The sequence below is a fragment of the Eumetopias jubatus genome, unplaced genomic scaffold (assembly GCF_037043125.1).
Source record: "Eumetopias jubatus isolate StellerSeaLion01/CBP00866 unplaced genomic scaffold, mEumJub1_p1.0 scaffold_13, whole genome shotgun sequence".
In the NCBI taxonomy this organism is placed as follows: domain Eukaryota; kingdom Metazoa; phylum Chordata; class Mammalia; order Carnivora; family Otariidae; genus Eumetopias; species Eumetopias jubatus.
Window position 1 is genome coordinate 16813234 of NW_028274819.1, and position 572966 is coordinate 17386199.

General features: G+C 46.4%; 8 protein-coding genes and 1 pseudogene across 22 annotated transcripts; 4 read left to right on the forward strand and 5 right to left on the reverse strand.

Annotated features, from left to right (window-relative positions):
• Nucleotides 1-3852: 3852 nt before the first annotated feature.
• PHF21A (PHD finger protein 21A) lies at nt 3853-195246 on the forward strand. 7 transcript variants are annotated; one of them, XM_028111051.2, is made up of 19 exons: nt 3853-4367; nt 31791-31831; nt 33186-33297; nt 38948-39091; nt 44658-44690; nt 46858-46923; nt 144356-144559; nt 150735-150986; nt 152204-152293; nt 156031-156324; nt 174216-174314; nt 176825-176876; nt 177638-177717; nt 178191-178251; nt 180776-180939; nt 187068-187223; nt 188437-188512; nt 188910-189013; nt 190332-195246. In XM_028111051.2, the coding sequence occupies exons 4-19, from the start codon at nt 39038-39040 to the stop codon at nt 190587-190589; spliced, it is 2043 nt and encodes a 680-aa protein (XP_027966852.1). In that variant the 5' UTR covers nt 3853-4367; nt 31791-31831; nt 33186-33297; nt 38948-39037; the 3' UTR covers nt 190590-195246. The 7 variants fall into 7 exon arrangements, with proteins under 7 accessions (XP_027966852.1, XP_027966855.1, XP_027966854.1 ...); XM_028111054.2 differs by having other exon boundaries at nt 152207-152293; XM_028111053.2 differs by having other exon boundaries at nt 150738-150986.
• On the reverse strand, nt 97430-98456 carry LOC114215131 (glyceraldehyde-3-phosphate dehydrogenase pseudogene; annotated as a pseudogene).
• Nucleotides 195247-195389: 143 nt separating the features above from the next.
• Nucleotides 195390-200931, reverse strand: LARGE2 (LARGE xylosyl- and glucuronyltransferase 2). 3 transcript variants are annotated; one of them, XM_088017976.1, is made up of 15 exons: nt 200846-200931; nt 200591-200749; nt 200403-200512; nt 199956-200038; nt 199560-199683; nt 199127-199298; nt 198894-198998; nt 198297-198409; nt 198085-198210; nt 197852-198007; nt 197567-197727; nt 196877-197155; nt 196434-196583; nt 196141-196336; nt 195390-195891 (listed from the first exon to the last, which is right to left on the reverse strand). In XM_088017976.1, the coding sequence occupies exons 2-15, from the start codon at nt 200685-200687 to the stop codon at nt 195682-195684; spliced, it is 2082 nt and encodes a 693-aa protein (XP_087874102.1). In that variant the 5' UTR covers nt 200688-200749; nt 200846-200931; the 3' UTR covers nt 195390-195681. The 3 variants fall into 3 exon arrangements, with proteins under 3 accessions (XP_087874102.1, XP_027966842.1, XP_027966841.1); XM_028111041.2 differs by having other exon boundaries at nt 199590-199683; nt 200403-200749; XM_028111040.2 differs by having other exon boundaries at nt 200403-200749.
• A 4309-nt stretch (nt 200932-205240) lies between these two features.
• PEX16 (peroxisomal biogenesis factor 16) lies at nt 205241-211723 on the forward strand. 2 transcript variants are annotated; one of them, XM_028111343.2, is made up of 11 exons: nt 205243-205459; nt 205663-205698; nt 206485-206561; nt 206908-207041; nt 207178-207278; nt 208018-208098; nt 208184-208339; nt 208441-208513; nt 208644-208763; nt 210404-210468; nt 211023-211181. In XM_028111343.2, the coding sequence occupies exons 1-11, from the start codon at nt 205348-205350 to the stop codon at nt 211079-211081; spliced, it is 1014 nt and encodes a 337-aa protein (XP_027967144.1). In that variant the 5' UTR covers nt 205243-205347; the 3' UTR covers nt 211082-211181. The 2 variants fall into 2 exon arrangements, with proteins under 2 accessions (XP_027967145.1, XP_027967144.1); XM_028111344.2 differs by lacking the exons at nt 208184-208339; nt 208441-208513; nt 208644-208763 and having other exon boundaries at nt 205241-205459; nt 211023-211723.
• Nucleotides 211724-214090: 2367 nt separating this feature from the next.
• Nucleotides 214091-215475, forward strand: FREY1 (Frey regulator of sperm-oocyte fusion 1). Its single transcript, XM_028111281.2, has 3 exons — nt 214091-214557; nt 214790-214863; nt 215025-215475. Exons 1-3 carry the CDS (start codon nt 214454-214456, stop codon nt 215144-215146), a joined length of 300 nt encoding a protein of 99 aa, XP_027967082.1. The 5' UTR covers nt 214091-214453; the 3' UTR covers nt 215147-215475.
• Nucleotides 215476-215574: 99 nt separating this feature from the next.
• Nucleotides 215575-234281, reverse strand: MAPK8IP1 (mitogen-activated protein kinase 8 interacting protein 1). 2 transcript variants are annotated; one of them, XM_028111204.2, is made up of 12 exons: nt 234180-234281; nt 223243-223348; nt 221037-221342; nt 219350-219431; nt 218249-219061; nt 217988-218063; nt 217250-217422; nt 216928-217037; nt 216719-216835; nt 216557-216627; nt 216323-216421; nt 215575-215993 (listed from the first exon to the last, which is right to left on the reverse strand). In XM_028111204.2, the coding sequence occupies exons 1-12, from the start codon at nt 234278-234280 to the stop codon at nt 215921-215923; spliced, it is 2127 nt and encodes a 708-aa protein (XP_027967005.1). In that variant the 5' UTR covers nt 234281; the 3' UTR covers nt 215575-215920. The 2 variants fall into 2 exon arrangements, with proteins under 2 accessions (XP_027967005.1, XP_087874078.1); XM_088017952.1 differs by lacking the exon at nt 234180-234281 and adding an exon at nt 224471-224541.
• Nucleotides 234282-237401: 3120 nt separating this feature from the next.
• CRY2 (cryptochrome circadian regulator 2) lies at nt 237402-272453 on the reverse strand. 2 transcript variants are annotated; one of them, XM_028111205.2, is made up of 12 exons: nt 272216-272453; nt 262737-262845; nt 259763-259905; nt 258000-258184; nt 257160-257248; nt 252149-252289; nt 250750-251061; nt 250354-250505; nt 250027-250229; nt 249603-249695; nt 248090-248231; nt 237402-239426 (listed from the first exon to the last, which is right to left on the reverse strand). In XM_028111205.2, exons 1-11 carry the CDS (start codon nt 272428-272430, stop codon nt 248092-248094), a joined length of 1782 nt encoding a protein of 593 aa, XP_027967006.1. In that variant the 5' UTR covers nt 272431-272453; the 3' UTR covers nt 237402-239426; nt 248090-248091. The 2 variants fall into 2 exon arrangements, with proteins under 2 accessions (XP_027967006.1, XP_027967007.1); XM_028111206.2 differs by lacking the exons at nt 262737-262845; nt 272216-272453 and adding an exon at nt 258355-258466 and having other exon boundaries at nt 259763-259855.
• Nucleotides 272454-301732: 29279 nt separating this feature from the next.
• SLC35C1 (solute carrier family 35 member C1) lies at nt 301733-309763 on the reverse strand. Of its 2 annotated transcripts, XM_088017712.1 has the most exons (3): nt 309686-309763; nt 307802-308328; nt 301733-304053 (listed from the first exon to the last, which is right to left on the reverse strand). In XM_088017712.1, exons 2-3 carry the CDS (start codon nt 308295-308297, stop codon nt 303494-303496), a joined length of 1056 nt encoding a protein of 351 aa, XP_087873838.1. In that variant the 5' UTR covers nt 308298-308328; nt 309686-309763; the 3' UTR covers nt 301733-303493. The 2 variants fall into 2 exon arrangements, with proteins under 2 accessions (XP_087873838.1, XP_027967141.1); XM_028111340.2 differs by lacking the exon at nt 309686-309763 and having other exon boundaries at nt 307802-308921.
• Nucleotides 309764-425855: 116092 nt separating this feature from the next.
• On the forward strand, nt 425856-441925 carry CHST1 (carbohydrate sulfotransferase 1). 3 transcript variants are annotated; one of them, XM_028111381.2, is made up of 4 exons: nt 425856-426024; nt 438469-438590; nt 439243-439367; nt 440528-441925. In XM_028111381.2, the coding sequence occupies exon 4, from the start codon at nt 440570-440572 to the stop codon at nt 441803-441805; it is 1236 nt and encodes a 411-aa protein (XP_027967182.1). In that variant the 5' UTR covers nt 425856-426024; nt 438469-438590; nt 439243-439367; nt 440528-440569; the 3' UTR covers nt 441806-441925. The 3 variants fall into 3 exon arrangements, with proteins under 3 accessions (XP_027967182.1, XP_027967181.1, XP_027967183.1); XM_028111380.2 differs by having other exon boundaries at nt 439271-439367; XM_028111382.2 differs by lacking the exons at nt 438469-438590; nt 439243-439367.
• The last annotated feature ends 131041 nt before the right edge of the window (nt 441926-572966 follow it).

Genomic DNA, 572966 nt, shown 5'->3' on the forward strand with positions numbered 1-572966 from the left:
AAATTTGAGTTTACTTTTGTTCAACAGGGTTTTGATGGCTATTAAATAGTTTTGGAGGAGTAAACAGGTTGTAGGAGAGCAAATTCTAAGTTACTGTGCACCTGCTCTTACTATTATGTCATTCATGTCTAAAAGTCAAATGATTTACTTCAAAGGAGCTTCTGATGTAAACTTTCCATTTTCAGCTTATTTCTGGGATTTTCACTAACTTATACTAATTGTTAGCTTTTTCCTTTAGTACTTATGCTACTCAACCCTTTCAAAAATCCAGTAAGGATTATTTTTAATTTGTGCATGAGAAACACAGGGTTCAGAAGGCTAAAGTGTCTGTCTAAGGCCACATAGCTAGTGTGGGTCTACCAAATGCCCATGAGTGGCATGCTTAGAAATTAAGAAAGACCCCCCAAAATCTATCACGATATTAACCCCACAACCTTGACTCACCCAAGAATCCTTGGACCTCATATGCCACGAGTGGCAGTGCAGACTGACAAGATATTGGGACTCTATGTGTTCATCCTCTCCAGAGTCACTTTTAGAGTGGTTTACTCGGAAAATGAATTTGAGGACACAGGGGAAAAAAATGTATTCTATAGTCCCATGTACCAGGCACTGTACTAAACACTTGACATGAATTATTTTATTCAATCTTCTTGACAGCCCTACAAATAAATATTAATAGCTGCATTTTATAGGATAGGAAAACTGAGGCTTTGAGAGGTTAAGTAACTTGTTCAAGGTGTCTTAGTTGAACAGGAGTGGTACTACTCAGGTGTCAGAATCTGGGTCAGTTTGGTTTGGTTCCACTCCTCCTCAGCATCTTAGAGTTGGAAAGAGAATGAAAATGGAAATATCTATTAAGGAATCACAGCTATTCTTTTCCATAGAGTTTGATAGCTGTAGAAGTGTTAAGAAAATTAGAATATTTTAATTAAATGTAAATATCTAAAAATGCGATTTTGCATGACATTGATGTTTGATTGACACACAAACATCTTATTGTTTGTCAGCTTGAATCTTCTAAAGCCAGGGTTGGTAAGCCATAGCCCATGGGCCCAGTCCTGCTCACCCACTGGTTTAGCCCACAAGCTAAAAATGCTTTCACTTTTCTCTTTAATGGTTGAAAAAATTAAAAGAATATTTTGTGACACAAGAAAAGTAGAGGAAATTCAAATGTCAAGGCCCATAAATAAAAGCTTTATTAGAACACAGCCAGGCTCATATGTTTACATATTTTCTATGGCTGTTTTTGTGCTACAACTAGAGTTGAGAAGTTGTGGCTACCGTGGAGACTCTATGGTCTACAATGTCTAAGATATTTAGTATCTGGGCTTTTACAGAAAAAAAATTTACTGATTCCTCTTCTAGAGCATTTACATGCTCAGGCACAATTTGAGTTTCTGATTTTTTTTTCTATGAAATTCTGAAACATTTTTAAGTTTGTTTTTTTTTTTCCAGAAAGAACACTAAAGCAGTCTTGCTCTGAAAAAATTTCGACAGCCTGGGCTGATTTGAAATGATCTTATTAGGTTGTGGTTCCAGTTCCTAGTTGGTCCAGTTTGAAAGGCCCTGCCTTAATTCATCTCTTAAATACATTAGCGTTATCTCTAGGTGGCAAAGCTGGGTCTTACTACCCAACCTGTCCTTCCGTTATTCATCTTGACTGTGTTATGGGTTCAGTTTCACAACATTATGAGTTCATCCAGGCTTCTTGAATCATTTATAGGGATTTTCATTTTTGCTCTCAAACTCTTACACACTTTCTCTGCTGTGAAATTTTTTTTTAATATAAAGCTCAGAGTACTAAATGGACTATGCATGTAAAATAAAACCCATACTTTTTTTTAGCTTTAAGAAATCAGAATTTTTAAAAATTTCTTTTTCTTGAGAAACTAAACTTAATTTTGCAGGTCACAGAAGTAAGAAAACACCTTCGTATCTGAAGATCTCAAAGTACCTCTGGTGGAAATACATAACAAGGTAAAGAACGTCTATTTATTTTTAAATACTGTTTATTTCTTGGAGGAAATACTATTTAATGGGAAAGATGTGACTAGTAACAAATAAGAGTTTAAGGCTATTTCTGGTTCTGTCAATGACTCACTTTGACTTTGGGCAAATCATCTCACCACTGTTGCTCTTTATCTGCAAAAACTGGACTTCATGCCTATGGGAGTTGCATGGCTAATCAATGCCTGGAAAATGCGTAGTGGCAGATGCTACAAAAGTGCTGAGCCATAAAAACAAAACCACCCCCACCCCCCATTTGTATTCAGTTGAGGTTGGGGTTTATTGTTATTTAACATTCGAAGGCCAACACTATGTTAAATCCAGCGTGCTGCACAGACCAGATAATATCACTGTCCAGTAGGGATTTTTTTTTCTTTAATCTAGAATTTTGGACTTTTTTTTCTTTATTGTGGTTGGGGGTTATTTTAGAATCTAGTAGTATATCCGTACAAAAACATTAAGCTTTAAGTTGAAAACTATCCATTTGAAAATCTAAATAAACCCCCTCCAAAAAAAAAAAAAGGGCCCTCCCCTCCCCGCCAAGAAATCTCTCAAAACAAGAATTCCTCTGATGTTTTTTTTTCCTCCCTGCAGTTCTCCATGTTACAGTCCTTGGAGGTAGAATAGGCATAAAATACTTTCACTAATAAAATATGACAAACCGCCGGATTATACGTGGCCGATTCCCAGTGATTGCCCTGCCACACAAAGCAGAAAAGTAAATGCCATCATCCCCCTTAGAACAAAAGAACTTAGGAATAAAAAACATGGAGGGGGGGGAGAAAGCAATAAATAAAGGTGAGGGAAGGACCCCGTCCCCCGCCCCTCCCCGACGCGAGTGTGGGACTAAGTGTGGCTAATAAAGTGGTTCAAGGGTAGTTATTTGGAAAGGGGGCGGGGTGGCGAGGGGAGGGAGCGGGCTAGCGGCGGCCGGGAATTGCATGTTGCATTCGACTTGAGGTTGCATCTTTCTCCTGTTGCCTGGACCACGCTCCCCCATTGCAGTGCTTCCCCATTGCTTCTCTCCGCTTTTGCCCTCGCGGCTTTTTTTCCCCCCTTAAAACTGCTGTTGCACTGGAGGGAGTTGGGGCCGCTCCGGAGCCCCTTTGCAGCTCCCGCCGGCGGGAGGGGGGAGTTGGGCTCGGGCCGCGGAGTTGGGGGGGCCGCAGCGGGCTCCAGCCTCGCCTCGGCTGCAGCTACAAGGGAGCCGAGCTGCGGCGCTGCACGGGCCCATCATTGCGACGGCCCCGGAGTTTGGCCGCCGCCGCTCGGTGCTCAGCCCCATCACCGCCGCCGCCGCCGCCGCTGCACTGGAGTTTGGCTGCTGCTGCCCTACTTCACTCTAGTTTAGTTTCACTCACTTTACATCCGGGTTTTTTCCCTAGGCAATGGGGGCCGCAGCACACCCCGTTCCTTAGGCAAAGTGAAATAAATTCGCCGCACCGACACGTCAAGTAGTCCGCCCGCCCGAGCGCCGCCGCGGGCCCCCGCCGCCCCCCCCACGCCGCCGCCCCCCCGCCCCGGGGGGGGCCCATGTGGCCCAGGAGCCGCCGGCGGAGGCGAGGGGGCCCGGGCCGGCCGCCGTACAACTCCGCCCGGCGGCCCCCTCCCTCCCCGCCGTGCCCCTCTACCCCGGCGCCTCCTCTCCCCCCCCCGCCCTCGTCCCCGCTTTCCCAGCCCCAGTCCCTCTCGCCCGGCTCTCGGGAGCGGCGGGGGCGCGCACGGCGGCGGCGGCGGCGGGCCGGCGGGGCCGCGCGGCGGGCTCCCGCGCGGGCGAGTGTGTCTGGGCCTGGGCGGAGGGATCCCCGGGCTGAGGCGGCGGAGGTGCTGCGGCCCGGGGCCGGGTGGTGAATGGGCTGGTGGTGCTCGCTGCTGCTGCTGAGAGGAGGAGGAGGAGGATGAAGAGTTGGGCTTGTTTGTCTCCCACAGTTTCTCTCCTGCTGCTCTGATTCCCCCCCACCCCTATTCCGGCCCGGGGCCTGTGTGTGTCTCTCCTGGAGGAGGAGGAGGATCCAGTTCCTCCCCCCACCCCCTCCTCCCCACCCCCCCTTGCCTGGGGAAGAGGAGGAAAGAAACAGCCCAGAGAGAGAGAGAGAGTGAGTGAGTGAGAGAGAGGGAGAGAAGAGGAGAGGAGAGGAGGAGGAGGAGGAGGGAGAAGGGAACAACCTACCATCTTAACACACTAATATCTAAAAAGTGCGAGAGGCCCAGAGCAGCAGCAGAAGCAGCAGCAGCAGCTCCAGCTTCTTCCCTCCCTCCCCATGAAGAAGAGTTCCCTCCTCCTCCTCCTCCTGCTTCTCCTGCTCAGAGTTCCTGCCTCCAGCTGCCAGGGGGGACAACCAGCCAGCAGCAGGAGGGTGCAGTATCCCAGCTTTTCCATTCTCTCTTCTCCTCACTCTCCTCTCTTTTTTTCTTGAGTAGCTCTATTTCCCCTCCCTCCCCCCTTCCCCCTCTCCCCCTCTCCCTGTCTCTCTGTCTTGTCTCTGGTGTTTGTCTCTGGGAGGAACTGGGGCTGCCTGCTTGGAGTTTGTTGTGGGGGGAGGGAGGGGGAGGGGAGGGGTGTGTGGGAGGGAGGAGGGAAGGGGGGGTGTTCTCGTCAGGACCCCTCAGTCAACTTGAGATTTGAGCAGTAACTTCCCCTTCGGGGCGCCCCCCTGCGTGCCCTTCCTATTTCTCCCCCCCTAAAAAAAAGACAATGGAAAAACCTTGTCTCCCCCTTCCTTCCCTCTGCCCTCCACCCCTCCCCAGGATAAATTGGAAGTAAGTTTATGAGCAGCCTCGGGAGCCTGGGCGCTGAGTGCAGGGCCGAAGCGGGTGACAGAGGCGGCGCGCCGGGGGTGGCGGGGAGGGGGCGTCACATTGTCCCGGCGGGGTGCCGGGGAGGGGGCCGCCGGCGGGGGCGGGGGGCGCGGAGCCTCGTCCGCCCCCTCGGCTGTCCCTCAGCCCGGGGATGGTCGCCTCGGCTCCTTCACCACCCTGCCCCCCCCTCGGGATGCTGTCGGGGGGAAGTTTTTATTATGATTATTTAATTAATTATTATTTTTTTTTTTTGGGAAAACCATCTTGTTTGGTGACTGAGGGATCTGGTTAAAAAAAAAAAAAGCTGCGGCTGCTGACGCTGCCGGGCCCGAGTGTGTGTGTGTGTGTGTGTATGTGTGTGTGTGTGTGTGTGTGTGTGTTGGTGCATTTGTCTTGGGTGGCCGGAGCAGCGTTGGGGAAATTCCGCTTATTCTTCTTCTTCTGCAACTTGTTATTCCGGAGAGTCTGCCTGCACCCCTCACCCCGGGCCCGGCCCTCCCGCACTCGCCCCCGCCGCCCGCGGCCGCGGGGCGCCCCCGGGACCCCGCGCGGGCCGAGGCCGGCAGGCCGCTCGGAGAGGGGCCGCGGCCGCCCCTCCCCCGCCCGCGCCCCCGCCGGGGGGAGGGGCGCGCGGAGTGGGACTCTTTCCGTTTGGTCCAGCCCCGTCGTGCACGCAGTTCCCAACACTTCTCGTCATCCTCTCTTTGGTCTCTTTATTCTGCTGAGCGGTGCTGTTAGGATTTCTTTTTTTCCCCTGACCACGTTCGCGATGGTGGGTAGCAGCAAGGTGGCCCTGGTAGGGGAGGGGTTGATATCGACATTGGGCACCGGGGGAAGAATGTCTCGTTTCAACTTTGTCTGTGGCTTGCACCCCCTGAGAAGGCCACACGCCGGTTGTAGGGTGCAGATGTGCTGAGAGTGATTTCTAAGTAGTTGAGTTGTTGAGATGAAGGTACGACTGCTAATGGTAGGCAGGTTTTGTTTTCATTGGTGAATCTGGTGTCATCATATTCGGGGCATATGTTGAAATATTCTTTGTTTAGGTCTTGAAGTAGAGGATCTCACTCTGCACGTCCACATTGTGTTGTTTTTAAATGATGTCTGCAAATGTGGCTTTCTAGAATTTCAAATGTGAGTTAAGGTCCGGGCGTGTGTGGGCCTCAGCATTGGCCTTGACAGTGAACTTTGTGGCTGTGTTTTGGATTTCAGAGATTTGCCCCATAGCTGGGGTGCGAGCTGTGCATTTTTTGTTAATAGTAGGTGTCAGGAATGTAGATGCTTAAGCTGGGGACATTAAAGAGAGAACATTCCTGTATTAATAATTGATAGCTGAATATTAGAATCAGATTAATTTGGGTTGATGAAAGTTTTTTTTTTCAAAAGCAGCTGTGCACTCTAGGAAGGAAGCCTTTACATAGGCACACTTTATAGGGGTTCTTTAGGGCAGGGAGCTAGAATGAATATCTCCTTTTAGAGAGGATACTCATCAACATCTCTGGCTTCACTGAGGGCCTGGTAAGGGGACTGAAATTGGGGCTAAGACATCTAAGTGTACTTTTCAGTGCTTATGTTGTTTGTTTACATCTGGTGTTTATCAGATTTGGGCGCTAGAAATTAATAGGTCAGTTTTTCTTTTGGTTTTTGAAGAGTAGCCCCCTCCCCCCCTTTTTTTAAGTTTCACGATTTACTTGGTTTCACAGCATTATAGGAAACTGTTACTACATTTTTACTGGAAATACTATTATTCATTTTGATTTTGGTAAGTTCCTTTCTATTCTTTTTTTCTATCTTCACTTGTATATGGAATCTACATTGTGGGCTTAAAACTAGCTTATTAAGGGTTATTTAAAATGTCTGAAAAATACATTTTAAAATATCAGGACATACTTGATGGCAAAGAGGAAATTTTTGTGTGCAGTAATACTCCTGTTTATCAAAAAATTTCTGTACTTAAAACTTCTCTAGATGGACAACTGTTCTTAAAAGGAGCATAGTAATGGTGCAGAAAATTCTCAAAACACAAACTTCTGGCTAATATGTTAAAAATATTCCAGGTGTTTTTCTTTATGTTAGACTTTTGCTTTTGTTAACATAATGGTATTTGCAATATGACTGGCATTGCTTGGCTGGCCATAATAAAGTCTTTTGCTTGAGTGCTTTTGAAGGCTTTTTAAGGTAGTTTTTAGATGATTTTGCAAGCTTTATTTAAGCATGTTGCACTTTGGACTCAGGCAGGTCTTATGGAACCAGAATAGTAATAGATTTAAAAGACTCCTACCCACACCAGATTTTCTTTTTAAGAGGTATGAGTGATGGATGGGGCCCTATTTCTTTTAGCTTTGAAGGGTCCATCCTTTTTCCCATTCAGTCATCTGGAAGGAGCTGCCTCAGAAATACTCTTCTTCTGTTTACATGAAGAACTCTGAATGCTATCCAGCAGGAGGTGCTACATCAAGATAAAGCAAATCTCTTGAATTTTGAGGGTCTTACTACTTATTACAGCTCTGTTAACTTCAACTAAGCAATAGGATTAATGCCTTAAAGTTCCAGAAAGATTTTTAGTAAGTCCATTTAAAAGTCCATTAATAAATTACATTTGCTATTTGAAACTGAAATCTTTGATTGCTTTTTACCTGCTTACAATATTACACAAAGTAGATTTGTTATTGTGGATAGCTTAAGAATGCCACGCTTAGGTACAGAGTGCTGTTAGAATTACTTTATTTTGATGAGGAGTTAGTCTTGTATTGGTGAGTGGGGTGTTGAACACAAATGTGAAAAGATTGTGTCCAAGGACTGTAAACAAAAGAAGTTGGTATGATTGGGCTTTAGCTTTTGTGTTATTCCTATAATATTAATACAGATAGGATACAGAGATACGAGATTTTGGAAAGGGAGATACTGTATGGAAAAAAATTTAATTTCTTGTGTTTTTTTCCTCACATCTATAGACAGTGATCCTAGTAGATAAATTCTTAGGCACTCAGCTTTATAAATACGTATGGTTGATGTATTTGAGTTGGCCTCCAAAGACAGATTCTTGAACTGTAAGTAAAGTTATATCTGTGAGTATAAGTCACTCCTGATATGTCCGTTAGTAACACTTAACAATAACTGCATAAAGATGAAAGTAGTTTCATAGCATTTACAGCACATGCTCCTTTGAAACTATATTAGTGTTAGGTGAATTGATTTATCCCTGGGAATATCATGCTACTTTGGTGGCTTGTAAAGTTTTGTATCAAAGTTTAAAAAACTTAGGAATGTGTAGAAAATTTGATGAAGCTGCTTTGAATTTTGTCGGTTTTCTAGGCATAATACTGTACTTTTTTCTCAGAAGATCAAATGAGAAGACATGTGAAAGTTCTTTGTAAATTGTCAGAAGCCATGCAGATGTTGAGATAGGTAACTAATTAATACATGGACAGAAATTTCTGTCTTTAAAACGTTAACATTCTCTGCATCATTGGGAAATGAACACATTAAAAGTGTACCCCCAACACTTTTATGAAATTTTTTTTAAATGCTACTGTGGTTACCAAAAAGCTCTTTGTTACAGTTTTGAAGCTTTGTTTAAAAAATGCTATGGAGGCAGTTTCTCATAATTAAAAAAAAGATCATTTTTCTTTTTGTAGATCCTGTGAAATGTGTATTCCCCATTAAAATTTTTCTTCATTTCTTCATTGATGTGATAGTAGTTGATTTTAGTGAATATTTAAGTTCCTGGATTCTTCTATAGACTCTCATTAACACACAGAGTAACAGATGTCACAGTTAAGGTTTTGAATGTTTTGAGTGATTCTGCTAACTTTCTGAAAAATTCTAAGTAAAGCTTTCAAGCTTGTTTCAAAGTGAAAAAGATGTATATCTGTATGTATTAGTATTAGGTACATATGTATATCATTTTGTTTTTCTCTTTTAGAGGGATGCATGAGGAAATGACTACTCAAATCTAGAGGAGTGCACCGAAATATTTTTGTGTAAAAATAACCCAAAAGTTTAAAACTCAGAGCCTTGATTTGTGGCTTTTAAATAGACTCTGCTTACAAATTTGGACTAAAATAAAATAAAATATAGATAATTGGGAGTCCCTGTGTTTATGAGCATATCAAAAGGTCTAGTTTTATATTTTAGAAGCTACTACTCTTTATGAAATAGCCCCTTTAATTAGAAATTAAATACAGAAACTTCTGTGTGAAGTGAGAAAAACATTTAACTGTTTAAATAAAAATGAAACCTCTCAGGGTAGTATTAACTTTTTCATCCTGTGGACACTGAATACTAAAGTTGGTTTGGGGTTTTTCTTTTCTTGTTTTTTTTTTTGTTTTGTTTTGAGGAAATACGGAAGTTAAGGTTATAGTAATGTGCTTTTAAATTTTGTATTCTTGGTATTTTTATTGCTGAAAACTTTTGTATTTAATTGCTGTTCAAAGGGAGAAAAGAAAGGGATTAAAGTTTTAGGTCTCTAACCTTTGACAGAATTCCTTTATATCTATATTCAGACCTGATTTCTTGAAATATGTTTGAATCTTCCTGTTAATTTGTGTTGGGAAATATTCATGATTTTTGTTGACTTCTCAGGAACTTTTGTACTTGGGCTTTTATGTAGGCCCTGAGTATTCTTTAGGTGCACAGCAATATATTTTGATCACTTTAACTTTACCAGGTGTGTATTTTTGCTGCTTTGAGATTTTTTTTTTAAGGAGGTAGTACTCTAACACCACTTTAAATTTATTGTAGATAATTACTTTTTAAATAGCATATGTTTTCTTGTTTGTGTGTTTGTATGTACATGTGGCTGTGCTGTTTTGTAGGCTTTCCTATAATTCTTGTGTATAAAATTTCTGGAGTTATTTTTTGTGAGAATGTTGAAGTGGACTTTTAAGGATAACTTTTATATTACTTGTCTGTTCAGTGTTAGACTGAGGTGATGATGAACTCTTCCACCACATTTAGAGATAATATGTGAGGTTTGGTCAACCTTTGGGTTTTCTACAGCAACTTTCTCACAGTCTAGACACTTGTGTGGCAGTTTGAATACTCCTCCACTTCTCTCCCTCCAATACAATGCAAGGCCTCCCCCTGTTTAAAAAAAAAAAAATAGTGCGCAGGTCTCTGTTGAAGGAAACTATTCTTATCTATATTTTGGAATCATCCATGGAAATGTTTTCTGGTTTTTTAAATAGACAAAAAAGTGAACCGGTAATATGGAGATAGGAAGGGGATGGAGCCTAACAGGTTGGTGATATAGGCTTTATTTTGACTCTGTTTGTGGGCCTAGGGAACAAAAAATGACTTAAACACAGAAGCCAAAAAGATGGGTTTTGTTTTATTGTTTTGGCTGCACTGAGGATACAAACTGTCAGTACTTGAGGAGAAGGAGCAGCAGAAAGGAATTGATTTTTTTCTGCTGCAGATCCAAGTATTGTTAACCATGTGCATCTCTGAAGCAGCATGCTTACAAATCAAACAGTAGTTGATTCTTTCACTCAATTAACAGTCAAACCCGAGACTGGGTTTTTTTTAGATTTTAAATAAGTACCAAAAACTTCAGAGTAATGACAATAATTTCCTGATAAAAGTGGGTGATAGTAACCATGGCAACTGCTATCTGGCCTTAATGGCCAGTACGTTGTATTGATGAAGCTTCAGATCCTGTAGTACCCTGTCACTTTTATGGTGAAATGTAGTAACGTGTTGCAGGTGATTTTTAGCTGGATTTGTGTGCCAGCTTATCTTTCCTTGTTAGGAATTTCTTGGACTGTATTCCACAGCATGTTTGTGAAGGTGCTGTTGCCTGAAAATAACCCGCCACCTGTGTTAGGCCTCCTGATGCAGATTGCACTTAGTTCTTTCCCAGCCTCCTTCCTCAGTCTTGCAGAAAATAGGGTGTGTGTAGAAACTGTATATACATAAATAACAGCTCAAAGTTATCTATTTGGACATGTTATTGATAATTAAAAAAAATTTTTTTTTTTTTAAGAAGAGGTCAGTGGATGAGAGAAAAAGAGTCTGGAGTGGGAATATTTTCTTTTTCCTAAGTGTTCTTTCTGGAAACGTGTGTGTGTGAAATGAGGGGTTAGGAGAGGAGGGCACACGTATTGAGTAAGGACTTGACAAAAGAGAAACTTAAATATTATTTTTGTGTGTGTGGTGGTGTTATGTGTCCCTCTTACAATAAGAATATTTTTCCTAGTGGATATTATTAGAGTATGGGAAATGTTTTTGAATGAGAATTTTCTGCAAGAAAAATTGTTTATAAAATATAACTTGAAAGACTGTTAAGAGAAAACTTGATAAAGCAATTAAAACTTTCTTGGGGGAGGGGAATAGAGAACTTTGAAACTGATCAACCAGACTTTTTAAAAAATGGCTTTAAAAATGATGTCTTTAAGAATAATTTAAAAATTGTATAAAATCTTTTTGCTTTTTAAGCATTTCTTTTGTATGCTTAGCCTGTTTAAGGTTCTTATAATGTGAAAATGTTGATGTAAATATTCATTGATACTTTTTCCAATATGTGCTAAAGAAACTGCCAGAGCAGAGAGCAAACAAGTTAGATCTGAATTTCACTAGGCCCTGATAATAAGATGTAGTCAAATTGTGCTTAGATAGTTCAGACTTTCTTAAAACTTAGTGTGATAGGGTTTACTTACTACAGGTCCCAGGATGCATTTCGGGTTTTTGCTTCACTCCGGATTAGAGCATTGCATGCTGGGATCTGTAGTTGATTTAAACAGCACAGAGAACCCTTCCCTCTTGTCTACTCCATTTTATACAAACAGCTTCCCAAGCCTCTAAGAACTTTCTGCTAAGTACAATTTGATTGCTAATATTATGATTATCATGGTGCTGATATTTTAAAGTGAGTTTTCAGAAACACCCTAGTGTTTTAGTTTACCTTGGATTAGTTTGTATTTTTTTATCAGCTAGTTTAAGATTTACATGTAAAATAACTGATACATGTGTATGTATGTTTGTGTTTATATATTTAAAACTTAGCTTAGCAATTGTAAATTTTTTTGTCTGTGCTGCTATAGATCACTTTATAATTACAGCATACAGATTGCTAATATGGGCTTTAGGAGCTTATTGTAGGGCCTGATACATATGCTGTTCTCTTTTCTTTGAATGGGGCCAGTTATTCAGTGCCCATATTTAAGTTTAGAGGTTATATAAAAATTATTTTGTAATAATTGTCAACATCTTGAATCTTAGTATTTTTTAAATGGAAGACAGATTCCTGAAAATAAATGTGATTTCAATGTAAATTTAAAACTCATATGGATGTAATCTGAAAGAGGAAACAGAGGTTTCTTTAATAATTTGTTTATATTTTCCTTTGTAAAATTTAAATTTCTATTCTTTCTGTTCTTTAAAGTTCTGATACTTTATTAATGAATATCAGAATGTTGTTGCAGAGATTAGATGTTGAAATCTGTGAGTGCTTAGCACAGTGCCTGCCACATAATAAAGCCTCAGTAAATGTGTAGAAATAGCAGCAGCAGTAGTAGTGGTTCTTGTTATTAAATAAATAGCATGCTTCACATTTTTTCCTCTTTTTACATGATTATTTGATCAGAAGCCCAGCCTGTTCTGACAAGACCTTGAGATTTTTGGCCTATGGTAATGATGTGGCAGTTCCTTAGAATTTTTGCTGTACGTAAGGTATCTTTGCACCTCAGTTTCTCCTTAAGTGATATATGCCTGAAGTTAGCCACCAGCCAGTCGCAGACTTTTGACCAGGATTCAGCTCTGCCTATTCAGTGCTCTTTGCCATTGTACCACAGCCCTTGGTTGACTTTGGAAAGTTCAAAAGATAATGAAAATGTTTTCGTTCATAATGTTTGCACTGGTAAAGTACCCATACTAGTTGATTAATGAAAATAAGGTGCTGCAAAAATGTTCCTCATGTCACAGTGTATGTTACCTTGGAAAAATTCTGTTGTTGTTAGAAACACGAGCCAATCTATCACCATAGTTCACAGTGTTACAGGATTGGTGAATTAGAGGCCAGTGAGCAGCCCCAGAAAGAAAATGTAGTTTCAGGTCCATGGGTTGTACTTATTTAAGTTAGGTTCAAAAAAATCATAAGTCTTTACATTATTTTTCTCTTTTAGGACACTCTAACTTCTTTTAGGCTCTTGAACTTGTAGGATATTTTTATCTGCTTGGCTGGTCTCTTTTAGCTTCTTGAGAAGGGAAAGGGACATCTGGGAATATTGAAAAATGTAAGCAAAAGTTGTAATGTATGTGCCTTAGTTTGAGGGTATACAGAATCAAGATAGTGTCTTTCTTACCTGCTTGGCCCATATCTGTTCCAACTTTTTCCCTTGTGCAGAGTTCCTGGAATAATATTGCTGAGGGCTGCTGTGTTTAAGAGAGTTCTGCCTTTAGTAGTGATTATTTAAGTACTTGTTCACACAACAAACCAACCACTGTAATAATACTAACCTTTTTTTCTCTTATAAATATGAACTGAAATTTGTTAATATTTGTATATCAGAGATTGAATAGATTCTTTAGCTGTGTCGAAAATTTGTGGGATCTGATCTGATAATGCTGCCACATTATGAGTGGCTTTATTTATCTTCTATTAACTTGACTTTTTTTTAAGACCTAACATTAAAATGAAATAAGTTCAGTGGTTACAAAGAAGTTAAATACAAAGGGCTAAGTATAAGGGGTAAAATAGTCTCTAGTGTTAATTGACCAATGCAGGAAAGATCAGATTTGGATGAATGCTCTTTATCTACATTTTATAATTACACGTGTGTAATTCTTGAAATACTAAAGTTGGAAATAAGGAGAGTGAAACTGGGCAGCCATGTGTAATCCCCGTAGAGTCCTCTGACACACCTAAAGTATTTAGCACAGTTTTCTGTCTTTTTTAATGAAATGTCCCAGGCCAATGGAAATGAAACAATTGTGATGGTGTCATAGGACTCAGCCCAAAGACCAGTCCTGTCACTAGTGGTGTGCTCTTGGGAAATTCAGCCTGCTGGGCATTAGTTTTCGCAGTGGTAAGTTGGGGATAATGGTAAAAGCTGATTTTGCTATGCTCTTAAAAGGACTGGATGAGATAATACCGATGAATGTACTTTATAGACTAAAGTAGTATATATAAATTGAGTTTGTAATCACTAATAGATGCCTGAATTTTAAGGTATTTGTCTATATTGTGTAAACAATGTTAATATTTTTAAACATTTAAATATATGAGTTAGAATCATATTTGGTGATCTGAATACCCCCTGCCCATGGTCAACAGACAAGTTCTTAACATGTTTACAGCATAGATAGTGACAATATGCATTGATGTATTTGTGTGAATGTGTGTGTGTATAATATACATAAATATCATAAATATACTGGTGTGTTATGGTAATAAAAGCTTTCAATTATGGGCTTTTATATTGAAAACTATTTTTACGTGTTAATATACAAACTTACCCCAATACATATATTTGTTCTTGGAGAAGTGGCATAGATATAAGACTAAATGTTTGGCAAGTTGTGAACAGTTCTTACACCATAGGGTTATGTTGTTTTAATAACAACAATAATAATAATTTTATATTTACTGGGTATTATACATAGCGCTAAGCTTTTTTATATATAGGATCTCATTTAATTGTAATCCTTACAGCAATATTATGAGGATTTGCTATTATTATCCTATCTCCATTTTATAGATAAGGAAATGAAGGCCTCCCTGGGATCCCATAGGTGTAGCAAATGCTACAACCTGAATTCAAGCCCAGGTTTGATTCCAGAGCCTCTCCTTTTAAGTGTCCAAAATATTGTACTAAACTTGTAATTCTTCTAGAAACCTAGAAAATGAACTACTAAAGAAGTTTTCAATTTACTGGAATGGCCACAGCTATGATGTATCATTTTGAGAATGTTTCATGTTGATTTTGGTTGGGTTAGATTGAATATTTTGGAAATAGTAAGCATTGGAATGGAATGGAAATGAAGGCATTTGGGATAGTGTCTGTCTTGTTCCTCATTGTATGCCAATTGTGAACATAGTGCCTAGCATGGAGTGGGGACTGATATCTATTTCTTAAGGTTGGAATTTGGGCACTTTAGCATCGTAGGTTATTTTATACATTTTCTTAGTAAGTGCAGATATTTTACATTTGCTGTTTTAATTAGTTCTTATGTAACTACAACATTTTAGAGGGTTTGATGAGAAATGTCCTTTTTTTAAAAGAAATATTATAAAGGCAGTGCATGTGAATAATTCTAGCCCTATAGATATGTATAAAGTAAAAAATGAAAGTCATCCCATTCTACTTTTAAATTTTCCTGTGCATTAAATATGTACTATATATATCCATTTCAAAAATAAATAGAGTTATACCATAATACTGTCTTGAAGTTTACTTTTTTCAAGTGGCTATTTAAAAAACTTGTTTTTGAAAATAAGGCTCAGGTGGGAAGTGGGAGTGAGGTTGGAAGGAGAGAGGTAAGATTTATACATTAAGATTATAAACTTATACTCTAGACTGGTTATGACTTATGGGGCAAAAAGCATTTTAAGTTCTTTTTAGTTGTGCTTAATGCCTTAGAGATGGTCATTGTTATTTTTAAAACTTCAAAAAATGTTAACCAATTTAAAATGGCAACACCATTTTCCGTCCTGTGCAAGTAATTTAAGAGGCATCATTTCAGAATTAAGTTCTACTAGTTTATTCTGGTAGCTACTATTTATAAAGAGATCAGTTATGGTTTCACATAACTTTTTTTAAAACTGGTGGGTTCTCTTCTTGGTTGTTTAGAGGCATTCATTCAACATTTACAAATTAAAATAGCATTTTAAAGCTGAGAAAATAATTGTAATATTTTAATTAATGGAAGCTCAAACCAAGTACTGCTTAATTGGCATACACATAGATACCCTGCATAGGAATTAGTCCTGGTGCTCACATCTTTATGTCAGTAGTGTTGGCTGACCTCACCCCCATCCCTATCCCTACTCACTCAACCACTACCAAATGCTATCCTGATAATCCACCATTTTTTCAAGTGACAAAAAAAAAAATTATTTGAGCGCCATTCGTTACCCTGGTATTGTGTAAAACAAGACATCCTCAAGGCCTTATAATCTACATTAAATATAATCTTTTGATTCTGGCTTTGAGAGTTTTATCTTGTTGCTAAGGTTATTAGTCATAATTCACCTTTGTAATTTTTAGATTAAAAAATTTTACATCATAGGTAATAAATTTTTTATTACAGAAGTTTTTTAAAAAAGTCTTCCTAGTCCTAGAATGCACTCCTTGTGTCTAAGGTGCCTTAATGTTTCTTTAGACTCGTATTTAGTGAAGTGCTGAAGCCTGGCCTTAAAATTCTAAGAATTGGATCTGAGTAGTTTAGTTAAACTACAGTATAGTCAGTTATTTATTTATTTATTTATTTACTTATTTATTTATTTATTTGAGAGAGGGCACACAGGAGTGGGAGTGGGGGTGGGTGGGTAGGGAAGGCAGAGGGAGAGGGAGAGGGAGAGCAAGAATCCCAAGAAGGTTCCATGCCCAGAGTCGAGCCCCCTCAACCCTGAGATCGTGACCTGAGCTGAAATCCAGAATGGGATGCTTAACTGACTGTGCCACCCAGGCGCCCCCAGTATAGTCAGTTTTAACAAGCCAATTCAAGGGTTTTCGCATTGGCAGCATTCATATATGCTTTTCATTTTGTGTGGCTCAGGCCATGCCCTAGAAAGTATTAAGTGTGCAGAGGTGTCAGTTCATGTCATGGATGGTCAAACTGAGGCAGAGACAAGAATTCAAGGAAGTGAATGGCAGAGCCTAATTTTCCTCTCTTATTATACTGTTGGCCTGTTGTCTCCAAACTTTAAAAAATTACTGCTACCAGTAAATGTATATTTATATGTAATTTTCTGAATTCGTGTTTTATGTGTGTTACAAAACATACAGGAAAGCTGAGATTTAAAGAAAGGGTGATATTTAAAAATATAAGTTGCAATAATTCCTTCCGTGGCCCCCTTCCTTTCTCCGGGATGGGTGCACCCACTTGGAGATGAGGGCTTTAGATAGGCCATTCTTCTGCCCGAGAGGCAGCCATGGGGACACCTGGAGGACAGTTCGCACAGGGTGTGGGCTCTTAAGTTGGAGTGATCTTTTGCACCTTTTTAATTTTAAAGAAACAGCCTTTCTTTCTGTGAAAGGCTGGAAGATTCAGAGTAAAGGCCGTGAGAGAGGTGAGCTTAAAAGACAGAAATATAAGCCTTATTTGTTTTCTTCAGAGTTGACCAAAGGGAAAAGGCTGCCTACCCTGTCAGTTCTTACTCCCACTATAGAGATGCAGTGCCTTTTTCTGTTGTTGTTAGGCAGTTTATAGAACGCAGGATAGCTTGGTAAGCGTCTTCTCTGTGCCTGATATGACGTAACATTGTGGAGTATGCAGCATGCATGTTAAGTACAAGTGGTTGTATTTGGCTTGTTGCTGCAGCATTTTTGAGGATGTCTTCAAAAGCAGTTCTCATTCGATAGAGTTGGATATGTGCAAATTATTGAAATCATCATTTCATGAAGACCAAACTTTGTAACTTGAATTATTCTATTTAGTATTTGTTTATTTCTCTCTTCTCCTTCTCCCCTCCCTCCCCCCTCCCAGTACTTCAGAGCAGAATTCTTTTTCTGAAAGGAACAGATGCTGTTAACTTATCAGGACCTGATACTAAAAAGCCTACAAAAATCTTTGTGCTGCTTATTTTCTTTATTTAATCTATATGCAAAGCATATTGTAATTATTGCTGTTAGAGGGTTTTAAACTGATGGTTCCCCACCCTTTTTGTACATAGGGGAGATAGATTTGGAATGCCAAATGGACAACTTGGTATAAAGAAATAATGACCACTGAAATAAAACAGGAGTTCAAATAAAAAGCAAACCACATACAAATGTAGAATGAAAATATCTTTTAGTAAAATGTTAGCATGCTGTACTTGGAACAGATGCCACATTAATTCAAAAGAGAGCCCAGAAAATGTGGCAACTTTACGATGTCAATGGAGGGAGCTGCAATAGTTCCTTTTCTCATTGTGTCAAGTTCTCAGTACCTCCAGGTCCAGTCCTGTTCTTCTGTATTTATTTTTCTGGGTGTATTACATGTTAGCATACAAAAATCAAATCCATGCTCATTATTTTTATTTATACAATTAAATACATTAGCATACTAGTAGATATTAAGGTGGAAAGCCCAGTAACTTGTAACAGTAATGATTTTTCTTTTAAATGTGTATATCAAAATATTCAGAATCTGAGGTAAAAATTGATTTTTCTCTCACCTTTCAAGGCACATTTATGATAATAAAGGTAGTCTAAGAATTGAGACTTTAAAAGAGGCCTATGCTTTTGTGTGTGTGTGTGTGTGTGTGTGTGTGTGTGTGTGTGTGTGTGTGTGTTTTGAGGCCCATCCTTTTTTGAATGTAGAATTTGGACAAGTTACAAAACTATGAGAATTTTGCATTTTTTTCTCATTTAAATTTGTAGTTATCATTGGACATTTGTTATGATTTTTAAGTAGCTTAGATTCATTCATTCCTTTTGCGGTGTTCTTTATGGTGTTTGGGAAGAAGGAGAAAGAGTGTTGGAAGGGTACTACCGTACACACTTGGATACTTCCAGACTGACGTTCATTTTATAGAAGATTGCGCTGGGAGATCTCTGAATTGCCTACTTGCAGTGCATGGTTAGTGTGATTCTGAGTGTGGAGAGAGATGGGCTGGGGGCTCTTAACCAGCCTTACAGTGTGCCACTTCCTGAGCAGTGCAGTGATCTAATCACCAGGGGCATGTCCTTTGTGCCTGTAAAGAAGTCTGGCGTGCGTGCTTAGAAGAGTACTATAGTTTTCTCATAAGTAGTCAAAGCACGAAGGCTCACAATCCAGTAATTTTGTTGAAAAGGTTAAAAGTTTTGTTTTCATGCAGTTCAGATGAAGGGAAGTTTTTAGCATGGCAGTAAATAAAGCTCAGTGGTTGAGTATCCACACTGGAGCTCAAATTGCGGCTTTGCCACGTATTAGCTCTGGAATAATGGTCAAATCACTTCACCCTCTGTGCCTCTGCCTCTGTTTCTTCATATGTAAAATATGAATAAATAATAGTACCTATAGCTTGAGGTTGTTATGAGGAATTAATAAGTTAACATATAAACTGCAGTTAAGTTCTTGACACATAGTATGTGCTAAATAAGTGGTAACTATTGTTAGGTATTACTTAACCTTAATTCTCAAGTCCTTTCTTCTCTCCTCAAGGCTTGGGACAAATGCTGTGTAATGGGAAAAGAGCCTGAGCTTTGTGGTCTGACCCCTGGGTTGGAATCTCTGTACAACCACTTAAAGTTGAGTGTGTGACCTGGACTAATTATTTAAGCTCCCTTCAACAAAGATGTCTCTCATACATGCTGTCCATCAAGCCCTGTGCTGTTCATTTGGACATCAGTTTCTTCATCTGTGATGTAGGGCTGGTAACACCAACCTTCTGGGATTGACATGAAGATAAAATGAGGAACTCTTAAGACACTTGATAAGCAATAACTGCTGTTATCATTGTTATGGTTACAGTCCCACTAAAAGTTTATGGGGAAAGAGTAAATATGGAACAGCTTAGTTTGGAAAGGAGGTTTTTTTTTCCTGAAATGTCATGGTGAGAAAAGGTACGGGTGGGAAAAGTGTATCTAATGAGTCCTTGTTTGTGAAAGCTCTGGGAGAAATAGAAAATATGTGGGAATATGTCAGTTTTAAGAGACTTTAAAAAAATATTATAGGGCACTTTTTAAAAACTCATAGTGATATATATAAGCCTTTTTTTTGTCCCAGCATAGTGATGTGGTTTACAGTAGGTCACGTAGTATGGAGTCAGGAGTAGACTAGGCCTTATAACTGAAAAGTCTAAAATCCTAATCAGCTGGTCAGTCCCTTGGGTCAGCTGCTCGGGACAAAGTGTGTGCTTAACCCCTGAGAACACATGCTTGAGTGGAATAACTAGTGGAAATAATTGTAGAGGCACACAAATGCTTTCTAGTAACGATGGACATCATTTATTTGCCTTCTGATTTGGGGCATTTTGCCTCTGTGAAATTTCCTCTCATCTGGTGCCTGGTCTTTTCTTATGGCAATTGTTATTTTCTTTCTATATTTAATTGTCGTATGTTACCTGTATTGAGCCTAGCAACTGGGCCTGAGAACAAGTTGGTTATGAGAAAAGCCGCTCTTAAAGTTTCCACCTTACAATGATCTCAGACTTAAGATATTTTTTGGTAAAGTATTTGAGTTTTTAATATGTCCGTTTGTGTGTGTGTGTGTGTGTGTGTGTGTGTGTAGGTATCTATCTGGTAAGTGAAATCCGTAATTGAGGGAGGAGTAATGATCATTAAGTGTGAAATAGAATTAATTTTATTCACTCCCAATTTAGACCTGAAACTTCTTTGATGTTTGATCCATATATTTTTTTCCCTAGGATTCAGCAAATACATTTGCAATAGCTTACCACAACACCCCGAATATGGCATGTGTTACCACTGATGAGCATTTGAGTTAAAGTAGAATAATAGCTTCCATTAACTTTTTGTTCTTACTTACCCAACTGTACCAGTTAATAAAGGCCTAGGAGGTGGATAGGAGCATTTACTAGATTTTATTTTGCCTGTGTTCCTAAAACAACTGTTTCTGCTTTCTGAGCAGAAATTCCAGCAAGTTTGTTTTGATAATGTGCTTGTACTTTATCTCCACAAATATTTTAAAAATTGAACAGTTTTATAGCAGGCTGTGTAGTTTTCTTTCTTTCTTTTTTTTTTAAGTAGGCTTTACATGGGGCTTGAACTCAAAACCCTGAGATCAAGACCTGAGCTGAGACCAAGAGTCAGATGCTTAACTGAGCCACCCAGGCGCCCCAGTATAGTTTTCTTTCGATTAAAAAAATTGTAATGTTACTTTACAATTGCTAGAGTGGTCAGTAAGTGAAGCTTTGTAGTTTTAGAATTAGCATAGTGTATGCACAGTATTAAGTATTCTTTATGCAGGGCTTACAAAACAGTTGCTTCTCTTGGGTGAATGGAATTGTAGGAAGTTTAGAAGTGTATTTCATTTCAATAAACACAGGAGTTAGAAATAGACCCTATGAGGTCTTTGGAGGTTGATTTAAAGAATTGTACAATTTTGAAAGTCTGTCTCTGACCAATTTGTAAAAGCTGGGCCATTCATGTCAGGGCTGAACTCCTACTAGACTTACGCAGGAACCTGTCTGGTTCAGTGGTACATTAGCTGCTTCACAGAGAGATGCACATCGATTGTACATACTCCCTCCATTGTCTTTTCTTTCCCCTCTTCTTTACTGTCTCTTTGCCATCTCTTCTCTGTATAGCTGTCCGGTCTGCTGTGCATCACTCCCTCCAAAGCCACCACCAGTTTATTCTCTCTCCAAAACAAAACAAAACACCATTGTAATGATTAGTTTTTAAACAGAGCTGTTATCAAGACCTTAAGGCTTTAACAGTTTGTGGACCTCCTTGTTTTGGGCCCTTAGCCAGGAGTTGGATAATAGATAGCTCAAAATCACTTGCGAAGTAACTGAGTATTTGTGAAACATTTTATATCTGGACTAAGGAAGAGAATAGAAAAAGACCTTTTTACCTCAGAAGTTGCTATATTTTCCGGTAGGGGGTGAGGTGGGGGCATAGTGGGGAAAGGGGAACTTTGTTCCCTTAAACTAAGATAAGGGAACTAGGAAGCATTAATTGATTAGATGGTTCTCTGTACTCCTGTGGACCTAACTGGAAAAGGAGTTGGAAATTATGGTGCTGCCGATTCTGAAAGTATTCTGATTTAGTAATAGAGAGGACTCGTAGAATTTCTTTCTTTAGTTTGTAAAATGTAAAATACAGCTATAATGCCTTGTTTTTAGGCATTGATTGCATTTTATTAATTGGTAGTTGCAAAATAGCAGATCTTTTCCTTTCCAGATTTCTCCTGGTGGTTTTAAACTGTTAACTGAGTTGTTTTGGTAAGAAAAGTAAGACTTGGAAATTAGTTGTGGTTAAATGTTAAGTTAATGGCCGTATTGGATTTAAATTCAGTAGCTTCTAAGATCTATACAAGGTGTTTCATTTATTATATAATTATACGTACTGAAAAACTTATTTGACACAAGAATTTTAACTTTATAGGACTTTTAAAAACTTCTTTTTATGGAAATTTAAAAACATGCAAAAGCAGAGCGAATAATATTAGCAAACACCACATTACTCTTAACCCAACTTCAAGTTATCATTTTGCCAATGTTTACAGTGTGTGAAACATACAAGGAAAGTACTTTTATGTTTTTAAAACATGCAGTACAAATAGATCTGTTGATATACTCAAAGAAAAAAAATGTGTGTGAGAATGTTAACTCTTTTCATACATTGTAAATTTAATACTGATAATCATCCTTTAGGATAATACTGCTTTCATTTGTCTTTTAACTTATTGAAGGTGTCTGAGCCACTACTAACTTAACGGAGAACCACGTCTGCTGGAAAAATTTTAGTTTTCCTACCCCCTCTATCTTTGGAAACTTACTGATTATTAGTTTTTTGAATTTACTATCCTTCTTAGTTGCATTTTATTTTATGTACACTTGCCTATTGACAACTTTTGTATGAGCCACCAGTAATGGTCTTTTCTAGAGTATGTAGGGCAACTTAAAATCGGAAATTCTTAAATCTTGTTCTGCATTTTCTCCTTTGAATGTTCTATTTCTATTTCACCTATGTGTATATACCAATTGACTAAGGAATACATGTTATAACTTGTAAAATAGTTTGTTGAGGAGGGAATTTTGACTCTCTGCTATCCCTGGACGTGATAACGGTGATTAGGAACTTAAGTTATTTGCTCCCTTGTTCACTCCTCTTTGGAGGAGTAGTAAGTCATGTATGTGCCTGCAGTTGTGGGGCCTGTTCATTACTAGTCACAAGGTGATGGTAGACTTATTTCTGAATTTCCTTGCTTTTATTAGATTAAATTAGACCCATAAGGATAATTACTCCACCCCAATGCATGAGGAAGCATAGTCATTGGGTGTCGTGCATCTAAACCCCCATGAAATGCATTGAAAAGGTATCTTTAATGTTATGATGCTGTTTGGCATATTTAGTTTAGTGCAAGGAGTGTACTTATTTAACAGGACCGCTAATAAGCTTCCCCTACACCAAAGATATATTTTTAAAAATTATACTTAAGATGACTTTGTAGTATTCCCCAGTAGAGTTCATCTAGAGCAGCAAAATCTTTCTAAAATAAAACTTATTCCTTTAACCGGTATTCATTTAAGTGGGTTTCTCTGTACTTGGTTTCCATGGAAATAGCGAATAGCTAACGTTATTTATAAGGTGGAAGTAAAATAGGGTGCCTAATGGGACCCCATGCTGCTCTGATGAAGAGACTTAGGAAAAAAATCCATGCTCATGGGATTTTTTTTTAACAAGGTTAATGGAAGCCCTGATTTCAGTCTTCTGTAACAGAACATATTTTTGGTTTTAAAGGCTAGCATTAATATCAAGCAAACTTCTTTCTTTTTTTTTTTGGTGTATATTGCTTTCACTTTCAACTTTTAGGACCACTTACTTATCAGCATGATTGAGGCTCTATGCTTCAGACTCGTGTTTCTTTGTGGGTTTTGTTTCAAAAGTTAAAATCCCCAGCATATTGTAGCTTTTTCAATTTCCCGTTGACATTTCAAAGTACAGATATAGAGCTAAATGTTCATTAATGATAGCAGCAACAATAAAGAATCAATATGTTGGACTACCTAGTTTTTTGTTTTGTTTTTACTGTGAATGTTACGGAACCATGTTTAGTTTTCAGGCCTTAAGTCAGGATTCTTTTTTATTTGTGTTGTGGAGCTAAACCAGTGTAGAGAGAAAAGATGCTAATTTTCTCTTGGGATTAGAAATGGGGGAAATCTTAATTTCTCTTTCTTTTTTTTAAAAAAGGATTGTTGCCAAAGCATTTTAATTGAAATAAATGTTAATTCTTTTAGTCTTTGAATGTGGATTTGGAGTAAACCTTGGCTTTTTCCTCATTTCTTCGGTAAGGCCTACTCTTAGTTTTCTAGGCCTACAGCGAAGCCTTGCATTTCTTAAACCACTTCAAATGAAAAAATATCAATCCCTTTGTGTTTGTGTTTATGATTGGGGTGTGTGTGTGTGTGTGTGTGTGTGTGTGTGTGTGTGTGTGTCAGTCACTAATTTTGTGTTTATGATTGGGGTGTGTGTGTGTGTGTGTGTGTGTGTGTGTGTGTGTGTGTGTGTGTCAGTCACTAATTTTTCTATAGCCTGAAAGGCACCTGCTCATTTTCCAGCCTGGTGAGTACAGCAGTGCTGTATTGAGAAGTGAGGCAGTATGGAACACAATAAGGTGCTATAATTTTTATTTAGTTAGTTTTGGTCGTCCTTGGCAGCTTGTGATTGTTATCCGTTTGTCTGGAAGTACTCTGTGATTATTCCTGGCTATCAATGCAGCAGGAGTTTTCCTCTGTGTTTTAAAAGCAAGGGTTGTAGTGTACTTAGGGCTCCATCAGGGGAGGAGTTTTTGTTTTGTTTTGTGTGTATGTGTTTCTTTGGACAAGCTCCTGGCTGTACTTGGGTTGACCGTGCTCTAATTTTTAAAAATTTGACTTAATCTTGTTGAATTTTTGTGTGAGGTATTTTATCTCCAGCAATTCACTAGTTTCTTCTGTGCATATTCGTTGGTGCTATTTTATAAAATTTCCTCAGTGTGTCAGTTGTTTTAGTTTAGCTGTTTCTTGTATGTTTTTAAAATCAGGTGTTTACCAGTGACCTTCCTTAGTGACTTTTATTTGAATTATCTTTGTGCTTTAGAGACATAGGAATTTGGGTCTATTATCCCATTTCTGAGAGAACAAGTCCCAGTAGTTGCAGTTAGTGCAGTAGAAAGGGTTTTGGCAGATACAGTGCTGGGCATTGATCCTCCTCCTTGGTGCTTATCGTTTACACCCAGAACTCCCATTAGTGTTAATAGGAGACACTTGCTTAAATCCCTATACACCAGGATAAACCCAAACTCTTTTGTAATGCCTTATAGATACCTGAGTTGTTTTTTTGTTGTTGATGGCAAGAGTTTTGGTCCTGAGGTTAGCTGATTATTAGGATAAGAGTTTGAGTTATCTTGGGATATGGGGTGATTTACTAAGTCTGATCTGTAATTAAGTTTATGTTATGATTAGACTCAGAAAACATTTATAGCTTTGTGAGCTGTGGAAGCTTGTGAATAAGGATTTTTGTACTTTATAGCATGATGAAGCAAGATTTCTTCTTTCCGTTTATTTCTCCTAATACTTCTCAACTATAAAATAAATGATTTTACAAGTTTTTATACATATTGCAAGAAGACTTGGTAAAAATTATTTTTTTATTTGTAAGCCTTTCCTCAATTACTCTCTGGCCTCTTACGTCTTTTGTCAGCTAATGTTGCTCACGTTTTCAAACATAATGTGCACTGTCTTAGAGCTTGGACATTGCAATCATTGGTCAAATATTAGAAAATCACTGTTTACTGTGAATTGTGGATTTTTATTACTTTCATTTATTTATGCACAGTCTAATGGAAGGATTCCTAGATTGAGAGCAGTAAATCTGGGTTTTAGGCTGGGCTTTGCCTCTTACTATCTTTGTAGCTTTTGGCTAGTTATGTAGACTTCTTGGATTGCTGTTCCCCTGTTGATGAAGGAATGGATTTGGTTCTCTGGGGTGTCCATTCTAGCTGTAGGCTATTTGAAGGCCTACTTTCCTAGGTACTGAAGGAAATGGGGGACTGTAAGGCAATGATTCCTAATCCCTACCCATCAGAATCTTCTGGAGGGAGTTAAAAAAATACAGATATCTGGGCTCTAAATCAGACATCATGAATTCAGAATTATTAAGGGTAGGGCCTGTGAATTTATGTATTTTTTTTGAAGTTTTAGAGTTACCCTGATACAGGTTTGAGAACTACTTGTACAAGGCATTATTTCTACTCGTGTGTGGTGTGTGTGTATGTTTGTAGTCAGGGAGATAAGACATAAGTTACAATGTGGGACAGTATGTGGTTAAATTTTAAGATGAATGTGAGAGATGATAAACTATCTGAGAATTCAAAGAAAGGAAGATCTGGGAGTTGGGATAGTTAGGGAAGGTCTCCATTTATCCCTGAATCTTTTATCTGGACCCGAATGACTGGCCGAGATTTGGCTAGGTGGAGACAGTAAAAAGGATATTGTTAGCGTAAGAAAGAACATCCCTACAGTAAGTTTGGGGAGAGGAACAATTCTGAGGACAATTGTAGTCTTTATTTTAGTATTCTCTTGCAACTGCTGTAGATTTTCTAAACATTTTGAGGGAGTGAACCATGAAGATATTTTATGGAAGAGAGTGTTCCAGTCAGAGGGAAAAGCAAATAGAAGAGTCCTGAGAAGGGAACTTGTTTTGAGTTTTTGAAGTACAAAAAAGAGGTCAGTATGGCTGGAACAGATTAAGCAATGGGGAGAGGAGATGAGGTCTGAGAGTAGCAGAGGCTCAAATCACTTAGAGTCTCGTGGGCCATTTGAAAGGACTTCAGCTTTTTTTCTGAGTGTGATGGGAAACCATTGGAGGATTTTGAATAGAGGAGTAACTGGATCTTTCTTGGATTTTGAAGAGGTACTCTGGCTGCTGAGAGAATAGACTGTAGCAAGACAAAGATGGAAAGGAGGGAGGGCAGTTAGGAGGCTATTGTAATAATCTAAGTGAAAGATGGTGGTGGCTTGGATCAAGGAGGTTGTAGTGGAGTTGACACAAGTGGTCAAAGTCTGTGTATTTTGAAGGTGGATGCAAGGTGCTTGGCTATTAGATTGGGTGTGGAAAAAAGAGAAGAGGAGTCAAGCATGACTTTAAGATTTTCGCCTGAAGGGATGGAGTTGCCACTTACTGAAGTGGGGATGACTCTGAAGAGGAGGTTGGGGGATAGGTAGTCAAGAGTTTACTTTTGAACTCGTTGAGCTTGAGAAACCTATTTGACAAGTGTTGAATGGGCAGTTGGGTATATGAGTTTGGAATTCAGGGGAAAGGTCTGAGCTGGAGATAAAAATTTGGGAGTCACCAGTGTACAGATCATTTTATAGCCAGGAGAGTGGGTGAGATTACCTAATGGGAAAAGCGCCAAGAACTGAGCCCTGGGGCAGCTCAACATTTTGAGGTCTTGAGAGATGAGAAGAAACCAGCATAAGAAATCCAGAACAGTGGCCAGAGAGATTAGGAGGAAAATCAAGATTGGGTGGTATCCTGGGAGTCAGGAGAGAAAGGGTTTCAAGAAGGAAGAAATGATCCACTGGGTCAAATACTACTGATCAAACATGGAAGTGAGGCCTGAGATTTTTCTATTGGCTTTAGCAACAGGGAGGTCCTTGGTGATCTTGAGAATAGAAGGAGGCCAAAGCCCTAATGGAGTGAGTCCAGTAGAGGATGGGGAGAAGGAACTAGGGACAGAGATATGGTTAACTCTTTCAGGGATTTTTCTTACAAATGGGAGCATAAACATGGGACAGTAACTAGAGAAGGATATGGAGTCAAGGGAGGCCTTTTTTTTTTTTTTTTTTTAAGATGGAAGAAACGGGGCTCCTGGCTGGCTCCAGTGGATGGAGCGTGCAACTCTTGATCTTGGGGTTGTGAGTTTGAGCCTCACGTACGGTGTAGTGAAATAAAATCTTAAAAAAAAAAAAAGATGGAAGAAACAAAATGATCCAGTAATGAGGGGAAAATTGATGCTTCTTGAAACTGAGGGGGGAAGTGCTATAGGGATGTCCATGAGAGGGTAAGACTAAGAGGAATGGGGTACACAGGGATGATTATTATATCGGGACCTAAAGGACGAAATCTCATTAAGCAGGATTCTGCTTTTTCTTCTGAGCACTTATTTGCATTTAAATTTATTTCAAACTTATTATGCTTTCTGTTAGAAGTTAGGAAGGGCAGATAAAAAGCAGTAAAACTTATTGTATATAAAATTAGTGTATCAGCTTGGTGTAGTAGAAGAGAAGAGATTGAATCTTCTGCGTAAGGTGACATTTTAAAGTGTCTTTGAATGACAATTATCTGTGCTATTCTAGTCCCTTATCAAAATTTATGATTGAGCACAGACTATAAACTTAATTGTTCGAATTTGTAGTGGGATGAATTTTAGCCTAATTTAAAACATGATCTAATGTTAAACCTTTTCTCTGCAAAATTTGTTTATTATTTAATATATGTTCTTCATACAAAGGTTTTAGATATTTTACAAAAGGTACTTAAGTTGTTATTAATCACCTTTGATTTAGTGATGGAATTTTAAATTTTACAACCATATTAGAAATCTGAATGATTCATTTCTTTACCAGCTCTAATTAAAGCAGCTCCCTGTGAAGTTCTGGAGAGGTGAACCATCTTTAGTTTGCAGAAAATCATGGGAAGTTATCTTAGCAAGATAATATTCATCTCTAAAAGCAAAAATAATTTCATTTAGTCCAACTTATGTGTTCTGAGTGCATTTTTTTAAGGTTTTATTTATTTATTTGACACAGAGAGAGAGTTAGGGAGAGCAGGAACACAAGCGGGGGTGTGGGAGAGGGAGAAGCAGGCTTCCCGCCAAGCGGGAAGCCCAAAGTGGGGCTCGATCCCAGGACCCTAGGATCATGACCTGAGCTGAAGGCAGACGCTTAACAACTGAGCCACCCAGGTGCCCCCTGAGTGCATTTTTAATAATAAATCTATATTTGAAAAATTTAAGCAAATGTGGTTAAAATTTTTAACTACCTTAGCTGAGTATGAAGAGTATGTGAGAAACAAATTAAGTGGACTTTCAGTCACCTTAAATCAAACTTGCATTTCAGACTTAAATACATTTCGCATATAGGTAGTGTTAAAGTACACATTTATGTATAGATCTTTCTTGTTCACTCGCTCTTACTAAATTATAGAAATAAAATCTTTTTAAAATTTTTAATCAGTTTTCAAATGGTAGTCAATTAGAAGAAACACTTTAGTAGTAGTGTTTAAAAATCACTAGTCTAAAAATAATTGACTCTTTTTTAGTATCTGAACTTCTTTGCAAAGAGGTGTGGGTCTCCTCTTCCCAGAATTCTTATATATACAGAACTTAGCATATAGTATTGTAGGGTTGGCAAACCCCTCTGAAGCCCATGCATGAGGATCCCTTAGGCGTGAAGGATCTCAAGTTTTAAAACCTGCCCTATATAGCTTATGTATAATAATTTTTCTTTAAAATTTTATGTGGAGACTTTTCCAAAAATATTTTGCCAGTATTTACTGTAGTTTGTTTCTTAGAAGTGTTACTGCTGCACCTGGTTAAGAGGTGGTGAGGTCTCTTGGAAAGGCCAGCTCAGTCAAAGGAATCTCAGGGTCTGTAAGCTTTTCTTCAGCTTTACAACCAATTGGTGTGTGACTTTTGGGGAAGTCATTTAACCTCTCAGGCTTTGATTTCCTATGTGATATCTACAGTCCCTGTAAGCAGTTCTATGACTAGTTTTATGATTTCGTGGTTTCACGATATGGTAAAATTCTTTATCAATTTGGGATTAACTCTGGTATTGATTTTTGGAGAAAATGCCCTAGAGATAAGGTGTTCATCCATTGTGCCTTTTTACTGAATTATGACTTTTCAGAAGAGTTAATGTGACTCTACTTTCTCAAATGCCGTATAAGTAAAAGTAAAAATCCCAATTCTATCCTGATCATTTTGAGTTTCAACATATTTCATATGTTCTGGTTATAAACCATTGTTATTCTATGTGTTGGAATTGTCATCTCCAATTGTGTGCCTTGTTTTTTCATTCTCTGAATGGTGTTTTTTTGATGAACAGAAGTTCTTAATTTAGTATAATATATCAGTCTTTTCCTTTTCATTATATTTTAAAATGGCAATATCTTCTTCTCTCATCTACTTGTTTTTATCCAAAGTCATTCATTTAACAAATAATACTGTGGGGGATTGACGCATAAGAAATTATCACCAGCATGAGAAAGCTAACAAGAAATGTCTTATAGGGAAAATAAGTCATCAACAAAGTTAAGGGTCCACTTAGTCAATTCATTCATTTAACAGATATTTACTGAACATTTACTGTGTGCCTGTACTGAGTGGTACAGAATTCTGTAGGTACTATCTGTAATGTTAAGAATTCACTTTTTAAAAATTGAGGTATTATTGACCTGTGACATTATATTAGTTTTAGGTATACAGCATAATGATTCAATATATGTGTGTATTGCAAAATGATTACCACAGTAAGTTTAGTAAACTTACATCACCACACGTAGTTACAATTTTTTTTTCCTTCTGAGAATCCACTTTTAAATAACCACATCATTCTACAGACCTTTGCATGATTTTTCTTTTGATTGGAAGTCATTCTAATCTTGGTGATTAAAATAGCCATTTATATGGACTTGAGAACTTTCAGAAGTACTGCTGCTAAAGAAAAGGCAGGATAAAACAGCAAATTGAATTTCTTTTGGAAATGAATGTCAACTGCTTGAACTGGGGCTCTTTTAAATTATTTTACCGCATGTTTGGTATGACTGTACTTGATTAAATAAAAATTTATAATCTGGATGACATGAAGATTTTTTACAATATCCCTCGAAATGAGAACACTATTGAAGTAACATCAGTCAACAAACATACCATGCTTAAAACATAAGGAAGTTTTAGAGCATGGTATGTGGAGTAAATAATTTAATAGTAAAATATTAGAAAAATTTTAAATTTTGTTTCCTAATGTTTTTTAACTGAAAAAGAAGTTTGGGGTGGGGAAGAGTTAAAAATAAACAATATAGGGTGTCTGGCCGGCTCAGTCAGTAGAGCATGTGACTCTTGCTCTCAGGGTCGTGAGTTTGAGCCCCATGTTGGGTGTAGAGATTACTTAAAATCTTTTTTTTTTTTTACATTATTTATTTATTTGACAGAGAGAGACACAGCAAGAGAGGGAACACAAGCAGGGGGAGTGGGAGAGGGAGAAGCAGGCCTCCCGCCTAGCAGGGAGCCCGATGTGGGGCTCGATCCCAGGACCCTGGGATCTTGACCTGAGCCAAAGGCAGAGGCTTAACGACTGAGCCACCCAGGCGCCCCTTAGAAATAAAATCTTAAAAAAAAAAAAGCAAAACAAAACAAACCCAAAAAACAAACCCGTATAGCCTGACTTGACTTTTCTAACTTAGAAGTCAACTTAATGGAGTTTAGTTAATCTTAAAAAATGCAATTGATAAAAGCATCATTGAGCATTAGATTGAGATCCCCAAACCTTAATTTTCTTTCTGGCTCTATCACTGATTAAATATGTGGCAGAGAGGAAGGCATGTTTGTGTTGCGTAGCTTACAGCCTTAAGTGGTGAGGCTTGAAGAATGTGAATGAAAAGTTTAATTGAAATTACGATGATGCAAATAAAATGCTGTGAATTTTGAAGCCTTGTATCAGACAAGTCCATTTCAAGATTAATTGAAAAAAGACCTTTTAAACAGACCAAACTCTAAGGGTCAGTGATGTAACCTTAATTTGTTAGTATAAAGCAATGAACAGTGAAGCCCATTTGTTGGGGATGAGCCTGTATTTGTGTTACTTAGATGAGGTACATTTTATTTTTGTGTGTCTCTTAGGAAAGGGAAACTGTCAACTACTTACTTTTCCTTGTCTTGGAAAAATTGTGGAAAAGTGAAAAATGGAAAATTAGAGATTTAACTGCCTTTGGATTTTTTTCCTTGCTGTGAAAACTACCTCTTTTCCCATTTTTGGGGTAGGGTGGGGTGGTGGTTAAAAGCTTTGGAGATTTTTGTGTGTTTTGTTTTTTCTTCTTAAAGTCAGAAATCTGTAAGTCTTCAGCTTTAATGACATGTCATAAATCTTTGTAGTCTAATTCCATTTTCCCCTTCTTCTGCTGTAGGGAGCAAGAGAGCTGAAGGAGAGCCCGTTTCCCCAAAATTGGTAAGTACTTTCACGAGGCAGGTATAGTGTGCCTGATGCTAGTTGGGTAATAATTCAGATGTTCAGTGATTTTTTTTTTTTTTCAAAAAAGCTCTCTCCCAGAAATGAGGCTTTACTGTTTGCACTGAGTGAAAGTGAATTTTTGTCTAATTTCACGTAGGTGTATCTCAAATGCGTTTGTGTTTCTAATAATACTGCTGGGCTTGCATGTTCCTACATTCCATAACCTGTTAAAATGTAAAGGTCCCCTTTGCCAAAAATGTCCTTAATGCAGTGGTTAGAGCTGAAAATTCTAAAGTCAGGAATTTCAAAAGTTCAGGTTCCTGTTGTGTTTTATATTACTTAATAAGCTGTTAAATTTGATGGCCTTAGTGTATGTGCAAAATGGCTAGGTTAATGTAACTATGGGAACCTTGACTTTGAAATTTGGGACTCTTAAGCATTTATATCCTTAAATTTAATGCTGGATTGGCTTCATGTCTGATACTACATTTTTAGTGTGTGTTGTTTGTATAATTCTAAAAGAGGAAAAAATAAGAGAGAGAGTGAATTGTAGCAGTGTGGGGGCATATAGGCAAACATATTTTTTTCCTAATATCTACTTTAGTATCGACACTAACAGCTTATAAATCATCACACTTTAATCATTTTTTTGAATGTCTAATTCAAGATTGCAGATTGCACAGGGCAGTCTAGTGACCAAGGATCAAACAAATATTAACCTTATTTGGAGAGCATGTATTATGATAAAAAATTAAACCAGAGAGCTGGAATAGGATCATTCCTTAATACGAGGCTACTTCTTTTTGTTTTTGTTTTTTAAATTCTGTCTCTCAAATTTTAATTAATGTAGTGGCTGGAGTAGATATTTGGTTAAGGCTTCTTTTTGATAATTCACTGTCCTTGAGGTGTCTCTCTTATCTTTTAGGGATTGGGCTTTGAACATGAAAGGGGGAGGCATTTGAACCAGTTAACCTTGCATTTTACTACCTTTATATTTTACTTGCCTTTCTCTCATGGAGCCTTTTTAAATAAATAATCAAGACCCTATAGCCCTTTTCTTTGAGATGTGATAGAATCACAGAATCTCAGAGAAGGGACCTTAAGGGCTTTCTCTTCCAGCCTTTTACCAGTGTGGAAATTTTCTTCTCCTATATCCCTGACAGATTGGTACATATTGAATACTACATTTAAAGAAATGTAGCTCATTATTTTCTGTAATGTATTCTGAGGAATTCTAGTTCCACAGAAATGAGTAAATATTATTGAGGTGGGGTGGGGGTGGGAAAAATGTTCTGTGGTCAAATAATTTGGGAAATGCTGCGTTAAAGTTAAACAGGTTTCTTTACTGCAGGACTTCTCAGAACCTTTAATATGCTAATGTGCATTGTGAATCTCCAAGAGGGGGATATGATATGCAGCATTCTTGAATACTTCTAATGACAGGGAGCCCACTACCTCATAAGGTAACCCATTCCTTTTTTGTACAGCTCTAATCCTTAGCTCTTCCTTAAATTGATCTGAAATCTATCCTCCCATAACTTCCACTTTTATTAAGTACTTATTGGTTATGCCAAGACCACCACACCCTCTTGTGTTACCCATTGTGTAGTAAATATTTATATGATTCTGGCCAGGCTTATCTGGACAATTTTTTGTCATTAAATAGCATTCTAGTAAATGTGGCAATCAACTCTAAAATTTCTGCCTCATTGTCACTGTGCTCTTATACACTACTCTCCAGACTCCTTCATTCTGAATTTCTGTGAGTTTTTAAATTTACTTGCAATGTTCTTGTTGGGTATAGTTGGGCTGATTTTAGTAGATGTGCTTGATTTCTGTAAAGAAAGGTAGGAAATAGAAGAATTTGTGTGTTAGCTAGGCGTGGGCTTGGGCCCAGGGAGCTGAGGTAGAAACTACGTATCAGAATGAACATTCGTGGTAGAGAGAGAGATGCAGGACAGTGCAGCAGACCATGACAAAGAGGGTGCTGTCGAGAAATCCTGACTTGACACTGTGTTGTGATGGTATGACCTGTATAGGTATTCCTTTTCTTTTTCTAAATAAGGATCTGGCCTGTTCCCCCAAAACCAAAACAGAGAGGAGAGATACATATTTTTTATTCAGACACATTCAGACATTATCATAAATCTAATTGTGTTATGCATATATATAAATCTAATCTAATGGTTAGGAAACATCAGTCTCACTAGCTAAGGTGATTTTTGTCAACAGCTATTAACACCAGGACTTGAGCATAGTAACCTTGCCAGTGTTGGAAGGTAGCCTCTGAAATCAGGATTGCCAAGTTCTTTGTGCAGTAGCATTTTCTGTTGACATGTGGAGTGTCACCAAAGAAATACCTCTGTGAAAATAAGAAAACAAACATTATATTTTTTATATCATTTTTATTCATGTTAGGAAATATTAGTTTTCAGTAAGTGCTACTAAAGAGCTTTATTATTAGTATCTGTGATCCTATTATCTTTATTTATTAGTATCTGTGATCATTTTTAGCACTGTTAGTTAAAAGTTAAAGATACTATTATATCTCCTAGCATTTTTGTACAAATTGAAACCTGATATTTTAGTATTTGACACATTTACAAGTAAGGACACATAGATCTGTCAAGACTTTCTACTTTTTTTTTTTAACTTAATTTTAAATAATCTCTGTACCCAATGTGGGGCTCGAACTTACATCCCCAAGATCAAGAATTGCGTAGTCCACCGACTGAGCCAGCCAGGCACTCCTCTACTTCTTTTTTTTTAAAAAATTAAACCTACTCCAAACAGTATTCTGTGTAATATATAGATCAAAAGTGGAGTCTTGGGGCGCCTGGCTGGCTCAGTCAATAGAGCATGAGACTTGATCTCGGGTCATGAGTTCAAGCCCCACATTTGATGTGCATTTTACTTAATTAAAAAGAAAAACAAAGACAAAAATAACTGCAGTCTTACACCAAGTAAGTATTTGGTATAGAGAACACTGAGCTGTCCATTTTTAGGGAATTCAGTCTGGGAGCACAGTGTTCTATGGACTTATTGTCAGTTAAAGAAACTTGGTAGACAACTTGAGTTTTGATGGGAAAAAAGGTTTATACCAATTTAGGAACAGAGCAGTGTTTCTTAGCAGTAAATTCAGAGGTATGGCATTACTACATTATTAGAATCATAATGAAAGACCTAGAGGTCACATATCTCTAAGCACAACTCTACCCAGCAAAATAGTTAGAAGCCCCTTGCTTAGAGAATTTGAAAATAGGGAAGCCTACATTTTCTCAGCGAAATACTGTGTTGAGAAGTTTATTAAAAAGTTGGTTTGTATGAGTAGAAGAGTTAAGCGTGTTAAGAATAGCATAGAACTTTGTAGTTTACAAAGGGCTTTTCGTGTAACTTCATCTCTTTTAAACCTCATAACAGTTTTATGAGTAGATGATACTGTTCCCATTTTTCTGATTTATAAGCAAACAAACAAATTAAAAACCCTGAGGCTGAGAGTGGCTACCTAGCAAGTAAATGGAATCCGTCTTTTCTTGTTTTGGGGGTATGCTGTCTTTTTTTAGTGAGATTTGATTATTATTTTTGTTTTGTTGGTTTGTGGAGTTTTTATTAATTCCTGTTTTTGGTCTTATGTTATTTGAAGGTGAGAAGCTGCTAGGTGTTCCAGTCGTTTGATACGTACGGTTCTGAAGATAACAAATGTTGGTATCTTGTGCTAGGCAGTTACCCTCTCTGATGGTAGCATTTAGAGCTGCTGGGTGGTAGAAGGCATTGTACCTCAGTAAAGTGTGTCTGTTACTGCTTTGTGAGTCTGTTTATATTTACCTTGTAGCAGCTGATTTGTTAGTTGTAACTTGCTGGCATTGGTCAAAATAGGATAAATCTTTTTACAAATTTAGCAAATAAAACCTTTTTTATGATGCTATAAACTGCCCCCACATAGTCATCATATGACAGCTGCGTAAGTTGTCTAAACCCCCAAAATATTTTTTAAAAGGATTCAACATGTGCTTGCCTTGTTTTTATAAGCTATAAATACATGTATATAATGTGCTCCTTTAGGTAGAGACCAATCTCTTAAAACTGCTATCCAGAAAGAGAACTTTTTTGAAGAAGTAGGATATAAAATGAATCTTCTAATCCTTCATAAGTTTTTCTGTAACAAGTCACTTTTTTAACCCTTCAGTTTTATTTTGAAATAAAATGAATAATTGGCATTTAGTCATCGCCAAATAAAATTTTGTGCCTTTCTCTGTCTCTAATAAGCAGACAACAATCTGATGAAGGAATAAAAGCTGTCAGCTCCTCATTAACTTGAGTTACAGGCTTCTTATCCTGCGAGGCACTCTTTGACATTTTAGAGCCTCCAGGTTAAATCCTGGTTTTACTTTTTCTTTTCCTGAACATTTCGTTTCATCAGTATCAAATTTTCTGAGGCTTTAGCCATCCTCAGTTAATTTCTTTTAATTAAAAAAAAATGCATATTTTCTGTGGAAAAATGTCAAAACATCAATACTCTGAAAAATTGAAAGTAAATAACCCTTGTGCTACCACCCAGAGATAACCAGTAGGAAATTATGAAAGTGCCACCTGACCCAAACTCTTGACAGCTCAGAGTATTCTTATTTCTACAGATCTTTTTCAGTTTGATGGACAAAACTTATCTTCTTAAAACTTACATTTCTTTGACTATTGAAGATAGATGTTTTTCATGTTTGTTGGTCATTCTTACTCTTCTGTGAGTTGCTGTTTCATATTTTTAAGATTTGTGAGCACTCTAATGTATAAATTATGTTAACCCTTTATGTGTATGTTGTAAGTTTTATATTGTAAGTTCTCCATGTTTTTAATCTGCTCTTTGTTTCCAGAGTTTATATGTTGAGTTGAACTATGATGTTCTGTGTTACTACCAGTAAAATCAAATATGGCCTTTTTATTGTTGAAAATACCCCTTTAACTTCAAGGTGATTCTTAATTTGACAAAAATTATAAGGAAGCATTTTTGGACATGTTTTCTGATTAGAACCTTGCAAAAATTAAAACTAATTCAACAAATTCAAGTTGAACTCTAATATATATGTTACAAATTCAAATAGGAAGATTATTTTAGTATTTAAAATTAAAGGGGGAGCGCCTGGCTGGCTCAGTCAGTGGAGCATGTGACTCTTGATCTTGGGGTTGTAAGATCGAACTGCCCATTGGGTATAGAGGTTACTTAAAAACAAAATCTTAGAAAAAAATAAAATTAAAGTGATACTATAGTTTTAACATTTGCTTTTTTTTTTTTAAGATTTTATTTATTTATTTGACAGAGACAGAGATAGCGAGAGCAGGAACACAAGCAGCGGGAGTGGGAGAGGGAGAAGCAGGCTTCCTGCCAAGGAGGGAGCCCGATGCGGGACTGGATCCCAGGACCCTGAGATCATGACCTGAGCCAAAGGCAGACGCTTAACAACTGAGCCACCCAGGCGCCCAGCATTTGCTTTTGTATATAGAGTAAAACTTACATGACAACAAAAACCTCAGTAACTTCATGATTCTGATATTTAGTTATTTATTGCAGTTACATAGATTTTCTAAGATAATAAGTAGCTAAAAAACTGCTTTTGTAGTTTATCGAAACATATCTCCTTTTCCAAATGGTCTCCCTTATACATACTGCCTTTTATTGGTTGATAGTATCATTGTATAGTAATCCTTTCCTAGCCTCCACAAATGTTAAGTTTGAAGGAATTTTTTATTTTTGAAATTTATTGTTTTTTAAGTTAGAGTGTTTTGGTATTACATAACATAGTATATAGATCCTAGGGGAGAGATAGACAGTGATGTTTTAAGTCTAGCAAGATTAAGCAAATTTAATGAAAATTAATATTCACAGGAATATATTCTATAGTTAATGATTCCATTATAACTGTTAAATAAGGTTTTAAAGAAGTTTTAAGAAAACTTAGGTTGAATATGGACTTGATCCGTAGATAAATAACTTTTGGAAAGTGTAAAGATTATGGATCTCATTGAATTGGTTTAAGGAGTAGTGGTTCTTTCAGATTCCTCATTGTTCCCTTCCTCAGTTTGTAAGAATGCTGCAAAGCTGCTCTAGCTCCAGGTTTTATAGGTACAGAGAGGAGAAGGGAAAGAAGTAAAGTTTAAATGTATTTTGGCAAAAGCAAACTTTTGCTCTGGGAGGTTACCTCAAATCATGTCTAAGGCCACGTTCAAGAAAAAAGAAAAAACTTAAAAGAGAAATTAGCCATTGAATTCATTTAAATTGTGGTGATGACAGAGTAGAATAGGAAGGCTCACATTCACAAGTCTAGACTTTTGACATTATTACCACTTGCAGTTATACACACAACTAAAGGAGATGCACTGGCAGGCTTGAAGAAGATGGTGTTCATTGTCAAGATGGAAATGTCTCATCCATTGCTAGACTACCACCTCTACTATACATGAGAGGTTTATTTTTTAACATCCTGTCGTAACTTTATGCAAAGCAGAGTTCGATTGCATTTTAGCTGTGTAAAGTATTAATTTGTTAAATGTAAATCTTTAAATGATAACAAGAATTTTCCTGTTTTGAGTTTTATTTTTAAAATAGAGTAAGAATCCATCCAGATGATAGTACTCTGGTATTCTTTAACCTCTGAGAGACCCTGAACTTTCCATTTCACTCTGTGTGTTGTTTAAAAATGTATGACCCTGTTGTTATGTGTCTCTAAGGACAGTGTGTCCTGTATGGTTGTAGTCTTACCCTCTAGATTCTCAGCTCATCTAAAGGAGAAGTGGTCTTGTTCAGCTCTGTATCGTCAGAATGTAGTATGTATCACAATGCTGGGCATGTAAGCATGCTTAGATGTTTTCATGACTAGATTAAACACTCCCCCCACCCCATTTCTTAACTTACTTGAAGTGTTCTGTGGAGGAATGTTCAGTGAGTAAAACCCAGAAAGTTGTGGTACTAATTCAGTACAAAACTATTCATTTTGGAAAGAAATCTGTTTGGGAAATTTCTTACTCTGTGTTAGAGCATCAAATAATTTTCAACTAATGTAATTTCTTTTATTTAACACAAATATTTCCTTTATGATCCGAAACATTTTATGATCTCCACAGCTGCAGTGAGAAGAGGAGTTTGTTATTTTAAACGGAGGCTGAAGAAACTGTAGAATTAGCAGACATAAGAGAAAGTGGAGAAGGTGGAGGATGGAGTTGCAGACTCTACAGGAGGCTCTTAAAGTGGAAATTCAGGTTCACCAGGTATGTTCCATTATTGGCTTCTCTGTGTTGTGTTATTAAGTAATGGCTAAGATTAGTAAACTGTCCCGTCTCTGAATTTCAGTACACTTTCTAATCGTCTTTCAGACAGTTGTCCGAGAGTCATGCCGTTTGCCTTTTATTGTTATATAACAAACTCACTGACAATACTTATAAGAACTTTAATAAAATATTCGTGACTTCCTTTCCAGAGAAAAGAATGGAAAATATTTTTTCTTATACTAAAGGTGTTAAAAAAAAAAAAAAACCCAAACTCTTTTTTTCCTTTTTTGGGTTCATCTGAAGAACTTTGTTCATGTGACTTAACTTGTATATTTTAAGTAATGAGACATGTTTAAGTTGACTACCATTTATACTGAAGTTTTTACACATAACTCAGCTTTATGCCTTGATTCCAATCTTTAGTAAAGAAAACATCACTGCCAGAGCGCCTGGGTGGCTAGGTCAGTTAAGTCTCTGACTCTTGATTTTTGGCTTAGGTCATGATCTGAGGGTCATGAGATCTAGCCCCTGTTGGGCTCCACCATCAGCATGGAGTCTGCTTGGGATTCTCTCTCTCCCTCTCCTACTGCCCCTCCCCCCCCCCCGCTCGCACATTCTCTCTCTCTCTTAAATAAATAGATCTAAAAAAAACCAAAAACATCACTGCCTTCACAGATGTTTAAATTTCAGATAATCACAATTCTTAAAATTTACCTCAGGTACATAGGCTGAACAAACCTTCAAGTATATACATAAAAATGTTAATAATTGTTTATATAATATCAATAAAATATTAAATATGTATATTTTATATGTATAATATATCTTATTTAATATAACTCTAATCCAGAAATGAAGCTATCCTTAAGTAACTGGATCATTAACATATATCTTGTAAACAGAATATCACTGTTTCTGTCCCATTTCTAGACATTAGCTGGTTGTGGTCCAGGTTCAAGATAAACACATACACACATACAATCAGAAGTGATAAATGATGATGAATTGACTACTTTTGAATGTTTGGGGTGGAGAAGTAAAAAAGAGAAGGAAACAAGTTTCCCTTGTTTTATATGAATAGTTTAAAGTTAATTTCTGAAACTGTTGGAAGCACCCCTTAGGTTTTGATAACTACTACATTTGCAAGCTGCTTAGAATTAGGGTGGATGAGAGCTTATAGGAAAGCTTCAAAGGCGCGCGCGCGCGCGCACACACACACACACACACACAAACACACAATTAAGTCTGTGTATTCAGAAATCCCTTCTTCTGCTTTGGATCTGTTAAACTCCTGCTTAGCCATAGTCTTATAGCTTGCTGTGTACAGGTGAGCTTCTCTATGTGAAGTGTGTTTTGTTTTATGGTAATTTTAAGAAATTTAGTATATAATAAGTTATGCACATTTTTTTTTATTTGGCCTCGCTTCTGTTACTAGTTGAGGAGAATGAAAATCTATTTATAAAATCAAGCTTGTCTTTTTCCCAGATGTAAGTATTTTAACCTAGAGTTGTGTTGAATACTTAATTTGGCTGAATGGCAAATGACAACAGTTAAATTCATAATTTGTTCAGAGCTGACATCATCATAGAAGGGATTTCTGGAGAACAATAACCAATCTGAAATTTGTATGGATCAAAGATATTTAATGAAGTTGTATGTGATTTTAGGAGATATTCCTCCTCTCAAGAAATTTGGAGATGGCAGCATTGACATTCTGCTTTTAGTTCATCCTCACAAGATATGAACAAGTCCCAAATAAGACTTTCTTGAAAGACTCATCTCCTAAATTGAACTAAATTACTAAGAATGAGAATTTTTTTTTTTTTTTTTAGAAAGGGAGAGAAGGGGGTGGAGGGGGAGAGGGAAAGAGAGAGAATCTCAAGCAGGCTCCACACCTAGGGTGGAGCCCGACATGGGGCTTTATCTCATGACCCTGAGATCATGACCTGAGCTGAAATTAAGAGTCAGATGCCTAACCAACGGAGCCATCTAGGTACCCCTAAAAATGAGAATTCCTTTTTTAAAAATTTTATTTATTTGTCAGAGGGAGAGAGGGAGCCTCACACGTGAGAGAGAGCTAGTGCACAAGCAGAGGGAGTGGCAGGCAGAGGGAAAAGCAGGTTCCCCTGAACTGAACAAGGAGCCCAGTGCGGGACTTGATCCCAGACCTGAGCCAAAGGCAGATGCTTAACCGACTGAGCCACCCAGGCATCCCCAAAATGAGAATTCTTAAATATCATTTTGCTTCTTTATTTTTAATTCAGGTGTACCAATTTTATGAAAATTATAATCATGAAAAAATTTAATGTTTATTCCTTTTTAAAATCTAATTTAATTTTTAAAATTACATTTGTTGACTCAAAAGGGATGTAATGTTCTTCCAAAAGTTATCCCAGTCTCTTAATATTTACATTGTTTATTTCCCTATATATTTAACTGTTTTTTAGGATAAATCAGGAGCTTTTATATTCATCCTTAATTATTACACATTTTGTTTGTGCAATAGTAATCATTTATATGGTGATTGATAATATTTCAACTTATATACCTACAAAACATCTATTTGCACTGTAATTACATTTAGAATGCTTTCCTATTTGGTGAAAAATACTAAGTATTAGTAGTAAATACAAGGACATGCCTTGTTTGTAAATCTGATGTTGTTATTCTGTTTGGAAATGTGGTAACCTACATGATCACTGATCATGACAAGTTCAGGAATGCAAGAAATGACATCAAAGTAGGCACTGGCTGTTAGGCTGAGGCCAAAGCCAGATCATGCATTTGACTAAATACTGGAGCAAAAGCCTCCCCTTTGCATTTCCAGTTAGGGATGGCATTTGGGCTGAATTGAGCTTACTGGATAGAAGCACGTTAGGAAAGTATTGCTGTGGTAGAAGTGTATTTCTGTTCTTTACGGAGAGGGAGATGGTTAAGAAAGTTGCAATGTACATATGGGTTGATGTTGAGTAAATGGTAAATAATAATGGCCTGTGATGGGGACCTCATCTTTTTTGAGAAGTTGCCTTTTTAATTATTCTTACATGGATTTGATGGAAACCATATTTGAACTTTTGGAGTATTTACATGGAACAGAGGATAGTATAAAGCAGAGGTCAGCAAACTTTTTCTGTAAAGGCGGTAAAATATTTTATACTTTGTGAGACATTTATGGTCTCTGTCACTACTACTCTGCTGCTGTATAGACAAAGCAGCCATAGATAATATATAAATGAATGGGTGTGGCTGTGTCCCAATAAAACTTTATTTATAAAAACAGGTTGTAGGCTGGATTTGTCTATGTACTGTAGTTTACATGGACCCTTGGCATAAGTATATCCTCATAATAAACTGCTGCATTCTTGCAAAAGAAAGTAGCTTAATTTTGATAACGCAGGGTCAGCTTAAAGTCACTAGGGATTTGGATGGTCTAGTTAAGTTGCCTAGCTTCTCCTGTCCTGCCTCTGATTGTCTAAATGTAGCTTGACTACTTATAGATAGAAAAGCTGGTTTATTTATTTCCTCCAGGAGTGGAGGCTTAGTGTGGTTGTCGGTTTTTAAGTTCCAGTGTCATGGAAGGAAACCTTTTTTGGCTTAAAAAGGGCAACTTTAGGGGCCCCTGGTTGGCTCAGTCAGTTAAGCGTCTACCTTTGACTCAGGTCATGATCTTGGGGTCTTGGGATCAAGCCCCTCTGCCCCTCCCCCCTGCTCATGCTCTCTCTCTCTCTCAAATAAATAAAGATCTTTAAAAAAAATAAAAAAGGCAAACTTTAGTGTAGTAGCCAACTCTGGTAACTAAATTAAAAAAGAAAAGCAAGGACTTTTTTCATTGAAAAATGAGGCTAGGGGCGCCTGGGTGGCTCAGCCATTAAGTGTCTGCCTTTGGCTCAGGTCATGATCCCAGGGCCCTGGGATCGAGCCCCGCATTGGGCTCCCTGCTCAGTTGGAAGCCTGCTTCTCCCTCTCCCACTCCACCTGTTTGTGTTCCCTCTCTCACTGTGTCTCTCTCTGTCAAATAAATAAATAAAATCTAAAAAAAAAAATGAGGCTAGCATTTAGGCTGCACTGGTAAAAAATATGTATGTATAAAGTTGTGTTTCAGTTTTGCTGAGCTCTTGGAATGTGTGTTATTACTGTTCTGTAGATTAAGGCCAGGATACAGAAGAGTTACTACTGTCACATATAAAGTAGAATTCAGTAACATATACCTTGTGTATATGGAGGTTATATTGTTGGCAACCTCAGCTATCCAGAATGCATCTTAGCACCTGAAGTAAGGCTCTTGACCAACTACAATAAATATCAGAAGTCATTCACCGAAGAGTATACATTTTACTCAAGGGGCGTTTCTTAAGCTATCACAACCTATTTGCTCATCTTAGAATTAGTTCACTGTGCATATCACACAGCGGATCAGAAGCTGCAAATTTGAGTTGGGGTTCAGGGGCTGTTGGAGGAGATATAATAATAATAACAAGATTTGCTAGCTAACTCCTTGGCATTAAGAAGTAGATTGAAAAACTAAAATGTAGACATGAGAGCTCTTTAAATCATAGTAGTTTGGGGCCTTTATTATAAGGACCTGTTGTGCTCTTTATAGAATAGTCTATTAATTGATGTAATCATGCCTCTAAGTATCAATCAAAGCTGACTTTTTTCTGTTTAAGAAGGCAGATAAGTATATATTTTAGAATTTTTATGACTAAAAAATTTAAAAGTACCCTGACACTCAGAGGGACAGATTTTTTAGTTACATGAAAAATTCACTTGGGGAACAGCTTATTCCCAGATACTTTTAGGAATTAGCTTTCTGATATTTTTTATCCTTCAAATTTTTCTGTCCTGGTTATTGTTATCTTTGGGCAATGATGCTTTTAGAAGTTGGGTTAAGTCAGAAGATGTCCATTTTTCTTTCTTTTTAATTTATTTGGACTTCTGCTTTCCCGAGTAAAGGTCTTTCTTATTAAGTATTCTGGTAGCACTCTCCTTCCCAGAGGAATCCAGGTAGGTAGAGTTTGTGTTGTTGTTCCACTGCGTACACCCCGTGTAGAGAAGACAGTGGCAAAGTCGTAGCTGACACTAGCCTCCTTTTATGGTAAGAACCAAACCAACGGACTTGCCAAATCTGTACTTTGCTGTATACAAACAGGCCTGTTTTGTTATGGGAACAGCTTCTTTCCAGGCCTTTTGGGACTCTATAAACAATGACAACATTTTAAAGGGATGTTTGGCTTTTGGAGCATCCATCTTAATTAAATTGATTTTTAAAAGCCCCCATCCCCCACCCCATCTCCAGATTTGTTAAAAAGCAGGAGCTTTTCATTTCAAACACAAAGTGGTAGTTTGATTTATTTGTATATACCTGTGTGTGTATATATATGTATTTATTAAGAAGAGTGTCTCATTAACCTTTTATATGGATCACAGAAGCTTTTGGTCTATTCTGATTGTGTGTTGCTCATTTTTTTGGGTAGACTTAAAACTTTAGATTTTTGGGGCCAAGTCTGATTAGCCATAGTGGGTTAAAATGTAAGACTGATGGCTCTTTTTCTCTTTTTATTACCAGAAACTGGTTGCTCAAATGAAGCAGGATCCACAGGTAAAATACTACTTTTATTCATTTAATTTTTAAGATAATTTAAAATAACCATAAGATACTAAAATACAGACCAGGACTTAAGTTTTAGAAACTATCTCATCTCTAACAGCAATTATTTTTAGCAGATTGGTCTTCATATTATAAGGGTTTAGAAAAATTCAGTCATTCTATTATAGTGTAGCTATCATTTTATCTTTGTTTCTGTTATTTTACTTTTATGTTCATTTCTTTGAGTATTTTGGGGGAGAAATTGAGTTAATAGTTTTCATGTGGCTCAAATTTCATTTCCATAAGCTTATTTATTCAGAATCACTTTTTGAGGCTTTCTGTGTTCTCCAAATTATTGTATATGGCCCAGAACAATTCTTATCTTCTCATAGCTTATGTACTACAGGTATAGTACAGAACATTTAAATACTTAATTCCACTATGATTAAATAATTTCAGAATAATTTTTAACTTTTTAAAAAATTTATCTTTGAGAGAGCTCTTAAAGAGGGTTTAAAAGTACCTTGTATAATAATCCAGCAGATGTTACCTTCTCTTTAAATTCTCATAGGCGTTTTTGACTTAGGCATTTTCTTCTCTATCCCTGAAGAGAAATCTTCCTAAAAAGTTATCTTGTCTTTGATGATTACATTTATTGTTCAGGTAGTGTCTCTTTTGTAGCCATTAGACAGTGCGTCACAAGTTTGGAAAGAATCAGACTTTCAGGATTTGTTTACCCATAAATGTGTTCACAGAACACTTAGACCCATTGTATATGTGTAAATATATATATATATGTATGTGTGTATATATATATATACACACACATACATATACTATATATATATATGTAGTTGTTAAACATGCCTCATTGTAAGGTTAAGAAAATAAATTCTTGGATTTAAAGAATGGTACTAAAGCAGATTGATTTTTTTGGAAGTGGGAAATATATTCATTTCTCCAAAAACTTAGCACCCAGTGGCCTAACTAGTGTGTGTTAACACAATCCATTGGTTCTGAGGGCTGGGCATTAATGGCCCACACTTAACTCCTGTTTGACAGTCCTACTTCTTTGAGAAGCTTTTCCATTTTTATTTATTTTTTAAAGTGTATTAAAATTTAAATTAGATTTAGGAAACCAAGAGGCAGCAGACCTTAGATTAGTAGACTCTTTTATATTTAATATGGTAACCTACATTGTCAGCAACTGAAATATTATTTGAAAATTTTAGCATTTCTGATAGAGATAGTGGTCATGTAAAAGAGCAGTCTTAAAAGAATCTGAGGGGCCAGTAAGTCATTGGACAATCTTGTGACTGATCTCATTAGTGAAGCCTTATATCAAATATACTTATAAAAAAGACAATGTAGAGTAAACATAAAGGGGAGGATATGTGCCCCAACTCTGACAGAAGACCAAGCAGGGTGAAATCAAAAGAAATGCATGTGAAACAAGAAAAAGTGATCTTTTATTGGAATGGTGTTCAGTCTGTTAGTAGGCTGTCCTGCTACATTAAGCATTTGAAAATTTTAATTTTGGATTTTTTCCCCACTTGAGTAAAAAGCAAGCACGCTCAGTGTATCTCATCTAAAATAGTATTCTTTTTTGATTCCCAGAATTTTAGAACTGAGAAAATACCCTGGTAGTCAGTGTGTTAATTTGAATGATGTAGTGTTAAGGCAGTTGCAGCACTGACAGCTTTTCAAATCTAGGCTAAAATAACAAATGTACTCTATTAAATAAGGGAGAGGGCAAGTAGAGAAAACACTCTTATCTTTATTGATAATGCCGTTAAGCATGCAGTGTATGCATACTTATAACTTCCGTTTTCCTGCTTTTGTCTGATTAGTGGAGCTTTAGGTTTTTTGTCAACTGATGTTTTCTATAAAGAATAACAATATTTCAATAGAAAGGAATAAATACTATTACAGTACAAGATGCTAAAATATAAAACTTCTTGTAATTTGAAACCATCGCAAAGGAACTGCCCCTGTTCCAGTGTTAGGAGCTACATTAGGTGGTGATAATATGACTACAGTTTAATGCATGACAAATTTGATTGGCTAAATGCTTAAGATTGCTTCATCATTTGTAATACAGTATGCATAAAGTCTTCTTGCTACTATTCTGTTAACAAATGAAATATCTTTCTCACAGATATTTTTTCTTTCCAATCAGAATGCTGATTTAAAGAAACAGCTTCATGAACTCCAAGCCAAAATCACAGCTTTGAGTGAGAAACAGGTAGGGGAAAAGGGGGGGGGGCGCATATTTTTAACATTGTGTTCTAAAGATATGTCTGCTCGAGGCTTCTAGGAGAACTGCTATTTTTCCTCATGTGTGAAAATAAGTGTGGGCAGCCAGACTCAGTTTTAATTTTGTTTGAGCTCTGTTTATCTATTTTTATTTTTGGTTGAAATCAGTGTCTAGAGTATCCCATGGGTATATGTTACTGGCAAATACCTAAAAGCAATGTGGCAGGCTGCTGTTAACTGTGTTAATTAAACTCTCTAGTTTACCCATAGGGGAAGGAGGTAAAGAAAGTTAGTGGGAGTGTGTGATAGAGAATCTTGTAGTTGCTGGATGTGTCTTGTTAACCTGTTTCAAAGGCTTGAGATGACATTTAACTTACTGTGGAGAAAATGGTTGTAAATAAATAGCTATAAATGTAGGTCTCCCATTCTGATCATTGTCATACCTTTATGTTATTCTTTATTAGATGGAACCTTGTTAGATTTATTTATATAGAGCAAGAGAAGAGCATCTTACTGTTTTTCCAAGGACATCTGGAAAGTAGTCTTTGGAATTTCTTGTATAATGACCTCTACTTCACCAGTTCAGGCAGCTCCTGCCACCAGGTGGAGTGTGACAATTGATAGAACGCTAAGTAAATGTCTGTGGTAACCCGACAAAGCATGGGTTTTCTTGTTCCTTCCCCACCGCTCTCCCTCTGGTTAAAAGGAGCAGTTTTCTGTCTTGGCATAGGTGAACGTGTGAACCAAAAGCATAAGGTGATTTGCAGTTGATAGTGCCTGCTAATGACATCTTATTGAGGATTTTTGACTAAATAGTTCTCAATAATTGATTTTCATCTCTTTTTTTAAAACTTTTATTTAGTGAAATAATAGTAATGAGAGTAATTTATCCCTGGAGATTTCTGATTGTGTTTGTATTGTGTTTTCTATTGTGTTTTCATTTAAGGGGAGAAATAAATTTTGAGAACTATGTGGAATGCATGCGAGCCGTTAATTGTTCAGAATAGAATCTTTTTCCAAGCTGAGTGAACAACTGCTTTTTTTCTCCCCAGTCCTGTTCTTATGCTTCTGTGTTCCCCCATCTTGTCTCCTCTAGAGACAGGAGATATTTTAGATTAGGGAATTGCCAAAATAAAATTGGGAGGAGGTAGCATGGTGGAGAACAATTTGTAAGGAAAAATATAAACAGAGTTCTTTAGTATGTGTTTGGCTCTGAAAGTGATTCAGTTCTCTAAAGTCAAAATGATGTGTGTTAGTGAAAGTGTTCTAGCTTGAGAATTCTGTTAGCGCTGAGCCTCCTTATAGTTTCAGGGTTAGTTTGACAAGATGCCAATGAATGAGTCACTTTTGCTGAAAAATTCACGTGTTCCAGCAGGGAAAGAAGGTGAGAACTGATTAGTGGAGTTAGGGGGTTGGGGATGCTGTCACAAAGTTAAGACAATCTAAAGCTAGATTTGGAGAAAATGGGGCAATTGAAAAAATTTACATTTATTTGAAATTTTTGTGAGAACTGATGTAAAGATTTGGTTTATTTCTATAACTTTTTATTCTTTCATTTGTATTTTCTACCAGGGACCTCACTTAATAGAAAATTGCAACTGTTTATGTTTATGTTCAGTAAGACAGTTCATCAAGTGGTAAACTCTCTCATCTGAACTAAGTTTGAATTTTAGAAACTAGAATTTTTTAAAATGGGCCTGGCATCAGGAAAACCTTAGGTATACAAAGTAAAAAAAGTAAAGAGAATGGAGTCAGAAACTGAAATGCAACCTTGAAATTTTTAAAATATTTGCTTAACTGTTAAAACAACCTTTTTGATAGAACAGAAAATATATTTTTAGGTAGGCTGGTACTTGAAGAAAACACAGCTATAAAGTTCAAAAGCTGGGCCTTCCTCAGACTTTTATTTCCAACATAAAACATTGATATTTAGTTTAAAATAGTTTTATTTTACAACAAACGCCTAATGCTGACTGCCTAGCATTTTGTTTTTCCTTCTCAAAAGATCTACTTAGCCTCTGGCAAAACACTGATTTTCCTTTTACTTTAATAACTAAAATCTGAATTATCTTACTCACATGACAAATATTTTTATTTAACATTTTTTTTGGTTGTGGGAAAAATGCTAAATACAGCAAAGTACAAAGAATGTCATATTCCAGAATTAACAACTACTAATCCTTTATCATTATTTGTTTCTATTCTTTTTATACTATGTACACTTTTCTGTCGTCATTTTTTCTATATCCACTTTTATACAAGTAATAGGTGCATACATTCTCTTCGCTTTATTAAAAAATCAAAATGTTATAGATAGTCATTAATTCTTACAATGGGCACTTACTAGTTCTTATTTGTTATTACTACCTCAATATTTGGTATTTAATCGGTTTCTTCGTCAAGACTAATTATGAAATGTTATGCTCCATTTGGGAAAATATGGTCTTTAATGAGCATCTTTCATGGCTAAAACTCAGTGAATTTCATTGAATTCTTGGTTAGAAGGTTCTAGTGTTTTCAAACTGTAACTTGAGATTTTTGAATAAACTCCCCATTGCAGATTTTGAAGTCAGCTCCTTGACCCACAGGGCTTTAATTTGTGGTTGACAGTTTTAACTTGGGAGATGCCCAGACTTGATTGGTTAAACAGATTATGTGTTATGGAGCCATTAAAAATCATGGTTTCAAAAATATTTTAATCATATAGTGTGCTCATGATAAAGCAAGTGAAAAAGCATGTGCAGCTTCATATGCATTATAATCTCACTTTTAAGTGTGTCATATGTATATATATATGTAGGCATGTAAATACAGATAGAAACAGTGTCACTATGAAATGTGGGAAGGTGATGAATTTACAGGTGGTTTATTTTTTCTTTAAGGTCTTATGTATACGTACTTTTTTTTTTTTAAAGATTTTATTTATTTATTTGAGAGAGAGAGAATGAGAGACAGCATGAGAGGGAAGAGGGTCAGAGGGAGAAGCAGAATCCCTGCTGAGCAGGGAGCCTGATGTGGGACTCGATCCCGGGACTCCAGGATCATGACCTGAGCCGAAGGCAGTCGCTTAACCAACTGAGCCACCCAGGCGCCCTATGTATACTTACTTTAATCTGTATAATAAATATGTTTCCTTTTTATAACCAGAAATACACAAGAAACATTATTTAAAAAATTTTTAACACCAAACTTTTGTCTGTTCCAGGGAGCGTTAGCATTTAAATATCCAGTGACATTCTCCTCTTGGTATATGAACCACTATAATCAGACAATCCATCTGTTTTAATACTGAAATGTGGAAGCAACTATTAATTTCTTTAACAGGGTTCATTCTTATTCTGCACCCCTCCCTCCTCATTTTGGCGTGATGTGTGGTCTTTTGCTTGTCAGAATAGAGGTTAGATAATTTTTTAAAATACTCATCTTGCTTTTTATGCTTTTTAAACTGAAAGTATTATGAACATCTTACATTTTTTAGTGTTTTTTAAAAATACGATTTTTATAGGTTCAAATATGTAGTGGTCTGGCTAGATTATAATTGGTTAGTCCTCTAATATTTGATAATAGGATGTTTCCAGTTTTTTGCTATTATAAATATCGCTATGATAGAAATACATGTGTGAATTTGTTTCTCTCTCATTGCCTTAGGATACATTCTTAGGTGTGAGATTACTGGGTGTATTGGTCAGCTATTGCTGTAATAGTTCTGCAAAACAAACCGGTGTTTTATTGAGTGACTTACAACGTTTATTTTCACACTGGGTCTGTACATCACCTGGGGTTTTCCTGATCTAGGCTGGACACATCTGCTTTCCTGATCTAGGCCCAGACACATCTACTTCAGTTTGTGGGTTGGCTAGCCCTGCCTCCAGGCTACAGGTTGGGTTAGATCTGCTCTGTACCTGTTCACTCTGAGGCCTACCATGAAGAGGCAGCAGCTACCTGGGGCATACCCATTTCATCAGAATACCAGAAGCAGACCAAACTACCAAAATACATTTTAAGCCTCTGCTGGCGTCAAGTCTTTTAATATCTCATTAGCCAAAACAAATCATGTGGCTAAGCCCTGCAAAGTTACATGACAAAGGGTGTGGATGTATAATTTTATAATAGAATATAAAGAATTGAGAACAATAATCCATCCATCTTACTTCGTTAAAGTTAGTATAAAAGAACTTAAATATATATATTTTTTAAAATACTACTTATTTCCAAATAGCGTCCAGAAAATGCTGTATCAACTTAACAGCATATATGACAGTACCTTGTTTTTCCCAGGAGATACCCTGTGGGGAAAAAAAGCATTTTGCTAATGTGGAAGATGGGTTAATTGGTATCTGATGCTTATCTGGAAGTATATTTTTCAAGCTGTTTGTCCATGGTACAGATATTCCATTGTATTCCTTAGAAATATTTCAGTTTTAGGTTCTATTTTTCTTTTATCCTTTCTGCTATTTATCTTATTCCTTTTTTAGGGAGGTAGACATCTCCACAGTCTTTGGTTTTTGCTACTGGTTTGCTTTTCCAGCCCTGTGTTTAAAATGATAGTCTCTATTCCTTACAGATTGCTTAACCTAATACAAGATGAAATACTTTTCTGGGTTTAATAAATAGTTGCCATTTATGAAACCATTCTCATTTTAAATTTGAACATATTTTACTAAAATAGATTTGAAGCCTTTGGGAGAGAAGTTTCTGTTCCTGTCATAACTAATTATGTTTCTGATGCATAAAACAACATTATTTAAGCTAAGTAGGTGACTTGAACAATGGACTGTGGGTGGGGGAGGGGAAACTGGAGTTTGATTCTGTTCCTGATTCTGTAAGAGACTTTTTCATAGATTTTGAGTTAATAATTTAATATGTCTATTTCCTTGTTTATGGAATGTTTGAATAATGCCTTTTAGGAGTTATGAACATGTATCTGTTGAATGCACTGAATGTTTTTGAAGGTGAGTTCTAATTAAACGGAATAGGTTAGCTTTAGTCATAGTGGTTAACTTCATCTCATATGGAGCACCTTCATCTTACATGTCAAGTACTACTTTTTTTTTTCCAAGTACTACTTTTTTTTAAGGACTTAGAACATTTAATGCAGTCATGAGTAAGTACATCACTGTAATACATAAACTGGGACGTGGACTGTGACTTAGCCATGATTATATATATAATTAATCAGTATCTGATTTGAGACTAGAATCCAGATCACTGTGTTCTTCATTCTGTTTTATTTAGTAAATTGTATTCCTAAACTATTCTGTGGCCCTTTATCAAATATATTTTGAAATAGGACATTAGGCACAATAATTACATTGCCTTTAGGCTTCATTGCCTTGGAGTCAAGTAAGTAAATTAGTTCTTGTAGTCTAATAATGGTAACCTGATACATGACTATCTCCAGCCTCTGATGCTGATGACCATAGAATGTTACCCTTTTTCATTCATAACCAGACTAGTGTGATTGGCTCATCACATTAGCATTTAAAATTGTTATTTTCTTAGAGATTCTTAAATTATGGTGGGAATCTGACCTCATCTTTGTCCAGAGCTTAGGAGCTAGGGATTAAATCCCTAGGATTTAATCAAGTTCATCCCTCCTGCACAATATTTATGGGAAACCATTGGTCCACTTGTTTGTTGAGTTTACTTCCCCTTGTGTACACAGGGGATCAGCTTCTTCTCTTGTTTTTTTAACCTTTATTCTTGGAGTACAGTTGTCACTATTGCCAATAGTTGTACCTAATTAATCAAAGATTGACAAAGAAGCTTGATGAAGTAACTCAATATTTTAATAATGTGTGCCATGTTATTGTAGGACATTTTACCTGAGTGTGGTGGAGGGAATCTAGTAAGGTGGTGATTTCTGCCAAATGCAGCAGTTTGCTTCTTTTAGTAGGTTAGGGCAATCTTCTTAGTTCATTCTAATCATTTATTTTTAATACTGGCAAATGGACTGAGTTTTTATTTTATTTTTATTTTATTCTTTTTGAGAGGGAGAGAGACAAAGTGGGGGGAGGGAGCGGGAAGGGTCAGAGAGAATCTTAAGCAGGCTCCACACCCAGCACAGTGTAGATCCTACAACCCTGAGATCATGACCTGAGCCAAAATCAAGAGATGCTTAACTGACTGAGCCACCCAGGAGCCCCATGGAATGGCTTTTTCATTTCAATTTGAAATTCTTAACATTCATCGTCAGATGTTACATGTCTTGACACTGAACTACTGGGATCTATTGTATTTTTTTTTCTTTCTATGCTCATCGCTTATTGAAGAGCATTTGCCTCAGGCAATGAAAATTTAGACCAAGTCTAAGTTTGTGGAACTTTTTTCAAACACTGTATTTAGGGACTCTTCACTTTGACTCTTTGGAGAACATTAATCTTAACTTTTGACTGGTAGATGGTGTGCAGAACAAATGCTTATTTAACAAGGCCTTAGCCAGTATAACTTTGACTTCATCAGTAAATTACTTTGTGCTTTTAAATAGTCTGTTCCCTTCTCCCTGGGGTCTGTGTTTTTTCAAATGTCTTTGTCAATCTGAGATTCTTACTCTTCTGTTTGTTCCACATACATTTATTGCGAGTTTTCTATAGTGAAAGGCTTGGTACTAGGTCCCAGAGAGTGCAAAGAATGAAAATCTTGCAAATGACATATCCTATAAAGGGTTAGTATCTAAAATGTATAAAGAACTTACAAAACTCAACACCAAAAAACAAATAATCCAATTAAGAAATGAGCAGAAGACATAGTCATTTCTCCAAAGATGCCAACAGACACATGAATAGATGCTCAACATCACTCATCATCAGGGAAACACAAATCAATATTGCAATGAGATAGCAGCTTACATCTGTCTGAATGTCTAAAATCAAAAACTCAAGAAATAAGTGTGGGTGAGGATATGGAGAAAAAGGAACCCTCATGCATTGTTACTGGGAATGCAGACTGGTGCAGTCACTGTGGAAGACAGTATGGAGGTTCCTCAAAAAATTAAAAATAGAGCCACCCTACAATCCAGTAACCTCACTACTGAGTATTTACCCAAGAATATGAATACAGTAATTCAAGGGGATATATGCACCCCTGTGGTTTTTTTTTTAAAGATTTTATTTATTTATTTGACAGAGAGACACAGCTAGAGAGGGAACACAAGCAGGAGGAGTGGGAGAGGGAGAAGCAGGCTCATTAGCACTGATGCCTTTAGCAGCTCATTCTTGATTGACTCTCTTGCATCCTCTTACATACCCCAGAAGTTCCCTGGTGTTACCTATCTGTACTGGGCTCTCTCAATTCTCTGTGCCTTCGCATATGCTTTCTCTATAGCAGGAATTCTCTTTCGTTTTTACCTGGTAAATTCCTACTTATCCTCTGAAGATCCAGTGTAATCAAAGATCCTCTAGAAAGTTTTCCTTGACTTCTTTCCACTCTCCAGGCAAAGCTAGATACCCTTTTCTGTGTTTTCATGGTACTTGTGCCCACTTCTCTTTGTTTTCATTGCACTGGGTTGTAATTATTTGTAAGCTCCTTGAGGATAGGTAGCTCCTTGCTCATATTTGTACCCCTCTAGCCTAGCAGAGTAGATATGTAGCAAGTGTTTTTCAATGTATTAATTCATTATGCTTTCAAGAAGCTAGTAATCTAGTGAGGTGGCCTATGATGTCCATGGTAAGGCATTTTACTGTTAAAAGATTTCCCATTCAGGGGCGCCTGGGTGGCCCAGTCGTTAAGCGTCTGCCTTTGGCTCAGGTCATGATCCCAGGGTCCTGGGATCAAGCCCCGCATTGGGCTCTCTGCTCGGTGGGAAGCTGGCTTCTCCCTCTCCCACTTCCCCTGCTTGTGTTCTCTCTCTCGCTGTCTCTCTCTGTTACATGGATAAATAAAATCTTAAAAAAAAAAAAAAGATTTCCCATTCAAATAGTTCAGTTCCCTTTTTTTGAGAAAAAATATTCTCAATATTGTTTTCTACTTAAGAATGTTCAATAACATTTTTAATTAACATATAATGTATTGTTTCAGGGGTACAGGTCTGTGATTCATCAGTCTTACACAATTCACAGCACTCACCATAGCACATACCCTCCCCAGTGTCCATCACCCGGCCACCCCATTCCTCCTACCCACCTCCACTCCAGCAACCCTCAGTTTGTTTCCTGAGATTAAGAGTCTCTTATGGTTTGTCTCCCTCTCTGGTTTCGTCTTGTTTCATTTTTCCCTCCCTTCCCCGTATGATCCTCTGTCTTGTTTCTCAAATTCCTCATATCAGTGAGATCCTATGATAATTGTTTCTCTCTGATTGACTTATTTCACTTAGCATAATACCCTCCATTTTTAACTGTTTCAAATCAGAGCAGCTTTATCTTAGTTTCAGAAAAGGAACTCTTATCAAGTGAAGTAGTATAAACCAGTAAATGAGTCGGGCCAGCAGTCTGGAACCTGATATATCTAGAAACAACCTCTTCTGTGATGTTGCTACATCACTCATTTCTGTCTGTTGTACCTCCTTTGGGTTCTCTTTAGGCTTCTCCTGACCTTATAAAACATGCTTACGTTTCTTTTATCTTTTAAATAACAAGAATTCGTTTGTTTGTTAATTTCTTTCTGCCATTGCCCTGTCTCTGTGTCACTTCATGATTGAACTTCTAAGAAAGCTTAATCTTAGCTTAGTCTCTATTTGATGTTACTTTTTCCTTACCTTATAGCCCCTTTATCAACCCACTGCAGTTAGTTTCCATCTTCATTCTGCTCTAGTGAGCTCACTGAAACTTCTAGTAACATAATTGCCAAATCTAAAGTACATTTTTTAAACTTCATTTTACTTGAACTAACTGTAGCATTTCAGATTAATGACCATTTCCTTCTTAAGGTTTTCTTCTTAAGAGAACCAAGAACCTTCCTTTCTTAGTTTATTGACCTCTTCAAATGCACCTACTCCCTTTTCTTCTCAGGCACTTCTTCCTTAGCTTACCCTTTAAAAATTCATATTCTGTGGTGTTTCGTCCTTGTTTTCCTTTTCATCTTACTCTGTTTTTCCCCCATGGGTGACATACAGCCTCAAACCACCCCTGAATGCCAGTGACCTCCAAACCTTTATTGCTTCTTCCCCTCTCTCTCCTAAGCTCTAGACAGATGTGTAGTTTCAGCTTCTGCCTATTGGATGTCCCAGAGCTCCATATTCTCCAGATAGAACCCCCTTCAAATTCTGTTTCTTCTTTCCCTTTTCGGTTAATGACATTCCATTTATCTAGTGTCCAAGCAAAACGTGGAAGGCATCATGGACCTTTTGTCTCTCTCTCAATCTCTTATCCATAATTGCAAAGTCTTGTTTATTCAAGCTCCTTAACATTGTCAATACTCCCCTACTTCCTTTCCATGGCATCCCATTGCATCTAGTCCTATCTTTATCATCCAACCTTTCACTATTAACAGGAGGGTATAAAATACAACCCTTGTATGTTGGCTTTCCTGTTTATGATGCTTCAGTAGCTCCCTTTGCCTTAGACTCTAGGAATAAATCCGGACTCCTTACGGTGGCTCAGAAAACCCCTCATTATCTTACCCATGAGCCTCTCCATTGAACTCATACATACCTTGTCCTCCAGACTTGACACATACTTAAATTTTCTTGGTTATGCTCTATCGTTTCTTCGACCTGGAATATTCTTTCCTATCTTCTTTGTCTAGTACTAAACCTGGTGTAATAGTCTGCCTTTTGACCTACAGGCTTATTTACAGGACAGTATGGTACAGAAATAGCCACACATGAAAAATTGAAAACAAACATATATCAGTGTGCATTAGCAAGTAGTACATAAGAGTTGACAATATATGCATATTATGAAGTACTTAACTGAGTGGAAAGATGAATGGAATGTAAAAAACTGTAAAACATTACAGTATGATTTATTATTTAAAATACAAAATATTAAAAAAAATTTGTGTGAATGCATTCATGGTTATTTATACTTGAAAATATGTGGAGGGTGCCTGGGTGGCTCAGTCAGTTAAGCATCTGCCTTCTGCTCAGGTCATGATCCCAGGGTCCTGGGATCGAGCCCCGTGGCGGGCTCTCTGCTCGGCTCACTGCTTCTCCCTCTGCTCTTCCCTACCTCTTGCTGTCTCTCTCTCTCTCTCTTTCTGTCTGTCTGTCTCTCTCAAATAAATGAATAGAATCTTTAAAAAAAAAAAAAAGGGGGCGCCTGGGTGGCTCAGTTGGTTAAGCGACTGCCTTCAGCTCAGGTCATGATCCCCGGGTCCTGGGATCAAGCCCTGCATCGGGCTCCCTGCTCGGCTGGAAGCCTGCTTCTCCCTCTCCCACTCTCCCTGCTTGTGTTCCCTCTCATGCTGTCTCTCTCTCTGTCAATTAAATAAATGAATTAAGTGTTTAAAAAAAAAAAGAAAATATGGGAAAGTTCTAGATTATTTAGAATTATTTACATGGAGCTGTTAATAGTGATTTCCTCTCAGAAATATGGGATTCCAGAGAGGTGACCAAGGAAGCTGGCACTTTTAACTTTTTATATTCTTATTATCTGTATTTTTTATAAGGAACATATTAGTTTTTTAAACTACTGAAGTATAGTATAAATACAGAAAACTACATATATATGTGTATATATTTATGTGTATGTATATATAGTTCAGATATATTTTTGCAAGCTAAAACACCTGGATGACTAGCACCGTCAGTATCAGATATTTATACAGAAAGTTTTTTGTGCTTTCTTCATTTTACTCTGATTCCCTTCCACCAAAGAAACCACTGTTGTGACTTTTAACAGCATACATTAATGTTGCCTGTATATGAAATCACATAGGGTGTATTTTTTTTCTGTCTTATTTTATTCAACATTATGTTTATAAGATTACATCTGTTTCTTTGGAAGTTTTTTTTCAAAATGTTTATTTTGAAATATAAGAGTCATAGGAAGTTGTCTTTTGAAATTTTAAATCACTCAAGAAAAAAGTTTCTCTCTCAGATATATTCATCCCTAACATCTTTTGGCATAGTTAAATTCTTTTTCTTGTGAATTGATAGCTCCTTGCTCTGTTTATCACATTTCTTTAACTATTTGTTGGTATGTTTATCTCCCTTCCAGATTGTGAGTCTCTAAGAACTGTGTTCTCTTCACACTTAAAACCTGGTGTATATGGGGCGCCTGGGTGGCTCAGTCAGTTGAGCGGCTGCCTTTGGCTCAGGTCATGATCCCGGGGTCCTGGGCTTGAGCCCCACATCGGGTTCCCTGCTCGGCTGGAAGCCTGCTTCTCCCTCTCCCACTCCCCCTGCTTGTGTTCCCTCTCTCACTGTCTCTCTCTCTGTCAAATAAATAAATAAAATCTTAAAAAACACACACACACACACAAACCTGGTGTATACCTAGTGCTTCATGCACAGTGGTATTTAAAAATTGGTTAAAGAAAAGCAAGAGGTTCTAATCGTGACTGGCCTTGTATCTATAGAATTTCTCTGAACTGGTTTCCTCATCTGTAATACGGGCATTATAATTGCCAGTTCAGGTGCTTTTAGCTGTATGTAACTGAAAGGCTAACTAAAAGTAGCTGAAACAATAAGTGGACTTAATCACCTAACGAATTGCTAGAGTTCAAGTTCAGCGGTTCAGCAACACCATCAGAACCCATGTTCTAGTCCTCTTTCTGCTCTGCCACTCTCAGTGTGTCAGCAAACATTGCTCGTGGTCATTGCTGTAGCTCCAGGCTTTATATCCTCACACATGAACATTCTGGGGCAAAAATAAAAGGACCAGTTATTCTTAAATGTCTCTTTTTAAGAGCAGGGAGAACCTTAGTTAGAGGCCCTTCAACAGACTTTGCATCTCATTGACCACTTTTGTCACATGCCAATGCTTAAAGTAGTCACCGGCAAGAAGAGTGGATCCAAGACTGATTTAGGTTCTGGAGCTGAGGATTTGCCTCAAACATTTGGAGGCTAGATACCCAAACAAAATTGGTTTTTGTTAGCATAGGAAGCAGAAGGGATAGAGAATAATGGATGTTGAAAAAGCAATCAACAGTGTCTGTCTACATCTATAACAGTGTTCTCTACTAATGTAAATTAATTATAATGTATATCTGAAGATATGTGAATCCTAAAATACTATAAAGTTAAAATATCCATTAGCGCTTGTTACTGGTTTTAGAAGAGTCTCCCTTTGCTACCCTAAGCTAGCAACCTGCTTTAGGGCAAGGAATGCAAAAATAATTTTACTATTTGCCAAAGCAATATATTATAAGAAAGTAAATCTATTATAGAAAATAATGTAATTTATTTCAAATGTGAGCTATAAATTATTTTTAAAATTGTTTGATATTTAAAATATTTGTTTATAAACTATATTGTTACCGTTGTTACTAATATTAATATCCTATGCCTTTGAAGCATAGCAGCCTTGATGTCCCTTTGTTAACAATACCTTCACACCTAAATTATTCAGGAAAACCAGAGTTTATCAAAATGCAATGGTATTTATGGATTTCAGTTTTTTAAAATGTTGAGCACTATAAATGATACGCCAGATCACAGATTCTTGCATTTCTTTTTCCCAGCAGATGAGGGTGAGAGAACCAGACAGGAAAAAGAAGTTTACTCTTGGGCTGCTGTCTTCACATGGTAGCTGGTTAGAGAGGCTGCCCTGTAAAATTATCTTCACAGAAGACATGTTCCCTAAAGTTGATTTCCTCTGAGTTCAGGAAGCAAATGTTTGTGTGAATCAGTAGGGATTGGCTAACCTCTTTCTGAATAGCTCTGTCTGAAAATGACAAGAGTGATTATTAGTTTCTGTCAGTTAAGCACCAAACATTCCTTTGCTCTGAAAAATGAGGCCCTAGAAATCTCCAGCTAATGTGTTTAATTTGTCACCTTTTCTCCTATTCCCACCTCCATCACCTTTTAAAAAACCTTTCCACCTTTTGCCAAAACAAATTATATCATTTTGACCAAGAAGAAAACTAAAGATAGGATCAATTCTGAACTTAGTTCTTTTTATGAGCAGTGAGTGATTATTGCTGATCTTGTTCTATCTAGTGCTTCTGTCATCTAATATAGTAATTGGAAAAGAAATTAGCACTCCTGTTCCTATGGAGTCAGGAAGCACACATAAACTTATCCTGAAAAGTTATAATGCCTGAAGGAAAAGAATTTAGTGAAGCTGGGGAGTGGGTGCATTGACAGAACTTGAGATTTGTTTTCCTAAGTGTGTATCTCATTTATTACAGATTGTAGCAGTTAGTCATGAATTTGAGACAGATTTATAGAAGTGTAAATTAGTCGACCTTTTAATTAAGAATGAGATAGCAGCCTTTATTTTTTAAAAAACGTATTATTTCACAGTTCACCTTTTTCATGGAATGTTTATTTGATTTTTAAAATAATCTGGAGTGACCTCAGGCAAGGGAAACAAAAGCGAAAGTGAACTATTGGGACAACACTGAAATAAAAAGCTTCTGCACAGCAAAGGAAGCCATCAGCAAAACGAAAAGGCAACCTACTGAATGGGAGAAGATACTTGCAAATGATATATCTGATAAGAAGTTAATATCCAAAATATGTAAAGAGTTTATACAACTCAACACCAAAAAACCCAAAAAATCCCATCAAAAAACCCAAAAAATCCCATTAAAAAATGGGCAGAGAACCTGAATAGACATTTTCCCAAAGACATGACGATGGCTATCAGACACCTGAAAGGAGGTTCCACATCACTATCAGGGAAATGCAAATGAGAACCACAATGAGATATCACCTGATATTTGTCAGAATGGCTAGAATCAAAGAGACAAGAAATAAGTGTTGGAGAGGGTGTAGAGTAAAAATAACTTTCATGTACTGTTGGTGGAAATGTAAATTGGTGCAGCCACTGTGGAAAACAGTATGGAAGTTCCTCAAAAAAATTAAAAATAAAAATATCATATGATCCAGTAATTCCACTACTGGGTATTTGCCCAAAGAAAACAAAAACACTAATTCAAAAAGATATGTGCACCTCTATGATTATTGCAGCATTATTTACGATAGGCAAAATATGGAAGCAACCCAAGTGTCCATCAGCAGAGGAATGGATCACACACTCCTCCCCTAAAACACACAGGAATATTACGTGGCCATAAAAAAGGATGAGATTTTTGTGACAATGGATAGACCTAGGGGTATAATGCTAAGTGAAACAGAGAACAATACCATGTGATTTCACTTACATGTGGAATCTAAAAAGAGAGCCGTAAATACGGAGAACAAACTGATAGTTGCCAGAGGGAAGAGGGGTGAGGGGATGGCCAAATTGGTGAAGGGGAGTGGGAGGTACAGGCTTCTAGTTATAGAATAAGTCCCAGGGATGAAACGTAGAGCACAGGGAATATAGTCAACGGTATTGTAATAGTGTCATATGGCGACAGATGGTAGCTACACTGGTGGTAAGCATAGCATAACATACAGACTTGTTAACTCACTATTTTGAATACCTGAAACTAAATGTTACCTTGTGTGTCAGTTATACTTCAATTTAAAAAAATCTGGAACGCAATCTCCCAGAGTATTAGTCACACCTTAAAGCCCCCAACTAAAGTCAAGGTAGGCAAAAGTAACAGTTGGAAGCCATTTGTAAACACCTGTCACAAAAACTTCTGAAGATGTACCTTTCCCGCTCTGATTTCTGTTTGTCCTAGATATGAGTTCATCAGATGAAACAGTTTTTGCAAGCTATCAGAAGTATTGCCCCTGCTGCTAATAGCTGCTAAGATTATATACAACTCTTTTTAGATTTTCAGTATCCCTTTTTGATGACTTCCCTTTCCCTTTTTACTTGATTAATTATCTTCTTTAGGTATAAAGCATTTTATAGCCGTCACTTCTGAAGAGAAATTGATTAGTTCTCCAAAGATGGAAAGACTAGTATGATTCTCTATCATTCTATCATAGATAGAGTATCTATTCTCTATCATAGGGATTGGCAAACTATGGCCTGCACCTGGGCCAAATCTGGCTTGCTGCCTGTTTTTGTAAATAAAGTTACTGGAACACAACCATGTCTTTCATTTACATATTGTCTATGGCTGCTTTTGTGCTACAATGGCAGAATTGAGTAATTGTGGCAAAGACCTGGCTGTTTATAGAAAAAGTCTGTCAGCCATTACTCTAGAGAAATTTAACCAGGGACACTTGACTCAGAGATATTAGGCACAGTATAACAGTCTAGGGCAGGAGGGAGCACCACACTGAAAATAGGGTATATACTGAATAATGAGAAGACCCTCTTATATACACGCCAGCCCCATGGTTTTCAATTCATTTTTAGTACCTCATTTTCTAAAAGCCTCTTTTATTTTGGATACTTTCTCTCTCCTTTTTGTTTCCATTTTCCCTCTGTCCTCTGGATTTATTGAGGTATAGTTAATACGAAATAAACCCACATTTTCAAAAGGGTTTAATTTTTGATGGGGTGAAACCATCAAATCAAGATAATGAACATATCCATCACCTCTAAAAGTTTCCTTGTGATCCTTGGTAATCTCTCCCTTCCTCCCACTCCCCAGTCCTGTCCCCAGGCAAACATTGGTCTGCTTTTGTCACTATAGATTAAGTTTACGTATTTTAGAATTTTAATAAATAGGCTTATACAGGATCTACTCTTTGGATTGTTTCTAGTTTCCAGCTATTAGAAGTAAAGCTACTGTGAACATTCATATGTGGAGATATTGTTTCATCCCTCTTAGGTAAATACCTACGTGTGGTTGGGTGGAATGGTACGGGTATTTTTACCTTTAATGAAACTGCCAAAATGTGTACCGTTTACATTCCTACCAACAGTGTATGAGAGTTTTAGTTGCTCCACATCCTGACTCCTTCATTCTTAAATGTAACAGCCAAGAATTTCAGATATATAAGGGAAGGCACTAAAATGAAAATCAAAACAGACCCAGAAAATTGGAAGGGACATTTCAAAAGAACTATAAGTTTAGACCCTCAGATCAGTAAGAGAAGGTATTGCATCAGTGGGGCAAGAACAGGGCACTAGGAATAAGAGAGCAGTTAGAAAACAAAAAGGACTCAATAATAAAAAAGGTTTTGAAGATGAAATTGGAATAGTCTCTTAATAAAGGGAAGAGACGAAGGGATCAATGACAGAAGAGAGAAAAATTTTACAGGATCACACCAGAGGTCTACTGCCTGACCAATAGAAATTCTGAGACAAGATACCTGAAAATGGAGAAGAGAAAGTCATCCAGTAATTAATATAAGGAAATTTCTCAGACATCTCATACATTCCAGGTTAATAGAATTTACTGAGTACCAAACAACTGCAAATGAAAAAAGACCCACACCCCCATACCGAGAGGCACATCATTGCAAAACTTCAGAAAAACAGAAATAAGATGTTAAAAGCTTCCTCAGAGGGAAAAAAAAACAGTTGCAAACAAGGACTGGGAATCAGATGGCATCAGACTTAGCAGCCCAGGAAGCTAGAACGGGGAATGATGTTTTTGAAATTCTGGAAAACAGCAACTTGCAATGTGGAATTCTGTTCCCAATCCAACTCTTGATCAAGTTGGAGGGTAGGGGGAGCACCTGGGTGGCTCATTTGTTTGGGCATCTGCCTTCAGCTCAGGTCATGATCCTAGGGTCCTGGGATAGAGCCCTGTGTGGGGGCTCCTTGCTCAGTGGGGAGCCTGCTGCTTCTGCCTCTCCCTCTGCCTGCCGCTCCCCCCTGCTCGTGATCTCTCTCTCTCTCTCTCTGTCAAATGGATAAATAAAATCTTAAAAAAAAAAAACTTAAAAAAAAAGTCTGAGGGTAGAACAGAGACATTGTAGACATTCAAGGTCACAAGACTTACCTCCCATGCACCCTTTTTGAGGAAGCTACTAGAGGATGTTCTCCATTAAAACAAGAAAATGAACCAGTAAAGATGAAGACATGGAACCAGAAAATAGGGAATCCAATACAAAAGAGAGATGAAGAAAATCCCGTTTGATGAAGGAAAAAGAGATGACTGTTGTACAACAGGTTAAGAGACCAACCAGTTTAGTTTGGGCAAGAGGGTGGAGGACTCTAGGAAAGATGTAGCCAAGGGAAAAAATGGACTGATATATTCTGTGATGTGATGTGTTTTGAGCCATCATTTAGAGCAGTTTTGTAGCTTCTTTGGAGAGTATGGGGAAGAATTAATGATGTGAAAATAGAAAACCAAACAAATAACAAAGCAAGGCATTTTTAGTTCCAGGAACAACAAAATGTACAAGAAAAGTATAATTGCTGTAAACTAATTATCTCACCGATTAATGTTTTTTACATGATTCTAATACAAACCTTATATATGGATTTAACTAAACATTGTGGTATGACTGTAATGATAGTAGGGGATGGAATGAGAGAAGGTGGTAGTGTAAGAACTAAATTTCAGTTATCTGTGGTAAGAATTCAGTAGGTTATAATTAAAGTGAAAAATTGGGAAATCAGTGAGTATATATTTTAAAATAAGAAGATAAATACCTGAAGAAATCTCTAAAAGACTTGCAAGTGGTTTCCTGAGAGGAACAGAACTAGAGATTTTTGGAGAGAGTTGGTACAAGGGACTGTTATTTGTATCATAAGTCTGTATTACTATCTTTTAAAGCTATTTGTATATATTACTTCAATTTAAAAATTAGATAGAAAAATGAAAATCTGGACTTAGCATTAGATAGGATGTTTAGTCTTTGTGGGGTATCCTGGACTCCTGAGGCACATCACCTGCTCACTAAATCTCTGGCCTTCCATCCATCCCCAGACTGTACTAGGGACTCTGCTTGGGCCTCTCTAATTCTCCTTTGTCATTTTTCTTAGTACAAGCCACATGCAGCTCTATAGTTGGTTAAGATATCCCTTAGGAGTCTACCAGAGAGATTAATGTGTCCTTTGGTTGTGCTTCTCTTCTGGGTGGAGAAAAGATGTAGGCCCTGATAATTATATAATATAAAACATAATAAATGCCTGTTACTCATAAGTTTAGCCCCATGGGATATTATGTCTCTTCTGCCCTTAAACATACCATCTGGTACCATACTCAGCTCAGAAACTCTAAACTGCATGAGGCCAGGGATTTTTACTTGTTTTGTTCATCGATGTATTGGCTGTCAGTAAACATTTGTTGAATAAATTGAGTACTCCCTGAATTATTTAAGTTCTAGATATACAAACGTATATCTAGAGCCCATCGTTGCTGAGCTTAGGCTTTTATAGGGAATATTAACATGAAAACAATTACGGTAAATTGGAAGTCAGAATATACATGGTACCCAGAGAGGAGATTCTCTCGAGAAGTGAGAATAACTTATGGAAGCCTTCACAAATGAGCTGATGCTGGAGTTGAGTATGAAAGGATGAGTAGCAATTTGCTAGACAGAGGCCTTCCACGCAGAAAGAACAGCATGTGCAAAGGTATAGGAATAGGAAACAGAAAAGCATATTCAAGGACTACAAGTAGTTAGGATTGCTAGAGGAGAGGTTCTGTCAGGTGAAGATTAAAAGGTAAGCTTATATGGTTTGAAAACAAAGCACTTTGCACTATTGTTTTCCTTTTAATGCTCAGTATTATCGTATTAGTAATAGTACAATTATATAGCATTTACTATTTGCCAGCCACTTCTCTGGGTGCTTTAAATATACTAATTCAATCATTTAATCATCACAGTAACCCTAGGAGATAAGTACTGTTATCCCCATTTTATGGAGGAGAGGTTAAGTCACTTGCCCTAGGTCACAGAGCCAGTGAGTGGTAGAGCCCTGTATGAATCCAGGCCATGTGGCTCACACTGTTTTGAATTTCAAATAACATCAAGGAAAAATATGAGATTTACATTTATTTAAAGGGGTGGATGGATCATACTAGTTGAGAACACTATTAGATTGTCAAGTGAGAGGGAGAGTATTGGGGAGTGTATAAATAAGACAAAGCTAGGGGTGCCTGGGTGGCTCAGTCGTTAAGCGTCTGCCTTCGGCTCAGGTCATGATCCCGGGGTCCTGGGATCGAGCCCCACATCGGGCTCCCCGCTTGGCGGGAAGCCTGCTTCTCCCTCTCCCACTCCCCCTGCTTGTGTTCCTGCTCTCACTATCTCTCTGTCAAATAAATAAATAAAAAATCTTAAAAAAAAAAAGAAAAGAAAAGACAAAGCTAGATCACAAGGGGGCCTAGTATACCCATTTCCTTGACTTTTGTTTGCTCTTTCTGCTTTTGTTTCAGGGAAGCTTGATTTCTGAAGCTCTTACCTCTGAATTTTTACGAAATTATAAATAATAGCTGGGAGGTCATCTTTCCTTTTCACCTCAGTGGAATGAGGACCTTCCTCCTCAAATCCATCTACTCAAAACTAGTCTCTTTTGTTTAATATCTATGAGTTAATTTTTAAATAAAAAAATTTGTTACTACAGTATAACATTGTGTGTACATGCACATGCCATAGCTATAAAAGGAGACTCAGGTATTGGCACTAGGGGTTGTAGTCTATCATTTCTTTAAACATTTTTTTTTCATTTTTAGAAAAGTCATGAATGTTCATTTGGAAAATTCAAGGGAGAAAAATCAAATTTCGCTGTGATCTCACTTCCATGTGTAGATCCTTTTTTTTTCTATGCCATACATTTGTATTAAAAAATAAAATTGGCATTATGCTTATTATTTTTGAAATAACCTATTTTTAATGTGTCGTGTATTTCTTTACATTTTAAAATATTCCTCAAGAATATTAATTTTGAGTGGCTTGATGGTATCCTATCATATGGGACAGGTTTTCTCTGCTAATTGAAAATAGAGCGTCCCTATGAAACCTTTCATAAGCCAAAATAATGGCATAAAGTGAAGCATATCCCCCACTTTCTGAAAGTTTGCATTTCACCATCTTGCTTTTATGAAAGACCTACATTAATATGGTAATGGCTTTTTTCCTTTGGATTTGTTTCAGTCAAAACAGGTAATAATGTAGGTCTTTTGTGACAGCAAAGTGGGATAACTCAAACTTTTGGAAAGTGGGAGATACCTGTATAGGGCTTAATTTAGTCGGTTCACTATTTTTATTTTTTATTATTTATTTATTTGATAGAAAGAGACACAGCGAGAGAGGGAACACAAGCAGAGGGAGTGGGAGAGGGAGAAGCAGGCTTCCCACTGAGCAGGGAGCCGGATGCGGGGCTCAATCCCAGGACCCCGGGATCATGACCTGAGCTGAAGGCGGGCTTGCTTAACAACTGAGCCACCCAGGCGCCCCGTCAGTTAACTATTTTTAGACATTTGGATTGTTCTTGGTTCTTTACTGTTTCATGTCTAGCTCTGCAGTATGTATCCTGGAACGTAAATATTTGCACATAATTTTGGTTTTTTCTTAGAAGTGAAAAATGACAGGATCAGGAGAAAGTAAGGATTTTTTACATATCTTCGTAAAAACTTTGTTCTGTGTAAAGGAATCTGCCTTCAAACTAGCTTAAGCATAAAGGAGAATTTATTGGAACCATGTTAGAACAACTTAGGAACCCAGGAGCAGCTTTTGGCCTAGAACTGGAGAGTTGCTCTCTCTTGTCTCTGTCTTTCTCTGCATCTGCTTCATTTCCCCTCTCTCTCAGCTTCTGTGTACACTTGGCAGACAGAAGTCTTCTGGACACTGTACAGTTCCTAAGTTTATATCTTCTCTGTTCAAGAGACCATCCCAGACTTGCTGGCTTGTTCTCATTCCAGATTTTTGGAAAGGGAATGTACTGAGCCTGGTTGGACCAGGTATCTAGTCCTCGTCCAGTCAGCTTGGGCCAGGCGACCATGTCTCTAGTACAGACGTGCCTAGATCAGGGAGCACCTGTCAGAGAAAGGGAGTTGTATTAAGCCAATATCCCAAAAAGCTTCCGAAGCCTTGTATATTACCTGCTTGCTCTCTGGAAAGTTTGTGCCCATTTTTAAGGTCATTTTCTTAAAGAAGAAGCTATTTAACATGCCGGATGGACTTCTCCCTTGAATGTAACGAAAAGCTTTAACGATTAATTGATTTGGCAAGTATTTATTATGTTTCTATATGCCAGGTATCCTTCTAGATGCTGAGAATGTATCAGTCCAACAAGACTAAGTCAAGGCCTTTCTTTTAGTCATGTGTGAGAAGTTTGACATTCTTTGAACTGACCTTCAAAATAGCCTTTCAATAAAAAAAAAAAGTCTTAATCAGATTTCATTTTACCAAGAGTATGATACAGTTAAGCATAGTGTAAGAAGGAAACATTATGGGTGTTGGATATATGCATTGGATATTGCATATATCCCTTCATTTTTTTCTAAGTAAGTGATTGGAAGTTTTGAGGTTCTGATACTTGACATCTTAGAATTTTAAGTTAACCTTCCTCCTTTCCTCACCCCTGTGGGAGGGCGGTGATAGAGTGCAGGGAGGCATTCAGGGTCTTCAGTTTCTGTTCTCTGCAGATTTAAGTGAGATCCTTTATATTTAACTAGACTTTCTTTTAGGTAAGATGTTACAGGACTAGAGTTCTTCTCCTAGTTGGAAAATTAACGGACAGAAAAACCTCTGCAAAGTAGGAAAAGTGGTGTGTTTGGAATTTCCATCAAAAACAGATTAGACGTTTTTAAAGATAGCGCTTTGTACCTATCAGTCAGGTTAGCAGCTAAGTCACCCAGTGAGACACTTGAAAACGTGCTGTGCAAGCCTGGAGTTTTAGAGGAGAATTCCCCTAAGAATCATATTTTTATGTTTTTGTGCTCTGGGTTGGATTTCACCAGAGTTCATGGGTAGTGCCTTGTCGTGAGACCTGATTTCAGTTAGGATGCGGCAGTCCTCCTTTAGTGAGGTGGGGCAAGGTCTAGAACAGCCTACTGACTTTGCACTTGTGACAGCCCTCGCTGCTGTTGCAGTTAGAGTGATAGTTGGTTTTCCTTATTTCAGCTTGAGCCATATTATATTTGACATTTTTAAAGAGACACCAATTTTTTCTTTATTTCTCTATTTAGAAAGCAAAACATGGAGAACAAAAAGTGTTAAGTTTTCCGAAGTAATTCAAGAAATTTCATTCTTTTCTACAGTTTCTAAACAAGACAGGGTTTGGTGGGAGAAGTAAACCCTAATGCTCTTGACATCCATTATGTGTACTGAATTAATATTTCAGTGGATCTAGAATGATACTAGTTATGTATTGTACTTGTGGTAATTGAAAAAATAGTCACTGAAATACGTTTTTGTGTTCTGTGGTGCAAATGAGGAATCTTGGTTGAGAAAGTCTATTCTAAAAACGATAGGAAACCCTGTCCTGGAAAACTCGGAGACATTCAAAGATTATATCCGTGTGAATTGTGCAGTGATACAATAACTGCTTATGTTGTTCTAAGATGGAAGCAAAAAGGTCTCGAGCATTAATAGCCCTCTGGACATGATCTAGTGAAAAGAACTATTCTGGCTGTTTCCTTTAATCAAGTACAGTATGAACTCAGGAAAAATCTGTTATGGCTTCTAGGTAAACCAAAACAGATTAATACCAATAATATTTTTATTTATTTTTGGTGCTAACATTTGGAGGGTTTTTTTCAACACTTTATCCATCTTGATTTTTTTTTACTCTATTTAAAACAAATAAAATCAGTTATCTTTATAAGATGTGGCACTTGACTAGCTTTTTTAAAATAGGTAAGTAAAAAGCCCATCAGCTCAGCAAAAAGACTAAACTATTTGTGCTTGTAAGTAATGTAACTGTTTTATGGAACTGAGCCCTGAGGGATAGGGCAGCACATGGTTTCTTTACTAACACAAAGCACAGAGATTGTATAGCTAATCTTAAAGTTTCTCTGTCTAAAGTTCTTTTAAACAGGAGCATCTATGAAATCTACATTACATGTTTACAGCCAATTCCTGATTCATTGGTTGGGAGCGCTCTTGTGGTGAAATAGAGACACATGCTAGAAAATGTTCCATCGGGGCGCCTGGGTGGCTCAGTCGTTAAGCGTCTGCCTTCAGCTCAGGTCATGATCCCAGGGTCCTGGGATCGAGCCCCGCATCCGGCTCCCTGCTCCATGGGAAGCCTGCTTCTCCCTCTCCCACTCCCCCTGCTTCTGTTCCCTCTCTCGCTGTGTCTCTCTCTGTCAAATAAATAAAATCTTAAAAAAAAAAAAAAGAAAATGTTTCATTGACAATAGAAATGACATGTCCATCTTGAACAAGTTTAGATTCCGAGAAATTGACAGTTGTTGACATATTTATTCACTATCTTTTTAAAAAATATGTTAGCAAGTACCTATTTTTCAAGAGTCCAGGTCCTTGTTTTGAAATCTTGACTGTGATACTAGCTGAGACTTATTTGAAAACAGTCAAGGTTTACAGGTCATTAAAGTAAAAGTCCTCCTTTTGCCATTGTCATCACTTCCATATTTAACCTAGGAATAATTTGAATTACTTTGTTATGGATGCTGGCCCACACAGCCCAAGCCAGTGAAAATGCAGTCTATTTTGCTTTTGGAGTCTTCCACCAGATGTCCCATGGAATAAGGTTGGAGTTATCAGCTTTGTTGGGAAAGGCTGAAATGAAAACAAAACTGCTGCCTCCTCTAAAAACATTTTTAATAGTTCTGTTTTCTTCTTCTAAGATGAAATTCAAAATATGAGGCTTTATTACCTGGGAGTAGGGAGCAGAAATGCTGTAACTTTACTAAAAACAACTTTCCATGGAAAACTTGTGTATTTGAAAAGGTATCACATTAGCTATAGAGAAGCAAGAGTATTTTAAATTTTAAGACTTTCAATAAAAGGTACATTGTAGAGCCTCCTGGTGGCAGCAGTTCTTTGTTGCCAGAATGTCCTCATTTGAGACACCTGCCAAATGGGAGCTGATTCTGAATTAGCAAAACAGACCTATTCTGTTTGTCTATATCCTTTTGAGGCTTTTACCTCAAAGACTCTCAGTGAAATAATGCGTTGAGCATTTTAAAAATTCTGATTTTAGGCTCATTTTCTATTGTATTTCAAATGGATCCCGAATTGTTAACTTATAAACGCCTTACATCTGAATTAGAGAGTCTGGATGTACATTAAGGTGTTTTGTATTAAGAGATTCCATAATTCCTGCTACCTCTATACATGCTGATTCTCTGATGGTGCAATATATAGACCTGGTGATACTTTTCATTGCATCTCAGTTCAGATGATCTGCTAGTATAGGGATGAACTGACTGCCCTAGGGAATTGGAAAGGTCAATGGGAAGAAACCTGTTAGCCAGCCTTTATCTAACTGTAAAAGCTCTGTGCAGAGGAAAGTCTTAACTGACTCATTGGCTTAACTGTCACTTGTCAGTCCCTCCGAATGCCTGTGGCCAGAAGGTTGCTGTCTAAGGTACTCACATACATCTCCCATCAGTTGTGGAATGCTTATCAAGAGTGAGTTGTGTTTGTTCCCAAGCCTGTTTATGCCACTTGTTCTTGTTATTGTAATTATGTAATTGAACTGTTACATAAACCAGTGACTTACGAAAAAGCAAGTTGTTCCCATGAAAACCAAGTTAAATGCTTTGGAAAGAGCTGATAAAGGTGAGTTAGTAAAAAATTGCTGCCCAGTAACATTTGGGTAAGACAACTGTAAAAGAATGGGATAAATTATTAATTCCAGAAGGATTCTACATTCAGATTGCTTCAAAGTGTCTTAAATTCTCACCATAATTTAAAAATCACAGGTGGAGTTGGTGGGAATGCAAACTGGTGCAGCCACTCTGGAGAACAGTTTGGAGGTTCCTCAGAATGTTAAAAATAGAACTACCCTACGACGCAGCAATTGCACTACTAGGTATTTACCAAAGGATACAAAAATACTGATTCGAAGGGGTACGTGCACACCAGTGTTTATAGCTGCACTATCAACAATAGCCAGATTACAGAACGAGCTCAAAATGTCCATCGGCTGATGAATGGATAAAGAAGTTGTGGTATATATATATACATACAGTGGAATCTTAGTCATCCAAAAGAATGAAATCTTGCCATTTGCAATGATAGGGATGGAGCTAGAGAGTATCATGCTACGTGAAATCAGTCAGAGAAAGACAAATACCATATGATTTCACTCACATGTGGAAATTCAGAAACAAATGAACACGGGGGAAAAAGAGAAAGGTAAACCATAAAATAGACTCTTAACTAGAGAGAACAAACTAATGGTTACCAGAAAGGAGGTAGATGGGGGGGTTGGGTGAAATAGGTGATGGGCACTAAGGAGGGCACTTGTGATGAGCACTGGGTGTTGTTTGTAAGTGATGAATCACTAAGTTCTACTCCTGAAACTAATATTACACTGTATGTTAACTGGAATTTAAATAAAAACTTGAAACTACAAAAAAAGTCACAAGTGGAAATGGTAGAGGATGCCTTATGTTTATAATTTATGAAAGACATTTGGACATTCTTTAAGGTGTAGATCCAAACAAAAGGCCTGGCCCTATCTTACAACATTAGCAAATGAATATTCACGAATGTTCATTTAAGTTAAAATGCTTAGGTATGTATACAAATTTTTATGGTTTACTGATTTATTTATTTATTTTTAAAGATTTTATTTATTTATTTGGCAGAGAGATACACAGTGAGAGAGGGAAGGAAACACAAGCAGGGGGAGTAGGAAAGGGAGAAGCAGGCTTCCCGCAGAGCAGGGAGCCCGATGCGATGTGGGGCTCAATCCCAGGACCCTGGGACCATGACCTGAGCCGAAGGCAGACGCTTAACCGTCTGAGCCACCCAGGCACCCTTATGGTTTACTGATTTAGATGACCCCCCCTTTTTTTTTTAACTGATCCTGACCTGGTCATTATTTTTTTTTTTAAAGATTTTATTTATTTGTTTGACACAGAGAGAGAGCACGCACAAGCAGGCGGAGTAGCAAGCAGAGGGAGAAGGCAAAGCAGGCTCCTTACTGAGCAAGGAGCCTGATGTTGGGCTCGATCCCAGAACCCTGGGATCATGACCTGAGCTGAAGGCAGTTGCTTAACCAAATGAGCAACCCAGGCGCCCTCTGACCTGGTCATGATTGATTTAAGAGAGCGTCTGCTGTATTGCTTCAAGCTACTAAGACTGAAGTGTACTTTTTAGCTTTTAATTCATTGATTCACTGATATTTATGGAGCAACTGTTCCTGTGCCAGGCATTCCACTTGGCTTCAGTGCTGAACAAGGCTGATAGGGATTTCTCTTTTTAAGGATCTTATCTTCTACTGGCATATTAATGAAAGTATAGTGATTTAAATAGTAATGATTTTCTCAGCAATTATAGAATAGTTATCAAAATAAAATCTAGTCTATGTATTGAAGGCCAGACCCACATCTACCTGTTGACTAGTGGTGTTCAACCCTAGCTTGTACCCTAGAATAACCTGAAGAACATTTGAAAAATGCTGCATCTGGAGCCCCATATTAGACCAGTTAAGTTAGAATCTCTGGGAGTAGAGCCCATACATACAAAGACATACAGGAAAAAGCAAGTTGAATTTAGTTAAAGTTGTTTGATATTGTACTAACTAAATCTGATAACCCCAAGCCAATCTGACATAGCATTTTTATTGATGAATCATCTGGGAACAAATCTGTATGGTGTTGGTTTGTTGTTTGAATCTTGCTAGAGAAGAAACTTTACATAATATAGTTTGTCAGAATAACTATTATATTAATACTCTGGCTTTCAGCTTTTCCTTTTGGCAAAAATTTTTTAAGAAAGATGACTGAAATTATCTTTTGGCTCTTCTCTATGGTTGGAAGTGTATAACGTTTACCAATGTATTCTAGCTTTCACAAACATTTTGGTGAGTTAGAAACCTGAAGAAAAGCATCATATCTTTTATTTGCTTTAAAATAATGTTCAGTTCACATGAAACACTGATTAAGGTTAGGAAATGCTGAGCCATGGGGTTCTTTTTACCAGGCATAGGATGTAGTTATAATTTTATTTATAATGAAAAAGCTAATTGATGTCAGAGGTACTGAAAATATCTTGAAATAAAACCTCTTCTTAAGGGACACCTGGGTGGCTCAGTCGTTAAGCATCTGCCTTCGGCTCAGGTCATGATCCCGGGGTCCTGGGATCGAGTCCCACATCGGGCTCCTTGCTCAGTGAGGAGCCTGCTTCTCCCTTTCCTTCTGCTGCTCTTCCTGCTTGTGCTTGCTCTCTCTCTCTCTCTCTCTGACAAATAAATAAATAAAAATCTTTTAAAAAAATAAAAATAAACCAACCAACCAAACAAACAAAAAAACCCTCTTCTTAAGAATGATTTCATTCATGCTTAATCTTTAGGCCCAGAAACTTTGAAAGTTGAAAGTGTAGTGCATTCATTATTTGTCTTCCTAGCCCTTGCAAGTATAGTTGCACAATATAGTTGTGCTTTTTTTTATTTATCTTCTCACATACATCACTCAAAAGAGGACTAGACATTAGTACTTTTACTTTTGGATATTTGTTTCAATAATCCTTCTTTCCTATTGATGTTTTATAGACCAGGTACATTTTTACAGAAAATTTTTCATTCTCTTATTCATGAGAGATGTGATCTAGTGTTCTGTGAAACCAGAAATTTATCAGGACACTATAACAAATTCCAAAATACACATTACATTTAATTATGAATTTTGACTTGAAAATATAATCTTAAATAGTTCAGTTCTGCTCTTGGAATATCAATGCTTTGGGGGAGGGTTTTTTTTGGCACATTAGTTGAGGCACTTAGATTTTCATCTTGGGTAGGGGTAGCTCCTTTTCATCCCTGATTTGCCTTCATATGAGAGTTATTCCTTTACCTTCTCTCCCAGCATGGATTTTACACACACACACACACACACACACACACACACACACACACACACACACACGCTCCCTCTCTCTCACTCTCACTCACACCGTTTCTCTCTCTCTCTCTCACACGCACCTTTCAAGATGGTACTGTTTATTTTCCTTTTCTGTGATCCCTTTGCTTATCCATCATGGTAAGCTACTCAGGTAGTTTGGTCAGAGATGTCCAGGGAGGTGGAAAAGTCTTGTCAACTGAAAGTCAAAGGGAAAATACTTAAGGATTTACTAGGTGATTAACAGGTTTGATAAAGATTCCACAGGCCCTGCCGGGGCAAATGATGAGAAAACTAATAGAAGTGGAATGTTATCTTATCAGCACTAGCAGCTAGGAGCAATTTAGCCCCATGAATATCTTATTCCTTCTATCTCTACCTTCTGTTTTAGTTAAAATATCAATGCCTCCTGTGTAGCACTTAGCAGTTTTCAATTCTGTAAGGTAAACATGTGCTTTTTTTTTTTTTTTGCCTCTACCTTTAGAGTTCAGAAAACTGAAATACAATGAGATTGAATGATTTGTCCAAGGTTATTTGGCTGGTTTAGTAATGTGAGGACTCTTGGTTTCAAATGATAGAAATTCAACTCAAAATTGTTATGCAAACAAGAGAATGTATTGGCTTATGTAACTAGTAAGTTGAGGGATGTAGCTGGTTCTAGACATGCTGGATTTAGGGGCTTCCACTATGTTTTAGAACACTTTCTCCTCCTTTTGGCTTCATTTGCATATTGGTTGTCTTGTACCAGCAGCGGTTTCCTCTGGCAGCTCTTGGTGACAGCCTGCCATTTTATCAACCCCAACGAAGAGGGAAAGCTTTCTTTTTCTCTGGAAGTACCAGCTCAGGCATGCACATGTTTTCAGTCCATGAACTGGTCGTCCTTCAGGGTGACCCGGGAGCTAGAGTTGTCTCACTGACCAAACCTGGGTCACATGCCACCCCTGAAGCAGGATTGAGGTCATCCCTGAATGAACTACATCTACTGAGAGCAGGGAAAGAGTAGTTCTCTAAAAAGGTACAAGGGAGGCAGAAAATAACTGGTAAGCTATTGAGCCTGGACTTCTGATTCTCGAGCTGATGTTATTTTCTATTTTATTACTATTAAAAATGGTAGAAAAGTATAATCACAAAAATATAGTTGTCTAAAGATAGGATATGCAATTTTGAAATTTGTAAATTGTTTAATATCAAAATCCGTTTTCCTTCTTCCTGGCAAGTTGAGTATTACCACCTCATAGCATCTTAGAGTCCAGGTACTATTAAATAATCTGATCATTTTGACTATTTCATAGGAAGAAACTTGCAAAGACTACCTTAGTTTTTTAATTCTACTACTAACCTGAAATATATAGGAGGAAAGGAGGCTTGGCAGAAGAGCCGTTGTTGGATTGTTTGAATGTTCTAGCAGTGCAAGAGGCCCAGATTTCTGGACAGAAGGATTTTTCTCCTAATTCAGCCTGTCTTCTCCTCCTGTCTCCCCACTCTCATCACTCTTTTTGTGTTTGTTTCTTGGCTTGGGACCACTCCTTCCTCCAGTCCTCCCTGCCCCCAGAGCAAAGACTGGAAAGTTTCCCCACCCCCTTGAGTAGAGGTATAATGGCTGTTCTCTTCTTTCAGGGAAAGTACTGCAGAATGGAATTGTATATTGACATGCTTAAAAGTGGTTAAAGAGAATTCACTTTGCTTGTGTGGACAAGAAGCTTTGTGTCCCTGAGGACCAGAGTCAGATATCCCACGCATCCTTGGGCGGCTTCAACTTGGGTATCTCTGGAGGCCCTAGAAGCAGCCTAGATGCTGGAGATGTAGGCTTAGGGGCTTCTGTAAACTCTTCTATGCCCAAGATGGCTATGAGAATAGAGGCGGGAGGTAATGTTAAATGCTCCGGTTTCCATTCCTGCTGCCACCAGAATAAAAATGACCTAACTGTATTTTGGGCCCCCAGGCAGCACTGAAATGACATGCCACCTGCTGACCTAATCCATTTCATTTCTGGTACTAGGATAGCCAAAGCAATTTGCTCAATTTGCAGTTGACTATTTACTCTAAAGCAGCAACGATTAGAATCTAGTGTAAGAAATCACAGACTCCATCTATCAAGAATTAAAACTTTAGAGATGGAAAGTTATCCTTTTTTTTTTTTTTTGGAAGAAGTCATTTAAATATGGTGTATTTTACGTCAGAGACTGACTATGCTTTTAGAAAACTACTTTTTGCTGTTGTTCCCTAGGAAGAAGTACAATCTGCTGATGAAACTTGAGATAACAGAAGTGTTTCTCAGTAAGAACTGAATGGAGCAGAGAACTAGGAGACCGCTGTATTTATCTTTAGGTAAAATTTGCAGTTTACTAGGGAAAAAATCTGAATAGCATATAAGCAGATTAATTTGTGTTAATCTAACGGCTGCTTCTCTGGCAAATAGAAGAGAGAGGGATGCTGCTATAGTCCTGCACACACACACACACACACACACACACACACACACACACACACACGTGCTGGACGCACTTCCTTTGTCTCGAAAACTGTGCCAAGAGCTACCTATGCTGATGAGTTCCTGTTCCTTAATCCCATTTTTTTTCCTCTCCCCCCATCAAGATGAAGTGACTAAAACTTTTCGAAACGATGGTTTCAGGAGCTTGGACTCTGGTCTTGAACATGTGTTGAACAGTATATATAATACTGCAGTTGATGAATTAGAGTTTTAGAAGCACCTACTTCATTGCCCTCCCAGAGATCCCTGTATCAGTAAGTAACATGCTGTGGCAGAATTAGGGTGTCTGCTTCCAGTTCAGCCCTCTTTTCTTTCTTGTTGCTTTCTGTGATTCGGCAGCTATGGAATTTGCTTCCCTGCATGGGCCTCTCAGAAGCTAGCTCTCTTGCTCTCCCCAACACGCTCACAGTCAGCAGAACAGGGAAATCACACTGATCAGCACACCACTCAGTTGATCAAAGGAAGCCAGCCACTTTTCTTCAACAAGACTCAGCGGTATTAGTCACTACGCCTTCTCCTGCCGTGAGCAAGGCCACTGGAACTCTGCTGGTAACATTAGTCTGTGTGTAAAAAGCTGCTTATATTCCCTTTGCCTTGGCTTTGGCTTAGGCCTCGGAAAGTTGGGGAGAAAGAGAAAAATGCCCCCAGGAGGCAGTATCTCTCCTTCCTAAAATTTGGTGTGAAGCATTTCCCTTCATTGGCAATCCCTAATGGCAATCCCTAACTCTGCTGGGAAAAGACTTGCTAATTTTCTTTTAATTGTAAAAGAGCCCGACAGCATACTGAACATGTGGAGACTACGTGAAATATATGACAGAATACGATCTTACATTGATTGAGTTAATCGTAGGTCTGACAAAGTTACAGAATTAAAATAAGCCACATTTTTAAGCACTTAATCTTTTGATTCTGTTGCTTTTTAATGTTTTCTGGGTAGTCTTATGTTATTTTGCAGGGAACCTGTGGGTCTCAGTGCTAATTTTTTGGCTATAGACAGCAGTTTGCTCCTTGAGGCTTTAATGGGTGTGTAATTCCCTTTCTTGTAGGCATTTGGCATTTCAGTACAGTTTACAGTATGGAACATGGAAGGCACCCCCTGAGTAGGACAGTGGCTGCTCTTTGTCACTTGCAGCTGTGTTTGCAAGGGAGCATGCTGGCAGCCAGCAAGGAGAGTGCTGTGGCAGGTGGGAAGAGCAAAACCAGATGCTTCTCCCTTCTCTTATCCTCCTTCCAGTCCCTTCTTTCCCTCACCCATTTCTACCTGACCTTCTGTTTTTCTTCTCTTCCCCTTTTAGAAGCCATCTGTTTCCCTCTTCCAGTTCTGTTTGGCTTGCAGATGCCACTGTACAGGAATACACTTTGTTGGAGCAAGCGAATGCTTGACCTGTGTTGAACGTATGTATTCGGGCTGGGCTCAGCCTGGTGCACTGAAGGGAATTGTGAGGGCCTGGCACACCAAATTTCATAAATTTTGGATACCAATTCTAGAGACTCAAAAGGGCAACATTATCTTACCACCTGGATCTGAGAGATGATAGAGGGCTTTTTAAAGCCTGGCTCTGCAAGTTCTGTATTACTTTCTATTAGAGATGGGAGGAGCATTAGTCTGTGTGTAAAAAGCTGCTTATGTACCTGGGCCAAGGCAAGGAGGGAGAAAAGGAGGAAAATGTCCCACCAGCCAGTCTTCTTCCTTCTAAAACTTGGCGTGAAGCATTTTCATCGCTCTTGTCAGTAACACAAACTGTCACTGTGCAGAGCTAGTTTAGCTGCTCCCTGAGCAGGTACCAGTTCACGTCTCCCTGCTTTGGCTCCCCTTCAGTTCCCTTCTCCTCGGGCACTGCTGGTGGGGATGTATGATGGTGCAGCCACTTCAAAAAACAGCCTGGCAGTTCCTCAGAACCTTAAACATAGCGTTACCACGTGACTCAACAATATCACTCCTAGGTATACATTCAAAAGTGAAAACATATGTCTAAACCAAACTTTTATGCAAATATTCATAGCAGCATTATTCATGATAGCCCCAAAGTGGAAATAACCATTGACTGATAGATAGATTAAATAACATGTGGTATACCCGTACAATGGAATATTGTTTGGCAGTAAAAAGAATGAAGTGCCAATACGTGCTACCACATGGATGAATCCGGAGAGTGTTGTGCTAAGTGAAAGAAGCCAGTCACGGGAGGCCACATATTTTACGATTCCACTTAGATTAAATGTCTAGAATATACAAACCTATAGAGACAAAAAGTAGATTAATGGCTGCCTAGGGTGGAGAGAAGTGTGTGTGTGTGTGTGTGTGTGTGTGTGTGTGTGTGTGTGTGTGTGTGTATGAGTGTGAGTGAGAGAGGGTGGTGGGAATGTGGCTGCTAATGTGTTTGGAGTTTCTTTTTGGGGTGATGAAATGTTCTAAAATTGTGATGGTTGTACAAGTCTGTGAATATGCTAAGAGCCATTGAACTGTACACCTTAAATGGGTGAGTTGTATGGTGTGTGAATTATATCTCAATAAAGCTATTTTAAAAATTATTACCACATATTTCATTTAGTCTGAGGGCACTGAATTGTCTTTCCTAAAGTTGTAGAGGTTAGGAGAACCCGTATTCTCAAGAATATTGAGATGTAATAAAGGTAATAACTTATTTGCACAGCGTGTCACTGCTTGCCCAAGTTTTCCCATACTTTATGTAATTTGACCCCCACCAAACCCCACTGTGCAGAGGGAAGTGACACACATAAAGAAAAAGTGACTTCTCTTAAGATTATACAACTAGTAAATAAATGGTAAGAGCAAGTATTTAATCTTAGGCTTTCTGATTCCTAGTCACTACACTCTTGTTAGAACAGTGTCAGAGTTTCAAAGAACGCAGTGGTGACCCTTGATGTTTTCCAGATTCTTAATTATGCTTAACCCTCTCACCTCTTGAATGTGACTGAAAAAGCCACTCACCTTCCTGTTTTGCTTTCCATATCTGGAAAAGATAAGAGTGCCTCCCATCTCAAAAGTCACTGTCTTGGTTTCTTTATGTAGAAGAGGGAGCCAGGCATGTTTCCTATCTCCTGGGCGTATAATAAAGACTAATAAAAAACCATTATAAACTACCTTGTCAGGCTATAAAAATTCTTCATAATAAACTATCAAAGAGTTGATTTTATCTTTTTTTAATGTTGTACAACCTCACAACCTCAGTGGAATGTAATAATAACCACTTGTATCACTTTTCTCTAAGGAGCTCAAAGCACTTTACAGACATTATCAAATTAATCCTCCTGACATCCCTATGAGTTACATAGGGAACTGGTATGAGAGGAGATAGAACACAGAGAGGTGAAGTAACTTGCCTGAAGCCTTTATCTCAGGCTGCATTTGTACTATACCGATAGCTCATTTATTTGCCCCTAGTGATATTTATTTGGTCAATTACATTTATTCTCTATGAGTTTGTCACTTGTTAAACATGAAAAAAAGGCTTGTATAGCCCTCCTGAATCACTGTAGATCAGCTTAAACTTTATTGAGAGTAAAGCTGTTTATTTTGATCTGTGCCATCCTTGATGTAGACTAGAAAACAGTTCAGAATTCCTGAATATACACTTTTGACTTCAACGTTCACTATGGAGAGCAGTGCCAACTGTGTGTCCTGCTGTGTAGACAGGAGAAATCCTTGATGAGTCTTTGGAAACTACTCTCATTTGTCCAGACACTCTTCACAGAGTGAAGGCAGACTTCCTTCCAAGTCGTTGAGTTTTGCAGTGTGTTTACATGTAGAAAGTTCATTTACCATCTGGATTACAATCTAGATCTTCACCACTGCCATCATCATTTAATATTATTTTGGTCTTATGGCTTAAACCCATTACCAACCCTTCTGACAGAGAATATATATGAGGGGAATGTGAAAGACGATTAGAAAGGCCTGTATGGGACTGCCTAGAGTGGCTTCTAATAACCTGCTAGAAAGCAGAGTAAACCTGACCCATCCACTGGAAAACACTAAATTCTGGCTTTTCTCTTTCGTTGTGTTCAGAGAAGCTCTGGTTTCTTGCTGAGGCTGTCCTGGCAAGGTGTTTGGGTTTGGGTATGTTTGGGTTTTTTGTTTTTTGGTTTTTTGGTTTTTTTGTATTGATAGCCTACTTGATGGGGACACACTTATCCCCCACCCAGAAGTGGATTTCCCTTGCATATTAATTAGCCTTGTTGGCGTGCTACCCCAGGGGAGTCGACCCCAGTACTGTTGGCACTGTCCTGTGTACAGTTAATTAAACCTCTTGCTGTGGACCTGGGTTTCTGCTGCCACCATTCACTGATGTGTGAGAATTGGGTGAAGCACATGTACACAAGCTCAGGCGCACTCGTGGAAACAAACCCTGAAAATAGCAAAAGATGAAGTTGGGGTAAAGCCTTCAGCTTTTAAATAAGCTTGGTAATCTGGCTAAGCAGAATGCCAGAACTCACAAAGCCGAGAATTGCATTTCTGGAGATAAGACAGGCCCTTTTTGTGTTTTTATCTTTTCTTCCCCAAATATATTGAGTTTTAATATGGTGCTTTATCTCTTTGAGCAAGAAAACAGGGACCGTAGTGCACTCATGGACCACTGAGTCCAGCCCAAAAAGGAGTTTCTCCTTATTTCTGTGGTGACCACATTCCAAGAAGGTAAACCTTGACGAGAGTCTTCTTCCCAAGACATGTGGCTGCCATATCCTCTGCAGCATAAAGGGATCAGGCAAGTCACAAAAGATGAGAGTAGAGCTTTCTAAGTCTAGTGATCTATACGTTTTAGAGAACAACAAATAGTGGTTTCCTTTGAAGTTGGAGCCCTGCCCTTTTTCATTAACTGAATGTGCAGAGAGAGAATCTTGATTTCCAGCTATTCTTTTTTGAAACACTTTGTAGTGCTTTGGATCTTTCTTGTGACTCTGTTTACTAGGACCTAAAATGCTTATTTAAGAAGCTCTGAATAAATTTTTTTCTAATTCCTAGCTTGCTTAACTTGGGTAAAATATAGTTAAGTAATCAAGCCGGGGTAATAGTGAAGTCTTAAAAACATATCAGGCACTCTCTCTGTTTTTTTCTCCACCCATCCTGACTCCCCTCAGCTAATTTTAACTGTGTATATTTATATAAAAATCCATCAACATCAACCAGGAAGTGTTTTTTCAGCCCTTCCTTTGTGTTAATGTCTAATAAGTGTGCCAGTGCTTATGATCTTTAGTAGGAAGAAAGGAATAAACACACATGGCAGAACAGGACACTGCATAATAAAAGTCAGTATGTGGTATAGATAATGAGAAGAGAGAGGGCAGGGAAGGCTTGGCAACCCAGGTGGGACTTGGATCCAGAAAGGCAGAGAGAATGGAGGCATTCTAAGTCAGGGGAATTGTGTGAACCAAGGCAAGGATAGAGCAATGAACATGGTATGTAAGAGCAAACATAAGAACTTTGCTGCATACTAAAAATTTTTTGTAAATTGTGGGAAACAAACAAACCAAGTTGAGATTGAATAGTTATGATCGGGCCTGGTACTAGAAGGCTTTAATTGACTACACTGTCCCCTGCCTACAACTAGACTGGCTTAGAAAGCTTTGGATCAGCACCTGCCTTTGTGATCTTTGATTAGCACCTACAAATGCTTTAGCATTTGAAGGCTGGAACAAGTTTGTATTTGGAGGAAATAAGGTTTCATTGGACTGTTTGCTTTTTTTGTCTGTGTTGCTAAAACAACATAGTCAGGGAACTAAATCAATTCTCTATCTTGTAGAAAGAAGTAATGTCTATAGTTAGGAGAGCAGGGTTTCCTTCCTTAAAAGGAATTTTGTTCCTAATTGTGAAATCTTGGCCTGTTTGTTTACAAATGAAAATGTTTGTGAGTGAAAGGGCAGGTTTAATGTTTAAAACAGTTTGGATAGCTGTTGCAGAAGCAAAATTGATTTATAACATTGCTTCCTGATCTGGGGTTGCCTGAAGGAATAAGAGAAATCCTACATTTACTTATGATAAGTTGCATAGGCTGTTACTTAGAAAAACTGTTTGAAAGATAAATATGAGATCCAAAAGGAGGTGGTAAGGGTAGGGGAGGTATTAGTCCAGGAGGCTTGGCAGTGTAAAGATTGGGAGTTTCTGTTGTAAATTATAATTATGGATTTGAGTAGGAACAGATGACCCTAAAATTTCCAATTACATCTTTTACCTTAATATGAATTTTCTGAATGTTATTTTTGCACTTATTTAAGGTACATTTCATTTAATAATGTATTCTCAGTAAAGCCAAAGAAACCCTATAGCTGTAATGTAGATAGGCTTTTGAATAGCAGTTTGATTTATTTTCCAGTTCGTTTTCCTGTATCTTGTGTTATATTGATAGTTGCTATTATTTATCTCATTTAAACAGTAGTGCTTAGGTTGAAACTTGATTCTAGTCAATTTTATTATGATGGGTTTGCCATCTTCTCGAATGGAGTACTCCTCTAATGCATTGTTACTATATCATGAAGGTAAAAACAAATTTACAGCTGTTATAACCACAAATGTAACCTTTCATCAGTTTGCTTGATTTACTACAAATTAAATTATATTATGCCTGATATAAATCATTAAATATATAATTTAAAGGAGTTGCTATGATCCATCTTTTACTGTTTTCTTCCCTCACATCCAAATCTGGAACTCGAAGTCTGAAAGGCAGTAAAATGATTAGAAAACTGCCCTTCTGGAGTCCTAAGTGAGCATTCATTTCCATGTTGGTATATGACAGCGGGATCCTTTCAGCTCTGAGCTGGAGATGCACACGTTGCATTCAGGATGGAATGTTTGCTCCTTGACTTGTCTGCCTGATTTAAATATTCATACTTCACCAGAAGGAAAAAGCTGTTGACTTCTAAAAGTGGGTCACTTTTTTTTTTTTTAATGGCCCTTTTGGCACTTTGTAACGTGTTAATACTGCCTTAGAGCCGGGGAATAGTTTGGCAGAGCTCATCTTTATCACTTCAGGGGCCAAGGCTTCACTAGGCCACTGGAAGGAGAGAGCATTGCAGATATTAATAGCTAATAGACTATGATATGGGCTTTATTTGCCTTTCTGTTTGCTTTTTCTAGATGTAGGATGTAGTATGTTAACCAGAGAGGATTAATTTGAGAAAAATCTTTTATGTGTAGATGAATGATAAAGGTGATGATGTAAGTAAACAGTAGTAGTCTGTCTTCAGAGGCACAGTATTTCAGAATAAATTCCACAGTTGCATAAATTTGTTTTATTTCTCTATTTAAATATGATAACTTCCAAAAGAGGTCTTTGGATAAAATGGGATCATTGGTAGGGTTTTGAATCTTACTCCTATATCACTTATTTCAGTTTAATGATTATATAAAGTATACTTTATATTGATTTGAGTTTCTTACATTTAGATGTAAGATGGGACCCAAATAGCATTTTAAACATGAATGTTCTGTTTTTCCTCACAACATTAAAAATGTAAATATATTTTATGGAAAGGAAGGGCAGGACATAGGATGAGAGAGGGAAGATGAAGATTAGAATAATAGGAGGTATTAGAAGAAGAAAGATCTTTTGGAGATCCCGATTACCATGTCTTAGTCATAGGACATAGGTGAGATTGAGAGAGTTCAAATTACTTGGCCAGGAAAAATGTTATACATTTTACCAGTCTCCTCCTTCAGTTCCCCCAGGATTTGCAAAAATGAGTTGATGGTTTCATTCTAGTCCTATTATATGTGAGGGGAATGTGAAAGACGATTAGAAAGGCCTGCTCTATACCTTACCCTAGACCAGCTCAGGTGGTGATGGATTCTCTTAGAATTGTGCTGATCACACAGACTAATATGGCTTCTTCTAGGATCTTCTTGATCATTGTCAAATTCTGACTCCAACTTTAAAATGGTCAAAGACTTGTTTAGGTCATTACCTGAAAGTCTGATCTCTAAAAATCTGGAATATGACCTGTTGAGGAATATGGTTGGTCATGTGGCTCTCCCACAGGCCCAAGATGTGTTTGCTTTTTATCAGAATGATATGAATTACATTTAGTTGCCTGACATCCTGAAAAATACCAAAATATTATTGAACTGATAATTCTGAGGAATTATTGTGTACCTTCCACAGACATTAATTGTGTTACAGAAATTGTTCTGTAAATCTCAAAATGTATTAAATATAGTAGGGGAAATTGCTATTTTTAATAGAGAGACTTCTAGGATTCAGAAAATAAATTAGATGAATCCTGTTCTCAGAGATCTCTTAGTATAGAACTTTAAAAAGTTCCAGGGTACATCTTTACTATTAGGCACAGAAGCTTTCTGTAATAGAGATGCCTACTACTGAAGTATGTTAAGGATTAAAGTCATGTTGTCTACTTGCAGATTGTTCATGGGGGAAAAAAAGATACATGATGATTTGAAGGAGGGTGGAAGGATATATAGATATTTGGTTTATTGAAGGGATCATTGTACTATTCTTTGAACTTTTCTGTATGTTTGAAATTTTACAAAATAAAAGGTCATAAAAATAAAAACAAGAAATGCTTCCTAATTTATTTTAAATCTGGGTCTTCATGTATTAGGTATGCTTATAAAGCGACAAATTGAGCAGAAACTGTACCTTTGGAATCCTGACATGCATGCTTCACCAAGTTAGATCACACTTCCCCTGAAAGAAGCAGGTGATCTTGGCCTGCCTATAATTGGAACCAAGGAAAAGAGACTTCTAGCTTTCAGATTAACCCCTTGGTTGATATTTCCAAGATAAATTTGACCCAGATGACTAAAAATAATAAATTTTTAGTGTGTTTAGTAGTGTGCAGCAAAAATGTTATTGCTCAGAAGAAATAACCACAGCATTCAAATCATTGTCAACATAGTACTTTCTCTATACGTCCCGGATGTTTCTAAGACTTCATTTGTTACCGACTTGTCTTTTCCATCCTCCAGCCTTTTTTTTTTCTTTTTTAGTGACACTTACTGTGTATTCTATTTTTTTTAAAGATTTTATTTATTTATTTGACAGACACAGCGAGAGAGGGAACACAAGCAGGGGGAGTGGGAGAGGGAGAAGCAGGCTTCCCGCAGAGCAGGGAGCCTGATATGGGGCTTGATCCCAGGACCCTGGGATCATGACTGAGCCGAAGGCAGATGCCCAACGACTGAGCCACCCAGGTGCCTCTTTACTGTGTATTCTAAAAAGCATTTGTGTGTGTTGAGAGAATTCAGTTTTTAAACATATGATCAGTTCTGCTTCTGTGTTTGAAACTATGTTGGGGGGTGAGTGAGGAAAGACATGTTGGAGAAAAGAGGGAGAATAGGAGGTTGGATTTTTGTATGTGTTTTATAGGAGAGAGCGAGAGAAATAAGTTCATGTATCTACTGCTCACTGTATTATCTTCACCATGAAAAACCAGCAAGAATGACCTATTTACTGTGTATAGTCATGTTCAAATCTAGTACACTGACAAAAGATGGGGCCAACCTGGGAAATCCTTACTCTGGCTGGATCAAAAACCTTAATCTTTTGAATGGGTGTGTGTGTGCATGTGTGTGCATGTGTTTCTGTGTGTAGTGTCCTACAAGCTCTGTCTGTGTAAGTTCTAAGGGTGAATAGATTTATATTTAACTGAAGAGGAAAGGGGAAGCTATTCCTGGGTTTTTACTATTTAAATAATCAACTCACGAGAGAGAATCAGAGCTAAAAGAAAAAAACTGCAGTAGTTTTTAAACTTGAACATATACAGAACCTTTCACTCCCCAGCATGGTATGCAGTTTTGTGTAAGATACTTCAGGACTGAACTGTAAGCAAGTATTTGTTACCAGCAGGACCTCTTAATGCAGTCCTTTAGCATATATTCTTATTTTCCATACACTAGATTGTATTAGTCGCTAAACCCTAATTTTCTATACCACAATGAGTAATCCAACTATTTTACTCTCAAAGTCATCTTAGATTGGACAAGGCTACAAAGTCCCAAGCCCTCACTTCTCCCTAGTGTTTAAAAATTACTACTCAGACATCGTCTCTTCTACTTATAGATTGCTAAATTATTTTCGGATTAAAGAATCCCTAAAAAAACCTTCATAGTCTATGTAACACAGTATTTTTCTTTGCTTATAAGTAGTATTATCACTCTGTAGTGTAGGTCTCTCCTTCTACCACCACCCCACCCTGCCTCCATTCTTCCATTGAGGTGGGACCACTGTGTTTAATGAAATTCCATTCATGTGACTTGTATTATGTTCTACCCACTAAAATATAAGAGTCGAGTGAAAAGTCACTTGGGATTACTACCAGAGGTTGTTCAGAAGAAACCACATCTAGTAACCCTGTTAATATCTGGCAGAGTTCATACTCAGAAGCCAGCACAAAAAGACTTGGAAGGTTAAATTCTCCTACTGGAACATTTTCAGTTACATGTGCTTTAGGCTTATAAAAGACCTAATCTCTTTTCCAAAAAAAAAAAAAAAAATGCTGTTCATATCAAATAATAGTAAACTTATTTGAGGGTTTTTTTTTTTTCCCCATGGATGTGTTGCTTGAAAGTCTTGGGAAGCTGCAGAAAAGGAAACAGATTGATAAGCACTCAGTATTTTTCATTCATGCAGATATTTTTAAGCACAGGAAAATTTTAAAATTATTTTCTCTGACTTTAGTCAAGGACTCTAGAAAGCTGCAGATTGTGCAGTTTTAACTGAGATCTTGATAGTGATCTGTAATTTTGGTTTGCTCTTTATAATATTGACCTTTTTGTCTTTACCACTGAGAAGGTTGGAGTGAAATACAGAACTGAATTCAGTGTTTGAGAGTTTGAGGCTTGAGCCTATACCTATCCTGATTTTTAAGATATTGACTCATATGAAGAGTGTGATGATTAGCATATAGGTCTCTAGGTTTAAGTTAGAGCTCTCCATGCCGACTGTGCATGCTTTCTGCAAGTATTATAATAAAAATCACGGTAAACTGCTTCCTTCAAGATGGGCCTTGTACTTGTCTGTTCTCAGACTTCCCAACCATTCATTTTGCCTGGGACAAAGTCTTCTGGACTTTAATGGCCAGAAATATGTTGATTTTAGCTAAAACTTGATTTGGAAGTATAAGCAGATAAGAAAAAAATGACCAGTTAGATGAAGAAAATCAGCAATTTGAAAATGGGGAATGAAGCTGAGCAATCATATAAAAACAAAACGGATTCCCCACCCCACTCCTACTAAAACAGCTAATGCAAGAAAATGGGAGATAAGTTTTTAAATTTTTCATAAGGATTCTCAGTGAGGTTTGAGAGGATATTATTTCATCGGTAAAATAAAAACAGGCTATCCTTCTTACCCCCTGAATAAAAAGTCAAGTCCTTACAATGGCCAGTAAGACCTCAGGGCCTGTCCTCATTTCCTCCTCTGCTCCAGCTGGGCTCCTTACTCTTCCTTGAATGTGTTGGGGCTCCTCCCAACATTCAGCCTTTATAATGGCCATTCTCTCCACCTGGTAAGTTCTTTAGATAGTCACACAGCTAACTCCTTTACCTCCTTCAAAAGCCTAGAATGGTATCTGGCACATGGTAGGTACTCAATAAATAGTTTTTGAAAGAATGAAATAAATAGGAATATTCAAAAGTAAATTCAGTAGAGATAGTGAATAACAAAATGGGTTCTGCAATAAGATAAATTAGTAAATTAGAAGAAAATTAAATTGTATGATGTAGTGAAGAGAAAAGAGATGGAAAATACTGAAAAAATAAACATTGGAGATTAGATCGAAGAGGTTTAATATCTATATAATAGGAGTTTCAAAAGAAAAGCAATGATTAAAGAAATTACAGAAGAAAAAATTACTGAGCTGGAAAAAAAAAAAGCCTCAGATCTTGGGATAAAGCTCTTAGCATCAGGCAAGATTATCTGGGGGGAGAAAAGATCATCTTATTGTTAAAAATTTTAAGTTCTTAAATAAGGAGAAAAATCACCTAGACTTCTCAGTGGTTAATAACAAAAACCAAAGAAGTTACTTATGAAGAAATGAGAGTCAGATAAATGTGACATTTTTCATCAACAGCTCTGAATGCTAGAAGATAGTGGAAACTCATAGAATTCTGATGGAACAGGCTTGTGACAGGAGAACTTTATGTTTAGGAGAGGAATCATGTGGGTGGGAGAGTAAAAGAAAGACATTTTTGGTCTCACAAAGTATACTATTCACATAGCCTTTCTGAGAAATACTGTGTCTGAAAAATTTCGGTTGGATGCACTCTAATCAAATCAGTCAGAATTAAAGAATCCGTAAACAAAAGTTGATTCTTTGAAAAAGATCAACAGAATTAACAAACTAATAACGATACTGACCAAGGAAAAAGAGAAGATTATTCTGGATATTCTAGGTAATACAACAACATAGGAAAAGGAAATGAAAAACCCTATTGGAGCAGTAGATGTATATTGGCATTATTTGCATATGATGTGATTGTCTACATAGAGAAACCAGGCAAGTCAGTGAATGTTATTACGAGTAATAATAGTATGGTGGCCATATACAAGGTAAAATCAAAACCAGGAACTTTGCTTTATATCAGCAGTATCCTGTGAGAAAATAATAATGGGAAAAATGATCTAGCTCACAAAAGCAAGAAATCTTCTAAAACACAGAAATAAATTTAACAAGAAATGTATAATGCCTGTACCTTTATTTTTACTTTGAGATGTAAAGGAATTTGAATAAATGAAGATCTACACCTTCTTTCAGGTTGGAAAGATTTAATGGTTTTTTTTTTAAAGAAGTTAATTCTCCTGAAATCTGTAAATTTAGTATTCTTCCATTCAAAATTCCAATGGATATTTTGGGGAATGTGACAGATTGATTCTAAAGTTCACCCAAATATAGCCAGGGAAACTTTGGAAAAGACAGGGAATACTCCATTTCTGGCCCAGACCTGTAATCCAGCTGCTACTGAACAACTTCACTGGAGTGTCCCACAGGCTTGTCAAATTTGTCCCAAACCTGAATTAATTGTCTTCAATTGTTTTCAGTGATGTTCCTTATTGTAAACATTACCACTGTCTGTTGTAATAATCAAGCCTAAAACCCGAAAGTAATTTTTGACTCTGAAAGGCATCCTTGGTTTTTCCCTTTCACTGCTCTCCAAAATTTAGTCCTCTTTCCATAATCACTGCTTTAGTCCATGCCATCATCTCTTGCCTGGCTTATTAAAAGAGACTCTTTATGGCTCTCCTTGCTTCCAGTCTTCATCCCTTCCAGTTACTGTAGTTAGAGTGAGTCTTCAAAAATGCAAATCAGAATCATAGCTTAAGATGCCCCAATGTCTTTGCTTTGCTCGTAGGGCCAAGTACAAAATCCCAGAATGACTTAAAAACCTGTACGATACTCATCTGCTTTTTTCAGCCTCTCTTCATTCCACTCTTTCTCTCTTTCATTTCAGACACCAGCCATTTTTGGGCATCTCTATGCCTTTGAACTTACTATTACCCCTCCTGAGGCACTGTTCTCCCCACCTTGGTGCACTCATATGGATCGTTCAAGTCTCAGTGTAAAAACCACATCTTCCTGGAGGCCTTCCCTGACCTCTAGATCAGGTTATGTCCAACTGTTGGATGTTCACCTAGTGCATCCTTTTCCTTTTAACCTAACATTCATTATATTTTAATGTCTCTATTCATCCTTTCTTGCTTTTAGGTTTTAAACTCCATGAGAGTCAGAACATCATCTGTTTATTCAAGGGGGTATTCTCGGTGCCTAGCACAATGTAATGTATTCAGCAAATATGTGCAGTGACTGAATTAGTTGCCAGAGTCAAAACATACTAGAAAGTTATAATATGTGAAACAGTGTGGCGCTGGCAAGAACAAACAGATCAGCAGAACAAAACAAACTCAAAAATGAAACTTTCATATAAATTGAAATTTAATGAGATAGAGGAAGATGAGTTATTTAATCAGTTACAACAGTTGGCTCTCCGCTTTAGGAAAGATATCAAGTGCGATTCCTACACTGGTCAGAACTGTTTTGATTGCAAATTATAAGCTCAGCTCAAACTAGCTTAAGCCAAAAAGAGGATTTGTTGAAAGAATTTTAAGGTATTCATGAATGGAAGGAATAGATGAACAACTAAGCTTCAGGAATGCAAGAAGGAGCAAACTTCTTCAGTCCTCACAGACTCGAAAGCTGCTAAAATACCCTTTCTCTTACATCTTATGTTCTTGGCTTCATTTTCTCCTACTGTAAACTAACTCTGTGTGGCAGAGGATGTAACCTACAGCAGTTTTCAGGCTCAGAATTATCACTTTTTGAAGAGAAGTGCTCTCCACCTCTATCTCCATGTTGAAAATCCCTGAGGGAGTACTTTGATTTGTGTGGCTGGAGTCTCATGTTTGCCCACCATCCTCATCTAAGGCTTAGAGCAATTGCTATGTCCAAGGAGACAGGGTAACATAAGCTCCTGCACTGACTACGTGTTGGTTTCTGTAGGTGCGTGTGGGTGTGCACATGGTGGGGAGGACAAGGGTGAGAAGAAAGCTTCCTTAAGATAAGGAGGTGGGTAGCGCAACCATAGCCACAGAGGGACTTCTGATGAGTTGATTAGTCAGTGTAATTTTTGTCTGCTCTTATTTCACATCATACTCAAAAAGTACATTTCAAGTGGATTATCACTGAACTCTACCTCAGAAATTAATGATACACTATATGTTAATTGAATTTAAAAATAAAATGGATTAGAGATAAAATTATAAAAATATTAGAAGAAAACAGAGTTTTATTGTTTTTTAAAAAATCTTAGATTATAAAAGAACTTCCTTAGCATGATAAGAAGACCAGAAACTACACAGGGCAAGACTTAACGTAAGGGAAAAAAAGAAGACAAACCTTCTTTAAGGCAAAAGCAGTAAAGCAAAATTGCAAGAACAACAATTAAAAAAAACCCAAGAAAAATATTTCAACATGTCTGACAAAGGGCTTTTAGGCTTCATAGGAAGAGTTCTTAGGAATCTCTAAGAAAAGGACAAGATCCCAAGGGAAAAGTAGGCAGTGAACGTTCACAGTTCACAAAAGAAGTGAAAATGTTAGTGTATCTCACAGAGAAGGAAACATCAATGAACAAATATATGAAACTTCATCAGCCTTATTAGTATTTAGGGAAATGAGATTCAAAAACTAGAGAGATACCATTTAGCTTCTGCCAGATTGGCAAAAATTATAGTATCCAACAACAACAACAACAACTGTTGGCAAGAATAGAGCAGCAAGAAACTGTGTACACTGTTGGATGAAATGTAAAATGGTTCGACTGCTTTGGAAAACAATTTTGTATTTTCTACCAAATTGGAAGATAAGCATACATTATGACCCAAAAGTTCTACTCCTAGACGTATACTCTAGAGCAGCACTATCCAATAGAAATAGAACATATGTAATTTAAAATTTTCTAGTAGCTGTATTACAAAAAAGTGAGATGAAGTTAATTGTAATTATATCATAATATTTTTATGATATTTTTATATCATAATAATTTTAATTATGTTTTATTAACTATATGTTTTATTTAGATATAAATACATCTAAAATATTGTCATTTCAACATGTAGTCAGTATTAAAAGTTACCTGAGATGTTTAACATTACTTTGAAATCTAGTGTTTATATTTTACACTCCTACACATCTCAATTTGGAATAGCCACATTTCAAGTGCTCAATAGCCATATGTGGCTAGTAGGCACTGTCTTGGGCAGTGCATCTGTAGAGACACTCTTACACTAGAATATTCATAGCAGCATTGTTAATAATAACATAAATGGAACCCATTTAAATGTCCTTTGACAAGATAGATAAATTATGTGAATTCCCACAGTGGAATACTATACTTCTTTTATTTTTTTATTTTTATTTTTTTTAAAGATTTTATTTATTTATTTGACAGAGACACAGCGAGAGAGGGAACACAGGCAGGGGAAGTGGGGGAGGGAGAAGCAGGCTTCCTGCTGAGCAGAGAGCCCGATGCGGGGCTTGATCCCAGGACCCTGGGATTCTGACCTGAGCCGAAGGCAGACGCTTAATGACTGAGCCACCCAGGCGCCCCACTATACTTCTTTTAAAAAAATGAATGACATACAGATAAACGTATCAATGTGGAGGATTTCACAATATTGGGCACAAAAGAAACAAGTCATGGAAGAATACATAAAAACTACTAAAACAGGGCGCCTGGGTGGCTCAGTCGGTTAAGTGTCTGCCTTCAGCTCAGCTCATGATCTCAGGGTCCTGGGATCGAGTCCTGCACTGGGCTCTCTGCTCAACGGGGTGTCTGCTTTTCTCTCTCCCTCTGCCCCTCCCCCCTGCTGTGTGCTCTCTCTCCTCTCTATCTCAAATAAATAAATAAAATCTTGAAGAAAAACTAATAAAACATTGTATATGGATAGCTACATAAATGGTAAAGTTAGAAAGAAAAAAATGATAAAAAATAGTTCGGAATAGTAGTTACCTCTTGGGCAGAAGGAGAGGGATGCAATCAGAGAAGGGCTCACAGGGATGCAAGGATGTGGCTAATAGCCTGTTTCTTAGAGATACATGTATGTACTACACATACATATATGTTCATACATACATGCACTTGCACTCATATAAATCATTGGCCATATTAAAATCATTAATGGCCAGTAAATATGAAGTGATACTCTGTTTCACTAATCAAAAAATTATAAATTAGTACAATAATGAAATGTTTTTTTGCTTATCAAACTGGTAAAAATTTCTAAAGTTGTAGGACGCCTGGGTGGCTCAGTCTGTTGGGCGTCTGCCTTCAGCTCGGGTCATGATTCCATGGTCTTGGGATCTAGCCCTGGGTTGGGCTCCCTGCCCAGTGGGGAGCCTGCTTCTCCTTCTCCCCGCCCCCCAGCTCATGCTCTCTTTCACTGGCTCTCTTTCTCAAATAAATAAATAAAACCTTTTAAAAAAATTTCTAAAGTTGTCAAGTCCATGTACTTGTAAGGGATAGGCTAGTAGGCAGTTCACACACTATTGTTGATAATACACAGCCTCTCTGGAGAATAGTTTTGGAATAGGAATACAAGTTCTAAATTGGATTATCCTTTAACCCAGCAACTTAACTTCTAAGAATTTATTCTTAGGAGAGATTCAGTAATGAATAAAGATATATTTACAAGGATATTCATTAAATCATTTTAAAATAATAGTGGAGGGGCACCTGGGTGGCTTAGTTGGTTAAGGGTCGGCCTTCGGCTCAGGTCATGATCTTGGGGTCCTGGGATCGAGCCCTGAGTCAGGCTCCATGTTTAGCAGGAGTCTGGTTCTCCCTCTCCCTCTACCCCTCCCCCTGCTCGTGTGTGCACTGTTTTCTCTCTCTCAAATAAGTAAAATCTTTAAATAATAGTGGAAAATTGAAAACATTCATTGTGGGGGATTGGTTAAATAAAGTAGTGTATTCATGAGTGTAGTCGTTAAGAAGTGTGGATGATACATGTATTGACATGGAAACGTGTCCATGACAAATTGTTAAATAAACAAAATAAGGGCAGAACAGTGTTCAATATATAATCCTAATATTTTTATCAGAAAGAATAAAACCGCAGTGCTTATCTCTGAGGCAGTTGGATAATTACATGATATTTTAAATTTTTAAAAAATTCCAAGTGAAATTTATTACATTTATAAATAGGATATCTCCCCTTTGTCTTATAAGATTGGCATCATTTTGTAGTAGGATTCTAAGGACACTGGATATTGCTGTTGACTTATTTAAGTCAAACTGTGATGCCTTTCCTTTAGAGAAATTTATAGATTAAGACAGTTTTCTTTTTAAAAAAAATTTATTTTTTAATTGAAGTTAACTTGACACACAGTGTTACATTAGTTTCAGGTGTGCAATATAGTGATTGAATAATTGTAATATGTTACGTTATGCCATTCTCACCACAAGTGTAGTTACCATCTATGACCGTACAATGTTTATTACAGTACCAATGACTATAGATTCCCTATGCTATACCTTTCATTCCTGTGGCTTATTCATTCCATAACTAGAAGCCTGTACTTCCCACTCCCTTTCCCCCATTTTGCTCATCCTCCAACCCCCTTCCCCTCTGGTAACCATCAGTTTGTTCTCTGTATTTCTTTTTTAAGATTTTATTTGTTTATTTATTTGTTTATTTATTTATTTATCTATTTATCTGAGAGAGAGAAACAGCATGAGAGGGGAGAGGGCCAGAGGGAGAAGCAGGCTCCCCGCTGAGCCGGGAGCCCGATGTGGGACTCGAGCCCAGGACTCCGGGATCATGACCTGAGCCAAAGGCAGTCGTTTAACCAACTGAGCCACCCAGGCGCCCCTGTTCTCTGTATTTAAGAGTCTTTTTTTGTTGTTAATTTTTTTCTTTGTTCATTTGTTTTCTTTCTTAAATTTCACATATGAGTGAAATCATAGGGTATTTGTCTTCTTTGTCTGACTTATTTCACTTAGCATTATATCCTCTAGGTCCATCCATATTATCACAAATGGCAAGATAACATTTTTTTGTGGCTGAGTAATATTCCATTGTGTATATATACCGCATCCATATGCTGCCTTTTGTAAGTAATGCTTCAGTAAACATATGGGTGCATATATCTTTTTAAATTAGTGTTTTCATTTTCTTTGGGTAAATACCCAGTAGTGGAATTACTGGATCATGTGGTGTTTCTATTTTAATTTTTTGAGGAAAGTCCATACTGTTTTCCACAGTGGCTGTACCAGTTTACATTCCCACCCACAGTACATGAGGGTTCCTTTTTCTCCACATCCTCACCAACACTGGTTATGGTTTATTTCTTGTCCTTTTAAAAAAAATGTATTTATCATAGAATGGGCGTGGGCATGAGTGTGTGATTGGGGGGAAGGGCAGAGGGAGAGAATCTTCAAGCAGACTCTCCACTGAGCATGGAGCCCCACATGGGGCTCGATCTCACGACCCATGAGATCATGACCTGAGCAGAAACCAAGAGTCGGACACTTAACCGACTGAGCCATCTAGGTGTTCTTCTTGTTCTTTTGTTTCTGCCATTCGGTCAGGTGTAAGGTCATATCTCACTGTGGTTTTCATTTGCATTTCCCTGGTGATTAGTGATGTGAGCATCTTTTCATATGTACCTGCATGTCTCCTTTGGGAGAACATCTATTCAGGTCTTCTGCCCCCTTTTTTTTTTTAATTGAGGTAGAGCTCTGTCTCTTCTTATTTTTATTTATTTACTTTAAAAAAATGTTTTAGGAGCGGGGGAGAGAGGTGGGGGAGGGGCAGAGAGTGAGGGAGGGAGAGAATCTTAAGCAGGCTCAGTGCCCAGCACGGAGCCCAATGCAGGGCTTAATCTCATAACCCTGAGATCATGACCTGAGCTGAAATCAAGAGTTGGGCACTTAGCTGACTGAGCCACCCAGGTGCCCTTGCCCATTTTTAAATCAGATTTGTTTTGGTATTGAGTGAATATTAATTCCTTATTGGATATTTCATTTGCAAATATTTTCACCCGTTCAGTAGGTTGCCTTGTTGTTTTTGTTGATGGTTTCTTTCACTGTGCAAAAGCTTTTTATTTTGGTGTAGTCTCAATATTTTGTCTTGGCTTTTGTTTCCCTTGCTTGAGAAGACTTAGCTAGAAAAATGTTGCTAAGGCTGATATCAAAGACATTACTGGCTATGTTTTCTTCTAGAAGTTTTATGGTTTTTCAGGTCTCACATTTAGGTTTTTAATCCATTTTGAGTTTATTTTTGTGTGGTGTAAGAAAGTGGTTCAGTTTTGCTCTTACATGTAGCTATCCAGTTTTTCCAGTACCATTTATTGAAGAGACTGTCTTTTCCTCATTGTATATTTTTCCTCCTTGTTGTAGATTAATTGACCATATAAATGCAGGTTTATTTCTGCACTCTATTCTGTTCATTGATCATTGTTTTTGTTTTGTGCCAGGACCACACTGTTTTTTGGTTTTTTGTTTTTTTTTTTTTGGCTGGGTACAGTATACTTTATTGATGGTACATGACAAGGTAGGGCTCCCCAAACCCCTCCCCTTCTTCAGGGGGTCTGGGATGGAAATGGTGGAGGTCAGGAGATTCTCAGTGTTTTGCGGGATAAGTTGGGGCAGGGACTCCCCAGCAGCTGAGGGCCTCTCTCTCCCTCTTGCTCTCGCTGGGGCTGGTGGTCCAGGGGGCTCTTACTCCTCGGAGGCCATGTGGACCATAAGGTCCACCACCCGGTTGCTGTAGCCGAATTCATTGTCATACCAGGAAATGAGCTTGACAAAGTGGTCGTTGAGAGCAATGCCAGCCCCAGCATCGAAGGTGGAGAAGTGGGTGTCACTGTTGAAGTTGCAGGAGACGACCTGGTCCTCAGTGTACCCCAGGATGCCCTTGAGGGGGCCCTCTGATGCCTGCTTCACCATCTACTTGATGTCGTCGTATTTGGCAGCTTTCTCCAGGCGGCAGGTCGGATCCACAACAGACACGTTGGGGGTGGGGACACGGAAGGCCATGCCAGTGAGCTTCCCGTTCAGCTCAGGGATGACCTTGCCCACAGCCTTGGCAGCACCAGTGGAAGCAGGGATGATGTTCTGGGCAGCCCCTCGGCCGTCGTGCCACAGCTTCCCAGAGGGACCGTCCACGGTCTTCTGGGTGACAGTGATGGCATGGACGGTGGTCATGAGTCCCTCCACGATGCCGAAGTTGTCATGGATGACCTTGGCCAGAGGAGCGAAGCAGTGGGTGGTGCAGGAGGCATTGCTGACAATGGGAGTTGTCATACTTCTCGTGGTTCACACCCATCACGAACATGGGGGCGTCGGCAGAGGGAGCAGAAATGATGACCCTCTTGGCCCCACGCTTCAAGTGGGCCCCAGCCTTCTCCATGGTGGTGAAGACCCCAGTGGACTCCACAACATACTCAGCACCAGCATCACCCCATTTGATGTTGGCAGGATCTCGCTCCTGGAAGATGGAGATGGACTTTCCATTGATGACAAGCTTCCCATTCTCAGCCTTGACTGTACCGTGGAATTTGCCATGGGTGGAATCATACTGGAACATGTAGACCATGTAGTTGAGGTCAATGAAGGGATCATTGATGGCGACAATATCCACTTTGCCAGAGTTAAAAGCAGCCCTGGTGACCAGGCGCCCAATACGGCCAAATCCGTTCACTCCAACCTTCACCATCGTGTCTCAGGGACGCAGCTGGCACTGCACCAGAATTCGCGGCTGTCTGTCGAACGGGGAGGAGCAGAGAGCCTTACTGTTTTGATTTTATAGCTTTGTCTAGTATATCTTGAAATCTGGGATTGTGATGCCTCCAGCTTTGTTCTTTCTCAAGTTCACTTTGGCTGTTTGGGGTCTTTTGTGGTTCTATATAAACTTTAGGGTTATTTGTTCCAGTTCTGTGAAAAATACTATTGGCATTTTGATAGGGATTGCCTTGAATCTGTAGATTGCTTTGGTTAGAAGAGCACTTTAACAATATTAAATCTTCTAGTCCATAAGCATGGTATATCTTCCCATTTGTTTGTGTTGTCTTCAATTTCTTTCATCAGTGTTTTAAAGTTTTCAGAGTACATGTCTTTCACCTTCTTGGTTAAGTTTGTTCCTAGGTTATTTTATTCATTTTGGTACAATTATAAATGGAATTGTTTTCTTAATTTCTCTTTCTGCTACTTCATTATTATTAGTGAATAGAAACACAACAGATTTCTGTATATTAATTTTGTATCCTTCAACTTTGCTGAATTCATTTATTACTCCTAATGGTTTTTTGGTGTAGGACAGTTTTCTTTTTAAAGCAGCATTTAACATTTGGGTTGTGACTTTGATTTAAACTATCAGACAGTAGAACTATGATTTTCATTTTGGTGTGGAAGAGGAGAGAAAAAGTTGTGCACTGGGAAAAATTGTGTAACTATGTGACCCAATCCAATTTAGGACCTTGGACCTATAATGGTACTGCTAACTTTAATCAAGCATTTATGTCTCACCCCATTTCTACAGTATCTGAGCATGTGTCACTCCTGAATACTTAAGGATAATTTCAGCTTTTGAGTATGGTGTTAATAAAGTCTCTGGGGAAAAAAATAAGATTATTGCTTTCTTTTCCAGACACTAGTAGGCCTTACAGAAAAAACTAGAGGAAGAGTCTCAGCCAAACCCTTTTGATTTGACCTGCCTCAGAGGGCCTGTTAATCTAAAGAGAAAAGAATCTGCTAACTAAACAATTTAAAATGTATACTGCCTTGTTATGCATGTTTGTTGTTAACTTTTTAGAAAGGTAATGATTTTGTGTAGTCTGCATGAACAGTTAGGTTAGATCCTACCAGACCTCTACCCGGTTGGGTCCTGTGGACTGCCTTTGGGTTCTTGTTTCTAGGCTTCAGCTCCATTACCTTCCCTTCCCCCTCTCTCTCAGCAGATGCTTTCAGGGACCACCGGGGCCCCTTCCAACTGTAATAGTCTATGAGTCTTGCTTTTTTTTTTTTTTTTTTAGCCAAGGAAGTGATATAATCAATCTGAGTTATGCTTTCTTGAAATTAATTTGGCAGCTGTGTATGTAAAGGGAGAAATGGGGTGCCAAAATGTAGTTAGAATCATATTATTGCAGTTTAGGGGTAAGGAAATTATTTCTGACACAAGTAAGGGGCAAGAGGTAGTAGGAAAGGCTGGAATGAACAGTACTGCAGATACAGAACAAGAATCTGCAGGATTACGAATTGATTGACACTAGGCCACAAGGCAGGGGGAGAAAGAATGAGATGATTCTGGGACTTTGAGCTTGGGAAGCTAACAATGTATGGCACATGAGCACTTGATGTAAGTGCTCCCTCATACATAAATTTCTTGTGGACCTTCACTCACTGGTACAGTCTCTAGCTCCTATGGTTCTGCATTATTTGCTATTTAAAACATTTATTTCCTTGTGAGCTAATATGGATAGATGCTGCTGTTCTCTGATCAGTCCTCCCATTCCACCCCAAAATACTAGAAATTGCTAACAGAAACACACACACATACACACATGTACACACAAAATGTGGTTCAAAAGAAATGATATTCAAAGTCTGAAAATTTCAGGTATAGAAAATGTAAGTAAAAATAGTTGAATGAGAGCATAAAATATTACTTGAATGCAAATTTGAGATACAGTGAAAAATTGGTTTATTATGTTTATGATGCAGCTTTTCTTTAAAAGAATGTATTTTAGGGTTCAAAGATCTTGAGTTTTGTGTCCATGGTTGTTTAAAAGTTAAGTTTTAGTAACATCCATAGAGTAGACTAATGAAAAGTAGCTTTTGATACATTTTGGGCTGAAATAAAAAGAGTATTCTCCCCATTGTTTGTTTTTTCAGATTATTATTATTTTTTTAAGTGCTAATATTGAAATCAGAGATTTCAGTCCCTACTGTTTGGTTCAAAGAAGAATCTCATGATCGTAATGCTAGACAAATGTTTAAAATCTGGGCAAATCATATAATTAGAATAAAAGACTGTGCGGTGTCCTCTACTCTTACAATGGAAGAAGCGTTCTTTTTTTAAAAATTTTTTTATTGTTATGTTTATCACCATATATTACATCATTAGTTTTTGATGTAGTGTTCCATGATTCATTGTTTGTGCATAACACCCAGTGCTCCATGCAGAATGTGCCCTCTTTAATACCCATCACCAGGCTAACCCATCCCCCTACCCTCCTACCCTCTAGAACCCTCAGTTTGTTTTTCAGAGTCCATCGTCTCTCATGGTTCGTCTCCCCCTCTGACTTACTCCCCTTCATTCTTCCCCTCCTGCTATCTTCTTCTTTTTCTTTTTTCTTAACATATGTTGCATTATTTGTTTCAGAAGTACGGATCTGTGATTCAACAGTCTTGCACAATTCACAGCGCTCACCATAGCACATACCCTCCCCAATGTCTATCACCCAGCCACCCCATCCCTCCCACCCCCCACCACTCCAGCAACACTCAGTTTGTTTCCTGAGATTAAGAATTCCTCATATCAGTGAGGTCATATGATACATGTCTTTCTCTGATTGACTTATTTCACTCAGCATAACACCCTCCAGTTCCATCCATGTCGTTGCAAATGGCAAGATCTCATTCCTTTTGATGGCTGCATAATATTCCATTGTGTATATATACCACATCTTCTTTATCCATTCATCTGTCGATGGACATCTTGGCTGAAAGAAGCGTTCTTGATTGAAGCAAGAGAGCTTATGGAGAGAAGACTAATTTTCGTTTGTTTGACACTCACTTAAAGAAGTCACAGAATTTAGGGGTGCCTTCGGCTCAGGTCGTTATCCCAGTCGAGCCCCACATTGGGCTCCCTGCTCCGCGGGAAGCCTGCTTCTCTCTCTCTCACTCCCCCTGCTTGTGTTCCCTCGCTCACTGTGTCTTTCTCCGTCAAATAAATAAAATCTTAGGGAAAAAAAAAGAAGTCAGAGAACTTAGAGAGAGGATAGAAACCAAAATGTAGCTTGGTCATATTCTCTGGATAGTTCTTTTCAGAGGCTGGGATTCTTTTTTTTTTTTTTTTTAAAGATTTTATTTATTTATTAGAGAGAGTGAGAGAGAGAGAGAGAACACATGAGACGGGGGAGGGTCAGAGGGAGAAGCAGACTCCCTGCCAAGCAGGGAGCCCGATGCGGGACTCGATCCCGGGACTCCAGGATCATGACCTGAGCCGAAGGCAGTTGCCCAACCAACTGAGCCACCCAGGCGCCCCAGAGGCTGGGATTCTTAACCTGCAGTAGCTTTTAATGTATTAGCAAGATGTTCTCCAGATAGAGTCAGCAGTTTGTTGTTTAGTAGTTGATTCTTTGTCCAAAGCCTGTAGTGAACAACAACCCACTGTATTAGTTGTATATGTCAGGCTTTCTTCCTGCAGCAGAAGGGGTAGTGTATTACATTTCAGTTTTGAGAACAAATTACAGTGAGAAGGATAATTACTAAATCAAGTTATGAAACACTGTCCTAAGAGTCTTCTAAAAACACTTTCATAAATAAAGAGTATTTTATCTGCCTCCCCCTCCCAATTTATGGATTCACATTCCTATTTTCTTATATGCCTTTGATGTTATTTTTACTGTGTAACTGCAGAATAGGTAAGGTAAGTAAAGTTGAAATACTTTTAACTAAAAAAGCATTCCAGTAGTGATTTGTAGTTTTTATTCCAGGTACACTATTGAGAATGACATGGAACTTGTTGCTACTTTTTTAGGTTATATTTAAGGAAATACAGTTTAACAATGAAGACAGTGAAGAACTCTTTGAACCTTAAACTCAAAGGGAACTATAGGACAAAAACAATGTTTTCAGAACAGTTACTTAGTTGGGCGTCTAAATAGAATAGAATGGTGTTTTGGGAACCTATTATGTGAGGAAAAATTCAACTCAAGTAATTGTTAGACTTTGTGAAACTCAGTAAGTATCATGTAGAATTAATCAGTGAAAGAGAATCTCAGAACATTAAGTGCAAAAAATTTGCTGAAGATTATGGGATGAGAAGTTAACATTGACTTCTTGAGTTAACTACTAGATTTCCCTAAAGTTTAGTCCATCATGGCAGACACCACTCCTTTAAGAGCTGCATTTTGTTTTGAAAGGATAAGGTTCAGATTAATAAGCCATGTTCACATCAGCATTGGATTCCGGCTCAGTTTGGAGATCCAATAGGATTGCAAGTGCATTTAACTGTCTGCAGTCATCCTATGTTCGTGTGTCCTTCAGGGGTGTAGTAGTACACAGTTAAAGCTGGTGACAAATTAAAAGACCTTTGAAAGATAAGCTTTTAAAGTATAAAGAAAGTATTTTAGCATATAGACTTTAGCTTTACAGGAAGCCTTAAAGTATAAGGAGGGAAAACATTTTTTTACCAAAAGTAAGTAATGTAATTACTATTCTAATTACGAAAAGTAGAGAGAGAGAGAGAGAAAGGGGATGGGGGCCAGAGGAAGAGGGGGAGAGAGAGAATCTCAAGCAGGCTCCATGCCCAGGATGGAGCCCGATGCAGGGCTTGATCCCACAACGCCAAGACCGTGACCTCAACCAAAATCAAGAGTCACATACCTAACTAACTGAGCCACCCAGACACCTCCAAAACAGTGTATTTTTATTGTAAACCTTCAACTAATTCAGCAAAGCAAAAATTGCCTACAGGCTTAGCACTCAACTGTTAATATTTTGTTGTGTGCAATATTATTATTTTTGTAGAAATTAATGTGAGATTGTTCCAAAAGAACCAAGACTTCGCAGTTAAAAGGTTAGGGACAACTGTGTGTGCATGTACTTGAAAATTGAAATAATTTTGCATCCTGACACCAAACAAATGCTGGGAAGTTTTCTTGATAATTAAGAACACAAGTGTAGTTTTTGGATAAGACAACTTTTTCAAATCCTTTTTTGTTATAACCCCTACAGCCCACCCTTCAAAAAAAAAAATTTGTCCCCTGAGATTCCCAACTCAGGTATTTAGAGAATTAATTACCAGCCTATTAAATAATTCCAGCTGTAGTAAACATTTATCCTGTTTGTATTATTAGGTTGAAGTGAACTGAATTCCTTATTGCCAAAGAAAATGGTAGTTTAGGCTGCTTTCCCTTGGCATAATATAGGGTGTATCATGGATAGGGATTGATGTTTCTGTGGTGTCCAAATAAGATTTCTTAATGTGCTTACTACAAACAGGAAAGTAATATATTGACCACTTTGCTTATTAAGTATCTTTCCAGTGTGAATTATATGCTGAAAGCAGGATAAAGAGAAGATAGGAATCATTTTTTAAAAGGTGTCCCCCTGAATACTGATTTCTGAGAAGGTAGCTTTTCTATCTGGGAACGAAAGATGTCTCCTCATAGCTTTGGCTGTTCTTACGTGATGGAAGATGAGTTGGGAATGTCTTTAGCACTTGGGTATTTTAAAGATCTTAAGCAGTACATTTAGTTGATTGGTTTGCTTCATTCTTGAAAGAGTTGTATGCATTAAAGACTTAATCAAATTGCATTGTATTTTGTGTGTTTCCTGTGCAGGCGTCTGCATTCAGGTGTAGGTAGTACTGTTTTCCAAGCCTAGAAAGGACAGAGTGCTCAGTTGCCTTTATAAAGGCAATTTCTTGGTTGACTGCGATTGAGTGTGGAATTGTAATACTGAGGGCCTAATTTATCACAGAAAATGCAGGAGTGCAAACCTGTTAAACCTCTTATACATGTATAAATAAGGTAAACAATGGCAGATTAGCATGGAATAGCATTTGATGTGAATAATCTTAAAAACAAATTTCCTTGGCCTGTACGTGTTGTACCTGTTAGCACAGAGAAAACTTGTAGAAATCAGTGCATCATCTTTGAAATACAATAAAATCAGGGAGAAAAAGCAGAGTGATGTGAGGCAGCTGCTGCTTGGATTGGCAGCCTATTTATAATCTGGGAGGCTCGTAGCTGGATTGCTGTGCTGTGTGCTGCGCTCTCACACATCAGAGAGGAATGATGATTTGCGTGCATATGTGTGTGTGTTCCTACTCTCAGACTTTTAATTTTTCAGAAAAGGATTCCTTTTCCTGCATAGAAATGGAGCATGCTAGTCTAGCAAAAGCAGATTTTCTGAGTTCCAGACACTCAACAATCTCTCCCCAAGACCTCTTGGGCATTTATCAGTGCTGGGGGAGAGACCTTTGGTGGGCTAGGCATTTAAAGATGTAAGGCCTTCTCAGCATTCTTCATGAGGCTGTCTCTGCTGAGTGAGTGAGTCATGTGGGACAGAATGTCGCATTTCAGTACCTTTTGGCTATCTGCGCACGTTAGACAATAACGATTGCCAAGCCAATGCGTCTCAGGTTTTTTAATTACGGATTTAAATGCCCACAGGAGCTCTGCTCATATGTTAATTCCAGTGTTTGACTTTAAAGGATTTTTTTTTTTTTTTTGCATTTTCTAATTCAGATGATAAAAAGGCAGTCAGCCCTTCAGTATGGAGACAGTTTACTACATAAACTTGTTTGAGGGGCGAGCAGGGTATAGAAGAGGTAGCTAAAGCTTTTCCCTATTTTTATTCTGAGAAGGGGGAAAGTCCTCCTCAGTACTCTTCCTCGGGTTTTATTTTAAAAAGCCAAAATGAGGTATATTAATAAAAATAACCTTGATGCTGTGTCTGCAAAGGATCGTAAGGCGTTGGGATGGCATTCTTAAGTACACGTATTGTCGGCTTTCAGGCACCTTGCGCTATCTACATCATAGCCTGTCTGCAACTGAATTTTCTACCCAGGGCAGTTTTCCCCACGGCATACTCTACTACAAAAACACTTCCTATGCCACAGAGCTTGGGTGTTTCCGAACATTCTAATGGAATTTTAATTTTAAAACTCCATCAAAACACAATTATAGAGATATATCTAACCCCAAAAGCACTGACAATTTAAAAGCCAAATATAAAAGAATTTTGGATATTCTGATATTTTGGTTTATCCTTAGTCCAGTTTGCTCACATAATCATGAATAATTAGAAAGCTGACTTCCTCTGATGCTCCATCAGAGAAATAGAGAAAACAGGACACATTTGAATAAGTAAGAAGGCATCACCTGGGATTTTCTTTGGCTTAAAGGACATTATTGGGACATGGGCAAAATCTACTTTTGAATAAGGTCTCTAGATAATAGCATTGTATCATTATTGATTTTCTGATTTTTTTCCCCTAACATTTTATTATGGAAAGATTTCAAACATAAAATAAGGTTGAAAGAAGTTTATAATGAACATCTGATAGGTCATATACCCATTACCTATACTTGCTCCATCACACATCTGTCTTTGAATCCATCTTATTTATTTATTAGCAAAACGGTAGTAAAGACATATCATGCCTGCAGCTTACGCGAAAATGGCTCAGGGAAAGTGTGTGTGTGTGTGTGTGTGTGTGTGTGTGTGTGTGTGTGTGTGTGTTTAGGGAGAGAGAATAAAACAAATGTGGCAGAGTTGATATCTGGGAAGTCTGGGTGAAAGGTACACAGGAACTCTGTGCCATTCTTACAACTTTTTTGTAAATCAGAAATTATGTCAAAATGAAAAATTTTTTGATTTTTTTTCAAAATGAGAATTTTAAAGAAAAAATGGTATTGTAAGAAAAACACAATCAAATCAGAGTGTCCTCAGGATACCAGAGAATCAATTACTCTTTCTCAGATAAAAGGATTTTTATAGCTCAGAACTGTAAATGGTTAGAGTTTTATTGTTGTCTTATCAGGAGGATGATACCACTACTAACTTAACCTATTATGGAAGGAGTGGAGTTAGTGCTAAAACAGGAATAAAGGTAAAGGGGATATCTGGTTCAACAGCAAGAATTTGACTTTTGCCTAAAAGCCACCTGTAATATTCCCCTGCCTGTTTGTTGGTCATGTCTGAGTGAAGGGGGACACAGTAAGTTTGGACAAAGAAAAAACTCAGTGGAGATAAGCCATAAAAACTTCTCCCTTCTTTCAATCTGTGGTATAATATCGTATTCTCTTGGGAGATGGAGAAAGTTTTATAAAATACTAGGTATGTGTGCCTGAGAGAAAATTCTTCCCCTTCAGCATACCCACATCAGTGTTCTGTCTTTCAGAGAAAACTCCTTGTGTGTAGGCAACGTATACTTATTTCCATAAATTGTCTAGAACAGCACTACACAGTTGATGAGTGGTATCTAATAGTGACAAGATTAAAAAGCAAGAATGGAACAGCCCAGCCTAATGCTCATCTTGAACAGCTTCCTGTGAGGAATTATTTATTGGAAAGGATGGATAGTCAATAATAAGAGATGGTGGCTTTATAGACTAGCCTGGAGGTGTAGGGAGTCATGATGGTAGAGAACAGGGAAATTAAAGAATCATCAGAGCGGCAGGTTCAGTCTGAGAAACATCCCCATGTCTTATACACGTAAATTAAAGTGGAAAGTAAAAAAATAGAGGAGAATCTGAACTTAGATGGTTACATCAGAGAGAAATTTAATATTAAGTGAAAAGCAATGACAAACATTTTTTAATGGAAGAAAAGTGATGTTGCTTATTAATAAATGGAAAACATTTTTATGGGAGAAAGAGGTCTACTAATAAGAAAAAGGAGGAGGAAGGAAGAAAGGGATGTGGGGAGAGAGGGAGGAAGAGAGGGAAGGTTCTGATAGCTTAGATGAGTAAGTGGGAGAATTAGGAGAACCAGAGAAGATAATAACTTAATGGGAGGTAGATTTATGCCTGGATCACCGCATAAATGAGAAGGAAGAGGAAGAAAGCAATCAGTGTTCCAGTTGGCCCAATATATATATAAAATCATAAAGTTGTGAGATATCCTCAGACACCACCTTGTCCTTTCCTTGCTTTCACATTCATTTGCACCTAAACCAAAATTTCCCAAACTGTGTTCCTTGGAACATTAGTGTTGTAACAGTGTTAACAGGTTTTCCATGCAAAAAGCATTCTGCAATTAGAAAATTTTAAGAAATGTTACATATTCTCTACCTCTGAGGTTCTTAATGCACATTATCCATTGAAGATTCTGGGATTCTGTAATAAATTGTTTAACTGCATTTAACTTGATATTTAGCAAATTATTTTCCAGGAACACACCACTGTTCTCATGACACAGTTTGGGAATGCTGACCTAACCCTTTCGCAGGGCAGGCAGTCTTCCTTCTTAATTTCTTCATTTGTTTTTGGAAATGGATTTTGGTACTTCCCAAATGTTAGTCTAGTTCCTGACATGTTTAAATCCCTTCTGCTTAGTCCTCTGGCTCCGTGCAGAGTAGTAGCCTTGTGCAGGACAGACTCGCACGCTGTTCAGAATGGGAGGGGCCTGGGTATCAGCCCCTTTGCCATCCCCCGGCCGGCCTTACGGAAGGTCAGGAAACCAGCGATGCTCGCGCTTACACTGGGACCTTTCTACATCACTTTTTTCTTTCCCAGACCAAGTAATACCAATTCTTTTAACTTTTCCTCTATTTATTTCCTAATCTTTTCTCTCATTATTTATACTCAGCCTAGGTAAACTGTAGTAGAAACTAACAGAACGAAGTTTTGTTGTGCAGTAGAAACATCACAAAATCACATGTGTATGATGAACTTTTACTTCTTTTTTGTCATTCTCTCATTTGTTTCTCTCCTTACCGCATTTGTGTCTCTTTAAAGAAGAGAGCATTGACTTCCGATTGTCTCTGTTGCGCTGGCACACCCCACGTGCACACGCAGGTCTTTTCTGTTCACACTTAGTATGATGCCTGCATTTTCTCTTCTTGTGCTGGGTTTTTATTTTTCTTGCCAAGGGAATTATTCTCTCCCTCCTGAGGAATTCTTGAAATGTGAGCTTGAAGAAGATAAAGGTCTCTGTCTTTTGACTATTTTCTATGGCACCTTCTGTGATGCGTGGCCCAGTGTGATACCATTCACGGATTCAGGACACTGATGGAGGTGGTGGTGTGTGCTTGCTAATCGTTAAAAATTTGGTGAAGGTATTTCAAAAATCGAATGGTCCCTTCCATGTATTTGAAATGCTTAAGTTAGAGACAATCTTTTTTGATTATGATTATCATGGGTTTGGCACATCAGCATTCAAGACAGGTTACCTTTGGATTTGAAGTCTGTACCCTTGGTGCAGGTCCTAAGAGATAGTTTAAGATATAGGGAGCTGGGAGTCCTGTTCATGTTAGAAATTTCATAACTTCTGGAGGTAAATAGGACCAAAGAGAATATTATTTTATATTCTAGATCATCAGATGGTGTTAGAAACACGGGGAGCAGAAAAAGTGAAAGTAGGAGCCAGGCGTGTTGAGGGTCTGCTGTAAAAGACATGGCAGACACATGCCCTGTGAGACTGTCACCCACTGCATATGTACAAGGTGCTTCCTTCCTGCTGCTGCATGAAGACCAATCGAACAATGTCAGAGCCAGCTCTCCTGTTCTTTGGTGGCAGTTCTAATGAAAAATTGGTTTGCTGCAGGATATAAGCAGCCACTTAAGGGAATTCTAGTATTGTCCCCAAACATGTCACAGGATCTTACTCTGCAGATGCAATATGTGTGAATGAAATGCCATGTCTGAGAATGTCAACAGGGAACAAAAGAAGACATTAGGAAATGATTCCACTGATGGCACAAAATAGGGACCAGATCCAAGAAAAAGTAATCCTATTGCCAATCAGAGTATTTTTGAGGGGCAGAGTTGCCCATTTACTGGTAGTAAATAGCCAGGATAAATAAAATGGAAGTAATGGAAAACCTGCTTTCACTAGAGTCTCTTTGCTTTTCGGAATTGGCCTAAGTTCCTGTTGTTCATGTCAAGCCATGTCTTCAAACTGATGGCCAAAATAAAGGGAGTTAAAATGTTGAGAATGCTGGTCTGCCCTCGAAGGACAAGAGTCTGTGACATGAGGGCTAAGATTATTAGGAAGTCTGAAAGTCAGGTGCATGCTGGGTTTTCTGCTGCTTATGGTTACATGGTCCTTTTCTGCCTAGGAGGTATAACTCACGTTTTACTTGCTTCCATAGTTCAGTGTTGTGCTATCCTTTCTAGGGCATTGCTGCTGTTTAACTCTCAAGCAGAAATACAAAAACAAAGCCAGTCAAATCCAAACAGAATGATGGGACTCAATTTCATCTCTAAGACTGGAATGTAGTCTAACTGCCCGATAAGTTAATTCAAAAGCAAAGCATTTAGGTCTTGAAAAATTTTGTTTCAAGTGGTGGATTGAGTGGAATTTATAGCATCAGTAAGAACATGATACTTTGTAATACTGACTCCAGAACTTACTCAGAAGTATGGCAGAGTATCTCTAACTAAATTCTTCTGATCCCTACTGTAGGCAGACTTTGCCTGTATTGGCCATATATGGGTGTTTGGGCCTGGTTTAATCCTACTTAGTTTATAAAGGCCATCTTATTTTTTGGCATGGCATGCATATTTACCAATAAAAGTTAGCTTCTAGGCTAATCTAGATCTCAAATGAAAAAAAATTAAGATTGATTTGATGTGATGCTTAATTTTGATATGAGTTTATTTGAAACTCAGAGCCCAAACTCATCAAAAAGTGCCTTTACTGCCAAGTTCAAAAGCTGACAGTCTTTTCTCCTGTCTCCTGGAAAGCATTAAAAAGCAGATCTTTCTTTTCCTCTTCAAAGAAGATAAAGCAAAAAACCGATAACTGAGAAGTTAGCATCCACAAAAGTTGGAATATAGAGTATGCAAGTTTCAAAGTCTCCAAATTAAAAACAAAAACAAAACAAAACACCCAAGTAGACTAAGTTTCCAGAATGGGAAGGGGTTATTTTAATTCTTTTTCTTGCCTTATTTTTGACCAACTCAGTTTGTCTTTAAGTACAATTTTAGCTTCTGACATGATTTGTGTGTTCTTGCTGCTTACAGTGATGATACATTGATTTTGTCATAAAAAGTCTTGCACTGGGTTGCATTGCTCTGAGATGTTATTTTAGAAATTGGTGATATGCATCTGTGAGAGCGTGTCACGGTATGCAGTAAGCAGTGCCATTAAGCGGGTTATTGCCATCTGCTCCTACCTGCAGTCATCCTCAGTACAGCATCATTTTTTTCCTACAAGCATCAATTGCTGTCTATTTTCTTTTTCTAATATAATTTGGTGTCCATTTCAGGATTTTGTTCATATTTGCCAAACTGTCTATTGCCAAGTCATGTGATATATACTTGTAATTGTATGGAATCCCTTCCATAAGAAAATGAGTCAAATAGGTTAGTGAGATTTTAAAGGCATTTGAATGGACACATAAATTAAATTATGCACAGACAGATATTTCAGGATAGCTGTTTTCTCTGAACTGACAAGAGATGAAGTTCTCAGACGATTTTCTTTCAATTTTAGGAAGATTCTTCCCGCCCTGCCCTCCCCCCTAGATTGCCCAACTGGCCCAGCACCTCAGAGGCTAAATGGTAATAGTATGTGTTCTGAAGGTGATGATGAGCTTGAGCCCAAACCCTGAGGATGCCCAACCCATCAGGTCATTCCCCATTCTGGGGAAGTACATTTTGATGCTTTTATAAAAAGGGAGCTTTTGAAGCATAGGACACATTTTTTTTAACCCCTACAGTTAAATTAATTTAACTAACCAGGATAGCAAATTTTCCTTTTTGCACCAGTTGAGATTACAAAATTGAAAAGGAAAAGTATAATAATGACATGCAGTTCGGGCAGCTGATTGCATTGTACTTTGCTATTTGATGGTCTTTTCTATTGAACCCTACCTTATTTTTAAGGAAAAGATTAGTTTTTCCTATCAGTCTACATATTTACAATGAACAAAACCATTGGCATTTTGATTTGTGTAATCTTTGTTAATTTTATAGAAATTAGGAAGAAAACATTACAGTGAAAAAAGATAATGATCTCTTTCCCAGTTTGGGGTTTTTTTGTTTTGTTTTGTTTGTTTGTTTTTTAATTTTTTTATTGTTATGTTAATCACCATATATTACATCATTTGTTTTGGTGTAGTGTTCCATGATTCATTGTTTGTTCATAACACCCAGTGCTCCATGCAGAATGTGCCCTCTTTAATACCCATCACCAGGCTAACCCATCCCCCTACCCTCCTCCCCTCTAGAAACCTCAGTTTGTTTTTCAGAGTCCATCATCTCTCCTGGTTCGTCTCCCCCTCTGACTTACTCCCCTTCATTCTTCCCCTCCTGCTATCTTCTTCTTTTTCTTTTTTCTTAACATATGTTGCATTATTTGTTTCAGAAGTACAGATCTGTAAGACTGTTGAATCACAGATCTGTTTGTTTTTTTAAGAGCAAATCTAGAGTTCTTCATTGTCAGGAATTTTAGCTTACCAAATTGCTTCATGGAGCCCCACCACCACAGGTAGATAGAGTATGTTCTGTCTACACTCACAGGCAAGAAAAGAGCGCATCCAGGGGCTGTCAGTAAGGACTGGTCTGCACTCTTACTAGCTTTTAGTATTCTCCGATATCTCCTATATCTTTACTTATTCTGAGTTTTGCTAAAATAATTTCATTTTTCACCGTACTAGAGCTGAGAAGATAGCACATGTATCCCGTAAAAATCAACAAGTACACATTTTCATGAATTGAAGTTTTAGTTTATTTTTTCTGTACATGTTTATTTAATTTTATTTTTGCTGATTTTTGTAGGCATCATGATATTTCAACCCTAAGTAAATACTTCAGCATTTATCTCGAACATAGCCACAGTATCACACTTAGGACATCTAAGATTGCTACAGGGGCGCCTGGGTGGCTCAGTCGTGAGTTCAAACCCCATGTTGGGCATGGAGCCTACTTTAAAAAAAAAATTTCCAATCCATTGTTTATACTTTCGTAAAATACAATAATACTAATTACTAGAGAAAAGAAACTTAAAAATAGCATATCACATATCTTATTAGATTTAACTTGTTAAGTTTAACAGACATAAATTTACTTTGTCACATTTCTGTAAAAGTTTACAAATGTTTACTTCTCAGTTTTTTTACTTACCTCACCACGTATCGATAACAGTTTACAGATGAGCGTGGGTCATGGATTATACTTTTGGGTAGCTCTAGTGTCATACTTACAGTTCCCTAGTAGGCAACCATTATGTTCTCTAAAAGCCTTTTTATTTTTATTCCAAGATCCAGTCAAGGATCACACATTGCATTTGGTTGCCATTTCTCTTTGATATTTAACCTACAACAGTTTCATGGCCTTTTGGGGGCAGGAGGTGGGGGCGGGGCGATGGATGGGAATGTTTCATTTGTTGACATTTTTGAAGCGTCCAGGGCAGTTGCAATGCTGAATGCCTTGCGGTTTTATCTGGTTGTTTCTTCATGATTAAATCCACGTTAAATGTTTTTTTTTTTTGCTTAGAGTACATTGTGCCTTCATCACAGCAGGGCACATCATGTCCATTTGCCATTAGTCATTCGTGATCATTGATCATTGGTTGGGATAGTGTCTGTTTAGTTAGTTTTTTAAGTGCTGTAGGTCTGCATTCTAGTTGATAGAATCATATAATTGCTCTGTTCAGTTTAACAAACATCTGTGAGAGCTACCAACTTCCAAGCAATGGACTGCAAAAAATGAGCAAGACCTAGACTCTCTTGTTCTCAAGGCACACACAGCATAGTAGTAGTTCATGTTTGAACTACAAATTGAAGGATGAAATAGATCCTGGTACATCCCGTCATAGAGTTATAAGCAGGGTATTCTCCAGTTACAGAGAAAGGAGATATTAATCCTGAGTAGGGGATTAGGGAAGGGTGTATGTAAAAAACGGTGTTTGTTGTTCTGGGTCTTCAAGAATGGGTGAGGTTTAGACGGGTAGGAGAGGTGCTGGATAGAAAGGGACGGAATAATTTAAGCAAAGGTGCAGAGGCAAGAAAAAGCATTTCAAGTTACAGACATAGTGAATAATTCAGAGTAGTTGAAGGAATGGCTATAGTGGGAGATGAAATACAGTTGTCAGGGGCCTTTAATGCCTCACCTAGGAGTATAGGCTTTATTCCATAGTTACTAGGGAGAAGACGTGGGAAATTTTAAGCAGAGAAATGACATGGTGAGATCCCTTTTTTGAGAAAGACTGTTCTATCAGCAAAGGGATCTATCTGCTCTTAGATGGGAAAGATACCAGTTAGGAAGATGTTATAAATTGTCCTAGTAAGAGGACTGAATTACAGTAGTGGGACAGAAGTACAAAACCGTGAGGGAACTAATTAGATGTAAGGGGTGAGGGGGAGGATGGAGTGAATGTGTCTAGGATTCCCAGCTTGAGCTGTTAGGGGGTTATTAAGATAGGAAACTGCAAGAGGGGGAAAAACAATGATGCGTTTCGTCTTGAGCAGGCCAGATTTGAGGTGTCAGTGAGGCATTAAGATAGAAATGTTTGTCATATGATTAGAAGGGGGTTCCAAGAGAGGTCAGAGCTAGAGACATTTATTGACCTAAACCATGTCCCAGGCACTGCGCTAGGTACTTTATATAGGGTTACCTCATTTAATTGTCACAGCAGCCCTGTGAAGTACATACTGTTATTCCCATATAAGAGGTGAGTAAACTGAGACTGAAGTTAATTAACTTGCCTGAAGCCAGCTAGTCATACAGGCCAGAATTCTTTCCAAGGTGTGTGGTCTTCCATTGTTCCATGGAGATAATTGCAGCATTGAGATTGACTGTAGTTAACCCAGTGAATAAGTATAGAAAGGGGCCTGGGTTAGAAACTTGAAAAGCATCTGAATATGAGAAAATCTAAACTTAAAGGAGCTTTCAATACCATGGGAAAGAGAATCAAGACAATAATGACAGATGAGCAGAGGGTTCCAGGAAGAGCATGGTCAATGGTGCAACTGCACAAAGAGGTCAAGAAAGACAGAGATAGTGTTTGAGGAAAATTGATAGCTGATCACATAAGGGTGAATAGAAGGTGGGGGTAAAGACAGCATGAACTCAGGCTCCAGTAGTAATGAGCAGCTCAGGAATAGATATTGTCAGGATCAAAAGGAAGAGGAGGTCTAGTGCAAGGGAGAGCATAATGGAAGTAGTTTACCATGGGTCTCAAGATGCATAGGAGGTACTGAAGCCATGATTGGCTGATAGTCTGGAAGTCTATACATAGAGAAGGGCCTAGAGTGTGCACTTTGCTTCTAATTTTTGTGCATAAAGTTTGAAAATTAATGTTACACTAGGGGTTCCTGGGTGGCTCAGTCGGTTAAGTGTTTGACTCTTGATTTCGGCTCAGGTCATAATCTCGGGGTCCTGAGATCAAGCCCCACCTTGGGCTCTGTGCTGGGCATGGAGTTGGTTTAGGATTCTCTCTCTCTCCCTCTCCCTCTGCCCTTCCCCCTGCTCATGTGCGCATGCATGCACTCTCTTTCTCTCTCTCAAATAAATAAATAAAAAATAAAATCTTTTAAAAATCTTTTTAAAAATAAAAAATTAGTGTTATACTAAAGAAGCTTTTGGTCTTTCTGTTTTGATGGGTTGCATATACAGCTTTAAAATTAAAAGAAGGCAAAAAATAGGGGAGTAAGAGGGGGAGACGAACCATGAAAGATGATGGACTCTGAAAAACAAACTGAGGGTTCTAGAGGGGAGGAGGGTAGGGGGATGGGTTAGCCTGGTGATGGGTATTAAAGAGGGCACATTCTGCAATGAATCATGGAACACTACATCAAAAACTAATGATGTAATATACGGTGATTAACATAACAATAAAAAATTTTTAAAAAAAGAAGTCAAGAATTTTTTTTTAAGATTTTATTTATTTATTTATTTGACAGAGAGAGAGAGAGAGGGAACACAAGCAGGAGGAATGGGAGAGGGAGAAGCAGGCTTCCCACCGATCAGGGAGCCTGACGCGGGGCTCCATCCCAGGACCTTGAGATCATGACCTGAGCCAAAGGCAGACGCCTAACCACTGAGCCACCCAGGCACCCCAAAAGAAGGCAAAAAATTAATAGTAATTCCTTCATTTTTGAAGTCAATCAGTAAATAAAACTGCTCTGAAACTTCCCCCTGCCAACCTCATGGACATCCACATTTTTTGCTTTGGGGAAATTTTGTTAGCTAAAGACATTGCCTGAAATAACATCTCTATTCTGCAGAAGTCAGAGAAGAAAAAGGATCTCAGCCAAAACTCTTTCATGAATTTAGAAATGAAAAGCAATGTTTAGTACCAAGTGAGAGATGTCATGAAATACTAGACTTCAAGAGCCAGAAGATATCTTAGAAATCTCCAGTCTTCTTATTTCAACAATTGGTTCATTGAATGCTTCTTGAACACCCTATCACTAGCTAGGCTGAAAAGTGAAGTTACCAGTTGAAACAGTCCATTCTTGTCTTCAAGGAACTCTAAATCCAGTGGGAAGTTCAAAACGCCCAGTTACTCCATTAAGAAATTTAGCGAAGTTCCTTAACTATTTGTTAAATGAATGGAAAAAAATCCATGTTTTAATTGATATCCTCAGGCCACATGGTTTTCAAATTAAGTGATTATATAATCTGATACAGCTATCACATGCTTTCCTAATAAAATTAATATTTATTTTTTTTAAATTTTTAAAAGGTTTTTTAAATTTATTTATTTGACAGAGAGATAGCACAAGTAGGCAGAGAGGCAGGCAGAGGGAGAGGGAGACACAGGCTCCCCGCTGAGCAGGGAGCCCGACGTCGGGCTCGATCCCAGGAGCCTGAGATCATGACCTGAGCTGAAGGCAGCTGTTTAACCAACTGAGCCACCCAGGCGCACCTAAAATTAATACTTAAAAAAACAACAAAAAAGAAATTTAGCGACAAAGGGGAAAGAGAACTATAGTTTAGTGGATGCCCATTTTTTTTTTTAGGTACTCTACTGATTGCACACTTCATTTTCACCCCTCAAGAAAGAGAAGGAGAATGAACAGCAGACTGAGAGAGAGAGAGCGACAGAGAGAGAGTTTTTCATACAGAAGAGACTTATGCTTATTTATATAGTTGGAGGGGAAGGAGCCAGTGAAGAGAGAGATACTGTGCACTATTTGGTTACTTTTATTACTCCAGTGCACCCAGCAAGTCGGCCTTACAAATCAACTAATCATTATTACTCCCCATCCACTGGGTTAGGGTGGGAAGCTAGTTAGGGGAGGGGGACAGTAAACTTCCAAAATAAAAGGTAAAGAGAGGTACAAACATAGAATTATTTTGACTTCTTGGTCTCTAGTTCTATGGGCCAAGGCTTTTGCACACTGGCTTAGGATATCTGCTGTTTGTTTCTTCCGGGGCCAAGAGTATTTTTATTTTTGTTTTATGATTATTGCTGACTTGCAGTATTATAAATTACCAAAAGATGAGACCCAAAAAAACATACTCCAAAGTCAAATATAATTTAATTTTGAGTTATCCACACCACTATTCCCAGCACTGTTGTAAAGCAGGAAAGAACGTAGGCATTAGAGTCAGAAAACAAAGATTTGAATCCTGTTTCTGTCATGTAGCAGTGTAATTTTGGACAAATCATTAAATCTCTTTGAGCTTCACTTTAGTCTTCTTTAAAATAAATAGTTTCCCAGGATTTTTGTGAGGTACAAATAACATGTACTTAAAAGGCTTTGTAAACTGTAATGTCAGTTATATTTATAGGATCCTGACATTTTTTAAATAGTTGTATATCTGGGACTGGTACTATACCTGTTTCCAGATGACTTAATCATTGAATTATTAAATCTCCATTATTAATTTTCCTTACACATACTGCAGAGTCTGCTTTGTGGATATGGGTATAAATCTGGAGAAAGCGTTAGATTTTGTCTTAAAAGATTATTCTTATTCCTGCGATTAACTCTCAAATCAGGTGTATGTTTTGCCATCTTAGAAGGTAATCTATTGTTAAATGACTAAATGAATGTTCCTCTGACATCTCTAAATTTTTTGATTCTGGACTAGAAGTAGGAATGGTCTCTTATTGAAAGCTGACCAAATTGGGGTATTTATTTAAATAATGAAAATGCTGAAGTCTGAAATGGCTCATTGTGAGCTCAACTTCTTTTCCCAGATTATAATGACTGATGGTCCATCTCTTCTTTCAAGGAAACCCTGAGTACCTAATTGTATAGCCCAGAAAAATGCAAGGTGGTGGAAGAGTTAACATTAGATGAAATGCCCTTATCCTCAGGGGTCACACATTCTGGGTCAAAAGACAAACGCGTGTATTTAAAACATTTAATAAGAAGAATCCTTGCTGTCTCTTGGATTAAGAGCATGCATGGGCTCTGGCACCAGACTGCCCAGAGTTAGAATCCTGCCTTTCTGGCTCTGCCACTTACTGCCTTGGGAACCTTGGGAAGTTACTTAACTTTTCTGTGCTTCAGTTTCTCCATCTGTAAAATGAGATACTAACAGTACCTATCTTAGAAGAATTGCTTTGCAGATTAAATTATATAATACATAGTTAATGTGCTTAGGACTGTGCCTGCTAGTAAGCACTCTATAACTGTTTTCAGCTACTATTACTATTATATGCTTAGATGTTAAATTGAATGATTCAGACATTTGGTGAAATAGGCTTCCACAGATCATTCTAGGCAGGAAGAGTAAAGAAAAGTTTTACAGAGGAGTTGAGACTTAACCAGAACCCTCAAGGGTGGATGGACACACAGAGGCAGAGGAGTGAAAGAAAGGGTACTTCAGGCCCAGGCACCATCATCAACAAAAGCTTCAAAATGGGAGCCAATTTGTTAAGTTCACTGAGCTGGGAAGAGACGAATTTTTTCGAAGGATCTAATTAAGATGGAGGGACAATATGGGTCAGATCAGTGGTGGAATGAGAGTGGATAAGGCAGATAAGATTATTAGGCTGAAAATAGCATTTTTCAGTTTGCATTCACATTTATTCACTTAAATTTAACACTTGTTCAGATATATTTATGTAAGAGAAATATACACTATGTTGTTATTTTTATTCATATTTTTATTTTACAAATACATACACTGGAACTCAGAGAGGTATAACTTGTCCAGCAGTGTAAGGTTTTCATACTCTAAACCCAGCCCCATTTCATCATATCTTACAGTTTCTTTTCTTTGACTAGATGTACAGGTAGACTTGACAGTCAACCTAGCCAGTCAAGGAAGGCTCTTTCCCCATATTCTACCATTGACCCCTGGAGTATCTTTTAGGCTATTGACATTTTTCTAGTGAAGCAAATCTGGGTCAAGGTGGGATATATCATCCATTTCCTGACTCCATCAGGAAAGGAAGAGAGGAGTTTAGATTAAATTTAGCTAATCTTTTCAGAACGCAGGCCATGTAAGGTTCATAGTGGCCCAGGTATGCTTTACAATACAGAACTCCCCTCTATACTTTCTTTAATAAGGACACACAGGTATACACAGACACACACATACAAAGGAGAATTTCCATGTCCTTGAAGATATCACACATGTTGCTAAATTTGATCGAATTATCATCTAAGCATTATTCTAGATTATCAGTCTAATATTGACATGGTAGAGCATAAGGGAGAGACATGTAAACAAATACACGGTGCAGGGGAAGATGCCAAAATCTTAAAAAGTTAACATTTCCGCTTAGAAGATGGAATAGTTTGCAGGTTACTTTCCTGAACTTCACTTTACATGAATTCCTACCTACTAGTGAGTAGAAAAACAGTGAACACATTTTATTTGAAATTCCTGTATGTTCTTACCCAGAGCATGGTAATCCCAAGAAGTGCCAAAGAAGTAGAAGCAGATACGCTGTCAGGCAGGTAAATGACATAGTAACACTGATCACTGGGCCTGTACCTTACAAGAGACTCTGACGTTCCGTGGAGGAGCAAAGTGGAGAAGCCCATTATCCTGAGATTTGCAAATGATAAAAATAAATCACACTTGTGGAAATTAAAGAAAGATTATTTCCATCATTAGGTTATGGGGAGGATCCACATCTTTTTTTCTCATCAATTTTTGGGTTAAATTATGTAACTAAATCAAAATTATGATGGATTTAATGCTCATGGTAGCAGTTTATTTTTAATGTGAAGAAAATTAACAATAAAACTACGATGAAAGGTAGTTGTAAGTATCTCCTGCAAGGTGCCACCAGTTCCTTGCTTCAGATCTCTGTCTGGGCTCCTTGAAAGGCCGGGTCCCTTCTTTATCTCTTAGAACCTCATCATCACTTGACATGTTTCTGGGCACATGGTGAGTATACAGTGAGCTAGTGTTGACAGATGAGACATTCACATCATAGTCATAAGAAAAATAACTTTTTTGATTAGTCACTCCAGATTTAAGTGTTTTTATAACAGAATCATCTGTAGAACAACATTGCAAGATCGCTTTAAAGATTATAACTTTAAATAAACCTATTAAATAAATAATAGGTATTATTATTGTTTTTTTTTAATTTTTATTGACTGGATATTGTTTTGAATTTGACTTTGCACTTTTCTGAGATCTTTGAAAATATAAATTATTAGTACATATTGATTAATATTTTGTGCCTTTCAAGAATAGAAATATTCCTTTCTAAGTGAGGATTGCTCATCTTAAAATATTTTTGTGCCATTTTTATTGTAGACAGGTTTACCACATTCTTATAGTAGGCATTCAAGGTAGTACACTTATTAGTACAAGTGTATATATATTTTAAAAACAAGGCATTTGACCAATTGAATAGATTGTAGTAACCTGGAGTAAACTAGATTCAGTTGAAATCTCACTGATCCCACTAGATGGCGTTAATTCATTAAGTGATAACTCCATCTAACTGAAGCAGACAGCCTCCTCTGTGGTTGAACTGATCATGAGTATCTTTAGAGGTTGAGTGTAATGGTACATTCTTAGACTCCTTGCTATTTATATAGAGTGATTTGTGGAGGTTATTTGGTAATATTAGGAAGATCTGAAGGCTGAGAGCAGATTTATTCAAACTAAAAAACTGTAATCTACAATATTTTGTTAGGTGCTTGTTAATTCTAGCTTTGACTTAGCCTTTACCTTAGTTGTATATCCTGCTGAAAGATTCTGAACTTACTGTTTTCTCATAGTTTATTACCTTGTTATCATACTTCTTGTTTGGGCTTCTGGAAACATTGGAAAACAATTGAAAATGGGAAGCAGTTACTTCTTAAAGCTCATAGTTTATAACAGGTTTAATTTTAAAGTCATTTGGTTCTTACAGGAATTGGATCAACAGTGATCCATTTGTAGGTTATTCTGGTTCTTTAGTCATAAGTGCAAAATAAAATGAACATCCCAATTCTTTAATTCTTTCTTGTCTGAATTTGAATTATTATCTATAAAGATTTAAAAATTAAATTTAAAATAAAGTTTAAAAATTGTGTTCTACCACAGTCATTTGTAGGCTTTAAATTATTAAGCTATTTTATTTATGCTTTATGTCTTTCTCTTTTTAAGAGTTCTGAAGTGAAAATTTTTAAAGAAATGATGAATATATTTCACATGCAAAAAAGTCATTCCAGATTTCATTAGAAGTGATTTTTTTTCCTTATGATCAGATTCACACAGCTAGAGTAAAATTGTTTCAAAATTGATGGGATGATCCATCTTGAACCATAGAGGCTTAATTGTGCTACAAATATTATTATTTTATTCATTGCCCATGGGGAGTAAGTGGTTGGTGCTGATGGTTCCCTTCATGTTTATTTAACTATTCCAGTGTGAAGCAGTTCAGATTTCTTAGTTAAAAAGATTGCCGATAGTTTCATTCACTGGTTGTAATAAAAAGCTGAGAACAATCAAGGTCTTTTGCCAATACAGTCAAAATGACCTGTTTTATAAGTCACAACAGGAAGGTCTGAATATTTGGTACCCATTAATCAAATTAATATCTCAAATGAGGATTTTGCTTTTTCTTAGGATCTGAGAAAGCTTTAACCAAAAAAAAACAGCTTAAGGTTATCTTAGGAATGTTGTATAAACAAGGCATAACTATTTTGTGACTGATTTTTTGTGACTTATGAAAATAAGCTCATTTTTTTCTAATCATACCTTATGCACATATTTGTACTTATGCATGTCATACAGGCATGTATTAAAATTTAACTGCATAATCTTATTTTCCATAGTCAGAGAAGTTTCTGATGACAGAGAAATCCTGTTATAAAGGGACAAAGTAAACATTGTTGCATAGCACTTCAACTCATCTGCTTGCCTGTGTTTCTTTTTTGGAAGTAGGCCTAGGAAAGAAGAAGAAATTTTGAGTGTATGCAGGTGTATGGGAATAGTGAAAGAGAGGGAGAGATCGTCTTTTCAGGAGACATTAACTGTTTTACAAACAGATCTCTGCGTGATAAGTCCCTTAGTCTTGAGGAGACAGTTTAATGGAATGCTCTCCAGTCCTGGCAGGATATATGTAACACTCACCCACAGTAGAACTTAAGTACTGTAACAAAATAAATACTTCTGTGCCCTGCAAACCAATATGAAGGAAAATGAGTTTCTGTTGGATAAGAGGTCAAATGAGCGCAATTCTTTAAAACTGTTATGTTGAAAAAAAAAAGATACCGGATATTCTGTTATAGCCATGGATCAAATATTTTAGTTTATGAAATGTCATCACTTACATGTTTTAAGTAGCTTTTAATATAATCTTAGAACAAAGATTTCCTTCTCCTCTGCCCCTCATCCCCAATGTCTCTTCTTTCTTTTTTTCTTTTTATTGGGGTACAGTGACATATAGCATTAAATTAATTTCTTATTTCTTGCCTATTAAAAGTGAAATCCTTTTCCGTTAGTCAAAAATAGGAATTTTTTTGCTGCGTCCGAGGCATCTCAGATTGAATCACTCTCTCGTACAGCAGCACCATCCACGAAGTCAGACCATATCCGCGGACACTGACTGTTGTTAAGAACTCTTTTGCATTGAGGTATTTGATTTTTATGAAGATAAAATCTGATGAAATTTCTTACCATGTAAATAATTTGGTGATCTTAAGAATTTAAGGAAAACAAATTTTTAAGAGTTTAAGTGAAACAGGGTAAGAAGAAGGGAGGGGAGAACTTTAATCGTTGGTATGTCTTTTTAATTTTCTACTTTGTGACTCCATTAAAAAAAGAAACCAACTCTGTAATTTTGAAGCAGAGATTCTGAAATTACCACTTTTCTAAAAATACCACTTACAGCTGAAACTTAATATATCTAAGCATTTTAGTTCTGGGGATGATACATATTTTCATAAAGATGTATTTCCAAATGGAAATAGCACTGAGGATTCTGAAATAGGGAACCTTTCCAAAACAGGCTCGTGGTTGCCTGGGTGAGGAATATTAGGTTGCAACACTCAAAAAGGAAATCCTGGCATAGGAAACAACTGATGAAGGGCAAATATCCAGAGTCTAATGAAGCTTTTAAAGGGACTTGTGTGGGCCTGCACACAGGCGCTGGCCAGCACCTCTCAAATTAAAGATCGTGTGCTCCATAGTGTGCTGAGCCATGCTTTTACTGCCATCTTTGCTTCTGTTCTACATAATATATCATTCTTATTTTTAATCTTCTATAAGCACTAGTCATCATCCTAGTGAGAATTGCAGCCTTTTCTCACTCTGCCCTTCATGAACACATCGTTATAATAAAGGGCAGCAGGGCAGCTTTATAGTGTTTTAAAAATCAAGTTCATCAGCATCTTTAGACCATCAGTTTATTATTTAGTGTCATTATTAGGACTAGGAATGCTGAATATTTTATAACTCTAATTTTAGGAAAGATTTTCTCTTTTCTCTTGGAGCGCAGTCAGGGGTAGAGAGGTGTGTTATCCTCATTTTGTAACAGAGGAAACTAATACTGAAGAGAGGCTGAGTGAAGACTAGAGTCACATGGATGGGACAAAAGGAAAACCAGCATCCTGGTTTGTAAAGTTTTTAGCCTTCAGTGCAAGCTTTTTCCTTGTACAACAGTAGAGGTACAGTGTGTTCCAGGCTATTCTTGTTTAAATGGAACTCTTTATATACAGGTTTTCTTTTCAAAACAAGAAACATCTGAGTTATAAAAACGTTTGTCCAAGGAAATTATTCTGGCCCTGCTTGTACAAACTTCTCCTATCTCGGAATCTCTCAAAATAATTTTTAAATGGTTTCATGCCATTTGGGGGAAGAAGAAAAAGTCACAGAAACAGACTTACCTGATTGTGCAAATCCAAAAGAGTTCAAACTCCTAGTCTTCAAGCTTTAGTAAAATTTCTGCAGCAGATACATATTTATTAAAGTAATTTTTTTTTTAATTAATTTGACCTGTGTTGTAAGTCAAAAGGTACCATCAATCTACTTAATGTTGAGAATGTTAAGGTTTTTTTTGTTTGGGGGACTTCCATTATTACAAGTTTGGAATTCTAGCTTTTGGGAAGAAGGGACCTGAACCAGGATGTGAACTTAGGAACTCTATGGAGGGCATTCGAGGTAGGGCTCTCAACGCCCTGAAATATGAGCAAAATGTGTGTATATGTTCATGCACATAATGACATTTTGGGGGGCAGGCTTCATAGTTCTTCATTATGATCTTAAAAGGGTGAGTGATACCCCTCTCCCCACTGGTAAGAGCCATGATCTAAATCCATTCTTTTATAAGGTTTGAATAATAAAACATTTTATTTTCCCCTCAAATAAAGAGGACCACATGTGAATATACCTTTCTTTAAAATAGTGCTTTAAAAGCCGGGAGTGTTTGCTGGGGATTGTTTTCAAATAAATCATAATTTGTAAATGGTAAGAAATATGGTAGATTACTCTTGCATTCTGTTGGAAAGTTAATAAATTTTATAAGTTGTAGTAAGTACGAATTACAAATTAGTTCCTTTCTGAAACATTAGCCATTTCACAATTATTTTGAGAACTAAGTATTCTAGTTATAAATGCCAAATATAGAAACAAATCTTGAGGATGGAGCAAAGGAAAAAGTTGCTCAAAGGAGCTCAACTCACCATTAAAACCCAGCCAGTGTGCCAGATTGTAATGATTTAAATCACTAATGAAATTCATGTTATTTGAGAGGAATTTTTTTTAACATTAAGTGAGGTAGTAATTTTCCAGTAGTCAGATTTAATGAAAACATTTACTCATGTAAATTGGAGCTTTATTTTTATATATTAGTTTTACTGTTTTATTTGTTTTTACTAAAAATAGTCACTCTTTTCTTTATATTTGCTCATGAAATCTTTCAGAACCACTTCTAGAAATGGCATCATTTTGCCATAAGTATTTTGTTTTCTCCCCCATCTAGTTTTTATGAAGTAGTGCTAACTCTGCCTTAATTTGATTTGGCATCCCTGCAATTGAACATTTGTAAGTATCGTGTGTTACGGCCCATCTGGGTTGTCATAGAAACCAAAGACCTCCATCCTCTTCCCTCTAGTTAAAAATGGAATGCAAACAGGGCTTCAAAGTGACGTTTTTCTAGTACGCGTGACAGCCCTGTGAAGTGCAGAACAGAAAGGTTTCTTATTGGTTTTATTCTCCCATGGCCTATCGTACCAGTTAACTCTGATGCGCAGCTTTTCTCTTGAAAATCTGGCAAGATAGTAATGGAATTTTTAAAATGTAAGCATCAGGGGGAAAAAAAAAGAATGCAGTTAATCTTCTTCCTGCTCTTTTCTTACACAAAAATGCAGTGTGGGCTAGCAATGTTTTTGTTTTCTTTTCTGTGTTATTAGCTGGTCTGTTGAAGCTGTGGGACACGTGGCGGAAGCATGGATTAGTCACCACAACTGTGGCTTTCATTATTAGTCTTGTTATTTATTTCTCAGGTCAGGTGAATGTGGTTTTTTCTCATTAGAACCTACTACAGGCCCATTGGTTAAGTACATAGCAGTAATTTATTAGAATAGAAATTTGTTGAAATGGCAAATCTAAGGGCCTGTCTTTGGACACCCGCTTCTAAAATATCATAGAGCCCCGTTTTCACCACCCGGGTAGACACAGAATCCTTGCCTTTGATGGGTTTTCAACTTACGCATTCCCTTCAGCTTCTCTATCAGAGCAGTACATGACTTCTATGATGTTTTGCTCCTAAACATCTGTGTTAATAAGTTCTGGTGTGTGATTTCAGCTGTGTTAGCAAAATATCTGGGTTTGATGGCTAAAGATATGTCAAACTGTTGGTGTGGCATTACTCAGAGTTTAGAGTGTGAAATTCTTATTTTAACATAGGTTTTGAATTTAGAAAATGACACAAATAGTGATCTTTGTGCAACAAATAATGACAAACTGACATACAAGCTTATATCCTAGTAGGAGTGTTTCAGAAGGGTTGGATTAAAATAACTAGACAGTTGCACTGGATAAGTTTTTGGTCAGTTTTAAGTCTACTAGTAGTTTTCAAAAGGAAAACATTAAAATCCTTAACATCTACAGTTTGACTGTTAGCTTAGTTTCTGGTAATTGTGTACTTTCTTTAGTCCCACATCTCAACTAATAGTCATTTGTAGCAGTGAATTCAGAAGTTATATGAGTATTCTTGGGGCACCTGGGTGGCTCAGTCATTTGAGTGTCCAACTCTTGATTTTGGCTTGGGTCACAATCTCGGGGTTGTGGGATCGAGCCCCACATCAGGCTCAGTGCTCAGTGTGGGATCTGTTTGTCCCTAGCCCTCTGTTCCTCCCCCTGCTCTCTCTCTCTCTCTCTTTCTCTCTCTCTTTAGCTCTAAAATAAATAAATAAAATCTTTAAAAAAAGGAATTGCTATGAGTATCCTCATATATTGATGAGAGAGACTCAGCAACTCCTAGTAGAGTATAAGTAAAGGTAGGGTTTCGCTGCTGTCCCATCTAAAGGTAAGAGAATGCAGTTTCCAAGTAACACTATATTCCTTGGCATATAGTGTAGAAGTGAATAATTTGTTTTCACAGCAAAGTGTGGGAAATGAGGTAGCAGTTTCTTCTCACTAAACATGTTGCTTTCTTCTTTAAAGTCTGCTGTCTTTGCTTATGATTTGATGGTGCGGTTTGTTTTTTGGTTTGTTTTTGGTTTTTTGCAAGTATCAAGCAATTGAGAGGGTTAACATGCTAACCTCAACTTTACAGTCAATTTAAAAATTAGAATCTTGGGCGCCTGGGTGGCTCAGATGGTTAAGCGTCTGCCTTCGGCTCAGGTCATGATCCCAGGGTCCTGGGATCGAGTCCCGCATCGGGCTCCCTGCTCCTTGGGAGCCTGCTTCTCCTTCTGCTTCTCTCTCTCTCTCCCTCTGTCTCTCATGAATAAATAAATAAAATTAAAAAAAAATAAAAATTAGAATCTTCCCTTGATCGCTATTTCCATTTATCAGTATCTGTTTAAAAAAAAAGACTAGCGATGTTGCTGGTTGTATAGTAAATGTCATATTTCCACCAGCCTTGCAGGAGGTTGTGACTTTGCCTTAGCACAGAGGAACAGGACAAGCATTTCTGTTCACCACGACTATGACTCATCCTCAGGAGAAAAGTTAAGATGTTTGTGTACAGTGGAGACAGTAGGGCCTTGAGCAAAATGCAATGTGATGAATTTCTCACCCACTAAGAGACAGAAAGTCTCATGTAGGTATCAGTCTCTCTCTCATCCCTGTGCTTTGGTTGCTAATAAGCAGCGTAATATTTGCTTTCTTCTGACCTGTGTTTTTAGGTATTTCTGCACAGTTCTTCCTCCTCTAAACACCAGTCTAGAAGCTCTTCAACTCCTTTTAAATTATATCTTTTTCAAGTCCTCTACAGATAGATTTTAAAATTTCCTTTCTAAAAATAGACATGCATTTTTTCAAGTACATGTGTTAGGAACAAGATAGGTTAATTCTACATTCGATTCTCAAAGAACAGTCTTCTTAAGTGTAAAGAAGAAAGCCCAGTGGAAGTACATATATGTCTTTCATTGGGTACATATTTGTTTGTTTGTTTTAATTTTTTTTTTAAGATTTTATTTGACAGAGGGGAATTTTTTTTAATGTTACATTTTATTTTTTAAAATATTTTATTTATTTATTTGACAGAGACACAGTGAGAGAGGGAACACAAGCAGGGGGAGTGGGAGAGGGAGAAGCAGGCTTCCCGCGGAGCAGGGAGCCCGACGTGGGGCTTGATCCCAGGACCCTGGGATCATGACCTGAGCTGAAGGCAGATGCTTAATGACTGAGCCACGCAGGCGCCCCGGGTACATGTTTGTTTATCTTAATATAAAGGGACCTGCAATCAATCACTGGCATCTAAATTTGCCTTACTCCATTTCTCCAAAGTAATAATTTTTAATTATTATTGATAGCCTATTTTTAATTGTTTTTCTCCCCCCAAAATTTCCTTGGATTTAGCATTGCTCAAAATGTACTCTCCTGGGTTTGATCTTATCCTCTATATGTGGCTTCACTTTCTCTATTGCTTGCTCTCTGTTTACATATTTTTAAAAAATCTTCCAATAATTTTGCTTATTAGTACTCCATAAGAAATGTTATAGTTCTTTTGCGTATGTATCTTCTGTTTCCTGAAATAGCTATATAAACCTCTTAAAGAATTTAACCTTTTAATGTTATAACCACAACAGCTAACACAACACTATATACTCTGTAGGTATGTTCAATAAATATTGTCTTCAAACCTTATACTGCTCTCCATCCTGTTCATGGCCTTAACATCCTTTCAAATCTAAGATGAGAGAGTAGCAAAGTACATGCAAAACAGGAAGCAAATTTCAGAGGATGTTCCAAGAACCTTTTCTAATGCTGCTTTAAATTTGTGTGCTAATCACACAGATGGAAACCCATCTATGAATAAGTTGCCGGTCTTTAAAACAAGGAAGGCCAGAATGGTTTGTATTTACAGTTTATGCCCTTGTCCTCTGGGATTCAGTAATCTTTTTAGCCTCTCGCCACAGTAGTACATGTATATTCCAGAGTAGCAGGCTGATTGCTGCTGATGGTACTAAAATGTTTTGATAGGAGCAGAAATATGCTGCCACCTTCCTCACAATCCCAGCGTTCAGAGATGACCTGTTTGCACGTGGGCCTGTGGTGTATCATTTTTTTGTACAAGAGCAGTAGAATAAGGTCTGACTCTAGTTGATTGAAGTGGTAGTTTAAATTCCGATAAGAGGACCTATTGCTGGTGAGGGAGGTTGAAACTGCAGAATGAGTTTGCAGCGTGAGGCAGGTCTGCCCAGCAGCAGGTTGATTTGCACCGTGAGACAAGCAGCACACATAAACAGATGGCTCAACAATGAGTCAGAGCGACAGATCCTGAGCAGGTAGATTGGCTTTTGCTGATTCTTAACATGGTTATAGAGAGTGGAATTTTAATTTGTCTACCACTCTTAAAACTGAAGAACAAATACTTAGTGAATGAAATTCTATTCACTGGGAAATGAAAAATATGCATGATTAGGTAGAGGAGAAATCTGATTGTCACCCAGATCTGGACATTGAAAAACCAACATTTTCAGGAGCTGCTTCCTTAGGCATAGGTTGGTTTTTATCTCTTGGCACATAGTCATTCAACATCATTATGCTGAATGCTTCAGCATGTAACGTGCAGCAAGAAAATATTAAAATTTTATCATTGGTATTGGCTTTTAAAGAATTATGAGCTATTTAGTTGGAGCCCAGATCTGATATTTGGGTTAAGAAAAGCATTTTTAAAAAGGATACTGTGGTGGAAAGTATGATAAAAACACACAGTAATGTAAGTTTGTAATGGTATTAAACAAAAGAAAAATATTAATGGAAAAAATCTTCAGTTTCATACATAAGGCATAGAAAAAAGGAAGAGTATAGTAGAATTCCCAGATCTAATCATCCATCTTCAAAATGTAAATGTAAACAATCATTTCTCTGCCAAACACTTTCAGAAGTACTAAGCATCTCATTAATTTTCAAAAACAAGATTTTGCTGTGGTTTTATAGCTCTAGAACAGTGTTTTAAATACAACATTTGCCAAAGGAAATACTGTACCACTTGAGTTCCTATGCTTTAATTCTCTGATTGTCAGGTTACACTTGTCATAGACCAACATCTTCAGTATGTACATTTGCCAGAGAAAGTGAGGTAGCAGTGAGTGGCGTTGTCAGGATACCTGTTGACCTTCCTTGGGTCACTGTGGTTAGGAGATGTACCCAGAAACACAAACTAGCATGGCAGAAACCTTATTCTGAGATGTGTGAGGACTGTGAATGCCATTAGTTAAGGCAGAGGTATAAATATAGCTACCTTTTGTTTCCCAAATAATTGGGATCCTAGTCAAGATTAATTGTGCCAGCACCTACTTCCCAAGTTGGCTTTCGTTTTATCTGCTCAAGCATGCAACACCTAGCCTTTGCTCAGGGTAGAAAAAGCACTAATCTACCTTTGTGCGTATGGAAAGTAGTGTTCCGGGTGCTGCATTAAAAACTCCGGGAGAATGCATTATTGATGGAATAGGTCTCTTTTTCTCTCAAAAAGGGAAATCATTTATGTGGCCACTGTCAGGAAGGATAGGGATAGACTTAGTGCTAGTTCTTAACTATTGTTTTTTTAAATGAGTTACTGAGAGACAGGTAAGGAGAAATACTTAAGCATGTAAATTACCTTCACAACATGCAGCTCGTAGACACCAGTGTGATCTAATTGTGATATAGATCACCCAGTAATTGTCTCACCCTATAAGCTTTAGTATTCTGAGTACATTCCTTACAGGATTCCACATTATCAAAGGTTAGAAAAATAATAATAAATTTGGGGTTTTAGTATTATAAAGATTATCAGAAGATTTTCAGATCACTTCTGGTTTAAATAAGTTCCCATCATCTGTTTGCTCGTTGCAAGCTTTACGTTTTCGGTTTGTTTTTGTCAACACATGTATAATTGAGCTGAGTATGTGTGCCAGTAAGGGGCTGTGGGCTGCATTGAGCTTCTGCTTAAGTCTGCAGTACTAAAGTGTTCCTTTTGTTGCATGTGCTGGTCTTGCAGACTCCGTAGAGCCTTATCAAATGCAGCCAGTTGGTGCTGCTGGTATGAAAGCACAGGGGAGCACTCATGTGGAAGGTTAATGGAGTGTAATTATAAAGAAAAATGAACTGCTCAACCACTCTATCTCACTCTACCTGCACCAAGAGTGACAAGTGCTCTGATCTTTTATAAACCCTGGAGCAGAGGTTTAACTATCTAAAATTATGACAGTATAACTGTCACACAAACAAACACCCTGTGAAGTATAGGTATGCACCCCTGCGTAGGAATGATTCCTTCCTGTTACAGGGTGTCTCGGTTGGGAAAGGAGCACCTTCAACCACCAAGAAAAGCTGCGTGTTAAACATTGTACTTCCATGTCACTTCTTCTTTTCCAGTCAGTTTGTTCCATTTTCTTTTCCTAAATATGCTTTCTCCCCTCTGATTAGTGGCAGGACTGACAGCCTGCACACGAGTAGGTCCATTCCACTGAATCCATCAGACGACAAATATCCTTGCTTTCTCCAAGAAGGTCCATCTTACCTGCCCTCACAGCCATCCTTAAATCAACTGGGTTCTTTTAAAGAGGATGGAAACAGTCACCTCTCCTCATTCGCAGCACCTAGACAGAGGTAGGCTGTAGGAAGCTCAAGTACCACCTGACAGGTCTTCCTCCCGTGATCTACAAGTAGCATAAAGATTACACACATTTCTGCAGGCTCAAGATGGAGTTCGATCCTTATGTCCTTCAGTTGAAAATATCACAGGAAATATTTAGTAAGGAAAATTGCAGCTGGGAGAGACAAGGACGGAGAAGGAGCAAGGAGACATTCAAAGGGTGTGATGACTAGACAAATCTGTGTTACTAGTGTGTCACATTGCCAGTGAATGTTGCAAAGTCGTCCTGCTGCGGGGCTGGGTTGATTTAGTGCTTTTGCCAGCTCAGCATAGAGTTGAAATAAGGTGTTGCAGAACCATGCAACAACAGCAAACCCCTAACACCTTGTTCTTACCAAGTCTGAAACACAGCCACTCTTGGCAAGGCTGTGCTGCCTACCAAGATAAGTAAAGGCAGCATCACATCCATCAGGCCTGTGGAGACTTGGCAGAATGATGGCTGTGTCACTTGCCCAGCAGTCTTACTGACTGAGCCCTGGTCTCGCATGATGGGTCGGGGAGGAGCAGCCAGGATTCCTCGTAGCCCCTCTGGAAGTGGGGAGGCTGATTTTAAAACATCTCTGTGTGGTTTATAATGTTATTTCCCCAGCCCCTTTGCATATGGGTTTTGATCATCTGTGTTCTATTTTTAAAAGCAAAATCGCTGTATGGTTTTTATGGCAGTAAGATAAATCTTTTAGTAAGTAAAAATTTTAAATCAGCTTTGTATTAGTGGCTGATATGTAAAGTTTGCTGTGATATACTCCTTAAAAACCCGCTGGAATCCAACATTTTACCAGTTTAAATGCTGCCAGCATCCATTCCATTTATTAAATTGAAGTCATTGTTCCGGAATTCAAGTTTTGGCTTGAGGTAGAAGGTTAGCAATAGAATCTTAACATTGTCCATCACGCTCCATAGATGAAGACGCATATCGTTCTCGTTGGTTTGGCTTCAGTGTGTATCCCTGCTCAGCTGCCAGAGAGAGTATCTTTGATGACAGAAATACTGTCTCTGGCATTTTGGAGCAAGTCATCCAGCACTGCCCCATCCCTTTTCAGAACATTCCCAGCCCTTCCAAGTGCTCAGAGCAGTTTATAGGAAACGTTCCTCAGAGTGGGCATAGTGTGATTTGCTCCAGACTGATCTCTTGAGCTGTCCATGCCTCACCTCTGGCTGTCACATTTCCAACCCTGACTGCATCCTCTGGCTTCTCTCCTGCTCGGCCCCTTCAGTTTGTTGCACAGCTTACTTCCTTGGCTTTCAACAGCCTGTCATTGTTTCCTGGCAGTTTACTGTATCTAGAGACTGATGTCCAGCAAAGGACATCTCTCCCCCTTGGCTCATCTCCCCACACCAGTATATTCTACATTCAGTCAGTCCACTTGGATATCACCCAACCTCCTGTCAGCCCCAGAAGTGTTGGCTCAGACAAATGAGCTCCAGCTCTTTGTTCAGTGAACAGAGCTTCATTCAAACTACTTTCCAGAGGATAAGGTTTCCATATTCTAGTGCCTATTTTACTATTAGGTAACTGTGTAACTTCTGGTTGGCCATTGGTCAGCAGATGCCTCAGTTTCCCTGTCTGAATCAATGACTCTTGCTCTAATCCACCCTACACGGTTGTGAAAATCTTATTTGCTAAGAGGGTATGAAAATTTACAAGTGTAAAGTACTGCGTACATGTATGAATGATTACTTAAGCTAAAAATATCACACCATTAGGAAAGTTGTAGAAAGTGGTACCATCATTTTTCATCTAGGGTTCGCTTAGAAAGTAGAATTCTTGAAAATTTATTAAATAATCCATATGTTCGTAACATGAATTCCTTTTTTCTTAATTATGTAAATTAAATGATTTTGAAGTCTCAGTACTCAAAAATGAGAACCAGTTAAATGGCAGGAGATGTTTCTAGTGTTCTAGTTGGGTTCCAAGTCTGATGATCATATTTTGCTTACTTTAATTCCCTGGACAGCTTCAACAAGGCAGTTTTCATCTACAATGCGGCTGTTTAAGCAGCTGCTTTCTCCAGCCCTAGAGACAGCCACAGTTCAGTGGTAGATAAACTGATTCCAGTTCATTCTTATGGTGGGGTGATGTGATGGGGAGGGGGGTAAATTATCTGTGAGGTACTTCAAGCTATTTTGATAAAGTCAGCACATTTCTGGGACACATTATTATTAATTTTTTCATTCTTCTGTATTTTGTGTGTAGTTGTTTGTCTCTCTTCTTTCTTTAGATATTTTATCTTAACCATATTCTTCTTAGTGCCCATTGATTACTTGCTTTTTATGTCTGCACCTTTTCCCACGGAAGTCACATCCCAGCCCTTTTACAGTGGTAAATTTTAATTAACCAGAAAGTCATTTTAATTTTCTGGTTATCTGAAATCCTTTTTGACTCCCCTCCTATTGTTGAAAATTTTTCTAAGTAATGGCTGATTTCTCTGCTGGTAACTACAGTTCACTGTATATAATTATTGTCTAGGGATTGAAGACTGGTAGCCCCTGGGCTTAATCTAACCAGCAGAGAGATTTTGTTTGCCTCGCAGTGTTAAAAGCAGTTCTTACATTAGTGCCTTCAGACAGGGAGGGCCCTCCCTCTCGAGTTGACCTTAGTCCCTATCACTCCTTATTATCTCATAGCTGGCCTGCTTCATTCATGTACATTACCTGCCTGTGAGTTTGCAATCCCAGAATGAAACATTTTTTAATAATTTAGCTTCTTTGTAGTGTGTCGAGATCATCATTTTGAGCATTAGTTTTCTATGTACAGCACTATATAAAAAGTATAGATCAAGAAATTGTACTGTTGCCATTCAGAGATTCATAGAATTTTAAGCAGAAGAGAATGTTGGAGACTGAGAGAAGCTGAGCCCAAGAATAGGTAAATAACTTACCCAAGGTCACAAATGTGACTTAGTGACAAATATGAGACCAGGACCCAGATTTTTTTGACCCTTTGTATTATTTTTGCTGCATAATATTGCCTCTCTACTCATTTTTCCTAAAAGTGGGGGGATATATATAAGATATATATATATGATTTTTTATGAGGTGCTTTTGTGGCTTATTATATTATGTAGTATATAGATGTGAGGGCTCCTAGTCCTTACCAGCAAGTAAAAGAATTGGGGTGGGGGGAAGGGGGTGGGTATGGAATTAGATACGAGGAACTAGAAGTGTTAATTAAGTCTGACTCTACCCCTGGCTTGAGACTTAGGTCAAGTCATGTAGATGCTCTAGAGCCTCAGTGTGTCCTACCTGGCAGGCAATATCTATCTGATAAGATTGTTGTTTCTGTTGTAACCATTTAGAAATCACCAGTGCCACATTAGACTGTATCTAAAAGTCAAGAAATTGCTATGGTCCATCCAAACAATGGAGTATTACTCAGTGCTTAAAAGAATGAGCTTATCAAGCCATGAAAAGACAAGGAGAAACTTTAGATGCATATTACTAAGTGAAAGAAACCAATCTGAAAAGGCTCCCTGCTACATGATTTCAACTATATGACGTTCTGGAGAAGGCAAAATTATGGAGACAGTAAAATGGTCAGTGGTTGCCAGGGGTTGGTGGGAGGGAGGGATGAATAGAGCACAGAGGGGTTTTAGGGCAATGAAACTATTCCATATACTATAATGGTGGACATATGTCATTATACATTGGTCAAAACTCATAGAATGTACAACTTGGGGAGTGAATCCTAGTGTAAACTATGGATTTTGGGTGATAATGAGGTGTCAGTGTAGGTTTATCAGTTTTAACAAATGTACTGTTCTGATGAGGATGTTGATAGGGAGGGAGGGAGTGCAGAGGGTATCTGGGGATTATCTGTACTCTCCACTCAACTTTACTATGAATTTAAAGCTGCTCTAAAAAATAAAGTCTAATTTTAAAAATCAAGGGACTGATCTTACGTTCAGTACAGTGTCCTCTCTTCTGACCCTGCACCTCAATAATTTTGTTGGATATGGAAACTGGAGAACAGTAGAGGTAAAAAGCGGCTCTACCTTTAGTACAAAGAAGTATGCTGAAAAAAGCAACAAATCATTTTTACTGCAGCCATGCCATCTTTTCTAAAGCTTGGAGTGTGTGTGCGTGTACGTGTGTGTGTGTGTGTGTGTGTGTGTGTGTGAAAACTAAATATTCATATAGAGCCTCGTGGATTGGGTTTAGTGGTTTTCATAGCTTGTGAAAAATATTTTACTTCACACTTAAGACTTAATAAAATACTTAAATTTTTAACCAAATGCTTTTTATTCATTAGGAGGTGATACATGCTTTTTTTCTATATTGCTGAATCTTTAGCTCTCTTTAATAAAATTTCTAGTACTGACAAGTTAAAACAAAAAAGCAAACCCTCTCTAAAATTCTGAAAGATGAGTTCAAGTTTCTTCTGTCTCTGATGCAGAAAACTCAGACTAAACACAGAGTAGTGCAAATCATCTTTTGTCACGTGTCTTGGAAGATCCAGTCCCTTGAAGTTAACCATCTCTCATCTTGGCAGCCTACATAGGTGATGGAATTGCTTCCTCTGTGTTGTTTTATGTGGGGTCTTGTCAGAAAGCAAATTTGTAACACTGTTCATTTTTCTCTTTAAGTGATTGTAACAAATATTTGGTGATAAATTAAACTACTAAAATAGCAAATACTTTGTGAAATTAAGAGACTCTCATTCGGTAGCTTTGGAATCTTTTTAAAATCTATGTGTTTATGCTGTTATGGCAGATGATAACAGTTATGTTTTAAACATCAAGAGTGTTCAGGATGTACCTTTGTTAAGATACTTCCCAATTCAGGGGAGCCTGGGTGGCTCAGTCGTTAAGCATCTGCCTTCAGCTCAGGTCATGATCCTGGGGTCCTAGGATTGAGCCCCGCATCGGGTTCCCTGCTCTGCGGGAAGCCTTCTTTTCCCTCTCCCACTTCCCCTGCTTGTGCTCCCTCTCTCGCTGTGTCTCTCTCTGTCAAATAAATAAATGAAAATCTTAAAAAAAAGATACTTCCCAATTCAAAATGTCAGTGTTTACAGTGATTTGTAAGACTTACTTTTTTTCACATGCAAGGAAAATACTGCATTTCATCATAGAATATTTTCTCTTTTTTTTTAAAGATTTTATTTTTATTTATTCGAGAGAGAGAGAATGAAAGATAGAGAGCACGAGAGGGAAGAGGGTCAGAGGGAGAAGCAGACACCCCGCTGAGCAGGGAGCCCGATGCGGGACTCGACCCCAGGACTCCAGGATCATGACCTGAGCCGAAGGCAGTCGCTTAACCAACTGAGCCACCCAGGCGCCCTCATCATAGAATATTTTCTACTTGATGTATCCTGCCTGACAGAGTATATCGTTCTAATACTGTTGTCTTTTTCTCTCTTTTAAGATAAAACTGCAGAATTAAGGATTGTTAAAAGATCCTCTCCTTTAGACATGATTGATTCATGTCCTCGTACATGTATTCTGCATAGAATTTGGTTATCTATTAGATTAACCTCTTCCAGCATCTTATTCTGTCTTCCTACATTTCTCATTATACCCAGGGCTTGGGAGTAGGCAAAACCATCTTTTATCTGAGCAGTGTCCCACAAAATGATAGAGGTTTTTGGTTTTGTTCTCCCTTGTCCCTCCTCCTGTTTTAGGATCATTACTTGTGCTTAAATTGTATTTTCATATCCAACTTGCCAGGGGCAGCTCCTGCACAGCAACCTCCAATCATAATTCTTTACTGAGGAAAACCAACCACAGCAGCTTCAGGACAGAGCAAAGAGAATTTCTATAGTGGATGGGACAACTCTGACATTAACAAGGCAATGCTGCCTTTTAAGTTGTAGAATAGAGCCATGGAATGATGAATGACAAGCTCATGGTGTGTGCAGGTCTGTAACAGATAGTTACAGAGGGGCATGCATTTTGATGAACTGGAGCTTAATTTACAAATTAATAGCCTCCCTGTCGTATCTCATTGTGGTATAAACACAAAGATTCAGGTACTTTTTTATATTAGCAAGCAGCTAAATTGTGCAGATTATAAATGGTTCTTATGTTTGTTTCTGCTGTTCTCATTACTATATCTAGGGTGTTTGCTGGGTCAGGTTACATTTAAATTGGACATCTATTTTATGCATTCAGAATATGGCCCTGAACCGCTATAGAGGTATAAGAAATCTGGGCCACACTTAGATTTCTGTACAGGGAAATATTCTCTAATGTGTTTGATTTTTGAGATGAAAAGGCAACAGATAGCATTCTCTTTCTTAATCATGTACTTTTTTTTTTGGTGATTACCATTAAAAAAACTAACACACAAATATTTGACTAGATGTTAAAAATCAAGTGATTGAAATATAATTGACATTGGAAGTAGAAGTCACATTTAAGTAGCTGTTGCTGTCAGTTAAAAATTCCTACTAGACAAATTGTATTATTCATTGGTTATCATCCCTTATTTTCACATTGCCCTCAACAGTTTTCTAAAGCACTCCCCACCGTTAATGCAGTTGATCCTCAATATGTTTCTGAAATAGGCAGGACAGTATAGCTTAGTGCTTCAAAGAAACACAGAGAACTTAATTGTAAGCCAAATGGGTTCTGATTTTGCCTTCCTTTGTCTTTATTGTAGAGAAGTATCTTACAACCACCATCCCCAGCATGCAGTGCTCTTTTTTTAGTCTGTGTCTATGTTTATACTATTTTGCCCTCACATCCAGGTATGTTAACATCCTGGAGAACTGAAGTGCTCCAGGGGACACATCTCTCTTGAGTACAACAGCTACACTCTTTCTTGTTGGCTGCAAATAAAGGCAGTTCCCAGGTTCTTAGAAGGGTCCCTAGGTTTAGGCAGCATCTGATTACGGCAATCTTAGCAGTCTTTCATAGTCATGCATAAGGAAGGGTGGAGTTTATCTGTTAGAGCATGAATGAACTAAGTAAGAAAAATGTAAACTGCATTTCAATCAGGCTATCAGATAAAGGGTCTAATCCCCATAGACATGGAATATAAATCCCATTGGTATGAATAAAAGTTCTAATTTCCTGTGGAGATAGGATGTGAAACCTATTGATTTAAATATCATTGTGTGTGTGTGTGTGTGTGTGTGTGTGTTGAAGGAAGAGTAAACCCCAACAAATATTTTTTTAATTAAAAAAGTAAGCCAAAGTCTAATCAGTACCATGACATGTGTATTCTCCACCATCTGTTAAGCATCCATGTGGAGAATTTTGAACTTCATTAAAAAAAAAACTCTGGTAATTCCAACTGCTGTCCTTAATTCATTTATATTGTACTGTACAAATTCCATGACACTTTCCAGAGCTCTAAAATAAGCATCAGTGTTCCCAGCTCTCTAAGATCAAGCAGATCCTCTTTAGTAGACAGCATAAACAGTTCTGTGTATAAGATGAGGTGGTTGTAGATACTGCTTCTGTCAAACAGAAGGGCATATCCCTTTTTAAAAGGTTTTATAGGTTAGAATCTGTCTAATTCTAACCCTGAAACTGAGTATCGGAGAGTTTGGGGAAAACTTTCCTTGTTCCTTGCAAAACAAATAAAATGCAGTTATTTTCAGCTAAGTATATTTTTATATCTGCTGCTGCCAATATTCCTCCTCCTTCCTCTCTGTCAAAATTCTGTCCTGCGTGTCTCCCCTAGAACATTCTCTCTAATAACTTCAGTGCATGTTCTTTCTTTGAATTTTATTTACTGCATTAGCAAGGGGCAGATTTTGAATATATTGCCTTTTCTTTGTGTTCTTGTTCATAAAATGGTAGAATATTCACTCAGTTTTCTATTTCCTTTTAATTCCTTTAATTTTGTTACGAATTTATGTCAGTAACATATACCCTGTTCTTTAAAGGATAATTATGTAGTAGCATTCTGAAGATTGTTATCCTGTCTCCTTCCTGTGTCTTCAGTGTTGATGAATATTGGTATTACTTATAAATGCAGTGGTTGAACTTCAGAGAGTAGAAAGTTGGTTTTTTTTTTTTTTTCATTTTGACTTCCACAAATGTGAATTTCTCCATATTAGTTTTTCTGTACACCACAATTTAGTGTCGCTTGTTTCATTTGAGCAATTGGTGAGTCTGAAGACCTGGAAAATTTTTTCACTGCATTTTGGTAGGAAGGATAGGTAAGGTTTGTTCTTGACTTTCTGGATTTGTGAAAAGTTACAAGTCTCTTTTGGTCTCTGGTATGAAGGGTGCAGGTTCTATTTCCAGATTGTATGACTGATTCATGTATGAAAAATCTTAAAAAATGAATTTTTAAGGCAGTATCTTGTAAGAAGATGTCTGAGTGAGTGCTGCCCTATCATAATTGACATAAAACAGATAATGCAGAATGAAACACCAACAAGTTGAGTGACTAGGTGAATCGCTGACATGCAATTATGGAGGGCAGGGCCTGGTACCTAGAGCTCCTTTTGAGAGAAGCTTTTTAAAATCTCTGTGAGAATTTGATGGAAATAAAGTGGTGCCTTGGTTGGGGCGGGGGGTGTCTTGCCATCTCTCCGGAACTTGGAATGATTGACGTACATAGCTGAAAAATGAACCCGATTTTCTGTTGAGTCGTACCTATAAACTTCTGTATTTTTCTTTGGGATCTGTCTTGCTGTCGTGTGAACATGTTGATAGTATCGCTGAATGTCACAATATTGATCACCGTGACTACCTGTCTCAGAAACTGTGACTTGAAGTGTTACAGTAGGCTCTGTGAACTCTTTTGCCTGAACAAGCCCTGATAAAACCTAGTGATGTGTGAATGTCAAGGGAATCTGAGGCTTGGACTTACATGCTGGGTTTATGGAGTAGTTCCTGACAGCTGACAGATGGATTGATTGGAGGGGGCGGTACTAGCCATTCCGGACACCAGGCCCATTGGCCTGTTGTTACAGAAAACATATTAAGGAAAGATGATACGTTACTGGCTTTTTCTCCCTCCCTTCTGCCTTCATTCTCTACAGCTCTTCCTTTCTCATCTCCTTCTCTCCCTGCCCCCTTTTCTTTTGAAATTTCATTAACTTATTAGTCAGTGACAAATGGCCACTTTGTGACACTTAGCGTTTTCTCAAAGCTTCAGGTTAATGTTCCAAGATAATTAGCAACATTTCAAGGTCTCCTTTATATGTGAATAACAGTGAAAATACCAAATTGTTTACTTTGTATAAACCTTCATTAATGGCCAGCAGAAGTCATGATTTCTTTGTTTAAAAGTTTTTTTTTTAAGATTTTATTTATTTATTTGAGAGGGAGAATGAGATAGAGAGAGAGAGCATGAGAGGGGGGGGGTCCGAGGGAGAAGCATACTCCCTGCTGAGCAGGGAGCCCGATGCGGGACTCGATCCCGGGACTCCAGGATCATGACCTGAGCCGAAGGCAGTCACTTAACCAACTGAGCCACCCAGGCGCCCATGATTTCTTTGTTTAAAACACATAATAATAAAAAGTATAGGCTCACTTCCTGTGGAAGTGAGAGGATACTTAAGAACTTTGCTTGATAGCACATAGCTAAAATTTATGAAATTTGATAGCTGTATTCTCTTACTGCTGTGCATAACTGGTACTGATCCAGATCGGGCTCCTGCTGGGGTTAAAGTGAATGGTGTGTTTGCCGGAGCTTGGGGACTAAGTTCTCTAGAACAAGACTGGGCTGTGGAACTTAAGAAAACCAACTGAAAAGCACACGGCAACTCCTTTATCAGCCTGCCCTTAAAAGAATGTACAGGGTTTCTGTATGCCTAAGGTGTGCCTCCACTGCAGAGCTCCCCTAACTTCACATATTTGTTTTCAAGACACAGTGATAGATATTTAAGTGACAGAGGCATCAGCGCTTCCCTCAGACCTTGATTTTTTTAAAAAAATTTCATAGACTTGCACATCTACAAGCTTGGCATTCTTCTAATGGGAACACACAAGGAGGGCAGGGGCAATGCATTTCTGAGCGGCACTCGGAAACATACCAGAGCCTTCTTTCAAAGAAAATTTTACCCAGCTCATATGATCTGACCCTGTCCCATCTGCACAGCTTTCTTCTCTTTGCTTTTTTTTTTTCTTCTCTCAAAGACTAATGCAGGTTTGCAAGTATTTTGATCCGCGTGCCTCCCCACAGGTTCCACAGGCTTTGTTTCAGGCCCTGGGGGAGGAACAGTTGTGAATGCAGTGTGACTCACTGACTCCCACTTTGCTGATTCTGGTTCTGATTGGTCGTCACCTTGTTCTAGCCATATGGCTACAGAGTACTCTAGCCTGCATCCCTTCCTCGTTCTTTCCCCTACTGTTCCCTTCTGTTGTACACGACGCTGGGAGTGGGTTCCAGGCTTTGTCTCTTGCTTCTAACCCCAGTTAGGCACTAAGTAGGAGAGCACGCTGTATTTCCCAGGGATGGCTGTAGAGGAAAATAAAACCTTTTCCTTTTGTGCCTGGTAGAGTAATTATTTCGTTTCCTGTGCTGTTTTTGTTCAAAGTTTATTTTTTGGCAGGTGTCACATTTGTGTTCTATTATTTCCTCATGGTTTCTCTGCTCCCCCTGATTTGAGCTGGGTTTTTTGTAGAGGTTCTTGGAGTCCCTTTCTTGGGCTGCTGATGCTACACTCCAGCTAGTTTGTTACTATTGTTTGTTTAGTGCTGGTTGTATCTTAGGGAGGAGAACTGAAAGCAACTCTAAATAGTGATTTAGGGCGCCTGGGTGGCTCAGTTGGTTAAGCGACTGCCTTCGGCTCAGGTCATGATCCTGGAGTCCCGGGATCGAGTCCCACATCGGGCTCCCTGCTGAGCAGGAAGTCTGCTTCTCCCTCTGACCCTCCCCCATCTCATGCTGTATCTCATTCTCTCTCTCAAATAAATAAAATATTTTAAAAAATAGTGATTTAATTGTTAAATGTCTTACTGTTCTGAAGTCACCAAGCAAAAACATCTACCAGTGACACGATCCTCAAACTTATCTGTGGCACCACTGCCATCACACCAGACTGTGTGAGTTCAATTACTCTATCTTTTTATACTTGAGAAATAGGGTTTTGAAGACTGGGAAGTTAATTTTTTATAAGAATTTGATATTTTTATTAATCTGCATTTTTTTAGTATTCTACAAATTGTTTCTGCAAAGACTTTGGACTCTGCATCCTTTTTTTCTTTGTAAAATTTAACTATTCAAAGAGGCAGTGCTAGTGGAGTATAAAGTTTAGCAGACTTCCCCCTGCCCCATTCGCCTTTATAGGATATTTTCATTGCCTAAAAAGAATCAATAAAAATATTAAAAATTCTCTAAATGATATATTTCGTATTGACTTAAAGTTTTTAAAAATCCATTTTATAAATATTTTAATGTTCAAACATGTTAAGCAAGTAACCTTACAAGTTTGGGTTCTTTAGAGGATATGTGCAGTGAAGTTGGTTAGAATCATAAGGGGGGGGGTTGAAATCAACCTGGCCATATGGTTTCACTTAACCCTTTATTTAAAGATTTTCATTTACTTCTTTTTCTTCATTCATGATCTGTATTAGAACATGGCAGTCTATTTTTATCAGAAATAACAAACCTCAGCTGGTGAACTCACTTGAAAATATATGAGGAGTACTGCTTATACTTGCTTCCAGCCATTAGACCAAGAGAGGCAGCCCAAGTCTGGCCCCAAATGGTTTTATATGACATGTTCTCTGAGTCATTTGCTAGTCTCTGGTCCCCATCACTTTACACATAATGTGAAGAGACATTTACTTAGCTACATACTTCTAGCCCTGAGTATAATTGTGGACAAAATAGGTCCTTGCCCTCATGGAGCTTACATTCTTTTTTTTTTTAAGATTTTATTTATTTATTTGACAGAGAGAGACAGTGAGAGAGGGAACACAAGCAGGGGGAGCAGGAGAGGGAGAAGCAGGCTTCCCGCTGAGCAGGGAGCCTGATGCGGGGCTCGATCCCAGGACCCTGGGATCATGACCTGAGCTGAAGGCAGATGCTTAACGACTGAGCCACCCAGGTGCCCCTGGAGCTTACATTCTGTTGAAATATATTATAGTAAGAAAGTATCCAAATACGCATTTTTCTTGGATTTGAATAAGAGCTAGAATATTCAAGAAACTTTAGTTTTTATATTTTTATCCCATGTAACTAAATCCCTCCTCTGCCTAAACAGATGTACATGTTTCTGCAAATCTTATCCCAGCAAAGAGGTCCTGCTCATGAGTTACACATTTGAGTAATTCAGAACGAGTATTGTTTGTATGACATATTTCTGAGATCAAGGTTTCTCTGTTTAAAAGTCTGTTTAGGGGCTCCTGGGTGGCTCAGTTGGTTAAGTGACTGCCTTTGGCTCACATCGTGGTTCCAGGGTCCTGGGATTGAGCCCTACATCGGGCTCCCTGCTTGGCGGGAAGCCTGCTTCTCCCTCTCCCACTCCCCCTGCTTGTGTTCCCTCTCTTGCTCTCTCTTTCTCTCTCTCTCTCTCTCTCTCTCACTCTGTTAAATAAATAAATAAAATCTTTTTTAAAAGTCTGTTTAATGTATGAAACTGATAAATGATGTTTGTGTGAATAACAAAAATTAATATGGCCAGTGTCTGTGTTATCAGATAGAAAAAGTAAAACGACCAACAATGCGCCAGGCACAGTTGTGAGTACTTTACATCCAGCAGCTTGTTTGGTACTCATTAGAACCCTAAGGGTATTGTTAATCACCTCATTTTACAGAACAGGAAATTGAGACACAGATAGGTTAAGTAACTTGCCGAACATCAGAGAGCTGGTAAGTAGCAAAACTGAAATCTATGTCTCCAGAGTCACGTCCTCACAGCTACGCTATATTACCCTTCCAGCCGAGCACACCAAGCTAATAATGGAGCTGAAATCTGAGCTCTGCTATGTGATCTCCATTATCTTTTCTTCTCTGTGTGGCTCAGTTTCCCTTGGTACATGAAGTGTGTCTTATGCTCTTGGTTTCTCCTCATGTGTTGCATCTGTCGGTTTTAGATGTCACAAGTTTTAGATGAAGCTGGTTATGGAAAGATGTCAGAGGTATAGTTGCCCATTTCACAGAGCCGATAGAACAATGCTCTGATAGACGTTCTTTCTTTTTGTCTTCATGGGGTAGAAAAGGGTAGTTGAACAGCTGCGGAAGAACCTGATAGTAAAGCAGGAACAACCGGACAAGTTCCAAATACAGCCATTGCCACAATCTGAAAACAAACTGCAAACAGCACAGCAACAGCCACTCCAGCAGCTCCAGCAGCAGCAGCAGCACCACCACCACCACGCCCAGCCGGCTGCACCCTCTCCCAGCCTGACCGCTTCACAGGTAAAAGTGCGGAGGGGGCCCTGCAGGCCTCTTGCCGTAGGCCGGTTTAGTGTCGGTCATGTAGAGCTGGGGCCTGTTTCAGACCATGCTAAAGCTCAGCCAGCACTAGACAAAAGTTACTCCGGTTACTTTTTTATACTATACACTGGGGTAAAAATCCCTGGAAATTCATTGGCAGAAGGAAATGATACTACTGAGGAGCAAAAATTAAATGATTTCCCACCTGTCCAAAGAAGAGGGGAAAGGTAGACAGTGACAAAGAAAAAATGACTTCTCTGTGTTAGAACAGAACTAAGGTCATATTTTGAATTTCTGGAAGTATCTCTTTGCACTTGTTCCAAAAGTCTGTGTGACTCTGCCTTCTCTGGAATTGTTTTGCTGGAACTCTTAGCAGTTAGGTGTGGAGATATTCCAGGAGCGGGACCCTTGGAAACAGGTAGAAAGGCATTCAGAAGAAGGGTGATATGTTTCCATTATTCAGAGCATATGAATTTGTTCTCATATATTGAAGGAAATCTGAAACGGAAGCTACAGGTTCAAACTAGAACTAGGAACTGGAGGCTTAATATCATTCTAACTTGGTATGGCTGTGCAGATGTTTTTGCTGAAAGGGGCACTTAAACTAGCATATAAGGGTAGGAAGGCAAGATACACAAAAAGGACATATTTGGGAATAACGTTCAGTTAAGAAAACTATCCAATGAAAATGTTTTTGACATTTTGAATGGTTAAAAATATTTCATAGTATTTGTATTATTTTGTATGAAAATTATATGAAAGTCCAATTTCAACATCTATAAATCAAATGTTATTGGAACACACACACACAAGAAAACTATTCAGGCGTGATCTCCACACACCTGCCTTTAATGTGGGCATACCTTTTAAAATGGGATGGTTGAGCAGTGGTTCCTGATTCTTAGGGATCACAAGCCCTATAAGACTTTGGTGAAGGCTGTGGATCCTCTCCCCAGAATAATACACATTCACACCTGGTAAAACTCATTTTTGCACATGACTTCAAGGACGTTGGGATCTTCTGAAACTCAAGCATGGGCATCCTTTACGCACCAACACTAGGTCTTCACTATATACATAGAGAAAAAGATTATAGTTTACTTGATTATTCACTGTGGACATTGGGCTCATTCATACAGAACATTTTTCAAGTGAAGAATACAGTACTTGTAAAAAATACTAAAGATTACTAAAGATAGTTGACAGTCACAGTTACTGTATACTGCTATTCTCCTGAGTGCTTTACATATAACATACACAGTCCTTACCCCAACGCTAATAAGGAAGGTGGTATTATTATTATTATTCTGTTTTTTAGAAAAGAAAACTAAGGCACAGCGAGATTAAGCAATTATCAAAAATTGTACAGGTAGCATGTGTGGTAGAGCCGAGGTTTGAACCCAGATGTTCTGGTGAAGAAAGTCTGTCCCTTTGCTGCTCTTCTGTACTGCCAGACAATACCAAAAAAAGAAATGCCAACATTATATAAAATGCCAAAGTAGGAAAAAGAGTAATTCCTGTTGTAAGTCAGATAGCTGGAGCATAAATTTTACCATAATCTCCACTCCTAGGATCTTTGAAAATTAAGCATTCAAACTGACTTTTAAAACCCCCTGACCAGGACTCGTATTTCTTCTGAAGGATTGCTTATCATAAGATTCCTTTTGCTGGAGTTGATTCGTTTGTTCTCTTTGCAAAGGACAGTTTGATCAGAAAGTGTTTACGGGGAAGGAGTGTGATAGAATTCATTGTTTCCTGCTATGTACGAGTTTTCTCTCTTAACCCATGGAAACTTTCTGTTCAAGTAACATTCCGTGTCCCACAAATCAGAGGAAATACTTACATAATACTTGTAATACCTCTTCCTTCCCTAGTAATCTGAGTTCTGTCCTACTTTGGGAAGGTGAATGATGGTAAGAGGCGAAGGGCCATCCCCCAAACGGTGTTGTGTGGCACCTCTCCACCTGGTAGCCCACCTGATATATTTAATTGATTTAGCTTAGCTTGTTTTATACTATTCTGTTAATGTTAAAAGCCAAAAAACCCTCTAAGTTTTTGATTTCTGTCTTTATGGTAAACTGTCAATCAGTATTTATTGGGTGTTCTTGGTGTGTTAGATTCTGGTATACAAAGAGGTAGTTATGGTCCCTGCCTCAAATCTGGTATATTATCATTTTCATTCATTCTGTAAATATTTATTGGGTCTCTATTATATGCAAATACTGTGCTAGGCAGTGAAGAGGGTAGATTCACAAATAAGACAAAATTTTAAAAATTTAGAGAAGAAGAGGAAAATGTAAACTGGCAACAAAGAAGAATAAAATGAAAGTACCGGTGAAGAGCTGTGAAAAGGCCAGAGGACAGAGTAATTTTAACTAGAGGGATCAGAGGTGCTTCATGAATGAGGTGACACTTGAGCAGGATGTGGACAGATCAGTGAGATTTTAGTGATAGAGCAGAGGGGAAGAGCATCACATGTAGAGAACTGTGTGAACTAAAGTATGGAGTCACAAAACTAAATGTGTGTCCTAGGAATAGCAAAGAGACTGATGTGGCTGTAGTGTGGATTCTGGGCAATACTGGAGAGGGAGATAAAGCCAGAGGCAGAAAGAAGCTAGCTTGTAGAAGCCCTCCAATGCATGGCAGAACCGTTGGAGTTTTGGGCAGTCAGTGGGAGTCATTAAAGGTCCATGAGGTCAGGGACAAATGGGAAGTTGTATATGGCATATATTAAATATCTAAGTTCAGAAAGGAATAACTATTAAGTAGCAATCGCCATGGTCAAACAGGAGGTGGAAGAGAAAGTTTTTTATTTGAAGTCAGGTGGCTAGCAGGGACCAAGGCATAGGAAGTGGGGGGACCAGTCCCCTTTACTTAGTTAACTCAAATTCATCCTTGTAGGTAGATTATGAAATTTTTTCAATTTATAGGGAAAAAAATGAAGGACTAGAAGAAGGTATACCCTTCAAGTTGTACTCACAATCCTGTCCTTTTTAATGATATAATACAAATGTAAAGAAACATACAGTTAATAAAACCAAATAGAAAATAAACCCTAGTGGACAAAAAGAGGAGTGGGGTGGTTCTATGTGTAGTCATGTGGGTGCGCAGCAGTTATCTGCCATTCAAAATTAAATGAAAATAGTCTAAAATAGATATGGAAGTTCACTAGAACCCATAATAATAATCGCTGTAGGTTCTGATTTGTTCATTGGAGTCTGTTTTAAATCACACCTCATGCTCTGCAGGTAAACAACAATAATAACTTGGCAGAAAAAAAAAGAGTTTGCTTTTAGTGCTTCTTGCCATGTATTTCTGCATTAATTTCTAGTTGGTGTAGTTTAGATTTTGTCAAAATTAAAGAACCTCTTCATGACACTGTGGGGAAACTGCTCTCTTGTCTTGGAGCCAGTCACAATTGGACAACATCAACCAGGGACTAATCATAGCTTCCAGAAAAATAATTTTCTTTGTTGTTGGATACCTTTCCTCTCCTGTGTCTTCTCTTCTTCCTGCCAAATAGGTCAGAGGTTGTCATTAGGTTTGGATTTCAAAATTCTAGATTGTCTCTAAACTCTAACACTCCCAAGAGTTTGGTTTATATTCCCAAGCTCTTAGAATAGCATAAGCACCAGACCAGAGGTAAAGATTTAAGCAATACCTGTGTCGATACCTGCTGTAAATAAGTAGTTACTTGATGTCTTTTTCAAAAAGTTTTCTTCAGTTAACTATAGTACTATGCCTTGTGCCTATATATACAGAGAATTATATAGGTGCTAGAATACATGTTGTGAAATTAGCCACAACTAAATATCTATAAAGTAGAATAAAATGCTAACCTAAGATGTCAACAAACTTGTTAGGTTTCAGGGTTTTTTAAGTGTTGCAGTTAATGGTACGTATATAATTCAGGTGAGTTTGAGGTTTTACTGACTTTTTTTAGAATAATCACTTCAGGGCGACTCAGAATATTGATAGTGATTTACCTGAACCAAGGATGTTTCAAACAAAAGTACATGACCTCTTTCAAAGCAGTAACAGCATGCACAATTGTTTTTAAAATCCATGTCAGTGAGTTCTGCTGATTAGAGCCTTTACTTCCATAACCTGTGTTGGCACCAAGATTGAATGCCATCTGGTGTGATTTGCTCACCATTTGAAAAGGTCTTTGTATTTTAATGTCTTAAACTGAAAGAAAGGGCTAATATCACACTGGGTTAAAAACACTGATTACAAATAGCTGGTAATGTAAAGTGAGTCCTTTCTGCTACACTACTGTAATATTTCTAATGATAAACAGCATTTAGCTTTTATTTGGTTTTCATCATGGATAGATAGTAGATGACCTGCCTCCCCCTCCCCCAGAATAAATACCAGCGTTCCCCTTTTACTCCCACTTCACAGTTGAGGAGGCACTGACCGAGGAGAATGAGACATGCCTGTGTTGCTGATTAGAGAGAGGAAACAAAGATTTGGGTGATTTTAATTACAACCATTAATAAGGATTGCTTATAGGCTGCGATGGGATAGATGAGGCCAGATCACTAATTGTTTTCATTGAAAGAAAATAAAGATATTAAAAGATTAGATGATGTTTATCTGTGTTTCAGACACGTAGGAAAAAACCAACTTAACACACAAGTACTGACAGTCACTGAAATAGAAATGCACAAGGGGATTTGTCCAGATCTGTTTCAGGGAGAGCAGGGTCCTTTCCAGTGGTGTTGTGCAGTGCTGTCCAATCAGACTTTCTGCAGTGTCGGAAATCTTCGCTGTCCAGTTTGGTAGCCACTAGCCACCAGTGGTTTTTGAACACTTGAAATGTGGACAGTGTGACTGAGGAACTGATGTTTTAATTTTATTTTGTTTTAATTAATTTGAATTTAAATGCTGCGTGTGGCTGGGAGCTACCAAATTGGACAGTGCCAATATAGAGTAAGAAGAAAAAGGTGGAGTAGTATCAAAACCAGAACCAGCATGTTGGACCACATAAACTTCCATGTTTCTGAAACGTTTGGAGCTTTAGGATCTTGAGTGAGCACTGGCACTAGATTAGGTGTGTGTGCCATGTAATAAGGTTGTTTGCATTTTCTTGTTTTGTAACTGCCCCTTTAACTACTCTAGAAACTACAGCTAGAAGTCTAGAAACTACAGCTGCAGAGCACAAGCACTTGTGGAGGATCAGTCAAGTCCTGTCACCTCTGCTCGTCCTCTCAACTGTCAGGCTTTTTTTTTTTTTTTTTAAGCAGTGGGGAAAGGGCAGGAGGAGACGGAGAGAGAGAATCTCTAGTAGGCTCCACGTCCAGCACAGAGCCGGACAGCGGGCTCAATGTCCGACCCCTAGATCACCACCCGAGCCGAAACCAAGAGTCGGATGCTTAACCAACTGAGCCACCCAGGCGCCCCTGATCGATAAGGCTTTTTGAAACAGGTGTTTGCTTCCACTTTGTCATGTTTCACTGGATCTTTGATTGCTTTGCAGCAGTTCTCCAGAGAAAAGATTGTAGTTAGTGACTCACAGCCCTTTGGTATCAGGAGCTGGTATTTACTATACTAGGTGGTTAATAGGTTTTATTATCTAGAGTTTGGGATTTACTGCCTCTGAGGCAACAATTGTGCTAATCCTCATGTGAGTTTCCCTTCCTCCTCTCTAGGGTGACATTCAAAAGAATGAAAAGACACTGTCCTTTCATCCCAGATTTTGTGTGACAGGAGGCAGATAACCAGAATTATATGATGGCTTTCTTCATATTGATGAGGTTGTAGCAATTAAAGATAGAGATGGTGTATACCCCATCAATTTGCAACTTCTACAGAGTTTAAATTAATTGAGAGCAAGCAAAGAATAAAAAAACAGATAAATAGGTACACTCATATTCTGTATCTGTAAACCCACCCCATTCATTGTTGAAAATCCTGTGCCCATATTTGTCCGTGATTATTACTATGAACTTGAAGCTAAATTTGAAAACTCTGGCACAGACTAGAGACAGTCTTTCCCTATAGCAAGAAGTGTGCTGTATGTACACAAAAGAAATGTTATATGGAGAAACTTGATTATAAGAATCATTGCTTTGTTTTCTTCTGGGGATTAGTAGCATATTGTTTAGTGGGATCACACTTCAGTGTCCTAATATCTGTTCTCCATGTCTCCTAGAAGACTGTAACTACAGCTTCTATGATTACCACAAAGACACTACCTCTCGTCTTGAAAGCAGCAACTGCGACCATGCCTGCCTCTGTTGTGGGCCAGAGACCTACCATTGCTATGGTGACCGCCATCAACAGTCAGAAGGCTGTGCTCAGCACTGATGTGCAGAACACACCAGTCAACCTCCAGACGTCTAGTAAGGTCACTGGGCCTGGGGCAGAGGCTGTCCAAATTGTGGCAAAAAACACAGTCACTCTGGTAAGCCAGCAGCTGCTACTCATGTGTGCCCACATGAGAGGGTTCAGGATATGCATTTGTAGAGTGTATCCATTTTGTGCTCCTGCTGGATTTTTTAGTCTCCATCATTCAGCCATACCAAGTTTTCCTTGAGGCTGACAAGGGAATATGGCATTCCTACTATCTGCTCAAACAACTGTAGAGGTGTCCCTTGGCACCAAGGACCAAAATACATTCAGCGCATTATCTGCAGTCAAAGTATGACTTGACCTGGGGAGGAATGTCCTTCGTAGTGGCATGCACACAGTTTTATGTAGCTCTCTCCATCCTGTTTGCAGACCTGCCTGTGAAACTTGAGTGCTTACACTCTCTGCTTCTGTATTACCAATTTGGGGAAAACTCCCTGCTGAACTCCTTTAGTTCACTATCCCTTGAAATTGGCTGCACCAAGGAAGTACTGGAACAAGCTGAGGCACTTGAAAAATATTCAAGAAACTCACAAATTAACAGTGTCCGTGCCCAAGGTCTATCAGAAAAAAAGATCCCTTGAAGAATTACTTGAACAAAAACTGTTCATTTCATGAGATTCTAGGGTAAAACCATTTAGAAATTGATGCTCTCTGAAGCTTGGGGGAAATATAACCAAATTGTGGTTTTAAAGTCCCTTCTTAAAATTGCAGCTAAGAGCTCTTCGTGGCTTTTGAATGATGACCAGTGATGAGTTAAACTAGATAGCAGTAAAGTGAAGCTTCAGCACTTACCAGGAATCTTGAGAGAAGCGACCAGTTATCTCAGCCAAATGCTGAGAGTTAGAAAATTCTCTACAGGAATAAAGCTATTCACTGCTAGATAAAGCTCTTATATTAGGAGAAAGCTCATTTGGCCAGGCAGCAAGTTTGATTTTACTTTGGATCCATTCTTGACTTTTAAAATATGTACGTGCAAGAGTTCTTAAATGTCAAAGGAAATTGTCTAAGATTACCGAGGCTGCTGTGTTGTACATTAGGCGTGTAAGGACACAGAAATGCAGTTGGTTCACTTTGTAGGGTAAAATATGCAGGTAGGAAAAAGTTTTCTTCAGGCAGTGTTAATTCAGATGGTTAATTCTACAGTGAAAACTTTTAGAAAATATTGCCTGACCCAGAGAATAGTGATGCTAAAAATACTGTAAGAATGCCTAACTTTGATATTGAACAGTTATTGTCCTCTGTGGTTTATTTATTTTTCCCATTTTTTAGCAGGTTCAGGCAACACCTCCTCAGCCCATCAAAGTACCACAGTTTATCCCCCCTCCTCGACTCACTCCACGTCCAAACTTTCTTCCGCAGGTAAGTAAACCAGTGACAAGCCCAGGGATAGGTTAGGTGAGACAGAAGTCCTCATGGGCCCTTTTTAAGCAGCCTGAAGTGTGCTCATCAGCTCAGCTTTGTTCAGATCTTACTTAGTTAGCTAAAAGTTCTAGATGCTGATTTCTATACTGGGAGGAAGCTTATTTGATCACCAGGGTTTCTTAGCAATGACCAAACGCAATAGCAGGGGGATGTGAGGAAAAGGAGAATTTAAGATAGCCCCATTTTAAACCTTATGATGTTAACTTACTGGAAGTTTAGCCAAACCTGCCTTCCAGTGGGGAAGGAATGCGATCACTGCTTTTTTTTTTTTCCTGTGTGCCAAAGAGAGTAGGGAAGGAAACAATAGCCAAACTAACCAGTAGAAACCAGAGAAATTTAGTTTTACTCTGGGAAGTAATGGCATTAAGCATACTTTTTAAACACAAAGCCTTGCCTATAAAAGTTTAGACTGGGGTCTTCACAGGGAACTTTCTACCTAAACCCAAGCAGCTCTGCTTGCCCATATTGCCCTGGGAGAATTCTTCTAGCAGTTGCACTGAACTCATCATTCTCATTGCAGGATGTCAGGATTGCCCCAGTCTGGGTTTTGACGGGACTTGACTTGCCTCATAGAAAGGCTAGGAGTTCCCATCAGAAGCCCCATGTTGCAGGCAAAGAGAGAAGAGTAAGGGATTTTGTGGTCAGTGGACATAGGTGATTTCCAAATTGCCCGTGCACTAGGTTTGGGCATTAAGAACATGAGATAAGGTGATTTCAATCATTTATCCAGTAGATCCTTAATAAATACCTTGGGTATCAAAAAAGCCAGTTTTCAAGACAGTTCTCTGCCCTCAGATGGCTTCAGATCTATGTACAGGCAATCACAGTGTCCATTATGGGAAGTACAGGGTAGTCTGACCATACACGGGAGGGACACCCAACTCATTCTTTTTTTTTTTTTTTAAAGATTTTATTTATTTATTCATGAGAGACAGAGGGGGGGAGAGAGAGAGATAGAGAGAGAGAGAGAAGCAGAGGGAGAAGCAGGCTCCCAAGGAGCAGGGAGCCCGATGTGGGACTCGATCCCAGGACCCCGGGACCATGACCTGAGCCGAAGGCAGACGCTTAACCATCTGAGCCACCCAGGCGCCCCACCCAACTCATTCTTAAGGGTATTCTAGAAAGTTTCCTAGAAGAGTTGACATTCAGTCTGAGACCTAAAATCCTAGTAAAGTTAGCCTGACAAAGTTTTGGGGGAATAATAAAAATGTCCCAGGCAGAGGGTAGAGCCTATATGCTAATCCAGTATGGAGAGATGCATGTAAGCCTAAGGAACCACAAGGCAATTTGGTGTAGCTGATCATAGTGGGCCATGTAACTGACTCAGGCTAGGGTAAGAGGTGAGGCTGGAGAAGCCCATTGTGCCATAGCCTGTGGGGCCTTCTAGACTATGTAGGAATTTGGGCCTTATCCCAGGAACAACGGGGATCCATGAAAACATTTCCAAACAAATACTTGAAATGATCAGATTTTTGTTTTAGAAAATTCCCTTTTGTCATTGTGTGGAGAATAGATTGGAGATGATCAAGACTGTGGGCAAGAAGAATAGTTAGGACATCATCAGCAATAATAGCTAATGTTTGAAGACTCTGGCTATGTGCCGCTTACTGTGCTAGGCACCTTCTGTGGGTTATCTATTTTAATCCCCACAACAGCCCTGTGAAAGTAGTTGTTATTTTTTTTTAGGTAGGGAACCTAGGGCTTAGTCCATGTTTTCCAAACAGTGGGTCATGACCCATTAGTAGGTTGTGTGAAATTAATTTAATGGATTGTGACCAGAGTTTTTAAATAAAGTGAACAAAACAGAATATGAAACATTAGAGTACATTGCACATACATAATGTCTCATGAAGTTTTTGTTCTATAGAGATATAGGTCTATGTCTGTATGCATGTACTGGTACAGTGAGAAATGTATTCCCTACTGTGTGTCCACAGCAGCCACCACGGGGTCATCTTAAGTTCAGCTAAATATTCAGATTCATGGGACTGTCAAGGCCCACACTTCAACACAAGACAGAAACCAGAGCTTACCAGCAAGACAGCATCAGACATTTTTCGTCAGCCTGTGTAGCAGTCTCTACAGCTGTTCAGTGATAGCTCAGGTGCAAGGAAATGAGATCTTGATCAGGACGGTGGGCGAGCCATCCTGGCACAGAAGCCTTATGCCACACAGGAACCAGTGTATCTTATAACAGTTCCGTAGCCGTGGCTTTCAAGGTCCCCACACTGGACATGCTCAGTTACAGAAGTCACCCCACTTCATGAAGCCCAAAGCATGGTGTCCCATCAAGTATTTATAATTCTCCCCATTCAGATTCAATTTACCCATAAGGGATCATTTTTACCATAAGTAATGTTGCCTGGTAACATAGTTGACATTCTTACCCTTAATCAGGTTTCCAGGGGAACAGAGCTGGAGAGTTAACTGCAGGTCAAACTTTCATGCATAAGGGGAAAAGATTTTGCCCACAGGGTCACTGTACAGAAAGTTCAAAAAATGCTGGCTTAAGTCAGGTATGTTACCTGAGGTTAGCCAGCTAGTAAGTGGTAGGAAGCAGGATTTGAACCTAGGCATGGCTGACCCCATGTTTTTAATCATAATCTTTTGTCACTGTTCCAGTAAAGCCAGACATGAGGTAGAGCGATGGCAGGATGAGGGTAGAAAGCAGCCGTATTTGAGAAGGGTTTAGGAAGTAGAGGTACAGTAGGCAACATCAAGACTGGTTCTGAAGTTTATTTAGCAGGAAAAGACCATTTCCTGAGGGGATGATAAGAGGAGGAAAGAGAGAGTCGGAGGAAGAAATAGGTGAGTTTAGACATGTTGATTTTTTATTGTTGTTGTTTTTAAAGATTTTATTTTTAAGTAATCTCTACACCCAACGTGGGGCTCAAACTCACAACCCCAAGATCAAGGGTCACACGCTCCACTGACTGAGCCAGGCAGGAGCCCCTAGACATGTTGATTTTTAATTTCTTGGGAGACTTCCAGGTAGAGATATATGACAGGCAGTTGAGTATATGATTCTGAAGTTCAAGAAATGTGTGGTCCTGAGATACCAAGTATGGACGTCTTCAGTACACAGATGGTAACTGAATCCATGGGATGGGTGAGAACTCCCAGGAGGAGTGAGGAGATTGGGAATAAAAGAGGTTCCAGGACAAACTCTGAGAAATACTTACATTTAGGACTGGGCAGAGGAAGAGGAAGCCCACAAAGGTGACTTAGAGGAGCGGCCAAGAACAGGGAGTTAGAGAGCAAGGAGCCACGCTGAATTGAAGCCACGGACATGAAGAAATTTAGAATGTGAATTAAGACCAGCGGCAGCATTATTACCATACTGGGCACAAATCCTGGGTGAGACCAGCCTCTGGATTAGGCATTTGACTTCAGTCCGAAGAGGCAGCATGGTATGGGAGAGGGAGCTAAGGTTTGGATTCAGAAGAACCACGTTGGAGGGTAACCTTTGGACCCTCTTAAGAGCTGATGAGTCTTTTATAAGATTATATATCCTGACAGCCATAGAATTAATAATACCAAAATGAATATTAATAAATATTGGTACTAAATACCATTTCACGTACAAAGTGTGAAAGACCTGGCAATGTCTTAGACTTACAAGACTTGAGAAGTTTCTTTAAGTAATATGATAATTATCCTCTTTTTCCCCATAGGTTCGACCCAAGCCTGTGGCCCAGAATAACATTCCTATTGCCCCAGCACCTCCTCCCATGCTTGCAGCTCCTCAACTTATCCAGAGGCCCGTCATGCTGACCAAGTTCACCCCCACGACCCTCCCTACCTCCCAGAATTCCATCCACCCCGTCCGTGTCGTCAATGGGCAGACTGCAACCATAGCCAAAACGTTCCCCATGGCCCAGCTCACCAGCATTGTGATAGCTACTCCAGGGACCAGACTCGCTGGACCTCAGACTGTACAGCTTAGCAAGCCAAGCCTTGAAAAACAGGTACAGGCAGAGTATGCATCTGCTTTGGGCAGTAGTAGCCTTGCCGTTGAGGCTGGGCTGGCTCTGAGAATGCTTTATCTCAGCACCATTGTCAGTAACCTGTTGCTTATCATGTGATCATTTATCCACAGTGCAAAAGGGCCAATCTTACTGAAGAAAGTTGGGTTGCTTTTCCCACCATCCCCTTCCAGATGGATTCAGATTCCTGTGGGAGTGAGCTCCCCCTGCTGGTTCTGAGCTGAAATTCACAGATGGGTTCTGCTGCTCTCCTGAAGCGCAGAGATAAATCATACACAGAAAATGGCATATTAGTTTTGGCCCAATAAGAATACAGATGAGGATATGACTGTGAAAGGCAAGAAGAGTAAACAAAACAGGGAAAGGGATTTCATTTGACAGATTTCCCCTGGTTATTACAGATAATGAAGAACCAAATGAAAAAATTAAAATTTCTAAAAAGCATTTTTTTTAAACTCTAGAGAATACAGCCGTTTTAGCTCAAATATTGAAGTCTCTCATGTATATTTCTAAAGTCAGATTTTCTCTTAAAAACACAAGGCTAGAGAAATACAAGTTACCTCCAAAAATACTTAAGGGTTCTGTGACAGAAGACTTCTAAAAACAAGAAAAAGGATTTATAGGCAGTTACCATATTCTATTTAAAGAAAGACCAATGATGAGAAAGAAGAATTTTGCAAAGAAAAGCATCCTCTTTTAAGAAAGTTGCTTTAAAAAGTCATTGACCTATTTCTAATTGCTCAGGCTTGAGTTCTCATTCATCTGAAAATAGTCTCTGGTGATCCTGAATCTTCTGCTTCTGGATGGCTGACCATGATTCAGAGAGGCTAGCCAGATGGTGGAAATGAGAGGCTTCCTGCTGCCTTGGCCTTCTTGAACAGAGGATCCTTATGCATAGAGCACCCGGCTTTCTAACCAGACAGCTCATAAATGCAGCAGACCTTGCACTAAAAAGCCGGGTACTAAAACCTCATGCTCAGAAAACACAAGGGAAAACAGATCTCTTTTCCTGGGGAGCCTACTCAAACCCCAGAAAGTGCTTTAAGGAGCATTCAGGAATAAATTAGTTACATATGTTTTATGTCCCAAGTTTTCAAACTTAGTAGCAGCAGAACTTCGTTATTAAAATATGATAGTGAAGTGCTCAAGCTGGGAAGTTTGCATAGGAGTGTATTTAGAGATCAGCTGCCCTCGTGTCCTGTGCTGGCTTCCAGAGAGCTGGTGAAAGAGCCTTAGAGTTCCAAAGAATGTGGTTTCAAAACTCTCTTTTAGATAACTAAATAGTATTTTTCTCTGACCTCTTTTTTGATAAAGATACTTTTAGGAGACTTATTTTTTCAGTTTCATTTTAATTTTACATTTCTTATCTTTCTGATTACATCTACAATAGTATATATTCCTTATGAAAGAAAACTCAAGCATTACAAAAATATGTAATGTACAAAAATGCATCCACTCCGTAATCTATGGAAAGAGTAAACTTCCCCCGTAATTCTAACCCCTGACACTTAAACAATATAAACAGTTCAGATTATATTCCTCCACATATTTTCTGTGCACCTACTAACGTTTTTAAAGCAAAAACCAAAATTAAGCAATATATATTTTGTAACTTGCTTTTTTTCATATTGGATCTTGAATATCTTTTCATGTTCATAGAGCTTTTAATTGTAACTATAATACCATAAAAAGGTACCCAGGAATTCTTAAAAATTAAAAAAAAAAAAGTCTCTTTCCTAGCAGTAAATTCCATGGTCTCTCTCCTTGTTGATCTAATGGAGGAATCCAGTCATCACTATATTAGTTTAGTTTAGCAGACCACCTGCCCTAACAGGCTTGCAGGTTATTAAGCTCAGTCAGCAGGGGTGCTCTTTAGACCACACTCCATCCTCAGAATCCTCTGACTTCAGATCTTTCTCCTATCCTTCTTCTCTGTGTTTCATTTCTAGTATCACATTTATAGTGATTAGGAGATCTCATAGATGGGCTAAGCGTGAAGCAATATAAATATTGTAGCTACAGAGGTACTACTCACAGTCTGCTCATTGAGTTATCAAAACCTGTGTCCAACATTCTCTGTGTGACCAGGCCAGATGGGTTCCTGTTTTCTTCTGTTTCCTTTAGGTGATAACATTCATTTAATAAAAATGTGTTGATTACCTGCCAGCTACTATGCTGAATGTGATGCCTGAATACAAGGGTGGCTAAATCAAAGCCTAAACCCTCACAGACCTCAGTGCGTAGTGCATTTAGGACAGGCACGGACGGAGGCTTTGCCTCCGGGGGAGGAAGCATGGCAAGCTGTGTGGTTTCAAAGGTCTCCCATCTTGGCACAGAAAAGGAAGAAGGCAGTGTCTGTTATGACAACAGTGTCTAACGTCTCCTTCCCCTGTCAGGCATCACCAGCTTCCTTATCCACCCCAGATAAGAGCGTCCCTGTCTTACCCTTTTTAGAAGCCATGTTACATTGTGACCCTGAAAACATGAGTGCCAGAGTTTAAAGAGCTTTGAGGCTGGAAACATGTTTTTGGTGGAAAAGCAGAGACAGACAAACTTACATCCCCTATACCACTGCCTTTTATGTCCCTGACTCTCTAGCACTCTGTGAAATGGGGCTAAACACCTGTTAATGATGCACTAAAGTAAAGCATTTAAAGTCTATTAGACTGATGCAGTTAGTTCTCAGGAATTATGTTTGTATTTTATCTACTGCACCCTCCCCCTGCAACAAAGACCTCCATGTATGTCCCCAAGGTAAGCTACTGAAAAAAAGTCCTGGGTTCTTTGGGAAAAATCTGCCAGATTGCCACCCATTCCCCTACTTCTATATCTTGCATAGGAACTTACACTAGATCCTCTAAAAAAGGAGTCCTTCCAAGATGAGAATATTATCCAATGTATTATCCTCAAATCCCGGTGTTCCCTCTTAGGAAACGTGAGCTGGTGACTCTTTACCTTCCACTTTAATACTAATGCTCTAGCAGGAAAAATAGATCCAAGTGACCAGAGATGGATTTTGCTTTACCTTCAATCCAAATTTATTCAACCTTGATTGATGAATCTATTTGGACATTTATTTATTTGCAAGTGACTAATTTTGATTATTCATGCAGCCAAGTTTCATAAGATGAATTTGGAATTCAGGGTATAAATGGTTAACTTAGTTTTTTTAATCTTGTTCAGAGTGTTTGATTTCTGTCTTTATCATACCAAAAAGAACAGGATTTCTAAATTCAAATAGTCATGGGTGCAAAGCAGTAAATATAAATGAGTAAAGCAGGCTGGAAGTAAACACGTAGACTTTTTATTTTTCAGTTTTCAATGGGAGCACGAGTACAAGAGATATCCCACTTTTATTCTTAATTTCTCTTTGAAATAGTAAGACAAGCATGATAAAATTGACAATTTTGGCCTTGGTGTCAACAAGACCAAAGAAGGTAGAAGAGACTGTGGTAAGCCAGAAAGTAATATATGCCATCTCAAGGAAGCAACTACTTCTTGACAATAGCCAATTTTTTTATCATATGGAAACTTTTCCTTTAAGAAAGGCCAAAAATTCAGATATTTTGAGAAATCACCTAGTTTTAAAAATACTGATAACTGTTTAAACACCATGTAGGCAAAAAATAGCAATTGCAGGGCAGCTTCACCTCTGGATAAATGGTTTATAATGTCTGACAAAGACCAAACCAAGCTAAAATCTTACTTGTTTGTGTTTGTTTGTTTCCCATTTTTTTTCACTTGGGTAAAATTCATACCACATATAATTAACCATGTTGAAATGAAGAATTCAGTGGCATTTAGTACATTTACAGTGTTGTGCAACCACGACCTCTGTCTAGTTCCAGAACATTTTCATTCCAAAATAAAACCCAGTATCTCTTAAGTAATTACTCCATTTGCTCCTCTACTTTTTGTATCTATAGATTTACCTATTCTGGATATTTCATATAGATGGAATCATATAATATGTTGCCTTTTGTGTCTGGCTTCTTTTAATTAGCATAGTATTTTCCAGATTCATCCACATCCTAACATGTATCAGTACTTCATTTCTTTTTAATGGCTGAATAATAGTCCACTGTATGTATATACCACAACTTGTTTATCCATTCATCCATTGGTGGACATTTGGCCTCTTTCTACCTTTTTGCTATTGGGAATAATGCTGCTATGAATATTCATGTACAAATATTTGTTGCATATCTGTTTTCTAGTCCCTGGGGGTCTGTACCTAAGTGGAATTGCTGGATCATGGAACAGTTCTGTTTTTACTGTTTCCAGAGCAGCTGAATCCTTTTCCATTCCCACCAGCAATGTATGAGCATACCATTTTCTCTGCATCCTTGGTAATACTTACTATTATTTTCTCTTCTTAAAAATTATAGCCATCCGGGCCACCTGGGTGGCTCAGTCGTTAAGCATCTGCCTTCAGCTCAGGTCATGATCCCAGGGTCCTGGGATCGAGCCCTGCATCGGGCTCCCTGCTCCACGGGAAGCCTCCTTCTCTCTCTCTCCTGCTCCCCCTGCTTGTGTTCCCTCTCTCACTGTGTCTGTCTCCGTCAAATAAATAAATAAAATCTTAAAAAAAAATTATAGTCATCCTAGTGGGTATGAAGTGGTATTGCATTGTGGTTTTGATTTGCATTTCATTAATTATTAAAATTGTTGGACATCTTGTGCTTGTTGGCCATTTGTATATTTTCTTTAGAGAAATATCCAGGTTCTTTACCAATTTCTATGTTAGGTTGTTTGTCTTTTTGTTGTTGAGTTGTAAGGGTTCTTTGTATAATCTGAGTACTAGACTCTTACCAGATTCGCAGGTATTTTTTTCCTCCCATTCTGTAGGTTGTCTTTTCACTTTTTTTTTTTCCTGGAAGCCTGTATTTTCCTCATTATATGGGTAGTGTCCTTTGATACACAAAACTATTTAATTTTGATGAAGTCCAGTTTTGATCTTTTTTCTTTTGTTGCTTATGGTTTTTATGTCACATCTAGGAATCTGTGGTCACATTTAAGAAAATGAAGATATACCCCTAATTTTTCTTCTAAGGAGTTGTATGGTTTTAGCTTTTATATTTAGGTTAGTAGTTCATTTTGACTTAATATTTGTACAGAATGTGAGATAAGGGCCCAGTTTCATTCTTTTGCATGTGGATATCCATTTCTTCTGGCACCGTTTGTTGAAGAGAATTTCCCCATTTGAATGCTCATGGCACTGTTATTGAAAACCAGTTGGCCATTGATGTATGGATTTATTTCTGGACTCTCAATCCTGTTCTGTTGGTCTGTAGATCTATCTTTGTGCCAGTACCGACCACGCTCTCCTAATTAGAGTGATTTTGTAGTAAGTTTTGAAATTGGGAAGTGTGAGTCCTCCAACGTTTTTCTTTTTGAATATTGTTTTGGCTATTCATGGTTCCTTGCAATTCCTACATGAATTTGAGAATTGGTTTTTTCAATTCTTCTGCCAAGAAAAGGCTGTTGGAATTTTAATAGAAATTATATTGAATCTGTAGGTTGCTTTGCATAGCATTGTTAACAATATTAAGTCTTCCGTTTCTTGAACATGGATCTCTTTCCATTTATTTAGGTTTTCTTTATTTCTTTCAGCAGTGGTTTATGGTTTGCAGTGCACAAGTCGTTTATCTCCTTAGTTAAATTTATTCCTATATATTTTATTCTTTGAGATGCTATTATAAATGTAATTGTTTTCTTAATTTCCTATTACAGTTGTTCATTACTGTTTATAACAATACAGCTGATTTTTGTGTTCATCTTGTACCTTGCAACTTTGCTGAGTTTCTGATTAGCTCTAGTAATTGTTTGTGGATTCTTTGAGATTTCTATATGTAAGATCACATCCTTTGCAAATAGAGATAGGTTTAGATTGTCCTTTTCCAATTTGGATGCCTCTTACGTCTTTTCTTGCCTAATTGCTCTGACTAGAACTTCCACCACAATGTTGAATAGCACTGATGGAAGTGGACATACTTCTCTTGTTTCCAATCTCAGAGGAAAAGCTTTCAGTCTTTTGCCATTGAGTATGTTAGCTGTGGTTTCTCATTAATGCCCTTTATAAAGCTGAGGAAGTTTCCTTCTATTCCTAGCTTTCTGAGTGTTTTATCATGAATGAGTGTTCAGTTGCTTTTTCTGCATTAATTGAGATGGTCTTGTGTTGGGGGGGTTGCCCTCATTTATTAATGTGGTGTATTACACTCCTTTCATTCCTGGGATAAGTTCTACTTTGTCATGGTGTATCATCCTTTTATTTTTTTAAGAATTTATTTACTTAGTAGAGAGAGTACAAGCGCAGGGGAGAGGGGCACGGGGAGGGGCAGAAGGAGAGGGAGAGGAAGAGGGAAAGAATCCCAAGCAGACAGCACGCTGATTGCAGAGTACGACATGGGGCTCAGTCTCACGATCCCGAGGTCATGACTAGAACAGAAACCAAGAATTGGGGACTCAACTGACTGAGCTACCCAGCTGCCCCTGTATCATCCTTTTAATATGCTGTGAGATTCAGTTTGCTAGTATTTTATTAAGAATTTTTCACTACATTCATAAGGGACATTGGTCTGTATTTTCTATTTTTGGGGTGTCTTTGGCTTTGGTATCAAGGTAATACTGGCTTTATAGAACAAGTTAGAAAGTGTTAATTCTTCAAATGTTTGGTAGAATTCACCAGTGAAGCTGTCTGGTTCTGGACTTTTTGGGGAGGATTTTAATTACTGTTTCAATTTCTTTAGCTGTTACAGGTCTGTTGAGATTCTCTGTTTCTTCTTGAGTCAGTTTTGGTAATTTGTGTGTTCATAGGAATTTGTCCATTACACCTATATTATTTAATTTGTTGGTAATTCTTCAGTGTACTCTTTCCTAGTCCCTTTTATTTCTATAAGATTGGTAGTAATGTCCCCACTTCTACTTATGATTTTTGTGATTTGTATCTTCTTTTTTTTTTTTCTTAGTCTGTCCAACTAAATGTTTCTCAATTTTGTTGATCTTTTGAAAGAACCAACTTTTGGTTTCATTGATTCTGTTTTTTGTTCTCCATTTCATTTATTTCTACTGTAACTTTTATTATTTTCTTCCTTCTGCTAGCTTTGGGTTTAGTTCTTCTTTTTCTAGTTCCTTAAAGGTTTTTCTAGTTCTTTAAGGTTTAAAGTGAGGTTATTGGCTTGAGATCTTTCTTATTTTTAATGTAAACTGTTAGAGCTGTAAATTTCCTCCTGAGCACTACTTTCACTGCATCACATCAGTTTTGGTATATTGAGTTTTCATTTTTATTCTTCTCAAAGTATTTTCCAATTTCTCTGGCTATTTCTTCTTTGACCCATTGGTTGTTTAAGAGTGTGTTGTTAGGTTCCACATATTTTAAAGTTTTCCAGTTTTCCTTTATCCTTGATTTCTAGCTTCTTTATGTTGTAGTCAGAGAAGATACTTTGTGTTACTTAAGTCTTAAAATTTATTAAGATTTGTTTTGTGGCCTAAAACATGGTCTGTCCTAGAGAATGTTTCATGTATACTTAAGAATGTGTATTCTATTGTTGTTGAGTGAACTGTCCTTTATATGTCTGTTAGAGCTAGTTAGTTTATAGTGTTGTTCAAGTCCTCTGTTTCCTTACTGATCTTTATAAAGATTTGTTTATTTGAGAGAGAGCAGGAGGGGCAGAGAGAGAGGGAGAAGCAGACTCCCTGCTGAGCGGGGAGCCCAGTGCAGGGCTCAGTCTCAGGACCCTGAGATCATGACCTGAGCTGAAGTCAGATGCTTAACTGACTGAGACACCCAGGCACCCCTCCTTACTGATCTTTTATCTACACATTCTTTCTATTCTTTAAAGCGAAGTATTAAAGTCTCCAATTATTATTATAGAACTTTTATTTCTTCATTTCTGTCAAAACTTGCTTCACATATATGAGAATCTTTTGTTTGGTGCATATATATTTAAAATTGTCAGGGCGCCTGGGTTGCTGAGTCGTTAGGCGTCTGCCTTCGGCTCAGGTCATGGTCCCAGGGTCCTGGGATTGAGCCCCTCATCGGACTCTGTGCTCCTCCCTCTCCCACTCCCCCTGTTTGTGTTCCCTTTCTCACTGTGTCTCTCTCTGTCAAATAAATAAATAAATAAACCTTTAAAAAATAAAAATAAAAAAATAAAATTGTCATGTCTTCTTCATGAACTGACCCTTTTATCAATATATAATGACCTTCCTTGTCTCCTGTAAAAACTTTTGACCCAAAGTGAATTTTGTCTGATACTAGTATAGCCATCCCTGAACCCTTTTGGTTACTATTTGCATGGAATATCTTTTTTCATTCTTTGACTTTCAACCTTTTTGTATCTTTGGCTCTAAGATGAGTCTATTATAGACAGCATATGTTTCAGATCATGTTTTTTTTTTTATCCATTCTGTCACTCTCTGTCTTTTAATTGGTGGGTTTAACCCAGTTACATTTAAAGTGATTGCTGATAAGAAAGGACTTATGTCATTTTGCTATTTGTTTTCTACGTGTCTTAGGTTTTCTTTGTTCCTCGGTTCCTCCAATACTGCCTTTTTTTGTGTTTGGTTTTTCTTTCTAGTGCACACTTTTGATGCCCTCATTTCCTTTTCTGTATATATTTTAATTATTTTCTTAGTTGTTACCATAGGGATTATAGTTAACATTCATAAATTTTTAACAATTGAAATGATACCAGCTCAGCTTTTTTTTTTTTAAAGATTTTATTTATTTATTTGACAGAAAGGGACAGCAAGAGAGGGAACACAGCAGGGGGAGTGGGAGAGAGAGAAGCAGGTTTCCCGTGGAGTAGGGAGCCCGATGCGGGGCTCGACCCCAGAACCTTGGATCATGACCTGAGCTGAAAGCAGACACTTAATGACTGAGCCACCCAGGTGCCCCTACCAGCTCAGCTTTAATAGTATACAAAAACTCTGTTCCTATACAGCTCTGCCCCCCCAGTTTATGTTGTTACTGTCACAAATTATATCTCTATACATTATATGCCCATTAATATAGGTTTATAATTACTGTTTTATGCATTTCTCTTTTAAATCCCATAGGAAACAAAAAGAGAAGTTACAGATCAAAGATACAATAATATTGGGTTCTATTTTTACCTGTGTAGTTTCCTTTACCGTAATTCTTATTTCTTTGTATGGCTTTAAGTTACTGTCTAGTGTCTTTTTATTTCAGCGTGAAGAACTCCCTTCAGCATTTCTTTTAGGTCAGATCTACTAACATTGAACTTCCTTAACTTTTTGCAGGATATAGCATTCTTGGTTGATAGTGATTTTCTTTCAGCACTTTATTTTTTTATTTTTTTTTAAAGATTTTATTTATTTATTTGACAGAGAGAGACACAGAGAGAGAGAGGGAACACAAGCATGGGGAGTGGGAGAGGGAGAAGCAGGCTTCCTGCAGAGCAGGGAGCCTGATGCGGGGCTCGATCCCAGGATCCTGGGATCATGACCTGAGCCGAAGGCAGACGCTTAACGACTGAGCCACCCAGGTGCCCCTTCTTCCAGCACTTTAAATATGTAATCCCACTACCTTTGGTCTCTGGTTTCTGGGGAGAAGTTGACTGCTAACCATATTGAGGACCTCTTGTATGTGATGCATCACATATGTCTTGCTGCTTTCAAGATTCTGCCTTTGGCTTTCAACAGAGTGACTACAAAGTGTCTCACTATGGATCTCTTTTATTTATTTATTTTTAATTTCTTTTTATGGCAACACAGATTTTATTTTTTTAAATTTTATTACTATTATTTTTTAAAGATTTTATTGATTTATTTGAGAGAGCGAGAACACACAACCAGGGGGAGGAGCGGAGGGAGAAGGAGAAGCCAACTCCCCGCTGAGCAAGGAGCCCAATGTGGGCCTTGATCCTAGGATGCTGGGATCATGACCTGAGTCAAAGGCAGATGCTTAACTGACTGACCCACCCAGGTGCCCCTATTTTATTATTTTTTAAGTTTTTATTTTAATTTCTGTTAGTTAACATACAGTATTATATTAGTTTTAGGAGTACAAAATAGTGATTTGACAGTTCCATACATCACCTGGTACTCATCACAACAAGGGCACTCCTTAATCCCCTTCACCTATTCACCTATTTAACTCATCCCCCACCCCCTGCCCTCTGGTAACCGTCATTTTGTTCACTATAATTAAGAGTTTATTTCTTCATTTGTCTTTCTCTCTCTTTTTTTCCCCTTTGCTCATTTGTTTTGTTTCTTAAATTCCACATATGAGTGAAGTCATATGGATTTGTCTTTCTCTGACTTATTTTGTTTAGCATTACATTCTCTAGATCTATCCATTTCATTGAAAATGGCAAGGTGTCATTCTTTTTTATGGCTGAATAATATTTCATTTTATACACACACACACACACACACACACACACACACACACACACCACATTTCTTTATCCATTCATCCAACAAAGGGGTGCATGTATCCTTTTGAATTCCTGTTTTTGTATTCTTTGGGTAAATATCCAGCAGTGAGATTGCTGGACCATAGGGTCCTCAGTTCTGTTTTTAACTTTCTGAGGAACCTCCATACTGTTTTCCAGAGTGGCTGCACCAGTTTGCATTCCCACCAGTAGTGCAAGAAGGATCCTTTTTTTCCCCATCCTTGTCAACACTTATCGTTTCTTGTGTTTCTGATTTTAGCCATTCTGACAGGTGTGAGGTGATATCTCATTGTAGTTTAGATTTGCGTTTCCCTGATGATAGGTAATGATGAACATTTTTTCATGGGTCTGTTGACCATCTGGATGTCTTCTTTGGTGAAACGTCTGTTTATGTCTTCTGCCTGTTTTTTAGTTGGATTGTGTTTTGGGTATTGAGTTTTATAAGTTCTTTGTATATCTTGGATACTAACCCTTTATCAGATATGTCATTTTAAATAGTGAAAGTTTTACTTTTTCCTTACCCACTTGGATGACTTTTATTTCTTTGTGTTGTCTGATTGCAGTGGCTAGGACTTCCAGTATTATGTTGAATAAAAGTGGTGAGAGTGGACATCCTTATCTTGTTCCTGACCTTAGGAGAAAAGCTCTTACTTTTTCCCCATTGAGGATGATGTTAGCTGTGGGTTTTTCATATATGGCCTTTATTATGTTGAGGTATGTTCCCTCTAAGCCTACTTTGTTGAGGGTTTTTATTGTGAATGGATGTTGTTGTACTTTGTCAAATGCTTTTTCTGTGTCTATTGAAATGATCATATGGTTCTCATCCTTTCTCTTGTTGATATGATGTATCACGTTGATTGAACCACCCTTGCAACCCAGGAATAAGTCCCTCGTGGTCATGGTGGTGAATGATTTTTTTTAATGTATTGTTGAAATCAGTTTGCTAGTATTTTGTTAAGGATTTTGCATTCATGTTCATCACAGATATTGGCCTGTAGTTCTCTTTTTAAGTGGTGTCTTTATTCAGATCTGGTAACAGGATAATGCTGGCCTCATGGAATGAATTTGGAAGTTTTCCTTCCTTTTCGATTTTTTGGAATAGTTTGAGAAGAAAACGTATTAACTCTTCTTTAAATGTTTGATAGAATTCGCCTGTGAAGCCATCTGATCCTTTTGTTTATTGGGAGTTTTTTCATTACTGATTCAATTTCTTTGCTGGTTATTGGTCTGTTCAAGTTTTCTGTTTCTTCCTGTTTCACTTTTGGTAGTTTATATGTTTCTAGAAATTTATCCACTTCTAGGTTGTCCAATTTGTTGGCATAATACTTTTCATAATAATCTCTTATAATTGTATTTCTGTGGTTTTGGTAGTTACTTCTCTCATTTGTGATTTCATTCATTTGGGTCCTTTCTCTTTTTTCTTGATAAGTCTGGCTAAGGGTTTATCAATTTTATTGATTTTTTTCAGAGAACCAGCTCTGGGTTTCATTGGTCTGTTCTGTTGTTTTTTTTAATTTCTATATCATTTATTTCTGCTGTAATCTTTATTATTTCCTTCTTCTGCTGGTTTTAGATTTTGTTTGCTCTTCTTTTTCTAGATCCTTTAGGTGTAAGCTTAGATTATTTGAGATTTTTCTTACTCCTTGAGGTAGGCCTGTATTTGCTATATACTTCCCTCTTAGAACCACTTTTGCTGTATCCCAGAGGTGTTAGAATGTTTTCATTTTAATTGATTTCCATGTACTTTTTTGTTTCTTCCTTTATTTCCTGGTTGACCCATTCATCGTTTAATAGCATGTTATTTAACCTCCATGATTTTGTGGTCTTTCCAGATTGTGGTTGACTTCTGTTTTCATAGCATTGTGGTCAGAAGAGATGTGTGGTATGACTTCAGTCTTAAATTTGTTGAGGCTTGTGTTGTGGGCTAATATGTGACCTATTCTGGAGAATGTTTTGTGTGCACTTGAAAAAAATGTGTATTCTACTGTTTTAGGATGAAATGTTCTGAATATATCTGTTAAATCCATCTGTTCCAATGTGTTATTCAAAGCCACTGTTCCCTTGTTGATTTTCTGTTTGGATGATCTGCCCACCAACATAAGTGAGGTGTTAAAGTCCCCTATTACTATTGTATTATTATTGATTAGTTCATTTATGTTTATTATAAACTGTTTTATGTATTTTGGTGCTCCTGTGTTGGGTGCATAAATATTTACAGTTGTTCTATCTTCTTGTTGGATTGTCCCCCATATTATTATATAGTGTCCTTCTTTGTCTCTTGTTACAGACTTTGTTTTAAAGTCTTTTATCTGGGGCTCCCAGGTGGCTCAGTCAATTAAGCGTCCGATTCTTGGTTTCAGCTCAGGTCATGATCTCTCAGGGTTATGAGATGGAGCCCCGCATCAGGCTCTGCACTGGGTGTGGAACCTGCTTAAGATTCTCTCTCTCCCTCTCCCTGTGCCCTTCCCACCACATGTGCACGCTCATACACTCTCTTTCTCTCTCAAATAAATCTTTAAAGTCTTTATCTGATAACAAATATTGCTACTCTGGCTTTCTTTTGACATCCATTTCATTTGCATGATAGATATTTCTCCATCCCCTCACTTTCAGTCTGGTGGTGTCTTTAGGTCTAAAATGAGTCTCTTGTAGGCAGCATATGGAGGGGTCTTGTGGGAGAGGGAGAAGCAGGCTTCCCACCAAGCAGGGAGCCCGATGCAGGGCTCGATCCCAGGACCCTGAGATTATGACCTGAGCCGAAGGCAGACGCTTAACGACTGAGCCACCCAGGCGCCCAACAATGTGGTTTTTAAGAAGAACACAATGACCTTTATATTCAAAAACATTGGATTTTTTTTTTTTTTCAGAAGTCAGTGTCAGTTAATTTGGTAGTTTAGGTGATATGAGAGCACTGTCTCCCACAGGTTTATGCTTGGGGGAAGGGTGGGGGTAGTGGAAAACGGCACCTGCCAGCTCCTTTGTTTTTGGAGAAGTCCCCAACATGCTCCAAAATCAGTATTATATTGTATGATCAGTATGAACAGATCTGTCTCCCATTTGACCCAAGTGTTGTGCACATTGCCATTTTTATTTTGCCTCTTGGCTCAGGCTGCTGTCCCTTTAAGGGTGTTGACCCAGCTATCACTCACCCTCCTGGTTTGCTCAGTGCTGAGTCAGCTGACTTTTAAAGCTCCAGGCTCCAAGTCCCACTGGTTTAAAAAACTTACAGAATTCAGCCCCGTTTTTGAAGCCAAACATTATGGGGCTCAGTCTTCCCCATGTGAGCTCCCTGGTGTGAGGGCCCATTTCTCTGCCATCTCCATGCGCACAGTTCCCTCCCTCCTGCAGGTAACCTCCCTCCACCTTTCTGAACTTCCTAACCTTTCAGATCCAGCTTCTTCTGTATATTTAGTTGGGGAGTTTGTTCTTCCAGTCTTCTGATTGCTGTCTGGTTTATTGACTTAGATGTGTTTGATATCTAATTGTAAATGTAGGGACAGGGAGAGCTCGGGGTCCTTCTATTCTGCCATCTTCCCCCAGACCGTGAATCTCTTTTAGTTTATTCTATATGGATGTCAGTGAGCTTCTTGGATGTGTAGATTCCTGTCTTTCATCAAATTTGGGAAGTTTTGAGCTGTTATTTCTTCAAGTATTATTTCTGCTTCTTTCTCTGTCTCTCCGCTCCCCATGGGAGTCCATAATGCATATGTTGATAATGTCCCACAGATCCCTTAGGCTCTGTTAATTTTTCTTCATGTTTTTCCTTTCTGTTCCTCAAACTGGATAATTTCAATTGTCCTATCTTGAAGTTCACTGATTGTTTCTTTTGCCTGAACCCCTCTAGTGAATTTTTCATTTAAGCTTTTATACTTTTCAGCTGCAGAGTTTCTATTTGGTTCCTTTCAATAATTTCTGTCTCTTTATTGGTAGTCTCTTTTTCGTGGGGAATTGTTCTTCTGGTTTCTTTCAGTTCTTTGTCCATGGTTTCCATTAGCTCTTTGAGCATATTTAAGACGCTTAGTCTTTCTCTAAAGAGTCCAATGTCTTGGTTTCCTTAAGGCCAGTTTCTGTTGATTTCTTTTTTTCCTACTATGGGCCATACTTTCCTGTTTCTTTGTATGCCTTCCAATTTTTTGTTAAACTGTTCATTTTGAAATTACAGTGTGATAACTCTGGAAATTAGATTCTCCTCCCACCCCAGAGTTTGCTGTTATTGATTGTTGAGGTCTGTTTAGTGCCTTTTCCAAACTGTTTTTGCAAAAACTGTATTTCTTGTCATGTATAGTCTCTGAAATCTCTGTTCTGTTGTCTCGGGTCAGCTAGTGACCTGACAGATTTCCTTAAACAACTGGAGCCAAAAAGACATAATAATAATAATAATAATAATAATAATAATAATAGCAACAACAACTAAATTAAAAAAAAAACAAACCCTTCCTATATTTGCAGATTGGCTCTGAACAGGAGTATTCTTCAGTGCTAAGCCAGGCTGTCTATAACCCTAGCTTAGCCTTCACCTCTTTCTGGGACAGAGCTCAAAGATCAGCCAGAGGTATAAGCCTAGGGTTCTCTCACATCTTTTCTGAGCATGCATCTAGCCCTGGGAATATGCACTACACTCCGGATTCCCCAGCATATGTGATACCCCTTCAAAGCCCTTACTCTTACAAGAATCTCCCTCCTCAGTCTCCTCCTTCCCAGGCCTTTGGGTCTGTCTGCCATATACTCCATCCACCATCCCTTGCACCAGGTGACTATGGGTAACATGTCTTTAGATGCTTTCATCAGAAGCCACCCCAAAAGCCACTTTCAGCCTAAGGTGGGCAAAATGAAGGTCAGCCTCCGTACCAGTCCTCAGGGAACCATCAAACAGGTCAAAATGCACAACCACAAGTTTTTGAGAACAAGGTCCATGTTGCTTCCCTTGGCACCACAAGCCACACTAGGAACACAGGGTTCCATCCCCAAAGCCTCTGTCCAAGCTGTGGAATGGGGATTTGTAGATAGGTAAGGAAAAATGCTTTCTTAGTGAAATTTAGCAGCCTCTTTCTTCAGTAAGTGTCCCCCTGGTTGCTATAAGGTTTTTATTAGACTCCAGAATTCTAAAAAGTTGATTCTGTTTTTGCCAGCTTAATGATTGCTTCAGTGGAAGGATTAATTCTTAGAGCTCCCTGTTCTGCCATTTCTCTCACTCCCCCAACCTTAATGTTTTGGGTTTGTTTTAAGCAGCTTAAAACAACAAATATTTATTATCCCATATAGCTTATGAGGGTCAGGAATCAACCTGCATCCTAGCTGGGTGCTTCTGGCTCAAGGCCTCTCGTAAGTTTGCATTCAGACAGGTTGGCCAGGGCTGTAGTCAAGGCTCAACCCGGACTGGATAGCTCCCTTCCAAACTCAGTCACGTGGTTGTTGGCAGGCCGCACTTCACACTGGCTGTTGGTGGAGGTGCCTCAGTTGCCCACCACACGGACCTCTGCATAGTGCTGCTCGCAACATGGCCTGGTTTCCCCCAGAGCAGTAGCTCCATGAAAGAAATACATCTCCCAAGTGTTTTGATTGTGTTATTTATTTATTTATTTATTTTGGATGCTTTTTGTGTTCTTTATCCAACCCTGAGATAATTGTACTCTTCTTGAATGAGAGAGAAAATCTGAACCCTGGGTAATTTCTTAGCGGAGAGGAATTGGTTTGCCCTTCCCCAGAGGCATTACCACTACGTGTGTCACTCAGCCGTAGAGATGGAACCAAGAGACCCCCAAGGAACTTCACATAGCCTTGGAGGAGCAGCAGACCCTTCCACTTGACCTCTTATGCCCCCTCCCTCAGACCCCTGCCCTTCCTTACTCAGAAAGCCATGAAAATAAGCTTTCTGGACACCCAGAGCCTTAAAGATAACACTATAAACTACTTTTCCATTGTGTCCCCTTGTAGTGTGTTCAGTGGTTTGTTTTATGTAGGAAATATGTCCTTTTTGGTTAAAAAATGTATGTGAGAGGTGAAGTGAGTGATTCTTCTGGAAGGCATTGTACTAGGCACAGAGGACTGTAAAAAATGTGTGTAGAATAATGCCTGCTCTCAAGTAGCTTATCATATAGAGGAGGAAATAGGACAGGGAATTGATGAAAAATAAAATATCAGGCAGCATTTGTGCCCCAGAACAGTGGCTGCCGCAGTATTGATAAGGCAGATGCTAGCATTCTCTTAAAGTAATAAGAGAAGCAGAAAGAAAATATGGAAGTGGCTAGGAAAGAAGTGAAAGATCTTTGTGATTGTATTTGTTTTTCAGATCTGGTAGCATATTTCACAGCATAATGATTTTTGAGAACTTTTGATGTCCTGCTTATAGGACTGAAGCTTCTTCCTCGTCAATAATCAGCTTCATTCTCATTTAATTCTTGCTGACATACAGAAAGACAGCATCCACATTTTTTTAATTTGAAAAAGTAAATTAGGTTCGTGTTCACAGTTTTATATCCACTGTTCTAATATCATATCAGTATTTACAGAGGGGTTCATAAAATGAATTAGCCATTGAGTCATAATAAGAATAGTAATGCAAGCCCAGTCTACCGATTTGCTAGCTACCATTTGTACTTAGATGATAATGCTACTGGTGTTCTTTTGTTTGAATGGTTGCATCTGGAAGACAAGGTTCGGGGTAATCAGAGTGTCAGCCTCTTGCAAGATGACCTTTCCTTGGCAAGTTCATCTCTCCTCTGATGAGTGATATAGGCAGGTGTTAAATATCCCAAGTGAGGGTAGTTCTGCATGTTCTCGTAGGTTATGATTGGAATTGGAAATAGGAAGTATATGTAAGATTTTTTTTTTTACATTATTCAAATCTTTTTTTTTTTAAAGATTGTATTTATTTGAGAGAGAGAGAGAGAGCACATGAGAAGGGGGAGGGAGAGGGAGAAGCAGACTCTCCGCTGAGCAAGGAGCCCGATACAATGCGAGACTCGATCCTGGGACTCCAGGATCATGACCTGAGCGGAAGGCAGTCACTTAACCAACTGAGCCACCCAGGCGCCCCACATTATTCAGATCTTAAGAGTGCTGTGGACTGGAGTTTGACCCATATGTAACAAGAGTGGGCTTGTGGGCTTGCTTCTGGAAAACTGCCCCTATATTCTAAAATATAGTGAAATAGAGCAACCTATACTCATTTTTATACATAGGAATTAAACTGTGGATTTTTCTTTTTGTATAATTTAGACTGTTGTAGTTATAGATTCATATCCACTCTAGTTACACAATTTAATTATTTCAGCTGGGGCCTTACATTTTATTTTCCCCCTTCCAAAATGTAATCCATATTGCCTCCTTTATTAATATGTTTCCAATTTGAGTATGTTCTTCTTTTCTTCCTCGTTGGCTACAGTTAAGCTGTGTTTTCATTTTTTTAATAAAAAGTGAATTCTAAATTTTCATTTAATTTTTCTTCCCTAGACAATTAAATCCCACACAGAAACAGATGAGAAACAAACAGAGAGCCGTACCATCACTCCACCTGCTGCACCCAAACCAAAACGGGAGGAGAACCCTCAGGTAGGCTTAGCCCTCCAAAGGCATGGTTCAGTCTGTGAGATGTAACTTATTCTCACAAACCAGGAGGGCGACTTGCTCTCTGAGTCACTTGATTGTCCTTTTCTTGTGCTTCCTCACTGTTCAATAATGTATTGCCAAGTCGGTTTGGCCTAAAGCAGAATAAGAGTGTGGCCTGGAGTGTCTGTGAGCTGGCATACAGCATTTCAGGCAATGTTACAAATTTGAAATGTAAGATTAATGATCATTTTCCCATGTATTCCTCATGATAATTATGTTTTGTTTGTCTCAGCCAACACTTCTAAGAGGTCCATCCGGTTCACTCAGTTAAGGTTTATTTATGTTATCGATTATAGTTGTTATATGTGCATTTTTGTTTCTACCATTGCATTGCACCTGATTCCCAAACCCCAAATGAATCAGTAACCCAAAAGTTGTTCATTGAAGCCTAAAAGTAGGGATGAAAATAATAACATCTGTACTACAATTCAGGATAGAGTTAAAAACTTACGTAGCAAACAGGACTGGTACAAGTACACAATGTGAATTTGTGTGTCCCCTTAGACAAGAGAATTTTTTAGTTTGGCTCTTGTATAAGCAACTCTAAAAGAAAAATGTGGACAGGTAATATGATGATGAATATCTGATAGTTGGATTTTATTAGACCAGCAGTCTATTTCCTTCTGTCCTCAGTGCATTCTTTTTAATGAAACCATGTCAGATAGTGGCAGGAAGCTATCAAAACTTCATGTCATTTTTTTAAAGCAGTGATTTACTAAGTTAAGCCAGTTCAGGTTTTTCTAAAACAAGCCCAAATTATAATTCTTTCTGATATGAAATGGATTTGTTTTTAATTTATCTGTAAAGAAGGGGCCAGAACTTGAACCAGAAAGAAGTACCAGTGATGCAAATTGCTGAGGAACTTGTGAAGTCATCCACAAAATTAGCAAAGGAAAAGGATATCTTACGTTGGTGGCCCAGTGTGGGCGAGCGGGCACCACTACAATGTATAGTGGTGGATATTCCACCTTATAATTGGACAGAATCACTGCCATAAAGAGAATAAATTAGTTTTTGGTACATGTGTGATACAGAATGAGGCAAAAGTTCTTGACAACTTTTTATTCTCTTTATCACTGAAAATCTGTTCCAGAGGAGAGGAGATTTTGTTTTTATTTAATAATTTTTTGTGTGAGCTTGAACTAGACTGGCAAAGATGAGTTGGATGTGACTGGTCAAGAAGAGTACTGTCACTTGATTAAAAGAAGGTGCATCTGAATGTCAAACCACACACTGGTTTACAAACAGAGAACAGTTGGTAGACAGCCTTCTAATCTTGATCAGGTTGTGAAGAATAGTGAAAAGCAGGAATGTAGTTAATTGGCAGTCAGAAAGTGTATGGCGTTTCAACATGCAGTGTGGCAAATGGGCAGCAAATCTAAGAGTGTTTTTCCTTACTAAAGTACGCTGGCTGTTGGGGGATAGGCTCCCACCTAAGTTTTTGAAATAAGAAATAAAATAAAAACATTTCTTCAGAACCCTGAGGATACCAGTAAAGGACACTTCTGTGTTCTCAAGTGGCTTGTTCAGGGACTGTTTCTTCCTAAAACACTCAGTATCTTAAAGAGCTTGAATCTATCACTCTGGGCCAAAACATCATGGTATTGAATGTTGAAGGTAAGCTATCAGGATTTTTAAAGACCACATGGTAATATAAGCAATTCTATAGGAATATGTCCTAACAATTGATGATATTCTTTATTGATAATAATCAGTGAGAGAAATTGATGATCTGTTATTTGGCATATTTAGCAACCACATGCACATGAAGACATACTGTCAGACCACATGCAACTACAGAGCAAAATAGGGATTAGTTTGTTGCTCTCTCCAACTTTAAGCATCTAATGTTCCAGCTTTGGGGTTCAGTATTCTAATCAGTTTAACTTCTGTTGGAGCGCTGAGAGTGGTCTCCAAAGAGAGATTCCTCCATAATTTTTAGGTCCGTGTTTGATTTAAAAATGGTAATATTAAGCAGAATCATCTGCTCTTGTTCCTAAAATTCATTTAGCTTTGAGTTAGCATTGTCCAGTCACTGGTAGTAAAAATGTAAGAAACCCTTGCCTGCTGTGACAAGTGAAGTACTTAGCATCTGGAGCTTGTTGTATGGGAGGCTCTTTGTCACCCTCTGCATGCTTTTTGAATATGAAATCCTCTTCCTTGTAAGAGGATTTTTCTGGGGGAAAAAAAAAAACTTAGGGCACTCAAAGACGCTGATTTCTGTTATTGAGAAAGTGGAAGATGCAGGCCCCCGACCTTCTCTTTTGATCCTTATAAGACCAGAAAGCCTCCAGAGTGGCCCTGGAAGGTCTGTTCTTTGGTCACCTGAACCTGGCCTCCTTCCTTCAAGCAACCAGCCCATTGGGCTGGCTTTGCCAAGAAGTCTAACTAGGAACATGCATTTGACTTTGTGAGAACCCAAACTGAAGTACATTCTTGTTTCTCTGGCACAGAAACTTGCCTTCATGGTGTCTCTAGGATTGGTAACACATGACCATCTAGAAGGTAAGAGAAGATAATTCATGGTCCTGCCTTGCTTCTGGCCCAGAGCTTTGTTCTTGAAAATAGTGTTGAATTTATTGCTAGAATGTAGAACACTGGAATGCCAATAGAGTATTGTTCAGCTAGTGTGGACTTTCTTTCCTTTGGAGTCAAACTTGCCTTTCCTCTATCTGACGTTCATCCCCTCCCCTCCCTGTTGTCATCCACACTGCTGTCCAGGGGAGACCCCCCAGCTGCCTCTATGACTTCTGTTCACTTTAGAGGAACTCTTTTTTTTTTTTTTCCTGACAGCACGAAGTATCAAATGCCCCTCTGACAAATCTTTGTCTGTATTTTTCAATCACTCTGGGTTATTCGAATCTTAAGAACAGTTACAAAGCTACACCTGTCCTATTATTTAACTCAAGACTGGTGAACTATGGTTACTCAGTCTAGGTCTGTGGATAAAGTTCATCCACACCTGTATTCCAGTGAACTACAAATAGATGAGGACAGCTTGTTTATATGTGTTGGCTGCTGTTAAGCTCTGGGTCACAGAGAGCCACACTGTGGGACAGCATGGTCTTGCTTTCTGAGAGGTGAGAGTAGATGGTCCTACACCTTTCTTCCCAGCAGTGTGCTTGCCTCTGCTGAGGCTGCCGTGAAACAGAGGGATGTGCCCCCATTTCTTATTTGTCATGGGAAAACTAAAAGATAAACAGTGAAGTTCAGTTTTTGAGGTTCTCTATATCTCTCTTCTAATTCAAACCTTTTGCTTTCCCAAGAAATCCAAAGCAAGAGGCAAGAACGAAAAAGAAGAACAACAGCAAATCCAGTATACAGCGGAGCAGTCTTTGAGCCAGAGGTATTCCTGGCCAGAACTTGGCCCTCCCCTCACAGTTCTAGTTTTATTTATGAATTTTTTCATCTCCTCCCATCTGAAAACCTACCGAGGAACAGTACCCTGATTATACTTGGCCAGCTTTTTGAAATGATGGGTTTTTCTCTGGCTAATCATACTGTTTCATTTTTATTATTTACTGCTTTCCCCTTAGTTTTTTCCGTAAGTTTGAGCAAATACAAGCCTACCTTAAAAATTTAACTCATCTTGGCTTCAACACAGCTGTCATCTGAAGCAGAGGCAGACCTCTCTGGAATATTCTATTCTCTCAGAGCCAAGTATATATAATAGAGCCCGTTAGCACTGAGACCTTGGGGTGACTTGCACTCAGTTGTTGGCGTGTTGACAGGCATGCCGTGCTTGGTCTCTAGCTTGTGCCAGTATTAGTAGTAACCATGCTATTCAACTAGTTACCTTTCCCTCTTCAATCCTCAAAGCGTAAGAAGAGTGCAGTCACATACCTGAACAGTACAATGCATCCTGGGACCCGGAAGAGAGGTGAGTACCTTTTTGTAGCTCTCCCTCGCTGTTGCTTCTGCTTTCTGTGTCGTGTTTCTTCCCCCTACTTCCTCCCCTTGTCCTAGAGCCTAACTCCTAAATCCCTTGAACATAGTTTTGTTGTTGTTGTTCTCTGAAAATGGGGGAAGAAGAGAGTGATATTTCTCCTTAGAGTTCTGTATCCTGAATCGCAAGCTTCCTTTCTTAGGGTTCTGGCAAAGCTGACTCAAGGAAATGGCTTAATACAGCATTTCTGCCCCAGGCCCACCAGGCTGTCCATGAATAGCACAGCGAACAGAACATTGTGTGAAAGGAAGCATTTTAGCATCTCTGAGCAGAACAGAGCCTGCTGTTGCCAAGGTGTTCTTAGTAGTGTCTAAGTCATCCTGCTGCCGGCGAGACCAGAGCATGACTCGGGTTTCTGTGAGCTGCAGACTTTCCAGGAAGGAGAGACGTAGCCACACTGAGAACTTAGAATCTATGAGTTGAGAGCATCTCCAGCTAAGGAAGCTAGGTCATGGTCGAAACAGGCTCCCCGAAGTAGAAGTTCCTAAAGAGTACCGTCCCCATATTTCAGGCTTTGGGGCGCAGCTGGTGCCCCTTACTTGTGGGCGGGGCAGAGGCAGCAGCCCTCCTTGCAGGTCTGAGTAGGTCTTAACAGCTCTGAGTTTGAGCTCATAAACAAGGTTCTGAAATTGTTCTTTGATGTTAGTAATACATCCCAAGGTCCCTTTCTCCACATGATAATGTGTCCCTGAATTACATTCCAGGCTAGAAAGGTTGCAGAACAAGTAGAGTAGCATACTAATTTTTGCATAAGCACACACTGTCTCAGAGCTCTTGGAAGCCTAGGAGGTCATCCCGACCCTTGCGGCAGGGCTGCCAACTGTACCATTACCACCTCCTCACCCAAAAGAGAGAGTGTACCTGCCCTCAGTGACCCATTATAATGTTTCATTACCTACCTGTCCTTTAGGTGGCAAAAAAATATTTCCATGGGAAACCCTACATCGTTGCTTCCTATTGATTCCTGGGCCACAGTAACCAGTGTCGTGGGTTATTTTTTGTTGTTTTATTTTTGGCAATTTTTAGTGACCTCTGACCTAGTTTTCAGAAAGGAGCCCCCAGTCAGAAGCCACAGTTAATTGGTGTGCTGGTGGGGAGTATCTGCTAAGAGGACAGGGGTTAAATGAGCCAGAAAGACCTTGGCATCACTTGCCAAGGTCAGAGGATGAAAGCCTGTATTCACAATGCCTAGATGTGCCTTCTGTGGGTAAACAAAGAGCATTCATCTTTCACTTCCCCTTTGGGCAGCCCTAAATTCCCTGTCTTTGTACTGCAGACATTGCCAGTTTAACACAGATAGGTAATATTTGTGTAATGTCTGACAGAATCATGACTCTTGTGCATAATCCTGATATAAATTATAACTGTTGGCAAAGTTGTGAACCTTTCACCAGTGCTTGTAGGCAGTTGTGTGCCTCTCTGGCTTTTTTTTTTCCCCCTTTGCCGTGCTGAAAGTATACTTTTGATCACTCAAAGCTTAGAAGCTTTGATCCTGGCCCTTCTGACAAGGACCCTGGCTTAGATGTATCATAAAGCAGGAGTGGTTGACCAGTCTTGCCACACCCATCAGAGTCCATTTATAGATCCTCTGTAGCCTCGAGGCTTGATTCCCAGTGCTCTTGTTCCGGTCAGTCTTTCAGCAGCCTTGCTGATGGCAGGGCCTTTTCTTAGATTTGGTGACAGGCCCCAGTCCTTAGACATGTAGTTCACTAGAGTGTTTGTGACAGAAGCGGGGAGACAGTTCTTGATCATCTGGGGAGGGAATCTGGCTCCAGACATACCTAAAATCATTGTCAAGCTCAGATCATTTTTTTAGCTCTTAGGTTCCAGCTAGTCCCAGAACATATTTCTCACTAGCTCTACTAGCAAGGGGTAAGAATAGTTAACTTGAGTTTTGCCTCCTCAGTTTGCCTTTCTCCACCCTCACAAGCAGTGAAATGACCAAAATATAGATAGGAGAGAAAAGGAAAAGCAGAAATCCTAAATAAATCCATTTGTGGGACCAGGGAATCATTAATGATTATAAGGATGATGGTTACAGAGAAACCTTAGAGAACAATATGTAGAAGTGGGAGAATAAACTCTTACTCCTAGCTGTGGCCCTCTTTGAGCTTTGACATCTTGTTCTCACGCTAGAAATCTCAAATCATAATAGTCCAGGAGTGTCACCTTGATCCACCCAAGGCCAGGCCCTTTGACATGACGCAGGCCTCCTGTCATTCTCCAAGGCTCTCTTATCCTCCTTTCTTTTGAGACTCATGCAGTTGTTTCTAATGACATTTAAATCTTTGCTTCACTTCCTCTCTTTGGGACTGTTGTATTAACCTTCTGTCTGCTACCTCACTTCCTTTTCCATGCTAGCCAATGAGGAACACTGGCCAAAGGTATGTAAGATCATTTTTCCCCCTTTCTTTCCCTCCCCCTTTTTTCCCTTTTGTTCCCTTCTCTTGGTATATAGGTCGTCCTCCAAAATACAATGCAGTGCTGGGGTTTGGAGCCCTTACCCCAACATCCCCCCCATCCAGTCATCCTGACTCCCCTGAAAATGAAAAGACAGAGACCACATTCACTTTCCCTGCACCTGTTCAGCCTGTGTCCCTGCCCAGCCCCACCTCCACAGACGTAAGTAACTTGGGAAAAGCGTGCTCTCTTTCTGAGAGCTTAAATTGGGGAAACCGTTATCATGTGTTGTCTCCTTACCAGCTGCATCTCCTTGACTAACCCTGGAACAGCAGTATTCCCTACAGGACCCTGTATACCATGTAAGGCAGCTTTCTGCCAGGGCCCCAGGTCCTGCCATGTCCTTGAGAATCACCTACATCAGGAGGCTCAGTCAGAGTTTTTAAAATCTGGATTTGATCTGCTGTGAATGAGTTCTCAGGAAGGGGGATGGGGTGGGAAGTCAGCTCATATACTTTAAAGGTGCTCAGGTTTCCATCGTCTGTGTTTCGGGGTGAGGAAAAGGAACAGGGTGCACTTTCCCCCAGCAGTCCTTGTTTCCTGCTTCAAGTAGAATTCAAGAAGTGGAAAACTTTTCTTTCAAGCAGCTTTATTCAGCAGAATTGATCAAACAGGTTCCTGAAAACGTTTAGTGGCCCTGCATGTAGAAACTGCAGGATGGTAAACTAGTACCCTGAGATTTGGGGGGTTTTTTTGTTTGTTTTTATTTTACTTATTTTTATGCTTTTGATTTTAATTCTAGTATAGTTATCATAAAGTGCTATATTAGTTTCAGGTGTACAGTATCGTGATGCAACAATTGGATACAGTACTCAGTGCTCATCATGATAAGTGTGCTCTTTAATCCCCTTTACCTATTTCCCCCAGCCCCCCACCCACCTCCCCTCTGGTGACCATCAGTGTGGTTCTCTCACAGGCGCCCAAAGATTTTAAATGAGCATTTACAAAGCAGTGAGTTTAGTCAGCAAACACTTCCTGAACACTCCTCCGCTGAGCAAGTGCTGTTGTTGAGGCTGGGGATAGAACAGGGAACAAAACCAACTCCCTGCCCTCAAGGAGCCCCTATTACAGGGCCAGAGGCCAGCAATAAGCAAAGGAACACATAAAAGGTAATGATAAGTGCTGTAAAGAACACTGGGGCAGAATAAGGGCGATAGGACATAATGGCAGCCGGCTCCTGTTTTATGAAGAGAGGGAAGAGAGCCGCTCTGGCAGGAAGTAGAAGGTGTGAGAGTAGATCATGGGGAGCGTGTTCCATGCAGAGGGAACAGCAATGCAGAAGCCGTGAGGTAGGCACGTACATGGTGTGGAGGAAAAGCTAGAAGGCCAGGACAGCAGGGCAGAAGGAGTGCGGAGATTTGGGGAGATGGCACCCCAGAGGTAGCAGGGCCCAGGGTGCAGGGCCTTGGGGCTTTTACTTGGAGGGAGATGGGGGAAATCACTGGAGGGCCTTGAGGAGAGGAGTGACGTTAATTTTTCAACTTTTTATTTTGAAAAATTTCAAACTTACGGAGAAGTTGGAAGAAAATACAAAGAACAAATATATACCTTCCACCCAGATTCACTGGTTATTACCATTTTGCCACATATGCTCCCCCACCACCACACACACATTTTGCTGAACTAGTTAAGAAGTTGCAGACACCATGAATCTTTACCCGAAACCCTTCAGCATGTATCTTCTAAGAACAAAGATATTCTCTGATACAGTCACAATGCAGTTATCAAATTGAGGACACTTAATATTGAGTAAATATTATTCTATAATATATATTCCATAGTCAGGTTTCTCTAGTTGTCTCAATAATTGCTTTAGGGGCACTTTGTTTTTTCTGCTCCAGAATCCAGGTTAAGATCACTCTTGATATTTGTTGCCATGGTATTGTCTCTTTCGTCTCCTTACTCTGGAGCAGTTTCTCAGCTTTTCTTTGTCATTCATGACATCGGCATTTCTTAAAAGGTAGGCCAGTTTCTGTGTAGAGTGTCCCTCCATTTGGATGATCTGATTGTTTCCTCAGGAGTAGACTCGGGGTATGCATTTTTGTAGGAACACTAAATATGAGATGGTGAGTCCTTTTCAGCACTTCACAACGAGTAGCACGTGCCGTCAGTCGGTCTGTCCCGCTGTTGGTGATGTTAGCTTTCATCCTTTAACATAGATCACATCAAATTTTTCCACTTGTAAAGGGGCCTTTTTTCTCTGGCAGAGATAGCTTTGAGTCTGTATAAATATCTAGTTCCCCAACAAACTGTTACCCAGTGGTTATAGCATCCTTTGATGGTTCTTGCCGGCATTTACTGTTTTTAAGGTGTTTACAAAATCAACTTGGATTTTAAAAGGATCACTGTGTCTGAAATCTGGAGAAGAGACTGTGGAGAGGACAGGATGGGAGCAGGGAGACCAGTTAGGAGGCAAGAGCTGAGGACGGCTTGGCCTGGTAGGGTGGTAGACGTAGAGATGGAGGAAAGTGACCAAGTCTGCATATATTTTGAAGAGCCAGCAGGATTAGGTATGAGGTAAGAATAGTCAAAGGTGAATCCAGAGTTTTCGGCCTGTGCAACTAGCAGGATAGAACTCTCATTTACTTGAGACGGCAAAGGGAGCAGGTTTGAGGAGGGAAACCAAGAGTTTCATTTTGTACATGTCCCATTTCTTTTGTGAACTACAGAGCTTGTCTTTAGGATCATCTTCAAGTAAAATGTCCCTTGAACTGGAAGGTTCTCGTGCTTACTAATGATCTACCCTTGTCCAAAGAACAAAAGACTACTATATGCACATTCTGAGTTAAAATTCTAAAAGCAGCAAAGGAAGTATCCTCTTTGGAGGACCGGGTAATAGTGGAGTTCTGTTCTCTGGCAGCCTTCCTTCCTTGGACATAACTGATGACTACAGACTCAGCCTTGCTCTTGAAATTCAGAATTTCATCCAGCTTGCCTGACTTTTGGCATTAGTAATTGATACAGGTTTTCTACCTGTCCCGAGTAATGAGTACCAGGAGTTCTTGTCAGAAACCTTGTTTGCTGGTACCAAAGATTGTCCCAACTTTTCTGCAGCTGAAGCATTGCTGGAGGGATTGCCGGCTTATGACCTCTTGGTGGGGGTCTCCCACAGTGTGGTGTACAAATGCCAGGGAACAGGTGATTTTGTGGTTCTGCGTGTGAGTCCCTTTCCTAAACGTTGACCCCCTAATGGGGGTCTGTGGCTTTCTTTGAGAGACTGAACTCGAGGCATCTACTCAGATCAAATCACAAAGTAAAAGTTTCTGCCAGGTTTTGTCTTAAAATGCAAACACTGTTCTTTTCAGAAATCCAAAGGTAAAAGAAGGCTTTTCTAAAACCACTAAATATGTTAGAACTTCCTAAGTTAAACCTAGTGGAATGGATTTTTTTTTTAAGACAATTGACTTCTACTTTTACAGTATCCCAACAGTGGCAGTGATTAAAATCAGCACACAAGACTGTATGTTTGCTGGTGGGTAGGACAAGCCCCAACAACATTAATTAAACAATTACAGCTGAGCGGCAAGCCTTTCCTGGGGATCAGTAACTGTCTAGAAGGACTTGGTAATACAAAACCCAGTCAGACACTAATCCTCAGGATATACCTTGTTGCCACAATTGTTTTATGAGAAGGGAAGATATGTTGACATAGTTATAAAATTCTTTTAGCAAATGATGAAGTTGCAGTTGATACAGCCAGGGTGTTTGCAAAAAACATACATGCTTGGCTCCTAGCAAAGAATCATGGGTCACCATTTTTCAATTTAACATTTGGTTTATGGTAGTAATTCAGTCACCAAAGCCTGAGCCTTTTGACTTGGAGCAGCACCTCCATGGGACTTCCTATGCTCTCTTTAAGCTAAGCAGAGAACCCATTCTGGGTAGATAAAATCTATACCTTGGCATTTTATTTTTCATTTCTATGGGTAGTCGTTCTCCAGGTGTGGTCCCTGAGACTCTTTTTGGGATCCATAAAATCAAAACTATTTTCATGATAATACTAAAATATTCTTTGCCATTTTCATTCTCTTTCTCTCAAGAGTAACCAGTGGAGTTTTCCAGATATTACATGCCCTGTAACGATGTCATGACTCTCCTGGCTCATGGGATGTGCACTTGTGTGTTCTGGGGTTTTACAGTTTTTTGGTATACTATTTTTGTAACTTCCTGTGATTCTGTAATTATTTCAAAATTGAAAACTTAAAACTTCTAATACAGTAAATAGCAATAAGTATAATTCAAATAATATATAAATAAATACAAATAAAAGCTCTTTGAGGTCCTTAGTAATTTTAAGATTTGTAAAGGGGTCCTGACATGGAATAGACTGAGGACTGTTGTTCTAGAACATGGAAATAGGATATGAAGTCGTCTTTTCTTCTGAAACTTGAAAGAAGTTATTTAACCTTTATTTTACATGCTGTCTGCCCTCCACTTCTTGATGTGCTCCTACTCAGGAGCAAAAGAAAGTGAGCAGGACTCTTTACCCAACAATATAAGATGTCCAGTTTGTTTTGTCTATTTCACCACTGGTAATTTATCTAGGATTCATGTGAAACAGTCTCTGAAACCTTAAAATTTTTATAAACTTCATAAAGATGCAGACTCACACAGGACTTGGGTTCAAGAAAGACTGTTTCTTTAGAGAAAAGTGCCTTTCACCCTGATTTTAAGAATGAAAGAAGAAAGTTACAGTTAATTGAGGGATGAGACCTTAACCTCTTCTGTTGCTTCAAAGCTGAACTTTAAGGCTGCACACTCATGCAGTATTTTTGCTCATATACTGAGTATCTTTTTTATTGCCCAGAGATAATATTTTCTTACTAAGAAAGACTAAAATGAGTCCACACTCTGATTATCTTAACAACCTTTCGCAGCTGGTTTTCTAGGCTCTGCATACCCTAGTGAATTAAGAGAAAGTTTCCTTTTCTTTAGAGAGAAGCTGTAGGTCTGGGAAGAAGACAAGTTCCTCCAGCAGTGGTGGCCGAGGGGTTATATAGCATAGAAAAGAAGACTTGAGCAATGCTGTCTGTGCAGAGTTTCTGTATAAGGCTTTCTGGCAGAACAGCCTAGAAATCTAAACCAACACACTGGAAGCAAAGAGGGGGCTCCAGGCTGTGGCGCTGCCTTGCTGGCTAACCTCTGGCACGTCCCTTCAGTCTTCCTTCCCATGTGTCTTTATCAGTCCTGTTCCCAGAACAGGCCAGGGATGGATCTGCTGAAAAATACCTTTGACCTAAATACCTTCCCCCCCCCACCCCCAGTGTCTCCTCTCCAATTTAAGTAGATCTGCTTTTTTCTGATGGGGCCTTCTGTTCAGAGGGCTCCAGCAGACTTACCTGAGAACTAGCACTATCAGTGGTAGGGGCGGGGAGACAGGCAGAGGGGCTGCTCGTCTCTTTCCATCTGGTGACGTGTTTTATGGGGAGGAATAAAGCCTCCCAGCATAGAATGGCCCATTGCACAGCAAATGCCAAATAGTGGTTTTAAGAGAACATTATCGGGGCGCCTGGGTGGCTCAGTTGGTTGGGCGGCTGCCTTCGGCTCAGGTCATGATCCTGGAGTGCCTGGATCGAGTCCCGCATCGGGCTCCCTGCTCGGCGGGGAGTCTGCTTCTCCCTCTGACCCTCCCCCCATCTCATGTGCTTTCTCTCTCATTCTCTCTCTCTCTCTCTCAAATAAATAAATAAAATCTTTAAAAAAAAAAAAGAGAACATTATCAGCTGTTGCTCTGGCTTTTTAAATTCTTCATGTTAGAAAGCTCGTGTGAGTGTAATTTGTTCCTGACTTAATCTTTTCCCATTTGAACATGCACTGTATTTTTTTTCTCCCTGAGCAAGCAAAGAATTTAGTAAAATTCCATTTCTTGTCTGTCTTCTTTTCCCAATCCTGAACTCCCCTAAAAATGATGGGTAATGAGAATTGTTTGTATCATATTGTGGAACACTTTGATAAATGGATTTCAGTGGCTTCAAACTTTATGACTTGTGGGTTTGGGCTCTACCAAAAAAGTGCTGAGCTATCACCTGTAAAGCTAATTTGGGCCTAGGTGATTACACGGCTTTTCTGTCAACTCTAGTTTGAGGATACTGTCCCTGCCCAGGGAGCCTCAGCTGTATGGAGTAGGTGGGGGCTGTGCCATTGGTAATTCCTTCTTTCCTCGAATACTTTGGTAACATGTTGGAGGGGCACAGCTAATTGTCCTGAAACATACATGTCCAGAATGTGCACGTTAGCATTCACGTTTTACCTTTTTGTCCTTTCTCTTACCTTTCCTCTCAATTTCCTAGGGTGATATCCATGAGGATTTTTGCAGCGTTTGCAGAAAAAGTGGCCAGTTGCTTATGTGTGACACGTGTTCCCGTGTGTATCATCTGGACTGCTTAGACCCTCCTCTGAAAACGATTCCCAAGGGCATGTGGATCTGTCCCAGATGTCAGGACCAGGTACCATGGGTGGGTCTGACAGAGTGATGGGCTGAGGAGGAGAAAGTGTGTTCAGGAGGACCTCCTTTCCCCTCAGATCTGGGGGAATGGCGGAGTCTCTTCCCTCTCCTGGTAGTTCCCCTGGGCACCTCTGGGCTGTTCGTGGCACCGCACTCACCCATGTAGCATCCATCCTCTCAAGCTTCTCTGTCCTATTACTGAGGTGGTGAGTCTGTGTATAGGTGGAAAGACTCTTAACTGCTTCCCTTTATTTAAAATGACTTATCTTCTCATGACCTTGCTCTTTCAAAGCCATAAGACTTTCAGCCTCTTTCTCTAAGAATGGTCCAAACCCAGTAGGTTTTGAGACTCTTCTTTTGGAAATAAAACCCTTAAAGGAAAGTGCCCAATTGACTGTTTAAGTCAAATAATAACAGTTTCACCTTTAACCTGTGTCATCACCGGGATCAGAGAACTAACTGTAAAGTGGCCATCTTACTGTTTCATGGGCTTGAAACTGTCCTAGCCTCTTCCCTTCTTCTCTGTTTAGTTTCTGGCCTCTTTTTCTCAACTATCCACGTACCTTTATGTTTTTATGATAAGCTGTCTCAGTCTTTTTAGAAGTAGGCAAAGTATAAATAATAAATAGACCTAATAACTCAGCAAGCTTTGGCATGCTGCTCAGGTCTTTGGAATCCTGTTTGAGAGAATTCTGGTTTTCCCTTTTTCATCCTGGTCCGCATTCTACCGTCTTCGCCAGGTAGTAGAGACCAGCCTCTCTGTGTTCTCTCCTGAAGCTGCTCTTTGACCATCTGGTAATTTTCTGCACAAGGTCCGGATTATACTTTAGTATTTGGAACTGACATTTCGTTTCCTTGGTCAGGCTATCTTTGAGGGACATGTAAAGCGACACCTGAGACAGGCTGGTCAAGGATGCCAGTGGCTCTGGCGGCCTGGGTCGCTGGGCCTCGTATGCAGCGTACATGAGAAGCTGGGAATGCCCAGCCAGGTCCCAGCCTCTTTCCAAGCTGGGGCTCGAGTGGCTTGGCTTTTCCTGTCCTTGAAACTCATCCTGTCAGGAGCATCTGGAACTTCATAGTCTAGAAAGTACAGACCAGGGTTTTGCAGCCGAGCCACCATAAGTCCACCATAAGACAAGACACGTTGCTTGTCACTACACAGGGGATGTGTGTTTATACCTCCTTTCAAGGTAAAATTCTAAACCTTTTTTCAGATGCTGAAGAAGGAAGAAGCAATTCCATGGCCTGGAACTTTAGCAATTGTTCATTCCTATATCGCCTACAAAGCAGGTAAAGAATCGTCCACACCCCCTTTTGTGGAAGCCTCCCCTTGCTTAAAAAAAAAAAAAAAGTACGGGAAGGCTGCATTTGTTTTGTTTTCAAAAGGAAATTTAAAGTTACAAATGAAAAGCTTTTCTTGAACAAATTGAAAAGTTTGTGTAGTATTTTCCTGGGGAGGAAAAATGAGAAGCGGCATCTTACTTAGAGCCAGGCCCACACCACTGACAGTTTTCTTAGCATACCTGGCTATACACCGAATAAGGGAAAGTCTGGGTGGGCATGATCTGCACTCTGACTGGAGCTCAGGGGAACTTTGGGCAAAATGCCTTCTTTGGCCAGCATTCTGAAAATAGTGGCCTTTTCAAAGAATTTATTGTTAAAAACAGTTTCTTTTTTTGTTTTTCAGCAAAAGAAGAAGAGAAACAGAAATTACTTAAATGGAGTTCAGATTTAAAACAAGAACGAGAACAACTAGAGCAGAAGGTGAAACAGCTCAGCAATTCTATAAGTGTAAGTAAAGCTCATGCCTTCAGCGATGGATACAGATAGGAGGACCCTTCCACGTGCACAATAGTCCATGTGGCTCCCAAGGGCGGATTCGGGTCCTTTAGCTTGTTAACACAGGTAACTTGGGATGGATGCAAAGTTTGCCTTCAGTTACAATTTGGCCCTCAGGACAGGTGGCCAGTTGGTATATGGTGTCTTCAAGCTCTGGAACCTCCCAGTGGCTTTGACCTGAGAGAGGATTTTCAGTCTCCAGGCTAAAGAGATGCAGTAGCAGCTACGGCAGGATGGCCACCACCCCTGTGTGTTCCTGAGTGGGTTTGGGAGGAGTATGAAGCCTCTCCCCATGCCAGATAGACACAGATCAGGTCCCTGCGTAGAAGCCTTGCTAGTCATCCTAGTTAGCGGTCTGTCTGCATGGCCCGTCGCTCCCATCCTTTCTTCCACACCCTGCTGATTGCGTCTCCAGGTTTTCCTGACCGGCCTGAGAAAGAGAGGTTCCTGGAGACAAGTACTGGAAGTAAATACTGCCCGGCCTGGCCTGTCCAGGTTGTATTTGCAGCAGAGATTCTGAGGCTCCTCCAGAGCAAGTTTTATTTCTCTTTGAATAGGTACCCCTCCCCTTGTTGGAGCCAGGTGGCCTCAGCCCTCGTGGACAGGAGGTGGGACCCTGGACTTGGTGGCAGTTGGGCTGTCCCACTCCACTGCTTTCTCCTTGTCACCATACTCCCCATGGCATGCAGGTTTCATCTCTCTTCCTGCCTAGAACAGAAGCCAGCAACTGTGGGAGACCTTGGGCAAAAGGGCAAAAGACTACAAGTCTATGACCGAGCAGAAGGGTTTCTGTTGGCTGCAGTGTTTGATTCTCCCAAATATCACTGTGCTACCCCAGGCCTGCCTCTAAATTCTTGCCGACCAAGGGATCCTCAGTAGCCCTCAAATTGGATCCAGATACCACTGGCTCATTTTCTACTCTCGAAAGCTCAGTCCAGTCCTGAGCACATTAGCACCCATTTGCAAGGCAGAGGCCTACCCAAACCTGCCCAAACCAGCCTGAGCGCAGCTCTGGGAATGTTGTTTTTAAATTGCTTTTATTTTGTAGCATTGGAGTGGTAATTCACATTTGGTTTTAAGTCCTAGTGTCAAGCAGGGTTGGCTCTTAAACCACTCACTCGTTGGGCGGTAGTGCCCCCTCCAGTGCAGAGCAGAGCAAGGTCTAGGGGCTGCACACCAGCCAGCAGGGTTCTTTTCCCTGGAGAGAGCTGCCAGGCCTGTCAGAAAAGCCACGGAGGCTCAGTGCCACTGCCCTTCTCATTTGCTGCAGAAATGCATGGAAATGAAGAATACCATCTTGGCCCGGCAGAAGGAGATGCACAGCTCCCTGGAGAAGGTAAAACAGCTGATCCGCCTCATCCACGGCATCGACCTCTCCAAACCTGTAGACTCTGAGGCCACTGTGGGGGCCATCTCCAACGGCCCGGACTGCACCCCCCCTGCCAACGCCGCCACCTCCACGCCGGCCCCCTCCCCCTCCCCCCAGAGCTGCACAGCGAACTGTACCCAGGGGGGCGAGACTAAATAACAGAGCCCCGCCAGGAGAAGCCGCGGGCTCCCGGCGGCCAGGAGAGCAAAAACACTGAAGACTCTAGAAAAGCAAAGCCGGATTTCTTCTGGAAAGTACAGAATTCTTTTGGTTCTTTGGTTCCAGAGAGAGAGAAGATGCTTGTGCCAGGTGGCACCGGAGTTTGCCAATTGATCCTTCTTATTCTGTGTGTACATGCAAAGATTGGACCATGTTACATGAAATAGTGCCAGCTGGAGGTTCTTTGCCAGCACCATGCCAAGTGAAATAATATATTTACTCTCTCTATTATACACCAGTGTGTGCCTGCAGCAGCCTCCACAGCCACCATGGGTTTGTTTGCGTTTTGTTGGGTGGGGAGCAGGGACGGGCGGAGGGAGGAGAGCAGGTTTCAGATCCTTATTTGCCGAGCCGTTTGTTTAGGTAGAGAAGACAAGTCCAAAGAGTGTGTGGGCTTTCCTGTTTCTAAACTTTCACTACTATAAAACCAAAAAAAAGGAAATCGAGATTTAACCAACCCCAGTGCCCAGAGGAGGGATGGGAGGGAATGGGAGGGAGCCGGGGTGGGAAAAGTCTATCAAATAAGCAGTATTTCCTATTGTCTGGGGTGGGGCACAATGCACGGGGAAGTGGACACCGAGGACAGCCACGGGGTCCTTCTCCCGCACGCTCCACCTCCCGCCCCAGGCGCCCCCACCACTCCCCGCGTTCCTTCCCCCGCTTTGGCAAATTGGCGCGCATCCCCGTGGATGATCCGGTTACCTTCCCTCTCCAAGAACAGGCAAGAGGCCTGCTTGGCGGGCCATTGCCCGGGGCAGGGAAGAAGGGTGTGTGTGTCCAGGAAGGAAAACAAGGTGGATCAGTGATTTTTACTTGAAAACAAGCTCCATCCCTTTTCTATATTTATAAGAAGAGAAGATTCTGAGCGAAGCAGCACGCGACCCAGGTGTGTGTGAATTGAATGGAGATGTTTCTTTTCTCTTTTTTTAAATTTTTGTTTTGTTTTGTTTTCTTTAAGAAAAAAGTTTTATTTTGTTGTTTATTTTACTTTTTTGGTAACAAAAACTAAAATAAGGAATAGAAAAGCTGTTTTTCAGGCTGACAGTCAATTAAGGGTAGTCGAGGCCGTGCATGGTAGAATAGGAATCATAGTGTCAGTGAGGTCCAGTGAGTCCGTGTGAGTCCTTGTGTCATCGTTCGGGGCACTGTTTTTTATGCAAGGGCAAAAATCTTTGTATCTGGGGAAAACAACAACAACAACTTTTTTTTAAATTAAAAAGGAAAATAAAAGATATTGAGGTCTTCCTAGTGTTACTTAAATTAAGATCAAGGTAAGAAACATTGTAAAAAAAAATTACAAAAGTGCTATTTGTTTCCTAAAAACAGTGATTTCTATTAAAAAGGTGTCAGAACTGGAGAAAATGCTGTGTAGTTATAATTTTTTAGCACAGAACCTGCTGATCATGATGACATTTTGCTGTGTTTGTGTCTCAAGACTGGTGGGCTAGTCTCCATGATCTCTGTCCTCTGGACGACTGCAGCCCTGACGGGCAGCGGCCGAGCCCTCCCACCACTCTCCCCGCCTCAGAAAGGACTGTCCTCTCTTCTTGGCGCAGGGATCTGGGCTTCTGTTTTTGAAGCCCCCATGGAGTGTGGATGGTATCAGGGCCCTACCCTACCCATTGTCTCCTCGGATTTTGCTAGAGCAAAAGGCTGGTGCCTAAATAAGATCCCTTCCTTTGGTGCTGCTCTCCGTCTTTCAGCCACCAGCATTGTGAGTGCCTGGGGGACAACTTTGAAGGACACGGCCAGTGACACTCATTGGTGCCCAGGCACCCTGGCCTTGGCGGGAGGGTGCAGGGGGCAGGCTGGCTGCATCAGCCCTTGGTGCTGAGAAAGAACAAAGGAGTGAGAGGTCTTGAGGGTACATGGTGTCTCTGAGACAAAGAGCCCCAAGGTGGCCTTTGTGTCTGTCTTGCCTTTGAAGAGGTCTGACTCTCCAGCTGCTTTCTCTGCCTGCTGGCTCCAGGTACCGGCAATAGAGTTTACTGCCCTTTGACCATCCTCAAGTGTCCTGGGCGACCTTTGGCTAGAATCGCTGTGCTTGCCTTGGCTTGGCCTGTCTGTTCCTTGAGAAAACCAGGGTTCTGAAAGATTTGGACCATTTCTATCATCTTGCCTTGTGGGAAATAAATTTTGTCAGGTGTGTGCCCTCATTGGAGACCTTGGCCCATCACATGCCTGGCCCATCACGTGCCTGGCCCACAGGAGGGAGGCAGGTGCTCGTTGCCCCGGCTCTTCTGGGACAGCTCTCCTAAGCCCGCCCCATACTCCATGATAGCCAGAGTCTAGGAGGGGCAGAAAAGGTCCCGTTAGTTTCTCCCTCGCCCAGTTAGGCCCAGAGATCCCAGTTAGAAACCTGAAAGCAAATTCAAGAGAAAGGGACACTTCTTAGGTCAAATATGCCTCATCTCTACTGGCCATTTCCCCTTCCCAGAATGTTAGGGAATTAGTTGTTGTTCTACAGGCCTCAGAGTCAGGCCCTGGCTTCGAGGTTGCCTGAGAGGGACAGAGGAGCTCCCTTTTCTCCTGCAGAAACCAAGGTGCTACGTCTAGTCAGGGAGCTTTGGAGATGCCTGGACTAGTTGGAGGAATAGTTGGCGGAGGTTCAGAGCCCAGCAGCAGGCTGTGCGCCTGGTCTTAAGCTCTCCCATTTGACTTGTCTGGGCCCAGAGACTGGGAGTTGCGACATGATACCTGTCTTTTCTTGAAAGAAGTTAGGAAACGATCATCACTAGAGGCCTTTGCTCAGAAAGGAGCTGCCTGCGAATTCTCGGGGTATCGGGGGGAGATGGGGCATGGGTAGAGCTAGGCACTGACCAGCATTTTGCCTGCTGCTGTGAGTACTCACACTCTGGCCTTGCCTGGGGTTGGGATGTGGAGTCTTCCTAAGTGCAGGTATGAGCTGTTCTGAGTCAGCTAGTGTGCAGTACAAATGCAACCCTGCCCCCAAACCCCCACATTCTGGACTCAAATCCCAAAACTCTACTTATTGCCAAGAAAAGGTCCTGGTCGCCCCGTTTCCTTTTCCTCTACTGTCCTGCCAAGAGAAGACCCTCTGTCTGTGCCCTAGACCTGCGGGTGCTTGTGACCACCTGAGATGCGCATTCATGCCTGCCTCACCTGGGCTGTCCCCACCTCCCTCTCCTTCCCTCTGCTGCTCTTTGGCCATGCCCGGGTTTAGCTGCTCACGGGCACATCTCAGACCAGCTGGCTTCGCAGTCACTTCACATGCCAGGGAGTGGCTGGTCTGGGGCCCTTGATCAGGAGGCCAGTGGCGCAGGCACTGCACCCTGGAGCTGGTGAGCTCATGTTGCTGTCATCTTCGCGCCTCACATTCTTGCCAATGCCGCCCGCAGGTCCTTTTTCTTTCCTGGAGCCTGCTGGGTCTTGTCTCACCGCTGCTGTGCTCAGCCAGAGGTCTGCTTTCTCCCTTCTTTATCAGGCCCTTTGGGGCAACCGGGCTCGGGGCAGCCCCCAGGTGGGGCCTTCCCTGGGTGGCACTGCCCTGCGGTCACCTCCAGCCAGCAGCATCTGAGTGCCCGGTTTCCCTGCGGGGCCTGCCTCTCCCGGCTTCTTCCTGGCTCAGGCTTGACAGGCAGTGCGAACAGGCACAACGGCCGCCCCACGCCTCTCCCCGCAAGTGAGGGTGACTGTTTCCCACCAAGTCTGCATGTACGGTTGCTCCGCCAGCCATCTCCGATTCTTCCTCTTGGGGCCAGCAGAGCCTCTCTAGGCTCTCATCCCAAGTCACATGACGAGCTCTAAGCGGTTTCCTCCCTTCACTCCCTTTTAGGGTGTGGTTTTTCTGATTTATTCAAAGGGCTTAATTTAGGAGACTTTTACCCCAGGGGTAAAAGGCTCTTCTGGGGTAGTAAGATGGATGGTGGCCCAGGGATTCTCCAGGCCCTGGGTTCTCCAGATTCCATGGCTTCTGTTGGATAGGGGCAACTTCACTCTGTGTAAATGACTGTGGGCCTCACCCCCACCCCTCAGCTGGGCACCCCTGGCAGGAAACAGGAGCCCCATTCTCACCCTGACTTATAGCCGTCCTCGGTGTCCGCTCCTCTCCGAGGGAGGGGGTGGCCCCCAGGAAGATTTCCCTGGCCCTCCGGCATTACTGAAGGGGAGGACGCTGAGGGTCGCTCCCTCCAGAGAGCCAGGGTGGAACTCTAAAGCCCTTGTAGAGGAAGGGCAGGACTCACAAATTTCACTTTACTCCCCCCCACCCCCGCTCCCCACGAGGCCCTTCCTCCCTGAGGACTCTGCCATCCCCCACGGCAGCCTTTGGCCCCTGTACCTCTGTGTCGTTGGGTCCTCAGTCCAGGGTAAGCTGCAGTCAGGCAGGACAGGACGGGCAGCCAGAGGTCAGCAAGCTCTGAGCAGAAAAGAGCCAGCCAGCCCCCAATCCTGTCTCTTTGTCCACGCCCTTTGTGATTTCAGTCTTGGTAGAACTTGTATTTGGAGTTTTGTGCTTCAAAGTTTTTGTTTTTGTTTGTTTCATTTTTGTTTTGAGGGGGTGGGGGGGGATCCAGAGCAGCTGATCAATTTGTATTTATTTATTTTAACATTTTACTAAATAAAGCCAAATAAAGTCTCTGAGCCTCATGGTGTTGGGTTTGGGGCAGGGGAGGGTGGGCAAGACACACTCGGGTCCGGGCCCTCCTGCAACTCCAGGGAGACTCAGCCCCTTCATGGTTGACCCACACCCTCATGCCCCAAACCAGATGGAACATGAAAAAGAGCTTGAAGAATTTTAATTATGAAAAAGGGATGTACAGATGAAGATGGGGAAACCAGCCCCAAACAGCTGGGGCGCACTGGGAGAGTAGACCCCAGCCATAGATAGCAGCAAGGGGAGGCCCCCAGGACCCACCCCGCAGGTGCTCCAACTGAAGCCCTTTCCACTGAGACCTTCAATAATTTAAATAGCAGGGAGGGTGGGGAGGGTGGCAGGGTTGCTCCAGTGTCCGCAGGGGGCCTGTGAGAGCTGGGGGGGGGGGCGGGCAGGGGTGAGCCACGCACCAGGAGGTCAGGCAGGGTGTCGGGGCTGCTGCAGGGCGGTGAGGTATTTGAGGGCAGCAGCCCCATAGCGACGGGACAAGTCCTGGTGGAACTCATCCTTGACGGCCTGGAGGCAGTCACGATAGGTGGGACTGGAGCGGAAGCGAGAGATGTCAAGGCTTGGGCGATGCGGGAGGTGGATGGTGAAGGCCTCGGGCAGCACCAGGAGCTCATATTCCTATAGGGGCGGAGACACATGGACATTCATTGCCTGGGCTGGGGGGAGGATTGCAGCTCTGGGGGATGGGGAGTGGGCTTGAGAGCCCCTCATAGCCAAAGTGAGGTCAAAGGGCAGATATTAGTTCTATATGGATGAAACTTCTAATAGTACTGCCTACTGGTGCCGTGTGCCACGCTGAGGTGTAGTGAGCTCCCTGGGCCTGGAGGTATCCAAATTGAAACTGGAGGCAGCAAGGCACATCCTCACCTGCGCATCCAGCTCCATGATGTGGGCCACCTTGTTCCAGCCAAAGCCCACAAACCGGGGGTCATAGCGGGGACAATCACGTGGCACCACCACGTAGGGCTCGTAGTCAGCGGCCCACTGCACACGGTATGGGGTCTGAGCCTCCCGCCAGCGGGCATAGTCTGTGGGCGCGTGACCCCGGGGCCACTCGTGGTACCTGTGGAACAGGATGGGGCAGGGCGCCAAGCTAAGGCTAGGAGCTCAGTTGGGGGCGGGGGAGCGGTGTGGGGCATGGAGCAGAGCCTCTCCTCTACCTGAAGGTGTAGAGCGAGCCGGAGTCCAGCAAGGCCAGCACTTCGGCCTTGGAACTGGGGAAGCTGAAGCGGTAGTGTAGGGTCTCAAATGCCGGCACTACCAGAGCCGCTCTCCGCTCGCTGCCCAGCTTCAGCTGCTCGATGGAGGCCCTGAGTGGGGAGCGCCCGTGAACAGGGCAGCAGGGACGGCTCCGGGCCCAGCGAGTCCCTGACTTCTCAGCTGCAGGACCCAGGGCTGGCTGGCTCGACCGCCCCGCGGGAAGCAGACCCAGGAGAGCTGCTATGGGAAGTGGATCCCAGCCTCCCCTCCTCTCCTATGGCAGCCCAGACAACCGATGCGGCCGCCCCCGCCCCAATACGACCCCCATCTTACAGAGGACAGAAAGGAGCCCCTGTCCACACACACCCGTCTGCCGTTCCTCTCCCTCCCTCCTCAGGCCCACCTGAGGTCGTTGTAGAGGGAATAGGCAGGCAGGAAGTCAATGTCGCTGAGGAAGACGTAAGGCGTGAGGGCCTGGGCCAAGGCCACGTTCCGCAGCCGGTTGACGGGGTAGAGGGGACCCTCCCGGTACACCACGTGGTAGGCCACGTTCTGCCGGGCAGAGAGCACTGCCGAGGCCTCGACGAAACGCAGGAACTGCTGGGCCTCTGCGTCTGTGAGGTACAAGGCCAGGCTCATGGGGCCCGGCCAGTGCCGGCACAGGGCTTCCAGCATCTGCAGCCTGGGGCGAGGGCGGTGGTCAGCCCGGCTGGAGCACCTCCCCAGGACAGCTGCCGCAGGCACCCCTTCACATGACTTACTGAGCCCCTTCTCGGGGCTTTTAAAGCTGGTCTTACCTCATCTTCACAACTACCCCACAGGGGGGGCCCTTTCCCAGGTAACAAATAAGAACACCGAAGGCCAGAGATATTAAGACTTGCCCGTGGTGCCCGTGGTCCCACAGCTACAGAGGGGCAGTTCCAGGCACCTGCATGATTCCCCAAACCCAAGCTCCTAACCACAGCCAGTGTCTGCAAGTTCTAGAACTCTTCAAGCATCAGGCAGTAGGCGAGAGCTCTTCCTTCCACCCACTGAAACCATCCTCCCGGAAACCCCCCGTCCCAGCCCCTGCCTTGGCCCCTGGCACTCTCACCGGTCCATAGAGAGCTGAGCCACCAGGGTGACGTCGTGAGGCTGGGGGGGCGGCGGCTCGTGCGGCAGGAAGGTGACGTGCACGCGGTGCACGGTGAGCCACTGCTGCCGGAACTCAAAGCAGGCGTCTTCCTCGTCCAGTTGTGCCAGGGCCCGCTGCACCTGACGGGGTGGCAGGGAGACGAGGACCAGGGCTGGAGGGCAAGTCCCCAGACAAGGCCGGGTCCCAGCAGAGCAGGGAGGGGGCAGAGCCTCCCCAAGGCGAGGGAAGGCGGCTACCTCTTACCTGCTCTGCCCCAGCCGAGGGCGGGCTGGGGCACCCAAAAAGCTCTCTCCGCAGTAGGTTCCCATCATACTCCAGGAAGGTCAGGTAGAGGTTGCGGAAGTATTCCACGTGCTTGTTCTTCACGCGCAGTTTCTTGGGTGAGTTCCAGTGGATTACCTGGGACCCAGGAGGGTGGTGCTCGGGGGATGCGCACGGGGAACAGAAGCCCACCTCTCGGCCCCCACCCTACTCACCTTGAGATCGGACGCCTCCGAGTAGCAGCGCTCAGCCAGCGTGTGGTCTGACAGCTGAACGTTCCAGACGCAGGGCAGGGGCTGCACCAACCCCGGGTGCTCCTTGATTACGGCATTGAAGATGTCCTGGGCAGAGACAGTCATCATGCCTCGGCCCAGAGCCTGCTCCCCACCCACCCTCCCACCGCTCCCCGTCAGAGGCTCCCCCAGACCTGGTCCGCCAGTGAGGTGGCGGGCAGGGTGAGGAGCTCCCGGGTGGCGGTCAGCGTCCACATCTGCCCCCAGCCAGCCTGCCGGAGCCGGTCCAGCCGCAGGAGGATCACACCTGCCCAGGGGAAGGGGTCATCATGCCCACCTGGGCCAACCCTGCTCCTGGGGGCAGGGGTCACAAAGACGTCTTTTGAATGTTTACTTTTTGACTTATTGATATTTTCGGACAGTTCAGACAGGAGCATGGACCAGTTCGGTCAACCATCATTCCTCTCGGGGGTGAAGGGGGGGCACTGCACAGCTTACAGAGCACCTCCACAGCCATGTTCTCCCTCTCAGTGACCCCAGGGCTGGCAACATCATCCCCATTTAATGGATGAGAAAACAAGAGGCCTAGGGGAACCGAGTGGCTTGGCCAAAGTCATCCAGCACAGCGAAGATTGGAACTGTTTTCCGGCTCTTCTCCTGGTGTTCTTTCCACAGCACTATTCTCCTGGGTGGAGTGGGGGGGATTTCCTAGCATTCTGTGCCCTGCCCCGTCCCTGGGGCCTGAGGACCAGTGGCCCACCCCTCCTGCCTTCCCCCCACCACTGTCCCACCTGTGTTAAATCCCCGGCCCAAGGCAGGCCAGGGCCTGTGGTTCCTCCAGAGGTTGCCCAGGTACCAGTCGCTCTGGTTCTCCACAAGACCGATCACCTGCTCATCTGGGAGGGAAGGGCACGAGGGAGCTGCCTGAGGCTGCCACTGGCCCTCGGCTCAGGGCTAGGCCACAGCGCGGCGTGGACAGGCCAGGGAGGGGAGACCGGCTGGGGCTGGGTCCCAGGCCTCTCACCAGAAAAGTGAGCAAAGAGTGCCCAGAGCTCTGCGATATCAGAGGCGAAGGTGACATCTGTGTCCAGGACAATGACACGGGCCAGCTCAGGGGGCAGGGCAGCAGGCAACACTAGCTTCATTAGCCCGTACAGGCCAGAGTAGTGCTTGTTGGGGATCCAGGAGACCTGGGGCTGTTGGGGTGGGGTGGGGGAGGACAGGGCATGAACCTGGCAGAGAAGGGCGTATGAGTGCCAGAACATACTCCGGGTGACACAGGGAAGAAGGCATATGCCCCAGGGAGGATGAGGGATTTGAGCTTCTGTAGGTGTGATGGGACTGGGGGGTCCCAGGCAGCTCTAACCTCTTCCACACGCCCCCACCTCTGAAGCCCTGGGAGGAAGGAAAGGGCTGGGCACCACCAGAAAGAAGTGCAGAAGGGCCAGGGCTCCTGCCTTGAGCTCCTCCACGTCATAGAAGCTGACCCGGACAGCTGGCACCATCCATGTGTGGAAGAGCATCTCCAGAATGTTCCTGGCCATGGCATCAGTCACCAAATGGAAGTGCAGCGGATTTTTCCTTTGGGAAGGGCAGGTGAGGAAAGCTGATAGGCCTGAGCAGGAAGAACATGGGACCAGACCCCCCAGGAGGGGCTCAGAAGTGAAAGCACCAACTTCTGCAAAGAGCTTTTCCGTCCCCAGCTTCGGATACTGTTAGAACCACCTTTAAGGGAGGAAGGGACACTGTCCCTGTGGCGCAGATGGGGTAACTGGAGCTCCCAGATTCTGCCCAAGCCTGTGTTCCCTTCCCCACACCTGATTCCCCACCTCCACCCTGACACCTGGTTATACCTGTAGAAGAGCACAGATTTCACTAGGGTGACCAGGTCTCGGCTGGAGTTATGTCCCGCACACACGATGGCCACGTGCAAGAGCTGGGGAGGGGACGCAGAGGTGGGCAGCAGCCCCTCCCCCACTGGACGGTAAGGACCCACTACGGGGCTGGCCCGGCGTGGGGAAGCGGAGCCGAGCCCCGCCCGGCAACAGAGCTAAGGAAGAGCGGGGCGGGGGGATGCGGAGCAGGAGTTCACCCCTATTTCACAAATGGGGAAACTGAGGCCGGGAGCAGGGGAGTCATCCCCAGCCGGCTGGTCAGTTCCGGAGCCACCTGGCGGAGCCTCGCCAGGTGTCGTGATTCCCACAGGTGCCTCGGGGAGGGGAGGGGGGCGCGGGCGGGGGAACCCGGCTGGGGGCGCGGCGCCCCTGAGATTCCCGCCGCCGGGGGCCGCGCGCACCTACCTCGCACTTGGGCAGCGGCGGCCGCGGCGGGACGCAGTCCGAGCGGTTGCGGCCCCCGCGGTCCGCAGACGGGTCTCCGTCGACGGCAGCAGCCCCCCGCGGCCGCCCGTCTGCAGAGACACGTGGCGTCAGCGGGCAGGGGAAGGATCCCGGGCCCCTCCGCTCGCCTCCTAGCTCGCCGAGCTCACACTCCACGTCCCCGCCGAACAGGAAGAAGCCGATCAGAAGCAGCAGCAGCAGCAGCGCCGCGGCCCCCAGAGCCCGGGGGCGCCCTCGGGGCAGCATGGCTGCCGGCGGGGGTGCTCAGGGCGGGGCGCCACCCCGGGCTGCGGGCTCCATCGCGGTCCCTGCGGATCGGGGAGGGAGGCGGGGGAGGATCAGCCTTGGGCGACGGGGCCCGACGGCCGCCTGGTCCTCCCTCCCGCTCTGAGTCGCCACCTCACCTGTCCCAGCGGCCTGGGGACCCCGACCTTCCTCTTCCAGAAGCCGGCCGGGGTGCAGGGGAAGGGAGTGGAAGTGCAGGCCAGCCCCGCCCCCAACCTGGGTTCAGGTTTCACCTCCGCTTGGCTGAGCCCAAAGGGGCGGGGAGGCCCCGGGGAGGGGAGGGGACGGGAGGGGGACGAGGAGGACTGGCCCCGCCCCCTACCCCGGCATCGGACGACCACCCAGCCAAGCCCGGGAGGAACCCGGGAAACCCCCAGGATGGCTGGAGGGAGCGGGGGCAGCCACCCAGGAAGGACCAGTCCCGCCACCTGCCCTGAGCCCATCCCCCTCTTCCCAGCCCTGAGGCCCCATCTCCTGCCCTTAACCTCCCAACGGGGGAGGGGCCCATGACCCCGGGCCCGGGATCAAAGGGCCGGCGGGGCTCAGGAGGAAGGAGTGGAATGCGGGGCCTCGCGGGCCAGGGACACCTGCTCTGGGCACTGGAGGCGGGGCCGGCCGAGCCCTGCCCGGGAGCTGCGGAGCACCTGGAGCTCCGGGGCCGCTCCACGCCCCCTGCCTTTCCCGCGGCCCGGCCCGCCTGGCTGCGCGGCCCGGACAAAGCCGCCTTGCGAAGGTCGTGTCCTGCCCGGGAGCTGGCAAGGGGACTCCCTGACGCGGGCACCGGGATTCGCGCCGCCCCCCCCGCCCTTGCCTAGACCGGGGTACTGGGGCTGGGACTGGATTTCTCACTCTGCCCTGCCTCGCACCCCGCAGCCCGGCCTCAGCCCTGGAGGGAAGTGGTGGGCGCTCTGGCCCCTGAACGACAAGAGTGGCGGTTGCCTGAGCGCACATTCTCCGTGCCAGGCCCGGTGCTGAGGTTTGACCAGCCTCATCTCAGTTAACCCTCCCCTCAGTCCTGTGACGCAGGATTATCCTTCCCTGCGAAGTGAAGTGACCTGTTAGAACACCCACCCCTTCCCCAGACCCCTTCCTAGGCTCTTCCCTGAAGGCACAGTGTCCTGCGGCTCTTTAAGGGCTTCCTGCCCCGGAACTTGCCCTTGATGTTCCTTCTGCCTGGATTCTACCAGATTCTCCTGATGCGGGTTCCTCCTTCCACATCCCTTGGTTTATTTTATTCCTAGCACTCCTCTGAAGTTGACCTTGCGGACTTGTTTATAGGTTACCCCCCCACCCCAAGAAGGCTGCTCGTGGGACTGGAGCCTTGTCTATCTTGTCCTGTACTCGGTCCCAGAGCCCAACCAGGGTCCAGTACCCACTAAGCACTAAGTATGTGGGGAACGTGGATGGGATGCACCAGGCCGCCTCTCCGTGAGCCAGTTTAGCCCAACTTCACCTATAAAAAGTGAGGGCCTGGGCGCCTGGGTGGCTCAGATGGTTAAGCGTCTGCCTTCAGCTCAGGTCATGATCCCAGGGTCCTGGGATCGAGTCCCGCATCAGGCTCCCTTCTCCTTGGGAGCCTGCTTCTCTCTCAGCCTCTCTCTCTCTCTGTCTGTCTCTCATGAATAAATAAATAAAATCTTTAAAAAAAAAAAAAAGTGAGGGCCTGGGAGACCCTAACCCCGAAAGAAGCTGTGGAAAGCAGGCCAGCATTAGACCCCTCAAGTCTCCTCCTTCAAGACGCTGGGATGCCTTTCTCTGGGAGATGGGGGTTTTCCAGGAAAGTCCAATTTTGGAGGCCAGGGGTAGTGGTTGCCACGGATACTGATGGTGGGTCTCTGCACATCTGGGAATTAAAAGGAGATGAGGGGAGGCAGGGGCCATCCTGGCGTCTGGAACTTTGAGCCTTCAGCATCCCCTGACCCTCATCTCTAGCCTGGAGCTGGAGTGGGGGTGGACGAATCCCTCCCCAAGCCCCTCAACAGAAACTGGGGATGGTGGAGGGGGGTAATAAATGTGAGGGAGAGGGTACAGCACACAGGTCAGGGCCTGGCCAGGGAGTGTGACAGGAGCTGGGGCTTTCGGAACTACTTGGTTACTCACAATGCTGGCCCCACCTCTCCCTTAACCTTACCACTCAGGGGAAGCTGCTTGCTGAGCCACTTCCTGGGCCTCCAAGAGGTTGCTCTGGGGCAGGGGGAATGGGAGCCAGGGGGTGGGCCTATGAAAGGGTGCTGGTCTTCTAGGCCCGAGACCTGGTTTACCCAGCTCTGCCCAGGACTTTGCTGTGTGACCTTAGCCCAGTCAGGCCCCCTCTCTGGGTCTCACTGTCCTCCTCTGTACTTGTTAGACTGGTCTAGCTCTCTTCTCCTGTGGCTCAGGGCAGACTGAAGGAGGGAGGTTCTGGGCCACCTGCCCAGAGGCCCTTCCAGCCCAGCCAGGTGACCAATGCCAGGCAGGCACCCAGCAGGGTGGGGCTGCGCTGGGTGCCTCCTGCACACACGGTCCACTCTTTGTTTCTGGGACCTAATCAGGCCTGAGATCTGGAGAGGAAATTCAGGCAGCTCTGCTGCTGCCAAAGTGGCTGGGCCCACGCTCCTCTCCCAGTCCTGCAGGGAAGGAGAGGTTCAGGAACAGATTCATTAAGATGGTGGGGTACATGGGGCACCTGGGTGGCTCAGTCGTTGGGCGTCTGCCTTCGGCTCAGGCCATGATCCCAGGGTCCTGAGATCGAGCGCCACACTGGGCTCACTGCTACGCGGGAAGCCTGTTTCTCCCTCTCCCACTCCCCATGCTTGTGTTCCCTCTCTCACTGTCTCTCTCTAATAAATAAAATCTTAAAAAAAAAATGAAGATGGTGGGGTACAGGGAGGAAAGGAGAAAGAGCCCCACACTGAATGCCCTGAGCGCTGGTCTTAACCCCAGCTTCTAACTTGACTCACCACCAAATGGCCTCACTGTATCACTGCCCTTGCTGGGTTGTGGGCAGTAGGAGAGAGAGCAATGCTGTGGGAGACACACATTGTGGTCCATTTGGCCAATGCCATGCTATGTGACCTGGGACAAGTCCTTTCACTTACTGGGGCCTCTTATTCCCCAACTGTGAAAAAGAGTTCATACCTAGCTGGCAAGGTGGCCAGGAGTGATGTAGGAATGAGTCTGGCCCCCAGGAAGTGGTGAGAAACGATGTTGGCGATGCCTACGACCACCCTGTTCTGCAAGACCTGTAGCCTCTCCTGAGGCCCCTGGACACATCTCCCTGGGTCATCATTGCTTGGCACGAGAAGCGAGAGCAGCTCTGATTCCTCACCTGATAGAGAAGAAAACTAAGCTGGAGAGGAGGGTGAGGGAGAGGGAGAGGGGAGGGAAGGAGAGGCTGTGGCTTCCTAGTAAGGTGTGTTGCTTAAACCGCCTAGATGCTGTGGTCAGACCAGACCAAGATTCGAATGTGACTGGGCGTTCTTAAGCAGATCCTTTCCACACCTGCAGATAACATCCCGTAGAGGGAATCAGGTAAAATAATGTATTACTCCTCTCAGAGTACCTTGAACCAGTCCGCAAGGGCTCAGCCCCTTGACCCCACCCAGGCTCCGCCCCTTTCCCCACGGAGCCAATCAGTGGCGGCCTCCCCGGAGCGTCAGATTCCCTACCTCTGGCCGCTCCTCTCCCGCCACAGCCCCTATCAGGGAGGCCGCCCGGTTTGGGAAGATTCCCAGGCGTCTTCCCCGTCACTTGGGGAAGAGCTGAGGACCGGGAGGTGCATCCAAGGGCCGAAAAGCGCTTTGAGATTGAGCCCGAGTTCAAGGACCAAGTCTCCCCTCAAACCATTTTACAGATGGGAAAACTCGAGACGCAGAGAAGGGAAACACTCGACCAAGTCACCCCAAGCCAAGAGCGGAAGGCCGAAACAGTTTTCTCCGCGAAGATGGGAGTGCGTGTCCGCACAGTCCATGCGGGAGCTGTGGCCGAACACTAACAGTGGCTGACCAGGGAATCGAGACTGCGTGGAAGTCTGGATTCTTCCTTGCCTCAGTTTCCCCAGCACTACGTCTAGTAGGGGTCCGGGGACGAGGCAACTGGCTAAACGGGCCCCTGCCAGGACTCTCCCCGCACCTCCCCAAGTCTGATCGAAGTTCCTTTAGCAAGCTACCTCCCAGCCCTTTAAAATACGGTCCTCCCGTTCGAGCCTCTCGGCGTTCTATTGGAAAGACTCCAGGATCCTAGTCCATTCTCTAGAATGAACTGCTCAGACTACCGCGGGAGCTTTCTTGGAACTGTTAACTGCGCAGGCGCAAAAAGCAACCCACCCAGAAGGCGGAAGCAGAGCCTCCCAACAACGCCGGGGGGGTCGGGGGCGGAGAGTGTGCTTAACCAATGACCTGAAGGAGCAGGGAGGGCGGGATTAGGCCCGCAGTTGCTAAGCGCTACCGTAGTGGGAGGTGATTTAAGAAATGGGGTGAAGGGTGGTTCAATGGCCCTTCACGTCATCATCCTTCTGGCCCTCGGAAGTTAAGCCACGAGGAGGCGGGCCTAGGACCGGAAGCAGGAAGGAGGGCGCAGGAAGCAGGGTGCTACAGCTCGTCGTACTGTCGGTCCGCGCGAGTCTGTCGGTCCCGAGGGCAGGATGGAGAAACTGCGGCTTCTGAGCCTCCGCTACCAGGAGTACGTGACTCGTCACCCGGCCGCCACGGCCCAGCTGGAGACGGCAGTGCGGGGCCTCAGTTACCTGCTGGCAGGTGCTACCCTGACCTTTGCCCTACCCCTTAGGGGCTCTGACCTCTGACCCCACGGGCCCCTTCCCTTCGGAGTCAGGGTAGTGATCGCTGTGCTTGAGAAGTTCCTTCCACGTTCCCATAGGGCACAGGGAGGGGATGTCCAGGGCCCCGAAGCCGCAGGCTGAGGCAAATGCTCACCGTCGCCTCCTGTACCTTCTCCCCAGGTCGCTTCGCCGATTCGCACGAACTGTCAGAGCTGGGTGAGTGGGGCTCTGGGGTGGATGGGGGGCGGCGGGGCTTCCCAGAGGGGGGACCACCCCGGTTCGCTGTCCTAGGTTTTCCGTTACCTGGTCCTGTGCTGAGTTGGACCGAAGGTCCAGAGTCCACTGTCTCAGGTCCCCCATAGTCCAGAGACAAATCTGGGGACCTTGACTGGTCAGGCGGCTGGCCCAGGTACCTTGCCTGCCTTTGCCCAGTTATTCCTCCCTGTAGTCCTACGATGTACTGTTACTGTCCTCAGTGTCCAGTAAAGGGAACAGAAATTCAGCGAGGTTAGGGGACAGCTACCGGTGATCCCGGAGCCAGGATTCAAGCCCGGGTTTCGCACATTCGAGGAGCCCCAGACTGTGACTGCCTCAGGCGTGTTTGCCCAGGGAGCCCCGGCGGGTAGTGGAGGTAGAGGTGGAGCCGCCTTTCAGGGACAGGCTGCAGGGAGCTGAGGCCTGGAGGCGAGACCACACATCCATGGCAGCTGAGAGCGATGGTCAGTTCTGGGCAGCTGGCTGACCAGGGCTCTGCAGCAAGGCAGTAGCTGCTTTCTCACAGAGACGAAGCCCTCCTTTCTTGTTCCAGCCACCCACACGAGACCATACTGGGGAGTGGGCAGCTCTGAGGAAGTGGGTGGGGAGGCGGGTGGGTTTCCACACGGCCTGTGGCTGGCGGAGTAGAGCAGGTAACAGGTGATCCCTGCAGCTGTGGGGAGAAGGGGAGGATGTAGAGGCCGCAGAACCAGCCCCTCACGGCCACACTTTCCCCCCCGCCCTCAGTGTACTCTGCCTCTAACCTGCTTGTGCTGCTCAATGATGGGATCCTGCGGAAGGAGCTTCGGAAAAAGTTACCTGTGGTGAGAATTCTGTCAGGAGCTGAGGGCGGGAAGCATAGGGACTTGGGAGTGAAGCAGTAATCGCCAGTCCAAGTGTGTAGCGTGTCTCAAGAGTGTGAGACATGCCTACGTCCATCTGAGCTTCAAGCCATCTCATTAGGTGGAGGGTCAAGTTGTTAGTGCCCCTGTCGCAGATGAAGAGACTGAATTTCAGAGACATAGGGTAGCCTCTGCTATCTGGAGAACTCAGGCAAGGGTAGTCTTAGGGGAAAATCCACCTCTCCTGTCAGAGGAATCACCTAGGAGGAGGGCCTGGGACTGGGCCCCCCCGCCCCAACCCTGATCTCTTGGCCTGGGGTCCTTGCAGTCGCTGTCCCAGCAGAAGCTGCTGACATGGCTGAGCGTGCTCGAGTGCGTGGAGGTGTTCATGGAGATGGGGGCCGCCAAGGTGTGGGGTGAAGTGGGCCGTTGGCTTGTCATCGCTCTCATCCAGCTGGCCAAGTACGTTGGGACTGAGGAGGGCAGGCCCTGGGTGGGGGTGACTCAGGCCAGCAGTTCGTGTGGGGTTCACCAGAGCACCCCTGGCCCCCTGCTGGCTAGCCACCTCCCCCGCAGCCCTGTCATACTCCCAACCCAGGGCTGTCCTGCGGATGTTCCTGCTGATCTGGTTCAAGGCTGGCCTCCAGACCTCACCCCCCATCGTTCCGCTGGACAGGGAGACCCAGGCACAGCCCCCGGGTAAGCTGTTTCCACGCTCTGGAGTGGCCTGGCACATGGAGCTAATTTGTGGGTTTAGAGCCAGCCAACGTGAGTAGAGTGTCGTCTGTTTATGGAGCACATTTATCCCCATCAGCTCAGTTTGCTGTCATCACCCTGTATTGTACAGAGAAAAAAAAAGAAAGATGAGGCTAGGGGCAAAATCAGAACTTGAACTCAGGACTCCTGGTGCCAGAGTCCTCATTCCTTTTTGTGGAACGGGGGACAGCATGAGTAGGAGACAGAGGTCCTGCTGACCATGTCTTTGGGCCTCGTTCTGTATATCAAGAGCCAGAGTTGCATAAGGCAGGGTACCTGGCAGATCTGTCCCTTCGGGGCTTTGGACTTCTCACTGGTTGGCCTCCAGGCCTGATGCCTCTGGCCTTCCGTGGGGACCGTTCTTTGCTTCTCCACCTGGTCATATTGAAAGCAAAGGACTGAGAAGACATGGGCCCTCCCTCCATCACTCCAGTCCCTGGGAGGCCTGGCTTCTTGGCTGGCTCCCCTCCCACGAGTCATGCTGCACTTTCCCCATCCGGGGAGAGTGCTGACGCACAGCTCTGGCGACAGCGTCCTGCCTCAGCTGCCGCTGTAGTACAGGCTTACCCACGCCCACCCATTCCCCCCTTAGCCCGGGGGCGTTCACTGCTTGTGGGTTCTCCGCGGGCTCTGCTGCAAACATGTTCCTCTGACAGCATGGCCTTCTGTCTGTCCCTGCTAGATGGTGACCAGAGCGCTGGTGGCCAGGAGCAGTCATACGTGGGGAAGCGGTCGAACCGAGTGGTACGAACCCTCCAGAACAGTAAGTGTAGGAGTCATGGCCCCGGGTGCCTCAGGGCAGAGGTCAGCCTGGGCCTGACTGCTCATCCGCTGCCCTTGTGTTCTAGCCCCATCCCTGCACTCGAGGCACTGGGGAGCGCCCCCGCAGTGGGAGGGCCGGCGGCAGCAGCAGCATGAGGAGCTGAGGGTCACCCCCCCCACCCCGCTGGGGCTGCAGGAGACCATCGCAGAGTCCTTGTATATCGCCCGGCCCCTGCTGCACCGTATCCTCTGCCCGCCACTGGCTGGCTCTGTGGGGCAGGCCCCATGGGGAGTGGGTGGGTGGGCCGTGTGCCGGAGACCTCCTTGACACCTTGGCCGTCAGTGCTCAGCCTGGGCCTATGGGGTCAGCGGTCGTGGACACCCTGGCTCCTGTCTGGGGTCGTGGACGTGACCAGGTGAGCCCAGGCCTGCCTGGGGAGTCCGCTCCCTCTGCCGGGCTTCATGCCGCGGGCCTGTCCTCACCTGAGCAGATGCCCCCCTGCCCGCCCCACTGCTGGCCCTGACCTTGTCCCCTTCTGCCCCCAGCCTGAGCCTCCTGAGCGACAGGAAGGGCCTGAGCCGGAGGGAGCGGCTGGAGCTGCGGCGCCGGACCATCTTGCTGCTCTACTACTTGCTGCGCTCCCCGTTCTATGACCGCTTCTCTGAGTGAGGCCTGGCCCCGGCCCGCGTGCACGCCTCCCCCCCACCCCAGGGGTGTGCCATCCTGCGCGCAGTGGCGAGTGCCAGCCCGGCCCTGCCTCGGGGCGCTCCGGCCACAGGCCCGGGGCTGCGGGAGGCACGCAGGGGCGGCGTGCCTGGGGCAGGGCCCCGGGGATGGTGGCAGGACCGGGCTTTCTTCCTGCTCAGTAGTTTGGAGCCCCACTTTGCAGAGAGGCCCTTGAGGTTCAGAGAAGCGGGGCACCTTAAACAGAGCTGTCCAGCTAGCCCATGGGCAGAGCCACCGCCATGCCTGTCCCTACCTTGCCCGCCCCTGCTCTGTCACCTGTGAGGGCCCAGCGCTTCCGGCCTCAGCCAGCCCCAGAGGGCCCACTGGCAGCACGTAGGGGGGGGCTTGGGGCCAAGTGCCCCAAGGCCTGCCGGGTGACTGCCTGAGGTCAGACTGCAGTCTGAGGAGGGGTCTCTGTACGGCGACGGGGACCAGGAGACAGACTGGAGGCTCCCGTCTTAAGTCCTCTGCTGGAAGACTGCAGTAGTCCCTGGAATTACGTTTAATAAGATGGCCGCACAACCTCTGTTTGGGTTTGGTTTGGCTTGCTTTGGTTTTGAGGCAATAGGATGTGAGTTTGTGCCATACTTAATACCACCTTGGTGAAAATAGCGTGGCCTGGTAATTCCTCTTTCCAGATAAGTTTGCAAGCTCACAAGGTACTAAAGCCAAATCCTGTTCCCTGCTCTAAAGGAATATTCCAGAGACTTATATGGACCATATGAGCTCCCCCCACAGACAGCCTGCACTTTGCAGAGGAAGCGAAGCCCCAGGATCGCGGAACTGAGGCATTTTGAGGCGACAGGACCCGCAGAGGTGGTCCCACAGGTGGCAAGCCTCTAGTGTGGCCCCTGCTGAGCGGACCAGCCTAGCACCCTCACAGCAGTGGCCCAGACTGAAAAAGGTCTAGAAACCTGCTGGAGAAGTTCCTGGTTACCCCAGAGGACAGGGAGCAAGCTGCTGAGCGGCTCTGGGGTATAGGCTATGCAGGGAACGCTCTGTCCTTCCTGTCAGAGGCCGAGTGTCATCTCGGGCCAGGCTGCCTTGCAGTCGTGTGACCTGGGCCAAGTTACCAAAGCGCTCTGTGCCTCCTCTGTGCAACGGGGACGTGCTCGGGCCTATCTCATAGGGTCGTGGGAGCCCTTAAATGACCTCAGACATGGAGGAGCACCTGGTACAGAATCACTTAACAAATGCCGAGTCTTACCATCATTTCTCTTGTTCCCGTCCCCAACACTGTCGTCTCACCCCAGGTTCTCCTGTGGGAAAGCCCTGTCTCTTAAAAACAATAGGGCCTTGGCCCCTGCCCCCGCCCCGGGCCTGCTCACTCAACATTGGCTCATGAGGTTTCAGTGTGGCTCAGCGCTTCTGGCTTACTGGGGGTTTCTTGAAGGCAGGGCAGGGCTGGCCTTCCCTTTGGGCCCTCACCATCCCTGTGCCGGGACTGCCCCAGGAGTGTGTTGGCTCAGGACGAGGGAGAGAGCGGCGGGAGTCTGTGGGACACTGTGAGGAAGCACCAGTCCCAGGCTGAGCTGTGGGCAGCCCGGGCCAGCCTGTTCTGCTCATCTTCTCTCTGCAGGGCGAGGATCCTCTTCCTGCTCCAGCTGCTGGCGGACCACGTCCCGGGCATTGGCCTGGTCGCAAGTAAGTGCAGGGTTGGGGGTGTGATTACCGAGTATCGCAGATCTTTCGAGTGGCCCCGTGTCCCTGACTTTTCTCTTTATCTCCTTGTCATTTGATTCTTGACACAGGAGAGGGAGCCCAGAGGTCAGGTTGGGTGGGTGGCAGCTCCTGGGCAGGGCCAGGCCGGCCCGTAGAGCCTCAGGTTGCTGGAAGGCGTCCTGTACTGGGAGGAGTGTTGGGCCACACTGGGCTGTCAGCCTTAGCCCGGCCTCGGGATCCTGGAGCCGTACACCCCTGGGGCTTCTCTGGGGCTTCTGTGGCGGGGCTGAAGCCCACCAGGCTGTTTGGAGCTCTTACCTCAGCCATGTGGCTTCTCTGAGCCTGAGGTCTTTGCAAAGGGGGACAGAGGTCGCTGCCGCTGCTGCCTCCCGAGGGGCAGGCAGGCAGGAGTCAGTGGGGCTCTGGCTGGACGGATGTGAGCAGCCGTATTGGGGCAGCGTGGCTGAGAAGGGCCTTAGGTAGAGCAGAGTCAGATTGGAGTCTGGCCCTCAGCCCCGAACCCTCTCTCGTTGCAGGGCCACTCATGGATTACTTGCCCACCTGGCAGAAAATTTATTTCTACAGCTGGGGCTGACCCATCCTGGAGAGGGTGCACGGAGGGGCAGGGGGTGCCCCGGCCGTCAAGTCCCCTGGGGCCTCTTTGCCCTAATAAAACTGACTCTGGCAGCGTCCCAGCACGTGGCCTCTCCGTGCCCGCCACCCAGGGCTCCCAGCTCTCCCCCCTGGCCCACCGGGCACCCCCCCACCCCGGACATCCTCTCGACTTTTCACCCTCTGGCGATGGAGCCACTGCGGCCCGCACCTTGTCCCTGGGCTGAGAAGCCTCCTGTCGGGACGGGAACCTGGGCTCCTCTGGCCACAGAAAGCTGGGGTCTAGTGTCCTTGAGCGTGGGAAGCGGCTTGCCGTGGCAGCCGCGGAGGTGAACTCAGCTCCTCTCTCACTGGTCCCTGGTGACAACAGACAAGGTCCAATGGGGCAGGGGGTGACCGCTGCCCATGTGGCCTCTGGCCAGAGGCTCTGTCTGCCCCTTCCCTGCAGGGCCCTGTCCTCTAGCCTGCCAGCCTGTGATGGAGCCTGGTGAATGGTGGGCCCGGCTTGGTGCAGTGACACCTCAAGCCCCGAGCCCCTGTTTCACAGCTGGAGGTGTTCTCCCACAGGCAAAGAAGGTGAGGCACCAGCCAGCCCTGGGGCCGGTGCTGGGGGCGGGCGTTGGAGGGGCTGGGAGCCCGAGGGGGTGCAGGTTCAGGGGGGAGGAGCTGGGGGTCTCTGCACACACCCCCTGCCCGCTCCCTGGTGGCCAAGTCTACGGCAGGGGGGTGGGGGGGCACAAGCGCCCAGACGGGGCAACTGCAGCCTGGCCTTTCTGCCTGGCCCGTCCCCTTCCTCAGCCTCCGCCCCTGTCCCCTTTGCCCTGTGAATAGACCTAACTCTCCTGCTGGAGTTTCTAGCCGGGTGAGCCGCCTTCCAAATTCTGAGGGCTCCATCCGCACCACCTCTGCCCTGCCTCACTTCCTCTGACACCTGGGGGGAGCCACGGGAGGAGGGGCCAGCCTTTCTCTGCTACCCTCCATGCCCCGCAAGTGCCTCTGGGAAGGCACGCCCAGGTCCTGGGCCAGAAGGTGAAGGGACGAGCCTTCAGGTGGTCACAGCTTGGGGCCCCGATCTGTTGGGTACAAGGACCGTTGCTGGGCACGTGCCCTGTCAGTGGGCTCTGGGCCGGGGGCTGTGCGTGCGGCGGGAGGAAAGCCGGCCTTGCTGTTGGGCGCTAACCCATCCGCAGAGACACATAAATGCAGCACGCTGGGGCATGGGAGTAGGTAGGAGCGTGTACCTGAGGGAGTCTGGGTCGGAGGTGGGTGAGTGGAGGTGCTCGCTGCCTGGACGGATGCCTGTGGAGGGCGCACCCGTCAGGGAGGCCTCGGTTCAAGCAGGGGTAACCCTGCGCCAGTGTGGGGCCGGTGGGAGAGCAGGTTGTGCAGTGAGTCACTGCTGGGGCAGAAGGGAGGGAGGAACAGCAGGAGGGGGTAAGGTCAGGGCCAAATCCAACAGACCCTCGCACGCCAGGCAAGAAACTCAGACCTGCTTCCGGAAGGCAGTGGGGAGGGGAGCATTTTAAACCTCATCTCAGGGCGCCTGGGTGGCTCAGTCGGTTAAGTGTCTGCCTTCAGCTCAGGTCGAGATCCCAGAGTCCTGGGATTGAGTTCTGCATCGGGCTCCTTGTTCAGTGGGGAACCTGCTTCTCCCTCTGCCCCTCACCCCGCTCGTGCTGTCGCTCTCTCAAATGAAATATTAAAAAATAGGGCGCCTGGGTGGCTCAGTTGGTTAAGCGACTGCCTTCGGCTCAGGTCATGATCCTGGAGTCCCGGGATCGAGTCCCACGTCGGGCTCCTTGCTCAGCAGGGAGTCTGCTTCTCCCTCTGACCCTCTTCCCTCTCGTGCTCTCTCTCATTCTCTCTAATAAAATCTTAAAAAAAAAAATCATTAGAAAATTAAAAAAAAAAAAACACCGCACCCCAGCGGCCTGGTGTGGGGGCTTCCGGCAGGTGGTACTGGAGGCTGAGCACAGGGACATGGCAGCAGAAACGTCCAGCAGTGGTTGGGGCCGGATTAAGGCCGTGGCTGGGGGATGACAGGGTGTCGGTGGCACCCAGGCAGGCTAGGGACTGGGTGTGGATAGAGAGGGAGACGGTGGCCTCTCAGAGGCAAGGAGGATGAGGGACAAGGGACTGAGTTGGGCAAAGTGTCCAGAACTCAGGGTTTCCCGGTAGCGGTGAGGACAGAGGACGGGGACACGGGCTTGTGAAGGACAGTGGTGTCCAAGACACACAAAGGGAGAGGACCACTGAGCGGTTAGTGTGTGGGCTCAGAGCACGCGGGGACAGTCTGAGGAGATGCCAGCACCTGTCACCCTGGGGGTTACTGAGGACCAGGAGCCAGGGCTGCCCTCTCCAGGCCTTGGGCACGTCGGCAGTCAGGGGCACAGGACTGGACCCCCAGTAGGTCTGTTCTTAGAAGTGACGGGGTTTCCAAAGCTCAGAGCCCTGCCTAGCGCTCAGGTTCTGACTCCATAGGTCTGGAGGGGGCCAGGGGTCTCGGGTTTAAAGCCCCAGGGCTTCCGAAGGGAGCTAGGCCCGCGCGCCACTGACGGGGAGCTGCACAGGAAGCAAAGAAAGGGCCCCACAGCTTTGCCTCAGCCTGAGAAGAGACCGGCTCCATGCTATCACGTGGCGTTTATTCATTCAACAAATATTTACTGAGCATCCACCAGGTGTGGCTGGGGATCCTGCAGTGAACAAAACCAGTCTCTACCCTCGGGAAGCTTCCACTCCAGGGAGCAAGTTGTGGGCTTTGCCACCTCACTCAAAATCCGTCTGTCCAGCCTCAGGGGTGGTGCGGAGCCCCGGGGCTGGGCTGTTGGAAGCTTCGGGGAACTGGGGAAGAACTCTCTCAGAGCAGGCTCCCCGCCCCCGCCCCAGTGTCATCTCTGAGTGGGTCGGAGGACGTTCCTGGCATCACTGAGGGAGGGACAGGGTGGTGGCAGCAGGAGGTGGGGATGGTTGGGGCTCTCCGCGTTGACCTCTCCCGTGTGCCACCCCTTGAGCAGAGGTATGTACCTTACCTCACAGATGAGAAAACGGAGGCCCACAACTGTGACCTGTCCACCTCCCAAAAGGCAAGGTGGGGGTGTGAACCGAGATCAGACTCCAAAGGTCTGTGCCCTTAACCCTCGGGCAGTGACACTAGAGCAAGGTGCGGTTTGGCACCTGTAGGCCGACAGCGTCAAAAAACCAAACCAAACCGAACCTCAGCGGGAGGTTTCTGGCCTCACCGCGGAGCCCTGGAACGACCGGCCTTTGTGAGGTGGCCCTGGCGGGTGGCAGCGGTTCCGTCCTCCTGCCGGGGGAGGGGCGGGCAGAAGCTGGGGGACAAGGGCAGGAGCAGGAGATGGTTCTCGCCATGCTGGGGGCTCTGTATCCCAGGGCGGGGCTGAGCCTCTTCCTCCTCTACCTCGTCCTGGCTGCTGCACTCCTCCGCCCCCAGCCGCTGAGGTAACTCCTGGGAGCACAGGGTCAGCGGTCCACCGGGCGGGGGGCCTGGAAGGGGGGGCCCGGAAGGGAGGGGGACTGCGTGCCGCCTCCCGCTCCCCACCCTGCCCCGGGGGACTGGCTGGTGCTGTTACCCCGGGCGTCGGGGCTCACCCAGGCCCCCACCCTGAGCCTTCACAGGGAGGTGGTTAGCAGGCTGCAGGGCCAGGGCTGAGCACCCCAACATCTCCCACAGGCCTCAGCGATCTGTCCCTGAAGAACTTTCAGCCCCTCTGGAACTCTCGCAGCCACTTTCTGGCCTAGTAGATGGTAGTATCTCAGCCCTGCCCGCCCCCCTGCCCCCCCAATGTGGGACACATGCCGGGGGGGGGCACCCACGTCCAGCCGCGGGGACTTTTCATCCCAAACAGCACTGTTCTGGGGTGATCTGGGCAGATTCCCCTGCCACCCACACCCCCTTCTCTCCTTAGACTATGGGGTTCGACCCAAGCACCCCTGGCCGCGAGGGCCTCGACCCCTTCTCTCCCGGGCCCAGCAGCGCAAGCGGGACGGGCCGGACATGGCTGAGTATTACTATGATGCACCCGTGTGACGGGAGCCCCTTATAAAGCTATTCTGTGCAGCCAAGGCTTGGGCTTTCCTGGCACGGACACCAGCTGGGGGCGGGGGCAGGGAGACACACCCACTGCGGTCCAGACAGGAAATGGCACTTTAATAGGAGGGGCTGGGGGCACAGGACCAAACTGGGGCTACAGCCGAAGCAGCCAAGAGGCCCTGGCTGGCCCGGGCCTGGCCCGAAGCCTCCTTTTCCTGCTGGGCCGGGGGCCCTGCCGCAGTGCTCTTCTTCCCTGGTGAGGCCCCACACGTGCCAGGGGCCAGCGTGCCGGCCACCCAGAGGCCACACAAGTGACAGAGGGGGACAGGGACTTCACCCCCACCTGCCGCAAAGTCCTTGGGCTCAGCCGGGCGCTGGGGATGGGGGGGTGGGGTGGGCACTGGCAGGTGGCATGGGCTTGGAGAAAGAACCAGAGGCCCTGGCAGGGGAAGCGACGCCCTGGGTGGGGCCAAGCCCTCGGCTCCTACGACGGACATCCTTCCTGGCCAGAGGCCTGCCACCCCCCCAGCCCCGCCGCCTCCCAGTCCCTGGGCAGCCTGCTCTGTCCTCCATAGATGCATCTAGTCCCATATATTACAATAAACTGCATTTGCCTCTCCCTAGAAACCCCGCCCTCGGCCAAAGGCCCCCACTTCCCCGTCCTCGGGTGGTGACGGGCGCCCCTCCTCGAGCAGTGCCTGCGTCCCATCAGCAGCCAGGTGTCCCAGCGCAGCCTGCGGGCCCAGGGATGGAGAGGGCGGGGCAGCGCGGCTACTCCAGGTAGATGTCTTCCGTGGGGCACGTGTACTCCACGAACTGCTTGTAGAACTGCTGGAATGCTCTCCTAGGAAGCAGGCAGACACCCAGGTGACGGGAAGAACCCCATTTCCACCTGCAGTTTTTCACCTGGAGCCTCGGCTCCCCGGGTAGGGCTTGGGCTTCCCGGGAGGGAGCTGCTCGTCTGCTGTCCCTATGGGGTGCTTCCTGCATGACACTGCCGTTGAAGGAGGGGCCCAACAGCTGGTCGGGAGCTACTCCTCAAGGCCACCCAGCAGGGCTCGAGGCCACAAGGCGTGCAGAGCTGGGAGGGGAACTGGCATGTGCTCTGGGGCTGGGTGCCCGGCAGGGAACACACACACGCGCACACACACACGCGCGCGCGCACACACATACCCCACGGATTCTGCCAGGGCTTTGGTGGATTCCTCGGAAACAAAGACATGGCAGGCAAACCGGTGGTCAGCGGGGTGCTTGGTGATGAACCCAAAGTACCTGTATGAGGAGAGCCATCTGTCTGAGGGCGGCGCGGGGGCTCAGCCCCCTCCAGACATACTCACAGACCCGCACCCAACCGACACAGCCCCAGGCCGTCCCCTCACACATCACTCTCTGTCCCCTCCCACTTACTTATTGTTCTTCGGATGGTATCCACAGAAAGAGATGTTTTTTAACTGGAAAAAGTGGCTACATTTATTCCCCTGCAGGAGGGAAATGAGAGGCAGAGTGTCATCAGCCGACAGGGGCCACAGGTGGGAGATCTGGACGGGGGCGGGCGGCTGGGGCGGTCACCTTGGCCTCCTGGGAATCATCAGCCTTGACGCCGATCTTCACGCCCCGCATGCTGATCTCCAGGACGCAGCTGGATGGCGGGTTAAAGTGCACGGTGAGCCGGCGGGTGGTGGCAATCTGTGGGTGAGGGGCGGGCATCAGGCACTGGGCGCCCCTCTCCCCAGGAGAGGGCGGGGGTCCCGGGCCGGGGGGGCGCGGGGAACAGGCACCTTTTGCATAGCAGCACAGAGCACGTCATTGCCCTTGTGGTAGGGAACCTGGACGGAGCCCAGGAACTTCACCCGGAACTGGTCCACCCAGTCGCTGGTTTTGGTCAGGGCTGGAAAGCAAGCGGGAAGTGAGGGCTGGCTGAGCCAGCAGAGGGGGCCGCAGTCCCCGGGTGTCCCAACTCGGCCGGGCCTCCCTTTTCTTGGTGGGAGACGCACCTAACGTCCCCTTTGCCAGGGCCCTCCCTGGGGCTTTGAAGTCATCTGGCAGCAAAGGGGGAATGGCAGGGGGGCCGGTGGCGCTGAGGAGGGGAAAAGATGCTACCTGCCATATGTTCCGGCTCCTTGGTGACCTCGATGGCATAGTAGGCGGGGAAGACCCCCCGGGCGCCCGTGCGCATGTTGTAGGCCTCGTACCAGTAGTCCTCAGCCTGCAGCTCCACCAGCAGAGGGTCGTCCACCTCAAGCTCCAGCTCATCTTCATGTCGAGGCACAAACCTGCCCCCCCACAAGGGCAAGGCAGGAATTCACCTGCAGGGCCTCCCCAGCCGGGTCATCTCTCCGCTCCCCACACAGCCCTGGGGGCAGGCGGCTGCCAGAGCGGCACCAGTTCAATAAACCTCCGTAAAGTCTCCTGGGTCTGTGCTCATGCTAGTTCCCGGGGAAGAGCAAGATCGCGCAGACGGGCACCTGCCGTCCAGGAACTTGTGGGCTCAGGGAGGAGGTACCCAGAGCCACTCGAGAAACACAGAGGTAACAGGAGATGAGCACTTCCCTGTGGAGGGCGGGCAGGGGTGTGCCTTGTGCATAGCTGGGCATCATCTCTGCCGGGCACCCTCCCCGGGCTCCGGCCCCCAGCCAGACGTGCGGCTCGGTCTCAGGCCCCAGCAGCACGGCCAAGGCCACACTGCCCTCAATTCCGCCGGGGTGGACCCTGGCCCCCTGGGGCTGAGCAGAGGGATGAACGCCAGCGTGAGCGCTGGGTCTAGGCCACGCAGGGATGGCAGCGGCTGGGACGGGTGGCCCCACTGTTGCCTGGCCGGCCCAGCCCTGCGACTCTTACCTGAATATGGCCCGGTGTGTCTGCTCCCGCTCCTCGCCATTGATGACACAGGAGAAGAGCCCGAAGGACTCTGCACCTGCAAGCGAGGGGGATGAGCTGGAGGAGAACCGACCCACTCCGGCTGAGGTCTGGCGGGGGGACAGGTAGCAGGCTCTCAGTCCTGACACCTTGAAGCAGACGGGCAAGGCCGCCTTCCAGGAACACCCTCGATTCGGCGCTGCCCCATCCCAGGCCCCCCCACCGCGCCCGCTGCAGACTCACTGGAGGAGCGAGAGCGGCCGCTCATGAAGACGTTCAGGAATTTCTTGGAGAAGTGGACGTCAGGCTCGTCCGGCGTGGAGTCCTCGGAGAGACAGGCCGGGGGCCGCGGCCGGGGGGCCTCCTCGTACTCCTCCCCGATGGCCGACTCATAGGGCGAGGAGACAGACGCACAGTTGTCATAGACGGTAGCCGAGTCGCTCTCGTCGCTGTAGTCTCCGAAGCATGGCCGCAGACTCACCAGCTCCAGCTGTGCGTGCTCATCCACCACCAGAGTGTACTTGACCGAGTCGTAGGACAGGGCGCTGGTGTCCGAGCTCAGCGAGGCCCGTGGAGGTGGCGGCGGCTCCCCGAGGCTCCCCCGCCACCCCCCGCCCGGCGGCTCAGCCCGCTCCGGGGACGACAAGCAGTCGAAGCCCTCGTCCTCCTCACTGATGGAGGGGTGCGGCCGGCCCGCCGCGGAGGGGTAGGCCGCAGGGTCTGGATCGGAGCTGACTGACATCCGGCTCTCGGCCGGTGGCAGGAAGGCAGACGTGGGCTCTGCAGGGTCCGGTGGCCTCTGCACCGGCGTCAGGTAGATCTCCTCGGTGGCCTCTAGCCGCACGTCCGCCTGGTAGTGTATGCGGTCTCGGTGCGAGTGGCCCCGGCTGCTTGGGGGGGCCGCGGGGGGGCCGCCGGGAGGGGCCATCTGTGTGGCAGTGCTGCGGCGGCAGGGGCTGTCGGTAGAGGTGCCTCGGTCCTTGGTGGTGGCGGGGCTGCTTGGGGGCGGCAGCTCATCGCTCAGGCAGATGTGTTCATGTGGAGGCGTCTGCTCCCCTGGAGGGCAGGCAGGTCAGTGCTCGAGGCAGGTGGCCTCGCCCTTGACTCCCAGGCCACCTGCCCCCTCCACTGAGCACGTGAAGGCTCCCGGGTGCTAGGCCACGGTGGGCTCTGGGGCCAGTGCTCTCACTCCCGTCCCAGCCGACTTCAGATGGGCCTGCTCAAGGCTGTTTGATGGACGGTTTACCGCACCTCGGCAAGATGGAGCCTGCCGGGTTGCTCTCTGCAGGGGAAACTGAGTCAGGGCAGGTGGAGGGCCAAGTAAGGGAAAGGGTCCTGACTTACCGGTCTTCAGGGGTGACGATGACCGAGACACCCGATCCTGCCAACTGTGCTTCTTGCCCAGAGAATTATTATTCAATGTGTCCTGTGCAGAAAACAAAAGGCCCTTGTGACAGAAGGCGTCAACAGTGCCCGGCACAGGGAGGTCCTGGCCCTGCCCCCATCAGGCCATCCCTAGGCCATTTGCTGCACCCCCCCCACACACACACACTTGCCAAGGGCCTCACCCCCAACCCTCCTTGAATAGCCAGGAGGGGTGGCAAATCACAGCCCTCCCAGCCAGACCTAATAGCTCTAGACGGCTCTCCCTCCTGGCTCAGGGAAGCTGGCCAACCCTTGGGGAGATGCTCTTATCAGCCTCAGCAAAGGTGAAGACCAGTATGTGTGGTGGTGAGTGGGGGAGGAGAGAGGGAGAAGCACGAGCCGTGTGAGGACAGAGCCAGACCCCAGTCCCAGACACTGTCTGGGGCTTTCCATGGTAGATGCTCACTTCCAGCCAAGTCCTGGGACTCAGGAAGCTATGGCCTAGGGAAGGGGCAGGGATATCCTAGGAGAAGCTGAAAAAAGGACGAGGAAGGGTCTCGCAGCAGCTGGCCTGGGGGGCCGGGATGAATCATCCAAGTGATGAATCAATAGCATGGCTCCCCCACCCCTCCAGGAGCACATGACTTGAGGAATGACAGATGTAGTTGTCAGCAGCCTTCCTTCCTGGATCTCCCAGGCCGCCCAACCCACATCGTTGGTGCCCTGGGACCCCTCTCCACCACGCCTACAAACAAGGCTCCCCACAAACGATTTAGGCTCCCTCCCCTGGGAACACACTCATAGGCCCTCACATTCAGGAGTCTGGCTGCCAAAATCCACCCCAGAGGATTCTGGGAAAGGGACCAATCCTTTGCCTGCAGCCCCTGCACCCTCCACCAACAGCCCCACCTCCCTGAGTCCCTCTTCTGTACCTCTCCTGACTGGGCCTGGAAGACAAAGGGCCACAGCCGGCTCTCCCCCACCCTATTCAACCCTCCTTGGCATCCAGCCACCCAGCCCAGGGGCCCTGGGCCCCCAACTCAGCCAAGCAGCTCCGCCTCCCATGCCTCTTCCCTGCCTTCTGGGAATTCCCAGCTGCCCACATCTCGAACTGCCTGCCCCCCTCTTCACAATTCCTCATGACCTTCCCCCAGCAACGACCACTGTAGATGCTCTTTTCTCCAGGCCTGCTTCTGCCCTTCACCAGGACCTCCACACCCTAAAGGGGAAACCCTGCCTCAGCCTGAGGTCCCAAGCTCCAAACCCTTGCGACTAGCCCTCAAAGCTCTGTTCTGTCCCCAAGCCCCCACTGCTCTCCTTACCCAGATCCTTCCACTGTCCCTCTCGCTCCCTTCACTCCTTCAAACCCTCCTCAAGGGTCCAAACCCTGTCGGCCTGACCTGGCCCCTCTCCCTCAGGGCAGATCGTACCTGCCCGCGGAGACCACCTCCCCTGGGCCCTCCCCCTTGGGAAGTCTCACCAGGCCGACTTCTCCCAGCGCCCGCCCGCAGCTCCCTCTCCCACAGCCCCTCCTCGTTCCTCTAGCCCGCGCCCCGCACTGGGCCGCGAGTTGCTCGGCCCCCACCCCACCCCCCGCCCCACGCCTCGCGCGCGCGGCCTCAGGGCACCGCCCCTTCAGCCCCGCCCCACGCTGCCGGCGCCTCACCTGAGACCGCGGCACCTGCGGGAAAAGGTTGAGCGTGGTGGGCCGCTTGGGCCGATACGTGTCTCCGCCGCCCTGGCCCTGGCCCTGGCCCTGGCCCTGGCCGCGGGGCGCGGGCTCCTGGCGGGGCTCGGCCTCCGGCGGCCCCGCTCCCGGCCGCCGCGCTGCGCGCTCCTCCTCCTCCTCGTCGTCGTCCTCGGCGCCGGGAGTGTCCCCCGCCGCGTCGATCAGGTCCATCTGCAGCATCTCGGCCTGCAGTCGGCTCCCGGCGCCGCCGCCGCCCCCAGACAGCAGCCCGGCGCGCGGGGGCTGCGCGGCGCGGACGGAGGGGCGTCAGGGGGCGGGGCCGGGGCGGGGCCGAGGCCGCCGCGCACCGGCCCCCGCCCGGGCGAGTCCATTACCTCGGCCGCAAAGGGGGAGGGCACGGGAGAGAGGCAGGAGGCCCGGCGAGAGGGGGCCGCGCCCTCCCGCCCCCCGCGAGGATGCGCGAGACCGACTGCTCCCCAATCTAGTCGGCGCCTTTGGCAGTCCACACCGTCCCCTCCCCACGGTGCCCGCCTTCCTGACTCTCTGCACCCTCCCTTTCCCTTGGCAACGGCCAGTGACCTCACCGGGGTTGTAAGCCGAGCCCAGAGTGAGGTCACCGCTGTTGCCATGGGGACGCAGGGTCGCCAAGGAGTTCGGGGCCCCACAAGGGATGGACGGGGGGGGGGGGAGGTTAGTATTTGAAGGGGGCAGCGAGGAAAACTGGGAAAATAGTCTCAGCCAGGCGGAGGATATGGAGGAAGGGCGGCAGTGCGAACAGGAGGACCTAAGCGCGGCCGGAAGAGGGGTGCCGGGGGGAAGGGCGGGGGGGCACCCGGACGCGGCACCTGTCCACAGTCCGAGGCCCCTCCAACCTGAGGTGTTCCCTCGGGCCATCCTAAAACTCGATAACTAGTCTACTTTCAGCTCTGCCACGAACTCCCCAGCACCCTGGACAGATCCCCTGCCCCGCCCCTGCCCCCAGCATTCCCTCACCTGTTAACTGCCTTCCAGCTTCCCAGGGAGGTGAGGACTCACTGGCGACAGTGTGTGAAAGCCCCCTAGAGCTTGTCTAAGGCCCCACAGGGTACACCTCCAGCTAGTACTGCCTCAGGGCCCTGGCTGGTCGCAGGGACCACCCTCTCCAAAACTCTGCTGGTGTGTGTTGGATGAAGGGGTGGTGTGGAATTCCGGAAGAGGTGTGTGACCTTAAGAGAAGCTACCTCAGGGCCCTGGGACCATTCCCTACCCTTGCTGGCCTGGTCAGAGCGGGGAGGGTTGGGGCAGGGGGTACTGCAGGGTCATCCTCACCCCTTGGTTTCCTCTTGCCTGGCAGAGCTTACAGAATCTCCGTAACAGGCAACAGGAGGTCACCCGGAAGCAGGCACCGCCCCCCCGCCCCCTCACACGGCAGCTCTCCTTTGCTAACCATTCTCCTAATACCACCTCTGCTTTGGCCACCCACCCTGCTGGGGGCTGCCAGAAGCTCTGGGCTCTGCAACCTAGTCCTGTGCTTTGCCTCCCGTTTCCTGGCCAGTGGCCCCTTCTTCCTGTTCTGAAAAGACACAGGGGGATCCCTGTCTGACTCAAGCTACCCAGATGCTGAGGACCTCCTGGCAGGATTCAGAACTCAGGGAACGGACAGAGCCATCTGTCCTCTGAAAAAGCCAGGAGACCAAAAGCAGCGGCAATGCTGGGTTAACCCTCCAGAGGAGCCTTCAGAACGGGGGGCTGGGGAGGGTGTGTGGGGCTGTGTGGCGTGGTTTGGTGCAATGGCAGCTGAGGGAGGGCCTTGGCTCTTTTTCTCCTGTCCCGAAGCACTGCAGATTCCACCAGACTCCACCCTTGCTCTGCCTCAGGCCCTCTGCCAAGGCCGCTCTGGAAAGGGTTTAGGGTAGTCCTGATCCTTCCTTTAAGCCTGGCCCTAACTGCTACTGCCTTCCATCTGAAGACCTCCTGCCCTCTCCCTTCTTGTGGGCAGTTGAGGGAGCTGCCTCTTGCCTTGGCCCCCCTGGCAAAAACAACCAAAAACTCCTGATTGAGCACTTCATTTCATTTCATGAGGATGCCATATAGACCCTGAAGGCCCTTTTGTAGATATGGGGATGCCTTCACTCCTGTCCCAACCCACCCTGTCCCTCACAGTCTCCCGCACCCCCCGGGGCTCCTGAGAGCCGGCTCTTACCCGCAAGGACAGAGTGTCTTTGCACTGCAGGCTAATGCCACACTCCTCGGTGATCTCTGAGAGGTCTTCATCCTCAAACTCCTCCAAGCTGATGTCATGGGTGAGCCTGGTGAGCATAGGAAGCCGAAGTTACCAACCCAGGGGCATTACTTAGCCCACGGAGGTCTTCCTAGTACCTCTTCTAAGGGGCGGCCCCTTGAAGGCAGATCACAGCCCCCAGAGGATGGGACTTGGTGTCCACCTGCACTGAGGCAAGGGGTAACAGGCAGGGAAAGGGGAGGCTCCAGGTTACTCCCACTCCTCCTGGCTGGGAGCTATCCACTCTGTTGCCAACCAGGAGGCAGTGCCTGGAAGGCCCAGCTGGTCAGAGCCTTGGCTCGGCCAGAGAAATGCCTCCCAGGGTCAAGGCAGGTGCCGAGGCCAGTTCACCCACGGAGAATGCAGAGTTGAGAAGCGACTCCAAGGGATGCCTGGAGTAGGGGGTTCCCCGTGCAACCCCTGCAGCGACAAAACCCAAGGTGCTGGCAGAGGCCCCTCCCCAGCCTCAGGAGAGTGCTCCATGCCCCTAGCCCAGGAAGACCAAAGCCTCTTGAGCCCTGTGAGCAAGTGAAGGGAAATCTGGTGTCAATGTGGCGAGTTTCAGCCTGTTCCATGAGAGACTACACCCCCATTCTGGGTTCTTCATTTCATCTCTTCAACCACAAGATTGCTTGCCCAGCGCACAGACCCTGAACAGAAGGCTGCAGAGGGCTCAAGGAAGGCCCGAAGTTGGGGCTAGAGGTGTCATGAGCTCAGGGGACAGACCAAAGCACATCGGTACCACAACTCTAACTGGCTGTGCCAGAACCCTCTCCCCCCGCCCCCCAGGCCAGTGCTGTGCCCCCAACCCCACTGCAGCGACTGTCGGCTTGTCCCCAGCGCCTGGCTCACCACCAGCCCTGGGCACTCCACCTGGCTTGGTGTGGCTGGGATGTTTGGGAGAATTCTGTTGGAGGAAGTTGGGGCCAGTTCTGAGCCTTTTTCCAAATAACACCAGGAGATTGAGACACAGAGCAAGGGACACCCAGGAGTCCAAGGTCACCCAGAAGAGGTGGTGACCCAGCCCCCGGGGGGGACCTAGGAGGCCCACACCCCCTGCCTCTTGCCTCAGTCAGACCAAACAGAGACCCAGAGCTCCATGGAGCTGCCCCCCCGGTGTCCCCCGCCCACCAATCCCTATACGCCCTACCAGCGCTCCCACTGATCCTCCAACCAGCTGTCATTGTCTGGGCTTGAATCCATCTTCAGCACCAACTTCATGGAGAGCCCTGCCCGGCCGGGGGGCTGCAGGGCCCCAGGGCCACCCTCTCATGCCCAGAAAGGTTGGGAGGCCTGGGCTCAGGGCAGGGCTGGGGCCTTGGGCCTCCACTGCCTGGGCCTGCCTGTCTGCGTCCTGCCCACTGCAGAAGCCTGGGGAGCTCATTAAAAATAGATGGGCCAGCAGAAGAGGCAGTGGCTGCCGACCCGGGCCCCAGCCCCAGCACTTCCCAGCCCAGCCCTCAGCTGCAGGCCGCTGCCTTCCCAGCCCGGGCCGCCCCGCAGTGGCGCTGAAGCTGAAGCCGCCCCTGGTTGCCACCTCCCCCTCGGGATCGGGTTACTGCAATCGAAGCTACCGGCTCTACCTGCCCTTCTAATGCCCCTGTCGGGGGCTGCGGTGGCCCCCCTCCCTGGCCCAGGCTCATAAGCAGATGGCAGAAGTCTGGGATGTCTCCCCCCAAAAGCCAGCCCTGATCTGCTTTAAAGGGCCAGCACCACATTCAGGGTGCCCGGTGGTAAGATGCGGGGGGGGGCTTCTGAAATTTTCCATGAATGGATGCCCCCATCTACACGGCAATGCGCTCAGCCCTCACACCTCCTCAGGGAGGCTTCTGCGGGCCCAGGCAGCATCCAGACAGTGGCAGATGACCAAGGAGGGTCTGGACTGCCTCTACCGACAAGCTGGATGCACGACAGAACCCCGCCACCCCCCCAGAGTTTCATCCTTCAGCACCCAGGACGTGCCTATGGGCACAGGAGGCTCCATAGCCAGGGCTAAGGACAGAGCAGGTGTGGACCTCTCAGGGCAGGGCTGGAAGGTAAAGAGCTTTCTGTCACCGTGGAGCGCCATCCACAGAAGCTGGTAGGCCCCGGAGGGAACAGCAGAGAGGGCTTCTGACCAGGATGAGGGAGCTGGACAGATGAGGTGCTCCTTGAGACCGGGGAGGAGGACCCAGGGGCTGGCACCAAGTAGGTGGTCAAAAAGCCCGGCTGCCTGGACAGTCAGAGAAGGCACTGCAGGGACTCTGCCAGCATCAGGGAGCTGCAGGATCACGGGGCATCTGACCCAGAGGTGCCCTCAGGTGCCCCCTGCTCTGCCAGGAATCCCTGCACACCTGTGCACCTCCTCCTCCTCTCTGCCAGGTCCTGGCCCGGCTCCTGTCTCCGCAGCCCCAGACCTCCCCACTGGCCTGCTCACCTCAGTGCCCCCATACCAGAAGCACTCCACCCCATCCACCACCCTGCAAAGCTGCCAGAAACACCACCCTTCTGTCCCCCCCCCCCACTCACAATCCCCTAAGGTTCCCTGCTAGTGGCCGACCCCTTGGCTTGGCATTCAAGGCCTCCAGCTCTGGGTGTGGCTGCATGTGCCTCCTGCACCTGCCTCCCCGGGCTCTAGTCCAGGGCTTGCTTCTCGAGCTGTGCTTGCTGGAGAAGGTTCAGTTAAGCCCACTCCTCCAGGAAGCCATCCTAGCCCCCCCCCCCCCCCCGCCGTGCCAGTGCCTTACAGCCCGCCTGGCAATGTTCATTGGTCCCCGGGCAACCCCTCACTTGTGGCTGGTGTCACCATCTGTGTGGATGCAAGGCAGTGTGGTGAGACAGACAGAACCAGGCCTCTGTCAGACACCCCACCGGGCTGCTCCGAAGGTGGATGGAGCTCGCACTGCCCACCCTCGTACCCAGCAGGTGAGGCACGCGGGCCCCCACCCGCCCGGCTCCAGCTGGGCTGCATGCTCCTGGAGGCTAAAGCTGGTGGGTCATCTTGCACACGCGAGGCCCCGAGTACACGCCTGCCAGATGTTTGTCGGCGGACATCCTTAGCATCTGCCTGCTCCTCCCCAACCACAGTGTTCAGGGCAGGCCCGCAGGGGAGCTTTCTCAGCTCATCTCTACACCCTCAGCATTACCCTGTATCCCACAGCCTGGGATGGCAGGTCTGGGGGCAGGCAGGACAGCCGTAGCCTCCTTTACAGCGAAGGGCACTGAGGTTAACTGGACGGTGGCGGGGGGAGCATGGGGCCGGGCCTGAAAGCCCGCACCGGCTTCCAGCTCCAGTGGGGGAGGTGAAGGGAGTTTCTTATCTGACTTTTTCTTCCTAAGTGTGGCAGGATGGCAGAACAGTCCCCGCAGCAGGCTTGGGGACAGGAGGTGCAGGATCAAATCCTGGCTCCTTCACTTAGGACTGGCCGCTCCATTTCCTGAGCAGCTGTCGTGCCCCGGCCGCCAACTGGCTTCGTGCTCTGCGTCTCCTTCAGTCCTCACCACCACCTGGGGAGATGGTCTTATTTTGCCCATTTTCCAGATGAGGAGCCCTAAGGCTCCGACAGAAGGTGCCGTGAGGTTTCCCATAGCTGCGCACCCCCTCAAGGGCGCCGCTGGGGATTCCCCGAGTGGAGCGGTTGTGAGTTGGAGTGCTGTGAGGGGGCCACAAGCAAGGAACAAGGGGACGGACTGGTCAGGCAGTCGCCTTTGCAAGTCACCCCCCACCTGCCCTGCCCCTGCCCTTGGCTCTGCTTTTCCAGGCACTGGATGTTCTGGGTCTCCGTGGGTGGGGTGGGGGGAGGTGGGCTTCGTGGAGGGAAAGCTTAACAGACCCTTGGGCCCTCCAGGCTCAAGGCAGGCAACTGTGGGGAGGAAGGGAGGAAGAAGAAGCTGGAGGGGAGGAGGGAAGAGGGGAAGGAGGGAGGCTGTCCCCTCCTGATCCCACCAGCCCACCTTTCCCCTGCAAACTGGAGCCCTGAGCACCAGGGGGCCGTCTCCAGCTGCATCACACAAGCCCCCGCAGGTCGGCGTCCCTCACCTCCAGATCTGGAGGCCTCAGAAGCAGCCTGTCCTCGGCGCTGCTTGTCCGAGCTTCCCGAGGTCTCATCCAGGTTACCGTTCGGTGGCTCTGTGTCATGAGTTTGCTCTCCTGGGACCTCCCTGACCTCTGGAGTCTATCTTTATATTTGAGGCCCTTCTTCCTGCATGAACCTCACCTCCCACTCTGGTGCCCCAGTCCTCTCTCCTGGCCAAGCTGGGTCCTCACTGCGTTCTAAACATGCCGCCAGTGCTCCCCACCTCTTCCTGCGATGAGCTCTCCAAAATGAACAAACACGCCCTCGCGCGTGGGTGCTTACTCTGTGGCCTTTCCCCTTCCACGTGCCGTCACGTCTCCCTGCAGTCCTCCTCGTCCCACCAACGGCAGCCTAGCCCGCTCCAATTCCTCCTCCCGGCAGTGGGCTGGGTTAGGAGTGCGTGCAAAGTATGGGTTAAGTGGCAAAGGCTTTAGCTGAGTAAGGCTGAACCTGAGCCAGGCATTTGGCTGTCCAGAGGCCATTCCTGTCTCCCCATTCCTGGCTGTCTGGAAGCGGCATCAGGATGCCCCTGAGGGACCCTGGGTCCCGGCCATGGTGCCCACGGGCCCCTCTCACAACTGAGAGCATCTGTGGTTCCAGTGTCCAGCCTGTCCCTCTGTGGCCCTGTGCATGCTGAGCCAACAGCTGGCTCCCAATGGGTTCTCCGCTAGGCAGTTTCCCCACTTCCCACCGGCTCCTCTACGGGCCACTTTCCACGGGGCAACCAAAAGCAACATCTGACACACAAATCTGGTCTGGTCACCCCTCCCCAGCTCAGAATCCCTTAGTAGCTTTCCCTGGCCCTTAGGGAAAGGGGTGCAAATTCCCTGTGGCCTGAAGGCTTAGGAGGGCCCCCCTCCACTCTAGGGTGTCATCATCGCCCCCCCCTGCCCTGCCCACCCCCCTCCAGCCCCAACCAGCTCCCTCAAAACCTTCCCTGACTTCCCTGACCAGGCAAACAGCCCTGCTACTGGCTCTCTTAGGCGCACCTGCTGGGGTTTCTGACCACTGTGATTATAGCTTTGGGTTCTGCCACCAGTGGACAGCTCCCCTTGGAGGCAGCTGGTCCACAAGGCAGGACCATGTCTCTGTTTTGATCAACAATGTGGTGCCTGGTAGCTACTTAATAAATGTTGACTGAGTGAACCAAAGGTCCTTCTAGCTTTTCCCCTTAAAATTCTCTAAGTCAGTTGTCCTTCCAGCGCAACTTTCTGTGTTCCCACCTACGTCAAAACCCGGGGCAGAATGTGCAAGCGGGGTGGGGGTGAGCCCTCAGCTCTGAGTGGACACTGGGGTCAGGCGAGGTTTATTCCTCTAGTCCCTACCTCCCTCCCCGACCATGTCCACGCTGGAGTCCTCACCAGCGAGCGAAACGCTGAGTCCAACCCTGGAAACAAGTCCTCAGGGCCAATCCCTACTTGGGGTTATAATGTGTCTGATGGGTTTACAGTGCTGGGTGCTGATAATGTAGCCGGAACTCTGGGATCCAATGATTGGGCTTTTGAAAAGCTGCCCTGAGAAAACAATCCCACATGTGGAAACCTTTATACCCAAGGATGCGTATTTTGCATAACTGCAGACTGAAAACAACCAAATAGCCAAATAGCTCAGCACGGGGCGGGGGGGGGGGGGGGGTGTGCTGGTTAGATGGGGGCTGTCGGGGGTTGGAATATATCATCCAGTCTCTCAGACAAGCATTATAAAGCCTGGGCATGAACGTGGAAAACCGCAACTGGCATAACGAGCAAAGGGAACGGAGGACCCCATGGTTTCACGTGAGGAATCACACGCAGCAAGAAGCACGAACACGGACATGCCTGTGAGGTCTGGTGGGACCTGGGGAGATCTCTTCTCCTCTGCTCCCCCCCGAGAAGCTTTCTGGACTGGGTCATGCCAGCCTGGCCCCAGGCTCCCACTTGGGGTCTGGGGCTGCTGGCTCTGTCGTGGAGCACTTTCCTGAGGGCAGGGGGCCCTCATGTTCCACTTGGCACCGACTCCCTACCCTTGTTCCAATGCGTGCACAGAGCCCAGGCCCTGGGACACCGCCGGGAGGAAGGGGCAGAGGAAGGACGGTGCTGGCTGCTCTGGGTGCCCGGATGAGGCAAGGCCCACAGTCAGGGCTGGGAGAAGACTCTCCGAAAGAATACAAGAGGAGGGCCAGGGGACAGAGATAACATCCTAGAATGGGTAAGAACCCCTAAGTGGGGATGGTGGCAGTGACCCCATTTTGTAGGATCCGGCGGGGCGGGGGGGCCAAGCCAAGAATCCAGAGGCCGACTTCAAGGCTCCAACATCAAAGAGGCGAGGGGGCGAAGACCCTGCGTGGTCATGTCTGGGCAAGTGAGGCAAGTCAACACTCTGGCCCCACTTTGGGGGTTCGCTAGGAGCACATTCTACCCCAGATTCTGCAGGGCTCGGAGTTGGGGGGAGGGTGGCTCCAGCAGCAACAGCGGTTCCAGAACTCCTCCCCGCCGCCGAAACAAGGCTGCTGGAACCAGCCTGGTGGCCACGTCCTACACCAGCTCCCTGCTCTCTGCTGCCCCCTGGGTAGTAATGTCCTCTCTGAGGCTTTCGGGGCCACCTCTCTAAGCTGAGACTCCCAGGGTCTCTGGCCCCAGCCCCATCCTCTCCAGTGACCCCAGGCCCCCAGCCAACTCTGCCTGAATGCTCCAGTTGGGTCCCCAGTGCCACCAACCTCAAACTCAGGAGGTCTACTAAGTTCGCCTCCCTGCCTGCCATGCCTCTCATCTCCCACAGGGCAACCCATCTCCAAGGGGCCCAGCATCATCCTGGACTCCTGCCTCCCCAACCCCTTCAACCAGATACCTCCCCCAGTGGGCTAACCCTCCCACCCCCGAAATCGTCCTCACGTCCTCTCCTGCCCCTTCCTGTCACACGCAGGATGGCCAGCCTCCCAGTGGTTTCCCTGCCTGCCTGTCCATTCTCTACCTAGCGGCCGGTGTGACCTTCCCAAGACAGCGATCCAATGCTGCCATTCCTGCTAAATCTTTGCCACTGCCCACTGACCCGCAGGCCTGGGCTTCCCTGGGCCTCTGGCCTCAGTCACTGTCACACCAGCCAGCCTGTCTAGTAAGGCCTCGTCTGTCTGTCTGACTCCCCTCTACACCTGCATGACAGTCAGGCCCACGGCTGTGCCTCTGGAGCATCTGTCCAGGGAGCCCTCCAAAGTGCAAGTATTTGTTGAGGGAAGCGAAGGAATGGCCACGTGTGTGTATAATCCCATGAAGAGATAAACGAGGAGGTCTCTGCGCCTCTCGGTAGCCACATCTCTCATCTGCAAGGCAGTTTGGGGAGGTTGAAACCACACCATCCCGGCAGTCACGAGGCCTGGGGTCTGCCACTCATGTGCTGTGTGTTCTTGGGGAAGCCACTCACCCTCTCCTGTCTCCTCCTCAGTAAAGGGGGGGCAGTCGGGATGAGCTGATTTCTGGGGTCCCCTCATCCAGAGCTCTCCTCCCCCATGTCCAGAGCAGAGGACCCGCTGTACTTTCCCGGAGCATCCTTCGTCCCTCCCACATGGCCCGCCCCACCGCCCCTCCCCTTTACCCCACCCCGCCCCCAGCTCAGTGTAGCCAAAGGCTATGTTTCTAAAGTCTCTTTTCTAGAGTTTTCCTTCTAATGAACATGTATCACTTGAATGTTAAATTCTCTCTTCTAAGGCGCCTGGGTGGCTCAGTCGTTAAGCGTCTGCCTTCGGCTCAGGTCATGATCCCGGGGTCCTGGGATCGAGCCCCACGTCGGGCTCCCTGCTCCGCGGGAAGCCTGCTTCTCCCTCTCCAGCTCCCCCTGCTTATGTTCCTGCTCTCGCTATCTCTCTCTATCAAATAAATAAGTAAAATCTTTAAAAAAAAAATTCTCTCTTCTAATTTTGTAAGTTACAGAAGTAATCTATAGCTCCTTGTAGAAATAAGTCAAATCATAAGAGCAGTGTGTCAAATAAGTGAAATCCCTCCCCCAGTACCACATCTACAATAACAGGTAACTGACTGGAGCATTTCTATCATCAGAAGGGGGGGGGGGAGAAGAACACCCATCTATTTAAACCAACTAGCAACAAACGGACGCTCTCTCTCCAGCCTCCTCATCCACAGTGTGCTTACCCCCTGCACACACTCTCCCCGACTAGTTCCAGGCTCTCTTTTCAGGGTGGCTCCGAAATCAGACTACCTGCATCCAAACCCCAGCTCTGCCACTTACCTAGCCTCTGGAGGCCTCAGTTTCCTCATCTGCAAAGTGGGGATAATAGTAACGCTCTGTTTATATGGCTCTGGTGAGGACGAAACGCTTTTGCATAGAAAGCCCTTGGAGGGGCGCTGGGCAAAGTGAGCACCTCCCGGGGACTGGCGCATCCCCTCCTTATCCTCTGACAGCAGAGTCTGTTACTCTCTGAGCTCCAGGAGGCCTTCGCACACCTGATCCTGCATAATCAACCAGTAAGGCATTCTTGAGCACCGACTCTGTGCTGGACACTGCGCAAACCAAAGTTTAGGTATTGTGTCCTCTGCCTTCTGGAAGTGGACAGTGGTGCAGGGGACGCACACGTAGTAACAACCACAGCCCTCGAAACAGCCAATACATGCTGTCCCATCCAGGTCCCAGGACCGTCCTGAGCAGGAGCCAACCCTGGCATCGTAGAGAAGAAACGGGGGCTCAGGGGGTTAAGTGCCCAGTCTTGGGGCACACAGCTAGGAAGGCTGAGCCAGACTGCAAACCCGGGCCAGTGGGATCCATGACCCCACCAAAGAGCTGTGAGAGAGCAGTAACCACCCAGGGTTAACCCGAGCTGGGTGAAGGGCTGTGCAGGGCAGGACAAAGGAAAGGTCAGCGGGGGCTGCTGGAGCAGGCAGGGCGGGCCATGTGGGGCTGGAGACACTGCCCTTATTATTCCCAGAAGCTGGCCTTGTCCCCACAGCCAGGCCACAGTGTCCTGGAGGGCTGGCCCACGCCTTAGCCTTGGCGCGCTGCTGTTCTCACCCACCTGGCCCCGATAGAACACTCTCCCTGGCTGGTGTCCACTTCATCGGTTCCCCTCACTAAAGCATCCATGATAACCTGCACTGTCACTGGGGATCTGGAAGCAGGTAGAGGGAGGCAAGGCTGTCCTTTGGGCCCGAGACAGGGCCTGGAGGCTGAGTGGCCAGAACACACACAGACAGCCCCAGGCTCTGACTTCCTCAGGGGCCCTCAGGCAAGCCACTGCCTTACTGAACCTCAATCTTGTCATCTACAAAATGGGCAGACCGATACCCACGCCCATGAGGGTAAATGAGCCTGTACTGGGAATGCTCTGAACAGTAATGAGCTATATAAATGCTCACCAGCATGGAGGGCGGACACTTGTTGAACACCGACTTGATGCACACTAAGGAATCAATATTAATTAGCTCACCTGACAGATGGGACTGGCGGGTCACTCAGCTAGAAAGCGGTGGAGCTCAAATTTGAACCCAGGTTCTTCTAAGCAGTTCCACTGCAGAGGGGCCTCCTGGTAGGCAGACAATATTTGCCTCTCGGCATTGCGGGTCATGCCAGGGGGAACCGGTCTCAGACCTCAGCCTCATGACCACAGGCACCAACCACAAAGGCCCCAGTCCCAGAGCCCTCACGCTTGGCCTCCTCCATCTGGTCCCCTCCCTCTCTTCTTCCCGGCTCCTCAGCTCAGGGCCTCAAGGGAGGTTTCCAGTGCTGATGATGCCATTAGAGATCCCCAGGGGTCCCTACCCACCTGAGGGCCAGGGAGCCAGCAACCCCTTGGTCAGAGAGGGGCTGGCGCCAGAGCCCAGCTGGGGCCTGGCTGGGGTGAGGGGCCCAGGAGAGGGGAAGGCGCCAGTTCGTTAGATGGAGAAACAATGGGGTAAGTCTAGGCCTCCTCTTAGGCTCTGCAGCAGTTACACCCTCCTCTTCCTCCTCTCCAAACGGGGCCAGGATTATGATGGAGGGATATCCATCCCTTCCCCACAACACCCACTGTCCACTTCTCTAAAATCCACCTTCCAATACCAGATAGTGGGCAGAGAGTGGGGTGAAGGGGAGCTCAGAGCATGGTCCTGGGTACTTGCTCCAGCAGGAAAACCTTCCACCCAATGTCCTTGGCTACTCCTGGGCTGTCCAAACCAGACTTCCCCAACCAGAACTGGGCGTGGAGTCTCCTGGTTGAGTCTGAGCCTTCTGCACCTGCACACACCTGACCAGGTCAGTGCCTGCTCAAATCCACAGAGCATCCTGGCCATGCCAGTCTTGGGAGTTAGCCCCTCTGACCAGACAGGGCTGGGGGAGGGGTCCACGACTTCCTCCTTCCAGCACCAAGGTTGTCAGTTGCCCTGTGAAACTGGGACCCACGAGGCACCCCAGCCTGCTCCCATCTCTATTCAGAAGCTTTCGGACTGGGCATAAGGAAAGCCTTAGCCTGCCTGCCTCCTCCGGGATCTCAGTCCAGACCCCAGGCCCTGCCGCAGTCCCAGAGTCGGGGAGAAGGCGGCTTCCGCGCCCCCTCCTCCAATTCCAGCTCGGAATCTCCTAGCCTAGGACATGGAATGGCGGAGGGAGCTGCACCACTGGCTATGCAGCGGCTATCAGCCTGGACTTGAGGCTGAGGGGGGTTTCTGGGGACTCTGTCCAGGGAGGAGACCCCATCCCCACGCCGCTCTCTCGTTCTCGGGATCGGTGTGTGTGTGTGGGGGGGGGTGGGTGTGTGTGTTGGGAGCTGGGGGCCGGGGGCGGCGCGGAAGCCGGAGCAGATCCGCCCGGGCTGAAGGGCGGGGCGCGACGGCCGGGGACTCTCACCTGAAATTGGGCGGCGACGCGATGTGCAGCCCCAGGAACGGGGAGGCGGCAGGCGGGGACGCGGCCCCCCCGCTCAGGCCGCCGCTCTCTCGCTCCGCCATTCTCCGGCGCAGCCCTGGCCATCCGGGCGGAGCGCGGCGCAGAGGCGGCGGCGGCGAAGGCGGCGGCGGCGGAGGGGAAAGAGGCGGGGGCGCGGCGAAAGGCCGCCGCCGCCGCGGGGCTCGGCTGGGGCGGGCGCGGCGGGCGCACCTGCGCAGGGCAGGGCGCGGCTCCGGACCGCGCGCCGCTCTCGGGACTAGCGCGAGCTCCGCCGCGCGCCCCCGCGCCGTCGCCGGGGTCTCGTACGCTCCGCCCCCGCCCCGCCCCCGGCCCCGCGAGCCCCGCCCCGCCGGCGCTCTCCGAGGTGCTGAAGTGGCGGCGCAGCGGCCCCTGGGCTGGCCCAGCCCGGCTCTGAGTCCCACACTGAGGACTCTGCCCTCTTCCCCATCCGGCAAGGTCCTCGTGTCCTGCGGGTTCTGCCCCTCGGGTGGGCCTAGAGCCCGGGTATAAGGGAATTGATGGCGGGACGCTGGTCCCCAGGGCCCTAGTTGGTCCCCAGCAGCAGACAAAGAAGGCGGACAGGAAAGGAGGGTCATTGGAGGAAGGCAGAGAAAGGCGAGATGGTGTCGGGTGTGGGCTAGAGCAAGCCAGGTTTGGAGTCAGGTGGTGTGAAGCCTGGCTTCCCAAGCGAATAGGTGGTGTGGCCTTGCATTAGTGACTTCACAGTCTTAAGTTTGATTTTCTCATCTGTGAAATGGGGACAATAATGGTCCCTCTCATGGTTGTGGTGAGGATGAAAAGTGATACAAGTATGTTGTCACTGGAGGCAGGGAACACTCCACCTCCTGCTAGGATCCAGGTCTCACTTGAGGGACCCTCTCATGGTCTTTCCCTAGAGGGTCTTCTCGCTAAGATTGACCCAAGCTCCCCTTCAGCCCCGAACAGCTATTAATGGTGAACTGAACCCTTCCTCTTGGCTTCTCTCAGTTTCTCCTCCCTCACACCAGGACTTTCCCAGATTTCTCTCACTTCTCACTTAGCACCTCAATTGCATGTCCTGCAGAGCACCTCTCTTTTGCACCCACAGACACCCCATGGCTGGCTTCTCACATTCTAAGACTAGGAGCCAGCCTTTATTCCTGCTGCCATAGTTGACTTCTTGGGATTCTTCTTGCGGTTTTTCTGTTCCCTCCAAGATGTCTAACCTCTGCCAGTTTCGGCCATGGGTCCCTTCTGGTCTATCCCCTAAGAGGGCTAAGCCCGTGAGTTCTTCTACAGAACACAGACTACTGGACACTCAAACTGCTGGCCAGGGCTAGGGCCCCAGCTTTGGTGGGTCAAGAGCCTCCGACCAAACCTCACTGGTCTCTCTGGCCTCCTGAGAACTGCAGAGGCCTGTCCTTACCTCTCTCTGAACAAGGGGCAGAACAAACTGTTTCACAGCTTCTGGGATCCTATTTGCAAATCTGGACTGCTTACTGATGTCACCCCCTTTTCCTTCAATGTAGCACCCAGAAAGGAGCTGCAGGCACCTGCCCTTCAGGAAACAGCTCCCCACCTCCAGCCCTGAGAACATCCTATTACCTAGTGCCAAAGGCTCTTCTCCCTGCCTGTGGGCCCAGAGGAGTGGCCACTTTACCTTTCCTGCTATCCTGGCTCAGCCTTTTTTTTTTTTTTTTAAGATTCTATTTATTTATGTGTGTGTGAGAGAGAAAGAGAGAGAGCGTGAGAGGGGGGAAAGTCAGAGGGAGAAGCAGAGCCCCCGCTGAGCAGGGAGCTCGCCGTGGGACTCGATCCCGGGACTCCAGGATCATGACCTGAGCCGAAGGCTGTCGCTTAACCAACTGAGCCACCCCAGCGCCCTCAGCCTCCTTTCACTAGGACCAAACAGTAACCACCTTCTGCTCAGAGGCCTGGCTTTTGCTCCCAGGAAAGCAGTCTTGCCACTGAGGCTAATAATTGTTGCTTAAGAGTGTGTGCTTGCCTCAACTAGGAGCATCCTCAGGTCAAGAGTGTGTGTGTAAGAACTCCATTTTCCAGAATCTTCTGCTTAAGAACAAAGCTATTGTAGCTCCTGAGGCCAAGCCAAAGCCACATTAGAGAGAAGCCAGGAGATGGGAGAGGGAAGGACAGGTCCAGGTCTTGGTGGGAAGGAGCTTCAAAGCAGAGCTAAGAATGAGATAAATCCCAGCACCAAGTTCCTCCCTTTCCCCCCTTTCTCACTCTGTGCAGGGCAGTTTGTGTATTCTTGGGCCCTGTCTGAGCCCCTGCCCACATGAAGTTGGGGTGTGGTATGAGCTAACAAAACTCTTCCAGGGATCCAAGGCTAGAAACCATTGTAGAAAAGCCCATATACACTGCAGAAAGAGGCAACTCTCTGGCCAGATGCCATGAGACAAAGCCAGCATCCAGGCCCTGGGCTTGGCTGTGGGCAGATCTCCAGCACCTAGCTAGAGTCAGTGCTTGCCGCTTGCATCCCCTCCACACCACACAGTGCTCAAGTGGCTGAGTCGAGATAAAGGATGGCTTGAGGGCCTGGAGAGAACCCTGCCGCTGACTGAGGTCGGCCCTGGGGCTTTAGGTGGCCCAAGAGGCTGAGTCACTGCAGGATAGCACTCAGGAACCTCATCCTGGGCCTGGAGTGCTCTGTACCATTCTGATGACTAACCGCCCCCACCCCCAACTCTGGCCAAGCTCTGGAGCTGCCACTAGTCTGTCCTGCCTGCTCACCTAGGGGCCTCCTGCTTCCTCCATCTCTATCCATCACTCTCCTCCCTGCCGAGTCTGAGGAGAGGTGAGAAACTCCTGGTTCCAGCAGAACCAAGATGGTCTGGCATAAGGCTTCATTCAGGCTCAGCCTTACCGACTCCTTCCCAGACCTCCCACAAGATTGATGACAACACAGCTTTGCTCAGACAGGATCAGACATTTATGAAACAAGTGAATATTCACAAACTGTGGGAGAAACACACCTTCCCAGTAATAAGAAAATCTCTGTATAAAGTGCATTTTGCCTGCGACCATCTCTTCCCCATGCTGGCCCTTGGATTAGGATTTGGGTCAATGTTCTGTGGCAGCCCCGGGGACACCTGGGCCAGAAGAGGGGAGGCATGAAGCCATCGTGGAGCTCTGGGCCACTGGATGCACCCTCCCCTTACCCCCACCCTCCCAGCTCCAGGAGTGGACTGCTCTATTCCACTGGGAATGGGCCAGCTTGCCAGGGATGGTGAAGGAGGGGGAGGTGGTCCCGCCAACTTGTACCTCAGGGAAAAGGGCCATCATCTAATAGGCAGGAAAAGGGAAACATCCTGGTATTTGCAGGTGCTGCTAAACAAATCCTGACTCTGGCCCCAAGCCCTCGGGCATTCTCAGTTTCTCAAAATAGCCCTTCCAGACTCGCTCTCCTCCTCTTCTGGCAACAGCCCCCAATTCTCTTTCTTTCTGGCTGGGGCTAGGGGAACAGGGAAGACCCCAACTCAATGCTCTGAAAAGACACCATCACCCGCGCCCTGCTTCCCCCACATGATTACGGGACATTTCTAGTGGGGGTGACATACATACAACAGTTGGACTCTAAAGCAGCTCTCTGGCTGAGAAAACCTGAGGACATCTCAGGAAGAAGCCTGTCAAGGTGCTGGACAGCTGAGGGAACAGAGGCCTGACCCCAGGGTTCTGGTCCGAGGACAGAGAAGAACAACGAGGGACAGGGCAAGGGCCAAGGCAGTTAACAGCTATGAGGCTAGGGAAAGGTCACAGGGGAGGTAGAGAGGAAAAGGCCCAGAGGCCAGCTTAATGTTACACATGAGGACAAAAATCCAAAGAGCAACTAGCCTCTCAGTTACACACGCACCTGTACGTACACACACGCACGCACGTGCGCGCACACACACAAACACACACACTTTGTGGCTCAAGTGCAGGCCACAGGGTGGAAGGAAGACTTGCTCCAGCTGACCACACAGTCCTTTTCATTATGTCTTTCTTCACATAGGCCTTCGACAGTGGGAGGGTCGAGGTGGGAGGCTAGGCCACTCCTGGAATGCAAGGCCTTGGCTTCTCTGGGTCAAACCTCCCACCTGCTGCTTCTGGAAGGGTTGGTGTGCTGGGTGAGGTCTCTACTCGGACATTTCCCAACTGTCCTGGCAGTTCCCACCCGAGGACACCTGCCGGGGTCCTTGGTGTCCAGCTACTGGGAGAGCTGATATGGCAGCTTGGATGCTGATCAGTCCCAGGCAGGCCCCAAAAGCCTACAGACCACGGGACAGAATGGCTTTCCCAGCTGGGTGTCAGCTGACCTCAGTGGCGGTGCTGCAGTGCGGCCAGGGGAGCCAGGGGGCTTTCTGCCACCCGAACCTGGCTTCTTCCCGGTGGAGGCACTGAGTCTCCACAGTCAGCGCTGAGGCTGGCGCTCAGCTTCTGAGGAAGGAACAGTAAAAGCTGGGATTCAATTCCTAACCTGAGGTTTTCAGCCCCAGAAAGGTGGATGCACTTTTTAGGCTGGCGTCTACAGTACTGTGTACACGGCACACTAGTCAGATATCTGGGTGTACCTCCCTATGATGGTGGCAAGTTTTCAGATCTGTTTACAGCCTCATGCTCAGTCCCAGATGCCTGAGAGGGCTCTGGAGGACCCAGTGGCAGGAAATTTTAAAATAAGGAAGAAGCCAGACCAGGTGATTGTATCTGGACAGCATCTGTCTCCTCCAGCCTGCCCAGCCTTCCACGTCATAAAGCAGGAACACTGCAGGGCCCTGGCTGCTTCTAGAATCCTATGCTCTGGACAGAAGCCAGCAATGTCGCCCTCCCGCTCCTCAGTCTGCTGTGATGAGAGAGGGGTGGGGTGGGGTGGGGCAGATGCCAGAATCCCAGCTAGGGTCCCACTACTCTTCTATTTGGACAAGGCAGCTGGCTCCCAGGGGCAGGTCTGGCTGAAAGTCACTGCCATGACCTTCAGCCTCATGTCTGGAGGCTGAGGCGAAGCTGCTACATGTACTCCTCCAGCCCAAGCAGTGATCAGAATCACAAGAGTGTAAACAGATGCATGCACACGCAAACAGGCACACCACTCCTTCCCCCGCACACGCGTACACACATGCACACATGTTCGCTCCGTCTCCGTCGGTGATCAGCTTTGCTGCAGGTCGCACTCTGCTGCCGTGGCGGCTGCTCGGGCTCCCAGGCTTCACTCACGGAGCTACAGTGCTGCGGCTGAAAGAGAAAAACAAGGGCACAAAGGAGTGCTCAGGAGGCTGCTCGTTGCCTGGGGACACAAGCTCCTCAGGCTACTTCTCTGGGGACACTCAGACCGGGAACTAGGAAGAGCCTGGCGTGAACTGCATGGGCCACAGTACCTGGGATGCCACCGGGGGCCTGATCACTGCCCCTCGGAGGCATTGATGTAGGACAAGCTCCCCCTGCAGGCCCTCTGAGCCTCCCTGGTTCCAGGGCTCAGGGCAGGGGGAGGAGGCCATATGGACTCACCTGAGGCCTTGGGTGATACTCGCTCAGAGGACAAGGGCAGTTTTCAAATCGAGGCACAGTGGCGGCTGCCAGAGACACTCAGAAAACAAGCTGGAGAAGAGAAGCCAGCTGGGACCAGTAATTTGAAGACGAAGGCAATGACTGAGTTTAGAATCAGCAGGTGAGCACATTTCCACATACAGATAAAAGAACCCTGGCACTGTGTGAGAAGATGGGGGCGGGGGGGGGGCAAGTATCACAGAGACACAAGGAGGAGTCATTTTCAATATTTATAACATCCTGAACTTGGAGCAGAGGGAAGCAATGGCCTCATGCCTGCTAACAGAGGACAGGGTAAGCCAGTCATAATGCTGGGTTGTCTGCTTAAATAGTTCTAGTGTATCTGAGAGTGTACAGAGACACGGGGTTCCATTAAAGGTCTGTAAGTTTAAATGATGGTGAAGCAGATGATGATAAGGTTCACTGTACCTAGGGGTGGTCAGGCACTATACAGTTGTATTTTTTTTTTTAAAGATTTTATTAATTTATTTGACAGAGAGAGAACACAAGCAGGGGGAGTAGCAGAGGGAAAGGGAGAAGCAGGGAGCCCGATGCGGGGCTCGATCCCAGGACCCCGGGATCATGACCTGAACCAAAGGCAGACGCTTAACCAACTGAGCCACCCAGGCACCCCTATACAGTTGTATTATGGCTGAACTGTGTCCTCCCCCAAATTCATATGTTAAAGGCCTAAGCCCCAGTGCCACATAATGTGATTTGGAGAAAAGGTCCTTAATCAGGTAATTAAGTAAAATGAGGTGATTAGGGGAGGGCCCAATCCCATATGACTGGTGACCTTATAAGACGAGATTAGGACACAGGCACACACAGAAAGAAGGCAGCCACCTACAAGCCCCGGAGAGAGAGAGGCCTCGAAGGAAACCAACCTGCCAGCACCTTGCTATCAGATGTCAAGTCCTCAGAACTGCAAGAGAATACGTTTCTGCTGTTGGAAGTCCCCCAGTCAGTGGCACCTTACAATTGCTGCCCTCACAATCTAATATAGCTTGCGATCCTGTTAATCCTGAAGATATGGTCTCCATTTTTACAGATGAGAAAACAGAAGGTAGCGAGGACAAGTGGCCCAGGATGATAGCATCAAAAGTCGCCGAGCCAAGCCAGGAAACTCAGGTCTGATGCCAGCACTCGTAGTTTTACCATGAAGCAATCTCTCTATCATAGTATTGCTCATCAAGACTTACAGAGGATATAAAAGGAAACTCAACATGGTGGCATGAAGGCCAATACACATCCGAGCAACATAAATGGAACTTCGGAATCTAACAGAAGAGGGAAAAATGCTCTGAAGAGTCAAAGACACTAGAGTCAGAGATTCAAAATCAGTCTTCTGACACATGCAACCCTTTGAAGACAAATGTGAAATGTGAAGATTTTATCTGGACGATGATAAGTTATCTAGAAGCTAGGGAATATAAAGAGCAAACGTAAGGGCGGGTACCTGAATGGGTTAGTAGTGAGTGCCTCATTCTTTAACATATGTATTATTTTCAATAAATATTTTCCTTTAAGCTTGTACCATAATAAGCTAGCCATGTTTTTCCTATAAATAAATATATCAGTTTCTAAAACATGCACATGTTTATTGAGACATGCTGTGATAATATATTTTACACACAGGTCTCGCTCTGGCCTCTGTTAAGCCAGAGATGACTTTGCTTCTGAAACTGCAAATTTCAGGATTGGAGAGCATACTGGAACAGGTCCTTTTCCCGATACCTCTGTTTATCGTGTTTTCTCCACCTTTTTGGATAGGGGAAGATAAAGAGTGCATAAAGATTCCTTAGAACACAGGCTCTTACTCTGGGGTTCTTGGACTCTTTAGTGGTCCAAGGATAGGCTTAAGGGGCAATCCATGAGGCCCTTGAAGATCGGTGCATTCTCCTGTGTGTGTGAATAGCTACCACTTTCTGGGGAGGCTCCAACCTTTATCAGACTCTCCCAAGCATGGGTAACACCAATAGGATTTGCGAACTAATGCCTACATATGGCTGGAAAAAAATATATTACTAAATTAATTTCACTTATTTCTCAATTTAGTTACTAGAAATTTAAAATTATACTTGGGGCATGCATGGTAGATCTGACAGGACTGATCTAGAGTTTGAAGCAATGAAGTCTTTGTAACTAGGGAGAGAAAAAGCCTCCTCTTTTCCAGATTCTCTGATCAAACACCTGGCAATCTAACTGTGTAGGCAAATTGTTTAATTGTAGCCAGTGATCTTCATAGCTTCTGGCAAATTTGTCTCTAAGTGCTTCCAATAGTTGCTTATAGAGCTAGGGCTTAGCAACAGAAGGTGAGTGGCTCAGAGGATACTGGGTATGTGTTAACAGACTAAGGACTTCCAGGCTCCCTCTCCATTTTGATCCTACAAGGAAAGAGACGTGCACTTATTTCATTGGTCAATGGCACTCCACAGTGGCTGTCCAGGGTCTGTATGGGGCCTTTATGGAAGAGCGGACAAGAGCCCCCTGCCTTCACTCCTGAGATCATGTGAATAATGGATCCATGTACTTGCTAACCGCATTGGCTAGCTTTTGGTTAAAAATGCCCTTTTCAGGGACAGGTTTAATTCAAATACTTAGACGGTCTTTTTACCAAAAAGCATCAGGATCCTTTCTCTCTCTCTTTCTTTTTTAGCTGTTCATCTTTATTAAGTTTTCTTGGGGAATGCCTAAGACTTCCCAGGTCACTGAATGTATAGCAAACACTATTTTTGAATCAGGTGACTTTGTGAGCATCTTTAATCAAATTTATAAGATTATTTTCTAATATGCTTTGCCTGTCAACTTTCTTGGTGATTCTTTTACACCCCACAGTGAAAACGACCCATCATACAATCTGTTGACAGCATTCACTGAATTCGAATTAGGCTTATAATGAATCTCATGTACTTTAAAGTATGATAATCAAGAGGCTATGTTCTTTCATGTGCAACATTTCCCTTTTTTATCTGGCATACACTGGTAACGAGTGGGAATTCCAGTCTACTACGAGAGCCTAAGATATACCCTGTTGCCTCCACATCTAAAATCCGAGCAATGCATTTGTCAGCTCAAGTACTCCGCATCACAATTCAACATTTTCCAAAGGAAAACAACAAATGCCTAAACTGAGAAAGGAAGCAGTCAGGTGGTTATAAGGCTAACACTTCAGACCCATGCTGACTTGGGCATAATTGTATTATGGGGCAGGCTCGGGAAGGGAGCTGATAGTGTGTGGCCATGGATAAGCCCCCGTGACCCAAGTCCCTCTATGACCGGTTCAAAACCACAAACACAGAACACCAAGGTTTGGAAGAACGAGCTTGTTCTTGTCCACAAAGTTAGTCAAAGGCCTAGTCAACTAGTTCCTCAAGCTGCTTGATCAGCAGATAACTAGACAGTTCCTGTGCTCTTGTTCTCAAGCCAGAGCGTAAGTCTGCTGAAAAAAGGGGCTGGGAAAATGAAATGAGGCCCTGCAGGAAAGTGATGACAGCAGCACTAAAAGAAAGGGAAGAACAGCTTGGGGGAAGCACCAAGGGAAAAATCAACTCATGAAACATTGCTGAAAAATCAATCTCTCAATTGTCCAATTCTTTCGACCTGTCATTAAACACAAGAACCCCAGAAGCAGCTGCTGGAACACAAAGCGGGTTAATACTGCCTCCCTCAGTGCACCCAGTGTTAAGATTACCCCCCGGGTACCTGTGTACCAGATGCTAACAAGAAAGCCCAGTGTGTGAGGCCACCATGTCCCTGATCCTAGCCTAGGACAGGTGTGCGGATGAAGCGCACACAGGAGCTTGCGTCAGCAGAGGATTCGCAACAGCTCAAGGTTGGCGGAAACTTCGTTTGGAGCCGGTAACCAAGTCTCAGGGCCCAGCAGCTTGAAAGGAGCAGAAGGCTTGCTACAGGCTCCAAGTTAGGAACAGGGAAGAACAGAGGTTCAGCTGGGCTCTGATGGGCCAGGATGGGGTACAAAGCTGGGCTCTCAGCTCCGTCTCTTTCCTCATGTCAACAACACACTTTCCCTTCCTGCACCATACAAATCCTACAGCAACAGGGAGGGGACGTCAGTCAGCCAACAGCTACTGGGGACAGGGTGGAAGGCAGTGCAAAGGGACACCACCATGTGTCCCAACTTCTCATTTCCATGGTGAGAAGTGAAGAGGGGAGGCAGCTCGGCGGGCAAAGGCACCCAGGCCGTGAGCGGCAGGACGGCAGCGCGCTGCCTGGTCTGAGCGGGAAGCCCGGATACCACAGTGTCCACTTCCACTGTGTTGCATTTCAGACTGCCCACTGCCTTTCACACACGCTGGTTCACGTAAGGAGGGATACACAACTGAAGAAGTGCCAAAATGACGAGGCGATCCCAGAGGTCAGGCTTTCCGCAGTGAAGCTCCAGGTCTAACCCAGCTCTGTGAACTGTGGGCAGGGGAGGGGAGGGGCGATCCTTGGCCAGGAGCCTTTTGTATTCAATGGGGCTTCTCTCAACAGATCGCGGTGTACCAGCTGACAGGCACACGGATCACGTGAGCTGGTTCCCCATGGTAAAATGTTTGGACCAATAAGAAAAATCTGTACACAATTGGAGGCTAATGGAATCCTGGGCAGTCAGCAGCTTTGCGGATTATGGGGAAGCCTCTGAAATGATAGCTATTTGGGGACTGGCTTATTTTTCCATTTAGTGAACACTGTACAATAAAACCAGATGCAGAACAGACATCGGTGTGGGTTTTAGGTAAGCATGAAACCTACTGATTATCAGGGCGTGTTTTACACTGTAAATCATTGTCTGCCCTGTGAACTGCCACAGGTCTGAGGCACTAGAAATAACAGAACCACGAAACGATAGAGCTCAGAGCTAAACAGGGCCTCAAAAGGTTCAGGATGGAGCCTTCAGGCTGGTAAAGATTGATTAGTCATACTTTACAGATACAGCGTCACAGAAAGGCTAAGTACCCTGCTCCAAGGCACACAACTAAAACTGACTGAGAGACGAGGGGAGAAGGGGCAAGTCTGCTTCTCAGTATAACACGGTGTCAGCTTAGGCCATGTGGCCACAGCTGCGTGGTCCGCTTAGCCCAGAGTGCTGCCTCTGACAAACGTAACAAAAATACAATCCAAGACGCCCTGAGAAGCGTGGGCAAGATGGGAACGTGATTTCATCTCCGTGGTGCATTTATTTGTTCAAAGGCTTTGTGTGCGTATGGTTTTACATTTTCTTCCCCTGCCGTGTATGCTCGATGGGCAGGGCAGGGCAGGTGACAAGATGCTATTCTGTTTTACTGATGGGGAGGCTGAACGCCCTGAGGGCGAGGCACTACCGGCAGCGGACAGAGAAACACAAGTATACTCTCTTCGCTCAGGGTTTCCAAAGAACACATGACTTCTTCTCCAGTCTGTCTTGTCCTCTGGCCTCCTGGCCCTCACTTCTGAGCAATTAGCCATGATGAAGGGCACGGCAAGCCTTGAGAATCAGTCCTGAAGATCCCAACAGGCAGAAGAATTATTTCCTGGAGAGCAAGGCCAGAGACAGGCTGACCTCTGCACCCTTGTAATGTTTTCACTTGGGGCCATGGCTATCGCCTCTCAGCTGGCCCCCCGGCTGCCGCTGTTTCCTCTGCAGGACCCAGCCCAATGCTTCCAAGATTCCAGTTTGATCATTTCACTCTCCTGTTCCAAAATGTTCCTTAGCGTCCAGAGTATACCAAGGATTCACCTGCCTGACATTTAAGACCCTTCATGATCCAACCCAACGGTAGCCTTATATTCTTCTAAAATAACAACAATACCTGTAATAATAATACTGGATACTTATGACCTTATGAGCCAGGCATTGGGCTAATTGCCTTGCATATTACCTAGACACTGTTAGCGGTCTACCAGTATCCACACTTCCTTGCTACCAAAACCTAGATTTTGTTCAGTGGCTCATGGGCTGACACCGTGTTATACTGAGAAGCAGACAATGAATCATGATTGCTCTAAGTCAGTGATTCTCAAAGTACAGGCCCAGAACAGCAGCATCATCAGCTGCTGGGAACTTGTTAGAAATGCAAATTCTCAGGCCCCACCCCAGACCTACTGAATCAGAAATTCTGGAGGTGGGGCCCAGCAATCTGTGTTTTAACAAATCCTCTAGGGGATTCTACTGCTTACTCAAGTTGGAAAACCAATGTCTAAGCCAATCCTTGACAATCTGGATCCCCACTTCCCATGTTGGGGGCGGCTTTGTGACTTAGTCTGGGCTCATGAGACCAATGTGAAAAGCTGGGGGAGGGGTATTCTGGGAAAGCTTTTATTTTCTTGGTAAAAAGGAAGAGAGGCATCCCCTGACAATCTTCTTAATAAAATTGCAAACCTCCACTGTGCCCCAACCTTTACTCTCTATCTCCTTACCAACTTTAATTTTTCTTCAACCCACTTGGAGCCTCTTGACTCTACTTGTATATTGTGTTTCCTCCACCAAGATGTACCCAAGAGGGAAGGCCTTTGTCAGTCTTGTTCAGCATGTCCCAAAAGCCCAATGAGAACAGTGTCTAGCAAACTGTGCTCAAAAACTTGGTGTGTGTTTATTGATGAATGAGTACAGCTGTCTCTGCGATTCCTCTTCTTTCTTGCTTTGAATGAGGAATTGATGGCTGAGGCTGTGGCAGCCACCTTTAGACCATGAAGCAAGAGAATCGCAGAAAAACTGGCTCTGACATTGCTGAACCACCAAGCAATGCCCACCTCAGGGCCTCTTGTTAGGGAAGAAAAATAAATCCCTATTTGCTTGAGCCACGGCAGTCAGCTCTCCTACTCCTAACAGCCCCATGCACTCCTACGTGACAGATATATTTAATAAATTTAACCTTTGCAACAACTGAATTTAGAGGTGAGGAGCGAAGTCTCATAACAGTTAAGTAATTTGTATAAGATCATGTGATCCTGAAGCTATTTTCCTTGTGGCCTAAATCCAACTCACCTTTCAGCCCCAGTGTAAACATCTGTGTCGCATTCCCTGATCACCCCAACCCACCAAGAGCCGGCTTGAGGTAAGCATGTGCAGTCTAGATCATCAGTCTAGGAATTGTAAGTTATTTGTCTTCTTTTTCTAAGCAGACTGTTAAATGCTTGTGGATGGGCATCATAACACATCTTATATGCTTATGTTCTCCTTCCTCACACACCTGCTGACAACAATTTCATTCTGAATTGGATGCCACTAGCTTACTGAGCAACTTTTTTTTTGACCCAGACATTTAACCGCTGTATTCTTTGATCTTCTCACCTGAAAGTCAGAGTACCAGCCTGGCAAGCTCCAGATTTGTAAGACAGAATGAACTTTGCTTAGTACTACAGAGCTAAGGGATAACGAAGAGAGAATTGGTTTAGATACTATCTAGTAGTATCTAAGGGTGCCGGTGCTTCTAGAACAAACCAGTACAAATCTATCAGCAATGTCTATGACAAAGAGCCTAGTAGGGTAAAGGGCACAAGCATCAAACACTTGCTGTCTTACCCAGCACTCAAGCATAGACACTCAAACCAGATGGCCCCACCTGGCCCTGAAATGGAAGGGTCAGGGAAAAAAGAATCAATTGGCTCCACAGAGAAAAAAAATCACTCTCCAGTCTAATGACGCAGACGTGGTACATAAAGAACACCTGAGATGACTCACAGAGAAGAGTAATTTAAATTTCCCCAAGAAAGGCATGAAAGTCCTTCCTCCTCTGTGGAAGGAGCCAGTTTTTATTTTTTATTTTTTATTTTTTAATGATATTCAGGGGGCTTCCAAGAAAGCTGAGTGCTGACAGGGAAGTGCAGAGCCTCGGCCACGAGGAAGGTGAGAATGGAGGAGTGGCTTTAAGAGGCACAGATGAGGGGCAGCCAGACTCTACTGGTCCTCAGCTGGGGCGGGGCCTCCCGCCACACACAGCCCTCTGCCTTTCTTCCAAAGGTGAGTGCTGCCCTCCGCTGGCCTGCCTATGGGACAGAGCCTGTCCATGGTGGCAGCCGGTCCTGGAGCCTCCTCAGACCCTGCCCCGGGGCCATTTCTCCCACAGCTTCACCTCCGGGGCTCTGCTTTCTTTTTTGTTGGATTTGACTCACTTTGATAAGTAGAAAGAGCCAAAAAACATTTTTTTCCTTAGTTGGTAAAGGCTTTACTTTTAAATTTCCTTTTAAAATTTAAAAGGTATACAAGTCAGAATGATAGAAATTTAAAGTTGAAATCCTAAAAAAAAATCATGCAATCCCCACCCGGTTTTAATCTAGTTTGCTGGGTTTTAACCTTCAGCTCCAAACCCACGCCCCACTTCTCCCACCTTCCTTCCCAAAGGTGAATCTAAGCTGCTGTCACTCACTCTCAGACATCCCTGCTCGGCAGCTCTGGGGCGGGTACCTCTGCCACCCTGGCCCGTTTGCTGAGTTCTTCACCCGGTGGCTCCTCGGCTGCTTCCAACTTGCGCTTGGGGGACGCTGGGCCACTGGGTAGTGCTCTTGGGCCTATAGGGAAGCAGGTCCAAGTGTCACACAGACTGTGCAGCAAGCCAAAATGACCTGAAACTGGGCAGTGGCAGCTCTTTAAGGGGCAGGGAGCCTGCATCGAAGCCATGCCAACATGTTCCTCCTCAGGCCTGCCCCTCAGCCTTCCTTTCAGCAGTGACCTTGCCCGGAAATGTCTAAGGAGAGCACGACCCGGGATGCTGGCAGCACGGCCAGCTTTTGGGCCCCAAGCCCCACGGGCTCCAGGCCAGAGATGGGAGTTGACGTGTGTGCTGCCCTTGCTCCGGGGGTCAGGCATTCCCTCCATGATGCCGGATCAGCCTCCTGAAGCAGCACCCTCGTCTGTGGAGCCAGCCTGGCTGGGCAAACTAGAAAAAGCCCTGGAGTTCTTGCTGGTCTCATCTTAGTGATATTTATCCCTGAGCCAAGGAGTGGGGGAGGTTAAGAATTCAGCCCCATCACCGGCCTGTGCTGCCACCTCCTGCCTGGACGACCACGGCTGCCTCCTTTCTAGCCTCCCTGTCCTCACCCCTGCCCACACTGTCCCCTCCACACAGCAGGCAGAGTGAGCTTCTGACAACCTAGATCAGATCCCCACACCTCCACCCTGCTGACCAGCCGGCAGTGCCTTCTCAGTGCACCGACGACAGAATCCTACTTCTCCTCATGGGTGTGGAGCCTGGGGATGCTGCTCCTGCCACAGCTCGTCCGCGTCTCATTCCAGCTCCTCCCTCGAGACATGCCAGCCACACTGGCTCCCTTCCTCTGTTCCTTGCATGAGCTAAGCTCATTCTGTCTCTTGTCTTTTCTTGTTATTCCCTTTGCCTGGAATGCTCTTCTCCCAGTTCTCGGAAAGCCGGATTCTGCTTGTGACTTGGGTCCCTGCTTAGACTGGCGTTCCCTCACTACTCCAATCTAAAGTACCATCCCCCTTCCCTGGCCACTCTCGTAACAGGTCATTCAATTTTTTTTTTTTTAAGATTTTATTTTATTTATTTATTTGAGAGAGAGAGCACATGAGAAGGGGGAGGGTCAGAGGGAGAAGGAGACTCCCTGTGAGCAGGGAGCCCGATGTGGGACTCGATCCCGGGACTCCAGGATCATGACCTGAGCCGAAGGCAGTCGCTCAACCAACTGCGCCACCCAGGCGCCCCAGGTCATTCAATTTTATTTTCCCCAAAAGCACCTGTTATCTGAAATGATCTTGCACGGTTCCTTTACTATTTGTCTCTCCCAAGTGGAATATAAGCTCTATATATGGGGCACAGACTCATTCCAGCTTTTGTCCTGAGCCCTCAATGACTCAAGTGGCAGTAGGTCTGTGGTGTCCTCTGGACGGACACAGGCCACAGGAGGCCAGCTGCTACTCACCTGCACTGCTCATGCTCCCAGTCTGGCCCGAGCTGGGCTCTGCCACCGGGTTGCTGAGGTCTTCCACACAAGAAGGGACGGACGCCAGCAGACCTGGGAGAGAGGCACGGGAGCAATCAGAATGCCATCTCACAGGACTGCAGAGGGCCACAGGGCAGTTGAAGACAAGATGGGGTGACAGGGGACAGGGGGTGTTGGACCATGACTCTGACGTTCCACCTCTCTCCACTGGCCACAATTAAGAGAGGCCTGATCCAGCCCAGCCTGCAGTGCCCTGTGCCCTGAGAAGTCAGGTCAACTTAAGAGCTGAGAAGAGAGCACCTGGTCTCCCTTTGCAAATATCTGGAAATCCCCATAAAGCCCGCAGGTACGTCCTTCTCTTCAGTGAGCTGGGGGGTGGGGGGTGGGAGTAGTGGCTCCTTACAGAGTCCCCGGTAGCGGGAGAGCTGCTGGTAAATCTGCTTCATTCGCTCAATGTTGAGCCGGCTGGTCTCAGCATGGTTGACAATGGGCCGGGGGTAGTCCACACCAATGATGCACTTGGCTGCCTTCTGAATGGACTCGGGGGCATTCCAGGGCTCATAGATGTATCGAGAGGGGAATCCTTTCAATATGGGCAGGTATCGCCTGAAACACACACATCGGACAACTGGTCAGCACACGGCGACTCTCCTTCAAAGGGCCACGGGTATCTTATCTTAGGAGCCAGCCCCAGCAGCCAGGAGCCAGAGAGCCTGGACCGCAGCCTCACCTGATGTAGTCTCCGCTGGGGTCTGTGCGGCGGCCGAAGCCCACAGGGCAGTAGCAGTGAAAGAACTGCTGGAAGAAAGCACTGCAGGACAGCCACATCCAGCTGCCCGCATTCACGCTGAAATCTGCATCCAGGAGCAGCTCATCAAATACCTACATGGGGAGAGGGTGAGACAGTCAGCCTTGATGGGGACCTACTGCCAGGTGCTCCCCAAGTTACCACATGGCCCATGGAGAAGAGAGAGCCGAAGCCCTTCTGCTGAGGGCAAACCAAGAAGGATTTGGAGGGGATCCCCTGGATCCAGGGATCCCACCCCAGGCCTCAGGCCAGAAGAAGGCTGCCCTTGCTGGGCCTGACAAGAGGGTATGGGCTAGCTTCCCCGGAGAGCGCACTCACCCGGACCCCGCTCTCCCAGCTGACCCAGAGGTCCCCGCGGGTGAGGAAACAGGCCACGGCATGCCGGGCCAGATGGTGGATCCAGCCCTCCTGCCTCAGCTGGGTCATGATGGCGTCGATCCAAGGGAAGCCTGTCTTGCCCTCGGCCCACTTGGCCAGGGCCTCGGGGTTGCGGTCCCAGGGGATCTGGATGCAGATGGGGTTCCCTTCCATTCGGTCAAACCTGGGGTTGTTGGTGGCTGCCGTGTAGAAGAACTCTCGCCATAGGAGTTGCCCAAACAGGGAGAGGGGGGGCGTGCTGTTCCGCTTCACCTGGGGGTGGGGGTAGCACACGCATATAACACTGGCCCAGCTCTCGGCGCCATGTCACTCAGATCTCTCCCACAGAGCAGTCTGGAGCTGCTACGAATGTGGTGGTTCCAAACCCCTAGACACATGGAGGGGACCATGCCCTAGCAGTGGCCCAGCGTGCTTGCAGACTGAAACCCACAGCACTCCCTGGCTGTGTGCACCGGGAACCAAACCCCCCAGGCCTGGCCCATGATCCTTGTCCTCAAGGGTGCCTGCTTGGCTCTATTTTCTAGAGTCAAAAGGAGTTTACCCATCAGCATGCATGCATAAAAAATGCGCAGTTTAGATTCTGGTTAAATAAGTGATTACAACAGCCTGGATCTGGGGCCTTGAGGGAATTAAAAGATCAGACCAGGCCTCCAAGCAAATAATGACTTTCCTAAAATCACAAGATTCCAAACTGGCAAAGCCACCCCACGCCACAAAATCCTGCTACAGGCAAGGACAGGGAAACAGCATGAAACGACACAGACGTAAGGATGACTTGCTGAATGCGGATAGTTGGATGTGTCGCCCTCTTTCCTTCTGGGGGCAGGTGCACTACTACCACAGGGTTATTTGCCTATGGTCCATACAGGACAGCCCCGCATTCAGCCCGGGTCACTTCCCCGTTACTGGTAGGCAGGTTACTGCTCCTGGGCTCCCCCGTTAAATGCTCTGCGCCAGCCCCACAGAGGGTTGCTGTGCTCCTCCGCTTGGGACTGGTTCCAGCCTTGCCCTCCCCGCCTCCCAGCCCAAGCGCTTGCCCGGCAGATCTTCCACCTGGAGGGTCACACCCTGAGGTCAGCTTTTCGGCCTGTCCTGCTCTACTTGATACCTGGAGTTTATTTAGATCAGCAGTTTGGGTGGCGCTGGGTTCTGCCACCTCTTAGGTGGTCATCCTAGGGAGGATGTGACTCCTCCCTATCTTCTCTGGACTGTACACAAACATAAGCACCCCCAGAACCCACAACCCGGTCCCCACCACCAGGGCCAGCGGGGAGGGCTTCTTTGCAGGGTGTCTGGCCCGCAACCGGGGCAGGGCGTGCTGCCCTCGCCGCGCCCTCACCTTTTTATACAGGTCCCATAGGCGGTAGTAGAAGAGACGGCTCGAGAGGCAGCCAAAGCGCAGGTAGGGGCTGAGGCCCGTGGGGCTGGCCAGCAGGGAGTTGGCGTTCATTCGGGGTCTCTCATAGTTGGCAACCCAGGCCTGCAGCGGGAAGAGAAGGCGAAGAAAGGAAAGGCCTGGACGTTGCAGAGAACAACCCTGAGGCACTGGCACAGTGCTTTACCTCGCGGCTCACCATTACGTGGCTTCTCCCGTGGGGTCCGGACAATCCTCTGGGCCAGCACTTATCGGTACCTCCTTTTGGAAACGAACCACAAAGCTCAAAGGATTATGTGGCTCTTCTGAGGTTACAGAGGTGCTAAGAGACAGGGCTGGTCGGACTTAGCTTCTAACTCCAGATTCCAGTTACAGCTGATAACTGTTTCTACCTCAGCTCCTCGCACCCTCTTTTCCTCTTCGTGATGCCTCTTTCACAAACTTTACACCCTCTGCAGACCTCCTCCTCCACACTTCCCCACCACCCCTCAGCAGATGACTTCCCTTCCTTACTGTAAGGAAATGCAAGCCTTTGGCTGAAAAACTCCTCAACTCTTAGCCACCAAATCTACAAACTCACCTGGGTCCACACCTCCCCATCTCCTCCCCACTGCCTCTCTGGTGACTCTGCCCAAGGCCAAGGTCTCCCCTGGCTCTGGAGCTCTCCCCTCTTCCCTCCCCTGCACCTTCCATCTCTCCCTCTCCAGTTTCCACACCAAGAACATTGGGAAAATCATCTAATTTCTTTGCAAACAAAAGAAGAAAAAATAAAGAACCTCTAGGAAGCCTGTGGACCTCTGTCCCGTCCACTTTCTTCTCTCCACAGCCCATGTCCCATAGCCACCTGCACTTCTTGGCCCATCCCAGCATGGCTTCTGCCTCCACTGCTCCCTCCAAGCTGGCTCCCACAGAGTGCGGGTGATCTCCGTGCCACTGAGTCCCGCAGGCACTCGCCTGCCATATTTTCGGACCTCTCAGCATACCTCACCCTACTCTGGTCTCTACACCCTCTGTTCCCTTCGCCTCTGGACTCCACACACTCCTGGCTGCCTCCCACGTGGCTGGCTGCCTCCCCTCCCAATCCCTTCAATGTTGGCACCTCAGGGCTCTGTGCTGGGCCCCTACTCAACTGTGTTCCTGGGGAAGCACGACCAGTCCCATGGCTCCCAATGCCACCTCTGTGCGGATGATCGACACGTCGGTGGCTCCAGCTCAGATTGCTTAGCTACTGCTTAGCTAGACTCCCAGATCACTCTATCCAACTCCCTGCCGGGATCTCTACCTGACTGCTATCCAGGCCCCTCAAAGTGTAACAGCTATTTTCTACAGACCACCCTTCCCTGGGCATTTCTATCTTAGAAAGCGCACAGTCATCTACCTGGGTGCCCAAGCCAGAGGCCCGGTCATCACCTTTGACTTCCTTGTTGCCAAGTCCTGTCAATTCTACTGTTCAAATACTCCTCAAATCTGTCCTTTTCTTCCCCTCTTGCTACCAACCGGGTTCAGGCTAAGATGTAGACAAGACAACTGTGACAGCCTCCCAACTGACCTCCCTTCTCATCCCCCCCTAATTCCATCTCCACACTGGGAGCAGAGCAATGGCTTAAGAACACCCTTCTGCAGGAACAAACGTGTACTGGGATTCCTGTTGCTGTTAGGATCAAGTCCCAATCTTAAACATGGCTTACAAGCACCCCACTGTCTGGATGAGCCTGTCCTTGTTAGGTTCATCTCTTGCCACTCTCTTGTAAGCACCACACTCTTGCGGGCCTTTGCACACGCAGCTCCCTTGGCCTGGAATGCTGTCCTGCTTTTTACTCACTTTCCCTTGGTTAACTCTGACTTTTCCTTCAAGTCTCAACCTAACAGTCCCCTCCTCTGCAGGTAACCGCTCAGGTATCAGGTTAAGTGCCTCTGACAAACACTAGGTATATCTGTCTGCTCACACCCTTACGCACCTCCCTCTGAAAGCCTTTTTAAGTGAAATACAGATACGGAAGTAACACGAATGTGTGGCTTAATGAATTATTCTAAGACAAACACTCATGCAACAATCACCAAAGTTCAAGAACCAGAACCTTGCTGGCCACCCCAGAAACCCCAGTCACAGTCCCTTCCTGGCCCCACAAGTGAGCACTCACCGAACTTTTATAATAATCACTTCCTTGCATTTAAAAATGTTGATGTTTTCCTATTTTTGCAATGCGTATTTGGGAGGGAGGGCTTTATCTTTTTAGTCGTTCCTTGCATTTTTTAGAGGGGGGAGGAGCAGAGGGAGAGGGAGAATCTTAATCTGAGCCTGACTCGGGGCTCAATCTCAAGACCCCAAGATCATGACCTGAGCCGAAATCAAGAGTTGGACACTTAACCGACTGAGCCACCCAGGTGCTCCTATTCCTTGCATTTTTAAGTGGGTTTTTTTTCAACCACATGTGCATCCCTAGGCACTATAGTTTAGCCCTGGCCATTTACAGGACTTTGATGTGTTATTTAAGTTTCTTTTAATCTATGTATTTCCGGTCATTTCTTTCTTTCCCTTGCTTTGTGGAAGAATCCAGGCCATTTGACTTGTACTGATTCTCACAGTCTGCATTTTGCTGATTGCACACTCATGGTATACTGCCTGCAAATTGGTGGCTGGTACCAGAGACAGGATTGGACTCAGGTTTGATTTCTTTGGCAAGACTGTGGGGGGACAGAATGCCTGCCCTAGCTCTCTTTATGGGGTTAGCAGTCATTAATGCACAATGCGTCATCATTGAAGGCTGCAAAATGCTGGTATTCCAATTCTATCATTCCATTTTCATTTAAAAATGGGGATACTTTTAAAAAGAGATGCTTGCCCTCATCTACTATTTTGGGTAACCCAGTAGTAAAGATCATGTGGATTGTCTCCCCTTTTTGGTGACAGCACCTAATTTTCTTGTGGTGATCCAGCCTTCCCTAATCTCAGTCCAAGTGGGTGCAGTGCAGCTAAGCTCACCTTCTGACTCTGGGAGTAGGCTCAGGATGCAAGTCTGACGAGGGAGAGCACCGCTTCCTTGGCCATGATGACTGAGTCAGGGACTGTCGCATGACCCAAGCCAGGCCAATGAAAACACTCCTCGGGACTTTTCCTGAAGCTTTTGGAAAAGAGGCATACCACACTTCCTCTGGTGTGCTAAGCGGATTGAAAATAAGCTGCTGTGACCACTTTGCCACTATTTAAGGAAAGCCTACCCGAGAATAAACTAACAGAGAGGAAAGCTGAGCTCAGAGATGGAGAATGTATTCCCAGTAGCATTATTTGGACATCTGGGTCCAGCTGTGCCTAAAGGCTACACCTTAGACTCTTAGTTACATGAGCTCAAAAACACCTTTTTCAAAAGCCAGCCTGCAAATACGAACTGACTAATAACAAAAAAACTCTCTTGCTCTTTGCTCTCCTAACCCTTTGAACCACTCCTTTCCTGACCCACAGTACATGGTAATTTCTTGTTTCATGTCTGTCATCTGCAATAAACTACTCTCCTGGAGACAGACTCCATACTTGCCTCACTGGGCAGTCTTTCCAGCAGCTAAGCCATCTTGACATGAGTAGATAGATGCTCACTTCAGAGTCAGAAAATGGAAGACTGAAATAAACCTCCTCAGAGCCCGTTACACTCCTGCTCACAGGCCCCTTTTCCTCTCCCAGTCGTAGGACACAATGTCGCCATTGGCCACCAGGGAGTCTGAAGAATCCTGATACAAGGCCCTGTGACAGACCAGACCCAGGGTTATGTGGAAAAGGACCCCCTGACTTGGTGATCGAAGGGGCAGCCCTCCACGAAGTGCTTTTAAGGTGGTGATATTCCACAAGGCTGTAAGTTAGCTCTTTATACTTGTCAGTCTTATTCCACTCTTGCCATCCTGTTTGTCACCTCCACCACTCTGCCCCCTCGGCCTGGCCTGTGTCCCCAAACTGATCCCAAGAATCTTTGGGTAAAGCTCCTGATGTGGACAAGGACAGCTGGTCCTCCCCAAAGCCCTTGGACATCAGTCTCATCCTTTTCAGTTGGTGGGGCTGGCTGAAGGTAACACCCAGAGAGGGACATCAAGGCCTATGGACCTAAGGGAGGTGGGATCTGAGGCACATTTTCACTGCTGGTGAGGCACCTCCAGGGCTGGGAAGCATTTTTCCTATGTAGGTCTGCCTATTTTTCCTTGTTCCATAGTTATCACCTGGCTGCTGGGCCAAATGCTTACCTATCTGAGAATACAAAAGGTTGTGAACCCGTCTACAAACGAGCACTAGTGGACAGAAAACCAGCAACTGACTCAGTCACGAGAACCTTCTCTGCTCCTCTAGCCCCAGGGTCATGGAAGCCATGTGACATTGTTAAGGAGTGCCTTTGGGGCCTCTGCCTCTTTCCTTCCCCTTGTCAAGGCCCACTTCACCGGGAGGTGGGCTATTTGTTCTCTGTGTCCAAACAAATGGAAATCAATGCCTTGGAGGGGACCCAGCAAAAGGTGAGGAGAGGACACATAAACACAAAGAAATTAATCTTATGGACTTCCTTGACCAGATACCCTCTCAGGAAGGGGAAGCTGCATAGAGATGAAAGAAAAGCAATCTAGGGTAAGTTCTGGAATCACACAGAACAAGATCTAAGTCTACTATTTCCTAACTGTGTGACCTCAGGCAAGTTACTTATCCTCCCTAAACCTTACTTTTCTGATTTGTCAAATGGAGAGCTTAACACCTACCTGGTAGGGATGCTGAAAAGACAACAGGAAATAGCGCAAGTAGGTAATTTACCCAGTGACCAACATGTGGTAAGCACTCACTAAATGGTAGCTACTATTACTGCTGTTGTTACTGCCATCAGGGAGGTTTTTCACTTTCAAGCACTTTGAGCTAAGAGGCACTAAAAGCCATGAAGCTGACCCTCACATCCCCTGCCACCTGGGTGCTAGCACCCGAAGTTCTGTGTCCCAGAAGTGGGGGCCATACCTTCCGTTCCAAATGCTTATCCAGGCGGGCCAGAGCTTCTGTCTCTCCTCCTTGCCAAACAGCTGGGCCTAGTCCTTCGGTAGGGAACCCTACGCGAGGAGGGAGAGAAGGTCACAGGACCAGAGGTCAGGCCATTTCAGTGATAGCTCAGCAAGTCTTGACACATCGGTATGTTCTTTGAGCTTCATGGGAACTGAACCGTTTGTTCTTGGTGCTGCTGGGGTTGAGATCATCTTAACATTTCGGCGTTTGCCAGGTCATCCCGGTTCTCTTCCTGTCGTGACTTCTTTTCTGTCCTCTCCCTTGCCTTCCCTACCCCTGCCACTCCTCACTCCAGGCACACGAGAACAATCCTGGCCTGCCCGCCCTATTGGGTTGGCGGGCAATGAGTGCTGTTTTCAGGTGAGAAAGGCTAACTTTATTCAGATCAAAAAATGGGGGGTGGGGAGGAAGGGGAGAAAGGGTTCAGTCAGTAACCTGAGGGGCTGGCAGACCCCCTCTCAGTGGAAGCAACACTAGTTAACTTGGTATTGAGGAGCCCACTGATGCCAGCACTATACTGTGCCTGTATCTTTGGAGAGAGAAAAGTACAAAAACAGAAGCAGGAATTAGAAACGTAACATTATGTACATGAGTAGGAGCAGAAAAGAGACTGGGAAGACATGCTCCAAATTAAGCAGTGGCTATCTCTGGGTGGTAGGGTCATAGTGATTGTTATTCCCATTCTGGCTTCACTGTATCTTCAGCACTGGGTATAATAACATGTACCACTTTGACAAAGCAGAAAAAACCTGGTCAGTTATTTTACAAAAAAGGGGGCTCTGGGCAGGAAGTACGCACCCAGCTCCTCGAGGGAGGGCACGCCATAGGTGTCATCATGGTTCTCCTGGATGTCGGCCCTGCAGCTCTCCATCTGCTGGCTCGTCACAGAGCCCACGGGCTTCTTGGGCAGCTCCATGCGGCTGATGATGGCCTGAAAGCGCTTGTAGGTAAGGGGCGGCTTCTGCCCATTCAGCTCAATAATCCTGGGAAACCCAAAGCACACCTAACGTCATGCACGAGGCCCTTCATGTCAGGTCCCTGCCCACCCAGAAAAGAGCCCAAACTTTGAAGGCTTGGAGCTTTTCTCATCCACTCATGGGTCCCACCCCTAAATGGAAACGAAGGGGCAAGGGAGGCTACACCTCCATTTTACCGAGAGGGAAAATGAAGCCCAGAGAGCTGGAGCAGGTGCCTCAGGTAATGGAGCAAGGCAGGGCCAAAGCTGGGACTCAATTCCGGGTTCCCTGGTGTCGACGTGGAGCCTCCTAAAGACAGAGACTGACCGTATCTCTCTAATCACAGAAAAATCCCCGCTAGCCTTCTTGGTACTCAGCCTGTGTGTCCAAGTCACGGGAATCCCCATGCGCCTTCCTCTCCATCCCAGCGTAAGCCTTCAGGAAGTTCTTTGATAAGAACTGCAAGCATGTTCCTTTGTTGAAAAATCATTGCCTTCTTGGCCCCAATTTATTAGAACAGAGAGGTGGAGAACAGCCTATTCTTCATAGATCAGAGACTGGGACTGGGATTAATAGCAACAACTATTTAAAGGGTGTTTGGCAGCTTACAAAATCTGTTTTCATGATCAAGGGACACAGAGCTGCATTCAGCTAAGAAAAGAAGATACTGGACTGAGGAGGAGAATCAGGCCATTTCTATAGAATGCCTTGGGGTGGTCTGGAGCCAGATTCCCAGGGCTCTTCCTGTTGGCCAAGCGGCAGCTTATGCAAGACCTGGCTGGCTGGGTGAGTTCACTGTGGGGATATAAGGTTGGCTGCAGCCCCTGCAGTACCTCCCCCGTCCTCTGGCACGCGGCAGGAGGAGGAGCTCCACACCCAGCAGCAACTCCTGAGAACTAGCTCACGTGCAGAGATGTGTGACCTGGCCTCCTGGCAGCCACCACTGGGTCTGGGAGAGGGGGGCAGGGACCAGTGACGGCTGCTGGCTTGGCAGGAACAGCAGCAGGAGGGTGACAGCTCTGCCAGGGAAGGGGAGGAGAGGGTTTCCTCCTAGACACTCTGAAAGCAGAGGCCTGTCCCTAGGGAAGGAGGCTGCTCTGTAGTGATGGGTCCCCTGCAGGGAGCTCTAGAGCCTCCTGCACATCTAAATGCATGGCCTAGAAACCCAGATAGCCAGAGGAGCCCAGGGAACCCGCATTAGGTACAGAAACAGGACCTATGAGAACAGAGCTCTGTCGGGAAGGCCATAACAGGCAGGGTCCACTGAGGTCAGAGGACAGCCTTTCAGGAGCAGGACAGAAGTGGAAGCATGAGGAGGGGACAGGACAGCAGATTAGGAGCAGATCTATGAAGATCTTGCACGGGGATCCTCACTGTTCTCACCCCTCGGGCCTAGTAAGCCTCCTTGCACCCAAATCGGGTAAAGCTCTTTGTGATCTGTTCCACAGGCCCCAACTCCGGCCCATTCCCCTCCAGCTTCTAGAAAATGCCATACTTCTTGTGCCAGGTGGCTTTATTGGTAAATCTCCCAAAGTTCCACTCAGCAGGGGCCCAAACCACCAACTCCCACAATTGGCAACCTGACCCCTGGGACCCATGTCTTACTTGTCCAGGTCATAGAGAGTATGAGAGTTCTCAGTCACCACCTCCACGCCGGCCTCCTTGGCCATCTTCATGATGGCTGCATCCCGTTCTTTCCCAAAGGGTTCAGAGTCATATTCAAAGGTCAAGCGGGTCACCCCCCATTCCTGTGGGGAGAGAATCTGTTATGCTAAACACTGTCTGGGGAGAAGAATGCAGCTGAGGACTCAGCTCCTTCCTAGGAAGAGACGAGTCTAGAGACCTGTCAGAATGGGCTGCAGAACAAACTAGGGACAAAGATTTGAACTGGAAAGCAAACAATCTGAGGTTCCCAGGGTTGAGGAAAGCAGGCCTTTGAGGTGAGGCCACCAGCATGGCAACAGTGGAGCCCAAGGCTAGTGGAATTAAGAGAGAGGTGGGTAGCCCTGTACATTTGCTGTGTCCTGGGGTAGGAGAATGCAGCAGGAGGGTATAAATACAATGCTCCCAAGGGAGGCCCCAGTCCCAGAAAGCAGCACTGACTCACTGGTGCAGACAGTGGGGGAAAAGATCACTGCCTCCCTCCTGCCCAGCATGCCTTTCCCAGAGCTCCTCAGAGCCCTACAAACTTCTGGCTTAGTTTTCTTGGCAGACTTGCGCTATGTGAAGTGTCCTAATGGTTTCCATAGCAACCCTCCTGAGGCCAGCAGCAAACAGAACTAACAGGCTCTAGCTCTCAGAAAAGCTGGGGAAGGAGGAGCAATCCTTAGTCCAGAGGTCAGAGAAATCAGATCAGAAGGGCCACATGTTAAAAAAGAAGGGAATTCTTTTCCAAGCCTTTAGTCTTTTCTGGTAGAATTTTCTAGATTTCCTTGCAATGCTGGGAGAAAGCTGGTCCAGTAAAAGGTTGTACAGATAACCCACAGAAAGCCCTAGAACATGACTAGCAAGAAGAAAACTGCATTCCAACCAAAGTCTCTGGTCATGGCCCCTTAATACTCTAAACCCCTAGGGCAAATGTCCTGGTCACGCAGGACCTAACTCAGTCCTGCCTGTGGTGTGGGTCCTGAGCAGGGCTGGCTAGCCCTCATCCAGGATAACGGGACTAAATATTTATTGCGCCCTATGAGCCAGGTACCATGCTTAGCAATTCATATAGATGACATTGTCAAAAACTCGTTAACTTGGTGAATAATAAAAAAAATATTATTAGATGCCACTTTCTCCAAGAAGCTTTCCTTGACCTTATCTTTCAACAGGATTTTCCTGCACGTTGCCCTTTTCCCATCACAGCATTTATCATATGGCAGTGAAGTTGCTCATTACTTGCCTGTTTCCCCCATTAAGAGTGTGAACTCTCAGAGCAGAAACCATGCTGTCTCATCATTACCCTGGTACCTCACTGGGGGCCTAGGACATGGTAGAAGCTCAATAAGTATATGGTAGTCACCTCCTGTCTGCAGGGATGCGTTCCAAGACCACCAGTGGATGCCTGCAACTGCAGATAGTACTGAACCCTACACAGACTGCTATGGTTTTTCCTATACATACTTACTTAGGATAAAGTTTAATTTATAAGTTAGGCACAACAGATTAACAAGAGTAACTAATAATAGAATAGAACTATAAAATATACTGTAGTAAAAGTTACGTGAATGTGGTTCTGTCGTAAAACACCCCCTTGCTGTACCTTACACTGCACTGTCCCTTCTTCCTGTGATAACGTGAGATGATATAATGCCTACGCGAGGAGGTGAGTGAGGGGACGGACGCAGGTATTACAATGTGGTGCTGAGCTACCGATGACCTACTGACTCTCTGTCAGGAGGAGGATCATCTGCTTCCAGACTACAGTTGACAGCAGGTGACGGATAAGGGGACAGGGGGACTATTATATGCTAAAGGACTGAATGATCTCTCTGTACCTCTGGGCCATTGCTGGGTTGGCCTCTGAGGTGCTAGGGGGAGAGAGGGGAGACAACGCAGAGGAGGAGAAGAGGCCACTGTGTTTAGTGGTATGCTGGTTAAGAACACAATCTGGAGCCAGAGAGCCGGGGCTCGAATCTCCGATTATCACCTCTCAGCTCCACAACCACGAAGCTACTGTTCTGTCATCTGTAGAACAGGGATAGCAGCCCATACCTCCGGGGCTGCTATGAAAATTAATGTATGTAAAGCATTTACTTAGAAGGGCTCTTGACTCCTAGTCTGTCCTCAGTGAACACCAGCTATTTCCAGCACGGTGTGATTTACATGTGTGTGTCTGTGTGGGGGTGTGGGGAGGTGAAGTGAATGATGAGTGAATGATGAGGTATTTCCTAAGCTGCCTGCCTTGACAGCAGACCTTTCCTCTGGTCTTTTCCCCCCGGGAAGGGTAGGGAAGGGAGCTGGAGTGGAAGGGGGTATGAAAATGATCCTGCAGTGCTGAGGATGCGGAGAGACTATCCTAGAGCCCTCTGTCCACGAGTAGTTTTGCTTTATAAAGAAAGGGGTTGGAGCGGGGGTGGGGAGGGGGGAGCTGGCTACCTGATAGAATAGACTGAGGCCTACATGGTACCCAAGTGAAGATTTTATCAACCATTTGCCCCAGGAGCACGGAGCTCCCTCAAAAAGGCTGATTTTTCCACCAATAAACAGCACATAGCAAGACAGGAAACGCCCCGTGCTAAAAAGGAAAACTTGTCCTCAAACTCCTGGCATAGGAAGAGCCCTAATAAATCTTGTTGGCTGGAGCCAAGGAAACATCTGAGGAAGCCAGTGGCATCCAGGGTGGGATAACTTGCCACATCCCTTGTCTGGACTGAGCTGGGAACTTTCCAACAAGACACTGGTTTCACAGAACTTTTTCCTTAACACAGTTTCCATTCTGTTGGCAAACTGATCAGCTTTGCTCCCAACTTCCCTACAGACCAGCACTGACCAGTTTCCTTTTCTGAGTCAGAATATCACCTCATTCAGTCTGAGGGGAAAGTCTAGAGAACAGAACCTCCCCGTCTTCTCTAGGGCTCTGCACACTTACCTTGAATAATCTTGGGAATACGTCAGCGGGCTGTCCCCGGACTACAAACAGGCGAGAGTTCAGTTTCCTTAAACTTGTATCCAAATCTTCCAGAGACTGAAGTAGGAACCTGCAGAGCCCACACAGGCCTTTTAGGGGTAACGTTAAGAAAGAGGCACTCTTTTTCCTAACAAAGCAGGGAGATTCTGGTACATCATTAGTACTCTACTCCAGCCAGAACGTGGTGGCGCATCAGCACAGCCTCCACTGAAATCCTGACTTGGCCACTTCCTAGCTGTGTGACTTCAGGCAGTTACTTAACCTGTTTTGTTTTGTTTCTTCTTTCTAATCTGTAACATGGAGTTGATGTTAGTACCTAGCTCCTAGAATTGCTAAGAAAAGAAAATCAAATAATGCATGAAAAACATTTAGTACAGGGACTGACATATAGAAAACCTGGGACAAATGTGAGCTGCTCCTAGGAGCCTGGGTGGCTCAGTTGGTTAAGCGACTGCCTTCGGCTCAGGTCATGATCCCAGAGTCCTGGGATTGAGTCCCGCATGGGGCTCCCGGCTCAGCGGGAAGCCTGCTTTTCCCTCTGACCCTCTCCCCTCTCATGCTGTTTCTCACTCTCTCTCTCTCTCTCTCTCTCTCAAATAAATAAATAAATAAAATCTTTAAAAAAAAATGTGAGCTGCTCCTACTCTGGGGTTTTTCTGTGATCTGAGGCAAGGCAGTCCCTCTCAGCCTCAGGCACTGTGTGTAAATATCCACCTATCACAAGGCTGTTGTGAAAATCAAAAGGGAGAACAGGGGAGAAAGCCATCTGAAAAACAAAAGCAGTACCTCGGTATAGAAGCCTGAGGTCCTACTAGAAAAGAGCAAGACTGCAATAGCGCTGGCAAATCCTACCTACCTTGTCCACCCTGCCTTTCTGTATTCATGCTTTGGGCTGCACATATGTCTACTGCCACAGCCCCATAGCCTGGGCTGGGTCCCCAGTTCCCAGGGTTTCGTGTGGCAGGTGGCTCATCTTCCAGGGCTCTGGCCACCAGATTCTCATCCCAAGAGGGAGAAGGCCTTAGAAGGTAGTTCTCTATAGGATATCCTCATATGCTTTTGGGGGTGGAGGGCTAGGGGGGCAACCCAGATACTCAAGAGACCTAGCCTTGAGAGCCGATCACTGTGAAGAAACAGCATTCACTGAATGCCTTTGATGTTTATTTTCATTTGACCACAAACATTTATTTACTGTTCAGTTAGGCACAACTACCCCTCTGAGAAATCTATCAGTACATTTTTGTGACATATGTTTTATTTTTAATTTTTTTAAGTTTATTTTTTTTTAGTAATCTCTACACCCAATGTGGGGCTCGAACTCACAACCCCGAGATCAAAAGTTACATGTTCTACTAATTGAGCTAGCCAGGTGCCCCTGACATATGTTTGTTTGTTTGTTTGTTTGTTTTAAAAGATTTTACTTTTAAGGAATCTCTACAACCAATATGGGGCTCATACTTATAACCTCCAATCAACAGTCGCATGCTTGGGGCGCTTGGGTGGCTCAGTCAGTTAGGTGTCTGACTTTTTTTTTTTTTTAAAGATTTTATTTATTTATCTGACAGAGAGAGACACAGCGAGAGAGGGAACACAAGCAGGGGGAGTGGGAGAGGGAGAAGCAGGCTTCCCACCGAGCAGGGAGTCTGATGTGGGGCTTGATCCCAGGACCCTGGGACCATGACCCGAGCCAAAGGCAGACACTTAACGACTGAGCCACCCAAGTGCCCCAAGTGTCTGACTCTTGATTTTGGCTCAGGTCATGATCTCAGGGTTGTGAGGTTGAGCCCCATGCCTAGCACAGAGCCTGCTTAAGATTCTCTCTCTCTCAGGGTGCCTGGGTGGCTCAGTCAGTCAAGTGTCTGCCTTCGGCTCAGGTGATGGTCCCAGTCCTGGGACTGAGCCCTCTGTCAGGCTCCCTGCTCAGCAGGAAATCTGCTTCTGCCTCTCCCTCTGCACCCCTACTTCTCCACTCATGCTCTTTCTTGTGCTCTCCCGCTTGCTCTCAAATAAATAAATAAAATCTTAAAAAAAAAAGATTCTCTGTCTCCCTCTGTCCCTCTTCACTTCCCTCTCTAAAAAAAAAAAAAAGAGTTGCATGCTCTACCCACTAAGCCAGCCAGGCATCCCAGCATGTGTTTTATTTTTAAATTAAATGAAATTAGCATTTTAAACAGATAATTATGTAATTTAAAATTCAAGTTATAAAAAGGTACCTCGCAAAAAGTCTCCCCTTTATCCGTCAGGAATTTAATTCCCCTCCCCAGAGGCAAACAGTGTCATCAATGTTATTATCTGTCTGTTTATGCTTTTTAAGCATGTTTTTTTAGTTCTTTCAATACATTTTGAAGGGAAATATTGTCTTCATTTTATAGATGAGGAAAATGAAACACAGGATAATTAATTTGCTTAGATCATAATTATTAAGCAACAAAGCTGCCATAGGAAGCTGTGTCCCATCTCTAAAGCCTTTTAGTGGCACACTGGACACGACTCCAGGGGCTGAGATGCTGCCAGACCTCAACTGTTTGGAATCGCTCTCCGACAAACACAAACCTGCATATAGGTAATCCATGGACATTTGGAACCTCATGGGGAACTAAGCCCCGAAAGGTCAGCCTGCTTCACAGATACCCTTGCTATCTACATTTTGCCATCTCCCACCCATCTCCGTCAATGGTGGAAATCACTAGATTTTATTCTGAACCCAATGAAGCCCCATGCCTCTTCTGCAGCACATTGCATCCCCTGACTGCTGCTGGCTTACAGGAGCAGCCCCTGTTCCCAGGCTGCCAACTAGAACCAGTACCCTGCTGCTGCCTCTGACGTCAACAACATGACACTCCTGGGGCAGCAAATGCCGCAGACCCACATTCCAGCAGAAGTGGAGTCCCATGCTCAGCCCAAAGCATCCTGCTAGCCTGCAGAGACTCTCCGAGAGAGGCAGAGATGAGAGACTATTGCTTTCCGAAACGCCAAGCTCTGCCTCTGTGAATTTTTGTTTTTAAGAAACTGACACCCTCAGAAAAGGAAAGCTAAGCCGGGAGTGACGCACTTGCACTTGTTTTGGCCTCTTCCCGGGTCACACTGTTCCTCTCAAGAGGAAAAGAAGAAAGGCCCCTGGGAACAGCCTTCTACCACCTTGAAACCTGGGCCCTGCTAGGGAGAACGCCCAGAGGTAACTGGAAACTTAAATTCCATCACCTCAGGGCACCAGGTACCCCATGTGAGGCTCTCAGGAATGTCCCTGCCATGCCCAGAGGTAACTGGAAACTTAAATTCCATCACCTCAGGGCACCAGGTCCCCCATGTGAGGCTCTCAGGAATGTCCCTGCCATGCACATTGGTGGCTTCCTCCCTCACAGGCCACCAGGCTGCACAGGTTTTCAGTTTCAAGCTATAAATAAGGCTGACGTGAACGTGAAAGCTAGGCTCCAGCTGCCTCCCCAGAGCTTTATTTCTAGACCTCATTTACTAAAAGGAGAAATTCTGAACTAAGCATCTCTGAAGTAAGATAAGTAAGATAACCTCACGAGAGCCCTTTTCTTCTTTGACAAGAGAAGTCTACAGCTGAGGTAGGAAGCAGAAGGCCCAACTCTGAACTCCGCAGCCAAATGACAGTAACGGTAACACCATTAACTAACATTTAATCAGCATTTGCAATGAACCCAGCACTGGTCTACTTATTTTACATACATTATCTCATTTCCTTTTCAAATAGATCTGTGAAGTAGGTACTATGATTATTTCCATTTCACAGATGCGGAAACTAAAGCATAGACTGATTAAGTAATTTGCTAATAAGTGGCCAGAATTCAAACCAGGCAGTGTGGCTCAGCGTCTGCATTCTTAGCCACCAGGCTCTACTGCTTCTGGAGCAGGACCTCCTGCCTGAGCACTGAGGCTGTGCTGTCCAAGACGCAGCCTCAAGGGGAACCACAGCCAACACCTTTGGCCCCAGATCCTTGGTCTTCTGAGGCTCAACAGCTGTGAATCACTCAGAAGCTTGTTGAAATGCAGAATCGCAGGCCTCCAGGATCAGAATCTGCATTTTAGCAAGAGACTCTGGTGATTCCTTTGCACACTAAAGTTTCACCAGCACTATTCTAGAAAACTGAACTCCACTTCTAGCTTCTGTTTATAAGATGCCTTTCTTTACTTCTAATTTGTTTCTACTAAAACTTCTCTCTTTGAGATCCTGGTTTCGGCCTCCTCTTTGATGCTCTAGATATGCTCTGTTACTTCCAACTTCCCTCCTGAGTCCAGCCCTACAGGGCTTTTCCAGGAAGGAGGTTTAAGGATGGCCCCCATAAAAGGCAACAGGCCCCCAGGAACCCCAGCCACCAGGCAGCCAGAGAAAGAGAACCCACTGCTACAGTACCTCACCTGCCAGGTGACAGTTTTGCATAACACCAAAGAAACAGGGAGCGGCATTACTACTGGGCAAATGCTTGCTGGGGCAGGTGTATGCATTCTGTTACTGGAGAGAATTTTGGGCCTTTTGCCCTCCTTTAAAACCCTCCTCTCCACATGGCCAGTTTCTCTTTACTCCAATGAGGGTGGACTCTAAAGAAAACTGGCCTGGGCATTGGAGATGGTGGCATTTGGGGCTGGCGGCTCACCCTTGGCAGCTCCAAGCTGAGCTCACATGGCCAAAATTCAGAGCACACGGTCCTGTGCGAACAGTCAAAGCTCACCCTTAGGATTAGACAACATGTGCGACTGAATTACATTATGTAAGTGCTCTGGAGCTAGAGGGGGACAGCACTGGAGAAGACCAAACAGGGATTTCCAAAAATACAGAAAGGACTCTATAATTCAGGCACTCTATGGGGCTAGCCCTTTAGAATAAGACAGGCGGATCTTTAGAGAAAACCTTCCCTAGAGATGGCAGATTCTGCATTGAGGAATATTTTATTTGTTGTTAACAGGAGGAGGGATGATAGTGAACTCCTTTTTGGATCCAGATTGCCCTTGACCAAGTCTCTCTGCATCCAGCCAAGGTTATCTAGCTGTATGATGGTATCATAGGCCTGCCCAGACTGGCTACATAGGATATTAACAGAAATTAACTTATCCTAAGTAAGAGAGCATAAGCCCCATGAAAAAGGGTGGCCCAAACCCACAATCCATAGCAGGGATTGATCTCTAAGTATCACTCACTTAAAAATATATTTATTCTTTCCTAATTTCAAAGAAAAAGATGAAGATTTTCCTCCCTTTTCGGCACATGGAAACATTTCCTCAGCAGCAGAACAGTGAAGTGACTCTTTTGGGTACCAGTGTGAAAAGCTCAGAGAAACTCAGATTTCTCCCCCAGTAGACTACAGTTCTCAATCCCCTGCTTGCTGACCAAGTCCCAGGGACGAACCAACCAAATCGACAGTCTCATAGTGATTAGCTCCCAGCACCGGGATGAAAGACATATTGTTCTCACCAGGCATCCTGGAGTTCCCAGTTCACCTCATTAATTAATTCTGAGCTACATGGGCTGATATTTTGTTTCTACCAACTCTCCCTGTCTGGAAGCTCCTGAATACAGGTGCAGCACAGAACTAGGGAGAAAATGATTTAAATACATGGTGCAGTGAACTGTTGCCAACACCAATCGAAGTTGCAGGAGCAAGAGGAAGGCAATGAAAACCCATTTTGAGTACCCATTTTTATTTTTTAAAGATTTTATTTATTTATTTGACAGAGAGAGACACAGCAAGAGAGGGAACACAAGCAGGGGGAGTGGGAGAGGGAGAAACAGGCTTCCCACCGAGCAGGGAGCCCGATGTGGGGCTCGATCCCAGGACCCTGGGATCATGACCTGAGCCGAAGGCAGATGCTTAACGACTGAGCCACCCAGGCGCCCCGTGAGTACCCATTTTTATTTACTTATTTATTTATTTAAAAGATTTATTTATTTATTTATTTGACACAGAGGGAGAGAGACAGCGAGAGAGGGAACACAAGCAGGGGGAGTGAGAGAGGGAGAAGCAGGTTTCCCGCTGAGCAGGGAGCCCGATGCAGGGCTGGATCCCAGAGCCCTGGGATCATGACCTGAGCTGAAGGCAGACGCTTAACAACTGAGCCACCCAGGCGCCCCTTGAGTACCCATTTTTAAATCTAGAAGCTGATCACTCCCCCTTTTTTGGGTGGTTCTCACTGCAGTACCTCCTTCCACATGCAGCAAATCTGGGCAAGGTGGGGCTGGGAAAAATGGCAAAGGGCTTAGCCAACTAGTGCTTGACAAAAAAAGTCCTGAGGCTCACTGAGCTACAGTTAGCCCGTCAGCTTCCCACTACCACCAAGGCAAGGAGTATGCCAGCCTTTCTGCTCTGCTAATATACATATTTCTTGGTTGCCTTTCTCTGTCCTCTTTGACTCTTAGAAAGTGCCATTTATGGTTATTGTAATCTGATTCATCTGCTGAAAAATGCTGTGCAGGAGTTAGTGTAAGATGTGCAGGAGAATAGACATCTGAGATCTTGATTTGCCCCACCTCTTGCAGATGGCCCATGGCTCACCCTTTCTAGGGAGGCTTCTCAAAGGCAGCAACTGAAGTATCTGCAGAGCTAGGATGTTATGCTGCAGCACAGTTGTCCCAGATCACTCCCAGATCCAGAAACAGCCACCGGAAGATTACATAGACCGTAGTTATGCAGAGGTACAGCTGGCTCCATCACTGCCCCAACCCCCAACTGAGTGTGTAAAACAGTCTGCAGTTCTGCCCTGATCTGATCACGGGAGCAAAGAGAATGGTGGCGGTGGCAAGTGGCGTATCTGCTTCCAGGCCCAGGAGCAGTTATCATATTCCATCTGTTTTGTGTTTTTTCACCTCTTCCTTCTTCTTCTTCTTTTTTTTTTTTTTAAGATTTTATTTATTTATTTGACAGAGAGAGACACAGTGAGAGAGGGAACACAAGCAGGGGGAGTGGGAGAGAGAGAAGCAGGCTTCCTGTGGAGCAGGGAGCCCAATGCAGGGCTCGATCCCAGGACCCTGGGATCATGACCTGAGCCGAAGGCAGACGCTTAACAACTGAGCCACCCAGGCGCCCCTCACCTCTTTCTTCTAAATGCCAAAGCTAATTAGCCTCCCTGACAAAGCACTGCAACACATTTCCAAAGCTGTCAGGCTCAAGTCTGTGGTTCTCCAGTCCAGTGCTTCTCAGGCTTCACTGCACATGAGAGCTTTAAAAATTCTAATGCCCAGGCCATACCTAGAACCATTAAATCAGAACTGGGGGAGGACGGAGTCCAAGCATCTTTTAAAGATCCTTCAGTGGTTCCCATGTGCAGCCAGACTAATGCCACTCTAATCTGTCCCCCTATTTTATTTATTTCATGGCACTCAGTTCTACTAAATTATGGTTGTTTACTTGTCTCCCTCCACTAAAATGTAGGCTCCAGGAGCTCTGGACACAACTGCTTGTTCACTGCTGTGTCCCTAGCAACACCCAGATCAGTGCCTGGCAGATACTAGGCACTCATTAAAATCATTGTTCAATTAATATCTACATTCCTACATGGCCTTTGACTTCAGGATTTGACTAAGGCATCTGAGCTGCCACATTCCTTTTCTCCTTCACTTGCTCAAAAGCACTGTCACAAAAGAGTGACCCACAAAAATCCAGAAACACCTAGTTCTTAGCAAATCTGAGTTTAATCAGCAACAGAGGTTTTGCTGATTTTTAATCTCCACTACCACAAAGGAGTAGACAGTCCTATGCAATGTCCCCCCAACCCCGGTAAAATAAAACAAAACCTCCTTCATGACAACGTAACGAGCACATAGTAGTCAGATTTATTTACTCTGCTCTAATTGGCACACTGCCATAAACAGAGGGCAAAGTCTGAGGCTTGGTTTAATGCCCATGCCAGGGATGGCCATTTGAAGATGTTTGTCAAACCCAACCTCCTATCTATAGAAACTGGAGCAGACGCAGAGCAATAGAGCAGCCTGAAAACTGTGTGGGCAGGCTCTCCACGGGACTATCTTTAGTTGTTCTCTCTATATAAATGGGGCAGGAGGGGGCATTTAATAGACCCACTGCTTGGGCTACTCACTCTCCTAGCAGGGCACACACCTTGGGGAGGAAAAGAATGGTGTACTGATAGCCACCGTAGCCTGGGAATAACACTGCCCATCAGTGCAACATGGCCACAAGCAAACATCCCCCAGAACAATGCAAACAACCAAAGGACAGCTGCGGGGTGTTTTAAAGAGAAAAGGGTACAGGATGTTTCAAAACTCCTTGGTTTTAAACACTGATTACAGAGAAAAGACATCAGCTACCTACCTGTTAATCCTTTCCCATGATTCTGTTGACTGCATTTCCTGGGAATCATCAAAGAAGGATCTCCTTGATTATCACAGCTATTCTGCTCGCTAACCTCAGCACATCAGTTGATAAAAGTCTAAGCTATAGTGGCTCAACTGTCCTTTAAAATCAATCTCATGAGAAGAGAAGGAAGGAAGTGATGTTTTGGCTTTTCTTTCTTTCTTTCTTTCTTTCTTTCTTTCTTTCTTTCTTTTTTTCTTTCTTTCTCTCTCTCTCTCCTTCCTTCCTTCCTTCCCTCCCTCCCTCCTTCCTTCCTTCCTGTCTCTCTCTCTCTTTTTTTTTCCCTAGCAAGCTCATAGCTACCGGTTGAGGGAATTCTTCAAAATGGGTTTAAGTACTACTTTCTAGCTCAGGACACAAAGTGCCTCTAACTGGACAAGCTCTTGGGGTCTTCATAATAAAAGGGAGATGACACCTGCCTTATCTAATGCTAAGCCAGGGTCTCTAGGCATCTCCAGAGGCAGGAAGGTCTTGGTGGAGGGAAACCAGGATGGGTGAAAGGATGGATTCAAACAAACCAGAAGCTTAGAGATGACCTTCAGGAGCCCAGCAATAGGCTCTTTTCTTGAAGAATGCCAGAAGCACCTGCTGTGCTACCGACTCGGAAACCCACAAATGCGTCCCTGCCCTCACATCCCAGTATCTCCTTTCTTCCCCTCCCTGAGCACACCCCTAAGAGCCCTGGACCAGGAGTCCCTGCTCTGCCACTCCCTGGCTTCAAGTCCTTGGGCAGGCCAACTCTGCGTCTCTAGGCCTCAGGAGTTCCACCTGTACAATAGGGAATAAGATCTCCGTCCCACAGGAATGCTGTGAGGGCCCCCAGGGGCTAATACACAGTGCGAACGCGCTCTGTCAGAGGTCGAGTCCTGGCCCACCCAGGCCATTACTAAGATGACTAATTGCTTCCTTCGTCCGCGTCCCGGCTTCTCCCCTCAGGAGGCCCGGCTCCGTCTCCCTGTCCCACCTCCCTCAGGCCGGGGTCTTCCGGCCGTGGGGCCTGGGGGGCAGAGCCTCCCTCTCTGTAGGGCGGGGGCGACCCGGGCTGTTCGCGGGGCGCCCTCGAGGCCAGGCCGCTTCCCCCGGGCCCATGACCCCGCTCTTGGGCCCCCTTACCTCCATCGGTTGATCCCCACTGAGGAGGAGGCCGCGAACCAAGGGTCCAGGATGTAAACGCAGCGTACGCAGCGCGCCCCGCGCACGGCCGCCAGCAGCGCAGGGTTGTCGTGGAGCCGCAGCCCTTTGCGGAACCAGTGCACCGAGGAGGCGCCATCCACTCCGGCTGCCGGGACCGGGGCCGCCGCTGCCGCCGTCACCACAGCCGCCGCCATTGCCACTCTGAGTGCTCAGGCCTCCGCCGCCCCGCCCCCGTCGGCCCCGCGGGCCCCACCCCTGGCCCGCCCAGTGACCTACGACGCCGCCGTTCCTCTCTGTGGCCCCACCCCCGAGGCCCTGGAGCGCCCCTGCCATTGGCTGGGCGCCTCCCGCCGGGCGATTGGCCCAGCGACGCGGAGTCCGGCCCCGCCCCCTCACGTTCCCACCATGTGTCGGTCGGCCGGGGAGGAGGCGGCTGGCTGAGCTGGTGACGCAAGTTGCCGATCCCTGCAGAGGTCTGGGCGTGGAAGGAATCTCAAAGGACCGAGGATGTCTTACATGCGTCCTGTTGTAAGCCTGTCGCGGGAAGCCATCTGGGCTGGTGGGGGCTCTAGCTGTGGTGCTGTGACTAGGGTGCTGTGACTCTAGCCAGTGACTTAACCGGCATCATGCACTTCTACCTTTAGTCTACCTCTAGACATCATCTGCAACATTCTACTACAGCTGTTATTTATTCAGTGCATTTTATATACCAAGCAACGTGATAATATTCTTACATAGACTGTCTCATTTACTATTCTTAACCCGGTTACGTTCACTCAACAGATCCCAGTGAAAGAACTGTTATTATTCTCATTTTAGATACAGAGAAATCTGAGGCTGCCACAGCTTGAGTGACTTGCTCTGTATCAGAAAGCGAATAAAAGGATCCCACTAGATTATTCTGAATCTGAAGCTTCTGCTTTTATCCACAAAGCTATACTTTTATCTGCGTGGAGCTCCTTGGCATTTGAAAGTGGCAGAATCTAAAGAGGGAGGAGGAGTGCCCTGATGTGTGGCACTGGAGGGGTTGGGGGGTAAGGATGGGCAATGCGGAGGATGTGGGTCAAGATAGTAATTATGCCATCAGATGAATTTTTCTTTTTGTTCTCTGTTTAGTAAAATATAGAACAATGGTACCTCTGTGCTCCCAAAGCACTGAGCTGGATTCTGTGTGGGATTCAGAGATATGGAAGACACTGTCTCCACTGCTCCCCTGGGAAGCCAAGTGGAGCCCTGTTAATTCTTCTGGAATCTAGCACTGGCCTTGCTGATAGACTGATTGGCAAGAGAAGCATATGAACACCTGCAATGAAGTGTTGATGGTGGGCTAAGATAGCCTAATTTAGATTGGAGCTCTGTGGTTATCAAGTAAAGAGTTTGTTTGAATTTGGCCCAAGGTTGTGTCCATACTCACATCCCTTCCTGAATTTGGAAATGAGCGATGAAGGAATTTAGCAAATTAGTGGCATTATTTGGCACAACTCTATAAACCACTGAATGGTTCTCAATCCCAGGTTCTCTCTCATTTGCATAAATTGTTCCCTCAAGCCTGAATCACACTCCTCACCGTCCCCCCTTTTTTTATTTTTTAGAAGATTTTATTTATTTATTTGACAGAGCGAGCGCCAGCTAGAGAGAGAACACAAACAGGGGGAGTGGGAGAGGGAGAAGCAGGCTTCCCGCCCAGCAGGGAGCCTGATGCGGGGCTTGATTCCAGGACCCCGGAATCATGACCTGAGCTGAGGGCAGACGCTTAAGAACTGAGCCACCCAGGCACCCCACCTGTCCCCCCTTTTTAAAAATTTTTATTTTTCTCTCTTTTTTAAAAAGAATTTATTTATTTGGCAGAGAGAGGGAGCGCGCGTGCGCGTGCACACACATACAAGCAGGGGGAGGGAGAGGGAGAAGCAGGCTCCCTAGCGAGCAGGGAGCCCAATGCGAGGCTGGATCCCAGGGTCCCAGGATCATGACCTGATTCAAAGGCAGATGCTTAACTGAGCCACCGAGGCACCCCCTACCCTGTCCCCTTTTTAACTCCGGTTTGTTCTGTGTCACTGCTCAGTATAGATGTCACTTTCTTGCTGTCTGGTCCCAGCCCGCATAGTGCCCATCTCATTCTATGCTGCTTCTTATCACTGGCTTTAGTACACGGTACTGGAATTTCTTGTCTCTCTGTGCTATTAGACTATAAACTGATGGAGGGCAAGGGCCTTGGCTTATTCACAGGTGAATTTTCAGAGTTTAGCTCAGTGCTTGGCACTATTTGATTGAGGATTACTTGAGTAAAAGGTGAACAGAAACTAGTCTCAGGTTGGCAGGAACCTTAAAGGTCTATCCAGGCCTGACTCTGTCCTTGTTTTTGAATCCCAAATGCTTGCTGGAAGAATAGATGCCACCTCTCATTACTTTTCTCTTGAGACTTTGTGTTTCCCCCTCTCCTATCCCCTTTTCTCTCCACAAGGTTGAGGAGGAATTGAACAGAGAGCGTAAGGAGGTGGTTCTTTCCCCTAGCCTCAAAGATGGGTACTCTTTCTCTGCTAAACTCCTGTAAGGCTTTCTGTGTAGACTGTGGGTCCATGAGGGCAGGGACTGTGCTTATCTTGCTCATCAGTATAGTCCCAGCACTAGTTTGGTACTTGACATTAGTAGTTGCTCAATAAATATTTGATGAATGATTGAATGTCATTTATCCCTATCTCATTAGGCTATGATGAGAGGCAGTGTAGTATGATGGTTAAGCCCAAATTCTTGCACATCTGGAGTGGCTGGATTCAAATTCTACTTCTGCTTTTACTCTGTGTGACCTTGGTAAACTAGTTGACCTCCTTGTTCCATACTTTCTTAAGCTATACAATAGGGATGACCATAGTAGCGAGGACATAGTAAGCATTTTATGAGTCAGCTACTATTATTCTGAACAGCAGGGTCTGTGTCTGCTTTTATCTTCCTTGCAACACCTTGTTCTTGGTCTTACACATAATGAGCAATCCATAAGTTGCTGAGTGAATAAAAGATTTTAATCAGTTTTTTAAAGACCTCAAAATTGGGGCACCTGGGTGGCTCAGTTGTTAAGCATCTGCCTTCGGCTCAGGTCATGATCCCAGGGTCCTGGGATCGAACCCCGCATCGGGCTCCCTGCTTCTCCCTCTCCCACTCCCCCTGCTTGTGTTCCTGCTCTTGCTGTGTCTCTCTCTGTCAAATAAATAAATAAAATCTTTTAAAAAAAAATAAAGACCTCAAAATTATACCAGTAAAACAACAACAATCCCCCAAACCAGTGCAAGTGTTGCCTGCATTTTTAAACAAAATATTAAGAATATTCTATATTGCTATGTCATTGTCTTTGTGTTTGTTATTTTAATGACTATAATCCTTCGTGTTGATAAGGATGAATTATTTTATTGAATGATTGCATATGGTTTGAGTATAATAACAGGGTAACATTAAAGAATCAATCTGGAAGTAAATCTGGCCCTGGATAGAATACTGGAGTGCAGAGTTCACTTTTGAACTTGACACTTTAAAAGGGACCTAGAGAGGGGCGCCTGGGTGGCTCAGTCGCTTAAGCAGCCCACTCTTGATTTTGGTTCAGGTCATGATCTTACGGTCATGAGATCCAGCCTGGCTTTGGCTCTGTGCTGAGTGGGGTGTCTGCTTCTCTCCCTCTCCCTCTGCCCCTCCTTTCTCTCTCTGTCAAATAAATAAATAAATCTTTAAAAAAAAAAAGAGACAGAGAAATTGAAGAGAGACCAAAGAAACCTATAAATTGCTAGGGAGGTGAAATGTAGCCGAGTACTATTGTATCTTTGAGAGAAATAAGAAGGAGGTTTGACTTCCTAACTGTATACCTCGTAATTTACAAGCATCTTTGAAGAGTGGTTGCCATGAGGATGCCAAACAGTTGCTCCTTGTTTCCATTAGGAGTAGAGCGAAAGAATCTAGTTTAAGAAAAAAAAAATCTAGTTTACGCCACGAAGAGTAAGAGATTTAAGGAGGAACTTCGTATTCAGTGGTTTAGGAATGAGACAAATTAGTCAGGTAGTGGAGGTTTCTTTCTTCGCTGAAGGTATTAAGAAGACAGAGATCAGTCCTGCGTTTTTTGTTGTTATGTAGTCTTGCATGGAGACTGGATTGGGCAACTTTTTACATTCCCTTTGAGCTCGGCTTTGGGTAAATATTTGATGATTGGTTGAAAGGTAACTAGGGGCGGGAGGGAGGGAGGGACGTCCCTGGCGAGTTTAAGTTACCCGCGCCCTCTAGTGGTGGGACTGGGAAAGAAGCGGCCGTTCAGTGTCGGGCTGAGCACCCAGCATCAGGGCCCTACCTTCCTTCCTTTTGTTGTGCAGCCGTGGCATTCCTATTCCCAAGATTTCGCACAAAACCCACTTTGATGTTCTTTGAACCCTTCAGCTTGAGAACCTGTAATTTATGGGGATTTATGGACCGGGAAGCCAGACTCCTTGTTCCATTTCCGGCTCTGCCGTGAACTAGCAAATTACTTGGGCAAGTTACTTAGCCTTTCTGTGCTTCAGTTTCCTCTTCTGGAAAATGGGGATGATGATGATGGTGATGGTGATACACGTGCAGCATGGAATTGGAGCATGATAAATAGGCAAAAGTCTCAGAATTGAGAGTCCAGGAACAGATTTTCACATAGCTGGGTATTTACTCAGGACAAAGATGTCTTTATACGGAAGTGGGGTAAGGCGGTTTTTCTTGTAATGGCAATCAAACAGATATCCCAATGTAAAAAAAAGAAAGAAAGAAAGAAAGAAACTTGACCTCTATCTCAGAACATACACATAAATCAATTCCAGGTAGATTACAGGCTTAAATGTGAAAAGTAAAACAGTAAATAAAGCTTTGGGAAGATTATATAGGAGAAAATCCTTATGACCTTGAGGGTAGACAAAGAATTCTTAAATAAGACATGGCACGTGTTAACCATAAATGAAATGATTGATAAATTGAACTACATTAAAATTATGAACTTCTTTTTTGGTCTTTTTTTTTTGAAGTATAGTTGACATACAATATTATATTAGTTTCAGGTGTATGGCATAGTGATCCAACAATTCTCTACATTATGCAGTGCTCACCACAGTACATGTTGTCACCATCTGTCAGCATACAAAGTTATTACAATATCATTGACTATATTCCCTGTGCTGTACTTTTCACCTTCAAGACTTATTTATTTTATAACTGGAAGTTTGTACCTCTTAATTCCCTTCACATGTTTTGTCCACCCACCCCACCCTCTGGTAACCAGAGTTTGTTCTCTGTAATTATGAGTCTGTTCCTGGTTCCTGGTTTTGCTTGTTTGCTTGGGTATGAACTTCTGTTTATCAAAAAACACTATTGGGTGCCTGGGTGACTCAGTTGGTTAAGCGACTGCCTTCGGCTCAGGTCATGATCCTGGAGTCCCAGGATCAAGTCCCCACATCAGGCTCCCTGCTCGGCAGGGAGTCTGCTTCTCCCTCTGACCCTATCCCCTCTGATGTGCTCTCTCTCATTCTCTCTCTCAAATAAATAAATAAAATCTTTAAAAAAAAAACCAAAACACTATTTAGAGAGTGAAAAAGCAAACCACAGAATGAGACAAGATCGTTGTAACCGTTATCATTCTTAAAGAGCTCAGATCCAGAATAAAAATGCAAAAAGAGACGGGGAACCCACTATGAAACTAAGTCAGACTTGAACAGATCCCCTTCTCCCCCACGAGGGATAGATATGCAAGATGCTAATGAACACAGGAAAAGGTGCCCACGTGCATTAATTAGTTCTTGGGGGAAATGCAAATAAAAACTACAGGCTACCACTATAAACCCACTAACATGGATAAAGTTAAAAAGATGGACAAAACCAAGTTTTGGGGAAGATGTGGGCAATTGAAACACTCACACATTGCTGTTGAGAGTGTAAACTGATGCAATCAGTTTAGAAAACTGTCTGGCATTATATACTAAATTTGAAAAACCAAATACCCTTACAGATCACAAATAATATACCCTCTGACCTAGCAACTTAATTCCTAGCACATATCTAGCAGAAATTTGTCCATATGTGCACCAAAGACATTGTCAAAGGTTCAAAATAGCCAAAGTAAAACCAATGAATCACTGAAGTAGTAATTAGTAAAAATTTATTGTGCACATACCAAAAGGGCAGCTTGCAACCCGGAGCAGTCAGAAGACAACAGAAGAGAACATGGAATGAGGCTTAGGGGTATATTGTTATAAAGCAGTTTATGCAGGGAGAAAGCAGTGACTATTTATTCTGGGTGATTGGTTACAATATTACAATTTTCAGTGGTTACCCCATATTAACCTTGGGAAACAGTTCAAGTTTTGCTTATCATTTCCAGAGGCAAAAGCAAGAAACAATCCAGGTCAAGTTAGTGCAAAAAAGGTAAATTGAGCTTTGTCAGCATGACTACATCTGGTGCTATCTGCTTAGGGAACTTTCAAGGCTGACCTCTGTCTGTCCGTGACTTTAACAACTTGTATGGAAATAGTCATGGTAGTGGTGTTCTTAGGAATAGTCTTAAACCAGAAACAGCTCAAATGTCTCTAAGCAGTAGAATGGATAAATAAATTATGGTGCATTCAAACAAAGGAATACTATACAACAACGAAAATGAATAAACCATAGCTATATTCATACATTCGGGGTTGAATCTCCCCAATTTTTTAAAAGATCTTATTTTTAAGTAATCTCTACACCCAATGTGGGGCTGAAACTTCAACCCCAAGATCAAGAGTCGCATGCTCCACAGACTGAGCCAGCCACGCTCCCCCAATCTCACAAATTTAATATTGAACAAAAGAAGTTGGACACAAAAGCAAACATTGTTATGTGTGTGGATCCACCATATAAAGTTTACAACGTGGCAAACTAATGTTTGGTGTTAACAGCCAAAGAAGTAGAAACAACCCAAATGTCCATCATCTGATGGATGGATAAACAAACATGGTATATCCGTACAATGAAATCCACTTAGCGATAAACAAGAAGGGAGTACCAGTAGACGCTTCACTGTCCATGAACCTTGAAAACATCTTGCTAAGTAAAAGATGCCTGTTGAAAAGTACCACATATGGTAGGATTCCACTTATATGAAAAGTTCAGAATAGGCAAATCCATTGAGACAGAAAATAGTTTTCTAGATCAGGGAGGGCTTTGGAGAAATGGGGATTAACGGCCAATGGATACTGAATTTGGGGGGATAATGAAAATGTTGTAAAACTGATTATGATGATGGTCACATGACTCTGAATTCAACAATGGGTGAATTGTATGGCATGTGAAATGTATCTCTATAAAGCTATTATTTAAAAAAAATATAGAGAGGGCATTATAAATAAAAAATAAAGTAAGCCTCAGTGCTAGAGTGAGACTTTAAAAAGATAGGTCTTCCACTCAGAAATGCCAAAGTCAAAAAGCGTCCTTTATATGAAATTTGCCCATGTAAGTACTCATTTTTATTTTTATTTTTTTTAAAGACTTTTATTTTTTGAGAGAGAGAGAATGAGAGAGAGAGCACATGAGAGGGGGGAGGGTCAGAGGGAGAAGCAGACTCCCCACCGAGCAGGGAGCCCAATGCGGGACTCGATCCCGGGACTCCAGGATCATGACCTGAGCCGAAGGCAGTCGCCTAACCAACTGAGCCACCCAAGCGCCCTGTAAGTACTCATTTTTAATTGATGTTATGGGGTCTTTTATTTTTCTGAATATATGCATTGTATTAACATGTACAGTGTTATAGACAGATGAGTGGTTGATGTCCATATTTAAAAGATCTTCAGCTCATAAATTAGAAACAAAACCAAAAGCTAACCTAATCCATGGTGCTAGATACCACATGCCAGGATGGTGGTGACTATGGACCAGGACGGAGGGATAGAGTTGGGGGCACCTAGGGGAGTTTCTGGGGTGCTGATAATGTTCTATTTCTATTTCCCTCAGAGCCTTCCCAGACTCTTCTGCTAGTCAGAGGAACTGAGGAAGCTGGACGGGCAGGATCTGAGTTCTTACAGACACACCCGAGTTTCCGCCCGAGCAGGAAACAACCAGTATTATTGCTTTGTTCGGTCCTACTGAGGCCTCACCATCTGTCAACCACCAAGGGACAAGTTGGGCCTAACTTCCTGCTAGCCACCCCAGAAACTCGTAGCCCTGAACAAAGGACCAAGGAGATGGGCAAGTGAGTGCTTTTCTGATCTTTGCCACAGCAGACCAAGAGCATACAGGATGTTCCTCTCCAGATGAGGTGTGGCCATCAGATCTTGAGCCAGGGGCCCGTAGCCAACGGGGGATGGGCAGGCAACTGTGCTCTGATCTCCTGGGACTGAGACCTCAGTCACCCCCAACACTCAGGAAAGCTGCACCCCATTCTCTCCACCCCTGAGAGGCAAGGTCCCAGCCTAGATGCCAGACCACCCAGTAACAAAGAGCAAACGCAAGAAAGAAAAACCAGGAGAAAGGGCTCCAACCAAGAGAACGGGGATATGGAACTTGGTTTAATTTCAAACTGAAATTTCAAGGTTCTTGCTCAAGAGAAGGGCAATTATTCTTCGGGCTCTTCAGGCTCATGTGGGAAGTGTGGGGTGTGTGTTTGCAGGTCTGTGTGTGGTGGGGATGAGAGGGATAAAGGGCACGTGTGACATTTGCCTCTCAGCCACCAGGAAAAAGGACCTCGCTGCTGAGCCTTTCTCTGCTTGTCTGTCTCTGAGGCCTGGGGAGAGATGATGTATTAGAGGTGACAGATTTGTGAGAGACTTGCCTCAGCCTGCCCTTAACTACAAGCCTCTGCTGGAGGACTGGAGCCCCAGGCACCCCTGAGACTGGGCTTTGGCCACTAATCCAGGACCGTGGTCTTCTCTGAGATATTAGTACATGGTCATCCTCCCCTCCATTTTTTAATTTAGAAGAATAAAGTGCGAGAAATGGAACCTTCCTTCTCCAGGACATCGGAGGTTGATGACTCCTCCTGTGAAGGAAGCATCTGGTGACTGCTTGCCTTCTGTGTGGTGGGATAGACTTCCCAAAGGGAAGTGGGATGCAGGCTGGTGGAAGGAGCTCACGTAGCTGCCACGCTGTGCCCCAGACCCCTCGGGCCCCTGAGTCAAGCCAGAAACTGCGTGTATGTGACCTTAGTCCAAATCCTTCTGGTGTCAGGTAACCAAAACCTTTGAGCTAGCTGAAGCAAAAAGCAAACATACATTGGGAGGACACAGGAACATCTCATGGGACCCCAGGGCCTGGCATGCATCTTGCTTTACCAGAATTGAATGCAGGAATCATTCAAGTGGCTGGATATGGGGCAGCCATCTTCCCTCTGTTTCTCTTTCTCTGGGATCCTATGGTCTCCTGTTTGCTTCTTTTTGCAACTTTCCCCATTTCCTGTCTCTGAAGTCGTGTTTTCTCGGTCTGCTCTGTGTCCAGGGCCGAACGTGGCTGCCCCATAACGTCTGGCTTCTACTAGGAGACTACCAGTATCTTTCAGATCCTGATTCAGGAACTGTGGGCGGCCTAGGACATTGGTCCAGTCTGCAGGTGCAGGGGATGGGAGGCTGTGGTCCAAATGTGGAGTGAGAACACAGCCCCATGAGCTAGGGGGGTGTTGGAGATGGAGGTTTGTGTGCTGAGCAGATGTTAATTATCATTGCCCTTGCTTATGAGGGTATTAATCATTCACTGAGCAAACCTGACCAAGTGCCTCTTGGGTCAGGCTCCCAGAAGTTTCTCAAAGATACAGAGCTGGGCTAGACATAATTCTTGCCCTTTGAGAAACTTATAGTGAAGGAAGAAAGCGTATTGACATTTTTTCTTGTTATAGGCTTCATGAGAAGTACAATAAAAGAGTTTTGTGCAAACTAAGATCTTAAGATCACAAAGGAATATTAATCGCGAACATAAGTTGAGCTTTGCTCAATGCCAGCCACTGTTCGCTTAACCCTTGACATGACCCTCTAAAGTAGGGTCTCTTATTGTCACTCTTATGTTAGCAATGACCTCCATTCTCCGAGGAGGACACAGGCTTGCAGCGGCTGAGCATCCTCTAAGTGACAGCTAGGAAGCAGGGAGCAGGGATTCCAATGCAGGTCTGTCTGAGTGTAAAACCTAAGGTCTTCCCACTTCGGCAACAGAGATTTTAGAAAATACCAAGAAATTATATATCATTTATATTTCAACAAAAAAATAAAGAGGATAGGGGCTCCTGGGTGGCTCAGCCAGTTAAGTGACCGACTCTTAGTTTCTGCTCAGGTCATGATCTCGGGGTCCTGGCGTTGAGCCCCCTGTTGGACTCTGAACTCAGCTGGGGAGTCGGCTTGAGATTCTTCCTCCTTCTCCCTCTGCCCCTCCCCCTGCTCCTGTGCCCTCTAGCTCTAAAATAAAATAAAAAAAATCTTAAAAAAAATAGAGGATAAAACTAAATGTACTTATTTATTTAAAAGCTAAATTGTAAAAATAAAAGCCAGCTATGAAATAGTATGTATAGGATGATCTTACCTCGTTTACATATTTTTTCGGAGAAAGGTTGCACATGTCTCTAAATTTATAAAAACGAGATAATGAATCATAAACACATCTTAAAAGGTAATAGGCGCCTGGGTGGCACAGTTGGTTAAGTCTTGGTTTTGGCTCAGGTCCTGATCTCAGGGTCGTGAGATCAAGCCCCCTGTAGGACTCTGTGCTCAGCGTGGAGTCAACTTGGGCTTCTCTCTCTCCCCCTCTGCTCCTCCCCCACCTCTCGTGCTCTCTCTCTCTCTCAAATAAATCTTTTTAAAAAAGGTAGTAAGAGTCAACCCTGGGGAGGGTGACATAATTGTGTTTTCAGGGTTGGGTTACTGAAGAGGGGGAGTGATGGGGTAGAAGGAAAATTGACCCTGTACATTTCTGGACTATCTGAATTTTTAAAATATGCACTGTTCGATTTGTGGTTAATGAATACATTTTTTTCCCCAAAAGATACCAGGTTAACAAATTAGCTCAAAAAAAGAAAAAAGAAAATGCCAAAGACAATGACCTTGCTTAGGCCTCATGCAAAGTTAACATGTGCCTGTCCACGGCGAGGGACTTCTTATCAAGGGGTGAGGATTTTGCCTTTCCCTGCTCCCTACCATGTCACTCCTAGCAACCCTGTAGCCCTGCCTCCTTTTGCAGAGGGTGAAGAGAGAGGGAGGTGATAAGGTCTTTCCCCTGCCTGCTGGCAACTGGATGGGGTCCAGGAACAAGATTTCAGCCTCTCCTGGGGAGGTTCTCAAATGCAAGGGTTCCTAGATGTTCAAAATGCAGATTCCCTGCAGAGTCCGACTCAGGAGGTCTGGGGCAAGGCCTGGGAATTTGTATTTTGAACCATGCATGCAGCAACTAAGATGCAGGTGGTTCTGCATGGACCACACTCTGAAAAATACTGCTTTAAGCCATGGGTGGGGCATTCTGGGTCCCCAAGGCTGAGGCCCCACTGTCAAGTCAAGGGAGACTAGCAAATCAGACTGAGCTGGGGCTAGGCCTGCCACTATTGTGTTTCCCAAAGCCTCTTTTAATCCCTCTAGCGCCCCTGCCTCCACCCTCCACTACCCTGAGACTAAGGTGGAGACACAATGGGGCTTTGGTAACACTGGCTGGGGGAGGAAGCCAGCCCCCAGGAGAGCCCTCTCACTCTGGCTTGGGGCATGGCTGGTGAAGTTGACTGTAGTAGTGAGAACTCATAAACATATGGAGCTTGTTCTATGCCAGTTCCTCTACTAAGAAACAGATGTGAATATGCTTAAGATCTTATTTATTCTTAGGAAAAAAAACAATGAAGTTGGTATTATTATCTTTTCCTTACAGAGGAGGAGGTTGGGGCTCAGAAGGGTTGAATAATTTGCCCAGGGTCACCCAGTGGCAGAGCCAGGATTTGAGCCGGAATCTGGCTGACCTAGAGAAATGAACCACAGTGCTGAGACTGGTCCTCACAGGGGTAGCGCAATGGGTCAATGTGGTTTTCAAAAAGGCTCGCCAAATGTGAGTGTAAGGGAGCAGTGGGAGAAGCTTGGTTACAAGGCAGAGAGCATTGCCAAAGCCCAGGCTTTAGGGGCTCCCATGGTCCCCCAGCAGCTGGGGTTCCAGGCTTTGGTCTATTCACGATAGCAGAATTCCAACCCCCGAGGAAAATATTATACACATGTTGGTGATCATTATTATAATCTGTCTTCTTCAGACGCCAGAGAGTTCCTGGCCCAACCAGATGTGATCCACCAGAGTGTGACAGGATCATCTTCCGTCAGGGAGGTCTCATGGGCTGGGCCTGGGTCCCTTGGGGCCTTTTATGGGATTTGGAGTCAGGTAGGCCTGGATTCAAATTCAAATCGCACTGCTGTGTGACCTGGGACAAGTTACTTAACTTCTCTGGGCTTCAATTTCCTTGTCGATAAAACATATAATAATCTTCCCTCCCTCTCGGGGCGATTTTAAGGATTATGTCTGCTAAATCCTGCAATGCACCCTGCACAGTGCCTTGCGCACAGAAGACTCTCACCAAATGACAGTTGGGACTACTGGGGTTATCATGATTGGCACGGGCGCGTGCTTGTCTCAACCTTGGCGTCTTAGATCAGATAATTCTTTGTTGTGGGGGCCGTCCTGAACATTGTAGGATGTTTAGCAACATTTCTGGCTGCTGTCTGCTAGTTGCTATAACAATCCCTCAGTCATGACAGCCTCATGTCCCCTGAGAGGCCCCCCACCCCTGGCTGAGAACCGGTGAACACAGGGTAAAGGCATGAGAAGGTCTTCAAAGGGAACAATCATGGAGGTTGATCCAAAACATCTGGCCCAAAGGAGGGGTCTGACGTGGTGGTGGTGGAAACGGAGGGAAAGGTCGTGTGCTCAGGGTGAAGGAGCAGAGTCAAGCTGGGAGACCCCAGCTGAGCCAAGAAGGGGTGGGCTCTAAGCAGAAGGGACCAGAAACCCCTGGAGATGGTACAGCCAACAGCTGCATCTGGGTTTTTATTTCTTTGTTTAGTGGAATTTTGTTTTTCCAGTTGTACAAGTAGTACAAGTTTCTTTTAGATGATTCAGAAAAGTCTACTTTCCAGAAAATAAAGATCTCGAGTAATTCCAGCATTTCACGACGGAGTCTGAAGTGCTCATTTGTTCTCCTCATTCAGAAACATTTATTGAGCGCTCACTGGATGCAGGCCCCTGTCCAGGTGCTGGAGGCTCTGGGGGTGTCTGTGTGGGCCAGGGTGGGGGAAGGGCTGTCGGCCTCTCTTCCAGAGGCCCCTGCCTTGGAGGATCTGTGTAGCATCCTGACTCTGGCTCCTTCACCTCGATCTTTCTGGAATCTGCCCATTTCTCTCCACCTGCATTGCCCCAGCCCCTTGCCCTCCTCTTGCTACCAGCCACTCTAGTGTTCTTTTTACTGTTTCATTTTCTTTTTTTTGTAGTTTTTAAAAAAATTGGGGTAAAATATGTTTCACATCAATATACCATTTTTTGATTTTTAAGTATACAATTCATAGCCATTAGGTACATCCATAATGTTGTGTGACCATCACCACTATCCCTTTCCAGAACTTTAAAAATCATTTCAAACAGAAACTCTGTATCCATAAGCAAGAACTCCCATTCCCCGTCACCAGTCCCCAGTTACCCAGATTCTAGTCTCTTGTCTCTGTAAATTTGACTTTTCTAAGAACCTCATTTAAGTGGAATCATGCAGTATTTGTGCTTTTGTGTCCGGTTTATTTCACTTAGCATAATGTTTTCAAGGTTCACCTACACTGAAGCATCTATCAGAATTTTATTCCTGTTTAAGGCTGAATAATACTCTTCTGCATAGATACGTACATATATGCCACATTTTGTCTATCCATTCATCTGTCTGTGGACCCTTGGGTTGTTTCTACCTTTTGGCTATTGTGAATAATGCTGCTCTGAACATTGGTGTACTCTGTTTTTAATTTATTTTTTATCTTATTTTTATTTTTTAAAATATTTTATTTGAGAGAGAATGAGAGAGAGAGAGCAGGAGGGGGGGGAGGGTCAGAGGGAGAAGCAGACTCCCTGCTGAGCAGGGAGCCCGAGGCGGGACTGGATCCTGGGACTCCAGGATCATGACCTGTGCCAAAGGCAGTCGCTTAACCAGCTGAGCCACCCAGGCGCCCGTACTCTTCTTTTTAAACAATTTTATTGAGATATAATTTGCATACCCAAAAAACCGCACCCATGTAAGTGTGCTGTTAGATGTGTTTTACTACATTCACAGACTTATTTTAGAACATTTTTTCTGACTGACTCCAAAAAGAAGCCCCCAAACCCATTTGCTGTCACTCCCCATGCCCTTACTCCCGACCCCAGCCCTGAGCAGCCACTAATCTCTTTTCTGTCTCTAGAGATTTGCCTATTCTGGACATTTCATATAAATGGAATCATACATTATGTGGTCTTTTGTACCTGGCTTCTTTCATTTAGCATCATTTTTCAAAAAAGATTTATTTATCTGAGAGAGAGAGAAAGAGGGGGGTGGGGGAGAGGGAGAGAGAGAATCTTAAGCAGACTCCACACTGAGCTCAGAGCCTGACCCCATGACCCTGAGATCATGACCTGACCTGAAATCAAGAGTCAGACGCCCAGCCAATTGAGCCACCCAGGCGCCCCCCATTTACCATGTTTTAAAATTTCCTCCATTGCTACCTGTTTTGCAAGTAAAATGTTATTAGAACCCAGCCCTGCTCACTTGTTTATGTATGGTCAATGCATGCTTTGAGCTACAAGGCAGAGTAGCCACAGTGGGCACTATGGACAGAAAAGCCAAAAACAGTTACTATCCAGCCCTTTATAGAACAAGTTTGCCAACTCCTGACTTAGGGCCTTTGAGTTGTGACTTGGGTTTTTTTTTGTTGTTGTTGTTCGTTATTTTTTGGCATCTACACTGAGAAACGTCCTTAAAGAGAAAGAATAGAAGGAGGAGAAATTGATGCCAAGAACCCAGGTCAACAAAAGCCCCCACTCTTGGGCCAGAGTGGTGAGACTGCTCTAGAGCAGTCTCCCAACCAGCCGGGCAGAGAAACACCGCGCAGGCAAACCCCCACGGCCTTGGAGCCAGGAGGCAGAGCCGCTCAACAGAAGTCATCTTTTCTATCAGATGATGATCGCTTGGGGCTCTGAATAATATGGTGAAAGCTACAGGGGAGAGGCCTGTTATGGGAACTGCATTGGCCTTTCCTGTGGAAAAATAAGCAGAAAAGTAAGTGAAGGTTCTGTTAAGGGCAAAAGCTTCCGCAGACCCCGGATGCTGGAAGCCAGAGAGGCCGATCGGCTCAACATCTGGTTGAAATTTGGAACATCCTGAGACAGCAAACAATTCCCCAGGGCTCTTTTATCTTCTTCCTCTGAGGCTATCAGCTGCTTACAGGCTGGGGGTCATTTACATGATACTTACGAAGGGCAGGCTATGCCATTGTTGCTTAGCCAGGACTGGGGATTCAGACAGGAGCAGGAGAGGCTTCATTGCTGCTGTTGAAGACCTTAGAGTCGGGGGTTGGGGTGGGGGTGCTGGGGGAGAAGCTTTCCTCCCTGTGGAGGAAGGGTGTAGGGGCTCAGAGATCATGTCCCAAGAGCGAATGTTTATTAAGCGCTGTGTCCCAGGGACCTGCTCAACTCACGTGATCTTCACAACAATTTGTGACATGGATCATTTTATTATTGCTGCTTTACAGATGATGAAACCAACATACAGAAAGGTTAAGGAACTCACGTAAGGTCACACAGCTAGGCAGAGCTGGGATTTGATCCAGGCAGTCTGGTTCCAGCATCTAAGTTGGGTGGATAAAGGAGGGCTTCTCTGAGGAACTGATGTGAACCAAGCGTTCACAGTTGCCCATTTCTTACTCTCTGCTTTGTCTTGACCAAACTTTAGTCAGGCTTCTCTCGCCTACAGGTCCGTGAGCTCTGCTTGTCCCAAGCCTGAGCAAGCACAAAAATGTAGAACGTGTCTCCCCTTATCAGCTTCTGGAAATGTGCTGACCACGACCAAGACCCTGTTCCTATCAGACCCCCATGGGTCATTTCCCATTGCCTGTCTGGCTTCCCCTCTAGAGATTCTGCTTGCCTCCTCCTTTATCCTATAAAAGAAAAACTTTTTTTCTGCTGGATATTGAGATGCTAACAGATTTCTGAGACAAAAAGTGTCCTCTCTTTTGCAATAGTATCTTTCTAATAAAAGTATTTCCCTATCTATGTCCAGATTTGTTTTTATTGGACAACGTTTGAGCTGAGATCTGAGGGGGTAGCAGGTGCAACTCTATGAAGAAAGGAAGAATAGTGCTGCAGATAGAGGGAATAGCATGTACAAAGGTCCTGAGGTGGGTGGGAGCATTGAGCACTTTACGAACTAAAAGATTAGATGTTAAGTGAAATAAGCCCCTGATCAAGCACCCAAGTTCCCTCTATCTTTCTGCTCATCTCTCCTCAGATGTTGGCTGCTTCCTTCATGGTGGCAAAATGGCTACAGCGCTCCTACACACACCTTCTGGAACCCTTCCTTTTGCTCCTTTGTAACAAAGGGGAAAGTCTTTAGGGAAGCACCCCATCAGACCTGCCCCCAGGTCTCATTGGTCAGAATTACATACATGCTCTTGCCCAGACCTCTCCATTACTGTAAAGATTTAGACCAATCACAATTCGCCCTTGGGGTATGGACTCAGGGAGGCAAGAGGTCACTGGACACTTGAACAAAGTGAGGGCTCTTTTGGCCAGGAAGAGCGGGTTATGGGTGAACAACCAGCAGTAGCTGCCATTTGCACCTGCTGTGAACATGATTATTAACCCGGAGGAATTTTTGGAGGAAGCCAATGGGACGGAATTGACTCTTCCAATCTCTCAGAATAAGCTATGAAGCCTCATGCAAATGTTCCTTACAATAACAGACGGCTTTGTTAGTGGTATGACTGGTATGTAACCATCGCTATTATTTCTAGTAACAAACGCCACCCCAGAGCCGACTAGATGTGCTCCAGCTTCCCTGTCCTTTGGCAGAGACACATTGGGGGTGGGGGAGAAACCTTTCACATACTCCAAGGCCCCTAAATGTTTATAATACTCATTGCTGCTGGGAAGTGGTGAAAACAGCCAGAGAGACGCTCTTCGGGAAGCTTCTCTTGGGGAGAAAGAAGGATGCTTTAACTGGGACAGGCAAAGGGGCAATGCCATCAGCTCTGGTTCACAGGGATACCGCCATCTCGGCCTGTGGATTCTGTGTCCTATCGACCTCTCTCAGATGTGACCGGCTGCTAAAGAAGTTATGCTCTAAGAAAGAGATGTGAAAGATGGCCCGAGGCTGAATCCAATCCATGCAGGAACCACAGAGCCGACGCGGTAGCTTATAAATTTGAGCCATTGTTCAAAAATCAGGAGCTTGCACATAAAGGTTCAGATTTCCAGCTTCTTTGGCAAGATTAGACATTCTAGCGATCCAAGCCCTCACTCCCCAATGGCAGCAAGTGACAGGAACTGAGTTGCGAATCCCTTGTTTACAATTGTCCACCACAGTGCCCCCCCCTCCCCCCTCCCCAGCTCCCCTTCCTCATTTTCGTTCCTGCTTGTCCCTATTGGTGTTTTCGTGAGTTCACTCCTGTGATTAAAAAAAAAAAGAAAAAAAGGGTTTTCATCTTCCCTGCAAATGCAGTGGGAGGGAAGGAGTAGAGATCCACTGAGCCAGATGCAGACAGCAGAGACGGAGGCAGCCCAGATTCCTGGTCTCTCTAGCTCCTGCCAGGGCAGCCCTCTCGCACCAGCAGGCTGCAGGCTGCCGTGGGCCGGCCTCGGAGCTGAATCCACAGGCCCGTGTGGCAGAGGGACAGAGTTACACCCTTCTTTCTGGGGCAAGCTTCCCTCTAGCGATCACATCTGCTGTGTATGTACTAGAAGGTGCGCTCAGCATGCACTATGCATTGTCTCATCCAATTATTGTAGTGCCCTCTGGGAGTAGCAACTATTATATCCTCACTCCACATATTAGGCCAGCAAGGCTCAGAGACATCAAGTCATTTGCCTAGGGTCACACAGCAAGGAAGTGGACAGGAAGCTGAGACAAGTGAGGTTAACTCACTCAGCTGAGGACACCCAGCCAACAGATGGCAGAGCTGGGATTCCAGCTCAGGTCCAATTGACTCCAAAGCCTAGGAGTTGAAAGCTGGTGGCCAGAGGGGCAGGCTGGTTTGGCCAGCAGTATTTTTGGAAATGAGAAATTTTTTACCCTTTGCTGGACTTCCTGGTCCCATTTGCCACAGGTCCCACCAATACCTGTTGATTCACACCTTGGCCTCTTCCCTCATGCACAGTACTTGCTTGGCCTCTGGAGAAGATGACAACCTTCATGTCCTTTCCACGTCCTCTTGCCTCCCTGCAGAGTCCAGCCCTGATGACTTTGAGCTCTTAGTTCTAGGACAGAGCTGGAGGTCCATGTTTGCCTTTGTTGAGCCCACCCCACCAGGCATTATGGGAGTCAAGGGCAGAGATCAATGAACTATGGTTAGAGTTCAGGTTCAACTCCATGATCATGATGCTCCATGCCTCGGTTTCCCCATCTGTGAAATGGGCATGCTAATTGTACCTGTCTCAGATGTTAATACATGTGAAGTGTTTAGAAGAGCATCTGGTATGTGGTGAGTATCCAACAAATATTAGTAATGAAAATATAATAATAAGAGTAATTCTTATTGAAAAATTATTATGGTGGTGCTCCATGGGGGGCACTAGCTTGGATTCTGCCCCATGACACTGAGTCAATTGTGCAAATCAGTCACAGTCTCCCAGCCACAGGCTTCTCTGTGGAATCTGGGGCTGGACTCTCATTTCCGTTATGAATTCCCCACTGGGAGCTCAGTGCCTGCCTGCTGTTGCGTCCCCCCTCCCCACTTCAGTGCCTCCCCTCCCCCACACCCACGCAGCCTTCCTCCCAGCACACCTGGGCCAGGTGCTCCAGCTCAGAGGGCTCTGCTGGCCCCATTTCAGCTAGCTTCAGACCCTAAATTTGGCCCTTTCACGGAAGCCACGGTTTGTGGTGGGGGCAGGGCGAGAGTGAGGGTTGTGCCTGGGGAGGCAGCTTCCCCACCTGACCAGTGCCGCGAGAAGCAAGCAGGGTCGGGAGGGCTGAGAGCCACGCTCGACCTTGTCATTGCATCTGACCCTTATGGGCCTTGGTTTTCTTATCTAGCAACTAAACTGCACGTATGTTGACTCCTTAAATCATCATGTTTTCTCTTCAGTTAAAACAGCTTCCTTTCCTTCATGTGAGGAAAAGCTCAGAGAGGTTAAGTGATTTAGCCAAGCCCACACAACTAGTGTGTGATTTGAGTCATCTTTTAACCCCAAGATCTAGTCTCCTTTGATCTTTTTTTTTTTTCCTTTTATCTTTAGATGAAAGGTAAAAGCCATGGTTTTATGGTTGAGAGACAGACTGCCTGGGTTTGAATCCTAGTTCTGCCACTTATTAGCTGTGTGACCTCAGACAGATTGCTTAACCTCTCTGTGCCTCAGTTTTTCTCATCTGTGAGATGGGAGATGATAACTGGACCTACACAGTGTTGTTATGAGGATTAAATAAATTAATGTGTAAAATACTTTCAGCAGTGCCTGACACTAAGTAAAATTTATTTAAGTATTGCTGAATTAATAAAATAGCTCCCCTGTCAATCAGGCACATGATCTTAAGCATGTAAAAAAAACACTTTAGATCAGGACCAGGAGACCCGTGTTCCACTTTGGGCTCAGCCACTAATTTGTTCTCTGCTCTCAGAGACTTCCTTTAAATTTTCTGTGCCTTAGTTTCCTTAGCTACAAAATGAGGGTCTTGGACAAGTTCATCGATGAGCAGCATTTTTTTAAAAACATCAAAACTTTTTGGATCACATTTTCTTATCTATTTCCATCTATCAGGGAGAATATTCCAGTGTAGTGGGTGCTATCTGGGCTGCTGTCCCAGCACCCCTGGGAACTACCCAGGGGCCCCGTAACAATGGTCTGGGTAATGTATGTGACTTTACCTGACCCAATCATACCTTCCTTCTAGGAATTGGGGAAGTGGACCCCAAAGGGAGACTGAGCCATATTACAGGTAGCACTCAGGCAGGAAGGTCATGAATTCCTGCTCAGGTAGTTGTAGGGTTCTGGTTCCTGCTCTTTTTTTTTTTTTTTAAGATTTTATTTATTTATTTGAGAGGGAGAGACAGAGATAGTGACAGAGAGCACAAGTGGGGAGGAGTGGGAGAGGGAGAAGCAGGCTGAGCAGGGAGCCTGATGCGGGGCTCGATTCCAGGACCCTGGGAATGATGACTTGAGCCACCTAGGCACCCCATGTTTCCTGCTCTTTCTGAGGCTTGGCCTATTTTGAATTTGTGAAATTCAAATATCACCCCTCCCCCATTTATAGTTAGCTATCTTATCAGCTAAGTATCAGTTATCTATCACCACATAATCAATCACCCTAAAATTTAGAGGCTTAAAACACCAATTTCCTGTTTCTCTAGCTTCTTCTGGTTGACGGGGTGGCCCTTCGGCTGGGTGGCCCTTCGGCTGACCTTAGGGTTACTCGTGTGGCTGCACTTACTTGGTCCGTAGGCAGGGGCTGTTGGCTGGGGTGCCTTCATTCTCTTTCCTGTGGCCTTCCCATATGGCTAACTTAGGCTTCCTGAGTGTGGTCTCCAGATTGCCAGGGAGAGAAACAGAAGTCCAGTTAAGGCCTGGCCTCAGAAGCCCCAGAATATTGTTTTTTCTGTATTCTCTTAGAGCAAGTCACAAGATAGGACATGATTCAAAGAGTCAATAGTTTCCACCTCTTGATGGAAGATGCAGAGTGTGCATTGGGGGTGGGAGGAATGGAAGGTGCTGGGTATGCAGACAAATACCACACCAGTTGCAGTGGATTTCTTAGGTGCAGACAAAAAAAAATAAGTGATATATCTTGTGATTAACATATTCCCACCTAACACACTCTGATTTCATTTCTCACTACCTCTCAGCCACCTGGGCCTTGCCTTTCTTCACTCACACCAACCACACTCCCACCCCACACTCCCACCCCAGGGCCTTTGCACTTGGCAATCGCTCTGCCTGGCACATTCTGACCCCAGATCTTCTTCTGACTGCTCCCTTGTTACTTTTAGATCTTTACTTACATCTTTACTCCACGAAGTCTGTTCTGATCCCCGATCTAGTCATACCGCTGACATTACCAGGGCCCTAATTAGGCCTTCTCATCTTCGTGGCACCTAGTATGTATTATTTATTTTTTGCCTTTTGTTTACTGTTATTCTTTTCTCAGCAAGGTCCAAGAATGCCAGGACTGTGGCCTGTCTGGATCTCTGACGTATGCTTGGCTCAGGGTAAGTCAAACAGTTACTGAAAGAAAGAATGAATTTCATGCTTTTTAGATATTATACTATTAATATGCAAAAAGTTGTGATGAGAGGCAGCTTAAACGACATGACAGATGATTCCAGGAGGTGATGTAGGGAGCTCATACCAAGGCTGGATAATCTCAAGGACTCTTGCCCTTTCCAGTTCTGCTAGTCCATGACTATAAGCACTATTCAAAGTGCTTTGAAGATCTAAAGGCGCGATATAAACACCTAGTTATTACTACTGAGAGCGCGCTTGGGAGTTCTGTGAAGGATGGGGCTTGGGTGTTCATTATACGTGTGATCCAATGGGGTTCCTCACTGAGCTGCAGGAATAAACGCTTATGTGTGTCATCTGTATTCCCTACACCTCATGGGTTACCAAGGGGCTGTTGTCAATGGACAGCCATAAGAAGGGCTGGATAGTGGTAATGCATGCCCCCAGTGGTCTTGGACTCTCCTCCCATGGAAAGTGTGGACTCCTGTCTCCTACCCTTGGTTCTGAGTGGGCTTGTAATTTCTTCAACCAATAGAGAAAGGCAGAAGGGACATCACGTGACTTCCAAGGCTGGATCAGAAAAGGCCAGCTAACATCTACCTACTCTTCTTGGGACATGAACTCTGGTGGAAGCCAGTAACCAGTAAGGGGTCCGAACACCCTGAGATCACCATGCTGGAGAGACCATGCACAGATCAATAGTAAGTAGAATAGGCTCCTTTTTAGTGCTTTCTCCTATACAGAAACTTCTAGAGCCCTAATGTCCCACACTCTACTTGACATTTCCCACTGGATGATGTCTCGTTCCAACCAACCATCTGACCTCTTGGACTTAACATACCCCCAAATAAACTTTTGGTCCCAAGCCCATCTCTCACCCCTTGGTCTTCCTGGTCCAATAAATGGCACCTACTTCCCCAGTTCTATAAGCCAGGGTCTGGGCATGACTCTTGAATTCTCCCTTTCTCTCAAACCACGTCCAATCCCTCTGGAACGTCTATTGGCTTCACCTTCGAAATGCATCTCAAATCTGTCCCCTCCCCTTTTCTAGGGCCACCACCCTGGTCTAGGCCAGCATCATTTCTTCCCTGGCCACCACTGCAGCCTCCCGACCAGTCACCCTGACTCCCTGACTGTGCCTTTGCAACCCTTGCCTTTCGTGCCCATCCATTCTCCTCATAACGGCCAGAGCGATTTGTTATTTTTAAATTTTATTTATTTATTTGTTTTAGTATTTTATTGCATTTTTAATTTTAATTCCAGTGTAGTTAGCCTACAGTGTTATATTAGTTTCAGGTGTACAATATAGTGATTCAACAATTCTATATATTGCTCCGTGCTCATCACCATATGTGTATTCTTTAACCCCCTTCACCTATTTCTCCCATTTCCCGATCCAGGATTGTCTTAACACATAAGCCAAGTAATGGCGCCCCCAGTGGCTGCCCGTGGCACTGAGAAAAAAATCTAACCTCACCGTGGTCAGTACCGTGCTCCCTGGCTGGAGCTTGGCCTCTGACTCCTCTATTTACACTCCTCCCTGGGGTGAGTGGAACCAGAAGGAACCAGTGTTTCCCAGTAATGTCAGGAAGTTGCTAAATCTGCTTCTACCCCTTTTCCTATTTCTGGGATTTTGTCTTCCTCCGCCCACCGGGAGGAGGAACCCAGTGGGAATGACCAGTTGGGTTCCCTAGCTCTGTTCCTGCCACCCTGGCCTTCACTCTGGTCCTTGACCACGCCCAGCTCTTTGCCCTCCTCAGGGCCTTTGCATGGGCCGCAAGCTCTGCCTGAACACCATTTCTCTAGCCCTTCCTATGGCCGGCTCCTTCCTATCATTTGGGTCTGAGGTTAAAAGTTGTGCTCACAGGGGCACCTGGGTGGCCCAGTCAGTTAAAGCGGCCGACTCTTGGTTTCTGCTCAGGTCTTGATCTCAGGGACTCGTGACATCTAGCCTGGCGTCGGGCTTCTCGATCAGCACTGAGTCTGCTTAAAACTCTCTCTCCCTCTCCCCTGCCCCTCCCCACCGCTCTCTCAAATAAATAAATAAATCTTAAAAAAAAAAAAAAAAGAGTTGTGTTCACCGAGAGGCCTTCTCTGACTATTCTGTCTAGAAGAAGTTTCCTCTCTGATAGTCTCCATTTTGGCTATTTGTCTTTTTCATTGTTCTTACCATACTGCGTGTATCTGATTGTTTACAGGGCCTTGTCTGCTGCTTATCTCCCTAGTGCAGGGGGCATGGTGAGCACTCAATAAAGAGGTGGTCGTTGGTTGATGTTGATAACAGTGTTAAAACAAAGAAACCCACGTGCCCAAAATGATGTCCCTATCTAACTGCATAACTGTTCTCCCTGCCCCCGACCCCACCTGCCAGAGATGTAGCTTTAACCCATCAGGACATTTTTCTTCTCATCAGTGCCAATTGGTCTCTGGGACTTCTCCGTATCCCAAAGAAAGATGAAGTAATCTGCATGACAGGACACTTTGCTTTTCCCCTAGCAAACAGCTTCCTTTGGAATAATCCTTTCCCTTTGCTAATAACTCTCTGGCCCCCAACCTCTGCCTAGATCAACTTGCCATTTTGTACAACTCCTCTGAGTGCCTGTCTCCTTGCTACTTGGGGTGCTGCTCAATTTGTGAATCATTTAATAAAGCCAATTAAATCTTCCCATTTACTTGATTGAATTTTGTTATTTAACAAGAGCAATAATTCACTGTATTCTCAGGACTAGGCTGAGCACTAATTCACCACCATGTCGTGTGGCAGGAAGGACAAGATTATCCCCGAATCTCGGATTGAAAAAGTGAGGCCCTGAAGCATCAGGCCGGGTCCTTGTTCCTCTTCTTCATCTTCACCTACCAGGTTTTTACTGGGAAGTCTGACTTCTACAGCCCTATCTTCAGAAAGGGATGAGAGAGAAGGCGGACAGTCTGGGCACTGGGTTAACGGTGGGGAGAAGCACTACTTCTGCCTTCTTGCAGGGGAAACATTCCTGGAGGCCATCCTGTTCCCTTCAAATTCCGTAGAGATCAGCTGGGGGTGGTGCTGACTGTGGGAGCAGGCTGGGATGCCGGTCGGCTGTTCCCTGGGCTTCATCTGTATCCAAATTGGGGTCCATGGCAGCGTGTGGATCCAAACCCATCTATACACACTGGCAGTTCTTTGTACATGTGTGTGTGTGGGGGGGGTTTTGCAGTGAGGTGGGCTGGCCAATTGTGTTCTGAGAGTTGGGGCTCCTCTGAAATTTTTTTAAACTTATGAATTAATTTGGTATTGGAGATGAAGCCAGAAGCCAGACACCTTTTTGTCTGCACTGTAAAATTTTTGGTAAAAGTTAAATGTAGAATTTCTCTTGATGTTATTCAAGAAAGTACAAACAACATTAAGAATGTGGTCTCAATGTTCTGATCATGCAAAGGACGCAGAAATGATCATGTCCCTTCTGTTGAAGGAACCTGGCAACGGCTTAAAAATTGATAGGATCAAGTTTGTTTATTTATTTATTTTAAAGACTATTTATTTATTTGACAGAGACATAGCAAGAGAGGGAACACAAGCAGAAGGAGAAGCAGGCTTCCTGCCGAGCAGGGAGCCGGATGTGGGGCTCAATCCCAGGACCCTGGGACCATGACCTGAGCCAAAGGCAGCCGTTTAATGACTGAGCCACCCAGGCGCCCCGATAGGATCAAGTTTAGATTGACCACTGCATTCGAGGCCAAAAAGATGTCATTTAGAATTTGATTTAGGGAAGTTTGTCTAAAATATCAAAAGGTTTTGGACACTTGCCTAAATAGGATCACAGATCATTATGAAGCAATACTTACTTATTTAACCAAAGTGACGATACAAGATTTTAAAGGCAAGTACAGAAGGTTATACAGTTGTGAGTAAAATTTAGCTCTTTTAATATTAAGAAAACTCAGTTTTCCTAAGTAAACAAGGACTCGATGATAAAGAGAACATGAAATACAGGAAATTATTTTGATAAGACAAAAAATTTTAGCTTTCTAGACAGATGACTTAAAAGGTAAAGAAAAAACTTTTTATAATCTCTTATCAGGAGCAGATCAATAGTCCAAAAAAACTTTATCTTTTTAACAGATGAAGGAAAATTAAGTTTTACTTTTATGTAAGTACATGACTGATTTTGAAGGTCAATTTTATAGCCCTTGTAATAAATTCATTCAATTTTAGCCAACTTGACCCTACAAGGTAAGATCCTCTCTCTCCTCAACTTTTTGTATCATTTTGTCCTTTATTTGCCTCTTTCCCATTCTGAACTAAACAGTTTTACTTGAGGACAAATTTGCTTTCTTTTCCTTTAACAAAAATGTATCTCCCTACTTCATACCATTTCTTAGCCAAAAACACTTCCTACTCTTCTTGCATAATTTCCCTTATTATTTCTTGTAGCTTTAATTACAAATATTAATTAGAATTCTTCACCCTTAGGAGCCTTAATTTCCAGTGAAAACTAAGAAGTAAGCAATTATGAACTGTTGCACTAGCGTTCTTTAGATTGGCAATTTTGTTACTACATTTCAAAATTTCTAGAAACCCACATTTTCCCGTGACACAAGTTTTCAATGTGGCACAAGACATCTTTACTAACAGACACCAGTACCTTCAGTTCCTCTGTAATGAAGGGTCAAAAGCAGGCAAACTTAGGCTTGTTTAGGAATTAATAATTAACATGTCAGTATTTTATCTTGTTTGGAAATGATCTAGACATTAAATGAGTTCCTATCATTTAATTTAACTTTGCAAAATCCTAAGGGTGAGAGCTCCCAAAGATTTGGGAAACTATTTTTAAGTAAACATACCATAATACATAACTGTTGCTGGAAAGTTCACCTAAAAACTCATATCCTGCTTACATCTCTGAAAATCTTTTTCTCCCAACAATTATGTTTAGACTACCCACAAAAACTTCAGTAGACACTAGACAAAGTCAGATATCATCCTAAGCTAACTTTTCTTGCTGACACATTTTGCAACAGAGATAACGTGAACGTATTTGATCTTTAGTAAACCTAGTTAGAATAAAAGTATTGTATTTAATGCTGATCACTCTAAATGTATTTTTTTTTTAAGTAGTCTCCATGCCCAGCATGGAGCCCAAATGCTGATCACTCTAAAGACATAGCTGTTCTAATTAAATAAAAAAACTTGAAAAACAGTTGGGTTAATTACTCTTATATTTCTGAGAGTTTTCAGAATCCTTAATTTACAAATGCACTTGTTTTTTAGCCAATTGAATAGAGCTCTGTACAAGTTAATTTTGGTAAAACCATACAGAGGTAGAAATAGATTTCACATTTACAACATACACATGGATGTATGTTGCGCTCCCCTAATGACAAGGCAACAGTACTCCCTTTTCCTGGGACTGCGGTCACCACCCAAAGGTGCTTAATGTCCTCTCCACAAATATTAGTAAAAAGCTGTAGCCATCTGGGGCACCTGGGTCGCTCAGTCGGTTAAGCCTCCGACTCTTGATTTCGGGTCAGGTCATGATCTCAGGGTCATGAGACTGAGCCCTGTGTAGAAATGTAGAAATGCCCTATGTATAAATAATAAGGGAAACTATGCAAGAAGAGTAAGGAAGTGTTTTTGGCTAAGAAATGGTATGAAGTAGGGAGATACATTTTTGTTAAAGGAAAAGAAAGCAAATTTGTCCTTAAGTAAAACTGTTTAGTTCAGAATGGGAAAGAGGCAAATAAAGGACAAAATATATTTACTTACAACATACACATGTATGTTGTAAATGTGAGATACAGACACATGCAAACATACAGACAGATACAAAACAGAGACCTTACAGCTTTTGTTTTAAACTTTTAGCCCTGAGACCGGTACGATAATGCAGAACTCGCAAATTTATAAAAGAGCAGTTGGATCCAAATTTTGTTTGTCAGTTGCAGTATGCATTCACCTGCTCAGATGGCTAAAGCTTTTTTTTTTTTTTTGATGGGGGGAGATGCAGAGGAAGAGGGAGAGAGAGAATCTGAAGCAGGCTCCATGCCCAGCGAGGAGTCGGACACGGGGCTGAGTCTCACACCCTGAGATCATGACCTGACCCGAAATCAAGAGCTGGAGGCTTAACCGACTGAGCCACCCAGGTGCCCCAGATGGCTACAGCTTTTTACTAATATTTGTGGAGAGGACATTTAAGATTTGTATTTGTCCTTGAGAAGTAACCTCTAATTACCTCCTAGGGTATTTCCATGCCAACATGGTAAGATTTACCTATTCAAGGGACAGAAAGAGAAGGTAAGTTTTCTTCTAGGAGATTTAGCACCTTTGGGTGGTGACCGCAGTCCCACTAAAAGGGAGTACTGTTGCCTTGTCATTAGGAGAGCACCCTGCAAAAATACTTCTCTGGACTTAAGGTTAAATGGGGCCTCTTCAGGGTTGGAAATGGAAGAGGGGGTCATTTGGGTCACTGTGGTCATGGAAATGATAAACCCATTGGATCATGTCAATTTCATGCAGCAGGAGATGGGCTTCATCTCGATGTTTTCCACTCGCTGTGAACCTTAGCAGTGATCACTGTGTTGGAAGGATGGAGCACAGTGCCAGGCAATCACCGTCCAAGTGAGAAGGAGGGCCCTGCTACAAATATGAGTGGCTTTAGGGGCTTATGCCTTCCCATTTCCCTCTTCCTCCTCACTGGAGGCCCCGATAACCCTGCCAACTTTCCCCTTAGTGGCAGGGATGCCTTGAGAGGTGAGCTTTTAGTTCTGCCCAGTTCAGGGGAAAGCCAAGGGGGCTCAAGATCTGTGGGGTCTCTTCCAAGCATACAGCCAAGATGGATCTTTAAGAAAGGTATGGATTTGGGGGTTTTTAGAGATATTAGGCAGTTGACACCTTTTGGCAGCTGTAACAATTCAGAGCCTATTGCAAATGAATAAGAAAACCCACAATAGCTGATTATTTCCCCTATCTCCTTGTGCATAAAATCCTTAGGAAAGGTTTGAATTTCAGTTCGGGTATAGTTTTTGATCTCAGTTTCTGTTTCTGTTTTTTTTTTTTTAAGATTTTATTTATTTATTTGAGAGAGAGCACGTGAGAGAGAGAGAGAGAGAGATCACAAGCAGGGGGAGGGGTAGAGGGAGAAGCAGACTCTCTGCCGAGCAGGGAGCCCGATGCGGGGCTCGATGCCAGGACCCTGAGATCATGACCTGAGCTCAAGGCGGACACTTGTGACTGAGCCACCCAGGCACCCTCTGCTTCTTGTTTTTATCCTATTACCTTAACCTTATTTGTTGTTACTGGACAATTTTGGATGACGTCATAGTGAACCCTCTTCGTAGATGGCCACTTTCCTTTCCAGGGTGTCCCAAGAGACCTCTCCAGGATTAGGATCTGCCTGCACCAGCACAATGTATGCTGGGTCTTTGGGAAAAGCCCCCAGGCCTCTGGGGCCCAATCGCAGAGGCTTGGCTTGTTGGTATGCATGGCACCGAATAACACCGAGAATGACATCCAGCACCCACGAGGGTCTGCATTTGGCAAGGAGCTGGTGTACCTCCTCAGGGCTCTTAGGAGGCATTGGAACCAGATGTTGAGGACATTTATAGATGCGTTATTTTTTTTTTTTTTAGGTAGTGCCGATAGCCTTGCTTTCCAACCCACCCTCCTTAGCTCTCCTTGGCCTCGAATCCATAAGACCCTTATGCTCATTAATAGTCAGTTAAAGCCTTTGTAATTAGTGGTCTAATTGTCTCGTTAGACCATGTGACCTTGATCATGCTGCTCTGGGGAGATCATTGGATAATCATGGCAGCCTCAAACTTTTGGGTGGGGCTACCTCAGGCCACATGCCACAGAGGCAGTATGAGAAAGCCCACGGCAAGGTGACAGACCCCCAGCAAGCCGAGTTCCCTTTCCAGAGAGTGTCACCCACCTGACTCGGGTGGTGTAAGCAGGTCGCAGGTAGCAAGGGCATTCCCCTGGGTTAATTGTAAGGGCAATCATGCAATCCTGCCAACTACACTGATTGTTTTGTGCTGGTCTCAGCCTGCCAACAAGCAATGTTGCGGTGGGACCGGCCCCTGCAGTTCTTATGATTGCAAGACACCCTTCAGCAATAACCACCAGGAAACTTTGAAAAAATAAAGGTTTATTACTTACAGAATCTGGAAACTACACAGCACACCTGGGGCCACACAGTGATGTTGGCGGGGGGGAATGTGTGTGGGGGGGAGAGGGAGAGAGAATGAGAGAGCACACACAGGCCTGGGGTTCTGCTTTTATTGGGGTTGAGGGTTTTGCGGGCTCACTCTTTACTGGTGAATTCAAAACATAAGAGTGGAAATTTAAAGTCTTAGGAAGAGAGGAAACAAAACAAAAACAAAAACAAAACGAGCAGCCCAAATGATCAGTTATTGAAATCAACCAAGATCTTAAAAACCAAGGGACCTCCGATGGGGGAGGTGGCCTGGCTCCTTGTCCCGTCCTATGGCTGGCAATCTCTGACATGGATGCCTCAGCCCTCTGAGCTAAGTCAGGCACTTGCTTTGCAGAAAAGAAAAGAACCCCAACGGTCAGGGTTTACACAATGTCTTACGCCCATTTTTTAATGAAATCCACACTCCATTCAGGGCATCAGGCCCTCCTCACTTCCTTAGAAACCACCCACCATGAATTAGAAGATCACCCTTCCCCAACCTTTTCCTGTGGGGGCTAAAAACATTAGGGCATTACCCCAAGGAGATGGAACAGAATTCCCGACAGGAGCGACAGGGGTTGTGAAGGCCGTCCGAGACCACGGGGCAGGGGGGAGGGGAGAAGCTTCTCTCAGCCCGAACCTCAGGGAAGAAACGTTAAGTGTTAGTTTATCACCTTCATCAGAGCCAGGTTACAACACCTGCACAGGGATCAGGCTCTGGGGATGGCACAGCACCGCTGAGGTGGGAGGCTCGGAGCCAGGACCCTTGCTCCATCAGCCCCCCTGGGGGATGCAGCTCTGATAAGGCAGAGTGGGGAAGGCTACCTGGCTCCACCTCCAGGAGGTCTCACCTGGGCCAGGTGCTCCTCAGGAGGGGCGGAATGACACTTCCCAGTGTCAGGGATTGGGATGGGTGTTAATGACCCTGCGTAACCTCTACAAGCTGTGTGGTTTCCCTGTGTTCAAAAGCTGGGAACATAGGGTGCAGATGGTGGGAAAAGGGTGCTTTCCCATGAGGTACCCGATTCCCAGGCCAGTTTCCAGCAGTCCCTCGGGGTGCCAGGGCCAGGGTTGAGGACAAATGATCCTCTGTGCCCTTCCATGGGGCCTGCTGGGCTGGACGCAGAGAAGAGGGAACACTTGTCTGTTTCCTCCCTCAGCCCTGCCCACACTTTCCTCTAGAGGAAGGCTGACTTGTGGGATCAAAGCTTCACTGCCTGTCTTGGGACCCAGACACGTGAGGTTTCCCAAATCCCTTTAGTTGGCCTGTGCTGGGGTCGCACCCCCATCTCCCCTGAGTATAAGTGAAGACTTACTGCTGTCTCTTAAAGGTCATGGCCTGTCTCCAACTCCAAAGGTCATGTGGAGGTAGAAGGCCCTGGAAGCAGGACAGGGTGATGCCTCCCGGAAAGCGAGTGTTCTTCCAGAGAACCTAACTGGCTGTTCCCATGGGGTCCCTCCTCCCTAGAGGAGGACAAAACCCAGAAACAGGACAGGGGGTTGAGATAGGTTTGGCAACTTTCTGACATCCCTTGACAACACTGGTTCCTTTTTAACCACCAGATTGTGATCAGGTTTATAAACAATACCCCCTCCAGATCACCTTCTCAGGGTCCAGAGAGATGTCTTCACGGCTATTCTGGCCCCACCCCAGGCGTTCTCCCTGACTGGGGCATCCCCAGGTCCCCAGAGGAGCTCACACCCCCATGCTGCTCTTCTCATCCTCCTTGGGGCTGGGCTCCTCCTGAATCTTCTTCATCTCCCAGCCCCGGACCCAGGTATAGGCAGAGGAGCCCCCCAGCACCATCATGTTGCTTGTCCACCAGAGGAAGCTCTTGGTCTCCTCGTAGTAGAGCACTGCCAACACTGTCTGGGCACAGGCTTTGGCTGTGCCGGACACGTTATGGGTCAGGGGGCTGGTGAACTTGATCTGTAGACCGGTCACGTAGCCAATGGCAAAGCCGAACAGGCCGCTCAGCGTCATCATGCCCCAGAAGTGGGCGCTGCCCAGCTGGGAAAAGCCCCGGAGGGCCTGCAGCTCCCCTAGCAGCAGGAGCAGGGGCAGGAAGAGAGCACAGGCATTGACGTTGTTGTAGAAGGTCAGGCGCCAGACGCTGCCGTCCACTGCCGGGAGCACCTTCTTGGTGTAGATGGCGTTGAGCGAGACACAGAGGCTGGCCAGGACGCCAAAGAGGGTGCCCGTCCAAGACAGGGTACCCTCTGCCCCCTCCTGGTCCACGCCAAGCCAGAAGCCACCTGCAGGAGGCAGGAGGACGGGGAGGAGGGAGGAGGACGGGGAGGAGGGAGGACAGAGTTTTGCCACCAGAGTTCACAGAGCGTAATGCAGTCCTGACCCTCCCAACCCTCCCTGCCTCTCTGCCACAGATATGTCCAAACGCTCCAGTACATGCAAAGCACCGTACGAGGGCTGGGAGGTGGCCCCAGACACAAACGCTTTCTCCGGAGCTTACATTCTAGCAGAGGAGGAAGACATTAAAACAATTCATTTCCCAATTATTTAATTACAATTGTAATAAGGGCCATAAAACAGTGCAGTGTGCTCTGAGAACCCATAATCTGCGACTGTGCTGGCCTGAGGCATCTGGAAAGTTATGCTGGAAATGAGCTCCAAAGGGCTGAGTGCTTCGTGGCTAAGGTGACTTTGGGCAAGTGACTTAAGGTCTCAGAGCCTTGGCTTCCTTGTCTGTAGAATGGCAGCCTGTAATGAGGTAGAATCACTTGTGGCCTGAGGTCTTTGGGGACAGTCCACTCTTTTGGACACTTGGTCTGTGTCACCTCCTGCTCACAGAGCCTCCATGGCTCCCCATTGCCCCCCATCAAGACTACACTCTTCCGCCTGGCATACTGGGCTTCCCGCACCCTTAGGCAAGGGTGTCTGTCCTGTCTCTGTCCCACGATTGTCCCAAGTTGTCTCTCTCGTCTCCCTGCTTCTCACGCTGGGACTCAGTGTCCCTGTTCATGTCCTGCCCTAGAAACACCCTCCTCCTTCTTTCTGGGAGATTCTACTCATGCTTCAAGATCAAAGTTGGCCTCTCCAGACCCCCAGTCCCCAGACCTCCCCCAGGCCTCATCCTGCCTGGGATTCCCTGCAGGACCCCTTGCCTGCCCTAGGCTGTTAGGCACCTGCCCTTGGGGACGACTACACCATCTCTTTAGCGAGACCCCACCTTCTGAGGAGGCAGGGCCCGAATCTTGGTGTCAGAGAGATTTGGGCTCTCATCGGGTTCTGCCATTGAGAGGCTGGGTGGCCTGAGGAAAGTTGGCTAAACTTTTCTGAGCTCCCATTTCCTTCATCTGTAGAGACCTGGGTCACTTTCTTGACCCTCTCACTCAAACCAAACTACTTCCCACCTTGCAACCAGAATGATCTTCCTAAAGGACAGATAGATCTGCTCAAGTCCTGCCCTGGCTTAAAGCCCTTCCTCGCCTACTACCCTCAGGAAATCTTCCAGACCCATTTAACTTGGGCAGCCTCCTGTCTGGGGAGTCCTGCTCTGGCCCAAACAGGAAGAAACGCACAGGTACTTTTCTCTGTCTAGAACATTCTCTCCTCACCTCTTCCTTATACCCATCTAGTACTTCCTCCAGAACGCCTGCTTGGATTACCCCGTTCCCAACCCCGTCTTCCTCTCCACCCCCACCAGGTTCTCTTCTACACCCCCATCACAGCCTCACCCCCGCAGCAGAACTCACTGCCAGGCACCACCACCACGCCCTTCGGGAGCACAGGCGCCCCGTCCACCTTTGCCAAATTCGTATCCCCAAAGTTTGGCATGGTCTCTGTCATGTGCCTGGCCGGCAGTTAGTGTTTGTTGACTGACTGAGCGACCACGGGAATGGAGGTTGTTCGGAAGGTGGCTTTGAGGGTTGAAGGAGATAAAGCATCTACTACATACACTCAGGCACGGTATTCTCTTTCTTGGCAGAGCCTTGGCAAACAGCTGCCTGTACACCTGCTCTGGGGGTGTGGAGGGTTGGCCAGAGCACCCTCCGTCCTCCTGCTAATTACTTTCCAAGTCCAAAAGGGGCACCCACCACGAGGTTCTGCATCCTAGAGGGGCTCGCACCCAGAAGGAGCTCTGAAAGGTACTATGAAAGCTGCACGGGCCCAGGAATAGTCACTGGAGACCCATCTTAAGGGGAAGCCCAACCGAGAGGGGGCCGGGCCTGGGGCCAGCAGGGAGCACCAGCCGCCCCGGCCTGGCCCCATCAGTATGGCCAGCGAATGCCCTTTCTCAGGAGCCATCAGCTACTTTGATTACTTTTAGGATCTGGGCCTAGTTTCCCTAGTGACTTCACCTTTCTGTATGCAAATTGTCCCCCACCACACCCCAGGTTCCCCGTTCTTCCCCTCCCCCCCCCACCTCCTGCCAGTCTGCAGGGCTCAAATGGAGATTCCTGGGGCATTTGGCTAAGTGAGGCCTGGGACTCTGCATCGGCTCTGGAGGGACGGGGTGGCGGGGGGCTCTGAAAATCTGCCAGGGGTCTCAACAGCTCCTTCTGTTCTAACCTCAGCCTTCTCCCCTCTCCCATCTTGGGGCTGGACTGAGGAGTCTGAGATCCAGCAGTTGCTCGATGATGGTGACATTTTCTAGGACGGGTGGCACCAGTGTGCCTCAGCCGGACTCTGAGACACCAGCAAAGAGTATGTAGGTCAATCAACATGAACTTTATGGCCCCAGGAAAAACACGTTCGAAGAAAGACCACATTCCTGAATGGCAGAGCGCTGGGAGGATTCTGAGGGAAGTGGGTGCTCCCTTACCCAGAATGCTGCAAAAAACCATTCTGTGATGATGGAAATGTTCTATCATCTGCTCTGCCCAATGCAGTAGCTACTGGCCACATGTGGCTACCGAGCGCTTGAAATGTGGCTACAGAATCAGGTTATAACACCTGCAACTGAAGAACTGAATTTTAAAAATGTCACCACATTTAAATGAACTTAAATTGAAATAGACACATGTGGTCAGCTAGTGCACACACAATCTCTAGTGCACAAGAACAAAGCAGAGGGGTTAAAAGCATAGGCCTGGGAAGCTGGCCAATCTGGGTTTGTGCCCCTGCCTGGCTACTTCCTAGCTGTGTGGCTCTGGGTAAGTAACTTAACCTCTCTGAGCTTCAGTTTCCTTGTTTGTCGGGAGTTGATGAGGGTGATGCTACCATTCAGGGAACCTCTGGGGAACAAAGGAGATGCTATGTGTGAATGATCTGCACAAAGTCCCCATAGATAATTCTTCCTTTCTAAGGGTCAAGTGGGGAAAGACAGCTAAAACTTCTCAAAGCTTATTCCTCTCTACTCTCTTAGCCATTACTACGAGCCTGCAAAGTCAGAGGGTGATGGTATATTTATTAGAAGATGTAGTCTCCTGGGCGCCTGGGTGGCTCAGTCATTAAGCGTCTGCCCTCGGCTCAGGTCATGATCCCAGTGTCCTGGGATCGAGTCCCACATCGGGGTCCCTGCTCAGCGGGAAGCCTGCTTCTCCCTCTCCCACCCCCCCTGCTTGTGTTCCTGCTCTCACTGTCTCTCTCTGTCAAATAAATAAATAAAATCTTTAAAAAAAATAGAAGATGTAGTCTCCTTTGGAAATAGTGCTCGATGGGGAGTCAGGGCACTTGAACTCTTGAGAAGCAATACAGTGGTTAAGCATATGGAGCCAGACTGCTTGAGATCAGATCCCAACTCTGCCGTTTATTATCTGTGTGATCGTCCACAAATTACTGGACTTCTCTCTACCTTGGTTTTTTGCCCCTCTGTGAGATGTAGATTATAATCCCATCTTGTTATGAGGGGCCCTGGCTGGGCCCCTAACTTGCTGGCGACCTCAGGAAGCTTATGCTCTCTGGGCCCCAGGCTCTTCCTCACATGACTTTGGGCAAGGGAACCGGGAGAGATAAAGTCCAAAGATGCTTGGCAGGGTTGCTCTTTGGGGTTTTGCCCCCCCCATGCCTCCCCACTCCCCATGGCCCTGGCTGGCCACTCACCGATGATGATGCCGCAGGTGAGCAAGGCATAGAAGGAGGTGGTTTGCTTGAGCAGCAAGTAGGAAAGCAGCACATTGAAGACGGTGGTGAGTGAGCGGCCCACGTTGTAGAAGGCCACCCCGACATACTTGAGGCAGAGGTTGTTGAAGGTGATCATGCCGATGAAGACCACGGACAGGGGCAGGACACTGCGGGCCACCCTAAGGTCCAGGCGCAGGGAGGGAAAGTCCATGGTGCCAGGGCAGAGGGCCGCCAGGGTGCTGAGGCTCTTGCACAGCAGGGTGGTCACCAGGCACTGGTAGAAGGTGACGAAGATGGGGGTGTCCAGCTGTAGGGAGGGGCTGTCCAGCAGGTACTTGTTAAGGAACACCATGGAGATGGAGGTGGCCCAGTAGAGTGACACCACCAGTGTGATCTGCAGAGCCCGCAGCAGGAAGGGCTTCTCCTTGTTGGCCTCTGCCTCTCCTGAGGGGTCGGAGGCCCCCATCAGTGCCATGTGCAGGATCCGGGACCGCTTCAGAGGGGCCCTGTTCATGGCAGCAGAGGAACTGGGTCACTCTACAGCCAGAACTCGAGTACAGGGCAGTACACTCCCGTCTGCTTTCTGCAAGCCGCAGCTCTCAACTGTCACATGGGGGGTGGCCTAGAGGCTTCCCCACCAAGAGGTTCTGTTTTGGGGGGAGCCCTACAACCTGCTCCCACTCTGAGGGGGCTCATGAGACAAGACACGGGGAGGGGTGAGGAAGAGGCTAAGGTTAGACAGAAGACCTGTCAGGGGAGAAGGGGCTGGCGCCTGGGAGGGGTCTCTGGAAGAAGAGAGGGGAGAGGGAAGGAAGAAGAGGGAGGGGGAGGAAGGCAGGGCGAAGGTGCTGGAGCAGGGCGGAGGACAGCGTGGGGAAGAGAGAGGGAGGCCTGGGCGGCTGCAGGGAAAAAGGGGAGGCATGCAGGAAGCTGAATGGAGGGAAGGCGTGCGGGGGCGTTTGTAAAGAGGGGTGCAGGGAAGGTCAGAGGTGCTCAGGGCGGGGTCCGAAGGACGCAGGAGGAGGCCGGGCCGGCCCTAGCCCGCAACGCGCTGCCCTCCGGAGCCCCAGCTCGCGTTCAGCCCCGGAGCCTCCGGACATCCGAGGCAGCGCTTTCCCCGCGAGGCGGGCCCAGGACTCATTTCCTGACACGCCCCCGACCCCTCCTTAAAGGGCCCGCGCGCCCGGCGTCAGCCTTAAAGCCACAGCCGGCGAGAAACAGCCTTCAGAGTCAGGCTCGCGTCCGGGCCCCCCAACCGCCTCTCGGCTCCTGTGCACTCCCCGCTCGGGGATGGGGTGGGGGGGCGATCGGCCTCTGCGGAACGTTCCTATAGGTGCTTGAGCCTCGGCCCCCTTCCTGAAAGCCCTCCCCAACCCCAGCTCCGTCTCCACCAGAAGCTAACTACCCCCCGCTCCCCGACTCCGCTCACCAGCAGGTCCACCGCCCCCTTCCCCCATCCCGGGCCCGACCGCACCCCCATAGCCTCGGCAGCGCCTAGAGTCCCTGGGCGAGAACCCTTACCAGTCCCCCATCCCTATACTAGCCCCAGCTCACTCTCCCTTGTCGCATTCCCTTCCTTTCCCCCACTTTCACTTCCTCCATCCCTCTTCCAAGCCTGAGCCACCCCCCCTTCCCCCCGGGGCGCTCCTTGAGGCCGGAGGCCACAACATCCCTTCAGGACTTCAATCGCTCTGCGCGTTCTCTCCCCGCCCCATTTGAAAACAGCCATATGCGAGCCTCAAGGCAACACACCCCCCCGGCTCCCTCCCCCTTCTAAGAAACCCCTTCCCCAAGCCGGGCCCAGCCGCTAGCTCTGGCCCCAGGGCTGGCGTTCCCGGGCCTCGATGGCGACCCCGCGCTCACCTCCTCTAACGCACTGGCCTCCCGCCCGCTCTGCCGAGCGCTGCACCTGCCGCGCCGCACCTGCCGGGCCGCACCTGCAGCACCGCGCCTAGGGCCGCGCCCGCGGGAGACGACTTCCTGCTCCCAGCCCGGGGCGTGGGCGCCAAGCCAACTTCGCCCGCCTGCTCCCCAGGTAGCTCCCGGAGGCGGCGGCGGGACGACCCGGGGCCCAGCCTGACCTCGGCCCTGGGTTGTCCTTCCAGTCGTGGGAGCAAGTCTCCTCCTGTTTCCAAGGCCATCCGAAGCCCAGTACCCTGGCCCGGCCCGCTCGGGATACTCTACTCGAATTACCGCCGCTTTCACGTCCCGGGACCCGGCTTCATCCCTGGCCCGCCGCGTGCCCCGAGCCCCGCCTGCGCATCCAGAAGTGCGGCAGGGACCGCTTCCTGCCGGTGGTAAGCCGGAGGTTCTCTGCCCTGTTCCAGGAACCGGGCGTGGGAAGTCTGGCACCAGCTGGGGTCCATCACTCACCAGGCAGCCTGGAGGGCCCACTTCTCCCTGGTTCTTGTTCTGGCACCAACATTGGGCGGCTCACTTCTGAGTTCTCTTTGTAAAAAGGAGGGGGCCAGCAGGACTATAACAGGGGGCCCCAACTTCCTTGCTCATTACTCTGGCTGGTATGGTTGAAAGTAGGGACTACCATCTGTTTGTAGTATTTCAAATACCATTTAATTAGTACCATTTAATTTACATGTGAGATGTGTTAGATTCGCTTTAAAATACTCAGAATACTAAAGAGGAAAAAAAAAAAAGAGATGGATGGGTAGGTAAAACAAGATAGGCCCAGTGTTGATAATTTTCTAAGAGTCATTTTACTTTTGTATACATCTGAAACTTTCCATAAGAGGGTAAAAGCCGTGGAGTACATTTAAAGTCTCACATGCTAACTGCATAAACTCTGGGCCCAATTTAACACAGCCCTTGGTGGGCTATGCAGGACCGGAAGCATTCCAGGGAAATAAGCACCTTCCAGCAGCTCCAAGGCAGGTGCAAACGCCCCAGAGTGAGCTTTGCCCCAGGCCTATTCTCTTCCATCATTAGGCCTCTGGCCTTGCTCTCTGGGTCCCCCGCTGCTCCCCCTTCCTCCAGAGATGGGACTTCCTGCTTCCTAGTTATGGGCTGGTCTCCTGGTGGAGATTGCCATCTGGTCATCTTACCATCTTTGGGATCAGATTACCCTTTTGGGGACCAAAGGACTGAAAAGGACTGCACTGGTCATCAGAATTCTACTTGGAGGGTCTCATCCCAGGGCTAAACTTTGAAGGCTGTGGGTTTCAGTGTGTTAAGAGCAATCAAGTCCTCTCTGCTCTTCTCTCTTAGTCCTGATGTCTCACTATGACAAATCATTTAATGACAAACAGGGCAAACTGGTTTGCAAGAGGCTCTGGTTTCCTGGAAGGGCCCTTCTCCTTGGCACATTAACAATTAATTTATCTGATGAATGTGCTACCACTTTGAGGCCCTAGGGAAGAAATGCATACTGTATATAGGTCAGATGCTCTTCCCTGAGAGAGACCAGGGACAGTCCATGCTGGGTATGTGGGGCATAGCCTGGGCTTTCTGCAGGCCAGGTGACCAAAATGTATCCCTGTATCTAATCTCTCCTCTTCCTTACATTTTACCTGAAATTCCACCATTAGCTTAGGGTTGTAATAGGCCAGTGGGGCAAGTTTCCCAGATTACAATCCTTTTTGTTCCTCATGAGGGAAAGGGGGGAGGGGTGTGTTTCTTAGGGGTCTAGGGCCTCGGGAGGTGTGCACTTTGCACAGTTGATTTGCTTTTGAATTTTTCTTAAGGATTCCTAATTGTCTAAACCGTTCAACAAGGGTGAGGTTTTAGGTCTTGTCAAGAGTAATTACCCAGTGTGTGAACTTGGTGTGAGGGAGAACATAAGGTCATCAATGTGGCAGGTGTAATGCTGTAAGAATCCAGGAAGGAGGGCCCCTTATGGGTGGAGTTCTATTCTTGCCTTGGCTAGGAGCCACTAATGAAGTCAGAAGGCAATCTTTACCAGACAGAGTGACCAGAACTAATCTCCCAGGTGTAGGGGACAGTGGATCTGTACCAGTAGGGCCTGAGAATTTCTGGGAACACACAGATGTCAACTACCTCACCCCTGAGTTCAACAAGAACTCACGAGCCTACTTTGTGTGGCAGACACTACCAGTTGTCTACCAAAATTCATTCTCTCATTTGTCTAAGATAATTGGATGGTAGCTGGTCATGTGGTTGCCCAGCCAGAGACTACATTTCCCAGCCTTCCTTGTGGGGAGGTGAACCATGTGACTTAATGGATGGTAAAAAGAGGTGATAGATGCTACTTTCCAGGTCTGGGCCCTACGACTTCAGGTGTGTGCCTTCCATGCTCTTGTCTCCTCTTCTCATAACCTGGGACCCAAAGGTGCCTATAGCCTAGCTGTGACCATGCAGGCAAAGTGAATGTCTTAGGGGCTCTGTGAGCAATATGATGAAAAGAGCCAGGGTCCCTGATTGTGTGGAGCAGAGACACTTGCCAACGTGGACTGCCTACATTGAAACTGTTAAATGAGAGGGAGATCAACTTATGTTCTTTATGTACCTGTGCAGTTATAAAGGGATCTCTGATACAGCAGATTTGCCTTTAGCCACATACCCACTGTAGTCTATATTCCCTTCTTTTTATGTACTTATTCTCTAGGCAAAATTGAGAAGGCATGACATAATTACAATGACCTCCGACTCTCTTTCTTGCTCTATCTCAGTTTATCTATCTATCTACCTACCTACCTACCTGTCTATATCTACCTACCTATCTATCCATCCATCCATCCATTTATTCAGCCATCTATTCATCCATCTTGTACTTATCCAGCACCTGGCACACACCTGCCATAGTAGATGCTCAGTACCTATTTGTGGAATGAATGGAAGTCAGACCACCAGAAGAAGTGCTTGAAAAATCAAGGCCAATTTAAGACCTTTATTGTCCCTAAGCCCTGAAAGTTTATGAGGCTCCTCATTTATCCTATATGTAATTCAAAATTAAAAATTAATACTAAACTGTAACATAAATGTAAGCAGAGCAAAAAGTGTTCTGATTTTTCTTTTTAAAAAATTTTTAAATTTAAGTTCAATTTAGTTAACATACAGTGTATTATTAGTTTCAGGGGTAGAATTTGGTGATTCATCAGTTGCATATAACACCCAGCACTCATTACATCAACATCACGTGCCTTCCTTTATGCCCATCACCCAATTACCCCATCCCCCCAACACCCCCCCACCTCCCCTCCAGCAACCCTCAGTTTGTTCCCTGTAGTTAAGAGTCTCTTATGGTTTGCCTCCCTTTCTGTTTTTATCTTATTTTATTTTTCCTTCCCTTCCCCTATGTTCATCTGTTTTGTTTCTTAAATTCCATATTGGAGTGAAATCATATACTAATTGTCTTTTCTGACTGATTTATTTTGCTTAGCATAATACTGTTTAGTTCTATTCACATCATTGCAAATGGCAAAATTTCTTTCTTTTTTTTTTTAAGATTTTATTTATTTATTTGACAGAGACACAGCAAGAGAGGGAACACAAGCAGGGGGTGTGGGAGAGGGAGAAGCAGGCTTCCCGTGGAGCAAGGAGCCGGGATCATGACCTGAGCTGAAGGCAGACGCTTAATGACTGAGCCACCCAGGTGCCCCAAAATTTCATTCTTTTGATGGCTGAGTAATATTCCATTGTATATGCAACCACATTTTCGTTATCCATTCATCTTTCGATGGACATTTGGATTCTTTCCATATCTCATTTTTCTTATGAAGATTGGAATGTTCTTTTGAAAATAATATATTCTTTCCAGAAAAAATATTATGTCTTTCCTTTGCTGGTACTTGTGGTAGACGCCACTAAGTGTCTACCCTATGAGCTGGCAAACTTTTTCTGTAAATGACCAGAAAGTAAATATTTTAGACTCTGTAAGCCATACAGTCTCTGTAGCAACTAGTCAACACTGCTGCTATAGTGTTGTAAAAAAATGGGTGCAGCTGTGTTTCAATAAAACTTTATTTATAAAGATAGGCCATGGGCCAGATGTGGTTCACTGCTTGTAGTTTGCTGACCCCTGTTTTACCCTATATTAATTTATCCTTTTTCCTTACTAACATTACTCATATTTTATGTGTATGTCAGTGTTTCCCCCTAAGAATACCTACTTCTCAGACTCCCTGGTAGCTGGATGTGACCATGCGACATACTTTTAGCCCGTGACTCATAAGCTGAGGATTTCTGGGAAAGCTTTGATTTTTGGATATAAGTATAGTCTTTGTTGCTTCTTTTTCTTTTTTTATTGTTATGTTAATCACCATACATTACATCATTAGTTTTTGATGTAGTGTTCCATGATTCATTGTTTGTGCATAACACCCAGTGCTCTACGCAGAATGTGCCCTCTTTATTTATTTATTTTTTTAATTTTTTTAATTTTTTTTTAATTTTTTTAATTTTTTTTTTTTTATTGTAGAATGTGCCCTCTTTAATACCCATCACCAGGCTAAGCCATCCCCCCACCCCCCTCCCCTCTAGAACCCTCAGTTTGTTTTTCAGAGTCCATCATCTCTCATGGTTCGTCTCCCCCTCCGACTTACTCCCCTTCATTCTTCCCCTCTTGCTATCTTCTTCTTCTTTTTTTTTCTTAACATATATTGCATTATTTGTTTCAGAGGTACAGATCTGTGATTCAACAGTCTTGCACAATTCACAGGACTCACCATAGCACATACCCTCCCCAATGTCTGTCACCCAGCCACCCCATCCCTCCCACCCTCCACCACTCCTGTTGCTTCTTTTTCTTATCTGCTATGTGTGTGTGTGTGTTTTAAGATTTTATTTATTTATTAGAGAGAGAGAGGGAAAGCACAGAGGGAGAGTGACAGGGAGAAGCAGACTCCCTGCTGAGCAGAGAGCCCACGTGGGGCTTGATCCCAGGACCCTGAGATCATGACCTGAGCTGAAGGCTCAGGTGCTTAACTGACCGAGCCACCCAGGCACCCCATATGTTCTGTCTTTAATGCACGCCTGAGGTCTGGAAGGGCGGCAGCTATCTTCTAACGATGAAACAAAAGATCTGAGGAAGAAAGCTAAGGATGGCAGAGCAGAAGTGTGGAGATGAGCTGTCTTCCCAGCTCTTGGCTGCATATTCCTTATTGTAGGAGATGAGTAAACCCCTATCAGAGCAAGCCATTGCAGCACGGTATTCTGTCTCTGGCAGGCAACCAGAGTCCCAATTGCAATAGTGCTCTAATGGGTAATTCATTGTTGCTGGAACTCATGTGTAAGGTTCCGGGAAGGCTTGGGATTGGCTGGCACTGGATCTGAGCCAGCAACGTAGGGGATACAATTATCAGGGAGTGAAGCCAAGCTGCAGAGCTGGCGGTAGGTGGAGAATTCTAAAGGCAGGGCCCGTTTGCTTAGAAGGATGAGGAGCAGAAGAGCCAATATCAGGATAGGCGAATCCCAAAGCATGGGGTGCATGGCCAGGGATGAGGGCTTTTCGACAAAAAGGAGGTCCCCACATGGGAACAGAGTGGGAAAACTGCAGAGGATTAGCAAAGAGCTAGCTGCTCTTTAACAAATAATGTTTACCAGAGACGTCACCTTTTTTTCCCTGGTCTGGCTTCTGGAAAGCACCTCGCTTTGGACTGTGCAGGCCTTTTTGTTTTTGTGAGATCTAGAGTAGCCAAAGGTGTTACTCTCTAAAGCCCCTGTAATATGCATCTGGGTAATCTACGAGCAGGCTTGCTGTCTCCCCCAGATTAGCAGTTTATCTATGGGGATTGAGAACCAGTCAGTCCTTCTTGGCAGAGGATGTTTTACTAACAGCTAACACGTGTTGGAGGGTGGTTTCAGGCCTGAAGTTTTATATGCAACATGCCAGTCCTTGCAATGATGCTGTGAGGGGCAGTCCCATTATCACCCCTATTTTACAGATGAGGAAATTGAGACCCAGAGATGTGGAGTCACTAGACCAAGGCCACCCAGGGAGGAGGTGAGGACCAGATTTGAACCCAGGTCAGTTTGCTGAGCTAAAGTTTGTCCTGTTGCATGAACTCAGCTCATCCCGAGCCCAGGTTTTCCAGTTGGTCTCCTGGGTCCCTGGGCCTAGGGAGTGACCCTGGTCTCAAAGGTAAAAGGCTCTGATTCTTATCCCAGATAGTATATGGAGTGGCAGGGGAGAGCTTGTTGAAGCAAAATGGAATTTACTGGCTCAGGTCATTGGAAAGTCCAGGGGGAGTCCTGGCTTTAGAAAGTGCAGCTTGACCAAGCAGCTCAAAAAATGTCATCAACTAGATCCTGGTCTGGGCCCTTTGGCTTTCTTCTCAGGCTCCATGTGATGGCAAAATGGCTTCAAGCATTCCAGACCTTACAGCATTCAGAGTTTTGTTGTTGCTGTTTATTTGTCTGTTTTAAAATAGACTATTTTAAAAAAGATTTTATTTATTTATTTGTTTTATTTATTTATTTGAGAGAGAGCACACACGCAGGACCAAGGGGGAGCGGCAGAGGGAGAGGGAGAAGCAGGCTCCCTGCTGAGCAAGGAGCCCGATGCGGGACTCGGTCCCAGGACACTGGGATCATGACCTGAGCTGAAGGCAGACGCTTAACGGGCTGAGCCACCCAGGCGCCCTAAATAGACTATTTTTAAGAGCAGTTTTGGGTTCACAGCAAAATTGAGCAAAAGGTACAGAGATTTCCCATTTCCCCCGACATTCAGGTGTTTTAGTCCAGTGGGAAAAAAAGAATTCACCGTTTCTCAGAAGCCTTGAGGTTTACACTGAGTGGTCTGGCTCAGGTCATATAATCACCCTTGACTGATCATTATGGTCAGTTGGATAAACCCAGCCTCTGGCTTAAGCCCTGCATTCATCGCAGGCTCCACCCCTCGAGCCCGCAGAGGTGGTGTGAGGGTGGGGAGAGGGTGGCTCTAGGACTGAAATTTAGGAGGTATTGCCAGAAGAAGAGGGATGGATGCTGGCAAGTGACCAATGTGCCCTGTGAGGGGCCAGGATTCGACGGGGACAGGGTATCAGGACGGTTGCATGGACCTCTTCCCTCCTTGGCTCCTGTGGTTCACCTTTGTTCAGGGCTTTCCCACACTCACCCTTAAACCTGGCTAGCTTCTTGTCCTGCAGGACTCTGTGCAGACCTGGCATCCACAGGGGACCCTCCAGTTAAATTAGATCTTCCTGATAATGTACTCTTGCTGCTTCCCTCTGTCCGTGAGAGGTGAAGAGAGTACACACAGAAGGCAATGATTCTCTTTTTGAGTAAGAACTTCCCAGGCTCACTTTAGGACTGCACCCCCCACCCCTACTGGCTTTTGCAGTCTTTGGGGGGCCATCAGTTCACAAGCTTGCTTTCCTCCAGCCAAAGGGGTGTGGGTACACGACACAGGCCAGGCTGATGAACCCACAGATGATTTTTTTCTTCATTTGAAACGAAACAACAGCCACCACCACCACCACGAGACCTAAAATTGTTTACAGCTGATTTATGGTGGCAGCCATAACAGAAAGCCTGTTCACCGTTTCCTGCCCCAGAGCTGCCCTGCTTGCTGTTCCTTCCCAACTCCATGTTGCTTTTTCCTCGGTTCTGCGAGCAACCCTGAACTCTTCCAATGCCTTTTTTACATACATTGGCCGACGTCTGTATCTGTTGCTTGCAGTCAGAGAACCCTGGGTGCTACTGTGGGTATTTCCTTCTGTCCAAGAAGGGTCAGGGTGAGAACCAGCCAGCTCCAGGGAATAAATCTAGTTTCCATAACCCCATTTCTCCCCAAGTGCTGGGGGTTCCAAGAGCAGGGTGGAGAAAGGAAAAGGACAGGGCAGCAGGAAGTGTAGACCAGAATGTGTAAATACTGGCGTGTTTGCAGAGGCTGCCAGCAGGTGGGTGTAGTCAAGGTTGGCTTCTTTCTTTGGGTCTTTGCTCTAAACCCAGCAGGGGGTACATAGCAGTGGTGAAGTGGGCTGGTGTGGCTACCTTGGAATTTGAAATTGGTTTACCTAACAAACATCTTCTAAATGGTCTTTGTGTAGGAGCCCTTCCTTTGCCCTCTCCCCTCTGTTGGGCTCACTCTTCAGTTCATAGGATTTATGGGACACCTTATGCTGGTATGCTGGTGGCATACATTGGGGCCAGGATGCAACCACGTCTATCCTGCACCTGCAGTGTAACAGGTTACTTCTCTCTCTCCAACCAGACTCTCTTGTTTGCCACTGTATCCCTGGTGCCGAGCACAGAGCTCGGCACATGGTGGCATTCAATAAAGGTTTGTTGCCGGGCTGTAGAGCTGTTTCTGGCATGCTGGGGAGCCAGCTGCCCTGCTGACTTCCTGTAAGAGTCATCCCAGTCCAGATGAGAAGTGTGGTAAGTCAGCATGCACCCAAGTTTGGTTTCAGCCTTCCGACTCATCCAGGCTCTCCTCTTGGATCAGGGCTTCAGCCTTTGGAAGGTCAGCTATTTGAATGCCTATTTCGGTGTCGTGCCTGAGATCTCGGAGATTGTGCACGATCGATGTTTCTGTGATTAGGAGACAGACATCATATGTAACCAGTGTAATTACATCAGGAATACAAACAAGGCAGGTCATTTGAATTTATTATTAATATTTGAACATTTTCAAACATAGGTAAGCATTTTAGAAGTAACTCAAACTGAAAAATCTTCTATTGTGCTTTATATATTGAAATTATTTCAATCAGTACGTGAATACACATATATGTATTATTTTAGGGTAATATAGTACCATGATGAATGATAACTGAAAGATGTTAATTTTATGTGAAATAATTGCTAAGTTTCAAATATTTAAATAAATAGGAAAATAGACTGATAAGAAAATAGACTCATATGCATGTTAAGAGAGAATGTATTAGCTAGATAACTTTAGGAATCTTTTATTCTTTTGGAACCAGTAAATGTTTATACAAATTTAAATAAGAGTAGTAGGCAGAATAATAGGGTTTCAATTATCTTTCATAATTCCAATCTTTATGGAATTGTTTGGCAGAATAGCATTTTTACCATTAAATAAAGTAACTTCTAAGAACTGTATTTAATTTGTAGTTATTTAATTCCATTTAGACTATTAATCTTTCAAGAAAATGTCGATTTGGGAATTATTCATATTTTGTGGTATCAATTAAAATCAAAACGGCTGTTTTGCCACCTCAAAATTTAAAGAAAAATTCTATCAAGTACAATACAATACATTGATAAATTAATTTCCATTCAGACATGGTAAAGAATATAAAAAGTGTGAAGGAAAATGGAAGGTGGTTAAAAATAAGGGGGTACCCTCCTCTTTTATAAATACAAATATCTTGCCCTTCCATTAAGCTCAGTTGAAAACTGAGACTACTTAGTGTAGCAAATGTGCAGCATATAATAGGGAGAGTGATATAACTGCCAGTGGTACAAGGCTGAATTCTTGTGGATAATATCGAATTTCTCTAAAGTTAGGTTTAGGGAGGTGTACGTTACGTTCAGGAAAAGCTACCATTTTAGGTGTTTGGCTCTATGAGTTTGACAGATGTATACACTTGGGTAACTACCACAATAATCAAGACAGAGAAGAGTTCTATCATCCCAGAAAGTTCCTTCTGGTCATCAGTGAAATGATATCTGTCCCTATCATTTTGTTTTTTTCCAGAATGTCATACAATGAAATCATAAATAACTGTGTCTGACTTCCACTTAGCATAATGCTTTTAAGATTTCTCCATGTTGTTTGTAACAGTTGGTTCCTTTTACTGTGTGCCATAATTTGATCATACAGTCACGTTGATGGACTTCTGGGATGTCTCCAGTTTGGAGGGGGTTATCCTTTCACCAGAATTAATAGTAATTTATTATATTTATAATAAATAACATAAACCTTATTTCTGCAGCTTTATCTTAAATCTTAAAGTCAGATACAGTGAACCCTCTAATTTTGACTCCTTTCTAAACGATGCTTGACTAGCCTACATCCTTTACTTTCTCGTATAAATTTTAGAATCAGCTTACCAATTTTTTTAAAATTAACATATAATGTATTATTGGTTTCAGAGATACAGGTCTGTGATTTATCAGTCTTATATAACACCCAGTGCTCATTACATCACATGCCTTCTTTAATGCCCATCACCCGGTTACCCTATCCCCCCCCTGCCCTCCAGCAACCCTCAGTTTGTTACCTATGATTAAGGGTCTCTTAGGGTTTGTCTCGCTCTCTGGTTTCGTCATGTTTTATTTTTTCCTCTCTTCCCCTATGATCCTCTGCTTTGTTTCTTAAATTCCACATATCAGTGAGATCATATGATAATTGTCTTTCTCTGACTGACTTATTTCACTTAGCATAATACTCTCTAGTTCCATCCACGTCATTGCAAATGGCAAGATTTCATTTTTTGATGGCTGCGTGACATCCCATTGTATGTTTATACCACCTCTTCTTTATCCATTCATCTGTTGATGGACATCTGGGCTCTTTCCATAGTTTGGCTATTGTGGACATTGCTGCTATAGACATTGGGGGTGCAAATGTCCCTTCAGATCACTACATTTGTGTCTTTGAGGTAAATACTCAGTAGTGCAAATTGCTGGGTCCTAGGGTAGCTCTATTTTCAACTTTTTGAGGAACTTCCATACTGTTTTCCAGAGTGGCTGCACCAGCTTGCGTTCCCACCAACAGTGTAGGAGGGTTCCCCTTTCTCTGCATCCCCGCCAACATCTGTCATATCCTGACTTGTTAATTTTAGCCATTCTGACTGGTGTGAGGTGGTCTCTCATTGTGGTTTTGATTTGATTTCTGATGCTGAGTGACGTTGAGCACTTTTTCATGTGTCTGTTGGCCATTTGGATGTCTTCTTTGCAGAAATATCTGTTCATGTCTTCTGCCCATTTCTTGATTGGATTATTTGTTCTTTGGGTGTTGAGTTTGAGAGGTTCTTTATAGATCTTGGATACAAGCCCTGTATCTGTAATTTGCAAATATCTTCTCCCATTCTGTACGTTGCCTTTTAGTTTTGTTGATTGTCTCCTTTGCTGTGCAGAAGCTTTTTATCTTGATGAAGTCCCAATAGTTTATTTTTGTTTTTGTTTTCCTTGCCTTTAGAGGCGTGTCTTGGAAAAAGTTGCTTTGTCCAAGGTTGACAGGTTGCTGCCTGTGTTCTCCTCTAGGATTTTGATGGATTCAGGTCTCACGTTTAGGTCTTTCATCCATTTTGAGTCTATTTTTGTCTGTGGTGTAAGGAAATGATCCAGGTTCATTCTTCTGCATGTGGCTGTCCCATTTTCCCACCACCATTTGTTGAAGAGACTATCTTTTTTCCATTGGAATATTCTTTCCTGCTTTGTTGAAGATTAGTTGACCATAGAGTTGAGGGTCCATTTCTGGGCTCTCTATTTGATTCCATTGATCTATGTGTCTGTTTTTGTGCCAGTACCATACTGTCTTGATGATTACAGCTTTGTAATAGAGCTGGAAGTCTGGAATTGTGATGCCAGTAGTTTTGGTTTTCTTTTTCAACATTCCTTTGGCTATTTGCAGTCTTTTCTGGTTCCATACAAATTTTAGGATTATTTGTTCCCATTCTGTGGAAAAAGTTGATGGTATTTTGATAGGGATTGCGCTGAATATGTAGATTGCTCTAGGTAGCATAGACATTTTAACAATACTTGTTCTTGCAATCCATGAGCATGGAACGTTTTTCCATTTCTTTGTGTCTTCCTCAATTTCTTTCATGAGTGTTCTATAGTTTTCTGAGTACAGATCCTTTGCCTCTTTGGTTAGGTTTATTCCTAGGTATCTTATGGTTTTGGGTGCAATTGTAAATGGGATAGACTCCTTAATTTCTCTTTCTTCTGTCTCATTGTTTGTGTATAGAAATGCAACTGATTTCTGTGCACTGATTTTATATCCTGCCACTTTGCTGAATTCCTATGTGAGCTCTAGCAATTTTGGGGTGAAGTCTTTTGGGTTTTCCACATAGAGTATCATGTCATCTGCAAAGACTGAGTTTGACTTCAGCTTGCCAATTTCAAAAAAAAAATTTGCTGGGGTTTTATTCAGATTGTATTCAATACATAGATCAATTTGGGGTGAACTGACATCTTAACAATTCTAAGTCTTTTGATCTGTGAGCATCATGTATCTTTTCATTTATTTAGGTCTTGGTCTCATCAATGTTTTATCGTTTTTAGCATAGAGGCCTTGCACATGTTTTGTTAAATTTGTCTCTTTCAGGTTTTCTGTTACTATTGTAAATGGTACTTTAAAAAAACTCAATTTTTGCTTATTTATTTCTATATATAGAACACAATTGATTTTTGTATATTGATCTTGTGTTCTGCAACCTTGCTTAACTCACTTATAAGCTTTAATAGCTTTTAAAAAACAGCATTATTGAGATATAAATCATACACCATACCATTTACCCACTTAGAGTGTACAATTCAATGGTTTTTAATATATTCACAGGGTTGTGCAACCATCACCATGGTCATTTTAGATTATTTTCATCACCCCAGCAAGAGTCTCCCACATCCCTTAATAGTCATTCCTCATTTCCCCCAACCCCCTCAGTCCTAAGCAGACAATAATCCACCTTCTGTCTGTATTGACTTGCCTATTCTGGGCATTTCATATAAATGGATTCATACAATATGTGGTCTTTTGTGATTGGCTTCTTTTATTGAACATAATGTTTTCAAAGTGTATTCATTTCGTAGCATGTATCAGTACTTCATTTTCTTTTTTATGGCTGTGTATTAGTCAGAATCCCCCAGAGAAACAGAACCAATAGGATATATATATATGTGTGTGTATGTCTATGTATGTATATATGTATAGATGGAAGGAGATTTATTATGAGGAATTGGTTCATCGTGGAGGCTGAGAAGTCCCATGATTTGCCATCTGCAAGCTGGTGACCCAGAAAAGCTGGTGGTGTAATTCAGTCTGAGTGTGAAGGCCTGAGAATCAGAGAATCAAAGAAATTAAATCCCAGTCTGAGGGCAGGAGATGACTGTGGAAATGTACGGTATGGAGATTCCTAAAAAAATAAAAAATACAATAAAATCCAGTAATTCCACCGCTGGTTGTTTACCCAAAGAAAACAAAAATGCTAATTCAAAAAGATGTATGCACCAGTATGTTCATTGCAGCATTATTTACAGTAGCAAAGATATGGAAGCAACCTAAGTGTCCATCAATAGTTGAATGGATAAAAAAGATGTAATACACACACACACACACACACTCACACACACACACTCACACACACAGAGGAATATTACTTAGCCATAAAAAAAAATGAGATCTTGCCATTTGTGACAACATGGGTGGACCTAGAGGGTAAGTGAAATAAGTCAGAAAAAGAGAAGCCATATGATTTTACCTATATGTGGAATCTAAAAAACAAAACAAATGAACAAACAAACAAGTAAACAGACTCATAAATATAAAGAACAAACTGGTGGTTGCCAGAGGTGGGGAATGGGGGGATGAGCAAAATAGATGAATGGAATTAAGAAGTACAGACTACCAGTTATATAATAAATAAGTCACAGAGAGGAAAATTACAACATAGGAAATATAGTCAATAATATTGTAATAATGTTGTATGGTGATGGATGGTAACTACACTTATCATGGTAAACATTACATAATGTATAGAATTTTCCAATCACTATGTTGTGCAAATAATATAACATGATATGACACTATGCTTCAGTAACAAAAACTTAGAAAAGGGGGCAAATTCCTCCTTTCTCCATCTTTTGTTGTACACCCTCAGTGGATTAGGTGATGCCCATCCACACTGGGGAGCGTGATCTACTTTACTGAGTCTGCCAATTCAAAGGCTAATCTCATCTGGAAACACCCTCATAGAAACAACTAGAAATAATGTCTAATCTGGACACCTTGTGGCCAAATTGACATAGAGTTAACCATCAGAGGCTGAATAATATTTCAATGTATGGATATACCACATTTTATTTGTCCACTCATCAGTGAACGCACATTGTGTTGTTTCCAGTTCCTGATATTATAAATAAGACTTCTGTGAATGCTTGTGTTCAAGTTTTTGTGTGGACATATGTTTCAATTTCTGCAGTCGTTGGGTGGAGTGTTCTACATAATTCGGTTATACCTAGTTGGTATATAGTGTTGGATAAATATTGATTTCCTTATTGATCTCTGTCTAGTTGCTCTATACATTTCTGATAATGGGATATTGAAGTCTCCAACTATTCTAGAACTGATATTATGGACTGAATGTTTGTGTCTTCCCCTCCAAATCCATATTTTGAAGCCCTCCCCAGTATGGCTATATTTGAAGATGGAACCCCTAAGGAAGTAACAGAGTTTAAATAAGGTGACAAGGGTAAGGCCCTGATCTTGTAGGATTAGTGTCCTTTTAAGAAGGGACATCAGAGAGCTCTCTTTCTGTGCATGCACACAAAGAGATCATGGGAACATATAATGAGATGGCAGCTGCCTATGAGCCCCGAGAAGAGGCCTCGGAATGAAACCTACCTTGCTGGCGCCTTGATCTTGGACTTCCCAGCCTCCATTATTGTGAGAAATAAATTTCCGTGGTTTAAGCCATACAATCTGGGGCATTTTGTTATAGTTGCCTGAGCAGACTAATACAACAGTTTCTCCCTTTAATCCACTCAGTTTTGCTTCATACATTTGGGTCCCTGTTGTTAGATACATATGAGCTTATAACTGCCATATCTTCATGATGGATTGACTCTTTTATCAATATATAAAGTCCTTCTTTGTCACTTGTAAGAGTTTTTGTCTTAAAGTCTATTTTGTGTAATGTTAATATAGCCACCCCAATTGTATTTTAGTTACTATTTGCAGGGGATATCTTTTTCCAACTTTTTATTTTCAATCTATTTCTGTCTTTGGATCTAAAGTGAATTTCTCCTCTTAACTATAGGAAACAAACTGAGGGTTGCTGGGTGGCGCAGTTGGAGTAATTGAGGGATGGGCATTAAGGAGGACACTTGATGTAATGAGCATGGGGTGTTGTATGCAACTAATGAATCACTAAATTCTACTCCTGAAACTAATAATACAGTGTATGTTAACTAAACTGAATTTAAATAAAAATTAAAAAAATAAAGTGAGTCCCTCATAGAATATAGTTGGATAATGTGTGTGCATGTGTGTGTATCTGTTTTGCCAGTGGAGTTCCGTTTGCTTTTTAATTGGAGAATTTAATCTATTTACATTAAAGTAATTACTGGAGGGAAAGACTTCTGTCATTTTGCTGTTTTTCTATATGTTTTATGTCATTTTTGTTCCTCATTTCTTCTACTATTGCCTTATTTTGTAATTAGTCAATTTTCTCCTAGTGTGCTATTTTGGTTCCCTTATCTTCTCTTTTTCTGTACATATTTTAGATTTTTTCTTTAGTGCTTACCCTTGGGATTACAGTTAAAATCATATTAAATCTACATTAAATCTAAACGTCTAAACTCAATACCAATTTAGTTTCAACAGTGTAAAAAAAACTCTGCTGCTCTATAGATCCATCCCCTTCTCTTTATGTTGTTATTGTCACTAATTACATCTTTATACATTGAGTGCCCATTAACACAGATTTATACTTATTGTTTTATACGTTTGTCTTTTGAATCTTTAGGAAAAGAGAGATTATGAATGAAAAATGCAGAAATACTGCCTTTTATATTTACCTTTGTAGCTATTTTTACTGTTGTTTTTAAATTTCTTCATATGGCTTTTAGTCTAGTATCCTTTCATTTTAGCCTGAGTTACTCCCTTTAGCATTTATTTTAGGGCAGGTCTACTAATGATGAGCTATTTCAGTTTTTTTTTTAAGATTTTATATATTTATTTGACAGAGAGAGACACAGCGAGAGAGGGAACACAAGCACGGTAGTGGGAGAGGGAGAAGCAGGCTTCCCGCTGAGCAGGGAGCCTGATGCGGGGCTCGATCCCAGGACACTGGGATCATGACCTGAGCCGAAGGCAGACACTTAATGACTGAGCCACCCAGGCGCCCCTGAGCTCTTTCAGTTTTTGTTTATCTGGGAATGTCTTAATTTCTTCTTCATTTTTTTGAGGGATAGTTTTGCTGGATATAGAATTCTTGGTTGATAGTTTTCTTTGTCAGTACTTCAAATGTCATCCACTGCCTTCTGGCCACCATAGTTTCTAAAGAGAAATCACCTGTTAATTTTATTGAGAATCCCTGTATGTAATGAGTCACTTCTCTTTTGCTGCTCTCAAGAGTCTCTCTTTGTCTTTGCTTTTTGACAACTTGACTATAATATCTTGATGTGGATGTCTTTGATTTTCTTGCTTGGAGTTCATTGAGAATCTAGGGTTTGTAGAATCTTGTCTTTCATCAAATTTGGACAGTTAATGAGCCATTAGTTCTTCAAATAATATCTCTGCTCCTTTCTTTCTCTCTCTCTCTTTCTCTCTCTTCTCCTTGGGACTTCCATCATGCATATACTGATATGCTTGATGGGGTCCCAAAGGTCTCAGACTCTGTTCATTTCTCTTGATTCTTTTCTTTTTCTGCTCCTCAGACTGAATAATTTCAATTGACTTATCTTATCTTGTTGATTCTTTTCTTCTGCCTTTTCAAATCTTCAATCTCTTAGTGGGTTCTTCATCTCAGTTATTGTATTTATTTTCAGTCTCCAAATTTCTATTTTATTCCTTTTTGTAATTTCTCTCTGTTGGTATTATCTCTTTTGTGATACATCATTCTGGTTTCCTTTTGTTCTTTGCCTGTGGTCTTCGTTAGCTGTCTGAGCATGTTTAAGACAATTGACTGAAAGTCTTTTTCTAATGGTTGGATTTTCTCAGTAATTATTTTTATTAATTTCTTATTTTCCTATGAATGGGCCATAGTTTCTTGTTTCTTTGCATGTTTCATACCTGTTTTGGTTGAAAACTGGATATTTTGAATAGTATGATGTGGTAACTCTGGAAGTCACATTCTTGCTCTCCCTGGAGTTTGTTGTTCCTGTTTGTTGTAGATGTGGTATCTCATTGTTATTTTAATTTGCAGTTCCCTAATGACATATGATGCTGAGTATTTTTTTTTTTTTATATGCTTATTTGCCATCAGTATATCTTCTTTAGTGGAGTATCTGTTTAAATCTTTTGCCGTTTTTTAGATTGGGTTGTTTGTTTTTTATTGACTTTTAAGAATTCTTTGTATATTTTGGATAAAAGTCTTTTATCAGATGAATGTTTTGCAAATATTTCCTTCTAGTCTATGACTTATCTTTTTATTCTCTTAGCAATCTATTTGGCAGAGTAGAAGTTTTAAATTTTAGTGAAGTCTCAATTATCAGTTTTTCTTTTGTGGGTTGTGCTTTTGGTGTTCTGGTTTTAGTGAGCAGGGATTCCTGTTCACATTTGATTGCTGAAAAACCAGGTTTGAAGTGACCTGCTCAGGGTCAGTCAGTGCCTGTGCAGGAGCCAAACTCCATCCCTGTTTCTTCGTTCAGGGCATTCTTCACACAGGAGATCGCGGGGGCACGTGCATGTGTGTGCTTGCAAATATACAGGTGTGCACACATTTGATGTTGAGAAGCAAGTGGAATGTTGGGTAAAAAGCAATTTGATTGAACAGTCAGATACAAGTTCTTACCTCTCAGAATAAAAAACAAAATTAAAAAGCTGATGCTAGGAAATGTTTGCCAAAATGGAGAACAAGTGGAATTCTTATACACTGCTGGGAGAAAGTAAAATGGTACAGTCCCTTTGGAAAATATTTTGGAAATTTCTTATATAGTTAAACATACATTTCTCACATGATCCAGGAACTCATTGTTAGGTATTTACCCTAGAGAAATTATATTCAGACTAAGACCTATGTAAAAATCTTCATAGAAGCTTTATTTGTAATAGCAAAAAATTGGAGACAGTCCAAATATCCATCAAGAGATGAACGGATAAACACAGGGTGGTAGTTTCATGCAATGGAATACTAGTAAAAATACTCAGTAAAAATGAAAGAACTACTTGCTTCAAGCAACAAAGTGGATAACTCTCAAAACATTTTACTGAGTGAAAGACGATAGACACGAAAGGGTAGTACCAGATGAGTCATTTTATACCAAGTTCCAGAACAGAAAAACATAAACTCTGATTATAGATAGCGGATCATTGGTTGACTAGGTGTGGGTGGATTGGTTACAAGGAGGCATAAGGGAATGTTCTGGGGGTGATGGATGTGTTCAGTCTCTTCTCAATGTCAATATCAATCAATGCCTTGATCGTATGGTTGTGAAATAGGTATGTATATTTGCCAGAGCATAAACTCTAGCACTTAAAAAACCTGTGCATTTTATTGTATGCAATTACACTTCAATAAAGCTGATACAAAAAAGGTTGGTTGAAGCAGTATTTCTGGCCTGTTTTTTAAGTAATTTTTATGCACCATGGAGTGGCCCTGAAACTTTAAAAGTGTATTTTAGCTTTTATTGGTATCTCTTTATGCTTCATCTCCACCTCCGGACTTTTGGGCTTTTAATTTTTAAATAATTTTCCAGCAATTATGCATTTGTCTGACAAAGATACAACAAATCGTAAAGTTTTCTCCCTAGGTTCGAGTGAATCAACCCAAAGGAATTTGGTTGGAAATGAATGTTTACAGCCATTAGATCATGTCTTGATAGGGTCGTTGCACCCTGGAGAGATTTTGCAATTTTCATATGCATTTTGAAAGCAATTCTGTGTGCTTTCTAGGTTGTTTCATTTAAAAAATTCATTTCTAGTCATCCATGTCCACTTTACCTATTTAGCTATGTTTTCACAAATTCCACAGAATATTTCTCCTCTCTTTGAGAGGAAGACAGAACTGACAGTTCACAGAAACATTGCCAAATAAGCAGAACGGGCATAATGAACTGAAAAGAGATTAGGACATTAAATTAACAAAAATCCAAGGTCTGAAAGGGAACTATAAAAATGCAAGAATATTGCAACACAAATGCATAAAAGATGATTTCATAAAGTTCCCAAGTTCTGTCACTAGCTTGCTTTGTGACCTTGGGCAAGTTCAACCTCTTCCAGCCTCATCTCCTGGCCTGAAAAGTGGAGGCTAATAATAGAACCCACGTCATGGATTATCATGGGGATTAAATGAGATCATTCATGGGAAAGCCTAGAGCCCAATGCCAGACAGAACAGGCATTTAATAAATATTTGCAATTATTATTATTGTTATTACCTCCATGGTATATAATTACATTGGGGAAAAATGTGAGTGGACATATTGTCAATCTTTTTTATTATTTCACCCAGGGTCATACTGGAGGTGTGGCTGGCTGGCTGGTGGCTTAGAAGGTGATGTTGTTACTGGTCTGTTGGAGGAAAAGGAAAGGCAGCATAGAGGAGGCTCAGAGGCTTAACTTTGAGGGTCATTTAGTCATTCAACAAACACACGGATTCCTCAGTGGCCCACGGATATAGCTCTGGGGTGTTGCTCACAGGTCAATGAGGAGATGACACCCAGGGTGGGTTAGCCTACATGGCCTCTGAGCTCCTGTTCACCCCTCAAGTGGAAGAGGGGTCCCAAAGCTGAAAGTCACTTGAAAGACCCCTGAGCAAAATCAAGCTGGGAGCTACCACTGGCCCCAGGCTGACCCATGCCTCCTGTGATCATAACAGCTCATGGTAGAAAGTGCTTGGACAGTTCTAATAGGACACTTTCACCTGGGAAGTAGTGACATTTAGACCTGGCAGTGATAGACGGCGAGCATCTGCACACATAGGGAGGAAGGACTCTTCAGGTGGCAAAGTGCAGAGGCAGGAGAACAAGAGATGTATCTGGGAAACATCCAATACTGTTTCTTGTGTCATGGGACTTACCTCTCCCAGCCCAGAAGGGCTCCCTAGAGGAGGAGACATTTGGGGCTGACCCCAGGATCTGGGTTCAAGGAAATGACCACACTGCATTGTCATAGTCATCCTGCCTAGGAAGTGGGTGATCTTATTAAGATTTATTTATTTATTTATTTTGGAGAGGGGGGTGGAGGAGGGGCAGAGGGAAAGGGAGAGAGACAATGTCAAGCAGACTCCATGCTGAGCACAGAGCCCCATGCAGGGCTCTATCCCACAACCCTGAGATCATGACCTGAATAGAAACCAAGAGTCCGACCATCAACAGACTGCACCACCCAGGTGCCTGGGAAGTGGATGATTATTATTGTGGGTGGATAAGTGGGTGGATATTATTATCCCCATTCTGCAGAGGTGGAAACTGAGGTGCGGAGAGGGGAAGTGCCTTGGCTAGGGGCTTGCTCAAGGTCGGAATCCCAGTGGGTGTGTTCAGAACCTGCCCTGGCTCTCCCTTCTCTCCTCCTTCCTAAGGCATAGCCGGCCCTCTCCTGGACCCTGGCTCTGGCCAAGCCGAGTGAGCATTGCAGGAAGTGATTTCAGGCAGGGGAAGGCCAAAGAGACAATTCACAGGAGCTGAACTGAGAGGTCGTGCTTCCAATGTAGAAAGACTGCCGGTCTTAAAAATGCTTGAAACCGAGAGCCAGCTTTCCTTTACCTCCCATCCCAACATGGATCTAAAGCCCCTTCAGGCTCCATGTTGGGGAGGGGTATCTGGGGCAGAAGGACAGACAACTTGGACCAAATGCTGATGGGACCAGGGGATGGGAGGAGACAGGAGGACTCCTCTGAGGGGAGCCCCCTTTTCCAGACTTCAAGAGAAGTGGACTTGATGGGTGGGTGGGTGGGGGCACCCAACTGGTCCTCTGCTGATGCCACCTCCAAGGGGGCCCTGCCTGCAGGAGTGTGAGGTGAGTGGCTGGAATGTTCTGAAGTCCACACCTGTGGTTGTTCACTCAGCAAGCGAGATCACGCAGGGTGAGGTCACAGTCATGAGAATTTCAAGTCTGTGGCTTTGGAGAGATGCAACATAAAAATGCTAATAAATGTTTATGCAACTGAGTTGGGAATCATGCAAAGCCCCTTAGTTAAAACAGATTGTCAGAATTGCAGTTTCCTGGAGTTGGAGGAGCTAAGTGAGTTGTTAAGTGGGAGCTGTAAGCCTGCCACACGGCGACGTTGCTTTGGTTATGAAATAGAATCTGTATGCATGCACTTTTGTTTGCATGCGTACGAATTTCTTCTAATTTCTGTGGGGGATGCTGGTGACAATTGTGCCGTTTTCCCAACATTCACAGTTATTGTAACTTTAAATCTTTTATCTGTATCTTGTAACAATGCCATCCAAGTGTTCTTTAAGTCGTGGTGCTGAAAAATGCACCTGAAAATCAATAGCGTTGGAAAGGAAGTGAGATGTGATAAAATGTTATGAAGAAGGCCAAACCACCGGCAGGAAATGCTGCGCTGTTAATTTAGCAGAGAGCGCTCTGTGAAATATTAGAGATAATGCAGGGAAAATAAAAAGCAGCATTAAAGCAGAAATATGCCATAATGGGGGTAGATTTATGCAACACATCCTTGCTACTTTGCATTCATTTCCACGGCAAAATTAGCCTGGAAATATGCATGTTTTGAATTATTCAGGGTCTTCAGGAACACATGCTTTTTGCACAAGGTAAGACCGCCCTGTTGCTTATCAGCGGGTGGTGTAATGGGCCAGTTACTCTAGGGCTTTCTTAGGCTGGGCAGTTTTACCTTCCAGTCCTGGCTTGTGCCTCAGTGACTCCATCTTTAAAATGGAACAGTCAAACTGGCTTATGTAGCTCTATTAGACTTCATAGAGACAGGCACCATCATATGTCTGTTCTGAAGGTGTCTTTTCCCGGATGGAGTCCATAGTCCACACTGAGCTCATCTTTATTAATTGTGAGGCTGGCTGGAGACAAGCTCACTTTACTTCCACCCCCAGATTTCACAGACACTGGCCCTGGTAAGAGGGGTGGGAGGTTAGAAGGCCCACTGGTGAGCGGGAGAAAGCCAGGTGCGATGGGGACCTAGCGCCACCAGAGGGCAGCACCAGCACACAGCTGAAGCCGACTCTCCCGGATGCGGTGTCCGGAGGGAATGCGTTCTACGCACTGCAGCCCGCCAGGTGCCAAGCATCTTGCTGGGTGCCAGGTATGCGGGGGGTCGGGAGATGGGTTGGGGGACAGGACACCCCATGTCCCTGCTCTTACGAAGTTTACATTCTCCTGGAGGAGACAAAATGAACACTTAAGCACATTAATAAAGGAGGTAGTTTTATTTTATTTATTTTTATTTATTAAAAAAATTTTTTATTAACATATAATGTATTATTTGCTTCAGGGGTACAGGTCTGTGATTCATCAGCCTTACACAATTCACAGCGCTCACCGTAGTAGCGCACACCCTCCCCAACGTCCATCACGCAGCCACCCCATCTCTCCACCCCCCTCCCCTCCAGCAGTCCTCAGTTTGTGTCCTGAGATTAAGAGTCTCTTATGGTTTGTCTCCCTCTCCGGTTTCATCTTGTTTCATTTTTCCCTCCCTTCCCCTATGATCCTTTGTCTTGTTTCTCAAATTCCTCATATCAGTGAGATCGTATGATACTTATCTTTCTCTGATTGACTTATTTTGCTTAGCTTAATACCGTCTAGTTCCATCCACAGCATTGCAAATGGCAAGATTTCATTTTTGATGGCTGCATAATATTCCATTGTGTATATATACCACATCTTCTTTATCCATTCATCTGTCGATGGACATCTTGGCTCTTTCCACAGTTTGGCTATTGTGGACATTGCTGCTATAAACATCGGGGTGCATGTACCCCTTCGGATCCCTACATTTGTATCTTTGTGGTAAATACCCAGCAGTGCAATTGCTGGATCGCAGGGTAGCTCTATTTTCAACTGTTTGAGGAACCTCCATACTGCTTTCCAGAGTGGCTGCACCAGCTTGCATTCCCACCAACAGTGTAGGAGGGTTCCCCTTTCTCCGCATCCCCGCCAACATCTGTCATTTCCTGACTTGTTAATTTTAGCCGTTCTGACTGGTTTGTGAGGTGGTATCTCATTGAGGTTTTGATTTGGATTTCCCTGATGCCAGGCGATGTTGAGCACTTTTTCATGTGTCTGTTGGCCATTTGGATGTCTTCTTTGGAAAAATGTCTGTTCGTGTCTTCTGCCCATTTCTTGATTGGATCATTTGTTCTTTGGGTGTTAAGGTTGAGAAGTTCTTTATAGATCTTGGATACAAGCCCTTTATCTGATATGTCATTTGCAAATATCTTCTCCCATTCTGTCAGTTGTCTTTTGGTTTTGTTGACTGTTTAAAGGGGGCAGTTTTAAATAGCAATAAGCAGCAAAATATCGTGCTGCAAATAAAATAGTGAGAGGGTAGGGCACCATCAGGGAGGCCTGTTTGGGGAGGTGACAGCTGACATGAGATCTGCATGAGAAGCAAGAGCAGGGATCTCAAGATCTAGATTCAGGCAGGTACAGGAAGGGTCTGTCCGGGGCTCCCAGGGGGACTCGGGAAGTGTGGGTAAGGGAGAGCAGCTTCCTCACAGAAGAGAAAAACCAAAGGACAGAGCAGCTAAGGCACTTATTTGGGGTCACAGTACGTCAGGGACAGTGTGTGACAAAACCTGAGGAGAACTTACTCTCTACCTCCCTAATTTTCTTTGACCCTTCCTCTCCAATCATCCTGGTGACAACAACAGGCTCCCCACCACTCCCCATTCCTGACCATCATCCCCACAGGGAGACCGGGCAGGGGTCATGGGCTGTGAGCTGGCACACGTCCTCTCCCACTCTGGGTCTCAGCTTTCTAAGTTATAAAATACAGGGTCCCCCAGACCTCTAAGCTCTGGATTCTCAAGTAGCAGCTCGCCAGGGACTCCTGACTTCTAGGTCCCGCGCGCCCTCTTGTGGACAGCTTTGGAAGCACATGCTCCGCTGGAAAGGACAGTGGGAAAATGATCAGGGCCAATTTCCAAGAGGCTGGTGGATTCTAAGGTATCGCTGAGTGAGCGTGCATGTGTCTGGGTCTTTCTAAGTGTGCCGTGTTTGTGTGCACATGCACGCACGCATCTGTGCTTGTCTGTGCCCGCGTCTGTGTCTGTCTGTGTGTACAAGTCCGTGAGGATGTGTATTTCAGCAGCTGGGACACACGATGATATGGTAGAAGTCCTCAGTCTTTCTCACAAAGCCCTAACCACTCGCCCTGCAGCCAACTTACTGCTCCCCTTGCTTCTGTCTGAACCATCTCACCTGACTTCCCCCACTCTGGGATCCTAGTCCCTCCTCCCTCACTTCTCCCCTGCACTGTGTCAGTAAACTTTGACTGTTTTTCTCTTTTTGTGTCACTTGAGGCTCATTTGAATGTCACAGATCATAGATTTGAATGTCATGGCTCAAGGAATAGTTCTGCTCTGCCCTACCCACTTGGACCATCAGATTCGCCCCCTGGAGTGGGGTTGATCACCCACCGCCCATTGTAGGGTAGCAGACACGCGGAGACTTGTACGCACTTGTGCCCTGGAGGGGTGAGCAGAAAGCCAGGCGCGTGGTAACTAAGACACGATGGCATGTTAAACACAATGCTTTGAATTCCCCCGCACATGTGCGTCATCTCATTTGAGTTCCATGACGATCCTTCAAGCCTAGGCAAGGCGGGACTTATCCCCATTTTACAGATGAGGACATTGAGGCCCAGACAGGGAGGTGATAACAGGGAGCCCTGGAGTAACTCTCGAAGCAATATGCAAATGCTTTACCCGGTTTTCATAACACCCTAGGAGGTGGTTATTATCAATTCCCTTCTTTAGCAGACAAGGACATCGAGGCTTTCACGTTAGGTAAGTGCCTGGCACTGTCAGGCCAGGGGTAGCAGAGGCAGGACTTGAACTTGGCCTGGAGGTTAAAAGCTGACCACTTCTGCTGGCCACTGTGCTTCCCAGCCGTCCCAGGCTCCAACTCGCTGCACACCATCCCCTCCCCACGTCTCCAGGGCTCCTTTGCTAAGAACCTTCTCTCGGGGCCCCAGGTGGGGGCAGCCTCTGTCTGGCCTCCTTTGGTCCTCCCCGGAGTGGGCGTGGGAGAGTCGGTTTACCTGCGCCGCTTTCTGAAGCTGCTGGATGGGGGCTGAGCATTAATTATGCAATAACCTCTCTGTGGTGTGCCTAATTGCCTGATAACCATAATTGAATCTTATGGATTACACCAACATTATTGCAGGAGGCAGTTAAGGCAGTTAATGGGAAGCTGTACCAGCATTGTGATATTTGCTTCTGATCTCCCGGCTGGCCCTACTGTGAGCCCTTTCGTGGGGGCCGGAGGCGGGGGGAGGTCTGGGGGGAGGGGAAGGGCTGGCAGGGGGTGAGAAATAGCACAAATGTCACATTCCCTTTACTCCCGGAGGGCACCGTATTCTTTGCCAAGAAAACTCTGCATGGCAGGTGGCATTGTCATTTTGTAAATGAGAAGGTGGCATAGGGAGGTTGAGATTTTCCCTGTTTCATTCTTGATCATTCCTATGGGCCTTTCCAGCATCACCTGGGACCTTTTGGAAAGGTGGAATCTCAGGCCCCACCCTGCACCTACAGACTCAGGATCTGCGTTTTAGTAAGATTCCCAGGTGACTCATATGCATGTCCTAGTTTGAGAACAACCCAGGGCTGCTTTGTTTACTTATTTATTTATTTTGCCTACAGGGGATCCCTAGCTTCTTATTGGGGTAACAGCACCTTGATTTCCCTTCAGGAGACAAGCCCCTCCCCCAACCCCATCCGAGGCTTCCAGCGAGTGCAGTGACCCCAAACCAGGCCACTGAGTCAGTTCCAAGCTTTTTGATGCACTATTGAGGAAGATACATTTGATCAGATTATTTGGTGACCACCTTTCTTCCCTCCCTATGCCTGCCTGCCACGGCTCACTGTTGGGGGGGGGTGTTCTTCCAACCCAGGTGATGGTGGCCTTGGCCACCATCTGACTTGCTCTGGTCAATGGAATGTGAATAGAAATGACAAGGTACCTGTTTTCAGCTAGGCCTCTCGAGCTCCTGACCGCCACCATGAGAAGACTTGACCTTCATCTGAAGTTCCATGGTGGAGAATGTGAAGCAAATGGAACCCAACCTGAAGACTTGAGTCCAGCCTAACCCAGTGGATATTAGCCACCCCCCAACTAACCTATAGACCCATGTGTTGGAAATGAATGATGGCATTCTTTCCAGAGTTGCTAAGCTGAATCTGGACCAGGAGGGCAGAGCCTGACTAAGGCTGAAACCAGCACAGAGGGAAACAAAGCTAAGCTAGAATAAGAATCCTAATCATAAGGACAGCCTTTGTTTTTTTGTGGATCTGGCCTTACTTGAATTAGTCAAGACTCTTTAGTCCACTGGCCTAAACCAGAAAGGGAATTAGGGCCTCACATAACGCAAAAGTTCAAAGCTGTGCCAGTTTCAGGTGAGGTTTGATCCAGTAGCCGACTGATGGACCAGGGTCTTTGTCTCTCCATTCTGCTTCCTGTTGTGTTCATTTCATTTGGATGCCGGTTCCCTTTGTTATATGGCATGATGGCTTCCTTATTCAGATCTAGTAAGAGAGAGGGTTCCTTCTGTCTGCAAGGAGACTTCTTTCCCAGGAGCTGGCAGCAAATGTCTCCTCAAGTCTCACTGCCTCACATTGGGTCATACACCCAACCAATAAACCATTCTTAGAGCCTGGGGAGATGTCATGTGCTGATCTGTCTAAGCCAACTGGGACAGGAGCAGGTCAGCTTTATAGAACCACATGGATCCTCAAGAGAGAATCAGGACTTTTGGACTGCAGCAGAGGCGGGGAATGCCGGTTAGGAAGAGGTATTAATTTCCTAAGCTGCCGTAAAAAATAACCACAAACCTGGGGGCTTACAACAACAGATATTTATTCTCTCATAGTTTTGGAGTTTGGAAGTCTGAAATCAAGATGTCAGCAAGGTTGGTTTCTTCTGGAGCTTCTGAGGGACAATCTGTTGTACACTTTTCGCTTCTAGCGGTGGCTGGAAACACATGGCTTGCGGCTGCATCGTTCCAGTTTCTGCGCCTAGTCATCACAATGTCCTCCCTCTATGTGTCTCTGCAGGACCTTCTTATAAAGACGCTAACCTGTCATCGGATTTAGGGCCCTCATTTAACTAACCACATTTGCAAAGAACCTATTTCCAAAGTCCCCTTCTGAGGTTCCAGATGGATATGAATTTTTGAGGAAAACTATTCAGCTCAGTACAGAAGACAATCAGCAAATGCTCACAAGATTATAATTCTTTTATACAAAAATAGAATTATAGGATCCATTCTGTTAAATTTTTTTATTTTGAAATAATTATAGACTTACAGAAAAGTTGCAAAAATAGTACAGAGTATCCTTAATATCCTTTGCTTAGCTTTCCTTCATGTTAACATCTTGCATAACCATAATGCAATTATCAAAACTAAGAAAGTAACATTGGTATAATACTATTAGGAAAACTACACACCGGATTCAGATTTCACCGGTTTTTCTATTAATAACGTTTTTCTGTTCCGGGACCCAGTCCAGGATTCACACTGCATTTAGTTGTCAGGTCTCCTTAGACTCCTCTGGTCTGGCAAAGTGTCTCCGTTCTTTGTTGCTCATGACCTTAACACTTTTGAAGAGTACCCATCACTTATTTTCTAGAACATTCCTCTCTTTGGTTTTGTGTGCTGGTTTTTTTTTTTTTTTTTTTTTTTTTATGCCTTTCCCTGGGGTGGGTGGGTACAATATCCATGGGTCGTATCACAGGTGTCGTTAACCTTGGTCACTTTGTTTAGGTGGCATCTGGTGGGTTTCTCTCCTGAGAACTTAACTATCTTCCCCTTTGTAATTAACAAATATCTTGGCAGTGGTTGGAATTATTCTGTCATAAAAAAGTATGTTTTCTCCCCCATTCATGCTGTTTTTACTACTTTATTCCCCACTTAATACTAACTTTTGGATCCCTACATCTGCGTAGTGGTCCATGTACGACTCTATCATGATTATTACTTACTCATTTCTCAATTGCTAGACATTATTTACTCATTTTCTCCCAATTACAAACAACATGGCAGTGAAAGTACTTGTAATTATCGTGACCCCTTTCTGGGAGGATTTTTCGGGGGGGGCTGCAATCCCCAAAATAGGAAGTGTGAGGTCAGGGGTGTAAGTATTTTTAGTTTTTAATAGTTATTGCCAAATTGCTCCTCAAAGAGATTGTACCAGGCAACCATACCATCCACATTCATTCATTCAAGGGGCTTGCCATTGCTCAGACTTGCAGAGGGCACATGGCAGGTACATGAAGCCCCTCAGCAACGCCCAGACCCATTACAATCTTAGCTTCCTCCTCCTGGGCTCTTTATTCCCTTTCTTGTCTCATCCGCTTTGGCATGAATAAATTCCATGTGTACCATGTTTCAGAAGAGCATCTTTTTTTTGAGATGGAATTCGTACAAAATTCACTCTTTTAAAGAGTACAATTTAGTGTTTTTTTTTCGTGTATTTACAAGGTTATGCAATCATCCCCACTATTTAGTTCCAGAACATTTTCCCACCCCCAAAAAAGAAACCCCATCCCCGTTAGCAGTTACTCCCCCATGACATCCTGCTTCGAGCCCATGACAAACGCTGATCTATTTTCTGCCTCTATGAATTTGCCTGTTCTGGACATATAAATGGAGTCATACAACACGTGGTTTCTTTTCATTTAGCATAATATTTGCTGGGTTCATTCGGGTCATAGCACGAACCAATAGTTCATTCTTTCTTTACGACTGGATGCTATTCCCAGGCACAGCTATGTCACATTTCGTTTATCTGTTCCTCAGTTGATGGACACTGGGTTGCTTACACGTTTGGCTGTTGTGAATAATGCTGCTATGCACATTCACGTACAAGTTTTTGTGTGGACATAGATTTTAATTTCTCATGGGTATACATACCTAGGAGAAAAAGTGCTGGGTCATATGGTAGTTTTGTTTAACTTTTTGAGGAACTGCCAGACTGTTTCCAAAGTGGCTATACCATTTTACTGTCTTTTGTTTTTAAAGATTTATTTGAGAGAGAGAGAGAGAGAGAGAGAGAGAGAGAGAGAGCATGGGGGGAGGGGCCGAGGGAGAGGGAGAGAGAGTCTTTTATTTTATTTTTTTTTAAATTTTTTATTGTTATGTTAATCACCATATATTACATCATTAGTTTTTGGTGCAGTGTTCCATGATTCATTGTTTGTTCATAACACCCAGTGCTCCATGCAGAACGTGCCCTCCTCAATACCCATCACCAGGCTAACCCATCCCCCTACCCCCCTCCCCTCTAGAACCCTCAGTTTGTTTTTCAGAGTCCATCATCTCTCATGGTTCGTCTCCCCCTCTGACATACTCCCCTTTTCTTCCTCTCCTGTTATCTTCTTCTTTTTCTTTTTTCTTAAAATATGTTGCGTTATTTGTTTCAGAAGTACAGAACTGTGATTCAACAGTCTTGCACAATTCACAGCGCTCACCGTAGCACATACAGAGAGAGAGAGTCTTTTAAGCAGACTCCATGCTGAGTGTGGACCCTGACGCAGGGCTCGATCTCACGACCCTGGGAGACCCTGAGATCGCGACCCGAACGAGAACTAAGAGTCAGATGCCCAACCAACTATGCCACCCAGGAGCCCCTTATTGTCTTTTTGATTACAGTCATCCTAGTGGGTGTGAAGTGATAGCTCACTGTGGTTTTGATGTGCATTTCCCTAATGACTAATGATGTCGAGCATCTTTTCGTGCGCTTGCTGGCCATTTGAATATCTTCTCTGGAGAAATGTCTGTTCAAGACCTTTGACCATTTTAAAATCAGGCTGTCTTTTTATTGTTGACTTGTAACAATTCTTTATATATTTGGGAATCTAGACTGTTGTCAGATATGTGATTTGCAAATATTTTCTCCCGTTCTGTGGCTTGCCTTTTCACTTTCTTAACAACGCCCTTTGAAGCACAAATGTTTTAAATCTTGATGGAGTCCAGTTTGTCTATTTTTTTCTTTTGTTGCCCATGCTTTCAGTGTCATAGCTAAGAAAACATTGCTTAATTCAAGGCCATGAAGATTTACAACTATATTTAGAGCAACTATACTTACAACTATATTTAGTACTTTCTTTTTAAAATTTTTATTTAAATTCGACTGTAGTTAACATAGTTTAATATTAGTTTCAGGTGTCCAATGTAGTGATTGAGCACTTCTGTACATCACTCAGTGCTCATCACGACAGGTGCACTCCTTAATCACTATCACTTATTTCACCGATCCCCCCCACACACACACCTTCCCTCTGGTCACCATCAGTGTCTTTTCTATAGTTAAGAGTCTGTTTCTTGGTTTGCCTCTTAGAGTAGTGTACTTTTTAATACAACTTTTTTGACCACTACTCATGGGAAGAAAATAGCATGTAATGCGATCCAGAATTCCCATAAGTGGATACATTCCCATACATGTATATATATTTCATATTTCATAAAAATTTCATAAAACAATATTCTTCCCGTTTTCTGTCCCATTCTATTTTGTTAAAAATAACGCTGGTCAAGACCCACTAAATTGGTCTTGTGACTCGTTTATTGGCTGAGACCTGCAGTTTGAAAAACTACCGTTTAAGAGTTTACAAAGTGCTCTTAAGCTCCTGACTCCCAATTTCTCCTCAAGGCAAATGGGTGAGGCAGGCTGTAGTGTGTCTTGTTTTACGGATGAGGAAACTGAGGCTCAGAGGGGTTAATTTACTTCTGGTCATGTGGCTGATCCATGGCCAAGCTGGAATTCTAACGCGTGCTTGCCCATGTCCATCTTTGCACTCAACCTCCTCATGGTGATGCCCACACATTAGTGTGCTTAAGAATTCCCTGGGGTGGCTTGTTAAAAAATGCAGATTTCCAACCTGTACACACAGAGATTCTGACCGCATCTCCCGGAACAGAGGACAATGAGAATAGCTGGGAGCTTGTGGAAGGGATACTGACCCAGGACTCAGGACGCCTGGTACTCCCCTTGCTGGCACTGGCCTGGGCTTCCATCAGTGTTCCCTACCAGTGATTGAGCACTTACTGTGCTGGCCTGGGGAGATGGCAGGGACAAGAATGCGGCCAGGCCTGGAGCTCAGGAGCTCACACTCCAGTGAGCACATTTATGAGGTGATGGGATTGGACTTTTAGAGGTTGCTGACTCTGGTCAGCGGGCTAGCGCCAAGAAGCAGTGATGTTTTGTTTGCCTGAACCATGTGTGTTCATTCTCTTGAACGGGGAGCCAACGTATACAAATAGGGAGATTTCATGTGATCATTTGATTGCTGGCGTTTCTTGGAAAGTCAAATGGTCCAATGAGCCTGGGCTTGTGTCACTGCCTGCCCCTGGTGGGCTGGGGTCGGGCTGGGTCTGCACCTGCTCAGTTATCACGGCCCCCCTCCACTCCCTACCGTCTTCAACCCCACCAACTCCTTCATGGGCTGCCTCACTCCTGCAGGCATGTCAGAGTGTGGACCCTGGAACCCACAGTGCCCAAAGACCCTCCCTGCTCTCACTCTGAGACAGTAGATTTTCTCCAGCTGCACTTGACCCACATTCGGATGCCCCTCAGCTTTCCGCCTGACCTCTTCCCCGAGCTCTGTCTTTGTTCTCTTCCCCTCAGCTGTGTGCTTTTCTCACAGAGATAACCGTGGTGATGTAGAACACCCACAGGCTCTGGAGTTAGCCCCAGGTTTCAGTGCCAACCCTTGTTTCCTCACCGACTGGCCTTGGGTGAGTTACCAAACCCCTCTGTTAAGTAACCTCTGTTTTCACATCTGTAAAATGGGAAGAACACTCTCACCCACTCCTGAGGTTTCCTTCTTCCATGTAGAGGAAGCATCCATTCGAGTCACGTTCTGGGCTTCTCCCCACCCCACCCCACTCTTCCCCAGGAGGGAGGGGTGACATGTCCTCGGTGCACTGGGGACTAAGTCGCTGCTGTGTGCAGCTCCCCCTTTTCTCTTTGGGGGTCTGCCCATCTGCAGAGGGCATGCATCCTCTGCATGCTGTTGTATGCCCCAAGTTTCCAGGGTTCTGTCTCCACCAGGGGAGGCAGAGGGGCGGGGTGCCCACGGTCTAGGAATGAGTGTGTTTGTCTAATCCTTGAGTTCAGAATTATAGCCCTAAGGCATACTATTCCCCGTCAGCTTTCCCAGTAGTAAAGAGGCTATTTGAAATTCATCTGCCTGGGTCAGTCTCTCTGTTGGTTGTGAACAGGGGCTGGAAAGAGGGGTTCTCTTTGCCAAGTCCCCTCAGACCCCCTCAGACATAGGTCCTTTGAAAGATCTTGTGAGGGGCAGGGCACGGCACATAGAAGGTGCTCAATAAACGGCAATGTTTTTTTTTTTTTTAAAGATTTTATTTATCTGACAGAGAGAGACACAGTGAGAGAGGGAACACAAGCAGGGGGAGGCGGGAGAGGGAGAGGGAGAAGCAGGCTTCCCGCTGAGCAGGGAGCCCGATGCGGGGCTCGATCCCACGACGCTGGGATCATGACCCGAGCCGAAGGCAGACGCTCAACGACTGAGACACCCAGGCGCCCCATCAAATTTTTTTTTTTTTTTAAATACTGCTCATCCTGTTTTAGTGCCTACCTTTAGAGATAAGAAAGCAGGGCCAGGGCCCAGGGGTGGGTTCCAAGGACTAGGAAGACACCGAGATAAGGAGGAGAAAGCAGTCCTGATAATACCTCACTTGAAAACTGCCTTGAGGGGTCCTTATAAATGAATGCAAATTGCATGCAAATCTCACACATACTTATTAGCAGCCCTCCTCAGGAAGTCTTACTGGATGTGGCCCTGGGGAAAATTTGGGTGGAGGTCACTGCGTTCCAGGGAGTTTGTGGTCCGAAGCAGGGGAGCAGTTGCCTGGGAACAGTGTGGATGGAGGGTGGGGGCGGGGAAGGGTAGTGGTGGGCAGAAATGGAGGGATGGGATCTCTGGAGCGGAACTGGGGTGGAGGTGGGAGGAGGCCACTTACGATGGAGACAGAATCCTACGGGAGGAGGGACACCTGAGTGAAGGCCCCAGCTGTCCACATGGCAAGGGGTGGCTTGTAGTCCCATACCCTGCACCCTCCATCAGCCAGCAGCGGTGGGGCTCCTCTGGGTCCCAGGTCCACTCCCTAGCCATTCCTGAAGCTTGGAAACACAGTGTGGGATACTGGAACAGGTCCGGGGTCTGGCGTCAGACAAACCTCATTTACTTCCAGAAGTGGTGTGGCACGTCCAGCTGTGTGACGGTGGGCCAATTACTTAGCCTCAGTTTCCACGTCCATAAAATGGGTTCATAATAGTCTCTCCCTTGGAGAGCGCTCATGAGGCTGGTGGAAGATGAGGAGCAGCGAGGCCTGGGAGGGAAGGTACGCAGCAAGCGTGACTGGTTAGAGCTGCCCCAGAACTTTCACAGCTCAGCTTGGATCTGCTCTCTCTGCATTTACTCCTGATGAGCTCCCTGCGTGTAGACACCACAGTGCTCCTGTTCTATGGATGCGGATGCTAGGGTCCAGGGAGGCTGAGAGCAAGGACGGAGTCAGCTTTGCACGGGGGCCTGTGCTTTCTCCTTCTACAGACTCCTCCCCAAATGTTAGATCTTGCGGGGGTCTCAGAGGCGGCAATCTCTTCATTTTATAAATGAAATGAAACCCAGAGAGGTTGGGTGACTTGCCCAAGGTCATTCAGCTAGTTGGAGGCAGAGCCAGGGCTAGGTCCCTGTGTCCTGACCTTGGTCATGCTTTCTTGCCTGCACATATCATTCAATACCCACCCGCCCTGGCAGCTCAGCCTGACAACCGCGGGGAGCTCTGGTTCCCCTTCTCCGAGCACAAGAGGCCCGGGGCACATCTTGTGGCACCAACTGCAGTGGGTGGATGCTGGGAGCCTCTGGGGCCACCGTCTTGTCTCTCCGGGGAGGATGGGGATTGCAGGTCCTAACAGCCCAGCTGGAGGGTCCAATGGAGGCCTGCTGGGAGCCTTCAGGGGCTTCTGGCTCGCCTCTTCTTCCTCTCCCCCTGGGTCTCTCTGTCCCCATTCATCAGCTATCCCTTCCCCTTGGGCGCCTGGGTGGCTCAGTTGGTTAAGCGACTGCCTTCGGCTCAGGTCATGATCCTGGAGTCCCGGGATCGAGTCCCGCATCGGGCTCCCTGCTCAGCAGGGAGTCTGCTTCTCCCTCGGACCCTCTTCCCTCTCGTGCTCTCTGTCTCTCATTCTCTCTCTCTCTCTCAAATAAATAAATAAATAAATCTTAAAAAAAAAAAAAAAACTATCCCTTCCCCTTTCCCAGCTCCGAGGCTGTCAGTGTTTGGGGGAGATTATGCAGTGTTGACATTGGAATATGAATCAGGCGGCAATAGCAGCCAAATATTGGAATTAGGGAGAGCAGGAGCCCAGGCTGAGATCCAAGAGTGGCTGGAACATCTGTGTCTTGGCTGTTCCAGAAGCCTGACCCTGCCGCCCACCTAAAAACGGCTGGTCTCAGAGCTACAGACAAGCTCTCCTGCAGCCAAGGTCTGGTCCTCCAGTTGCCAGCTAGGAGTCCCACAGACCTTGGCCTCATCAGCATTCTCTGTTCTGAGGCCCAGGAGGAGGCAGATGCTTCTGTTCTGATTTGAGGGACACACGGAAGCCCGCCCAAGAAAGTATCCTTCATTTAAGTGTCTGCAATCTCACCTCTAGCGCTGTTTCTACCGGTCAGGTCAGGGTTTGTCAAAATGTGTTTCATCGACTCCCAATTCTGCAGACCATTAATAGGTTTTTCTGTAAAAGGGGGTTTCATGGCCACGTTTAGGGAAGGCTGTGTTAAACAGAATTACTGCAGGACTTCTCAGAGCCTTTGACAATTTAAGAAGCATTGTGATTTTTCAAAAGGGGGATAAAGTTTGTAGTATTTCCCAAACTTGCTTGACAGGTAACCCTTTCCTCATGCAGAAATGTCTGGGCTAGTGTTAACAGATCTACTCTAGCCTAGCAGCTGCTGGTACCACTATCCAGGGGCAGGTAGGAGGTAGGTGCTCAATGCATATGGGTTGAACTGGAATCTCTTTGAACCTGTTTGTTGCATCTGTAAAATGGAATAGTTGCGCCTGCCCTGGGTGTTTATTTTTTTGGTCAAACGAGAGCACATCATGTGTAGAAGTGCATTTTGAACTGCATACTTATACCCATTTCAGGGATGATAAAGATCAGCACTGTTTCTTCTTTCAACTAATCTAGTAAATGTAGACACACTGGCAGCTTAGTGATGCTCCCCCAGGGGCTTTCCCACTTTTCTCTCTAGGAAGAGGGCCGCGTTTAAGGCAGCATTTGCCAGCAGGAGTTCTGTGCCTTCATCAGCCTTCTCACGTGGGATCCTTCCACGACAAGCTCAAGGTCAGCTTACCGAGTAGTGGGAAAGGAAGGCACTCAATGCCAGGGCTTGACTCCTGAGTCCAGAGCTCTGTCTGAGCCACTGTGGTGCCTGTTGCTGGCGTAGGGCAGAGTGCCACAGAGCCAGGTGACAGAGGCACTTCCTGGACCGGCTCTTGGGGCCACCATGCCCCCTAACCAGACATCCTTCCCGGTGCCCCAGAACTGCCCAAGCCCCCTGAGGTCATCCGTGCTTGAGTCTGCTGCCCTGAACACCCCCCCTAAAGAGGACCCAATCTCTGAGTGTGACCTTTGCTGCCCAGCTACCAAAGGGGGTTGTCCTCTTCTTTCCTCTCGTCTTGCCCATCCCCCCCAATGGGTATCCTCTGAATCAGAAGCTAAAAAAGGCCATGTTCTAGAAGGACTGAGCCACCTTTTCCAAGAGGCCCAGAGAAAACTCCAAGTCATCAAACCAGTGGCCTGGAATCCCTCATTTCTCCTCTCTAGGCCTCAGTTTCCCCATCGGTAGGTTGAGGCGTCCCATCTAGCTCCGACAGAATGTAAGTCTACGGGTTGACAAACAGCATAACCTCCTGCCCTTCTTATTATGAAATGTCTCCTGTGATTCCCTTTCATCCTGTCTGCCCCTGATGGGGTCCTCAGCATCTCTCCCCTGTGGGACTTCAGCGGCCTCCATCTCCCTGCCTCTGGTTCTCGTCCACCCACCATGCTGGAGCCAGAGAGATCTGGCTGGGTGCTGTTCTCCTCAGGTCCTTCTCCTGCTTTCAATATTCGGATGACTTCCTACTGCCCCTGGGAAGAGTCAGTGGCCCCAACCCATCTCTGCCACCTCTACACAGAGACCCGTTGGGATTACTCTAAGCCACCTGAACTCCCACGTTTCCCAGACTTTGCTTTTGCTGTTCCTTCTGCACCAAATGCCTTCTTCCTTCTCCTTATGATGAAACTGTAGGTGACCTACAAGACCTCACTCCGTCCCGCCCTGTTTTCCTCTCTTCACCTCCCCACTGCTCCTGTTGTAAATGCCTCTCTGATGGGGTTGCACTGTTTTCTAACCAGCCAGGTACACACTTTGCACCTCCATAAATCTCATTAGAGTATCAACCATCCTATGTAGTCTCCAGTATTTAGAGTTTTCTTTAAGTTATCAAAATAATACATGCTCTTGTAACATCTCAATGGTTTAGAAGTGAAAGTGACATTTCTCCCCTTTCTGTTCCTGTTGGTCAATCCTGTTAAAAATGCTGACATTTCTTGTGTTATTCCCCACACATTCGTCTGTGTGTTCAGCATATATGGATGCACCCAGATTTGTTAAATAGCTCCCACTGTTTCCCATTCCTCACTGCTACAAATATCACTGCAATGACCATCTTCAAATGCAAATATTTCTGAAGGTAGAGTCTTAAAAATGGGATTGCTGGATCACAGGGTGTGTATACTCAGTAATGGGTGGTGTCAAACTGTCTTCAGAAAAGTTGAGCTATTTACCCCTCCCAGCAACAGTCTTGCACTGATGTTTCAATGTCTGTCTCCTTCCCTTGAGAACAAAGCCTAGGTCTTATTTATTGCAGTGTCCCCTGGCACGTAGTTGGCCCGGTAAATTCTTCTTGAGTCAGTCGACGGGTTGCCAAGCCCTGCCCCTATATTCAAGATGTCCATCTATCTCTAAAAAGTCTGTGAAGTCAACTGTGGGATCAAGAGAACTTGACCATTCCATTCAGCTCCCTGGATTGCAAAGAATCTAAGGAGTCCTGGGTACCTTTTTGCAAGTGTAGAGTGTGTGGTTTTTGTCTTCGTAGCTGCCCTCAAGGATTTGGGTTGCCATGGCAACTTTTGAGCAGGGCCCCCTTTTCCTTCCCTCCATCTTGGGAGCCCTGGTTGCCATAACAACCACTGGTTCACTCCTCTTCCCCCAACCCTGCCACAGGGTCTCCATCTTCCCTGTGTGGGGGTCACTGTTCTCAGGTCTGGAGCAACCTCGATGCCACTTGACCCATGCACGTTAGGGCCTTCTTGAGAGGAGTTCTGAGGGGGGGTCACTCCTGGGGAGGGGTGGCAGCAGAAAGCAGCATGGCCACTGTGAAGGGGAGGGGGCCCAGATGAGGGAAGAGTGAGGATCTTGCTCCTTCCAAGCCTAGTAGGGTCACTGTTGCCTATAACCAGAAGATGGGGTTCAGGGGTGGTTTGGGGGATCACCTAGCTAGAGGGACTGTGTGGCTCTGCTTCCTCAACACTCCCATTTTAGATGGCAGAGCAGACGGAGTAGACACCACCGCCTGGGCCCTCGGGGGGGCGGAGTCCTTAGCCTTGGAGGAAGCGGGAGGCCTGGGCCATGGGGCCACTCACAGGCCCTGCCACGAGCACCTTGGAGTTTACTGAGGTCCTCTTTAGAAAGCTTGGAACAGAGGCCTGACTAAGTGAAACATGGTGCATTTATTAGCACGATGGAATACTTTACGCCCAAATTAAAGGATTTTTGAGGATTCTGTTGACACTTGGAAAGTACTGCTAAGAGGAAAAAAAGCAGGACCCAAATTGCTATGTGGATAGTGGCTGCAACTACGTAATACCAGTGTGGACTTCTCAGAGACTGGAATTTGGAGGAATGCAATATAAATGCAAATAGAGTTTCCCCACACCTGCTTCTCCTCTAGCGGTCCTCCCTTTCTGTGAACAGTCTTGACATCTGCTCTGTGGCCCAAACTAGAAACTTGGGATTCAAACGAGACTCCTCCCCCTGCCCTCATGCTCAGTTCCTATTGGTCACAAGTCCTGGTGAGTCTGTCTTTGAGTAGTTTTCATGTTTATTCCTCTCACATGGCTAATGCCTTGAATTTACCTCCTTGCCATCTCTCACGTGGAAACCTTTGTCCTATCCCCCAGTGGGTCTCTCTCCTCTCAGGTGTGTCTGCCCCCTGCTCCCTCAGCACACCTGCTATGCTGCTCCCTGAGTGGCAAATCTGGTCATGAGACTCCTCTCCCTTGTGCTTCCCATTTGCTCCAGGATCAAAGACCAAATTCTTGGCACGTGAGGCCCTTCATTTCCTTAGCGCCCACCCAGCCTCTTCTCCCCTGAACCTTGCTTCCCGCCATGCAACGTTGTAGGCAGTTCTCTTTATTCTTCTTGCCTGTGAACACACAATTCTCTCTTCCAGGAATACTTTTCCCTGCCTCATCTGCCTGGTCAGCTCCTATCCACCTTTGAGATTTAGCTCAAGACTTTTCAAGGTAATGGAACAAAGATGTTTCCACTCCGTGTTCCTCCTAAAAACTACAGAAACCACCAGGAGAATAGGAACAGAAGGCTGAATTCTGTCTTTGATGAAACCATACTCCCAAATCTCAAGACATGGAGGGAAAAGCTTCTAGGGGAGGGATAAGTAAGTGACTTAGCAGAGAGGTGGAAGATTAAACCTCTGGGTTTATGGGTAGGGAAAGCAAGCGGATTTCTTCTACAGTAACCCAAAGCGGGTCAGGGATTAGAGGTACCAGGTGCCACAGGAAGTGGGATAGAAGTAGGGGCTAACAACGGGGGGGGGGGGTAGTTTGAAGTCTGTTAAGTCTTTTTTTTTTGAAAGTCTGTTAAATCTTATAAAAAAGATTTATAAGGGGAAGGGGTGCATAGTCCTCCCAAAAGCAGGGGGATTGAGTCTGCAGATAAACTGAGAGACTCCCAGTCTCCTCTCCCACCCACCTACAGAGCACCAGAATCAGGCTTTCATTTGTACTCGATCCCCCACCCCACAAGGAGAAAGAAAGTAAAACATTTTCTTGGAGGAACTAAACAGCCTCCAAAGAAATGACCAGCCGATACTCACATTTGGGGGTCTACAGCAGAGAAGCTGGCGGAGACAATTGCATATCCTAGGGTAAAACTTATCCAATCAACATGTGAAATTCAAGCACTTAAAATCTCTGACTGGCCTTTTGGTGGTGTACTTTTAAATGTGAACACACAGCCAAGGATCACTGACATCCGAAGGAAGCTTTCCTTCATTTTCCCTGAGGAAAACATGAATCAAGAAGAAATGGAGATGATGCAGTGAGCAGGACATAAGGTCAAAGAAACCATAATTAATATCTTTAGAGAAACAAAAGAACATACTGCATTCATGGAAAAATAATGAAGTGGAATTAAAAGAAATAATCAGAGAGCAAGAAAGAACTCTTGGAAGTAAAAACTCTGATAGCAAACTTAAAAAAAAAAAGAGTTGGAAGATGAAGTAAAAAAACTTTCTCTGGAAATATATAGATATGCGCTAGAGAGGAAGCATAAGAAATTAGGGGATCAATCCAGGACGGCTAACCTTCAGCTAATAGGAGTTTAAGGAATAGAGAAAGGAGGGAATGAAATTGTCAAAGAGAAAAATTTCCAGAATTAAAAGACACGAGTTTCCAGATGGTATGGTCCTCTGAGTATCCAACTTTTTTTGAATGAAAAAAAAAAAACCCACATCCAAGCTCATTATATTTCAAATGCAGAGATCAAGAGTATTGAGGAAAATGGGGTTAAAATGAAGTAAGTGAGCTGCTTGCCTTGTGTGCAAAAAAAATTTTTTTTTTAAGATTTTATTTATTTGACAGAGACAGACAGCGAGAGAGGGAACACAAGCAGGGGGAGTGGGAGAGGGAGAAGCAGGCTTCCCGCGGAGCAGGGAGCCTGATGTGGGGCTCGATCCCAGGACCCTGGGATGATGACCTGAGCTGAAGGCAGATGCTTAACGACTGAAGCACCCAGGTGCTCCTCCTTGTGTGCAAAATTTAAGGGGCACCAGAATCAAGGGGCTCAGTAATCAAGATTAAAAAAAAAAGATGCACTACTTTAAAAAAATACAAAACAATTCAAAATAAATAACGGTGATCAAAATTCACCATTTAAATAGCAAAATTTAAAATAAAGTGAGGATCCAACATGGTTGGGATTTGGGTAAGGCAAGTGAGGTTTCTGTTTTTATTTAAATTGATATTTTGTTCATCACACTTTTTTGCACTAATTTTGATTTTTAAAAATATGCATATCTTGATCATCAAATTTTGGTGCTCCCTTAAATTTTCCAGTGGAGGTGAGTGCTTCACTCACTTCACCCTGGACCCAGCCCTGCACAGGACGGATTGGGAATAACAGTGGTATCGAACTTCTCAACAGCACACTCCAAGTTTGAAGTCAATGGAACCAAAGCCTTTACAAATCCTGACGGAAAATGTTTTTCTACCTAGCATTGTATACCAACCCAGACTCTCAATGAGATATGAATGAGATATGAAGTAAAGACCTTTCTAGACCTACAATGTCTTAAAATAACTTGCCCTCCTATATGCCTTTTCTTACAAAACTACGGAAGGATGTACTCAATTAAAACCAGGGAGCGAAGAAAGAAGGTGTAGGATCCGGGAATAGGGACCTCAGCACAGGAGACAGGAAGGAAGGGAATTCCTTGGGTAATGGCTAGCAGAGTCTCGGGAGACAGCTATACCTTCTTGGCCCAGAGAGTAGCCAGACCCGATCAGCAGGAAGTCAGAAGGCTTTAGGGGGTGAGGGAGTTTGTCCTCAGGAAAATAAATGAGACTGACAAATTATCTGACAGGTTTGGTCATGTGGAAAATTATACTGAGGGCATGGAAAGATTTAGTCAATTGTTTTTAAAAGAACAAAACTAGGTTGATGAAAAATGAGGTAGTTATTAACAGGATAAACAAAAAAAGAAAGGAAACAGGATCATAGTCGACTACTTGGCTTAGGAATAAAATCTGTGTTCGTGGTCATAATAGTGAAGACATAGAATAAGAATTTTAAAAAATTGAGTATCTGGGGAGGGTTGGGGAGGCGGAGAAGACTTCTTGTCTACCACACTAAGAAGATGTCGATCGCTGTTTAGGATGATGACTCAAGCTATCTAAGAATACATGTGCTATTTACAGACAGGTAAAGAACAGAAGAAACAGCTTCAAGAGAAGAAGGTGAGGAAGATGGAGTGGCAGGGTGGGGGTGGGTAGAGAACAAGAGACAGTTATTTTACTTGCATGTCTTTTATACTTACTTGGCTTTCCAAAAGATTTACAAGTAATACTTTTATTGAAACAAAAAGATTTTGAAAAACAAATTTGGTTCATGTTCTTCCTCTGTGAAGCCTTCCTAACCTCTTCCCCCTGGGAGCCGCTGGAGGAATAGGGCGTGTGTCCCCGGCACTGACACACAGCAGGGGCTTAGAAAGGATTCTTGAGGAGTAAGTGAATGAATTGCTTCAAATACGTTGGTTAAGTTTAGAGGAATTAAAAAAAGAAAAACTTTTGAAGAGGTTGAACTGGGAGAGCCACACTAACAGTAAGGGAGGTCTGTCTTTCATTGGTCACAAGTGCTAATGACACCTCTTTTTTTTTCCCCCTTTCATTTCTGGGGGTGGGGTGGGGTTGGTTGAGGTCACAGGCCAGATGGGAACAGATTGGGATTTAGAGACAGACACACCTCGGTCCCAAACCTATCTCCACCATTCACTAGCTGTGAGGTTGAGGCACGTTACTTTACCTCCCTGAACCTCGGTTTTCTCTTTTGAACGGGGGGGGTGGGGGGTGGAGAATAATGGAGAAACAATACTTGTTCTTAAGGATGAGGGAGGTATAGGTAAAGTACCTAGCACAACACTGTAGGGGCTGGTGGAATGGTGGATGGTTTTCTTAAGCTGCAGGATATCCCAGCGACCGTGGCTTTTCCCTTGACCCCATTTCCTGAGTTCCTGTCCTGACAGAGCCTCCAGGAAACTCCAGCCTTGGTGTTACATGCCCTGGACACTGGGCTCTGGGTGGGCAGACCATACATTGGCAGAGTGGTTCAGAGCATTGACACATTTTCGGCACTGTCTGAATCATTTCATTTGGGGAGCTGTGCTGAGATAGTTTCAGTGGTTTGGTCTGGTTTCTAAACAAAAGTTATTTAGGTGGGAACAGATTCAGTTTGAGGTTTCTGTGATTTTCACATGACCTCTAAATACCCTGGATTTGCAGTTTCCCGTTTTCTCTAATGAAAATGTGGATCATCTTGGAAAAAAGAAACTGAATTTGGTGCTGTTGCCCTGCGTATGTCCCAGCTTCCCTCTCGCTGTTTCCTTGGCTCCAGCCCTCACCGGCCTCCCTCGCTGTTCCACCCACCCACTCACCAGGCAGTCGGCTTCCATCCGCCCTCCCTTCCCTCCGTGGGAACTGCTGGCTCAGAGACCCCCAAGCTCCTCCCACTGGCCACAGGGAGAGAGCTTTCGCAAGTTCCTTCTGCAGACTGCCTTTAACCCCCTTCTCTAAACACCCTCCTACGTGGGCTCAGGAGCAAGGAAGGAGTCTTCTTTATGTTTTAACACATTTTTATCTTCACTCTTGATTCAGGGATCACTCCTGAAAGTCCAGTCCTGTCTTTTCTGTTACTTTATGGCCTTTATTCTTGGGGACTAATGATCACCTGTATGTCTGCCGATTGTTTCCTTAGCTCTCCCTTTTCCATTCCCGTCCCTCCCTGGAGTTGTACTCTTGAATCTCCAGTGGCCTCCTGGACATTTTCCCTGGGATGTCACCCCTAAGACAGACCCTCTCATCTGTCCCACCTTTTCATTTCCTTGTCCTGGTCAGAGGCTTTTGAAATCCTAGCATCATGCTCTGCTTCTCTCTCCTTCATTCCACCCTGCCAACAACCCCCTCCAGCTTTACTTCTTAAGCCAGCCCTCTGATCTAATCAGGGTGGCCTCCACACTGTCCCCGAACATGTGGTCACTCCTCTGTTATGCCTGTGACATCTGGGAGGGCACATCATCACAGCTGCATTTTTCTACGGGTCTTAATGTTAGCCGATTACACATTCCCTCAGAATCCAAGGATGGTGCAAAGCATCTTGTCCTAAGGATGAAGTTTACCAGTCCCCCAAACTGAGCCACAGACAGTGTGTGGCCTCATCGCTGTACAGAGGCTCTGTCCCCCAGGGGCAAGCTGGTGGCCTCTTCTCGGCATTTACTGGACTAGGGAATGTGTGTGTGTGTGTGTTGGGGGGGGGTGTTCTGTGAGGTTAGTTCAGCTCTGCTCTCAGTCCTGACTCCACCCTGCAGGGAGGATGTTAGATCTTTAAGAATTTAAATTCTCCAAATTCTTAGAGCATGTCTAAAACAAATCAGTTAATCTCTCACTTCTCCAATGCATTATTATGCTAACAAAGTCTCTGCCTTTTTACTTAATCTTGCCAAGGAGACTCCTCAAGGATGGGGAGGTGATATGCATCCCACCCTGCCTCTCATCTCAGATTCATCCCCACCCTATCTTTGTTTATGTGGGTCATCTGTTTGGGATATCTGTCTACCTTTGTTACATTTATGTAGGCACAAGCTACCTATTCTCCAAGGTAGGGAGGGGATCTTAGCCATTTTTGTGTCATGGACCCCTTTGGTGATCTCATGAATACTATAGACTCCTTCTCAAAAATATGATTTAAAATTTTTTTAGAAGATTTATTTATTTATTTTAGAGAGAGGGAGTGCAAGCATGTGAGTGGGGGGAGGAGCAGAGGAGGAGGGAGAGAGAGAGAGAAAGTCTTAAGCAGACTCCCCGCTGAACACAGAGCCTGATGCGGGGCTCGATCTCATGACTCTGCGATCATGACCTGAGCTGAAACCAAGAGTCAGACGCTTAACCGACTGTGCCACCCAGGCGCCCCAATAATATGATTTTAAATACATAAAGGAAACTGATTGTGATGTGGTTATGAAAATATTAAAAACAAAATTGTGATATAGTGATACTATGATTCTTTACTAACACATTAAATAACCATTATAATTTCAAAGTAGTGATGAACATAAATGATCTTTTGAGGTGTCTGTAATATTAGATGTGATAGGAAAATATCTGCTGTATCTACTTCTGTGGTTTGTAGCCTACATTTATAATGGAAGGAAATGCTAAGTTTCAGTTAGAGATTAGTGAACACAAAGATGTAATTTTTCCTCATCCAAGTTCACGGGCCCCCTGAATTCTCTCTGTGGATTCCATGGGTTCTTATTGTGAGTTCATATTTTGGCCCCAGCTGAGAACCTCAACTCCTGTTTCCCTTATGAAACCCTCCCTGACTATCACACTTCCATTCGAGTTTTCCCTCATGCGCTGAACTCTGTCAACATTTGTTCATTTAACTTATATCAAGATTGCTCATATTTGGGACACCTGGGTGGCTCAGTCGGTTAAGCGTCTGCCTTCAGCTCAGGTCATGATCCCAGGGTCCTGGGATTGAGTCCCGCATCGGGCTCCCTGCTCACGGGGAGTCTGCTTCTCCCTCTCCCTCTGCCTGCCACTCCCCCTGCTTGTGCTCTCTTGCTTTCTCTCTCTGGCAAATAAATAAAATCTTTAAAAAAAAAAGATTGCTCATATTCATGCAAGCCACGTAACTGATGTTGGAGGTCCAAAGAACAATAAGCAAGACCCAGCTTTACAATCAGTGGACACAATGGACAGATTCTCCCCCAACAATAACCCCAAATATAACATGAAAAGCATCACGGGACATCTTTTTTAAATTTATTTTTTATTTTTTAAAGATTTTATTTATTTATTTGACAGAGAGAGAGGCAGCGAGAGAGGGAACACAAGCAGGGGGAGCGGGAGGGGAGAGGCAGGCTTCCTGCTGAGCAGGGAGCCCGACGTGGGGCTAGATCCCAGGACCCTGGGATCATGACCTGAGCCGAAGGCAGACGCTTAACGACTGAGCCACCCAGGCACCCCAGCATCATGGGAGATCTTTAAACAAAGGTCTGCAGTATCCCGGAGGAGGCAGAAGTTAATAGTTCAGTTTAGCAAGGAGATGGGGAAGGAAATGTTACAAGAGGAAGGCGGCATTTGAGCTTGGCCTCGTAGAGGGAATAGGATGGAAGCAATTTCCACATGGTGGAGTTTTTCCTTTGTCTGTCTTGTCACAAGTAAATATGAAGTCCCGAGCAGGTAGGGACCATGTTTTATGTGTTTTTTATATTTCTCAGAACCTATGACGGGACTGAGCAAGGGCACTCAATATACGCTCGTTGGTTAATTAATGGTGTTTCTTTTTAATCTCTGTATCAGTTAGTTACTGCTGTGCAACAAGCCGCCCCAAACTCAATGGCTTCAAACGATGATCTGTTCTTTCTATGGGCCATTCTGCTGATCTGGGCCAGAACCAGCTGTTCTCACGTTGGCTCTGTGGTCACTTGCAAATCAGCCAGGGCTGGCTGGCCTAGAATGGCCTTGGCTGGCTGACCTGGCTCTCTTCTGCATGGTTTTCAAGCTGTGCTGGCATCAAGTTTGCTGCTCTTCCATTGGCCAAAGCAAGTCATCAGGCCAAGCCCAGAATCAATGTGGAGGATGCTGCTGACCATGGGTAAGGATACAAGGAGGCATAAACAATCTTGGCCATTACTGTAGTCAGTCTACCAGAGTTTTGACAATTAAACAGTCCGTGTCAAGTCCTTTGTGGCCCGGGACAGATCTAAATCAATCAATAAATACATAAATAAATTAAAGTGTAGAGTGGCAACTTATAAATTCAGCTAGTGATGTGGTCTCTCCCATGGCTACATCCTAAGTGCTTGAAGAATGTTATCCGCAGAGACTGGCTTGGCTATCCTTTTATTAGTATTATTTTAACTGGGATGCAAACTGCCTTGTCCTTTCATGTCGGGTGTTCCATCAGTTAAGCATCCCACACAATTTTTCATAGAGATGGTTTCTTTTCCCCTGAGGACATCTGCAACAGTCCAGAACACACTTTCCTTGGTACTTGACTCCGAGTTGCTATAAATATCAGACATTCTGTCAGCAGCTCAGGGTCAGAGCTCAGGTCTCCCGAACCAATATCGCTTGCCCCTCTGCCTTGAGTTGTGTTTGTAGAGGCAGCAGTCTGGGAGGCAAAGGGAAGTGGAAAATACAGGTCAGAAAACATGTTCTCTGAATAACTGAGGCAAAAGCATGCATGTGTGTAGGCAGGTTGATCCATACAATTGCTTTTAATTCTCCAGGCTTTAAGGAAGGTGACAGCCTAATTTGAAAAAAAGTTCAAGGGCAGTGTAGAACATGGTGTGGGGGGGTTGCACAGACCTGAGTGTGAATCATCTTTTTTTTTTTTTTAAAGATTTTATTTATTTGAGAGAGAGAGAGAGAGAAACAGCATGAGAGGGGAGAAGGTCAGAGGGAGAAGCAGGCTCCTCGCTGAGCCGGGACCCTGATGTGGGACTCGATCCCAGGACTCCGGGATCATGACCTGAGCCAAAGGCAGTCGCTTAACCAACTGAGCCACCCAGGCACCCTGAGTGTGAATCATCTTACCACCTAGGGGCTAGGTAGCCTCTGGCAAGTGGTTTCGATCTCTGAGCTCCAAATTCGATCTCTGAGCTCCAAATTTGATCTCTGTAAAACGGAACCTTTCATATTCCAAACTCTCAGATTAACACCCCCCACCCCCCCACCCCCGCCGCCGCTGAACTCAGGTACCAATAGTAGGAATTGTGTTCTCTGTCGGTTTGGGAGTGAGCGGGAGGCCTGCCTTCTCATCCTCACCTTGTCACCAGCTAGAGGGCACGTGAGCCTCAGCCTCCTTATTTGTGGCACAGAACAATTAATACTCTCCTGCACGGTGGAACCCACAGCCTTGTTTTGGCAAGCCAGTGGCATATTGTACAGGGAGTCCTTTTGCAAAAGTAATTTGAAATCCCCTTGAATACATGTGAAGTAATGCCGCAGTGATGGTTCCCTCCCACATGGGATTTTATGGAGCGCCTACTCTTTGCCCAGAACTCGGTGCTGCCCCTGTTGTTCGTGGCGATGCTGAGGAGAAATTAAAATTACAAGCGTGTTTCCTTCCAGATGTTGTTGCTACAGGCTCAAGGTGCTCTTTTAACTGGGACATCAGGCTTTCTTGAAATAGACAAGAATTCTAGAAACATGACATTGTGCCTGATTCATCGCTTAAACTTGTCGCTGACTCATTCTCTCCTTGATAGTTTTCTTCAACAGTAAGTTTAATTACATCATTTATGTATTGTTTCCCCTCCCCCCCTTGATTTGTTCTCTTCTTCACAATTCTTGTTTATCGTCTCAGTGATTGGGCTGTCTCACCTCTGAGCCTTGTGTAGGTCTTCTGGACTCTGGAAACAGGAACGGAGTTTTTCGTGTACCTTTCTTACACACAGCCCCAGGCTGGGATCCTTGAAGTACATCAGGAGAAAGAAGACTTTTGACTTTGTTAGTGTTTCATGGAAATTATCTTCTTGGTTGCTCTTAACCGGCCCACACAATAGATATAATCCAGTTTTAAAAAAATGTGGGAACAGAGGCTCCAAGACGGGGCTGTAGCTTGGCCAAGGTCAGGGTGGTAGATTGCAAAAGTGTGATCACAAATCTTTATCGTCCCCTGCACCCACACCCTTTGCTGCCTCATCTGCATTGTCCCCCTCTTCTGACTCTGGGTTAGGCAACGTGACTTGCTCTGGCCCCCGGGACAAAGGCAAATGTGATGTAAGCAGAATCTGCTTAGGACTTGTGCCGTCAACATGGTCTGCCTTCTTTCTTGTATCTCTGCCACGGTCATGAGAACATGCTTGGGCTAGCCTAACGGAGAACGAGGGCCATGTGGAGCAGAGCTTAGTGGCCCAGCTGAGACAGCCTTGGTCCCTCAATGGCCAGCCTAAGGGTGGACATGTTAGTGAGCCTGGCCATATTCCGCAAGAACAGCCTAGCTAACGATCCCAGATGCGTAAGCGGCACATGCTCGTTATTGCATACTGTGGAGGTTTTGTGGTTATTTGTTTCACCGTGTTCTTGTAGCAATATATAACTGATCCAATCAGCACACGGGAAAAGAGCCGATCCTAGGAAGTGGGCAGACCCAGGTGTGAATTCCACAGCTCTGCTCTTTGGAACGCATTCCTTTTTGAGACTAAATTGTCTTATCTTTAAAATGAGCACGAGTCCTTCCCTCCTAGGGTTGCTGGAAGATGAAATATGAGGCAAAATAAATTAAGCCTTGGGCTCCATGCTGGGAGGGGAGCCTGCTTAAGATTCTCTCGCTCCCTCTCCTTTGCTCCTCCCCCAGCTCTAAAATAAATAAATAAATAAATAAATAAATAAATAGATAAATAAATAAATAAAACAGACCCTTGGGACACAGTGTGGATGGTAGATGATGACCAAAAATGGTGGTTTCTCACAGTGATGTTCCGAAGCAATCAATTGTGGGGCTTTGGAGCTCAGACCAAGAACTGTCCAAATGTGAAGCTAATACATTTCCCATGAGCTCAAAGGTAAAAACGAAGGGCAGATGGCTCGGTTCTATCCTTACGATGACCTGCATCTTCCCTGAATCCTCCATTGCAGTATATTGGGCGGGACGGGCCTTTAAAATGTTGCTTAGATTGAGGGGACTGAAAATGAAAGATTTTCCTTTGGGCCTGCGGTTTAGCCAAATAGATGATCGTGAAATGGGAACGGAGTGTTGCTTTTGCCCTCGGGATGGTTTTGGTACTCAAAGCACGATTGGGTGCAGAGGCTGGCCTGGGAAGGTTTGCTCTGATGCTAGTTCCCTTCTGTCCTGCACATCCAGTTTTGATGACAGATCATTCGGGAAACGTGCATATTTCCCTAGGAGGTTTTGAGATTTTGCTTTGTCACTTGGCCTTCTTTTCTGGGCCCTTTACCTTCCTTTGAAGCCATTGTCTTCCTGACATGACAAATGTACTCAGGTAAGCTCATGACTAATTATCTCAAGGGGGAAGGAAAAATAAAACCAACCCAAGGCTGAAATTCAGGGCCATTAACACTGTAAACTCTCAGAAGGTGTGAGATGCTCTTTGAAAATTAAAAAAAAAAAATTATATACATTCAAGGAATGTTTTTTTCCTAAACAGAATTAATGTGGGTTGTTTTCTATAAAATCCAGCTTTTTCCCTCCCTCCCTCTTCAGTCTTGCCCCAAAGAACTCACTTCTCTTTATCTTCTCTGATGCTGGCCATAAGGTGGCAATAGTTAAATGCACCAGGCTCTGCCTCACCATGCGACCTTGGATACATCACATGGAATTTCTGAGCTTCAGTTTCTCACCAGTAAGGTGACATTTCTACAGGATTTCTTTACAAAACTTTTTTTTTTTTAGAAACATAAAAGAAGAATTTATTATTATTTCTCACAGTTCCTGGGATGGGGTGGGCTCAGCTGGGAGGTTCTTACGGGGATTTCTCATATGGTTGCATCGGATCGTGACTGGGGCTGGAGTCACCTGCAGGCTTACTGGGGCTGGATTGTCCAAGACGGCTCACTCTCACGGCTGGCAGCTGATGCTCATAGTGAGAGCTGGGGACTTGGCTGGGCCTGGCAGATGGCGTACCTTGATCTGGATTCTCCATGTGGCTTGGGCTTCTCATGGTGTGGTCTCTGAGTTCTGAGTTCTGGACATTCCAACATGAGTGTTCCAAGACGCCCAGGTGGAAGCTACAAAATTTTGATGCTAAAATTTTATGATTTCATGACCTGGATCCTCTGTCCTCTGCCGCTGAATCAGACAAAAGTTCACAAAACTGAGCAGAGAGCCAGCTGGGCCTGGGCACAGAGGGGGACCGTGTCTCCTGCGAACGATGTACAAATACAATGGCTGCATCATCCTAATCATCTGGGAAGGGGGCTCAGGGTGGATTGTCATCTACCAGTACCTGCTGCGTTCTTTCTGCACCCCTCCCTGGGCTCTGGATCTCTGCCCCTCACTCCACCTTGCCACTACTCCCCTGGGTACAATTACAACGTTAGGCACGTGACATTTTCTCCCGTAAGAGTGAGAAAGAGAAGAGCCAGTTCCTGCTTGTTATTTAGATGAGAAGACAAACTGTGGGAGGGGACAAGATTGCTAAGCAGACGGCGAGTGCTACATGCCAAACGGGTGTCAAAGTTAGAAGGTGCTAGAGGCATTCAGGGGGAAGGAGACATGGGGGATGAAGGAGGGAAGGCTTCTCGGAGAAGGTGCCCCTTCATCTGAATCTTGAAAGGTGAGCTGGAATTACCAAGGGGAGAAGTGGGAAGGGTATTTCAGAAAGAGGAACCATGCGAGGTGTGGTGTGTCAGGGAACAGCAAGCCTTGTGGGGTGAGTGCAGTGTGAAGACGGAGCTGGGAGGCAGTAGGAGATGGGGCAGGAGGGGCAGGCAGGACCCAGGGTCGTGCGTGGCCTTGGAGGACGGGCGGGCAACAACAGCCCCGTTTTCTGCATGAGGACACATAAGCTCAGGTAGATAAAGGGGCTTTACTAAGGGAGCGTGGCATGCAAGTGACCCCGTCAGAATTTGAACCCAGGACGACCTGGCTTCCCAGTCCAGTCCCTTCTCCACCACAGTGCCTAGGAGCTACCTTCCGTTGCTGCTGCTGGGTTTCCCTGAACGCTCCCCCCGCTTCTCTGAGCCTCCTGGCAGATGAAGGGTGTTGCTTTTCTGCACCATTTATTGTAATGACTTCAATTAAACCATCTTGTGCTGGATCAGTGAGCAGCTCTAGGGAATCGATGAGCAAGCCTGGCTACCAGGGAAGCAGAGCCTCCTCCCCTCGTCCCTGCCAATCCCAGGGCTGTGCTCCTGTCCCCACACCTGGGGAGGGCTCAAGAGAGGAAACTGGGGGATTGGGGGAAGGTACAAAGAGTCAAGGAAGCAGGTGTCTGTTACCTTCCAGACATGGAGGGTGCACAGCCAGCTCCTGGGGGCTCATCCTCCCCGGCACCACGCGCTGCTGACCTTGCTTTGCTGCCTTCCTCTGGTTAATGTGGATTTGCGGCTGCAGCTCTAGGACGACGGGCTGTCCTCACTTGGCTGCCTTCAGTGCGGGCCCAGGAGGCAATGAAACCTGATCCCAAAGGAGAGGGGCTTTTCCCAACTTGCTCCTCGACTGTGGCCAAATTGTCCCCCTCTGAGACTTCTGGGAAAAACGGTGGGGTGCACATGGGGAGCCATTAGGCTGTGATTTTCTGTCCCTTCTGATTTAGGGTCTCCCCTTCTTTGACCTGCTCTGTGCCTCTGACCCCCATAAAACAAATCAATGGGTGCCCTTGCCAGTTGGCTCCACTTTGTTTTGGCCACTGGCAGGAGACCGGAGGGCGGGGAGGAGAGAGGGTGGAGCTCTCTCTCACCCTGAGCTCCTGCCCAGCAGCCCTTCAACTCTGGCCCTGGGGCTCCAGCAGCACTCACTCCTTCTGCCCCAACGCTTCCAGGTGTTTGCAGCCTCAGGGGTTCCTAGCGCCCCTTCCTGGTTCCGCTCATCCTGCCCACCTCTCTGGAAGTAGGCCCACCTCTCTGGAAGTAGTCCCTCCTCACTAGCGTCTCTTCAGGTGACCCAGCCGAGAGGAGTTCTGTGTCCTGCACAGACACTCATGCAGCCTTGGAAGGCCCCCTCCCACTCCCAGATCTGGCAGGCTTGCCAGGGGGAAGATGCTAGGAACTGGCAGACTCTCGGGGCCCCTCAGCTTGGGTTATCCTGTGATGGGGGAGCCCGGTCAGAGGCATCACAGCTCCCCCCAAGCTTTTGCTTCTCTTCCTCCAGTCCTCGGCTTCCGGGGCCTCAGTTCTGATCCCCAGCATTTGGTTTTCATCTTAAAGCAGCTTTATTGCGGTGTAAGGTCGGTACAGTGCGCTGTATCCACTAAAAGCACAGTTAGATGGGTGCCCCTCCTTTTGGCTCAGGTCTCTTCTAACAGCTTTCTAACTGGCCTCCAGCCTTCATTCTCATCCCTGCAAAATCACAATCCTCAGATCACTCCCCGACTCCTGGCCCTTGGCTTGTACTCCTGTGGCTTGATGAGGTCAAAGCCCAAACTCCTTTGAGTAATGTATGAGGTCTTCATGCTCCAGGCTTGGCCACCACCACTTCCCATGGATACTCCCGCCACCATGAACTTCTTGTGTCACTCCCGCCAAGCTCTCTGCTTTTGCATGACCTGTTCCCAGACCCGAAGCACCCTGCATCCATACATCGTTGACCCTCAGCATCCCTCTGTGCCTCCTGAATCCTCTTTGTCCTTGAACATCAAGCTGAAGGTGCCCCTGCAGTAGGTCTTCCCTGATGGTGGCCACAGTGAGCCGGACCCCTCCCCTGTGCTTCTAGCACATTGTGGGTATTTCGGCTTACACTTATCCAGAACCATAAACGTTGTCTGTCTGTCTTATTAGAGTGTGATCAGAGTCTCCCCTTCGTCTCTGTACCCCTAGCTACTACGACTCTACATGGTACATCATCCATCCATTCAACAAATACTGAGTGCCTGCTATATGCCCAGCACTCCTCCAGCATGAGGGCTCAGGGAGTGTACAAGAGACGTGTTCTAGTCATTTGGCTGCTATCTCTCAGGTCCAAATCTCTGCTGTGTGATGCTGGTTGGAGAGGCTGCACAGAGGTTTCTCCTTTGTCATAGGACTTCCCGTTTCTGGTAGAGGTGGCACTAGATGGAGGCTGGAGGCAGGGGGAGGAACGTGCTCCCTCCTTGTTTGCCAGCTGGATCCCAGTAGGACTGCCCCAGCGTTGGCCCTTTTTCCTGGTAACTGGTTCTGGCCTCCAGACACTTTGGACCCTCACAGGCAACCCCCCATGCCTCCTCAGAGGTGAACAGCGGCTGGATGGTGCCCCGCTGGAGGGCCCTGTCCCCTCTCTGCAGGCTCCTCCTCCTCCGGGTTCCTAGAGTCCCATAATCCCACTGTTTCCTGTGGTGGTTACTTCTGGTTACTTCAGTGCTCCCTTTTAATTTTTTCTCTCCTTCTAATTTGTCTTAAACTGATTCCTTTCATTGAATTATCACTTTTGAGATATCTAGCACGATTCTCGTTTTCCCAACTGGACCCTGACTGATGCAGTGGGGAAGGTCCCTGGTCTATAGGCCTCAAGTTCACGTTGGGGAAGAGAGAGAACAAACCAGTGAGGAGGCCAATAGTAAAAGGTGTTCTGATGAAAAATAAGGCAGGGTGATGCAGGGAGCCTGGGCTACTTTAGATCGGGGGTAATCAGGGAAGGGCTCTTCAAGGTGCCATGTAAGCAGGGCCAGACATGTTACGTTTCTACCCATGCAAAGAGCTGGGGAAGATTGTTCCAGGGAAAGGTGCCGGCCGGTGCGAGGGCCTTATGGAGGGAGGGAGGGGTGCTGCAGGGGATGAGCTCAAGGAAGGCAGGGGCTAGATCATACGGGCCTCCTTAGCCATCGGATTTTTTTTCTTAAAATTCTGAATGTGTTGGAGAGCCTTTGGAGGGTTAAAACCTGGGAAATGACCAGATCTGATTTACATTTTAAAAAGATCTCTGTGGCTGCCGAAGAAGGGAGAGTCCGTAGGGCGCAAGAACGGAAACTCTGTTCTCCCAGAGCAGAAGGTAGGCGCCTTTCAAGGATGAGGGAACAGAGACTGAGTTGACGAGACTTGTCCTCGTTGGCTGGTTTTGGACTTCGGGTCCCCAGATCAGGGCTCCTCCGTGGCTGCCCATTCTCTAAGTGAAGCATACTGACAGAGCTCCAGGCAAAGCATCTCGGCCTCGTCTGGGAAGAGGACAAAGCTCCTCCGGCAGCCAAACACATGTTCTTCCCCATGTTTCTGCTTCATGAAAAGTCTGGTGGTGCCCAAGGCATGGCTCATTCCAACTATGCTATCCTGGTCAGTCATAATAACAGGGGGGTAGCCTAGAAAGAAAACAAGGCTCCCTAGGGATTTCTGTAGAAGTTGGCTCGAGAGAGTAAGTCCTAAGGAAACATCATTTCCGTCTCTCCCCCAAAGGGTGCCACCCACATAGACCGTAATGTGAATGATGCCCCTTGCAGCTGGGCAGAGGTCCTGCTTCTCCCCACCTCCAGTGCTGACCCCTGGTCCAGCCACCAGCTTCTCACCATATTACAGCCGAGACCTAGGTCTTAACGCAAGGGAAGGCCTAGGCCAGAAGGGGCCTCATAGCAAGAGTGAAGGATGACGGTGGGGCTTGGGGTTCACCTTCAACAAGCAGCAGGGGCGTTTGGGTAGAACGGAAGGGTCTCTTTCTAAGTAGAGGTGACAATAAGAGAAAAATACTTCTACCCACTTCAGGCAATCAGTCTGTGCTTTATTGAAAGAATCCTTCCTCCTGTGAATAATATAATCTGACATTTAGGGGGATGGGAGGGAATGGCTGGTTGGGTCCTGGGAGTGCTGCTGAGGTGATTTCAGCTGGTAGCAGTTTTTCTTCACAGCTTGGACAAAAGAGGAGGATGGAAGACTGGAAGTGTTCAGGAGAGGCCTTTCCATGCCCAGGAGCTGGAGAGGCATGAACTTTGGGAGGCCCAAGCCAGCACCATATTCGGATTGGCTGTCTCTGTCTGCCTCAGTTTATTCTTCTTACCGACTGGCTACATCCTTCCACCCATGTCAGATTCCTGTTCCAACCAGTCCAATCTTCCCACCTGCAGCAGTGTCACCTGGGATGGGCTGGGTCCTGAAAGGACTCGCCGGCTTGCCTCTCGCCACTATCAGATTCTTCTTCATTAAACAAATGAATCACAATCCTAATTAATTTGAGCAACAGAATTTATGTAACGACTCCCAGCAGGATGTCTGCTCTCAGTTGGTAGCAAGATTAATTCCTCTCTGGGAAATTCTAGCCGTGCTGGTCAATAAACCTTAATGATGACTGAAATCTCCCATCTGTCTCTGCTCAGGGCAGGTAACCCCTGCTAACCAGACATCCAGTGGGCTTGAGGCAGTACCCCAGACTCCAAGAGGATAAGGACAAGAATCTCCCAGCTTGGATGGGGTCTGAGCCACGTGGAGCACACAGTAGGGGTTCAATTAAGGACAGGGACTGCCCATTCTAGGGATGGTCTGAATCTCTTAGAGCCCACAGGAGGTGTTCAATTTCTATTTATGGAATGAAGAAAAGAGACTGTGTATTGCTCAGCTACTTATAAAACAGTCCCAAGCTCCTGAATTGCAACCAAAGCCCTCTGGCTCTTTCCACATTTACTCCCACTACTTCCCATGACCATACCCAATTCCATCTTTTCACTAGTTTGAACTTTCTGGACTCAAGAGACTTGGCTCTTGATGTTCCCTGCCCTTGAACTGTGCCAACCCTGTCTCTCCAAAACAGGCCCCATGCTGGCTGCATGGGAGGGAAGGGTAGTGAAGTGGAAAGTATTCTGGAATTAGTGCTAATTCTGGCTCTGCCACTTACTCATTGTACTTCACCTCTCTGTTCGTCACCTTTCCCTCCAATGTAAATGACACGAGGTTCTTGGGAAGAATAAATAAGAAAACACAGTGAAAATGTATCACCCGGTGCTTGACTCATGTAGTGACAGACAGCATTTTAGGCAATGGTAACACAGCAGTGCTGGACAAGTTTCCTGCTCCGAAGGAATTTAATTTCTAGGAGATGATAAGCAATAAGGCACATATGTAAGTTTAATTAGGTGCTCAGAGAAAATAAAATAGAAAAAGTGTTATGGAAAGTGACTGGAGGAACTCTGAGGAGACACCATTTTTGTGGAGACCCAAATGCCAGGAATGGAGCAAACGTGAAGATCTGGGGACATGGCATTCCAGAAGCAGGGAAAAGCAATGGCAAAAGGCTCTGAGGTGCAAAGTGACCTTTGCTTTGCTTGATCAGTGGACCGAGTTTCTGTAGGATCAAATCATTTGCCCAGGTGCCTGGCTAGGAGGTGCTAGGATTGGCATCTGAACCCACGTCTTTTGCCCTTAAGTATGGAGTGCGTGTCACTCCAGCATGGAGAAGGTGTATGAGAAAGGAAGAGTGACTGCAGATGAGGTGGGACACCTTCTGTCTTGGCCTAGATCCATCTGTGTCTTCCTGACAACTTGCAGGATGATAGGATCCTGGCTCCCATTAAGACCTTCACCTCCACTGGCTCAAGGCATGATGCAGGGACCACCAGCCCTAACAGCTCCCTGAAGGCGCCAGCTTCAATTCCTTCTACATTTATGACCAGGAAGAACCAACTCTTTTTGCAAAATTTTCTCCCCTGATTATAATACATGCTCATGGTTGAAAATCAGAAATGGATAACAGCCATAATTTCAACCTCTTCGGGAAAGTTTGGTATTTATCTTTCTGGTCAGTTCTATGCACACACATGCTCTGCAAGGTTATGAACATACGGCACATACAGTTTTGGAATACCCTTTCTCCTCTTGTCATAAAATAAAATGTTTTCCAATGTATTTTTAACAGCTGACTACAAGGACAGACTCAAATGTAACTGTGTTAGGGCTTTTATTATTACGAGTAACATAAAAGATCCTTTTTACCTATAAATCTTTGTTACAGGATGTCCTACAAAGTAGGAGAAGTGTCCCCCTCCCCAAGTGCTGTGTCCTGTGCTCAGTGAAACCGTCTTCTGTTGCGGGGAGCAGGGGCCTTTGCCCATGAGTGTGGAGCAGAGTTCATGGTTGCTCTCTACTGAGAAATGGACCCGGTTACACCTTCTTCAACTTTCCCTTTCCCCTCAGCCTCTCCCTATCATTTTGGTCCCAGGAGGGATACAATGGGGGAGAGGAGGAGAAGGAAGGGAGAATGCAATTGAATGTTCTATTTTGAAACAGTAGATATCGAAATGGTACTTTGGACACAGGAATACTATTTAACAATATTTTTATTGAGTGATCAGTTGGCAGGAGGGTGAGGCTGACGGGATCAGGGCCTGGCCTCGGTATGTCAGAGTCTAGGGTGACTGTGTTTTGCTTCTGTATGGGCCTGCCATGCGGGCGGGCACGGGATGTAGGAGTCCAGGGTTCTAATCCCTGGGGATGTTGGGTTAGAGTGTGCGGTACCTATCTGTGGTAGGCCTGGAGAACAAACCTGGTACCAAGATGGTGCCTGAGAGAGCATCTGAGGACCCAGGTCAGGGGGCACTTTTCACTCCTGCTAGGGCAGGGAGAGTGGATCTGCCTCCTGTGACAGGTGCTCAGGTTAAGTTTCCTCCTCTGGATTACCACCATCCCCACATCTTTTCCAGGTTCCTGTGTGGCCTCAGAAAACAAAAGGGAGAAAAACATCAAGCCAGAGAGAAAAGACACTAGAGAAGAAACAGGATAAGATAACAGAGTGAAAGTGAGAAAAATGAGACACCCTCCGTGGGGTGGCTGATGATTTGAAAAATAGAAATCTCTTTGGTAGAAGCATAAGCAGCAAGAGTTCCTTTGGGTCTGGACAAACTTGTAACACCATCACAGCTGACAGTTCCTGATTTACAAGGGTCAATGTCAAGTACTCCTGCCCCGTGGGTCAGAAATATGGCTTTGCCAACTGTACTCACTACAGACCATCTCCCTAAACTCACTAGGGTGCCCTGTTGCTGAAAAGCAATTTCTCAAACTTTCTGGAAGCTGACTGCTTCTCTGGAGCAGACAATGGAGAGCCTGTGCCAGGGAATAATCTTTCCTGAACATGCCTTGAGATCTCCTGAGCTTCTTGGGGAGGGAGTGAAAAGTGGAAGCCAGAGTGGGCTAGAGCCAGCAGGTGGGAGGAAGGGGAGAGAGGAGGCTGGCTGGAGGAGGAGTTCCACTTTCCTTGCCCCCACTCACCTCTTGCTGCCAAACAATTATTCTGCCTGCCCCCAGGCTGCGGGAAATGGCATTCCGGCATCCACTGGGAAAGCCCAACAGTCACTGTCAGCTTCTGGAGGTGGTGTCAGTTGAGAAAACAAGAGAAGACAGCAAATGCAAGGAACTCACTCTAATTGTGGGTACAGATGCTTGTTCAATTTGGCGAGTGGGAACTTTTCAAAAGGACCTCTCACAGGAAATTGCAGGAAAGAAATGAAACAACCCATATGCACGATTAGAGGAGATTCTTCAAACTCCATTAGATTCACCACCAACCCTGCTTGGGTAGACCCTGGACTAAAAGGCGTCCTTTGTTTTGAGTCTGCACTCAGGGGACCCTCTGGTAAGCAACTGTCATGGACCCCGATCCCCCACCCACCCCCAGTGTCAGGGCCCAAAGTTCTCCCTAGCCGAGAGAGCAGCCTTCCTTCATTTGAGCATTCCCTTGGCTCTGGATCGTCAAGTGCTTCTTCATCTCTGGCCCACTACCTTCCCTTATGTTCAATTAACTGGACTGTGGGTAGAAGGGTTCTCCCTCTCTGGAGGCAAGGTGTCTTCCAAAATATAAAAAAGAAAAGGGGTTTGAGAGGTCATGGCGAATCAACCAACTCTATGAAAAAGCAGCTGAGGCCCATGGTCACGGGGAGGCTGACCCACGGTCACACGAGGGAGTGGCAGGGGGTGGGGCAGAATCCAGCCAACGCAACTACTCTATTACTATCACTATTACTAAAGCCCAACGTTGGTGCTAAGCTTTTTTCCCTTCTTCCTCCAGGGGCCCTAACCTGCCTGTGGGTCTAGGCGGACTTGACTGTCCCCTCCCCACTGCCCAGTTGCCCATGTTGCACAGTGCCAGCAACGAGGGCAGCACACACAAGGAGCAGGGCAGTTGGCAAGTTCGAACTGCCAGGGAAACCATTCGCCTGCCCTCCAACCTGTTTCCTGTGAGGCCGTGCTGCTCATTGGCCCAGCAGAAGTGATTGACAGATCAGTAGCGCAATGGATGATGAGTCTGGGAAGGGCAGGGGCCGTTACCCGCCAGCTCTCTCATCGCGAGACCCTAAGGTAACGGTTGCGGCAATATTGGTTAGCCATTTTTCGTGCTCGAAATCCAGTGTAGTTTTAGTAAAGAATGAAAGGCAATTTTCTCTCTCAAAAGGAAGAACATAGTTGGGGATCTCAAAGTACAAAATGAATCCTCCCAAAGAATATGGTTCTGTCATACCGAATGAGTCACTTTGATAAAAGGGGGCTCCATTTGCTAAGAAGTTGGCGGGAAAGTGAGTGGGCCAGAGGGAGGAAAGGTGGCCGGGAGCGGCGACTCCCTCAGAAGGCCGGCGTTCGAGATGATTTTTGTAGCCTTTGTGGACTGTGTGGAAAGCTGAGGGTGTCCCTGAGGCCTGGATAGGTTCTGGGGCCTGGGTGAAATGATGGGGTCACTGCTGGGGATTCTACAAAGGCCCAGGGGGTGGGGACCAGCTTGCAGGCCAACAAGGCAGTGGTTGTAGCCTTCTTGCACATGGAAATGGTCTCTCTGCAAAGGCCTTGAAGTAAGAGCTGGCCTGGATGGTAAAAGGGAGGCCTGGACTGTGGAATGATTCCTCAGTGTATGTGGGGATCTTTGGAGCCCAGAGATGGAGGGACCCAACCTTTAAGGGTACAACCACGGAAGATATGGCTTCTGAAAGAACGGTGGTGGATCACCACCTAGCTTTTTAGAAGAGGGAGTCAGATGTGGAGAGAGATGAGACAGGGAGTTAAAAGAGATGGGAAAGATGGCAGAGGAAAGAAAGTCTGTGCAGGGACTTGTAGCTGGCGTCCCGGAAAAGCTGAGCAAATGCATGCTTGCCATATAGTTGTCACTCAGTAAGTGCTAGCTGTTATAATTGTTCCTCCTGGAGGGGTGGGTGAGGGGCTGCTTGAGTCTAGTAGTTCACATGGAATAGGAACTGAGTGAAGTAAAAGGGAGCCAGGAAGCCAGGCCATTCCAACTGCTTTCTCTGTCTCCCCTGTGCTTTTGGGAATCACAGAAGCTGCCCCTCCATTGGGGGATGAGAAAGGAGGCTTGAACTAAAGAGTAAGGGGTGTTGGTGAGTGCTGGAGCTGGGAGCCCAAAGGATGGGATGTAGGAGTGAGGAGTGGTTGTCCTGTCCTTCCCAAATCAATCTTAAATGCGGCCAGCTAGACGTGAGGTGTGAGAGAGGGAGGGACAGGTGAGAAGGAGAATGGGAAGTGGTGTGGGCAGGCCCTGGGTGAGCTGTGTCGTCATCTGCATTACAGCTGTCATGGTTCCTGGGGTGGGGCTGGGGCAGGGAGAGCAGCCCACTTAGTCCTCTCTCCTGGGCAAAGGGAATTGTGCAAAGATTCAAGACTCCATTGGAAATTCCCCTCAATCATTGGCACAAGTGTCAACTTTCTCAGGGACCACTGGTCTTTGAGGGCTGGAAGGAGAAGGCTGCCCCAAGAGGTCCTGAGACAAGAAAACCATTTTCTGTTTGAAAGGAAGGATGTAATCTCAATGGAGGCTCCTGAATACTCTGGAGAGTGCATAGTGCAGTTCCTAAAGGTTCTGAACAGAGAAAAGGAAACTCCCCACATCATACTCCATTTCCCGTGGCCTTTCCTATCCTCACGAATTTCCGTGTTCCCCTGTAGTGAGTCACTGAATCAGAGGCCTTTGGTGGGGGTTGCAGAGTGGGCGGCGCTGAGGTAGCTAAGAGAAGGTGATGTCGAAAGAGGAGTGAAGAATGCTTTTGAGTCCCGAAGTTACCCTGGGTGTGCTGAAGGGTGGGGAACCAGCCGGCCCACAGCTGAAGCACAAAGCCATGTGGACTACCTACCCAAGTGAAGGGGCTCTGGTCCCTAGTGTCTGGGGAGAAAAAAGGGTTGCAGAGGGGATAAGGTAGGCCAGAGAGATCTAGGAGGTGATATGAGGAGCTACAGAAGAGAAGACAAAGTTGAAGATGAGAGCGACTGAGGCAAAATGGAGACCAGCGGCAACAGGCCCTGAGCCCAGACTGAGAGAGCTGAGGGAGACAGCCCTGAAAAGATCTAACTTAGCTGCCAAGTCCTCACAGTCTTTTCTATCTCTACTTCCACCGAATATGGTTCTACTAATTCTCAAAGAAAATTTAGAGTTCTCAGAGTCTTCCCAGATTCCAGAGAGCATTACATACAAAATCATACTAACTTATACCCATTTTATATAAACCCTTCAGAATCTTGCTGAAGCTCACAGGCAACTCCTGATGATCTTATCATGGGGTTCGAATCCGGGCAAATGAGCTAGGCAATGGGGTGCTTGTAAGAGCCAAATCTCAGAAGTCAGCTTCTGTAGGCTGCTGTTATTTTTCGCCTCCGCGGATCAACGGTGGAAACAAGCAGTGGGATAAGGAACAGGATGAGCTGCTTTGGAGCAGCGGTGTTTCTCATGCTGGGATGTGGCAAGATAGTGGCATTGCAGTGGGGGCACCAAGGCAGTGATCTAGCACCATCATGAGAGGGCTGGTGGGCCCAGGCGTGGAGTAGTGGTAGCGGCTGAGCATTAGACTAGCCTTCAGCGGAGGCTAGTTCTGATGCTCTTTGGGTGGTTTGCTCACCGTCAGTGAGTAGGAATGCTTCTGATGAACTGAGTTGGGACCCAGGCAGGAGGCTGGGCTGGAAGCAGGGCCTGGGCAAGAAGGACACAGTTACGAAACAGGGCCCGGAAGCCGGTTGCTGCTGGTGGGGGAAGGTACTCTCCCCTCCCCTCAGAGGGAAACCAAATAGGCCAGAGAGGGACACGAATGAGTCAGAGATGGAGAAGAAGACATAAACAGAGGTCAGAGAGGCAAACAGATGTGCCAGAGAATCCCGAGAGGGATGGAGTACCGTCAGGCTGATTCTTCTTTGGATGGTCATCTAAGGAGGTCTCTCTTTGCTCCTTTTCCTGAGATGGTGCTAATACAACACCAGAGATGTTTAGAATGGGCCCAGGTTTCCTAGAAGAGGTGATGAAAGGGACCTTCATCCTCTATAGTACTCACTTCAGCTAACTCCTCTCAATGTGTGGGAAATATGTCCATAGAGGAAACTGGATTTTCCATGCAGGAGGGTGAATGCCTTCCCTGAGCAGTGGCCTTGTGCACTCCCAAGTGTGGGAAATGCTCAGGAGGAAGGGGGCTGGTTGGCTGGCCAGGAGCTAATTATCCCCCATCTCACAGTATCTTAACTGAGGTCTTCTCTCCCGCCACAGGAAGTAGTGGTGGGGTCTGATGGTCGCGGGGAGGTTGTGAGGAGCTGAGGGGGGTTGTCAGGTAGGCAGAGAGGACTTATTCTGAAGGGAGAAACAGTCTGTGGGAGGAGGGCAGGCAGGCACACAAATGCCCTCCCTACCCTGTCCCTCCCAGGCCGCGTCCTGCTGTTGGCCTGTCTACGAGACTTGACTTCCCATCCCTCTTCAGCCCCTTCGCCTGTCATCCGTCATGTGTCTTACGGTAAAATGAAGAGCAGGGAGGGAGGGCAGAGAGGAAAGAACAAGGGAGACAGGGCTGGGGAGAGCTGGAGCCATGATGATACCATACACACAGATGGAAAGACAGATACACTGAAACAGTAACCGAGCCTCTGCATGTCTGTGGCTGTTTTTCATCATAGTGATTATGCTCCTTCTCGAGGGATATTTACCTCCTCAATCAAGAATTGAGAGCCCTGTGCTCTGACCATAATACTCACTGAGCGAAATTTGCAGTGGGTGTCTCTACTTGCTAAATATAATGGCTCCTCAGCTTAATGAGGAGTTGAAGTGATTCGGAGACAGTGGCTTGTACTAGTTTTCTGACATCGAAGAGCAATTCTGGGGGACAAATCATGCCAGCTGCCGCCTTTCCCTTCCGAAACATGGGCAAATATGGGGAAAGATCCGATGGGGGATAAAAATGTGGAGTAAGGGGCAGGCAGGAGTTGCGAGTCCTTATCCCCTAAATCTGTTGGAAGAATCCGGTTGGGAGAGGAGAGGAGAGGAGTGTTGGGGGGTGGACAGGGATGGATGGGTAGAAGAGGGGATGAAAAGCAACTGGGAATGCGGACGGGGTAGGGGCAGAGAGCTGTCTTAGTGTCACTCCGCTCTTCGGGTGGTTGTGCTATGAAATCAAGTGTGCCCAGAGGCCACCGATACAGAGATGGGTACTGGATGCTTCTAGCATCCAGGAGAATTGTCTATTTGAGGATGGAATAGCATCTAATGTGTGGTAAGTCTCAAAGGAAATAAAAACTCTCCATCCTCGGGAGGCCTTTTCTTTTCTTTTTTTTTTTTTAAAGGTTTTGTTTTTTTATTTTTTTATTTTGTTTAAAGATTTTATTTATTTATTTGAGAGAGAGAGAGGGAATGAGAGATACAGAGCATGAGAAGGAAGAGGGTCAGAGGGAGAAGCAGACTCCCCGCTGAGCGGGGAGCCCGATGCGGGACTCGATCCAGGGACTCCAGGATCATGACCTGAGCCGAAGGCAGTCGCTTAACCAACTGAGCCACCCAGGCGCCCGGGAGGCCTTTTCTTAACTATCGTCCTTCTCTGTGCAGCTGTCCTTTCCTCCCCCAAAGCCCCTCTTCGGAGAAGGGCAGGACAGGCCGGAGAGAGGATGCCAAGGTGGCTGTGGTGTTACTGTTGCCACGGGAGTGGGTAGAGTTCTTCCACCATAGCAGCCTACGAAAAGACTGGACTTTGTTTCAAAGGAACTTTTTCAGGGAAATTAAAAGTAAAACAAACACACAAGAAACCAGCCCAAATAAGAAAACATGAAAGATGGAAGCCAAGAGATCTTTTTGACTGGTTGGTAACCCACTGTGATCCTACGCTTTGCTCTTAGCCATTTGGCTCTGTTGGATTCCAAACCTGTTCTCAGCTTGGTTTTGTGGGAAATGGATTCTTTCCAGACTCTGAGGCTTGTCTCCTCCATTGTGGTGTCTTCTTTGCCCTGGTTGGGTAGGGCCTGCCTCTCCCGGTCTGCCCAGAAAGCTCAGCTTTGTAGTTTTTTACTTTCTGTCTCTTTCATCCTCTGGATGGCCCCTCTGCTTTTCGGGGTCCTGTGCTTTAGCTGAGACTTCTTTTTGCCAACTAGTTGGGGTGCAAAGACCTGTTATCCTTCAGTTCTAGCCTGTGGAGTGGCTGGTTTGGAGGGTGGGAGGGAGAGTTAGGTTGTTGCTGTGCTGGGCAGAGAGCACAGATGTCAGGTCATGAGCAAAGGGAAGCAAATGCCATCCAAAGCTCATATTTCCATCTTTGTTCTCTTTTTGAAGACTGCTAAGACCCCTCGCCCCCAACACACATTCCCAGCCTCCCAAGTCTTCACAGTTTTCCAAAATTAATACTGAAAATAAAAGCACCGTTGAAGGAATTTTTCTCAAAGGAAAAGAAGGGTCATTTCTTTCCAAGGAAGATGTGTTTGGAGTCAAATGATACAAACCAAATCTCAAAGAAAATATGAACATATTCCATATTTAATCTAAAAGTATACAATATTTATGTTAATAATATATGCAAATAAAAGAACTGCTAAAATGGTAGGCAAGCAGCGGGGAAGAGAAGGGTGTGGACAGGGCAGGGGCTGCCTTCAGCAAGCTCTGGAGTCTAGTGCTCTGTTCAGGAGTTTTCTTGGACATTGGCAGGCTTATGGGCATGTGGCTGGGGCCTCAGGGGCTTCTTGCAAGGCAGTGGGTGCGTTAGCAGAGCCCAAGTTCTGAGTGACTCCAGGGTAGCTAAGGTACTCTGTGACTGAGGTGACTGATGAGGGTCTGTCTACTCGAGGAGTCTTCAGCAAAAGGCTGAGAACTGGGCCTCAGTGGGTGTGAGCAAATGGACCTCAAAGGAAACTTCCCGGCAGGGGAGAGGAGAAAGCTCTCCAGAGAATGGCAATACCTCTTAAAGTAGCCTGAGTGTGTCCTGGCTGGTGGCAGGAGTCCCAGGGGGGAGTCCTGGGCCCCACCGGCAGGCCACAGGTCCTCCTGTTACAGCACTGTGGGGCAGAAACTTCTGGGCCAAGACAGTTTCTTGTTAAGTCCCTGAGCCTTGATAGGATTGGAGAGTCATGATTGCAGTTTGGGGTAATTTACTGAAGAAATATATCCCATTCCTAGATACAAGGTACCTTTTCCAGGAGGATGAGCAAGTAAGAGGACTAGCATCTTTGTTCCCTTGGCATGCTTGAGGAAGTGGACGCTTTCTGCTTCTCATCATCTTTATTTCTCTCGTCTCCAGAGTCCCTGACTCTTCCTTCCCATCCCCTGGCTCCTCGGTTATTGTGTGAGGTGAGGTCAAATGGCCACAGCCAGGGAGATGGTGAGAAAAGAGACAGCTTCACTGACGGATGATAGAAGAAACCTTCCAGCCTAGAAATGTAAATGGAACCACGGAGAACGTCAACAGACTAGATAGATAACACTTAGTGAGGTAGCGGGAAGGGCAGGGTCCTGGTCTTGGTGGCCACCAGCAGGCTGGAGTCTAAGGTGCCTATGTTTGGCTGCTGTAATGGACCTGGCAGGCCTCTAGAGTTTGTTAGGAGAGTGTTGGAAGGGCCCAGCAGGGAGGGCCTTCTGGTGGTGGTGGTGGTGGGGGTGGGGGGGGCTCTGAGTGCCATGACTGAAATCCCTGTGGATAGCCGGAGAGCCCCCAGCTAGGTAGGGGTAGGAAGTACGAGGGATTATCTCTTTGCTGCACCTCTCGTGGGGCTGCACGGTGCGTGGGCACCCAAGGCGAGGGGATTGGAAAAGTTCTTCTGAATCCCTACCGCCATCCACACTTGCTCAGCTCTCCCAGCTCTCCTGAGCGGGGATCAAACTCCAGATGGGAGAGACAGAGGCGTGGGGAAAGAAAACAGTGAGGCCAGAGGAGAGAGACAGAAGCATGGAATGAAGTTAACGTAGCTAAAGAGAGACAGGCAGTCTAGGAAACAGTGACCACCAAGTTTTTGTGTTCCACCAAAAATAGTTCAGTTAATTGGCAGAACACAGGTAGAGCATTCCCAGAGCACCATGAGCCTCAGGAAGAACTGTTCATTTACACTGTGTATCTCAGGTAAATCTCTCCCAGCCCAGAGGCATTCACTTTCACAGAAGCAGGCCTGAACCTGGTCAGGATTCATTACCCCTTGTTTCCAGTCCGCTGGGGGGTCGTGGACGGGGCAATGGAGCATGTAAGGAGGTAGAGCTCCTGCCACCTGACTCCTTTGTCTTTCCTCCTGGGGTCCAACATAACAAAGACGGCGCCTGCACTTTTGTGGGTAGCCCAGAAAAGAAGAATGTGAAGGGCAGAGGGCTGGAGTGTGGGGAGGGCTGGGTTAGGCGTCCGGTGAGGAGAGGAAGAAAGGGAACAGGTGTACCCCTCTGAGTCAGCCCTCGTCAGATTGCCGGTGTGTGGGGGAGGACGTTGCGGACAGAGTGGCAGGGCAAGGAATGGGAGGTGAGCGGAGGAAGGAGAGTCAGGCTCCTCCCATGCCACTTAGAACTCATTCTTGATACGAGTGTTCTCCACTGTGCCTTGATCCGGATGGGAGGGTTGGGCTGCGGTGTCTGGGAACACGGCGGACACAATCACAAGGGAGTTGCCCCCCTGAACAGTGCTCAGGTATAGTGTGTCGGCTCCTTTTTCTCAGTTCTAAGAGAAACTCCCTCCTTTGCTAGCTCCTTCCTGATTTCTTTGCTATCCTGGCTCTGCTTTTCTCTCTTTAGCCCTCTCTACAGATTAGTGGTGTTAGAAGAATGGTAAGTTTAAGCAAAACAATTGCAGATGATAGCAAAGGGCAGAGAGGTGGTTTTTGTGGGGAGAGGAGAGTTTCGGGGTGGGAATCTTCCAATTTGACTTGAGTTTGTATCTAATAACTACATTGGTAGTTAGAAAAAATAATAAATATTCCAGAGCGGGGCTGGAGGAAGAATGGTAAATGCACTACTTTGGCAGGTCAGAATCTAAGCTGAGCGTACTAGGAAATGGTAGGTCCTTGGCTTAGTTAAGTGAGGTCATGGGTGAGGACATTATGCAGATTTTGTGACATGGATGGGCCCGGGTCACTCCGTGGAGAATTTCTGATGAATGGGAAGAGCCTCTTCTGAATGGTGTAGACTCAGAAGCAAGGTCTCCGGGTGAAGCATAATATGGTCAGGGTGCTCATCCTGCTTTCTGAAGCTTGCTCTGATAGCTGGTGGTGGCAGGTGCCCATGCCTTTTGGAGTTTCCCAAGTTTCATTTCCATCTTGAGGGGGAAAAAATCAGATGAGCTGAAGGAGAGGACACAGAAAGAGAGCAAACCAGATAGTGACTGAAAGGCAGAAAACCCAGAAAAGACGATATCTACCGAGCTGTCAAGTCCCCCAGGTTACCCATCCTGTACCATCTGCCATTTGAAAGGATTCTGCTGATCCAGAGTTATATTTACCATGTCTTCAGAGCTCTTAAAAGGTAGAAAGGGGGAAAAACAACTAGAACCATACAAAGCCACTTCTGCTAAACTTTCTAAGCTTGCAAGAGGCACCATCTTGGGGGAAAATCTATTACTCTTCCCGTTAATTACCCAAGGGACTCAGGTTTGTGTGCAGGGAGAGGGGTGGAGAATGGAGAGACTTTGAGTCAGAGCCAGGCAGAGGACTGCTTCTTCCCTTGTTTCCCTGACTCCCTGAGGGCAGAGAGCAGGCTCTTTTTATCTCTGTATCCTGGATGTCTAGCATATTGCAAGGGCTCAGTAAATAGGCATTTATTGAATAGAAATAAATCATTTGTTGAATTTCCATGTGGGTAAACACACAAAATTAGTTCCTGCTGTGGAATAAGGGACCACAGAGGTAGAAGGTAGAGGATGAGATGGTCTGAATTTGGAAATCCAAAGGAGAGAAGCAGAATATATCCCAAATAACCACTATTCAGAATGGGGATAGAATAGGTATTGAAAAGGGTTAGAGGGAAAGGAGGCAGAAGAGTGAAGAAAAGTGAAGGGCATAGCCAAGTTAGCCTAGTACAAGGGCTGTGTTGCTTTGGAACCCGTGCATACTTCTTCCTCAGAAAGTCCTTAAGTCTTGAGTCATTAAGTTGTAGTCCTAGCAAGTAGGATTCCTGGCCCCTCATTAGGGAACAGAGCATAGTCAGAGACTACTATTCTATAGCACTTGGGAGGGAGAGGGAGAGGAGGACTCCCCAGGGTGGGGGGAGTGTTGAGGTGGGGGTGTAATGGTGGACCCTGGAAGAGGTGAAGTTAGGGATGCAACAGAGGAGAGTTACTACCTAAATGGAAGATAACTAGCACTCCTGGCAACAGATGAGATTTGCCATCTGTAAAATCCAGATTGACCTCTTTGCTCAGAGCTGATCTGTGACATGTTTTAAGTGTCATGAAGAGGCCTCTCGAGTTCATCAGGGACCCAACAGCCTCAATGTTACTCCACAGCAATTTGTCATCTGGGACGTGCCGCAGGTGGCTGGGAGGAGGTGTCGTCATGACTGCAGAAGAAGGGGTGTTGGCCCAGGAAACCCTGGGGTCTGGGAGTCTGGAACGCAGGTCCCGGTTCTTAGAAACATATGTTTTGGAAAGGACCTCAAAGGCCTTCGCTCCTGGTGGTTCCCAGGCTTGGATTCACAAACAGAAAAATTTCTCTTCTAAAATTTGGGGGACTAACAGTGTCTTAGGTCAGAATATTAAAAATCTAAACACGATCTACAAGCCTTTCATTTTACAAAAGAATTTGCCTTTTAATTCCATGATAATAGGAAGGATATAATCTCAAACAAAACGAACACTGTTCCTCAGATGCGTTTCCGGGAGCAGACTGGCCAGCCACCGGTGCTGAGGAATCTTGAGCCAATCGACTTCTCCGCTGTGCTACCCTTCGCTCTGACGGCGGGGTGGGCCACTGGCTTGTACCTGGGACAAAATGGAGTCTTGGAGGCTGGGCAGCTGCTAGAGACACCAGCCACAGCCGCTGTGCCCTAATCACTCTGGACTAGTTAGTCCCGACTTCCTGAGTATGTCGGGGAGTTTCATGCCTCTGGGTGCCTTTCAAGCTCTGTTGTCGGCAGGGAATGCAGTACCTTCCTTTCCTTCACATTTTCCAAGTGGCAAAATCCCGACTCCTCCTCCAAAACTAGGGCAAGTGCCATATCCTCTGAAGTCTATCCTGGGAGCCTTCACTGCCACATCGGGAAGGAATTTTTGATGACTTAACTTCTCTGTATTTCAGTAGCACTGTGTATTCTCATTTTTCCTTCATATGTTCCATTCATGGCATGAACAGTGTGCTGAGATGATGATTTCCCTGCTAGACAGGGGGCTCTCTGGGGGCTCAGACTGTTTATTTTTTGTATCTTCAGTGCTTGATATATAGCAGGTGACTTAAAGTCCAAACTCATCAGGAGCTAGTGGCAAGGAGTTTTGTCAGTCGCTCTAAAATTGATGGCCAGGCCTGCTATTAGGTCTCTTGGCAGTGGAGAACAGGGATTCATCCAGGTGGGCAGCTGTCTGATTTGATACCTCGGGGGTTTGGACAGCCTTACCCTTGAGAGTGGTCTTAGAGACCTACCTATACACACTGGGGTTCGAAGATAAGATGTCCAGCTTAAGAAATAAAGGGAAGAATGGAAGGCGAGATACCAGCTTGCTCTTGAGGACCGAGAGGAAAAACGGTGGCTTCAGCTATTGACACCCGTGTTTGAGGAAATGACCTGTTCATCAGGAAGAGAGTCAAAGGCCCAGATTCGAGAACCCAGGTTCCTGGGTCAGAGCAGGACCACCAGCAGTTTGACTTGGTTCAACATCACTGGATGGCTCTTAATAATTTTGTTACAAAGCGGGTCCCTTGGTGTCTGAGTTGGAGTTGGGGGACGGGCGTGCTTTTTGGCAGGTGGTAACAGTCATTCAACCTGTATTTCAAAGTCTTGTGATGGAGAACTCTCAGCTTCACAGGGTAGTTTATTTTGCTGCATGATAATTGCAATTATTTTTAAAAATTGTTTGTATTGAACTGAAACGTGCTTTGCTTAGAATGAGGACCCACTGGTTCTAGTTCAGCCTTCAGTACCCTGTGAAAGTCCAAAATCTCGTGTCCACGTAAATATATGAAAAAAGCAAGCAGATGTCCCCACTGTTTATTATAAACCTTGTTGGCTACTTCAATCTTTCTCTCCCCTCCCCACTGCCTCACTATAGTTCTTCATAAAATATGTTTTTAAGTCCTGCTCACCCTTCTCTGGACTTGTTCTTGGTCATTAATATCCCTCATAAGTGTGGTACTGCAGCGGGTACACAGCCGGGAACAGAGTGCATAGTTAAATCATTACCTGGGTATTGTAGTTCAATTAATGCAGCCAGAGGAGGCTGCAGACAATAAAAACCCTGATATCTGTTATCTTCCCCATTTTCCTTGAAATTTGAACTGCTGTTAAGCCAATTTTCTTGAAATTTGAATCGCTGAAATTTGAATCTCCATTTTCTACTCAGTGCAACTGATTTGAGTGCAGCATTTACCAACTATCCTTGGTCAATTTCTTTTTTCCTTGATTAATGTCCTATCTGTTGAGATAGTTTTGAGTCTTAGTTCAGTCAGGCAACATTAGTTTTACCTGTCTATTTTGTGATATTGGCTTATATTGAGGGATACTACTTTTATATCTTTGTTTCCATAATTTTAAAACATGGTGAGCGGGAGAGAGCCATGCGGAGTAGGACTGTGGCGAATCAGGCAGTCATGGGTTCACCTACTTGTCCTGTCATCCTGTATGTGTATCTCTGCCTGGCTGATGTAGATATTATGAGACACTTTGTCAGACACTTTGCTGGTCAAGCTGTATAATCTATCTGTTGTTTCCTCCTGTTCTTAATAATCTTCATCACCCTATCACAATGGGAAATTTGATTAGTATAACATGATTTGGTATCAGTGAACCCGTGATGGAATAGTTTTATACTGATAGTTATCCTAGACTAGAGAAGAACACCAATCTATATATTTGAGGCTAATATCCTTTGAGCAATACACTATTTTCTGATTCTGTGTTTACCAAGCAATATATGATTCTATTCTGATCTCTTCGTTACACCGCCTTTCCAAGAAGGACATGTCTTACATAGAGAACTTGGGCTGGCAAATTGATTATTGCAAAAGAATTAAGTAGTCATTAAAATCTGTTTCTTAGGAACTTGGTGAGAGTGAATCTGTTCACTGGAGCCTGACTGAGGAAATGATAAAATCAAATTTGTAATACATATTCTGCAAACCCTGGGACGCAGTGGCTCCACAAAAGGGTGGCTGTCCAGGGAAGTTCAGCCTAAAGAAGCCAACCAGAATTTAGATGAGAGAGATCACTTGTAGGTTGTGTGGTAGGGATTAGGGAAAGCTTCCTGGAAGGGTGAGAAAAGAGAAGTCTGCTGTCCACTGGTCTTTTCTTTACTCTTTATTCCTTAACCTTCCTAAATTCTAGGAAGGGTTAAAAGGGAAGTTCCCTCTCACTCCACCTCCCATCTCAATCCTGCCATGCAAATCTGTTAGCTTGCTCAACCGTAGACAGCCATGAGGCTTTTAGTGGGGGTTCTGTAGGTTTATAAAGTCCAGTAAGAATGTTTTCTATTCATGTTGTCTTTAACTAGTTGCTTAGGTCAGGTGGTAATAGCTTACATTTGTGACCATCCTTTTGAGCTTTAACCTCAGTCATTCTTGTAGCGCCTTACTATTGCATGGTTCCAAGATCTTTGCAGGCTAAGGCTTTGAGACTCATCAGTCACAAGTCTGTCCAGGTTAGGACCACTGGTCTTTCTTCTATCTCATGCTTGGGAAGGAAAGGGAATAAGATTTCTTGTTCCTTTCTTGGCTTTTGCCCCTTTCCTAGTGCCTTGCTAGGGAGCTGATCCCTATTTGCTTGAGGGAACATTAGACCTCGCCTCTTTCTAGACTTGGGAAATGTCCTTTGACACTTCCTTGCTTCTCTCAGGCACCCCCTCCTCCTACCTCCAGCATGACTGACTCAGTGGATACGGGTTTTCCCCCAGACCAAAGAGTTCATACTAGGTTGCTTCAGCTTTCTGCCATGACCATGTCCCTACAGCAAGGATTTTAAAAACCCAAGGTTAAATTGGAGGGAGAGGAAGAAATACAAAAAGCCACAACACAAATTAATAATATCTAACAGAAGCCCTGATGCAAGTATGCTCCTAATGCTACAGTTGATCCTCCTGCCCTCCCACTTTTCTTCTCTGCTCTTCTGTTCCCTATACAGACTCCCTCAGGCCTTCTACTTTCCGCAGCTCTTCATTTAGTACTGCTTTGTCTATCTGGCTAACAAATCCAGCAGGGCTACAATAGGGACAGTGCTACCTATCAGCCTTCCACCTCGCTCGCTTGTTATTGGTCAAACAATAACCTCACCATGGTGAGACGCTGCTTTTGGACTCAGAGAACCTCAGAAAGCTCTAGCCCTACGTGCGTACATAATCTAGCACAAGCTTTTCATGTCAGGTGCCTTGCCAGAGGCAACGTTAAGTGTACAAATTGGGTCCTTTCTTTATACCTTTAGGGTTCCTTGTATTGGGATGATAGGTGTGGCTTCTGCAGGAGCTCGGGGGCAGAGGATCAGGAGAGGCAGGGTAAAGGGGATAGATGATGGAAGGGTGATGGTCTCTATTAGAAATATATCCACAACCTACTGTGCAAATTCCACCCCACCCCATTACTATTAGGAAGAAAGTTCAGTAGTGACTGCCTGAATCCAATCCCAGTGAGCCTCAAGGATTGCTCCTTTGAGACTACCATTTGTCTTCAGAGTTGTTCATGTCATTATTCTGACAGGGTTTACCCTGCACACTTGTGTTGAGGGATAACAGGGAAATATCAGGTGTGAACCTCTTCTTTCTCTACTGTCAACATTCAAAGTGTTTTACTGGGGACACTAGATGCCATGGGGCAGCTGACAGTCTGTCTCTTGTAAGTCTTATTTGCAAGACTTGAAGCCTCTTAGAAGTTGAATAGAACACAAGTTCAATAACCCTTAGGTTGTATTGCAGCCTATGTTTAAAGATCTGTTGATCTGCAAATAAAACAGGATTCCAACTATTGTCTGGTAGCTTTAACTTTCTTTTTCAGTTGGTCTGTGTTCTGCTGTTTTTCTGGTGTTGCTGTAGTTGAATCAGAAGCTGTACTGCCAAGAAACGAGATTTAAATTTCCCATTCTCTGGGTGTCACCCCTGAATCCACTCAAGCTCCTTGCCATGCCTTGTTCATCACTGTGATCCCAGTGCCTGGCCCAGGACCTTCCGTCCTGATGGTGTGGAGGGCTGGATGATCATTAAACGTGAGTTGGCACCTCCTCCCTTATGCCTTGGTTGGCACTACCCTCTGCTGGTTTTCTTTCTGCCCCATGAGCCACTTCTTAGTGGCTGCTGTGGGGTGAGGCTAGGTCCTGGGTTTTTTTATTTTTTTATTTTTATTTCTATGCTTTTCTAACTTCAACCAGACTCATGATTTTAGATTATATGCCAGTGGCTTCCCAAGTTTATATCTCATAAGGTCCAGATTGAACTTTAAACTGCTTGAATGTCCAGCAAGAATTTCATACACATCATGGCTAAAAAAAACCCTTTGATTTTGTTTCGCAATTCCACCCTCAAAATGTTCCTACTGCATCTCCTCTGTAATAATAATGGGACCTATGTCTGTTCAGAGCCTTAAAACTGGGTTTATGCTTGATTTGTCTATTTTCTTTACACTTCCTCACCCAAGTCATTATCAAGGCAGTTAATGCTTCATCCCCACCCAGTACAGTCCCAGCTTGCCTGCTTCTTCATTACTTTCACTGTTACCACCTTAGGCGAGGCCACCATCATTGCCAGCCTAGACCTTTGATCAGGACAGCCTCCTCACTGTTTTTGCTCTTGCTTCTAGGTCTACCCTGTACACAACAGCTGAGCGATCATTTACAAATGTAAACCCAATTCTGCCTTGCTTAAAATCCTTCTCTGGTAGTCCTTTGAGCTTGGGATAAAATCCAACCTCCTTGCCATTGCCTACAAGATGCAGAGTTCACTCATCCCAGTACCTCTTTGGCTTCACCATCTGCCTGCATTCTGTGCTCCATGCCTTCCAGCCTCTAAATACTCCAAGTGTATTGTTCTCTCAGAATCTTTGCCTAGTCGTTGCTTCTGTCTGGAACTTTCTTTCCTCTGATCTTTGGCCTGGGTCTTTCTCAACATTAAGCTCTTTGTTCAAATGTTTGCCTCTTCAGAGAAACTTTCCCTGTGTCCTCTACTTAATACCGCCTCCTCCTGCAGGACTCTCTGTCATGCCCTCCACCTTGTTTTCATAGCACACATCACTATCTGAAATTATCTTATTTCCTTGATTACTGTCCACCTTCTCCACTCACAAACAGGCTCCATGAAAGCAGGAGCACGGTCTTTCAAATATTCCATTGTATTCCCAGCATCTGGCACCTGGTGAGTGCTCAGTAAAGAGCTGGATGAATTCCTTGAATTGTGGAGTATTGGATGAGTGAATGTTGAATGCCTTGGCAGTGCCTATGCAAACAATACCTTTGTAGAGGTCCCCTTGTCTTCTTTCACAACTCAAGGTCTGCGACATCTACATTTTTTTGGTAACAAAGCCTCAATCAAGGTGACCACCATCTCTACTTTTCGGGTGGAATTAACTCACACTTGTTAAATGAAAAGTCTAGCTAGCTGAATTGACCCACACTCATGAGCTGAACATGCTAAGTTGTTAATAGCCTCCCTGGGGTTTTACTTCTTGCTCCAATGCCTTTAATGATTTTTACATGTGAACCATATCATAACAGTCTAAGGATGCAGAAAAGTTAAAAATTCAGCATCCTTAATTTTGTTTTGTTTGTTTTCAGGTTCTGGTTTGATAGGGAGTGAAAAATGTGTAGAAAGATATTCAAATCAGTGTTGCTGTAAAGATCAGAGGGCTTAAAATGTGCTAACAGTATAATGAATGCTACTGACTGGGACTGCATGTTTATAAGACAATTTATGCCACTTGTAGCTCTCTGGGGGTGGTTCCTGACCTCATTCAAATTGTCTCACTTCAGGCCAAACTTCTTTGAGAGCGAACCTCAACTTTCCCATTGGCTATGGAGTCTTCCTCACTCATGCAGGTCACTTTATCCAAGTGGGTCCTTATCTGTATCCTTACCTTTCCAGGCGGGTTTCTGCATCCAGACGTGCCTGCGTTTGCACAGATGGGAAAGAACTTAAATCTCCATGGAACACTTTGTTTAACCTGTGTTTTGTTTGTTCTGTAAGAAGTAAAAGAGGAAGGATTTATTAGGTACCCTTTATATCTTAAGCAATGTTTTCACATGATGTTCTCTCATGTAAGGGATCTAGAACCCTTAGTAAAATCATTCTAGGGGGCACCTGGGTGGCTCAGTCGTTAAGCGTCTGCCTTCGGCTCAGGTCATGATCCCAGGGTCCTGGGATCGAGCCCCGCATCGGGCTCCCTGCTCTGCGGGAAGCCTGCTTCTCCCTCTCCCACTCCCCCTGCTTGTGTTCCCTCTCTCGCTGTATCTCTCTCTGCCAAATAAATAAATAAAATCTTTAAAAAAAATCATTCTAAAATATCTTGCTGTCCCCTATGTCTAATGGCATTGCTGGTGGTAACAAGCTATCAAAGAAGTAGATTGCCATTGCACACAGGGTTGCCTCTAGTTCTAACTAAAGAAGTTGCATGGCAGATGAAAGGGCTGGCTATTCTAATCAGTGAAAAAAGTCTTTTTTTTTTTTTAAAGATTTATTTATTTGAGAGAGAGAGAGTGAGAGTGAGTGAGAGAACATGAGCAGAAGGGAGGGGCGGAGGGAGAGGGAGAAGCAGACTCCCCATTGAGCAGGGAGTCTGATGTGTGAGGCTTGATTCCAGGACCCTGAGATCAGGGCCCTGATATCATGACCTGAGCCGAAGGCAGATGTTTAACTGACTGAGCCACCCAGGTGCCCCCCAAAAAGCCTTCTTATCAGAAATCTGATCCTAGTCACAAGGGAATATGAGATCCTAAAGGATAAGCACTGGCATGGAAGTTGAGAGTGATGAATCATTTTAGGAAATCCCAATCTGGAGACATCATCTGTGAAACATATAGTTACTGAGAGCATCTCAGAAGAAGGCCCTCTGCCAGTGGCTGGAGATATCTGTGAATAAGACACAATGGTCCTTGTTCTCATGAGGTTCACTCCCAGATAAGAATCCTTCTTAGGGGGATGCTCAACGTTGAATAGGGGAAATCTGAAAAAGATACAGGGCTGGCCCTGTCAGTTGGTTAAGCATCTGCTTTTGGCTCAGGTCATGATTCTCCAGGGTCCTGGGATCGAGTCCCGTGTCAGGCTCTCTGCTCAGTGGGGAGCCTGCTTCTCCCTCTCCCTCTTCCTCTGCTGCTCCCCCTGCTTGTGCTCTCTCGCTCTTTCTCTGTCAAATAAATAAATAAAACCTAAGCATTTAAACACCTAAAAAAAAAAAAAAGACTGAGTCTGGAGAGTACATCTGAAATTCTTCCAGAGTAGACTTAGGTCTTGCCCTTAAGGAGCTTGTAGTCTGGGAGAAAGGACAGACAACATCCATACTGCAAGGCAAAAGTACTAACAGCCTCTGCTAATGCCACGGTAATTCAGGGAAGGGAGGTTCTTCAGACTTGGGATGGAAGCGGTGGGAAGATCCGGGAAGACATTTTGGACAAGGTGGCATTTAGTTAAGCTCAGTCTTGCCTGAGAGGCAACATTTGGGGGTGTGGAGATTTGTGGAGTGGGGAGGCCCTGCCTGGTATAGACAAAGTCTGAGTCAGGAGAGGGATTGTCTCCAAACAGCTAAATAGATACAGCCTGGTAGATGAACCTTCATGGTGGGAGGGTCATGTACAGGCTGCTCCCCACTCTTGTTGCTGTCTCCTGCTCTTTGAGAGGAAAGAATTCAGGAGTTCTGAAAATCTGAAGGTTTAAGAGCACATTAAAACTTACCCTCTGATTGATTTGAACAGCCTCAGCAGGGGGGCCTAAATGGTTGGTGGCAGAGAGGGGTGGCGGTGGGGGCGGGAAGCTGCCACTGAGGGAGAAGGAGCCTGGAGGAGAAGGGGGCGGTGGGTGGTTTTATGAAGGTCAAGGTCAAGATAATGGCACCAGCTTCTGTCTCCATAAACAAAAATTCAGGGTGGAGCTGATGAAAAGTTTAGAACTCTTGAGAAAGGTACTGAATTTTGTAACCTAGGCATTTAAACACCTAAAATGTGTGTCTCTATAGTTTTAAAATAAGGGTTATGTGATGTCTACTCTTGCATTTAAGTATTCTGATAAGAACATGGTTTTTCCTTTCTTTTCTTTTCTTTTCTTTTCTTTTCTTTTCTTTTCTTTTCTTTTCTTTTCTTTTCTTTTTTAACAAGAAGTGGGGAACTCATGGATAAGAGAGAAGGGCTAAAGAAGAGAGAACTAGTATCTGGAACTGAAGGGGAAAAGCCTCCACGCTGAGTCACATAGCTGTGCAATTTTTCCTTACCAGGTGTTGGAGTATCGGAATATTAAAATGGATGTTGTTTCCTTGTTTAAAAGTTAATGGAGGAAAAAAAAAAAGGTTAATGGAGCAAGTTATGCAATGGCTCGAATCTCCTGATCCTCTTCTGTGAAATGATGAGATGGTGACAAAAGTTATGGCCCTGACATGGGCAGCATGAAGATTAGATGAGATAATATCTGTAAAGCACCTAGTGCAGCACCCAGCATGAAGGAAATGCATTAAGAAATGTTATTGCCCTTCTTTTCTGGTCTGCCTTTATGCATGCAAAATAGGAACACAGCTACCTTTCAGTTCTGACTCCCATTGGATTTTTTCCTTTCACTGTCCCTCTTTCCTTCGGGCTTTCCCGTCTGCTAAAACTGTTGTCAGTCTATTCCAGCCCTTTCCCCTTCCCTTCCTTCCTCCCTTCCTTCCTTCCTCTCCTTGTCAAGTTCCGTCTTGAGACCCCTGAAGTTATTACTGCTGCCCCCTCACTGTCTCACTGAGATGAACGCACCAGATCATGGTGACCATCTTTTAGGATTACTGGAGCCAACTATTCTCATTCTTTGAAACCTGGAAATCCCGGATTGTGATGCTTCTGGTTTTGGAAATGGCCAAGCCTGAGTTTCTTGAGCGTTTCATCCTGGGCTGGAAAGGAGTGTTCAGAGGGCTTATAGAACTTGCCTGTGGGACACGGCCAGGCAGAAGCCATTGGCTTTTTGGGCCTAAGCATTAACTTCCTTGCTGTCGTTCCCCTGGTTAGAGCCTCATTAGCATTCAAGTAGACACATAAATATTCTTGCTCAATTTCGTGCTTAGTGAGCTTGTTGAGGGCCCACTGGCTGCCTATTGTAAGGTGGATTGTGGATTTCTCATTAATAGCCATTCAGTGCTGCCTCCTCACCTTTAGGGATGAAGCCGCAGCTAAGGGGGAATTATTATTAACTACCGTTTCTGCCAAGCACTTTACGTAGGTTATTTAACATAATCCTTACAAATTCGCTATAACCCTATAAATTAGGTATCTTATCTCCATTTTACAGACAAGGAATAGACTCAGGGAAGTCAAAAAGCTAAGGAGGTGGCATGGCTAAGACTTCAAGTCTTTGTCTTCAGAGCTCATGCTCTTTCAAGTCCTCCTGCTTATTCTTCTGGTAGTGTTGGGGGGAGGGGGCTGGGCCTGTTTGCATATAACCCCACCGGTGTTGAAGCATGCAATTTGGAACACCACTTCCCCCTACACTGGAATGTCTGCCCTAGGCACAGCCAGTACCCTAGACATTTTCAGAACGAATACTACCTGGTAAGATTGGAGGGGCGCCCCATGGTCTTGCCCGAGGTCAAATATGACCTCTATTGATTTATATATCCTATTGCTTTCCTCCTCCCCATCTTCCTCTCCCAAGATGCAAAGCATTTTTGTATCTAAGATCTCACTGGATCCTCAAAATAACCCTGTAAGATAGGCCGGGCTGAGATTATTATTTTGAGTGTATGGATGAGGAATTTAAGGCTCAGTCGACCTAAATGAGCTGCCCCATTTTACACAGCAGCATTTTGGGGATAGTGCCTCTTTTTGGTTGCCAGGCCAAGCCATTCATTCTCCAAGGGGGCTGACTTGCTTGGGGCTTTCAGTTGGGAGCCAGCTTTCCATGGGAAAGGTTCTTTTGTAATTAATTGGCTCAGCAAGCCCTGGGGAGGGGGCTCCTGAGTATTTGGGGGGACTTCTAGACCAGTGAACGCTTTGGCCTTCCCTTTCTTGGTCACTCCCTCTGTAGATTTCGTGTGTGTGTGGCAGGGGGGGTGGGGAGTTTGCGCATATGTGATTTCATTCTGTCTTGTGCCCCTGTGTGATGGTGGTCTTCTCCATTACCAGGGTAATGAATAGGGTTAATTTGTAAGAGGAAACTGTAGACAGGAGAACAAACCAGGATCTCTTGTAGGAATACCAGTGTAAGAGGAGATCAGTGTCCTGCTGGGGTTCGTTGTGTAGCTCAGCTTGGGCCTGGAACAGAGGCTGCTGTGGGAGCAGATGGAGTCATTGTTTTCTTTGTAGTTGGAGGTACAGCTGGGAGTGGCAGTTGGGGAGGTGGTTCTCAGGGACAGCTCCAGATTGGTCTGGTTGGAGGAACAGAGTGGATCTGAGAAGACAGACTCCCATGAGTCTTCAGGGGAAGATTGGGCGGAGGATGGACTTGGGTCCAAAATGGGCTGAACTCAAAGGCTGGACAGAGCCATTCAGAATGAAGAGATCTAACACGAAACAAAGCATAGGGAAAGGCTAGGACAATGTTTCGCCATGTGGGAGTAACTCAAGAAAAGCTAATTTCCTTTTCCTTTTTTGGTGGAGCCATACCATATAGCTAATTCAAAATCAACTGTATACCTCTCATCCAGAATAGAGTTAGTGCTCTTGTTGCGCCCTACATCCCAACTAAGGTAGACAGGACCAGACAAAGGCATCTGGTGTCTGAACTTGGAATCAGACAGATTGGGGTTTGAACCCTTTGTGTTGCTATGTGAACACTGGCCAGAGTCATTTCACTTCTCTGAGCCTGCTTCTTCATTTGAAAAATAGGGATCATACTTTTCTTGCTGGGTTAGAGCTACATTAGCTGTGAAATAAAGTCTTAGATGCTCAGTAATGGAGTGATGAAGTAGTTAAGCTGCACTCAAAAGGACTGGCCTAAGTTGCTGTTGAGACTGGAGGAAGACTGGTTTATGAGTGGCCACAACTCTGACTCCAGGGCCCGTGTTGAAGGCTGCATCTAGGCTAAATATCCTGGGGTGGGAATCCCATGGGGTCTTCGTGTCAGGAATCTTTAGAATCAAGTCTAGCCTCTGATCTTAAGGAGATGACGTGTGCCATGAGGCAGATTTCCGAGTCCATAGTCCTGAATCCCTGGGGATATGATGACCCTCCAAGCTGGGAGGAGGCTGTTTAGACCCGGAGATTTTGGCTGCCAAGACAGAATCTCCCATGGCAGCTACATGGAGGACACCTAGATGTTATGTCTGCAGGTTTCTGGGACATCTGCCCCATCAACCTGTAGTCCTTAGGCCCTGTTGCTAGGCTCCAGGCTTCTCACACACTTCCTCCTTCTCAGGACGCTCCTTCACCCCAGTCCAGGTGCCTGAGGCCAGCCTGCTGGATTATGCTTCTTTAATCTGCAGTGATTGGGATTAGCGGATTCAAGAGACCGCGTTCTCCCGAGGAAGGCAATTGTGGTGGCCCTTGGGAAAACAACTCTCCTGTTTGTACTTTTCTGAGACAAAGCAGCAGGGATGAGGACTCTGGGCATTTTGGGGGCTTTTGATTTGTTTGGTGGGGGCTTTTCTGCTGGTCCTTTTTTCAGATTCTTTCCCAAATCTTTTCCTCCCCAGCAATGATGCAAGCATCTTCCCTGTAACCAGGGTCAGGAATCTCTGCTTGGGTCTTTCCCACTTCGTCTCATCTGCAGGCAGAAATATCACGATAGCTTCCTTAGTGGCCCTCCTTCCTCTAGCCCATGGGCTGCAATCCTTTCTCCACATTGCTGCTGGAACTTGTTTATTCCAGCGAATACCCATCATCAAATAACCATCGCGTGCACACTGAGTCTGCCAGCTCTGGTCTCCGGGAGCTTACAGCCCTAATTAACGACCCTCCCTTATTTCTGACTCTGCTTAGCTTCTCGCCCTCAAGCTAAATATCCCCAACCTTTGCTCCTGTGGTCAGAAGCCTAGCGGGTGCCCTCAAGCCTCCAGGAGCAGGGGTATAGCAGCAGAAACCATTGCTTCCATCCGCTGCCACTTCAGACCTGAGCGTCTCAGCACAATCCACCCCTCCTCCCCCCCCTCCCCCTCCATATCATGGTCTTGGACTTGTCTTCATCTTTCCTGATCCCCAGACCTTTGCCTCTGGGGCTCACCTCCTGGGACTGCCTGGGAATATGATCCTCTCACCTCCACGATTTGCTCTTTGGCCATTTTCTCTTGTATTTTAGAGCTGCTTCTGGAATGCCTTTCCCCCCTGCTTGCTCACCTTGAAAGCGGCTGCCCCTCCTTCCAGGCCCAGCTCAAATGCTACCTCCTCTGGAAGCCTTCCTTGGCTCTCTCAGGCAGAGCTCCGTGCTCCTTCTCCCGGGCTGCCTGCCGCTGTAGCTTCTGTTTACTCCCATCACTGCAATTGCCTAAGCTTTGTGCTTTCCACTAGATTCTAAGCTCCCCGAGCACAGGAACTGTGGCGATCCTCGTCTTCCTGCTGCCGAACTCAGGGCCGGGAAGCTAGGTATTACTCCACCCTTAGGGAAGGAGTTCTTCCTCTCCTCCACCTGGGTCTGGGAAACCAGAGGGAGCAGGGGATGTGGGAGGTGGGGTGGGGGAGCAAAGCGTAAAATGAAAATAAATAGCTAATTCCTTCTAATAATGCCTGATTTCCTGATCTGATATTCTGCATTAATTATAATTACTTGCTGGGAGATAGGGTATTAATCACTGTGTGCGGCACTCCTCCGGAGTTGCAACACAGCGCCCGGCTCCCTGGCAGCTGGTATGCTCAGGAAACCCCAGTGAAGATGGAGCAAGTGTCGGTCAGCATCCCTAGGCAGTCCCCTTACGCCTATGCGAGGCTCTGTCAGAGTACGGGGACTAGTGGCAAATGAGAGCTTCCCGGGGGAGCCGACTTGCACGGATTCCCAGTAAGAAGGACAAGCCTGGTTATGAAGCCTCTGATTAGGGACCCGGGGACAGGTTCTTGCTCTGACTTCACTGCTAACTGGTGCTGTGGTTTTAGCAAGCCCTCCTTTGGGCTTCGGGTTTCCTTTATTAACTCGAGGGCAGGGGGATTGAGCTAGACTCCAGAAACATGAAGGGGGAAGCCCTCTGCCCGGAAATCTTTTCCTCGCCCCCATCTCTGCCTGTCAAAATACTACCCATTCTTGAAGGTCAACCTGTGCCTGTCAGAATACTCCCTAGTCTTGAAAGTCAGTCTCAATGCCTTGGTTTCTGTGAGCCTTTCGTTGTTCTCTTGGGTGGATAGGGGTGCTCCTTCTTCTGAACTCATTCCATCAGTAGTTGGTGTCTGCTTCCCTTACTTGGACACGCGACTGGCCCAGGGCCTTTGTACTCACTGTTGCCCCTATGGAATGCCTTTCTTCCAGATATTCACACAACTGGCTGCTTGACTTCTTCAGATTGATGGCTGTTAAGTGTCTCCGTGGAATGTGCCAGAGATGCTGAGATGCCTTCCCTGACCGTTCTCTGTAGAATGGCCATTCTCTCTCTCCATGTTGTGCTTTATTTTTTTAATAGCACTCAGCCCTGCTTGGGGTTTTGTATATTCACCTGTTTGTTGTCTCCTCTGCGGTTAGAATGAGAACAGCTACCTGTCGTTTGGTTCCATGGCCTGCTTCATAGGGGGCGCTCACCAAAGACAGTTGGCGTAATTGACTGAATGAATGAACTGTCGTCATGACCCCTCTGTCTGTCAGGAAAATTTCCTTTGCATTAAAGGGAAGCCAGATCCGCGGCCGGAGAAGATCCTGCTTTTTTATGCAATTTAAGGAGAACTAACTATTTCGTATTGGACATTCGCTCCAGGCCAAAAAGTGTTTCGGGGTTTGACTTATATTTTCTCTCTTTTAGCTCTCACAAAACACTTGGAGGTGTCAGTCCATCCCCCTTAGAGATGGCAAAACTGATGAGGCTCAGAGACTTGAGGTCGTTTGCCCAAGATCACACAGCTAGGAAGCAATGGAATCGGGACGGGAGCCCAGGTCTGTCTGGAGCTAAAGCTCTCTCTGTTTTCTGCACTGCTGACTCCCTGAGGATGGGGAGAGAGAGGTCGCTGCCCTCGGGAGCCCCGGGACGGACACTGCCATCAGATGGGACGTTGCCAATGGCGACCTTGCTCTGGGAACCGCCCGGCCCTATTTTCCATCTTCCTCATCTCCTTCTCTTTATCCTCCTCCTAATTTTTACCTTGTCTCTAAGCCTGGAGGGACTTCAAACTCCCTCCTGTTTTTCTAGGATAAGCATTTCAAATTCCAGGCGAGACACTGGAGTTCTGTAGGCCTGTTCTTCTCAGTCATTAATCTTGAACTGCTGGGTTGCCAGTGAGGGACGGCAGGGCCTGGGTTTAACTCTAGCGACAGCCTGTCTCAGCAATGCCATACTGCCCCCACCCCTGCAACCAGGAAACATGGCCACGTCTTCTCATCAGGTTCATTGTGCCACTTGAACTAAGGTCCCTTCAGTGGCATTGTTCCTCTGGGGCCGAAGGAGGATGGAGCAGGGGAAGCTCGGAGGAGCTGGACGGCCTCCTGGGGGTGGATGGATGGAAGAGGTGGAAGACACTCTGAGCCCCTCTCCTCTCTAGGATCCCTACTCCTCTACTGGGATTCTAGGTGGTCTGCTGAGCCGGAAGATGTAAGGGGCAGGCAGCGGTAACCTTGCCTTAAAGTAGACGCCGTTGGGCGCCTGGGTGGCTCAGTCGGTTAAGCGACTGCCTTCGGCTCAGGTCATGATCCCGGAGTCCCGGGATCGAGTCCCGCAGTGGGCTCCCTGCTCGGTGGGGAGCCTGCTTCTCCCTCTCACCCTCCCCCCTCTCATGTACGCTCTCTCTCTCATTCTCACTCTCTCAAATAAATAAATCTTTAAAAAAAAAAGTAGACACCGTTGAACCTTTTGTGATTGTTTTGAGTTTGAGGATTTGCTAGGACCCTCAAACATTTGTAGCGCAGCTGTCCTTTAAAGCCAACCAAGAGAGTTAGCTTAGGGTCTGAGTTAAGCTTTCTCATTCCTTTGGGAGGGGTGATGGGCTTTAAAGGGGAGTAATGGGAGAGAGGATAAGAGCTTCAGGTTGGCCCTGGTGACTCCGGATGGAGACATGTCCAGAGGGGGGTGACTTATGGGTCAGGTTAGCAACTTGAGTCTCATCCTGGGCTCTAGGACACGTTTAGCCCTCTGTGGCAATCCTTGTGACTTACTGGTGCAGAGTGGACGGTCCTGTCTGTCCTCTCAGCGCACCCTGGACCTTAGATCTTGTGTGGAGAGAGTGGGTTGGATCCCATGAGGGCAGAAGGAGGGCTGTGGTTGCTATCTCTACTCCAGGGTCTCGGGGGAACAGGACTGGGGGTGGGGGCAAGCAAAGGGGGCTGGCCTAGATGTCTGCTGGGGTCTCTTTTGGCGGTCACATTTTTGGGGTTTATAGAAAAAGGCTGGAGAGAAGGGCAAAGTCTACACCCTCTGTCTCTTCAGTTCCTCCTTTCCAAAGACAGGCACTGGGTTGACACAGTGTGATAAGGAGTCAGGCCCTGGAGACTCCAGAAATTGAAAGGGGACATTGGTGGAGGCCAGTGTGGGCAGCAGGTGGTACGGAGAGATAGCAGATCCACTAGACCGGGACTGGCCCGCTGGGATCTGGAAGGGGGAGCTGGGCCCAGGGTAGGAAAAAATAAATAGAAACCAGACCCATGGACCTGAGGATGGAGACCGGGGTGGAGGAGGAGAGAGGGAGAGGGGAAGTTGGGAGCTTTCTGGACCGGAGGCTGCTTACTTACCAGAAAGGAAGCTGCCTTCACTGCCCAGCCAGTCTCCCCTTTTGCTACCTGTGAGGCAGGACAGAGAGATGAGACGGGTTGCAAGATGGGTGTGTGTGCATGTGTGTGCACGTGTGTGTGTGTGTGTGTGTGTGTGTGTGTGTAGAGAAGCCAGGGCTTCTCCTTTGGGATGTGCTCTGTGTAGCTGGGCGCTGGCTCCTGGTGATGGATGGCATTCTTGTCCTAGCATGCGACAGAGAGGATGCTGCTGCACAAAGCCTGCGGAAGTGGGGTCCAAATATCCTCCTGTTGCCCTCTCCCTTCAGTTCCCCTCTAGACTTGAGAATAGGCCCTAGTTTCCGTCTCCAGCCCCCACCTGTGATTCAGCATGTCCCTGTCCCCGGCTAGGTCATCTAGTCCTCTCCCACCCGCCCCCCCCAGCTGAGTGGGGCCACGAAGATGTCCTGGTTCTTCCTCTGCCAGGCACTCTGCTCAGCTTCCCGCTGCCCATTCTTCCCTTCCGACAATGACCCTCTCATCCCGGCTTTTCTCCTTTGCTCCCTTTTTATATGATTCCTATAATCTAAAAGGACTATATGCTCATTATAGGAAACTTGGAAAAGCGCTCATAGAAAAGTGCATAAGAGAATAAACTCAGAACCTCGCTGTGCAGAGATAACACAGCACTTTGATCTGGCTTCTTTTTCCTGATCTGGTGCTTTATGCAGTTAAGCCTGTATCTACTGTCCATATGGTAATCTGTCAAGCTTTTTCTCTTTATAGCGTATGTATTTCCCTATGCCATTAAAGATTCTTCAAATAGATTATCAATAATAACCTATCCTAAGGAGTTGCCACTATTTATTTGATCGTTCAACTTTTATCAGACAGTTATTACATTTTTTACAGTTTTTTATCATGGTAAATTACGCTGTAATCAGCCTCGTAGTACATAATTCTCTGTCTGTAGTTTGGATAATTATTTCCTCCCCTCTGTTTCAGCCTGGGAAGTGTTTCTACCTAACTAGGGTAAACTCTAATCCAGACCCCACCTACAAGGCCAGCTCTGGTCAAAACTGCAAAAAATCTGCACACTCCCTTTTGTGTCTGAGGTATCCAGTGCTTTCCTGAGACCTGTCCTTCCTTTAGCAAGGGGCCAAGGAGACCCATTTGAGTGGGGGGTCTTTCCAGCACCAATTATTGCTCCCTTCCCATCAAACACACACACACACACACAACCCCCCCCCCTCAGAAAAACAAAAAACCCAACCCAACACACCCAAAAGCTATCTGACTTTTGGTGGAGGTAGATTCTCTTGGCCTGGTTCTCTTCAAGGTGGGTTGGTTAATATTCTCTATTACCCATCTCCCTTGGGCCCTGACTGGGCATGAAACTCCTCTGTCTAGCTGGACAGATGGACCACAGCGAGGCAAAGGCCACATTCTTCACTCCCATCCCATGCCACAGTGGGAGGCTCTTCCCCTGTCCTCCTGATGAGCTCCTGCCCGCCTAAAGCCCCACACTTGCCTCGAGCAGATCCCGGTAACAGGTCCACAGGGCAGGACCCACTGTCTATTGGGGCCAGAGATACACATTGTGAGCCAGAGGCTTGGGACCCAGATCTAAAGGGCAGGGTGGACACAGCCCTGTCCCAGTGGCTGCGAAAGGGTCCAGGAGTCCTTGGTACAGAGAAACACCGGGTCCAGGTTCATCAGGGAAAGAAGCCTTTGACGTTTGCTATTTCTGTGATGTTTGACTAGAGCATGTCAGTGTGCTTGTTCTTTGTTCTTTCTCATTCATTCATCAAACATATATTGAGTGACTACTATGTGTCCAGGCCCTGGGCTAGATTATGAGCAGGTTTAGGAAAAGAAGTATGATCTGGTTTCTCTTGAAGAAGCAGATCATTTGAGGGGGGATTGGTAGGCACACAGATTCCTCAGATAGAACCAGGAGATAATCGTGGGAGTTATAGGAGCAGGTGTTCCTTCCGGCTTTGGGATGGAGGTTCTTCCCATGAGGAAGCAAGATTCCACTAGGGCCCTGAAGCAGGCAGGGGCAGGGGCAGGGGTTTGAGTTGAAGAGGTATGAGAACAGGCACTCCAGGCGACAGGGGCCGAGGTGGGAGGAGGGAGTCTGGGCAGGGCGCTGTGAGAAGGGAGGGGCCTGGGCGCTTGCCCGAGTTTGTGTCCTCCGGTTGTAGCTTCTCCTGCGAAGCACTTTCTCATAATACAGCAATGTGCTGGAGCTTTGGCGTCGTGAGGGTGAGGGAAAATGTGGGGAATGGATTTAAACCTTAGTGAGTAAATCCCTGGCTGCTGGCCTCGAGGAGCACTTCGACAGCTGAGCCCCCTTCGACGTCTGGCCCCAAGTCCCACCTTGAGAGGAGGTGGTTTCATCCACAAACTGCAAGTGCTCAAATAGTGTACCCACCCTGGTGCCAGGCTCCAGACCGGGAGCTTTCTGGGTGTCCCCTTGAGTCCTCCCGACAACGCGCCCCCCAAGCCCCACTTCACATGTAGGGAAGCCAGGGCTTGAATGTCTTACATGGGCTCACAGGAGAACCCAGGTGGCTTCTCAGGCCTGCACTCTGGTCATTCGGCCAGAATGCCTCTTGATCCAGAAGTGGAAACCCGATGCTCAGAGAAGCCAGGAGGTGACTTTTGTCTGTGAATCTCTTCACACCCAGGGCGGGTGGGGGTGGGGGGCAGTGAGCCGGTGAGAGCGGGGTGCCAGGAAGGAAGAGAAAGCGAGGAGAGGGGAGGACACCAGAGAGCTTTTCCTGGGCATGACAGTGTTGCCAAGCCTAAGGCCCTACGGTTTCCGTCCTTGAAATACATGCGAATCAACACTCAGTCTCATCGAATGGAGGCCACTTGATTCTGGACCTCAAAGACACGACAGTCTTGATGTGCCTTCCATGGAAGTCCTATGTGTGCCTCCTCACCCTGTGAGGAAGGCGGGGGGTAGGGGGTGGTGGACGACACTGTCTGCAGGGGCTGTCTCCTCTGAGGTGACAGGGTTGAACAATGGTGCTTGAGAGCATGGATTCATGTACTTGGCTTGGGTTCGAATCCTGAGTCTGCCACCCACCAGCTGTGTAACTGTGGGCAAATTCTGCACCTGTTTCCTCGTCTGTAAAATGGGGATAATAGTGCCTACCTGTTGGACGTGTCGCCAGGATGAAATGAGTTAATGTGTGTAAAGTGCTCAGAATGTCGCTGCCCACCGTGGAGAAAATGCTGTATGAGTGTTTGCTATGATTTCTCCACTCTGGTTGAGTGCTTGCTTCTCGGGGAAATAACTTCAGGTTTTTGCAGATCTCTGTGAAGTTGAGACCTGATAGCCACCATCAAAGTGACTCCTCTGGGCTTTGAGAAACCTGCCGTTGTGGCTGAGGCTCCTTTCACCCTGCCCTCTGTCTTGAACTCACGTATCACAGAGTATTCAAGTACTCTTAATCCTAGACTCTTCGATCCAAAGGGTTTCCTGAGATCATCTGTCCAAATCTTTTGTTCTTCAGAGACTGAGATGGGGAACATGACTTCCCCGGAGATGCCTAGTCAGCTCGGCGGCTTTTGCTGCTCCAAGCCTTTGGGTTCTTAATCCTGTGATGGTGCCCCCCACAACCACAGACACTTGGCATCAGAGGTGTTGGGGGCCTTGCAGGTCGGAAGCCTCAGGATGGAGGGGAGGCCGCCTGGGTAACCAGCAGAGGTTTAATTAGGTAAACTGTGCCACTGAAAATGCTCCTCACGTTGGTTTTATAAGGCACATTAGCATGCTGGTGGGGAGGGCAAAGAGGAGCAAGAAAGTCCCTTCTTTGTCTGGGGGCGGCAGAAGCTGTTTCAGTCAGTGGAAGAAGAGATATGGCACTTTGGGGAGGAAGGGAGAGACTGACTGAGGGCAAGAGCAACTTTCAGCCCTGTTGGGCTGGCGGGCAGGGGAAGGGGCAAACGGGGAGAAGTGCCAGGTGGAGGGAGGGCTGGAGAGGACAGGCAGGAGGCTCATCTGACATCGTGATGTGTTTACAGGAAGATGGAGATGAGCGCTGGGGACTGGTAGGGATGGTTAGCAGGTACTGTTGGCAGTTTCCTCCCCCGTCCTCCCCCACCCCCCACCCATCTCCCCCTCAGGCTGCTTAGGGGAGCATCCAGAATACTCTTGTTGCAAAAGAACGCTGCTCCAGTCTGTCAAGCTCGGGCCCGAATGTGGGAGCCCCCTGGAATTACACTGCCCAGAGGTCTGATCCCATAGGTCCAGGACGGAGTCTGGAAACCTGCATCTTTAACAAGCTTGCTGGGTATCTCTGCTGTCAGTGGTCCGTGGACCACATTTGAGAAGCCTGCTTTCTGGAATTTGTAGTGTCGAACAGACTGTCTGGGGGAGGGCAGTAGGCAGCCGCTTGGAAGGAACGATGGATGTTTATTTGACATCTTACTGATGATCTAACATTTGTTGACCCTGTGTTTCCTGCCCTGTGCCAGGCCCTCTAGGAGCTGTGGAGGTGCTCTGCCCCCAAGGAGTTTGGAGATAAGCTGGGGGACAGACCAGGACCAAATTATTTAAGTGTGACCCGGAATGGGACGAGTGCTGTAAGAGACGGACCGACAACACCCGGGCTCAGGGCTAAGCGTCAGGGAGGGTAGGCTGGAAAGTCTCGTGGCACTTGGCTCGGGAAGGCCCGGGCTGCCGGGGTGAGGAGTTTAGGCTTTGTTCTGCAGGAGGCTCGGGGAGGTCAGACTAAGCCCCACGGAGGTCAAGTGATTTGCCCAAGGTCACACAGCTAGTTAGCAGCAGCAAGACCAGACTCCAAACCCACTCATGAGAAATCTCTCAAGGAATTTCAGTAGGGATGGAGATGATATGATTACAAGGGCTTGGGGGACCTTTGTCTTGCATGTGAGATGGATCAGGTGTGAGGGTTTTTTTTTTTTTATTATTATTATTATCGTGGAGGATGATGGCTGTGTTGGGAGTTGATGGCTACTTTAAGGAACAATTGTAAAAGCCCCTGTTGTAGGGCCTTCCACTGCAGCGGAGGGACTCTAATGGTGTTAGACTTCTTTGAACCTACCACAGCACGTGGTATGGGACGAGTGCCACCAGGCCTTCGCTGAATGACTTTTTAGTAGAATCTAAAGAGAGATCTTGGTCTCCCTTGTTTATTGGTGGTGGAGAGAACAGGTGGCCTGGGACAGGTGAGGCCCTCGAGCCACTTGTGCCTCTGACTCTGAGGTCAAAAGCAGCTTTCAGCTCTGTCTGGAACATCTACCCCTCCCCTCCCCTCTCTCTCCCAAATTCATTCTCCGTGGTTCACTAGGAACTCTAGAAAATTCATGCCTCACAGTTCACCTGCGGGAATCCACAGTCTGTGAAGGTAATATGCATGAGTGAGGGAGAGTGAGAGTGAGAGGGGAGAGCCAGTGATGAAGAGCTGGGCTGCTAACCCCCTCCTACCTCTCCATAGTCTAGGACAGCTCTGTGGGTGTATGTGGGGGAGGGGACGATGAAGTTTTCCTCTTGGCTGTCCGGAGCCTCTTGCTTACCTTCCAGAAGAGCCTTGGTCACCGAGTCAGGACCTTACTGGGACAGCAAGGGAGGCAACAAACATTCTGCTTCTACCATTCCTAGAGGCAGATGAACTTGCTCGGGATGGCTGGGGCAAGGCAGCCAGGAGCCGGGGCATGGCGCAGACCCCAGAGCTACCAGAGAGATCAGCTCTTCCTCTAATCCTGAGTTGAGTATAGAGAAAGAGCCCTAGTAGATGATTTGGGTTTGAAGTCTGGTCTTGGCTGCTAACTAGCAGTGTAACCTTGGGCAAGTCATTTGACCTCTATGGGGCTTAGTTTCTTCATCTGAAATATTGGAACAAGACGTAGTTGTATGAACCTTGGGCTCATTTTCTCCTTCCCGAAGAGGATGGGCCCCACACATGAGCTTGGAAATGTGCTTTGGGAGCTTGGTGGTGAGGGGCTCTGGCTATTGGCTTGGGAGGGTTGGAAAGGTGAGATGGTTTCTCCCAGGAATCTCACCTGATCAGGGACCTAAAGAGGAAAAAGAAAGGGGAAAAAAAGAACTTGCAGAGTTTACTTCTGACATGCCAACCTGGAGCAAGGGCCTAGACTCCAGCCTTATGCCACACCCTCCCTGCCCCCAGAGGCTTCTGGCTTGGAGCTCTGGTGGGGCGGCTCACTGAGGAGATAATGGGAGGATGGAAGGTCAAGGTGTGGTGTGGGGGTGGGGTCAGGAATAGAGTGCCTGCAATACCCTCAAAAGCAGAGAAAATACCCTTTTTCTTACCTGGGACGTGTGTTGGTGCAACACCTAACCTTCCAGCTGCTTTCTGAATTGCCTCTTCAAATACATCCTGTGCACCCCTTCCAGATTAATCTCAAAGCCCTGCTTTTACGATGAACCTCCCCCACTCAGCCACACAAACCAAAGCATTTTTGATTCCTCGCAAAAGCCAAACAAAAATAACCTGTTCTGGTTCATAAAGCCTGACACTGAACTTCTAAAACACTTACTATCTGTCTCACTGGTTTGGCGCCTTTCTACTCTGTAATCTATAATTGTCTCTTCAAGGTTTCCAAGTAAGTTGGAAACCTATTGATTCATTTTCTAATTCATTGCCTTGACAAACACGTATCGCATCTTTATTGGGTGCCAGGCCGTGTGCTCTGAGAAAAATGCCTCCTTGTGCACAAGGAGTATACCTTATCTAGAAACAGTGACACACAAAGGGAATTACAAAGTAGCATGATCACCAGACCCTTTATGGATGCTCTGCTAGGGAGTGCACGGGATGGGAATGGAGTCAGGGACCGAGGTGTGTGGTAGTGCTGATGGAGGTCTCACAGGCAAGGAGATGTTGGAGCAGGGCTCACCTTGAAAAATGCATGGGGAATTGACCAGGTGGGGCAGCGTGGCAAGGAGGGGTCTTGGTGACACAATGGAATATTCAAAGGGTGGAGGGGGTGAGAGAAAGAGGGAGGGCATCAAAAGGGAATGGCAAATATCTGGAGCGTGGCATCTCAGTGAACACAGCAAGTTATGAACGCGAGGTAAGGAGGGGCCGCATCCTTAAGGGTGTGTCTTCCTTCCCCAGAGCTTAGGTTCTGAAGGCAGTGGGAGCGGCTAAAGGTGCCTTCAGTTGGGAGTTGGGGTGAGGGGGTGGGGGGAGTGGAGGTTCATATGGTACAGGCTTCTGAGGGGACCACTTTAGCCATCTAGGCCAGTCATGATGAGTGTTTGAACTACCTTCAGCTGTGGGCAGGGAGGAGCCAGGAGGGGTCTAAATGGCAGGAGTCAATCTGACAGAAAGGATCTCCAGCGGTTCTTCCTCCCTTGAGCTTCTCATTCTGCCTCTTAATCCAAATCATAGTATCATAGACACAGAAGAAAACCTGGCGATCCTGTGGATCAACTTGTCTTCCATCACACAGTTGGGGAAAATGGAGGCTCAGTCAAAGGACATGCTTTGGCTAAGGTTAAGAAGTGAAATGGATGCTGGAAATGCATGGGGCCCATGATGATGCGCTGGTTGGATCTGGAGGTTGAATCTACCTACTGGTGATTTTATATCTGAGGGCTGACTCCTCTCCAGTCCCTGAAAAAGAGTGGGACCCCATTCTATTAAGGGGTAGGAGTTCAAGCTGGGCCTGGTCACGGGTAGAAGGGAGTTAGATAATGTGGAAGCAGCTCCTTGTGTTGCTATGAAGGCATTATCTTGCTTCTACTGAGGGAGGCCGAAACTCAATTTTAAAAGGTGCTTTTAACCGAAAGTCCCTATAGCGCTTTTGCTCTGTCTAATACTAGGAACAGTGACAAAGAGTCCTAGTTTGAGCTTTTGAAACTATGATCTAGAAATGCAATCTGAGGTCTGTTAGATACTTCCTGAAAAAGAATCCAGGAATGAAACCATGATGGTTCTCCAACTATCCCCAGCTAGGAGAGTCGGGAATTTCTGCCGTAGTCAGACTGCGCTTTGGAAGATAAACTCTGAAAGCTAGGTGGTCCATGGCCATCGAAGGCCCCTGAAATAGAGCTGTGGTGTGAGAAAAATCCAGGCTTGGGTGTGGCTTATGAGGGTTTTAAATGCCTGTAAGGTGTGAATGAACAGAACTCTCAGAATCCCTGGAGAAGGGCTCTGGCCCACCCAATGATTTAGTTTCTTGATTACCATAATTATGTATCCATAATGCATGCTATAGGAAGGGAAAACGGCAGCCGGGTCCTGGACTATAATAGTCTAGGTCGGGGTAAGCCATGTGCAGCTTCTGACATGTTTCTTAATAGCAAAGGCGTTGGGCACCCAGTAGACTGCTTACCTAGGCTGTCACTTACAGTTTTTTTTTTTTTTTTTTTTTTTTACCCAGCGTTTTCCAACCATGCTATCACATGGCAGAGAGAAGGCAAGCGCATCCCAATCTAGGCCATGCAGGTTTTCGAAGCCATAGCACAGCCGATGTGATTGGAACAAACACACAAATGACTGGATCTGGAGTTAAAGATCCCAGATTGGATATTCCAGCTGTGGTTGGCTGGGTCGCATTGCTAGGCCTCGGTTTCCTCATTTTGTAAAATAAGTCTTTGTAAGATGAGCACTCCTTCTGCTTCAAGGTCATTCGACAATTATGCGCAAGAGCACTTTGGTACTGTATTGGTCTTTGGTGTTTGTCAGGGTGAAGGTGAAGGCCGGAAGGAACATTAGGTAGGACAGCTCAGCAAATGAGTCTAATTAGGTGAAGCGCCTTGTGGCCCTGTGTGTTCAATGAGTGGTGGCGTTTGTGTCTTTCTGGAGGGGAGAGCTGTTCGTCTGGTTGATTTCGATTTGTTCTCTGGACACCATGGAAGGCATGATTTCCCCCAAACCGTGTCCTGGCATTTTCTCATCATTCTCTTTCTCTCCTCCATGTCTCTGCATGGTTTTGGTACCCTTGTTACTTACTGCTTTGGGAGCACAGAGCCCTGTAGCCTCACCCCGCGTCACTCCCTGGGAGAAAGAGGGTGGGGTGGAGTGTCCCCTCTCTGGCAGCAACAAGGGACAAAGGAGCAACCAGGAGAGGCAGATGGGCTGCCACGCTCATTTACGAGATGAACTAGCTGATCCAAGGAGACTGGTCAAACCAGTGAGAGAGCAGAGGGCAGTCCTGCTTGGGACTGAGCTTCTGAGCACTCAGGCTCAATACGCTCTTCCTAATCTATGACCCAAGCCCTCCCTGAAGGGATCCAGGTATTTCCCTATGTCCAGACTCCTTCCAAACACTGTCCTTGGCTCCCTCTCTGTGGCCAGTCCAGGAATGTCCACACTGACAATGTCTTCCTCTTTCTCCTATCTGGGTCCCTAATTATCTTGCTGATCAAGACATGTTTTCCTGGTGGTCTGGATTGTCCTCATATAGTGTAGTCTAGTCTCCTACTTCTTAAAAAACAAAACAAAACAAAACAGAAAGCAAACTCCTCCTGCCTCAACATGAGTGATCATATCCAGAGATGCTTACGAGATACCTTTCTCAGGCACGGTATTTAATGATTCCTCTCTACCTTAATAGCATTTCCCCTCTAGTGAAGCTGCGTCTCAGAGCATGTCTCACCACCTGCCTCTTGTCAAGTCGCTTATATATGTGTACATGCCCTCCAACCAAAGGTCACCGGAAACACACCTCTGGTTACACAAACCTGGTTTATTGACTCACTGCAACAAAGGAGAAAGGCGCTTTATGGGGAATAAGGGCAGTTTCGGTAAGAAGATGTTAGAAAGGACTTATTGTAGGATTTGGGACTGTTTAAGTGATTTGGGGAAGAGCGTTAAGGAAGTGGGGCTTTGCTTTAGATTCAATGCAGTCAGAAGACACGTTAATTCTACGATTGGTATCTTAATAGATTTGATCTAGAAGGCAAGGGGAATGAAGTGAGACTCAGACCATAATTAGGAAGGAAGCAGCAGTTACTTATACTAATTTTAGCTGGATTAGGATGTCCGGTCGTTGCTGGGGCTTGGAAAATATGAAGGGCCGAGTGATAGTGCCAAGTCAGGACCTGTCAGGGGCTACTTTTCCCTTCCTTGGTCCTCTTGTTTGGCCAAGGACAAAGTAAGTGTGCAAGACATTCATCTGTGATATTCAGGTCTTCACCGTGGCCAAAATTCTGCTGATTAGGAGGCTGTTTAGAGAATGTAGTCTGTAGTTGGACCCGAGTTAGTGTCTCCTGCTCCTTTGTGGCAGGGAGAGTTTCTTAATCTTCTGATGTGACACGGGCTACACAGTAGCTTTTGAGATTGCACAGAATACACCTGGCAGCTGTAACACAGGCAGTGACCAGAAACAGAACTTCTTGTTGGTTCTTGTAATTGGCCCTGAGGACAGGCACCCAGATTATTAAATCCAGGCAATGAAAATGTGTCCCAAACCCAACTGTTTTTTTTCTAGAGATTTGGGTGACTTTTTCCATTTAGCCTACTTCTAGACTGTTCTACTTGAGCCTATAGCGTTTATACGGTGCAGCCAGAGGGTTTGCTGTAGTGTGGATTCCCCTGGGCTATCTAAGAAGAAATTAAGGGCTATGTGATCATCCATGACAACTCTGGCTAATATATTTCCATTTAAAATGGTTGGTTTGGCTTCCAGAGCAGCAGTTGTTAAATTGATGACATCTTACTAGGGTCGGGGGAGGTTTTGGACTATCTTTTCCAGCTGAATTATCCCTTCTGTGGGAATTGCAGTTTGCACAGTATGCATGAAGAGTGAGTCGGCTGTCCCCTCTGGCAGTCCTCCCAGGTAGCTTGTGTTTGTCTCTTTTTGGAAGTTTTTGGACATTCTTTTCAGGGAAACATGATCCACTGGAAGGCTGGTAATGTTAAACATCTGAAAATCTCTCAGATTTGTCTGGAAAAGGAAAACTTAACGTGTGGCAGGTGGTATAAGCCTGATGTCCACAAAAAAAGTAATATCCTGGTGGGGCACAGACCATATTGGCAATGTCATTTATCCCAACAGGAGATAGCCAGGTTTTGTTTTTTTTTTTCCCTCAGGGTGGGAAGCTTTCCTGAGCGGAGTTAAACAGCTTTTGCAAAGCACGATGGAGTGTCTCTGGAGAGAACGAACTATTGCAGCAAGAATATGCCCAATATCAGTCTCCATTTCTGATGGGCTAAATTCTCCCTATAGGGTTATAATGACCTAAACAGAAGCATATTCCTGACCGGGGCCAAGGTCTAATTTTTTTAAACATTTAAATTTGGGATTAATTGGAGGAGGATCAGAAGGACTTGTGGAAGAAGATCTATCTTCTGTAGTATTGAAAGGAACAGTTGTTAAATGTTTGTCACCTAGCGTCAGCAGTAGTTATGGGCTGAGGAAAACACAAGGGAGTTTTATTTTTTTCTTCAGGGGCAGAAGACCTCACGGGGGTCAAAAATAACAGGATTTAGATAGGGAGGTCACATTGAGAAAGAAGTCGTTTAGTTAGTTAATAGAGAGGGTCGAAGTATAATACAAGATTAGCGGTAGAGGAAAACAAAATGGTGCAAAGAATCCGAATTAATCTTGTTTGGTGTCTCAGGTGGCAGTTATCCACTTCTCTGGTCAGCAGCCCGTCTGTTGTCTCAGGCAGAAGCTCTCCTTTTCTGCAGGCAGCTTTTTTCTTGAGGTTTCATAAGAACACTCGGTGTGACATCTTCCAGTGGAATGGGTGTCCAGTTTGGTGACATCTGTCTTTTTAAGTAGGGAGACACAAAGCCAGTGATTAACAGCTTGGCATTTTCCTGCTGTGTTAGTTGTTAACAGTACTTGATAAGGTCTTTCAAGGCTCCAAGGCTGTTTTTGCCTGGCTACTTCAGAATACAAGCACCCCGGACCTCCTGCTTTCCAGTCACACAGAGGTTGCTTCGGGGGGGGGCCTTACCTACGGTGAGATCCAGGAGTCCTCGATGTTTGCCTTATTATGGAGTCCAGGGTCCTGGGCCAAGGCAGCGAGAGCTTGAGCTGAATCTCATTTGAACCTCTATTTCTGTTAATACACCATCACCAACATACAAACAGAGTTGGGTTTATTGACTCATTGCCGTGAAAAAGAACACACGTCATGGACAATGGTGGTGCTTCTCAGTGGGCTTTTTTTCTTTCCCATAAGTCCCCCTCGATTGATCTGGAAGCTTCAGGAAGACAGAACCTATGTGTGGTGTTCCTCATTGTGTTTACTCAATGTGTGACTCAGCAGATGCCCTTAAAATTAGCAGCTGGGTAAGGAAATGAAGGGATTTTAGCCTCTTAAGGAGATGCCTGTTACCTGGCAGACTGAGAACTTACCATCACTCCTTTTTCTCTGAGGCCGAAGGGGCTGAAAGGAAGACAGACAGATTCATTGGTGGGGAAGATGAAGATAGCACTCCAGAGAGAGCAAATCCCAAACTGGGACCCTCTTTCCGGTTGTTTTCCAAGAATGGGAAGTTGAACTTCTACTCCTGGACTGATTTGGGACCATGGAGACTGCAGGGTGCAGCTCTTACTGGACAAGAGGGGCGGTGTTTGAGAAGGAAGGGAACTCACAGAGCTGCCTTTCTGGAAGAATTGATGTGACAACAACAGCAAGAATAATTACACTATTTCTCACCTGTTGGTCTTGCTTTTGGTTGCTCCTTCTCCCTTTCCTTCCTCTGCTCTTGAAAAATCAACAGTGCTATAAAACATTTGTGCCACTTTCATGCCAGGCATTGGACTTGGTTTATAAAGATGAGCAAGGCATGATGCCCAAGGCTTGCTCTTCAGTGATTTATGGGGTCGGGGGCAATGGCAGAGAAGTGATAACCAGATTACAACTTCCTGTTCCAGACTCTCTGAGCTCCAGATGACTTTTGGCTTCTTCTTTGGTTCTATGCAAGTACCTAGAGAAAGAGGCATCATTTTGCTCCTTGAAAGCCAAGGCGAGAGGCTCCCGGTGGTGACTTCTGGCCATCTGGAGGGAGAGAAAGGACTCACATACTGGAGGTGTGGCCTCAGCCAGCAATTAATTTCCAGTGGCCCAGCACCCAGGGCTCTGGAGGGATAGGAGGGAGGCAGGGTTGGAACAAGGAGTAGAGTGGCTCAGCGGTGGTTCAAGTTGAGTCAAGGCCAAGGTAATTAGACTGGGAGTGAAAAATGGGGCAGCGAGAGTGGTCTGGCAGCTAGTGGAAGAGGGACCTGTCCCAACAACCCTCAGGACCCCTGAGCCTGTCCGGATCCTCCCCCACCTCCCTGAAATCTGGAGAAGCAGAGCCTGGGTGCGGGGAAGCACACTCCCTGGGACTGAGCTGACTCCTCTCCCCCTGCCCTGCAAGACCCTCACAAAGCCCCCGGGCTTCACTTTCTCCCAGGGCAGTCGTGTACCTCCTCTCCACCTCCTCTCCCTCCAGATCCATCTTCATTAGTAACTATAAACGTCAAAGTCAGAGACATTAGAAGACTGTTCCTAGATAAATAATGCTTTTCATATTTAATTTATGAGTAGTTCTGCAGCCTCTTTGGGGTGTGCTGGGTTAATTAAGAACTGAATTAGATGGAGCAGCATCTCCCTAAGGAGACTCAATTAAACTCTTTCTGACCAAAAAAAAAAAAGAGAGAGAGAGAGAAAGGTAGTTGAAGAGTCCCTTGGAGGACACCCCCTTCATCATGGCCTCAAAAGAGGGCTGGTTGGAGGGGCGCTCAGGATGCTTACAGTTCAGCTTTTCTTTCTTTTACGGTGCAGAGCCTCCTCCAGCCTCCAAGACAGGTGGTTCCCGCATGTGGGTGGTGCAGGGAACTCAGCATGGTGAGCCAGGTCAGCTTTTCTGGCTGGCATGGGGTTAATGCCCTGTAGCCAGGAAACCAGCCTGGAACAGGGCCATTTGCCTATCGGACCCTGCCAGGAGCTGATCCCAGGTCTCGGGCCAGGACTGTGGCTCTGAAATTTCAACTCCTATGCCCAGCCCTTTCACCCTCAAACTCAGTTCCCTTTGCTGGGGCTGAGCAGATGAGGGCCGTGTTTGTCCTGAGCATTTCATGGGCAGTCGACGAAATCTCACAGAGCTCTGCCCTCCCCCCGGGGAGAACTGGAGGTCTTGCCACCAGGGGAGGCTGCTGTGGCAGTGTTTCTCTGGTGGCTCTGCATCCACCCCCACTTTGTGGGATCAGCCTGCAGAGCTCCAGCGGTTTGGTCCACCCCTCCCATTTAAGGGGAAGCAATAAGGACAAACTCTTAGAATGAATGGGTACAGAGGTAGACTCAGAATCCTAGGCTGCTGCCACTAACACACTCAAATACACAAGTGTGTGTGTGTACATGTGTCTGTGCATTCACAAGCGCACACCCTCCTTTCATGGGCTATAGATTCACAGAGGGCTCTTACACACCACCAAGCTGGTGGCCCTCAGATACTCGGAGGTTTGTGGGGAGACAGATGTACAGCCTTGGATCACAAGCAGACCCTCCCAGTCTCCTGTTTCCCCTCGTTGTACAGAGAAGAGTGTCCCCACACCCCGGGAGACCCTGTCGCAGACCATGTGGTCAGATAGAGTCTGCGCACATTCAGAGTCCTAGACCCTGCCAGCACCCCTGGTGTCCCCAGACATGGTCATCGAGTGCCAGGAAATCACAGCCTGTGTCCTGACCTCGTTGCCACATGTTCATGTTCCTGGTATAAGCTTCGGGCTGCAGAATCAGTCTCTCTACCAGACATGCTTGTATGTGCGTGTGCATGCGTACACACACACACACACACACACACTTCAGCACAGGGCTCGAGTTCAGACTGCTACTTTGTTATGTAAAACAGATGGAGCGCTCTTTATGATGGTTCCCCGGCCTCCTGAGCAGTTCATTGTAGGATTGGTAGCCAATAGACAATGAACCTTCTCGTGAAGAACAGTAAAAGCAGAACGAGCGGGGCTGAAGGGTGCCCTCCGCACAAGCAGGCGTGCGACATCCCTCGACCCTGCAGACTCCGAGCGCACGCCGTTTGCTCCCTGGTCCATCCCACCTGGCGCCGCGACATCTTGTACTCTTGAGGACCACTTTCCCTCAAAGGGCAGCTCCAGCAAACCAGACCGAAACTTGGCCCCACCTGCCCCTTTACCTTCGCCAGACCTGCAGCCGGTGGGAAGAGGCGGAAGCTTGAACAGGCTGGGCATTGTAGAGATGGGCGGAGGGGCTGCTCTGGTGCTCTCTGCGTTTACCTGGTGTCTGATTTGTAGCTCGCCCTCCAGTTTCATAGCCAGGTTCATATCAGGGACAGATCTGGCTTCTCTGGCTAGTCCTGTGGGGCTTCTGCTTGGGCACAGCTTTGTCCCCTCCTGGCCTCCCCACCCCCCCAGTGCCTTGCTGGTGTTCACCTGGAGATGGACTCCCCAAAGCAGTATCAAGGACTTCAGTTCTGACCTGAGGGCTGGGAGGGTCTCAGAGGTTGTCTCTCTCCACTCCCGTGTGTACAAAGGAAGAGGGAGGAGGGACTTGACCTTGGCCGCAGCTCCAGACGCGGGGCTCCTGGCTCCTGTCAGCCTCCTTCCCTGCCTTGGCGGCACACGCCACAGCTCTTTCTCGTCTTTGCTTTTCTTACCTTGTCTCGTCTTTATCTCACATAGGTGTTTCTTGCTTTAACAACAGATAAGTTCTTTTAAATGTTGTCTGTGAAGAGGGATTTCCACATCAAATCATACTGCAAAGTGCGTCTTCCCTCCCTCCGGGAGGAGTTTGCTCTTTAGGCCCCTAAGTTTGTAGAGCTGTCATTTAAAAGGGGCTTTACATGTTGCCTTTGATCCTCGAAAGAGCCCCGGGGATGGCAGGGCGGGCTGCCCCTTGTCTGCCATTCGGCGGGAAGTCTGTCTGTCTCACCTGATTGCTGAAACACTCAGCTTGGAAACTGGATCGCTCAGTTCCATCCTGTGTTTTCCAAAGCACATTCCACAGAACACTGGCCCTGAGAAATCTCTGTGATGAAAGGGTTCCTCGGTCAGAACAGTTCAAGAAAGCCTGCAGACTCTCTCTCCCTCTTGGAGATTGGCCACGCATTGGAGCCCATTAAAGGCTCTGAGAAGTCTTGCTATAAAAACCTGCTTAATTCTGCTTTTCTGAAACTTCTCTGGCCATAGGATCTTTTATTTCTGGTAATACCTATTGAGTGGAACGCATGGTGGGAAGCATTGGTCTGGCTTATTTTCTGAGTTATTCCGGATTTTTCACCTCTCAAGTTTAAGGGAGGCCCACTGCCATCCTCCACTTGCTGGGCTCCTCTCCCTTTCTCCCTTGGGCATCCCCGTGCAACCTCAGGGCAGAGGCCATAGCTGTTTTCTCTGGCTCCTTTAGCCAGGACAAGAGCAGGGAGGGCTCCCAGTGGGGCTGGGCAGCGTGACCTGGCAAAGCTCAGGACACCTAAGATGGACAGCAGGCCGGTGGACGTGAGACCAAGCCGTCCTGGGGCAGTGGAAGTGGGGCTCAGGTCCAGCTTGCTGGCCCTGAGTGTCTGGCTGGGCTCCCACACTGCTCCACCCCCCACCGGGCCTCCCAGCCACTGGCCTGTCTGCCTAGCGCGCTCTGTCACCATCCGTCATTCTCTCGGGAGCTGTGAGATGCATCTTCAGGGTCTTCCTCTCTTCATCTCCTCGTCTTTATCATTCCAACCATAGCTTGGATTTTTCTTTTCTTTCACCTCCTGCCCGGACCCTCGGCTGGGGGGCCGTGAGAAGTCAAGTTTTCCTGTTGCCTCCTTGCCCTTGATCATACTGTCTGAGCCCTCCCTCACAATGACCCGTCCACCATGTCTTGCCCTTCAAGTGCCTGACCCAGGCACCTGTTGGATGACAGGGGCGGTGCTCACTTTGTGGCCCTGGAAGTGAAGCCAGTGCTGGCGGTGATCTGCCCCTAGAGAGAAGGAGGGGATGGTCTCTCATCTTTCTTGATAACTCCTTTTCGAGTGCATCAAGGCCAAGCGCCCTCTGCTAGAGCCCCTTATTGACCGATCAGCAACTTGGGCACAAGGTCTTGTCTGCTGGCCTTCCCCAGGGTGCCCGCAGTTGGCTTTTTGAATGCAAGGGCAGGAGCCCACTCTCCCCCTGTGACTTACAATGCTCAGCCACTGTTTCCTCCTCTACAACCTTAGCCTGGTCATTCATCACAATGTACAAGAGGGCAGCAAAGTGTCCTGGGTGTGACACCACACAGTTTGGTCTTGGAGAAGTTACTTTATGCCTCACAGAGCCTCAGTTTAAACATCCTGAAAATAAGGGAACTGGGGCCTTCCTCACAGAGATCTAGTGAGGTTGAACGTGTGTTAGGTACGAACAGCTCTTTATAAACTTTAATAAAATAAAGGCGGCTCGTCCATTCCCCTCACTGGGAATGGAGGGTTTCCGTGCAGATGAACTGAGGATGCTTGGCCATTACAGGTGTTTGATAAAAGCAAACTTCTTTCTATTGCTCTTACGGAATCTTCCTCCTACTTGACATCAGTCCCTGGAAAACCCCGGTCTCAGCCTCTGCCCCGAGTCAGCCTCCAGTGCCTGTGTATTCTTTGCCAAAAGCATAGCAAGATTCGTGTCCCAGCTTCTGCCCTCCTGAAGCACAGGATGGTCCCCTCTAGGTTATCGCCTGTCCCCTTGGACAATGACACACCCCGCCCCCCGCCGCTGGGGCTGGGATTGTGACCCCTCCCTGGGCACTTCCTCTGTGTCGAATATGTGAATGATCCATCCAGAAAAAAACAGTGCCCACTTCCTGCCTGAACACAGGGTCCTTCTCAGTTTGTCTCCACTTAGGTCTCCTGAGCTTTGCCAGGTCACGCTGCCATCCTCCACTTGCTGGGCTCCTCTCCCTTTCTCCCTTGGGCATCCCCGTGCAACCTCAGGGCAGAGGCCATAGCTGTTTTCTCTGTCTCCTTTAGACAGGACATCTGGGAATCCCAGAGCCGCAGCTGAGGCTCTTCTTGGGAAAGCCATCTGTGAACATGTGGGGCACCCTTGGTGTTCTGTTGGGTTTCACCCCAGCGTCATTCCCACATCTTGACCTTGGAAACCCCCCTCCTTGTAAGAACCTTGTCCTTGCTCCCGCCCTGCTTTTCTCTGCAGGCTTCTGGTTCTGGGCAAAGTGTACCAATCCAGATCAGCTCAGGGCAGCAAGCCCCCCCCTCCCCGCCCCGCCCAGGTCAGAGGTCCAGCCCAGCAGGCTGGCCTAGCCCCAGGGGGTGGGCGGCAGTGTGGGTGAGTGAGTACCATTTGGAGAACTGTAGCTTGTGTGGGTGTAGCTGGAGCCTCAGAAGGACACTAACACAGATGCTGGCATTTGGGGCTGAGTCTTTCCTAGCTCCCTGAAACGAAGGGGGCAGTGGATGTCGTGGTGAATCATCAGACAGACTTGTTTGCAGTCCTGTGTGCAGGGCTCTGTCCCTGGGACAGGAGGCTTTCTCCCCCTCCAAGGGTCAGGCTGGGCTTCTCAGCGCACTGAAGGATGGACGGATGGGAGTGTGTGCTGGTTCAAGACCAGGATTTGAGTTCCCAAGTGTCCTGCTTTGGGGTCGGTTGGGGGAATGCACTGACCAGGTCATGTGGACCCCTCATTCTGAGGTCAATTTCTGCAAGTCATTTGGCAGCTTGGTGGTGGCCTCCCATGAGGCGGGGCCTGAACTAGGTCCTGGGTTTCCAGAGATGAGGGGTTACGCTATCTGCCTTCGGCTCAGGTCAGGACCCCGGAGTCCTGGGATGGAGCCCCGCATCGGGCTCCCTGCTCGGCGGGGAGTCTGCTTCTCCCTCTCCCTCTCCTTCTGTGCTCTCCCTCTCCTTCAAATAAATACATAAATAAATAATCTTTCAAAAAAAAAAAAAAAGGAGTTACTCTAGGGCCGTGACCTCAAAGCACTCCTTGTCTAGTGGGAGACACAGGTGCATAGACATTTAAAGGGGCAAAATGGTACCAGATGGGAGTGTGAGAAGTATCATGAATTCCACTTTCCCGGGAGGGAGTTGGGGCAAAAGGCTGGCAGGGTAGGGGACCTGAAGCCAGACATCAAAGCTGGAAGTGGCCCTCCAGACAGATGAGAGAGAGGTAGGGACCGTGGCAAGGCATCTCAGGCCAGGCTGTGGTGCCTGGAGTACATGAGGCAGGGGTGGCTTGGAGCAGGAGGTGGTGTGGGAGAGCAGCAGGCCAGCCCAGACTCAGCCCTGACCGAAGGGCCGCTCTGGGGGTTGTGTCAAGGTTAGCTCAGGGTCAGAACAGGTGCCAGGGTCACTGCTGAAAGCCAGAGTGCTCAAGCCAGTATTTTAAAAAGGCAGGTGGAACATGAGGGCTTCCCTGTGGTTTCTTCTGATCCCTGGGCTGCTTAGCAGGTTAAGTGGGACTTGGGATTTGGCCTTCTGGGGGAACTGTCAGCCCATCCATAGGCCCTGGGGTCCCTGTGCTGTCCCAGAGCACCAGAATGAGGGCCAGCCAGACAGCAGGCAGTTTGCTCTGCCTGAAGGAGTGTGCCCTGAGAGCTCAGCCCCCTGCCTCCTGCGGGAAGGGGGGGTCTGGAGTGGAAGGGATGAGAGCTGGAATTGGCCGAGAGGCTCTGGGAAAGTCCTTCCAGGTTGCACTTTTACCACGAGACCCCTCATTCTCTGGCCCCACGAAGAAGGTGCTCACAGTTCTCTCTGCATGACCTTAACATGTTCCCCCCTTGTCGAGGTTCATTTCTTTTCGTTTTCCCTCCCAGGGGGACAGACTTGGACCAAGAGCCTCCTTATGCAGTGCGGTAGCGGACCTCCATGGATGCCTCCCTCTCACCTGGCTTGGCCTAGTCTCTCTTTGCAGTCTCTCTCACAGACACCCGTCTGAGCCTGGCAGTGATCGCTCAGCACCTGCTCTGCAGGGTCTGGCCCTTACTGGCCGCTGGCGGCAGCTGTCCCTGGGGACCCAGCCAGGCTCCCTCTTTCCCCCCATCTCCTCCACTCTCCACTTCTGGCTCGAAAGGCCTTGCACATCTCTAGGCAAGGCCTGAAGTCCCCATTCTAAAAGCCCAGATTTTTCGTCTGTTTGTTTGTTTCCAAGTTTGAGCAGACATGTCATTGGTGGAGGAGCCAATAAGGGGGAGGGGGGAAAATGGGGAAGGAGGGGGCAGAAGGACGCTTTTCAGGTGGTCTTAAAGTCAACTAGTAAAGCTAATAATGATAACAACTAGCATTTATTGAGTATCTGCTATGTGCTTGCTACTTTGTTAAATGCTTTGTTTAATACAATTATTTCTCTTACTCCTCTCAACAATCCAAGGACGTATATATTATTACTGTCCCCTTTTAAAATGGAGGTCCGGACAGGGGGTGAGAAGGACCAGCACCTGCTTCTCTGTGGGGAGGGGGAGGGCTTCCTAACCAAGGGGAACACTCTCTAAAGGCCAGCTAGGTCATCCCGCTGCCTCCAGCCCGGATTGCCTTGGAACACTTTTCTGGGAAGGGCTCTGGACCAAGCTGAGGGGTCTTGGGTGAAAGTTGCTTCTTCGCTACTTTTTGGTGTCTTGTTCTGAGTCCCAGTCAGAAGGTTGTTCTCATAGCCTAACAGACACCCTTCCTACCCCCAGTATATCCCTGGACGATAGGGAGTGTCAGCAGGGGCCAATGGAAAGAAGAACAGCAATTTTTCTGTTAGCAGCGCCTTGACTTAAGTTTCCACCTGCTCAGTGGGTTGAAGCAGGTGTCTGTACCTCAACAACCTTTCCCAGGGACCCTATTTCAATGTTCTTTCTGTGGGTCTCCCCTTTGCCTCAACATCCTCCCTCTGTGGCAGGAGCTAGATCCCGGGCCTGGGGGGGCCCTAACCTCTCCACACTCACGTGCCAGCCAGTAGGCCAGTGGGGCCCTCTTTCTGACAGTCCTTGCTTGTTCTCTGACCCCAGGAGCAGGGCACGGAGCTCTGTACCCCAGAGTGTGTCTCTTTCCTGTTTCCACAGCCTGGCTCAGGGCCCTGCAGGCTGCGGTTGGCAGATTTTGCCCTTTAAAAAGATGTCTTTCTTCGAGAGAGTGAGGAGCTAATCATTAATGTGAAGAGACCCTTCTTGGACAGATGTATTCTGTGCTTACTTGGAGAATGGCTGAGCAAGAACAGTTGATCCACTTCGGAGAGGGACAGAGAAAACTCACCTCCAGGGGAGATTTTTTATTTTATTTTTTTTCTGGAACGCCCAGGAAACCAGATGGGCTGGTTGCAATAACTCTGGGTGTTTCCCCACCTGCCTCTCAGGCTCTAGGGGGATGCTTAGACCTAGCGAGAGCCTCCAGGGGTTAGGCACTCCAGGGGTCTTTTGGACACAGCATTTCTGGTGTGGATTTGAGCAGGGGAGTGGCTAAGGATGAGAAGCAGGGCTGTTTTTAGAGATTCTTTCACCCCAGAGAAGGAACTGTCTACAGCTCTCACCTGCCAAGGAATGACCTCTGGTCATGGGAAGTTTCTTACCCATACAGAGGAGGCTGAGCCTGGCCAGTGACGGGGGAGGTGGGTGGACGGAGTGGCCACAGGAGTGCTGGGGATCAGACTGCCCTGGGAGCGGAGACTCTGGGCACCCATCTCTGTGATGAACCCGCTGCCCTCTAGGAGCCAAGGCACGCTTATCAGTAAAACAGAGGTGTTACTATTTGTCCTACCTTTCTCCTGTGGCTATGAAGGATGCGGTGAGCCACCGATGTGATGCTCAGAGCAGACCTGCTCCAGGGAACTTGGGGACCCCCTTTCTTAGCAGAATGAACCTCTTCCTCTGTGTTCCAGTGTATTTACCCCCTCCCCACTCCCCTTATTTCTACCTTTTGTCATCGTGTGGCCTGGTGCCTCCCTTTCTGGCTTGTTTCTGCCCCACCTCCACCACACTGGAATGTGAGCTCGCTCAGGACAGGGCTGCCGCCTGGCTGGTCCTACTACTCGGGCACCTTACAGGGATGAGACCCAGGAGAGAGGCAGGCGGGCCATCTGTGTAATCCGGACAGGTAAGGAAAATGGGGCTCCATGATCCAGTGACTTGCCCAGAGCCACTCAGCTTTCAGGCTAGACCTGCCCAGGTCAGTCCTAGCCTCCGGGGTCCACTGTGGTGGCGGGGTATGTGTCGGCCCTGAAGGCCCGGAAACACAGAGCATCTGGTAAGGTAAAGAAAACCAGGTAGGTGACACCGCTGAGACACTGGCCTACACCTGTCCTGCCCAAACTCCCACATTTTTGTCTTTGTTTTCTTCCCTGTGGTAACTCTTGGAGACCTGAAGATGGCCCCAGTGCCCCATGAGCCTTCCTGCCTCTTGGCCCCCGAGATCTAGAAACCAGGTTTCCAAAGCCCTCGACCTCCTGGGGCCCTCCCTGACTGCACCTTTCTGCTTTCTGGACAACCCTTGTGCAGGGGGGATCCCAGGAGGGACTCGGAGCCCCGGCAGGGAGGGGCAGGTCCTCCCTCTAGGTCACCCTGTCTGGGAAACACTTTATGAATATTTATACAGGCTCTGCTCAGAAGATGCTACTCAGTGGGAGGGAGCAGTCACTTTTTAAGACCCACCTACTTTGCTACAGGCTCAGGGCTGAGGTTCCTCAGCATCTCATTCCCCCCACAGTCATCCTGATGGGGCGGAGGCATTGTTTTTCATTTCGTAGATGAGGACACAGAGGCACAACGGGACAAAGTGACTGATCTGAGGTCCCATGGCCAGGGGATAGTGGAGCTGGGATTTGAACCCAGGCACTTTTTGAGAAGCACCCTCTCAGCTGCAGTGAGCTCCAGCCCTGCATTTCTCGGTGGAAGGCTGCCTTGCCTCTCGCCGCCCTTCCCCAACCCAGCCCGGCAGGGTTTGGGCTGCACCTGTTGGCCTCCTTGGCCTGTGTCTTCACTGAGTTTGCCTGGAGACGCTGTGGAGGGGAGCCCACGAGGCCGTGACAGCAGAGCTAGGAGAGGGGGCTGCGTGGGGACCTGGACAGTTGCCCTCGGCTGGAGGGCAAGCCTGCAGCCCCCAACTTCCTTCAGGGGGCGGTCGGGGGGCTGGACTCTGTGACGTTAGTGGCCCCTCTGCAGCTCCAGCTCGGCCGGGCCGGCCTGCCTGACTCTCAAGCCACAGAAGGTTCTGGATGGTCCTTGGTGGAGCCTAGCTATGAGCTTTTCCTAGCGGGGCAGCCACAGCCCGATGCAGTCTGGCAGGGTTGGAGGCGGGGAGGCAGGCTGGAGAAGAGGAGGGGAGGGGAGGGGTGTTTGGAATGTTTGGAGTTTGACTTTGGAATTAAACACACTGAAGCAGTGGGCATGGTGGCTCAGGAATCAGCAACTCTGGTGCTCTTGTATCATTTGTTTTAATTTTGCTTGGTGTTTGAATTTGAAGAAGTGGTACACTCCCATGGGTTAAGGAAAGGGTTTATCATGGAAGGTCTTCCTCCCACCGGTCCAGCAGTGTGACTTCTTTTCCCCGAGGCAGTCACGGTTTCTGTGTGTCTCTCCAGAGATGATCTAAACACACAAGAGCAGATATGAATAGAGAATATTTTAAGACGTGTTTGCACACTATCTGGAAAATCATGTTTTCCACGTCGCTCTTTTTCATCTAACAGTCTATCTTGGAATCTATATTAGTATACAAAGAGCTTCCTTAGTCTTTAATTATGGCTGGGTAATACTCCCTTCTGTGGATATACTGTCATTTTTAAAAAATGAAATATAATTTACATAGAGCAAACTGCACAAATCTTGAGTGGACAGTGCAATGCATGTTTACATATGTATATACCCAGGTGACCGCCACCCAAACAGAGTACTTTCCATTACCCCAAAAGTTCCCTTGTGCCGCTTCCCAGTCAATACCCCTGGCTAGACGTTCTCATTATTCTGACTTCTAACTTCTCAACCTCACTTCAGGTTCCTTATCTTTAAAATGGGCACAACGTTGGAACTGACTCACTTGCCCGGCACAATAATTGTCCAACAAGGGAAGGATGTCAGGTTTATTTAAGTCCCTGGTCAGTATTCTTTCTTCTACCTCTGCCTGGGCTCTCCAGTTACCTTCACACACACACACACACACACACACTCTCTCTCTCTCTCTCTCACACACACACACACACATCCACACTCACTCACTCCTACACCCTCCTCCTCACTCACACATCGTCTAGCCACGGAGATAGACCAAGAGGGTCATTGTGCAAAGGCCAGGCTGTGTGAATGGCTCCATTGTTCCAGGGCTGAGTTCTCTGAGCCAGCCTGTACGGCACTGACCAGGGCTGGGCTGTCCAGTGGGAGGTGCCCATGGGCCCCTGACCAACGGCTGACCACACCTGGCAGGACACCCACTTCCCCTCCTTTCCCAGAGGGAGGAGGGAAAGAGCCTTGGTTTGATCCAGGTCTGGGTGGGTGGGGGAGCCCAGAGGATGCCTCCCGTTCTCTACTTGGCCTCCTGACCGGAATGCCAGGGCCTGGGGCACCTGCAGACATACACGGTGACCTTGGCTCTGAGAGGCTGGGGGCAGATGAGGAATGGGGATAAGGTGAGAAAAGGGAAGTAGGCACTGAATGCTTACTTATTCCTTTTTCCCTTCTGGTGTGCATGAACGTGGGGAGCCTGAGGGTCTGGGGGATGAACTGGCCTGTAGGGAACCACCTAGAAGCAGGCCTCTGCTGCTAGGTGGCTCACACCCCAGAAACTGGTCCAGGACTTAGGAATGTGTTTGCCTTTGGGCCGGACTCCCTAGTGCAGGACTTCTGTGTGCTGGCACACAAGATGAGTCTGTCCACCTACCTGAGGAGCTTCTCCCAGATTCCTTAGAAGTGATGGTCTTGGCACCTATCTCTTGACCTTATGCCCTTTAATGCTGCCTGTGAGATCTGGTGCAGGGCTCACTCTTTCCCTACTCCTCACCATCTGCCAGCAGGCAATGTACCAGAAGGGCTTCCTACTTTCTCAGCACCAGCCTGGCCCGGGGAGGGGGTTTGCCTTGGGGGCCAACATGAGGTGAGCCCCCATGAGCAAGAGGTAATGAGGGGTTGCAGGATGAGAGCAGGGGAGGGGTATGGGGACAGGAGGCAGAACAAGGAGGGGCTGGCCTGGAGGCGAGTGAGGGGGTGGGGGGAACCTAGAGGGTGGGGACAAGGGTTTACCAGACAAAGATCCAGACTTCCTAGGGGCTTGATTTCCTCCTGCCTCAGGTAAGTCCCCAGATTGGAGTTCCTGGCTGCTCTGGGCAGCCCATGTCCCTAGAGTGTGGGCCAGATTCCTGGTGGCCTCCCAAAGTCCCAGCACACACCATTAGTTGCTCCTCCTTCCGATCCCTGCCAGCTTGGGCACCTGCCTCACAGAGCTTAGGTCTCTACCTGTGCCTCGCCATTTCTCAGCGGGACCATGCACCCGGTCTGAACTGTCTGATCCAGGGGCTGAGGCTACTGTGGGCAGGAGCGGGGGAGGGAGCCCAGCCCTCCCAGGATCCTGTCTCTGGGCCAGCCTCCCTAGCCATGGAAACACCCCAACAGAGGCTTGGGAATTACCCAGGATGTGAGTTTTATTTTTTTTTAATTTTTTATTGTTATGTTAATCACCACACATTACATCATTAGTTTTTGAGGACGTGAGTTTTAATTGCAGCCCATGGTCCTGTTCTATCTGCCCCCAACTCTCGCCACCTTTCCCAGTCCCAGGGCCTGTGAGATATTCCCTGTACCCTATTTTTAGATCAGACACAGACTCCTCAGGCCTTGTTTGCCTTTAGTCAGTCTGTCCATCTCCTCATAGCTCTGTGGCTGGGTGTCTCCGGTGGGGTACCCGGTGGGGGGTTGGGGTGAGGGGAACCTGAGGCAGAAGTTTCCAGATGAACACAGGCCCTGTGGCCATGTCTCTGCTTCCCCAGCAGGCAGGCTCTGGGAAGCACCGGGGCAAGAGTTGGATTCTAATAGCGCCACCTGATTCTCCTCAGCCTGGGCCTCCAGGGGTGAGTGTGGCAATGGCCTGCGGAGTGGCTTAGGGAAGGTCAACATCTATGCTGGACCTCTTCTTCAGAAGGCAGCTGGAGCAGGCTCCTCCCTCAGCAGGAAGTGGACATCTGGCCTTCTCTGACTTCTCCTTCCTCCCCGGAAACTTTGGGGGACTTGGATGAGACTGGCCTTGGCAAGACCAGGGCTGGACTATGTGAGGCCAGAGGAAGGATGACGGAGCCTGGGGGATTGGCTGAGGACCAACACGGACCATTCCTGCTTCCCAACCACTAGGCCCAGAAGGGCCAGAGCCCTGGGCTGGCCAGGGTGGTCTGGGCAACAGCTATGCTGTGGCTTGGCTATTTACCAGAAGGACGTCACTTAGTGTCCCTGTTTCCTCCCCTCCACCAAGATTTGTTGACATCCTCTAATTTACTGGGGCCATTTGGTTCTGTAACTGGAGAAGGAGAGGGACTGTCTGTTGGGAGTGGCTCCAAGAAGAGAAAGAGTAAGGAGGGAACGGTGTCCTCCTCTCTGGCCCCTTAGCCTGCCTTCGAGGCCAGTGGTTGGACGGTGCAGTCACCAGCAGGACAGTCTCTTGGTCGAGAGGTTCTGGGGCCTACGCAGCTGTGCTTCCTGGCCCTGGGGACCTCGGACTCCTGTGTTGGGGAAGATGCTGCTCTCCTCGCCTCTGGCCACCCAAGGTCTGGGGCTCTGGGGGCATCAGGAGTCACCCCTTCGCCTGGACATTAGCTTCCCCACCAGGGTTCTCATCCGGGAGGTAGGGCCACACCTTGTGGCTTCCGGCAAGTTCTAGAGCAAGAGCAGACAAACTCGACAGATGACCAGTGGTAGCTGCAGCACATAGGCTGGTCTAGGAGCAATACTCTACTCTTCTGAGGGATTCACAGAAACCCCGGAAGGTGGGCCACTGGGGTGGCTTCTCGAGGGGCTTCAGCTGAGGACTTGATTGGGCAAGAAAGGGCAAGAACAGGAATTCCGGAATTTTTGCCAAAATGATGTGGTTTTCTGAATCCAAGAGCCGGCAAGGCCTGGCGACCTCTGTGCCCAGGGATGCGCGGGGATCTTATGAGGAAAAACTGGGATCACATATATCTGAGGGACCAGTCCAGTGCCTGGCCCGCGGTAAGACCCTCAAACATTTGTTTTATTTCAACCCCCAAAAAGCTCAGGTCCCTTGATTTATCCAGAAGAGGAACTCATCCAGAGCAGGGTAGAAGTAGGGGATAAGAAGAGGTATACAAGAGACGTATTCTTCGAAAAGTAGGAGGAGACCCAACTGAAGACTCAACTGACTTCCTGCGTGGCCATAGGAAATTAAGGTAAGTCACTTAACTTCTCTTGGTCTCAGTTTGCTCATCTATGAAATGAGGGAGTTGGGTAAGCTCGCCTCCGAGGGCTCCTCCACTGTCCCGAACGGGCCTCCTCAGCAGCAGGCCCTCCGTTTCATCTGTGGGGAAACTGAGGCTCCAGAGGACAGGTCCACTGGGCCTGCCCGCCTCTACCCAGATTTTCTGGTCAGAACTTTCTCTACAGGTGCCGCGGGCTCTCAGGCCTGCAGTCTGGGAAGAGCCAGGAGCCATCCTCCCCGGGGTTCGCTGCCTTGTCAGCGTCACCAGTGAGACGGGAAATTGAGGACCGCGGCGGCACATCTTAAATCAAAGCCTGGGCCATCAATCTCCCAGAATAGACCGAAATCACAAGGTGGGTGGCACAGACTGCCACCGGATGGACCGGCAAGAGATATTAAAAAGCTGAAATCTTGAGCCCCCAAATCCCTTAACCAATTTCCAGACACCCAGGTGCCCGCATGCTGAGGAGAGGAAAGAGCATGCTTCATATTAGAATTCTCCAGGAGGGCCTGGGGGCTCTGTTTCAGGAAAACCCCTCTGGGGGCTGGGGGCTTCTGAAGGCCCTCTCCTCCTGCTCTTCCCTGCGGGCACCCCGACTAGCTGGGCTGGCTGACTGAGGCCCGGCAGAGGGTGAGTGTGCGTGGCCAGATGGCTCGCTCCATTGCTCATCAGCTCTGCAAACCTGGGCAAGCTGCTTAAACTCTTTGGCCCTCAGTTTCCTCATCTGTAAAGTGGGAATGGGAACACCTCCTCCCTAGGGTTGTTTTGAAGGTTAAACAAAATAATCCACACAAAGCAAACAGCACAGCTGGAACAAGGTAAGACCTCAAACATTAGCCACTAATATTAACCTTTCTATTATCACACAAATAAGCCGTCTGGCTACTGCTGCTTCTCACAGGCTCTCCTGCTCTTTTGCTTTTTTATACCCTATCCATCCCTCAAGCCTCAGTTTAACTGCTGCCTCCTCCAGGAAGCTCTCCCTGAACAACTCCCCAAGGCTCCATCTTCCTCTGACTTCCAAGGCTACCTATTGTGCACTTGATCACATTGGCCACAAAGGTTCTTTCCCACTTCACTGTCTGGGATCCCAATTCCCCAAGCAAAGGTCTTTGCTTTTGTTTTCTGCCTCTTCCTCCCCCCCCGCCCCCCGGTCCCCCACCATGTCACTTGCCACAGTACAGTGCGCAGAGTAGGTGCACATGAAACACACATGCTTGTTATTAATTGGGAGATTTCAGGAAACTGGAAACAGAATCTTGGTGTTCCTGGGACCAGGACCTATGTTTATTTTCAGAGTTTAAATATTCTTAAAAAAAAAAAAAGAATTCCAGGGGCGCCTGGGTGGCTCAGTCGTTAAGCGTCTGCCTTCGTCTCAGGTCATGATCCCAGGGTCCTGGGATCGAGCCCTGCATCGGGCTCCCTGCTCAGTGGGAAGCCTGCTTCTCCCTCTCCCCCTGCTTGTGTTCCCTCTCTCGCTGTCTCTCCATCTGTCAGATAAATAAATAAAATCTAAAAAAAAAAAAAAGAATTCCAAATTCCACTCTGTCTTTACATTACAACCACACCAATCTTTTCATGTCAGCCAGATGTACATTTCCCTCCTTTCCACCTGAAATACACCAGAATTTGAAAAATGAGGGGCTGGATCTGAGAGTGTGAGATAGAGGTGTTCTCTAAACCCTGACTATTCTTGTCAGGCCGAACGAAGTCTCAGGGAGGGATTAGCTTTGGGTGAAAGTGCAGGTTCTGATGGCTCAGCTCTGCGCTGTTAGAGGCTGGTTTTCTACAGAGCGACAAATGGAATTTTGAAACACAAAGTCCTTGCTTCTGGAAGGTCAGCACTCTTGTGAGCCATCCCAGAGCACTGTCACTCTGTGGGGGGCCGGCTGGGAAGCGGATCTAGTCACCTTGAAATCGGGTTGGAGGACCGGAACTGCCATCCTCCTGGCTGTGGTGGGTGGAGGGCAGGTGGGGCAGAGGCAGGGCAGGAAAACACACCAGAGATGATCAGGGATCACACTGGGTCACACCCCGGCTTGATGGGGATCCACTGCCAGACTCGAGGTGGATGGGCTGGGGGGGCGGATTTACAATTAACAATTTGCAATTGTGACCAAGACAAATGACCCTTGGTCTGGTGGGATCCTAGGGGCGGGGGCCTTCCTACCATCTGGTTCTAGGTGGAGAGAGTTTCTCGATGGTCTGAGTCCTGGGTCCCCCAGAGAAGTAAAGGGCCCCCATGATCCCCTGGGTGAGTGAGTGAGTGACGGCTACCCTGAACACCCACCAGCCGGTAACAGTAACAACAGGGTGCACCTATTAAGCACTCGCCATGTGCCACACACTGTGCTGAGTGCTTACATGCATCTTACCATCTGGTCCCAGGAGGTGAGGACCAGGATCTCCATTATCCGGACCAGGAAACAGGTGCCAAGGCTTTCCCCGGCTGCCTGGAGTTTTCAAACCCTCCGTGGCTCTGGGGCGAGTCCGGGACTGATGGAGAGGCTACAGCTGGAAATCCGAGATTCAGATATGGGTGCAGATGGAAGCTGACTGCCTTTCCCGGCCTGAGAAGATAATTGTTTGGTCGCAGCTGAGGAGCAGCACGGGGTTGTTGGTACAACCACCTACCCCTCTGCAGATGAGGAAACAGGCCTCCGTAGGGGCAGAACTGGGATTCTCTGCCCTGCTCTCCAGCCCAGGGGCTGCTGATCACGTGGTTCTCGGCCTGCTTCCCCTGCTTCTCCCTTCCACTCCGGAGAGGCCAGGGGTCGTTTGTCTTGTCACCAATGAGTCCCTGGTGCCCATGTAGACCTGGCCTTCGGGAGATGCTCAGTCAATATTTGTGCAAAGAACGAAGAACTGGCTCTGGCTGTGAGCGCAGACCTCCCCTCCGGAAGGGCTGCAGTGGCTGCACATTTCCACCTAGGAGTGCCCGCGGCAGTTTGGTGGGAAGGGGGTGGGACTGGCCTGGAGACTGTCCCCAGCAAATCCACCTAGGGTTGCCCCCCGCAAGCCACCCCCAGACCCTTCCCAAGAGGCACAACTGGAGCAGGGCAGATGATTCATTTCCACATCTGCGAGGTAAAGGTGGAGGGTAACGGGCTAGGGGTGTGTATTGGGGGTGTTGGCACCGAAAGGTGGATGGCTCCCGTTCTGGGTTCTGGAGTCCCTCCGTTGTGCTGGCTGGGGACGGGGTAGAGGACATCTGGGCCCGGGGCCAGGTTGGGGCTCCAGCCGGACTTCCTGGGGGGCACTCAGGCCGAAGGTCCTCCGTGAGCGCCCTCGGTGGGAGGGCTGGGAGGGTATGGGAAGAGGTGTCAGTGGGCAGCCCCCGCCCTCGCTAGCCTACCCCCTGAACCCCGGGGTGTGGGTGTGGCTCCCTCCAGGCGGGGGTGGGGTGGGGGGTGGGGGTTGGCTCGGGAGCCGGCCTGCGGAGGGGCGTCCGGAGCGCTGGAGGCTGGGGCCGCGCGGGGCGGCGCGGGGAGCGGGAGGGCGCGCGCTGGAGGGGTGGGGAAGAGCAGGGGGCGGGCGGCAGCCGAGGGGCGGGCGGCTTCGGGGGGGTGGAGCCCGGACCGCAGCTCCAGCCGCTCGCTCGGCGCTATAGCCGCCGCCGTCGCCGCCGCCGCTCCGCGCTCGGGTCGCAAGGCGGGCGGGCCGGCGGGCGGGCGCTCGGCGAGAGGCTCCGGCGCCTGCGGCTGCTGCTCTCCTCCGGCGCCCGGGGCTGCGGCGCGCTGGGTCCCGGCCCCTGGCCCGGCGCCCCTCGGGCCCTCGCGCCCGGGTCCCCAGTCCCGCGCCCTGCCCGGGAGAACGCTCTGGTCTGGCCGGGCCGTCCCGGGCTCGCGCCCCCGGGCCATGAAGAGGGGCCCGTGAGGGGCGCGCGGAGGCGGTGGAAGAGGAGGGAGGAGGGAGGCCGAGGAGGAGGGCGCGGAAGGCGGAGGATGCCGCCGCCGATGTCGCCGCCGCCACCCGCCGGCCCCCGGCGAGCCTGACTCCAGACCCGAGGATGGAGCCGGCGCTGGGCGCTACAGCGGCTCCCGGTGCGCCCCTCACCAGGTATCGGCCGGGCCCGGCGGGCCCCGGGCGGGCGGGAGCAGACCCTCGCCGCAGCAGCGGGAGGGGCGCGGGCGCGGTGGGAGACGCCCCTCCGCTCGAGGACAGTCGCTGCCGGCGGTGCGGGCCGGGGAGGCGGGGGTGGAGGCCAGCAGCGCTTTGGGCGCAGGAAGGGCTCCCCGGGGCGGGTGGCGGGTGAACGCCGCGACCCCCCAGACCTCCCCGCCCCCATTCGGCGAGGGCAGCAAACTTGAGACGCGCGGCGGCCCCGAGGCGCCCCGCTCCCCGCTGCTGCGGAGCGCACTCGGGGGCTGCCCGGGGCTCAGCGTCCCACAGTCTGCCCGGCTCGGGGCTGCTGAGGCGCCTCGAGACCCTGAGGTCCCACGCCTGCACCAACTTTCCAAACCAGGGCTGCGCCCGGAGGCAGGGGGCTGCCCCTGGCTTCCTGCCCCTGGCCCGGCTCCGAGCCCGCACCAATCACTCACCGTTGAGCCGGATGGATGGTGCAGAGACCCCTACGGGAAGGCAGAACTACCCTTCTGCTCTTCTCTGGGTTGCACCCCGGAGCAGCCCCTCCCAGGCTCCAGGAACCCAATGCTTGCTTTCACAGTAATAGCCCTGAGTAGCCCTGGCCAGGATGTTAGGGGTTAAAAGGTAAGACCTGAGGATCGTCCTAGGGTGGCACCTTGGCCTGATTTGCCATGCCCCAGGGTGCCCCCTCCCCCATCCCAGACCTGCGGGTTCCCAGGATTAGGTTCCTCACCTCTGCTGCAGGTTTCCTTCCGACGGACTTGAACACTGTTCCTAAGCAGGAGGCTCCTAAGAAGGACAGCCTTGAGCCCTGCATCTTTTGGAGGGCTGGTAGGGCAGGGAGCGGAGGGGACCTAGGATTAGGGGCAGGGGGCAGGCCCCCTGGATGGGAAAGTAGCTGCTTTGGCAAGCCAAAGGAACTGTAGGTATTAAGAGGAAAGCTGGTGGGGGCTATGGTACCAGGTACCCATCTTTGGGGCTTTCTGGATCCCTTACGATGGGGCTGGCTGTCTTAGGCAGAGACCTTACCTGGGCAGGCGGTTCCAAGGCTCCAGTCCTCAGCAACTGGGGACACTCACAGGCATCACCATGACCCTGTTTCTTTTTTCCAAGTGTTCTCACCGACATGACTCACACATTGGATTCACCAGGGAGGTATCAAGCCGCCAACCTGTTCTCTTCCCCTCCTTCCTGGGTCTTCAGGGACAGCTGGCGAAAGGAGGGGGTGGATTTGCTGCCCTTGGGCCTTAGCCCCCTGTGGGAGGCCAGGAGCCTGGCACTACAAACTTTCATTTCCCTGCTATGTCTCCACTGGGGCAGGTGAGCTGCCCTAGGCCAGGCCAGGGTGGGGGCAACGGGGAGGAAGTGTCTGCTAATGATCCACACAACCCTGCTGGGGCTTTGAAATCCTGGTCACGCCCCCCTCCTGGCACATATACTTAACAGCCTCCTCATCTCAAAGCAGAAACACACTTCCCCCTGAAAATCCAAATTTCCCTCTTTGCTAAATATTGCAGTGCTTTTGGCCAGAGGTTTCCTCCTCGACATTGGAAGTCAAGCTCCTCTTGCAGACAGCTTTCCTCCTCCCTGGCCTCTCAGCTACCTCTGCCACATTCACGCCCCAAGTAGGAAGGATGCAGATCCCCCTTACCTCCCTGTCCCCCACCCACAGGGTCTTAGTTCCCGAGGAAGGGTGGTGCTCATGGTGCTGATGTAGGGGTCGTGTTTGCTGGCTGCAGACACACACAGATGTACATCTGTGCTCCCCTGAGTCTGCAGAGGGGCCCAGAAGGCTGGTTTTCATGGGTGGGGGGCAGGCTTGTACCCGTCTGGGTTCCCCTTGCCTACGCCCCTGTCTCCTTCCCTTTGCCCACTGTGGCTCTCTTTTTACTTTTCTAACTCACTCTGCATTGGTGCGGGGAGGAAGCATTCGATATTCATAATCTGGTTCAGAGAAGGTCCCGAAGCCCTGAGTCACTGTATGGTTTCCATGGAAACAGACTTGTTCTAAGGACTCGGGTAGCGCAGCAGTGGTGGGGGAGAAGAGAAACATATAGTAAAATCGGGCTCCACAAGTGTGGCAGGAGTTGGGCCAACTCCCTTTGATGGGGGCCGGGAGAGGCTGGGCAAGGCTCTGGGGTCACTGCAGGAGGGGCTGCCGCTCCCCACACTGGGGTCCCCCCATCGGGAGCTGCTCAGCTTCCTTTGCGGCTCTTGGCAGACTGCTACTTCTGCATGGGCCTCCTGGCTAGGTGTCCAGGCTCATCGCTGCCGCCCTATGCCTCACTTTCCTCCTCTGTGAAATGGGGAGGAAAGAGCACCTACCTCTTGGGGGGGGGGGCTGTGAAGGTTAAATATGTTGATATGAGGAGCTCACTCATAACGGAGCCATAGCGAATGTTCAGTAAGTGTCATTATTATTAACTCAGGGGGTTGGAAGGAGCACCGCCTGTGTGGTCACCTGGGTCTATCCTCTTGGGCACGTGGTCTTGACATCAGGCAGGGCTGGCCTCTTGCTTTGGAAGAGCCTCCCCCAGCTGCCCCGGCTGGGAACCAGCCATCCACTTCTTCCTCCCACAAAGCATTTATTTAGGTTGCTGAGGGCCCGTCACCGTGCTAGGGAGGCCTGGCTCCTGTTCAAACCCCACCTGTCTAGGAGCCTTGTGGGAACAAATTCTCCAAGTCCAGATGGATGGGCAGCTTTCTGCCTCAGCCTCCTTGGGATCGGGCCAGAGGGAGAGGGGCAGGACAGGTCCAGGCTCTGAGGAGAGAGAGAAGAGTCTGGGGTGGGGCAGCTCTTCCTGATTTTGGCGAGGCCCCAACTTCCTGATGAAAGTGGGATCAGGAACTCTCCAGAAAGAAAACAGACCCTGCCCTCCCGCACTCCACCCTCCAGGTTAGAACTTCTATTGCCGAAGTGTTCCCAGCACACCCTGCGAGTCTGGACAGCTCGGGGCTCTAGCCGGAGCCCCCAGCGGATGTGTCATTGTCCAGCCAGCTGGGAGAGGGGGCCCCCTTACCCCGCAGCACCTGCCCCGGCAGTGTCAGAGCCCTGGCTCGGGGACATTGGGGGCACTACGGATGGCTCAGCCAGTCTCCCTCACCAGCCCTTCTCTGCCTTGCCACCGTCCTCTCCCTGGCCTGCAGATAACCCTTGCTCCCCTCCTGTAAGGTGGGCTTCAGCTCTGAGCTCCCTCCCTCACGCCCCATCACGACCAGCTGTCTGAGACCCCTCCATATCTACCAGCCCTTTCTTCTGTTTTACAGATGGGAAAACCAAGATTGTGGTTTGCTCCCGTGACCCGCACCCCGGCTAGCCGCGGCTGCTCCCAGCTCCACCCCAGTACTGGGGATGCCCTTCCCTCTTCCCTGGCTCTCTGGGTGGCCCCAGGTGCTGCCCAGCCCACACATCCACCCCACCCCATCCCACCCCCACCAAATAGCAGTTTCCTGCCAAGGTTCTTCCCCCGCCAGGTCTCTCTGGACCGCTTTGCTGTCCTCATTGGTGTTCACAACACCTTCCAATTTAATATCCTCTGCAAATTTCATTAACGGACTGTTTACTCCCTCTCTCAGGATCATTAATGAAGATGTCGGATAAGATCTGACCCAGTGCCGGGTCTGGGCAGCCCTGCCCCCACTCCCAGACTCTGTCCTGCAGCCCCTTCCCCCTGGGCTCGCCTCCTTCGCTCAGGACCCTTGGGACCTACACCCTCCTGCTTTCGGCCCCATGACAAGTGCTTAGGGCCAAGTCTGTTTGAATTAATTTTGTAAGATTACTTGAGGCGCTGTATCAAATGCTTTGCTAAAAATCAAGATATATTACCCTGCCTGCATTTCCTTCATCTACCGGTCTTGTAATTCTATCAAGAAAGCTATCAAGTTTGTCAGGCATGATTTGTTCTTTATAAATCCCCACGGCGCCACGTGGGGGCACAGAGTTCCCGCGTTTTCTAAATGTTTAGAGATTCCCTCTTTGTGTTTGCTCCTTGATTAGAGCTGGAAGGCTGGGAGCTGGGAATTGTGGGGAGAGTTCGGCTCCTCCTCTGGGATGGGGGGGTGGGGCACAGCTCTTCCCTTCTCCGGGTCTGCTGGGGGCAGTGAGTGTTTTCGTGCCCATCGAGTCCTGGCCGTGTGCTGCAGGCCCCAGGCTGGGTAGCGAGGGATGGATGGAGGGCCTGCTGCTCTCCCTCAGGGATTCTGCAGGCAGATGAGCAAGACAGACAGACAAGTCTGCAGCCAGCATTCTGAAGGTATCATTAATTGAGTGATTGCCTTGAACCAGGCACTATGCTCAGAGCTCATTTAAGCCCCTCCCCGGCCCTGGGAGGTGGTGTGGGCTCCCCTCCCCGGGTACCTGGGGATCAGAGAGGGTAAGGCTGTCCAGGACCCAAGGTCTGGGTTTCGCCTGCTGCTTTGTTGCTCCTAACCACTCATGGCATAAGTATAGGGTCAGGAGAGCTAATTGGGGTGGTTCAGACAGAGGGTTTTAGGCGGTCAGAGGGCGAAGGAGCGGAAGCCTTCAGGGAGAACCTGGGAGAGGTTGAGGACCTCACACCCAATGCCCCATAGCCTGAGTCTAGTTCCCCACCCTGCCACTTCTGAGCTGTTGGAGCAAGTCACTTAACTTCTGGGAGCCTCTGTCTGTCACCTGTGTCATGGATCCAGCTGTAGTTCTTACTCCCAAGCTTGGAGAGAGGGTCCAATAAAGTGGGGCACAAAAGGTTCATCACATGGGGCTAGGCCTTCAGCGAGCAGCCATTATGTCCTATCAAGGTCCCTGTTGATGTGCGGGCAGAGACACTCACCCGATTTCAGATGGATGGCTCCCATTGTGTGGCTCTCCCTACACTTCTCGTCCAGGAGACAGAAGGGTGACAGGGTGAGCCTCACCAGCATCCTGGCACAGGGGCATCCATGCGACTAGCTGTGGGCTACTGGTAAGTTATAGGCTTAGGGAGCAGGGAGACCTTATCCTGGTCTTGAGCCCAAACCCTAAACCCCATTCTAGACCATTTCAGGCCAGGTGGGAATAAAGACATTCTTTGGCATCCTCTTGGCTACATAGGATTTGGACGTTCCTGGGCTTTCTGGCCAAGAGAATACTCACACTTCCCTCTCCTTGCCTAGCCGGGAGATACTGCACCAGCCGTGTCCACACCCATTACCTCTTCCAGTCTTCCTGATAATCTTCCTTTTTGTCCTTCAGCTGGGGAGGGAGAGCCCCCTGGGAAGTGGTGAGGTGGCACAGACCCGTTTGGGGTGCCAGGGAATCAGGCAGGCAGGGCCTTAGGCAGCCCCCGTCCCTCCAGCTGGCACCCCAGGTACCTGATCCTTAGAGACGGTCAACTGGTGTTGGGTGAGCCCAGGTCTGGGTCAGGGTGGATGCCCGGGACCCTGGCGGACATCTTGGCCCTGGCACACCCTGTCCCTGCCCTAGTCTCCAGGTGCAGGATGATGCTCTTACTCGCGGGCATGGCCTGGGAGCTTATGTATTGTGGTTAGGGCCAGAGCTTGGGGGTCCTTAGAGCTGAGCTCGAATCTGGACCCCACCACAGACCAGCTGCACACACCTAGATCAACCCCCTCATTTGTCCGTGCCTCACTGCTCGCTCCTCACCTGTGGAGGATGGCAGTGGTACCTGCGGGTAGCACCCACTTGAGGTGAGCCAGGACTGGGGTCATCTCTGGGTATGGGCTCCCACAGCCCCCTCCATACCGTGTGAGAGGCTCAGGTGAGCCTCTCCCATGCTCAGACCTCCTCCCCAGGGGCCAGCTGGGGAGGAGGCTGGAGACTCCAGCGTCTGGGGACAGACGGCCCCCCTGCCAGCCCCTCCAGCAGCAGCTGCTTGTGCTTTAGCTCCTGTTGGAGGTTTCCCATCCTTGAATCTGGGAGGATGGGCCGAAGCCCCGGTATCCGGGGGGTGGAGCCTCGGTACTATTCCGACTCTGGCTGTGGCTGCTGAGGAGGGGTGGTGGCAGGGAGGTGGGGGGGTGGGGGACAGGAAACCGGGGCCTTTCCGCCCAGTGTCGGGGCAGAAGGGTCCGCCTACCACAGGCCCTTCTGACTCATCCCTCCTCCTTCTCTGTGAGGCACCGGGCACACTGGGGCCCTGTGCCAGGAGGTCAGTCACTCTCCCCACTGCTGGGGAAAACTTTCCTCGGGTCGGGCCAGGACCCCGCCAACCCGCTGGGCCCGCAGCAGGACCGCGAGGCAGTCTCTGCCACCCCGACAGCAAGTGTCTCCAACCACACAGGCTGTGCGAGCTTCGGTGGAGGAGGCTGGGGCATCTGTTTTAACTTCCTTAAACATTTTCAGGCCATTACAGCTGGTCTGTAGGCTTGAGTAGCCCTTGGAAATCACACTCCTGGTTCTTACTGGTTCTTACTTAATGAGCACTTGCTCTGTGCCCAGCACTGTGCTAGGCTCTTGATGTTTCTTGGCTTTCTGTCTCATAATCCAGATGTTTGGAAGATTCTGTGACTATCTTTCCCGTTTCACAGTTAAGGGCAACTGAGGTCTACAGAGGTTAAGTGCCTCGCTCAGGGTCTTGTAGCTATCAAGCCCTAGCAGTGGGGTTCAAACCCAGGCCTGTCCGGCCCCACAGCTAGGGTGCCCAACCACCACCCAGTTACACCTGTGGGTAACTTTTCAAGGACGCTTGAGGCACCCAAGGGGGGGTCTCCAATGTCATTATGTGTGGACATCAGAGGGATCTGCTCTGGAGATACCAGAGCTCCTAAGAGGCAGCTGAGTTTCTCTGCTGAGGGTGAAAAGTTGGTGGACAGTCAGTCACTTTCTGGAACCCCGACTGTGAGAACTTGCTGCACTCAAGGTGCCTGAAGGAACTATGGGTTCTGCCTATGGGGTCCGTGGGCAGGTACAGGGCCCGGGGACTCTAAAGACTGTATACAAACACCCTGTTTGTGTTGGTGCAGATTCTGGGGAGAAGGTCCGCAGGCCTCCCAGTGTTTCAACTTGTGGGGACGTCACCCCAAAGGGAAGTACTATTACCTCCTATCTCCCCTGGGCTGACCCAGACCACAGAGGCTGATTCTGGACCCCATGGGAACTCCTTCCCTGGAAGGTTGCACTGGCTGAATTATGTGCTGGCATAACGCTCACCTTGAAGGATGTTCTGGAACACAGCCCCATGAAGCTTGTCCTCGGGCTTATTAGGTACAAGCTCTTGAGAATGGCCGCTGTACTCAGGGCTCTCTCTAGGAGATACCTCAGGAGAAATCTTTTGCTGGATTCAGTACCAGGAGTAGCTGGGCATCTCTTGAGCAGATGGTGTAATTCTCATCTCATGGATCCTATGAAACATGAAATGAAATATTTCCCTTTTCCCGTTGGCCACCGGGTAGCTCTGATCCATCTGGGTAGCCCAGAAGTGTCTCAGCTCTTGTATGCTAATCTGGCTTCTAGTTCTTTCAGACTTGCATACCCTTGTTTTTCACTTGCCTCATTTCACGACCTCACTTTTTTTTTTTTGTTAAGGAAGCAAAAAAACAGCCTTGCTGTTTTATATGTTTTCGCTTTAACTAAACAAACATCTCTGGTGGGTCAGCCTTGGCTACCGCTTACCGCTTACCGCAGACCCAGGGATTAAGCACTTCCTTTCTGCAGTCTCTACCAGAGGCCTGTTTGCCAACTCCTTCCTCCCTGTCCTGTTTCCCCTGCCCCTTGTTCCAGTTCCTGGGGCTCCGCGAGGCCCCTCCGTACTGGCTCCTGAGGCTGGTTGGAAATCTCATGTTCACGATCTTTATTCTTTGCGCTCCCATCTCCTCAGAGTTCCACAAGCTGTTTCTAGGAAGAAAAAGTGGGGAAGGGAGTCATTTCCCCAGCTCAGGCTTCCGTTCCTCTCCAAAGCCCCACGTCCCCTGGGAGGTCTCCCTCTTTTTCATCTCCTGCCCTTTCTCGGCAGCACCCACTGATTGCTACCCTTCGCTGCCTGCCTGAGCAGACAGAGCCCAATTGTGGCCGAAAGGTAGTGACTCTGACCCTGGTGCCTCGGAAGTGGGGGAGGGGAGAGCAGGCTGGCAGTGCCCTGGGGGGCAGACTGGGAGGCACAGTGAGTTGCCAGTGTGATTTCAGTGCCCCACCTCCGGGTCTTGCATGGATGGGGTGGCTTTGCTCTCTCGCAGAAAGTTAATAAACTCAAATGGGACTGAGAGGCTCAGTGTGAGCTGCCTTCCTCCCAGCGCGGCCTCCTTGCCCCTCCTTGCCCCTCCCGCCGGGGCAGCTGGGGTTACCAGATCAGTGGTTGTATTTGCATGTATATCAATACTCTCCCGCACATGCATCTCCTTTTTAAAAACAAGAAGTAGCAACCTACCCTTGCACATCTGTTTTCTGGCTCTAGCTTTTTTATCTCGGGCGATGGCTCTGCATTCAGTGTATACAAATCTGTGGAGGCTTCCCGGGTATGGTCAGTTGAAAAGAAAATCCTAGAGCAGGGGAGAATACTGCTCGTAAAGGGGTTGAAGCCTCTGAGGTGCCCATGGGTGGGCTTTAGGGGGTCCAGGAGCCTTCTGATTGTGTATAAAGTTGTGGATACAAATGAATCTTTCTGGAAAGAGAGACCATGTCTCTCCAAGGGGCCTGTGGCCCAGAAAAGGCCAAAGCCACAGCTCTGGGTTGGAGGGGGTTTTATAGAGTGGAAGCTGGGGCTGGGGAGGGGAGGCTAACTCAGCAGAAGGCGGAGCCCCTTGGCTCTTAGGCCCCACGGGGGCCGCCGTGGACTGGGCCGAGGGGATGGGGTCCAGCTGCTAGCCCAGCTATCTTCTTGGAGGATGACTGGGGCTTTCCCGCTCCCGAAGGAGCATCCCCCTGCCAGCAGTGAGGCGGGGTCCTGACTCTGAAAGTGGAGCATGGCGCCTTCCTGGGACCAGAGAACCCCAGCGATCAGAGCTCGGAGGCCCTTAGAGTAGCTGGATCTGTGGAAATATCGAGGCACAGAGGGGCCAGGGGATGAGTCCGAGGTCACCCAGCCAGGGAAAGCAGAGGCCATTCCTGCCTGTGATACTAAGTTCAGTGTTCCTTCCTCTGGGATGAGGAATGAGACTGGGAGGACAGGCCCTCTGGATGAGGTGAGGCTGCATGTTGCTGCTTGCCTCTTGGTGTGTGGGTAAAGAAGAGAGGGCGCGCAGAGCAGAGGCCACAGCTCGGGTGGGGGTGTCATCACCGCACCTCAAGGCATCCTGCAACATCACCTCCGCTGGCTGAATCCTCACACGAGGCCACAGCTAGAGGCCCCGAATTCCGAACCCAGCCAAGAACGCAGGGTTAAGAGGCTGTACTGCAGGCTGTGGCCACTAGAGGGCAGCAGGCAAGCCGCTGCGGTGGCTCAGCCACAGAAAGTTCTCAGGCTGGGAGAGGAGCGGAAGGAAGAAGGGGCAGTGAGCATAGGCCTGCCAGGCAGAGGTCTGGGCACCGCAGCCAGGGAGAGTGTCTGTCTCACCGTCAGAGTCACTAAGATCTGTTCTCAGGTGCTTACGCGAGACACAAAGCGGACAAGACATTTAATGATGATAACAGTCATGTACATTTATCGAGTGCCTACTTTATGCCGGGCACTGTGTTAATTAGTCCTCACAATGTTAAATGTGAGTCCTCACAATGTTAAAATGATCCCCACTTTTCAGGTGAGAAAACAGAGACCCAGAGAGATTCAGAAACCTGGCCATCAATGGGGCTTTTGCCAGAGCCCATGTCCCAAGCATGAGGCTGTGCCATATTCTATGCCTGGCATTGACTAAATGCTTCAAATTCTTTAAATTCTTGCAACCGCTACTATGGTTATATGCATTTTATGGGTCGGGAAATAAGGCTCAGAGACCACTAGTGAATCCAGGTCCACACACCTGCTAAGTGATATCTGGGTGGGTGTGGTTCCATGGCTTGAGCCCTGAGGTCTGAATTCCACTTCTCCAGTGGGGAGGTGTTTTTCACTCCCACCCTGTGCCCTGATCTGAAGGTGGCTGACACTGAAGTCTGAGGTTTCTGCTGGGAGTTCACCAACTCCCTGGCCTTCCAAACACAAGTTACAGATTCCGGGCTCCTCTGTCTAAGGCTTGTCTGGATGTTGACTACCCAGAGATGGAGGAAGGTCATGCCAAAGGCTGCTCAAAGCCCAGGGAGGGGCCGTGGGGCTTGCAGTCTGGCTTGGAGGACAAGGGCATTGAAGAGTTCCTTGCAGTGGACAGAGCTCCCCTGGGAACAGTGGACCTGGCCTTGGGGTCTCTGGTTTCCAGGGCAGATGCCTCCAGCATACCAAGGAAGCTTGGCCAGTCCTGAGCCCAGCTCTGCCAGGTTGGCAGGAGAGGGGGTGCATTTCTAGGAGGGTCTGACTTTCTTCATCTTCCTGTTCCCATGCCCTCGCTTTGCCCTCCTGGGAGGCAGGGGGATGGCCTTGGCTGGGCCTTTGAACACAGTCCCCTCGTGGATGCTCAGACTGTACCTTGTGAACCCGAGTCCCACTTTCTTAGGGATTTATACCATCGAGATCCTTCAGTTACTCCTGATTTATTAGCCAAGGCAGCAGTTTCGAATCCTGGCCTTAAAAGTTTCTCTGGGTTGGGGTGGGGAGAGGTGGCAGGGAGAGAAACTTAAATGCTCCCCTGGATGGGTGAATTCTCCTTTTGGTACCAGAATCTTTGAGTTAAGTGAAATCTCTTTCAGCCTTCTGTTTCCCGTCTTGGTGGAGACCAAAGGGGATTAAATGTAATGGGTCAAGGGGGAGGATTCAAGCATGGGCTCCAGAGCACACTGCCTGGGCTGGAATCCTGGCTGTACCCCTCACTAGGAGCGTGAGCTGGGGAGATTCATCTAACTTTGCAGAGCCTCAGCTTCCTTATCTGTAAAATGGGGATATGACAACATCAACCGCACAGGGTTAGTGTGAGGGCGAGAGGTGTTTTTCACTCCACCTTGTACCCTAATCTGTGATCCCCCCTGGGATAAACATCATGAATGCCCAGTAAGTGTTTGTTCCTTCATGTTTCCCCCCTCCCCCGCCATAATTCCTAGAACAGTGCCTGGGTCATGCTCGATACCTGACAGATCTTTACGAATAAATACAAAAAGAGTCCATCCTAATGATGTGCATTAGGGCGTTGCAACTGTAGACCCTTACTTAAATAACTTTAAAATATTACCTACACTATTATTCATGGTATTCCCTACCTGTCTTTAGGGGCATTTGTCTTGGGGCACTTAGGCAGGGTGAGCCCGCATTTTGCAGGAGAATCTAACTTAATGCAGAGAGGCAGTTTTCTCTGGGCACCTCACTGAAGCCTTTTGATGAAGTCAGCATTCTCTGTGGCCCTGGGGTGAGGTAGGGGTGGGATGGGGTGTGGTCAGGGCTGTGGTTTTCTCTGATCACACTGGAGGTTACCAAGAGTCTAGACTGTGGCCTTCCCATATTTACTGCCACCTGGTGACATGGTACTCTTCCCTATAGGTACTGAGTGGAGTTTCAGACTTAAAATAGGACTCCTAGGATCCAGAGCCTCAGCTGGCTCACTGTCATCTCAGCTCAAGCTCTGAGCCCCTCCCAGAGGCAACCAGACTGCTTCAGCTCTGTTTTTTCTTTGCTAAGCTGATGGTAAAGGGGCCAGAGCACTGGCCTAAGAGTCTGACATAGAGGGATTCGAGTCTCTGCTATTCCTTATTTGCTTCTGCACATTTGCTTAGTCTGTGAGCCCCAATTTCTCCATCTAAAAAATGGGAGTGAGGACCCTGACCTCCCAGAGGAGGCTGTAAGGAATAGCGTGGTGTTCGGAGTTGGCTGAGCTAGGCAGCACAGTGGGTTTGGGAAGTGAGGATCCACGAACCGCTCCCCCAGAGGAGTCACGCCAAATAGCGGGATGTGGGAAGAATATTCACAAAGCACAAGTTTATCCCCTCAGCCATGAGCCTTGATCAACAAGACCGTGATCAACAAGGCGAGACGGCAAAGGGAAGGATCTGTAAGTGTTACATTACAGATCGTCTGTACCCTTGTAATACCCGGTCTCTCTCTTGCCGATTTACACATGGGCCCGGGACATTAATTGAATGCATGTTTGAAGGCCAAGTGCATGTAAGCTGGAGGAACAAGGTCAAATCTCCTCAGAGGGAAAGAGCGTGGGCTCTGGGGAACCTGTGAGATGTGCATTAAACGAAGCACGTGAGCTCAGGCAGGTCACCCCACTCTCTGTGCCTCAGCTTCCTTGCCTGTGAAATGGAGCTAATCCTGGCTTCCACATGAAGCTCCTGTGAGGAATAAATGAGCGAATGCAGGTAAAGGGCTTAGGAAGTACTCGATGGATGCTAACCGAAAAAATGCTACAGTCTTGGTGTTTTAACTTAGAATCCGCGGACAGCATCGAAGTCAGGAACGCTCCCTGGTCCACTTTTGCTTTGAGTTTTAGGTAGCCGCTCTCCTCTCTGGTGTGGTTGGAAGAAGAGCCTCCCGCCCCAGCTGTCCCTTCCGAGTGGGCCTCGGTGTCTGGGCTATCTAGACGGAGCTGCCATTTCCACCTGGAGGTCTGGGGTGAGCCCCCCTGCCTTGTTGACTTCCACCGAACCCCTCTTGGGGAGTCACTGAAAAAGTCAAATTTTGAAGGGTCAGGCTGCTCTGTTGATTTGAAATGCAGAGCCAGTCGGGGCTGTGCTCTGGCCTAGTTTTCTGGAATGACTTTGACTCTGATACCGTTCCACAGTTGGGTGCTGAGCACTGTGTCTGGTTGGGTCAGTCTGGTCACCAGAGCTGAACCGAGCTAGGGAGGCCTCAAGGTATTTGTGGCCAGTAGGTTTCTCTGCAACTCCCTTGGATGGCGGGGTGGGGGGTCCTCCCCGGGGTGGTTCCTGTGTGGGGTACCCACTCTTTGGTCAGCTGGGGGTGCAGGCTTGCCAGCTCCCTGCCACTGGGTCCTGGTGTGAGGGACTCGGACTTGCCAGGAAGGGATGGGTAGGGGGTGGGGGAGGTGGGTGGAGGGCTCAGGAGTCGGGGGGCCAGATCCCAGGGGATAAAAGGTGGCCCTGGGATAGCCGGAGCTCTGAATCAGTGATAGGTCTGGGAGAGCAACCAGGGCCCTTGTCAGCCGGCCCGGGGGTGGGGGGGCAGTCTGTGAGGACACAGGACATAGGAGGGAAGGGGTGGGAAGGGCGATGTTGACACATCGACCTCCCCCCCCCCCCCCAAGAACGCTTCCCCTGTCTCTCTCTCTACAGTCTGTTGCTCACAGGGCCTCTGCATAGGCTGGGACTGCCGGCTAGGCCAGGAGACCTGGCAGCTGCGGACTCCCCAGCTCGGAGCAGCCCCTCTTTGGTGAGTGGTAGAGCCCTTCCTGCCTTTGCTCTGGGAGCAGCCCCAGCCCTCCTCCAGGGCCCGGGAGCTGAGCCAGCCTCTCTTGGGGGCGACTTCCAGATGCTCAGGCTGGCACCTTGCTCTGGACCTTCCCTGGTGTCCTGCCCTGCCCTCCTGCCCTGCCCCTACCTTTGCTTTCTCCATTCCTTGAGATGCCCCTTCTGCTCCACCCCCTCATCTTCTCTCCACCCTGCCTGGTTCTCTGGGGCCATTGCTGGGTCACATGTGGCAGATTCTGCTCTGTGGGCAGAGAGCTGAGAGCTGAACGGTGGAGGCCCTTGAGGACTAGCTGGGGTGGGCCCCCCCCCAGGAGCCAGTTCACTCTGCTGTCAGTGGGGGTCATCTGCCCCACGCCTGCCCCTTGCCCCACGCCTGCCCCTTGCCCCAGTGGCCAGGAGCAAACCTGGAGGGTGCCTGGGGCCTGGGAAAGGATGCTTTTCAGCAGCCCCTGGACCTTTCTCTGCTCTGGGCCAGTTGACTCTCGTTGACCGTGGGGGTCCCAGAAGTCCTCAACTGGGTAACTGGTCACCTGCACCCCTAAGTTGGGGTGGTGGGCTTGACAAGTTGTCCCCCTCTCGTGGCCCAGTGCATGGATCCTCATAGTGTGCATCTGACAGGAGCTCTTTTTCCTCCTGGGGTGGGCAGGGGATGGAGAAAAGATGCCCAGTGGGGAACCCGGTGCCTGCTCGTGGGAGTGGAAGATGCAGATGGGCCCCAGAGGTGCTGGCAGGGGTGATAGGCAGTGGCAGGAGAATGACTCCAGGCAGGAACTGCTGGGCCCCTGAGTGTGCGAGCTGGGGAAGTTAGCTTCTTGCACAGTGGGGCCCCACTAAGGAACTCCGGGTTCATGATGGAAGTCCCCTGCAGCATTTGTTAAACTCTGCATGTGGGGAGTCAATTTGTTCGGTCCCCGGAAGCTCCCAGGAGTCCCCAGAGAATGTAAAGTCTAGCTGAGAAGCTCCTCGGTCCTTAGTCGCATGTGTGAGCATCGGGCAGGGAATCCCGGAGGTCTGGGGACCCCCTGGAGGCCAGCCCGTCCAAGGGAGCCGGCTGGGGCCCCTGGCCCGGTGATGCGCCCCGCCGCAGGCTGCTCCCTGACGGCCGCCCACCTTTGCCCGCAGACCTCGCATGGTGGAGAAGCAGCCCCATGAAGGTGCCCAGCCATGCAATGTTCCTGGAAGGCCGTCCTCCTCCTTGCCCTGGCCTCCATCGCCATACAGTACACCGCCATCCGCACCTTCACCGCCAAGTCCTTTCACACCTGCCCGGGGCTGGCGGAGGCGGGGCTGGCCGAGCGGCTTTGCGAGGAGGGCCCCACCTTTGCCTACAACGCCTCCCGCAAGACCCACATCCTCATCCTGGCCACCACGCGCAGCGGCTCCTCCTTCGTGGGCCAGCTCTTCAACCAGCACCTGGACGTCTTCTACCTGTTCGAGCCCCTCTACCACGTCCAGAACACGCTCATCCCCCGCTTTACCCAGGGCAAGAGCCCCGCGGACCGGCGGGTCATGCTGGGCGCCAGCCGCGACCTCCTGAGGAGCCTCTATGACTGTGACCTCTACTTCCTGGAGAACTACATCAAGCCGCCGCCCGTCAACCACACCACCGACAGGATCTTCCGCCGCGGGGCCAGCAGGGTGCTGTGCTCCCGGCCCGTGTGCGACCCCCCGGGCTCCCCCGAACTGGTGCTGGAGGAGGGGGACTGCGTGCGCAAGTGTGGTCTGTTGAATTTGACGGTGGCCGCCGAGGCCTGTCGCGAGCGCAGCCACGTGGCCATCAAGACGGTGCGGGTGCCCGAGGTTAACGACCTGCGGGCCCTGGTTGAAGACCCCCGGTTAAACCTCAAGGTCATCCAGCTGGTCCGAGACCCGCGTGGCATCCTGGCCTCCCGCAGCGAGACGTTCCGCGACACGTACCGCCTCTGGCGGCTCTGGTACGGCACTGGGAGGAAGCCCTACAACCTGGATGTGACGCAGCTGACCACGGTGTGCGAGGACTTCTCCAACTCCGTGTCCACCGGCCTCATGCGGCCCCCGTGGCTCAAGGGCAAGTACATGTTGGTGCGTTACGAGGACCTGGCCAGGAACCCCATGAAGAAGACCGAGGAGATCTACGGTTTCCTGGGGATCCCCCTGGACAGCCATGTGGCCCGCTGGATCCAGAACAACACGAGGGGTGACCCCACCTTGGGCAAGCACAAATACGGCACCGTGCGAAACTCGGCGGCCACGGCCGAGAAGTGGCGCTTCCGCCTCTCCTACGACATTGTGGCCTTCGCCCAGAACGCTTGCCAGCGGGTGCTGGCGCAGCTGGGCTACAAGATGGCCACGTCGGAGGAGGAGCTCAAGAACCCCTCCATCAGTCTGGTGGAGGAGCGGGACTTCCGCCCTTTCTCGTGACGAGGGCTCCGTGGGTGGGGGTGAGGGGCACATGGTGTCGGTTTTGATAAAATGGACCCTTTTTAACTGTTGCCTTATTTCCCCCTCTCTCTCCCGCCCGGTCTTTGTGTCCTTCCTGCCTCCCCCTCCCCACCCCCAACAGGCCCCGTCCCCCCTCCACTTTCTTCTGCCTCTTTTTGTCTCTGAAATTTGCACTATGTCTTGGACAGGAATCACTGGGGCGGAGGGGGCATGAAGCGGGGTAGAGCCCCCAGCTCACCCCATTCAGACACACGGCTTTTGGGTCTCTGCGTGGATGGTGACAATGTTTACAAGCACCACACTCACACATTCACATACACACACATGCACACACACGGGCGCCCACGAGGAGAGATACCCCCAAACCATGGAACTTCGGCAGCATTTCCAGTGGCCCAGTGGTCAGGGTATGGTAGTTTTGCACTGTCTTACTTCCACAAGGTAAGAGGTTAAAAACAAAAAGGTCACCTCTAATTTATGAATGGTGTCTAATCCCCCCCCATCCTGCTTCCTGCCCCCAATGCCCAATGCCCACTGCCCCCCTTGGAGCAGAGAATCTGCCCCCCACTCCCCCTCCCCAACACCCACCCCGGCCTGCCCTTGCCTGCCGGTGAGCAGGTTTTTACTGTGAGGTGAATGTGGACCTTGTTTATTTTTTCCAGTCTGTGGCAATGCTGTCTGTCTGCCTGTCTGAGTCTTGTGGCTGCCCCTGGACCAGTGATGGCTGATAAATCTTAAGGGTTTCTGATTGATCTTGGGGTCCATCTGTGATATTTCTTTGTGCCAAAAAGAAAAAGAGTGGATCAGTTTGCTAAATGAACATTGAAATGCTTTATCTGTGTTTTCTGTAAATAAAAGAGTGCAATAATATCTGGGCGTGATGGTAGGACATTCTGAAGGGGCGAGGGCAGGCCTGGGTGGAGCCAAGCGTTTCTGTTTCGGGGGACAAGAGAGAAGGAGGTGGAAGTGGTGATTCAGTGGCCAGTCTCTAGCTTTTAGAACTCATGTCACCCTATCACTGTCAACACTGAGTTCAGTGGTTCATTTGCACTCAGGTGGTGGAGATCAGGCACCTTATAGCCAGGGGTGATGTTCAAAATATTTAACACGCAGTGTGGCTTGCTGACGCAACGTCCAGAGGTCGGGATGAAGTCCTGGTGACCCCTTCCTGTGCCAGGTGTTGCCCCTCTAATTGCTGAGTCTGGGGCCTGGATGGCTCGGGAGGGGGGCCGTTCCTGGGGTGGGGTGGCTCAGGGCAGTGGCTGCTGGTCAACTGGCCCAGAAGTATTTCAGCATTGTACCCAGTAGTGCAGGTGTATTGGTATCTACCCTGGCAGGATACCAGCTGTGCTGTTCCCCTTCCCATCCTTGGCAGTCTAGCAGCTTCCTCCAAGCGAGCAACTTCCCTGGCTATTTCAAGAAAAGAGCTGGTCCCTGGGGTGGAGGTCACAGCTCTGTTGTCCTGGGACAATGAGAGCCCCTGGGATCAAGCAGTCCCAGTGGTCCTGGGCTTCCTGAGGAAACACTCCCGGGGCTATATTCTGTGAGGCAGGAGGATATGGATTTAGCAGCCGTAGCAGCTAGCTGGGATAAAAGTAGCTTCATCAAGACAGGCTATGTTGTTTCCTCCAAACTCAACAGGGTGTGCTGCCTTAAGCCGGTCAGGGCTGATACGGTGGCCCCGGGATTGTGTGCCCGGATATGAGGGGCCGAGGCTCTTTCCATCTTGTTGCTGCTCCATTATTCTGAGGTTTTGCTCTTCCCTGTGTTGTCCAAGACGGTTCACTAGGCAACGGGAAGGGGAAGAACAAGGAAGGAGGGCACAGCTCTGCCATTTGTGAGCAAACCCCCACAGTTAGAGAGGTCACTTCCACTCACTTCTCTGGCTGGAACCTGGTCAGCAGGGCCGCATGTAACCCCAAGGGAGGCTGGGAAATGTAGTCGGCTACCTGGGGGGCCATGACGTCTGAAGGGGCCCATGAGTCAAAGGCTTATCTCCCTGGACTTCAGATTTCCTCTCTGCAAAAGGGAGTCAGTGTGAGTTACACCCGCGCGCTTCAAGAAGAGTTTCGAAAAGTCGGTCAGGACTGGTGGGCGGGGCCTGGTGCTCTCAGCCCCTGGTTCACCGGCTCTGCTTCTCCAGCCTGTGGTGAATGAGCCAACCTATAAATTGGCTTCCTGGCATCGGTGCTCAGGTGATCGCTCCCTCAGTGCTCCTGGCTAGTTGTCCTAGCACCCGGGGAAGGCCTCCAATGGACGTCACGGCAGGTCGGGTTCTTCCCCTGTTATAGTAAATGGTGCTGTGGTACTTGTCTCCCAGGGAGGTCCCTTCTCTTTACTTGCCCACTGCCCTGCCTCAGACTATCCTAGAGCTGGGAGGCTTCTCTCCCTTGGGCGGGTGGCTTCGCGGTGGAACTGGGAGACACTGGGGCTGGCACCTCAACTGCCATGACAGATGGCATTAATAACATTGACTGGGGCTTTAGAGGCAAGTCCTGTTGAGGGGTCGGATCACTCGTTCAAGTATTTCTGACTCTTCTGTGTACAGGCCCTGCGGTTATGGATACTCTTTCAAGAAAGACTGTCTCGTGGGAGGCAAACAGATAAAAAGATGGTTACCACATTGGTGAAGCACGGTGCCCCCAGGTGTGTGCCACACAGGCAGGCCTGGGCCCCATACAAACTTGATCCTAGAAACCACAAGGCCACTCTAATAAGTCACAGGCTTTTCCCCTAGGCCTCACGGTGTCATTTGATGTATCTTTGGTCTTGGGGGCTTAGAGAAGTCAGGGAGGGCTGCTTTGAGGTGGTGCTAGCTGAAGCCAGTCTTGGAGAGGTGGGCTCTGGCCTTACACGGGGTGTGGGAAGATTGTTTACTGCTGAGTGGGGAGCAGGTGCCAAGGAACAGAGGTGAGAAGGCATGAGGCATTTACAGCAGTGGGGGCTGCAGGCAGGAAGAGGGGTAGACCGTGCTCCACATCCTGTCTCCAGCTTCTCAAGCTTGGAAAGTCCATTTTACTAGTTCACCCAGGGCAGTTCCGTCTTCACGGGATTTATTTATGATGATCAGCTACACATGACAGAGGGTTTGTCTGCTTTCAGGACCGAACTCCTAGACTCCAAGACTCCTTTCCTTTTGGAGGTCCTGCGTGTCTGGCTCCCCCACTCCCAGCTTCACCCACACCAGGCTCTTCACTCTTCACTCTCTTGTCTTCCTCTTTCTTTCAGTTCCTTGAGCACACTGAGGTAGATTATTATGGTTATAGCCCCTAATTTGTTCACACCCGACTCTGGGCTTAGCCCCGTGCTGCATGTGAAGGAAGCCCAGCATAGCTTGCTGGGGAATGCAGACCATAAAGTGAAGAACTGAAGCTCCCCAGGCAAGGTCATTCAGTTCTTCCCTGACTTGGCAACTGACTCAGACACATGAGTGAGTCCTAGCCAAGATCAGCCACAATATGATATGACCTGAATTGTTGGAACTGCCTGGCTGAACTCAACCCAAATTTCTGACCCACTAAATGGTGGGTTAAAAAAAAAAAGTGGTTGTTGTTTCAAGCCACTATGTTTTGGAGTGACTTGTTATACGACAAAAGCTAATGCCATTCTCATGTCCCACGGGGGCCTTAGCACAGACCAGACCGTTCCTTATGCCTGTGTCACTCTTACTGCCCTCTTTGCCTGATTAATAACCACCCATCCTTTGGATCTCAGCTTAATTATCAACACTTCAGATTAGTTCTGTTGTCCCGAGTATAGGCCCTTATATAACTGATTCTATATCTCATATTTGTATATCCGGCTTATAGCCCTGATGGCACCATGTACATCTCCTTTATAGCATTTACCACAGTTGTAATCACACCTTTTATTACAGGACCTGGCACATAATAGGTGCCTAATAAACACTGGTTGAATGGATGAAAGAGTGAATGAAACAGGTACTCCCCACTTGCTCACTCGCCTGGGACCTTCTTAAAGAAGTGGGCAAGGCCTCTTAGGGATCTGGATGAGACCTGAGGCAGCTCATGCCCTCCCAGGCTGTTCTGAAAAGTTACGGGGATTTGAAGGGCGCCTGGGTGGCTCAGTGGGTTAGGTGTCTGACTCCTGATTTCTGCTCAGGGGACGTGAGATCAAGCCCCGTGTCGGGCTCCACGCTGGGCATGGGGCCTGCCTGAGATTCTCTCTCTCCCTCTCCCTCCGCCTCTCCTCCCCAGCAAAGAAGAAAACTTATGGGGGGTTGAGCTGAATTTTGTCCCAGGACTCAATGTCCACCATTTCTCCCCTGCCCCCGGCCCAACCACAGCCAACAGTTCTTTCTAATTCCGCATTGACTTCCCTGTTTCTTTGCTGCGGTGCCTCACCTGCCTGGCCACTTGTTAGAGTTTCCAAGGTAAACGCTCTGGAGGAGAATACCAGTGAATAAACACATGTATAGAATTTTACAGTTTACAAAGCATGCTTCCCTTCCTATTAGTCACACCTCTCCAGTGGCTTTCCTGCTGTCACAGAGGCACCTTTTCCCAGCCAGGAAATGGTGGTCAGAGCACCACGTAGGCAAGACTGGCCCTGCCCCACTTCTTCTGTGTGTAGTGCTTTGATGGCTTAGATCCTAAGGAGTTATTTCCTGGTCTCGTCCCCACGCTCCGGTCCATCCTGTCGATTCTTTTCATTGCAGGTTTCCTCTGTTTGTGTGTTCCCACCTGCTCACTCGATTTTCTTCTTGCCAACAGCACTCCAGCTTCCTGGTCCCACTTCCCTGGTGCTCTTGGGAGCTCCCTGGGCTCCACTTCTTATCATACCAGAGGGTACTGTCCGGGACAAACCCCTGTCCCTCCCCGGGGAAGAATTTCTCCCTGCTGAATGCCTCTCCTTTTTGGGAAGGAAAAGATATGGGAGAAGCACTTTACAGACATATTGAGAACACACATGCTTTCCTATTTCCTGAGGGCTGGAAAACAGGTTGGAATCAGATCTTCACAGGCAGGTGGTCAAGGTTGGGACCCATCAGGGAGTCTGGCTGAAGCCGTGCGCTGAGTGGTCACTGGGGTGGGCTTTGTGTGTGTGTGTGTGTGTGTGTGTGTGTGTGTGTGTGTGTGTGTGTGCAGCTGGGGAGCTAATGCCAACGTTGAGGACCTGGCTGGTCCGGGGGCTTGCAGCCTGCCTGCTCAGGGCACATACAGACAACCAGCAAGCCTTCACAGAGTCCCAAAGTGCTCCGTTGAAACCTCGGATCTGCCCACCTGCCCATCTCCTCTCTACTTGTGCTGTTTGTTTCCAGGAGGTGAAACTGCAGATGACTTGTATTTGCAGTTGGGTCGTACTCATCTTGGGGACCATTGTGATCAAAAGTGAGTTTCCAGGTTCCGGTCCCATCTTTGCCCCTACTTGCCGTGTGACCTTGTGCACATCACTTAACCTTTCTGAGCCCCCTCGTCCTTATGTATACAGAGATAATCATTCCAATACCTGCCTCAGAGGGCTACTCAGAAGACTGCATAAGGTAGCGCTTTTAAGTGCAGAGCATGGTGCTTGACACACAGGGGGTGCTCAGGAAATGCTGGCTGTTATGGCATCGGGTCATCATCATCCTCATCAACAGCATTATCGTCATTACCGTTTTGCCCACAGTCCCCAGCAACGTGCCTGGAATATGATAGCTGCTCAATGAACATGTGCTGAACAAATGCTTTTTTCGGTAAGCTTCTCTATTTATTTTTTTAAAATTATTTATTTATTTATTTTTAAAATATTTAATTTGTTTATTTGAGAGAGAGAGTGTGCACACACGCATCTGAGACAGAGCACGAGCAGGGGGAAGGGGCGGAGGGAGAAGCAGGCTCCCCACTGAGCAGGGAACCTGATGCGGGGCTCAATCCCAGGCTCCTGGGATCGTGACCAGAACCAAAGGTAGATGCTTAACTGACTGAGCCACCCACGTGTGCTTGGTAAGCTCTCCTAATCTGAAGTGTTGCCAGTGCACGAAGTTACACCGGAATGACATGACATGGCAGCTGATGCTGTTCTCTTATCAGCCAAGGCCTAGAACTGAGGGCTAATTTGAGGGAGAGAAATGGGAGGACAACCAGAAATGCCCATGGACTGGCAAGCATAGGGACAACTGGCATACCTGCAAGACGGTACCTGAAGACTCCAGGCACCCTTGGGGGAGTAGCTCTCAGGAGTAGAAGTTGAATGAGTTGAACTGCCATCTTGGGCCATAGTCCCAAGATCATCTCACTTCCTGGGGAAATGGCTTCCTGGGGTGGCTCCAAACCAGCTGCTTAGCCACCACCTCTAGGTTAGATGGACTTGACCTTTCTGCCCCCTTTAGGGTATCTGCATTCATGCTCTTTTCCCATTCACAAAGGATCATTTTTAGCATGGGGGCCCAGAACATCTTCTTCCTCTTGAAGACCCGGGGAAGCCCGCTGTCTCCAAGCGATGAAGGTTATAATGTTTTCTTAAGCTTGAATTTTCGAGCATCCTGGAGTGGGGCTGGGAAAAGCCAGCCAACCACACCCGACCGTTGGAGGCTTCCTCCTCTGGCAAACATCAGCATCACAGCCGCAGGCAACAATGCCTTCTTCCGGTATTGCTTCCTGCCTTCTTCCTTCTTTGGTAACACCTCAGCCTTCAGCAAGGTCACCCTGGCCTTGAGCTGGCTTTGGGAAGCCGGATATGGCTTTGAGACCAAGCCTTTGCCCCGAGGGGAGCAGGAGGCATTTTGAACCATCCAGGAAAAGCAGAAAATTAGGGATTTACGTGACAGGAGACTCAACTGGAGACTGCATCTTGGACAAATCAGAAATTTACCCTGAGCCTCAGTACCCCAGCTCTGGCATGGGGGCAATGATCAAAAAGAATGTATCTTCTGTAGTAATCGGCAGTGTAGGTTACATATGTCCATTTAGTCAGGTTAAACAGATTGGCAAAATGCCTTTCTTGATTGAAAAAAAAAATTCTGTTTATTCAAGTGATTACTGAGAAAGGTTTGTTAATGATTTCATCCTATGATTATGGATTTGTTTATTTCCACATAAGTTCTGTCATTTTTTTCTTTATGATTTTTAAATGCATACAATTCTAAGATTTTATTTATTTATTTAGAGTGAGCGTGTGCACAAGCAGGGGGAGGGGCAGAGGGAGAGAATCTCAAGCGGGCTACCCATGCTCAGAGCAGAGCCCAACACGGGGCTTGATCTTGAGACCCTGGGATAACGATCTGAGCTGAAATCAAGAGTCAGACGCTTAACTGACTGAGCCACCCAGGTGCCCCTAAATGCATACAATTCTAAAATTGTTATGTATTTCTGGGGACCTTTTATCATCATGAAGTGTTCATGTTTACCCGGCAATGCTTTTGCCTTAAAGTCCATTTTGTCTGATGTCAATATAGCAACACCTGCCTTCTTGGTTAGAATTTGTTTAATTTATGGTTCTCGCTTTCAGACCATATACATGTCTTGCAATTGCTGATGTGTTTGAATTTATAGCTACCATATTATTTTGTGCTTCCTGTTTGTCTCACCCATTATATGCTTTTTACCTCTCCTTTTCATTAGTATATATATATTTTATCTATTACATCTTTTCCCCTGCACTGATTAGAAATTACATATTCATTTCTATTCCTTTAATGGTAACCTTAGAAATAACAAATTCTTTTCTCTGTTTATCCAAATCTAAAGTTAATCAATATCTTTACCATTCTCTCGAAGAACACACTTAATCCCTTAAATACGCTTTAATTCCACTGGCCTTCTTTTAAACTTCTCTGTGGTTGTTGTGATGCATTTTTAAAGCTAAAGCATTATATATGGTCTTCTGTTTTTTTTCTCTAAATCATCAACTTTATTAGGTTATCATTTGCACACAATAAACTTCACTCATTTTTCTTTTTTAAAAAGATTTTATTTATTTATTTGAGAGAAAGACAGAGAGAGAGAGGAAGCACAAGCAGGGGGAACCACGGAGGGAGAGGGAGAGGGAGAAGCAGGCTCCCCACAGAGCAGGGAGCCTGATGTGGGACTCGATCCCAGGACTCTGGGATCATGACCTGAGCCAAAGGAAGATGCTGAACCAACTGAACCACCCAGATGCCCCTAAACTTCACTCATTTTAAGTATACTGCTTGGTAAGTTCTTTTTCTTTTTTAATTAGGAAAGATTTTATTTCATGCAACTAGTGTGCATGACAGTTCATACATTCAGACTGGTGGAAAAACCACTTGATAAGTTTTGACAAATGTGTAGTTGGGTAATCATGATCACACTGTAGATATAAAACCTCTTTATCAACCCCAAATTTCCCTTGTGCCCACTTGTAGCCTATCTACTTTCTCCATTCTTAGCCCTGGGCAACGATTGAACTATTGCTGTCATTATAGTTTTATCTTTTATTGAATTTTGTGTAAATGGAATCATACAATATATAGCCTTTTGTGTCTAGCTTCTTTCACTTAGGTGACGGTTGAGATTCATTCATGTTGAATGTACCAATGGTCTGTTTCTCTTTTATTGTTGAGAGTTCTTCATTCCCCTGTACAAATCCAAATTTCCACTTGGTATCATTTTCCTTTGGCCTGAAGAACTTTCATTTTATTTATTTATTTATTATTTTTTTAAAGATTTTCTTTATTTGAGAGACAGAGCGAGAGAGAGCACACAGCAGAGGGAGGGGCAGTGGGAGAGGAGAAGCAGACTCCCTGCTGAGCAAGGAGCCTGACGCAGGGCACCATCCCAGGACCCCAGGATCACGACCTGAGCCAAAGGGAGACGCTTAATGGACTGAGCCACCCAGGCGCCCCCGTGAAGAACTTTTAATTTAATTTTTTTTTTTTCCTGTGGAGGCTGACTGATTATAAATTCTCCCAGATTTTGTTTGAAAGTCTTTATTTTTGCAAGAGATTTTTGTTGGCTTTAGAATTCTAAGTAGGTTGTTTTCAAAGATTTTGATTCATTCTTTTTTGCCTTGTATTCTTTCTGTGAGAAGTCTTCCATAATTTTTAATTTTTTCCCCTTTGTATACAATATCTCTTTTCTCTGACCACTTTTAAGATTTTCTCTTTGTCACTGCTTTTCAGGAGTTTTGATCATGATGTGCTTTGGTATGTTTATCTTTATTCTGCTTGGGGTTCATGGAACTTCTTGATTTGTGGGTGTATAATTTTCACCAAACCTGGAAAAGTTTCAGCGATTTTTTTTCTTCAAATATTTTTTTCTGTCTTGCCCTTTACAAGACTCTGATGATACATTTGTAAGGCACCCTGACATTGTCTCATGGATGACTGATATAAGTTCATTTCCCCCCACTAGCCTTTTTCCTCTCTGTGCCTAATTTGGATGGTTTTTAATGCTACCTTCTCAAGTTGTCTAATCTTATTTCCTGCAGTATCTAATCTACTGTTAATCCCATCCAGCATATTTTTTTCATTTCAGATTTGTATTTTTCATCACCCTGTGGCCCTTGGGTCCTTTTATTTTATAAATTTCCATTCTATGTCCTCATTGTGTCCATGTTCTCCTTTAAATCTTTGAACATTTGTGTACAATTTATAATGTTTTAAAGTCCTTGATGACGAATTCTATCCTCTCAGCCATTTCTGGGTCATTTTTATTAATTAATTTCTTTTTCTCCTGGTTATGATCATATTTACTCAATGCTAGCTTTTCCGTAAGCTTAGTAATTTTTGATTGCATGCTGGATATATCAGTCAAGGGCCAGGTAAAGACAGAAATCTCATCAGTAATTTGAACAGGGATAATTTAATACAAGTAATTATTAACTAGTCCAATGTGGTTAATTACTACAAGGGGTAAAGGAGGACTCTAAGGAATATAGGAATAACGAATGCAGGAAGCCCTTCCTCTAGGGCCGAGGGAGTGTTGACAGGAAGAAATGAAGAACTTGAAAGAGACATCTCCAGCCCTGCCCCCTTTGAGTCAGACCTTGTTGGAGAGGGTGTCTCTGCCATATGAACACACAGCCTGCCAATGGAGAAGAAACTTGCCAGAGAGTTATGCCAGAGATTTCCATTTCAGCAACATACTTGAAGGCTGAAACACTCATTAGAAGAGGAAGCTGGGTCCTACCTGGTCTGCAGGATCCACCTGTCAGGTCAACAGGAGGCCAGGGTTCCAGGGGGCCAGTGCTGGTTCAGGAAGTGGTCTATTAGGTGTTTGGAGAACTTGTTGGGGAACGAGTGCCACTAGGCCTCCTAAACAGCTTGACAGCCATGGGGATAAACTACACCAGAACCAGGAAGAGAAACTCCTTTCTCAGCAATGATCTTGCAGTGACACCTCCCCACCTGCCTCAGCATCCTTTAAAGACAAAATCTAGCATAGTACCAAGTATTCAGGGTCCAGCTCCAGTATCGTAAAGCAGCACAATGAAGGGTGTATTTAGAGCTAAGAAGCAATAAACTGACATATGGACATTATGCATTTTCTGTGTCAAATGCTGGATTTGGGTGGATTCCTTTATAGAGTATTGGATTTTTTTTTTGTTTTTTTCCTGGCACAAAATTAAGTTACTGGGGATCCTTCTGATCCTTTCAAGGGATAATTTTAAGCTTTATTATGATGGCCCCAAAGCAGAGGTACTTTAGTGCCAACTACTAACTTGTGACCCTTCTAAGGATCCTATCCAATGTCCCATGTATTGTGAATTGTTTCCACTCTGCATAGTGGGAACATGAACTATTCCCCTCTCTGTGTGGGTTCCTGGACTTATGTAGTCTGCTACTTTCCAGTGTTTTTTTCTTGACCTTACGGAGTTTCACTCTATGCATATACAGAACAGTACTCATTCCAAGATTCAAAGAGAACTCCACTGCAGCTCTCTGGATGTCTCTCTCTTTCTTTCTCTGTGCATGTCCCTATTCTCTGGCAGGCTGCTTCACAAATTTTAGCCACACTGATTTCCTTAAACCTTGATATCCATCTATTCAACTCAGTGACACCATTGAACTTTGTTTGCATTACCTGTCTGCTAACTGCAATCTGCAAACTGTTTCCAGAAAGTTTGCTGGGACAGTCATAGTGCACATCTCATTTGTTTCTTTTCTTTTGGGGCATAGTCCCATGCTATTTGTTTTTCCAATATCTAAAAACATTTGTTTCTCTCTCTCCCCACCCCCACCTTTTGGTATATTTTCCTAATTGTTTATGGTAATAGGGAAAATCCTGAAGCAGTTTAATCCTTCGTGAGCAGAAGGAGAAGTCCCTTGTCATGTATTTTAATTCTGTATTTAAAAAAGTCTTTTGATACGTTACTTTTTATATAATTTAAGCTAGTCAATATTTGATTAGATTTACCCACATCACTTCTTCTTTCCTCTTAGAACTTCTTTCTGGAATTTCTTTTTTTCCATTATACAGGGTCTGCTAGTGGCAAATTCTCAATTTTTGTATATTTGAAAATGTCTTTAACACTTGATCTTTCAAGATATCTTCTTGGGGTATGAAATTTTGGGTTGGCATTTATTTATTTTCTCAGCATGTTAAAAAATGACATTTAATTTTCTTCTGGTTTCCATTGCTACAGATGAGAACCAGCCATCACCTAGTGTTGCTCCTTTTAAGGACAATCAGTATTTTATTTCTGACTTAAAAAAAAAAAATCCTTCTCATTAACTTCGGAGTTTGAAGTTTTACTATGATGAACCTAAGTGTAGGCATCTCTTTTGATTTAATCTACTTGGATTCATTGGGCTTTTGAACCTGATGTCTTTCATTAGTTCTGAAAAGTTCTCAGCTATTAGTTTTAAAAATATCGCCTCTGCTTCATTCTCTTGCATTTCTCCTTCTGGAATTCTAATTAGCCATATGTTACATGTACTCACTCTAGCCTTCATTCTTATTTTTCCCTTTAATTTCCTATCTTTTTACATCTTGTGCTTAATCATGGGTAGTTTTTTTTTTTTTGTTAATTGTTTTCCAGTTCACCCATTCTCTCTTCAGCTGTGTCTAATTTGTAGTTAAGCGTGCACACCCAGTAGTTGATTACAGTTGTAATACTTCTCATTTCTAGATGTTAACTTTGTTTCTTCTTCAAGTCTGCTTAGTCATTCCTTCCTGTTTCTTGCTCCCCGAACATATTTTCAAGATTATTTTTTATTTCTTTAAAAAATAGCACACATAATTATTTTACAAGTTGTATGATAAGTCCAGTACCTGAAACCCTTGCAAGTTTGTTCTGTTGTCAGTTGTTTCTGTTGGCTCTCGGTCAGAATGCCTTGTTTCCTTGTGTATTTGGTTAGTTCTGTACTGTGGTTTGTGCATTTTTCCTTGGATTTCTATTTATGGAAATTTGTGAGACCTGGGATTGCAGAGAATTCTTCCAAAGAATATTTGTTTTCATTTTTTTGCATCTGCTAGGCCACTGGGGCCACTTACTGTCAGCAACCATGGTAAATAAAATTCTTGGTTTGTGGAGTTTGGGGACCACCCAGGTTGTGTGAATTCAGGTTATAAACTTTTGTAAGGGATGCCTGAGGTTTCCAAATTCTCAGTAGTACTTTTTCCACTTGCTACTTAGGGCTCAGTTTTAAGACAGTCCATTCTTCTCCGGGTCCCCATGAAGGAGGGGATTGTTGGTATTTCTCATCTGTCCTTAGCCTGAGAGGGTAACCCTTGGAAGTCTCAGCTATTTGAGAGGAGGAACTCCTATCAGACTCTCCACCTTGGGCAGACCCTGGGCTCTGTCATCTTAGCCCTGGGACACCAGAGAAACCAAAGCTGTGTTTCTCAGGGTTCAGTGAATGCTCTCTGGGCAAACACAGCTGCCACTCTCCTTACGTTTTTGGTTCTTGCCTTCATTCCCTGCATTTTTTGCCTTGTGCATTATTTACTTTCTTGCTAGCTTATTTTACATTGAAGAAGATTTTTCTTATTTTATAACAGATATTTTAGTTGTTTTCAAATGGGAGGGTCATCCCATGTATCTAGCATTTTGTATTACCCCAAACTGCTATACTGGGGTCACACTTAGTATCCTTCTTCAGTACCTAGAACATAGGTTCTCAGGCAGTATTTGGCAAATAAATGAGTGAACATGGGAATGAATGAAGATGTGCACACAGCTTTGGTTGCATGAATGGTTCATTAGCCATCTTGGAAACACCATGAGGTCAGGGACCTTGCCTAATGAATTCACCATTGCCTGAAACTCTCTGTAATGACCCATGCCAGCAGGTGTCAACAGATCTTGACTCAGAGAGGTCTAGGCGTAATGGGAAATCTGCCCTCATAAATGACACTTGTCTAATGCATAGAACAATTTTCCGAATCTGTGGGTCTTTGGGAATGGTTGGTTTTCAAATGGTGGGGAGAGGTTTCAATGGCCTGTCTCTGCTCTCTTGCTGGTTCTTCTGGGGCTGCTGGCTGCAAATATCCTCTCAGAGTGATGGAGTTTTGCCTGTGGTTTTAGTGTTGTGATCTAAGCTCTTGCAGTTCAAAGTGTGGTCCACGTACCAGCGGCCTCTACATCACCTGGGCACTTGTTTGAAATGTAGACTTTGGGTGCCTGACTGGCTCAGTTGGTGGAGCATGTGACTCTTGGTCTCAGGATTGTGAGTTTGGGCCCTACATTGGGTGCAGAGATTACTTAAAAATAAAATATTTTTTAAAATTTTTTATTGTTATGTTAATCACCATACATTACATCATTAGCTTTTGATGTAGTGTTCCATGATTCATTGTTTGTGCATAACAACCAGTGCTCCATGCAGAATGTGCCCTCTTTAATACCCATCACCAGGCTAACCCATCCCCCCACCACCCTCCCCTCTAGAACCCTCAGTTTGTTTTTCAGAGTCCATCGTCTCTCATGGTTCGTCTCCCCCTCCAACTTACTCCCCTTCATTCTTCCCTTCCTGCTATCTTCTTCCTCTTTTTTTTTCCTTAACATATATTGCATTATTTGTTTCAGAGGTACAGATCTGTGATTCAACAGTCTTGCACAATTCACAGCACTCACCATATCACATACCCTCCCCAGTGTCTATCACCCAGCCACCCCCTCTCTCCCACCCCCCACCACTCCAGCAACCCTCAGTTTGTTTCCTGAGATTAAGAATTCCTCATATCAGTGAGGTCATATGATACATGTCTTTCTCTGATTGACTTATTTCACTCAGCATAACACCCTTCAGTTCCATCCACATTGTTGCAAATGGCAAGATCTCATTCCTTTTGATGGCTGCATAATATTCCATTGTGTATATATACCACTTCTTCTTTATCTATTCATCTGTGGATGGATATCTTGACTCTTTCCACAGTTTGGCTATTGTGGACATTGCTGCTATAAACATTGGGATGCACGTACCCCTTCAGGTCCCTACATTTGTATCTTTGTGGTAAATACCCAGTAGTGCAATTGCTGGATCATATGGTAGTTCTATTTTCAACTGTTTGAGGAACCTCCATACTGTTTTCCAGAGGGGTTGCACCAGCTTGCATTCCCACCAACAGTGTAGGAGGGTTCCCCTTTCTCTGCATCCCCACCAACATCTGTCGTTTCCAGACTTACTAATTTTAGCCATTCTGACTGGTGTGAGGTGGTATCTCATTGAGGTTTTGATTTGGATTTCCCTGATGCCGAGCGATGTTGAGCACTTTTTCATGTGTCTCTTGGCCATTTGGATGTCTTCTTTGGAAAAATGTCTGTTCATGTCTTCGGCCCATTTCTTGATTGGATTATTTGTTCTTTGGGTGTTGAGTTGGATAAGTTCTTTATAGATTTTGGATACTAGCCTTTTATCTGATATGTCATTTGCAAATATTTTCTCCCATTCTGTCGGTTGTCTTTTGGTTTTGTGGACTGTTTCTTTTGCTGTGCAAAAGCTTTTTATCTTGATGAAATCCCAATAGTTCATTTTTGCCCTTGCTTCCCTTGCCTTTGGTGATGTTTCTAGGAAGAAGTTGCTGCGGCTGAGGTCGAAGAGGTTGCTGCCTGTGTTCTCCTTTAGGATTTTGATGGACTTCTGTCTCACGTTTAGGTCTTTCAACCATTTGGAGTCTATTTTTGTGTGTGGTGTAAGGAAATGGTCCAGTTTCATTCTTCTGCACGTGGCTGTCCAATTTTCCCAACACCATTTGTTGAAGAGACTGTCTTTTTGCCATTGGACATTCTTTCCTGCTTTGTCAAAGATGAGTTGACCATAGAGTTGAGGGTCCATTTCTGGGCTCTCTATTCTGTTCCATTGATCTATGTGTCTGTTTTTGTGCCAGTACCATACTGTCTTGATGATGACAGCTTTGTAATAGAGCTGGAAGTCCGGAATTGTGATGCCACCGGCTTTGCTTTTCTTTTTCAATATTCCTCTGGCTATCTGGGGTCTCTTCTGGTTCCATACAAATTTTAGGATTATTTGTTCCATTTCTTTGAAAAAAGTGGATGGTATTTTGATGGGGATTGCATTGAATGTGTAGATTGCTCTAGGTAGCATTGACATCTTCACAATGTTTGTTCTTCCAATGCATGAGCATGGAACATTTTTCCATTTCTTTGTGTCTTCTTCAATTTCTTTCATGAGTATTTTATAGTTTTCTGAGTACAGATCCTTTGCCTCCTTGGTTAAATTTATTCCTAGGTATCTTATGGTTTTGGGTGCAATTGTAGATGGGATCGACTCCTTAATTTGTCTCTCTTCTGTCTTGTTGTTGGTGTATAGGAATGCCACTAATTTCTGTGCACTGATTTTATATCCTGCTACTTTACTGAATTCCTGTATGGGTTTTAGCAGTTTTGGGGTGGAGTCTTTTGGGTTTTCCACATACAGTATCATATCATCTGCAAAGAGTGAGAGTTTGACTTCCTCTTTGCCGATTTGGATGCCTTTGATTTCTTTTTGTTGTCTGATTGCTGTGGCTAGGACTTCTAATACTATGTTGAATAGCAGTGGTGATAGTGGACATCCCTGACGCGTTCCTGAACTTAGGGGAAAAGCTCTCAGCTTTTCCCCATTGAGAATGATATTCGCTGTAGGTTTTTCATAGATGGCTTTTATGATATTGAGGTATGTACCCTCTATCCCTATACTCTGAAGAGTTTTGATCAAGAAAGGATGCTGGACTTTGTCAAATGCTTTTTCTGCATCTATTGAGAGGATCATATGATTCTTGTTCTTTCTTTTGTTAATGTATTGTATCATGTTGATTGATTGGTGGATGTTGAACCAACCTTGCAGCCCAGGGATAAATCCCACTTGGTCGTGGTGAATAATCCTTTTAATGTACTGTTGGATCCTATTGGCTGGTATTTTGGTGAGAATTTTTGCATCCGTGTTCATCAAGGATATTGGTCTGTAATTCTCCTTTTTGATGGGGTCTTTGTCTGGTTTTGGGATCAAGGTAATGGTAGCCTCATAAAACGAGTTTGGAAGTCTTCCCTCCACTTCTATTTTTTGCAATAGTTTCAGAAGAATAGGTATTAGTTCTTCTTTAAATGTTTGGTAGAATTCCCCTGGGAAGCCATCTGGCCCCGGGCTTTTGTTTCTTGGGAGATTTTTGATGACTGCTTCAATTTCCTTAGTGGTTATAGGTCTGTTCAGGTTTTCTATTTCTTCCTGGTTCAATTTTGGTAGTTGATACATTTCTAGGAATGCATCAATTTCTTCCATGTTATCTAATTTGCTGGCATAGAGTTGCTCATCATATGTTCTTATAATTGTTTGTATTTCTTTGGTGTTGGTTGTGATCTCTCCTCTTTCATTCATGATTTTGTTGATTTGGGTCATTTCTCTTTTCTTTTTGATCAGTCTGGCCAGGGGTTTATCAATCTTGTTAATTCTTTCAAAGAACCAGCTCCTAGTTTCGTTGATCTGTTCTACTGTTCTTTTGGTTTCTAGTTCATTGATTTCTGCTCTGATCTTTATTATTTCTCTTCTCCTGCTGGGTTTAGGCTTTATTTGCTGTTCTTTCTCCAGCTCCTTTAGGTATAGGGTTAGGTTGTGTATTTGAGACCTTTCTTGTTTCTTGAGAAAGGCTTGTATTGCTATATACTTTCCTCTCAGGACTGCCTTTGCTGTATCCCAAAGATTTCGAACAGTTGTGTTTTCATTTTCATTGGTTTCCATGGATTTTTTAAATTCTTCTTTAATTTCCTGGTTGACCCATTCATTCTTTAGTAGGATGCTCTTTAGCCTCCATGTATTTGAGTTCTTTCCGACTTTCCTCTTGTGATTGAGTTCTAGTTTCAAAGCACTGTGGTCTGAAAATATGCAGGGAATAATCCCAATCTTTTGGTATCCGTTGAGACCTGATTTGTGACCTAGGATGTGATCAATTCTGGAGAATGTTCCATGGGCACTCGATAAGAATGTGTATTCCGTTGCTTTGGGATGGAATGTTCTGAATATATCTGTGAAGTCCATTTGGTCCAGTGTTTCATTTAAAGTCTTTATTTCCTTGTTGATCTTTTGCTTTGATGATCTGTCCATTTCAGTCAGGGGGGTGTTAAAGTCCCCCACTATTATTGTATTGTTGTCAATGTGTTTCTTTGATTTTGCTATTAATTTCCTTATAAAATTGGCTGCTCCCATGTTAGGGGCATAGATATTTACAATTGTTAGATCTTCTTGTTGGATAGACCCTTTAAGTAGGATATAGTGTCCTTCTTCATCTCTTATTACAGGCTTTGTTTTAAAATCTAATTTGTCTGATATAAGGATTGCCACCCCAGCTTTCTTTTTGTGTCCATTAGCATGGTAAATGGTTTTCCACCCCCTCACTTTCAATGTGGGGTGTCTTTGGGTCTAAAATGAGTCTCTTGCAGACAGCATATTGATGGGTCTTGTTTTTTAATCCAATCTGATAGCTTGTGTCTTTTGATTGGGGCATTTAGCCCATTTACATTCAGAGTAACTATTGAAAGATACGAATTTAGTGCCATTGTATTGCCTGTAAGGTGACTGTGACTGTATATTGTCTGTGTTCCTTTCTGATCTATGCTGCTTTTAGGCTCTCTCTTTGCTTAGAGGACCCCTTTCGATATTTCTTGGAGGGCTGGTTTCGTGTTTGCAAATTCCTTTAGTTTTTGTTTGTTCTGGAAGCTTTTTATCTCTCCTTCTATTTTCAATGACAGCCTAGCTGGATATAGTATTCTTGGCTGCATATTTTTCTCGTTTAGTGCTCTGAAGATATCATGCCCGTCCTTTCTGGCCTGCCAGGTCTCTGTGGATAGGTCTGTTGCCAATCTAATGTTTCTACCATTGTAGGTTACATATCTCTTCTCCCGAGCTGCTTTCAGGATTTTCTCTTTGTCTCTGAGACTCGTAAGTTTTACTATTAGATGTCGGGGTGTTGATCTATTTTTATTGATTTTGAGAGGGGTTCTCTGTGCCTCCTGGATTTTGATGCCTGTTTCCTTCCCCAAATTAGGGAAGTTTTCTGCTATAATTTGCTCCAATATACCTTCTGCCCCTCTCTCTCTTTCTTCTTCTTCTGGGATCCCAATTATTCTAATGTTGTTTCATCTTATCGTATCGCTTATCTCTCAAATTCTGCCCTCGTGATCCTGTAGTTGTTTCTCTCTCTCTTTCTCAACCTCTTTATTTTCCATCATTTGGTCTTCTATATCCCTGATTCTCTCTTCTGCCTCATTTATCCTAGCAGTTAGTGCCCCCATTTTTGATTGCACCTCATTAATAGCTTTTTTGATCTTGATTTGGTTAGATTTTAGTTCTTTTATTTCTCCAGAAAGGGTTTCTCTAATAACTTCCACGCTTTTTTCAAGCCCAGCTAATATCTTTAAAGTCATGATTCTGAACTCTAGGTCCGACATCCTACTAATACCCGTATTGAGTAGGTCTCTGGCAGACGGTACTACCTCTTGTTCTTTTTGCTGAGGGTATTTTTTTCGTCTTGTCATTTTGTCCAGAGGAGAATAGATGAATGAGAACAAAATGCTAACAGGTTAACAATGTCCTCAGCAAATATACTCTATACAAATCAGAAAAGACCTCAAACCAGGGGAAAAGAAAGGGAAAGAAAGAAAAAAGAAAGAGGAGAAAAAAAAAGATAAAGAAAAAGATAAAAACAAACAAAAACAGAACAAAACAAAAAAAACAGAATATGATCAAATATGATCAGGCTAGTGCCACACACTGGATTTTGGGCGTATTTTGGTCTGTTAGAAGAAAGTGCCTCCTAAAATTTTAAAGGAAGAAAGACTTATATATGTACAAAATAAGGGTTGATACAATGAAGGGATGAAAGATGACTGTAAAGATGAAAATTATAAAAGATTTTATAAAAGGAATTGATAAGATAAGAAGTTGTTTGAAAAAAGAAAGAAGATTTAAAAAAAAAAGGGAGAGAATGTGATCAGGCAGGAGACTAGAACAAAGCCATACACCAGTGATTTAGGGTATATTTTGATCTGTTAGAAGAAACTGTATCTCAAAATTTTAAAGAGAGAACAACTTATATATATATGCCAAAAATAAGGGTAACTACTATGAAGGGATAAAATATGACTCTAAAAAAGAAAAATAAAAAAAATTTTTTTTTTAAAAAAGGGATTGATAAGATGTTGGTTGAAAAATGGAAAAAGAAAAATTCAAAAAAAAAACAGTTAAAAAAATTAACTTTGAAAAACTGAATGAATCATGGTAAAAAAGCCATGAATTCTATGTGCAGTATTCCCTTAGCGCTGGAGTTCTCCCGTTCTCCTTGATCGGTAAACTTGGTCTTGGCTTGCTGGCTGTTCGTGCTGATCTTCTGGGGGAGGGGCCTGTTGCCATGGTTCCCAAATGTCTTTGCCGGAGGCGGAATTGCCTCACCCTTATCGGTCCGGGCTAAGCAATCTGCTCGGGTTTGCTCTCAGGAGCTTTGGTTCCCTGCAAGCTCTCCGTATAGCTTTGGAGGACGAGAGTGAAAATGGTGGCCTCCTAATCTCTGCCCGGAGGAGGCGAGAACTCGGGGCCCCGCTCCTCAGTGCGCCCCCAGAGAAAAGCAGTCACTCCTGTGTCCCCGGTCTCTGGCCGCTCTCCGTGCTCACCCGGCCTTTGACTGAGAGTTTCTATCTCTGGCTCCCGACCTGTGTGGAGTCTCCAAACCCAGCAGATCCCTGCAGTGTGCTCCCGCGCCACTCCTCCCGGGGGAGGAAGGGGAGTCTCCCCAGATCTGCCGCTTGTTGGGTCCCTGCTGGAGGAGCAGTGGCCCGACTGTGCCGCGGATCACAGTTTATGGCCAACTCGAGCTGAGAGCCCGCGCCTCGGCTCCGTCTCTGCAGCCGGCTTCCCCGCTCCGATACCTGGGAGCTCTAATGCACTCAGGCACCCTCGGTCTTTCTTGACCCCGAGGATCCTGAGATCACACTGTCCGGCGAGGGTTCCACCCTCTGCTTAGCCACTGAAGCGACGTCCCTCAGCGGAGCCAACTTCTAAAAGTTCCGATTTTGTGCTCCGCGGTTCTATCACTTGCCAGAAGCGGCCGACGGAGGCCCCCTCCCCCGCCGTCTATCCTCCCGAATATCGCCTCGGATTCACTTCTCCGCACGTCCTACCTTCCAGTAAGTGGTCGCTTCTCTGTTCAGAGAGTTGTTGCTACTCTCTTCTTCGGTCTCCTGTTGAGTTCGTAGGTGTTCAGAATGGTTTGATCCCTATTCAGCTGAATTCCTGAGACCAGACGAAATCCAGGTCTCCTACTCCTCCGCCATCTTGCTCCGCCAAAAATAAAATATTTTTTAAAAAAGAAGTGTAGATCTTGGGCCCCACCCAGACTACTGATTCAGGATCTTCATTTTTGATAAGCTCCCCAGGTTATTCATATGCACATGAATGTTTGAGAAATACTGCTCTAACCCAGAGCTCTCCAGTGTGTGTGTGTGTGTGTGTGTGTGTGTGTGTGTGTGTGTGTGTGTGTGCAGAGAATGGATTATAGGCTTGCAGTGAGAAAATGATTTTTATAGCCTTCAGGTGGCCCTGTAGGATGACGAACTCATTTCGGTTTGCTTGGAGCTTTCCCAAATTTTGCGCTGAAAAATAAATCCCTGGAAACCTCTCAGTCCCAGGCAAACTGGGATGATTGGTCCCCTTAACCAGATAGGGCCCAGGCATCCTGGTCTCCCAGAGGGAAGCAGAGCAGGCACTGTGGTTCCAGTAGGCTTCATGCTGAGGAACAACATCTGGCACCATGTTGGGTTGGGCATGGCTAAGGAGGTGTTTCGTCACTGGGACAACCTGGACACCTGTATCAGCAGCCAGCTGCAGAGCACTATGATCCCCCCTATAGACAAGGGGTCCTTGGACTTATAAGAGAAGTTCACATTCCTGGAAGCCCAGTGCCCAGTCCAATGCAGGCGAAGTTATGAAGGGGGAGATAACGAGGCTGGGCAGGATCTCCAGGGTAGAGCTGCTCTGGGAGAAGGCTCCAAACCCCTGTCTTTATGTAAGGTAGTGACTTAAGCCCATTTGCAGGTGATTTGTTCTTTTAGTGGCATCCATGTTTGCTGCAAAGAGAGAGTTCCAATAATACATGCACACTTGACAAATTAGAACTTCATCATTATTTTGAAATACTTCGTATGAAATGTTTGTGTTCATAATCCATTCACATCATCACAAGAAATTTCAACAGTACATTTGTCAAAGAAAGAAAAGGAAGAGCTGTTAGATTCTCTTAATATAATTTCAAGTGTTATACATTTTTGAAGTTATAAAATGCTTTTACATTTTTTTATCATGTACTGTGTGAACAAAAGTTTCCTGTCAATAGTCACTTCCAAGAATTTCAAGAGATCCTCATTAGAAAGCCCCACCCAGAATTACGTATGGCATTTCACATGTAAAGCCTGAAATTAAAAAAAAAATGTTCATGGAAGAAAGCTCAAGGTTCTCATTAAATTTTTTGAAAAGATTTTATTGGAAAGTTTTATACATATTCAATATTTAATATTCTCCTTATTCCATCGTACTTTTATCAGAATTATATAATATAAAGAAAATGGAATAAGTTTTTCCACCTGGTTTCCTATAGATGCTCCCAAGTTACCTCCAGTTTACCCCAATGCACTGTGCAAATTTGACCACTTTCTCTGTGTGCCCAAGTGTGAGGTACCTGGGAAGTCTTGTGGTAACCCTCTGTGCTCCCAATTCTCTGAACTGACTCGGGCCCTTCTCCCCCTCACGGGGGAACACAGGGGAGAGAACAAGGCTAATCACAACACCCTCCAAAACTTTCCTTGCTCCCCTCTCCCTCCTCCCATCTTCCTCCCTCTTCTTTAGTGAAAATCCAGCTGCCGCCAATGGTTGCTGTGGCAATCCTACTGCTGGCAGGAGCAGGGCTGTCCTGAGTTAGGGATGGGCTTCCATGACAGAGCTGCCCCTCCTCTTTGGGGCAAAATTATGATGGTGGGTAGATGGGGTTGGGGCCCTCAGGGGCTGACCTAGCCTTCTGGATCATGGGACCTCTGCACTCAGAGCTGCTGGGGACACACCCTTGACCAGGGGTCTCTCAAATACCTGGCTCCCACACTTCATATAAAGCCTCAGGGTCTCTCCCAGGGTGAATTCACCAGAAGGCCATACTCTCTGATCACGGTCGGTTTTAGCTGGCCTTTCTTCTAGGCCCACAGGCTACAACTTACCTCACCCCTTGCACAATTGGCAGCTAGAACCTGAGTTCGGCCTCCAGAGTTTTGGAGTGTAACTTGATAGGTGCGGCTGGTGTGGGCCTTGTGTCTGAGCTTGGGAGTCAGAAGGATGCGGGTTCAAGTCTTGGCTCCGCCACTTTCTAGCCCTGGGAGCTTGGGCGAGTCATTCAACTATACTGAGCTTCAGTCTTTACATGCGTTCGGTGGGATTATTAAGGACCCATCTCATAGGATTGCTATTTGTAGCTTCCAGGACCCCAGGAACATGAACTGCTTTTGTAAGTCCAAGGACCCCTTGTCCACAGTGGGGATCACAGTGCTCTGCAGCTGGCTGCTGACACAGGTGTCCAGGTGGTCCAGGTGACAAAACACCTCCTTAGCCATGCCTGGCCCAACGTAGTGCTAGATGTTGTTCCTCAACATCTGGATATTGGAGTGGCTCCTCGGGTACATCCATAGAAGTCCACAATTTAGCAACTCCCCCCACCCACCTCCTCTGCCAATTTAGAGCTCAATCTTCTTCTTCCATCTGATGGTATTACATGGAGATATTTGTGAGCTTATACTTTGTCAAGCTCTCAGCTCAACTCCTGCATGCAGTAAGTGCTCAATTAGTGAGGATTGATGTTACTATTTCCCTCTCACCTTCCTGACTGGTTTCTCTTTTTTTTCCTTTTTCTTTTATTTATTTATTTATTTTTTAACAACAAATCCTGTCAGGCCCTGGGGGCTCAGGGGGCTGTGACCACGTTAGTTTTTCATGTAAACCTGACTATCATAGAAAACAATATCCTGAAGCAGAAAAAAGAAAAAAAAATCGAACTGTGTACATAAATCAATAATTCTGCACCGAGTGAGAGTAATTAAGAAATGAAACCACTAGGAAATACCCAAGAGAGCTTATTAGAGAAAATAACACTAAAACTATTATCTAGCAGTTCAGAAACACCTACTCCGGGTGGTACTCAGCTCAGGGTTTTGCAGCTGTGCCCCATCGGGCAGGGGCATGTGATGACGGAAACTCTGGCTGTTCTCACCAGCTGTGGTGGCTCCAGGGGGATTTCGTCTGCTGGTTCTGATGTTTGTTATTTTTTTGGCAGTGGACTAATAACCACTGGCCGATACCAAATAACATTGATATTCTTGTGTTGGGTACTTTATTGGCAGATTTTACTATATCAAATAGTGTTTCAGGCTGGCTTCTCCAGGAAGCAGGCTCTGAGAAAAGTTTAGTGTGCCGGGTGTTGATCTAGGAGGGTCTGTGGGATGGGGACTGTTTGGAAGGGAGGGGAGGAAGCAGAATGCAGCAGAGGGGGAAGTCGGGCTGGGACAGCCCAGGCTCACCCCAAGGGGGCTTTGCTGCTGATGGTGGTCCAGCATAGCTCTCTGAAGGGCTGGGATGGCAGAGGCTTTTCTCCACCCGCCTCCTTGGTCAGTTGCTGGAGGTGGGCCATCCTGGCAAGGGCATGTCCTCTGATGATGGCTCTGTGCAGCTGACGTGGATGCTGAAGGGGCACTGCGGGCAGCAAGGGCACCACACCCTTCCTTGAAGGGGGACCTGGACTGCGCATCTCTGTGGTCATCACAAAAAGTAAACTGAGGCTGGGATGCGGGCCTGGAGCCTTGCTGGGTCACGTGGGATATTATAGTGGCTCCTTAGGTACATCCAGGGAACCCTACAATTTAGCAACCCCCCCCCCCCGCTTGCCCATCAATTTAGAGCTCAGTCTTCTTTTTCCATTGATTACAAGCTCAGATTGGGAAGGGACCTGCCCATAGTCCCCCGGGGCAAATCACAGACAGAATTGCTCAGTGAGCCTATGCTTTTGTTCGAGTCTGCTGGGCTGTCACCTCTCCTGGTAAGGCTTGCTGACTCTGGGAGCTGCGTTAGATGCTCTGGTATGCACCTGATCACTTTCCAGACTCATCAGGCCACGAGCTTGCCAAAAGCAGGGCCGATGAATGAGACAGCTGTGAGGTGAATCTTATCCTTAGGAAGGAAGGAATGAGGTCCTTGGCAGCATGGTACAGGGAGTCTGGGCGCATTGTTGGCCACTCCTATGGAGAAATATTAGGGCCCTTCTTCTTTTAGTCTTTAGTCCCTCTCCCCTGGCCCCTAAGGGATGAACCTCCATCCAGACTTTTGGGGTTCAATCTCAGGAAACTCAGAAGTGATTTAAACCCACTTCTCGATTACCGATGTGCATCTTTGGCCCATGCAGGGAGATCTGAGTGGATTTCTTTATGACTTCCCTGTTCCATTGCTGGCTCCTTCCTCTGCACCAGATATGATCAATATACTTGCTCTTATTTTTATGATTTTATGAAACCTATATTATATTATGTGCATGGATTTTAATTTATGTAGATAGTATTGTGCTAAAAACCTAATTCTATTTTCTCCCCCCTCTCAGCATTTTATGTTTTTAGAGATCTAGCCAGGCTGTTGATTCTAATTGCTGTGTCTACCACATTTATTCATCCCTCAGCAATGGAAGCCTAGTTTGCTTCCAAACATCCCCTCTCCCTGTCCCATCCCTTGAACAGCCCCACAGCAGAGAGCCTCACCCTCTCCTTCCAGATCTGCATGACAATTTCTCTTGAATCTCTGTCCAGGAGGGAGTTTCTGGTAAAGGTGTATATGCATGCGTAAATTGCCTAAGTACTCACACTTCCTACTCTTAAAGGACCAAGTACTAATCAAGCCCCGGGGCTCACTAGACCTTGAAATCTCTTAATTAAAAGAAATAATTTAGAAAATTATTTAAAAATAATTTTTTGAGGGGGTGGGGAAGCACTTTGCCAGCCAAACAAAACACAGAAGATGGATTCAGCCCATGGTCTCCAGTTTACAAGCCGGAAGGCGCTTTAACCTTGGCCTTTGCATGCAGAGGGCACACATCCCTGACATCTCCTTTGTGTCTCTCCAGGGCCCAGTCTGTGTTCACACTAACAAGCCTTGAGCAGAGCTTCACCCCTCCTCAAATAGACCCTGTGTCAGAACAGGTTCCGCATGTTGTAAAGAACATTTGCAGCCCTTCCTGTCCTTACCTCTCTCTCCGACCCCGGTCTTTGGGGACCACCAGCCGTCAGAACACATGAGATTTATCCAGTGGGAGGCGCTCCCTACCTGTGTTGCCCTTCCTGCCCAGCAATCCCTCCCTGAAAGGTGAAGGTCGTGGGGAGAAGACCTGAGGATGGGGGTGGCGGGGGGGCTGTTTTAGTTTGGGCTGCTATAACAAAATGCCATAAATGCTTATAAATAACAGAAATGTATTCCTCAGAGTTCAGGAGGCTGTCAGTCTGAGTTCAGGTCGGGTTCTGGTGAGACTGCTCACGTCTGGTCGTATCCTCATGTGGCATGAGAAAGAGGGTGAGCCAGCTCTCTGGTCTGTTCCTACAAGGGCACTCATCCCATTCCTGAGGGCTTCACTCTTATGACTTAATCACCCCCAAAAGCCATCACACTGGGGATTTGATTTCAATATATGCGCTTCTGGGGGGGATGCAGGCGGTCCGACATGGGGACCATCGGCCCTTGGTCCAGCTTCTCCAGCAAAAACAAAGATCGTTGTTGCTCTGAGCCTCTTGAGTTTGAGAGAGCCTTTGAGAGTGGGAATGTCCAAACCATTGTGTGGCCTCAGACAAGAGCCGCAGGTGGTCAGAGATTCTTTTTTTTTCTTTAAATTTTTATTGTTATGTTAATCACCATACATTACATCATTAGTTTGTGATGTAGTGTTCCATGATTCATTGTGTATAACACCCAGTGCTCCACGCAGAACGTGCCCTATTTAATACCCATCACCAGGCTAACCCATCCCCCCACCCCCCTCCCCTCTAGAACCCTCAGTTTGTTTTTCAGAGTCCATCGTCTCTCATGGTTCGTCTCCCCCTCCGATTTCCCCCCTTCATTCTTCCCCTCCTGCTATCTTCTTCTTCTTCTTTTTTTTTCTTAACATATATTGCATTATCTGTTTCAGAGGTACAGATCTGTGATTCAACAGTCTTGCACAATTCACAGCGCTCACCATAGCACATACCCTCCCCAATGTCTATCACCCAGCCACCCCATTTCTCCCACCCCACCCCCACTCCAGCAACCCTCAGTTTGTTTCCTGAGATTAAGAATTCCTCATATCAGTGAGGTCATATGATACATGTCTTTCTCTGATTGACTTATTTCACTCAGCATAACACCCTCCAGTTCCATCCATGTCGTTGCAAATGGCAAGGTCTCATTCCTTTTGATGGCTGCATAATATTCCATTGTGTATATATATATATATATATATATATATATATATGTGGTCAGAGATTCTTTATAGCATTTGCTTTTAAGAGAGAAAAGAATATTAGCTTTAAGTCTTCTTGTTTTGAATCAGAGCATCGGGGGCTCTAACCTGTGCAGCTCCAGTCGGGCTTTCAGCAGCTGGCCAGGTTCCCCTGCTGGCACCCGGACTTCCTAAGGCCAGATGCCCACCCCTCAGCCACCCTTGGCATGGTGGAGTAGAGTGGGTAGGATGTGCGGGTTCTGGAGTCAGGCGGTCCTGGGTACAAGCCTGACCCTGCTGCTTCAGACTGTGACCTTGGACAAGCCACTTCATGTCACCAAGCCTCAGTTTACTCATCTGCAAGATGCTGAGGATATTACCCACCTTACAAGGCGCTCTGAATATGAGATGAGCTAATGATTGTAAAGCCCTCTAGCAGAGCCTGGCACATGAACAGAACTTAACGGATGGGAAATTCAGAAAGCAGCTCACGGGATCCTGAGACGCAGGTAAGTAGGAGCAATACAGCAATCAGTAGCTAATTTCCTTGGGTCTCTCATGTGCCAGGCGCCACAACACCACGGGCTGTAGAGGGACCTGGGCATCTAGCGAGGATGCAGAGAGAGGAGGAGGGGCCAGTGCACCGTGCAGCCTCCAGGGTGAGGGGTGGTTTTATTTTATTTTTTATTTTTAAAGATTTTTGATTCATTTATTTGAGAGAGAGAGCGCAGAGTGAGTGAGTGAGAACATGAGTGGGGGGGAGGGGCAGAGGGAGAGGGAGAAGCAGACTCCCCACTCAGTGGGGAGCCAGACACAGGGCTCGATCCCAGAACCCTGAGATCATGACTTGAGCTGAAGGCAGGCATTTAACTGACTGAGCCACCCAGGTTCCCTGATGGGTGGTTTTTAAATGTTTCTTTGCCAAGCATTTACTCAGTTGCAACGTTGGAACCCACTCCTGCTGGTTTAAGCAGAAAAGGGATTTATGAAACTACATGGGATCATGCACAGAGTCACTGGGCGGGCAGGAGCAACACACTTGAGGTGAGGCTCCCAGAGGGACTCAGGCTTGTGCTGCCCATCTGGCTCCATGGGTTAAATGAAGGCAGCCACAGCCCAGGAGCCTATTTCTCTGCAACCTTGGTCTCTTCTGCCCCCGGAAGTTGGCCTTGTAATTAAGGCCACCCGGAGAGCTGGACCACAACACAGAAGTCTGTGCCTGTGGCTGCCCAGGCTTCATTTCTGAACTGGGGACTCTCAGGGCAGGGCCCAGGCCTTGCACCTGCGTCCTTGCTGCAAGGGAGCCTGGGAACCAAGTTCTGAAATAGACTTGGGAAGGCAGAACCGACAGGGAATTTCCCCAAACGAGAAGCTTTTCCAAGGATGAATGCTGCACAGTCACAAATAAGGCAGATGTCCCTCCGTCCCTACTTGAAGCACCATGTAGGGAATGTGGGGGCATGTGACGGGAGGGAGGTTAGACACGGCTCTTAGAGGTGTTCCCTGTCTAGGGGGGCAGACCGACATCTATGTGTGTAACACGGCAGGTGACCGGAGGGGCTTATAGGGCGCGGACCACCCACCCATCCACTGCATGTCTGTGCCTGGCTCCAGGGACCTAGTTGGTATGAGAGTATATATTTGTGACCCCTCCAGTGGCAGTGTGCAACAGTAGAAAGGGGAGGGTTGGCCAACCTGGAGCCAAGTTCCGACTTTCCTACTGGCCACCCATATGATTTAGAATCTCTTAGTTTCTCTGAGCCTCAGTTTCTTCATATGTAAAATGAGGACAGTCCCACCCACCATCTAAGGGCTGGTGTTCACGTTACAGATAACATATGTAAACTGCCTGGTATACTAGATGTCCCATAGAAGGGAGTCATTTTATGGTTATTGGCATGAGCGTGATGAGAGAGGCTTCTTTTGGTGGGGGCCTGGATGCAGTGTTTCAGGAGGTGGATGAGGGGTTGGGACAGACAGGAGGGTCCAGGGCCCATCTGCCTTGGGCATTCCGGGATGTGTTACTGTTGGCTGACAAAGGCCTCCTTGGGACTAAAGAAACAAATGTTCATTGTCGAGCTTCAACTTCGATTGTCATTAAATAAAAGAAGCAGCCCTGTCGCTCTAATAAGTGAACACCCCCCTCCCTGCAAAGGGTATCCTCAGTGCTTTTCTCAGATTCCCTATTGGAACAGGACAGTGAAGAGCCAGACTTTGGGTTCTGGGCCGCCGGCTAGAAGGTGATCTCTGTCCTGCATCTGGGGATGTCCAGCCAAGGGCTTCATTCAGCTCTCTGGGTGGGAACGGAAGTGAGGGAGTGATATCCACCCAGGGTGGGTAGTCTCTTACATGGTCAGGTCCCAGGTGTGGAGACAGATAAGGGTGGGGGTAAAGCAGGCGGCAGGCACATTTGACCCCTTTTTTCTGGTCTCCTCCGTATTCCTGTAAGGTACCAACCGTAGGCTCTGCGTCCCTCAGCTTGTCTGACACTGACAGCTGTCTGGAGGACGCCACAGAGGCAGGGCAGGGACAGCTCAGCACATTCCCAGAGGTGTATGTCTGGGGCGTCTGGGCCCTCTGGGTCCCAAATTGCTTGCTTCTTCCCTGGGGAAACTGAATCAACCCCTCCTACCCTTTCTTTAAGCTCCCACCTGCCCACATGGGCTGCTTCTCAGAACTTGACCCTGAGAGGTACCCCAGAGTGTCTTCCTGAGGAAATAGCCCAGAGGGGGCATTTTGGGGTAGTAGAAAGAATGGAAAGGCTTTGGGGTCAGGCAGACTTGCTTTTGACCTCTGGCTCTCTCTCTTACCTTTGGAGTGATCTTGGGCAAGTGACTTCTGTCTTCACCTGTAAGATGAACATTTAAATATTTCTCTGATGGGGTTATTATAAGATCAAGTGTGATGACATATGTACCTGGCAGGATTTCCTGCCTCAGAGAAGGCTGACCAACTATTTGTATTCTGATCTATTCTCTGTCTGTCTGTCTGTCTGTCTCTCAGAGAAACAGAGCAGCCGCAGAAGAGTCCACCAGAGTCAATCCACAGGTGAAAAGCACTGACTTAGAAAGAGATTTTAAATGCTCTAAAAAAGATGGGAATTATAGACAAATTTGGTGAATGATACAAATGATTCGTGGCATAAGCCCCTAAAGGGGAAGACTGCTCAAAAAAGGGTTATGAAGTTCTAAAAACTAAACAAAAGACAGTTTAGACCATTCAATTCTGGATAATTCAATAAATATTAAAATAATGATGCCTAAAGACATCAGGCTTAAAAGGTGAAGTTCAAAGAAGGAAGAAAAGACACAACTAAACAGAAAACCCTCTTTAAGCTGGATTAAACTAAAAGGGGCTTTTTTGAAGAGTGTAGGGGTAGTCTGGTTTCAGGTATGACTTGATTCAGGAGTTCAAATGATGTCATGGGGCACAGGATAGAAGTCTGTGCTGGCTCCATTCTCACATAAGAGCTCCTCCTCCTGATAGCCACCTGGCAGCAACAATTCCAGACTCACTTGCTCCCAGGCTCAAGCCCAGCAGAAGATGGAGGCCCGCAGTCCTAGAAAATGTGTCATTGGCTGGACTGGTTTTTGTGATCATCCCTGAATGAATCACTGTGGTCAGTGATTTTATTGCAATGCTTTTATTGACCAGGTTGGCATCACATGTGCACCAGTGGGGGTGGGGACAGGGTGACGTCAATACCAACTCTCTCCATGAACTGAGACTGGGGAAATTTCCTTCCTCCCCAGAAGGAAATTAAGCACCATTACCAAAAGAAGACAAAATGGATACAGGGTGGTCTAAAAAGCAAATGCCCGCTCTGGTAGGTGTGAGTGGACAGTTGCAGGAACCAGAAGGCCGAATGAACTAAGTCTTTCTAAAACATCAAGGATAACAGAAAGGAATTTTTGTGAAATTTACAGCAAAAAAGAAAACCAGGAATAAAAGAGCCACTACTTGAATAAAATGATGTGTTTAAAAGTGTTTCCAAGTGGTGACTTTTAAAATTTGTTTTGTAAACTTTTATGATTTGTTTCCAGTTTTATACATGAAGGTAATTTGTATGCATCCAGCTGTTTGGAATTTACTAGAGTTTGATCTGTGACTTGGTATATGATCAATTTCGTAAATGTTGCACAGACACTTGACAAAAAAGATACAGTCTCTGTTTGCAGGACAGTAAGTTCACTGTCTTAATAGACATTAGCTATTAATTAGACAGTCAGCTATTAATGATACAGTTTGAATCTCTTATCACTTTATTAAGTTTGCCTTCCTGATCTTACATGGATGGAGACAAGTATGCTAAAGTCTTCCACTGCAGTTGAGTTTCTGTCAATTTCTATTCACACTTCTAAGAGTTTATGCTTAATATATGTCAGTACTATGTTCTCCGGTCCATTAAAGTTCATGGACTGGACTATGATTTCATTATTGATCATAACTTTTATCAATATCAAATGACTCTCTTTGCCCTATTTGATGCACTTTGCCTTGAATGGTACACTGTCCATGTTCCATATTGTCTTTTTCTTTCTTTTGGTTCCCATTTTTCTGATATATTTGTGCTCTAGTTTCAGTGGAGCTTGGGGAAGATGGTATAATGTCTTTCAGGGATGGGTGGAGCAGAGTTCGTTGTCTTCTATTTGCTCCTGTCCCTTCTCTTTGGCAGTACAAACTCGGACTGGAGGTGTGAGACAGGTGAAAAAGTTATTCGAACCCACCTGGCTGCTCTGGTTCCCTGCTCTGGCCGAACAGAGAACTCACGGTCCTAGACCACTTGTGGAGGAGATCCCTGAGCCACCGTCTTTGTTCTTGTGAAATCACGAAGTAGCCAGTGTTCCTGAAGATAGGTGAGGGATGTACACCATTCCACTTTTCAAAAGGGGGGAGAAACGACAGACCAGCACCCTTTTCTCCATGCAAGATAGGAAGATGGATTATTACATATATGGTTTGTATCTAGAAAATAAGTGAGCATTATCGGGACCCGACATGGGTTCACTAAGAACAAATCTTGTGAAATAATATAATTTCTCCCTCTGACAGCTCTATAGAACTTGAGCAAATTTTTTTAAACTTTAATTTTAACAATCAGAAAAAGAAAGAATAGCATAAGGAACCTAACATGCCCATCCCCAGCTTCAACAATTTCGACACATGGCCCGTCTTATTTTACTCCCCACCATACTCTCTCCCTCCACCTCTGATGATTTTGAAGCAAATCCTAGACATTATATAAACATTTCACTGTGCCCCAGAAAACCATAACCAAAGCACTATTATCACACCTGCATTAGTTGTCTGTTGCTGCATAGCAAATTACCACGAAATTTAGTGGCTAAAATGATGGTTAGATATAGAGATTTGATCAGATTCAGGTTCGATTTCCTTTTTTTTTTTTTTTAAGATTGATTTTTGGCAAAGTCCTGTGCCATTTAGGGGTCCTTAGGGAAAACAGAAAGCACACTGGGCATTTCAGCAGAAGTAATAATTATAGGATTCAGTCACCATCCCTAGGGATGGGGAGCAAGGAGAAGAGGTTGGGATGACAGAATTTAGAACAGCAGAGCTGGGGCTCAGATTTCCAGGGGGCTACTACCCAGCTGCTGCTGCTGGGTCCTCTGAGGGGGGACAATGAAGGGTCGGTGCTGGAGCAATGGTGTTAGAATCCAGCCAGCTAACAAGTAATATTAAGTCCCTTCTCCCTTCTCCCACATTCCAGTCTCTTTTACTGTCCGCATGGGCAGAGCTGAACATAAAGTCAACCTGTAAAGGAGAAAAGTGATTCCTAGAGATCCAGTGCCAGGATCTCAGAGCTGGGAGGGAAGGGGCTTGGAGCTGAGAGGCAGTAGCAGAATAACTGACATCTCTCTGCATAGGCAGTATTATATATTCATCAGGAGGTACACAATGCTTGGATGATTCTCTTTTTATGTTATCAGTCATTGATCATGATCATGATAATCCACTAATTCATTTGGGATTACAACGTCAGCAAAGTATTTGACAAGATATGTCATGATATCCCACCCTGCAGACCACATGGAGAGATAGGGAATATAGGGGGAAAGCTCTTTGCGTCGGGTAGTCTTCAGATGAACACTTGCAGTGTGGATGAGTGGTTCAGTGTCCACCTCTTGGGAAGTTTCTGGTGGCTGGGTTTTTGTCCTTGACCCTGCACTATTTAGCATTTTTTTTTTTTGCCAATGACTTGAATGAAGACAGAGTATGTAAGGAAGTTATTCAAAGATATTTGTAGAGGGCAGCATTGCAGACCTTTTTTTCCCCCACATCATGGCAGTGATGGAAATTGTTAATATTTGTACAGTCTACTGGGGAAACCCTGAGAGATTGCTCATAGCCGAAGGTGACTAGCCTGGAATCTGGCTGTCCTGGGCTCTGCTTGGCTGATCCAAGGACTGAGGGGATCAATACCTCAAGGCTTGAGGGGATCAATATCTGAGACATACCCAAAACTTACTCGCAGCTCACCAGCTTGGAAGCTGTGGTCTAAAGAGGTGCTTATGGCCAGAAATCTGCCTCACATCACAACCAGCCCTCCGTATGAGGGTCTCAAGGGAGGAAAGCAAATGGGTAGTCAGATTACCACTTTATTATTTGTTGTGTTGATGTCTGAACTTCCAGTGAATTGCTCTCTGACAACCTGGGCTGGGGCTCAGGTTATCAGGGAGTAAGCTCCAGGCTTAAGTGGGGTGGGGAAGGAGCTTTCCCTCTTTTTAAACCCTAAACTAGGCAGTCGCCTGAAACCAGATCCAAAATGTCCCTGAGTTTTAAGACATATCTAGGGACTAAGTCTCCTGCCATGGAAGAGAGGGTTACAATCTCTTGTTTCTGTAGTACAAGTGGAGGAGAGGAGAGCCCCAAAGACAGAGCTAGAGGATCTGGCCCCCTTCCATAGTGGGGTTAGGGTGAGGGTGGAGGCGGGGGAGACCCTAGGCTAACTGAGCAGATTACATGGACTGAAAAGGAAGAGAAAAGAGCTAATCCCGTGTGAGTAATCTTTTAAAATGTATTGTGCCCATCGTTTGGAGACCTGAAACCTAATTATCATCTCCTCCTCCCTGTATGCCTGTGTATTAGTTATCCACTGCTACATAACAAATTATCCCAAATGTAGTGGCTCAAAACAATGAACATTTATTATTCCAGTTTCTGAGAGTCAGGGATCTAGGAGTGGCTTGACTGGGTAGTGCTGGTTCTCTCACAAAAGTACAGTCAAGATGTCAGCTGGGGCTGCCATCCCTTGAGGCTTGACTGGGGCTGGAGGGTCTACTTTCTTCCATACTCACCTACCTGACTGTCGATAAAAGCTTTGGATTCTTGCAATGTGGGGCCTTTCCATGGGTCTGACATGGCTTTCTTCCGAGAGAGAGAAAGAAAGAGAGCAAGCCCCAAACGGAATCTTGGGAGTGAAATATGGTCACTTTCGCTGTATTCTATTGGCCACACAGACCAATCCTACACGTCTTGCTCGGACCATTTTTGTTACATAAAAAGCCACATTTGTTTCAGTTCCACATAACCAAAGTCCACTCCCTGCCTCCCATCCTTCATGGCCCATCTCAGGTGCCTCCTCCTCCATGAAGCCTTCCCTGATCCCCTCAGCCTGAATAGACCACTTTTCATACTGACTTCTTTATTGGAGCCATTGGTGGATGGCTCTAATCATTCCTATTAGACTGTGAGCTCTTTAAAAGTAGAACCCATGTTTGATTCATGTCTGTGTCCTTTATAATGCCCAACTCTGTGCATAGAACAAGTTTAAGGTAAATGCTTATTAACCGGATGGAAGGACACGTGGGTGGAGGAGTGCATCTATGAATGAAAGGGTGGTATCAGTCATAGGCTGAGCTCCCCAGGAAATAAACCCTGAGGCAGAGCTGAGTGTGCAGGAAGGGATTATACAAGGGTGTGGATACTAAGAGGTGGGGATCACTGGGGGCTGTTTTGGAGATTGGCTACAACAGGTGGTTAGTAGGCAAATGGGGAGATAATACACTTCCTCTGGAGCCCTTAAAGATATGGCAGTCCCATCAGATTGGCAGAAGACAGAGTGTTGGGAGGCATGATCAATTCCTCTCACGATAGAACCAGGATCTGAAAAGACCTTTATGGGATTAAACCTAACAAGATAAAATTGAACAGGAACAATGAGGGGTCCTGAAATTGTGTCCTCAAAGAAGCACCCACAGCAATTCTCCACAGGAGCATAGATAGATCATCAGTAGCAACTCTAAAAATGACCTACGGTTTTAGCTGTCAACAGGGTCGTAATGAAGCAAGAGTATGATGTGGCTGCCAAAACTGCCACCGTGGTCTGGGCCAGGATAGGGCGAGAGAGTTCTGCTTGCCTCCAGTCTGGGCTGGCGCTTTGGGAGTACCGAGTTCTACTGGGTTCCAGGAAGGAGACAGACTGGAATTTATCCAATGGAGGGGCCTAGGATGGCCAGGAGGCAGGGAACTTTGTCTTAGGGAATGAGAGAAGGTGTATGAGGTATGTGGCTCAGAGAAGAGGTCATGGGGGGCACTAGAGCTGCTTCTGTTTCTAAGAGGAAGCCGGCTTGTTCTTTCTGCTCACAAGTTCCAGAGATGAGAGATGGGAAGTAGGGGGAAAAGGAAGAGTTGTTAAGCAATTAAAGTGGCTCTAGGATGGGAAGCTCGCCCAGGTAAGTTCTGGGCATCTAGTCACTGGGGCTGCATGGCAGCTGAGGTTGGCAGGCCGTGCAGGGGGCTTGCACACATATGGGGAATTTAGTAAGATGACTTCTGTGCTTCCCACTGACCCCCACCTGCCATCATCTTTAGCCTCCTCTTGAGACCAGATAAGATCCAGACTCATAGCCCTGCAAGGAAGGGCCGCTAGCTGTGGAAGAGTATTCTACAGGGGGAGAAAAGAATCTTAAGCTAGAGGGAGCATGGCCCAGGGAGAGGGGAAAAGACAACCATCCTTGGGGCTCCCCACATCCAGACATGGGTGTCTCCCCTACTCCAAAGACCCATGGGCTGTGTCTTGCTGTGCATGAAAGCTATTCCCTTTCCTTTCTTGCTCCCCACCTCCCCCAAAATGGAACCACCAGCTTCTTGGTTAATGTTTTGTCACCAATTCTTGATGGATGCTCCTGATCTTTGGCCCCCAGTTGCTGTTCTGAGGCCTAAGCCTACCTGGAGAGTGTCCCTCACTGGCTGGGTCACAGACAAGGGCAGTGGGTGGGGGTTAGTTGTAAAAGCCCATAACAGAAAAGAAGGGCTTTATGCTGCAACTGATGAAGCTAGTCCTGTCCCTTCAGGTGAAAGTGTGACAGAGCCTGAGGGGGTATTTGGGCTTGGCTTTCAGTGGAGGGAGGAAGCCCTACCCACCTCCCTCCCCCACACCCTCCTTGAATTAGTCAGACTTGTCTTTCCTCTTGGCAGTGCAGGGACTCTTGTCATCCAGAGCAGACCCATGGTGTCTGCGTTGCTGTTGACTGCTCGCTTGTTGATCTCACCACCTTCATGCTTGTCATGGGCCAGTGGTCGCATCTGTCTTAATGAGTTACAGGCATTGTCTGTAGAGCCAGGCAACAGTCCCCAAGAGCCCCCCATGTTGTGTGGTGATGATGGAGAGTTCTCCTTCACTCTCTAGATCACGTCATTTGCTAAGATTGCTATTTGGGCTCCATCCTTAAATCTGCCCAAGGGAAAAGGAAGAAGCAGGTGAATAACTGGGAGGGTCCAGTTACTTAAAGGACACCAAATGTTGAGAAAACATGATCTATTCATGCATCCATTGCCAATCATCCACCCAACCGTTTATCATCCACAAGTTCATGTATTTATGAATTTGTCCATCCATCACCCATGCATCTGTGTATCCACCCATCCACTTATCCATCCATCCATCATCCAGATATCCATTCACCCAACCATCCATCCATCTGTCCGTCATCTAGGTGTTTGTTCATCCAGTCATCCATTCAAATGTCATCTATGAATCCATCCTTTATCCATCCAGTCGTCGATCTAGCCAACTATGCATTTATGCACCATCCATCATGTCCATCTGTGGTGGACAGTGTGATGTGCTGCCCAGATTCCCTTACAGTGAAGGACTTGTTGCTTCAACTGCTAGCAGTCCTGGTGTCAAGAAGCCTTTAGAGGTCAGTTTCCTCGAGGATTATCTCTGCTGTAGACAGCTGCCTTGCCCAAGGTCATGTCCCCTCCCAGGGCAGCTCACATCCAATGACTGATGTAGGCAGGGGTATAAAAGCCTCACCATCCTCGCCCATCAGAACAACTCTGAAGGTCTGTTCTTACTTCAGAGCTCCCCATGTGTCAGCCAAAGCTATTTTGGGGCTTGTATTGCAGCTTGACTTCCCTTCTGCTTGTTCCTGCTTCCCTCACCTCCTTTCCACAGGTGTTGATGCTGAAGGCATGCCTTAATAAACATCCTGCACACTCAGCTCTGCCTCAGGGTTTATTTCCTGGGGAGCTCAGCCTATGACTGATACCACCCTTTCATTCATAGATGCACTCCTCCACCCACGTGTCCTTCCATCCGGTTAATAAGCATTTACCTTAAACTTGTTCTATGCACAGAGTTGGGCATTATAAAGGACACAGACATGAATCAAACATGGGTTCTACTTTTAAAGAGCTCACAGTCTAATAGGAATGATTAGAGCCATCCACCAATGGCTCCAATAAAGAAGTCAGTATGAAAAGTGGTCTATTCAGGCTGAGGGGATCAGGGAAGGCTTCATGGAGGAGGAGGCACCTGAGATGGGCCATGAAGGATGGGAGGCAGGGAGTGGACTTTGGTTATGTGGAACTGAAACAAACGTGGCTTTTTATGTAATAAGAATAGTGTGTGCAACACATGTAGAGTGCAAAATGAGAATTAGCTCCCCAGAGGGAAGAGGCAGGTATGACAGCTGGGTGCAGCTGGACCTTGGGTGACCTCATGACGTCCGCTTCCTCTGCTCCCCACCATGCTTCTCCCGCACAGAGCCCTTCCTTTGCTCCTAGCTCTCCCTCCCACCTGCCTCCCCTCTGTAGCCACAGGAAGCATGGGTTGGTCACCAGCCAAAGCTTTGTGGTCTGGCCATGGGGGAAGGGTTTAGAGGCCACAGCCGAGAGGAGGGCAGGACACTTTCCTGGCTGCAGGGAAAAGGAGGTGAATGACATGCTGGGCAGGCTATTTTATCCAAAGCTGCTCGCTCCCCAGAAGGCTGCTTGCTCCATCTCACTTTTGGATTAATATGAAACCAGATGGGCTCAGCTGGTTGGTGAGAGTCGCGTGCTAATGAGGCCAAGGTTGCAGCGTGACCCCTGGAAGGGCCTGGAAGCTTTACACATAGAAAGTCTGTTCACAGATCTTTGACCTGGGCACAGATGGTAACCTTGATCTTGGCCAGGTACACATGCCCCTGGCCCCTGCCATCAATTGAGCCTTGACCGTGAGCACAGATTGAGCCCTGTATCTGGCTGCAGAATGAGCCCCAAATACCAATCAATCAATTAATCAGCCATCTTGACAGCTCTGTGGAAGAACTTCTAGAGCCACTGAAAGCTGCTCCAGGACTGTGGGGGATGAAGGCATTGCCTTGGGGCTGCAGCCTGGCAGGCCCAGCGCCAGGCTCCATGAAGTCCCAGGTGGCACACCTGGGTCTGGGGGAGGCATGCTCAGGGATGCTGATTTCTGTTGACTGTCAGGAAAGACCTTCTGTCTTTTGGTCCCCCCTACCCCATGCGATGAGCTGCTTTTTCAGGTAGTGAGCTCCCCATCAGAGAAAGAGTCTAGTAGTACCTGTTGGATAAACATCCATCAGTGACTCTTAAAGAGGATGCTTACACTGAGGGGGCCCTCCTTGGACACACCATTTGCTGATTGTGTGACCTGGGGCAATGATTTGCCTTCTCAAAGCCTTGACCTCCACATCTGTATAATGGGGATAAAGAAGTATGTATTTCCTGGCCCTGTAGTAGGTGCTCAGTGACACTGCCTATGAGGCACCAAGCACAGTGCTCAGTGAGTGCTCAATACGTTGTAGGCATCTTTATTATTGTTCTAAGATTATTGACAGAAGGAGGGCTGTCAAGTATGGGTCTCAGGCATTTGAGAATCCTGCCCCTTTTGGCAGACAGCTATGGTTAGGGGTTAGCCTGTGGCCTAGAGAAGGGGCAGGGCCACAGACCCAACAGAGCCCATTCTCCACAACCCCAACCCCTAGCCCATCACACTTGTAACAACCCCGTGGCCCCTTGGCTTTATGTCCTGAGAAGTGAGTGGGGCCAGGCACTCTCCATCCATATGGGGAATGCCAGTATACATTCCCACCCTCCCACTCATGCTCAAGCAGGATTAATGCCATTCTGCCGGCTCAGCGAGAATCTCAGGCGCCTCTAATGGTTACCATGGCAACGCTGCACAGGGAGGAGCAGGGCGGGCCTGACTTGGAGAAGGGAAGCCTGAGTTTCCAAGGCAGCATTGCTGTCTAGTTTGCCGCTTGAGGAGCCAACTGTGGGGTGGGGATGAAGTGAGGGGAAAGGGTGCTCAAGCATGACCCAGTCTTCCTGAGGCCTGAGATCTCTGTCTTCAGAGCTGCTGGGGCATATTCTGGTCTGGGGTCCTCCAGCTGCCCGGTGTCTCACCAGGAGCCTGGCTGTGACGTTCCTTCATCCCGGATCTCTTCTCTGTTCTTAGACCCCACAGTGATTTCCCTATGTCCTCCACAGCAGCACCTGGAGCTCTTCTGAACTGCCCTTGTGCCCCAGATGCTGTAAGGGAAAGAGTGTGAGAGCACAGAATGAGTTTACTAAAATTCAAATTCGATCAGGTTTCTCCTCTATTAAAAATCTTCAATGGCTCCCTAGTGCCCTCAGGATAATAGCCAACCCTTTATCACTGCTTACAGAGTCTTGGCACCTGTTCCCTTCTACCCCCTCATCTCCTTTCCTGCCATTTCCCACCTCATCCCCTGGACTCCAGGAGTCCACCCCAGGAGTCTTAGTGACTCTGGAGGGATGCACACTCTCTCACTCCTGGGGCCTTGGCCTGTGATAGTTCTCTCTTCCTGGACATCTCTGTCTGCTTACCTGGCTGCCTTCCACTCATTCTTCTTTTCTTAGCCTAGATGGTGTGACCCCTGGGAAACTCATGGAAGGATTAGGAGCCCCTCTTTTCTCCCCAAACACTGTGCTCTCATCACAGCATGAATCATCCTAGGTTAGAATTGCCCCTTTACTTGTCTTCTTCCTCCGGGCTCTGCACCTGCTGTGTGCGGCTCAGGTCTGTGCCCAGGAGGTGCTTGGGGACAGTTGTGGAATCAGTGAATGAAGGAGGCCCTCACTTGTCCTGGGCCAGCTCTCCTAGGGGAGGTGGTGAACTGGGCAGAGCCTGGAACCCCCAGGGACTGGAGGAGAGGCTGGGAAGTGGCTGCTGTAAGAGTGTTAGCACATCAAGCTTCAGAAAAAAACTCAAACAAGACCCTAGACATCTGGGTTCCCCTATACCAGTGAGAACTGGAAACCATTTAAACATCGGGCCTTTGGGAATTGGGTCAGCCAGTTGGGTCTGTCTTCTCCATCGAGAATTATGAATGATTGTGCAAAAGGGCTGTTGCAAAAGGAAAAAGGAGCACAGAAGATCATAGCAACGACTATCCAGGCACATGGCAAGATGTTGGGGTAAAGTGTTATACGTGAAAAAGCGGAATGCCAAATCGTGTGTGCCTCGGGATTACTGGGACTACCTCACAGGTGACACCTGGGAAAGGAAATCAATAGCCCGTGAATATTCCACCCACGTTAAAGGCTAGCAGAGACGGGCCTGCCTGGGGTAGGAGGCAAAAGAGAGAGAAGTAAAGGCAGCTTCCCAACTCCTGGAGGAAAGGGTTTCACCCCTAGGAGGCCGAGAAGGAGAGAGAGAGAAAGAGAGAGAGAGAGGCAGAATGCCTTGTTTCCCATCTCTCCTGCCTCTCCCCTTTGACAGCCTTAGGGCCCTGCTGGGAAGGGCAGCTTACATTTCCCCCTCCATGGGCCTCATCTGTGACCTTTCTCCTTTTCCTCTGGACCCTTGCGAGTCTCAAGCAGTGGTTTGCCCTCATCACAGTTCCCAGTGAGCTGTTCTCAGATAGAATATGAAGCATTTGTGTTAAAAGAGAGGCCAAAATGGGCTCTGTGGTGGTGGAATAATCACGGAAGGAAAACTGCAGTCTTGGTGGGGCAGACTGGTGGGGAGGTTTTCAGGGGCATAGGCTCAGCTCTGTGTTCCCAACAGAAGTCAGGTTTGGGGTGACCTTCACTCTCTCCTTTGTATTCTTCTGTACTTTCTCAATCATCTAAAATAAACATGTTTACTTTAGAAGCAGAAAAAAAAAAGCTAATGAAAGTTTTTTCCTCCCCCACCTTGGACTGCTTTTATTTTGCCAACACCCCTCCCCCCCATAATCACCCTTAAACCAGGGAAGGGCCCAGCACAGATGGCAGGTTGGAGAGCAGAGCCTTCACCCAGCCTTTCTTCCAAGAGCCAGGGAATAGGGACTATGGGTTTGGAGTCAGTTCTGGATTTGAGTTCAGACTCCACTGTTTACCTGCTATGTGACCTTAGGGGAGTTACTTCACCTGAGCCCTGTTTCCTCATCTATGTTACGTAGTTAATAACACTTACGTCAGGGTTCTTCTGGGGATTAAATGTGTTACCAGTTTTCTGTGCCTAGCACATTGTCTGGTCCAAGGTTAGCATACCATAAATGGTGTCTTCCTTTTATAAGGGGAGAGAGAAAAGTTGTTTTGTAAAAGCAACTTCATAAAGCCCTACATGAAAACCTCTATTCAGAGCTGTGTTCTGAGCCTCAAAGTTTGACTTGAAGGATGAATTCCAGGTCAGTCTTCCTACCCTGGTATCTGGGGATGGATGGAGCTCTCAGCAGGCTGTGAATGTGGGTGCTCCTGTCGTGTGGTTGGTCTCTGCTGATGCCTACCATTTCACCTGCCAACAAGACCCACACTGCTATGGGTAGGAAGTCTTGGTGGGATGGGCGAGGTGGCATGGCTGAGAATGTGCACATGTCCTTTGAATTCCAGAGGATATGGAGGAACAGAAAAAAGTATCGGAAGAAACAATAGCCAAAACCCTTCCAAATGTGATGAGAAGTACATATGCACACATCCAAGCAGTACAGCGAATCACAAACAGGATACACACACACACACACACACACACACTCACTCTTACTGGTATATCAATCAAATTTGTAAAAACCAGTGCTAAAGAGAAAATCTTAAAAGCAGCCAGAGAACAAAAAACAGAAGAACATGATAATAGGATCACAGACTTCTTGCCAGAAACTATGTAAGTCAGAAGATAATGGGAATTGTGTTAACTAAGAATTGTACATCCATTGAAAATATTCTTAAAAAAATGTTGGCACGGTAAGATCTTTTCCAGACATACAAAAGCTGAGGGAATTTGTCTCTGGAAAACCTACACAATAAGAAATGTTATAGGAGGTTCTTCAGGTGGAACAAAAATGATACAGAAGGCAAATGGAGCCATATACAGGGATGGGGAGTGTCAGAACCGGTAAACATGTGGGTAATATAAGTATATAAGTTTTTTTTTTCTCATTTAAAATTTCTTTAAGGTATAATTTATATTGTGATGTTTAGGATACAGATAGAAATAAAATGTTTTCAGCAGTAGTATAAAGGACAGAGGGAGAAATGAAAGTGTATTGTTTTAAGCTTTCATAAACAAGTTAAAGCTACATAGATTAAACCTTAGAACAATCACTAAAAATAAAACAAAGAGGTATAGGTAATAAGCCAATGGAGATAAAATGGAATAATAAAAAAAATACTCACCTAATCTGAAAGGAGGCAAGAAAAGAGGAAGAAGGAACAAAGAACAGATGAGCATCTCTCTTAGCATTTTAGAGAATGTCAGACTGGATGAAAAAAGCAAGACCAAACAATATGCTGTTTACAAAAAACTTACCTTAAATATAAAGACACAGATAGGATAAAAGTAAAAGAATGGGAGAAGATATGCCATGCAAAAACTAATTATAAGGACGTTGGAATGGCTATATTAATATCAGACAAAGTAGATATTCGTTCAAAGTCAGAATGTAGAATATTACCAGGGATTAAAGAGGGACGTTTTATAATGATAACAATTTGATTCTCAACTCTGTTACTCTCCACCTAGATCATGTGGACCCTGCCTATTAACCTCTCTGTGCCCCTCAGTTTTCTCTTCTGTAAAACGGGTTACCTACCTTGCAGGATCAACATTGGTGTAAAGCTCCAAGCACGGTGCCTGGCTTTGTGTGATCTCCATGGTTCTTACTGTTATGAGTGATTCCCCAGATGCCGCATCCCCTTTCCCCAGGGCACAGTCCCTGTCTCTTTACCAGACCTCCCACCCTGGGCTGCTTGACAGTTATGTACACCAGCAATCACCCTCTGGCACATAATGGAGGGTTGTTGACTTTATCATTGACTTTTATAAGGAAGCTCTTTGATGGCTACTGGGAGCCCAGGCTGGTGAGTTATGATCCAGCCAATTCCTGACAGTTTGGGCTAGGCTCGTGAATAGCTGGACACAGGAGAAGTTTGGGGGATAAGTTGTTTGCTTTCTCTGAGGTCCTTGCAAGGGACATGGAGTCTCTTGGGTCCTCAAGACTGATGGTTATCTCTGGACTTTTTTCATTTGAGTAAGAATTCATTTTTTTTTTCATTTGAGTAAGAATTTCTCATCTGTGATAGCCCAGATATGCTGTAAGAAACAAAACCCCAAGTAACTAAATTTTAAAGACAACTTCAAGGGACTTTTCTATTGAGAAATTATTTGCCAATAATAACAATAATAATTTTTAAAATAGGGGAAGAAGGATGTTTCTGGGGCAATGGCAAGATTTCTGGGCTTCAGAGTTGTGTAGATCTGGATTTGAATCCCGGGTCTGCTACTGCGTTCATTTGTTCTACAAGTATTTCCTGAGGATCCCAGGTCCTGTAGGGATTGGGGATACAGTGGGAAACAACAGATACCTAAATGAAGGAGACTCCAGCCAGGCCAAAATGAGAGAAAGAGCAGAGGGAACAGCAAATGCAAAGGACCTGGGGTGTGATCTGAGGACAAAAGGGGGCCAATGAGGTTGGAGGGGCGTGAATGGGTGTCTGGGTCATGCAGACCACCCCGCCCCGGGTCGTAATGGGGTAGGGAGTGGAAATCCTTGGAAGATTCGCAGCCATTTACCAGCTGGGTGTGCCTGTGTCATACTTAATCTGCCTGAGCTTTAGTTTCTTCATCTGTAAAGTGGGGTGACACCAAGCCCATTTCATGCTATTGTTGGAAAATCAGGCAACATGGTGCACATAAAGAACTAAAAAATGATACATGAGACCTTGCAGGTACTTGACAAATGCGGGTCTTCTTCTCTCTCTGGACCTCAGTTTCCCAGAAATCGAAAGGATAAGACCTGGTGGTTTCTGTGGCTCCATCTAACTGGAACATTTTCGGTGCTTGTAAAAGGAAGGGGAGTTCTAAAGCTAAAACGTTAGGAACATTACTTCAAAATGAAGATAAAGTATCTCAGAAATTGTGTTGTAAATCATTGCTGAAATAGGATTCCATTTATAAAAATTCAATTGGAGTGCAATTTTCTCAGGAACACACACTTACTGTACAGAGAAAGGTCAACCTGTGAGTAACGCTCTCCCTTCCAGACTCTCCCCTGCATCTCGGCGCAGGGCCTGGGGCAGCTCTGGGGATCGTCTATAGGTGACTGTCTGAGGCCCCTCTATTCAAGAGCTCACTATCCTTCTGCTCTGATCCGATGACCCTTAAGCTCTGGATCAGGCAGAGGGGGAGAAAAATCTGTAGGGAAGAGAGAGGTCCTCTGGGAGGTCCTGGAAGTCCAGGGGGGGTCACACGAATCTCCAGACACAGTGCCTCTGACCCCTATAGTACAAGGAACTCTGCATGCTACCACACGAGACTCCTCGATCTGGGGCAAGGTGTATCTGTATCATATCTGTATCACCTTCCCATGGAGCTCAGATGTAGCGCCAGTATCTTTTTTGGCAATCTCTCCAGCAGTCTCTACCAATCATCTATGGTTGACGGGTGAGTAAATCTCGTTGTCATTCTTGATCTATTCCTGATCATTCCTGATTCCTCGGATCGGGCAAACTGAAGCCCAGAGAGGTGAAGTTATTTGCCCAAAGGCACACAGCTAAGTGGCAGAGCCTATTTCCAGATCTATTTCCAGGGACAGAGATGTGTCATTTCCACATTGCAGATATGGCCATGGAGATGCAGGGACATTGGTCCAATAGAGCTAATAGGAGCTTCCAGGACCATAGTCCTGGCTCGGTCACCTCTCCTCTAGCTTCAAGGGTGGGCCCTGATGGACTTCAGACAATCAGGGGATCCCCTCCCATGGCCACAACAATTTGTTCGGAATGGACAGTCAGGTCAGTCAAAGCCAAGGAGAGGTCATTCTGGGGCAGGTTCTGGCTGTAATCTGGTTTGGCCGCCAGTTGATTGTGTGATCTTGACCCCATTGTTTCAGTCTGAGCCTCCCATGTCCAAATTCGAAAAATGTTTGCTTGGGGGAGGGGGTGGGAGCAAGATTACAATTTTCACACTGGCGGTCAAAGAACGCCCGGGACGGGTCTCAGGACATGGGGGCACCCCTACTTCCTCTCCCCTCCTCAAATTTGCCCAGAACTACTCTCCTCTTCTCTGGGCCTCTGTGGAAGGTTTGGTTTGCAGAAACCACAGGTTTTGCATCTGAAAAAGTATGGTAGCTCTAGGGACAGGTACCCTCACAGACTCCTCCCTGCCTGCTCTGCCCAACTTTGACCTTCCAAAACCCAGGGGCCTACACAGGAGCCGAGAGCCTGGGTGCACTTCGACCCCCATTTTCAAAAAAGATCAATGAACATTTATTGAGTATGTACTGAAATGCTATTGAGTACCTTGAACTGCGCCAGGCCAGTGGAGTCTGTCTGAAATAGTACATTTGTTTGTTTGTTTTTTAAAGATTTTATTTGTTGACACAGAGAGAGAGAGCGCGCACACAAGTAGGGGGAGTGGCAGAGGGAGAGGGAGAAGCAGACTCCCCACACGCAGAGAGCCCGATGTGGGGCTCAATCCCAGGACTCCGGGATCATGACCCAAACTGAAGGCAGACGCTTAACCAACTGAGCCACCCAGGAGCCGCAGTACATTTGTTTAAGAGGAACATGGACACATGCTCAATGAAGAAAATTTGGAAAACAGAAAATCACTGAGAAATAAGCACAATTCATAGATAATCCCATCTGAGCACACCCATTTCAGAGAGTCATTCCTTTTCCTCTCTTCCTCTTTGTCTCTCAGTGTTTCTGTCTGCAAGCCCAGTTTCTCATTTGGACCCTAGTCCTGCCCTTGGTTCTCTTCCCCTTCCAATTTTGCAAAGAGAGACCCAACTTACAGATGGAAAACCACCCCTGATCTACTCTTCAGTTCTTGGGGAAGCCATGCTCAGTGTTTCAGGGCATGAACAGGTAGAGTTCATACATCCCTCTTTCCGCAGAGCCAGGGGCCTGAAACTCCAGCCTAAGAGAGGCAGCTTCCTCTAACTCCATAAATCCATCCCAGCAGGAGTCGGCGGGAAAAAGACAGGACGTCCATATTGGCGAAGCAGACAAGGGCCAACATAAAATACCTTGAAAGACATAGGAGAGATCCCATGGGAGGAAAATTCTAGCTCTCTTCAAGGACCAATGCAGAGAAAGCCACACATCCTTGCAGAAAGTTAAATATCCCAGAGGCTATTAGTCTTTTACATGTTAGTACGAATGAAGTCCTTAGATTTTCCTTGGGGTGGGATAAAGTCTCAGGCAACAGGCTATCCCACGTCCCAGAATGGTGATCCTTCCTCTGTTCTCCGGTGCCACCCTCCTCTATTATTGCTTCTTTCGCGGTGCATTAGAATTTAAATGTGTGAAGTTTCAACTTCATGAAATTGAGTTGCTGAGTCTTAAATCCCCAGCGGCTGGGCCAAAGTGAGCATCAGTAAAACCTCCCTGAATTAGCTCTCCTCACCTCACATTGTGCTGCTCCACTGTTTTTCCACTTCTTATCTGGAATTACAATTTGGGATCATACATTCATGTACTCAAGTGTTCATTTCTTGCTGCCTCTGCTACCAGCCTGCCTGTGAGATCTATGAGAGTAGGGGCTGTCTCAGCTTGGGTTTCCCCCAAAGCAGAGCTGAGACAAGGACTTTTGTGCAAATATTTTATTTGGGAGGTGAGCCCAGAATGACTGTACTGTGAAGGAGCGGGGAAGGGAGGAAAGTCAGCAAAGGATCTGCTAGTCAGGGGGTTACTGCTGTGGGCAGCTAGAAATCAGTCTCCTTGGGGAGCCTCTGAGAGTTTGTGGAACACACCTCTGAATTTTCTCCCTAAAGGGCAAGGCAGCTCATGCCTTGTTAGTTGAGGGTTACTTCTGGGGTGTTAACGCTGGTCCCTGGTGGGGAGGGGGAGGAGGAATGTGCACCCAAAACTGGAAAACGCATGCAGGCAAGGTGAGGTGGGAATAAATAGGTAGAGATGAGTGGGAACGGAGGGCGTGGGGTGGGCACACTCAGCATCCACGTTGCGTGCACCTCTGTATACTCGGGCAGCAGCTCAGTGGCACAGATGTGCGTGGTCAGTGGTCCTGGAAGACTTGTGGGCTGACTCAGTGAGCAGGGGACTGTCTTCAGATAACACTCGTTCACGGAGCAGAGAACGCTGGAGCAGAGCGAGCCCTTAAAACACCCTCACCTCCAGTGTTTCCCAAACTATACAATGCCCCTTGGAGAAAAAGTCTCCACGGACACTAAGCCTACTGTGTATTATTGCCATCTTTGGAGAAATACAATCCATGCTAACATAGCTAATGTTTTGAGGACTCCTGCAATAAAGAATTCTGTTTAACTTGATGGTCCCAATCACTTTGGTTGCAAAAACTTTATTTATTTATTTATTTATTTATTTATTTATTTATTTATTTATTTATTTGAAACTCCCTCCTCTCTCCCCCCTTGACCCATTTTGGGAGCTGTGGCTGGTCCAAGGCCCTCACTACTCAGATGGAAGGCTGAGGTGCAGAGAGGGGAGGGAACTTTCCAAGGCCTGGCCCTGCTGACTCCCACCCAGACCACTGCTCTATGGCATGGGACAGTCTTCACCTCTCTCCACCTGCTTCTTGATCTCCTAAGCTTTAGCTTCTGGGAACAACATCAGCGGCACCTGGAGTTCTGCGGTGGGTCCGAGCAGACTGTTAACTTGTCTTTCAGCCCACCACAACTGGAGTCCTAGATTTTTCCAGGTGGTTTGGGGGAGAGTTCTCTTCATGGTAGGGTGGGGCTAGGTTCAGGCCTGAAGGAGGGGCTGGGAGAGCCAGAGAGGGCAGGAGACTTGAAGCAGGCCAGAAATTTCCAGTATGTTTACCCAACGCTTGGGCTGAGTCTCAATTTATTTACATTGAACATTTTGGTAACCATCTGCTCTTAAACTAAACGGAAAATTATCCTTCTCCTACTGTGATGGCAGCTCCGTCAGATGTTTTTAATAAAAAAAAATCTATCATTTTAATGCAGACAACTCAGCAAATAAAAATGATCTGTGTCATTAGTAATTATCCCACAAATACAATGCAAACTAGCAGAGAAGACTGCAGGGCCCCCCACTGCCTGGAGCCCTTCCTCCCTTGGTCTGGGGCAGGGAGGGGTGGCCCAGTACCTAACGGAGAACAGGTGAGTAAGAGGAGAGAGGACCCGTGGAATTCATAAAGACCAGTGCCCGGCAGGCCCACAGAGGGTCTGGGCACAGCTCTGGTCCGGTTCTGTAGCATGTCAGGGCAAGAAGGGGCAGCAGAGGTAACATACCCCACTGGGAGCTTAAGGATATGAATGATAATTACTGGCTTGCCCCCCAGTTTCTCCCATGTAACCCGGTAAACCAGAAACCACCAACCGTATAAACCAGTCCCTCTGCAGGAAAGGCAGCCGGAGGGTCTCAACCAGGGGTTGTAGGCTCAAAAGCCTTTGGGGGCCCCACATGTAATATAAATGTGTGGAGCTTCGGGGCGCCTGGGTGGCTCAGATGGTTAAGCGTCTGCCTTCGGCTCAGGTCATGATCCCAGGGTTCTGGGATTGAGCCCCACATCGGGCTCCTGGCTCAGTGAGGAGCCTGCTCCTCCCTCTCCCTCTGCCTCTCTCCCTGCTCATGCTTTCTCTCTCTCTCTCAGTATCTCTGTGTCTCAGATGAATAAATAAAATCTTAAAAAAAAATAAATGTGTGGAGCTTCAGAGGTGTAGAAAAAACAGAATCATGGGCCCTTGGTAAGCCAGAAGATGAATTTCTCACCTAAAAACATTTGAATTAAAAAAAAAAACATTAAACACAGACTGGGGAAATTAAATATGTTGCAGGTTGGATCTGGCTGTGGGCCATCAGTTTGGGACCTCCCTCTCCAGAGCCGGGAGTGTCTGCACCTCTGCTACATGCTGAGAAGTAGACGGCGCTGAACACCAGGCTGGAACTTGGGGACAGATGTTGAATGCATCTTGGAAACAGAGCCTGATGTTTCCCAAATCCTGAGGCTTTCCAGGCAATTGGATCCTGTAGTTGGGTAGATGGTGGAAGTGAGGAAAGAGGGAAAGGGATGTTTGTTAAGTTTCACGTTCAAGTTGGGAAGTCGTCCCAACTCCGTGTAGATGGAAGTGTCAGTTCAAAGTCATTCAGTTGCAAGGGACACAAACCCACATGGCTTGAAGAAAAAAGGAATATTTCGGCTTATGTAACAACAACAAAATCTGGGAAGTAGTTCTAGGTTCAGGCACAGCTGTATTGAGGGGCTCAAAGGATGCCTTCAGAAATCTTTTTTTACCCATTTCCCAGCTGAGTTTTCTCCTAGAAGGGTGTCTTCTTCAGTGGCCACCCATCTCCTGGGACAAGATGGCTGCCCGCGGCAATTGGTGCAATACCCACCCCTCTCAGCAACCTTATCAGTAGGAGCAAGACTCTCCCGAAAATACCAACCCAAAATACCAACCGAAGTCCCAAAGTTGAATCCGTTTGGCTTTGATTAGCCCAGTCAGAACACACTCCCAGCCCTGAACCAATCACTGTGTGGCCAGGTGATATCACACTCTGACTGGCCAAGGCCTTGCTCACAGGCCCACCCCCCAGGGGGTGGGGTCAACTCCTGCGGAAGCAGAGGGTCTGAAAGCTGAGGGGGAGCCGTTCAGAGAGAGGGGTGAGTGGTTGCTGGACAGACCCCACCCCACAAAGGAAAATCAAGAAAGGAAAAAACTAGAGATGTATTGGGTGCCTCCTGTATGCCAGAGTGGTCTGCACACTGGGCATGCATGATTTTATTTCATAATCCCAAGAGGTAGGTATTCTGTCGCCAGGTTACAGAAGAGGAAACGGTGGAGCTCTGAGGGGCTCGTCACTCCCTGAGATTGCCCAGCTGGTGGAGAAAAGGCTGTGCTTTGTAGCTGGCGTTGAACAAAAGGGCCTCTGACTTCAGTGTGCATAGCCAGCCCGTGCACTGTACTGTGTCCCTCCATGCTCGCTCGGATCCTGCAGGCCATCTGCTCTGACCGTTATCCCTTTTCCTGTTGGGGTTTGTGCCTTTTCTTTATTGACTAGTAGGATAAAAAATACATGGCCATAGTCATCTGAAGGGGATCTGTAATGAGAAGTGCATGAGACTGAACGTCTGCCTTCCGCATCTGACTGAGAGTTCCTAGCAGGGCAAAGAATTTGTCTTATTTATCATTATCGAAGCTTTGGATTGGGCACTGGTGGGGTCAGGAGATCTGAATTGCAGGCTTGAATCCGCCCAGCCTTCTTGGCCTCTCTACTGTCCCAAGGGGGCACCCGAGTGTTCTCCAGTGCATAGTTTTGGAACTGCAGGTGGGTGGTAGGGGTGCTCACTGAGGCTTTTTGGATTTGAACATTCTCTAGCACATGCTAAGTCAGCTCGTGGTTGACTGTTGACGCTGGTCTCTCTGGGAATTCCAGAGCCCAATGTCTTCCATGTTGGAAGCTGCCCTAGACAAGTGTTGGTACAGGAGAGAGTCCAAGAGGGATGCTTCTCTCACTTGAGAAGTCCAGGAGTAGAAGAGGGGGCGCCCAAGTTCCTTCTCAGACATCCCGCCCTGTCCCTTTTCAAACTGATATTGGACTGGCCAGCACATATCTAGGGAAGGGAGTCGGAGCCCAGAACTCGGGCTCACTTCTCCCTCCTTGGTCATCACACTGATCACTTTTGATCTAGCTGTGACAGCCATGCAGACCTCTCACTCCCAGGCAGCTCTGGAGGGGCAGGCAGGAGCAGGAGGGAGGGGAGGCCGCTCCAGCCCCACGGCCCCCTCTCAGCTTCCCAATCACATCAAAAATTTCTCTCGGCATTGTTTCCAGCCCCATTAATATTCATAAGCGACTTTTCTATTGTGTTTGCAATTTTCCAGCAGACAGACAGGCCTGCATTCCCCCCTTGTTAATAGGATGCAAAGCTCACCAACTCAGATCTTATTAGCAAATCTCCATTAGATACCACAGCCCTTCTGGGCTGCATGATAGGCGAGCTTTCCACCACGGGTGACAGCTGGAGCAGGTCTTAATCCAATATGACTTTGCAATCCCCACTGCAGAGACAAACCCGAGCAGGAGCCTGAGCCAGGAGTGGCTCAGGCCGAGCTGGGCATCCTATTAAGGGGTGGAAATGGAGTAACTTGGGTAGCCAGAACAGAGAGGCTGGTATGGGTGGGCTACCTCTCTTCCCAGAAAGAGGCACTTTATTAATCCCTTCTTTTAATCACTTAGACTTTAATTTATTCAACAGTATGGTCACCGAGCTCTTCCCTTGTGCCTGGCCCCGGGCTGGGTGGTGGGATGTGGGTGTGACCATGACCTGCTTTCTCCCGCCAGAGGCTCTCTGGGTAGTTGGGAGGAAGCTGTGTTCACGCACACTTGCCCCATAGCAGGTGCTAAGAAGAAGGATGCTCAAGGTGCTTTGGCCTCCATAGTGGGGGCAGCCAAATACACAGGGCTTAGCAACATCTGGGAACAGGTGAGCAGTATCTAGGCAATGTGGGTGGGGAACACAGAGGCTGAGAGTCATTTGCAGCTCTGCCCTGCACTTGAAGGCACTTACTGGCCGCTTGACCTTGACCAAGCCTCTTTACTTCTCTGTGCTGCAGCCCACCTGTAAACTAGGATGAACAGTAGCCCCTTCCTCCTAGAGGTGATATCTGGATTAAATGGTACTTGACACATAGGAAGCAATATGTAAGTCCAGCTATTACTATTATTATTTATTTGGGGGAACTTCAGGGTTGCTCCCAGTTTCAGCTTACTTCACCTGAGCCTCAGTTTCTGTATTGTGGGGAACACGCCTGATGCGTAGGACAGTGCCCGGCTCTGTCTGGGCACACAGGGGCCCACGTTAGCTCTGTGGCTGCTTGTTGTAAGGTCGAGGCATTCAGCAGGCCCTCAGGGAGGGGTGCTGTGTGGCCCCAGTCCTAACCTCATCAGCCACGGGAGCGACCTGGGTGTGGATGAGGAAAACCCAGGTCCTGGATGAAAGGTGGTCGGAATCTGTGAAATCACAGTGTTGAAGTTGATGGTGTAGAGGGAGTCCTACGTAGTCTGAAACGGATTCGGGCCCCAGTGGACCGTTTGGCCCTAAAGGCTCTAGAAATTGCCCTGAGAGTCTGGCCCCCGGAGGAGCTTTGCTTTCCTGGGGTCTAAGGCTCCTGGGCTGGCCAAAGAGATGGTAGAGTGGCCCCTCTTTCCTTTCCCCACCCCAATAAGGGAGCTGTGACTCCTAATTCCCAGACCCACTTTGGCGGAATGCCTGGACTCCCCTCCTTACGGAAGGGGAATTTCTCGCTGATGGATGGCCCAGCTCAGGGGCCTGCCTCTGCAGTCCAAACTGATCTGGAGCTGTCCTTTGCTCATCCTCGAGCCCCATGTCTGCCCCTGGTCCCCCCTCTCTGCAGACTGCAGCAGCTGTAGTGGATGTTGCCAGTCATCTCCAAATGCCTGGGGATAAGGAATGGGGCTAGTAACACACCTGGGGGAAGTGAGAAGTTCTCAAAACTTCCTTAGTTGGTGTCAAGGCTGAGGATTTTTTCTGACCCACAAATCCGTCTGTGTTCTCAAAGGCAGCTGAAGCCTGGATGCTTTGCAGTCAAGGGGCCCAGGAAGGGCAACTCTGGATTTCCCTTTGGAGCTGAGGCTCGCCAGGGAGAGGGCACAACTGAGGAGGTGGGGGTAGTAGATGCTGGGTGGGCAGGGTGACTTGATTGTTGGGGACATGGGCTTTTTGAATCATAGACACCTGGGTTGGAACTCTGAGCCAGCTGCTGGATAGCTGTGTGACCTTGAGCATGCCCCATAACCTCTCTGAGCCACCCGTGGGGTGATTATGGGGACTGAGTGAGCCGGTGCATGGAAAATGCTCAGTAATAAGGCTGTCATATAATAGGCCCTCAATAAAGGAGAACTGTAATGATTGTTTCTGTTATTTTTGGGACTAGCCTCTGGGGTCCTCAGCCGGTGGACAACTTAGCTCCCATTTTTGGGAGAGTAAGTGGAGCATGGCTCTGCCCTTTGATCTCAGGCTGGACAGCCCCAAAGGATGTTAGGGAGGAGACTTTGAGGCAGTATTGAGCCGGCTGAGCAGGAGAAACACAGCCTCCCCCAGAGCTGCATCAGATCGGCGGCTCCCAGCAGGCTCTGGCGCGGGTGCACAGGGACTCTCTCGGGGGCTCACGGGTCATACCATCCGACCATGCAGGACTGAAGCCTCCACAAGGTCACAGCTGCCAGGAGGCTTGGGCAGTGTGTAGGCCAACCTCATCAATTTTTTGAAACCATTTTATTAGTTTTTTTTTTTTTTTTTATTGCTTCTGTAACAAGTTACTGCAAGCTTGGTGTTTTATACCAATACAGATTTATTCTCTCATGAGTTTGGAGGCCAGAGGTCCAAAATCAGTATCACTGGCAGACATCAAGGTGTCAGCAGGGCTGTGCTCCTTCTGGAGGCTCCAGGGAAAGAATCCGGTCCTTGCTACTTCCAACTTCTGGAAGGGCTGCCGGCCTTCCTTGGCTTGTGGCTGCATCTCTCCAATCTCTGCCTCTGTGGCACCTGGCCTCCTCCTCTTCTGTCACATCTCCCTCTGCCTCCATCTTATAAGGATACATGTGATTTCACTGACAGCCCACCTGGATAATCTAAGATCAGATCCCCAAGTCAAGATACTTAGTCGTATTTACAAAGTCCTTTTTCATTTTTTTCTCCATATAGAGTAATATTCACAGGTTCCAGGGACGAGGACATGGATATCTTTGGGCGGACCATTATTTAGCCCACCATATCATTAAAAAGATTTTTTTTGGAGATAATTTTAGTCTTCCAGAACAGTTGTAAAAGTAGTACGAAGAGAGGCGCTTGGGTGGCTCAGTTGGTTAGGCGACTGCCTCCGGCTCAGGTCATGATCCTGGAGTCCCGGGATTGAGTTCCGCATCGGGCTCCCTGCTCAGCGAGGAGTCTGCTTCTCCCTCTGACCCTCCCTCTTCTCAGGCTCTGTCTCTCTCTCATTCTTTCTCTCTCTCTCAAATATATAAATAAAATCTTTAAAAAAAAGTAGTACAAAGAGTTCCCATATGCCCTTCACCCAGTTCCTCCTTATGAGTATCTCACACAATCATAGAATACTTATCACAGTGAAGAGGCTTATCTCATTACAATATTATTCGACAAATTTCTGAACTTATTTGGATTTGACGGGTTTTTCCACTAATACACTTTTCCCGGTTCACACTGTGCTTAGTTGTCATGCCTCCTTAGTCTCTGATCTGTGACATTTCCTGTCTTTCATCGTCCCTTATGACCTTGACATTGGTCAGCTATTTTGTGAATATTCTTCAATGTGTGTTTGTCTCCTGTTTTCTCGTGATTATACCAAGGTTATGCCTTGCTGGAAGGGATGCCACAGAAGGATATGCTTCCCCAGTGATCACATGGCAGGGCGGGGGGGAACATGACCTTGGCGTGTGGGGGTGATTTATAACCAGGGAGGCAGTGGTAACCAGGTATGTTCAACACTTGGTTAAGGTGTCTGCTAAGATTCTCCATGCTAAACTTACTATTTTTCTCTTTATAATTACTTATTTGAGAAGAGATACTTTGAGACTATGCCCATACCCTGTTTCTGCTTAAACTTTCGCCTGCTAATTTTAGCATCTGTGGATGGATCTTGCCTGTGACAATTTACTGCACTCTTCCATTTCCTTCATTCCTTCTACACGTATTACTCAGAATTCTTCTGTGAGGCAGAGATGTATCTTTCCCTATTTATTTATATCTGTATGGACTTGTGGGTAGGTGCTTTTTCTTTGGGTTAGAATCTGATGCTATTGTGATTTATCATTTTGCTCAATTTGTTCCAGCGTGGGTCATTGGGATCTCTTTGAAGTGGACTCCTACGCCTTTTTGATAAGCCCCCATCCTGTTTTCTTCCTTTCTTTCCTTCCTTCTGGAGGATAGGTCCCCCCTAACTCTGAGGATATAACACGTGGCCTCACATGGCTTTAGAAATTAGTTCCAACCTTTCTGAAGAGGTCTGAGGGTTTCTGGTAGAAAGGGCTACATTTTTACTTTAGAATTTCTAGCACTTAGGACTGGCTTAAGACACGAGACATACTCAAACTTGTAAGTTTTCTTCATTCCCTTTCCCCTTCAGTGCCTTCCCCCAGTCCTGGGCACCAAAGTTCTGGCCTTCTCTCCTGGACCTACGTCCTGGGAGGCAGGGGAATGTCTCATTAGGAATGCGGGCTTTGGAATCACATCTGGGTTCAAGTCCTGTTTCCACTGCTTCTTTGCTCTGTGACGTTGGGCAGCTGACCTATCCTCTCTGTGCCCCTATAAAATGGGGATGATGAACTCAACCTCAGAGGGCTCATGTGAGGATTTCAGAGATAATAGATGCTGGAGAGTCATGGCTGGGACTGCGGCACCTTCATGACTGGTTGGAGAAGAAAAACCAGACAAAGTTGGGGGTGGGGGGCAGGTGGTATCTAAGCTGGCCGGCCCTGTTCCAGGGGTGCCCCAACTTGATGTATTCATTTTAAATAGAAGAAATTTTTCTAAATCCATAACAATAGGTGATTTCAAATTTATAAATTTGTGGAGACTTTGTTTATAAACATTTTTACAGATAAGAATAAGAAAGATCCTTCATCAGGCCATACGTCTTCTTTTTCTGTTTGCAAGTCGGGTTCCCATGTTTTTCATGTCATGCCCAGCATGCTCTGGTTCCCGGGATTCGGAGACCCCATCGGCCTTGTTGAGCACCCCTCCCCCTTCCCTCTCTGTCTCCTCAGCCCAGGGAAGGCAAGCAGAGGGCAGACCAGAATAGCTTCCTTCCCGATTGGAAGAAAAAGCCTGATGTATTAACGACCACACTTAACATGTCTCAATTTTAATCCCTGCTTTAAATTTGGCACAATTGTTTTTACAATAAAGCCTGATTTTTTCCACAATAGGGTGCTGAGGGTATGTGCTTTCCATTCAAACACAAAGAAAGCCCACTTTACGTTCTAAAAAAAAAAAAAAAGAAAAAGAAATAAGAATCAGCTTTTGTTGTACTAGAAATTCACAGATTCAAGCCAGATGCCAGGCTGTTCAATATCTTCCTCCTCTCCCTGCCCCCACATCCCCCTCAGCCTCACCCTACTCCACGGGCATTCCCGAGCGCCCACTGTCTCCCAAGCAGAGATCAGGGATGAGCGAGGCACACGGCTGTCCTCCAGGAGGGGAAAGGGACCTTCTCAGTGAGCTGCAGGCTGACAGTGAATAAGCTAGACCCAGACCCTGTAAACCACATCCTTGGAATCAATGTTTCCCAAAGTGTGGGTTCCCTGGAAGGCTTCGCGTGCTCACAGACCTGGCATCGAGTCTCCCTGAATCATGAATGAGAAGATGACTCTCTTTTGAAATCATTTTCAAGGTTGATCCTGGCGGGAGAAGGTCTCCTGGGGGCTGGTGTGTCATTCATGACACCCTAGCCCTTATCCATCTCCCGCTTTAACAGAGAGAGCAGAGCTCCAGCTCGAGGACTTCCCAGCCCATGGCGGCTTTAAGGCCATTGCCCTGCTGTCACTGTATTTGTAGCTCTATCGTTATATTTGTGGACAGCGATTCTGGATTTCCCATGCAGGAGAGAAAAGGCTCTTTTTAGATCTGCATTAAAAAGAAGCCAGTCAATGTAAAGAAACGTATTAAGTAAATAATGACGTGGGTGGTGTGCAGACACAACATAATTCTGAGGGTGGTGATGCTCCCATGCCTGAAGAGTAGGAGGAAATGATGCAGGTTAACATCCTCTTTGTGTTTGTTTCCTAGGTGCCATACCTGACCTCAGGTGTGGAAGTCTCAGCTCTTAGGTGCCAGGAGGCGTGGGAGGGGTATTTGCCCATCATTGGTCCAAAGTGCTAGGAGACATGAGCATCCCTCGAGGTCAGCTTGGCAATGGCAACAGTGACCAGACAGTGTCCTCAAAGAGAAGGTGCAACATGGGGCAGAGCAACATCTCAGGTGGGGCTCACCTCCATGGGGAGAATTTCTTCCAGCCTGTCCTTGGAAGCCCTGGGTTTGTCTTTCTTAAGGAAAACGATCTTCCTGGTCCCTCTGTGGCCCTAAATTAATGTGTGTGGGTTAGGGCTCAAGGGATTCCCATGTAGTTGGGGAGAAAGTGGAGAAACTCCTTAATCTCACCAAGGGTGGAATGAAATTGGGGCTAGGTCAAAGCACATGTGATGTATCCAGAAGGAAACATAACGAATTCTGATAGGTAAGCAGGGAAGGCTGCCTGGATGAGGTGGCATTTTAATAACACCTTGAAGGTGAGATGGGCAGAGTGTGGCTCAGGGCATTCTTTCAGGATATTCAGAGACCCCTCCCAGGGAAAACCTAGGTTTTGGATTTGATTCCTGGCTCTCCCTTAGGCTAGCTACATGACCTTGGATAAGTCACTCCACCTTTGTTTCCTTGTCTAAAATGGACAGTGAGGTGGGGGTGGTCTGTCTTGCTGCCTTTTGCAGACTTGAGGGGCAGAATTTCCCCACAGTCTAATTGGTGAGAGTCCTTCCATTTCTCCTGCAGCAAGTGAGAAGGTTTTCAGGAGATCAGTCCCAAGTTGCAATGTAAGGGGCCACGGGGCTTAAGGTCCTGTCTTTGGGTGGGTTCCCTAGAACTAGAGCCTGAGATGGAGATTCTTATGCATGTGTTTTATTGAAGGAGGGCTCTGAGGAGATACTTGTAAGGAAGGGAGAGAAGCAAGATAGGACAGAAGAAACCAGGCAGAGATATGGTTTCGGGAGAAGTTGCAGCCTGATCCCACTGGGAGCTCTGGAGTGGGAATTGTGTTACAGAGTCTGTCCCATTTAGTGGCAAAAGGGCTTCCCTGGTCATTGGCTATGGGCTTCCTCTGGGGTGGAGGGAGGCAGCTTGCATAGCCCAGGGCAATCCTTCAGAGAAGGGTGCAGGTATGAACATCCAACACCTGGGGCGGGGTAGGGGGTACCAATAGCATCTATTGCAGGTTCTTCTGCTTTTGGGAAATAGCAGTTTTCTCCCACTGTTGTGGCTTCCAGTCAGGGTTGGCCTGGTGAAGGAATAGACCCAAGGGAGAGCTCAGGGCCTTTCCCCATGGGGGGACAAATGAGGTGATATCCTGCCACAGAGTGGACTGTGAGCAGAGAGTGGAAGTTGGGCATCGACAAAACCAGGCAAGCATGTGGCTGGCAGGATGCGGTGGGCCCAAGTTTTCAGTAACCTATAAACCAGACAAATGCATATTTGATAGAAGTATAATTCCAGAGAATGAGGGCCCCTGTTGGCCCAGTGGTGAAATACAGTGGCTGTCTGACCTCTTGCAGGAATAAATCTGCCCAGTGGTGCTTTCCAGCCTGAGACACAGAAGCCCCTCTGATGTGGCTTTTTCTGGAAGAGCTTAAACATTTAGCATGTGGATATTTACTGCCTGGTGGGACAATGGGACTTCAAGGTCATCCTGGCCACGGCTCCTCACCCTGCCCCAGGCGTGCCACTGTGCTGTCCTGATACCCTGGGGCTGCTGCCACTGTGAGGCTTGAGTGAACGAAGCCAGCACTGAGAAGGAGGGGGAGGAGGCACCTGTCTCTGCCTCCTGGGCTTTGTGGAAGGAAAGGGGCCTCCAGCATGGGGAGGGATTGGGCAGACCTGGGTGAAAATCTTGACACCCCTAGATGGAACCATCTAGCTGTGTGACCTTGGCTAGGTTACTTATCTTCTTTGGACTCAGCTTCTTCAACCACAAAATGGGGCTAATAATAGTGCTCATGGGGCTGTGGGATGATTAAGTGGGCCAGCACACTGAAAGTGTTTTGCAGGGTCTCTGGCACAGAGTTGGTGCTCAGTGAAGCTCAGCTATCTTGACAGCATAACAAGAATCTGACTCTAGGCCTGCCACTGGCTAGCTGTGTGTCCTTGAGCAAACCATGTGAGCTCTCTGAGCCTCAATTTCCTCATCTCTAAAATAGGTCTAAGCATACCCACCTCATAGATGTAAGGATTGTAGAGGTGAAAACAAGGCTCCTGGGCTATGTAAGGGCTCAGTAAACAATAATGGTGGTGGTGATGATGATGCTGCTGCTGCTGCTGAAGCAGCTGAAGGCAGATTTTAACAATATGGGGGTTAAGCCCCTCCCTGTGTAAGACCTGGGTTAACCTCCCTCTTGCTTCCTGGACCACCTTGGTGCCCAGCAGCCCTGGGCAACAGGAGAGGGGGCTGCAGGAAGCTGTCCTACCTTATGTCTACCTGCCCTCCAAGTGAAGATTTCTGTTGAGACTTGGCCCCAGGTTCTGGTTTGCAGGTGCTGGGATGGAGGAGGGGCACAAATGGGGTGAGGTGTCTTCCTTCATCCCGACCACCTGCCCCGCCCATTGGCTCCTGCTGCAGTCCTTGCCTGGAATACTTGCTCTCCAGTCTTCTTCTGGCTCACTCCTAATTATCTCTGATATCATACTCTGGTCCCCATGGCCCCCTCCTATGTACTCCCTTAGGAACTGGGGTATTGTCTAGGATCGCCTATCATACTGTATTAATGAGCACTTATGTGCCCAGCACCAGGCTAAGTGAGACACATGCTAAGTACCCCCTCCAGTCCATAAGGGCAGGGGCCATGTCTGCCTCTGATTCCCTGCTAAGCACATGGAAGATTCTCAGTGATTATCAATTGAATGAAGGAACAAATAGACCTGATATTGGGGCGTTTAGTCAGCAGTGGAGACTGATATCACCCTGGCTCATCAATTCCTTTAGGCTAGGAAACCATGTATGAGGAAGGGAAAGCGACTGTGTTCTTTGCTTCCCAGGGGCGCTGAGCCCCGAGTCCCCACTAAAGGGTGTAGCTGTTTGATTCTCTTCTGTCATAAACTATCCCCAGTGCCGTGTATTTCTCCCTACTTTACCAAGTGCTTCCCCATCTTACCTGAGCCTCCCATGACACCAGGAGATGGGAAAGACAGTGGTATCATTCTAGCTTTATAGATGAGGCTCAGAGATGTTAAGGATCTGGACTAGGGTGACAGCTTCTGGTGGCAGAACTGGGAGCCAGGACTCCTGACTCTGCTAAGGGTTCTTTCTCCTCCATTCCCCTTTACCACTTCCTGGGCCACATAATCATGAAATCCCAGAGTGTCTGAGTTGGTTGGAGTCGTAGAGGTTGTGTCACACAGATGGGAAAACTGAGGCCCGGAAAGGGGGAGGTAGCTGCTCAATTCTCCATGACTAGCAAGTAGTGAGCATGGGCTGAACCCAGATATCTTGGCTTGAAGCAGGGCCTGGAGGAGGTGGGTTCATAGTTAGCAATTATAGTCCTCTGGTGTGGCCAATTTGGGACCCAGCAAAGAAGGTTCATTGTCATAGCCTGGAGGTTATTTTCACAGACAACTGTTATGATATGTTCTTGGCCTAAACACTTTCCAAAAAATCTTGGCCAGCTGAGCAGACGGGCATCTGTCATGGCTATAATGAGGAGGCCGTGGGACTCACTCATCAGGCATCCCACTTAGAAATGGCTTAGAACACCCAGGCAGAAAAAAACAAATGTGCTGGGGTGGGGGAGGGCAGAGTTTCAAGCGAAGGAACAGGGAACCCAAAACGTGGGCTGAAACAGACACCATTTCAGCACTCGGGACAGTTCCAGGGAGGGCCGTTACTCAGGCACTTGAGCCCGGGGATCTGCAGAATTTTATGATCACAAACCTGGTCTCCAGTGGGGTTGGCAGTGGTTTTTTAATGGAGAGTCACTGATTTTCTGTAAGACAAAAAGAATTCAAGCATTCACAGAAGCATGATATGACTTCATTTTGTAGAATTTTGTGGCCATTTGTTCTTAGAAACCGAAACAACTTTTAAGATTAAGAAGCATAATAACACTTGAAGAGATGAAGTGATTTTTGAAATATGCTTGAACAATGATCATTCACACTCCCTCCTCCCTACATTGTAGCCAGTAGGGGAAAGGAAAAGGGAAGATGGAAGGAGACAGGATGAGAATCAAAGAGGAAAACTAACAGATCCACAGAGAAGGAGAGGAAGAAGCACACAGAGGGGAAGTGGGATGAGAGCCCAGGGAGCGCTGGAGGGAGGTTCTGTAGGTCCTAGATTCTCACTACATTTCTCGTCCATCTCCTGACCTTTGATGGACCCCAGGCTGCTTGGTAGGATTCCTTCTTAAATGTACTTAAATGTTCCGAGATTAACCACTTTTCAAAGTTCTCCAACTTCTCATTATGCTCAAAGCTTTAGCAACTCTGCTCCGACTGGAAGCATTGCGACAGTGCGTAACCATGTTGGTTTCCCTGGTGCCACCATCAGCAAAGATTTCAGTGAGTGCCACCAAGACTCAGGAAGTGGTGGAGTTAGCCTCAGTCTGTGATCCTTCATTTCTGATGATGAGAAGCTGACCCACAGGGGACTGATGTCTGAGGGCCACTGTTGAAGAGGTGGGAGAACCCTCCCTGTGGGCCATTCAGCCATCCAGCAGAGGAACCAACAGGCCAAACATCTCCATGGCCTAGCTCTCTGCTGGTGCTCATCCCAACCGTCCCCGTGCATCAACCTTATGCAATAAATGGCATTTGATAGTCTTTGTTTAGGAAGGTGGGAAGGTATGAAACAACCCGTAGAAACATTCCCATTACAATAATTAAAATAAAAAGGATTAAAGGTATACATTTCTGTTGTGTGGAGAACCCACTCATGTGTAATACCTCAGTGCCCACTTATGTTGGACAATAAGGAATATACTCTTAGCCAGAAACACTCATCCTATTATAATGAATTAATGTGAGTGGTGAAATATAATGATAATGCAACATGGTATGAAAGAGAATTAATATTCTGAGTTTCTCTCACATGCCAGGCCCAGTGCCAGGGGCTTTACATGCTGTGATAGAATGGATTACCATTCATCAAATACTCCCTCCCCTCTCCTTTGAGGCAGTGCTGTTCCCTCACTGCCTTCTGTTGGCCTTGGTCTTGTGATTTGGTTTGTCCAGTAGGAGCTGGGCTGAAGAGACTATGGTTCTGTTCCAAGCCAAGGCCTTACAAGGCGTCGTGTGTTCCGACTTGTCCCCTGGCACAGCAGTGGACCCACCAGGAGGAGAGCAGGCCCCCTCAGTGTGGGCCTCAGAGTGAACACACATAGAGGAGAGCTGGGTTCAAACCACAGTCTGAAGCAGGGCCACCCAGCAGAACCCCATCTGGATCACTGAACCTCCATCACCCTGCAGACCCATGGAGTCCAAGAATAGTAAATGCTTGTTGGCAACTACTGAATTTGGGGGTCATCTAGTTTTTAGTGTCATTCTGTCAGCACTAATACAGTGTGCATTGTCTTATTTAGTCTTTGCAACAACTCTCTGGTGTAAGTACCACGATTTTTCCCCACTGTATAGGAAACCGAGGCCCAAAGACAGGAAACACCTCACGTAAGGCCAGAGAGTGAGTTACCCAGTGATGGGCCCACATTTAACTCATCCTTTTTTGATAAGGTAAGGAGAAAGCTGCTTGGCCTTCTCCACTAGCCCCTGCGGGTCTTTCCCACTCACCAATCCTCCAACCGGTGTGGGGTGCTGGGCAAGCTGCAGGGGGGTCTTCTGAAGCTCCTTTCAACGAGCCAGCAGGGGTTCCCCCACCCCACGGCTACTGGAAAAGGTCACATTTGGCGATTCAGCCTACAGAACAATGACATTTCAAGGATCAAAGAAAAGGTTAAAATATTCCTATAAATCTATTCTTGGGACTTTTAAGTATTTCCAATGTAAAGGGAAAATGTCATTTCTTTTTCCCCCAAGAGTGGTGGAGGGTGGGTTGCTGGTAATGGGTCTTCTCTCATTTTTCTTGCCAGGATGAGCAGGGAGGAAGGAAGGATTCCCTCCACATCCTTCCGCATGCAAATGAGGGTGCAGTTAACCCCAAACCTCATTTGTTTATGGAAATTGAATCCTAAATGCCCCCCAGAGGAGCTTCTCCAAGGGGAAGGATGGACTGGGCCAGATTCCAGCACTCTCCCACTCCCTCTCTACAGAGAGGAGACCTCCAGGCTCTCAGGGTTGGGACCCAGGTGAGGCTCGGGCAGGGGCTCAGTGAGGAGGTGGGGAGGAGGGTAGATGACCTGGCAGATCCCCTCCCAGGGCTTCCAGTCCTTCTGTCCAGCTGCCTTGTGCATCCACATGGATGGGCCTCGGGCTCCTCAAACCCAGCAGAACCCAGACTGACTCACGACTTTCTCCCCCTGGATCTTGTCAGGCTGCCCCACCCTCCTTCACTCATTCCTTCAGCGAATGTGTGAGGAGCACCCTCTGAGTGCCGGGCACTGTACTGGGCACTAGGATAACAAGGGAGGGGACTCCTGCCCTTGGGCAGTTTGTAGATTATTTGGGGAGACAAAGCAAGAAAGGGACAAGGTGCCTCTGCCCCCGCCCCCACCACCCGGGGGAAGGACTAACACATCTGTGAATTGGATACTGATGAAACCCATGGAAGGGAGTGACTGATTCTGTGGGGTAGCCAAGGAAGGCTTCCTGGAGGAGTCCGTATTGAACTGAGGCCAGTCCAAAGGAGCGCTCCAGGCAGAGGGAGCGCACACAAAGGCCTGGAGTCCAAGAAGCCACGCTTTTTGGAGACGTGGGAAATGCTGTGTCCCACAGGGCAGCCAGGGTCTTCCACCCGGCTTCTAAAGCCGCTTTCCATCAGGGTTCCGTGTTGCCGGCACGGTGGTTCCGTGTTGCCGGCACGGTGGGCTGCACACCACATAGTCTTTGAGAAGACGCTGTTATTCATAGTCCTCAAGCCATTGCTCGCCTCCCACATCCCATCAGTCACCAAGCCTCGTTCTCATCTGCCTTCCAAACACTTCTCCTCATGGCCCCTCTTCCTCCCTGCCCCCTGCCACCCCCATTCCCGGGCCTCAGCATGTCCGTGGGGTTGTGTCACAGCCTCTGAGTGTTGACGGCCTCTGCGGGGAAGGCCCCCTCCCACCCCTGGCCTACCGTGCTGCAGCCAAAACAGACCTTTGAACACATCAGCCTCGGCATTGGACCTCCTTGTTGAGGGCCCTTCGATAGCTCCCTGATGATGCTTGGGGGATAAGGTTCTAGATCCTGAGCCCTGCATCCAAAACGCTTCAAGGCCAGAATGCCCACCTCTCCAGCCTTGCTGGGGGCCCCGTGTATCTTATGCCCGCTGTGGCCTCTCTGAACCAGCTGCAGGAACTCCTCAAGCCCTTCCTGCCTTTGTGCATGCTGTTTCCTCCACCTGAAATTCTCTTCCCTTGTGCTTATCTGCCTGACGACTCCCACTTGGGCTTGAGACTCAGATGAACAAATAATATAGTAATGAAAACAATAAGGACTATAATTTACTGACTACCCCCTCTGGTCTCTCTCTATCTCATTACATTGCTTTATTGTTATGGTCTCTGCAATAGTATTTTTTATGTATGGCTTTGCTGTCTGTTGTCCATCCCTCCTATCAGAGTGAAGGCTCCATGAGGGCAGGACAGGACTTGATTTTCCTGTGCCCTTAGTATCCGGGATCTGGGCTGGCACTGAGTAGGAGATCAAAAGGTTTGTGGAATAAATTAAGAAATCATCCATTAACAACAATGCTATGGGGCATTGACCATTCTTGTCCCCATTTTAAAGATGAGGAAACGGAGTCTTTGGTAACAAGGGCTTTGGCAGCTACCTCAGTGATCTATTCCCAGGTCTCTTCTTGGTAGCCCGCTGAGCTCAGGGGCCACATCTAATTCTCATCCAGAACCCTTGGGTCCCTAGAAAAATTCTGGAAGTGTGTATGGATGGCTCCTGTCAGTGGTGGGAGGCTCGGTGGTTTTAAAAAAAGGGGGGTTGTCTGGGATAGCTTTGGGGGAGGCAACTCAGTTACTTGAAGCTTGGCTTCCCAGAGCCTGTTTCCAGGCTGGGAATGAAATACAGTGATGGTTCCCACTCGCTCCTAATTGGCACGGAATTCCGTGGAGCAGGCTGGCTGTGCTGCTGGCTCAGCTCAGCGGGGCCCCAGGCGGCAGCTGGCATCAATAAAAAAGCTCACGTCAGGGTGGTGGGAGGTCAGCCTCATGGAGGCAGCATGGGTTTGTAGAGGGAGCACTGGGCTGGGAGTCCTTAGTCCTTAATCTGGGGCAGTGGCGGGAACCCAGGTTTGGGGTTAGGAACAGCCCAGCTGTGTGGCCATTCATCTTTCTGAGCCTCAGTTGCCTCATCTCTGAAATGGGCACGGCCCCCACCCCTACCTCCTGGGGCTGTTGGAAGGCCAAGACTGTTGCTGGTCTGTCTGTGGGCCCCGTGCCTGCGCCCTGTGCCTCAATGTGGGGGAGGTGACGCGGCTGGGGGGGGGCGGGGGGGAGCCCTGGGGAAGGTGGGCAGGGTCAGCTGCCTTCCTGGGTTTTATCTCGCCTGCCCTGGGAGCCTCCAAGCTCGAGAGCACATTCTTTGCCCAGACCTTGGAGCCCTGGTGCCTCTCCCTAGAGGGAGGGTCTGAAGGTAGAGCGAACAGATCCCTCTTCCCAATTAAGCCACTTCGAGAGTCTGAAGAGGAAGCGTGGCCCATGGTGAGGAGTGCTGCTGTCAGAGCCACAGCCCTGAGTGCCAGTCCTCCGCCCCGTTGTGCAATCTCGGGTCACCCACGGCCCCGAGTGCCAGTCCTCCGCCCCATTGTGCGATCTCGGGTCACCCACGGCCCCGAGTGCCAGTCCTCCGCCCCATTGTGCGATCTCGGGTCACCCACGGCCCCGAGTGCCAGTCCTCCGCCCCGTTGTGCGATCTCGGGTCACCCACGGCCCCGAGTGCCAGTCCTCCGCCCCATTGTGCAATCTCGGGTCACCCACGGCCCCGAGTGCCAGTCCTCCGCCCCATTGTGCGATCTTGGGTCACCCACGACCCCGAGTGCCAGTCCTCTGCCCCATTGTGTGATCTCAGGTTACCCACCGCTCTGTGGCTCAGCTTCCCCATAGGTGAAATGAAGGGCCTGGGCCGGATGATCACCATGGGACCAACCAACTCTGATTGAAGTTAATTCTTTATTTCTGTCCATATTAAACTTCCATTTCCTGCCAGTGGGCCTCTGGGAGGGGCAGACTGAACAAAGGAAAGCTCACGAGGAGTGTTGGCCTGAGAACAGCTTTCAGGGGCATCTGTTCTGTTTTACTGAAGAATAAGGAATTCTTAACCTTGGGGTTAATAGTGTGACTTTACGTGGGGGACAAAGTGAAGAATTTCAGAGGGCAGAGGGAAACAGAGGGACACGGAGGGAGGGGAAGTGGGACCATGCAGGCTGGGCCAGCGACAGCCAGGGGTGGAGAACAAGGACAGAGACAGAAGGTGGTGGAGATGAGCATGGTCGCTGCAGAAGGTGATGGAAGGGGCACAACGTACCACTGTCCAGGCAAAAAGCCGGGATCGTAGCCCAGGAGAGTGGGGTTGGCTGGAGGGGGTACTCTCAGATCATTCTTGGGGGCTACTTTTCTATTAAGGGGTCAGGGCCTGGGATTTAGAGTCTCACTGCTCCCAGCTCAGCCACTGACTGCTGTGTGACTTTGGATAAGATACTTAACCTCTCTGAGCCTCAGTGTTCTTGGGGTATAATGGGGATAACCAACCCCTCTCCCAGGGTTGCCATGAGATATCAATGAAGTAACCAATGTGAAATGCTTGGTACTGGCCCTAACTATTGTAAGCCCCCGCTAAGTGGTTGTCCTTGTAATTCTCCGGGAGGTACTGTTTTACCGTGGAGGCTGTTTCAGGGCTCAGCAGGGACAGCGGCTATAGCCCTTGTGTCTTAAAGGCCCCTTGGGGCCTGGCGCCCTAGAACAGGAAGATGCCTTGGGAGCTAGAGACTGTCCTGGAGCCCCATAGGCTCCGGTGTGAGGAGAACTGTCCCACCTGCCTGGTAGGATGTTATCGTGCAGCATCGCGGGTAAAAGCAGAGGCTCTGCAGCCAACCTGGCTTCCCAGTCCTGCCACCTACCTGCTGTGTGACCTTAGGGCAGTCACCTCCCCTCTCTGAGTCCCAGGTGTTTCATGTTTAAAAGGGGCCGATGACAATAAGGGCAGCCACTTCATGATGTTAACAAAGATGAAATGACTGAATGTACATAAAGCATCGAGACCTGCATGAATAGGGCAACCCCTTGGTACATGTGGCTATTGAGCACTTGAAATGTGGCTGATCCAAATTGAGATGTGCTGTAAGAGGAAAATAACCGGTAGATTTAAAAGGCTCAGGACCAGGAAAATAGGGAAGTATCTAACAATTTTCATATTGATTACATGTTGAAATGCTAATATTGTGGATATATTGGTGTTTTTTTTGATATATTGGGTTTTGCTAAATATATTAAAAATAATTTCAGGGGCAGCTGGGTGGCTCAGTTGGTTAAGCATCCAACTCGTGATTTTGGCTCAGGTCATAAGCTCATGGGTCATGGGAGTGAGCCCTCAGCGGCGTGTCTGCTCTGGATTCTGTCTCTCCCTCTCTCTCTGTCCCTCCCCCCACTTGCTCTCTCTCTCTCTCTTTAAAATAAGTAAAAACATAAATTTCACCTTTTCTTTTTACTGTTTTGAATGTGGGTGCTAGAAAACTAAAGTTTACATATATGGCTTGCATTATATTTCTATTGGTCGGTGTTGATCTAGAACGATGCTAGACAGTAGGCATGATGGCGGTATCTGCTGTTTTTAGTATTAGCTGTTGGGTTCGAGTACCGGATTTATAGCTTCCTGCAAGGTTATTTAAACCTCTCCAAACCTCAGTTTTCCTCCCCGTAAAATGGGACTAAGGTGTTTAAATGAATTCACGCCTGCTAAAGTGCTTAGGAGAGTGCCTGGCACATAGGAAGCACTCAATCGATGTTAGCCATTATATGGTTGGCCTGTGGGACCAGAAGTGAGGGTTTTCACTCTCATAGATGGGAGAAGGGCTCATCTGTTACCCCTCAGGCAGTGTGGATGGGGCCGAGCCAATGGCGCTTGCTTTTCCCACAAATGGGACCTGAGTTCTGAGTAAACTCTGCCTTGAGCCAGAGGTTGAGCTGTTTGGCCGATTTTGTTAAGGGAAGGGTCAATAACACATTAATGGGATCAGTGGCCCCATTAATCTTCCTCTAATGAACAGCCGTTCAAGCCAAACTGTCTTCCCCAGATCCTGGAAGACATTTTGTATTGGCAGGAAACTTGCCGGGTAGAAAGAACCTCAAATCCTATAAAAGTGATTTAGTGGCTTTGCTGGGGAAAGGCGTGCTGCGGACTCAGGACAGGGGAGAGTGGAAACAGCAAAGTCATAGCAAACCTCTCCCTCTGGGGCTCCAGATTGAAATCCTAGAGCCAGCCGGGGTGGGAGGGAGGGTGGTGGTGGGGACTTTGATGAGGATCTGGGGGGAGGGGAGGGTTTAGCTCACCATGTCTGAAGGTCTGAGGGTGCCTCAGACACCCTCACCTCTGAATCAACCAATTGTTGGGATGGCCTGGAGGACCCAGAGGGATGGTGATGGACAGTGGGGGACCCAAGATGGTCACCAGATGTTCTGGGGTTCTGGTCCTCTTGCCGGCAGGGTTGAGCTGTGTGACCGTGGACAGGTCACTCTACTTCATGATCTATGGGGGGGGTCTCATTAATGATGTAGAGCAGAGCAGCCTTGCTGGCAGGTGACGTGGCCGTGGGACCCAAGAAGGTGCTGAGCTGGGGCGGGGGGATAGGAGGAGGAGATGGGCAGAGGCCGAGGAGGACCGGATCCAGGTGGTTTGACTTTGGAAACTCTTTCTCCTCTGCCCTGATATCTCACCCTCTGCTTGAGGATGCTGTGGTTCTGCCAGCAGCACTTCATTCCTTGGGGGCCAAAGGGTCTTCCTCTGGGCTCCAGGGATCTGTTGGAAGACACAAATGGCCCTGGGAGGCTGCCCAATTCTGCCTGTCCATCAGTCCATCTACCTGTCCATCCACCCCCCACTGAAGGGAAATAGAAATGACTGTAACATGAAGTCCACCTGCCCTCAAGAAACAGCATCTGGAAGGGGAGATCAGATGTGAACCCATGTGGCCGTGAGTCGGGGTAGTAAGTGATCTGTGCCATAAGGAGGTTTGCACAGTGCACTGTGGGGTTTCAGAGGACAGGTGACCCCTTCCATCTGGGTGGCTTCCCTGAGAAGTTGGCATTTAAATCGGGCCTTGGAAAAAAACCTTCGAGATCAGCAAGTCCAACTCTCTCTTGTTACCCAGAGGGCGAAGATAGAGACCCAGAGGGAACATGTAGCTCAGTGTGGCTGCACTCACCAGGGTGTACAAGATTTGGAAAATCAGGGACAGGTAAAGGCATTCCTGGTGATGAAACAGCTTCAGCTAAGTCCTGGGAGAAGGAAACCAGCGCATGTGGAAAAGGCACCAGACAGTTCCTGGTGACCAGAGGTTGAGGAGGGAGTGGCGCACTGAGGCAGATGCAGTCCCCAAGGCCTCGGCTGCCAGGTGGGGTGGGAAAGGGGGTCCCAGGCTTATGGAGAACTGTGCCAATGCTCCCCCGCCACCGTACTGTGGGCTGTACCTCCTCTCACTAATCCCATAGGCCCTGGCAGACTTCCTGGAGGTGGCTCACCCACCTGAGATGCCCAGCTCAGGATGGAGGAAACCTCGTTTGCTTCTGGTCCCCGGGGGCTTCCTGGGGTGGTCTGTGGCCCTGGAAATAGCAGGGTGACTATCTGAGTGGGCTTTCTTGCAGCTAAGATACTCTATCTCCCTGAGCCTCAGTTCCCTTCTTGCCTGCTGCCCAGAGTTCTCTTGGGTTCCGGGAGCCTCAGGTACAGAGTTACAGCCATGGGGGGGGGGCAGACTGGATGCTCACATAATTATAATTGTAGCTCACATTGATGCAGCACGTGTTGCACGCTGGGCACGGTCCCCAGCACTTACCATGCATCTCTTCCTGTGGCCTTCAGATGCCTCGATGAGATGGCCATCATTGCTATCTCTGTATGGACACGTGCCTGAGGATCCTCCACAGAGGCTCTTGGGCAGCCTCGGGGCCAGGATGGCACACATTTTCCGAGGTCCAATTGACCTCTTCATTGTGCTGCTTGGGAAACTACGAGCTAATGGCTTAATGAACAGGTCCCAGAATCTGTTTGGAACGAGTCGAAATCAAGCCTCACCCTCGTTCCCCTCTTTTGACCCCATCAAGGTCATCCATCCTGTGCCTGGAATGCATCCCACAAAGGGGATTATTTCTTAGGTAGCCCTTTCTTGGACTAGGTCGGACTCTTAGGAAACTCTTCCTTCTGTGGCCTTGGAATCATCCTTTGGTTCCTCCTGCCTCGGAGTTGGTGTTGTCTCCTGAGTCCGCATGATAAGAGGGGCCCGACAGACCTGCAGCTGGCTGCAGATGGTTACCACAGCCCTTGCCCCTGTCCTCTGTTGGCCTCTGAACAGAGCCGCCTCAGGCCCATCACGTCTCCACTTGCTAAGGCTTGCGCCCCTGGCCCCCCCGTCACGCTCATCTGAAGAGCTCCAGGCTGGGTTGGAGGAGGTCTTCTTGACCTCCCTCCCCTTCCTGGGCCAGTACATCCTGAAGCTAGAACAACCCAGCTCAAGGCAGAAGAAGGTAAATGCTCTTTCAGCGGGGTGACAGGAAAGACTAGCAGAAGGCGGAAGCCAGTCCACATGGAGGAAATCTCCCACCCCTCCTCCCCCACCACCCTTCAGGACTTTGAGAGCTCCTCCTCCCAGCCTCCAAACCCCAGCCAACAGTGGAACCAGATGCCATCTGCAGGAGAGTCTCCAAAAAGAAGCAGAGAGATGGGAAGTGGGGTGGTGGATAGAGGTAAAGTTAGAGAACAGACAATTTGAACATTCATCAGGATCTGTACCAGTGTGTGTGCACATCTTCCTGTACCTGACCAAGAGGTTATGGACAGACCAGTCTTCCTTTTGTGATAGAACAGTTGGCAGGGGTCAGACCTGGACACACTGCCAGGTTTATTCCAATGGGAGCAGGAGGAGATAATCCCCTCCCCTCTTTCAAATCTCATACTTCTGTTAATGCAACCTAACAACACATTGGCCTTTTAATAGCTGCACAATCCTGTTGGCTCAATTTATGCTTAATGTTGGATAAAAACCTTACGGTGTTTTATGTTCCTTGTTCCTGAGCCATATTTTCTGCCCACTCCAGCTCCCCTTCCCTCAATCATACCCTGTTGCAATTTGTCTATTGGGGCTATCCAAATCTGCTATGGAAGACATAGCCCTGTAGCGGACCTCCTGGGACTCTCTTGGGTCCAGCTGACAATAATCCTGCTAGAAGCTCTTGCCACCACATCTCCCTTCCTCTTGCCCAGGCCAGCCCTATCTATTCTTCCTCGGTGGGCCACCTGGAAGAGAGGACCCAACCTCCCCTTCCCACCATCCTCCATCTGGGCCTGAGCACAAGCTCCACAGAGCAGAGGCAGGAGGGGAGACTGGCAACACAGCTATTTTCACTCTGACATTTTCTGTTCTGAAAAATCTCACTTGAAGCTCATTCTGACGTTTGCCATCTTTTGAAGGGGAAGGGCCGAGGTGCTTTCTACCTTAGGCTGGATTCCTTATAAAAGGAATTTTAAGTAAATTCCCACTTTACCCCACACCAGCGCCTCCTTTCTAAACTCTAGGAGAGAAGTTATGGAAAAAAAAATAAATAAAAACCAGAATTAGCCTTAGATTAGCCCCACCTGGAAGAGTGGGGCCAGGCGATGGGAACGCAGAAAGGGGCCCCAGAGCGATCGGCAGGCTCCACGGGGAGAGGGGCCTGGACCCGGGCTGGGTGGGTCCTCAGGGTCTGGAGCTTAATGTGGCAGCTTCTCACACCTCCCAGTCCCAAGCAAGGAAACAGGCTGCTCCGAGAAGGGGGGTTGGGCCCAGAGACCACAACCTTGGAGACTTTAATTAGGGCGTTGGCATTTTATTGGAAGGTTAGAATGACTTCCACTCCCGGAGACATAAGGAGGCCCGACAAATTCTATCACTGTTTTATAGTTTGGAAATACGATATAGATTTTATTGCATCTTCCTTTAAGAAACGGCATGGCCCAAGAAAGCAGAAGCTAGTAAAGCGGTATTGAAAAGAAGCAGATACGTCTTTCTATATCAACAGGGGCTCTAGGGAGGCATGGCCTTTCCCGTGAGGAAAAAACCAGACGCCTGGCTCACCTGTTGGGCCACATGGGTAATTGGGAGTGTGTTTCTGAAAAAGTCTTCCAGATTTGGGACCTCAGGGGACATCGAGGAAGGTCCCCTTCCCCTTGAGGGTTTGATTTAGTTCAACAGGTGTTTTCTGAGCATCTACCTCATGCCAGGCCTGCAGGAGGGGTTGCAATGAGTAGGACCCCCTCCCTGTCCCCACACAGCTCACCGCTCACAGTCTGGAGCAGGGATAAGCTGGGAAGCAACGGGTGAGGATGTTGGACACCAGCAGAGTGCAAAGAAGTTCCCCAGGGTGGCAGGGTAGAGGAAAGAGGGAGGAATTCTGATCAGGGAGCATCTGGGACGGTATCACAGAGGACGTGACATCTGAACAAGGTCACAAAGGACAGAGAGGTGTCAACAGATCTCCCTTCTGAGGCTGCAACCTTGCTTCACCTTCCACCTTCCTCATCTTAACTCAGTGGCTCTGCCCCCTGAGTTAGGTGTTTAAGCTAGAAACCTGAGGTACTCATCACCAACATGCCACCTGTCACCAAGGCCTGTTGATCCTACCATCAAAATATATGTCAAATCTGCCCCCTTCTCCCCCCTTCTGCTGATGCTGCCCTGGCCCTTGGCACCTTCCACACTTGCCTGAACACTACAGTATTTCCTCTAGTAGATATAGGTCACGTAAGGTCGCCTGTGTCCCTCTCACGGTACTTTTCATAGACGACCCTGGTTTTCATCTGGGGGATGTGCCTCTTCCCCTCCAAGGCACACAGTTCCAAGTAAGCTGGCTCCATCCCTGGCTCCATGGGTACAGCATGTGGCCTAGGTCAGGCCAATTGCTCTTTCCATTCGTCTGGCTATGGGGATAGGGTCAGTGTTGGGCACAAGACTGAGGTCAGACCAATAAAAGCCCATGAGACTCGATTCTAGGACTCAATTGTGTTATGACAGAGATAGACTCCGCTCTTTCCTGGCTATGCCTGGACGAGAGCAAATGTGGGGACTGGAGCTAGGCCTGCCATCTTGCCCCCATGCAGTGTGATCCTAGGGAAAACAGAGCCAGCAAGAGGAAGAAGGGGCAAGAGGTGGAAGGAAAGAAACTGGGTCATGGCAGCCTTGTTTGTACCTTGATCAAGCCTTGCCTGAATCCCTTCCCTATCCCTGGGCTTTCAACTACACTTGTTAACAAATTCTGTTTTTACTTGAACCACTTTGGGTTAGGTTTTCTGACTTCAAAAGAATGATGTAGCTTCTTAGAATCTCCACACACTCTCTCCTGCACCCCCCAAATGTTTTTCATGCAACAGACTATAAAACCCTTTTAGTGACTGCCCACTGCTCTAAGGATAAATCTCCAAAACCTTAACATGGCCCACAAGGCCCAGAATGATCTGGACCCAGCTTTTCTTGGTCTTACTCACTATACCCCAGTCATGCTGAATTCTACTCAGGTTTTCAAATATGCCAGCTCTTTTCCAGTTCAAAGCCTTCCCATACACCATAACCTCTGCCTGCAAATCTCTCTGTTCTAGTTCTCCACCTGATGGGTTCCTGCTCATCCTCCATATCTCAGCTCAAAGAGGACTGCTCTCAATACAATAAGTCCCCATTATGCTCTTTCATAGTGCCCCACTTTCATTCTTCGTAGCACCTGAGCCAATTTGCAGTTAGGTACATGCTCATGAGTGTGTGTATGTGAATGTTTGTACACTCCGTAAGGTCAGGAGCCATGCCTGTCTTGTTCACCATGCTCTCACTTATGCCTGGAAGAGTTCCTGCTACATTCTAGAGGCTCAATAAATATTATTTGGCTAATGGAGTGAAGAATAGGTAAGGATTAGGTCAGGTTGGGCCGTGCTGCCTGAAATTATAACAGGGGCAGAAGTTCCGGACCTGAACAGGCAGTATATCGTGAGGGAAGTGTAAGAACTCCAGAACAGAGGCTGGATTAGGAAAGGTGGCCCAGGGCCAGACCACAAGGGCCTTGAGTATCTAGCTGAGACATTTGATAATCAGTTTCCGAAGTGTTTTCTGGGGGAACACCAGTCCTAAGAGATGCTCTGCCAAAAGAAAAGACCAAGTGGATCAGAGGTTAAATAGAAAATAGATGGATTCTATTTTATTCTAATAGATGGTTGGAAAATAGAACCTCTGGGAGAAGCACAAGTACATGTGATCATTCCAAGGCTCTGACAAGTCCTGCAGTGGCAGAATCTTAGGTTAACTAAGTGTTGACCATTAAGGCCCTCCCCACCAAAATAGTTACACTTGTAGGATGAATATTTCCATATTTATGAGATGGGGAGTATCTTGCAATTGATAATGCACTTGTAATATAGGGTTTCTTTAAAGTCCCTGAAAGCTGATTTTTTTTTCAATCAGTAGGGCTTCTCACAATTGACAGTGTCTTAGAATTGAGGCCACATGGCATATATTGCAGAAGTAATGATCCATGGAAGCCACTTGTGAAGAAGAAAGAGACATACTGTAACTTGCATTTGGGGGTGGCCATTCCTGCAACAATGTGAGTGGACTGGCGGGCCTAACCTGATTAGATGAGCCCTTCAAAGGGACTGGGCTTCCCCTGGTGAGGGCGATTCAGAGCCAGAGTGGGGGGGTTTCTATGTGTGAGAAGTTGCCGACTTTGAAGAGGGTGGGGGCCACATGGCCAGGATCTGGGAGTGACCTCTAAGAGCAAAGAGTACCCGCCACCAGCAGCCAGGGAGAGACTCAGTTCCTCCAGCATCCGCATGATCTTGAAAGGGGACCCTGAACTCCAGAGGGGAACATAGCCTGGCCACAACCTTGAATTCAGCCACAAGACACTGAGCAGAGGACTCAGCTCACTTGCGCCTGGACTCCTCAGCCATGGAAACTGTGAGATAATTAGTGTGCCTTGTTCAAAGCCACAGGAGTAGAATAGAACTACAACAAGCAATGTATTTCTTTTATCATCTGTCTCCCTGTAAGAATGCAAGGAAAGGGATTTTCATCTGTTTTGTTCTCTGCCCTATCCTCAGTGCCTAGCACAGTGCCTGCCATATAGTAGGTGCTCAATAAATATCAGTTGAATGAATGAATGAATGGGAGTGGTCCCAGCCTCAGCACAGCCTTGTCCTCCAGGAGTCCCTGTCGTCAGAGGAGATACGCCCCATCCATACACAACAAGGTGGAAAGTGCTAATGGAGCAGGAGAGGCGCAGGGCTGCTTGTCTGCTATAAATCCAGCCTGCTGCCCAGCGATGATCTGTAATTTTCACAGCCCCAGCAAAGCACTGTCCCCCAAGGGGAGCATCTTTGGGATATTAGTGCACACCCCAAGTAATTAAAGCCAGTCTGGCCCCACCTCCCCCTGTGCTCACCGTGAGGTTGCTTGGAAAAGCCTGGTCACCCCACGATTGCCCTGTGCTGAGAAGGATGGCTTTTGGACACCTACCTGTCTAAGTAATTAACTTATTAAAACGAAAGCGATAAATCCTGGTGCCAAGGCGCGGCGTGGGGGCGGGGTCTCTGTTGTGTGTCTTTCATTCAGATGTCACTGTTGCTTTACAGCTGCAACGGCAATGAACCTGCTCATTCTCTGGCTGCTGGGGATCAGCCACTGCATGGAGGTCTGTGATGGGGTTGCTGCTCCCCCAAGCCCAGCAGTCCCGGTTTGGGGCTAGCCCATGCTGCCCTTTGGATGAGGTGGGTCAGGGTCTCCGAGGGCTGGGGGAGGAGATTCTGGAGCCCTCCTCTGAGATGTCCAGCTTTCCTCCCAGCCTCCCACCCGTCTCTCCTGCTAGGCAGGCGTTGGAACCCAGAGCCCAGGATCTAAAGATTTTAGAGCAGGAAGGGACCATTAGAGATCCTTCATGTTATAGCTAGAACCCTGAGACCCAGAGAGGGTGAGAGATTTGCCTGAGGTCATACAGCAAATCAAAGGCAGATCCACAACTGGAACCCAGGCTCCTCCCACATGACCACACGTCTGTCTGCCTCCTTGAGGGTCTCTGGGTTGACCTCACTCCCCGGAGGGGAACAAGATCTCCACTTCCAGCCCTGCGAGGTTCTGTTTACAATCTCTGAGACGAGGCTTACAAATGGAGGCTGACGTGAGGAACTGAATCTGGGGAAGGGTGGGGGTAGATATCATGAGCGCCTCAGACTCCAGTTTACAGATGAGGAACCAGGCCCGTCAATGAGCAGTGTTGGCCCCAGACCTCCTGGCCCCAGACCGCAGGTCAGCGGTGAGAAACCGGGGTTTCTAGCTCTTGGCTGGGGCTACCTCTTCTGACTCCCTTCAAATGGTCTCTTCTAACCGGAAGAAAGAGGCCTTTGAATCAGGAAACTCTGAGGAGCTGACAAGGTGGGAACTCCGGGTGGAGGGGACAGTATGAATTAAAACCTTGGGAAAAGCCTCCCCAGTTTACAGAGCCTCAGTTTCCCCATCTGTAATGTGGGGATGGTTGTAATTTCCTTTGGTGAGCTCATTAAATACCGTCTTTATGTCGGTGACACCCACATTTATATCACCAGTTCTGACCCTTCTGTTTCCCACCAGATCAACTCTGTAATTGTGGATCCTAGTGCAGAATGAGAAATTAGTAAGAATTTCAAGATGGCCATAAGCAAGAATGGGGCTCGCTGAGCATGGGTCCCTGCATTACTGCGTGGGCGGTCCGCCTGTGTGCCCCTCTCTCTGGAGCTCCAGACCCCTACACCTGACTATGGACACCGTGACCTGGAAGCCTCCCAGGACCCTGCAAACTAATGGAGACCTGATCGAGGCTCTGGATGCATGCCATGCCCCCACCTCTCCTCTCCAGTCTTCCCCGTGGCTCCTGTTCACTCAGCTACCTAAGTCCTAACCTGGCGGCCACTGGATTCCTTCATCTCTTAACCCCCAGGTTTAGTTTATTACCAAGTAACTTCCTTCCTTAATTCATCTTGAATCTGTCGGGTCCTTTGAGTTTCCATCGATGGCCCCAGCCCACTTCCCCTTTTCTCTCCCCCTGATGTAATTCCCATGCTCATCCCGAGTTATCTTTAAAAAACAAATCAGGCCATGGTACTATTCTGTTTAACACCCGTCATGGTTCTTTTTTACATTTAGAATAAAATCTACTCTCTGAAGAGGCCCTGCCTGAGCTGGCTCGTGCCTTCCCCTGCACACTGCCCTCCAGCTGCGCTGGTCTCTTTCCAGTTCTTCAAACCCTCCAGCTCGGTCCCGCCTCAGGGCCTTTGCATGTGTGTTCCCTCTGCCTGGAGCATTCTAATATCTGACTTTTAATATTCTCACCCAGACCCTCTTCCTCCTTCCTGACTTGACTACACAAAGCGCTGTGGGATTGTAGAGAAGAGAGTAGCAATGAAAGTGCGAATAGTGTTAGTGACTGTCACTGTTCATTGGACACTCATTGTGTGCTGGGCTCTGTTCTAAGCACTTGATGCATAATTAGCATAGTTGATCCAGGTGAGGAAACAGGCAGAGAGCTGATGCGCACCTGCTTGGGTCACATGGCCAGTGACGTCAGGTGAGGGGAGGCTGAGAAAGCTCCTCAGAGCAGGGAACATCCAGGTCGTGTCCTGTCTTAGCCTCAGGCAAGGACTTGAGTGAGCTTGCTTTTTTGGGGAGGTGAACCCAGGAAGCAAGAGGTGGGAGAGTGGGCATGGGGTAGGGGAGGAGGGACATCCAATTTGAGGATGAGTGATGGAGCTGGTTGGTCCTGCTTTGGGCAACTGGGCCTTGGTCCTGCTGGGGCCCTTTGAAGAACAGGGTAGAACACATCTCAGAGTTTCCCTCCAGAGGGTAGGTGGCTGGGCATTGATCTAGTGTCTTCTGTCCCCCTGTGCTTGAAGGTTGTGCCGAGGACATACTTCCTGCTGCATCTGTGCTTGGGCTGAGTGGCCCTGGAGTGAGGGCACTGAGATGAAGATGCAGAGAGGCACCATGGAGCCTTGAGACAGGACCCGGGCAACCAGCATGGAGTGTCTCCCACAGCAATGCCGAAATAAGGAGGTCCGGGGGAGGTGACCTGGGGCACCTCAACACTCTGCTGCAGGTCTTGAAGAGGGGGGTAGAGGTTTGCCAAGTGATAAGTGATAAAGGGCATTCTAGATGGAGGGACAGTGTGAGCAAAGGCGTGGGGGGGGGAATCCTCCCAGGCCCCCTGCTGCCCCCACTTGATTGTTCTGTGTGGGTCCGGCCTTCGGGCATGTTTCTCCCTTAGGTTAATTGACGGCGGCCTGGGGAGCAAGCCCACATCTCCACACTGGTTCTGGAAACACCAGCTCGGGCCATAAATCCCTGTCCGGAAGGCCAGCAGCCGACCCCTTTGTGGCACCTGCTTTCTTTCCCACCCTGCCTTCCCCACGCGACAGTGGTCATAACTGAAAATCCACCAACTGAGGAAAATATCCTGTGACTAAAGCTTCTAGGAATTCAGCCACGTTTGAAAAGAAGTTCATGTTCCTTTGTCCTGCTTCTCCAGCCCTCGGCGAGCGAAAAGCGCTGCTCACCAGCATGCAGGGCATGTTAGTCTCCAGACAAGGGCGGGGGGCGTGTGGGTGGGGAGACTCCTACAGTCACCCCTTCCTCCGCGGGGCCCTCCTGGCCCGGGGGTTTTACAGAGCCTTTGCCTTCTTCTCTCCTGGGAAGGCTCACAGTGACCAGTGTCACAGGCAGGTGAGACGTTAGTATTCCCATTTCGAAGATGAGAAAAAGGAGGTCAATTCCTCAGAATGCTCTAACCTTCTCTGGGGACCCAGAGAGTGCTGAGTAATAGGTGAGTAATCCCAGATTCCCTGGTGTTCCTCCCAGCTGCCCCCAGCCACCAGCTTCCTGGCTTGCAGAATGTTCCTAACCTCCCTGACCTCAGTTTCCCTATCTTCATAATGAGGATACCAATATCCTTGTAGGGTTGTGTGAGAACCAAATGCCAGCTCCCGCCAGTCATCCTCATGACTGAAAGGGCCCCAGAGCGGCATCCTGACTCCCTCGGCCAGGGCAGCCCGGCTGTATGCGGGAGGCCCCCTCCCCAACTCCCTGGGCCCAATTGAATCTGAAAACAATGAACCAGCCTCCGTGAGTGTTTCCAATCGTGACAATCAGAGCAGGGTTAAAAAAAAAAAAAAAAGGAGAAAGAAAGAAAAGAGAGTGAGACCAAATTGTTTTCTTCAGGGAGAAAGAAATCTCATCTGGAGGCGTGCTCCGTGGCAGGGAGGCCGCGGCGCTCGGTGTAATACAGGATCCGGCCATCGCCTCGCGGCTGCTGAATTGCTGTTGGCATTTCTAGCCAGAAGCCACCACAGGGCCCACTTCCTATAATATACTAATTAAAGAGCTGTTATTCATATGGGAGGCACCGTGGCCAAGTGACAGGCTGGTGGCTGACGATGTTCTGGGCCAGGGGCAGAGCTTGGAGTCCAGGAGGTGAGAGAGGGAGGGAAAGAGAGAGGGAGGGGACGGGTGGGCAGAGGGGAGAGGTGAGGGGCCAAGGGGGTGGGGGGTGGGGACGCTGCTGTGGCTGGACCGCTGGCCTTGAGGGAGAAGGGGCTTCTGAAGGAGAGATTTCAGGGACGCCAGGGAATTCCGCGTACTCTTTCCCACAGCCAGGAAGTGGGGGAGGGAGGCTGCTGAGTCCCCCAGCGGCAATTTTGGCAGAATGTTCCAGATGTTCTGGGGGGGAGAGCAGAGTCCTTGGGATACGGAAGCAGCTGTTGGTGCAAGTTGGGCTTTAGGCTGGGGTGGGGGTGGGGATGCACCCTGGAGGAGCAGTGTGCGTGTGTATTTACAAACTTGGTAGCAGGTGATTGGCACAGGTCTTCTCCTTACCCTTGCAAACTTTTTAGTTGACATCAATTTGGCACCTTGCTGAGCGCCTACTGTGTGCCAGAGCTGGAAGTTGTGCTCAGCATTTTGCATGGCTCATCTACCTCATTTCATCTTCTTTATCCTCTGTGGAGCAAGTGGTGGGCACATCCTGATATGGCAGGGAAACTGAGGCTCAGAGAGGTTAAGCCCCCTGTGAAGATCACCCCATGGGTGACAAGGAGCCAAGCTGGGATGCTCACCTGGGGCATCTGCTTCAAAGGCAGCCTCCTCATCATGCACCAAGCTGCCAGCTCGCAAGAGCCCACCTCTGGTGCTCCAGGGGAAGAGCCGCCCTCCCTGCCCTTGAGACATTCTCAGCCTGATGAGGGAGGCCGACTCAGAACCAGGTGCCCTGCTAAAGACGGGGATAGAGCCATGCCCTGGGTACCGTGGGCACAGGGATGAGGCATAGCGTTATCTAGTGTGGGTGGAAGAGGTTTTATTTTGTTGTTGGTTTTTGGTCTTTTGGGTTTTTTTTTTTTTAGGGGCAGAGGGAGTGGGGGAGAGAGAGAATCTTAAGCAGACTCCACGATTAGCGCAGAGCCTGAGGCGGGGCTCGATCTCAAGACCCTGAGATCATGACCTGAGTCGAAATCAAGAGTCGGGCGCTTAACTGACTGAGCCACCCAGGCGCCCCCAGAAGAGGTTTTGACTCATTCCTCCAACTTATAAGGCAGCTTGCAAAGCACCTGCATCTGCAGGATCCCCCGTGTCTCTCACAGCAACCCCAGAGCGAGGTTTTATTGCTCCCATTTTCGGCTATGGAAATTGAGGCCCCGAGGGGTTACAAAACAGGCTAAAGGTCACACAGTGGAAGAGTGGCAGAACCGGGATTCAGCTCTGCCCAACGTTGCCTGACTCTAGATTCTGATTTCTCTTTCTTAATTTTAGTTCCCCCCAAAGGTAGCAACACCTGCTAAGGGGCTCTTCTCAGCCCTTGCTCTCTGTCTCCAGATTCTCTACTATCTCTAGACCCAGAGGTTAGAAGCCAACAGGTTCGGGACTTCACCCTGATGGGAAAAGGCACCAGAGCAGAGGCACAACTGGGGTGGTGTGAGGGTGTGGGCGGAGGGGGAAGTAGGGAAATGCCTCTGAGTCATTATTTCCCCAAGGGCCGTCCACTGGGGTCCCTTTGAGTTGTAGTTCTCATCCCATCAGCCTCTGGTTAATTCCTAGAACAAAACCAAAGAGATGAAGGAGGAGGCTCTGAGGGGAATAAGCTGAGGGTCAGAGCACCCATCACGTCTCTCTTTCACCCTTCTGGAAATATTGGAGGGACTCCTGAGAACCACTTCCCAAGTAGCCCCTCCTGAGGTTCAGGCCTTGGGTCTGAGGTTGGCACCCCTCAGCACGATCAAGGATTGAAGGAGGGTCTGGGGGATGATGCTCTCTTTGGCCTTCAAATCTGGGGCCTCAGTTTTCTCACCTGCAAAGTGGGCTTATAGTCTCTGCTCTCTTGGCCTCAAACGATGGCTGTGAGGGCCCTGGGAAGTGATAGCTAGAAGAAGGGCCAGGTACACCATTCGCAGGCCCCAGTGCAAAATGAAAATTCAAGACTCTTGGTAAAGAATTATTAAAGCCTCTCAAGACTGCAACAGCAGAACATTAAACCAAGCATGGTTCCCCAGTGACTGTATGGTCACATGCCCATAAAGCTGGATCTGTCTGGAAGAGGTGTGGAGGGGCAGGAGACCCTGTACCCACCTAATGCTTGCGCTCGGGGCCAGCTCCCCATGGGCCTTTGGCAGTGGATTCCAGGTGGGGCAGGTAGGTGCAGGGAACTATGGCTAGCTGGTGCGAGGTGGGGGCCAGTGCAGGGCCTAGAAGGGCTGAGAAAGGAGGAGAGAGGGCAGGTGTGAGCACAAGGCCCGAGTCCCCACAATTCCCTGGAAAGGCCCCACCCCTTTGCCCCAGGCCTGCCTCTAAGCTGAGCAGAGCCAGATCTCCGTGGGTGCCCCAGACCCCTGGTCCAGTGGAGCCTGGAGAAGACTGTATCCCAGCTGATGCACCTGGCCTGTAGCCGGGAAGAGACCTGAGTTAGAGGACCCACTTAAGCTGTGCCTGGACTCCCATACCATCCAAACTGTGAGATAGTCAATGTGGGCTGTTTGAACCTGCTAAGTTTTGGGGTAATTACGAACACATCCCATAATAGTAATAACAACAGGGCTCACTCATTCATTCATTCATGACCTTGTCCTTACTCATCCATTTTTGCATCCACTTATTCATTCACACGTTCATTCATGGAACCAGCAGTTTTCCATTAAGCCTCCGGATGGGGTGTATGGAGTACCAGGGTCACGTTACCATGACCACTGAAAAGGTGACCAGCACTTTACAAAGAGCCCTTTGTGTGCTGTTTATTCTCACACTTCAGCAGAAGGGGTTCCTGAGGCCCCTCAGGTCCACCCGCTGACGAGGCCAGTCCTTGGTTGTGTCTCCCCTCCCCTAGCAGCTGAGGATGGTGAGGCCAGCTTGCACATCCCCACTCCCCACTGGCCTGTCTGGCCCCCATGCACTGGGGCATGGTCACTTCGAGCCCAGCATGACTGCGGCGGTTGGAGTGGGTTGGTTTCTGAACCTTCAGTCCCCAAGGATTTAAGGGTGAGAATCAGAACCTTCTAGGCCACTGGACAAAAGAGGGATCTAGAGCCCCTCTCTGGCTCAGGGGAGTGATTTTCCAAGACTCCACGCCCCTCTGTCACTCATTCTGGGGATCTGAGATCTTGGAGGGGTGCTGGACTCTCCACCTGCTTGTAGCCCCTTGGATGTGGAGGAGAGAGCCCTGTTCTGGTCCAGCCCCATCCCTGACCCACATCTCCCCAAGCCCGGGAGAGCGGGTCACGCGGAGATGCTGAGTCAGCTGGGATGCTTTCGTTAATAAGCAGCAGAAGAACCAACTACTAGGAGCACGAACGATAAAGAAAATATGTTAGGAGCTAAGATGTTCCGAACGAAGTCGCTTACTTCTATGACTCAGCAATCTCACTCCAGGCCACGACTCTTTCCCTTTTCTCACTCTGCCGTCCGCAAAATGGGCCATTCCCTCACCGTCATGAGGTGGCTGCATCTGTGCTGAGCATCACAGCCTCATGTGCGACCACGTGAAGCAGCAAATGACCTGCTTCCTGTTGCTCATTTCTCTTAAGAGCAAGGAGTGCTCTTCTCAGAAGTGTCCGCCACGTTCCTCTCTTGCTTTGCTGGCCAGAACTGCACCACGTGCCCTCTGTTCCCCTCCCCAGCAAAGCACAGTCACCGGGGTCACTGGGACTGGCCTAGACCAAATGTGATTCACTCCCTGGGGCTAGGAGGGGCTCAGACTCTCCTGGCCTCTGAACAACACCGGGCTCTGTGAGCAGGGAAGCTCTGCACTGCCCCGCCTGCTCTCCCTGCCCCTCCCCTTCCCACGCTGGGCGCCAGCCATCAGGAACCCCGTCCCGGCACCGCACCCAGGCGCCTCCACTCTGGTCAGCCAAGGACAGGCAAGGATCAGAGTTCTCCCGAGACAGAGGACCCAGTGTGGGCTAGCGTCCTGTGCTGACGCAGGAGCTTGTCACTGTCCTGCCCCCAAATCCCTGGGCTGCTGAACTCAGAGCTGCTCTGGCCTCAACCCATCACAGAACTCACTCCTGCTAAGGCTTATATCACATTTATCAGGCTCTGTCCTAACCTTTACCCAGGTTAATTATGCCTTACAACAACTGGAGAAATAGTACTATTATCACCCTCATTTATCAGAGCAGGGAATGGAGACAGAGAGACCACGAAGCTAGAGCTTGGTGGAGCTGGGACATGGGCCGAGGCAGTCTGGCTCCAGAATCTCCCCTCCTAACTGCAGCCCTACGGCCTCCTAGTCCTGGCTCTGTCCTCTCAGTGCAGGTCCCTGGATTCCAGACTTTTCTGGGCGGGCTGGGGCCTCATGAGGCAGTGGGGCAAGGTGGGGCAGGCCAGGAGCTCCGGATGGATGGGACTAGGCCGCTTATCTTCCGGTGGCCTTGGGAAAGTCGTGTGGCCTCTCTGAGCCTCTGTTTCTCAGGTTTGAAAGGGAAATCCTAGATACGTACATCAAGGAGATGTTGTGAGAATCAGAGATAATATTTATTCTTGCGTAGTAGGGGATATCCAACTAGTCGATGCTCAGTAAATAGTAGCCATCAGGGGCGCCATGCGTGGCTCAGCCAAAGAAGACTCCAGGCCTCTCTGGTCCCTGCAACCCCAAGTCTGGGATGGGTCTTAAGCTCCCCTGGACCTCCCCCCAGAAAGCTGGAATCTGCACTCATGAGTCCTCATGCTCTGGGCGGAAGTTTCTACGTTCACGGGAACGTACAGGTGGGCTGGACCTCTGCCTCCTCCCCTGTCTCGCTGGGTAATTATTTCTGCCCCCCACACCTCCCAGCGCTGTGTGAGAACAAGAGAACCTCGGGGAGGAGGCTTTCTACAGGCTAAGAAGTGCGGGCTCACATCAGAGCCTTCTGCGCCTCATTCCCTTTCAGCCCACACCGACTTTCTTTCCCTCACTTCCCAAGCCCCTCGCTTTACAGAACAGAGAATGTGGGTGCAGGGGATTAAGCCCAGGGCCCTGCAGCTGGTGGGGAAGTCGGGGCTGTCTGACCCCAGTATTTAGGTCCTGGGGCTCCAGGGCAAGTTCTCGAGAGAATGGGAGGGTGGAAGAAGGGTGAAGGACAGACAGACGAGGGGGGAGTGGGGGAGCTGGCCCCTCTGCCTGGAACCTTCCTCCCCCGATAGGCACATGACTCCCCACTTTCTCTGCTCAGATGCCACCCTCAGCAGGCTTTCCCCGAACACCGACGGGAGATGGAACGGCCACCCTGGCACATTCTCTCCCTCCTACCTACTCCATAAATAAAGAGATACTGACTCATTAATGTGGTTATTGTCTGTCTTCCCTGATTGCAATGTACATTCCAGGAGAGGTGGACTTTTTGTCTGTTTTAGTCCCTGCTCGGTCTCTGCTGCTCAAATATCATCTCGCACACAGTAGGTGTTTAATAAATAATGTTGGATAAATGAATGAGTGAACAGATGATTGGATATGGAGGAGGATAGAAGGACTCCTTCTGGCATTTGGAGTCTGGTCTTGCTGAGGAAAGGAGGAGACCCAGCCCAGGGAGCCCCCCCCCCCGCCCCACCCCGCAGCTGCTGTACCTTGCAGGTCAGTGGGCTGGCCTGGGTCGGGAATGAGCAGCTCTGACTCGAACTTCTCTCTTACCAGTCTCTGGCCCTTCCTAGGCACAAGGGCTCTTTCTGGAGCCTCAGTTTGCTCATACCTTTCCTCATAGATGGTCCATCCAGTTTTTAAACTTTGAGAGCACTGGGTCAGGAGCCAGCCAGACCCAGGGTCAAATCCCACCTCTGTGGCTTCCTCGCCAAGTGACTTTGGGTAAAGTGACCTCGCTCCTGAGCATGGGTCCCGTCTCTAGTCTGACCTGCTAGTGCCGTCCTGCAGATGATTCATGCAGAGGGCTCAGCCTGCCTTGTGAGGAGGGCTTACTAAAAAAAAAAAAAACAAAAACAAACACTTTGCTGATCCTCACCCTGGACTATGTGTGGTGCTCAGTGCTTTGTGGGCACTTAATTCTATTACCCACCCTCTGGGGCAGGTACTAGCATTATTCCCATTTTAAAGATGGGAAAATTGAGGCACTGAGGTGTTGAGTTATTCACCTCAGAGCCCAGAGGTAGTGAATGGCAGAGCAGGGACTTAGACATTAAAACAAAACAAAATGGAGGCAGCCGAGAACGGACATGAGATTATAGAGAAGTGAAATGCACTTCCGCCTGGGGCGGGGCCGCTGGTGCTGAGTCCCTCACTTGCTGGGTGATCTGGGCTACTCACGCGGCCAGGTGCTGAGGAAGTCCAGGGGAGGACAGGCTCACAGCAAGGGGGTCTGGGGAGCAGGGCCATGAGTCAAGAGAAGTTCTGTTTTGTTCTGTTTGTAGAAACTTTTTTTGTGGGGGGGAGCTTCTGGTTATGAAATCAACACATGCTCATTCCTGTCCTGGAGGGCAGCCTTCAAAGTCATCCGGTCCTCCTGCCTCACCTAGCTCAGAAGGGGCAGAGGCTCTACTGAGGCTGCACAGCAAGGCCGGGCATGGCCATGGCCAGGGCTAGAAGTCAGGCCGCTTCTCTCCTGTGTTTTCTTTTTGTGGCCACCCAAGTTCAGCCTAACAGCAGTGTCTGGAGACGGGCGAGGTCTGTCTGGCTGGGGGCACTCTGCCCCATGCCCTGTCCCTCCCTTTTCTTCCCCTACGTGGTCAAGCTAGAGGAGTGGCATCTTGGCCAACAGTCCCCTCCTGATGCCACTTGGGTGTCATGGTGGTCTTGGAATCCACACAAGAGGATGATGGCTCTACCTTGGCTTCCACTTGCTTTGAGAGCCCAGGAGGGCGCCACGAGGCCTGCCTGTCCCTCGGGCCTGCCCCTCAGCCCTTGAAAGTCCTCTGTATCCCTTGGCCTGGAGGAGTCACCTTGGCAGACCCACGGGTGGTACTCACAGATGGGACAAGGTCCAGGCCAAGGTGGGGACGATGGGGTCACCTGGTACCTAGTGTCCCCTCCCCACACAGGTGAGCTGGGCCCGGCATGGAGTGGTGTGAGGAGCCAGAATTCTCTCTCTGACAAGGTCAGGGGTGGGTGCCAACCCCCTCTGGCTGAGGTGGATCCATGCACTGCTGTGTGCGCGCATGCGTTAGCACCTGGGCTGAGTGTGTGCATGCCCACCCACGGGCATAGGCACCCACCACACCTGCCGCAGACCATGCAGATCATTTTGTTTACTGCTGTGTTCCCAGGGCTAGAACAGTGCCTGGTGCATAGAAGGTTCTAGCTAAACATCTGTCCGATGATCACTAAGTGGGTGATTAAATGAATGGATTTACTTTTGTGACCAGTGGATGAGTGCATGGGGACGAAGCAGTGTCCATTTCCAAGCGTGTGGTAGACTCATACTCATACCCGTGGACACCGGCACACAAACGTGCACAAAGAGACGGGCACACAGGTGTGTGCAGTCATTCGGGTTGGTGTGCCCATCAATGTGTGTGTGTGCACTTGAACCCGCGAGTACCAGGCAAGTACCAGCACACACGGGGAGACTCATATGTGCTAGCCACACTGTTGGTGCATGTGTGTGCATGTGCACACACACACATTTATAACATTTAAGAATATTGAACACCATCGAGCATGTCCCTCCTACTGATTCCAGTGCAGAGTGCTGGTTGGGGCTCAGGGTGGAGAGTGTGCGGAAGGGCTGGATGGGGCTCTGTCCTCAAAACGCTCATCATCCATGAGGATGACAGACTTGTATTCAAACAGATTGTACGAGGGAGCGAAGGACACCATGTACATGTATGGCTGTGTTTGCATGTGTGTGTGCAATGAGTGCAAGGGATCGAGCCATCAGAATGCACAGCTGGATTCCTGGCCATATCTCCAGGGTGCTGGCTGACTGGAGTGGAGGCCCGGGAGCAAAGATGACAAGCACATGGCTATTTTAAAAATCACTCATGGCACATACAGTTCACCCTTGAACAACAGTGGGGTAGGGACATGGGAAATCCACATATAGCTCCTGATTCCTTGAAAACTGAGCTACTAATAGCCACTGTTGACTGGAAATGGACCCTGCAGTTCAAACCTGTGTTGTTCAAGTGTCGACTGTACTCCTCTGCCTTTGCACATGCGCATGGACACACGCACCCGTGTGCACACAGATGCATGTGCTTGTGGGCACATGGGACACCCCTGCAGTGTCTGGAGCCTAGGAGCTCCTCTAAAGGGTTTCTGACATACATGGCCCAGCGAATCCATTAAAGTTGCGGGGGGTTGATGTGGGCTGCATCCTGGGGGCAGGACGAGGCCTGAAATGTGGCTGAGTCTTAAAAATGACCCCAAAGGAGAGAGCTTGCTTTAAGCTGATGAGTCCTTGCTCCTGTCCCTTTAACTCATCTGGCCTGGAGAAGCCTGGGGCAGGGAATCCCCGAGTTCACCCATGAATACGAAGGTTGACCAAGCAAGTTGAAGATCTGTGACTCGAGGGGGAAACAGGCTCAGAGAAGGGAAGGGACTTTTCTGTGTTGCAGAGAGAGGCACCAGCCAATCTGAGACTAGAACCCAGGTCTCTAGGGCACTTAGTATATACAACCGGGAGATGCCTCAGGTAGGGGTAGTAGGGCCACACACTTGCAGCCCCTCCTGTCTTCCCAACACAGAAATCAAGGTCTCCCCACCAGATCTTGGACCTTGGGCTCCTAACTCCACCCTGTCTGCCCCATCCTCTTCAAGCTGTAGCATTTCATGCCAAAGCAGGGGGCTGGACCTTATGACCTCCCGATGTTCCATGGGACAGCCCTGCTGGGGATGCAGAGCCTAAATCTCACACCAAGATTTTGTTCTATAGGTCAAGAGAGGAGGGGATCCTGAACCAGGAGTCGGGGTCCTTGGTTTCAATCCCTGAGCAGCAACTTCTAGCCGCGTGACCTCAGGCACATCATTTAACTTTTCTGTGCTTCGGGTTTCTCATCTGTTGAATTGGGATGACGTTCTTTCCCCCAGGGCCTGGTCTGTAGATTCAATGAGCAAATGCATAGAAAGTTCTTCAGTGTGTAAGGGAAGTAGTAAGTGTCCACTGAAAAAATGGTAGCAATTATTCTTTTGGTGAAAACAACAATTATTAGAATTGTCTGATGGCTCACAGCCTGTAGAGGCCTTGCATGTAGCAGGTGCTCTAAAAAACAACTGGTTATTGCCCAGGGCGCTGGGACTTTTTAGCTCCAGCTTTTTACCCCTGGGATGGGAATTTGGGAATGGTTCTGTTCTAGTGCATGCGTGGGGCATATCTGAGCGTGGGTGCAGGGCTGACAAATGCCCAATGCACTGCAACTTTGCTCAAATCAGGCGACTGATCCCACCAGTACATTGGCTTGAGAAATTGGTTTCAATTTCCATCTACCTGTGATGTATGGGCACGCTCGCTTGAGGCTCGGGAGCTGGAAGCTCCTCAGCCCGGTGCTTAAGGACGCATGGCTGCTGGCTCCGTGGGCCCAGCGCCTCACCCAAGGGCTCTGGGAGAGATTACTTGGGTGGAATCTCAGGGATTTCCCAGTGATGGCTGCAGCATCGGGAGGCCCCACAGGCTGGTGGGAGGTGGGATGTCAGGGCTGAGAGCAGCCAGCAGACACATCAGCTCCTTCATCCTTCTGGGCTTGGGGAGCTGGGCTCATCCCAGGAGACTGGGGAAGCTGGGCCCTGGCTGGGGCAGATCCTCCCCTGGGCTTAGGGTTGCCAGATTCAGCAAATAAAAATACAGAATGCCCAGTTCGATTCGAATTTGAGATAAAGAACAAGCACTTTTTAAGTGTAAGTATATCCCAAATATTGAGCGAGACATACTTATGCTAAAAAATACGGTTTTTTCAGATTGAAATGTAACTGGGCATCCTGCACTTTATCTGGTAACCCTATCTGAGCCCCGCTAGCACCAGCTGTGTGACCTTGGGCAGCTGGCCTCCCCTCTTAGACCTGCGTTCCCTGCTATACAGTGGGGATAAACTGCTACTCTCACATGGTTGTGGCTGGGATTGACAAGACTGTGTAGACAGGCAACGGATGGCAGTGGTTCAGACACTGGAGCCAGACTGTTGGAATTCAAATCCTGAGTGTCCTAGCTGTGTAACCTTGGGCTTGCACCTCAGTGTCCTTTTCTGTTAAAAAAAAAAAAAGATAATAGCACTTTTCTCAAGGAGTTATGGGTAGGATTCAACAATAAAACACACACATAAAGGGCTTATTACAGTGCCTGGCACATAGTAAGTGATATATAAGCATTAGATACTATATTATTATTAGCATTAGTATTTATGGGTCTTAATCTCACCATTATTGATTGTTCCCTATTACTCAGTGGCTTCCAAGGCTCTCTCGCTTCTCACTGGTCATTTTCACATTAGTATGAATTATGTGATAGAATATTTTCCATTAGATTAGTCATGAGTGCCGGCTTGAGGAGGGGTGATGGGGAGACAGAACGAGGGCATGGTGTCTAGAAGGAAAGGGCACGTAGACCATCAACCCCCACCTCACGCCTGGCCTTTTGGAGAAGCCAGGTGGGGAAGAAGCGAGAGCACTAGGCTAGGAGTCAGAGAATCTGACTCTGCTCTGTGATCCCCGGCTCTCTTGGCCAACATTCTAAAGGCTGGGGGGGAACGAGCAGAGATGGAAGGGGCTAGCCTGCCTCCCAAGCTCAGACGTGAGGCTCCCGGGGACCTCAAATAGGCATCTCAAACCTGACATGTCCACCACCCCATGCCTGTTCCTCCCATAGCCGGCTCCATCTCAGGTGAAGGCAAGTCCACCTCTCCAGGGGCTCAGGCCCTAAACCCCTGTGCTCCCCTGGACTCTGCTCTTTCTTCCATACTCCACATCCAAACCCATCAGGAAATCGTGCGGCTCTCCTCCCTCCTGGAAGTCCTCCCTGACCATCAGGCGCTGGGCTGCGCTGAGGTCATACTCAGACAATGCATGTGGACTGAAGCATGAGGTGGGGTGCAAGTGATGGGGGCAGTCAGGCTCAGGTTGGACCCGGGCTCTGCACTAATGGAGAAGTCTACGGGCCTCTGAGCGGTTGCAGGGGGTGGTCTGCCTCTTTGGGAAGCCTGGGAAGCGGGATCACCCCGTCCCTTCTTCTTCCTCACTCCAGGCGCCTTGTATCCACACATAGGCTAGAAGCTCAGTGAGAAGGGCTGGGGCTGATTTTAATATAAATGAATCTCTTCTTGTAGCTTTCCAGCAGCCTGAACTGCTCTAAAAGGATAATTAATTGGAATGAAAACGCCAGCTCTGGTTCCCTGGAGCAGCTCCTCTCAGGGAATTCACAATTCTCGTCCTCCAGCCCGCCCCCCCGCCCCCCCCCCCCCCCGCCGGGCTTCCTGTGAACTACTTCAGTATCTCAGCTGCAGAGGGATGTCCCTGCCCACGTCCCCCTGTGGGGAAGGCCATGGCACTGAGGGCTTCCTGTTGAGTGGCCACAGGCAGGCCAAGATCAGGAGAGGAAGCCAGTGGTGATTGCAGGGGGGGGGAGGGCAATTGGCCGGATCCATGTCACAGGTACTTGGTGGCCCTTTCCAACTGAGGCAGAGGCATCTCTCCTGGCCTAGCCTATCTGTCTACTTCTGTTCTTCAGAGTGAGGTTGGTAGTAAAGTTGGGACACGGGTACTAGCAACCACCATCACAGCTAACTCTCATCAAGTGCTTGAATACCGGGCATTTTTCAAGCACTCTGTGTGAATATCGATTCTTCACAACAACCCAGTGAGCTGGGTACTATTTTAATTCCATTTTACAAAGGCAGGGACAGGAGCACAGAGAGGTTATGCCACTAGCTCAAAATCACACAGCTAGTGTGAGGTAGACTCAGGATTCAAACCAGAGCATAAACCGGAGCCCTTCACCGTGTCCTGGCACTGGCTGGAAGGTAGAGGGAAGATAGAGCTCACGTACCCAGTTCCGACCCCTCAGCCGGTCCCTCTCTCCCTGTGATTACCCCCCTAGAGTCCTCTTCCCACCACTATTTCCTGCACAATCACATCCCCTCTCCCTGCTCTGTTCCTCTCTCGTGCCTGTTTCCCGCCCCCCCCCCCCCCCCCCGCAAATGGCCCCAATCACGGCTGGCTGATCAGCTCCGTTGTGAGGATGTGAGATTAGACGTAATGAAGAACAAGAGTGCTCAGCCTCAAAAGCCCTTGAGAGATCCCAGAAGCCCCCTTCAGAATCGCCACCACGGGCTCCACGTACCTCCTACCATCTGCTTTCCTCCAGGCACTGCCATCCCACAACAAAATACCCCCTTCCCCCTGCCACTCACTTTGTGGTGGACATCATTATCTTTCTGTAGGGTTTAAAGGTTATTTTGGAGACAGTGTTGCATCTTATATTCTCCAGGACAGAAAGAGAGAATGAGCATCAGAGCTCCAGGATTGCCTGAACAAGCTTTTGAGGGCTAGCCTGGGAACCAGTCTGCCTTTACGAATATTGTTTCTGTGGCATGTGCTTGCTGGGTCCCAGAAACCTGGCTCATGCACTGACTGGGGTGGACATGGCTTATCCATTGAGCTTCTTGTAATCTCAAAATGCCTTTGGCAGCAGAGAAGTGAGCTGCCTGGGGGAGAAAAAAGGCCTTTTCTGCCCTCAGTCTTCCCTACCCTAGCCCTAAAAGTATTAAAATACCCATCCCAACCTCTTCCTCCCATAATGCACTTTTCCACACCAGTACATAATGCAGGGGGCAGGGGGCAGGGGGTGGGAGGCGGGGGAGGAGGGAGGAGACAGCCAGGGATGTTGTAGAGAAGAAAGCAAGAGGGCAGCTCTATCAGTCTGCTGGGCCTGCCTTATACCACAGACTGGGGGGCTTAAACGACAGAAATTTATGTTCCAGAGGCTAGAAGTCCAAGATCAAGGTGTGACTAGGGTTGGTTCCTTCTGAGATCCCCCTCCTTGGTGTGCAGGTGGCGCCTTCTTGCTGTGTCCTCACATGGCCTAAAGGGGGACATTTTAGCCAGGCACGAGGTGGTCCCCACCCAGCATCAACCATAATGGAAGGTGTGATGACCACCTGCTGTTCCCCCACCTTTTGTAACGGATTATTTGGGAGCCCTGAGCAACTAAGTATAGCTAGAGACTGATTCAATTCATGGCATCTGTAGACATTTGGTTGACACCAAGATGCTGCTGGCATCTTGGGAGCAGGCCAGGGCTGTTTCAAATCTAGTGCAGGGAAATTTCTCAAGAATCTAAAGTTTTGTTTTAGGCCATTGTAAGTCAAAAAGCCCCTTCTACTGCAATGTTTCTCAACCCCGGTCACCACAATGGCCAGGATGAGTGGGAAGTGCTTTATAAGCAGGAGCAGGATGAGTAAACCCTCCAGTGCCCCCTTCACCCCAACTTGAAGAGTTGTGTCTCACCTAATAATCTCATCTCCCTCTGGTGACTGGCCCATGTGTCCTGAAACATTTCTGGGTATATCCGGGATTGATTTGACACCATGAAAGTAAGGATATTGATTGGGTCATTTTATATCCGTAGATCATAAGAAACACAAAATGGCAAAAAGTGTTCACCTATGGGAAAGATGAGACCTCTAAGCCAACAGAGAGCAGGTTACGCCCAGGAGGCCTCTTTTATTTAATGAAGATACAGGACAACTGAGTCCCTGATCCTGGGGAATAAGTCGGGAGGAGTACGGAACAAAGTAGATTTGACTCTGGGCCTTTGCTGCTTAAGAGGGGAGCCTACTATAGCTCCCTTCAATGGGAAGAGCCCAAGATTTGGGGTCTAGAAGACCTGGGTCCACATCCTGGTTGTGTGACCCTGGGTAAGTCACTTATTCTCTCTGGATCCTCTGTTTTCACATCTGTCAGATGGGGATGACCCAACGGCATAATCTATAAAAGTGATGAGCCCAGTGGCTGGCACATAATAGGGCTTAGTACGTAACAGCTCCCTTTTCCCCCATTCTCCCTCCTCCCAGCCTGTGTCTTTGAGTCTTCCCACACTCACCTTGCCCTGTCTCATCTCTTCTTGCCACTTCTCTGCAAGGTTAGTCATATTATAAGACCAAAAGGCTTGATATATGCAGTATAATTTGACAATTCCTTGGTTTTCCAACCTATAAATGGGTTGGGTATGGTGGTATCTGAGTTTCTTCCCATCTCTGACTTTCAGGAATGTTATAATCTATGGGGCTGCAGGACCTTGGCCTTGGAAATTCATTTTGGGGCCAGTTGGGACCCAACTCATCCTGATGAAGAAAGGCTGGCCTGGGTCCTTAGGGGACAGCTCCAGGTCACACAGACCACTCCCAATCTTACCATGAGGGTGGGGGGTGCGGGGTGGGGCTGGCCCCGGGGACAGAGCTAGGGGATGTTGCTATGATTAAAACACCAAGTCTGGGGTGTCTGGGTGGCTCAGTCATTTAAGCATCTGCCTTCAGCTCAGGTAATGATCCTAGGGTCCTGGGATCGAGTCCTGCATCAGGCTCCCTGCTCAGGGGGAGTCTGTTTCTTCCCCTGCTCCTGCTTGCTCTCTCCCTCTCTCATAAATAAAATCTTAAAACAACAAATAAAACACCAAGTCTACATCGATTCCATGCTGACACTTTTCTACAGAGTCTGACAACCATGACTTATAAGAATGCTTTGTCAAAATAATTTTTTTTCGTTAAAAAAAGAAAAATTCTTGCCAAAGCAGCAGAACCATATCGTCCAGGGCTCTCTGAGAAAGAACTGGCTCAGCACGAGCTCCGAGGAGGGAAATCTGCCTGTTGGCCCTGAGAGACTAGGGGCCAGAGTGGGCCTGAGCTCTGAAGGGCTTCTGGCTCCAAGTCTGGCACTCCAAGGTCAAGGTTCCACAGAGGGGTGTGGAATAGGGATGCTTGGAGCTCTGGTCTAACCTAGAGGGGGAGAGAGATTTGCCCAAGGTCTCGCTGCCTTCTGCAGGGGGCAGAGCTGAACCATCTTACTCATGACTGAGGCACTGTAGAATGGAAGAGGCAACAGGCTCCATGGTGCTCCTCTCTTAGATTTGTTTGAAAAGTAGGGATAACAATGCCTAAGCTAGGGGTGTGTAATGGGGATTAGACGAGATGGTGTATGGAAAGGTGCCTGGCTCAGTGACGATATGGATCTAAATTCCTGCGAGTATTCTATGAGAGGGCAGAGAACTTGGATTCAAGAGACCTGGGTTTTGGGCTTGGCTCTGCCCCTTGGGCCAGTCACCGTGTTCTCCGGGCCTCAGTGTACTCATTTACATAATGAAAGTAATAGCACCTTCCATGCTGTCCTCACAGGGTGTTATGAGGAGCCTCCCTTCTGAACAGTGTAATATTGTACCCCACCAGGCAGGAGTAACTATAAGAACTGGGGTTTTCCAAGTGTTCCTTAGGAAGCAAGCAATAGTCTGTCCATTTTATAGATGAGGAAACAGAGACAAAGAGGTCGAGTGGCTTGTTTAAGATGGGGTAGCACAAGCAGCCTGGTTCTAATCTCTGTGCCCTTGATTATCATACCACATTGCCCCTCTAGAAGAACCATGAGTATTTATAATAATAATAATAATAATAATAATAATATAGAAAATAATATAAAAATAAAATAAAATAATATAATAATAATAACCTAAAGACCTTCTTAGCAACAAGTGTGTCTTAAAGACTCAGTTCTATGAGGACATCTTACTCACGAAGGAGGTGCTGGGGCCCATGAGCAGCTGACAGTGTAGTCCTCCCTCCCCAGTTCTACCTTGGGAGCGAGGATGTAGAACTTCTGGGGACAGTCTGGGTAGAGGAGCCACACTCTGGGCTCTAGGCTGGTGAATCTCTCCCTCCTCTGTTATTGACCTTTTTGTCTAGCTGCCTATGAAACAGCTTTGCTCTCCTGGGCCCTGGGGGAATCAGGCTAAAAATTAAAATGGTGGGTCTCCCATGATCCCCATGAAGCCCATGATAAAATGGCATATCCCTTCTCCTGGGAAGTCCCCAAGACCTCGGTCTCTGGGCCACAAAGCCCTAGAAGCTCTGAATCATCTTCCCAATGCCTTGTAAGAGGGCTTTGGGGGGCAGCCTGGGTGTCTGTGGGTGACAGCCCAGATAGAATTCAGGATGAGTCTAAGTAAGGGCCCAGCAGGCTGTAGGCTGGGCTGGGCACAGAGGATTCAATGGCATCTTGAGTCCCCACTGCAACCACAACACAGGCCTAACGGGGAGGCACATGGACCTCTAGTAGCCTTGAAGAGCACCAGCTCCAAGCTCCTCAGTTTTGAGAGATGGGAACTGCAGTCCAGAGATGGGAAAGGAGTCAGCCAAAGTCACACAGCAAATTGTTTGCCAAGTTGGGACTAAACTAGATCTTTGCAGACCTTGTAGGCTGCATGTCTGCACCCTTGCCCCAGTGAACAACTAAAGGCAGGTAGGATAGAGGCCTGGAGCCAGAAGAAGGGGGATCGATCGTCTTCCTCTCTGAGCTCTAGTTGCCCTCCCAGTGCCTCTATTATTTGGCACTGCACTGCCTGACCAGTCAGGGCTCCAGGTTTGGGAGGTCAACCTAAGACCCTGCCAGAGGAGCCTCAATCAGGACACAGCTTTACACGGATATGAGCCATTTCCCTTTAAAAACAGTATACTAAATGGCACTAAAAGGTACCTGGCTCCTTGCCCATTGCCTTTCTTGTGCCAAGTGACCCAGCCAAAGATGTCCCAGCTGGAGGTTTCCTAAAACAAAAGAGACCACAATTCAGAAAGGAAGGGTTGCTGAGGAATTGGCTTTAATTGGGCACTTACTATGGGGCAGACATGTACTGAAGGCTATATATAAACCTTATTTAAATTCTTATTTAAATCTTATATGAGTTGTGTGAGGCAGCTATTATTTAATTCCCATATTAAAGAGGCAACAACTGAGGCTCAGAGAGGGTAATTTGTTTGCGCTAGGACACACAGCTAGTAGGCAATAGAGTCAGGATTCACAGTCAAAGCTGTTCAACTCTGAACACTTTTATCACATCAAATTGTTCTTTTAGGGGACAAAAAAATGGACAGATTATTGCTTGCCCCTAGTGGGACAAGAACTTGGATGACATACCCCAAAGCCTGAGACTTGGAGGAGAAGGGACACAAGGACCTTAGAGAATCAGCCACCTTGTCACTGCTGCATTGGATTTCAGCCCCAACATGCTAGACTGAGCTGAGCCCTACTTCTGTTATGAGCATGATACTCATCTCAGTGAGTCCATGGGGCTAAATGTACAGGTGGTGACACCGAGACTTAAAGAGGCCTGTATACCAGTTCAAGATAACACTGTGTTTGGGCCAGAGTCAGAACTTGAACCCAGGTCTCTGGTAACTCAGAGTTCTCTTGGTTTCCCGGGCACGAGGGAGCTGTCCCTGGTGCTGACCTCAGATCCCTGCTCTCTAGCTTGACTTGGTCTCCTATCTTGCTTGGATTCCTGTATTAAAGGGCCCTTAAAAGCTTCTTTTGATATAGGAAGATAAAGCCCTGAGAGGACAAGTGACTTGTCCAATGTCACATAGCAGGTCCCTGTGCAAACGGAGTTACCTTATCACTCACGTGATTGCTTGGGGACTTTGCATTTCTAGACTGACATTTGAACTTTTCTTGTCTCCTAGTTTCACCTAAAATGCTGTTTGAGACCAGACTTGAAGCTTGTATTGGTCACTAATTCTGCCAAAGTAAATGAAAGAAATATCTTACAAGTTTGTATTATTTGCTAATTTGCAAGATGTTTCACCTTGAATTTTTAAAATAACCCTTTTGAGCAAGACAGGATGGAAAATAAAGACAAAATAGAAGAGATTCAGAGGGGTTAAGTGACTTTCGTAAGGTCACCTAGCTAGTGAGTGGTAGAATCAGGACTTGAATCTGGTTCTTTTTCCTCCTGATCCTGATGGCCCCTGCATCAGGGAACAAAATAGGGAAGGAATTTTGTTGGTTTCAGACCTCTTCTTGGCTGGACATGCCTCCATCTGAGCCTGTGCCCTTACCCTATGCCTCAGCAGGCTTCTTAGCACCTGTTGGGGGTCTGACTCACCTGGCCTTGGGTAGATGCCCTCTTTACAGCCATGCTACAAGAGAAAAGGAGGTAGACTCTTCATAGCCCATTCCCACATTCCACTTAACCCCAGGTGGTATCAGCCTCAGGGACTCTGGCCAGGGATTCATATGCAAACTGGATGGGTGCCCATAATCTGGACCAAATAACCTTTCAAAGACTGGAGAATGAGCATGAAGGAACCTTGCTGGAGGCTGAAAGAAAGAAGACTATGGAGGCAAATAGGAGTCAGAATGAAAGATGAGTACCCACACACACTTCATTCAGCCTGGTGTTCACTGTCATCATAGGGCATTGTGACCGCAATACTCTTTCACAGTGTATGCGGACTTCTTTTGGGCTGGTAGATTGTGAAGATATCTGCAAGGTGGTTGTAGCATATAGATTCAGTTTCAGTTATGAGTTCCAACCAGGTTACACAGAGGTCTCCACTTCTAATACTCTGCTCTCCCCTGTTAATGAGTATCAATTCCCAAAGTGGGATTAGTGACTATAGCCACTGTATTTGTGAGTGTGTGCATGCATGTGATTAAGAATGTATCAGTCCATCCTTCCTCTCTTTTATCTCTTTCTTCTTTTACTCTCACCTATCCCATCTTTTCATCCAAGCAGAGGTGAGTGAGGACTAAGTGACCTAGGACCCCAGGGGATGATGGTGGGGGAGGGAGGGGCGCTGGGAGTGAGGAATTTCTCATCCAATCAGGTGATGAAAGAAAGAGCTGCTTCTTCCCTCCTTGCCCCTCACCCCACGCTTTGTCTGTAATAAGCTCCCTTTCCCCCCGATTGCCATGGAGGAGGAGGAGAGGGTGGAAAATTATTCTTGTTCTGCTCCTAGAAAACTTTAAAATGCTATCACCATGGAAACTGCTCTTGAGCAGTCAGGGAGCATGCTTGTGGGAGATGATGAGGCAAGAGGAGGGAAGTGGGTGAGGATGAGGATGGTGTTGGAGTGATATCCACAAAGGGGTCTCTGTACTACCTCAGCTCTATTACTTCTTTTGGTTTAGTTGATGCATGATGGAACCAGGCTATCTGGGCTGAGAAATCTCCCTTAGAGGTGAGTGGGCACAGAGCTATCTCTGGACGGAAGGGGTCTGGGGTAACTGGGGATCTATTCCCTGGTATGTGTGTGTGTGTTTGTGTGTGTGTGCAACTTGTGTGTGTGTGTGTGTGTGCGTGAGAGAGAGAGAGAGAGAGAGAGAGTAGGGGGAGGGGGGAGGGGGACAGAGATAAAACACAAGCCCTGCCCTCAAAGGAATCTGATAATTAGAGGGGGAGAAAGAACTCTGTTCTGCAGAACTTACTACATGCCATGCAGTTTGTTATATATTTCTTTTTTTAATCCTTGTATTGACCCTGTCAAAACAATCATTTTCACTCCTACTTTACAGAGAAGGAAACTAAGGCTCAGAAAACCAAGTGACTTTTCCAAGGACACACTGCCAGACAATAGCAGAGCTGGATTTGTGAACTGGTCCTCTAGCTCCAAATGATAATGATCAATTACTGTTTATTCCATGTCTACTATGTGTCAGGCACTGTGCTAGACACTTAATATATTTATAATTCTTACAGCCATGTGAACAGGGGATTTTTACTTCCAATGCACAGAGAAGGAAACTGAGGCTCAGTGAAGTTAAAGAAATTTCCCAAGGTCACACAGCTAAAAGATGACACAGCCAGGATTAAAAAGGCAAATGGGAAAGTCAGGATTTGAACACAGGTATGCCTGATGCTGAAAAAAGCAGTGCCTTTTCCAGCATACTTTGCAGCCAGATAATCTAGCTGAAGGTAATGGGCGAATGCTGAGTGAGGGCTGGGGCTAGATTGCCTCACCTCAAGAGTCTGTCATGAAGATGGGTATTACAACATGGCCACCTTGCACACATTGTTTCTAAGGCCCAGTCAACCCTGGAGAGTTTGGTCCAAACGTGGAGGTGAGGAGAAGGCCCCATGATGGGCCCAGTGACTAACCCATCCTAGGGGCATGGACAATGCAGAAGATCCTACATTAGAAGAGGCAGACCAGTGGGCTTAGTGGGAGGAAATGGTTGTACAGGAGGGCAACTGTGATGGGCAAACCTCTCACAATTTAATTGGCAAGTTCTTCCTTTCCTAGAGGGAAAGGGGAAGGAAATATGTCAATCAGAATGGGTTAAATTATGTTGTGGTATGAACCTCCCCAGAGATCAGTGGTTTAATACTCCTAGCTTTATTTCTCACCCATGCTACATGGTATCAGTTAGCCTTTGCTGAGTGGCAAACCACTCCAAAAGTTAGTGGCTCAAAACAAGACATGTTTTTCTTAAAAAATTTTTTATTGTTATGTTAATCACCATACATTACATCATTTGTTTTTGATGTAGTGTTCCATGATTCATTGTTTGTGCATAACACCCAGTGCTCCACGCAGAACGTGCCCTCTTTAATACCCATCACCAGGCTAACCCATCCCCCCACCCCCTCCCCTCTAGAACACTGTTTGTTTTTCAGAGTCCATCATCTCTCATGGTTCGTCTCCCCCTCCGATTTACCCCCTTCATTCTTCCCCTCCTGCGATCTTCTTCTTCTTCTTTTTTCTTAACATATATTGCATTATTTAAAACAAGACATGTTTTATATTTTCCCTGATTTTCAGGGTTGGCTGGGTGATTCTTGTAGAGTGTGACAGTTTAGATGGGGGGTGGATATAAACCACTCACGTGTTTGGAGCTTCATTTGGGACAGCTGAGGCCTTTCTCTGACTCATTCACATGGCGGCTGAGTTCCAAGCTACAAAAGAGGGCTAGCTTCAATGTGCAGGCACTTCACAAATCTTTGCATCACATCTAATATTCCATTGGCCAAAGCAAGTCACACAGCTGAGCAGGTTCAAAGGGTGTAGAAATGGACTCCATCTCTGGATGGGGGGCGGGTAGCAGCAAAGTCATGTTGCAAAGGGGAGTACGCACAGGGATGGGAGGAATATTGCAACCATCTTTACAGTCTGTCACATGCTGCTCCATCATGGGTCAGCTGGAGGAATCTGTCCGTGTCGTCCTCATTCCAGGACCCACCCAGGCTGCGTGGCTCTATCTTACTGCTGCCATGACTATTGAGGCTGGAAAAAGAGAGCATGGTGAAGTGCACATGTGTTTTTAAAGTCTCCCTCAAGGGTGACATACCACTTCTGGGCTCACTTCATTGGCCAAAGCAAATTATATGCCACACCCAACTTCAAGGAGAGAAGTAGAATCCTACCATGAGCTTGGATGGAGAACTGCAGACATCTGAGGAACTAATGACTTCTAATAACTACCACAGCCATTACTTATTGAGCGCCTACTGCATACCAAGCAATTTTAGAATGTCTCAGAGTGTTGTCCTGACATCTTTCTAAAGTAGGGGTGATTATCACTGTTTTGAAGCTAATGAAGCAGAACGGTTGAGGAACCTATCCAAGGTTACACATCTGATAGGCAGAGTCAGCACCAGGACCCAGATAGTCTGACCCCTGAGGTGATGTGCCTTCCAGAATGTCATGTTCTTCCTCTGGCTCCTCAGAGAGAGGACAGAGGGTATATTCCACAGATGACTCTGGGTTCCTGCAAGAAAGGTGGCTGAGGTGACCTTTATATCATTAGTTCACTTACTGACTTGATCCATAATTATTTAAGTGCCACCATGGGCAAGGAGAGCAGTGAACAACACAGACGGGATCCCTGCTGTCATGGAGCTTATGATTTGAAACTCCCACTCTTGATCCCAAAGTCAAGAATTCTGTAAACTCTCAGCTTTAGAAAATGGGGAGTTTCCAAGGTGGAGGAGGCCCACAAGGTCTCTAACAGAGTTTCTCCAGAGATTAGAGGAACTGGAGGGCAGTGTTCTAGCACCTGGGCTTCTTGGAAAGCCTCAGTGATGCATCTTATAGGAGCCACATATATACTCAGTAAGGAGCAAACAGTTACCGAGTAACGCATTCCATGCTGTGGGCAGAGCCTTTGCTGGCTGCTGCCTGCATCCAGAGAAGTTGGTCTGAGGACTGAGCGGGAGAGTTCCTGGAGCCCACGCAGATGAGCTTCTTGGCAAGTGAGAGCTGGGGACAGAGGTCATGGTCTTGTTAAGCCACCATAGTCCTAAAAGCTCCCAGTCTGTCACCCCAGATGTACACTGGGACCCAAAGAACTTTGGGATCACCTGACCCAGCCTTCTCTCTCTGCCCCCACCATGCTTCAGAGCGCAAAGCTTGGCTGTTGCCTGCTTGTCACATGGCCATTTAGCTCCCTCTGGAACCCCTCCAGGGATGAGGAACTCACTACCTCCAGAAGCAGTCTGTTCCAAGGTCTTTCTGATTCTTTGGCTACTTTGCCTAAAGCCCACACAACCCACATGCCATCAGCTATGTAGAGCCAGCACATGCCAGGATGCTGTGTGTCCTGGGTGCAATGACATTCTCCTGGCGGGTGGGCTGCTGGTGGGGCGGGGCTGTTATGTGAGCATGCATGGCCCTAGGCAGATGGGCCTGGCTCTGCCAGGCTGTCACTCAGAGATGCCGAAACCTCAACTCACTCTGGCTCCCTGCAAGTACAACTATTTATAAAAGATGAGGCCTGCCAGGGAACAGGGAGAGGCTGAGACATCTGCTCCCTCTGCCCGGGTGGCCGGCGCTCACCATGCATTTCCCAGCCTTGTCATCCTGATTGGAGGACCCCCAGAGTCCCAGCCCACCAGCTCCCAGTGAGCCCCACCAGCACCACCTCTCCGCCTGCCCTGCCCTCGAAGGGACCATCTCAGGGATGGGGCTGGGAGTGGGGGATGGTGCTCTATTCAGAGTGGCAGCTCCCTTGTCTTGCCCCCTTCCAAATTCAGCTCCTGGAGAGGAGAGGGCAGCTCCTCTTGGAGGGGTGAGGCTGTGCCATACCTTCTGAGCACACGTGGCATCTCTTTCTCTTACAGAGCTGGCCCCTGGCCACCTGGGCTTACTTCCCCTCTGAGACTGGAAGCCTATTGAGGGTAGGGACCATGAACGGTTCTTTTATGCCAGCCCTGAAGTATGGCCCTTAGGATCCTGCAGGAGCAGGTACTTGCAGCCGGCAGTATAGCATGGGGTGGGGTATGGAGCTGGCTTTGGGACAGTTTGGAGCAGGCCCAGAGATGTGGGTTCAAATCCTGACTCTGTACCTCCATTTTCTCATTTGTCAGAGAAGAATGAAAGATTATCTCCCTCTCATGGTTGTGATGATGTTGCGTATTACCTATCATTATATTTTTCACTATGTAATGAACGACTGAGTTCTGGACTGTGTAGCAAAATGGATGGAGCACCGAATTACGAGTCAGAAGACCTGAGTTCTTTCACCCCCCACCCCCAGCACCAAATAGTGGGTCATTGGGCACTAAACCCCTCCTTTGGAAGCCCCAGTTTTATCATGGGTACGCTAATGACAGTGGCATCTGTCCTCTTTCTCAGGGCTTCTTGTGGGGTTCAGATGGGGGAAAAGCAAACTGTAAAGTGCTTGGAGTGTTTGTGCCAATAGTAGCCATGTTGGAGTGTGACCCAGTGATGGGACATGCCTGCGTGAAGAGTCAGAGGGTGGAGGGAGTCCAGATAGACGGACTTCAAAAATGAACAGGCCCCAGGCATGGGGAGCTTCATTCAGCCCCCTCACTTACAGCTGGTTGTCTTTGGGGCAAATTGGGTTGCCTGTCAGTGAGTGTGTTTTCTTCTCTGGAACATGGGAATAACAGCATTTCCTTCATGAGATACTATGAGGAAAACAAGTTTCCTGACTGTCTGGAGATGGAGGGGAAAGCTGGAGTGTCCTCATGGGGGGGATGGGCGGGGAGATGCTTCCCTGGGAGTAAGAGAAGGTACGATAGTAGTTACTGGTTGTGGGGTACCCACTGCAGGCCCTCCCATGGCTGTCACTAGATTATTTCTAATACAATAATCCAACCATGAGGACATTAACTTCTTCATTTTGCAGATCGGGAAACTGAGGCACAGAAAGTCAACTAGTGTCACAAGTTTGGCAAATGGCAGAGTCAAGAATTGAACCCCATGTCTCTGGCACTAGGGCTTGGCTTCTGTGTTCACATCATGCTTTGCCCACAGAAAATTTCCAGGCCCCTCTAGGTTCAGCATGGAGGGATTGAGGGTAGCTGGCCATTTTCCAGGGGTTCAGAGGGCTGGGACAAGTGGGCAGCTCCTCAGGCTCAGGCTGCTTAAGTCCCTTCAGACAAAACCTAAAAGAGTCTGTCCCAGAGACAGTTTCGCTTGGGGTCTGGTTGGCAGAGATGGGTGGTACAGTGGGTTAAATTGTATTCTCCAAAAGATATGTCCAAGTTCTAGCTCCCAGGACCTGTGAATGTGATTTTATTTGAAGTAGAGTCTTTGCAGATGTAATTAAGTTCAGGAGCTCGAGATGAGATCATCCTGGATTTAGGGTGGGCCCTAAATCCAATTACTGGTGCTTAATAAGATCAAGGAGAGAGAAATTTGAGACACACAGACCCAAAGGGAGGGCCAGGTGAAGGCAGAGACTGAGGCTGGAGTTAGCATTCAAGAGCCAAGGAAAGCCAGGAGCTCCTGGAAGCTGGAAGAGGTAGGGAGGGATTCTCCCTGAGATATTTCAGAGGGAGAGTGGCCTTTTTGACACGTGGATTTGGGACTGCTGGCCTCCAGAGCTGTGAGAGAGCACGCTTCTGGGGTTGTAAGCCACTTGGTGGTGATTGGTTCCTGCTGGCCTGGAAAAGTACTAAGGCATGATGTGGACTGGAACGTGGCTGCTGGGGAAGGGAGCTGGTGGTCTCTGGGGTAGAAGGAGGGGTGGGAGGGGTGCAGGGCCAGGGTGACCATGCCAAGCTTCCTGCCCTAAGATGCTGGGTTGTGGGGCCAGGACTGGGCTGAGGGAAGAGAGGAGGGGATGCGGATGCCTGTCTGGGCCCCTGTGAAATATGACTGTAGGTACATGGTCTGTTGTGTTGGTCTTCCCTGCAGCCCCGGATAGATTTGCTGGTCAGGGCTCCCATGGGGAAGGTGAAGTAACAATACCTTCTGTTTTATTTCCTGGTGTACCAACTCCCTCTGGGACCTGGGGGTGAGCATTTTGTTCCATCAGGGACCCAGTTTCCCTTCAGTAGGTGGAACGGTCGGCTCCCTTGCAGAGCTACCGGAGTGGAAAGAAGAGTAGGGGGCAGGAAGTGGCCCCTCAGAGCATCTGTGGATGTTGGGATCAGACTAAGGTGGAATGTTCTTGGCAGGAGGAATTAGCCCCTGAGGTTTCAGGAAGACACATTTTTTTTTTTTTCCAGAAGAAAGGAAAGGTGTGGTATGCTTCATGCCTGAAGAGACACATCTTAAGGTGATTTTGCTAAAGAGCAGGTTGTTCTCTCACAGAGGATGGAAAGGGAAGGGATACTCATGGACATGGGGAGGAGGGATGCTGTTGGGTGCCATCAAGTGTTGGATGGGTGGGAAGCTCTAAGCCCAACCCTGTTGCACAGGCATCCTGGCTGGTGGGGGATTCCTTATCCTTACCCCTGGAGAGTAGAATTGAGCTCCAGTCTTGGGAGAGTTTTATGCCAAACCCTACTTACGGATAGCAAAGGACTCTGTGTGTTGCACCTCGTCCTCATATTAATCATAAAGGGGTAGGGGTGGGGCCAGCTTTATTTGGCCTTGAAGGATGTCAGGCAGAGGGAACAGAGCGAACAAAGGTGTGGAGGTAAGAATAAAAAATAAAAGCATTTCTAGACAAATGAAGTGGCCTCTTCCTGGGTAGAGTTGGAAATGTGTGTGTAGCCCAGTGGGAGGCAAGGCTGGAGGGGTAGGGGTTGTGGACGAGGTGGGCACTCGTGTTTCCTGTGGGTTACTGTGATGCCAGGCTTCACGTCTCTTCTCATTGTATCCTTGTCCTAGACTTGCAAGATAGGGATTGCAATGCCCATTTTACAGAAAAGAAAATGGAGGTTCAAAAGGTTTGAGTAAATTTCCCACAGAGGGTGTTGTTGGGAGCTGCCTGACCCATGTGGAGGCAAGTTTTGGAGGATCTGGAGAGCCAGAAAGAGATGTCTGGACTTGAGGTCACAGGTAATAGGGAGCCATTGTAGATGTTTGAGCAGGAGCATGGCATAATGAAAGCGATGCTGACAGAGACCTGATAGCTAAGTGGAAGACTAGTAATAAAATAACAATACAAAATAATAACCATAAGAAGAATGGAAGACTCAGGGTTATCTTGGCTGTCTTAGCGTCCTTGTTTCTTAGTCAGAGGGCACCTGGAGGTCAGGCTGAAACAAAGGCAATTCTGGGATGGAAAGACTGAGAGGCAAGGTTGGGTAGAGTGAGGAAAGGGACAGGATGTTGGGGCAGCCAGGAGAGAGGGGACTCATGGGATCTGGTGGCTCCAGACAGAGAGAAGACGGAAAGATGAGCTTTAAGGGGATGGCTTTTTCTACCAACACCCAGGCAGGGCCAGAAGGGCAGCCATGTCAGCCTCGGGTTGGTTGTGGCTTGGCTACTACCCTACTGTGTGATCATGGGAAATGTACTTTACGTCTCGGAGCCCCTATTTCCTCATATTTAATATCCAGAGAATATATTCCCTCCCCCCACCAAAAAAAAAAAAGTTCTGTTCCATTGCTCCTTTCTGTGGCCCAGGGCTACTCTTTGGATGGCAACTGCAGGTAGAACATCTCAGTCCCTCCAGCCCCTTTCTGTAGAGGATGCGGTAGCTTTCCTTTGAAGGGGACACGTGAACTGGCCTTGAAGGTAGGGATGCAACACCTGGAAAATGGTAGGGAAAAGGCATTCCTGGCAGAGGGCATAGCAGGAATAAAGGCACAGAGACATGGATGGACCTAGCTCCTGAGGTCTTGGCTACTGTCTCATTATTTGTGCCTCTGCTGGATCTGTTACTGTACACACTCCAAGCACCGGTGGACTCCAGTACTTAGAGAACACTTGCAGGTGGAGTTTGCACCCATTTCTTGGTTGAGAAAGTTGAGGCAGAAAGAACATCACTGCTAAGAAGGGAAAACATAATGCTGAGGCCCTGTCAGCTGTCAGGGAGCAGGCTGGGAGGAGAGGGTGTGATTGTAGTCACATTATTTTTGTTCCCAAATTGAAATTAAAGATCATTTCAACTCCAGATGCTGGAAAGGCCTGGGTTCATTACTTTCCAGGATTTTGTCCATGCTCTCGTTCTACATTCAATTAGAGCAATTTAAGGTAATTAATTAAATTTATTTGATTAATAAAGATAGAAATTCAGCTAAGTTGCTGTGAAGGAGAAAGTCATGTTGGGATTTGCTAGCAGAAGTGTGGGGGAACTCCTTCCTGCCTCCTGCTTTGCCTACTGCTACCCACCCCCCAAATCACCCACCATATTGTCCATGGACCCCTACCATTCCAGCTTGGGCTGAAGATTCAGAGCTTCAGGGTCAGGATCCTATGTGTGGTTGTGCTCTAGAAGGAGCAAGGAGGCTGGGGTGGTTGGATTAGTGAGGTCCACAGTGGAGAGGCAGGAAACGAGGAAGGAGTGATTAAGGCATTGCTTCATCTGGAGAGGGCAGGGTGCTGAAGAGGGACCAGACACACAGCTTGGAGCAGGCTGGGAAGAAGCTGGACAGACACAGAAGCGGGGGCTGCAGAAACCAAGGGCCAAACTGCAGGCTTATAGGGCAGGGAGGAAGAGAGGAGCCAAGCCAGGTAGAGCTGTCCATCAGAGGCTGGAGACAGATAACAGGTGCAACAGACAGGCAGTGGGTCAAATCAGGAAGGAAACCAGGTCAGGCCAGACACCAACATGAGGAGTTAGTGTGGGTCAAAGTTTGAAGTCCAGAGGGTTTCTAGAGTATTACACAAACCCCAAAAACGCCAGATCAGTAAATTCAATAACATTTAAAACATTTAAATGTTATTTAAAATTTTAATGTTATTTAAAAAAAATCTACATGGAAATAACAAACTGTAAACAGTCAAAAAACAAATGAGAAAAAAACTGGGGAAAATGCTGATGCTCATATCACAGACAGAGGCTTAATCTTTAATATATAAAGAGTTCCTATAAATCAATAAGGAAAAGAAAAACATAAGACAATTTGGGAAAGGCCAGGAATGGATAGTTGTTAGGAAAAGAACTAAAAATGGCTCCATATGCAAAGTTGCTCATTCTCCCTCAGAATAAGAAAAATGCAAATTAAAAGTAGGCAGAGATATTATTTTTATCTATCAGATTGGGTGAGTTTCAAAAATATAATATACTGAGTAGAAATTGGTGTGGAGAAATAGGTGCTCTCAAACTACACTGACTACCTCCATGAAGGGCAATTTGGCATTATGGATTAAAATTATAAATACACATATTGTTTGATGTACAGATTCAGCTTCCCAGAATTTATCCTCCAGATAACATGAGGACTTATTGCGGCACTTGCTATAGCTTGATGGGAAACAGTGGGAGAGCCCATGACTAGGAAGCTGGGAAATAATGAAGGTATAGTCAGGCACTGGAATACTATGCAGCCATGAAAAAGAAAAAGGCAGTTCTCCATGGCTTAATGAGGGAAGATTGTTGTTGGGTGAAAACAAAGCAAGGGCCAGAACAATGTGTATAGGATGCTACCATTGATGTAAACTAGAAAAAACTGCATACTACATGTGCATTTTCGCTTATAAAGGTCACTAGATCACTTGAGTCTGGGAGTGGTGGCTGCCATTTGGAGAGGGGAACCAGGTGACCGGGAGACAGGAAAGGGAGGGACTTACTTTCCCCTGTATTTACCTTTCATGCCTTTTGAATTTTGTACCAAGTATATGTGTTTCCTATTTAAGAGAATAAATAAAATCACAATTAAAAAAACCAACCCCACAGACATTGGCATAGCAGAATGTGACAAAGTCAGGGTCAGAGATGCAGGGAAAAGTCAGGGCCAATGTGATCTCCAGGCCCAAGGAAGGTAGGAAGGGGCCTCCTCAAGCCCACCTCTGGGAAGCAGACCTCATCTCTTGGTCCTCATTCTATGGGTGCTCAGTCAGGGCAGGTCTCAGTCGGGTTCTCCAGTGGCCCCTTCCACACCCTGGCACTCCACGTGGGTGTATAACGTTGCCTCCTCACTACCTTATCGTTAGACCTGGAGGGTGCGGGTGACTGACTTGCCTCCCCGCTACTCCAAGCCCTTCCTTTTCCCTCCTGGGATCTTACGGTGACCTGAGGTCTCCCCGGCTGTCGGGGCCATGGCCTCTTCTCTCACTCCAGGCAGGCTTCCAGTCTGGGAAGCCATTTCTCCCTGTCCACAACCTCGCCCAGTTCCCGCTGTGAGCTCGCCTGCCACACTTTCTCATCACCTGCTGTATCCAAGACAACCAACAGCTCCTTGTGGACAGTGCAGGGAGAACGGTCGGGCGGGGGGCGGGCAGGCAGGGTCAGGTCAGCAGTCAGTTTCCCGGCTGAGGAGCGACCTGCTCTGTCTGAGGACCTCATGGCAGAAGGGAGAAGATTAGGCCTTTCATGAAACATCAGGAGGCTGTGGGGGACCTCAGAGGCACTGATGGAGAGGCTATTTCATAAACCAGGGCCCTAGGCTCTGGCTGTTGTTCACCCTTCATGGAGTGATAGGAACAGCATGAATGTGGAGTCAGAAGAACTGGACTGGATGCCCTCCCCCAGCTCTGACTAGCTGTGTGACTTTGGGTAGGTTCCTTGACATCTCTGAGCTTCTGGTCTGATTGGTTTTTGAGCTCACTAGGGGCCTGCAATAAAACAAAATGGGCTTTGTGAACACTAAACCTTTAGTGGTTAAGACTTTGTGCTCTATAGCCAGAAAGGTTGAATTTGAGTCCTAGCCCAACTGTTTGACCTTGGCCAAATGACTTCTTCACCTTTGTGTCAGGGGGTTTTGCTATGTAACAAATACCCCACAGCTCAGTAGTTCAGTGCAACAACCATTTATTTAGCTCATGGTTAAGTGGGTCAGCAGTTTCTGTAGGGATCAGCTGAGATGTCCTTCAGGTCCGGACAGGGCTCAGCTGATCTTGGCTGGGCACTCTCGTGTCAACTGGTAGATCCCCTGGGACTGGCTGTTTAATTTGGCTTCAGCTGGGATGACTGGAATGACAAGGCCTCTCTCCACGAGGTTTCAGCCTCAGCAGGCTGACCTGGGCTTGTTCCCAGGATGGTTAAAAGGCTTGGAAAGCAGCAAGAGAGCAAGTTCCAATGTGCAAGCATTCTTCAGGTCTCTGCATTGTGTTTGCTTCTGTCTCACTGGCCAAAGCAAGTTGCATGTGCAAGCCCTGTGTCACGGTGGGAGGGCCCAACCCAAGGTAGTGCCTTAATTCTCTGGCTGGAGGGAAAAGGGAGTCCTTTGCAGCTCCGGATGCAGATTTGGGCTTTGTTCCCCTCCAGAGCTGGTCCTGGGGTGCTACCCAGGACCCTAAGGGATGCATTTTCTCCTCCCCACTTCCCTTCTCTCTTCCCTCCGGGGATCAGGGCACTTCTGGACTGGGAAGAAAGTGGTCTGGGCATGTGCTCACCTAGTGGTTTGTTCTGGGAGAGACTTCAAGCTGGGATCCTAAACCTTCTCCCAATCAAAGCTCACATAGATCAGTAGGCAGCCCTGTGCATCACACACTCTGCAATATTTTCTCTGCCACAACCAATATGTGCAGGATAGCAAATGACCTTCCCATGCCTGTTAAGTGTAAGGTAGAGACTGGAAGTATTGGGCATGTGATCTGGAATTGGGGTTGGGGATCTGTGATGCCACCAATAGCCAGAGTCCTTTGGACAGTTGATACGACTTTGGGCAAAATCAAAGGGGCTGCCATTTTGGCATGCTTGTGCAAGCCGTCCACAGGTGGGGAGAGGGGGTCTGACTTTATTAGGCCTTTTAAAATCTTGAAAACAGGATTTACATGCTGCCTTCACAGATCACAGCTTGGCAATCACAAATCTGGTTCCCTCCATGATTCTAGGGGTCCTTTCTGAGCTCACCCAGGGACTCCCAGAAAGGTGAAGGATCATTCTTCATTCATCTGATCTTTGTTCTCTCCTATGTGTCAGGCCCCAACCCAGACACTGGAGGTAGGACAGCAAGCCAAATCAGATGTGGGCCCTGCCCTCATGGAATTTATGGTCTAACAGAGACAGAGATTAATTGATCGCAAGGATAAATGTAAAATTATACGTCCAGATGATTTTCTTTCTGAAATATTAATCTTGCTTCCTTCCCTGGCATTTCTTCTTCATTATGGGGCAGCTGGACTCAGAACATTCACTGCCATGGGGGAGGGATGACCCAGGGGAAGTCAGAAGTCAGTTCTTTCCTTTTGAGTGTCAAAAACTGAAGGTTGGGTCTGCGTGTGTGTGTGTGGGGGGGGGGTTGGGGTGAGGATGGGGTGTGGGGAGGATGGAAAGAACAAAAAATTTGGAAGGTACAGGATGCTCCAAGTCCCCAGCCCAGATGCTGTGGAACAGAGAGTGTCGGGGGGAGCCATGCTGGGTGGGCACTGGACATGGGCCAGATGCTTGCTCCAACTCCTCCCTGCTCCCTACCCAAACAGGTCTGGACAACCTGGTAACAGACAGGACCTGTGTCACTATCCCCACTAAAGCTTGGGAAGATGGAAAGACCCCAGACCATTCCCCAAGCCAGTGTAGCCCAGACTGCATGGTGATTCAGAGCACAGAGTCTTAAGGCAGCCTTGAGTCTACTGGGGGCAGAGGTAACCAGCCCTCCCACCTCCCCCAGCTGCTGGGCTCATACCTGTACTACTAGATGAGTTGTGCTTCTTTTGTTTTGGGGTAGAAAATGTTCCTCTGAGTTTCACTTTTTTTTTTTTTTTTTGACACAGCATATTTGTCGCTCTGGTCCTTGAGCTGGGCAGGACCTGATATTGTTTCTGACCTCCTGACCTACCCACACTCACCCTCTGGAAGAGGAGCCTCTATGTGGGGCCTGGGGGTCCTTGTGGGGAAGAGGCAGAGGAACCACTGGCTTGAGTCTCAGCCACAGGATCTCCCCTGTCCCTGGAGCCACTGCTTGCTGGGCCACCCACTGAGTCCTGCCTTCTGGAGGCAGAGAGCCCTGGAGTGGGCGAGGGAGGAGGGGATAAGCCTGGCCACGCCCTGAGCTAGCCATGTGACCTGCACGCATCAAGTTCTCTCCTGCACCTGTTTCCTCATTGGAAAGATGGAATGTGGGCAATCTAGCTGGATGAGGTCAAGGCTGGAAGACCAGCGCTGATCATCACAGTAAATCAAAGAGATTACTGAGCAATTCCTGTGTTAAGAGCCAGGCACTGTGATAACAGCCAGCCTGGATTATTGCATTTTTTCCTCCCACATCCCCATGAGGTGGACGTTACTGTTATCCCCTCCAATAGATAAGGAACGGGAGGCCAGAGAGCTCATGGAAGTGGCTGAAGGTCACACGGTATTTGGCAAAGCTGGGATTCCAGTGTCGGCTGTCAGATTTCAGAGCACAAGCTCGGCAGGCTCTTCATACTGTAGGGCATACAGAGTTTGTCTGGGGTTGGGAGCCCAAAGGGTCTCTGAGACCATCTTGTCCATGCATTGTACACAAAAGGGGATTGGAGCTTAGAGAGACGAATGGACTTGCCTAAGATCTTATGGCATCCTAAACACCACACTGATTTGTGTAAAATGACAAACACTACATGTAGCTTTTGGACAAATGTATTTGAATCTACAAAAAGGGCTTTCTGAAGATGTTAAAACTTCTCAAAATAGAATATCCTAACTCTGAATAGTGTAGGTCCTGGGGAAGGCCTGTGGTGAGGAGAGGGGAACATTCTGGGCCCTGTGAAGACCACTCAGAGCTGCCTGGAGTTAAAGGAACAAAATGGGGCCACCACCTCCTTCCCCTGCCTGGGCTTGACTAGAGAGGAAACCATCAGAGGGTTGCCAGGGTGCGTAGGACTTTTTGAGGAACCTCCGTACTGTTTTCCAAAGTAGTGGCACCAGTTTGCACTCCCACCACCAGTGCACCAAGGTTCTTTTCTCCTCAACCTCTCCAGTGTTTTTTATTTCTCGTTTTTTTGATGACAGCCATTCCAAAAGGTATAAGGTGGTATTCCATTGTGGTTTTGATGTGCATTTCCCTGTTGATTGAAAGAAGCAATCTGCAGATTCAATGCAATCCTTATTAAAATTTCAGTGGCATTTTGCACAGAAATAGAAAAAAATTCCTAAAATTTGTATGGAATCATGAAAGACTATAGGCAGCCAAAGCAATCTTGAGAAAGAACAAAGCTGGAGATGTTACATCTTCCTGCTTTCAAACTATATTACACAGGTATAGCAATCAAGACAGTATGGTACGGGCATAAAAACAGACACGTGGATTAATGGGACAGAATTGAGAGTCCAGAAATAAACCCACACATATATGATTAATGATTTGTGACAAAGGAGGAAAGAAAATAGTATTATCTCTTCAATAAACAATGCTGGGAAAACCAGATGGCCACGTGCAAAAGAATGAAATTGAACCCCTATATTACATCAGACACAAAAATCAACTCAAAACAGATTAAAGAGTTAAATGTAAGACCTGAAACTGTAAAACTTCCAGAAAACAAACACGAGGAGGATGCTCCTTGACATCAGTCTTGGCAAAGAGTTTTTGGATTTGACACAGAAAGCAAAGGCAATAAAAGCAAAAAAACAAAACAAACAAACAAAAAACCCCCCAAAAAACAAAAATGAAAATGAAAACGAAAAAACAAAAACAAAACACCAATTGGGACTCTATCAGAACTAAAATTCTGCACAGCAAAGCCCGCCACCAACAAAAAGGCAATCTACAGAGTGGGAGAAAATATTTGCAAGTCACATATCTGATAAGGGGTTAGTAGCCAAGATGTTCTCCTCTATTTTCTTCTAAGAGTTTTGTAATTTTAGCTATCACATTTAGGTCTCTGAGTCATTTTGAATTAATTTTTATGTATGTGAGAAAAAGATCCAACTTCAGTCTTTTGTGTGTGAATATCCAGTTGTCCCAATACCAATTGTACCCATTTTTAAGGGTACAATTTGGTGAGTTTAACAGATGCATACCCCTACGTCTCATTCCATCATCTCCGAAATTTTCCTGTGTCTGTTTGCAGTTCATTCTCCCAGCCCCAACCTGGGTTATCACAGATCTACTTTCGGACACTGTAGATTAGATTTGCCTTTTCTAGAATTTCATATAAATGGAATCACACAGTATGTACTCTTTTGTGTCTGGCATCTGCCATTACATTTTTATCATTTAATTCTCCTATATTAGGGTTCTCTAAGAGAAACAGAACCAATAGGATGTGTGTTTGTGTGTGTATGTGTGTGTGTGTGTGTGTGTGTGCGCACGTGCACGCACAGAGAGAGAGATTGAGAGAGATTTTTTTAAGGAATTGGCTCAAATGAATGCGGAGTCTGACAAACCCAAAATTTTAAGGGTGGGGTATCAGGCTAGACCAGAGACCTAGGAAAGAGTTGATGTTGCAGCTCAAGTCCCAAGGCAGTCTGCTGGCAGTATTCCCTCCTCATTGGGGGAAGTCAGTCTTTGTCTCTTAAAGCCTTCAACTGATTAGATGAGGCCCACCCACATTATGGAGAGTAATCTGCTTTATTCAAAGTCTTTATGCAAATGTTAATTTCATCTAAAAAATATCTTCACAGCAACGTCTAGACTGGTATTAGACCAAATATCAGTACCACAGTCTAGCCAAATTGACATAAAATTAACCACATGCCTCACCACCACTCTGAGGTACGCATTATCATCTATTTTGTAGATGGGGAAACTGAGGCTCAGAGAGTTAAGTGATGGGTGCTGTGCTCATAAGAGACAGAACTGAGACTGAAGCTAGTGCTATTTCTCCATCCTTATGGTCCCCTCTCCCCTGTTCTGACCTGTTAATGGAGAGAAAGATTTGTGATGTCTGTGACTATATTTGTCAAACCTGAAGACCTTTCTCCTGGGGTTTGCATCACCAGGGCTGATCTTTCTGTGCCCCTGTTCACTTGTCATGGAGCATGACACAGGGGAGGAGGGTTAAACCACCCAGCACACCCACCCCCACTGGCCCCCTAACCTGGCCCCCTTGTTTTTGTGCCCAGCTAGCCTCTTTCTTTCTCTGGCCACAGACCTGCCTTTCCCCATGCTCTTCACAGCGCCAGCCCCATCTTCTGGGCTACTGTCCCCCAGGTGCAAAGAGAAGGGGGGGCTCTCCCTTCCCTTGCCAGTGACCTGTACTTCTCCCCAGACTCTGATGTGCTGCCTCTCTTTATTTCCTTCCCAGCGGGTAGCATCTTCTCCCCTAATCCTTCCCAGCCTCCTGCTTGGCTGCCATCCCACTGTCCTTTTTATAATTCTGGCAGAAAAGAAAATCTCTAGGTTGTTATTTCTTCAAACTCAGAGACCTGAGAAGGAACAGTGAAACAAGTTGCTCAATGATATATCTTTTTAAAAATTTTTCAGATCAAGCCTGAAAAGGAAGCATCAGGAAAGTTGTGAAGGCTTCCAGAAGCAAGTGAAAATTGTTAGGCCCTCTGGGAGACTCTCTGAGTGACCATAGGAAATAGATCCTTTTTCCCCCATTTGGCAAATAAAAACACATGGCAAGGTCCACGCTCAGATCCTCTGATCTGACCTCTCTGCCTTAGTTCAGATACCAGACTATTCTGGATTTCAATTTTACGTAATCTGGACATGTGTAAAGTCTCATCCTTCCATCCAAAGAGTCAACTGTCCAAGTTTAGAAAAGACTGATGTGTCTTAGCCTAGGCTCCCCCTATAGAGCTTAAGACAAAAGCAAATACAGGAGGTTTACTTGGGAAATGGTCCCAGGAATGCAAAAAACAGGATCGGGAGAGTGAAATGAATGAATGAGAGGTTGGGAAATCCAGCATAAGGGTGTGTCATGAAATTGACCCTCCAAGGGGCCTTATGAAATACATCTCAGAATTGTCCAGGGAAACATTATCCATCAGCCCCCAACCTTCATCGATCCAGGTAGATCCATAGGCATGAACCCCCATACTTGAAGTTGATCATGCAGAAGGCTCCCATAGGCATCTTCAAAAGGAGTGACAGAGAGGTCTCAGGATATGAAGTAAGAGGCACGTGCCAGGGTTTGAGGACAGTGCTGTCTAGTTACACCTGCACAAAGCTGCCCACAGCCAGTGTGGAACTGGTCGCTGCAGCAGGGGCTGGAGTAAGAGGTGAGGTCAAGAGGACTCTAAAGTCACGTCCAAGAGGTGACCAATACAGGGCAGGGGTTGGGGGGAGGATGTATCTTAGCAGGGGAACACTAGTGAAAAAATCTCCTAGCCCTAATAACTGTACTCTCAAAATGAGCCCACAGTGTCATATATTTGTCAACCAAGCCAGTGCAAGCTCAGCACAACTTACAGAATCAACAAGGGGATGGCTGCCTCCCAACGTGGTCACACCAACCTTGCAATCGTGTGTTCAGTTCTGAGTGCAGGATTCCAGGTGGGATCCAGACAATACAGAGGCTGTCCGAACACATCAACCGATCCACAGTAAGAGACAATTGAGGGAGCCAAGAGAAGGGAAGACAAATCTGCAGAAAGATTTGAAGGGGACTTCTAAATTAATATTTACAAAACTGATCTTATCTCCCACCCACTGCTGAGATGTGGCTTCCTCCTTCTGTGCAGCCGCTTCTCCAGGTTCACACTGGCCCCCAACCCTACCTACTTGTCCAAGCCAGAAACCTGAGCATAGACTTGATTCCCTGCTTCGCCACCACATCCTGTCCTCTCCACCTCCTGAATCATCAAGACTCCACCCCTGCTGCTTCTGCCCTGGCTTAGCCCACCTTCCTCTCCACCTGCCCCACCCCAGCCTGTCTCTCTGCACCCCTCCTGCTGCCCTGAGGCCATCCTCCAGGAACCCAGAGCTGACTACAACCACTACCCACCTCTGTCATGACTTTAAGCCAGAGTCTATCTCCAGCATCTAATAAGACCCTGCCCCCAGAACAGGTATGCAGGTGGTTCCCTGTACAAGTGGGGCAACCAGGGTGAGGTGTTTTTAAAATTTCAGCCTGCCCTACATTTGCTGAGCAGTGCTTTATTCCAGTCCATACCAGGGCACTTTCGCTGGAGGAAGGGCAATTCTTCCTTAATGTGCACAGAGTCATTGAGTGGACACCCATCAGTTCAAAAGGAGAAACAGGGGCAAGGTCATGGGTTTGGGAACAGACAGATGTGGGTTCAAATCCCAACACTGCTACTTGCTGGTCAGGTGCCCTCTGGCAAGTTACTTCAACTCTCTGTAACACGTGAATAACATTGGCAACCTCAGAGGGCAGTTGAGAGAGAAGTGATGTTATATAGGAAGCATCCTTAGCACGGTGCCTGGCATATGGTAGGTGCTCAATAGGTGGTGACTACTGGGATTATTATTGCTGTTGTTCACCCTGAGCCTTATCATGAACGCCCCTCCCTCCACATTGGCCCCCTCCCATGGCAGTGTCCTTGTTATCCTTAACAACCCAGCTCCCTGTTCCTTTGTCCCACCCTTCCCTGGTTCATGGTTCTTCTCCCCATTCCTGCTCCGGCTTGGTCAGGTGCTTCTGCCATGATGAAGAGGCATCATAGCAAATACTCAGTAAATATCTGCTGTCTGAATGCATTGGTGGATGGATGAATGCAGGGAGTGTCCATGAAGAGCACCCAAGGACAGCCTGACTCATGTACAGTGTCTTAGGATCTCCCCACTCCCTGGCTCCAGCCCAAAGAACTGAACCCCAGACAGCCAGAGCCTAGGGGAGTTAGCAGTAAGGGGAAACCACTAAACTGATTTGGGGCCAATTTGGACAGTGTCATTTGTTGGAAAAAGCATGAACCTTTCAATCAGAGATCTGTGTTCAAATCCTGGCTCAGTTGGGTGACTTCGAGTGGACCTATTTCCCCTCCAGTGTCAGTGTCCTCACCTGGAGAAGGACGCTTGTGACAACAGCAATAACAGCTACACCCTCTTCTTTATGGATATGTTGTGTGCATTCAATGAGATGGTTGATGTCATCAGCTTGCAGCCTAGAGGATGCTGCACAAATGGGTTTACCTTTTTCCATATCCATCGGGATGGGCCTGATGATGCTGCAGCCACAAACTTCCGACCACCGGGGCTCACTTCTCATGCACACTGCATGCCCATCAGAGGTCAGTTAGGAGCTCTGTCCTTGTCACCCTCACTGAGGGACCCAGGCTAGCAGAGCAGTCATCAACTCACACATTGATGATTGCAATGGCAGAGGGAGAGAATGTTCTGGAAGACCTGTATCTGTAACTCAATGCTATAGTCTAGAAGTGACCCCCATCACCTCAGCTCCCAATACACTGGTCAGAATAGCCACATGACCCCACCTCACAGCAAGGGGTCCAAGAAGTACAATCCTACCACGTGCTCAGAAAGCAGACGGCCAGAAATATTTGGCAAATAGCACTAATGAGTACTGCAACTATCCATCCCCAGCTCAATGGAGCCAGATGGGACAGCAAGATGGGACTCATTGCCACTGCCCTATACGTCACTGGAAGTTGGGACAATCACTGAGTCCATGCAGGCTGCTGGGCGCTGAGCTCTCATAGCATCCCTGAGCTTGATCTGCTTTTCTAAACCTCCTGGGTCCTCTGCAGGGCCGGGCTGCTGGGGTTTGGGGCAGAGGGCAGTGGGGGGGGTCTCTGGCAGGGGTTGGGAGGTGGTGAAGCCCTTGTTCTCCAGCCTTCAGTCCTAGGGAGTTTGTGCCTGAACCTTCCAGGCATCCTTGTGTTGAGACCCATCATATACCAGAAATTAATATTTGCTTTTAACTAATGAATGCTTTTGCCACCTACCCACACTCCAGTGACTGGTGGAAAGCCTCATTGGAAACCAACTCTAAAGTCTAAGTGTGATGCCCTCTGTGAGCATGAGACCACCTTGCCGGGGTGGGGGCGGGATGGGAGGGGAAGGGAGCTCAGTTTTCAGACTTCTTGGAAGGTTTCCCCTGTGGGCTCCAGCCTCGTCTTACAGGAAGCTTACAATGGTTGCAGAAGCTTCAGCCTTGTGGTTACAGGGTCAATTCAGCCCTCGAGGCAACACCATTTGATGTTCAAAGTCTGGGACTGTTCAATCTGGGTCGGAAACACCGTCAGTCAGCCATAACTGACGCTGCCCTAACATCTCCCTGCGGGTCTCTTACTATGCCTTTCATTCTCCATTAGCAAGTCAGTCATTCCTTTGGGACAAGGCCCCTGGTTTTAGGGAAGAGGGCTGGTAACAGAGAGGAATAGGCTGGGACCTGCAATAGGTCCTAGAAGTCCTTGACACTCTAGATAGAATTAGCTTACCATTAAAGCTTCTGGCCACCCTGGGAGTCTGGAGCCAGGTGTGGAGGGCTCCTTATAGGGATCCAGGCTGAGTCTCCATAGGTTCCAACTTGTTCTCTCATCTTCCGATTCTTCCCTTCATTGCCGACTCTACCTGAGCCCTCTCCCAAGGCTTTTGCTGGTTCTCCTGACTTTGCTCCATGCATATCTGGTTAACTCCAGCCACAGACAGAAACACCCTTCATTCATTTATTCATTCAATTATTTATTCAAATTTATTCAAAATTTATCAAACATTTACTGAGTGGATATCTGTCACCATGCTGGGCTCTGAGCCTCATCAAACTCTGAGCTGAGCAGACAGTGTTCCTACCCTCAGAGATCTCTCAGTTTCATAATGGGGAAAGATCTTAACAACCCGATTAAAAAAATACTAATAACAATGAACATGTGAACAGACACTTCACCGAAGACGATATATGGATGGCATGCAGGCAAATGAAAAGATGCTCCACATCACTGATCATCAGGGAAATATAAATTAAAACCACAGCGAGATACCACCACACACAGATTTGAATGGCTCCAACTAGAAAGATTGCCCGCCCCAAGCCTCAGCGAGGAAATGGCGAGACCAGAACTCTCTTATGCCGTTGGCAGGAGTGTGAAATGGTGCATCCACTTCAACACACAGTTCGACAATTTCTTCAAAAATTTAAATATACACCCATTGTGTGATCCACCCATTACACATCTAGGTAATTACTCCAGAGAAATAAAAACGTATGTCCATACAAAGACCAGTGCACGAATCTTAATTGCAGCTCTGTTTATGAAACTCAAACCTGGAAACAACCCAGGTATCCAACAACAGATGAATGAATATGCAAATTGTTGGCCGTGCAGACAGGGAAATTCTATCCTTCAATAGGAAGGTGCCATGGACACACACAACAGTGTGGATGAATCTTGATATCATGTTGAGGGAAAGAAGCCAGACTAAGAGCATATCTACTGTAGGCTAGTCCGATGATTCTAGAAAATACAAACCAAAAAGCAGATCAGTTGCTGGCCAGATGGGGAAAAGGGTTGGGAGGGGCGGGGGAGGAAATACAGGGGCTCACAGGGTAACCATTTAGGGGAGACAGTTGTGCTCATTCTCTTGATTATGGTGATGGTTGAAAGAGTGAAAATTTACATCAAAAGTTATCGAATTTTACACTTTAAACATGTGCAGGCCAATAAAGCTATTTAAAAACTTGCAACTGCACGATGAAATATTTAATTGCGGGTGAGATAAAGAGCTACAAGTGAGGCATACAAGACATATTGAGAACGTACAGCAGAAGGAGCTGACTCAGTCTGGGGGTTGAGAGCCACTCCTTGGAAGGTGAAGTTCAAGTTGGGATGGGAAAAGGGGAAGGGAATGGCATGGTGGGGTGAAGGGAGGCGCGCGGTGGGGGGAGGGGGCAGAGGGAGAAGAACAATCCCTCTTCACCACCTTGGTTGGGCCCCCACCGCTTCCCTGGCTGGGCCCCCACAGCTTTCCCATTCCAGCCTGGGAAGCAAGGTCTATGCAGGCTCCACACTGAGCCCTGAACCTCCCCGAGGCCTGTGTGGGTCTCCAAGGCACGGCTTCCTTTGCTCTGGCTGGCAGGGGGGGCAGCCTGGCCTGCCCACTCCTTCGGTGTTTGGAGCTGCGCGCCACTCTTCCTTCTGGAGCCTGGGTTCAAATCCCAGCTCAGTCACTCGTCAGGTGTGCCACCTCCCTGGGCCTCTCAGTTTCCCTATCTGTGAAATGGAGATGACACTAACAACGATAGGAGTTCTCTGGATGATTATGAAGAGTAAATGAGCTGATATTTACAAAGCACTTAGGAGAGTACCTTATATCTTATAAAATCAAATTCTGTTGCACCCCAAAATGCCAGGAAGGGCTCTGAGGAGGGTGGTGATGTGTCAGGGTGGAGGGGATGGGTCAGGCAGCCGCGGGGTCAGCCGGCAGGTGTGTCCCTTCCAGCTCAGGCATACCTGGATATTCTGGTTCTGTGACTTCAGGGAGGTTTGGCCTCAAAAGCCTTCAGGGGTCCTCCTAAGTGGCTGTGAGTTCCTCGCTGAGATTTCTCTGGTTGCAACAAGCTTCTCAATCCCCCAGAACCTCTCAGCCCTCTTGTCATGTGCATGGACCCCTTTGCTGGGGATGCTGGGACCACAGAACGATAGACCCTCTCTCTGTCTCACTTTCTGTTTTCTCCTTTGTTCTTCTCCGTCTCAAAAGACAAGGAACAAAATAGCCTCTGCTCTGGTAGCTTTTCTGCCCAAGCTGATACAAGTTACCTTCCAATCCTTTGTTAGCAGAAGACTGGCGGCCCATCTTTCCATCTGGGGAGCTCACAACAGTGTAACTCCTGGATCAGGCTCCAGCTGATCCTCAACATCCTTGTGTGGCTGGCAGGGCTCCGCCTCTGCTGCAGATGAGGAAACTGAGGCTCAGAGAGCTACAAGTGCTTGTGCTGGGTCAGGGTACCTGGCATAAAGAATTGCCGTCAACTCCACAACACGTTCTATACACGCAGGCTCTGTAACTTACAAAGGACCTTCACATACAGTCTTACATAGGAGCCTCGCAAAACCCTTACAGGGTGAAATAGGGCAGCTATTATTATTCCTCATGTACGGACGGGAAAACAAAGGCTTGGAGGATGAGACGTATTTCCCACGATCCAGGGCTAGTGGGTTCAGTTAAATTCATCAAGCATTTATTAAGCACCTCTGATGTGTCAGCCCCTTTTCTAGGTCTTGGGGAACAAAAGAGAACCAGACAAGGCTCCCTCCTCTTGAGAATCTAATTTGGAGACGGTGTGATAGGTGTCATGAGGGTGGGTGTTCAGAGGACTCTGGGGCAACACATAGAGGAGGGGGTTCTGGGAAGGCTTCCTGGGAGAGGTGGCATCCGAGCTGAATCTTGAAGGATGAGGAGGACTTGGCCAGGCAAGTAAAAGTAGGAAGAACATCTGGACATTTGGAACTGGAAGATAAGCCTGGGGTGAGTTGTACGGGCACCCCAGGTGCTTAGTTCTTATAGAAGAGACATTTGGAGCCCAGTCTCCTAATTCTGCTATTGCCCTAGTCCACGGCAGGGGGCTGGAGAAGAACCTCCTCATGTACACACACGTGTGTGTGTGTGGTGTGGGGTGTGTGCGTGTGGTGTGTGCGTACACATATGTGCAGGCTGTGTTACTTTTTATTTTTTACTTTTTTTAATTTAAAGATTTATTTATTTGAGAGAGAGAGAGAGCATGAGCAGGGGGAAGGGCAGAGGGAGAGAAGCAGATGCCCCACTGAGTGCGGAGCCCTATGCGGGGCTTGATCTCAGGACCCTGAGATCACGACCTGAGCTGAAACAAGAGTAGGGCGCTTGGCTGACTGAGCCACCCAGGTGCTCCCCCCATTGCTTTTAGCTACTTGACCTTGGGGACATCAAGAAATGGCCCCCCTGCCTCAGTTTCCCTGTCTGTGAGTGGGGATAATGATAGTGCCTATTCCGAGGCACTGCTGTGAGGATTTTCTTAGGCAGTATGAGAAGGCTCCGTCTAGCGGCACTGGGCATCTAGTGAGCACTCAGTAAACAGTAATGGTCATTATTCGCTAATGCCGATGGCTAGAACTGCCCAAACCCATTCCTCAAAGGATTTCTGAGAACTTGAGCTAGGAAAGAATCACGAGGTCACTGGGCTCAGGGTGCCCTCCATCATAGCTGCTCTGCAGATAAACCAAGAGCAAGATATGACCTTAGACTGGAACATGACCTCAGGAGGCAGAGGGCACCGAGACAACAAAGGTTTGGAGGGAGGAAGGTTATATTCAGGATGTATTCAGGAAGCAGCAAGTCTAGAGGTGTTTACTTAGGGGAAAGGCTATGACGATATGAAAGGGGACAAGACCCCACTTGATTCTTGCTCCAGAAGCCAGATGAGGGCAAAATGGACTAATGGAGAGAAGTTTTAGCCTTTGGCAGAACAATGGAATGGGTTGCCTTAAAGGTAGTGGGCTCCCCGTTACTTGTGTTTCCTGTTTCAGGGGGTTTCAAGCAGAGGCTAGAGGACCATCCATCCTACTATGCATGGCTGGGATCATCTCTGAAGTGCCAATAAGCCACTGAGCTATCTCGTGTGGTGGAATCAGAAATGCACAAGGTGGGGGAACGGGGAGAAGCTAAAAACTGAGTACTAGGATGTCAGGCTAGAGGCAGGCACGGAACTACCTGCCTGCCGTTGGCCATTAAGTTTCATCCTTTTGGATTACAGATTGTCCATTATAAAAATGTAAAGAATGACAGATAGTCCTATCAGTCATTTTCACTTTAGTATAAACTAGACACACTGATCATTTTCTCCATGACAGCTGACTGATGATAGAAGAAGACAGAAGATACCAAAGAAAAAGCGGGAGGGACATGGAGAGTAAAGTGGGCAGGGGTCTCAGACAAACTTCATTAATCTCCATTTCGCCGAGGAGTAGCCCTGACAGCAACCTGAGAGGAAAGAAAAATAAATACTTGGTGGCAAAATTTGGCCATCACATACTCATTTCAGCAACCAGTTATGGACTACCAACTATGTACTGTGCTGCGTGCAGGGCACTGGGGACTCTAGATGAATCGGACACAGCTCCGGCCCTCTCAGGCCTCTGGACAGACACGGAAGTCATGGACATAAGCCAGCGTGACTGGTGCTGTGCTAGGAGGACGTGCTCAAGCAGTGGGTGATATTTCCCGCCAGCAGCCCCCCAGGCCTGTCTCTCTTGGAGCTACCTCTGTGGGCCAGCTTGCACGCTGCCCTCCTTCCTTCCTCTGCTCCCTCTCCAGGGCCAGGAAGACGGATGATGACTGTCGCATGAAGGCCTGTGTGGGGCTCGGGGCGGGTGGATAATTAGACTGTGAGAGAAGCCATCTGCTTCAGGCCCCTGGGGGTCCTGGGCAGGTCCAGGCTGTGCGGCTGCTCCTGACCCGACCGCACTGGTTGTTCTCACAGTGGAGTCCCTACGTGCAAAGGGTTTAAACGTACTCTGGCCATGAGAAGGCCGTCTCCCCAGCAGCAGGGCCTGGGTGAGGGCCTGGGGGGGGGGCTTGGCCGGGTCTCTATTTCCATGCCTGCATGCTTTCTTGGAGCCCTGGGGCAGAGCCGGAGGGACGGGGGCAGGCGGTTTGCCCAGGGCCATCATTCAACCGCAGAGATGAGGGAGGCCAGCACCACATCTCCAGAAAAGCTGAGGCCCAGGGAATGGGAGAGAGTGGGCCAAGATCTCTCAGTGAGACACCGTCTCCAAAAGTCATCTCATCCCTTGCTGGAGACAAGAGCGGGGGGTGAGAGGGGAGGGGAGGGTCAGGCAGAACAGCCGGCTCTCTGCTCCTAAGGAAATTCTACCCAGCCACACAGAGAACTTTACCCACAGGAGCGTGTCTTATCTTGGCAACCTCTAAGGTAGGTATTCGGATCTCCAGGGTACAGACGAGGATACTAGGACACAGAGAGGTTAAGTAACTTGCCCAAGGCCACGCAGCTATCCAGTAGAACAAGGCTTTGCATTCAAGTCCATCACTGAATTCACTGCTTGGCTCTTACCCATACAAGAGGCAAAGCTGAGCAGATGAGTGCTAGGGCGGGACTGCTGTCTGGATTCAAACCCAGCTCTATCACGGGCTGGGTGAACTTGGGCAAATCGTCTTCATGAGACTCACTTATCCCCCTCTTTAAAATGGGGATAATAACACCCATCTCGTGGTATTCTGAAGATGAAATGAGTTGAAATGGGTAAAGGACTTGTCAACAAGTTCTCAACACAACAGCCAGGGGAATCTTTGAAAATACTAAGCCTGAGCAATTCACTCCACTGTTTAAAACAATCCAGTGGCTTCCCCTCCACTCAGAACAAAGGCTCAAGTCCTAACCATGGGCTCTGACTAGCCTCTGTCACCACCCCCATTCCAGCCACTCCTGACATGGCAGTCTCCTACTTCAGGACCTTTGCACTTGTTCTTCTCTCTGCCGGAAACACTCTGCCCCCAGATCTTAGCATGGCTCCTTCTTCAAGCACCTGCTCCAATGTCATCTTCTCTGTGAGGTTCGTCCTGACACTCTTCAAAATTGTAGCCACCACCCACATCCCTGCTTGATTTTCTCTGCAGCATTCACTGCCAGCAGATACTCCAAGAAATCATTATCTTATTTAGCTAGTTATGATTACTACTATGTCACCTTTCTCCCCACGTTGGAAAATAGCTCTTAAAGGCAAGGATGTTTGTCCCACTCTCTGCTGGAACATTGGCTGGCAAAAAGCAGGACTCCAGGAACCATGGGTTGAATACATGAATGAGTGAATGAATGAATGAATGACTACCTCTGCCTCCACACTTGAGAGCCAAGGAGTCAAACACCAAGGAGACCAAGTCTCAAGGGCAAGAGGAGGGCTTGGAGGGGAGCAGAGCCAGGAGGTCAGGGCAAGGCAAAGATGGGCAGAGAGAGGTAGAGTGACTCCCCCCACAACTCTTACCCTGCAGCCTGAACCCTGCACTCAAGACCCAGCACATGGTGGACACCCAATAAATGAGTGTTGGAAGAATGGTAGGCGAGAGGGAGGGAAGGGCATTTACCTAACATGCACCAGGCACTAGAAAAAAAATCAACCAAGATATTCATTCATTCGTTCATTCACTCATTCACAGATGGACTGCTGAAAACAGCCCAGTGCGAGGCACTGTCCTGGGTCTCCAGGAGCTTACACTCTGGAGGGGACAGGGAGGCGTGTAGCTCATGATCCCTGCACTCTTGCTCACATCTTGTGAGCAAGAAAGACATTAACCCGTTCCGTATGTTATACATCAATACCATACCTATTTTTCAGATGAGGAAACTGAGGCTCGGGGTATTTTGGTGTCTTGGCCACTAGGTGGCGGATCCAGGTCTAGAACCAGCTGGGTCTGCCTGGTTTCAAACTCCCTTCCTCCTTCCAAAAGAGTGCTCAGAGGAAGGTGTAACCCTCAGGACGGGGACAGCAGGAAGGCAGGAGGAATGGCCCAAGCAAAAGTACAGAGTTGGAACCCAAGGAGTCTGTTCCAGGGCCAAGGAGAAAGTCATTCGAAGGTGGAGTAGAAGAAAGAGACATCCCAGAGTCAGAGGAAATCCACAGCAGAGCCTGCAAGCTGGTGGTTTCTGTTTTCTCCTTCAGGCACTTGGGAGCCAGCAAAGGTTTTGGAGCACGGGGGCTCTTGAAGAGCAGCCTGGCAGCTAGGGTGGGGAAAAGAGAAGCAGGCAGAACCCCTGGCAAGAAGGATGCCTGACCAGAGGCTACCCCCATGGCCTAGGAAGCAGGTGTCAGGCCATCAAAGAGGAAGGGCTGACAGGACACAGATGAAAACCAGAAATCACAAGCTAATCATTGAAACTGTCCTGAGTCGAAGAGAGCTCGAGAGAAGGACAAAATGCAGAACATTTATGAAGCACCTGGGGTATACCAAGGACTCCACTGGGCTCTACCAGTGTCCCATCCACCACCATCCTGTGCAAAAGGTGATTTTACAACTTTATGGAGGAATATTCTACATATCATAAAATCTACCCACCTCAAGTTTCCAACGCAATGATTTTTAGTAAGCTTACCAAATCGTGCCACCACCATCGTCAGTTTGAGAACATTTTCAGCCCCCCAAAAGATCCCTTGGGTCATTTATGTTAATCCCTGCCCTACCCCCTGCCTGCCCCAGGCAATGGCTAACCTACTTTCTGCCTCTATAGATTTGCTTTTTCTAGATGTTCTGTATAAATCGAGTCATACAGGGGCGCCTGGGTGGCTCAGTCGGTTAAGTGTCTGCCTTCGGCTCAGGTCATGGTCCTAGGGTTCTGGGATCGAGTCCCGCATCGGGCTCCCTGCTCATCGGGGAGTCTGCTCCTCCCTCTAGCCTACCCCTCTGGCTTGTGCTCTCACTCTCGCTCACTCTCTTTCTCTTAAATAAATAAATAAAATCTTTTAAAAAATCGAATCATACACTATGTTGTCTCTTGTTTCTGGCTTCTTTCACACAGATTCTAGGTTCATCCAAGTACTAATATGTATCAGTAGTTTGTTTCTTTTTTAAGACTAAATAGTATTCCAGCACATGGATATACCACATTTTGTTTATCCATTCACCAGTTGATGGACTGTTCCTGGGTTTAATTTGGGGCCGTTACGAATAATGAATATGTTGCTGGAAATATTCATGTATAAATCCTTGTATGACATATGTTTTCATTCCTCTTGGATAGAGATGTAGGAGTGGAATTGCTGGGTTGTGTGTAGAGTTTAACTTTTTAAGAAATGTGCACAAGGTATTTGTTTGGGGGGGAGGGTGTTATCCGCCTACCTATGCATAGTGATACCAGCCCTTGTGGTCTCACTATGATTGTGAGACTTGCCTCAGCAACCACCATCAGGAAACTCTGAAAACAAGGTTTATGGCTCACCAGCCCTGGAGGGGATTCTGCTTTCCCCGGGACCACATAGCGAAGTCCCAGGGAGAGGCAAAGTGCAAGGGCTCAGCCCTGACCTTTATTGGGATTGAGGGTGGGGTGCTTAGGGCTTTGTGGGTTCACTCTTTATTGGCAAATCTCAAACAGAAGAGCAGAAATTAAAGTGTGGGAAGGGAAACACAAGTTCCCTCTGGCGGTCAGCCCTCTTGGTCACCCAGGGCTTTCCAGAAGGGGGACTTCACAGGTGGGGCAGCCTGGCTCTTTAACTAGTGGTGTTTATTCTACAAGGATGTCTTTGAAATGATTGCATCTGTAATCAAAAGCTCAGTGTCGGGCACTTACATTACAATCAGAAAAACCCCATGGCCGGACACTGGCGTGTACTGCTAATCATCATTTTTCATACGGGGCCACTGGAGTTCAGACAGGTCAAGTGAATTGCCCTGTGACACAGGGTCATAGCCGAGTGAGGGAAGGAGATTGACTGGAAAACAAATCAGGGGCTGCATATGTCACTTGGTAGACCTTGCTTTCCAAAAGGATATTTCCCACAGACCTATCTATGGTCATGTGCCTGCAATTCTACCACAAGCCTGTCTTTCTGTCGCGTTAAGAATTGCTTCTCTTCATTCTCATTTGCAAGGTTTAGTCTCTGGCCTTGGTGAGGTGTTCATTCTCAACCCCTTCCTGTAAATGATCTCCAGCCAGTGAGCCGGGGGTCTGCAAAAGGAAGAGGAAAGGGAGACAAGAAAGGGATAATGAGGGCCCGGGAAAGAAGCCAGGATGGCCGTGGTGTCGCTGTGTTTGCCCAGGCTGGCCCTGCCCCCGGTTGGGCTCAGTTCCCTCCATCCACATTCACTGGGCATCTACCCTGGGCCAGGCACTGCGCTGGGCTCTGAGAGGAAGACAGGGCAAATCAGACCTGACTCTGCCCTGCAGGAGCTCACGGCCCACTGGGCAAGTGCATTCACCATCACACACCAGACAGGCGCTATCCAGGGGTAGACACAGAGAGCTCCCAAACCTGCTAGGGAGACAGGAAATTCTTCCTGGATGAGGTGGCATTGGGATGAAGCCTTGAATGGTGCTTGGGAATCCAGGTACAGAAGGGCTTTCCAAGCAGAGGGCTCAGCCAGAGCGAAGTTGTGATGGGAGGATGGGGGGGGGGACTCAGAGTTGACCTTCAGACATCTCCCTTCCCCCAGAGATAAGACCTAGGTCAGAGCTCACACACTCCAATGCCCCCGGGGGCTGAATGGCCACCCGGATGGGTGAGTCAGGCCACAGTGGAGATGTCCTGAGCGGGGTCACAAACATCCTGTCCACATGGTAGCTGCTATTCAGCTTGAGCCAACTGTCGCTGTGTGAGAATACAGGCCCAGTATTGCCAGATCTTTGATGTTTCAAAAGAAACCAGAAAACCTAAATATTTATGTGAAATATCCACATTTGGCAGGGTCAGAAATGCATTTCAAATCCTTGAAACTCACGTGTGGGCCAAACACTGTCCGAGGAACTCCACTTTGCAACCTCTGGCCAGTTTGCAGGTGTCCAGATAATCCCTGCCCTCTCTTGGCCTCTGAGGAAGGACCCCCAGAGGGCTGCCCCTCCTACCTGAGCCCCCCTCCTGCCTGAGCCCCTCTCCTGCCTGAGCCCCTCTCCTGCTCAAAAGGGATTGGCTGGCTACAAGAGCCAATCAGAACACAGAAGCTAGGAGCTGGGGTTGGGGGGAGGTGGGAGCTTCTGACAAAGAAGAAAGTGGGTGAGCGGCCATCAAACTCCATCAGCAGCAAGTGTATGGCATTGACGGATTTTAATTACGTCTCATTCTAATCCTTAGCATCTATCTAAAAAGTGACTGGGGCGGGCATGAGGGCGGGTCGTGAGCGTGCTCAGCCCCAGGATTGCCGTGTGTTTAATTAGAAGTTTTCTCCCTCTTGATCACCTAAAGTCAAATTCATTTACTCTGCTCGAATTGAGGGTTTAATTGGATTCTTGTTTTTCCTCCTCCTGTCGTCTCCCCCATCTCCTTTGCCTTCCAAAGAACCTCTCTCTGTGCAGGGAGCAGGCCACAGCATCTCATTAAGACAGAGAGCATCCCTTTAAGGATTCACATTCATGGCGTTCATGACGGCTCCTGCCCGCCCGAGGCAGCAGCAGCATGCCCCGTGATCACAACTATTAATGAGGCCCTCATGATTTAGGGCCTTGTGATGATGTCTGATGGGAACCCAGGGTGGCCCGCGACAAAGGTGGGCTTCAACTCCGGGCAGGCCCCGCCCCCCGCCCCCGCCCCGCGAGGCCAGCTGGCTTCCCTTGTCCTTTCAATCCCTGTGTGGCTCAATGGGTTGAATATCCCGGTTCTGGAAGAAAAGTGGTGAAGAACAACAATTAGAGGCCGCGCCAGCTACATCTGAAGACATCGTGTAGGCGCTCGAATCGCTCATTCTTTTGCCAGGTAATGAGGTTTTTTTTCCGTTTCTCGTTGGCTCTCCCTCTCCTTGTCAATTAACGCCAAATGCGACAGCCTGTCTCCGGCTTCTCTCTGGTGCGTAATCGGAAGATGGAGAAGGCAGGAGGCAGCTACTCCCCCACGGGAACAGTTCTCTCTTCCCTGTTGGGCATTCCATGAGGGCTGGAAAGGGGGAGGAGGAGGAGGGCACAGACACAGGTACAACACCGAGGCTTCAGTCCCGACTGTGCACTGGCTTGAGACAGCAGCGTGCAGAGAACTGGATTGGAACACGGCTCAGTCGCATACAAAACCCTGTGACTTGGGGAGTAAGACCCAGCCACGCGGAGCCTCAGTTTCCTTATCGTCACATATGGTGAACATAAGGTTGCTGTGACGAGTCAATGTGCCTGGCATGTGGCAAGAAGTCATCGCCCAGCAGATGGCAGAACGCTGTGTTATGTTGTCTTCAGCAAGGCACCGGGCACACAGTAAGTGCTCAATAAAAAATAAGCGCTGTTGCTATCCTTTGACCTCCTGCCAGTGAGCGAAGTTCTCTGAGCCTCAGATTGCCCCATCTGTAAAACGGGGACAGTCCCTGCCCCTTCCTATCTCTTAGAGTT

What these genes read in the sequence shown, in the direction of transcription:
- PHF21A (XM_028111051.2), top strand. Translation starts at nt 39,038, where the DNA reads ATGGAGTTGCAGACTCTACAGGAGGCTCTTAAAGTGGAAATTCAGGTT. An exon ending in CAAAAAACACAGTCACTCTG is followed by an intron (nt 150,987 to 152,203) that starts GTAAGCCAGCAG and finishes CCCATTTTTTAG; the next exon opens with CAGGTTCAGGCAACACCTCC. An exon ending in AACACATGACCATCTAGAAG is followed by an intron (nt 176,877 to 177,637) that starts GTAAGAGAAGAT and finishes TGCTTTCCCAAG; the next exon opens with AAATCCAAAGCAAGAGGCAA.
- LARGE2 (XM_028111040.2), bottom strand. Translation starts at nt 200,687, where the DNA reads ATGCTGCCCCGAGGGCGCCCCCGGGCTCTGGGGGCCGCGGCGCTGCTG. An exon ending in ACTCTTTGCTCACTTTTCTG is followed by an intron (nt 198,999 to 199,126) that starts GTGAGAGGCCTG and finishes CTTCCCTCCCAG; the next exon opens with ATGAGCAGGTGATCGGTCTT. An exon ending in GCTCAGCTCTCTATGGACCG is followed by an intron (nt 197,156 to 197,566) that starts GTGAGAGTGCCA and finishes CCCTCGCCCCAG; the next exon opens with GCTGCAGATGCTGGAAGCCC.
- PEX16 (XM_028111343.2), top strand. Translation starts at nt 205,348, where the DNA reads ATGGAGAAACTGCGGCTTCTGAGCCTCCGCTACCAGGAGTACGTGACT. An exon ending in GGGGTCGTGGACGTGACCAG is followed by an intron (nt 208,514 to 208,643) that starts GTGAGCCCAGGC and finishes TTCTGCCCCCAG; the next exon opens with CCTGAGCCTCCTGAGCGACA. An exon ending in TTCTATGACCGCTTCTCTGA is followed by an intron (nt 208,764 to 210,403) that starts GTGAGGCCTGGC and finishes TTCTCTCTGCAG; the next exon opens with GGCGAGGATCCTCTTCCTGC.
- FREY1 (XM_028111281.2), top strand. Translation starts at nt 214,454, where the DNA reads ATGGTTCTCGCCATGCTGGGGGCTCTGTATCCCAGGGCGGGGCTGAGC. An exon ending in CTCCGCCCCCAGCCGCTGAG is followed by an intron (nt 214,558 to 214,789) that starts GTAACTCCTGGG and finishes CATCTCCCACAG; the next exon opens with GCCTCAGCGATCTGTCCCTG. An exon ending in ACTTTCTGGCCTAGTAGATG is followed by an intron (nt 214,864 to 215,024) that starts GTAGTATCTCAG and finishes TTCTCTCCTTAG; the next exon opens with ACTATGGGGTTCGACCCAAG.
- MAPK8IP1 (XM_028111204.2), bottom strand. Translation starts at nt 234,280, where the DNA reads ATGGCGGAGCGAGAGAGCGGCGGCCTGAGCGGGGGGGCCGCGTCCCCG. An exon ending in GGAGCCGGAACATATGGCAG is followed by an intron (nt 217,038 to 217,249) that starts GTAGCATCTTTT and finishes CTTGCTTTCCAG; the next exon opens with CCCTGACCAAAACCAGCGAC. An exon ending in TCTGTGCTGCTATGCAAAAG is followed by an intron (nt 216,836 to 216,927) that starts GTGCCTGTTCCC and finishes CCTCACCCACAG; the next exon opens with ATTGCCACCACCCGCCGGCT.
- CRY2 (XM_028111205.2), bottom strand. Translation starts at nt 272,430, where the DNA reads ATGGCGGCGGCTGTGGTGACGGCGGCAGCGGCGGCCCCGGTCCCGGCA. An exon ending in TATTCCCAAGATTATTCAAG is followed by an intron (nt 259,906 to 262,736) that starts GTAAGTGTGCAG and finishes CTCTCCCCACAG; the next exon opens with GAATGGGGGGTGACCCGCTT. An exon ending in ACTCTCTATGACCTGGACAA is followed by an intron (nt 258,185 to 259,762) that starts GTAAGACATGGG and finishes TGGGTTTCCCAG; the next exon opens with GATTATTGAGCTGAATGGGC.
- SLC35C1 (XM_028111340.2), bottom strand. Translation starts at nt 308,336, where the DNA reads ATGAACAGGGCCCCTCTGAAGCGGTCCCGGATCCTGCACATGGCACTG. An exon ending in CACCTGCGGCATCATCATCG is followed by an intron (nt 304,054 to 307,801) that starts GTGAGTGGCCAG and finishes TGCCTCCTGCAG; the next exon opens with GTGGCTTCTGGCTTGGCGTG.
- CHST1 (XM_028111381.2), top strand. Translation starts at nt 440,570, where the DNA reads ATGCAATGTTCCTGGAAGGCCGTCCTCCTCCTTGCCCTGGCCTCCATC.